Here is a 576,716-nt window from a genome sequence, read left to right as displayed (position 1 = left end):
GGCAGCGCCCCTATAGCCCACGGGGACGCACCTGAAGATTGTAGGATTCTTCCTCGGTCCAGCTGGATGCGGTGATCCGCGGGGGTGCTAGTTGGGCGGCGGTGACATCCGAACCCGCCCGTCCTCCGTGCCGTCTCCGCACCTCCCCCCACCGCCGGGCGGTCCAGTCGCCATCTTGGGGTTGTTGGGGCCAGGAAATAAAGACACTCCCTCACCAATTGTCGGGCTCAGGGGGCACACCAGCCATCCATCTCTGGCCCCCAGTGTGCCTGAAGATCTCCGACACCGATAGCTGCATCCGCCGTGTATCACAGGTTCATGAAGGCGCTTATATTTGCCACCGCAGCGGGCTCCCCACGGAGGCCATTAAAAGAGCAGCCACATCGCTGGCGCTCTTGGCCACGCCCCCTCTGCACCTGATTTTTGAGCTGTGATCACCAATTCTTTTGTTCACTGCTTTGGATATCTGGCCCACATATTTCAGCCCACATGGGCATTGATGTTGGTCCTGTTGGAAGGGACCCCAGAGTTGGCATACGTGTAGTCTTGGTACTTGTCAGGTGCTGATGACTGACATTTATGTAATCCAGTCGCCAGACCACCATGACAGCTGGTAGCAGATTCTCCCATTAATAACCAACTATAATACAATCAACTGCTACTAAAGGCTGCACAACACTTTATCATCGCCACACAGGGAGCACAGGTTGACAAAGACTTTGTGGAAAACATTCTTGGGGCCAAAAGGTCTGACACCCAGGATATTCCGCTCTTGCAGTCTGTACAAAGATGCATCCAGCCATCCCTACTGGCGCCTAGTCTCAAGGGCGGTCTACCCCACAATAGAAAAACTATGCAGACTCGTGCCCACTGACACCCTGTATATTAGGGGTCAGTTTACCACTGATTTGTTAGTGGTCGCCACTACCAGAAAGAGTGCAGGCACTCGCCTGGTGTCGGCAGAGGCCCAGTCAGACAATGAAAGCAATAAATTCTATACTCTTGGGAGAAAGGTTGCTTCCTCAGTGGAATACCAAACCAGAATCACTAACTACTACGCTTGAAGCTAGTTACGGCTGCCACAAATGGGATGACCTGGAAAGCCAAATTGAAACCGTCCCGGAACCCCTGAAAGCTCAATTGTTAAAGACTATTACCCAAAGGCAAGCAGACATCATACTGCATCCTGAAAAATAACCTTGATGCAGCAGATAATGCAGGATGCATCATAGCAGAGGGTACGCTTATCAAGCGCCACGTCTGGCTGAGACAATCTGGGTTTAAGTTAGAAACTCGGGCAGCCCTCCTAAACATGGCGGTGAGCATATTGAATTATTCGGGGGAGGCCGTCGAAGACGCCCTTAAGAGTGCCAAGGAGGAATATGACCCTCAAATCCCTTGGCAAGTTCAACAGGGCTCATCAAACTATAGAAGGTTTTGGGGTCAGGGTGCTCAACGTTCCTCGGGTTATACTCTGGGTGGACACTCCTTATCCTGGAGCCAATCGTAAGTTTAAAGTTCCTTTTCCAATTTTTAAAGAGGAAATAAAAGGGGCAGAACCTCACCTGGGAGAGGCGCCACCCCTCTGAAACACTGAAACACTGCTTCAGGTCTCCTCCCATGCCATTCCAGTCCAGTAGGTGGCTGAATTTCACACTTAACCCACGCATGGGAGGGGATGATGACGGACAAGTGGATGTTGTTCACCGTGGCAGGTGGGTATTGTATAGAGTTGTTACAAAAAACACCCTACTGCAGGAAAATGTCAATAGACGAAAAACATATACTGTTGGAAGAAGTGAAGGACGCCATAGAGATCGTCCCAAGGGTATTTGTTCAATGTATTGCCTTGTGCCAATGCGCCCAGTACTAGGCCTGCGCCCTATGCACAAATATGTCAAACCCTAAAAGTTTTGCATGACCACACTCCAACAGGTAATCCCACTACAAAAACAGGTGTCTACATGGTAATATTGGATATGAAAGATGCACACTTTCCCATTTCAATGCTCCCTGCGCACAGAAAATCTTTGTTTCAAGTTCACTACTACTCCCTTCGGTATTGCCTCAGCACCAAGAATATTCAAAAAGGCACTAGCAGTAGTGGCAGCACACCTGCGCAGAAAGTCCATCCCAGTATACCTTTATCTTATTATATATAGTATATTATGTGGAATCTCCTCAAATTTGCAAACTAAATACTCAAAGGGCATTAGACCTTCTTTTCAATCTGGGCTTCTCAATCAACGAAAAGAAATCTAGCTTAGTCTCCAGCCAAATAAAACAATTTCTAGGGGCTAAGAGAGTATAAAACATGCTGTTTCAAGTACTTCACTAAAATGTCAGCCGCCACTGTACGCAAAGCAATGCGCTTGCTTGGGATGATGGCCTCATATATTCACCTGGTTCAACGTGTGCATCTACGTATGCGCCCAATGCAGGAATGGTTAGCAAAACAAGGTCTTAGGGAAGTGGTCAGTGGGACAATCTAGTGTTTGTTTCGCTAACCGTGGTACATGCTCTTCTCTGGTGGCTCAGAGACTACCTGCTAAGAGGAAAACCCTTCTGCATTCCACCAGCACATCCTAACTACAGACGCCTCACTCGCTGGATGCCCCCCCCCCCCCCTCCTCTCACTTCCTTCACCACACAGCCCACGGCCAGTGGACACATGCTGCTGCCTAAAGACATATCAACTTCCTAGAACTTTTGGCAGTCCTCAAGGGGCTCTTCCGGCCTCGTACAGGTCAAACCGTGAAGGTCCACAGACAGCACCACTGCCATGTTCTACCTAAGGAGGCACACACTCGCAAAGCCTGTCCAAGCTATCCCAAAAAAATATGGAAGTGTGAACTGAAGCGGAACATGTTCCTAACATCTCAACATGTTACAGGGGAACTCGATTCTCTGGCAGACACTCTAAGCGGATACCCTCTACCAGAAGGGGGTCACACCCATTCGACTTGTTCGCCACAAGCCTAAAGGCACAATGCCCAGACTTTGCATCTGGGATTCCCCAATCAAGGTCCAAGGGGAGCACCCTGTGGATGAACTGGTCAGGGAAATGTGCAGTCAAACTGCCACAACCTTTTCATCCAAGCGGATCATCGTGGAGGGGAAAGTCTTTTCAATACTACTCCTCAGTTGGAAGAGCGAGAGGATGGGCTGGCCAAAGAGGACTGCGAAGATTTCCTCATGGTGGACGAGGGAGAGGTGAGAGGTGCAAAGCATGCCCAAGCAGCAACGTCTTTAGCACCAGCTGCTACTTCAGCCACCTCAAAATCACTCTGAGTCTTGACTGACGACACCCTGGTGGGAGGCACATTATCACAGCATCTGCGAGAATGGTGAGGTATTACTTTGGATGCATGTGTACTGGAAAAACAGTATCCCAGGGTTACTGCCTCCCCTTTATACAAAGACCTCAGGATCATTCACCGGGAAACCATTCGCTAAATTTTCCAGATCCATTCCTGTTGCAGATTATTTTGACCCTCCTATAGAAAGGTGCTATAGAAGAACAAGTTACTTACCAACTGGTAATGCTCTTTCGATTAGATGTTCCTCCAATGTATTCCACGTCTTTGACATGTAATGTCCACAGCTGTGTACTTCAGAAATATTTTCGGCTGAGGGCGTCCTGCGTCGATGGTGTTGGGTCGATATCCATCGAAGGCCTCCGTCGAGGGTGACGTCATTGGATGTTATAAATAGGACGCACGGCACCCGTAGCCTCGGTTTATGTTTTTTTTTTCCTCTAACGTGTGACATGCACATATCCAATGCCTGCTTGACTGCACATAGCCTTGCGGAAACTTAAATTGCAATAGAATAGGAAATTCTTCACAGGGGCAGGCTGGGAGGGCGATGTGGAATACATTGGAGGAACATCCAATCGAAAGAACGTTACCAGTTGGTAAGTAACTTGTTCTTCGAATGGATTGTGTCCTCCAACGTATTCCACGTCTTTGACAGACTCCCAATGCGGTACCAGAAAATGGAGAAGGGAAAAGAATTTAGAGTACCCAATCAGATGGCAGAATAAAGAACCGCCTTACCAAAGGCCATATCTTGACCATGGATTGTATCCAGGGAGTAATGTTTAACAAAGGTGTGGATAGAAGCCCCATGCGGCTGCATCACAAATATTCTTTATAGGAACTCCCCGCTGCAGAGCTGTGGAATGAGCTTGCAACCCTTCCAAAGGGTCCTTACCCGCCAAACGGTAACATTCAGTAATGGTGAGGATAATCCACCTGGACAAGGTCTGTTTTGTCACAGCCTGGCTCAATCAGTGACCAGCATACCACACAAAGAGTTGAGCGTCCACTCTGACCCTGGACATCCTAGAAATATAAAAGCTCAGAGCTCTACCTAGGGTGCAACCTATGGAGTCGCTCCTCTTCCTTACCAGGATGAGGAAGAGGATAGAAAGAAGGAAGAACCACTTTCTGGCTCAAATGAAATTCAGACACTACCTTAGGTAGAAAGGAAGGACGTACCCTCAGTACAACCTTGTCCTTGTGTAACACAGTAAAGGGTGGCTTAGATGAAAGTGCCTGCAATTCACTCTGCGAGCAGAAGTAACTGCAAGCAAGAACACAGTTTTGAAGGACAATAATCTAAAGGGACAAGAGTGCAAAGGTTCAAATGGAGCACCCATGAGAAACTTAAAAACCAAGTTCAAATCCCAAACCGGCACCTTGAAAGGGAACAGCGGGAACACATTAGTGAGTCCTTTAATACATTGGGAACTCAAAGGACTCTTAAAGTAAGAACATTCTTCAGACGAGCGCTTGAAGATGGACAGCGTCGCCAGGTAACCCTTAATGGTACCCACTTGACGGCCCCTGTCGGCCAAAGAAAGCAAGAAAGATAGAACCACTGGAATGGAGCACTAAAAAGGATCAGCATTTTGTCCTCTGCACCAGTCGCAAAACTTACGCCAACGGTACAGGGATATTGTTGCCGGCCTCCTGGCCAAAAGCAACACCTCCATCACGTCCCTCAGCTCAGGTCTAACAGGTTGATGTGGAGTTTGGACTCTGAGACAAACGACCGCTGGCGGTCAAGTCTGCGGTATGAGCTCCCCATCCTGTGAGGGAAGTGTCTGTCACTACATTCACCTCTGGCCACGTTTGCCAAAACAGCTCTCCCTTCATCAGGTTCCTGTAACGCTCACCTGATTCCCACGGAGGCGCTGATCCCGGCTGGGCTGCTATCGTTTCTTCAATTGAGAAGCGTAGAGCTCGGACGACTCTCAGGACTGGGCTTCCTCTTATCGAATGTCTGACTTGCAGGGTAAGTTTTCTGCAGGTGGAAGAAAAAGGGTTAATCACCGTTTGATGGGATTCCTTCTCCCACCAATCGCCAGTTTCTCCCACAGCCTAGCTTTCTACTTGTCTCGGCGAGCTCTCACCTTAGGCGTATAAATGCTGAGCTCTCCATCCTGCGTCTGGTGCAGGGGTGCGTGGATTCCAGTTACGTCACTGGATGAGTTCAGTGTTGAGGCTCAAGTCTTTTGCGGCCTTAGTTGTGGCACTGGTGCTGGGATGCCGAAGAGCGATGACGCCGTTACTGCACGAGCGGATGCCTGTAAGTATACTGTAGTCTTTAGGCTTTAAAAGATGGGCACCTCAATAATGTCCCTTTTCCTTTGTTTCAGGCCTCGGGATGCTGTGGGCGTAGTTTTCCGTTGCCGCTGCACGTGCCGATGCACGTTAGTATAATGTTCGTTGGCCGCTTTTAATGGCACCTCTAATAATGTCCTTTTTCTAGTTTTCAGGTGCCGGGATGCTGCGGTTGATGCGGCCACTTAACTGGTAAGTTAAGATGAATGCGACTGCCTTCACCCGAACCCCTTTTTAATTATGTCCTTTGCCTTTCAGGTGCAGAGAAGCTGCCGAAGAGAAGGCCGCGGTTAGCTCCGTTGCAATCACGGATGGATCAGGTAAGCGGGCGCGGCTGCGAGCGAGTTGCACTTTTCTAACCTTATGTTTATTCTTTGCAGGTTTTGCCGGTGACTGGATTCCGGGATCTGGTAAGTATTGTTCTGTGTCTTTCTTCATCCACAGGTTGCTGCGCGGAAGCTGAAGATGACTCTGGACCTGGAATGCAGGAGCCGACTCGGTGAGCGTCCTGCTGCTGCTGCAGAATAACGCGAAGCACGTGTTTTCCATCGGGCGTGGTTTAAATAGCAGAGAAGTGCTTCCAGTGTGTGTGTTCTTCCACCGGTTCCACCCAGGTAAGAAAAGAGTTCCTGAATGGAGGGAATAGTTCCTCCCAGCCCTGATGGCAGGGGACTTCAACCAGACTGGATTGTTCTGGGTAAATATGCAGCATGGTCTGCCTCAGGTAAGTCCACCCAAGCATTATTACACTGTTTATCAATATGAGCCCGGCGCCTATGGCGCCGGGACTGAAACCCTTCATGAGCCTGGCGCCAAAGGCGCCAGGACACGGTCCAAAGGGCCCCTGTAGGGGTCTGCTGGGTCCGGAGTAGTGGAAGACGGGTCTGCTTCTGAGGGCGCTGGGCCAGTCCTGGCCCCTCGGGAGTAGCGCCCATGACAGTTCCCCTCGTTGGCCTACCACAAAAGATCCTGGCAGACCGAGCGTGGAATCTGAACGGGATCCGACGTCTTGCCTGAGAACTGCGACCACTGCACCTTGAGAACCCATTGCAGGGATCTCATACTCAGCCTGGCCTCTGGCACCAGAAACATGCAGGATGCCATGAGGCCGAGCAACCTTAAGAATTCAAAAGCCGGGAGACTCTGGGCATGTTGAAACTTGTCCACCATCTGCACAATGTGATGAGCCCTCACCTTGGAAGGCGAGCACTTCTCCAAGGACGTGCCCAACACAGCCCCGATGTACTGGAGCTGTTGGGAAGGTGTCAGATGTGACTTCTTGAAATTGAGGGAGAAGCCCAGCCTTTGGAGGGAGCGGCAGGTGAGACAGGTGATCCAATGCTTGCTCAGGAGAACGTGCACAGATCAACCAGTCGTCCAAGTAGGGGTAGACGTGAATCCCCCCTCCCCCTCGCCTGAGAGATACTGCCACCACCACCATTAGCTTGGTGAACACCCTCTAGGCGGAGGTCAATCCGAATGGCAGGACCCGAAACTGAAAGTGCGAGTCGCCAGCCACAAACCTCAGGTACATTCTGTGCTTGGGATGAATCGGCACATGAAAGTAAGCATCCTGTAGGATTACGAAAAAGATAATCAGGATGAAAGATCCTACAAGCGATAGTGTGGTTCTGTATATGTATATTTATTTCAAGATGACATAGAACATTATTGGTGATTTGACAATTACTTTACTTTCGATAAGCACGAAAGTTTGAAAAACAAATGAACAAGAGTGATTGTAAATGGTGGGAACACAGGTAAATGTCGACCTCTGAGGTATTGAGGTCAAAACTCCACATGGTAGAATCTGCTGCTGCAATAGCAGTGGGATGCTGTGGACAATCCTTAAGGAGTTGCTGGAGCTCGCAGTGAGCTGAGGACCCCGCGGGCACATAAGCACCGGACGCACTGCGATATGAGACCCACCTTGGCCTTTTCCAGTTTGCGGGACCCTGAGAGACGTCGGCCTTCAGGAAACTTTGGCCCACTCTTAAGTGCATTTTCGCACTAGCAATCCAGTAACTCCTTGATTGTCCACAGCATCCCACTGCTATTGCAGCAGCAGATTCTACAGACACCACCACAATTGGGTCCCTCCTGACGAAGGCCAGCACATAGACAGGCTTCAATCAAGCCCTATTTTGGCCGAAACCCACCTGTGTCGATCACCGTGACACAACTGTACCATTCCCCCCTCTCGTGTATGTTTTGTAAAAACTGTTGTGTACACCTTGTGTGAACTACGCCTGGGACCATTTTTCAGTCTCAGGCGCACATTCCCTTAATAGTAGGTCCTTCCTACCTCATCTGCCTTGGGAGTGTGCCTCCATGTGGAGTTTTGACCTCAATATCTCAGAGGTCGACATTTACCTGTGTTACCACCATTTACAATCACTCTTGTCCGTTTGTTTTTCAAACATTTGTGCTTATCGAAAGAACTGTAAAGTAATTGTCAAATCACCAATAATGTTCTATGTCATCTTGAAATAAATATACATATACAGAACCACACTATCGCTTGTAGGATCTTTCATCCTGATTATCTTTTTCGTAATTATACATGTACCCACCTGGGTAAATCAGGACGCCGCCAGGTGCCCTATTTTTCTACTTGATTTAGCATCCTGTAGGTACAGAGAAACAAACCAATCCTGAAGTTGAAGGGACTGGAGTACTTGAGAAAGAGTGACCCTCTTGAACTTGTCCTTCCTGAGAAGTTTTGTTCAATCCCCCATCTTTTTTGGGATAAAAAAAACAAGGGGAATACCATCCCTTGTTGCTCTCCGGTACAGGTACCATTTCTATAGTGCCTTTCTCTAGCAGGATCAAGATTTTCTGCACAAGGAGCGTATCTGGAAGCTTCAAAGAGAGATTCCCCAGTGGATTGTCGTGAGGCCATCAAAGGGCATGTTCAGAAGGCGGGCTTGCGTATCCCGAGCAAAACCAGACTTCTGCAACCACGCAAATCTGTGTATAATGGTGCTCGCAACCATGGACTGGCTACTGTCAGCCGTGTCCAAACCTGACTGAAGGGATTCACATCCTTGCCATCTTGCATGGGAGCCAGGAACCTATCCCTTTCTTCTCCCTCGGGAATATGCTCAGCGGAATTTAGCGCCATACTCCCCGCAGGAAACACCTTGCATGCCCAACCGTCGGAGCATTTGTCGTCCCTATCAGGAGGGATGGTAGGATATGCCACCTGCCTCAAGGTGGCCATAGCCGCCTGAACCACCAAACTCTCAGGAGTGGGTAAGATGAAAGGTAGCTGGGGTCGCTACCGGAAGGGCGGTATTTTTTAGTTAACGATTTAAGTACCGGAAGAGATTCCGGGGCCTGCCAAGCAACTGCCACCCTTTTCTGCAAGGTCAAATGAAATGGCAACACCGGGTCAGAGGACTGGACCAACCAAGGTATTCAGTTACTCTAGCCATAAGTCTCCTGTATGACGACTCAGTATGAGCCCCAGGTTCAGGCCTGCCAAATTCCACCTCCGGCGAAGTGTCCAGGCATCAAGTGTCATGAAGAGATTGTCTCAAGTCTTCCAAATGGCTATCCCCTGAAAAGACAGGAGCCACATCAGGCTCAACAGGGTCAAGATCTAAATCTGACCACTCCTCCTCCTCATTGATGTCATCCAGAGGGAGGTAAAAGTCCTGTCTCGGAACAGCCAAGGGTCTGGAATCCATAACAGGCCTTACAGACTTGGAAGTAGCCTTCCTTGGAGGATCCACAATAACGGGGATCTCTGATGGTAAATTTCGGCCAAAAGGCGCCGACGGCTTCGGTGTCGACAAGGGCTGATACGAAGGCAAAGCTCCGACGTCTGTATCCGATGCAAACGACGCCGATGGATTTGATGCCAACCTCGAGCTCTTAGCAGGTTTCTGCAGTCTCGCTGGGGACGAGAACTGAGACCTGGAACGTCTCTTGCGACCATCCTGAGCCTTGTCCGAACAGGACCTCGAAGGTTCCCTATGGACCCGAGCCCGAAGACACACGAGCCACGGATCGAGACCGTTCCTTGCCAGCTTCATCAGAAGGCGCGGTCGGAACTGTGCCCTGCAATTGAAAAATCGTCAACATCTCCCTGAAGGCAGCCCATTCCTCCGGAGTCGAGGACTTAGTTGGACAAGCCACCTTCCTCGCGGCTCCGTCCTCCGAGGAGGACAGGGAAGGCAACCAGTGCCAGCGCTTCCTAGAATGCTGAGACGAGGACGACGAATGGTGGGAACCACTCCGGGACCGAGATCCCCGGGACTCCTTCCGACGCGGTGAGTCGTCCCTCGAGTTGTCGGTGGACATACCCCAGGACTTAGATATATTGGGCTTAGAACCCCGACCTACCGGAAGCTTTCCCTTACACTCCCGCAAAGGCCTTAGCAGTTGGCGACTAGCATTTGGAACAGTTGTCAGTGTCGTGACTCTCACCCAAGCACCACAAACAAATGTGATGCGGGTCGGTAATTGACATTTTCGACTTGCAATCCCAGGAAGTCTTGAAGCCAGACCGGAGTCGAAGGGGTTGAAGAAGACATTTTCAAAAGGAATACATGAGTCGTGCCAAGTCTCCGAAGCAAACACGTTTGTGGAAAAAAACGGAACTGAGGCTACGGGCGCTGTGCATTCTATTTGTAACATCCGGTGACATCGCCTTCGATGGAGGCCTTCGAGGGACATCGACCTGACGCCATCGAACGCAGGACGCCCTCTGCCAAAAAAGTTTCTGAGTACACAGCTGTGGACGTTACATGTCAAAGACGTGGAATACGTTGGAGGACACAATCCATTCGAACCAGTACCTATGATGGAGGGGAACAGGGGATGGTATTCTTCCCATTTCCTAATCCCCATCTTGGACTTGAGATACTTAGAACAAGTTCCGCAGGAAGGACAAGCTCAAGATCGTCACACTCTCAGATCCTTCAGGCCCTCCAGCTCCAGGATTGGATGGTTTTGTTGGACTTTAAGGATACTTACTTTTCATGTGCCAATCCATTGCACGCACAGGAAGTACCTGAGGTTTGCCATTGGCGGTTCTCATTATCAATTTCGAGTTTTGCCATTTGGGCTGACCACCGCCTGTGGGTTTTCACCAAGTTAATTGCAGTGGTGGCAGCAAGTCTCAGGCAGGGGGTGGAGGGGGTCATTCACGTCTGCCCCTACCTGGGCGTTTGGCTGATCAGGGCACGGTCACCGAACAGGCCCAAGAACATCTCAGCATCACCTGCCACTTCCTCCACAGACTAGGCTTCTCCCTCAATTACATGAAGTCTCGCATGATAGCATCTCAGAGATTCCAGTTCATTGGAGCAGTCCTGAATGCATCTTTGGGGAAAAGCTTTGCCACCAGAGTTGAGGGGCACAATACATTTTGCAGATGGTCACCAAATTTCACAGTGCCCAACTTCTTCTGGCCTTAGACTTTGAGGTTGCTCTGCCTCATGGCACCCTGCATTTTTCTGGTGCCAGAGAATGAGATCCCTTCAATTGTCTCTCTGAACACAGTGGTCCCAATTCTCAGGCAGAATGTCAGACCTCCTTCAGATTCTAAGCAGTCTCACAGGACCTTCTGTGGTGGTAGGAAGGGAGAACCTTTTTGGCAACCCTGGCCGGAGATAACCGTGACTGATGCCTCACTCACGGGGTGGGGAGCCCACGCCAATGATCTGAATGATCTGATAATCAGCAGACATTGGTCTCCATCGGAGTACAAACTACACATCAATCTTTTAGAGCTGAGGGCAATCAGACTAGCGTTGAAGGCTTTTCTGCTCTCTGTATGGGGAAAGAATGACAACACAGTGGCCGTGTACTACCTCAACAAGAGATAAGGAATAGTGTCACTACCACTGTGCAGAGAAGCAATGCAGCTCTGGTTCTGGGCAATTCAACGAGTCTCCTCTATCGGAAGTTCATCTAGCCAGATAGGAGAACACAGCTGCAGATGCTCTGAGCAGGCAGAGCACAGTTTCTGACGAGTGGGAACTAGCTCAGGAAGGCCTTCAAGAGATCTTCACCATTTGGGGAACCCCTCAAGTGGATCAGTTCACAACCAGAATTGCAAACTGTTTTGTTCCAGGGAATTTCCTTCGAGAGGAGCTCGAGGGGACGTGCTCGTAGTGGACTGGACGTTTTCACTCCTGTATGCGTTTCCTACAGTCCCCGTCATTCCTCACATGATCAGGAGGTTGAGAAAGTTTGGGAAATCCATTATCCTAACTGCCCCGAATTGGGCCAGGAATCCAGGAGGACGCTGTAACCGGAACTTGTGGACATGTTCATCTGCCCTCCAATCCGGCTTCCATAAAGAGGACCTTCTCTCATGAGAGGAGGGTTGGGTTCTCCATCCAGAGGTCGAGATACTCAGCCTTCACGCATGGTTTCTGAGAGGCTGAGGCACAAGGATTGGGACCTCCCAGATGAAGTAATGGAGATTTTGCTTTCAGCCATAAGGCCAGCAACAAAATCCTTATATTGCTGCTGTTGGAACAAGTTCTGCAACTGGTGTACGGAAAAAGATGTGTACCCGTTTCAATGCGATAGACCTACGGTGTTATCTTTTCAACTACGTTTGCCAAATCTGGATCTCCAGATTGGAAGAATCAAGGGTTATCTAGCAGCGCTTTCTATATTCAAGCGCACATCGGAAGAAGCATCCTACTTCAAAATACCCTTAGTAATTCAATTTCTTAAAGGACTTGCAAATGTGTTTCCTCCTACACCATTCCAAATACCAACTTGGGAACTTAACTTGGTTTTAAAGTTTTTGCTGTGCACTCCTTTCTAGCCGCTCCATTCCTGCCCTTTCAGGCTGCTAACTTACAAAACTATTTTGTTAGTAGCGATAACCTCAGGCCACAGGGTGAGTGAGTTGCAGGCATTACCCTGTAAACCTCCGTACCACCTTTTACAAGGATAAGGTTGTCCTTAAGGTCAAACCCTCTTCTTTTTTTTTTAACCTAAGATTGTGTCAGATTACCATTTAGCACAGAAAATTGGGCTTCTCGCCTTCTATCCTCATCCTGGCAAAGATGAGGAAAGATTCCATAGACTCGATCCGCGGAGAGCACCAAGCTTTTATATTTCAAGAATGGCAAAGTTGCAACAGCACGACCAACTTTTCATTGGATATACAGGACACAAACTAGGTCCGTCAGTCACCAAACAGACCCTATCCAGAAGATGGATCATACTGGCTATTTTGGAGTGCTACAGGCTAGCTGGGAAAGACCGCCCAGAAAGTTTAAGGGCTCATTCCACTAGAGGCATGGTAGCTTTCTCTGCCCTTCAGAGGGGAGTTCTGATAAAGAACATCTGCGAGGCAGCTACCTGCTCCACCTTCCACACGTTTAGACACTTCTAGCAATGAAGGAAGATTTGGGAAGGCAGTTGTATGCTCCATTCTGGACAAACAATAATGCTAATTTCTTACTCCCTCCTCCAAAAGAACCTAATACTGCTTTTATCATATGTTGGAGGTCACAATTCCCTTTTGAAGAACAAGTTACTTACCCCCTGGTAACGTTCTTTCGACTGGATGTTCCTCCCTCATATTCCTCATTGCCCTCCCAACCTACCCCACTGTAGAATTTCCGAGCTTTAGACCTTGCACTCTTTAAGGTCTTGTAAAGGCATTTATCAAGGCCGGTAATTCTGCTTATGGGTGGTGAAAAAACAGAACAGAAGCCAACGTGCTCTGCGCATGGTGTATATATACTCGACAGTGATGTCAGCCGAGATGGAAGCCCTCGAGGGACATCAAGTTGACAGTCGCAACGTACAGCACCCTCTGCAGAGAGAACATTTTTTCCAACGCAGCAGAAGCTGGAAACAAAGATCTCATAGATGAGGAATATGCTGAAGTAACATCCAGTGGAATTCTTTTTGCCATCGGTCAGTAACTTAGTAACTTGTTCATCTATTCTCCCTCTACCCCCTAACCCCCACACACACATATTCTGGGTGCCTTTGGGTCTACTACAGAGCAGAACTGCGCCACCTGGTGTTTGAAGAAGAACATTTTCTGAGTTGATTGTTTCAGGGGATCTTTCAGAGGATGAAATCTGACGGAGGAATTAACACAACCACCAGAATTAACATATTAACATTACTGAGGATACATAATGTGTTCCTTCCAGGACAGATGTGGTCATGCTGCTGAGGCGTGAGGGCAACGTTTCCAAGAGGTTAAGTTAATCTGAAACCACTGCAGTTTAGCACTGCCCGTAAACTGGGTAAGACCACACAGCTAAAACCTGAAGGACACATTGGCAAGGCAGTGATATAGCTACTTTGCATGCAGAGTCTAGTCCTAAGTAGGGCTTTAGGCTGCTCTGTACTATTGGTTCTGAGAGTGCTCCATCATACCAGTTTCTACACCTATTGACAAGCTGCTACAGCTAATATATTGTTATAAAATGCATTCAGGGGTAGCTGTGCAGACCCCAGAACATACGTTTCAGAATATTCCAGTTGTCATTGCTGCTGCAGAAGGCAGTGCTTGTGTCCACACATGCCAGACAACTAGAGTAGTTTATTTGTTATTTATTTTATTGGTCATTTGTAAGGCGCTTGTGCATCAAATTGTGTTTCAAAGCACCCACAGGGCAAACGGAAAGGGAACAGCTGTCGTACTAGGTCTTGTAAGTATTTGGATTGTTGGAGAGGGAGAAGGAGAATGAGAAGGAGAAGGAGAGGGAGAGGGAGAGGGAAAGGGAAAGGGAGAGGGGGTGGGAGAGGGAGACAGAGAAGGGGAGATGGAGAAGAGGGGGGAGAGGGGGGAGAAGTGGGGGGGAAAAACCAACCAAGTACGTGCCAGGCAGTAACCATTAGATGGAAGAGGGGTCACCAGCCCATACAATTAGTGCAAGCCTATGAGGCAACACAGGGGGGTGGTGGATGGAATGATTATCATGCTGTCCCTGGCTCTCAGTTATTTAGCACCGTTTTTAGCTGTCCGGACTCCCTACAGAGATGTATGGTCTCTGAAATACAAAACTTCTAATTTTTCTTCCTTAATAGAGTTGGATGTGATGCTTTGTTACCTGCCCTTTGAGATTTTGATTAAGCAGGGTTCTGCAACCTTTGGCTCTCCAGATGTTTTGTACTAGAACACAGATTTGCACTAGCCAGTGGCAAGAGATCATGGTTTGTATTGTTTATTTATAAAGCGCCTATACACACGTAAGTGTTTCAAAGTGCTCAAGGAGGGTGGGAATAAGGAGGTAGGGGGGGCAGTTGCTCAGAGCCCTTGAAATTCTGAGATGATAATAGTCTGCACAGGCAGAGTAAGTGCACAAATTACATTTACAGTTTGTGATACAGCAAATAGACCTTACAGCGATTATGCAGTTTTTCCAGTGCAATTAAGGGGGACTTGTAGTCCAAAACATCTGGAGAGCATCCGTTTACAGACCCCTGCATTAGAGGGAGTGGCCAACGTTTTTTTTTATTTAAAAAAGGTACTTCTGGCTCAAATTAATAAATGATCTTGAATTAGACTTTTTTTGCCTAAATAGCAGGTCACTGGTACCAGTTAAAAGGCATTACACAACATGGATAATGAAAACGGGCAATACAATAAGTGTTCTTTATCTGTAAATTGCATAGTGCAACTGTCTATTCTTGCTGTATGCAAGTTATACTTATACTGACAAGAGTTTGAATAGTTTTAAAAAAAACAAGGGAATGTGTTTTTCCAAAAGTAAACGTGTTGTGCTTCTGACTAAAGAACAAGTATGCAATGCTGTTCTAGAATAATAGGGTGGCCCGTACCATCCTCCCACCACAAAGAGCCTGATTTGGAAAGTTGTTTGGGTCCTGTTGATGGCATGCACTTAACTTGAGCCCAATTCACAAAGAAGGAACAAGTTACTTACCTGTAACTGTTGTTCTCCAGCATGGGGCTGGCATGGATTCACATGCTCATGAATATTCCCCGTAGTCAGGCTGGGAATCCTCGGGAAAAGAAAAAAATCAGTATCAGTTTTGTTTCTGATTCTCTGGGTCAAACTGCCCCCAGCCAATGACTGCCCTCTCCCTAAGCCCCGCAACTGGCAGCCATCCTCAGATTTGGTAGCACATAAAGTGGCAGTATGACCAAGTGAAGAGCCGCAGAGGGGTAGGAGGGAGGGTTTGCATGTGAATCCATGCCAGACCCATGCTGGAGAACAACAGTTACAGGTAAGTAACTTGTTCCTTCTCCAGCATGGGGTCTGGCATGGATTCACATGCTCATGAATATAAGAATACATAGCAGTATACACATGCACAACCACGGGAGGTGGCATAGGCTCAACCTTAAGCATTACATAGACTCCACATTAAGCAACTCTTACTTCCTCACCAGGCTCACCTTCAGGCGAACAGGTTGCGCAGCACTGCCTGGCCGACTCGGGACTCCTCCCTGGAATCCCAGTCGACGCAGTAGAATCTCGTGAAGGTGTGCGTCAACCTCCACGTAGCAGCCCTGCAGATGTCCAGCAGGGGTACGCCAGACAAGAACGCCGTGGTAGCAGCGATCGCTCTGGTCGAATGGGCTCTCGGACGGCCGGGCAACGATCGGTTTGCCAACCGGTGACAGTGCATGATGCAGCCGGAGAGCCATCTGGAAATGGAAGCCTTCGAGAGAGCCTTCCCTTGGTTCACAGGTCCAAAGTTCACAAACAGCTGTGATGTCTTCCGAAAACTCTTCGTTCGGTCCACGTAGAACTTCAGCGCTATAGCTACATCCAGCGAGTGCAAAGTCCTCTCGGCCGGCGACGAAGGCGACGTGAAGAAAACTGGTAGGCTCGTTGAGATGGAAGTCCGACGGCACCTTGGGCATGAGGAGGGGTGCGTCCTCAGCACCACCCTCGTCTTGTGAAAAGTCAAGTATGGAGGCTTGCAGGATAGGGCCTGAATCTCTCCCACGCGTCGTGCGGAGGTGATGGCCACAAGGAACGCTGTCTTCCACGACAGGAACTTCAACGGAGCCGAATGCAAAGGCTCGAATGGCGGGCCCATGAGCCTGGTCAGCACCACGTTGAGCTCCCACGCCGGGAACGATCGGAACAGTCCTTTCATAAACTCCTTCACCAGGCGATGAGACCACAGGGATGACTGTACTGCGGTTCTGGTGTATCGGGAAATCGCTGCCAGATGTACCTTGATGGAAGCATGAGCTAGTCCAGCTTTGGCCAGCGACCGTAACTACGTTAGCACTTGAGGGGCCGTAATCCATAGAGGGTTAATCTGTGCACGGCACCAGACAGAGAGCCTCTTCCACTTGTGTCCGTAGCACTTGAGAGTTGAAGACGCCCTGGCCTTTGCTAGAACCTCTCTGCAGTCCGCCGGGATATTGTACCCTCCAAACTCTAGTGCTGCAGGAGCCAGGCCTGCAAGTTCAGCGACCCCGGGTCATGATGAAGGATGGCGCCTCCTTCTCTGGAGAGAAGATCTGCGTCCGTCGACAGTTTGACTGGTGGGGACGCTGACAAGTCCAGAAGGTCCAGGAACCAGATCTGCCTTGGCCACGCCGGTGCGACTAGGATCATCCTGCACCGGGACCTCTTGAGCTGGTTGACTAGTCACAGTCGCAACAGCAACGGAGGGAACGCATATAGGAACAGGCCGTCCCAGGGGAACGAGAAAGCATCGCCCATGCTCCTCGTCTGGGGAAACCTGCTGGCGAACCTCTGGCACTTGGAGTTCGTCGCCGTCACGAACAGGTCGATCTGGGGTTTGCCCCATCGTTGAAAGAGTCGATCCACTTGATCCTGACGCAGTTCCCACTCGTGGCATGAGCACAGCTCCCTGCTGAGTGAGTCGGCGATTGTGTTGTTTGTCCCTGCCAGATGAAAGGGTACCAGAAACATCCCCTGGGCAACGGCCCAGTTCCACAGATCCTGGGCTTCCTTGGACAAGGCTGGGGATCTTGTTCCTCCCTGCTTCCGGATGTAGAACATCGTGGTGGTGTTGTCGGTGAAGATCCTCACCACCTTGCCCTTGAGGGACGGGAGAAACAACCTGAGGGCCCAGAACACTGCTCGGAGCTCCAGTATGTTGATGTGGAGCGTCCTCTCCTCCGGGAGCCAGATGCCTCTCACGTGAAGATCTCCGGTGTGCACTGCCCACCCCTCCAGGGAGGCATCTGTCGTCACCGTCACCTGGTGTGCTGGGGTCTGAAAGTCTGTGCCCGCCGTGAGATGCGCGCGGGTGCCCCACCACCGAATTGCTTGGCGGAATACCTTGTTGAGCGAGATCTTGTCCTCGAAGCTGCCCGTCGCTTGCATCCAACTGGCATCGAGGAACTCCTGTAGAGGGCGCATACGGAGCCTGCACAGGCGCACCAGGTAGATGCATGAGGACATCATCCCGAGGAGGGACTTGATGGACCTCACCCTGGCCACGTCTGTGGCCAGCAGACAATGCACTTTGCCAAGGATGGCCTTCGTCCTTTCCTCCGACGGCGAGGCCAATCGTGCTACTGTATCGAGCCTGGCTCCCAGAAACAGTGCAACCTGCGACGGTGCAAGGTGGGATTTGGGAAAATTGATGGAGAATCCCAGGTCCGTGAGCAGCCGGACGGTCTTCGCCGTGTGTTCGACGGCGAGTTCCCTTGTTCTTGCTCGGATGAGCCAATCGTCCAGGTAGGGGTAGACGTGGATCCCTTGCAGGCGCAGCTGCACCACCACTGGCGCTAAGCACTTGGTGAATACCCTGGGCGCCGACTTCCATCCGAATAGGAGGGCCTTGAACTGGTAGTGCCGTCCCTGGACCACGAACCTGAGAAACTTCCGGTGTCCTTTTAGTATAGGGATGTGAAAGTATGCAATCTCCAAATCCAACAACGATAAGAAGTCGCCTTCCTCCAGCTGGCCCAGCACGTGCTGGAGGGTGACCATCCGGAACTTCTGTGCCTTGATGTAACTGTTTAGTCAATGCAGGTCCAGGATGGGATGCCATCCTCCTGTCTTCTTTCTGACGAGGAAGTATCTTGAGTATACTCCGGAGCCCCGGAGCCTCTTTGGGAAGAGCTCGATGGCTCCTTTCTTGAGCATCGCCCTTACCTCCAACAGCAGTTGAGGGACGTGGTTTTCCTTTCTGGCCAGGGGAGGAATTCGGGGGCACTTCTTTAGTAATTCCAGAGTGTGCCCGTGGGTCAGGGCATCCAGCACCCACCGGTCAGTGGAGATGTACTCCCACACCCTGACGAACTTCATCAGCCGGCCTCCCACCGGGGTGCTTTGGTGGGGGCCCGACGCAAGGGCCGGTTCAGTCTTGCTTGGAAGCGGCCTTGCTGCCTTGGCCTCCCTGGCGACGACGGCGGTGAGATCCACCTGACTTGCCTGGTCCCCTGTAAGCTTCTTGCAACGGGGAGCGAGCTGCCTGACGGTACGTTGAGGAGCCGCCGCCAAATCCTTTGGAGGCACCTTGCTTGCCTCCGGAGTTCCGAAAGGCCGGCCGCCGTTGCTGCAGAACTCCCAAGGCCTGAGCCGTCTCTGTGTCGGTCTTGATTTTCCAAACAGATTGTTCCCGTCGAAGGGCATGTCCAAAACCTTGGCTTGCACGTCTTCAGCCACCCCCGCCGTCTAAGGCAAACGCCATTGCCCAACTGGCAGAAACCGGTGTCTGCAATGTCCGTGGCTATCGTTATGGCATGCTCTGATGCCACCTTACCTTCCTGTAGGATCGCCAGGGCCTCTGCCCTCTTGTCGTCCGGTAGGAAATCCAACAGGGGGGCGATCTTGTACCACAATTCCCTGTCGTAGCGGGCCACAATCGCTAGGGCTTTGGCCGCCTTAATCATCGTCGCCGACGAGATGACTCGCCGTCCCATGGCGTCCAGTTTCTTTCCCTCGTTGTCCGGTGGGGAAGTTGAAGATGAAGCTGATGCCCCCCCCGCTTTCTTCTTGGCTGCTGCCGAGACGACCAAAACCGGGGTTGGCTGTGCCCTCAGGCACAAGGGGACGGCGTCGGGGACCCGGTACTTCTTCTCGTACCAGTCCATCTTGGCAGGCGTCATGGACGGGTTCTTCAGAAGAGCAAGTCCCTTGTCCCAGATGTCATCTAGCAGCGGCACCACGAGGACCGTCTTCCTCTTATTTCGTCTGGCGGGGAGGCCCGAGGAATCGGCGATGGGAGATCCATCCCGTCGTCACCACCATCGTCACCACCGTCGTCATCCGTCCCTGTCGTGGCTGTATCTGTTCCCGTGTCATCCCCAGGGAGAGGGGACGGGGACAAAGGCTGAGAGGGCCGTGAGGGCTGAAAAGGTGGGGCCAGATGAATCCTCCTACTCTTGTTTGGAGGGCTTCCCGACCGGCCTACCTCCATGCATGCGGTGGGGATAGTGGCAATCTCGTCCTTACCTCCGTGCATAAGGATTGGATTGCCATCAAAATGGCTGCCGAATTGTCCTTCGGCTCAGGCTGCGACAGGCGCGATGGTTCCTCCACTGGAACCTCGTCAGTGCCACCCTCGCTCTTGTCATCCTCCTCGTCGGGATCCTTCCCGTGGGACCTGGCCTTCTCAACGTTCCTGTCGAGGCCCTCCAAGACTTCAACCAGCTCCTCCTCAGAGGCTGTGTCCGTGTACGTAATTGCCACCGGCACCCCCCCTCTTTTTCCACTTGGATCTTCACAGGGGTCTTCTCGATGGGCTGAAAAGAGGATTCCCTCAGTGGTGGCAGGGAAACTCTGGGCCCCCGAGGTCGCCTCCACTGGGGTAGCCTCCACAGGCTGTGCCAGGGCCGTAGCGACTTCCTCGATAGAGGCCTTAGCCGGGTGAATCAAGGCCTTCACCACCTTGTGCGTGCTTGCGGCCTTCACCTTGGGGGGAGGGTCACCCCCTCGGCTGGTTCCTCCGAGATCGACCGGGGCCTCTCCAGAAGCTTAGCCGGGTTCTTGGATTTCCTCTTCCCCGAGCCAGAGCGTTGGCTCGTGGTTGATGGTGCCGGTGAGGATGCGCCCTGCCTGGCAGCCGAGGAGCTCGACCGTTCGGCGCTCCCGGTGCCTGCGGACTCGCAGTGCTTTGCCTTCTGTTGGGCCCCCGTCGCCGGTGCCCCCTCACAGGACTTAGAAGACCGCTCTGACTTCTTCTTCTCACCTGACGGGCTCTTGCCTTCCAGCCAGTTGGCGAGATGGGTCCGACGATCCCTCATAGTCCGGTCCATCATGTTCATGCAAAACGCGCAGTCCTTCTCCATGTGCGTTTTGTCTTCGTGGAGGCAGTAGAGGCATCTAGAATGCTCATCCTCCTTGAACACATTCCGCAAATTGCATCCAGTGCAGTTCCTGAACAGCTTGGAACCAGGTGTCGAGCTTCCCTTCTCCTGGGCCATGTCCGCGAGGTAGGCCTCAGAAACTTCAGGAATCCACCAAGAAGCGTAACTCGACGAAAACCTCACCCTTGAGGGGCGTAGAAAATTCTGAAACGGGTCCCTGTTGATCGGAAGTAGAAACGGTGGAGCTTAAGGCTCGATTTAACTGAAAAATGAGATAAATATCTTTGAAAAAGCATAAAACGCAGTAAAAGCCCGAGAGCTATAGCAGGAGGACTCCCAACACTTGAACGTGCAGTAATAATCTGAAGATGGCTGCCAGGGGCGGGGCTTAGGGAGAGGGCAGTCATTGGTTGGGGGCAGTACGACCCAGAGACCAGTGATTTGTTACTACTAAGAAAAACAGATCAAAAACTAAACTGATACTGATTTTTTTTCTTTACCGAGGATTCCCAGCCTGACGACGGGGAATATTCATGAGCTTGTGAATCCATGCCATACCCCATGCTGGAGAACATCTGCTTTTGTGATGCTGACATTCATGTATGCTTTGCTGTCTCTTTTATGCAATTCCACGAAACAAGGGGAAGAAGGGGGAGTTCTGCACGTTTCCAAGTGCTTTCCCAACGGGATATTCAGGTTGCTTTATTATAGAAAACAATTTGTGTGGTTCCAAAAAACTGGCAGCCCTGTTTGCATTATATTTAGTTGCCCGATTTTGAGAATCACACGTTAATAATAATTGTTTGTACTGTAAACCGCATGCATAGTAGATATGTTTATGGATGATTCAATGCTGCCAGCAGCACACTGGCAGTCATTTTGGTCTGTGGTAATGCCAACCTTGAATTCCTGTACACTCATGTATATTTGTGTTTATTTGAAGAACAGGGATGTCAATTCTGAACAGAAATGACTTACATGAACACATTTACAGAGAGTAGGCATTGCCACGAAGGGTACCTGTACAATAGCAGAAAGGTGAGAACAAGTGGTGAGCCAGGGTATGAGGGTGTAAAAAAAGTGACACATATCAGGAACAAAACAAACAGAAAGGAAAATATAGAAGAACACTGGAGACTTACAAAGGTAATATTAACCTAAGTGGGCAAGTGCTCCAAACTAAGGAGAAGTACTATGTACATGCATCTTTTTTGGTTATGCAGGAGATGCCTGGCTGAGACTTTTATTTCCAATTCAGAACGTCCTACATATTCTTTAAGAGGAAACGTGGCAAAATGATTACTCTTCTGCAAGAGTACAGGAATGTGTAGTGGATAAAGTGCCTTCTCAGCCCTACACTAACTTAATCAGGAGTGATCTCAGTCATAGAGGTGAAACAGACACAGACCGACTGGTAACCTCCTTCATCATTTGTGCTAACCTGGATAGACTATAACCCTTGAGAGAAGCTGGGAGAGATGCAACTTAAACTATAGTATGGTGGTACCAAAATAAACTAATGTCCAACCAAGGTTCTCTAGATATAGTATTTTTAATTAAAACTAACGATGCACACAACTGATTAAAACACTAAGAACCAAGCATGTAAAGGAAATGCAGAATGCAGGTTGTGCGCTAAACGGGTGTTCTGGGTACAGGTATTTATTTGAGCAGCAAATGTCAAAAGTACTTTAAAGTTTCTTGAAAAGGCAAAGTATAGAGCGGCATGAGTCAATAGGGCCCTTTAAGGCAGACCCGGGGTAAAGGACCCCTACAAATACCACATGTTCTTGTCTTTGGCACTCTGTGGCATTGAGCCAGGATTTTTTGTGTTGAACTGAGAGTATGGTGCTTTCAGTGCCGAGCCGGGTCATGTCTAGTATCTGAGGCAACGGATCCCAAAGATCTAGTGCTGTTTGGCAGTGGTGACTACTTGCGGGTTGAAGATGACTGACTGGACGGCCAGTGTTGGAAGGCTCAGAGGCCTTGTGTGCAGGGAAGTGGAAGTTGGCCTTCAGCGGTGAGTGGCCTTGGCTGGTTAACAGTGTTCCAGGTGAATCGTTCTTATTTTGAAGTCCAAAGGTGAATTAACCAAAGGAAAGGTCTTTACATCCCACTCCCACTTTAAAATATTGCAGCGGATTGGTCCACAGCCAGACTTTTAGGGATTAAATTGAGGCTGCTGCACCAAGTGTCCTTTACCATCTAATGGCATACCCAGAATGCTTTGTGTGAAGGTTCAGACATGTGAGGCGGACAACTCTTTGAAGATTTTTCAAAAGGTGCCATTTTATTAACTTAAAAGTTTGGATAAACGCCTCACTATCCCTACCCTGATGAAGGATTTCCCTGCCTAAAATAAACTAAAGGAAACCCTCTAACAAAGGGTTTCTGTCCCTCACACTTGTACATATAACAACTCAACAAGGTAATATATGGCAGTATAAAGAAATCATATAGCACCTATGTTTACAACCTGATAACTGTTTTGCCTTATAATCTGGGTGAATTTCACTTCCCCAGATTAAAGCAGGATTCTATTCAACAGTTCCAAAAGGATAAGACAACCCTGTCTTGTAACGAAGTTCCACTTCATTTATTTTGGTTGCAACCTGATAACAAGTTCCAACTTGAATTTAACCAATAGTTCTAAAATGTTCAACAAGGTTTTCCTATTTCCACTTGTGATAAACAGCTCAAAACAACTTCCTTTCATGGATCAAGAATACTTCCATAGTTCATTAGGATCAACATAAATGTCTTCGTCAGGATCATTCTGTAACAGTTCTCACAAAACACGTTTTAACAACATTAGATGATTGTGCAACAGTTCATACAACACTTGCTTCAGTGATATTAATTTGTCAGGATGATTCTGTAACAGTTCACAAAAACACCTCAGTGCTTCTGCCACTTCTTTAAGACTTCTAACCACACCACAGTACTTCAATGACTTCCACCTGGTCCACTCACCTGCCAGGCCTACCACTATAGGTTCCGGTCCTCTGCCCTCGTGTACTCTCCTGCTAGGACAGAATAAGCTACTAACTACAAGTACTTCTGTGCTGAAGGTTATCTTCCAACAAGTTAGCAATGTCATTTGCTTCATAACATCAAGTTTGAGTATTTCTTCTGGGAAAACAAGAAACCAGTTGGTGCTGTTTGTTACACACCTACGATTGCAGTAAACCATGCAGGTTATGCTCCACTGCTTCTGAATACCATCCATCAGAAGGACAGCCTTCCTTCCACTCTTATTTACCAAATGCTGATAATGGTTCTCGCTCACTCTCACACTTCTTTGGCTTTGGCAATGAGGATTTAAGCCAGTTCCTCTTAGGATCTCCTTTACAGAGGGGCAGTATGCTTTACAAAGACTTGAATTCTTAATGACCCTCTCTTGGCTTTGGCAATGTTGATTCTTTACAACTTGCCTTGGTGTAATTGTCCTTTGGCAGTAGTTGTTTGCATTGGTCTCTTGGGTTATTGCCCTCTCTTGTGGCTGGCCTTTAATCTGACCCACGTAAATACAATCACACCCTTTTGGTCTGACAGTTTAAGTTCTTGTTTTGCCACCTGCTTGTTTGAGTCATCTTGGCTTATAAAAGAACCATTGGCCAGCGGGCAGTTTTGGAGCACTATGGTGTCACAATCTAATAGTGAACTCACCGGGTCGGGTGCGGGCGTCTGTTCGCCTCTCTTCCTCCAGGTCCCCTGCTTCTGATTACTCCTACGTCCCGTCCCCTTTCCTCCATGCTTTTGGGACATTCCGTCCTGTGGGACGGGACCGGAGCACTTTTGTAAAAAAGCATCAAATTGAAAATGTGTCGTCCTCTTTTTAAACGGGGTACCGCACGCAGCCATAACGCTGCTCTCCTTAGCTCTGCCCCGCGCATTGCCCTTAAGTCCTTTTCTCTGCGCGGCCGGGGCTGGAAACCCTAGCATCAATGGGAAGACCTTTTTCTTCCCGTTGTCCCTCTCTCCTGCTCAGGTTCTGCGGTTGCGTAGTCCTTTGTCTATGCCGGATCATTTGGGATTTGCCACTTGTTCCTCTTGCGAATGTTGCCTCGCTAGGGCAGATACCCATTCTCTCTGCTTGGAGTGTCTGGGACCGGATCACCGTTTGGACTTGTGTTTCTTCTGCGACTCCCTTTCGGTCCGGGCACTTCAGCATCGTCTTCAACAGTGGGAGGAGATCTTCCAGAAGGTTCCTCCATCGCATTTTCAACTCTTCATCGACGGAAAGAAGAGGTGCCTGGTAAGTTCCTTACTTTTCAGGGCACCCTGGCCGGGGGACTCCTTCCTGGGGTCCTCCAGGTCTGGGAGGGGCTTCAAAAGCTCTGCTACCAGGGTTTCCCCGAGGTGCCTCGCAGGCCTAATAGGCGTACCAGGGGTTTTCTCCGAGGATTTCCGCGAGGGGCCTGCCTATACCGGATCACGATCCGAGTTTCACCGATCAGGTGCTAATAGCCAGGATAGTCGTGCTGAGGTGTTTGGTACCGGAGTTTGCTCCGAGGTCCTCTTGTCAGGAGCTTCCCACACAGACACTGGGGTGCACCCTGAGGCTTCTGGTGAGGCTTTCTGTACCGAACCACAGTTCGAGGCCCCTCTTGGGGGAGCTATTAAGACCGGACTCTGTTCCGAGGTTCCTCTTAACGAGGCTAGGGTGAGGTCTTGTCTGTGAGGTGGATTCCTCAACTTTCTCGCGCTCACAGAGTCACCGATTCTGTTGAGGGGGCACAGGGAGAGGTCGTCGACCGTAACTCCTCTGTTACCGGCATTGCCGAGGTTCCTCCTTTGGAGGCTAATTCAAAGGACAGGATGTCCAGTAAATAGGCCGCATAGTACTTGTGTCAAGGCTAAAATGTTCACTCAAGTCCCCTGACCAATCTGTGGAGTCAACTGCCTCATCTACACATGACGCAGTTCTCATCAGATGTTCACAAAATGGCGGCCTTCCCGTGTGGTCTACGGTGGTAATTTTTGATTCTTCCCTCACACCCATGCTACCGACGGCGGGTGCTTGGAATCTTCTTTTCGGTGGACAACCTTTTCCACGCAACAGGGGGGCGTGGCTTGGCAGCCATGGAGTAGGCTGCAACTCCAGAAGGCTCTGTGATCCGTCAGATGATCCGAGGAAGCGTATGCTGCCATACTTAAGATTGAAGTCCTAAAATAGCACCAAAAGTGTGTGAAGGTGAGACCAGGAAGTCACCATCAGCAAGTGAATCGTGCCAAGATAAGAAGTGGTAAGACACTTTGTATCTCGGGTCACAAGCCGTGGCAACAACAAGATGGCGGCGACCCGAGACAAAGGGACCCCGGAGGGCGACGAGAGCAGTGAAAGGAGCGAGCTGCTGAAAGGGCGGAGGACAGCCAGCAAGCCGCCGTGTAAATACAACCAGCTGTGGCAGCGTTGGAGTGCGGGCCCCCGAGCGGACGAGGAAAGCGGGGCATGTATTACCAGCAGAACGCGGCTGGTGAGAAAGCCTGAGTGGTATGACTGATCGGGCATACAGATTTGCTGGGGAGCGCACCGAGCAGATGCGGTGTATGCGGAGAGCGGCCCGGCATCGAGGACAGCGGGACCGCCCCCCAGTGACGGCGAGACGGTCTGCCAAACAGAAGCTTCGCGGAGCGCATTGGGCAGGCAGAGTCATCAGTTAAAGTAGCGGTGAGTCCAGAGCCTACGGCTCAATATTAAAAGTGGCGAGGCCCGGGAGGCGCGGACGCACAGCCAGTGGGCATGATATATGACAAACACTAATTGCCAGTACAGGACAATCGTATATTACTGGGGAGCGGGGTCTGGATGCGAGGCCCGAGGAGAGGGTTTGCATAATAAACAATCGATGCGCAGCTGCAGGGGACCTGGCAGGGGGTCTCCAAAGCCTGAGAATGTGCTGGGGGGCTAAGCCAGGTGAGCGCCCCCGGCGCTGGGAACGGCAGTGGTGAAGCACGCATATAGTTAAACGACATTGCCAACAAGCTACAAAGACAGATCTGGATTGATGATACACAGCATAGCACTGAAGGACAAGAGGAGTACATCGGATAACATTCGACTGATTGTCCTGAAAGAAACAAGATACAGGAAGAAGTAAGCGCTGTAGGAGGGGGAGAGTGGTCAGAGACCATGAAATAAAGAAGATGATGAAGTGGGGGAGAGGGCTTAAGCAACTCTGAGAACTATACGGGCCGGATGAGAGGGGAGATACAGGCCTATTACATGCTTGCTACAAGCTGCCCAAAAAAAGACAGGCAGAGCCGAAATGCCATGGTTCACGTAGCACCGCGCTAAGGTACAATAAGCGCTGAAGGGTCCACCTGTCAGTGGTTTGACGCTATACACAAACCCACGAGGAAGCACTGGAATAGAACTGGATCTTTTGCTCCTCCCCCCGGAGGACCATTGGGCACAGGTATCCCCCATAGTGTGCGGAAACACTGGGACAAGGCCCCCCCCCCTGGGTGGAGGCACACACAGCAAGGAAAGGTAATGGAAAGGGATACAAGAACAAAGGAGAGCCACAGACAATAGGCATTGTGAAGAGTCGTAGGGAGGATAAGCTGATGCACAGGCCACGGCGTGGCGTGGGACCCAAGTATAACCGCAGCAAGGAGTAAGCACAGATCAAGATCGAGTGCAAGGACATTGCCTGGGGAAGCGATCAACAGAGGGCGCGGACACTTATAGCAGCTTAAGGGAACCTACGGGAAGTGATACCGGCGGACCACCTGGGAGAGAGAGAGAGAGAGAGCGGGCCCTGAGGTAACACGGGGTGAATAATGTCTTCCAAGGGAGGTAAAACCAAGGGCAAGCAACCCACAATGGACATTTTTGCAAAGGCGCAACAGCCGCCCACAACCCAAGCTCAAGGTGGGGCCCTGGTACCTGCAGACGCGGCTACACCGCGAGAGGACCACCTGATCCTAACGGCTATCACGGAATTGAAAACCTTGTGGGGATTAGCAATGGCAGACCTGAGGACCACACTGGAAACGAAAATAGACTCAGTGGGGATAGAGGTCAATCTGCTGAGACAAGATATGAGAGCACTTGCGGAAAGAACGAGTGGCCTAGAAAGCGCAGTGAAAACCAATACGCATACTAGCACGAGTAATGCTAAAGAAGCCCACATACTGAAACAACAGGTGGCCAACCTGGAGAATCAAATGGAGGAGGCCGAAGGAAGAGCGCAACGCAGTAACATACGCGTGGTCTGCCTGCCGGAGGGGCAAGAAGGCCAAGACCCCACGGACTACGTGGAGAATATAATTATACAAGAAATCGGGGCTAGTAAGCTCTCCCAGGCGTTTGCAATCGAACGTGCGCGCAGGGCCCTGATGAGGAAACCGCATCCTGGAGCCCCCTCCCCCCCGAGCGATCATAGCAAAGATCCTGAACTATAGAGACCGAGAGAAGATCTTGGAAGTCTTCCGGAAAGGAGGGACGATAAACAGGGCGTCTGCAACCATTACAGCATACCCGGACTATACCATGATGGTGCAGAGGCAGCGCTATAGCTATGTCGCGGTCAAGAGGAGACTGCGCACTGCCGGATTTAAATATATGCTTCTGTATCCTGCAAAGCTCAAAGTCATACATAAAGGTAAAGTGCACTTCTTTGGCACTCGGAGGAGGTGGTGGCATGGTTGGATGCACATGGCTGCCCGGAGCGAGATGAAGAACAAGGCCGAGAGGAACACGATAAGTGAATGAAAAGACATGTATGATAAAAGGCGGGGGAGGAGACCAGGGGCAAATAATGTAGAACTAATTGACATAACGGGGCTAGGAATATAGTAACTGGGATTGGTACCACGTGACATTTGAACGCATTGGACTAGAATATAAATTGCAAAAACGCATAGGTAGCGCTTAGTGCGCTTAACCGGATTAACAGAACAGGAGTCATAAAATGGAGTAAGTCCACCCCCGGAAAGTAGAGTAGTAGGATTGCCACTAAGGCGATATCACCCTGCTGAGCCGGGAGTATGGCAATTGCTGGAAAAGGGCTAGATGCAGGGGTGCCTGAGATCCAGGGATGGAGCTGGGCAACAGTTAAATAGGTATAGGAAGGGGTTGGAGGGTAAGTTGGGGCAGGGGAGCAATGGGGGTGGGGGGAGTGCTGGGGAAGTTGAAGTGTTTATAGTTAAGGGGAATTTTTATGGGAGGAGTTTGTGTTGGAGAACGAGCCTGCATGTAAGAGAGGAGGAACCTAGACAAGGACTGGATTGGTGGAGGGAGGAGCAGGAACCTATTGTGTCATGGGAGACCTTAAAGTAGTTACGTGGAATGTGAGGGGGCTCAATAGCTATTTAAAAAGGAATAAGATTATGTTGTATGTGCGTAGCCAGAAAATAGACATAGCCTTGATACAAGAAACATACCTCACGCGAGAAAAGCTGGAGGTGGTCCGGAAGAATTGGAGAGGGACCGTAGTAGGTGCAACGTATTCAGCCTATGCTAGAGGGGTGATTACCTGGGTGGCACCGCATGTCCCCTTTCAGCTATTGCAATCCACAGTTGGGGCAAACGGAAGGATGGTGATAATAAAAGGACTGGTGGAAAACAAAGAAATATGTATTATAAACACATATACCCAGAATCAGGACACAGCGGCATATTTCAGAACCCTATATACCAAACTCGGCAGGATCTTAGGGGAGGCAGTGATCTGAGTAGGGGACTTTAACTGTGTGTTAAACCCAAAACTAGACGGATCAGATAATAAAATAGAGGGACCCAATCCAGCTGCTAGCACACTGAAATCATTGCTAAAGGATTTCGGGTTTGAGGATGTATGGAGGTCGCACCATCCACAAGATAGACAATACTCTCACTACTCAGCCCCCCAGGACCTACACACCAGGCTGGATTATGTGTTCGTCACACAAGACTTAATGACAGAAATAGCGCAGGCAGAATATAAAGCGAGGGTCCTTTCAGACCACTCGCCACTGATACTAGTGTGGCAATACCGCCCCCCGAGAGCGAGGATACCGACATGGCGCCTCAGAGCAGAGGCGCTGAAAGATACTATTTTTAGGGAGGACTTGAGAAAGGAAATAATAAGCTATTTTGAGATCAACACTGGCTGTGTGGAGACAGCGGGCAGGCTCTGGGAAGCCTTTAAAGTGGTAGTAAAGGGGATAGCTATAGCCAAGTCCAAGGGATTACTGTCACGCTCACCTGATTCCCACGGAGGCGCAGGTCTGGCTTCGAGTGCTGATGCTTCTTCAATGGTGAAGCGCAGGACTTTGATGATGGACAGGAAGGGCCCCTCTACTCTGGCTTTTCTGGCTCGCAGGAATATTCCCCTGTGCGTGAAAAGGGAGTATTACCTACTGACGGAATAATGCTGAAGCCTCCCACTCCCTTCCAACCCTCCTCGATACCCTTCCACGATTCCCCGTGAAGTCTCACCTTAGGGTTTGGAAGGACGAGCTCTCCATCCTGCTTCTGATGCAGGGGCGCGTTGAAACCCAGTTACTTCACTGGATTGAGGTTTGATGGGAGTTCAATATAAGCTTGACTATTCAGGTGAGGCGCTGTAAGAGTTCTGTTGCAAGTTCAAAAGTTCAAGCTTAATAATAATGTTCATTGTCTTATTGCAGCAAGCGCTAATGCTTATGTCTTTTTCCCCTTAGGGGCCGGGGTTCCGAATGCCAGAGATATGGCGCCGACCCGAAGTGTAAGTTCTGGATGAGCGTTCAGGTAATGTCTTTGCATTCGCTCATTCAATGTCTTTGTCTTTTTTCCCCATTGGGGCCGGGTTCCGGAATGCCTGGAAGCGGCAGGACCCGAAATGAAATGGGAATGACCCAACAGGTAAGTCTTAGAAGGAAACTGAGCTTTTCCTTTTTCCCTTCCTTCTCTCACCTTGTTTTCTTGTCTTTTCTCTCTAGGCTCTGGGAAGTGGGTGCGGATCCAGATGATCGCTGCTGAAGATGGAGGCGCCCAGGAAAGGTGAGTGAAATGCAGCGCTGAAGCGGTCGAAACAAAATGCTTTTAAAATGATGTCTTCCCTTTCAGGATCGTCGGTGTGATGTCCCTGTGATGCAGCTTTAGCAGGTAAGGTCTTCTTTCTCTCCAATTCCTTCTTATCTCCTTTTGCAGGCGACCCAGGATGCTGACAGGTGTGGCTGAAGACCAGATGCAGGAGCTGACACGGTGAGCGTCCAGCTGCGAGGAGCAGAACAACGCGAAGCGTGAGTTGCTGATCGGGCGTGGTTTAAATAGCTTTGGAAGAAGTTCCAGGCATGTACCCTTCCACCGATCAGGTATGTATCCTTCCCCGACCACACCCAGGCGGAAAGTAGTCCCACAGGTAAAGTAGTTCCATTCAGGCCTCAAGAGGGCCTGGATGTAGCAGCATGGTCTGCATCAGGTAAGTGCACATTAAAACACTTGAACACATGTCTAGCTTTATGAGCCTGGCGCCTAAGGCGCCAGGACAGGGGTCCAACATGAGCCTGGCTCTTAAGGCGCCAGGACTGTGTCCAAAGGGCCCCAGCTTGGGCCCGCTGGCACTTCCCTGGGGGCAATGATGCCTGCCTCTGGGGTTGCTGGGTCGCACCTGGCTCCTTGGAGGTAGGCATCATGACAGTACCCCCCATCAAGGCCCCTCCAAAGGTTGTTCCCTCCGGGGGTTTTGGCTTGTTCGGAAATCTCCGGTGGAACCTTTGTATTAATCGAGGTGCGTGAACATGGTTACTAGGCTCCCACGATCTCTCCTGAGGCCCATATCCCTTCCAGTCAACAAGATAGAAGAGTTTTGACTTTAACACGTTGGAGTCTAAAATGTCGTTAACTTCGAATTCTAATTCCCCTTCAATTTGAACTGGGTCTAGAGGCTTGGACAGTCGGGTCCCTGGTTGTACTGGCTTCAAAAGTGATGCATGAAAAACTGGATGAATATGCATGTTAGACGGTAAATCCAGTTTAAAGGCCATGGGATTGATTATAGCCTTGATGGGATAAAGTCCTATGAATCTGGGATTGAAGGTTTGCAGGCCCTTGAGGGGTAAATGTTTCGTTGCTAGCCATACCCGGTCTCCTACTAGGTAAGGAGGAGTCTTACTTCGGTGCAAATCAGCATTTTCTTTATACTTTTTCTTGGCTTGCTGTAAATGAGTTGCAGCTTCTTTGAAGGCTTGGGTTATTGTGGAATGCAGATGATTTACTGCGGGCATTTCCAGGGTCAGAGGTGGATCTAGGTCAGAGGTCCGAGGATGGTGACCATACAAAGTATAAAAAGGAGTTTGTCCGGTTCCAGAATGCACTGAATTGTTGTATGCATATTCTGCGATCCAAAAGATGTCTTTCCAATTTAACTCGGATTGGTGTAACATGCACCAAAGATATTGCTCGAGAGTCTGATTGGTTCTCTCGGTTTGTCCGTTGGTCTGGGGGTGGTGGCTGGTGGATAACCGCACATCTATTTGTGCTAGTTGACACCATTTCTTCCAAAAATGGGAGATAAATTGACTTCCACGATCCGAGACTAATATGGAAGGAAAATCATGTATGCGAACTATATTCTCCAGAAATTCCTTGGCCAAATTGGAAGCTGAAGGCAAACCTTTTAAAGGGATCAAGTGGGCCATTTTGGAGAATAGATCCACAATTACAAGGATAGTGTTGTAACCAGCAAAAGGAGGCAGGTCAGTTATAAAGTCCATTGACAAGGTGTGCCATGGTGCCGGTGGAATATCCAAGGGTTGAAGTAGGTCGGCTGGCCTTTTCTTTTGACCCTTGTTTTGGGCGCAATTTCTCAAGAACTGCCCTAACATGTTTTCTGTGATTGGATTCTGAAGAAGAGTACACCAGGATGTCGTCAATATAAACAATGACACAGACGTCGATAAGTTCCCGAAAAACATCATTCATAAAGTACTGAAAGGCGGCAGGTGCATTGCACAAACCGAAGGGCATCACCTGATATTCGAAGAGCCCAAATTTGGTGCGGAATGCAGTCTTCCATTCGTCGCCTTCTTTTATACGCACCAGGTGATAAGCTCCTCGGAGATCTAACTTGGTGTACACACAAGCGTCTTTCACCTGGTCGATAAGCTCAGGGATCAAGGGCAGAGGATAACGATTCTTAATCGTTATTTGATTTAGGGCGCGATAGTCTATACATGTTCTAAGGTCGCCCTCTTTTTTCGGCACGAAGAACAGAGCTGAGGAGACAGGAGACTTGGACGGGCGAATAAAACCATTGGCTAGGTACTGATCTAAATACTGACGCAAATGTAGGTTCTCAGGTTCCGTAAGAGCATAAATCCTACTACAAGGTAGTTGAGCATTGGGCACCAGATCGATTTGGCAATCATAAGACCGATGGGGAGGTAACGTGTTAGCCTGTTCTTTCTGAAAAACGTCTTGGAATTCTTGGTATTCTGACGGTAGCTGTACAGGGGTGGAAGTTGCTGAGGCTAGACCCATAACTGGATTTCTTGGGTAACAAGTTGGTTCACAATCAGGAAAACTTATCTTCTTTGCTCGCCAGTCAATTCCGGGATTATGTGTTTCTAACCAAGGAATTCCAAGAATTACTTGAAATTTTGGGGCCTTGATCACATCAAACACGATTGCTTCCCGATGTCCATCCTGACCCACCAGTGTCATTTCAACAGTGGAATGCGTTACAGGCCCTGAGGCTATTTCGGTTCCATCTACTGTAGTAATGAAATCTTGGGTTACTTTCGGGCGGAGAGGGAGCTTAATCCTGGAAGCCAATTCACGGTCTATGTAATTTCCAATAGCTCCACGGTCGATGTAGGCTTTTATAGCATGCAACAGCTGAGGCTGTTTTGGGTCCACAGGCACCATTGGCATGACAAAATGCGAGGTCAAAGAGTTTGTTTTCAAGCTCGGCAAGCGGACCCCTACGCTTGTCGGGCTAGGTCGTTTCCCGAATCAGGTGTCAAAAAATCGTTATCAGTGGCTCCAACCACCTTCTTAGGTGGTTTAACCGGACAATTTCGAAGAAAGTGACCGGTTGTCCCGCAATACAGACAAAGTTGCATTTGCCGCCTTCTCTCTCGTTCCTTCTGCGTTAATGGTCCTTTAACACCGCCGATTTGCATAGGTTCAGATACGTCGGTACTCTTGGAGTTAGCGTGGGTTTTGATCGGTACTCGGGTTTCGTACTTGAACCAATCTGCTTTTCTATTTTGAAGTCTGTGATCAAGTTGAACCACCAAGTCTATGTAGTCTGCGCAGACCTGGGGTGGATCTACTATCTGAGATAGAACATCCTTAAGCTCTCCGCGCAGGCCTCGATGAAACAATGTGATCCTTTTGTTTTCTGGCCATCCAGTTTCCACAACCAGTCTATTAAAGGTGGCAACGTAGGACACGAGATCCTGATTACCTTGTCGTAAGGATAGCACTTCGTTATCAAGGGCCTGTCTTGAGAGTGTCGAGCAAACAATCTTTCCATGCTGGCCTGGAAGCCCTAAAAATCCTGGAGAATTGGATCATCCTGATTTACCAATGGAATAGACCAATCGGCAGCACTGCCACTGAGGTAAGATAGTATAAAGGCTACCTTGGTCTAGTCGTTAGGGAAGGCCCCGGGTCTGCATAGAAAGTGTAAATGACATTGGTTCATAAAGACGGCATATTTCTTGGGATCCCCCGCAAAACGTTCAGGCGGGGCCAAAGGCATGTGTCCAGGTAGATTGATTTCTACCGGGTTATTCAAACCCATTGATGTGGAAGTACCTCCGGAATTAGGTAAAGGAGTGTGCCCTGCCTGGGCCTGCAATAACCTTTTGGCCAGGTCATCAGTTCTTTCCTTGGATAGGATCAGTTCTCTTTTGAGAGCGTTAGTCTCCTGGCGGGCTGAGTGCACTTCTGCCCGTAATTCCCCCAAAAGCTGGGCCAGCTGATCTGTCTCGGAAGTCTCCATAGCGCCCGGGTGGGAGATTGTGGGTAGGCTCCGCGTTCTGTCACGCTCACCTGATTCCCACGGAGGCGCAGGTCTGGCTTCGAGTGCTGATGCTTCTTCAATGGTGAAGCGCAGGACTCTGATGATGGACAGGAAAGGCCCCTCTACTCTGGCTTTTCTGGCTCGCAGGAATATTCCCCTCTGCGTGAAAAGGGAGTATTACCTACTGACGGAATAATGCTCAAGCCTCCCACTCCCTTCTAACCCTCCTCGATACCCTTCCACGATTCCCCGTGAAGTCTCACCTTAGGGTTTGGAAGGATGAGCTCTCCATCCTGCTTCTGATGCAGGGGCGCGTTGAAACCCAGTTACTTCACTGAATTGAGGTTTGATGGGAGTTCAATATAAGCTTGACTATTCAGGTGAGGCGCTGTAAGAGTTCTGTTGCAAGTTCAAAAGTTCAAGCTTAATAATAATGTTCATTGTCTTATTGCAGCAATCGTTAATGCTTATGTCTTTTTCCCCTTAGGGGCCGGGGTTCGGAATGGCGGAGATATGGCGCCGACCCGAAGTGTAAGTTCTGGATGAGCGTTCAGGTAATGTCTTTGCATTCGCTCATTCAATGTCTTTGTCTTTTTTCCCCATTGGGGCCAGGGTCCGGAATGCCTGGAAGCGGCAGGACCCGAAATGAAATGGGAATGACCCAACAGGTAAGTCTTAGAAGGAAACTGAGCTTTTCCTTTTTCCCTTCCTTCTCTCACCTTGTTTTCTTGTCTTTTCTCTCTAGGCTCTGGGAAGTGGGTGCGGATCCGGATGATCGCTGCTGAAGATGGAGGCGCCCAGGAAAGGTGAGTGAAATGCAGCGCTGCAGCGGTCGAAACAAAATGCTTTTAAAATTATGTCTTCCCTTTCAGGATCGTCGGTGTGATGTCCCCGTGATGCAGCTTTAGCAGGTAAGGTCTTCTTTCTCTCCAATTCCTTCTTATCTCCTTTTGCAGGCGACCCAGGATGCTGACAGGCGTGGCTGAAGTCCAGATGCAGGAGCTGACACAGTGAGCGTCCAGCTGCGAGGAGCAGAACAACGCGAAGCGTGAGTTGCTGATCGGGCATAGTTTAAATAGCTTTGGAAGAAGTTCCAGGCATGTACCCTTCCACCGATCAGGTATGTATCCTTCCCCGACCACACCCAGGTGGAAAGTAGTCCCACAGGTAAAGTAGTTCCATTCAGGCCTCAAGAGGGCCTGGATGTAGCAGCATGGTCTGCATCAGGTAAGTGCACATTAAAACACTTGAACACATGTCTAGCTTTATGAGCCTGGCGCCTAAGGCGCCAGGACAGGGGTCCAACATGAGCCTGGTGCCTAAGGCGCCAGGACTGTGTCCAAAGGGCCCCAGCTTGGGCCCGCTGGCACTTCCCTGGGGGGAATGATGCCTGCCTCTGGGGTTGCTGGGTCGCACCTGGCTCCTTGGAGGTAGGCATCATGACAGTACCCCCCCTCAAGGCCCCTCCCAAGGTTGTTCCCTCCGGGGGTTTTGGCTTGTTCGGAAATCTCCGGTGGAACCTTTGTATTAATCGAGGTGCGTGAACATGGTTAATTCGATTGCCCCAGGGTCTGTTAGTCGAGGCGGCACGTCTCCGTCCCCCCTGATCGAGTTTTGGCTGGTGGCAGTGGAAACTACGTTTTATATTCGACCGCGAATATTTTCCTATGGGATTTCCCATTGTTTTAGGCTAACACATTTAAATATTTATTTACGGTAGCCTTAAACATACGGTTTTATATATTTATTTTTATAACTCCGGTTGGGACTTTTTGCCAAAACTTGATTCTAAAATGGCGTTGGTGTTCGCCTCTGTAACTCTGACCCAAAGTGGAGCCCTTTGTTCCACTTTTGGCGGGCTTCTCCACAGAAGCCCTCCAAAGTGGTGCCACTCTGTCTGGGGTACTTAGGAGGGGTGGAGGGGGATTTAGGCACCCTGGACTGAGTTACCTTGGTAACTCAAGTCGCACTCCGTCCTGATTGGCCCAAGTGGTGAGCCGGCCGGCTCACCACTTAGCATGTTTGAGTGACAGCTAGGCTGGGTGAATGGGGGTTTGCTGCATAAAAGCAGGGCTTTGGGGACTGGAACTTCAGAAGTCGCCACAGGACCAAGAATCCGACGAGGGAAGAGCTGAGCCGACCTGCTTCGACGACACCACCCGGTGGAGCCCTGCTGAACCGTCTCACCACTTTTCCCGACGGCCGAGGAGAACTCTTAGCGGAGTGGCTCCTTCCCTTGACTGGTGGGGACAACCAGTTTCGCCTTCTTTTCGCTTCTCGAGGTATCTCGTGGCCGCCTTGCCAGTGCCAAGCACCCCGGCAACCGGAACCCCACCACTTTTACCCCAACCACGAAAGTCGGTACAACCCTTTAACCGGAGGACTCCGCGGCTGGTTTCTTCCCGGGCAGTGCAACGACCCTCTTCTTCTGCTCTTCAGCGAGAACTTCTTCTCCCCTGACCGACGTCGAGCCCGGCTGCCACTGCCTGGAACAACTGCCACCGCTGGAGGATCCTTTCCGCTTAAGGTACCGTGTTCCGCCTGGCTTCCCTTGCTACCGACTGTACGGGGTAGATTTAGCCCCCGGCTTTCGAACCTGGGAGTGCCTGGAGCACCTTGGCTAAACTTTCTAAGCCACACTAAACTCTTTCTAACTCTGTGCAAGACTTTGAATCCCTAATAACAGTGTGATCTTGGGCACATTTTTGCTCCGGCTACTCTAAGAGTGGGCCCTGCCTAGTGACTTTTGCTCACCTGTGACTTTGTGCTTCTTTGAGCCTATTGCAAGTGTTCTGGATCTTAGAGTGGTGTGTTTAACCCATTTCTGTTTCTCTTTACCCCTTTCCCTAACCTACTAGAGTGTCATCTAACGTTAAGCGCTCACCTCTGTTTTAATTATGGGGTATTAACTTAGAGTTGTCTAGATAGGAGTAAGGGTTGAAACTGCTTTCATCATAACTGTGTTTGAAGTGTTTTTTTTTACTATATTTTGCTAGAGTGATTTCCACGTATGTGTATTTAATAAATCAATAACTATATACTTTTGAAACCAAGCTCTGGTCAGTGTTTGCTTGTGCTATTGTGTCCGGGTACATATTGTGTATACTTTGCATACTGCCTAACTCTTCTTGAGGGAAGTCTGACTGCTCAGCCACAGCTACCAGGTAAATCTGGGTGGTACAGACTGCTACCAAGTGGGTTTACTGCTATACCTGTAGTCTTAAATCTTTTGCAGTGTTCCCCAAGGGAACTGCACAGGTTTCTGCCTAACACTGGTGTACAGCGGTGGGATCTGTATTGAGTTTACATTTTATTGTACTTTAGATACCTTAGTGCAACTAACCACAAAGCTTAGCACTATAAAAGTAATCCTCTAACATGTCAGTTATAGAAAGCTATAGTCAAGAGTCCCTTGCAGCCAAAACTGCTGATTGTTTAAGAGTGCTCTGTAAACATAAGGACCTCCTGACTAAGGGCAAGAAAATGGAGCTGATTGAAAGATTGTTAGCTAACCAAAGTCTGGGTGATGGCTCAGAGGCACCTACCACTCCAGCCACTGTAGATGACAGTATTGAAGTTAACATGGAGCAAAATGTTGATGATTCTGAGGAAGAGTCAGAAGAGGAGGGTGAGGCTGTTGTAACTGCCCCCCCTAGGCCTCTGCCTGCTCTACCTGCTGTACCTACTGGACCTTTACCAGGTCCCACATTTAGTCCTCAGTACTATGAACTGGAGAAAATGAAGCTAGAATTGGAGTATAAGAAACTTAATGCTCAAACTGACAAAGAACTAAGGCTAAGGGAAATGGAGCTCAAGTATGACTTAGAAATGAAGAAATTATCTGTTGAGAATGTTTCTCTCTCTGGCTCCTCTAGAAGTTCCAGTCCTAAAAGACCCCGGATGCCTAAAGAATTGATTGGTATGTATGAGCCTAAGTTGGATGTGTTGGATTGGTTGTCTCTGTTTGAATATAATCATGGGCTCCAGAACATCACAGGAAATGACTTACTCACCTGGTTGTTCTCTAGGCTTCCCCCTGTTGCAACTGATGTGGTAATGGAGATGGGGGAGGAGGATAGGAAAGACTATGAATGTGTGAAACTAGCTTTGATAGCTAGGTTTGGGAAGACCCCTTCCCAGTATCTTAAGAGGTTTAGGAGCCTCAAAAAGCATGATGGTACCCCTTGGGCTACCTGGGTGAGTGAATGTTTGAAAAACTTAGAGGGATGGATTAAGGGTTACAAGGTGAACACTTATGAAGGTATGAAGAATTTGTTTATGTTGGAGACTATTTATGATGCCTGCTCTCCTGAGCTCAGACAACACTTGGCTGATTCCAGGGAATTAGATTCCCGGAAGCTAGCTAAGGCTGCTGACTTGTGGGTTGCCAACAGGGCCACACACAAGGATTCTGGGGTAACTCAGAAGAAGGATGGTGAGAAACAGTATAAAAAGGACTCCAAAGAGAATTCTAATACTACAAATTCCGAAGAGGGCCCCAAACAAAACTATAAGGGTAAACCACAAGGGAAACCAAATCAGGCTAGTGTACCTTCTGGTCCCAGACCAGAAGGAGGTCAGAACAAGCCTCCATTCCAGCGAGCCTTTGGCTCATGCTTTGTTTGTAAGGCTACTGACCATGTGAAAGGAGATCCCAAATGTAAGGGTAAACCTTCAGGGGTCCAGCTTGCCTCCTTAGCCTTCGCTCCAGAAGAGGAAGTACATATGGCAAGTGGAAACTTTCTATTACTAGCTGATGAACCCACTGGAGTCTCAGCTAGTGTTTCTTTAGTCTCTCTGGGGTTGTGGGAACAACAGAATTTAGATGTCTATAACTCTATCCCAGATAATACTAAAGAGTATTATAAGGACAGTGTCCAGGTGAATGGTCAGGAGACTCCTGCCATTAGGGACACTGGAGCCAGCATAACTGTGGTGGATGAATCATTTTTCAAGGCAGAGGATGTTGCTAAGGCACCCAAATGCCTCACCAAGTTAGCTGGTGGGCCTGTGCAGATGTGTCCCCAGTTACCAGTTATCATCCAATGTAATGATATGGCTGTAAAAATACCTGTCAGTGTACAATGTGAAGTGCCAGGTAGGGTTCTGTTGGGTAATGACCTCAAAGCTCTTGGAGTTGTATCTCATACCCCCAGACCCCCTAGCAAAAGGTTACAGGAACTCACAAAACCTGCAAGAGAGAAAACCCTGAGAGGGTTATCTCAGGAGATGATGACAGAAATCACTCCTCTCCCACTGGAACAACTTACTGCAGTAACTACCAGATCAGGAGCAAAGGGGCAACCCAAGACTCCTAGGAAAAAGCCAGCAGCAAGCACCCCAGTGCTTCCAACAAGGACTTCCCCTAGGTTGTCCAAAGTTACACCTGTAACTCCACCTCCAGCTGAGGCTGAGAGGGAGGTACAACCCTGTGTGGTTGAGCTAGACTCTGAGGAAGAGCTAGAAGGAGGCCCCGACCTTATTGGAGATTTGGACCCTGAGGACCATCCTGAGCTGCAGTCTTTACTGGCAGAAGGTGGGCCTAGCAGGGCAGCTTTTCGTAAGGGGCAAAGAGAATGTCCAACTCTGGAAGGTCTCCGCCACCAGGCAGCTTCTCAAGCTGATGGGCAAGAGCCTGGGAAGTATAGGTTACACTGGGAAGATGGCCTCTTCTACAGTGAACCCACCGAGTCTGAACCTGGAGACTATAAACGCCTTGTAGTCCCACAAGAGAACAGACAACAGTTCTTACAACTAGCCCATGAGATACCTTTGGCTGGTCACTTGAGTTTCAAGAAGACCAAGGAAAGGCTCTCACTCTACTTTTATTGGCCAAAGATGGGGGCTGAAGTAGATAGATATTGTAAGAGCTGCCATACCTGCCAGACTTCTGGTAAGGTTGGTTCCAAGAATGTGGCACCTTTAGTGCCTCTTCCAGTTGTGGGAGTCCCATTTGAGAGGGTAGGGATTGACATTGTTGGTCCCCTTGATCCCCCAACCTCCTCAGGCAACAGGTTTATCCTTGTTGTAGTAGACCATGCTACTAGGTACCCTGAGGCAATTCCTATGAGGACTGTTACAGCGCCGGCTGTGGCTAAGGCCCTCCTTGGTATTTTTACCAGGGTTGGGTTTCCTAAGGAGGTAATCTCTGACAGGGGGTCAAACTTTATGTCCCACTACATGAAAGCCATGTGGAAAACCTGTGGAGTTACCTACAAGTTCTCAACCGCATACCACCCTCAGACAAACGGGTTGGTTGAAAGGTTTAACAGAACCATGAAGAGCATGATAGGTGCTTTAGAAGAACCCCTTAAGAAGAAGTGGGATCTTCTACTGCCATGCCTTCTCTTTGCTTATAGAGAAGTCCCTCAGGAGGGAGTAGGTTATTCTCCCTTTGAGCTTCTCTATGGCCATCCAGTCAGAGGTCCATTGGCCCTGATTAAGGAGGGATTGGAAGGTGCTCCTCCCCTCAAGCCAGTCAGAGTGACTGACTATGTGATAGGTCTCCGGAGGAGAATGTCACACATGATGGCAGAAGCAAGTGACAACTTGAAAGCTGGTCAAGCCCTGGTCAAACATTGGCACGACCAGAAGGCTAACATGGTCGAGTTTACTCAAGACCAGCTAGTTCTAGTTATGCTCCCAACAAGGCAGAGGGCCTTGCAAGACAAATGGATGGGACCCTTCAAGGTTGTGGGAAAACTTGGAGAGGTCAACTATCTGGTGGATCTGGGCAGACCCAGGGAAGCTCCTAGAGTCTTCCACACCAACCGACTAAAGGCATACATCTCCAGACCTGATGTAGGAGCCTTGCTTCTAGCTTCAGCTGCCGAGGAAGAAGAGAGTGAATCTCTCCCTGATCTCCTCAGAGGTGTGCCTTTAGATGAAAAAGTTGAAGGAGTCAACCTCTCTTCAGACCTGACACCTGAGCAACGAGAGGAGTGCAAATCTATGTTAAATCAGTTTGCCTCCCTGTTCTCACTGTCACCAGGCTTGACCCCTTGGGGCCAGCATGAGATACTCACTGGTGACTGTCTGCCAGTCAAAAGCAGAGGATACAGAATGTCAGAACATATGAGAGCCCACATCAAAGGAGAGGTCAAGAAGATGCTTGATCTCGGGGTAATAGAGCCCTCTACTAGTCCATGGTCTAGCCCAGTTGTGTTAGTACCAAAGGCAGGATCCAAAGACTTGAGATTCTGTGTGGACTATAGAGCTCTAAATGCAGTCACCAAGACTGATGCCCACCCTTTGCCCAGGACAGATGAGTTGGTGGATAAACTTGGTGCAGCCAAGTACCTCAGCACATTTGACCTGACGTCAGGCTATTGGCAAATAGCCCTGACAGACCATGCCAAGGAGAAAACTGCATTTTCAACCCCAGTTGGCTTGTACCAGTTTAAGGTCATGCCTTTTGGACTAAAAAATGCACCTGCCACATTCCAAAGGATGGTGAACCAAGTTCTGGCTGGGATGGAAGATTTCTGCATGGCATACTTGGATGACATTGCAGTCTTCAGCCACTCCTGGGAAGAGCATGTGAACCACCTAGGACATGTGTTGCAGGCTCTGGAACAGGCCCATTTGACAATCAAAGCCAGTAAATGCCAGATTGGTCAAAGTAAAGTGGTCTACCTTGGACATGAGGTAGGAGGTGGAGAAATAAGGCCTTTGCCCAGCAAGATTGAAGCTGTGCAAAATTGGACAACACCAACTACTCAAACCCAAGTGAGATTTTCTAGGCCTCACTGGATATTACAGGAATTTCATTGAGAACTATGGGACCATAGCTTCTCCACTGAATGTAATCTCCTCTCCCAAATTCCCTAAAAAGGTAAAATGGAATGAGGAGTGCAATCAGGCCTTTGAAAAACTGAAGAGAGCTCTTTGCCAAGCTCCAGTATTGAGAGCTCCTGACTACCACCAACCTTTCATTGTACAAACTGATGCTTCCAATGTAGGTATAGGTGCAGTTCTAAGCCAACTGGTTGAGAAGGGTAGGGAGCACCCCATTTGCTTCATCAGTAGGAAACTGAAGGATCCTGAGACAAGGTGGGCAACTATCGAAAGAGAATGCTTTGCTATTGTGTGGGCACTGAAGAAGTTTAGGCCATACTTGTATGGTTCTACTTTTGTTATTCAGACTGACCACCAACCCTTGAGATGGTTAATGCAAATGAAAGGGGAAAATCCAAAACTATTGAGATGGTCAATCTGCCTGCAAGGGTTTGATTTCACCATTGAGCACAGGTCAGGGTGTCACCATCAAAATGCTGATGGACTCTCTAGGATGTATATCATCGACTAGAGGTATGAGGTTCATCCAGGAGTGGATTAAATCCTCCTGTCCCTTAGTCTGGGGGGGGCGAGTGTTAGGGAGAATTCTCTGTTTAGGCTGAATTTCCCTACCTAGTGAGTCCCCCAGCAGCTTTGCTGGATTTCTGGGGTTTCTTTTTTTCTCCTGCCAAGAGTGAGACTCTTTTACCCTCACTCTTGGACATGTTGAAGTGTGTTTTCTTGGTTAAACCTTGTGTTGAATGGGCTATGGGGTCTTTTACTCCATAGGGCCTCATGTATTTTTGTGATGTGGGTTACACAGCACCCTCTGTGCCGTGACCCAGGGGTGTCCTAGGGACTCCCCAACATAGACTCCATACCCTGGGACTGACTACTGTCTCCCAGGGCATGTAAAGTCACCAAAGACTTTGCTAGTCTTGAATCCTGAACAGAACCAGTACAAACCATCATATTGTGGACGTACTGGCTGGGGCAATTCGATTGCCCCAGGGTCTGTTAGTCGAGGGGGCACGTCTCCGTCCCCCCTGATCGAGTTTTGGCTGGTGGCAGTGGAAACTACGTTTTATATTCGACCGCAAATATTTTCCTATGGGATTTCCCATTGTTTTAGGCTAACACATTTAATTATTTATTTACGGTAGCCTTAAACATACCGCCGGTTTTATATATTTATTTTTATAACTCCGGTTGGGACTTTTTGCCAAAACTTGATTCTAAAATGGCATTGGTGTTCGCCTCTGTAACTCTGACCCAAAGTGGAGCCCTTTGTTCCACTTTTGGCGGGCTTCTCCACAGAAGCCCTCCAAAGTGGTGCCACTCTGTCTGGGGTACTTAGGAGGGGTGGAGGGGGATTTAGGCACCCTGGACTGAGTTACCTTGGTAACTCAAGTCGCACTCCGTCCTGATTGGCCCAAGTGGTGAGCCGGCCGGCTCACCACTTAGCATGTTTGAGTGACAGCTAGGCTGGGTGAATGGGGGTTTGCTGCATAAAAGCAGGGCTTTGGGGACTGGAACTTCAGAAGTCGCCACAGGACCAAGAATCCGACGAGGGAAGAGCTGAGCCGACCTGCTTCGACGACACCACCCGGTGGAGCCCTGCTGAACCGTCTCACCACTTTTCCCGACGACCGAGGAGAACTCTTAGCGGAGTGGCTCCTTCCCTTGACTGGTGGGGACAACCAGTTTCGCCTTCTTTTCGCTTCTCGAGGTATCTCGTGGCCGCCTTGCCAGTGCCAAGCACCCCGGCAACCGGAACCCCACCACTTTTACCCCAACCACGAAAGTCGGTACAACCCTTTAACCGGAGGACTCCGCGGCTGGTTTCTTCCCGGGCAGTGCAATGACCCTCTTCTTCTGCTCTTCAGCGAGAACTTCTTCTCCCCTGACCGACTTTGAGCCCGGCTGCCACTGCCTGGAACAACTGCCACCGCTGGAGGATCCTTTCCGCTTAAGGTACCGTGTTCCGCCTGGCTTCCCTTGCTACCGACTGTACGGGGTAGATTTAGCCCCCGGCTTTCGAACCTGGGAGTGCCTGGAGCACCTTGGCTAAACTTTCTAAGCCACACTAAACTCTTTCTAACTCTGTGCAAGACTTTGAATCCCTAATAACAGTGTGATCTTGGGCACATTTTTGCTCCGGCTACTCTAAGAGTGGGCCCTGCCTAGTGACTTTTGCTCACCTGTGACTTTGTGCTTCTTTGAGCCTATTGCAAGTGTTCTGGATCTTAGAGTGGTGTGTTTAACCCATTTCTGTTTCTCTTTACCCCTTTCCCTAACCTACTAGAGTGTCATCTAACGTTAAGCGCTCACCTCTGTTTTAATTATGGGGTATTAACTTAGAGTTGTCTAGATAGGAGTAAGGGTTGAAACTGCTTTCATCATAACTGTGTTTGAAGTGTTTTTTTTACTATATTTTGCTAGAGTGATTTCCACTTATGTGTATTTAATAAATCAATAACTATATACTTTTGAAACCAAGCTCTGGTCAGTGTTTGCTTGTGCTATTGTGTCCGGGTACATATTGTGTATACTTTGCATACTGCCTAACTCTTCTTGAGGGAAGTCTGACTGCTCAGCCACAGCTACCAGGTAAATCTGGGTGGTACAGACTGCTACCAAGTGGGTTTACTGCTATACCTGTAGTCTTAAATCTTTTGCAGTGTTCCCCAAGGGAACTGCACAGGTTTCTGCCTAACAGCTTTGGAAGAAGTTCCAGGCATGTACCCTTCCACCGATCAGGTATGTATCCTTCCCCGACCACACCCAGGTGGAAAGTAGTCCCACAGGTAAAGTAGTTCCATTCAGGCCTCAAGAGGGCCTGGATGTAGCAGCATGGTCTGCATCAGGTAAGTGCACATTAAAACACTTGTACACATGTCTAGCTTTATGAGCCTGGCGCCTAAGGCGCCAGGACAGGGGTCCAACATGAGCCTGGTGCCTAAGGCGCCAGGACTGTGTCCAAAGGGCCCCAGCTTGGGCCCGCTGGCACTTCCCTGGGGGGAATGATGCCTGCCTCTGGGGTTGCTGGGTCGCACCTGGCTCCTTGGAGGTAGGCATCATGACAGTACCCCCCCTCAAGGCCCCTCCCAAGGTTGTTCCCTCCGGGGGTTTTGGCTTGTTCGGAAATCTCCGGTGGAACCTTTGTATTAATCGAGGTGCGTGAACATGGTTACTAGGCTCCCACGATCTCTCCTGAGGTCCATATCCCTTCCAGTCAACAAGATAGAAGAGTTTTGACTTTAACACGTTGGAGTCTAAAATGTCGTTAACTTCGAATTCTAATTCCCCTTCAATTTGAACTGGGTCTAGAGGCTTGGACAGTCGGGTCCCTGGTTGTACTGGCTTCAAAAGTGATGCATGAAAAACTGGATGAATACGCATGTTAGACGGTAAATCCAGTTTAAAGGCCACGGGATTGATTATAGCCTTGATGGGATAAGGTCCTATGAATCTGGGATTGAAGGTTTGCGGGCCCTTGAGGGGTAAATGTTTCGTTGCTAGCCATACCCGGTCTCCTACTTGGTAAGGAGGAGTCTTACTTCGGTGCAAATCAGCATTTTCTTTATACTTTTTCTTGGCTTGCTGTAAATGAGTTGCAGCTTCTTTGAAGGCTTGGGTTATTGTGAAATGCAGATGATTTACTGCGGGCATTTCCAGGGTCAGAGGTGGATCTAGGTCAGAGGTCCGAGGATGGTGACCATACAAAGTATAAAAAGGAGTTTGTCCAGTTCCCCAATGCACTGAATTGTTGCATGCATATTCTGCGATCCAAAGGATGTCTTTCCAATTTAACTCGGATTGGTGTAACATGCACCGAAGATATTGCTCGAGAGTCTGATTGGTTCTCTCGGTTTGTCCGTCGGTCTGGGGGTGGTGGCTGGTGGATAACTGCACATCTATTTGTGCTAGTTGACAACATTTCTTCCAAAAATGGGAGATAAATTGACTTCCACGATCCGAGACTAATATGGAAGGAAAACCATGTATGCGAACTATATTCTCCAGAAATTCCTTGGCCAAGGTGGAAGCTGAAGGCAAACCTTTTAAAGGGATCAAGTGGGCCATTTTGGAGAATAGATCCACAATTACAAGGATAGTGTTGTAACCAGCACAAGGAGGCAGGTCAGTTATAAAGTCCATTGACAAGGTGTGCCATGGTGCCGGTGGAATATCCAAGGGTTGAAGTAACCCGGCTGGCCTTTTCTTTTGACCCTTGTTTTGGGCGCAATTTCTCAAGAACTGCCCTAACATGTTTTCTGTGATTGGATTCTGAAGAAGAGTACACCAGGATGTCGTCAATATAAACAATGACACAGACGTCGATAAGTTCCCGAAGAACATCATTCATAAAGTACTGAAAGGCGGCAGGTGCATTGCACAAACCGAAGGGCATCACCTGATATTCGAAGAGCCCAAATTTGGTGCGAAATGCAGTCTTCCATTCGTCGCCTTCTTTTATACGCACCAGGTGATAAGCTCCTCGGAGATCTAACTTGGTGTACACACAAGTGTCTTTCACCTGGTCGATAAGCTCAGGGATCAAGGGCAGAGGATAACGATTCTTAATCGTTATTTGATTTAGGGCGCGATAGTCTATACATGTTCTAAGGTCGCCCTCTTTTTTCGGCATGAAGAACAGAGCTGAGGAGACAGGAGACTTGGACGGGCGAATAAAACCATTGGCTAGGTACTGATCTAAATACTGACGGAAATGTAGGTTCTCAGGTTCCGTAAGAGCATAAATCCTACTACAAGGTAGTTGAGCATTGGGCACCAGATCGATTTGGCAATCATAAGACCTAGGAGGAGGTAACGTGTTAGCCTGTTCTTTCCTAAAAATCGTCTTGGAATTCTTGGTATTCTGACGGTAGCTGTACAGGGGTGGAAGTTGCTGAGGCTAGACCCATAACTGGATTTCTTGGGTAACAAGTTGGTTCACAATCAGGAAAACGTATCTTCTTTGCTCGCCAGTCAATTCCGGGATTATGTGTTTCTAACCAAGGAATTCCAAGAATTACTTGAAATTGTGGGGCCTTGATCACATCAAACACGATTGCTTCCCGATGTCCATCCTGACCCACCAGTGTCATTTCAACAGTGGAATGCGTTACAGGCCCTGAGGCTATTTCGGTTCCATCTACTGTAGTAATGAAATCTTGGGTTACTTTCGGGCGGAGAGGGAGCTTAATCCTGGAAGCCAATTCACGGTCTATGTAATTTCCAATAGCTCCACGGTCGATGTAGGCTTTTATAGCATGCAACAGCTGAGGCTGTTTTGGGTCCACGGGCACCATTGGCATGACAAAATGCGAGGTCAAAGAGTTTGTTTTCAAGCTCGGCAAGTGGACCCCTACGCTTGTCGGGCTAGGTCGTTTCCCGAATCAGGTGTCAAAAAATCGTTATCAGTGGCTCCAACCACCTTCTTAGGTGGTTTAACCGGACAATTTCGGAGAAAGTGACCGGAAGTCCCGCAATACAGACAAAGTTGCATTTGCCGCCTTCTCTCTCGTTCCTTCTGCGTTAATGGTCCTTTAACACCGCCGATTTGCATCGGTTCGGATACGTCGGTACTCTTGGAGTTAGCGTGGGTTTTGATCGGTACTCGGGTTTCGTACTTGAACCAATCTGCTTTTCTATTTTGAAGTCTGTGATCAAGTTGAACCACCAAGTCTATGTAGTCTGCGCAGACCTGGGGTGGATCTACTATCTGAGCTAGAACATCCTTAAGCTCTCCGCGCAGGCCTCGATGAAACAATGTGATCCTTTTGTTTTCTGGCCATTCAGTTTCCACAACCAGTCTATTAAAAGTGGCAACGTAGGACAGGAGATCCTGATTACCTTGTCGTAAGGATAGCAGTTCGTTATCCTTGAGAGTGTCGAGCAAACAATCTTTCCATGCTGGCCTGGAAGCCCTGAAAATCCTGGAGAATTGGATCATCCTGATTTACCAATGGAATAGACCAATCGGCAGCACTGCCACTGAGGTAAGATAGTATAAAGGCTACCTTGGTCTGGTCGCTAGGGAAGGCCCCGGGTCTGCATAGAAAGTGTAAATGACATTGGTTCATAAAGACAGCATATTTCTTGGGATCCCCCGCAAAACGTTCAGGCGGGGCCAAAGACATGTGTCCAGGTAGATTGATTTCTACCGGGTTATTCAAACCCATTGATGTGGAAGTACCTCCGGAATTAGGTAAAGGAGTGTGCCCTGCCTGGGCCTGCAATAACCTTTTGGCCAGGTCATCAGTTCTTTCCTTGGATAGGATCAGTTCTCTTTTGAGAGCGTTAGTCTCCTGGCGGGCTGAGTGCACTTCTGCCCGTAATTCCCCCAAAAGCTGGGCCAGCTGATCTGTCTCGGAAGTCTCCATAGCGCCCGGGTGGGAGATTGTGGGTAGGCTTCGCGTTCTGTCACGCTCACCTGATTCCCACGGAGGCGCAGGACTGGCTTCGAGTGCTGATGCTTCTTCAATGGTGAAGCGCAGGACTCTGATGATGGACAGGAAGGGCCCCTCTACTCTGGCTTTTCTGGCTCGCAGGAATATTCCCCTGTGCGTGAAAAGGGAGTATTACCTACTGACGGAATAATGCTCAAGCCTCCCACTCCCTTCTAACCCTCCTCGATACCCTTCCACGATTCCCCGTGAAGTCTCATCTTAGGGTTTGGAAGGATGAGCTCTCCATCCTGCTACTGATGCAGGGGCGCGTTGAAACCCAGTTACTTCACTGAATTGAGGTTTGATGGGAGTTCAATATAAGCTTGACTATTCAGGTGAGGCGCTGTAAGAGTTCTGTTGCAAGGTCAAAAGTTCAAGCTTAATAATAATGTTCATTGTCTTATTGCAGCAAGCGCTAATGCTTATGTCTTTTTCCCCTTAGGGGCCGGGGTTCGGAATGCGGGAGATATGGCGCCGACCCGAAGTGTAAGTTCTGGATGAGCGTTCAGGTAATGTCTTTGCATTCGCTCATTCAATGTCTTTGTCTTTTTTCCCCATTGGGGCCAGGGTCCGGAATGCCTGGAAGCGGCAGGACCCGAAATGAAATGGGAATGACCCAACAGGTAAGTCTTAGAAGGAAACTGAGCTTTTCCTTTTTCCCTTCCTTCTCTCACCTTGTTTTCTTGTCTTTTCTCTCTAGGCTCTGGGAAGTGGGTGCAGATCCGGATGATCGCTGCTGAAGATGGAGGCGCCCAGGAAAGGTGAGTGAAATGCAGCGCTGCAGCGGTCGAAACAAAATGCTTTTAAAATGATGTCTTCCCTTTCAGGATCGTCGGTGTGATGTCCCCGTGATGCAGCTTTAGCAGGTAAGGTCTTCTTTCTCTCCAATTCCTTCTTATCTCCTTTTGCAGGCGACCCAGGATGCTGACAGGCGTGGCTGAAGTCCAGATGCAGGAGCTGACACGGTGAGCGTCCAGCTGCGAGGAGCAGAACAACGCGAAGCGTGAGTTGCTGATCGGGCGTGGTTTGGTGAAGTTCCAGGCATGTACCCTTCCACCGATCAGGTATGTATCCTTCCCCGACCACACCCAGGTGGAAAGTAGTCCCACAGGTAAAGTAGTTCCATTCAGGCCTCAAGAGGGCCTGGATGTAGCAGCATGGTCTGCATCAGGTAAGTGCACATTAAAACACTTGAACACATGTCTAGCTTTATGAGCCTGGCGCCTAAGGCGCCAGGACAGGGGTCCAACATGAGCCTGGCGCCTAAGGCGCCAGGACTGTGTCCAAAGGGCCCCAGCTTGGGCCCGCTGGCACTTCCCTGGGGGGAATGATGCCTGCCTCTGGGGTTGCTGGGTCGGACCTGGCTCCTTGGAGGTAGGCATCATGACAATTACAAGGAGGGAGCTTAGTCGAACTACAAGATGCGGAAATGGAGATAGAAATAGCGTTAAGAAGAGGAGGTAATACCAAGGAGGATAGTGAGGTAATACTCAGGCCGCAGCAGAAATGCGTAGGGTACTGGGAGAGATTGTGCAATCTCAACTATAAAAAGTATATAGAGAGGCAGCACGCAGGTGGGGACAAGCCAGGGAGAGCCCCAGTGTGGCTATGTAAAAGCAAGACCCCTAGACTCGCAATTCGAACGGTAGTTTAGGGAGATGGGTGCATAGTAGACACCCAAGAAGGAGTTAATCAGGAGTTCGCAGATTATTACCGCCTCCTGTACGGAGATGTAGAGGAAAATGATAGCAAGGAAATAAGAGAAATGCTGGAGGATATTGGACTGCCAAGGATTAGCGCAGAAGAGCGAGAGGAGCTAGACGCTCCGATCACTCTAGAGGAATTGGAAGCGGTAGTAAGACAGCTACCCACCAGCAAGACCCCGGGGGCTGACGGACTCCCTAGTGAATTTTATAAAATGTACAAAAATAAAGTACTTCCCCCGCTCTTAGAGATGTTAAATGATGCATATGAGGTTGGTAGATTACCGGAGTCCCTAAGAGAGGCGATTATCATACCACTCCCCAAACCCAATAAGCCTGGCCAGGATTGTGGCTCATATAGACCCCTATCAATGTTGAACCAAGACAGTAAAATATTAACAGCGGTCTTGGCAAACAGGGTCACTGATAAATTGATACACCCTGACCAGACCGGTTATGTCCCTAACAGGAACATATCCAACAATCTCAGGCGACTCCATCGAGTCATCGAACACGCAAATGGGGATGCAGGCGAGATGGCAATAGTATCACTGGACGCAACTACGGACTAGGACCGGGGTACCTCAGATGGGCTGAACTATTATATAGCTCATTGTTGGCCAGGGTCAAAACAGGAGCAGTAATATCAGAGAGGTGGCGGCTCAGCAGAGGCACTAGGCAGGGATGCCCGGGTCCCCCATGCTGTATATCCTGGCGCTAGAGCCCCTGGTGATTTACCTGAGACAACAATATGACATAATAGGCATCACCATAAAAGGGGAGCCGCATTTAATCTCTTTATATGCTGACGATATGTTGCTGTATTTATGCTACCCGGAAGAAAACGTCCTGGAAGTGATGGAGAGATTCGCAAAGCTTTCAGGCATAGCTGTGAACCCCCAACAATTCCGTATATTCCCATTGGGCAGATATGTAGGGATCCCATTAGAACAGTTACTGGTTTTGCAGATACCATGGGAGGTCAGCATGTTTGCGATACCTTGGGATAAACATATACCATACGGTAGAAGCAGAGCATCAATACAACACAGAGAAAGCCATCAAGAATATTGAAAATAGTATGAAGTTCTGGGTGAAGCTCCCCTTGGCGATGATGGGAAGAGGGGTAATGCTTAAAATGGTGGTTCTGCCGAGATTGTTACATTATTTTGGAAACATCCCATACCTGATATCCAGGCTGTTCTTTGCCAGGTTAGGCAGCATATGTAGGGAATTCCTCTGGCACGGGATGAGGAACAGAGTGGCCCTTTGGAAAATACAAAACTCACACGAGAAAGTGGGTATAAAACTGCCAAATTATGAAGTTTATTACATAGCAAGTCAATTGCAATATGTGGCTTAATGGCTCTCTGAAGTATCAACCTCAGAATCCAGGCTTTTCTGACAGGATTGTGCCCCATACTTCCTAAAAGAGATGATGTGGTTGCCCAGGTTTGAAATGGAAGGCCGCCCAAAAACGATGATACTCGGGTGGGAGATACGGCGTAGAGCCTGTCAGATGATGCAGAATCCATCCCTGTGTTCCCCACAAGTGCCATTAGTCGCACTGGTGGGAAAAGAAAAGCACCTAAGACTGATGATCAGGAAGCATTGGGAAATAGTGGGAATAGCAACAATGGGCGATGTGTGGCAAGAAGGGAGCATAAGGGACTTTGAGGGGCTGAGGGAGGAAACTGGGTTACGTATGGGACAGTATATCATGTACCATAGGGTAGTGTGGCGAATCAAAGTGAAGTGGTCCGAAGTAGTACTAGAAGATGAACCGGCCACCACCATAGATACTATATATGACATAGCAGAGGGGGGACATGAGATATCCAGAATATATGAGCTGATGATGTCCAAAGTAGGGAAGGAAGTGATAAAACTGAGACAGGATTGGGAAGAGGAAGTAGGTGCCCCAATGAGTGATGGGATGTGGGAACGAGCCCAAGGATACCACAAAAAAGTGTCAAGAAACACAAGACTACAGCAGATACAATTATATATAATTTATAGGGCGTATATGACTCCCCAAAGGATAGCCAAATTTAAAAACATAGGACAACAATCATGCCCCAAATGTGATGAAGAAAACGCTGGAATGGTACACATGCTCTGGTCATGCCCAGTAATAGAGAGATTTTGGGGAGAAATAGCACATATGATGGAAGAAAAACGGATCAAAATAGTGGTGGATACAGCGTGGGCTTGCCTGATAGGAGGGTTTCCTAGACCACGTAAACTCAAGCATGTGAGCAAACTGAAAGACCTGGCGTATGTACTTGCAAAGAGGAGAATTGCTATGGGGTGGAAGGTATGCCATATACCAGGAACAGGTGGAAAGACCTACAGAAATGGGCGGAGGCTGAAACTCCTGTATGGCAGGAAGCAAGCAACGCTGGGGAGAGGAGGAGGCTGATACCTTGATGGCTTGGAAGCAACTAATAGCTGAATTATTTGGGCCCACGCAAGACAGGTCGAGTGACCAGGAACCAGCAGTAACCATTTAAAAGGAATCCATATTACAAGACAACGAAATAGCACATGAAAGGGAGTAGGGTCGGAAGGGTGGGAGGGAATGGGCGAAACAGTGGACGCAAATTAACCGATGTGTATTTGAAAGATTATTACATGCACTGTAAGTTTGGTTTGTGTTGTTTGTTGAAATAAAATCAATAAAAATGGAGAGCATTCACAGGCCTACTCATCGCGGCATGGACCACCATAGCACAGAAGTGGAAGAGCAAGGATACTCCACTGAAATTCACATGGTTGCAAAAAGTTTGGGCCCACATTACAATGGAGAAAATCACCCACAAAATACAAGGTTCCGGAGACAAATTCGGAAAAGAATGGGAAGGGACCCTGCAATACCTCCAGTCAGACTTTATGGAACAGTGGTGTCCCCATAATATTAAAGTCTCAGATATTTTCAATGCCTAATAAAAGCCAGAGACAATTAGAGCTCTCCGACACAGGGGGAGGGAGGGAGGGGGTAGAAGGGTGTGTTAACCAAAGTTTTCAAGTTAATTCTCTGTTGTATTCATGCAAACTAATAAAGATATGTTTTAAAAAAAAAAATTTAATAAAAAAAAAAAACTTTTTCCATGCAACAAGTGTGAATCTATTCCGCCCTTCCTATGACTGCCGTGCTCGTAGCCACTACCACATTCGGTCTTGCTGCCTGGCAGTGTCAGGATCCGAGTTGCCCACGTAGTGTAGTGGACGAATTCTTCCACCTGATGTGCCACTCTGGTGTTACAATCAGACAACCAGAGCAGCTAATCAGAGGAAAGAAGGATACCAGATGAGATCCATGTGTTGCACTAGGAGACTGCTTCCAGAAGATCAGTGTCGTAGAAGCCGATGTCGAGAAGGCAAGACGGGATGCGTAGGACAGAAACACACAGTGAACCTACAAGCGAAGTGCGAGGTTTAATCACAATGTGCATATGCAGGAAAACCACTCTTTTGGAACCCAGAACGTAGTTTGCAATGGTATACAGTTAGACGAGATGCATAAATGATAGTACTAGTCAATACAAATCTAGGCCCCCTCCCCTTATCCAAGGCTAAATCAAATAAACAAGAAAACCCCTTACGGGCTTACCGGAGTAAAGTCCTTGCTGTCTTTGGAAGTTCCAAGTAGGGAGGCAAGGTGGGGCAGGTCCGATCTCCAGAGAAAAAAATAAACACAGCCTAACTCGAATACGAGGACGCCTAGGAACACTGAGGCAGTCTCTAGTCCGTGTACACAAGTCCGTGGTCCAAAATATCCAAAATACTCAGGTATCCAAAGTTCATAAATCCCAAATTCAGCAGATGAAGACACTGTTCAGAAATGGACGAGGTCGAAGAGCAGCACAACAAGAGGGGAAGAAACAAGGCAGTTCCGTTAGCTTTCCATGGTCATAACACAGATGCAGCAGGCGCGTAGCAAGGGGCAATCCAAGGCGAAAATCCAATAAACGGTCCGGGTCAAAGCACAAGAGTTCCAGAAGCAAGGAGGGAAAAACCAGGGCAAGGAAACAAGGAAAAAACACAAGCACTTTCGTAACGCTACTAATACAATCAGAAGCACTGGGCAACAAGTGGGAGGTGCTTAAATACAGGTCATGTGATGACGCTACGTGCTAGTCGATGTTGACGATACCAGGAACACGAAAGGACGGGACGCCAACGTTGCCATGCCAACTTCCAGGCACCTGGCTGCAGCGTTCTTAAAGGCTATACGCTTATGGTCGTGGACCGATCGTACGCGTGGACATGAGTATCCTCCCTCAAAGGAACTCTCACCCGCCGGGCGGACCAAAAACGTGCCCGAAGAACAGGGGCATGGATGTTTTCTGTAGGTTCCCAGGTACGATCTTCCGGCCCGTACTCTTTCCAATCGACCAGATAGAGGCGTCTGCCCCGTCGAACTTTAGTATCCAAGATCGCTGCCACTTCGTATTCATCTGACCCCTGTACCTTGATAGGCAGAGGGCGCGAAGGCAGTCTGGCCGCTGGGTGACATGGTTTTACCAAGGATACATGAAACACCGGGTGTATTTTCCATGTAGCGGGAAGATCCAAACGGATAGCGGTTGGATTGATAACTTGTAAAACCTTGTAGGGGCCCACAAACCGAGGCAGCAGGGTTTTGTGGCCTGGAATACGAAGGTTTTTTGCAGATAACCACACCTTCATGCCCGGAAGTTACTCCGAGGCCGGGGCACGGCGTGCATCAGCATGCTTTTTGGTCCGGAGCTGGGCCTGCAGTATCTGTTTTCTAACCAAGACATGATTGTCTGATAGTTTTCGCAGGCATCCAAAGGCCGCAGGATTGTGTGGAGGCAGATCAGTAATACTAGGCAAGGAGCGAGGATGTTTTCCATAGAGGGCAAAGAAGGTGGACAAGTGTGTCGTGGCATGTAGTGAATTGTTACAGGCGAATTCTGCCATAGGGAGAACAGATAACCACTTATCCTGACGTTGAAAGGTAAGACAACGTAGATACTGTTCCATGGTGGTGTTTAACCGCTCGGTTTGTCCATCAGTCTGGGGATGGTAAGCGCTGGATTATCTGCCATCAATACCCAAGGACATGGTCAAGGCTTTCCAGAAACGGGAGGTGAATTGGGACCCGCGGTCCATGATTATTACCGAAGGCAGACCAAATAATCGAAACACGTTCCTTAAGAACAGTTCGGCCAGTGTTGGAGCGGTTGGCACTCCACGACAGGGTACAAAAAGTGCCATTTTGGAGAAATAGTCGATAATGACCCAGATAGTGTCATACCCCTCGACCAATGGAAGCTCCACAACAAAATCCATAGAAATCATTTTCCAAGGAGTGTCGGGTAAAGACATAGGTTGCAACAAACCCACAGGTTTACCACGTTGATGCTTGCACTGAGCACACACAGCACAGGAGGCTACATAGTTCTTAATGTCCCGAGCCATAGAAGGCCACCAGCACCATCTTCTCAAGAGGTCTACGGTTTTCTGCATTCCCGGATGCGCAGCCAAAGCAGAGTCGTGGCACCATTGCAAGGCTGTATTCCGTGTGTCTGAATCAGGTAGATAGAGCTTTCCCTGTTTGTATGGCAAAGAACAAATGAACTCCAATCCGTGGGCAGAGACTTCTGGAGGACTGGTGGAGACCCATTTCTGGATCGATGCCTTTAGGGAGGGACGTAACGTACACCCGCACACTACTTGATTTGGTAACAACAGCGCACCCTGAAGATTGGATGGTTCGGAATCTCCATGGAGACGAGAGAGGGCATCGGCCTTGGAATTCAAAGATCCTGGACGATAAGTAATGGTAAAATTGAACATGGCAAAGAACTCATGCCATCTAGCATGGTGTGCCGTGGTACATTTCACTGATTGAAGGGCTAAGAGGTTCCTGTGGTCAGTGAACACTTGAACCGGTTCAGGGGTGCCCAGGAGATGATGTCTCCATACCATAAAGGCATCCCTAACGGCCAAAAGTTCCCTCTCAGTGATCGTATAGTTTCTCTCATAGGGTGTGAGTTTTCTGGAATGGTAGGCAACTGGGTGCAAACCGGCGGTCTCCCGGGAATGTTGTGATAAGATTGCTCCTAAGGCAATGTTGGAAGCGTCGGCTTCCACGATGAATGGCAGGGATGGGTTTGGATGCTGGAGCACTGGTGCCGAGGTGAAAGCGGATTTCAAGGTTTCGAAGGCCTGTTGAGCCTCCTGATTCCACTTAAACTCGCGCTTGCTGCTGGTTAGTTCTGTAAGCGGAGACACAATAGCAGAGAACCCATGGACAAAACGCCGATAAAAATTTGCAAACCCTAGAAATGATTGCAGAGATTTTCGTGTGAATCTATTCCGCCCTTCCTATGACTGCCGTGCTCGTAGCCACTACCACATTCGGTCTCGCTGCCTGGCAGTGTCAGGATCCGAGTTCCCCACGTAGTGTAGTGGACGAATTCTTCCACCTGATGTGCCCCTCTAGTGTTGCAATCAGACAACCAGAGCAGCTAATCAGAGGAAAGAAGGATACCAGATGAGATCCATGTGTTGCACTAGGAGACTGCTTCCAGAAGATCAGTGTCGTAGAAGCCGATGTCGAGAAGGCAAGACGGGATGCGTAGGACAGAAACACACAGTGAACCTACAAGCGAAGTGCGAGGTTTAATCACAATGTGCATATGCAGGACAACCACTCTTTTGGAACCCAGAACGTAGTTTGCAATGGTATACAGTTAGACGAGATGCATAAATGATAGTACTAGTCAATACAAATCTAGGCCCCCTCCCCTTATCCAAGGCTAAATCAAATAAACAAGAAAACCCCTTACAGGCTTACCGGAGTAAAGTCCTTGCTGTCTTTGGAAGTTCCAAGTAGGGAGGCAAGGTGGGGCAGGTCCGATCTCCAGAGAAAAAAATAAACACAGCCTAACCCGACGGCACGAGGACGCCTAGGTACACTGAGGCAGTCTCTAGTCCGTGTACACAAGTCCGTGGTCCAAAATATCCAAAATACTCAGGTATTCAAAGTTCATAAATCCCAAATTCAGCAGATGAAGACACTGTTCAGAAATGGACGAGGTCGAAGAGCAGCACAACAAGAGGGGAAGAAACAAGGCAGTTCCGTTAGCTTTCCATGGTCATAACACAGATGCAGCAGGCGCATAGCAAGGGGCAATCCAAGGCGAAAATCCAATAAACGGTCCGGGTCAAAGCACAAGAGTTCCAGAAGCAAGGAGGGAAAAACCAGGGCAAGGAAACAAGGAAAAAACACAAGCACTTTCGTAACGCTACTAATACAATCAGAAGCACTGGGCAACAAGTGGGAGGTGCTTAAATACAGGTCATGTGATGACGCTACATGCTAGTCGACGTTGACGATACCAGGAACAGGAAAGGACGGGACGCCAACGTTGCCATGCCAACTTCCAGGCACCTGGCTGCAGCGTTCTTAAAGGGCTATACGCGTATGGTCGTGGACCGATCGTACGCTTGGACATGACAGGCAGCCTCTTCGACAGTTTCAGACACTTATGCACTCTGACCCCTTAAGTGGTAGCTCTGTCGCCAGAGTTTCTCCTGAGGTGCCCCAAGGGCCTAACGGGTGTACCGGAGATTCCACCAAGGGTTCTGACGGACATACCAATACCGGACATTGCTCTGGGGTTCACTATCACAGTGCTAAAGTTAAGCCCAGTTCAGCTGGGTGCTGGGATACCAGGATTCTCCCTGAGGTCTCCATTTCTGGAGCTTTCCCCTCTCTAACCAGGTTGAAGCCTGAAGTTCCTCTTGTGGAGGCTAAAGTCTGTACCAAGTCCCGCCTCTAGGCCCCTTTTAAGGGAGCTTTACGTACCAAGTTGAAACCTGAGGTTCCTCTTGGGGAGGCTAAAGTCTATATCGACAGATCGGAGAGGCCGTGTCTGAGGGTCTTGTTGGTGAGGTATTGTCCTCAACCGTCCCATGCTCAGGGTCATGGTGGTACCGGTTCTGTTGAGGGAGCAAATAGGGGGGGTCACAGACAACATTTCCTCTGGTATCGGCTTGTCCAAGGTTCCTCTGTTGGAGGCTAATTTTTAAACTGGTTCGAAAATGTCGACTTAACATCCGACACCACCCAGGCTCTGCCGAGGATCCTTCTAAGGCTAAAGTATTAAATAAGTCCCCCTGACTCTCCTGAGGAGGCAACTGCCTGAGCTGCGCATGTGACGCAGTTTTCTCCAGGTGGCCACAAAATGGCAGCCCAACCTGCGTGGCCTACGGTGGTCATTTTGGATACATTTTGGATACCTCCCTTACACCTACGTTTGCAACGTCTGGTGCTGGGAGCATTCCTTTCTGCAATAGTAACCCGTTCCTCCCTTCTTTGACCGGCGTGCATGGGCTCCTCTGCCTCATACCGTCTTACTCCCTCCTGCTTTGCTCCACTGATGTATGTGGACCCGGCCGGTGGTGGACTCTCCTGGCAACCATCCTCCTTGTGTTCGGGGGGTAGGTCCCTTACGAGTGGTTTCTTCCTCTTCGATACCTACGCCCTCGGCTGAGGATACGTTTTTGGGAAGTTTCAGATGTGCATGCATTCTGACCCTATGAGGACGTATTTTAAACGTCTTTCACCCCTGTTCCACCCGGCCCCGGCTGCTCCGATTCGGTTTTTCTTTTAAAACTTGAGACGGTAGGCGTGGAAGACCAGTCTTCTGTTCCCACCTCGTTGGGATGAGCCTTAAGCAGATGAGGATGGCGATGAGCAGCCCCGCTCATTGAGAGCATTTGATGACCAGGAGGGGCTTGTGTAGCTCTGTTACCAGGGATTCCCCTGAGGTGCCTCAAGGGCCTAACAGGCGTACCAGAGTGTTCTCTGAGGGTCCCTCAGAGGACCTGCCAAAACCGGACGTGGCTTTGAAGTTCACCATTTGGGTGCTAAGGTTCAGCTCAGTTCGTCTGTGGCTCTGGATACCGGGGTTCACCCTTAGGTCTCCATTTCTGGAGCTTTCCACACTGATATGGGTCTCCGTTTCTGGTGCTCGTCACACTGAGCCACGGCTTGAGGCCCCTCTTGAGGGAGCTATATGTCCCGGGTTAAAACCCAGGGTTCCTCTAAATACAGTACTGACAGAGTCGAGGGATCCTCTTAGGGTCCTGTTGGTAGGGTATATTTCAACTGTTCCACGCTCGGGGTTGTGGTTGTACCGATTCTGTCGAGGGAGCAAAGAAGGTGATCAGCAACAGGCCTTCCAGTACCGGCTCTGCCGAGGTTCCTCCATTGGGGCTACTTCTGGGTCAGTTCCCAGGATGTCCACTAAACATCCTAGTTCTGCCAGCACCGGCTCGGCCAAGGATCCTTGTTTCAAGGCTAATTGTTTCTTAAGTCTCCTGACTCCCCTGAGGGGACAGTTGCCTCATTCTCTCCTATGACGCAGTTCTCTTCAGGTATTGACTAACGGCGGCCCAACCTCCTTGATCCACGGTAGCCATTTTGGATACCTCTCTTACACCAACTTTCAGGATGACTGGTGCTGGGAGCGTTCCTTTTGAGGCTGAGCAGTTTTATATATTGTGTGGACAACAAAGACCTGTTTGTTGGTCCTGGCGACAGCTTCAGCTAAGGCCCCTTGTACACAGAGGTCAGGGTCCCAGACTCAGTCCTTCTCTGGGATCAGGGAGTTTTCAGGGTCGCTGTGCGTGCTGATTTGAAACTCCTGTTGGTAGCCACGCCTAAAGCGGCAGCGGCAAGATGGTTGGTTTTTCTCTCGGCCATCAGCCTCCTCTACAGGGACAGATCTCCCTGCCGACAAATCACCAAATGATATTTTTTGTCGATCACACTACACTTAGGCGGGGGGGACGAATCTCATTTCATCTGGAGGCATGGCAAACCATCACCCAAGACTGGTGGGGTCTGTCCATCGTTTAGGCGGGTTTTCACTTGCCCTTTCCTCCTACCCCACCCTTCTAACCTCTCTTCTGACAGATCGGATACTCTCCCTCAGAGCAGAGGTACAGAAACTTCTATACCTCAGGGCAGGGGAACCTGTTCCCCTCATGGAGCAAGGGAGGGGCTAATACTGCTGTCCTTTCACAGTGTTCGACCAGGTTGGCCTGCACACTATCTTCGATCTTTCTGAGAGAAATTCAAGTTGATCATGCCCTGCCAAATAAAGTCCTTTCTTCGGAAGGGCGATTGGCTCAGTGTGGTGGTCTTCCAGGACGTGTAAATGACATTCTGACTGGAGCCCGCATATGAAATATCTGCGGTTCTCTGGAGCCCGCATATTAAATATCTGCGGTTCTCTGCGGGAGCAGAACACTTCAGTTTCGGGTACTCCTTTTGGTCTCAGCTCAGCGAGACACATGGGAAACTCCTCTGAGGGGCCCCGCAGCAGTCCCCCAATACTGGATCTTCTTCCAAGGTTCCCCATTTGGGGCTAAGGCTGACCCCAGTTCTGCTGTGGCTTTTGATACCAGGGTTTGCCCTGAGGCTTCTCCATCTGGAGCTAGCTGTACCGAGTGTTGGCTCGAGGCCCCTCTCGAGGTGGCTGTAAGACCAGGGTTAAACCTGAGGTTCTCCTGCTTGGGGCTAAATCGGTCACCAACAGAACCGAGAGTCTCTCATTAAAGGTCCTGGCCTTAAGGTATATCCCTAAGCCTTTCGGCGAGCGCGTGGCTGTGGTGATACCAGTTCTGTTGAGGGGACGAAAGAAGGTGGTCACGTACCACAGACCTTCCAATACTGGCTCTGCCGAGGATCCTCCACTAGAGGCTAATTCTAGGGAAGCACCGGGCATATCGAGTAAACACCCTTGATCTTCCAGTATCGGCTCTGCCAAGGTTCCTTGTTGCAAGGCTAAGATTGCACGAAAGGCCCCTGAATTCCCTGGGGAGACTATTGCTTTACTTGCTCCTGTGATGCAGTTTGCCCCTGGTGTGTGATAATGGCGGGCCATGGTGGCCATTTTGAATACCTCCCTAAGAGCGAGGTTTTACATCAACAAGCAGGGCGTCACGGACTCTTCTCTCCTTGTTGATTTTGTAATACAAATTTGGGCTGGGCCATCCAGTATATGGTTTGGCACACCCCGGGTCACCTCAATGTGACCACAGATTAATTCAGTTGCCAGTCGGCATCGGTTACGAGTGAGATGAACAGCAATATCCTCTCCAACTTTTCCAGCAATGGGTAACGCTAGAGGTGGTCCTCTTTGCAAGTTGTGGGTCAACATGAAAGCTTATGCTTTCCCCTCATTGCCTCCTATCTATTAGTCGCTCTGTAAGCACATTGAACCGTTGCCAAAGCAGCTATGTGGGCTTTCCCACCAGCTTTTGGTAAGCATTAATGCTTAGACATAGGCTCCAGAGCTGATGCTCAATTCGGCCAGGCTGTTCTCAAAACCTTTTTCAGTAAGGAGGTTCCATCCACCCGCATTTCCTGTGAGGAGTGCTTGGTAATCTCCCAAAAGTATGCAGGAAAGGGGACGGGACGGAGGAGTACAGCAAAGTTACTCACCGTAGTGACTCACCGTAGTGACTACCTTACTTCTGCTCCATAGTCCCCTTTCCTCCATATCCCCTCCGGCCGTCCCCTCTAATAAATATCCTCTATTATTGCTTAAATGGTCTCAAACCTGGCGATAGAAAAGGGCTGAAGGGCGATGCGCGGGGTGGAGCTAAGGAGGGTGGGGTTATGGCCGTGTGCGGTACCCCGCAACAAAAGAGAAGGACACATTTTCAATTTGATGCTTTTCTACAAGTGCTCCGGTCCCGTCCCACAGGACAGAATGTCCCAAAAGTATGGAGGAAAGGGGACTCTGGACTAGGTGTAAGTAGTCACTACGGTGAGTAACTTTGTTATTCCTGTGCGGCCACCAACCCTGTCTCTGATTCCTTCGCAAGTCGATAAGGGAGCTCTCATGGCTCTCTGGTGTTCGACTGACAATGGAGAAAGCTTTCAAATTGCGTGCTTTCTGCTCTGCCACCTCTGCAGCTGTGGTCCTCTGTGGGTGTGGGGGGAGCCATCAATCCTAATGCTTCTCGCTGTGCAATCTCTGCAATCAAAGTCTCAGACAGAAAAGATCCTCCCTGGACTGGCCCTCTGGTTGGCACACAATGGTGGTCCCAGCATCTCTTCTTTAACTTCCACTGCCACGTGGAGGTATCACAACTACTCCAACTTCTGCTACTGCTCTTCTCCTCTATGGCCTGCACCTGAGGGGGGCTTTTATGCCTCAGTATCCCTCAGGTGTTGGTCATTACCACTAATATGCTGATACCTGCAGTCTTGTGCCTCTGAAGCCCTCCTCTTCATCCCAGTCCTCAGGGAATTGTGGGACTTGGAATCCACAATGTAGAATCAGTTTTTCTAATTGAAATATCAATGCCAAGTTTATTTCTCTCCTTATTTGTATTCCCTAAAGGAGTATTCTAAGGATTCTGTGAACTATTTGGCTTTACAGAGGAATGAGAGTTTTCAGGGATTAAATAAACAATATTCAAAGACTCCTTTATTATTCCTGTGGGAGTCATAGGAGCTTTCATTTCTAATAATGACAGTGTCTTTAAAAGGAGTTTTCTTACTATCCATATATAACTGGTTATTATGGTTGTCACCCACATTCGGGTAGTTGGCTTGGGGGGAAAAAAGTTCTCTCTCTGACAGGAAGCCATTACATATTCTGATATTAATGAGATGTCCTTCCTTGAGAAAGACCAATACAGCGTCTCGCCCAAAAGAGTCCTACTGGAGCACTTCTCCTCACAGGTGATCCTCCCGGATAATTCCACCCCCAGGATCAGGAAGTGTCTGCCTTTCCATGGCCACACAGGAGAAGACCATAGGCACGGTCTTTGTGATGACTCTGCAGGATTCATCACATTTGTCAGTGGGAAGGGGGGCAGGAAACTTAGGTAACCCTAGCAAAATCCAGGATGGTGGTACCACCCTCTGGATTAAATCTCTCCTTGGCTACTCTAACTCCATGTGTGAGGGCAAATGCTCCTCCTTTGAATAAATTGCAGGGAATTGGTCACTCACTAAGGGTACTAACCACACTTATTATTGTTGTGATTAGTTGATTCTAACACAGGGTCCGATATTGATGGGATCAAATTAGGCAAATTTGTTCATGTATATGTTTTTATTTGTGTATTTGACGTCTTTTTTAACATCTTTTTAAGATGATACTTCAATAAAATGTGATGTTTATCTACAATTGACCCTAATTACCATTTTTGAATTTAATTAACATTATGGTACTACTGTTCTGTACGTGATGTTTTCCCCTCCGGTTAACTATGTAATAGCTGGTTAGCTATTGTGGAAACTGTGTATATGTTATTGTACTCTACTCCAGCCACTTTCTCTGTCTCACTACTTCAAAAAGGGCTCCAGTTATCAGCACCCTGGTGTGAGTGGGCCAGTGTCATGACAGGATTGGTTTTGAAGTACTGATTACCAGGGGACCTCCCAGGACGGTTCCTGTCTTCTGGAGGAATGTGTCTGCCTTCCTTGGGGGATCCAAAGAAGAAGCATCCTGGGCAATGGTCCCTTATGTTTTGGGTACATCCAGACATCCAGGCCAGACCACCAAAGCACAACAGGCCTGCCATGAATGAGTCACTAAAGCTGGGAGAGTCATGGAACTCTTGGGTAGGGACGAGTTAGGACGTCTGGCCTGGCTCCAGGGACCAAATGCGAACTGAGCCAAAAATAGCCAACTGGTGGGAGGAGGGGGGGGAGGCTGTGGAGGGTTCTAGGTCTGGTGCAACTGTGCCAGGTTTGTCTTTAGAACCAGGAAAGGGGATTGTGGCGCTGGGGCAGAGAATGGGAACAGCAGCAAGTTTTTATTTTTACTGGTTGGGGGGGCAGTTCTGGTTTTGTGGGGATGGTACCGGGGTGGGGGGCAGGAAAAAGAGGATTGGTGTCTGGCATCACCAGTATTTTTTGGAATGGCAAGCGGAAGGTTCGCGTAGCATGTGAGATGGTAAGGGGAACGAGTGATATACGGGCACACAGAGGTGGGTGGCAGGCACTTGACTTACCAGTAATGGTGCTGCACCGCAGAACCAGGAAGTGCCCCTGTCCCAGCCAATCACGTGAATGTGGTGGGACAGTAAATCAGATTTCCCAGACAGAAAGTCAGACGGCTGTGCTCCTGTATGTGCTGCCAGGAGTGTTTTTTTTTTTTTGCAAACCGTTTTTGTATTCCACATTACAGGGGCAGCAGGTGGGACTCATGGCCAGTCCCTGGTTTGGCCACGCAGTGCCATGAGTGGAGGGGTAGTCCAGAGCCCCATTTTTGATCCAGGCCTGCTCAAGCCCTGCTCGGCTCCCCCGTCTCTGAAACGCCTCACCAAGTTGGCACTAATATGACATACACGTGCTTGTGGCTTTATAATTGTTTGATCCCAGTAGCCACCATTCACAACCAGACCTGGTTTACCTTTAGAGATTAACATGCCACCAGGCTACTGGGGTACACCGTTAAAAGAATTTGAACCAGAGATGGAGATGATTTAAAAATCCACCTCCACCTGTTGGAACTTTGTGTTCCAGCAGCTGTTTAGGATTACATACCTGGCCTTTAAACCTGACCTGCTGAAACTGCAGTACAGGTGTTGGGGATGTCAGGAGACTGTCACAGCAGAGGAACATGGACACTACGTTTTTAGCATGGAGCATTATCGCTGCGAGTCTGATTAGCAGGGGTTGCTTACAGAGACCGAATTAACCACATCATTTTCTTGCTAAAAATCAAGAGAGCCTCACATACTTGCAGGTTGAATTCCGTCACTCACAGCAGTGTCCTGCTTTTTAATGCTACAATGAAAAAAGTGGCATAAAAGAAGCCGGGTTTTGTTTGGAAGATCACCTGCTTGTTGGAATGATCGCTGATGGCGAACAAAAAAGTGTCAATTTAAACAAATGATTAAATCTATCATTTTACACTCTAGTTAGCGAAATCTCCTATAAAAGCAACAGTGCCAATATGGGTAACGTGTGCTTCGTTTTAATTACAATTAAGGAGCAAAACATTTCCAATGGCTTTGTCGATAGTATGGGAATATCCAATGTTAAGTGTGCTACCATGAAGCCCATCAGCCAGCCATAAGCTGCTGTATGGACCGTCCCGGCTGTTGATGTGCGGGGGCCCATTTCAACATAATGGTTGGGGTGTGGCCCTTTGCTTAAAGCAAAATATCGTCAGAGGCACCTATGGGGTGCATAAAGCGCTGGCTCAAAGGTGCATTGTGCTCTGTGTGGCAAATAAAGGGTGCATTGCCTCCAGCTCAGTGCCATGTAAACATCGCCTATTAAGGAATCGCAGCATGATTTTTTAGTAGGTGCTATTTGCACGACACTGAGCTGGAGGCAAGGTGCCCTTAAACACACTTTCCAAGAACAGCAGGGGGGCTCAGTTCTTTTGTTCTGGTGATACTTGTTCTAGTATCAGCCGAACAACAGAACTGAGCCCCCAAAAAAGTTTATTTGATTTAATTGAATCACAATTTTTACAAACATTATGGGGCCCCCAATGTTCTGCATTTTAAAAAAAAAGTTTCTTTGATTTAATTGAATCACAATTTTTACAAACATTATGGGGATGATTCATGGAATTATTTGCGCCGAAAAACTGAAATGTGTGCGCCATTCTGCCCGCAAATCCCTGTTTAACAAATCCCCGTTTTTCAGCGCAAAAATTCCATGAATCAGCCCCTATGTAAATGTTATTCTACATTTGTGGTGGGCGCACACATATTACACAGGGCGCTGGCAGACCTGGGGCTGGCACTGGGTGCATACATTATAATGGACACAAGGAAATGCAGTGGTGGTTAAAAGCCAGTGATTATCACGAGACTGCCAGCCAGGGGCTGAAACACTAAATGCCCATTGATTATCACTGCAGGCCTTTTAACACTGGTTCCTCCCCATCAGCCCCTTGCTGACAGAGGGGTTTATTGTTTTTCAGTGGTTATTTAGTGTTTCAGCTACTTGCTGGCTCGCCATGAGTGAGAATCGGCGGACATGAACCCCTGGGCGTATTTCTTTCTTTTAAATATACGCTTTGCGGCGCCCACGTTAAAATCTTCATTTGCTGGAGCACTTCAGGCCGCCCGTTCAAGATGATACCTGAAGGGCTGCAGAAAATTAACTTTGTAACACGAGTGATGCAAAGTGCACATTTAAAGCCCCGGAACGAAAATATTGTAGAAGATTATCTTTTGCTGCATTATACAACTAATGCACACGGGGGCAGTTGCTGGGCGGGCCTTGACCCTCGAAGCCCCTTTCAACTGAAAAGGTTCAAAAGCCCTAGCGCCCTCCCTGCCCACGAAAACATGATTTCAGGCTTGTCATGCTCATTACTGAACACGGAGGCTTCGTTCATAGAAATGCTGCACATTCGCCGATGAACAGGAATAGTTAAAAAGTCGGAGTCCCGTGGAAGCCATTTTACATCACTTTGGAAAGCTCCCAGAGTCCAATCCAAATTGCCCTCTCTGTTCACTGGCTGACTGTTCAAAGACTGCGATAAACCCCCTACTCTCGCATCCTTTCGCAATTGTCTAAGAAATGGCCTGCTATTGGCCAGGAAGCAAGACCTTGAATGGCAAGGCAGCTCTGTAGCAGGAAGTCGGGAGAAGGGGCGTGGTTACCATAGGATCGGTCATGCTTCTGGCACGAGACTTTGGTGTGGCTCGAATTCCTTGAGGCTGGGATGATACAGTCATGAACACACGCCTCAAAGTGTATTTTTATAGTGGCGGTGAAGGAGCTGGCATTGGCATTCTGTGTTTTAAGTGGGTTTAATGGCGAATTTCTCTTTTGTTCTCCCAGCCAGGTCTGTAAACATTTATTGGTAAGTACTGCAACCTTGTGGAGGGTCTGTAAACTGCTTAGTACATGTTGAAGCATGAACCACAAGTCTGTGCTTCATTTTATTCCATTAACTTACTTGGATGACTGTACTTCATTGTGTGGACTGCAATCAACTGCAAATCCTGTGAAGTGGCTGATGGTTCAGAGCCATAATACTTTTTAGGGATCTGGCTAATGTGAACTGTTAGGAGTGAACCAGGTATGACTAATAGCAAGAATGAATCAATAACTCACTATGTGCAGGCGCAGGCAATAAAACAGGAGCGGAGGCAATATACGTCTGATAGCTTTCTTTATTTCTCTTGACTGCCGCCCGAGGCGGTAACCCCGCCTCTAGTACCACGTGGGACGCAGCCCACTTTCTACTGTCATAGATAGAGGACTATTCCTCTGAGCAGGTGATGGCAATGGAGGTAGGACATTACATCTTCCCCCTTCTTGAACAACCACTTCGCCTGTGTTTAGTTGGATTCTTCAATCCATCTGAGGGGTCTGCGGATGACTCTCTTGGACGGGCTGCGCACCCTTGGGGCTGGTTTTTCTAGGGTGCTGTCGCTTTCACTGCCACTGTCATCCGCGTCCCTTTCTTCTTCATGATAACTAGAGTCTGTGTCCGAGGAGTCACTTCTCGATATTGGTGATGTGTTGACGGTGGTGTCGGTGTTGAAAGTCTTGAAGAAGGATGAATTTCTGGTGATCGTGCCATTGGGGCTAGCGGCAGTTATCATTGACCCTTGAATGTGGGTCACTCTCATGGGCTCTGGCTTGAAAGCAGGCATGTCCTTCGTGACTTGCTTTTGGCGTACTAGTACTTGGTCGCCGATGCAGATGGTGTTGGGTCGTGCATTTCTTCGGACGTCTGTGTACTTCTTCATCTTATCCTTGTTTTCTTGATCTTTGCTCCTGGCCTTCTTTGTGTGTGAGGACTCGTCCCTCCTTTGCACAAGATGGGGAAGTCGTGTCTTGATGACACGTCCGAACATTAGCATTGATGGACATTCACCAGTTGAGCTGTGCGGTGTGTTCCGATACTCTCGTAGTAAGGTGCAGATGGCTTGCATGAACGATCCATTGGTAATGGAGCAGATTTGTAGGGTGCGTTTAAGGTTTCCCATGAAACGTTCTACCATTCCATTTGCCTGGGGCCACAGTGGTGTGACTTTGTGGTGTTGGAAACCTAGATGTTCTGCGAACATGGCGAAGTCGTGGCTCGTGAAAGGAGGTCCATTGTCCGACTTGACTCTGGAGGGTATGCCGTAGTCAGCAAATGTTTTGTCCAGCGCAGGTATGATGGAGTGTGCACTGGTCGAGTGAACCAGATGTACTTCTGGGAATCGTGACATTTCATCAATGATCACCAGCACGTACTTTCCATTTGCCAGCGGGCCAAACATATCTACAGCTACTTCATCCCACACTTGCAGTGGCATCTCCGAAGTTTTGAGTGGCTCGGGAAACGTGCGCGGTGCCACCGCCTGACATGCTAGGCATTTTCGTAGTAGCTGTTCTACTCGCTCGTCTATGGATGGGAACCATACCTTGGTTCTCAGTTGCCTCTTTGTCGACACCATTCCCCTGTGTCCGGCATGAGCGATGTCTAATACCTGATCTTGCAGGGTTTTGGGGATGACTATTTTGTTTTCCTTTAGTAATAGGCCTTCCGGTGATGTGGATAGCGTGTGACGTATTAGTTTGAATGTGCGGAAGTGTTGTTCCTCTTCCATAGACAAAGACGATGCTCCTTTCGTGTTGACCTGCCACCGGTTTGATTTGAGACAGGTTTGTACCATCTGGAGTAGCTTGTCCTTTTGGGTCTCTTCGAGCAGTTGTGTTGTGGTGATGCATTTAGGCAGCGCACTACTGATCAGGTATCTTAGATATTGATTTGCCTTGTGTGATAGGCGCTCGTCGTGAGCTGGGAGCGGGTGACGTGATAGAAAATCGGCAGGGTTGTTGTCTTTGCCTGGTCGATGTATTATCTTGAATGAATACTCTTGTAGTCTTAGACCCCATCTGGCGATTCGGGGTGGCATTCTCGCGGTCGGCTTCCCATAGATGGTGGTGAGGGCCTGGTGATCTGTAATTATGGTGAATGGTCGTCCATACAGGAATAAGTGATAGTGCTCGCATGCCCACACTACCGCTAAGCTCTCCTTTTCGGGTTGAGAGTATGCGCATTCTGTCTTGGAGAGGCTGCGGCTGGCGTAGGCTACGATTCTTCTTGGTGAGTCAGGGGGTGCACCCCGCCTGGATTGTGCCAGGATTGCTCCTAGTCCAACTGGGCTCGCATCTACCGTGAGTTCTGTGTCGAAATCAGGGTCGTAGTAAGCCATGCAGGAGGCTGTTGCAATTCTCTTCTTGATTTCTTGGAATGCTTCTTCGCAGGTGTTTGACCACTGGAATTCCTGATGTTTCCCGGTTAGGAGTCGGAGAGGCGTGCTTACTGAGGCGAAATCTTGTATGTATCGGGTGCAGTAGCTCGCCATTCCCAGGAAAGAGCGTACTGCTGAGACTGACGTGGGTGTGGGTGTCTCAACAAGGGCTTGCACCTTTTCCGGGTCTGGTTTTAGGCCATCCTTTGAGAAGATGTGTCCAAAGAATTTGAGCGTGGATTTGCTGATTTCACATTTGTCCGGGTTGAGTGTAAGGTGGGCATTTTCCAGTGCCATGCAGACTCTCCTTAGAGTGTCATCATGACTTTCTTGTGTGATGCCGAAGATCAAGATATCATCCGAGTAATTTAGACAGTTGGGAATGTGTTTTATCACTTGATGTATCTAATTTTGAAATATTTCGGCGGCCGACGATACTCCAAAACTGAGTCTTTTGTATCTGAACAGACCTACATGCGTTGAAAAGGTGGTGATATACCTCGAGGTAGGGTGTAGTTCTAGCTGATGGTATCCCTTATTCAGGTCTAATTTAGAGAACACTTTGGATCCATGCAGTAAGTGCATCATATCAGTCATTCTTGGGGCCAGATGTCGTTCTCGCTCTATGGCTACATTGGGGGCCCTCATGTCCACGCAAATGCGGATGCTGTCCTTATTGTCTTTCTTCGGCACGGGTACGATGGGAGATACCCAGGGAGTTGGTCCCGATGCTGGCTCTATGATGTCCTGCTGCAATAATGATTGAATCTTGTCCTCCACTTGTCTTTGTATGTTTAGTGGTATGCCTCTGTAGTGTTGGGCTATCGGGGTTATTTGGGGATTGATATGTAGCTTTACTTGTTTGTCCTTTAATTTGCCTAACCCTTTGAACAAAGAGGGAAACATTTGTTTTATCATGTCTTTGGGGCTGGTAGTGTAAGCCGACATTATCTGATACATGATTTGGATGAGTCCCATTTGAATTGCAGATTTGAAACTCAAGATGCTGCCGCCTGGTACGTCTCCTTTTATGACGTATATTTTGATTTTCTGACTCTTGTCTTTGTACTGACAGTGTGCCGTGACCATTCCTTGGCAATTGAGAGGCGTGTTTGAGCCATAAGAGTATATCAATGTGTCTGATTCCTTTAGTGACTTCTTGTGGTTGAGTCTTGTGTAGGTCTCATCATTTATGACATTAACTGTTGCCCCTGTGTCAATCAGGAATTCTCTGTTTTGTCCGTTTAGTTGTAGTAGCAGCGTGGGACTGTATTCCGTGGCTATGCTGTTTCCAATTGCGTGCATATATCCCCTTTTCCTGTCCCCACTGGATGAGGATGAGTATGAGTCTCGCCTTCTGAGAGGCAAACTTTCTAGGTGTCTGATCTTTTGTCTGGAATGTCTCCTGCTCGCGTATTCTCTTCTTTCCTCCCGCCTTCTCCCCTCCCGTGGCGTGTCACGGGATGAGCTTTGCGATGGGTGTCTGGATCTGGTGCGTGATTGTCTCCTGCGAGATCTCGGGCTTTCTTTAGCTGGAGATCGGTCTGACCTCCTCGTATCCCGGTGCACTTTGGTGGACGGAAAGAAATTTATGTTTCTGCATACGGATTGGAAATGGTTTTCACCTCCGCACTTGTCACAGTTGTGTCCTATGGCAGGACAAGGGCCGACGTGAGGATATTTGAAACCGCACCTATAGCACTTCTTTTGTTCAGTGAGACGTGGTGCTTCTTTGGATGTTCTGATGGGGCATATCGATGCCGTGGAGGCAGACTGGGTGATTTTGATGTTGTCTAGTGATTCAGTCTGCTGCATGAGAGCAGCGTCCGCTCGAGCAAGTTGTAGTATCTCTTCTAATGTCCTGCTCTTTTGCAATAATTTCTTCCTGAATTCTTGAGATGCACAGCCGGCAATGGTTTGAGACTTTATTGCTTCTTCCGTTGAATATCTATCGAAATCACAATATTTCGCTCTTTTTCTAAGACGCATTACAAAACTGTCCAAGTTTTCACTGCTGTCCTGTGTGGAGGTGTGGAAAATATGACGTTCATAGTCGACATTTCGCAGGGGTGCGAAGTAGGCATTCAAAGCATCGATGATACCTTGGAAGGTGTCTGTGGTGGATTCAGGCATTTCGAAAACGATGTCACGTACCACAGGTCCTAGAGAGTGGAGTAGGATACCTCTGAGTCGGCGCTCCTCCCTTACCCCTGACGCATCTATGTAGACGTGCAGTTCTTTGAGCCATCTGGCCCATCTGGGAGCAAGGCTACTTGTGTCTGACATGTCGAAAGGCGGCACAGCCAGTAGTTGTAGCGATTCTGAGCCACAGTCATCTTTGTGAGTGGCTTGACGGGGCGTGGAACTGGAGGAGGGGCTCAGAATATCTCTGTCCGAGTTGTCTTCCGACATGTTTGCTTCTTATCCCTGCGCAGATAACGTCTTGGAGGCTTGCCTTGTAGTTTCCAGCCCTCGCGTGCTATGGGATGATCGCACACGTGGCGAGCCTTTGATGCTGGTGTGTTGCGTAGTAATGAAGAGCGCGATGGAGCTTCGAGCGTGCTGGGCCTGGACGTAGGCCTGGACCTGGACGTAGGCCTGAGACAGAACGGCAGTAAAGCGTGATGCAATTCCGCACGCGTGCAGTGCTTGATAGGACCAGAACGGCATACGCGTGCTCTTTCAGCTGAGTACCACGTGTGATACGCGGCGCGCGTGACACGTGGATCGGCAGCGCCGTGCTGGCAATGAATGGTTCTCTAGAAGTCGGGGCTCTTACTTGACGGCGATGAAGTGCCGCATGCTTTGTGAACGGCTCCGGAGCAGTAGAGTAGGCGACTGAAGTCCCGGAATCTCGAGCTGACGGCTGGCCGGACTTCCATGTGTGCTCCGGTACTGGATTACAGAAACCTCGTCGCCATTGTTAGGAGTGAACCAGGTATGACTAATAGCAAGAATGAATCAATAACTCACTATGTGCAGGCGCAGGCAATAAAACAGGAGCGGAGGCAATATACGTCTGATAGCTTTCTTTATTTCTCTTGACTGCCGCCCAAGGCGGTAACCCCGCCTCTAGTACCACGTGGGACGCAGCCCACTTTCTACTGTCATAGATAGAGGACTATTCCTCTGAGCAGGTGATGGCAATGGAGGTAGGACATTACATGAACTTTGAAGGAATGGCATCGTGCATCCCTTTTAAGCCAAGTGGCAGAGGTGCGCTGTTGAATACTCCATAACAATTAAAAGAAAACAGGTAACTGAAAGTGCTACCCTTCGAGAATGTTACTGGATGTTCTATAGTACACTGCTGCCCGTTTTATTGTCTACTGGGAAGAACGGTCCGGGTTTAGTTAAAAGGTTAAGGGGCAGAGCATGACTGTTGTGTGCATATTGGAAGTAACCTGGCACTGTGTAAGCTTCTAGGGATCTAATTTTCTCTGGCGGCGTAATGTGGAAAGTTCAAAAGCCTTGAGTAAAGTTTTAACACCTACCATTTATGCCACATTTTCTATAATTTGGTGGCGAGGAGGGGCGGAATGCCAAACTTGAGTTTCTGCCATCTCCGTCCTCTCAGACATACAAATGCTCCAGAAATTTGCACCTGCATGGATTTTCATGCCGGTGAAAATGCTGGAGATCCCTATTGAGTCCACCTGCGTTAAGCACCAGCATAACGCATGTGAACCTCCATAGGGATCCATTTTAAACACTACCTGCCATGCTTGCATAGCAGGCAGCATTGACAAGTACAATTAATCCTGCCAAAATGCTTGTATGCAAATGACGCAAATTTGGCGGCAGGCACCTGTGCATGTGACAGGTACCCGCCGCCGAATTTATGGGGAAATCTTAAAATTACCCCAAAGGTGTTTTTGGTACGTTTTTAGGTGTTTGGCATGCAATTCTTTGGGACATGGGCTAGGTGTATGCCAAGCTTTGGACCTTCATGTCTGCCTGCACTGACACCCCACTACGTCCTCTCCTCCCAAACACTGCACCAGGAGATAATGAGGTGTTTCGGGAAGCTATGTGGGCATGTTCCCTCAAGCGCTCAGTGTAAATGGCTTGGATGGATAGCTGCACAGTAGAATACCAGTGGTTCTGGAAGAGAGGTGAAGAGTAATACGTACAGAGATTGTCCGGAGCCCTTTGGTCTGCCCCGATGATTGTCCCCCAAACTGACCAAGTAAAATCGCCCAGTAGGTGGCCAAAATTGGTGGAGGAACACTTGCGACACGCAGGCAGGACTTAATGGAGGATGTGCAGAGTAAGCCTTTATGACTTGCTCTTGTTGATCTCCACGACCAACATGGGTGAATGAGCTTGTTGGTGTGATCATAGCAGCAAACCTGACACCAATGATGTTGCATGGTGAGCAGTGTGGGTACTGAGCCAGCTTTTGTAGACTCCTGTTTTCACAGGTGAGTTGTGTCTTAGGCATGAGTGAAGAAACTTCACACAAGGTGAACTCTTGTGGTGCCTTTAATGAGCACTAAGGCCTGCGTGAGAATCTAAGCTGACCCTGGACAGTGTGTCCTGAAATGGCTATGCATGTTGTCTCTTGTTGATGCTTCATATGGTACGCTTGAGCCATATTGTGTTGTGGGTGGTCTGTTTTTTTATGCTTCAAGTGTGGTGACAGGTATCCATTTAAGCAAGTTGGGGCAGGGAACTAGTGAATGTTGTGTGATGTCTGTTACAATGTTATGTTATGTTATGTTATGTTATTAAATTTCTATAGCGCTACAAGCCCTGAGGCATCCAAGCGCTCCATCACAAGCAGAGAGGTCAGTGAGGACAACCGAAGATGTAGGTTAGATGAAAAGTTCTGTCTTCAAGAGTTTCCGGAAAGCCAGGTGATTGCTCTCTGTACGGAGCCCTAACGGTAGATTATTCCAGGCCTTAGCCATGGGCACCGGGAAAGAACGTCCATTTCCACGCGCTTTCTTAGTCCTTGGCACCTGCAGACTTAGAGTCATTGTAGAGCGCAGATTTCTTGTCGGTTGATATATCATGATTTTGTCCTTCAAATAATTAGGGACTGTTCCATAGATGCATTTATGACCTAACGTCAATAATTTAAAGGAAATCCTGGCTGATACTGGGAGCCAATGTAGCTCCCTTCTCGCGTTAGAGGTGGGTTCATGCCTCTTCATACCGTATATTATACGTACAAAGGCATTTTGGATTTTCTGCAATTGCTGTACGTCTTCTCTACTAGCCCCCCCCAACAGAGCATTACAATAGTCAAGTCGTGGCAAGATAACGGCTCTGACCAGTTTGGCTCGGTTGTTTTCAGAGATAAGAGGGGCAACCTGCCTCAATACTCGTAGATGATATTGGGTATTTTTTACTATAGCATCCACGTGTGCGCCTGCATCCAAGGAAGCCTCCATATAAACACCTAATGTTTTTACCTTGCCAACAACTTCAATAAAGCTATCATCAACCTGAAAGCCAGTGAAAGCCTTAGCTAGTCCCTCTCTCGGTTTATTGGGCCCGTAGATCATTAGTTCCGTCTTTCCTGCATTTAGGCATAGCCAGTTTGTGGTCATCCAGTCTTTTATTACACTGTATAACTTATTTAATTTGAGTTGGTCTGCTTGATGGTCACCTAAAGTTCCATTGACAACTGGAAGTCATCTGCATAGTTGGTGAAAAAATAGCCCAACTTCTCCAGTTCTCTGCATAGAGGGGCAATATAAATGTTAAAGAGCAAGGGCGACAGACAAGCTCCTTGTGGAACGCCACAAAGGATAGTCTCTACTTCCGAGAAGGCCTCGCCCCAATGCACCCTGGAACTTCTACTCTCTAAAAAAGATGACAATGGCAGACTGCAAAGGGTGCAGGGTAAAATAGGATGCAATGTGGCTAGCAGGAAACATACAATACATTGGACCCTGTCTAGGAGCAAACCGTGCAAATGCACAGGGGTGTAGCTAGGTCTGAAAAAGATCCAGGGTTTCTCTATGTCACGACTGTCGGGACTCACGGCTAGCTAGCCTTTTGGTTATAACCCCTGAGTTTCTATCCGGGGCAACACCCAAAAGACCCGAGGCTATAGCCCGCCCACACCCCTAGCAATCCCTTGTGGACTAATATAGGGTCTGTGTCCCCTGTCCCTTACCTGATAGAGAGGGCCCATGACTGGTGTCCGCCGGCCATGGCTGATCTGGCAAACTCTTGCCAACTTTAGCTCCTGCACTTGCTGGCATCACTGTGTTAAACTGCTTGTGGCCCAGTGGACCCTCTTACCAGCACCGGCATGGAAGCAGCATGGTGGGCACTCGTATACTCGACACCCCTGCAATACACTATATTTAAAATGGCTGCCCAAAATAATCCCTTCAATGGAGTCCAATTTAAAAAGATTCTTTGCCACTGGAAGTCTGAATGAATTAAGATTGCCTTAGCGTATGAAATATTCAACTAGACACATCTACCTCAACTTGAATCCAGAAAAGCGTGTACTTATGGAACTCAAATGTAATATCAATGAGATAGAAAAGCTGGAACACATTCTGCTGACGTGTCTGTGGTATGAACAGTCGACAAACAGGCTGCAGGTGAAGCGTTTGTATTTTCAGGCCTGGTGAAACCATCTGACTCAATGATATTTCTCTTAAGAGACTCCTGGAAGTTACTGAGTGTGTGTGCCTGAATTTCTCTGTAGGCCCATCTTGGTAAGACGTTTGCGACTATGACTGATGTTCTGTAAGCCTATGGTGTATGTACTCATTGCCTCAACACCTGAGATTTTATTTTGTTTACATTTTTATCAACCCTTGCTCTTTTTTTCTGTGTTTCTTTTAAATTCTCCATTTCACATGAGGCTTTGCACGCAAAGGCTTTGAACCGACTTGATTCATTGTCACTCTGCATCAAATGCTATAAAGTAACTAGAATCAATGCCTGACCTTGTTAAGCTAGGTCCACATTTTGTCACTCCACTGTGTGCAGAAGCGTCTGTGAGAGCAGGTCTGTGAGCCTGCACAGAAGTGTGTGGGCATACTGTAAACCCTGTATTACAATTGTAGGCTTTGTAAAATTCTGTGACATAGATTCTCCAAACCAGGAAATATACGGACATGTCTTGCTTTAGAAATTCTGCGCTCCCAACACCATAGAATGCCCATGTATAGATTCAGCTGCCCACTTGTGCTTACAAAGTAAGCTTACTATGCTAAAAAGTCAAGAACAGCTGCGAGAGAGTAAGTTGGCGCACTGGCTGGAGTTCAGATTTAGCCCAGGGTCACCTTTGTAAGACTACACTAACTGTAAAATGAATAATGCTCTCCTTGTGAATGAGGAGGGCAGACACAGAGATAATTAGAGGGGCCAGGTGGTTCACATGTTAGATTGTACGACCATGTGGAGTCCGCTGCAGAGGAAATAAAAACCTCTGTCTCTGAGCATTAAACAAAATTCTGCTCTGGTGTTTCATTTTGCCTTAAAGTTATTTTCTGAACACAGGCAGGAATAGAAATAAGTATTTTCCCACAATTGGCACCACCAGATGGGACCGCATTGCAGTTAAGATCCAGCTGGACAAAATGTGTCATGGTCGGAGAACAGACAAAGGTGGAAGTCGGCACGGGGGCCCCCTGCTGTTATCGCGACAAGAGGTTTTCCTTGCAGCCATATTTTCACTCACCAGGTGACCCCTGCGACACGATTGATCCTTGCAACTGAGGATACCTGTTGGTGTGAGGAAAATGGATTTACATTCCTGGTGAAGCACTGGATACTTGCGATAATTAGGTGAGACCGTTCCAGAATTATATTTATTGGTTTGATATTATGAAAATTAAATGTCGTATTTCCTGTGGGAACATATTGGTAATGAACCATAGAGGAATACACTCTGTGTACACAGTTGAAATCATGGGATGGAGGACTCCAATGAGTATGTGGACTGCATTGATTGTGGCCACACTGAAATTAAAGTGGGACATTATCAAAGCAACTTTTGTGATCACAAAAGAAAAGGGGAAACAAAGTAATCGATGAAAGAGATGGGATTAACATGTTGTAAGAGTCAACAGGCATTAGAAAAACATGTGTCTACTCCACTGGAAGGAACATCACGGTGGGAGCTAATGATTAAAAAAGGCTTGGGGATAGTGTTATTTTTGCAAAAATGGCACACTTACACTGCCAAAATCCCTGATTTGCAATTCCAAGTGCATGGCTCTTTTGACCTGTGTAAAATAGGATATTTAAGGGACGTGGAAGCCGCTAAGGTTGACGAAGCCATCCGACCCCTGAATGGGAAGTATATAAGCAATTGGAAGAATTTTCAATACAAAAATCTAGGAGAGAAGAACAGATTAAAAAATATAAACCACAATCTGAGAAAGTGAAAGTGCATGCATATGATCAGAAAGAGATGGAAAATATTGGGATGAGGGAGACCGAGAAGATACAATGAGGATTAAGGGTGTGTATGCAGCCAGGGCTTACCCCTCACCCGAATCAAAAAAGATATTAGAGGATGAGACAGATCCATTGTTAGAATGTTTAATGGTAAAACAGCATTCTCCACCCACCAACCGGGTACTTAGTGGTGAGGTTACCTCCTCGCCACCTTGTGCCCACAGGATTACAGCCCATGACACAGAAACAACAGTGTTACTGTGGATAACAAAATGGGGTACTAGGAGTGGAACAGGCTAAAGTGTATGTGCCCCAGGAACAAGATACACCTGTACTTGCAATAGTACAAAGGCTGGGCCAAGACATGTGTTAGCTGCATGAAAGGTTAAACGTTAAGGAGGAAGTCTATCCCCTGCTACATAATTATGAGGACATAGACCAAGCAGTTAAGGAGTATAAACTTGAGACAAAGTTCTGTCCTGTAATAGTGTCAACATTTGTATTATGGATCATAAATGCCCATCAAAGTATATGGTATATCAAGCATTTCCAATGAGGGAGGTGTCTGGGTTTGATACTGAAAACCCTACTCACCAGGTTCATGTCGCTTGGAGTCGTTTGGAATTACTATTGTTTACCAAAGATTATCGAGATATTAGACAAAATGCAGAACAGTGGTATACCCAGACAGACCGGGTACTAAAACAGATCCACTCACATTGGGAAACATAGATCAGTTGTTTTCATGTATTCTACCAGCAGATATATGGAACCAATGCAGATTGCAAGACAGTTTAGATCCTGTCATAAAGTGGGATGAGCTGACAGAGGCAGCGAATGAAAGGGGGAAGACTGGGGAATTGTCTAAATAAATAATAGTTCTTCCAGCACTGCTAATATGCGAATCTAGCAAGTGGTTCCCTGCAAGCAAATGAATTGGGATAAATTGACTGCTTGCAGACAGGAAGTCAGGAAGGGGAGTTAGTTGAAAAATACTTTGCACGAAAAGAAGAGAGTTTTACCTCGTTTAGTGTAATGGACCTGGCTACGCCAGAGTGACAGAAAGCTTTTTGTTCACATTTTGTAGAGGGATTGTTACCTCACCTAAAATATGTTATACAATATGTTATACAAACGTATGAGTCTACGTGGCGGACTCAAGCTTCTGGCCAGACTGACTATGGCTAGGTATTATGCCAATCACCATGCCAAAGATAAAGGTGAGAGGGAAATGAAAATGAAGGAGTTAAAAACTAGAGCACTAATGCAACAGCATAAGTATTTTCACCCTGGGCAAGGCCAGCAATATTCAGCTAGGAATCATTATGAAGATGACTATAGCACAATATACTACACAGCATTGTGCCAGACCAAGTCCAATATCTGATCCTGTACAGTTCATTATAGGTCCTATATTGTGCATGGCTCAGCTTGTTATCACTAATAAACATGCTTTAAATCTGTTGGGAATGGATTTGCTGAAACATTTGCATGAAACTCATCCTAGTTCCCTTGCCATGGAATGCTGCTCTGAAAGAGAGTATTGTTGTTTTAAGACTCTGATTTATTTAATTCACCTGCTTTTAAGCATGCCTGATTTATGCTGTTTGTGCATAAAAAGTAAGGTTGTGTGTTATCTGTACTAACTCAACAGCAAGGGGGAAAAACAGACCGTGTGCATATTTTTCTTCTATATTGGACCCAGTGGAAAAAACATTTCTGAATTGTTTACGGGGTATAGCGGCTGCAGCCCTTTTGATGAAACAGGCTGATGCCATACTATTAAGACACCAGTTGCATTGTTTGTGCCACATGCAATTGATATTTTATTTGAATGAAATGAAAACAAGCATCTGACAAAGAACCAACGTCATTAGCTCCAAACATTACCATGTAGTGTTGTGATCTCTAAATCCTGCTACCTTGCTACCCCTCCTACAAGATTAAAAGTAATGCTTTTGTTGACCAAATTGCAAAGGCAACCATGCAGTCCCTTGTATTACACATGTATATTACACACATGATGCAGCTAAAGGAAATTATATGTTGATAAATATTCTTGAGATAGATCAAACTATTTAGGATGAGGCCGCTGAGCAAAAGCTTCAGGAATGGAAAGGGACAGAGAAATATGTAGATGGTTATTGGCTAAGAAATGTAAGCTGAGGAAAAAAATGGAAATGACCACATATGTATTTACCTTTCATGTTTTCCTTTGCTCAGGGGCCATCTTATGTAGGTACAGAAGGAATGTGTAGCGTTGCTCACTACAAGTGGGAAGTACCACTAAAACTTAAGATCAGCCATGGTTGCATATTTTAGAACTGTTTAGTATGTGTGTCCTGTAACATTGGTGAAAGTAAGGAAGCCCAATAGAAAAAAGGCATTATTTAGCAACCTGAATTTCTTTTGAAGCATTACAGAGTTTATTAAAGTTGCCTCCCTGTGAAAGAGAACTATGTTAGTAATAGTATGTTAGTGATCGTATGTATGTTTAGCAAATAATCAGAAGCATTTGCCAGGTAGAACAGTACTGCAGTGAGCATTGTTAAAAATACATAGAGGAGTATTTACCCCGATTTGGCCTGTTTTATACTCTATGGAGCAACAGCAATGCATACATTGTTACATGCTGGCATTCAGGTTTTGGATGGTCTCTTTATGTGGTAGTCATGGGCTGCCCAGCTACCAAAACATTTGTTTTATCCACTGTTAATCAACTACTGTAAGAGTTAGTTAAACACCTGTCTATTCCCCGCAAACAGATAGCATTGGAAGGGGCAGGACACAGCATCCAGGCTGGTGAATGGGTATTTGTCAGCATCAGGACTGCTGCCCAGTTGAAAAAGGGGCATAGCAGGCATTGCTCACCAGTCAAACGGCGGCAAAAATATTGTGGCTGCTAGTTTTGGATCCACGCTTTTATGCTTAAAAGCAAGCTTTATCCTTCTTCTACCCATACCATTGCCTGATCTGTCCGGTTCTAAAAAGGTACCCGTTCTGCTGAGACATTGGACATTTGCATCATTACCATTCATCAAAAGACAACTTTGGATCAACGGAATCACAATATCCAGGAAACTGGAAGCGGATCTGCAAATGGAGAACAATTCCTTCCTGTAAGGAACAGCTACTTAATGGGCAAGGCCACCATTAAAGACTATTAGGAGCGAAAAGAGGTGCTCCAAGGAGCAATTTGGCTCCATAAGATCTGTCCGGATGGAACTCTGCTTTGCTGTTTCACTTTGCTTCATAATAAACCATGCCAAAACCAGATGTATGACTATTTCATCCCAGAGAGGATTTGTGCAAAGAAGAAAAATCAACAAAAAAGGCATGGCAAGGGGTTGTGCCTGCAGTACTGGTAAAACTACATGTTTTTAGATTAGGTGAGTAGGTGATTACTGGAATGTTATGTAGCATTATCCTGGTTTAGTATAGTAATTCATGTATCCAATGCCTTCCTGTCACAGATCACAGGCAACGTTAGAATCCACTACACATATTTTATTATGCAAGAGAATGTGGTTAAGGAAATTGCTGGTTATAGGTGTTTGAAGAACTATGTTAAAAAAATTGATTGTAAACATTGTTTTAAAATTGTAGGCTTTGTAAGATTCTGTGACAGATTCTCCAAACCAAGAAAGCTGCAAACATGTCTTGCTTTAGAAATCCTGAGCTTGCAACACCATAGAATGTATTTTTTTTTTTTATTTGTTTATTTATAAATGCGCTGTGAACAAGGCCCATGGGTATAGCAGCGCACGGAACATACAACGAAAAACATAAAAAGTCAGGACCTCTCGGTCAAAAGATCAGGGACCAGTATCGAATTATTCAAACAGAAGAGTTTTTAGACGACACTTGAAAGGCCCCAGGGAGGTACAAGACCTCAGCTCCAGAGGCATGGAATTCAATATTTTGGGAGCAGCGCGAGATTAGCCCTGGGAACAGACAACAAACTGGAGTTATTATACCTCAAAGTTTGAGTTGTCCGTAACCAATTTACTGCTTGGGGGTGATAGCTTGCACTCATACCGAATTAACAAGCATGAGTTCTGTTAGAATTCTTTTGCCCATAGGCAACCAGTGCAATGATTTTCTGGCTGTAGAGACATGATCGGTTTCATGCAAGCGACAGACAATGTGCACTACGTTGTTCTGTACTACTTGAAGACCATTCAAATGGTCCTGTCCGAGTCCCTTTAGGAGACTTGAGCAATAGTCCAGATGTGAGCTGACAATGGCCTGGGCCACAGCGGCACAGCTGCTCTCGCTCAGAAAGCGACTAATTGGGCTAGCAGCCTCAGATAGTATGATCAGCCCGAGGCTAGTAGTACAATGCGCATGCTCAGCTCCAGGTCTAAAATGACTCATTGGGTCTTAACCTTGGACACAGTTCGCTATCTTGAATGACTGAAAAGATGAGTCTAAACTGCGCAATCTTTGTCTTGTGCCTAGAACCATGATTTCAGTATTCAAATTATTCAAAGCCAGCCTATTACAGAGCATCCATTCATGGCTGAAGGACTATACAGAGTTGATGAGTAGGGCATAGGCTGTATGGTTACCCGGGAGGATGAGACACTGGCTGTCATATGCATATTTTGCATATGTTATATCTTCAGCGTCTAGAAAGGAATGCCCATGTATGGATTCAGCTGCCCCCTTGTTCTTACAAAGCAGGCTTAGTATGCTATATAGACAAAGAACCACTGCTAGAGAGTTAATTGACGATCTTGCCGGAGTTCAGATTTAGCCCTGGGTCAAAGACCTTTGTATGACTACACTTACTGTAAAATGTATAAATGCTCTTCTTGTGAATGGGGGAGGGCTGACACAGAGTGATAAAGAGAGTGGCCAGGTAGTTCACATGGTAGATTGTACAGACATGTGGAGTCGCGCTGCAGAGGAAATAAAAACCTGTGTCTCTGAGCATTAAACAAAATTCTGTTCTGGTGTTTCATTTTGCCTTAAAGTTATTTTCTGAACACAGGCGGGAATACAAATCAGTATTTTCCCACAAAACCGTTGTGTGCCTCGCGCACTTCCATAGAGGGAGACAGTCCTATGCAGGCATATCATTTTCATTGTGTACTGGGTACTGTAGTGCTACATTGTGGCTGTACATATATTTCAGATGGGATGTAGCATTAGCCAAACAAAGTCGGGCTTCTCTCAATCTAGTCTGCAGAAAATGACACATTCTAAAATGGCTTCCAGTGACTCCACAGATAATGAGAGAGCTCATTTCTGGGGTAAATTTACATAGTTACATGTATTCTACTATTCTCCAATGTGTCACCAATGACCATAACAGCACACCTATAAGCACACTGAGGTCAGAGACTTTTCCTAAGAAGTAGGCACCAGGGCAAGAAAACAGTCATAAGCTATCCATCATTTGTAACCAGGGGTGGGGGCGGGAGGGGTGCCGGGTCTAGGGACATTGGTTGTTAAGCACTCTGAGAAAAATGGATCCTAAGCATTGACTTAGTTCTGGAGGGGGTGTGTGTGTAGGGGGAGATTGCACAGACAGCAGCATGGGCTTCCAGACGCTGGGTGCAAGCTGATTGGAAAGCACTGCTACCTGAGCTGCAGAGCAGAGCCAGTTCTGTGGGAGGAATGCTCCAGGCTGGTTATAATCGGCATTACAGGAGGTGTCTAGAAGCTCTAGAGAGACCAAGCTATGTAGAAGCTTGTGAACAGGGTAACAGGCTTGGCTGCATATGACTGCTGAGACATCGGAAGGGGTCCCAATCTAGAATCATTGTTATGTACCTCTGGCTGCATATAGAGTGAGGAGATACCAAGGGTGGCTTAAGAGAGGTGGGTGATTCATTGCTGCTTACTGCAATGCAGTTGCTGATTCCTACTCTCTGCCACGTGCCACCAAACAGTCGGAGAATAGGCTGATGTTCACAGCAGCATACAATGACTCTACCTGCTTTAAAATGGGTGTTTCTAGCAGGGCCGGACTGAGACATAAAATTGTCTCGGACACAAATGAAAAAAATGGCCCACAGTTGCAAATGACAATTCATTCCTTTTGTAGCCGACTGCTTACCCAAGGGGGTGCTTTTTAATAAAATGTGATGTAAACTGTTCATTTTAAAGAATATGTATTCAGTAACACTGCTCAAAACTATTTGCCACATGGTGAAGTAACTCGTCAAAATGTGGCACACTTTCACGCAAGAAACTGGCCCATACTAGAATTTAGCTTTTTGGGTTCGGGCATTGCCCTATAGGCCAGTCCAAGCCTGGTTTCTAGACATCTCAGCTGTAACTTCTCATGTATTAGGACTTGAGAATAGTGCAAGGTTGTTTACCTTTTTTATTTTATGAAAAAGGTCAGAAAAATCTTCAGAAACGATACCTTTTTATTAGGTAAACTTCATACTTTTGTCTGGCAGCTTTTAAGACCATACGGGTCTCTTCCTCAAACAGCAACAGCGCAACTGAAACAAAGCCGTTTAGAGTACAAGAGGACACAGTAAAGTAAGAAACCTGTTTGCATTTTATGGTGTGTAAAAGCGGTATGTGAAATTGGTGCCTATCATACTGGGCTAAGTTGGGCAGACAAAGGATGCAACAAGCTTAAGTTGACAGTGGCATTGGGTATTGATGCTGCAGTTTGCTTACGATGGGCTTCACATTTGATGTATTGAACGCAAACCAAAGCTCTTTAGGGAATGATTTAAGGAAATAGCCAAATAATGTACTCAATGTGGATTGCAAAAGGAGGTAATTATCAGACATTAATACTATTACAAAATAGAAATAAAATCAATTGAAGAGCAATTTCAAAAACCAAAGGAAACCTTGATTGAGAAGTAAACAGAAAGCAAATTATTTTGAAAAATTGTACAAAAATCAATGACAACCGCAAGAACCCTGAACCACGGTTTCGTGTTTTAATGTCCTCAGTATATAAGGGATATTGTGGTAAGAAATTAAATGTGTACACTATCCTTCATCCACCAATACATTTCCATACATTCAAAAAAAGGAAAACATTGTAGCCCAATACTTCCAATGAGTTGGCGTTCCAAATAACGAGTATCTGAAAAAATAAATTCAGGCACTCACCCTTTTGGACAGCATAAAACATATTTGCAGGAAATGACTGGCACATATGGTTTCTTTAATCCAGTGGCAGATTGTTTATAATTGGTGATGTGGAGCCACCCATTATGGAGGAGCCACTGGGGACCAAGCCAGCAAAAGCAGGGAGATGTAGGTTCTCTTCACATTAACCAGTTCCCCAGCGTACAAGCCCATTGCACCATGCAAAGTTGTATGAGTTTTGCTTCCTCAGCCTGGCATAGCTCATTGATAGCAGGCTGGGGGAACTGAAGGCCGAAATGTGCATAGAGGCATCCTGCACCTTGCTGCAAATTTCTGGTGCTTCGTGTCTAACTAGAGGGATGTGATGTGATCGTTTTAGGCCCCACACTGCCCCGAGGGCGTTGTTTTGGATCAGCTGTAAAAGTTTTTCAGAGGAGGTTCCTGCAAGGATGGCATTGCAGTAATCTTATTTGCTGCCAGTAATTGCTTTGGCTAGCATGAGGCAGTTGCTGGAGGTAAGGAACTTTCTGGATAAATTAATGAGTTTGGTCGAGTATGCAGCGGACAAGGCTACAGCCTTGACATGTTTGTCCATGTTAAGTTCTGAGTCAAGGTAGACCCCCAGTGTTTGGACATGAAACGATACTAGGATGATGTCGATGAGAAAGGAGGCAAAGGTGGTGTAAGGTGTTTGAGGCGATGCCGAGAGCTGACAATAAGAAGCTCCATCTTGTCGTCATTCAGGCGGAGATGGTGGTTGGCCATCCAGGCCTGAATGATGCTGTAAATATGGTTAATATTAGCAGAGTCAAGTTCCTGGTTACCCGTGAGTTTAAGGAGGACCTTGTATCGTCAGCAAAGTTTGTTTATGGGATGTTAAGGCTCTCCAGGTGATCAAAGAGAGGATTGGTGTACATATTGTACAGTGTGGGTGAGAGGCAGGACCCTAGTGGGACACAGTAGGAGACCCAGAAGAGGTCGGCTGCTTCGGCCCCAGCGAAGACCCTAGAGGTTTGTTCACTCAGGAAGGACTTGATACAGTTGGCCGCTTCGTGGGAGAGGTTGAAGGTAACCGTGAGGTTGTGACACAGGATATTGTGGTCTACGAGATCAAAGGCCGCCGAGAGGTCCATAAGAGGAGGATGGCGAGATACCCGTTGTCACACATGTGATCGAGCTGAATCTTTAGGTCGAGGAGGGCAGATTCTGTGCTATGTCTGGGCCTCAGCCTGGACTGGTGAGTGGCAAGTAGATTGTTGGTTTCTAGATGGGTTTGGAGTTATGTGTAGGTGGTGCGGTCAAGGATTTTCCGGAGCTACGGCACTGTCGTGTTAGGGCGGTAGTTGGTCAGCAGGGTGGGATTGAGAGAGGGTTTTTCCAGGAGCGGTGTGACCCAGGTTTCTTTTATGGAGTTTGGCACTGTGCAGGAGTTGAAGGAGGTGTTGATAAATTTAGCAGTGATAGGAGCAAGGGTGTCTGCACACATCTTGATGAGGTGGGCAGTGAAAATGTCGCCTGTGCAATTGGAGGCATTGGATGGTGGTGAGCGCAACAGTTCGGGAGACGGGGGTGAACTGGAAAGGGGGGTACTGGGTGCGATAGGTATGGGGGACATTAGGTTTGGTGGAGAAAAGCAGACATTTCTTGAGAATAGTTTTGTCTCTGATGTTGTGGGTTTTATTCGCTAGGGTTCATTGTACAAGGGAGCACCAGGCTTTGTCTCTGGGGAAGGTGGTGGTAGGAGGGGTTGGGGCTTCAGTCCCCTTGAGGCTTTTAGAAAGCTCTCTTGTGTTAGAGCTGGCTTCATTGGTTCGGGTGTTGTGGATGATGGCTTCAGTGTTGATAATCACTGTTTTGTAGCAATGTTGCTACAAGCCTCTTTGTTGGAGGGGGTAGGGTTTTTCTCCAGATGTGCTCTTTGGCATGTTTCAATTTGCGGAGGGATGTTAATTCGTCTGTGAACCAGTTATGGCAGTGTTTTTTTTACGCGTTGTCGTTTTGAGGTGGGCATGCATGTCTAGAGCACTGAGGAGTGTGGAGTTGTAGGCCCTGAGAATGCCTTCAGGGTTGATGCTATCGGCCACGATTCAAGGGATTCATTAATTGTTAGACTCCAATAGTTCCTTGGTGAATTTATGGGTGTGTCTTGCAATGATGGGAGCAAGGTCTTCCGTATTTTTTGGTGGAAGTGGGTGTAAGGGACATAGTGAAGAGAATCATGCTGTGATCTATTCAGGGTACCTGGTTACTGGATGAGACTTGAATGTGAGTGTTCAGGACTAGGATCCAGTGAAGGATCCGACCTTTGTTGTGAGTGGGGGTGCAGACCACTATGGTAAAGTTAATCTCGTGGAGAGCTCTGGTGAGGGCAGTAGACTTCTGGTCTGAGGGGTCATTGAACCCTAAGTTGAAGGCACCGAACAGCACACATTTAGTGTTGAGCTTCATGAAGGGAGCAATGAGGAGAGGTAGGTCGGCGTCTGGGGCGCAGAGGTTGTTTGGTTGGCAGTAAAGGAGAAGGATGTTGATGGTGGTTTGTGGGTTAGGCTCAATTTTTGCTAGCAAGAGTTTGAAACCTGGCATGGGAGTGAGGGGGAAGGCTCTGATAGGGAGGGAGGTTTTGGAGATAATAGCAACTCCTGTGCCTTGGCACCCAACTCTGTCAGCTCTGAGGATAGAGTAGCCTGTGGGAAGGGTCTAGCGATAAGGTGCGGCCAGCCGTCTCATGTAGGCAGGTATCTGTGATGGCAAGCATGTCAAGGTCGTTGTCGAGTAAGAGGTTTTGTATGTCAGGTGCATGGGCGCAGATGGAGAGTGTGTTGATGAGCGCACAGGCGAAGTGTTGGGGCCTGGTGGTAGTGGTAGGTTTGGTAGCGGGTGGTTCCGTGGAGGTCTTATCAGGGTGTTTAGCGCGTGGTGGTGGTGGTTTGGGAGCAGTTGTTTGGGAATGGAGGCACTGCAGTCTGGTGGTGCCTGTGCAGGCAAGTGGTTTGGTTTCTGTAGTAGTGAGTTTCAGGGGGTTGGGGAGGCCGGCCAGTCTGGAGAAGAGTCCATGTAGACGTGACATAACTAGGCAGGGGGCCGTGTGCACATAGGGCTGTTCAAATGGTAGGGGAGGCAAGGGTGGTGTGACATGCACAGTATTAGGGGTGTAACATGGCATAATGGAGGGAGGCGGGGAGGCCAGTTTAGTGCTTCTGGCAGGAGCCATGCGGGTAGTAGCTGCTAGGGCGGAGTGTGGTAGGGTGGCAAGGTATGGGGCAGGGCTATTATTGAGCATTTGGGTCCCAGTTTTGGTCTGAGCGTGCCGATTGGGGTTTCTGTGGGAGATGATTGGAGATTAGGTACATTCACCTGGCGTATCTTCTGTGCCAGTATGCCAATCTACCCCAGAAATGTTGAGGGTGGTGGGAGCGGAAAGTTCAGCGGGTAGCTGGGTAGGGTGGTAGGGGAGGCTGCTAAGTGCAGGGGAGGGAAGAGCTTGGAGGGAGGTGGCAGAGGGGTAGTCCTTAGTATAGCAGGCCAGAACAGCATAGGGCAGGGGGCCACAGCTATCGTATTGCAAAGGATGTTGATTTCAGTAGGGTATTTGACATTAGCAGTGTAGAACGGGGCAGCACAAGGCAAGAGGTCTGCAGGCATTACTTTCATCAGCATTAACACAATTGGCATTAGTAGTGCAAAATGGGACAGCATGAGGTAAAAGTTCCACCGACAGCTTGGTGCAGGCATTGCATTCTTCAGGTGTGACAAATTTGACAATAGTGGGTGGCGGATCATGAAGGGACGGATAGGACACTAACAACTTAATGCGAGTGCTGCAGGCCTTACGTGAATAGCAAATATCAGACTCGGTACAGTGTGGTCTGCACCAGGCAGTGGAGGCAGGAGCATGGCAGAATCGATCGTAGGAGGATTGAGCTTTGTGACAGCTGTATAGAGAGCACTATTATGAGGCAATGGGGCCAGTGGCATGTTTTTGCGTGCATCCCGGAGAGTGGGGTTGCATGGAGGGAGAACACTGCAAGTCTGAGACACAATAGGGCATGGATTAGCCATAGTCAAGCATGTAGTGGCGGTGTGTTTGGACGGGACAGAGGCAATTTGAAAAGTCTAAATTACTAAGGATGCGTTGGGCAAGCTAGCTACGTGCTGCTCAGAGTATTTCAGTGACTTTTCACACATTATTTCCGTTAAATGCTTCTACAACCCGGAGGATGGGTGCTGGGCTGCCTGCCGGAGCGCTTCACTTTCAGTGGATCGCAGGAAGGTAACAGGGCATGGGAACACCTGCATGGCATCCCAATGTGGGGACGGTAGGAAGTAGGTTGGTTGTGGCAGGGGGTTGGAGGTGCAGCTGGGTGACCGAGTCGAGTACTCGGTGGCGGTGGTAATGGATGTTGAAGGGGGAAACCGGTGAGTGTTGCACGCCGTAGTCAATCCGGGAGCCAGAAAATGCAAGATCACTGGCGTAGAGGAGGAGCATGCTCTGAGATATCTGCAGCATGGGCAGAGGCCGTAGAGTGCCTGGGGCTTGCAGGAAGACATAACAGAGGTGGCGGGGCAGGCAGCCAGGGGCAGACAGGGGCCTTAGACACAGCCTTTCTACAGGGCCCGGCTTTACCTCCCTGCTCGTTTGAGCCTTTTGATTTGCTACGGCCAGCAACCAATCAGTATACAGGTTGCAGCCATGTGTTTCTTCAATGGTTTCATTCAGGGCAGCCGAGCAAAGAAATGCGGCGCCATTTTAGCAGTGGGATTCGTTCCACTGGTTGTTAATATTGGTGGTGCAGGAGCCTGTGACTGGATGTAGAATGGCACAACATCCTCACACCTGCTCCAGATAGGAGCAACACAGCCTGCTGAAAGCTCCTTCCATGGCAGTTTCTTGGGTTGGAAAGGTATTCTTGCACTGACTACCTGCATTTTCAAAACCTATGCTGTCTCAAAATTGCTGCTCCACCCACATACTGTGAGACTGCCACCAATAATTCTTATGTAACCTCTGTTTGGTCTTTCATGCGGGTACTGGAATTTATACAATTCACATCTCGCTGGGGAAAAGTGTTGTATAACAAGGGGGTACAGTGATAAGATACAATGGTATGGCTACAATTAGGACTATTAAGGATATGAGGATTCAGTGAAGGGATGGGAAGTCAGTTCCTTGCAAAAACACAGAACTATAGAAGCACATGTATGGAAGCCTGTGTCGGAGAGCTTCCATATATGTGCTGCTATCGTTCTGTGTTTTTGCAAGGAACTGATTTTCCTTACTGCACTGTTAAGCCGCTATGTTTGCATCAGTGATTTCCCCCCTTGCCACCTTCTTCTAATAACCAAGTGCTCTTTGTGTACCCTTTCACATAAACTGTTCTGCACCTGAAAGCAGGGCACGGCAGAGGCATGGGCAGTATTTGTCAATGGACAGGGCCCCATGCTTGTGGGGGCCCTCCCAAACACCAGTGGCCATGTTCACACCAGCTGCATGTCCTACGGTTATGTTATTGAAAAGGAAGGGCGTTGGGATGGTGGGTTAGTATGGTTGAGAGGGAAAAGGGCAAGAGAGCTTTAATGTGCTGTTGGTAGATTCAGTTCGGAAAAAACGGTCACTGTGATGATAGGATTTTGGTAGATTGGTGTTTGTGTGATGCTTTGTGGGTGGTTGTTTGAGGGTGATTAATGTGCGTGTTGGGTGTTGTGAATCCGTACCCACAACTCCCATCTTCGTGTGACCATCTGGAGATGAATAACTCTCGCACAGCAGGTCCCACTGGGGGCCTCAGTAATACTTCACTACTTTCACTCTCTTTCATGATAACTGCTTAGTCTACTCAACATTTTCATCTACTTCATTTCTCAATCAATGTGACAGGCAATGTGACCCTCTGTTCCTCCTTCCCACTATAGATTGAGCTGTAAAGTCTTGTCCTTGAAGCTGTGCCCGTCCTCCCCATCCCCACTGCCAATTCTCCTTTACACACATCCACTTCTTTGCTCTCATTAAGACTATTTTTAGGTGCATATGCAAATCAAAATGTTTTCCCCGACAGAACCCCCGGCACCCCCAGGAGCTTCTGTATCTTTCACCGAGCCATTTACGTATGACCCCTCTTTTTTCTGGAGGTGTAGACAATCACTCTTTTCTCGCCTTCTTAATCTGTGAAGACACCAGCTCCCAATCGTTATCCTCTGGCATCAATGGTCACTATACATTTCTATTTGGTGTCACACTCTCCATACACTCAAGCTATATTGATAAATCCACAATTCTCTGTCACATATTTTTGCCTATCAGAATGTCTCTCCTCCAAAATTCTCATGGGGGAAGACCCATCTGCATAGTCAAACCTTTATTAATATTTAATCAGACTCAAGAATAACTCCCCCTTGCTATTTGCATAGAAACCTCAAAAATGGGCTTAACATGAGTATACTCTAATTTACATTGGTTTAACAATGTACAGGCTAGGTAGGACCATAGGTACTATAAATTATCTTTTGAATGATACATGCTGATGAAATTGGACCAGATGGTATTCTGTTAAATAGATACACTGTTGTGTGTGATGAAAGCAGTTCATGTATAGAGGCAGGATGCAGCCTTGCTTAATGATATGCTGATGAGGTGAGTCCCCATTCATTATAATTAGGCAAGGACGCTTGTTTGCAACAATGTTATTGCTACTATACCTAAAATCAATGCAGAGGTGAACCTCTCCACTAGATTGTCACACAGTCACCAATAGACTGGCCCAACTCCCACACCTTCCACTGCCTTAGTCTCTCCTCAAAAGCAGTGATTCTTCTAATCCTTGCTAACCTCTTCCCTCACAACCATTAACACACCCCTTACTTATGGTTCGACAGGAACTCCATTCTCCTCTTATCTTGATCATATGCACAACCTCTTGTAAGCATTACAACTTGGAGAAAACTCCTGGGAACAACCCACACACTTCACCTACTTCACTCCACTTGGACTGACATCTAGAGAACACTCTTGTCATCACTTCGTAACATGCAATCCCACCCTTCTGTAGACATGATATGATAGTTTATTTATATAGTGCCTATACACAATGTGTTTCAAAGCGCTTCAAGGCAAGGAAGGGAACAAGGGAAAATACAACGACATTCTTACAGGCCATGAACAGTAAGGATGTGAAATTAACTATCGTACTCGGCCTGACGACATTTCAGATAGTGCAAGTGCTAAGACGTAGATAAGGAAGGGAGGGGGAGAGTGGAGGGGCGGAGTGGGAAGGAAATGGAAACAGACAGGCGACTACCGTACTAGGCCTGACAACATTTCTGGTAGAGCTGGAGGAAAACAAAAGGTGAGGGAGAGGGGTGCAGAAAGGGAGGGGAGGAACAAAACAAGTGACTATCGTACTAGGCCTGACAACGTTTCAGATAGTGCTGTAGGGAGGGGGGGCAACAGTAAGGGGATAGGGGAGTGACAGACGAGGTTGCTATCATAGTACGTCCAGGGACAATTCTGATAAAGTGCATAGAAGAAAGTAAGGGGAGGAGGAGAGGAGATAGGAAAAGGGAGAAGGGAGGGGAGGAGCGAACAGAGAGTAAGCAGTCAAAAAGAGTGGAGAAGCAAGAGAGGAGAGCGAATACAATTGCAGAAGTCAGTAGTAACACATAATGTTGCAAGCCAGGATACAAGATGAAGATGGAACAGCATGATTCAGGGCCACCATGAGTACAAGATGCAAAGGAAGTTCAGCATGAGAGTTGAGAAAGGGTGACTCACCGTGAATCAATGAAGTCCATAAAAGTAAAATCCAGCATTGGCCTCAAGACGGTGATGGTGAAACCAGAATGTATCAGGACAGACTCCTGTGTGCAGGAAAGGGGGGGGTGCACAAGGGAACAACACGGGGGGACCAGAGAGGGGGGGGGGGATGGCCTGTTGGGACAGAGGGTGTAAACACATGTTGGTGCATGCTTACCTGCTGTCTTAGCAGGGGGTCGGTCCCTGGATCCTCCCGGTCCGAACAGGTCCAAACAGCAATATCCCTTTTCTTTGACTGCCCTTCACTTTGGACGTCCGGGCGAGAGACGCCCTTCATCTAAGAGTTAAGAGCAGGAAGGAAGAGGCAGGGCTAAGAAGGTGGGCGGGGCTTAGGCCAGGTGACCTAGATCCACTTACACCTGCTCCCCAGCTGCAAAGGAAAAGAGGCTGGAGGGAAAAGAGCGGCAAGCAGGAAGGCACCAGGTGGCGGGGCTTAGGCCAGGCGGGGCTTACATCAATAAGCACGTGGCTCTTTCATGTCTCGGCATAATACGAATGTGTTCATATTGTGCAATTAGCATAAAGAGTCAAGACCGAATCTTCTCTTTCGTATTTGTATTTATTTTATTTGTATAGCGCACCAGGCCCAGGGGCAACCGGGCGCATCACTTAGTTACAACATAAGAAAAACACGAACCATAATTACAAAGTTTACAAGTATAATACAGAATTTATAGGTATAGGTAGCAATGAGAGGACAAGCAGATTATATATACATGTACAAATTAAGCAGAGAACCCAGAGCTAAATGTCAAGGGCGGCCAGCCAGGTTTTCGTAAGGTGTTTGAATCTCTGGAATGAGGGTTTTGCTCGAAGCTCATTAGGAAGCGTGTTCCAGAGTTTAGCTGTCAAGATAGGGAAGCTAATTCCACCTGATCTTTGGAGATTGAAACGTGGAACCTCAAGGCAGTTTAAATGAGCCATTCTGCGGGGTCTAATGGAGTTGTGGAGGGAAAATCGGTTGGCCAGGTAGCAGGGAGCTTGGTTATGAAGGCATTTGTGGGTAAGAGCCAGGGTTTTCAGGGAGATACGGTGTGGGACTGAGAGCCAGCGAATATTGCGTCTGGTGTCGGATATGTGTTGGCGCCTGGGAATGTTGAGGGCAGCTCTAATCGCATTGTTTTGGACAATTTGTAACTTGTTTAGGTTGCAGCAATTGGTGCCTAGGTACAGTGCATTGCAGTAATCAATCTTGGATAATACAAGAGTTTTAGCCAGGGTGACACAATTGGTTGCGGAAAGAAAATGGCGACAGGCTGTAATCAGCTTGCAGGTATATGCCGCTGCGGAAGAGACTGAGTTAGTTTGTCTGGTCAGGGATAGAGTCGAGTCAATGTAGATACCTAGGGTTTTTGTGTCCTTGGCGGTTGGGATAATATTCCCATCGATGATGAAGGACTTGAACGCAGGGTCGAGTTTGGTACGTTTTTGTGGCGAACCAAGAATAAGGAGCTCAGTCTTTTCATCATTAAGACAGAATCCGTGTTGAGCCATCCACGCCTGGATGACCTGGTAGATGACATTGATAGCGAGGGAGTCAGCCGTGTAGTCGCCTGAGATAGGGATTAGTATCTGGGTGTCGTCAGCGTAGTTGGTGTAAGTGACACCCAGATAGTCCAAGATATCGAAGAGGGGTTTGGTGAACTCGTTATACAACGTGGGTGAAACACAAGATCCTTGTGGCACGCCACAGGAAACAGGTGCAGATGGGATTGCTACTAGTGGAGAGAACACGTGCATAGATTTATTGTCTAAAAAGGAGCTAATCCAGGTTGTAGCTTTATCAGAGAAGTGTGGAGCTGATTTAAGGTGGTGGCAGAGGATTTCATGATTGACGAGATCAAAGGCCGCCGAGAGGTCCAAGAGGAGTAAGCGAGCAAGTTTGCCTTTGTCTTTAAGATCTTCAATCTGTGTTTTTAAATCTATGAGGGCGGTTTCAGTGCCATGACGAGGCCGGAACCCAGATTGCCTAAGTCCCAAGAGTTTGTTAGATTCAAGGTAATCTTGAATTTGTAGATATGCTGCACGGTCAAGGATTTTTAGTAAAAATGGTCCGTGGTGATTGGCCTGTAGTTTGTGGGTATACTAGCGTCCAGGGTAGGTTTTTTCAATAGGGGGATGACCCACGCGTCCTTTAGATTGTCAGGTACGATCCCAGAGCTAAAGGAAGAGTCGATGAGCGTAGTAATGAATGGCGCTAGGTCATGAGCTGCTTCCTTGATTATAGGTGCCGGGCAGAGGTCGCCTTGGCAATTGGTCGGTTTAAGGCTGGTGATGATCTTTTCCACTTCGGAAATGGAGAGTGGAGAGAAGCTAAAACGAGTCAGAGAGTCTGGGATGGGGTGGTTTAGGGTGGGGACAGGGTTGGGTTGTGGGTTGAATAGTAGGCTTGATTGTTTGTTATTGATTTTAATTTGGAGGGTGGCAATCTTGCCGAGGAGAGCCTCTTGGATTTTGGTACACCAAGTGCTATCTTTGATGCAAGTGTCTGGTGCAGTGACAGGGGTTTCAGGTTCTTTTAGGATTCTAATCAATTCTTTGGTGTTGGATTTGACTTGTTCGATACGTTTATTGTAAGTGTCTTTTTTAGCCTTTCCTCTTCACACCCAGGATTTCAGAGGATTAACATGTGGAATCTTTACTTCCAAAGTCCTACTTCACCAAGCATAAAGACCCTTCCACTTACATGTGTAGCATACCACCTCGGGGAGGAAGGATAGTTCAAGGGCAACTTGTTTGTCTTGGAAGCAAAACAAGGCAGCGCAATACAGGTTTGAATCCCTATGCTGCACTGAGAAACCACTTGTTGGTATTAAGCACGTTATAAAAGAACAATTATAATTATAATAGCATTCCCTCCAGTTGGCTAAATTAGGATAAAAAACTGATTTCTTATATCCAGTACTTTGGAGTTTTTCACAAACATAGTCGCTGTAGTCTCGACAAGCATGTCTACAACCAGCTTGTCACCTGTACCCACCCTCGAGTCTGATTCCTTCACACAAGAAAGGGTGTTTTCCATCCTTTTTGAAATCGCAATGACCTACTCAAGGGTAGGATCTCCCTTCCACTGCAAATCCTCCATAATATTGTTGCTGAAACATTCAAGCATAAATAGGTCACAGTGCAGTATTTGTATCTTCAAAATTGCACACCAGGGCTGAATGTCTTAAAGTGGTAATAAAATCCTCATTAGTCTCTCACCCTCTTACTTCTCACCTCAAAGTAATATCTCACAGTAACAACAACTATTTGTATTTGTAATCGGGGCTCTAGATCAGACTTCAATTGGGAATAGGTCACTGCATGTTTTTTTGTAGTTGAGGGTAAAATGATGTTTTAGGGAGAGTGAAAAAGAGATTCTTATTCTCAATGTGCTTTTAGCTGAGGAAAAATAAATGTTGATTCTAAAATATATCTATTGTTATCCCTACTTGCGTGTTTGGAATTTAAAGAACAAATCCAGCTGGGAGGCCATGGGCAGCTATAAATAGGGTATGCACCCTGAGGATTACAAGCAGTTTACAAGGCGACAGAGTGGCTTGAGTGGGTAGGTGGAATAAGGGAGAAGTACGGTGGAGTTGAGTGACTGGTGAGATTTTCTTTGAAGAGTCGGTTCTTCCTGAAGTGCAGGATGGAGGGGGGCAGTCCTATCTGCATTGGTAACTTGCAGGAACAGGAATCAAGCAGCTAGCAATCAATAATTTTAAGGATGCATTTTCCCCTCAACATCCGACTTTAGATCATGCAGTCCTATTTTTAGAGCTCCTTCCTGTGGCACTACCCTTTTGGTATGCCTGATTTGAGCACATCCATGGGCCTGTGTGCATGCAAGGAGAGTCCACCCCCTATTTGTTTATTGTTTCCCATTTTTCATTCGGGGTATTTTTACTCCATCTTTATTACTCAGAGTATTTGCCTGTTTTTAGGAAGTAAAGTCGGTGACATGCAATTTAGTAAGGGACCGGCACCGTACATTCCGGGCCACCACATTACGAGGTCTGCAGCGGGTCCCGCTGAGGATGTCTGGTAAAACCAGGCGTCCTTAGCGGGACCCGCTAGCAGACCAGGATGCTAACAACGGGCCCGTCAATAACGGGCCCGTTGTTGGCATCCTCCCCATTCCTATTGAGCCCTTTGTGGGCTCAAATGGGAATGGGGATGTACCAGGTCCGGGTCCCGAGAATGGGAATTACCGGGCCCACCAAATTCAGCATGGCCAGGTAATTCCCTGTTTCTGGAACCCAGACCCGGTACCCGGTATGGGGATAGTCATGCCACTAAAAGCGTTGTGGCTACCTCCATACTCGTAATGAGGCCCATTCCCTCCAATCTCACCAGCTCTAATTGGGTAAACTCAAGAAAACCCTTTATCCCTCGTGTCCTAAACAAGAGCCGATTTCCCTTCTAGAAAATTGTTTGTGCCATCATGTGCCATTAAATTGTTAAGGAAACCTGCCTTCCTCTGTTCCCATCTAATTTTAGCTAAACTGGAAGTTGACCGGTCCCAAAACTGACCTAGTACATTTTGCATCATTATGACAACCTCCGGATGATGTTGCGAGGAAACTTTGGCGACAACACCCTTACCTCACACATATGCTCCTATCATGCAAAAGAAATTAACACATACAATTCTTGCACAAATCTATAATGAGGCACCTGCTATGGCTCCGGAGCACAGCTGCCTCTGACCCCTAATGAGGTACCTGAACACAGTCTTCTCTTTATAACTGGCACCCAATTTGAACACCTTGCAACTGGTGTAGGCAAAAACTAATGCTGAAGGTGTGAAAAGGGGTGGAGGACATGCGTGGATTGATACATATAGTCAAGTGTATTAGCCAGGTCTCCAATCTCTCCACACTTATGATATGCAGGCATTGATGGCCCACATCAGGGTCAGCATTACCATTGACTTGTTGATGCTGCTATTCAGATTAATTATTTTAGGTAATGACAGGGTACCTGTAAAAGTAACTTTTTTCATGACATTTATTTCTGTAGTGATGCATATGCATACCACCCCACCAACAATAACCACCACAATGACTTCCAACACTTCACTCGCTATTACAGGCACAAACACACTCCAATGATCAACAAACTCTTTCACCCCTAAAGCATAATGCAACTCCACCCTATGATGAATCGAAGGAATGTGTCCCTTCTCCCCCAGGGGGAGACCACCCTACCCCTGTCAAGGCTAGGCAGGCGAGTCTGCTACGCAATACCCTCTCTAGGTGTAGAGGCAAGTGGTACCTCACCGGGAGAGACTCCCCCTTAGGGGACAAGGACCCTGTTCACATGAGGAAATCCCTAACCCTGTACACATGATGGCTTACATGGGATGCTCTCAAATATCTGAAACCGTTTTACAACAAAACTGGGACAAAGAAACTCTACAGAGATGCCTTCATGTTATTGTAAAGGAATATGTCCCTTTAAATAAAGTTAACCAATCTACTGAGACGAGTATGTTGATTAACGTAGCTGCGAAAGCACAGAGAGAGAGAAGAAGGAGAGAGGAACAGAGACGTCAGCCCGGGGAGTTACCGAGCCGCACAACACCTGCAGGAAGCAGGGCTCAGAGAGTCTGTGTGTTTCAAACCTGCTCAAGTGCAGTGAACAGAAAGCTGGAGCAATGGCGTAGCCGCAGCCTGAGAAACCAGACAGGCAACGGCCCAGGAATAAGTGGTGGTGAGATCACTGTCAAGGAATCACGGTGGATCGCTGGTACGATGAAGTTCACCGATAGCATAGCGTATGTGAAGCCTCAGGAGACCTGTTATCCTAACAGAGTACCGGGGAGCAGGTGACCACGGAAGAAAGCTGATGCGAGTGAAGGAAAGGCACCGGCAACCAAAGCTAAGTTAGAAGGCTTCTGAGGAACTCGACTCCGGAACACATACTCCATCGGAGAAGAAGGTAATGGGGAGTATTGGAGTCGCTGGTGGCCTCGAGAGGGGAATCATTATCTTGCGCAGCCAACTTGTCCCAGTACTAATCTTGAAAAGAAGTTAATCCTAAAACAAAGTGAGGTAAAGTCTGACAACACGAATAACAAGCTATGGGGAACCTGTACAAAGGATGAGAAAGTCCAGTGATCACAATTCCCTGGGAGACTGGAAAGAGTTTAAATTAAATATAAAGTCTGCTAACAGGAACGAGCAAACCATTGAAAAGCTAAACAATGCAAAACAATAACACCTGGGAAAAGGGCATGAACAGTACAAGAGATATAAGGTCGGATAGACCTAAATATTCTAAGAGGGGTCGAAACCCAAACGAGGTTAATTGGTGCAAGAAAACCATAAGCGAACATTTTAAAGAAGGAAGGATATTCACAAGCTCCAGTGAAGAATTACAGAGACTAGTCAAAGAAGTAAGGCAAGCCACACTTTTTAGTGCCAATGGCAAGTGGAGAAATGTCTCAAATGTAAAAGAGCCACATTTCATTAAAGGTGCTACTCTAGGTCCATTAACATTTTCTTAAATCTAATTCTGTTTATCAAATCAAGATCTACTGGTTATGTTCCAAGTTAAAAAGTTAAAAGAAAGTCCACAGAGGAACACAACCTGAAAGCCAAAACAAACTATAACATACCTGTGAAAACAACATTTAATGAAACAGTTATCTGGATACACATGGATCATTAGTTCATCTGTGAACCTGCTGTAAAACCATTGTGCACATAGAAGGGCATGGCAAAACAAATACACAAAGAAATAAGCCAGTACAATCTTTGCTTACCAAAACTAATAAAATACACAAAGTTGCTCTAAAACAAATGCCAAATATTAATTAACTAATTCACTCTATTCTGGTGGAGACTGTTGAATCTTGTTCCACTTGTAGAAAATCATGATCACACCCGCATTCTAGAGGATGTCTTAAATTCAGAAGTCGTTCTTCTAAGAAACCCCATCTCCCCAAAAAATATATTTAACACATAGGGTCTCTTTACAAGTTCAGTAGTGCAGTAAAAAAAGTGGCAGTAGATTCATCACCCCCACTTTTGTTTGCTAATGAGGTTACTGCCACTTTTACTGCTCTGCTGAATTCTAAGTTTGGCCTTGAAGGGGAGGATTAACCTCCAGCAAATCCTCCACTTTATTGAAAAAAATCAGCTGATTTACTGCGGAGGAATTGCCAGTCGTAGAAAATCCCCATGGAATCTGACAGACTCAAAAATGGGAAGGTGCCACCTCTCGTTATCAAGTCCTAAATCCAAGGGACCAAGAGACAGTAACTGTAAGGAATTTTCTCAGTAATTTGGAGTGTCACAGACAAACATGTAATGATAGATATATTGAAATTTAGATTTTAAAAATGTATGTGCATAAAAGACAAAACCGTTGTGTCATACAAAAAGGGCTTATACTAAGAAACCTATTGCCAAACCCTACAACTAATACAAAAAAGGAGTGGATAGTGGGATAGTTGTTAAGAAAAGAAAGAAGTGTTCACAAATAATATGTCAGGATGCAGTAGCTTGGGTCTCCCACTCCCACGTTTAAGCATAGGGTAAAGACGGATCCCAGAGCACAGTACAGTCTCGAGCTTCCCCAGCACAAGACGACAGTTCCACTTGCAGCTTCCAGGACCGTCGATGGCCATGGCTCGTTTCTCTTGAAAGTCTCTTGCCTTTGAGGGCCTGATGTATTCAAGTAACAAAACAAAAGTTCCTTTAACAAAATGAAAGTTTGTTTCTTGATTTCACGTAGGAAGAGAATTCTTTACCCATGGGTCCCCCTCTTCCGGGCACTAACCCCCTCTTAACTTTCAGCCTCCCTCCACCAGGTTCACTATTGCTTTTCTTTTTTTTTTTTTTCCTTTTATTTTTATTGGGTTATGTTGCAACCCTTTAAAAAAAGAACAAACACAAGCCAAGCCTTAACATTCATCTCGAATCAGTGCCAACCCTCATCTAACCATCTATTTCCCATAACATGGACTCGGGTATAGATCTCAGAACGACCCCACGATCGAATCCACCGAGACATCGTGTAGATGATCTTTTATAATACGAAGAAAGAGACCAGTGTATATAGCATCGCTCTGTTTGATCCATCAAACAGGGCTCTCCACCAATCATCTCGGGTGAGGAACTGAAAGTTCATTGTTATTGGACTAAAGATATTAACTCTTTTAGACTAAAACACAGGGCACATTAGGATTAGATGTTTCAGAGTTTCTTTGGAGGAAGCGCAGAAACGACAGGTAAGGTCCAAGTCCGGGGATTGTGACCAGTAGCAGAGGCGTTCTTTAGTTGTCATAACATTCAGTCTAAAGTGGAGATAAAAGGCCCGAGCCCACTGGTCCGGAAAACGAGCCAAATACAGAGGTACACATCCATATGCCCTTGCCTCGGCCGGCGCTTCGAGCATGGACCTCGATTTGGCTCGTTTATCACAGGTCTGAATCCAGTCATTTCTCCAGATCTTTAGTTTTGCCGCATCTGGATTTAAAAGCAGCAATTGCATCGTGGTATCGTACGTGTTAAGCACATCATGGCATAGCTTGTTCCATTGGAATACAATTGTAGGGGCCTTGGCAGACTGTAAGTTGTGTAGAATATCCATCTGGGGCAATGTGCTCTTCATATTTAATTTCCTGAAAATGCTTAGAAGGTTCCAAGCAACTCTCGCTTGCATAGATATGTATCCAAGTTCATATCTAATGCACACTGTGGCGGTGCCTTTGGGAAGATGGAGAACCCTAGACCAAAAGATGTTTTCTAAGGAATTCCACACATCAAACCCACACCCAAAGGCATTTTCGCCAGCGTATATCAGAGACGGTACCACTTTCTGCTGGAAGAAAGTTAACGTTGGTCTTAAACTAAATTTTCCAAACTTTTTGTTGATTAAGACTGCTTGGCATGCCAATTGACAGCATTTTCTCTTGGCTGAATCAACCCAGGGTGCATCATTTATGCTAGCACTTAGCTGCATACCTAGGTATCTGGTGTTAAGCACACGCCCAATGGGTTCTTTGTTCACATACCATTTAAATTTCTGCCGAATCATGTTAGATCCTTGGAGTCTTTCAAGGACCATAACTTCGCATTTCCCTCTGTTGATAACCAGCCCGTTCTCTGTTAGATATTTTTCCACGGCATTCAGTTTCCGCTGTAGACCTATAGGAGTTGGGTCTATAAGAATAATGTCATCTGCATAGACTAAATAGTCCACCTGGGAGCCATGGAGTTTTGGCGGGAATGTGCGGAGACCACAGAATGCATTCTTGATGTCGGATATGAACAAGTTAAATAGGATTGCCGCAAGCGGGCATCCTTGCTTGACACCTCGAAAGGTGTCAATTGGTGAAGAAAGGTTGCCCTTTTGATCTAGTCGAACTTTGATGGTCGTGTCCGTGTGGAGTTCATAAATAGCGGCTAACAGACTTGCGGGGCAATTCCATTTGATCAGTTTAGACCAAAGCAGTTCTCTGTTAATGGTGTCAAATGCCTGGGACAGGTCCACGAGGGCGAGATAAATCTTGGAATTAGATCGTAAGGCTTCCATTTTCAATAGGTTTAGTATTAAGAGGTTGATACCACAGCCCAAACCTTTGACGAACCCAGTTTGTCTAGGGTCCATCTGGTTGCAATTTGTTGACCATTCTGTCAGTTTTTGTTGAAGGAGAGTAGCATAGACTTTGCCCAATACATCAAGTAGAGCAATTGGTCTATAATTCTTTGGATTGTGGCGGTCTCCTTTTTTGAAAATGGGTATAATCACTGCCGATTTCCAGGACATGGGAGTCTTACAGTTATTGACAATCCTTTTAAACAACAGCTCGCAGAAGGTGGTCCATATTTCAGGTTGGAGCTTGAGCGTAAAGTTCGTTAGGCCATCAGGGCCAGGGGCTCTTGAGTTGTGCAAGTTCTTTATGACTCTCAGTATATCCTCATGGTCGCAAACCAAGTCCCAATGTGACAGTGCAGGTGGCCTCCAAGCAACAACCTCATTATTATTGCAGTACAGGTTTGCGTAGAAGGACACCCACTCGGCCTCAGAGACCAAGTTAGCCTGGAGAGCATGTTGAGGAGCAAGATTGTCATTTATCAGTCTCCAATATTCAGCGGCATTTGAGCTCTTCATTTTTGATAACATTAGCTCTGCATCATTCTGCAACATGATACCTTTGTGGGACTTAAGCCAGTTCTTATAGCGTTGTTTACATTTTTTGACAATTCCGTTGGCAGCGCTGGGTGTTTGTTTGCGGGCCGATCTTATCTGCCAGCGTAAGAGGCGTTTCCGGTTTTGCACCTCAAGATCAAATTTGTGCTTCAATGAAAACAGGCTGTTGCCCATGTGGGTCCTGTTTTCACGGTATTGAGTTAAGAGATAATCATATTCCATGAAATCAGAGGTCTGGAAGCCCCTCAGGATGTTGCTTGTCTCATTACAATCTAGATTTAAGCGAATCCTACCAGTTCCTGTTCTGATAGGAAAGGCCCAAAGATCTCGAGGATTTTCAACTGTTTCCATAAATGTCAAGACCACCATGTCATGGTCACTGTGCTGCATTGTTTGGACAGACAGACTAGTCGTTCTCATATGGATCCTACTGGATACAAAGATGTAGTCCAGGGTTGAGTTGAGATCGCCTCGACGCCAAGTAGGAGCAGCTGGAATATCACCCAACGTTTGACCATTCAGCATCATCAGGTCACGTGTCTTCATTTCCAGACACCATTGGGTTACCGGAAAAAATTCTAAGTTATTTGCAGTCTTCTTGTAACCTGCTTCATTCGAATGATCAAAGCAGTCAATATTAAGGTCTCCACAGACTATCAACTCATATGGGGGGCCAGCTTCCATATACTCGTCCAAGGACTTCGTAACTTCATCTATGAAGTTTATGGTTCCACTCACTGCATGATTCCAGTAAAGATTAAAAATACAGATGTTGGTTGTGGTTCCAGAGGGGGTACTTCTCACCCCGACCGTAGTCACCTGTATATATGGAGAGATGTTAATTGAATTCAGAATCCGAAGACCTGAGTTGATCCTGGCAGCTACAAGGAGACCTGCCATCGGTCTCCCCTAGTCTGTTTGAGCGTCGGTTTATGGGCAATTTCAAATCCCTCCAAAATGGGTTTTTCACAGAGCCATGTCTCCTGTAGGCAGATAATATCCAAGTCATCGGCCCAGGTGGTGTTGAACAGGTGACTGAAGCCTCTTGTGTTCCAGGAGCCCAAGGTGAGGGTTTTTTTGTTGTTATGGTTCTTGGGGGCCTGGCGTTAACAAGACATGGTATTGTTTAGGGTTTCAGCAACCCAGGCCCAGTCATTCCCTTGCGTCATAGATGATATGTCAGACACTGGCCGATCTTCAGTTCAGTGTGTTTGGCTGACTCCTTGGATTGTAATCTTGATGTTGTTTTGGCTAGGTAACTCATTCGTAGGCTTCCAAGGCTTCTGTACCGGGGAGACGGGTCTTGAATGGAAAGCCGCAGTAACCCGCTCACTTGAGCACGTTTGAGGAATTTTGTCATCTCTACCAGCTTCCGTCTGGATCGCGGCTTCATTCAAGGTCTCTATTGAGGCCCTTGTTGAAGCTAGTGAGATATCAAACCCTAGCGACATTAACACTGGTCCGGCTTGGAGCAAAGTGTCAGCTATGATTTTTGACTGAACATGTAAAATGACTGCATCATTTTTAGTTTCCTCGAGGAATTCTACAATTTTTAGGTCACTTGATTCAATTGCCCGAAGGCTTGGGATCTGGTGACATAGCCACAAAACATTGTGGCGATTCAGTATCAAATCATCATCCGAATCAATCCGTTCTAAGAGTACCTGATGGTAAGAAGACTCACTCTTCCAGTGTTTACTCTTAGGATGTTCGTTTGTTATGTGCTTTTTCAATGTGGGATTTCCTTGCGACACTCCCAAGTCCTTAGAATACAGTGGTTTAGTCTGAGTTAGGTCCTGTAATTTAGAACCTGAAGGATCAGTCTTAAAGGCTTTCGGTAGTTGCCGATTAGTACAGGGGATTAAAGAAGCTTGAGTTTCTGGATCTTTCGTTTTAGAAGGGCCCTTATTAAACTGGCTGTAGATCTTACGGCGTTTCTCCTCGAGCGTCATGAAGGATTTAGAACAAAAGTTCATATTATCTATGGAAGTGATGATTGGCCCAGTTGCTTCACATAAAGATATGATTCTAGAAGTTTTCCGGGCCGGCACTTTTGACGGAGAAGAATTACTGTCAGCCAAATTTAATCCAGTGTCGGGCCGGTTAATTATTGGAGGGCAGACTACATTCGAGAGAACAGCGATGTTATCACTCTGCCTGGATACGTCCAGGGGGGTAACTGACAACAAATTGTGCTCCGCAGTCCCATCCACTATGTCGGCTACTTCGTCGTCATGTACCGACATGTTTAACAGCTCCTCCGATATGCTACATAAATCAATTATAGGCTCAGTGGACGAGTCTAACTCAGTGGCAGTAGCATTTGGCTGAGGTGCACACACATCTTTTTTCTCTTTTGAAGTTGTTTTGTTGACAGTTACATTCAGAGTTTTTAAATTACGCAAGAATTTCCTAGAATCATTACCTCGGTTCTTTTTTTTCATTGGCATGTTTTTTGATTTTTTGTATTCGTTGCCTCTATGATTTCCGGTTTTCAGACCAGTGAAGGGCCCTCTTATAGGGTGTTTAAATATGTCGAAGACTTCAACAGCAGCATCATTTCCAGATTTTAGTGTATCGACCGGCACCTCTTTAACAGAAACAGGGCCAAGATTTAGGTTTGAAGAGGCAGCCACTTGAGTATCATGGAGAGCCAAATTCTCTGCATCTTGAGTTTCCAGGCAGATAGCCTGAAAGTTGGTCAGCACAAGTGTAGTCAGATCAGTGGCGGCAGAGGCAGGCTCGACCATTTGCGGGCCTGTAGCACATGGATTGAGTATCAACATGGATTGTTCCTGACCATCTTCTGGTGTCACCTTTTCAGTACAAGCTACCTTGTCTGCACTTCTCCTGCACTCAAGAGCAGTGGCTTCTGCAATCTGAGCGCACGTGGCTGTTGGTATCCGAGGAGGTGAACATGCTACATGGTTATTTGGTGTTCGAGAGGTCTGTGCATTTCTGTCTTCCGGAGCCTCAATGTAGCCAGGATTGTCGGCTTTTTGTTGAAAGGGATGTAATGCCTGTTTAGCCACTTCAGCCAGTAATTTTCTGTCTAAGAGTGCATTTTTGTTGCTGTCTATTAGAGCAACAAGTGCCATTTCCACCTGTTTGTTGGTATGTAAGGATGTATTCATTAGAGTCATTTGAGAGTTCTCCAGTTTAGCAATCTTCGCATTTAAACCACTAATTGAAGCTGTTAAATCTTTCATGGTGTCATTTATGTGTTCATACATTTTTAAAAAAGGAGCCAAAGCAATTGCTTTTCCTTCATAAATCTCGATGTCTTTTTAAACAGTTCCAATGGACATCCCTCGGCCGGGTTCACATTTGTCAACGCACTGTTTCTTGGGACTTTAGACTTGCCTCCTTCTCGTCACCATCCCTCTTCCAAATTCACTCTTTCCAACTTCACATTCACATTTACTTCCAATGTTTACAGGACTCACTTCCCTTGCTTTCTCGTGTGGCGGGATTTACTTTCCTTGCTTTCTTTATAGTTCTTAGGACCAAAGCTTTTGACTATACAGGGATTTTGCTTGACCTCCTGTATGACCACTTTCACCTATCTTTGAGGCTCTACTACAGCCTTCTGGTATCTGCAGTTTCACTCAGATAGGGATCGACCAGAGGTTCTCAGAGCAGCAACCACGTGGTGCCGGACCCCTTCTGCAGCTGGTCTTCCCTTTACAATTTTATAGTTCTTTGAACTTCTCTCACTTTGCGACTTTCATTCACCACAGCCCGGTTCTTATCCACTCTCCACTCGACTCACTGGCTGTGATGAACCGCTTGGCTTTTCTCTTTACTGGAGTCAAGGCCAGAACCACGGAAGCAGGAGTCTCTCTCGCTCTGGCTTATCAGCGTCAATACGCTCTGTGTACCATTGACATCTGCAGCAGCACACTTGGGCTATTGTCCTCGGTCTTACGATTCCTTCTGCGGAAGGTTCGCAGGGTTTTATTGAAAAGGGAAAGGTTGTGTCTCTCCTCGTCACCCTCTTGATATTCGCGGTCTTTCTCCTCCTCACCCTCTCGATATTCGCTGTTTTTCTCTTCCTCACCCTCTCGATATTCGCTGTTTTTCTCCTCCTCTTGAACTGCCGGGTATGGATAGCTGTCCCTGTGGGGAAGGGAAAGGGCTGTCAGGTGTATGTGATTCTCATCAATTGCCTGATTTTGCCTGACCGTTGTATTGGAACATGTCGTGCAACCGCCTCTGAATGTAGTCCGTTGATGCTAAAGTGTTCGTGTTGGAAAAGGGGGTGGTGGGCAGTATTTTCGAATGTCCTACGTGGTAGGATGCGGAAGAGGTATTGAAGGAAGTGGGATACCGCGTCTCACCTGTCTGTGTCCCCCTCCCAGAGGACCCCCATCCACGTGATTCTCCCTCACTGGTCCACCCCCAGGAACTGGATCCAATAGAGATAGCCGTGTCCTGGACACATGGATGCCAGATCCCCTGGGGACTAGCTAGAGAGACAACTTCAGGTTTATCACAGCAGGCACCCAATATGCCTACAATGTCCATTGAAACATAATATGACCCGGAATCAATGATGTAACTATTATTCCTGCTATCTAAACAACTCTCTCTATGCAAATGGAAACAGTGACAAAATAACACTGTACCCAGTGAACACTATTCTCATGTCCAGAATCCACTTTTAATTTCTCTACAGTTTCAAACACATTCCAAAGCCCATTTACCAAATAACAAATAAGCATATTACTTTAAAGTAAGAAGTTGTAACACACACAAAAGCAGCATATCAACTCTGTGCTGTTTACTGCCCAAGCCAAATGACCCACCCAAAACACACTTGCAACTACAGATTATTAACATAAACCCGTATAGTTCGCATTACAATACTTTCACCTTTGCTTACCTATGCTTCCAGAATGGTCCACCAACTCGACCAACCTTATACCTAACATTATCAAAAATTCACCAGTTATGGTTTTGAAAGCAACTGTAAATGGCGACCACCATTTGAAAGCAACTATAACACTGCCACCATTGTGCACTGCTCATTATGCAAATCCAAATGAAATGCAAAAACCCTCCATTCCCATATGACAAGGAGCCGTGGAAAAAACACTGATACCCCAAACTGGTTAGGCTCATTTTAAAATTTGATTTTCAAGACCCGATTTTCCATTTTAATCACCAGAATAAGACACTTCATGAGCAGTAGATGGTAGTGGCGATTTATGTTTGGTAAATAACTATAACTGATACATTTCTGAGATTTCCAAGTCCGCTGGTTCAGTAAGTAAGAGTGGCTGTCTAGGCAGACTTTTAAGAAGAGCAATTCTGTGCCAGAGAGGTGAGCTAGTGTGAAACCATGGCGTGCAGATAGGCTCCTGTGACTAGCAAAAAGCCCTACTAACATAAGGAGGTGTGGTAGCTCATGGGAGTGTTGGAGTCCCATGGTTACAGCAGAATTCTCTGCGAGGAAGGTGGGGGGGGCGGCGGCAGTGGTATACCTTACCACAGAGTCAATACAAAGAAAGAATTCAAAATGGCAATACGCCATTTCACGACTTCCTGCAGATGATCACTTGCCTTTGGATAAGTGTCATAGCTTCATCATAACTGTGAAATCACACATGAAAGAGAAATCAACGTATACTAAAGAGTGCGAGTTTCTTAAGGAGTGTAGCAGACCCCCAAAAAGATTTTTCCCCAAAACTCTTAGTAACAGGTGACAGTCAGACAATGGTAGAAGGGGCAGAGCTTTGCCTGGGAAGTGCTGATAATTACGCCTAACATTTGCTGCAATCTTGAACCTGACGGGTGGAGATACCCTCATAATAACTGCTGGAATCTTTAAACTGAGAGGTGATGAAACATTAAGAATACTTAACTTTGTGACTCTCAAAATAAGGTCATAAGGAAAAGAGATATATGGAAACTAAAAAGAAAACAACCTTGTTACAAAATGTGACAGACTGAGAAAGGCGAACTGCTATAAGGTCAGATCCGGTCTTCAGCCAGCGGTAAAGCTCCCAAGTTACAAAAAAGTAATCATTGCAATATTGCCAAGAAAGAGTGAAAACCCACGGACCCTGTGTTGGTAACTCTATAATAAGGAAACAATAAGCCTGATGGTGATTCAATTAGAGTTTCTGACACTCTGCCGCATGAGGTTTTAATTTAGAGGAAACCCTGATATACCTTATCAGGAGAATGTTAAGTCTTTCATTGCAAGCCAATAGAATTTGTTCAGGAAACAAGAGTGCTACTGTGGTTCCATAAATTGTACCACCATGCCATCACACCTGAGGCATATGGTTTCTGCAGTGCATAGAACTATACAATTGTAGCTATGTGGGAAATGTTGATACAGGCTAATTTACAGATTGCTCTACCCTCAGGATGCTTTGGTTGACTGGCTCCTAAATTGTCATTGGTTATGAAACATTTCTTGGATGTAGGATTGTAGAGATATTTATTGGGACTACAGAAAAATGTGGTAGTAGTCATTTTTAGTGTTAACCAACAACCGTACCTTGTGAGGCAAGGAGATGGAGCACCACAGCTTAGATGTGAATTAACTTTGTACCACCATTTCAAAGAACAGAAGTGTCTGGAATAGGCGGATCACGAAACTACAATATTTGAAACTACAGGTGAGAAGGCTACATCCAGGATGGAAAGAGGAATGCCTAATGTTCCCATCTGATTGACCCAATAGGAACCCCAGTAACAAAAGTTGTCATTTACAGATTTTGTGACGGAAAAGCCAAATGATCCTTTGTCTAGATAACGTTTCATCACGTTACCAAAATTGAAAAATGCGTGACACATAAATGGGGAATTCACTGGAAGACAGGAACTCCTGAGTTGACCGTAATCCAAAAGAATAGACAACTCAGTCAGATTCCAAATATTGTTTTACCAACTATTTCAGAAGGCCATAATGGACATGGGCCATTCTTATTTGACAGCAGCACATGTAGGATTGGCCAAAACAAATATTTTGTTGACCCGGAATATATAGCAAGAAAGTAATAATGCCAGACATGAAAACATTGTTACAAGCATTACCGCTATTAGCGGTCTCCATTAAGAGAATCAGAAAGTGCACTGCGGGTCCATGCAAGAGTGGATTGATTTATATTTTAGTAATGTTAGATTATGTCACAAGAAAACCCAAATGTTCCCTCTCAGAAGCTACACTATCTAAAACATAATAAAAGTACTGTGTGAGGCGCCGGAGAAAGGAGATGGACACAAGGTTGGTGGTTGCACAATTACCTTTATTTAAACAATAAAAGGGGTTGGAAAAATGACTCACTAGCCCTATCTCTATAAGGGGTTTTAGTGCCTCAATGAAACTAACTAATGGGACAGTCGTCGTCCGAATGTTCAAAACTAATATGCACCGTCCTGTGTGAAAACCTATTCTGGCCCTCACGCTGTTCTTCAAAATCTACCACGGGAAATAATATGTCCTTGTCCGCTTTCCTGCAGCCTTCCTCCAATTGTCTTACATAGGATTCCATTGCATGTGTACGCACACCTCTCCAACTATTGTTTGCCTATTTATTGGCCTATGATTCTTTTTGAGGAAGTGGTTTTCTTCCCCTTACCAGGGTGCAGGAGTGCCGGGGGGACAATCCTCGTCCCCTGGTCTTTCCTCCTCTTAACGTTAGTAGCTTTCAACTACTTTTTTATTTTCCAAGGGGACAATTCCCTTCCTTAGACCCTCCTTTCTTTACGGGGGTTTGTGGTTCTCTCCTTCTCTTTCCCCTTTTTTGCCCGTTGGTATCTCATGTTTATTCATTTAGGGTCTAAGCCCATTTAGGCCATTCACTGGGACGAGGAAGAGTAGGGGTTACCCATATCCTTGGTATATGTCTGCCAAAGACTGTATACCTGTGCCAGTATAGCAATACAATCTTGGTTCACTAACCAGCCCAACAAGTCTTGTTCTTCAGTTGGCCTGCTAAGTACTGCAGAACCATAAAGGTCTGTTTACTTAAGTGTCTCCTGTATTTCTTCAGTACAGAATGAACTTTTGAGTAGCTTTAATTTTACCAAGCATGTACACTTTGTTAACCTACAACTACATGTATGTTTCTTCTCTTATATTTAGCTGATTTGGAAATATTTCCTAATGTCAAATACCACCTCGCCTCTGTTCCCCTGCCAATACCTTTCCTCAGTCACACAGGACTTCTCGCAGTGTTCTTTCTTTATTCTCTGCCACAGGCACCAGTTGGAGAAGTTTCCTTCCTTTGTCCTGCCATCCTCAGTCTGTGATGCTTTCGCAGACCAGGACTCAATTACCCAACACAGGCTCTCTAGCCCCAGGTGTCCTGCCTCGCTCCTGGGCTGACCCGATTTCCCTGGATGGTGCTGAATACATCTCCCGCTCGGGCAGCTGTTTGTCAATCCTCCGATATACTGCTTCTGGGGCTGCTTATGTAGGTTGTTCACACTGTGGCACTGCCCAGAGAAGCAGTTGATGTCCCGGCTCTTACTGCGTTCTCCATGAGCCCCACTGGTTCTTTCCTTCTTTACGGGTATATTACTCGCAGAGAGTGAAAGACTTGTTCCCGCTCGAACCTCTCTCCTTAAGTGGGCGCACTGGAGCATGCTTTCATTCTCCAGCCCACTGCCTCTCTCGTTTCGACTCCGTCTGCTGCACACTTCGCTTGCACAGTTACTGTCAGTCTTGCAATCACAGTTACCATCTCCACAACCACAACCGTTCCTCCTACCACTACTTTGACTTCTCTCTTTCTCTCCTGTGTAGTCCCTCTTCTCTTTTATCGCCAACATTATTCCTTGACATAGAAACAGGACTGAGGTCCTGTTTTGGATGGTTGTTTCTTCTTTTCGCCACACAGGATTTCATCGTCCCAGTATTTCTAATGGTTTTCGTCGCGCAGAAATACATGTATCCATCGGGAATCTCTGAGATAGATTCTGATCTTCTATTGGGAATTTTAGCAACCCTCCTGGAGTTGGAACAGAAGGGGCATTTTTATAGTAGTTAATAGGATCAAGACCCTCTGATTCATCACATAATATTGACACTCTCCCATCTATAATTGGCGAATGGCTCTCTCTGGGTGGAATTGTTGATATTTCTCCCCAGGACCAAACGCACACGTCTTGCTCCTAATTGTCTGTTGCCAAGTTATCGAATGGGGTATAGGTGGTTTGTAACGGGTTAAGGTCTTGAAAGATTTTATTAAAGTTTGGGAAGTTTGTCATAACTGCTGTATTGATTCTTTCCTCGTGGTTGCAGATCTTAATCACCACAGGAACTGAGGGATACACTTCTTGGTCTCCATGGACACAGGTAATTTGGTCGGGATTGGTCCCCAGTAATTTGTCCCGATAAATAAAGTCAGGCCTTACCGCTGCCTGTCTGCTGCCAGAATCCACCCTGGTAATCACCAGTACTCGGTTTACTGTGGCATTTTCATGGGTATTTACTGCCACAGCTACGGATAATCAATTGGTGAGGTTTTCTATTTTGTCCGCTTCTTGTTCCTGTAGACCCTCCCAGGGACTTCCTGACATCCAGCCTGTTTCCATCGGCTCTTCCTTCTGGTTTTTCAGACAATGTCGGGCCTGGTGTCCCTTTTCGCCATAGGCAAGCATAGGACCAGATGTGGTCTTTGTTCTTCTGGTTTCGGCACTCCCAGGATTTTAGGGGGAAAAAAGTCTCCTTTCCTCTCCTTCCTTGGGTCTAGGCTGAAAGGTTCTAGGTGTTAATTCCAGTGGGATTTGTCACAGTCCAGGTTTTACTTCTTTGGCTGGGATGGGGCAAAAACTAGGCCTTAGTTTCTGTCTAACTTCCTCTGGTTAATGTAAGGCTCTTAGTTGTTTATTCACGTCGGCAAAGCTTTGGGTGGTTTCGATGGCGATGGTCAATGTTGGTTTTATCAGCTGGAGTACTGCTTTCTGCAAAAAGGGTGGAAGACTATTCACAAATTGTTCTAAAGCTAGGACTTTGAGGATTTTGTTGCGGGTTTCCTTCCCCAATCACATTGCCAATGCATTCTGTACCCATGCTCCTAACTCTACTGGAGTTTCTCCCATACTGAGCTTCCGATCTCAGAACTTATTTCAGTAAAGATTTTCTGTCTGACCAACCCTCTGCCATAAGCCTTCCTTGATTGCCACAAAGGTAGTGGTTCCCAGGGGATTTAAGCTTTAATACAGCGTTTAAAATTCTCCTCTCAGAAGCAGAACCAAATAGCAGGTCTTAATTTCCTCATTCCATCGGAACTGCTGGGCTAAGCGTTCGAAATTTAAGAAAAATATCCCCAAGTCCCTCCCTTTGTGGTAGGGTTGTAAAATTCCATGGGGTAGGACAGGGTGTTGGTGGCCACCCAATTCCAACCCCCCCCTGGAATCTCTGATTGGCATGTAGTTGATGGTTAACCAGGTGCTGGATTAAAGCCTCCAAAGTGGCCATGTTCTCGGACTTAGCTTCTTCGACGATCCGCCTAAGTTCTGGGGCAAATGAAAATATTTCTTCTTCAAACCTCCTAGTAAGTTCGTCGAACTCGAGGCGTCCCTCCAAGAGGTTTTCCGAGATATATCCTTCAATGGGTAGGAGTTCTGAAGTTACCCTCTCGAGTTTCTTTCCAGGTCTTCGTAGACTAGGCTTGATCCCTAATAGCCCAATTGGTGGTGGGTCTTCATGTAGCCTAATACCCAGCTTAAGTTTTCTATGAGACCTATTGCATAGTCCAAGAGTCTGGCGTTGTCGGCTATGGGTCGTTCTTTAAAGGGAAGTCTCTGTTGAGAGGCGGGAACTTCGTTTCTTAGTAATACCAAATGTTTAAGGATAAGTAATGACTTCCTGAGAGAGACCTCTATCTGAAATTCTGGTCCATCTAACTGTTTAATAGTCAAGAGCATAGATGAGTTGTGGTTGGAGGTATACCGGGAGAGTCAACGATCTCCTGGTTTCTATTAGCCAGGCCCCATCCCACCCCTGACACCATATGTGAGGCGCTGGAGTAAGGAGACGGACACTAGGCTGGTGGTTGCACAATTATTTATTTTTATTTATTTAGATTTGTAAAGCGCACTAACAGCCCAAGGGCATCGAGGCGCTGTTGCATGAAATCGTTTTAGTTGCAATAGGTTACTTTTGCTCATGGTTACAGTGAGCGTGCCCACTGACAAGGTAGTTACATTCCAGCTACTTTGATACAATCAACACATTACGTTCTTTTGATACAGGTTACTTTGGCCAAGGCTACATTGAACTTGTCATTCACAGTAAAGGGTGCATATAACTAAGGTAGTGGTGCCTAAGGCTATTTAGATGAACAGCCTGGTTTTCAGTGCTTTCCTGAAGGCTAAACGTCATTCTATACTTCTCAAGTGGGGTACCTTTATTTAAACAATAAAAGAGGTGGGAAAAATGCCTCACTAGCCCTTCCTCTATGAGAGGTTTCCATGCCTCAACAAAACTAATGGGACAATCGTTGTCAGAATGTTCAAAACTAATATGCACTGTCCTGTGTCAAAACCTATTTTGTCCCTCACGCTGTTCTTCAAAATCTACCACAGTAGAAATAATGTGTCCTTTGCTGCTTTCCTGTAGCCTTCCTTCACTTGTGTAGATAAGATTCCAATGTATGCGTACAGCACTCCAATTACTGTTTGCCTATTTATTGGCCTATGATTATGTTAGAGCATGTGATAGTTTTCTCCTTATGAGGGTGCAGGACTACCAGGGAGGGACAATCCTCGTTCCCCCGGTCTTTCCTCTTCTTAACGTTAATAGTTTACAACTACTGTTTTATTTGCCAAGGGGACAATCCCCTTCCTTGTGCTTTGCTTTTTTTTTTACAGGATTTGTGGTTTTTCCCCCTCTCCTTTTTGCCAGTTGTTACCTCAAGTTTATTAATTTAGGGTCTCATCCCATTTAGGCCATTTATTGGGACAAGTAGGAGATACCCACATCCTTAGTATCGTTCTGCCAAGGACTGTATACCTGTGCCAGTATAGCAATACACTCTTGGTTCACTAACCAGTCCAACAATGGTTGTCCTACTAGCCTGCTAAGTACTGCAGAACTACCAAAGTCTGTTTATTTAAGTGTCCCCTGTATTTCTTCAGTACAGTATGAACTTTTGAGTAGCTTTCATTTTAACAAGCATGTACACTTTCTGTTAACTTGCACCTGCTTGCATGTTTCTTCTCTTATATTTATCTGGTTTGGTAATATTTCCTAATGTCATATCCCACCTCGCTTCTGTCCCTCCCCCATACCAATACTTTTCCTCAGTCTCATAGCTGTAGAGGTTTCCTTCCGTTGAACTCCCGTCCCCTGTCTGTGATGCTTTCACAGACCGGGACTCAATTAGCCGGCACAGGCTCTTTAGCACCAGGTTTCCTGCCTCGCTTCTCAGCTGACCCGAGTTCCCTTCATGGTTCCGAATAAGTCTCCCGCTCGGGCAGCGGTTTGTCAATCATCCGCTATGCCGCTTCTGTGGCTGCTTATGTATGTCGTTCACGCTGTGGCACTGCCCAGAGAAGCGGTTGATCTCTGGGCTCTTCCTCCGATCTGTATGAGCCCCGCTGGTTCTTTCCTGCTTTAAGAGTATGTTACTTGCAGAGAGCGAAACACTTATCTTTCCCTTCCGAGCCTCCCTCATTATGTGGGCACCCTGGAGTGCGCTTTCATTCTCCAGCCAACTGCTTCTCTCATTCTGCCTCCGTCTGCTGCACACTTCATTTGCACGGTTACTGTCCGCTTTGCTATCACAGTTACCGTCTCCACAACCACGACCACCGCTTCTCCTTCCACAACCGTTCCACCTACCGTACTTTCAACTTCTCTCTCTCCCGGGTAGTCCCTCTTCTCTTTTATCGCCAATATTATTCCTCGACCTAGAAAGAGGACTAAAGTCCTGTTTTGGATGGTGGTTTCTTCTTTCCACAACACAGGGCTTCATCATCCCAGTATTTCTAATGAGTTTCATCCCACAGAAATACATGTATCCATAAGGAATCTCTGAGATGGATTCGATCTTTTATTTGGGAATTTTTAGGATACTTCTTGGAGTTGGAACAGGAAGGATAGTTTTAAAGTAGTTAATGGGATCAAACCCTCCGACTCATCACAACTGATACCTTGCTTTACTCAGGTAAGCTTCCCAAAAGAAGGGTTTATGATCAGGGATCCTCATTCATGCCAAGGTTCATAGAAGATTTAAAAGATATGATATAATATTTTATTTATATCGTGCTCGTACACAAGTGTTTCAGAGCGCAAAAAGATACAGATCAACACGTCTAGACTTCCATCATTCATGCGCAGATGGATAGACCTTTGAAAAGATGTAATACGACCCTGAAGAGACTCCTGAAAAAAGTTTTGCTGGAAGGACAGGGATTTGTTGTTACCTCAGGTGATTTTTGCAGTGAGACACCCCATGGGAATTTAGCAGGTTCACCCCTTTGAAACTGGTCTATGGTTGCTATCCTTGAGTTCTGTTGGACAAATCGAGGTAGGAATTTGAACAATAGGCACCAAGTCAGAATGTTGCACATTTTTTTTAAACCTTACAGGGCAGAATGAGAACAGACTGACAAAACAGAGTCTCACTAAATCACAAGACAGACTTAAGCGTTGGTATGATTAAAACGGTCACCATGCACATACTCAATGCCGGAGATATACAGTTTTGGTGTTGATGCCTAATCATTATAACAAGTGTTTAGCCCAATGGAATCGCCCATACATCATTGTTGAAGTAGTAGAAGACCTGAATTGAGTCAGTCAGTTACTGTCAGGTTGGATCCCGTGGGCTCCCGTATCAACAGGCAAGAGACAGAATCCGACGTTAAGCCAGCGTTCACGTACCTTAAGGCATCCAGCATTATGAACACCTCGAATTAGCCTCCATTCCCGTCCTTCTCAGCTTCCTATGTCACGTGGGTGTAGGTTGCCGTGGTGACTGTGGCGTCCACTACACACCCACTACAGAGCGTTACGCTGGGGAGGGCAGAGGTGAGCGATTTCATGGCAACCCTATATAACACTTACGGTTCGCCGTGGACGCTGCTTCTGATTTTGTATAAATCACAGCTTTGTTCTTGTTGCACTCTTAGTTTTGTCCTGTACCCTTTTCCTACCTTGTTCCTGAACCTTATAGCCCTTGATATAACTGAAATTGGCACGCTACTCAACTTCTCTCCTGCCTGCTGATTGAAACGATGAAACCTGCTTGCACGTTAACAAATCCGGCACGTTTCTGGACTACCCTTCTGCTTACTGTTTTCAACCTGATCTCTGCCAGCACAACAATGAACCCGGATCGCCATCTGACCTCTACTATTCAGTGAGCCCCTTGGCCTGCTTCATGCCACAGAACACTTAATTTCGGAACTATCCTCTGCACTGGCAGCAACGCATCGGATTGTTTTCTGGCACTCAAATTCCTACACCACGTATACAAACAGCCCGGATCTGTTTGTCAATAATTCCCAAGATTGAGCATGGAAACCCAGTGCTGCACCAGTGTATTCCCGAACCAGTGCACAGACTTGAGACTTCCACCACTGGCGCTTAGGCCATTAGGCGTTCTCATTCCGTCGGGGTAAGAACTGGGACTAGAGACTTGCTGACTACCGTACAGGCGTCCGCGTGTCGTCGTGTTCAGGTATAGGACCTGGAATACACTGGGTGCCCAATTGGTTTCTACGCATTCCTCTTGCCCGTCTTGTAAGTCCCTCTTCTTTTGTTCTTACTGTTTCCTGAGTCTTGATCTTGCTCTCTAGTCTTATTGCTCATGTCTTGTTTCTTAGAACCTACTCCTGAACCTCCTTAACCAGCAGGATTTAGATAAAGGCCCCAGCCCAGAGAGAAAGGAATCAAGATCCCACTGGTTAGTTTACCTATTAGTGTTTCTGATTTATTGTGCCTTGGGAATTATTCTTGAAGTAAACCTGCCTTTCTCTCCCTTACAGTGCCTGGCAGTTCGTGTGGGGTTTCCATCTTTTGACCAATTAACTCCTCTGCATTTAGTTTATTGTGTTCAGATGGGTACATTGGGTAGAAAGAACTTGATGGCTACACTTTGGGTTCAACTACCACAGATTCTGACAGGTACACATTCGTACATTGAATAAGGAAGTATACCAAAACATAAACTGTGCTAAATACAATACAGTAGAATATCCTAACGAATAGCTGTTTGACCTATAGAGAGAAAATAACAATCCCATACTACAGGACTTGACCATGCGAGAACAAAAGGTGCAAAGAGCTTTCTTGGGTGAATTATATACATTTGTGACCTGGATGAGCAAAAAACCTGTATCATTGTACACACTGTAACAAAACCCTGCTGGCTACACTACCAGTTGTTATCCTTTGTATACCTTGCTCGGCACTTTCCACACCTCCCCTCACCCTTGCAATTTCCCCTTCCCTCTCCCCAGTACTTGCACGTTCTCAATGCTACTGGACTTAGTAAGATCGTCGTTTTGTTCCCCCTTGTTCCCCTCCCTTGTAACGTCGCGCTCTGAAACACGTGTGTATGAGCGCGATACAGATAAAATATCAGTATCAAAAATAGTAAGACAAAGCCTCTGCCGGATTCCTGAAGTTAGAAGGCAAGTTGTAAACAAGAAAGTAGTGATTGGGTTGTTAATGAGAGTCACTGAGAAGCCATACTGTGTGTGGTGGTCACCATAGTTGTAGTCTCTAAACTAGGAGGCTTTGTATTGACATTGAATAGATGACTTCGTATCCCCCTTTACTTCTCCTACATTGACTTCACCAGACATTTACTTTGCCATACATTTACTTCTTCATGCTTTTACTTTGTCTGCATCTTCACATTGTCAAGGTGGCAATGGATGTGGTAAAGGTTCACTATAAGGTTAGTAATCAGAGTTGGGGGCGGGAGGTGTAGGGTATAAAATATGGTTTGAAAAAGAATGGGGAACCAGGGTATTTCCCTGTAATTTTGAAGTGAATGCTAAGAGAAATAAAGGTGCGGATAAGTATAATTGACAAAATGCATGTAAGGCGAAATGAATGCAGACGAAATAAAGACATCCGATGAATGAAATTTTGGAATTCGATGCATATCCAATGCGTTTCATGGATTAACCTATTGAGAAGATGGGACCATCTAAGTTCATTTCCACCCTTGATCATACTAAGGGAACTTGCATGATTGGCTTTAAATGTGATAACTAAGAGAGCATTTACAACTTCTCTGGGTCTTTCCCAATTTGGAGTATTGACTTGCGGGATGCACAGAGCACCAGGTACATTTCAGAAGGCTTATGGGTACACTCTTACAGGCCCATAGAGAATATGTCAGAGCCTATCTGGTCACTAGCGTCTTCCAAAGCCCTTAATCAGATCACCAATATGTGAACACTAAGGAGTAGTTTGTATACTACTGAAAGAAACTGAACTCACTGCCAAAACAAATATGGTCTGATAAGATTATCTGTGCAATACCTGGAGTTACATACAGTGGTTGAAGTGGGCAGAAGCGGTTGGAAGCGGTGCTCCTCTACCTTTTTTGTTTTTGTTTTACTATTCCTATACTTTTATTTTAAAACGAAACTATTCCGGAATGGTTTCATTTTTAAATAAAAATGTAGGAAGAAGTGGAAACTTGCGCTTCAGTGCACTGCACTGAACATTCCCTTAAATAGCAGGTGTGTTTGTTTGGGGGTTTGAATTGTGCATTGGAGGGGCTGTGGCGATGGGGTGTGTGGGGATCGGTGGCAGGGAACATGGTTCCACTACTTCTTTTCATACACTTCAAACACTGGTCACATGCATGTAACAGAATCTTACACCCCAACACATCCAAAGTACAAGCAGAATAAAATGTTCTGCATGATTACTTACAGGGTTTTGGGGCTTTCGCTATAGAAAGTACAGAATGCAAGAGTGAACTCCTAGCAAGCACAGGCGAAAGCTGTCAGAAGCCGAGTAAGATCAACGTGAGGCTGATACTAGAAAATAAAATATAGTTGAACAGTGGTTTATTATGGCTAGGTACATGGTTGGGCCAAAATCAATGAAAATGTAAAGTAAAAAAAATAGCAGTATGGTTCCTCCATGTTTATGATAAATAAAGTCTTTCATGTTGGAAGTCTCAATCTGGGTTCCTACCTGGGGTACAGTCACAGTCCTTCACAGCCCTTACAGTTTTATATGCATCACACACATATTTCTTGTCTACTGAGTTCACAGTCTTTGTCCATCTGCTTCTCATCCTCAGTTCTGCAAGTCCCCTCTTCTGGGGACTCCTGCTCTACAGACACCTGCACATTAGGCTAGAACACAGGTGGAAGCTGAGGCATGGTTTTGGTGAGTGGAACCCCAAAACTTCCACCTTGATGCAGGCAATTGGGAAGACCCAAGAAGCCTTGTGGTTATTCTCTCACCACTTTCCTGTTTCAGGTTCCTGGCAGTCTTCACCAAACTCCAAATCTCAGGCCACAAAGCTCATTATTAGGGGGCTCTTCTATCCACTCCCCTTCCTCCAGTGTCCTCTATGCGACATCATCAATGGACCACCGTGCTAACTTACCTCCACACATCAGGTTCTCCTGCTCCTGAAGTCTCTCCACCTCTCCTCCACAGGTTATGTAATCCTCAACACTGCCTTTCTTACTCTAATATCTTCTCTACCCCCATCCTGACATCTCTTTCCAACCTCTGTCTATTGCTCTCCAGCCTCCTGGTAGACCAATTGTGGCTGGGACCAATAGTATCTTTCAGCCATTAGCAATTTATTTAGACACTGCCCTTCAACCACTTATGCAGAAAACACCAACGTACCTAAAAGACACGTCACATTTCCTGCAGACTATCAGAGCATTGAATATTGATTTTTCTGACCCTTTGGTTTTCTCTATGGACGTCAGTAGCTTATACACGTCTATTCCACACGACGAAGGGATAGCAGCTCTAGAATGGTTTCTTTAAAGAAACAATAACATCCAGATCCAGAAGACCTTTGCGATTGAACTCATTAACCTTATCCTATATAACAACTACTTTAGTTTTAATTACCAATATTACTTGCAAATCTCAGGAACCTCGATGGGTTCAGCTGTGGCCCCCTCTTATGCAAACATTTTCATGTTCTATTTGGAAAATACTCACGTATTGGATCATCCACATTGGGAAAACTACATACACTGCTGGTTAAGATACATCGATGATATCTTTGGCATATGGAACAGCTCAGAACAAGAACTAACTGAATTTTGGCAATACATCAATCAATGCAACCCACGCATCAAATTCACTATAGAAATTGGCAAACCCCAGGTCAACTTTCTGGATGACACAGTTGAATGGAAAAACACAGAACTGATAACATCAATATTCTGAAAACCAACAGATGTCAACAACTCGTTACACTTCAACAGCTTTCATCCAAGGCACCTAAAGGAGAATCTTCCGTACAGCCAGTTTTTACGGGCAAAACGAATTACCTCTAGCGCTGAAAAACTCCAGACTGAGATTAAAATACAAGGAAAGAGGATTCCCAGAAGAAGTGGTAACCAAAGCTATTATAAGGACAGAAGCCAATCCCTGTGAAACCCTATTGGCCAAACAGACAGCACAAACTAAGTACAACCTCGTCTATACATTAAGATACTCAGGACAAAGCTTCCAAATAAAGAAGATTATCAACAAAAACTGGGACCTTATCAAATCAGACCCCAACTTAAATCGCCTATTTCCATCTCCCCCAATGCTGGCTTACAAGAGAGGGAGAAACTTTCGGGATACTCTTATCAAAGCCGAAAAACCTAAAGAATACACTCAAAGGACACTTACGAAACAAAAAATGGGACCTTCCCATGTCTAAATTGTTAGCATTGCTCTAACATCATTAAAGGTGACAATATCAGACATCCAAATAATGGGAAAAAGATCCCTCTGAAATGTTATGCTACCTGTGAATTGAAAAATGTGATCAACAACATCAGATGCCCGTGTGGTAAATACTAAGTAGGCAAGACTAGCAGACGTGCCAAGGAACGGTGGACCAAACACAAGTCACAAATTAGAACAAAAATCTCAAATCACCTGTGTTCCGCCATTTCAGGGACAATAACCATAATATCTCGCAGATGCAGTTTGCTATACTGGAGGTGATACATCCTCTTTCCAGGGGTGGAAACTTACCTAAATTACTCGCTCAAAGAGAGCTTTTCTGGATCCATAGACTTGATGCCATGTCTCCACTTGGCCTCAACGAAGACTACTACTTGGGACCCTTTATTTAAGACATACTACACCCATTGATGAGACACATCACTGTCGTAGAGAAGCTTGTTACTATCCACCCTAAAAATTGGCTAAAGCTATACCACTAGCCACTAGATCATGAAATTTAGGATGGACAGTTCCAACTCTTTACCGAATATGGGCCTTGGACCCTGTAACAGTCAATTATCGAATGCACTCTTTATGTTTTAAACAATGGAAGTATGGCTAACCATTGTTTAGGAAATTCTTGGTACTTACCTTTTGTTGACACAATGTACTTTGCCATGAAAGTCAATTTGTTACATGACATCCTCACAAGAATGCAAACCCTGTACGTGGGCAGGGTTAGAATATTTATCATGTAGCACTTTTTAATAACTCAACCACTTGTTGTGTGGTAGGCCTGGTTAAGAATGATGTTATTTGCACCCATATCAGCATGTCACGATGTACTTAGCCATGAAAGTCAATTTGTTACATGACATCCACACAAGAATGTGAACCCCATGTGAGGGCAGTGTCTGAATATTTATCATATAGCACCTTCAAGAAACTTGACTACTCCTTGTTAAGAAAGATAAGACTTATACCCATATCAGCATGTTAGGATATTACTAGGTCCATCTTAAATTGAGCTATTTGCTTAAAATGATGCCTCTTGGACCCAGATCAGCATGATGCCACATGTATCTGTTGGGACACGAACCTGGTCCATCTTAATTGAGTGACTTACCCAAAATGATTACATTTGCACCCAAATCAGCAAAAAGCCATAGGTACTTGTCACACTATAATGGATTGACCCATTCAAACTGCATTATAACAATTAAACATCTTCTTCACCAGCTCGATGCTATGAGTTATACGCCGTACCAAGTCTCTGACTTACAAGTCTTGGAACATGCATTCTCGCCTTCTAATGGGCATTTATTTACTTTTAGTTAATTCAATCCTCAGGGGTCCGTGCATACCGCTTGATCACATTTTATTTCCTGTCTATTTCACTATCCGGCAGTAGCTCTTTTGTGACTTCCTTGACCTTAGCCCCTTTATTGGGATGTACACTCCCGACATATCGCATCCTTTTACTCTTTCATTTACCCGGCCGTATGTCCACAGGAGAATAATAGCTCCTCACTGTGAAGTCCGTTGCCGCCTGTGATGCGGGCGGCAGCGGGAAGGCGAAGCGGGCCCCTGGCTGAGGCCTGCTCGGGCACGCGGCATGCAGGGCTCGGCGCTACAAAGACTACGAGACCACTCGTTGTGCTGCATAAACCCGCCAGTTCCGGTAATTCCTTTATTGCTCCTCCTCCTTCCGTGTCACATGACCTTCCACGTCAGGGCACGTGACACCACATTCCTCCCCAACTTGGAGGCAATTTCACAGATATCACCAGAAAACATATTAACTTGGACTACCGTCTCTCTGCATCAGTCCTTGACGGTATACTCCGTCCACGACATATCCCTGGAGGTGAGATGACGGCTTGGGCTTCTCTCTCAGGCTGTAGCGGGTGTTCCTTTCCCTGAGCGGGTCTTCTATGGTGGTCTCTGCTCCAGTCTTCACCTCTTGCGGGTGCGGCCTGTCCGCTTCTTCCGGCGCATTTTCGCTACTCGGTGGTGTGCGTCTTTGGGGCGTGCAGGTCGTCTCTTCTCTCGGAGATGATGGGTGTTCTTCCCACATTTCCGGGGGTACCTTCCTGAAGTGGGACACGTTTCTGGTCACGGTCTCCCCTCCTCGGGTGGCAGTGACCATGCTATGGTTGGCGGTCTTAACTGTCCATGGGCGAACTTCAAAATTGAGGGACATCTTCTTCGGCGGTGCCCGGTTCCCGACGAGGACCGTGTCCCCTGGGTTTAGTTCTCTATGGCACGCTCGTCTGGCCATGCTTTCTTGCTCGTTGTGCCTCCTCCGCCTTGCGTCCATTCCTGGGATGTCCGGCCCTGGTGCTATCCAGTGGGGGTGTAAGGGGAGTTCCGCCTGTATCGGTACTCCGAACATGAGGGCTGCTGGGCTGATCCCGGTTGCTGAGTGTGGGGTTTGCCGGTGTGTTCTCAGAAACCGATACACTGTCTTCAGCCAGGGGTGCCCTTGCTCCTTGGCGATTCTGATGATTTTGTTTAGAGACCCCATGAAACGTTCCGCGTCACCATTTGCTTGAGGCCATCTCGGGGTAATACGCTGATGTTTGACGTTCACTTCTTTGAAGAATTCACGTAGCTCCTGACTGGTGAATGATGGTCCGTTGTCACTTTTCACTTTCCTCGGGATGCCATGCGTGGCAAACATCTTCTCCAGCGTGAGGATGGTGGTTTCGGCGTTGGTGGATGCCACATGCTCTACTTCGGGGTATCTACTAAATTCGTCAATCACTACGAGCAGGTACCCTTCGCCGGCAATGGTGCAGTGGTCCATGCTGACTGCGTCCCACCGTTTGCAGCTTCGTGGGACACTGCTGATTGGCTCTGGGTTCTCCGGCCTCCTGGACGCTTGGCAAGCTGCACAGGACTCTACAAGCTCCGTTATTCTTTGGTGCATGTTCGGCATCCACATTCGGGACTTGAGGTACGCCGTAGACTTGACAATCCTTTGATGTCCACTGTGGGCTAATTTGAGCGCCCTTTCTTCGAGGGATTCAGGCAGTATGATTCGGTGGCCTTTTAGAAGTACCCCTTCCGGTGCTATCGAGAGTTCATGCCTGATCCCAAACAGGGCTCTGAGTTTGGCTTGAGCTGACACTGTACGGTGGGTCATTGACATGAGATAGTTTTTCCAGCTTCCCGATTGAATGGCGGAGGCCGTGTATTGCAGGATGGTGTCCTCTTTTGTCTCTTGCACTACTTCCTGCAGTGTCAGGGCTTGCGGCCGGGCACAGGCCACCACATCACAGACATGCTCATCCGTTTCTCTCGCGTGGTGTTGTTCGCTGTCTGTAGCGGGTCGCGGATGGCGGGACAGGTAGTCTGCCGGGTTGTCCGATCCTGGCCGATATTCCACCTCAATGTTTTACGGCTGCAGCTGCAGCATCCACTTCTCTATGCGGGCAGGAGGGTGAGGGGCGGAACCCCGGAATATCGGGATCATGGGTTTATGGTCGGAGAAAACTTTTGCCTGCTTTCCCAACAGGTATACCTTGAAGTGGCGGCACCCCCACAGGATGGCCAGGGCTTCCTTTTCTATGTGGGCCTAGTTCTGTTCGGGTTTCGTGAGAGCTCTGCTGGCAAACGCGATGGGGAACACTCTGCCTTCACTGTCGGTTTGGGACAGCACTGCTCCTAGGCCCACTGGGCTGGCATCGACGAGGAGTTCAGTCTGCCGCTCTACGTTGAAGAATGCCATGGTGGTGGAGGCGGACAGGGTGTCTTTGATCTGTTGGAACGCCTGCTGGTGTACCTCAGGCCACTCACACTTTTGGTCTTGCTTAGTTAGCTCCCTAACTGGGCTCGCAATGCTGGCGAGATCGGGGATGAAGCGTGCACAGTAGGTTGCCATCCCCATGAAGCTTCTCACTTCCGAGGCAGACTGGGGTGGCTTAAAGTCCTTTATGTCATGTACTTTAGATGGGTCTGGGGATACTCCTGCTGCACTGAATATGTAGCCGAAGAAGCATAGTTCGTCTTTGCTGAACTCGCACTTTTCCGCATTGAGTGTCAAACCCGCCTCTTCAAGCCTCTTTAAGACTGATGCTAGACGTCAGTGGTGTTCGTCTTTGTCTGAGGCGTACACAAGGATATCATCACTGATGTTGGTGGTACCTGCTAGCCCTGTGATGACTTTGCGGATCTCGTGCTGGAAGACTTCCGCGGCGGACGATATCCAAAAATTAAGTCGCTTATACCTCATTAGGCCGAGATGGGACGAAAACGTGGTGATGTATCTTGATTCTTTGGATAGTCTTAGCTGGTGATATCCAGAACGGAGGTCGAGTTTGCTGAATACCTTCGCTCCCGTGAGATCTACGATGAGCTCGTCGATGGTGGGAGTTACATGGCGTTCTCGGCCGATGGCTACGTTGGGAAGCCTCATGTCAATGCATATCCTTACTGCATTAGGCTGTTTCGGTTTTTGGGCTACCACCATCGGCGAGACCCACGGGGTCGGGCCTGATGTTCTCTCTATGATCCCCGCCTCTTCGAGCTTGGATAGTTCTTTTTCCACTGCCCCTCTCAGGTGAAATGGGATCCGTCTGTGTCGTACTGCCTTGGGTTCAACGGTAGGGTCTATGTGGAGTTTGATGGTTCTCCCTTTTAGGCACCCAATGCCCTGAAACAGCTTCTTGTGTCGTCCTAGGAGGTTGTGGAGTTCGTCGTGTTGAACGCTGAATGCGAAGTGTATCAGCTTCAGTTTCTCGGCCGTTCTGCAGCTTAATAAAGTCTCGCAGCCGGCATCTACGACGTAGATCCGTGCACGGCAATTGGTGTTGTTGTGGGCAAAGTCTGACTTGAATGACCCGCGCACTGGGAGGGGTTTCTTGGACCCATAGGCATACAGCCTGACTTTCCTCTTGTGGAGTTCTGGTTTTGGGTGAAGTCTGATGAATGCCGTCACTGGCATGACGTTTACTGTTGCGCCAGTGTCAATTACTACTTTGAGCGGGTCTCCGTTGGAGAGGACTGTGCACGATGGTCTCTTCTTCTGGCGTGATCGGCGTGATTTAACTGTTGATATTAGGTGTACTGGGTGCACTTGTCTTTTCCCTTTTTTCTTCCTCCCTTTGTCTCGCCTTTCGGGGGATGAGCTGCTGTCGCTGTCGTCGCTGTCACTCGTGTTTGGGGACCTTTGGGACTCATCGACTGCTCTAGCTTTACCTTTCCACGCTTGTTGGCGGGAAGATTCTCTGGGCGCAAACTTTCTCCGTTATTCTTGTGCTGGGCGCGGGCCGTAGTCTTTGTCATTCCTGTTCGGCGGATTCAGGCAGACGGCTGCATAGTGGTTAAGGCGATTGCATTTTCTGCATGTGGATCCCCATGCGGGGCAGGTTTCGCCTTTATGCCATGGGCCTCCGCACCACTTGCAGGCTTGGTCTCGTCCTTGTGATGGGTGAGGCCTCTGGTTCTGTTTTGGACGAGTGCTTTGTTGCTTGGGGATGGCCGTCTTCTGCGGGTCCGGGGCTGTCTAGCGGCAATCTCTGGATGGCTGCTTCCATTACCGCCACTTGGTCCTCTGTCTGTTCGCGGAGACGCGCCGTCTCGAGAATGCGGGACAACCGCATGTTCTTCTCTGATAGGATTGCCCTTCTTAGCTTTTCAGAGGAAATCCCATTGATGATCTGGAGGCGAATGGCGAATTCCTCGTCCGGGAATTCACAGCCCACGGCCATTTCGTGAAGGCGAGCGTGAAATTTGTCCACCGTCTCTTTCTCATGTTGTCTCGCCATACAGAAATGGAACCGCTCATAGTCTGGGTTGAGATCGGGTTTGAACATGTTGGTGAGCGCGGCCCTCGCTGCTGCGTAGTTGATATCCTTCCCACGGTTTGGCGAGGCGTTGAACAGGCGCAGGGCCGCTGACCCCACGTTGAGTAGGAGGAAGGTGCGCATCTTTTTGGGTACGGTAATGTCTCTGGCCTCAAGATGCATCTCAAATTGCTGCAGCCATATCTCCCACCTGATGGCAGCCCCGCTGGTGAAGGGGTCGAATGGAGGCATGAATGTCGTCAGCGCAGGGTCGCTGCGCTCATCGGTGATGCTCCTCCTTGATGATGAGTTGGTGCCAATTCTTGCAGGGCTAGTGCTTGGGCTCGACATGCTGTGCCACCGAGTGTCTTTGGAGGCTGAGCGTCACTGGTGAGCTTATTGTTGCCGCTGGGGCACTGTTACGGGATGGCACGTGACCCCACGTGGAGCGCTGCAGTGCGGAGCGGGCCGCGTATGATACGCGCGGGCCGCATATGATTATATGGTCTGTGGTTCTCCTGGGGCGCGGGTGCAGCAGGTTGTGCCTTTTTTTTTTTTCTCTTCACCAGCGCGTAACGAGCGCTGCTCCGTGCGCGGCCGGTGGGGACTGAAAGTATGTCTTGGTTTGGATCGTGGGCAGAGCCGGCGTCGGTGCTTACCGGTGTCCGCGACGTTGCGCGGGTCCGTGGATGCGGCGGCTCCCTCCGATGCCGGGAGGTGCACAATCCACTAACCGCCTCGTCGCCAGTGTGAAGTCCGTTGCCGCCTGTGATGCGGGCGGCAGCGGGAAGGCGAAGCGGGCCCCTGGCTGAGGCCTGCTCGGGCGCGCGGCATGCAGGGCGCGGCGCTGCAAAGACTACGCGACCACTCGTTGTGCTGCATAAACCCGGACTGGCGTGAACCCGCCAGTTCCGGTGATTCCTTTATTGCTCCTCCTCCTTCCGTGTCACGTGACCTTCCACGTCAGGGCACGTGACACCACACTCACCAGTGTCATTTCCCTGTCTACGGGGGTTCATTACATCAATCTTCTTTTAGATCAAAGCGAAACTGCAAACTGTTGTTTACATGTGACGTCGCTCGCTTGCAAGCGTAGTGAGGTCACTATGTAAACACTTCCCGACTCGCTTCCTTATTTTCATCGTTTTTAAGTAGATGCTCCACAGTTAGAGCTATAGACAGACAAATGCGTTTCCTTTGTCTGCTAATCGTTTTTAGTAATGCATTTAAAGTATTATCCGTTGTTAGATACGGACCCTTTTCCACACGCCATGCCACATGCACTCAGAGCGCACTGACGTCACCAGCTATGACCATATTTATACGGATGCGACGCTGCAGATGGAGTCAGACATCCTCCAGGGGATCCTGTTTCCATCCTGCAGCGCCGCTCTGTTAAGGTAAGAACTCTGCACTCATAGATGCATTATTGCCCATTCTTCTTTACAGTACTAAGACACTCGGCTGTGAGATGTCTTTTTTTACTTTCGTTCCTTAAGTCTACCCCTCTCTCTATTCAGATTGTGCCCCGGAATTAACCATCTTCTGCTTACCCGCTACCACTAGCAGAGGCTCATTGTTAAAGAATTCCTTGACATAACTGTAAGTTATGGGCTTTCCTCACTTTTTCAACTAATCACTTCAGTCTTGTTTTTACTGATGGGTACCTCCTCGCACACAGGGACCTGGTTGCACTATAGAAGGCTCTACCTGCTGCATGAACGTAATCCTCCACCCGGAGATATTTAAAGCAGTCTGAATACAGATGTACCACGAAAAAGACACAAGGTTTCTTTACCAGTGAACGCTAACTGTTCTCTACAACCTTGTTACCCATTAGGCTCCCCCACTTGACTCTTGAGCTATTATTAGCACTTGTGTGGTACTCCTGTCCCCTCTACCACTTTCAGTGGTTAGACACAATATACTGGAACAACGTCCTTATATGGTTTTGAACATTTCTGTTGGCTTGAAACAAATCGATTATTTGCATGATGTCTCTTTAATTTATGTATTTATTATGCAAAAAATGTAGGTTTTGAATGTTGTTAAAAAATGTTTGGGGAATTGATAAGATGGAATTTATTATTGTTTTTGATTAATCCTTTTCTAGAAATTGAATTGCCCCTGATGAAGTGTGATACACTCGAAACGCGTTGGGCCCCCTTCGACTACATCATCATGAATAAAATGAAGATGGCTATAGTGACCTAAACTGTCTGAAAGCTAATTTTTCCTTAACTGTTTCTCGTCTAAATTGTTCTCTCTCCAAGATATGTGATATAACTCCTTACCTAACGTGTACTTAAATGATGAATTGTTGGTCTGGTATTCCAGACATACGATAGTGTGCAGGGGACGTGAGTTCCCAAATTGGGAACTTGTTTGTCTTCTCCTGGTAGTTCCTGCCAACTTTCTCTCTGACACCAACCGCACCTCCCATCTCTCCTTGCACTTAGGTCTCCCCCTTTCTCTCTCCCCAACCTCCTCCTACCTTCTCTCTTTCATCTCCTGGCACTTCACACCTTCTTTCTCTGTCTTCGTCTCCTGCCCCCTCCTGCTCTATTTCCACTGTCCCTCTAACTCCAACCTCCTCTTTCTGCCACCATTCCAATGTCTTGCTTTGCCACCAACTGCCTCTGCCACTCAAATTTTGACTCCTTACACTCCCAGCCCTACACCAAATAGTCAGTGTTTATCTGGCCTGCCAACCATGTGAGTGGCTGCACGTATGTACGATAATGAAACTCTGGGGCAAGGTGATTTGAGGGTTCACTTCACCTATGTTTACTCTGGGTACAACACTTCACTCAGTGGACCAAGATCTCTTCAAGTTCTTCCACCAGCGTGAATTCCCAACCTGTAACCATGTTGCAGCCGTGCAAACCCTGCTCATGCTGGACCACTCTACTGAACCCTGCACTCAGAGATTTTGTAGGACTCATGGCTACTTTCATGGGGCTGAGCTGCCTCAGTAGGGAGCGTGTTCCTAGGCCAACATAAGGGTACTCGTCTTTCTCAATGTCAGGGGGACTTTTAAAAGGGCCAAGCCCAGACGGGCATCTCACGTGGCAGTCCCCTACCCATGTCCTGAGAAAAAAAGTGTGGTCCAGGGGAACCCTTGTATGCTGCCATTCCCAGGCAAAGGCAAGCAACGTTTCTCACACTACTTGGTCAGAGAACATAGCTCCCCATTCGTGGCTGCAACAAACCACAGTCATTAAATTAGTAAACATTTTGAATGTACAGTTGTACACAAATTTTCTGAACATCATCATAATCTCAGTCAAATTAGGTTCTATGTATTTGACCTCCCTGCCCTCCGAAGAGGCAGCTTTGAATAGAAATGACTGGAGAGGGGAGCTTTTTGGGCAGTTTCCTCTTGATGGAAGCTAGGTGTGGTGCAAATGAAACATTGAATTTGGGTTGTTTTCATTTAACAATGTATTGCAACGTCATTGAGTATACAAAGGTATTCTCATGACGTGGTCTTAAAGGAAAGGTAAGTGCAATACTAAATGGGATGTAGAGCTATATAATTAGAGGTTGGGATAGCCAAGACACGTGTGTGATAGTGCGTGCCCTGATAGGACCTTGGGATTTAGATAATGGATTTGCCCCTATTTGTGCCCCCGTTCTTCTATTGTTTTGTTTTGGAAGTCATTACGGCAGTTTTTGAGTTAGCTTTACCCCCTCTGCATTATTTTTATGGGGTCAACACACTGGATTAAGCCGCCGGCATGCCATTGGTTGGCGGTCCGAGGTCAGACATGCAAGTGAGGGGCAGCATCCTGCAGGGGCGACGTGGGACTCATCGCCGACACCAAGTTCCCAGAAGTTGCCTCCTGTCCAGGTACTTCACGGCCGCAGGGGACACAGCGAAAAGTATGTGAGTTACGGCCCATGGGTAAACTGAACTTTCACAGTGTGTACCTGGGTGATCATGGCAAGGAAGCTTGTGTCGGCGAAATCAGCTGCAATGTTTGCAATTCTGTCACAGCAAGCAGACGTTTTGCCAAAGGTGGAGGCTACATGTGTTTGACTTGCCTGGAGTAGTTCAGAGAAATTCAGCTGTGTGCCGGAGCTGTAGAAGTTGTTTGACAAGACTAAGCTTATGTGTAGAGAAAGAGTGAAGTTTAGGTTTGGACTGTAGTAGGTGTTGTCTGGAGACCCGTCTCGTTGTTGTACTGCCTTTTGTTTGTGGTCTCCTTTAATGTTGGGTGTTAGCATTCCCTGAGGTGTAGGGTAAGGTTTGGTGTTATGTTTTGAGGCCTGTTATCACTGCCATTTGTTTTGTGTATGCTTGGTATGGCTGTGTTAGTTTATTGTTGTGGCTTCACGTACTGGCATTATGGACATCCTGGGCCTTGGGCTTCCCATCTTAACTTGGACATGAGGGTGGGGACGGTGCGTTTGTTACTGTTTTCGGGTTTTCAGGTCTGGGTGGATTATAGGTGGACTCGTGGGTGCAGGGTGGTTATGTATGTTTTTGGTGGTTATGTATGTTCCCACACTTTTATACTCACAATTTTAGGACCTGGGTTTTGGTCTTGTGGGTGCTGGGTTTCCATGGGCACTATTGGTGACTTGTAGTGTTCAGTTTTGGATAAAATGTTTTTGCGCGTTTTATTTGTCAGGAACTTTGAGGAAAAGGGAGATGTTTTTGTAGGGTGTTCTTTTGGCGTTGGTATGTCCCCTTTGTCTTCATCTCTTGGGGTGCGGTGAGGCGTTTTGGTTCTCGGGGTGGTCCATTTGAGGCTGATCGAGTGAATGCCATTTTGGAGTTGGTGCTGCGAGGCATTGCAGTTTACACTGCAGGGTGATGTGCAGCATGTGTGCAGATTATAGCATTTCACAACCTCTCCAAGGAATCCAACACGCCCAGTGAAGAAAACCTGGAGCCCTCAGCCACAACCAAAAACCCCAAACACAGCTAGGTACCTGCCTCAACAGGACAGACAAACCAACTGTCCCTGACCAACCACAACCAAAGCAACAACGAAAACAACCAACTACCAATCAACCAACCAACCAACACACACACACACCGCAGCAACAGCCACCAAGCCCACCGAACTGACGAAAGGGCCCAGAAAACAATGACCATCACACAAAACTGACCGGCTGGCCGGCCACCACCAAAAACTCCTCACACGCCAGGCTGCCATCCTAGGTCTGCCACACACAGCCGCCAACTGCTCTCCACTGAGCAAAACCACCCAACACTCTGAAGCTACATAAAGAACCAAACTCCTTATACCCCAGGCTGCCATCCTGGGGTCCTAGGTCTGCCACACCCAGGTACAAACCATATAAACGCTCATCCATGATCAAACAACACGACAAACCCCAACCTGCCAGACAAATACACCAAAACAAAACCGCCTTAGCACCCAAACTACACAAGGAACGTTCCTGAACCAAGACTGGTGACACACACTTCTCCACAGGGAACAAAAATGGCCAAACAACACCTGAGAACAGGCGCTTTGACACCAACTGCACAACAATACACCTCCAGAATGAAATCCATCCACTAAATAAGCCAACAAACTGTGCCCCAGACAAACAAAACACAATGCCTAGATACACAACCCACTGTTGATGACCTCACCTGCAGAATAAGGCAACCAACCCCACAAAACAGAATAGACAACGCCCAGGCAGTAAAACAGCACCAAAACAAGACTGTTCCAGAATACTCCCATTGATCAGACAACCCCAGCTGACAAGGGTCCTTACTCGCAAAGCAGCATCAAAACACACACACAACCCCACCAAGCTAAATGGACACATACACCCCAACACACCTTGCTGCACAACACCACAAACACCCTGGAGCACCTTGCTGCACAACACCACACTGCAGAATTATACTGTATTGCCAACTGCATAAACGCCACAGTGCAGAATGAGGAGCTGTTGTATTCTGCTTGTCTAGGTTTGTCTCAAGAGTCAGTCTAATGTTTGGTGCTAGTGTTGTTGCATTGTGGAGCGTTAGCTGGGATGTGTTCCATATGATGGCAGTTGGATCTGAGCTGGCTGAGTGCTGGATGTCCAGTGGTGTCTTTGAAGTACTACACCCAATTGTACTGGGCAATATAGCACAATGAACTAATCTATTTGTCTAACATCTTACCTAGGAGCTGGAGGAAAAACGTACACTGTTCCTAGTGTTGTGTCCCTCCCCCTCTACTGGGGAGGCGATTGCATACGGTCTGGATATTAAGATTGTTATTTTGCTATTTGGAAAGGACAAGTGTGACCTTAAATGCAACCACATGTTAGTGGCCTTTTGAGGAGGTTGTAGGGGTTTAAACCCAGCAGTCTCATCTCTCAGCAGATGGGTTTGAGCTTTCCTCATCATAGTTTATGAGATTGTGAGGGTGCAGACTCAGTGGTGTTGCCAGGAATCAAATTTAGGAGGGGCACAGAGGGGACACAGACAAAAGTAGGGGGGCCACAGACAAAAGTAGGGGGTGCCTATAAAAGGGCAATGTGTGACATCAGAAGCACTTCCAAGAAGAATACAAACCCACGACTACATACTCAACCCAAGAAGATGGAGTAATGAGGCTCAAACCTCGGTATCCAAAAATCACCGCTGATGGATAAAAATCTATCAGCAAGAAGAAGAACAAGCAAAAATCAGAAGCACTCCTGCAGAGAATCTTTTGTGCACACCAACTACCACACCCCACTGCACCTCCCCTCCCATCGGAATGTAGGCACTAAACCATTAAGTCACTAATGACCCATCATTAGCAGTTCTGTGTGCTAGATTCTGATTGGAGGGGCTGCTCTTGGCTGCAGGGGGAACTTAACAGTTTCCCCTTAACAGCTTGTTGTGCGGCAGCATTGATTGTGGCCCTGTGTGTGCTGTGCGGGCATGACACAGCACTCTAGACAGAACACAGAAAGTAGCCAGGCTGAGTTGGGGGGATTAAAGGGGGGGCCAGGGCACCCCCCTCTCCCCAGTGACTCCCCCTAGCGACGCGACTGGGTGCAGTTGCCCCAGATGATTAAAGGGAGGTCGACCAGCGTAATGTCATCTTCTGCCAAAGCTATGGGTGTTCTCCTGGCATACATATTACAGGGTTACCACCTGGGCTTCTAGCATTTTTATTTCTCACTACCAAGTATCAATACATTCTGCTTCAAAGTCAGATATTGAAAGTACAGTGCAGCGGTACGGGTAGTGCCACTTGAGTTGGAATCAAGCTAGGAAATAAAGCACAGAGTTGTTGCATTTATTTAGTGTGGTGGTTAGGTTCTGATGCGATACACATTTACAACATACTTGCCAACCCTACTGATTTAGGCAGTAGGCTACTGCTCTTTAAGCAGTCCTACCACCTACAGATTTGGGAGACAAATCCTACAGCTTTTTACAAGGGCAGGTAATTTATGTGACCCTAAGGCAGGCTGCTTGAGAACGGCCCAGGACAAAGCATGCAACACATGAGTTAGTCTGTCTGTGCGGTGGGTGGGTAAGTGATTACTTTAAGTGATGGGCTCAGACCAATCCAGTGACCTGACAGCTACATGACTCTGCCCTGCACTCTGGCCTGGACAGGCCTTAGGTGAAGCACCAGTGAAGGCAAGTGGCACAGCATACCACCATCACACAGCATCTGCCTATCAGACTGAGGAGGGTATCAGTCTCCATGTTGTTCAGTTATTCATCTTGCACTGCAGGAATACATATGTACTGCCCATGCTGCTGCTACAGAACAGTGGCAAATGTTGCCTAACAGCTCTGTGTGATTACCTTCCGTGAAGTTAGGTTAATGAATTCGGTGTTAACTTACCATTACATTTGAAAATCATTCCATGTTGTGCTGTTTGATGGGTTGTGTATTTTAGAATGCTCCAGTGGTGCCAACGATGTATGTTTTGTATTTTCCTGTGATGCAATTGTTATGCAAAGTATTATTTTTGAAACATGAAAAATCCTACATCTTTTTGGTCACAGAATGTTGGCAAGTATGCTACAACACACCTTAAAATTGGTATCTACGACTTAAAAATATGCTTCTTTGAATTAAAAGTTTTTTAAAATAGTATTGCACGTGTTTATTCTAAAAATCATATTTAAAAAAAGAGAACAAAACGAATCGCAGAGACTGATACTAGACCCAGGTTCAGATTTAACAAAATTTCCAGATACTATTTTTTATCACCGAGTTATGAACATATCAGCACAGGTGCTGGGTTGCATCATAAACGGGGCTCTTGTTAAAGGGGAGAGGAAAAATCACCCAGAAAATAAGCTCCCTCCAGCTAGTCAGATCTACCCACCAACACAAAGGATGCGTTGCTTTAAAAATGTTTGTGTGTGTAGCATTTATGTGCTATTTAATTCGTTTACAAAGTAGCAAAAATTAGCTTGAGCAGAGCGACATTCCACTGTGTTTAGAACCATGGCTGCCCCAGGGGAAAAAAACAGAGGTGACTACGTAGGAGGAATGTTCTTGCTAACTGAGATTCGGCTACACTCAGAGAGAGCTCTTCCAACTCGGCCTTTTTTTTAGCAGCTGAAACAATCCCGGCTGCAATAGCTCCGCGGCGCAAGTGTGGCGAGAAGGGGGAGGGGCACAATAGGCTGGAAGGCAAAGCATGACATACACACACACACACACAGGAGGAGCGGAGGAAGTGGGGAAATGCCAGTGTTGGAACGGGCGGGCGAGGGGCGGGGACATTTGGGAGGTGGTAACTTCCTGTGTGTGGAAAGGAGGGAATCCAGATGAAACAAAGGGCCGCCCGCTAGTTCCGGATACTCCATTTCAATAGTCTGAGCTTTTTTGTGGTTATTTGTATTTTGTATTTCATTGGATTTGTATAGCAAAATGTCAAAGCGCTGATACGACGTCGCTCGAAGGCTGCCCATAGCTGCTTCAAAACGCTGTCAAGGAACATAATAGTCAAAAGAAGTAGCGTTGGAAATTTGGAAAGCTTTTGTGTCATCGTCATCGCAGGAAATGGGTCTGGAAGACGACGGAGGCGCAGGGCTCTGGCAAAACATGCCTTGCCACCCTATCCCCATACCAGGGGCTTGCCCACGACACATACAACCGTGCTTCAATGAGCAAAAGACTAGCACTGCCGAGTCTTCTGAAAGCGGTCTGCATGATGAAGAGCAGGTAGCTTGTGGTATGAAAACATGACTTCAGAACAGGATACTCCCAGCGAGACTGTCACGAAGCTGAGTTATCATATACACAAACAACCTGCGCTTCACAACCCACATTCGTTTTAACAGACAATTTCATTAGGCTCGGCATAGGCAACTGAATACAGAAACAGCCAAAGCCTTACATATTTTCCATAGCTGGCCAGACTGGTATATATGTCCTGCAATGTAAAGAATGTTTGTTTCTTATGGTGAGTTGTGTGACCAATTAAAACTGCAGAGCCAAAATTCCATTATTCGCTCAAAAGGATTTCTTACTGAATCACAATAAAACATGTTTGAAATGTAAATTTCTCGACATACTTGTGTTCCCACAATGCTCTTTGCTTTTATGCAAATTGCCAGGATTGGGTTCTATGAAGAGATACTGTATTGTGTGACCTTGCCTGGGACCACACCCTTCGCCCCGCCACCTTTGCCCACGCTCCTCCTTCCCCCAGCCTTACCTGTCCAAAGATGAGAGGGTTCCACCAGTAAATTTTTCCCATTTCCAGCACTGGTCATCACTACCTACAACCTAGACATAAATGCTTTTTTGCGGTGGGAGGAAAGGAAAACACAACAATGTGCAAGGTGTGGAAACCTCGAAGTGTTTGCTGTGGTAACATGGTCGCGCATTGTCAGCGTGGACCTTGAGCAGGCCTGCACAAATGCACCATATCACATTGTGGCGCAAGAAAATGTAACCACATTTCTTTTTTTTTTTTTTACTTTATTGAATTAGTTGAATTTAATCAACCTTACAATAATAAGTTTATATATAAAAAGACAAAGAATACATTCATTCTAAAAACTTTAATAGCATAACAATCAATCACACTTTTTAAACAATTTCTAAAAGGAAAAAGGAAATTGAATTGAATAAGTAGCTACATATTTTCAGTTAATTAATTACGCAACTATACATACATATACACATTCACATTTCATTTCACAATATGTATTCCCAATTCATAACTTGTTGATAATAATGATTTCCTTTGATTTTCTTCACACGCATTTACAGACAGTAATACACGGTTGGCAATAATTGGCCCTCCACTCAATATTTGCCCCTCTTGTGAGTAATACTATTATCAGGTTCTGGTGTTAAGTTCAGACTCATTAGGACATTTATCGTAGCATACTGTATCATTGGCTTGTGACAGCTGAGAATAATTGTCCAACATGTTTTTTCACTAAGGTTTGAAAAAAGTTGACAATGTTTGCCAGAGTGTGTCTGTCTCTGAGAAATCAGGCTGGGGCACTGGGTTATGAGATGTTGCAAGGTCTCAGAAACATCTTTTAAAGTACAAAACCGGCAGACATTGTCATCTACAGACATTAGATGTCGTTTCGTTAAGACCTCCCGGGTCATCCATAGATTAAAACGTAAACGCATGATTGCGTGCCTATACATTGGAGCCGGAGATCTTAATAGATAAGGGGGCAGAATTTTTAGTTTTTTAGGTGGAAATCGGTCATAATCACCTCCCTTATACTGTAAACATCTGTCAAGCGTGGTGATCCAATCCGCCTGGTACAACTTCATTTTGGCTTTTAATGGATAGATAACTAAGAGTTCAAGTGTGATATCAGCCTGACACAAGATCCAATTGACTTTCCTCAACAAAGACATAATAAATCTGTCTTTGGTTGATAACATAGAAATGGTAAAAGATTGTAGTGTAGATTCTGGTGAGGTTGAGATGAAGCATTTCCTAAGAAGCGCTCAAAGTATCCAGTTGTAAGTGGCTTGAAGAGAGACTAGGCCCAGCTCATACCTAATCCATGCAATTGGTACACAACCTGGTAAATTCAAAATTCTTTTCCGGAATTTGGCTTCCCATTTGTCAAATTCGAAATCTTTAGTACTAGGTAGGGTTTCTAGACCATATAATAGGACTGGAATTGTCTTCTGAGTCCAATAGATCCAAGCAGGCTTGACAGAGAGCTTCCCAAATTTTGCCATGATTAATTTGGCTTGAGCTATTGCCATGTCCAGTTTTCTCTTAACCCACTCCAGCTGTGTATTAACATTACTAGTGCCCTCGAAGCACATACCCAAGTATGTATATTATGGGACTATTGTTAATGCCAATTGATCAATTGTCCATGTAAAATGTCACATCAATAAAAGGCACAGAATCTTGGTATACTTGCCAGAGAGCCTGGTTCAGATCCACAACAATAGTGTTAAGTCTGATTAGCAGTGGAACTGCTCTAGCTAGTGTAGGGGTTTGCGTGATCCTGAACTTTGAAGTGATCTAGTCACGCCTGACACGGTCAGGGGGTGTCCCATCATGCCAGGGTGTTTTAACTGTTACTACAGGCCCTGATTCTCAGGTAGGACATAGCTAGGATGACTAGATTTTCAAAATAAAAAATGGGACAGCCACAAACATAAAAGAAGAACTACCAAGGCAGACTCTCCAACCACCTCCCTCCCCTGTGCTTACAAATTGTTTTCAGGACTGAACTACTATCCTGCATATAAACTGCGGTTTTGATTTTTAATGTAAGCATGTCGTTAATCAAGGGGCTTTTGCTCTGATTAATATTGCAAGCTTTCCTATGTATTCAGTTCCGTAACCAGTCTTTGTGGCACAATCAGGTAATGTGTGGTGGGTACCTGAAAGGTTGGAGGTTGAAGCCCACCCAGGCATTTCAGAGGGACACAACGTAAAATTTTTAAGGATTCTGATGTTTGCTTTGTTTATAATTTTTGTCCACTTTCAATATTCAATCATTTCGTGTTGGAACTGTTGGTGGTCACCATCCCTTTCCCAGAACTGGAACAGAGTTTTCAAAATAAAAATTCCATTGGGACAGAAGGCCTAATTCCGGGTCTCTCCCGGCAAAACTGGGATGTCCGGTCACCCTAGACATAACACAAGGGTGGCTGCCTTCTGCAACAAGGAGAACACAGTAAAGAGGCTAATTCAAAAATCAACCTCCGTGTTTTTGAATTTATGATAACATGGAGGGACAAAGCCCTGCTCAGGCTGCCGCTGACCTTTGCAAATGAAGAGCTACTATAAGAAGTAAGTGGGCAGAGATTCTTTATTCATCATCCACAGACAGCACACCCCATAATCTAACTGCCTCCCTGAACCTACTGTGTTGAATCCTGTAGAGTCCTCACCAAACCCCTGACTAAAGTCTCCTCCCATGTGGTCAGGGGAAAGCCGACGCTACCCGATCCTAAACCTGGATGTGGTATTGGGGGAAGAATCACATGGGAGGAGACGGCTACCAGGGAAGGTGGTGACTATACTAGGGACGCTGTATTCCTCTTCTTCTGGGGAGGAAGATGAAATCATTCCCAGATATTTAATGGCATGCTATCAATGTACCAATCCCTCTAATGTCAATGTTCAAAGAACCTGTTGTAAAAAGTCAGATAAACAGAACAGATTTGGTGCATCAAAGACTCAGGAATTAGAGACAAAAGCTTTGAATTGTCATAATTTTATTTTAATGAGAAATCCTCATTCTAATGTGGAATTACAAACTCCTACCACCACCTCCCCTTACTCTAATAACTCTCAGTTCATAGAACAATCTGACTTAATTGAAAATAATATTTAACAACTTAATGTTACACATTCTTCTATGGACTTTAGTTCCAATAATACTAAACATACTGGGTTGAAGAAGAGGAGCTCAAAGGCAACGAGGACTCATAACTGAATTTTCAAAGGTGCAGTCTAGCTGTTACCAATTATAACTCCTAAGTCGGATATTTAAAAGCCAGGTTGAAGCCCAGCTGTGGAATGAAGGAGAGGAAGAGAATGAAGCTGAAACAGAGGAAGAAGCAGTTAATGGCTGCGCCAGAGGCATAGCTGAGAAAACTATAATCATCTGAGGTGCAGGAGCAGCCACAGAGAGAAGCCCCCCAGTCAACTCGAAGGGTGAAAACCAGAAGAACTGCAGAGTACTGCAGAAGAAGAAGGCGTACTAAGAAGAAGCCCAGCTGAGAAAGAGACAGGCTTCCAGAACAGCTTGTGGCAGACCGGTGAAGTCGCAGAAGATCAACAGAGCTGTCATTGCTCCTGGAGACTGCGCGCAAGTTGCCCGAGCCTCATGAAGGTGGGCTAGAAAGCAAACTGAATGCAGAAGCACCGCTGCAAAGCCCCACAGCCAGAGGGAGCCTCTACAGAGAACCGGTGAGTTGGCAGAGAGTGAATGCTGATCGCTGGGTGCTCCGAACGTGAAAGCTATCACAAAACATTAATTTTGAATACTGAACAATTGACAAAGCAAAGCAGAACTTATTTAATTAATTAATACCAAATAGTTAAAGAAAACAAAGCTAACTGGTAAAGTACGAGGTTCCCTCATAAAGGATTACAAGAGGGTAGAGTTTATAATCAGTACTAACCACAGCCAAGAGGCTGTCAAAAGACTTTGTGAGAATTACCAGCGGGGAAAGCCTGTTACCAATACGACTCACAGCTAAGCGGCTACAGGCAAACCAGATCAAGACCCAGCCAAGAGCTTGTGATAAACCCTTTATAAAGCAAGTAAAGCATAAATCCCCTTTTGAGAGATATACTTTTGGGAAAACATATACCTCACCTTCCCAACAGCCAAGTGACTGTGAATCCAGAATAAGGCAACAAGGGCACAACTCTTCCTTTTGGGGATTTCAATTGGAGGAAACTTGCAGCCTAAACTGCTTTCAGTCAGAAGGCTGTCTATAAGTCATTAAGAGACCCTTTGAGAATACTTCATGCATATTTCGTTCTCACTTTAGGGAAAACTGGAACACACAACCTGGCATGCGAATACATCAGGAAAGGCTTTATAGTGGTTAGTCATGGCAGGTGAGTGGACCAGGAAAGAAGATGATGGTTTGATATCTTTGTGGTAGAAAGACATGTGGAGAGAACTTTTGTTTAATGAAGAGAATTCATATACTTTATCATTTGTTTGATAAGTAGTAGTATCACTGAGTCAAGTTGCATTTTGCTATCCTGACAAAAGTGTTTATTTCAAGAAGTAGCATTGAGAAAGATTGACGTGTTATCTCGACAAGAAGTAGTTCCTTTAAAGCAAGTGGTATATGATAACAGAACAATTGCATTTGGTTTTGAAACCTGTGTTTTGGGGAGAAAGTCAATCATCCTTGCAAGAGAGATATTGTGGAAGACATTGATTGGTTTTGGATTGTCAACCAACTGTGGTGCAAAGGACATTTGTTGTTTCTCCCATAAAGACACTGTGACTGAAAAAGACATTTCTATTATCTTGAACAGAACTTTGTTGGAACAGAGCTGTTATTTGAGTATCACTGAATTGTTCCTGGGGAAGGGAATACAACCATGGTCGAAAGGAGTGCTTACACAAACCTTTTGAGTTTGAATTACAAAACAGTTTTTGTTGAACTGAACTTCAGCCATATATTCCTTGTGTAATTGTATTGTGTGTATTAGTGTGAGGGCCAGAGATATTTTGGACACTACATCATTTTTCTTTAGTTTGCTAGGCAGAGACGTCTCTATTAGGTTAGGGAAAGTTAGGTGTTTAACAAACCTCATTTTTACTTTGAAAAAATTGCAAACTTTGAGAAAACTTTATTTGTGTTTCCATCTTGCATTTCTGACCCCTGATCTCGACAGCTGTCAACATTCCATCCTCAATATTCTTACCCCAACGTTCTAGTGGCCTGGCCATGACCCACAAATGGCCCACTCTCTGCATTTTGTTTTTTTGTCACAAGCCAAAAGGTCCTTTGAAGCCTGGCTAGCAGAGCATATAAAGACACACAAGGTTAAATGGACCCATATCCTGGTCACATCCCGCATGACTAGTGACTAGCTGATTTCATCCTTTCTGATCCCAGGAACACGTGGGCATTTGCCTGCATGGTGATTGGCGCTACAAGGAGGCTGCATGATCTCTGATTCCCAATTTGTTTCATACTGCTTAAAGAGCTTTACTGGATTGGGCCTTAAAACCCATTTATCAGTGCACACCTTTGGGGTGTTTACTACTGTGAGAGTGCAGTATCCATTATTTTCACTATTGTGCGTTGAACAGTTTTATGACGTAACTGAAGGCCCACATGAAGGATTGCGCTTTCGAGAACTATTCCACTGAAGAAGCACTTAAGTGCTTACCGCTAACATGCATCAGACTTTATGGATAAGGCAAAGGCGAGGCCGACGCATTCCAACCAGAAAACGCTATGTAGACTACAGTGAAAGTACATCATCCAAAGTAATGAAAAAAGAGAGCGCTAGAGATGCCAGGACACATACCCTCATGAAGATGAATGGTATGAGTAACCTGATGGTATTCTCCCACCCACACCCTGGGGATCTTCTGTTCAGGTGGCCAGGGAAAGGCCATCCCTTTTGGATCCTGACCCTGGGGGTGGACAAGCAAGGGAGGATCACCTGAGTGGAGGGTCCCTGGGGATTGGGAGGAGAATGCATAGGGCGAGACATGGTATTTTCCCAATCCTAAAAACACCTTACCCTGGTTCAGCCTTTGTGGGGTGTTTATGCTCTCATCTCATTTCCCCTTACCCATTTCCAAGAAACACTGAGACGAGGAGGAGGCCACTGGTATCAATGAGGATTACCTATTGGAATAACATGGGGAAAGTAAAAGAAACCGACTTTAGAGACAACCACTCTCCCAATAATAGAGTTAGGCTGAGTCCGGCATGGGTAGGTAACCATTCACACCTGACTCCATTTGACTGTGTGTTCAGCTATAAAAGCTGTGGTTTGGATTGAGCGAGCTGGGGATGCAGTACGTTCCAGGGAAGCCCAGAAGCAGGAGCTGCAGGCAGAAGGAAGACAGCGCACGTAGACGCAGACCCGGTGTGTGTGGGCTGCAATGTGGCAAGGGAGCAGTGCTTCCAGGAAGCCAGAGAATCGCTGCCACCATTCCGCAGAGGAGGACCAGCAAAGTGTTTGTTCCCTTGGGGCCAGTGCAGACCCCAATGGTGCCTGAGGGGCAGGTGGTGAGACCCTAACCTCTGTCCCGCATTGCCTGAAGGAGCCGCCTCTCTACGCGACGCTGCTTAGTGAGTTTCATGAAAGAATGTAAGAGAAACCCTGGGAGCGTGCATTATGATGAGAGCCGGGCGGGAGAAAGGGAAGAACAAGAAAGTGGCATAGAATCGGAAAGAAAGAAAAGTGTGAAAGTTAAAAGTGAAAAGAGATCAAGGAGACAGAAATCAAGAGAAAAGCAGTGAGAAAAGCAGATCGGGCAAAAGGCAAATAAAAGCCAGATTAAAACAGAAGATGAGAGAAAGTGGAAAAGAAACACTCAATGGCCCGTAAGAAGAGGGGGGCATGTGAAAGGTAAAGAAGAGTGCCTGGGGCACGTAAAGGGAGGTGCAAATGTGCATGGAACCAAAATAGGGCGCAAGGGTGCACAGAAAGGACAGCAAAATAGTAAAGAAGGTGCAAGGGTGCACAGAAGGAAAATCAGATCAGCAAAGTACAAGGGGCACTTTAAAGAGGTTGCAAGTGTGCATGTAAAGGAAAACAGAAGAAAGCAAAAAGAAATAAAGAGACACGTGAGAGCAAAGAGAGGGGCAAGAGGGTCAGAGTGGTCGCGCCTAGGAAAAGAAAAAAAAGTCTGGCATTTTCGAAAGCGTCTGATTCTACCTTTAGGAAATCAAAGTACATCCCAATAAAGAACTGAGTTTTGTGTTTCAAAGTTGAAAGAGCCTGAGCTTGGGGAAAGGAACCCTAAGAGGCTTAACCAAGTCAGAGAGTTGTTAATTTTTTATTTATTTACATTTATAAAGCGCACAAGTTAAGTTTTGTTGAGCTTGTAAAGAGGATTGAAGGTGGGGAATGGAACCCCGGAAAGCTTGCTAAAGGGAATATGTTGTTATTTTGTAATCGTGTTTTGAAACTGGGTGAAGCTGAAGCTTGGTGAAGGGAACCCCAAGGAACTTAGAGATATTTGAAGGTAGTTGCAATAACTACAAGGGACCTGTGGAGAAGGTCTTATGAATAGCTCTGTGGAGTGAACTTAATTGTGTGACATTGACCCAACAACATCTGGTGAAATTCTACCTGAAACCAATCCTAGCTTCCGGTTTTGTTGAACACATTTTTTTATTTTTGAAAATACTTCCTATCGCATTTTTGTATAAATTGAAAGCAAGCATTGGTTTAGACATAAGACAGACTTTTATTTTGGCATTCTAGACAGTGACAACCATTAGAAACATCAGTTGAGGGAATTACCCCTTTAGCTTTAGGGCCAGTCAGGCATTACCCCAACCCAGGAACCTTGGTAAATAAAGGTTTTCAAAGAAACCCATTTGAGTCTGTGTCTCTCTTGATACCATGCCTGTCCCACAATGGCCAGCATAAGATCAGACTTTCCGCACAAGTGGGCATGAGAATCATTTCCAGGCAGTGTGCAACTCTGGGAAGGGTTATAAGCATTTCACTCCAACTCAAGACAAGCATCAAGTAAAGGAGATATACACCCGAACCCCCAGAAAGAAAGAAAGCGACAGAATCAGATATTCCGACATCTGGATGCCACAAATGGCAGGAACAGTAGATCAGCATCCCACATCCCTAAATGTCTCACATGTCTTTGTTCCTCATAAGCTAGAAGGTGCAAGCAATTCTTCAGACCTCTCTCCAGCACTCAGGGTACAGGTAAATGGACACAATGGGCCTCATTACGACCCAGGCGGTAAGTTACCGCCTGGGCCGTGACTTTACCACCATGGCATAAACTATGTTTACGCCATGGTGGTAGGCGGACTTACCGCCCCATTCCAACCTTGGCGGGGCGGTAAATCCCCATTTTCCCATTTTCCCTTCCCCATTCCCATTTTGCCCCATAGGGCATAATGGGAGTGGAGAAGGCGTTAATTACGCCACCGTAAATTACGGTGGCGTAATTAACTCCATGGTCCCTTAGCGCCATGGATTTTAACACCTGCTAAAAGCAGGTGTTAAGTCCGCCATGGCGCTAAGGGACCTCGTACTCAGGCGGTAAGGGTCGGCGCTGTTTACGCCGCCGTAAAACCCTTACCGCCTGAGTTGTAATGAGGCCCAATGTCACATTCATAATCAACACAGGCGACAGTAGATTTGATGACGGAGGGGGAACACCAGGACATGCCTGAACCCACTTCAGGTAAAATGGCAAACAGCTCATTGTTCTATGTACATGAGTCAGATAAACCACTGCTCTATGAAGGATCATCACTGAAGCACTATGCAGATGTCCCCTGAGTTCCACATCATCTGTGCATATGGGACTCATTTGTGTACTTTACCAATCATTGGTATTGTCACACCCTGCTGGTTGCAATGTACAATCATTATTTCTGTCACTATTTCAGGACCTGGGAAAGCTAAAGAACAGACAAATCTCTCTCCACATTGACGAATAGCCACACTAATGGCTAAGCATGAATGGGAAGTGCCCTTTAACAAACCGAAACATGTGGGGTGATAAATCATGGCACTTCGTGACTAAGATATCATAGAACCGGTCATAGACCCCACTGAGTGGCTGTCCCACATAGTAGCAGTCCCAAAGAAACACCCACAGGCGAGGAGTGAAAGGCATGTCATTTCAAACACATTTAATGTTACACTCACATCTACTCTCACATTTCAGGTTGAAGTTTTTTTCATACTTTTCTAAACCCACCATAACAAAGTTGGTGTTTGCTACAAACATTAATGATAGGATTCACCAACATAAAGGAGCTGTCAAATTCACTAAGCTGGACTTCAGTGAAGGGTACCATCAACTAGAAACTGAAGAAGCTTCCAGACACATAACTACTTTTTCCGCTCGCAAGGGTCTATTCCGCTACAAGAGACTTAGGGTCCCATTCCAAGTTTGGCAGTAACCCGCCGGTGATACCTGTGGGTTGCTGCCAAACTCGTAACACTGTTCTGCCGCCTGATATCCCGGTGCAACGGGGACATTACAAGTCCCGGCGGCCCAGGAAGTCAGGCGGCGGAATGTGTAATTCACCATTCAGGTATGGGGACACAGAAGCATCGCACTGTTGCTAATGGTGCCGGTGCTTCTGTGACGACCATGCCTGCAGAGGCCGATGCACCCGGCAGGTCAGAACTGCCCCATATGGCATACTTGTAGTCTAGTGGTCGGGAAAGGGTGCCGGTACACTGCTACCAGCACCCTTATTTCCGGACTGCTAGGCTTGGAATGAGGCCCTTAGTTTTGCACTGTACTCCGTTACAGTGATCTTTCAGGAAGAAATCGGGATGGTAATAGATACTGTACTGCCTGAACTATAGTGATGACACACTGGTTTTTGCCTCATCTCAAGTAAGAATAATGAAAGTATGCACTGCTTTGGAAGGAGTGCCCCTTGCCCCCAATATAGAGGAATGACAATTCAATAAGCCTTTATTTAAAGTTTATGGTCACGTGTCTGACAAAGGCATGCAACCAGATCCTGGTAAAGCGGCAGCTTTGATGAAGACAACTCCTTCAGATACTCTTTCCTTCCTCAAGGCTTTCCTGGAAATGGACATCTACCGTGCAAGGTACGTCCCTGACTTTTCTCCAACCAGTGCTCCGCTTTGATCCTTTACGAGGCAGGCAAAAGCAAGCATTTGTGTGGACAGGTGGCTGCCAACATACCCTGGATGGCGTAAAAGCATGCGTTGCCCATGAAGAACATACATGTAGAAGAATATTTTATTTATTTCATTTTCTTTTCACTGAGCTGTCGTTCTTTGCTTTTCATCATTCCTTCACTTTGTGTTTCTTCTGGCTCGGTTATTAATCATAACCTTTACTTTCTAGCGTGGACATTATAAATGTAGATGCATTCACACATGAGAGCACATGTGAGGGTGTCGGTACAGCTTATGAGCCCTCAGGTAAAAGAGCGGATAGTATGTTAATGAATAGATCGACACGGTATGCTGTATGGTTGGCACTAATATTGCTGACATTGCTTTGTGATGCCCAGGCGCTATGAAGCACCACCTGGCCTGGACACTTGGACACAGAGCTATTATGGATTTGAATCTGCATCTGGAAAGTTACTGCCACGTGAGGAAGGAGGCAGATAAGCCCAGAGGGCGTGACATTTCTAGTCAGGTAATCCGCACATTAGGAGCATCTGCGTCGACGACGGACTAGGATATCGAGGAGGGAAGAAATGAGTGATACTGTGTTTGAAACGTGGAGCAAGGCCCCTTCCCAGGGATACTCAAGGCCATTCTTCATGCGTCTTATCTTAGGATTCAGTTTCCTTCTCATCATCAGGAGGATGTGACGGGTGGGAGCATTCTTCTGCCAGAAGGTTAGCAGAGAACTGCATTTCGTTTTGTCTTTCCTATTGGGTTGCAGTGCAATAAACAGTATCTGTCCTTTGCTACCCTTCACATTATATTATGTATGATGTGTGTCTATGAAATAAGCCATATTTCGATGCATTTCTACATACAGAACATATAGTAGATGTCAGTCCTTGTGGCCTGGGTGCAATCTTGGATCCATATGAAACAGTGCATGACTCACCCAGGTGGGTCATATCACGTGCTAGTGACAGCCTTACGGAAACACAAATGACAGTCTGGGAGAGAAAGCCTTGCTGAAGTTAGGGCCTCTGAACGTTGCAATCTATTCTTTTATGGGAAAGAGTTCAATGCGGTGCTGGACCAGCTGGCTGTGGGGACGACATGTGTCAGTTCTTAAGTGAAAATGCCACCCCTAATTGAGAGATGGATTTACGCGTCCATGAGTATACATTTAAGATTGTCCACAAGTCGGGAAATGGGCACGATTTGGTGGACTAGTTCTCACAGCAGCCATTACCACAGCTGGCATCCACTGCAGAGGATTATATAAATCATGCAATTAATCATGCAAGGCCTGCTCAGGTGAATAGGATGTCACCCTCAAGGCTGTAACAGGAATGGTGCTGACAGGAATAAGGAGACATATAGATAGTATCATGAAAAATATAAGAAGTGAATGAACATGTGCTGAGAGCTTATCAACACATACTTCTCGAGGTATCCAGTGGCACACAACAGTCACAGCACAAAACCATTCATGAGGCAATAGGTGTGGTTCCCCACGCTTGATGTATCGGTGGAGGAGAAACTGATCCTGTGTCATATATGTCTGGTGACAAGTAGAAGTCATGTGGTTGAACAACTACAAACGTGAGACTTTCAGTGCAATGAAGAGAAAGAAGTTGCCGTTGAGATCTTCGGATCCCTAACGGGTCCAAATTACCATCAGCAGTTGACAAATATTCAAGGTATCCAGTGCTGCAGCTGTTCCTTCTATCCTGCAGCCGCGCCGCAGTGGCCCCGGTTGGACAAGGCCTTCTCTGTTTATGGAACCCTATCAGTTGTCATTTCAGACAACTGCCCTCCGTTCAGTGGGTCCGAATTTCAGTAATTTGATGATCACATGGGGTTCCACCACAGAAGGATTACACCTTTGTCCCCCCCAAGCACATATCAGAACGTATTATAAATACCATAAAAACGCCATACAAGTGACAAAGGGCACAGAACAGCCAGTAGAATACGTGCTTTTAGGTTAGACCACTCTACTCAACTACAAGCAGGTGTCCTGCAGTACTGTTATTTGGTTGCAAACAATGGACCCGTCTTCCACACATGACATTAGAACGTCGTGCACATAAGCCTGAGATCCAACAAGAAGATGCACACAGGTAGCAGATAAAGAGATACGCGGCGGATCAGAAGACACAGGAAAATTAATGATGGATAATGTATTGCTGGTGAGAGAACAGCCCTCCAGCCAAAAGGACACTCCATTTAATCCAAGTGTGTTCAAGGTCAAACATGCAAAGGTGAGTATGGCTGGTGCGTGTAGGCCTGGAAAAGTCATAATAAGGAACCCATCGGATTTCGTTTTACCCAGACTTCTGGATGTCACTGACAAATCAGGCAAAAGTTCACAAGTGGATGAAATGTAAGACGTCAGTGAGCAGGGCCTTGTCCAGGTGAGAATGACATTGAAAGGCCTGGTTCCTGCCCTGTGGGGGAGCTTAGAATAACGGACTGGATAGCTGATCAGCTGTCCATGCTTCCTGATAGAAATCAAGGATTAGAATGTAGGTCACATGTTAAGTAAAGGGGCGATGTCGTGCCACGACTTCCTGAAGCCAAGGCGCAAAGGTGTTGCAGAGTCAGGAAGTGAGGACACATGGCGGCACAAGGTTGGGGAAAGGCTACAAGCCCAACAGTGTTACAGAGCATAAGGATGATAGAATGACATTCACGCATCCACATTTATGTTTTTGACTCCATAATAGGATGGTGAGTGCAGGATTACAGAGCTGGCAGAGAGGCGAGGCAATAGGTTTCTGGTGTGCTGTCACGGTAATATGCACTCTAGGCACCCATTATGTCTAGGAAGACCAGATGCACCATTTTATAAATGGCTGGCAGGGAAAAAGGAGGGTTCGGGAGAGGGAGATGGGAAATATATGCACAGAGGGGACTCTCCTCATTGATGGCAGAATGGCAGTAGGAGGGTGAGGGAAGCCCATAGCACTTAATGGACTCTAAAAGTGTTGACCATGTGACATTCAGTCATCCAATCACCCTAGCAATGGCTCAATGCGTGTGTGAGTGTGTGTAAATCAGGAAATGGCCTGAGCATCTCAGATGTTCTCCTGCTGCCTCATACCTTATTCACAAAAGCCTAAAACTAGAGTAAATGTGAAGCTGCCTCGAGTCTCTCTAGGGCGCCCATGTTCAAATATTTGTGTCATTTTTACATGAGCATCTCATACGTGCTCCAGCTTTGCTCCAGTTTTAGGCTTAATAAATACGGTATTGTTCAAAATGCCATCTGGGAGGGTGAAATACCCTGAGCTTTTTTGATATTTAGCAATGAAATAATGCAGGCAATTATCACCATGAAGGTGAACTCTGTTACTCAAACTCACCATACGTGCTCAATGCCAAAAACAATAGTGTACCCATCTGACCCTCTTAGACACAGTCTCCTGACAATAACCAACAACTGCCTTGCAGTGGCAACATGGCATGCCAAATGGCACATGTCTATTCCTGAATCCAGTCCTGCCAGAGCCCAAATTTCCAGCAGGTGTGGGGAGGGTTGCCTTTGGAGTCACATGCACCCCTTTCCCAAAGTCATAACTGTATGTTCTGGGGTCCTAGTAACAAGTTCATATTTAAATATAAGCAATGTCTGGTTTGGCATGGTGGATTCTGAGATTGCACAGTTATACAGCCACAAGCATTTGATGTGATGTAAGTTGTTGGCATGAAGGCAGTGACCCTTGTATGATAGATATCAACGTAACAGAAAATCAGCAAGGTTACGTTTGAGAAAGTGATAAGGGAATTATTATTACTGTGACCTTGCAGGAAAATGGACAGCATCCCTTTCGAACCCCAGCAGACCCAACTAACTCGTTCTGCCCTCCAGTTTGGCTTCCCTTGTACCTTCCAAGATGCTCCACTCTGTAACTCCAAAGTCCTTCCCGGCACATTGTTCCTGCCTCCCCTGACCAAAGAACAACCTTCTATTCTCACAAGAGTCAGTCATTTATCTTTTTACACTTCAGACGTCACGTCACAAAGGACTTCCAGTCCAGCTTGGCAGAGACGCCAACTTCCACTCCGTCTTCCTCAGGCAAGGCGTGCAGGTCTCCCGCCCATGAAGAGTTTCCTGTTCAAATCGTATCTTAGCCGGCTAGAACCAGCATATCCAAAACATGGCGGCCAAACGACCTACACCTACCAGGACCCCCAGGTGTCACAGAAATGCTAGGTTCAGCATCTCTCATGGCGCATGCTCAGCTCATAGTCACTCACAAGTATTGCCGTATGCCAGTAGCCCATGGGGAAACTGATACCTCCCATTGAGTTCATCTGCCCTCCCTGCACTCTTTGAGGTGGCTATGGTAATGGGTTTGTCTTGAAAAGAAGACAACGCAGTGCAACACAGGTTCGAAACCCGATCCGGCGCTTAGAAACCACTCGCTGGTATTAGCGCGTTATAAATGAACAATCAAATAAATACAAACACATCTCATTAAAACCTAGAGAAGAGGGTGTCGAGGTTGACACAGGAGTGGGTGTATATTTAATTGTCGAGGCTAATTTTCACTCCGGCACTATCTAGGTGTTGCCAGGGAGACTTCCCTTCTGATGCTCCTAGGGTTGGGTGGGATCTCCTCTCCAGAGCACAAAGTCTCCTGGAGGAGGGGGCTGGATGAGAACTGGGCTTCAGAAGAAGCCTGCCAGGATACAATGGGTAGTCCTCACAAGGGTGCTGATTACTGGCGACTGTGAGAAACCTGACAGTATTCTCCCACCCACTCTCTCAGGATCTTCCATTCAGGTGGCCAGGGAAGGGCCATCGTTTTTGGATCCCAACCCTGGGGGTGGACAAGCGAGGGAGGATCACCTGAGTGGAGAGTCACTGGGGATTGAGAGGAGGATACCCGAGGGCGAGACATGGTATTCCCCCAGGCCTGAAAGCACCTTAACCTTCTCTCCCTCAGCTTTTGTGGGGTGTTTACAATCTCACCTCATCTCCCCTCCACATTGCCAACAAATACTGAGATGAGGAGGAAGCAACTACGATCAGTAAAGATTCCCCATAGGAATAACATGGAGAAGTGAACCCTAAGGAACTTAAAGACACTGAAGGCATTAAGAATAACTACTAGGGGCCTGTGGAGGAGGTCTTACGAACAACCCTGTTGACTGAACTAATTTGTGCGACACTGACCAAGCAGCACCTGGTACGAAGACCACCTGAAACCAAGGTTGGTTTCCATTTTTTAATGAACCACTATTTCTTTGTTTTAAAAAGACTTCCTGTCACATTTTTGTACAGAGTGAGGGCAAGCATAGGTTTAGACACAGACAGACTTTAATTTTGGAGGACTGTTAGACAACAACGGCCATTAGAAACATCAGTTAAGGGAACTACCCCATAGAGTTAGGGCCAGTCAGGCATTAGACCAACCCAGGAACGTTAGTAAATAAAGGGTTTCAAACAAACCCTTTTGAGACTGTGGGCCTCATTACGACCTGGGCGGTAAGGCAATACCGGTACCGGTAAGGGCACTGGTGCCGGTAATCCCTTACCGCCCTATGCAGCCAGTGCAGCCAGTTGCCCAGCCAGGACCTCCCATCATGGCCCAAGCGCGAGCCCATGCAGCCCTGCAGCCCATCCCAGAATTCGATGCGTAGGGCCCGCCTTCCAGCATGGGGCCTAGGTGGAGGAGGTGGGTCGGTCGTCTCGACATGTACTTCCGGGCCGCCCAGGTGACGGATGACGACAGCAGGGTGGCCACAATGCTGTACTCCGCTGGGCTGTCGGTCCAGGAAATTTTCGAGTCGCTTCCTGCGGGGGATGGCAGCTATGACGCAGCCAAGGCGGCACACTTCCTGCCCCTCGCCAACGTGGACTATGAGAGGTTTGTCATGCTCTTGGCCAAGCAAAAGGACGATGAAACATTGGACTTTTTTTATGGACGCCTGCGTCGCCTCTCCCAGGGCTGTGCGTGGGGAGACGTGGCGGACATGATTCGCACGATGCTAATTAAGGCGTGCTCCTCAGGCAAACTCAGGAGGCAGGTCCTGAGAGAGCCGGGTATCACTCTGCCCCGCATACTGGAACTGGGCCGATGCCATGAGGTGGCAGAAGCTCGAGCAACTAAGATGTAGGCGGGATCCCGCTCAGTAAAGTCTGAGGAGGTGTGTGCCCTGTGGCGTGGTGGAAGAGGAGTGAGAAGACCTGGGGTGGGACCCCGGGACAGAGCAGGGAGAGCGGGGGAATCGTGCCAGAAGTGCGGATACGACCTCCCTCACCCGACAGAGTGTCCGGCAGCTGGAAATACATGTGGTAGGTGTGGCCTGCCTGACCATTTATCGAGGGTATGCAGGGCTGCCCTGCCCGTGTTGGTACCGAGAGGACAGGCTCGAGTTTGGGTCCCGCGCCAGAACTGCCCACCGAATGTGGCCCAGGTGGACCAGGGCGGGGAGGATGCCCAGGAGGAGGAGGCAGAGGAGGATGAAGAGAACATTTTCTTTGTCTCCAGTGTGGAGGTCCTAAAAGGAAAGAACAGAAGGCAACCGAGGTGTGTGGTTGAGATCAATCATTCGCCTGTCCCGGTGCTGGTGGACACGGGAGCCTCGGTCAATGTGATGGCCAGGGGGCATTATGATACCCTTGATTCCCCCCAAAGCTGCTCACACCGAGGGCCCGCATATTTGCGTTTGGAGGACTGGAACTGATACCACTGGACGGTGCCTTCGTAGCGAAGGTGGAGCATGAGGGCTCGCAGATCAAAGCCCGGTTCTACATGACGCCCGTTAGCAACAACACTCTGCTAAGCTGTGCGGCTGCGGAGGCCCTCGGAAATCGTCAGCTTCGCGTACTCGGTGTATCTCGAAGACATCAATGACTTACTCAATAAATATTCCGCCCTCTTCAAGGGCATTGGAATGATGACTGGTGACCCGGTGCGGTTGCACATCGACGAGTCTGTGCAGCCCATTGCCCTGAAACACCGGAGGGTACCGTTCCATCTCAGGGAGCAGGTGGATAAGGAGCTGGACAACCTGGTGAATTTGGACATTATTGAAAAGGTGGAGGGCCCCACTCCTTGGGTATCCCCGATTGTTGTGGCTAGGAAGCCCAAGCAACCTGACTCTGTCCGCATTTGTGTAGATATGAGGCTCCCTAACAAGGCCATTAAGAGGGAGCGGCATCTCACCCCTACCATCGGTGACATTATTGCGGAAGTGCAGGGGGCTCGGTTCTTCTCCAAATTAGATCTCCGAGCGGGATATCACCAGGTCGTTCTCCATCCGGAGTCTCGGTATATCACCACCTTCACCACTCACCGGGGGCTCTACCGATACAAGAGACTCAGCTTCGGAGTATCATCGGCGGCGGAGGTCTTTCAGAATATTATTCGAGGTGCCCTCGCAGATTTGGAGGGCATCTTAAACATCAGCGATGATATTCTGGTGTTCGCAAAGACCGAGGTGGACCATCTGAGAAAGCTGGGGAAGACTTTTGAAAGACTGCAATCGCTAGGTCTCACCCTTCACAGGGACAAGTGTGAGTTCCTGTGCCCTTCCATCGAATTCTTCGGATTTGTCTTTAAAGAAGGGGGTGTGTCACCAGACCCGAGGAAGGTCCAGGACATTAAGAAGGCGCAGCCTCCAGAGTCGGCGTCAGACATTAGGAGTTTCCTTAGCATGGTGACATACTGTGGGCGCTTCATCCAGAACCTTGCCTCGAGATCAGAACCGCTCAGGGCCCTGACTAAAAAAGAGTCAGCCTGGCACTGGGGCCCGCTTGAGCAAGCGGCCTTTGAAGACATCAAAAGCGCCCTGACAGCGGAGGACACCATGGCGTTTTTCGATCCGGCGGTAACATCGGAAATCGTTGTGGACGCCAGTCCATTTGGTCTAGGGGCCGTCTTAACTCAGGTGGACCGGGACGGGAGCATCCGGCCAGTGGCCTACGCCAGCAAAGCGCTCTCCGAAACTGAACAAAGATACTCGCAGATCGAGCGTGAGGCTCTGACGGTCCTCTGGGGCTGCAGACACTTTCGCCTCTACGTCTTGGGGTGTCCAGTGTGACGGACCGCAAGCCCCTGCTGCCCATTCTGGCAGGGTCATCCTCCAAGCAAAAACAAAGGGGTGATGGCTGGAAGGTTTAGACTGAATCTTAACCACTGGCATTGCTCGGGGCAACCCTCCAGACCATCGTTCTTCGCTTGCCATGCCATTACAGAAGGGGAAAGACCATATGCAAATCAGGCATGGCCCACCCCAAAAGTGGCAGTCCAGCCTGAACTGCTAGGTCACATCCCTTCTGCACGAGACCACAAGCATCCCCAAACATGCTTTGCCCTTGTTGGGGCTCATCAGTGAGGAGTAGCCTGGGTCTGTAGGCCCAGCAGCCACGGGACCCACGTCTGGGCATACCCGTCCCACTCGGGGTGACAAAGCAAAAACAAAGGAGTGATGGCTGGAAGGTTTAGACTGAATCTTAACCACTGGCATTGCTCGGGGCAACCCTCCAGACCATCGTTCTTCGCCTGCCAAGCCATTACAGAAGGGGAAAGACCATATGCAAATCAGGCATGGCCCACCCCAAAAGTGGCAGTCCAGCCCAAACTGCTAGGTCACATCCCTTCTGCACGAGACCACAAGCATCCCCAACCATGTTTCGCCCTTGTTGGGGCTCATCAGTGAGGAGTAGCTTGGGTCTCTAGGCCCAGCAGGCACGGGACCCACCTCTGGGCATACCCGTCCCACTCGGGGTGACAAAGCAAAAACAAAGGGGTGATGGCTGGAAGGTTTAGACTGAATCTTAATCACTGGCATTGCTCGGGGCAACCCTCCAGACCATCGTTCTTCGCCTGCCAAGCCATTACAGAAGGGGAAAGACCATATGCAAATCAGGCATGGCCCACCCCAAAAGTGGCAGTCCAGCCCGAACTGCTAGGTCACATCCCTTCTGCACGAGACCACAAGCATCCCCAAACATGTCGCCCTTGTTGGGGCTCATCAGTGAGGAGTAGCTTGGGTCTCTAGGCCCAGCAGGCACGGGACCCACGTCTGGGCATACCCGTCCCACTCGGGGTGACAAAGCAAAAACAAAGGGGTGATGGCTGGAAGGTTTAGACTGAATCTTAACCACTGGCATTGCTCGGGGCAACCCTCCAGACCATCGTTCTTCGCCTGCCAAGCCATTACAGAAGGGGAAAGACCATATGCAAATCAGGCATGGCCCACCCCAAAAGTGGCAGTCCAGCCCGAACTGCTAGGTCACATCCCTTCTGCACGAGACCACAAGCATCCCCAAACATGTTTCGCCTTTGTTGGGGCTCATCAGTGAGGAGTAGCTTGGGTCTCTAGGCCCAGCAGGCACGGGACCCACGTCTGGGCATACCCGTCCCACTCGGGGTGACAAAGCAAAAACAAAGGGGTGATGGCTGGAAGGTTTAGACTGAATCTTAACCACTGGCATTGCTCGGGGCAACCCTCCAGACCATCGTTCTCCGCCTGCCAAGCCATTACAGAAGGGGAAAGACCATATGCAAATCAGGCATGGCCCACCCCAAAAGTGGCAGTCCAGCCCGAACTGCTAGGTCACATCCCTTCTGCACGAGACCACAAGCATCCCCAAACATGTTTCGCCCTTGTTGGGGCTCATCCTCCAAGCCACCGGCTAGAATCGAGAGGTGGATGCTCCCCCTTCTCGAATACGGAGTGACACTGGTGTACCGGCCAGGGGCCAACAACGCAGCGGATTATCTCTCACGACATCCGGGGGTGCGCGGGGGAGAGGAGTACGACACCTGCGAGGAGGAAGCCGACGATCACGTCCGGATGGTGGTGGAGGCAGCCACGCCTAACGCAATGCCTCTCTCAGAGCTGGAAGCGGCAGCTGCCGAGGATGAGTGTTTCAAGATCCTCTAGCACTCCATGCAGCACAGCTCCTGGAAGTCTGTCCTAGAATCCTGGCGGGGCGGACCCAGGAGGCCAAGACAGCACTCGAGCAGCTGTGGAAGGTTAAGGAGGAACTCTCGTTCTCGGCGTCTGGCCTGCTGCTGCGAGGCGACCGGATTGTGGCCCCCCAGGCAAAGGTGCAAGACGTGATCGCTCTGGCTCACCATGGGCATCAGGGCGCCGCCAAGACTAAGGCCAGGCTGCTTCTGAAAGTCTGGTTTCCTGAACTAGAGTGTAAGTTCGATGACTTTGTGGCGGCCTGCATATGGTGGCAGGTGACGTCTCCTTTACAGCGAGAGCCAGCAATTGAAGCAATGTCCCGGGGCACGCGGCTGTGGGAGGTCGTCCATGTGGACGTCCGGTCGACCTCTGTGGGCACCCACTTTCTGGCAATCGTGGATGAATATGCCCGATATCCGGAGGTGGAGTTTGTCGAGTCGGTGGCCTTTGAGCATGTGGTCGTGGCTGTGGAGAAGGTGTTCGCAGCTCATGGGTTTCCCCACACCTTGTGCTCGGACAATGGATCGCCGTTCCAAAGTGAGCGTTTTGCGGAACTCATGGAGAGCTGCGGGGTACAGCACCGGAAGGTATCCCTGTTGTTGCCCAGGGCAAACAGAGATGCTGAGAGACTGATGCGGACGCTCAACAAGACTTTCAGGATTGCCCAGGGACAAGGACAGTCACTACAGCGAGCCCTGTATCAGTTTCTTAGGGTGTACCGCAACACCCCCCATGCATCCACGGGGGTCGCTCCAGCAGAGGCCCTGTTCAGGCGGTGCCCCCGGGGACTACTACCCGAGGTCGGAGAGAAGGAACCGGAGTGATTGACAATCAACAGGTCGAGGCAGACCGGCGGGTGAGGACTGAGCAGGAAAACCTGCGAAGAGTGCTCTGCCCCCAGCGGCTGGAACCGGGTGACGAAGTCCTCGACACCCCCACGGAAAGCTGTCGCTCCCCTATGAGCCGGAGCCGTTGGATGTGGTGGCCGTAAAGGGATCCATGGTAACGGCATCCGACGGAAGGTCTGCTGTCACCCGGAATGTCAGCTTCTTCAAAAAACTGGGTGACTCAAGAACTGAACCGCTGCTGGAACCAGACGTGGGGGAGATACCAGAGGACGGAGGAGGTCTCTCCGGCACCCCTGCATCCCCTGTCAGGGAGACGCCTGCTGAAAGACTTCACGTGCCGGAGGTGAGCGGGAGGTGAGCCCAGAGGGCTGGGCGAGGGAAACCCGCTTACCTCAGCGATTATATTTTGGGACTGTTGGTTAACCAACCTGAGTAAGAGGTTCCGGGTGGTTGACAATAAAGGGGTTTTGGGCAAGTTGTGTTATTGAGTGAAGCAGTTTGTGTTTGTGTGGATTATAGTGTGTTTAACATAGTTCTGTGTTCTCCCGGAAAAAGGAGGATTGTGGCGCTGCCCCGTGATGTGATGTTGCACGCCGCCGCGTGCTGTATAAATAAACGGGGCGTTCCCGGCCGCGACAGAGCGACCGGGAAGCCTGAACCGGCAAGATGTGTGTGTGTGTCTGTCGAGTGCGGGGGCTTACAGGACCGCATGGGGGCACCGACCGACCCCCAACAGGTCTCATGAAGTTGAGTGTTGTTCACAAACAGGCATTGAAAAGAAAGGGGTCTTCAAACAGACTTATTCAGTATATTGAAAACGAGGGGCCAACTGGTTAAGCAACTCAAAAGTCCCAAACCACTCACAGTCTCTTTAGTCTTTGGTTACTAATAGGCTGCGTGTGTCCTTGGTCCCTATACCTTCTTGTTCACAGGCTAGCATCACTGGGCCTTTCTCCAGGATTGGGACGACACTTGGAGTCTGAGCGGTTCCTGCCTTCACTCAGACGCTTCTGGGTTCTTCTTTGTGTCCCTGCAGGGCCAGCCGGCATGGTCGGACTGGGACAAGAAATAGGTCCGAACACCCCTCGCCTCACGACCTTTGACCTCTGATGACATCACTGTAATTGATGTCATTTGACCCCACCACAAAGTGAGATCCCGGGAAGCGATGAAACACGACCTTTCACCCCTTGACAAAACAGGAAGTGGCATCAAATAGCATTGTTCCTAAGTACACCAGGAAAATATGGTTATGATTTCACTAATGTGATATACATTTCATACAAGAATGGATCACCATATGTATCATTAATATCTGGAATTTTATTGTAATTCTACTAAAATGTGTCTATACGCAGAGGGAATTATGACTTTCTAACTTTTTGAATACTGTATCAAATCTTTAATTCTGCACTCATTTTTAATGGTTTGTTTAATGCTTCCTACTTTAGAATAGGGATTCTGGGGTTGTAATGTATCTCTAATGAAATTCTACTTGTAATGTATGTTCTTATGCTCTTTTAATATTGATGTTTTGTTTTTTCTTATTCAATGCCTTTGTATAGGTTTCTTTTGTAAACCATATACAATAAAATAAAAAAAATAAAAAATATCTGTGTGTATAGATCCATATTGTCAAATTACTGTCAATGCAAGCAGACTTCCATGGTCAAATGATAATATGTTATTGTGTAACACTTACGCTTAAGCTCTTTTTTATAGAACAAATATGCATACAATATCACCCAGCCTGTGTTGGTACTCATTTATCGACCTAAGAAGGATTGATTGATTGATATTTTATTTCTATCGCGCTCATACACAAGTGTTTCAGAGCACGACAAGGCAAGGGAAAGGGAACAGGGGAGAACAAAAAAACAATCTTACTAGGCCCAGTGACATTGAGAACTTGCAACTGCAGGGTAGAGGGAGAAGGGGGAAAAGTGCATGGAAGGGGGAACAAAAGGAGAGTGTAGAGCGAAAAGGAAAAAACAAAAATAATAATAAAATAATAAATAAAAAGGCAACGAACAATCGGAGTGCAGCCAGCAAGTGGCAAGTGCTGGGTTTATGGCAGCAGGCCATGTAGGTCTGAAAGTGCAGGAAGAAAAGGGGAGGGCTGTATGGGTACAGATACAGACCCCAGTGCAGGGGGTGGCCCAGAGGCAGTGCGTGAGGGTGGCAAAATGAGCAGGTACCTGGGCCCAGAGGACAGAGGGTGGCCAGGTGCATGGTGCTGAGGGAGAGTAGAATCAACAGGGGAGAGGGGAGGAGAAGGCATAAGCAAAGAGGAAGGTTTTGAGGTGCTTCCGGAAACGGAGGTGGTTCTCCTCAAGTTGTAGAGTGGCAGGGAGGCTGTTCCAGAGGGAGGCCCCAGCCGAAGACAGAGATCTACCCCCAGCTCGTTTCTTTGAGAAACGACTGACCCTGAGGAGTTAGAGGTAGAGGAGCGGAGTGCTCGAGATGTGAGGTATTTGCGGAGGGATAGCTGAAGGTATGTTAGATCCAGGCCCCATAAAGCCTTGTGGACAATGCAGAGGGTTTTGAATTTAATCCTTGCATCCACTGGGAGCCAATGGAGAGATTTCAGAGCTGGAGAGATACAATCCCAGGGCTTGAGGCCAAGGACAAGTCTTGCAGTCCTGTTCTGGATAAGTTGTAAAGGGTGGAGAGTAGAGGCAGGTAGATTAAGGAAGAGGCTGTTGGAATAGTTCAACTCAGAGAGAATCAGAGCTTGGGAGACAGTGAGCTTCTGGGGGAATGAGAGGAAAGGAAGAATACCTCTGAGGAGGTGCAGTAGGAGGTTTGACTTTTTTGATAAATCAGCGATGTGGGCGGAGAAGGAGAGTGTGGAATCAAAGGTGACACCAAGGTTCTTGGCCTCGCAGGTGGGGATAGGAGAAGGGCCAAGGGAGGCCGGCCAGAGAGTGAGGGGAAAGGAAGGTGATGGTGTGCCAATGAGGAGGATCTCTGTCTTGCTGGTATTAAGACCAAGATCTTTGGCGGCACACCAGTCTTGGATGGCAGTTAGGCAATCAGTGATGAGAGAGGTGTAGGAGGTGGCCGAGGGCAGCCTGAAATGAGTTGAGTGTCGTCTGTGTAGCATTGGAAGTTTGAGCAGAAAATGCTGAGATGGCCTAGCTGGGATTCGAACCTGCAGATCACACACACATCGCAGCAGCGAGTGCTCAACCCACTGAGCTATCATATGGGCTATTGTAAAATGAGTAATTATTCTGTAGTGGATACCATTAAACTGGTAAGTGAGATTTAAGACCAGACCAGTTAAGTTCATCTGCACGTCTGGGGCAAAGTTGGCCGCATGTCAAGCCTGCATGCATCTACTTTCAGGCTTCAGAGGTTGGCAAAATAGGGAAAGCAGCGCACTCACAGGACATCCCATACTCTGAGCACTCGTTACCTCATACATGTAAACAAACATCCTGAACAGCATGCCAGGGAGATGGGAAAGATAGACACATTACAACAAAGCATTCATTGTGGCACAATGAAGTCAATGGCCACTTGATGTGCTATGGTCAAATATTTCTACACTGTACAGAATCTTTTAGGCACAAGGATTTGGTCAAGTGACTGAGGACACCGAGACGGAATGTCTTGTGATGATCGTAACAGAGACAACGGCAGAAAAAAAAAACATGCTATTACTGCAACTTGCAAAAGGAAAAATACATACTCTGAAATGGATGCTTATTCTCCTCTAAAATTGGTCGTTTATCACTAATATCACTAATACATATTTATCACTAATACAACAGCACAGCAACTCCAGGCACCATGCCCCGTGGAGTGGCGGCACAGTGAAAGCCGCCGGCGGCTCGGCCCCTCAACCTTGCATGCTGCAGCAGCATGTGAATGATGCATGCATCATAATTTGTGATGCACACATCATGCATGCAAATAAATCATCAAAGCAAGGTAACATTTGTTACCTTGCTTTGATGAATTATGCCGTTGCATGTGTTATTTTTTTTTTTTCAAAAAGAAAATGTTATTTTTTCAACATTTTTTTTCGAACATTTTTATTTTTGTCCAAACCGGCCCAGGCGTGGTCAGAAACCAGCCCCCACTCCCTAGGGCCGAGAGGCAGAGGGGCCAATCTGACCCTGTGCCAGTGTGGAAACAGTTCCGCATAGTTCTTGGACTGAGTAGTCCACCTTGTTACACCACCGCTCTCCTTGGTCTCCTTTGCTTAGTGTTCTCTTCCCCTGCATGGCTTGGCTCCCCACTCTCTCCGTGCCTCCTGGTTACACCCACTGGCCTTATCCTTCCGACAGAGGATAGCCCTGTTCTCAGCAGCTTCCACGTCTTAGTTGATTCGAACTTCCCGGGTTTCACACTCTAGCCATAGTGCTTCTTCCCTATTTATGTTAGCTTTCTGTGTCCTCCCCAGCGAAGCATGGAAGTTCCTTTTCCCTTCCTGCTGAGCATTCTCTCTTGTTCTTGTGTTCTTCATTGTACCCGTTTGGTTGGCTTCCAACCATTGAGCGATCAGCATTATTTGCTCACCTCTCTTCTTCTTCTCAGTATTTTCATCAAATATTTCTTCAAGTTGATGTGTGGTCTACTGTTACAATAACAAACAGTGGCTTGTTCTAATCGATTTCTCTGAATCTTGTATGGTACTGATGGCCACAAGGAAGAGACTCAGGGAGTTCATCCATGGAACAGGAGTCCTTGTCCCCAAAAGGGGAGTCTCTCCCTGTGAGGTTCCGGATACCACCACCCCAAAGGGGAATGTTGCGTTGTGGGCTCACCTCCCTAGCCTGAAAAGGAAAAGCTCCCCTGTGGGGAGAAGTGACGAAAAGCCAGCGATTCATCACAGCCATCTTCAGGTGTTCCACTAGTCATCATTCTAGGGCACTGACCACCTTCTTGTCTAAGGGTCCTGGTACTGCTGTTTACCAGCCTGCATTCTCTGTCCTCCTTGATGCCTCCAAACGTGATCGTTCCTATGGGACTCTGCTTTTAGACCAAATTCTATTTTCTACGTCCTCTTTCCCTCCTCCTGCACCTCCTAGATGTCTTGGCAATTGCCCATTCTCCCCTCCTTCTCTATAGTGAGCTCCTTTGTCACTCAGGGTTCAACACATCTTTTCCCCTAAAACGTGGAGTTCTAGTTTAATCTCCTCTCAAATCTTTTGAACTCTTTGTCTCTTGTCTCACTTCTTCCTCCTCTTTATTGATGCTCCATCTCTCCTTGTTATAAACTCTGACACGCCTCTTACTACCACCATCTCTTCCTTCGCTCCTTTGATGTTGCTTCAATCTTCCTGTCCAGCTCAACCGCCTCCTCCTTTAACTCTTTGATGTTCCTCCAATCTTGTTCACCAGCTTTCTCTATCACCTTCTCCTACAACCACTCTCTCCACTCCCAAGTCCACCTCACTCCTCCTCCACCTCTCTACTCTCTTCAATCCCCTTCTTCTCCATCAAATAAGCTATGCTCTCCAACTGTCCCTTAACTCCCTAGTAATCTGTCTCTAAACTCCCAGACCATGACATTTCAGAACATTGTTTACACCTGTGTATATTCTCTGCCTGGCACCCGGGAGTGACATGCACCTGTGAGTATTGTGTTTTTATATGTACAGGATTGGTCATGTTCAAATCAAGTGAATTGAATGGAGACATGCGTCTTTCCCTCATCTCAGGGACCGAGGCTACATGGAGCCAGTCTGCCATTTAGGATCCTGCCTGAGTCTTGTCAATGTGGGGAGACTCAGGAGCTCTGCACCATGTTCTAGAAGCTGGTCTTGCTACAACTGTTGCTCTCTTGTGTAGATGATGCTGGGACTCAATTCTGGTAAACTGCACAGATATGTTACTCAATGTATGTCCCCCTGTTTCCACGACGCAGGGTGTTACATCTGGGTCATTGGTCAAAGGGCCCAACCTTATTAGTTTGTCCATGTGGCAATCCCTTACCTCCTGCATGTGGTGTGTTCAATGGGGTCAGGGGATCCTATTGTAGAGGAGGTCCCAAGCACGACCCGCACTCCAACCGTCCATTTTGATGTACCAGGAACATTCACGCCGAAATATGGGACGTATGATGAGCAAATAAACCAGTAGAGAGCTGCAGTGAGGCTCTGTCCAGTACCTATCAAAAGAACAGCATCTGTTGAACTACCAACACCCAAGAAAACCTGGACAGTAAGGTACCCATTGAGTAAGCCATATCGACAAATGAAACAAAATGAAGAGTGTCAGAGCACAGTCCCTGAAGAAGCTAAAAAGATAGTGAAGGAAGACGAATGGTGACCTCACAAGAACCCGGACTGACTCACACATAGAAGATATGATGACCTGCGAATGATGAAAAGAGATGAAACACCATGGATAAGGGACATCATAGACCTAAAAGTGAAATAACGATGTCAAAATGTCTGAATCTCATGCCATGAGCACGATGAAGATATTCAGTTAGTTTACACGTGTACATATGCATGGAACCGCAAGAAGCAAAGAATCGTGAGGCTTGCTTATGCTTAATAGTAAGATAGATTGTGGCAAGCGCCACCCATACATATCTACCTCAAAAGGAGCACGTTATATAAGTATACTTCCACTATGCACAGGAACAGAATCAACCAAAGGTTACTAAAGGTCTCAGGAGAAGAGCCCCGCAGCAAGTAAATCGAAAACTAAAGACAGAAAGAGACTCGGACTCATGCAAATCGTGCCAAGAAACCAAGGTCGTATCGGCTGAAATGGACCAACAGTGGATACAATTAATGAAGAGAAGAACAGAGTATCCTGTTCAGGAAGGTCAAGATAAGCCACAGAAGGCAGATGGCTGGCAAAATTAAATCAAATACACAAATTACATGAAGAATAAGACGATTTCACAGTGTCTGAATCATGTGACCAGCCAAGCGAGAAGGGATGAAACTTTCATCCCTTATCTGATGAAACAGATATCTGTGCATGGCGTGGCCTTGTGCCATGCACAGATATCTGAACTTATCCAGACATAGATACAGTCTTGAGGCCAACCAGAAAGAATTAAGTGACACATGACCACTGAGGTGATGATTGATTGTAGCAATAATTGAAGGAAGGCTGGGGGTGCAGATGAGCTCCCTGCACCTGTCCGGCTATTGTGCATGGTGCTACGCTAGTGGAAAAGTATGAGTATGGTTGTTGCCAACCCAATCATAGTAGGCCAAGTAATCTAAGGTCCTATAGTTAGTAGAACCAATGAGACATCGTGCTTTTAGTGACGTCTACATTAGCCATTTTGAAGGTAGGGCTTAGATGCCCCACCTGACAGTGTTTGTCCAATCCTCTCACTCCGTTACCATATACAGATATAGTACCTCTAGTAAAGTTACCTTCCTAGAACCAGTAGAATTGCATGCAACATTTTAAGCATTATATGTCAGTGATGACGAGTTTTTAGTATAAATTATGAGTTTTTTATGAAGTTCGTTGGAGTTGTTGAAGCGAGAAGGAAGATCGAGCGATTGCTGATATTCATGAACTCCCTTTTTTTGTACTTGTCATTAGACGGACTCCCTTTGCCAAACCATTGAGTTGTCATCATTGATTTGATGCTAGAGTATTAATATGCATCCCCATCCATCTCACGGTGCTGCTACTCATCTTTAAGTGCTATTGGGCAACCTCCAGCTTTATGGGCCAGTTGGGGTCCTAGTGCACACTTGGTAGCAGGGAGAGGATGGTTTATTGATTATCGATTAGATAAAACACCCATTGACTGTTGACATAAAGTAACTTTAAATCCTCGCCATTATCACAAGTCCTTTGCCATCTGGCTAAGAAGACCGAGAAGCTCCCCGTAGAAAGTGGCTAGACTAAATTGTAAAACCTGCAGGTTGAGGTCTGAAGGAACTTGTGTTTTCACCCACAAACCCCTTCCCACTTCTACGAGCATCCGGTCGAGCGAAAAGCAGGAGAGGCAGTGACAAAGGCGGTGATCCCGAGGATCCAGAGAGGAAACCATGCGAACGGTGAGTGAAAAAGACTAAACACTTTGGCAAAAAAGTTGCATGCCTTAGAACAAGTAAGGGAAGGTAACAGAGGGAGGCGGGAAAAAAAATAAAGTCAGAGATTGAGTAGAATGTATATATATATACATATATATAAGGGGAAGGAAACAGTGACTTGAGGGTGACCAAGCAATAGATAAAGGTACTGGGAGGATACCCAAGCAATAGAGAGAGGATACCAGGAGGATACCTGAGCAGAGAGAGGATACGCCCAAATACCTACGCTTTAATATAGCGGTTAGAAGAAGCATGCATTCAAAGTCCTGAAAAAATAGGGCGCAGTAGAAAACCAGAATCAATGAAAGAAGTGATCTGAAAGGGATGGGCTTACATTCCATGTCGGAATAATAATAGGGGCAGGAGATTTGTGTAGCCGGCCGGAGTCTGTCTAGTCTGTCTTGTGTTTTTTTTCTTTTCTCTGACGTCATAGAACACAAATTTATTTGGGAGGAATTAGCACGAAAATTACGCGATTGTATAATATGAATTGATGGTTGTTGTTTGAAAAAGAAAAATATTTTTTGTGAAAAAATGGGATTGGAGCTCGCTCATATTGGTGGGATTGGTTAAGAAGCGTAAAAGCAAAACAAAGTGTTATACAAAGAGAAGGTAAATAGATTTAAGCATGGAAGATGTTACACCATTAATACACTTGTGCAAGCAGTTGCCAAAACATGCACCTAAGCTGAAAAAGTTCAGTGCATAATGGGTTAAAGGAATCACCCACAAAATGTTCATGCCATGGCCTCAGGGAGGATGGCTATCTAAAACGGTTCTGCAACACATGACGACATATTTGCACGCCACGTACACTGGCAACAAGTTAGACAAATGCCTAGCAAGTTTAGAACTTTGGAAGATGTACCAAGAGGATAAGGAGGAGGAGCCACCTTTAGATTGGATACTTAATGTATGCACAGAGGGGGTCAGACGCCTTCTGCACCACCCGCCCCGTCTGAAACAAAAATCGAAGCCAGTAAAGACGAAGGATTATACCCGTTGAGGGAACTGAAAGCAGCCACGAGATATAGCAACCCGGGATATGAGTCAGCTACGCAAAGTAGTGACAAAAACCCAGACAAAGATAGAGATAGAGATATCACCTCCAAAGTCCCGAGGGAAAAGGAGAGGTGCGAGAAAGAGAAAGACCAGGCACAAGCAAGTACATCTCTAAATACCGAGAGAGAGGGCAAGAGATGGAAAGGAGATGAGGATAGAACTGATGAGCGAATGGATGGGAGGTCAGATTCTATTGAAACTCGATGGTAAAGGCATTGAGGAAGTGAGACAAAAGGGAGAGCCAGACGATTTACACAGAAAAGAGAAGGAAAAGGAAAAAGGATAGAGAGATGAAAGGATCAGGAAAAAAGATAGCCAGAGACGAGAGCAGTTGTATCGTGAGGAGCAAGAAAGGAAACACGATCATAAGCAGAGAACAGCTAACGATCAGAGCAGGCAGGAACAACAGAGACTACAAGAAGAACAAAAGATAAGGGAGAAGAGAATAAAAAGACGATGGGAAGAGGAAATGCAAAGAGCAAATGAACATAGAGATGCAAAGAAATGGGAAGAAGATAGGAAGCGAGGAAGCACAGAGAATTCGATGACGACAAAGAACGTAAGCAAAGACAGAGAGCACACGATCTTGAATATCTGGAGAGAGAGGTTAAAAAATCTGATCCAGTAGTAGATTGGGAAGACATAGAAGAATTATTTCCTGAGTATGATTCAGTACCAGGCACGTCTAGGGCAAATATCGGTGATGACTTCGACACCAGAAGCATCGGAGAAACGATCGATAGAATATATGATGAAATGGGGCTAGAACAGGTACCCCAAGGGAGTGGAGAGGACGAGAGGCTTGAAAGCACTCAGCTATACGTCTCATGACCACTGTGAGGGGGCACAAGTTGTGCCACAAGCAGGCTCCCACCAGAACCCTGAGGGCATTAAAACCACTGCAAAAGGGCTCCTGGAGCCAATCCTGGCGCCTTTGGCAACATGCTCATATGTAGGAAGGAAGGGCTGTTCACACTAGGTCCCATTTATGTACATGGGCCTTTAAATCCAACATGGAAGCACCCACACAGTCTAGTGCTAAGAACTAAGCCATGCAGTCTAGTGTTTTGGGTGTGGCAGGCCTGGAACTACTTTCCCTGGTACTACTTTACCTGGGCTGTATAAACCACACCCAGACTGCAGAACACACTTTGTGTTATTCTGCAACCTTCATCGCGCCTTCATCCACTCGCAGCACCACAGCGGTCTGTGAGGAAAAGAAGAAGAAAACACAGGTTAGCTTACCTAGAAAACGTGCCTCTCCATCCGGCACGCCAGCATCAAGACCTTCGCACCTGAAAAGAAGGAGATAAAGACATTATCGAATTCCCACCATAAACAGAACAAAGACTTACAATTGAGAAACCTACCTGCCTACCACCAGATTTGGGGTTAATAGTCGCAAAACACCGTACTGATGAACTAAGCAAACAGCTACTACAAACACAGGCGGGGCAGGCTCCATTGCCTGGATTCGTCCCATCCGTCGCTACACCATCATCCGTCAATCCAGTACAGATAATGTTGCCGGGAGCAGGTCCCCTGGCACCACCAGAACGGTTTAATGGAGACCCCAGAAGGTACGCAACATTCATGAACCAGTGCCGCCTCCATTTTCTTTGTAGGCCTGGGGCTTTCCCAAAGGACCAGGCGAGGGTGGCCTTTGTGTTATCATATTTGAGTAGAAGTGCCGCGGACTGGTCGGTACCTTTAGAGAGCCGGCATGACCCATTACTGCAGAACATCAGGGGTTTCAACAGGAGATGGAAAAGTTATTTGCTCGACACTTGCATGGACAAGCTCTTGATAACGAACTCCTGTCCCTCCGCCAAGGGAATCAAGATTTGCTGACTTATATTGCCACCTTTAATAGACTGGTTGTAGAAGCGGGGTGGCCAGAAGATTAAAAAGACCCACGTTGTTTCATCGGGGCCTACGAGGAGACCTGAAGGATGTCCTTGCTCAAGTGGTAGATCCACCTAAAGACTGTGCAGAGTTTATCAACCTGGTAGTTCAGTTGGACCACAGATTACAGGATCGAAGAACAGACCGAAGTAGACTCGATAATCGTGCCATGTACGTACATTCAAAAGATAATGTTCAACGTCCATCAGAAAATACCACAGAACCCATGCAGATTGGAGGAGTACGACCCCCTTTAACCAAGGGTGAAGGAGACAAGAGGAGACAACTACAATTATGCCTATACTTTTCGGTGGTGCAGATTTCGGTATACTGCGGTAAATCGGGTCACTACCTCAAAGAATGCACAGTGAAACCTCCAAGGAAGGTGGTAGGCGCTAAAGAGAAAGAAGATGATGGAAAGGAATCAGAAAACTACCAGGCCCGGCAAGCGTAGAGGTCCGCTTGTCGAGCAAGAACAATGCGTCACAGACCTCACATTTCGCCCTACCAGTAACCTTGATCAATCACCATCGACCGTCACAGATGCATGCCATAGAGGCATATATGGACAGCGGAGCAGTTGGTAATTAAATAGATCGAGATCTGGCAACAGAAATGGGACTTCCCTTATGCACAAAACCAACAACTGAGAATTTAACTACTGTTGACGGTACAGAAATTGCTTCAGGACCAGTAACCCAATGCACAACAGAATTAACCCTTCTGTGTCAGGATGGACACCAAGAAGCAATCACGTTTGACCTCATCAAAGCTCCTTGGTTCCGGTTGATCTTAGGGATGCCATAGTTAGTAACTCACAATCCCCACATAGGCTGGCGTGCAAAGAGATTGACCCTTTCCAACGAATGCGCCCACGCTTGCTACCCGAAATCTGCACCACAGCCAAACCTGAAATCTGTTCAAGGAATAGCATCAGGGATCGGGGAACCAATGGACACCTTACCAAAAGAATTTCAGGATAATCAAGATGTTTTTCAGAAGGAACAGGCTAACACATTACCGCCACATAGGCCCTATGACTGTCAGATCGACCTGATACCTGGCGCACAGGTTCCTTGTGGTCGAATTTATGCACTCACGGAAACCGAAAATCTCCACTTAAAGTCCTATCTGGATCAATACCTGGCTAATGGGTTTATCCGCCCGTCAAAGTCACCGGCAGCCTATCCCTTATTCTCCGTACCCAAGAAGGAAGGAGATTTGAGGACTTGCATCGATTACCGCGCACTTAATCAAATCACAGTAAAAAACTGCTACCCTTTGCCCCTTATCCCGTAACTGTTGGACCAAGTCAAGGATGCCTGAATCTACACCAAACTAGACCTCAGAGGAGCATACCACCTTGTACGTGTTAAGAAAGGGGATGAATGGAAAACCATGTTTCGCAGCAAGTATGGCCTGTACGAATATCAGGTAATGCCTTTCGGGCTGTGCAACACTCCCACAGCGTTCCAATACCTTCTGAATGATGTATTACAGGAATTAATCAATGTCTGTGCCCTAGTCTATATTGACAACATCCTGGTGTATTCCCCCTCTGAAAGAGATCATGTGGAACATGTTCGCTCAGTCCTTGCAAAACTTCTCCAGCACAAACTGTACACTAAACTCGAGAAATGCTCCTTCCATGTCACCGAAGTTGAGTTCCTCGGATTTGTTCTCTCGCCAAAGGGAGTCAAGATGGATTTACACAAAGTACATGTCATCCTTAATTGGCCGTCACCTTCTTCATTTAAAGGAACCCAAAGCATGCTCAGCTTTGCAAATTTTTATAACCGTTTTATTCCAGATTTCTCACGGATAGTCCACCCAATCACATTGTTACTGAGAAAAAGCAAAAAAAAATTCCAATGGACTGAAGAGGCGGAACAGGCCTTTCAAGAACTCAAGAAAAGATTCACCTCTGCGCCAATTTTACAACATCCTCACCCTGATCTCCCCTATGTAGTGGAAACTGATGCTTCCAGTGTAGTTATGGGAGCAGTTCTCTCTCAAAGAGACCCAGAGACAGGCCAATTACACCCCGGTGCCTTTTGGTCACGTTCACGTAAATTCTCACTACCAGAACTTAACTATGCAATTACAGACAAAGAATTGTTGGCAATAAAATCAGCCTTCAAAGCCTGGCGGCAGTATCTATTAGGTACCAGACATGCCATCACAGTAATCACATTAATCACAGATCACCGAAACCTTTAATACCTAAAGTCAGCAAAAGCCCAATCGTCACAACAGTTGCGGTGGGCTCTATTCTTCGCAGACTATGATTACGTAATAACATACCGACCGGGAGTTCGGAATGGGAAGGCCGATGCCTTGTCTCGTATGGGGGTTGAAGAGAAAACAAACAGCACCATGGACCCTGTTGCTATCATCCCAAGTGATAAACTACCGGGACAAAGGCTGCTTCCTGACTGAGCCTGATGTCCTTTCTTGGCTGGCTGAGGTTGAAGCAGGAGCTCCCTCTCCCCCGAGCTGCTGGAGCAGCCCCATGCAGCCACAAGCACTGCCTGGTCTAAGGTAAGCCTGGAGGCTACACCTTTTGCTATTAGGCATTGCCCCAACAGCATCTTCCAAATCGTATTTTTTATTTCTTAATTAAGGCACTGTCCAAGCGTTGCCTTTAGAATCCGTTCTAGCCCTTCTGTGATGCCTGGAAATGAAAACGAAGTCTACTTCACCTAAATCTGAATCTGCAAAAACACAAGGTTTTTGCTACTCACAGATGGCCGCCGCTGCTTATTCCGATTGAATTTTACATTGCTGCAAAGGCCAGAAGCCTGCCTTGCCATGTGATTGGCTGCCCGCATCCCCTTAGCCTGACGGGGAGCACCTACAACTAGACTGGTGTCCAATATGCTTGCCTGCCTAACCTGTTATGCTGCCACTTTATGCACATCAACCCTCTTCATACATGCTTAAGAACGCCATTGCCTATTCCTGTTCGTTTATTCCCGCTTGTATAACCTGACCCATAGCAGCATGCACTGTGGCATATATATGATATGAGTGATTGCCGCCCCATGTTTGCCTATTGTCTGCCACCCCGCAAAGTTCCCTTAGGATTCGCTAGCCCACCTGTTGTGAGATGACCAGCGCATGTACTGCCTGTTCTTTACGCATCAATTGATTACGTTACATGACTGTAGCTACATGTACTAGATGCGGCCCATTCTATGCATTTTAGCCTATTGCTCCTATCTTGATTTTAGATGTTGTCCATTTTACTACAGACTATTGCTTTATCTTGTTTCGATGCTGCCCATTGCATTTTAGCCAATTGCTCTTATTTACTCTAGGTGCTGCCCCCGTGCATTCATAGTCAACTCCTCCCATTTTGAATCTAGGTTACGTTCCATTACATCTTTGCCAAATGTATTAATCTGTGCACTATGGTGTGGTCCCACTGCTGCTCTAGTTCAAATGAACTGCTGTGTTTCTAGCCGTTAGCCACTGCATTCTAGCCTAAGTGCACCACCTCAAACCTAGGTATTGCCCACTATTTTCTGACAAATGCATCATTCTGAACCTAGCTGCTGCCCCCTTTGCAGTTTAGTCAAAGGTACTAACCTGTAATTAGGTTCTGCCCTATAGATCTGCCCGATTCCTTGGTCTTTCAGTCACTTACTAGCCCTAGCTAACTTGTTCTTTAGGCCTGACAGGGTCATGCGTGTTGTGTTCCAATTGATCTGCACACTACAGGCACCTCACACCTCCACTATGTATTGGTGCTTAACACCTCTCCTTCAACTACTGTACATTTACACCAGACGATGGACATCCAAGGCTGAGGACTCTTGATATCCTTGCCCCTGTCATGAGAATCCGCCTGAAGCCCAAAGCCAAATGTAACTCCTGGTATGATTCGGATCTCGTCACCCTAAAACGCAAGTGCAGGGTGGCAGAGAGGAAATGACGTGCTTCATGTTCATCCTCTGACAAACTGGCCTGCCGCCTGCTCCAAAGGCAATACCGGCTCTCCGTTCTCACCAAGAAGAGAGCCCTTATCCAAGCCCGCATCTCTGCGGCATCTAACAATTCGGCTGAACTCTTTAAAATCTGCAAGGAGTTAGCCAATCCTGCTGCAGTCTCTACCTCTCCTGTCCCCTCCCAGACCCTCTGCACGGCACTGGCCTCTCACTTCATCTCTAAAACTCACGACATCCTGTCCTTACTCTCCTCCTATCACCTCCCTCCCTCTTTTCCCTGCTCGTCCTTTGGCCCTTCTGCAGCCACCCCCCTCCCTCTGTCTCCGCCTTTCCCATTTTCTCCGCTGACGAGGTTTCCAGACAAGTCCGATCTATGAAAGTCTCGTCAAAACAGGTTCACCCCTGTTCCTCCTTAACTATCAAGGACCACATTGACTCCCTGGCTCCTGCCCTGGCTGACTTCTGCAACCACTCCTTCACCTCTGGAGTCTTCCCATCCCCCCTTAAGCACTCCCTTGTGCACCATCTTCTTAAGAAACCCTCTTCCAACCCCTCCTGCCCGGCTAACTATCGCCCAATCTCCATCACTCCCTTCCTGGGCAAGCTCCTGGAGAAACTGGCCATCTCCCAGCTTAATCTCCATGTTGAATCTGGTGGTAGTCTTCATGACCATCAGTCTGGCATCAGAGCTGACAGAAGCACGGAAACTGCTCTCCTGAACATCCATGAGGACCTGCTCTAGAACCTTGACTCCAACATTCCGTGTGTTCTCATTTTGCTTGATCTCTCTTCTTCCTTTGATACTGTCAACCATGCCATCCTGCTCAACCGTCTCCGTGATAACCTGGGTATCACTGGTCAGGCTCTGGCGTGGCTGACCTCTTTCCTCTCCAATCGACCCTCCCAGGTCCAACTGGGCTCCTTCCTCTCTGACATCTTTTTCTCTACCTGTGGTGTCCCCCAGGGATCTAACCTCTCTCCCTGGCTGTTCAACCAGTATCTGGCACTCCTTGCCCACCGCATCGCCGCTCTTGTCATGATCTCTGCTTCCAAAAGGTCAGGGTTTTCCCAACTCCCTTGGAAGCAGATCCATAACCCAGGTTCTGAGTGCCAACCAGTCCCAATTGGGACCTTTTGGACCCAGTCCTGGCGCCAGTGGCACCAGGCTCATAAATATGCCCAGTCCCAGCGCTGGAAGCGCCGGGCTCATAATGCTTGGGTGGACTTACCTGCAGCAGACCATGCTGCTTACTTGCCTGCCAGTTGAGCCTCTGATCCTCTTCTGTTTGGAACTACTTTTCCTGTTGGGTGGGGCAGGAGCCACTCCCTAGATTCAGAACACTGGAACTCTTCTGGAAAGCAGGAACTCTTTTCTTACCTAGGCGTGGCTGTGGAAGGAGACACCTAAGCACTACAGGAGGCTATTTAAACCACACCCGATGGATGAATCTTGCTTTGCGTTATTCTGCATCCTCTGCAGCAGAACGCTCATCGTGTCTTCTGCATCTGATCCTGGGCCTAAGGAAAAAGGCTTACCATCCTGAATCCAGTCTTCAGCAACACCTATAAAGACAAGAAAGAACAGGTTAGCATTACGGTCTTCAGTGACAGCTCTTCACTTACCTGGTCCATCGGCTGTCACCAACGCCTCGCGCTGCATTCCGGCATCTGAAAGACAAAAGCTTACCAACTCTTCGCACGCTCCGGAGGCCTTCGGCGCTGCATCCCGCATCTGAAAGACAAAACAAGGTGCGTTTAAAGACATTGGGGAACTTTAATACTCACGTGCCATTACTCCTTTCCACATCTAACCCAGTGGGTATTCCGGCACCCTGCAGCCGCTCCGAACTTGTACCTGCAAAATAAAAAGACAGTTAGCGCGCATCGTGAAGCAGGCAACAAGCGCTTACTTACGTGCTTCCAGGCGCTTCTATTCATCACACGGGCTCCATCTTCAACTCACTTCAGCCCGTCATCCGCCATCGCCGGAACCCTGCAAAACAAGAAACATCATTACTAAAGACTTTAAAGACATTAGAATTACTCGAAACTTACCGTTTGTTCAGTAAACGACGGACAGCAGTCCTCTGAAGTCAAGAGGCCTGCTCCCCTTATCCAGTGAAGTAACTGGTTACAGCACCCTGCCCCGAGGCAGATGGAGAGCACGGCGTTCACTTACCTAAGGTGAGAGCGTTAACCTTTGGGGTTCTACAGGAGAAGAGAAAGGGAAGAAGAGAGAGACATTCAATAACCCAGTTCCTTAATCCCATATTTTCTATCTGCAGACATCTTACCCTTCCAGTCAGACATACAGTGCACAGAGGTCCAGCCCAAAGAGCCAGCCGTGTGTTACACATCACCTTTGAAGATACGGTATACGCCCAGTCAAGACCGGCGCCTCTACGGGAATCAGGTGAGCGTTACAGAACGCAAAGCCTACCACAAAACCCCCGTCCAGGCGCTATGGAAACCTCGGATATCGACCAGCTAGCCCAGTTACTTGGGGAACTAAGGGCAGAAGTGCATGCAGCCCGTCAGGAAACGAACGCTCTACGAAGGGAACTGATTATTTCCAAGGAGCGAACAGATGATCTCGCTAGACAATTGCTACAGTCACAAGCCGGACAGACCCCGTTACCCGCATCTGGGGGAAATCTTCCTTCTACATCCTCTATGAATCCAGTGCAGATCAACCTACCTGGGAATGTACCTCTGGCTCCGCCCGAACGATTTTCTGGTGACCCAAAGAGGTTTGCAGTATTTATCAATCAGTGCCGGTTGCATTTCTTATGCCGGCCAGCAGCCTTTCCAACTGATCAAGCTAAAGTAGCTTTCGTGCTTTCGTACCTTAGTGGCAATGCGGCAGACTGGTCGATCCCTCTAGTAAATCAAGATGATCCGGTCCTCCATGATTTTCAAGCTTTTCAGCTCAGTATGGAAAAACTGTTCGCAAGACATTCACAGGGGCAGGCCTTGGACAATGAGCTTCTTTCGTTGCGACAAGGTAATCAAGACCTTTTGGCTTATATTGCGTCTTTCAACAGACTGATAGTGGAAACTCAATGGCCTGAGGACAAAAGGATTACGCTGTTTTATAGAGGTCTACGTGGAGAGCTCAAAGATGTGTTAGCCCAAGTAGTGAATCCCCCACAAGATTGTTCGGACTATATAGACTTAGTCGTTCAAATAGATCACAGACTGCAGAACAGGAAGACCGATCGTTCCAAGTTTGATGCTCGAGTATTTTCCAAACCGCCAACTCCTTCCAAAGGAGTAGACTCCGGGGAACCCATGCAAATAGGGGGTCTGAAAGGTCCTCTAACACAAAAGGAGCGGGAAAGGAGAAAACAGTTGCAATTATGCCTCTATTGCGGAAACTCAGGGCACTTTCTTCGAGACTGTCCGGTGAAACCTGCCAAGAAGGCAGTAGGAGCTGCAGTTACCAAAGTTACAAACTCTGAGCAGGGAAACGACCTCGCCCGACAAGAATAGAGGTCCTCTTGCCGAGCGTGAAAACCAGTTCCGTGACCTCGCATTTCGTGATACCTATGGTCCTCATTAGCCCTGATAATCCGGATCGATTACATGCAATTGAAGCTTACGTCGACAGCGGTGCCATCGGCAATTATGTGGATCATGAAATGGTTTTGAGGATGAATCTAACTCTTTGTCCCAAGGCTGTAAAGGACGTCATTACTACGGTGGATGGTACGGAGATAGCCTCCGGGCCAGTAACGCATACCACTCAAGAGGTGACACTAGTAAGTCAAGATGGACACCATGAGAAGATCGTGTTCGATGTGATCAAGGCCCCTCAGTTTCAGATTATTCTAGGAATACCTTGGTTAGAGAAACACAATCCTCTGATCGATTGGCGAGCAAGAACGGTCCAGTTTCCAGAATGTGTCTCTACTTGTCACCCTCCACCTGGTGTTGCACTGGCAGCAATTTCTTCAGAGACTCCCCAGTTACCTCCCGAATACCTAGAATACCAAGATGTTTTCCGGAAGGATCAGGCTAACTCTCTACCTCCTCATAGGTCTTATGACTGCCAGATAGACCTGATACCTGGATCTACTCCTCCTTGTAGTAGAATTTATGCCCTCACCGAGCCTGAGAACCTTCACCTTCGACAATACCTGGATCAATACCTGGCAAATGGGTTTATTCGTCCTTCCAAGTCCCCTGCTTCTTCAGCTTTGTTCTTCGTTCCAAAAAAGGAAGGAGACCTTAGAACTTGTATAGATTATCGCTCCCTGAACCAGATCACCGTTAAGAATAGATATCCGTTACCTTTGATCCCTGAACTCCTGGACCAAGTCAGAAAAGCATGCATATATACAAAGCTGGATCTTAGAGGAGCTTACCACTTGGTACGAGTAAAAGAGGGTGATGAATGGAAGACGGCCTTCCGCACCAAGTATGGGCTATTTGAATATCAGGTCATGCCCTTCGGACTTTGCAATGCCCCGGCCGCCTTTCAATATTTTATGAACGATGTCCTCAGAGAGCTCATAGATGTGTGTGTTGTTGTTTACATTGACGACATCCTCGTTTATTCTTCATCGGAATCTGAACATCGGAAACACGTGAAAATGGTCCTTGAAAGATTGCGTCAACACAAACTTTTCGCTAAGTTGGAAAAATGTGTTTTCAACATGACTGAAGTTGAATTCTTGGGATTCATATTATCACCTGGCGGAGTGCGTATGGATTCAAAGAAGGTCGATGCAGTTCTCAAATGGCCATCACCATCCTCCGTAAAAGGGGTGCAAAGCATGTTAGGCTTCGCTAACTTTTACCGCAGGTTTATCCCCGAATTCTCTCGAATAGTCCAGCCCATCACTGCCTTGTTAAAGAAAAACAAATGTTTTGAATGGTCTACCGAGGCGGAACAAGCTTTCCAGGATTTGAAGACTAAATTTATCTCTGCACCAATCTTAAAACACCCTCGCCCCGAACTCCCCTACATCGTGGAAACTGATGCTTCAAGCCTTGCCATGGGGGCAGTTCTATCACAAAAGGACCCGGTAACCAATCAGTTGCATCGCGTGGCATTTTGGTCCCGCAAATTCTCGCCTCCTGAAATCAATTACACGATTACTGACAAGGAACTGCTGGCTATCAAGTCTGCCTTTAAGGCTTGGCGGCATTATCTGCTGGGGGCCCGACACACCGTTACTGTGATTACGGATCACCGAAACCTGCAATATTTGAAAACCGCAAAAGCCCAATCCTCTAGACAACTCCGTTGGGCATTATTCTTTGCCGAGTTTGACTTCATAATTACCTATCGACCTGGTACAAAGAACGGTAAAGCTGATGCCCTTTCTCGGATGGGAGTGGAAGAACACTTGATCAACCCTAAACCTGTACCAATCATTCCCGAACAAAGAATTCTGGGTGTAATCGCCACAGAATCCATAGAGGAAGTTAAGGATAAAGCCAGGCAACTTGTAACTCCAGCAGACATACAGAATTGGCATCTGCAGGGAAAGGACTTTGCAGTAAAGGACAACTTATTGTATTTCCAAGAACGATTATACCTACCCAGCACAGATTTACAGAAAAAAGTAATCTCTTGTTATCACGATTATTTAATGGAAGGACATCCCGGTATGGCCAAGACCTCAGAAAAGATCAAGCGCTACTTCTGGTGGCCGTCTTGGAAAAAAGATATCAGAGACTTTATAATGTCCTGTAGTATATGCACCCAAAACAAGAGTCAAAAGGAAAGACCAGCAGGCCTCTTACGCCCTATTGACATCCCACCTCGCCCTTGGCATACGCTTTCTATGGACTTCATCACCGATCTACCTCCATCCTCCGGATACAATACGATTCTAGTAATCGTGGACTTATTCTCCAAGATGGCGCATTTCATTCCGCTCAAAGGCTTGCCAACAGCAGCAACTCTGGCCCGAGAATTTCTCGAAAACATCGTCCGACTGCACGGTTTTCCTTCGGTTCTAATTTCGGATCGAGGTAGTCAATTTATTTCTCATTTTTGGCGAAGTTGCTGTCGGTCGGCTCAAATTGATGTGAGACTATCGACCAGTCACCACCCTCAGACCGACGGACAAACCGAGAGGACCAATCAAACTCTGGAACAGTATTTACGCTGCATGCTGCAACAAACTGAAAAAACTTGGAAAGACATCCTTTGAATAGCCGAATATGCCTACAATAACTCTGTCCATTCGGGAACTGGGAAAACCCCGTTTTTTCTTTTGTACGGCAGTCACCCTCGAACCTCAGAGTTGGATCCCCTCCAAGATCTTGAAACACCAGCAGTAGACTACCTGCATTCTACAATCACCCAAGCCTTTAAGGAAGCTGTTTCTCACCTTCAAAGGGCTAAAGAACAATACAAGAAAGGAGCAGATCAACATCGGAAGGAAGCCCCTCAATATCAAGTAGGGGATCAAGTCTGGTTATCCACCAAATATCTACCTCTAAAAGGGCCACGCACATTCAACCCAAGATACCTTGGTCCCTATTCCATCACTACCATAGTAAACCCAGTAGCGGTCAAGTTGGACGTGCCCCCGCACATGAAGATACATCCGGTCTTCCACGTCTCTCTATTAAAACCCGTGCAACCTCAAACCCGATTAACTAAATCTCCAAAACCTATCCTAGTTGATGGAGAACTCGAGTTTGAAGTCAAAAGCATTCTGGACTCCAAGATCTCCAAATCTAAACTATTTTACCTAATTGACTGGAAAGGCTACGGCCCCCAAGAGAGATCCTGGGAACCTGCTGAATATGTCCACGCTCCTCGCCTAATCAAAAGATTTCACCGAACATTTCCTGACAAGCCAAACCCCCCGGAGAAGCCCGGTTTGGGAGGGGCCTTGAGGGGGGGTACTGTCATGATCTCTGCTTCCAAAAGGTCAGGGTTTTCCCAACTCCCTTGGAAGCAGATCCATAACCCAGGTTCCGAGTGCCAACCAGTCCCAATTGGGACCTTTTGGACCCAGTCCTGGCGCCAGTGGCACCAGGCTCATAAATATGCCCAGTCCCAGCGCTGGAAGCGCCGGGCTCATAATGCTTGGGTGGACTTACCTGCAGCAGACCATGCTGCTTACTTGCCTGCCAGTTGAGCCTCTGATCCTCTTCTGTTTGGAACTACTTTTCCTGTTGGGTGGGGCAGGAGCCACTCCCTAGATTCAGAACACTGGAACTCTTCTGGAAAGCAGGAACTCTTTTCTTACCTAGGCGTGGCTGTGGAAGGAGAGACCTAAGCACTACAGGAGGCTATTTAAACCACACCCGATGGATGAATCTTGCTTTGCGTTATTCTGCATCCTCTGCAGCAGAACGCTCATCGTGTCTTCTGCATCTGATCCTGGGCCTAAGGAAAAAGGCTTACCATCCTGAATCCAGTCTTCAGCAACACCTATAAAGACAAGAAAGAACAGGTTAGGATTACGGTCTTCAGTGACAGCTCTTCACTTACCTGGTCCATCGGCTGTCACCAACGCCTCGCGCTGCATTCCGGCATCTGAAAGACAAAAGCTTACCAACTCTTCGCACGCTCCGGAGGCCTTCGGCGCTGCATCCCGCATCTGAAAGACAAAACAAGGTGCGTTTAAAGACATTGGGGAACTTTAATACTCACGTGCCATTACTCCTTTCCACATCTAACCCAGTGGGTATTCCGGCACCCTGCAGCCGCTCCGAACTTGTACCTGCAAAATAAAAAGACAGTTAGAGCGCATCGTGAAGCAGGCAACAAGCGCTTACTTACGTGCTTCCAGGCGCTTCTATTCATCACACGGGCTCCATCTTCAACTCACTTCAGCCCGTCATCCGCCATCGCCGGAACCCTGCAAAACAAGAAACATCATTACTAAAGACTTTAAAGACATTAGAATTACTCGAAACTTACCGTTTGTGCAGTAAACGACGGACAGCAGTCCTCTGAAGTCAAGAGGCCTGCTCCCCTTATCCAGTGAAGAAACTGGTTACAGCACCCTGCCCCGAGGCAGATGGAGAGCACGGCGTTCACTTACCTAAGGTGAGAGCGTTAACCTTTGGGGTTCTACAGGAGAAGAGAAAGGGAAGAAGAGAGAGACATTCAATAACCCAGTTCCTTAATCCCATATTTTCTATCTGCAGACATCTTACCCTTCCAGTCAGACATACAGTGTACAGAGGTCCAGCCCAAAGAGCCAGCCGTGTGTTACACATCACCTTTGTAGATACGGTATACGCCCAGTCAAGACCGGCGCCTCTACGGGAATCAGGTGAGCGTTACAGCTCTCTGCCCCAACCTTCAGTGCTATGCAAATGATACCCAGCTCATTTTCAGGCTACCCTCGGCCTCCTCCCCTCCTTCCCTCATCTCTGACTGTCTGTCTGCTATGCAGGAATGGTGTGCCGCCAATGACCTCTGCCTTAATGCCAGTAAGACTGAGATTCTACTCATCGGCACACCCACTCCCTCCTTCCCTGCAACTCTCTGGCCGGCCTCTCTTGGCCCTCTTCCTGCTCCTACCTGCAAGGCAAAAAACCTTGGGGTCATCTTCGACTCCACACTTACCTTCTCTCCTCACATATCTGACGTCTCTAAGAAGTCACACTACCAGCTGCACCTCCTCAGAAGGTATTCTTCCTTTCCTCTCCTTCCCCCAGAAGCTCAATGTCTCCTGAGCCCTGGTTCTCTCGAAGCTGGACTACTGTAACAGCCTCTATCTAAATCTGCCTGCCTCTACTCTCCGCTCTCTGCAACTTATCCAGAACAGGACTGCGAGACTTGTCCTTGGCCTCAAGCCCAGGGACCGTATCTCTCCAGGACTGAAATCTCTACACTGGCTGCCAGTGGCTGCGAGCATTAAGTTCAAAACCCTCTGCATTGTCCACAAGGCCTTCTGGGGCCTGGGGCCTAAATACCTGCAACTCTCTCTTCCTAAATATCTTCCTTCTTGAGCTCTTCGCTCATCCGTCTCCAACTCCCTCAGGGTCATCCGCTTCTCCAAGCAACGAGTTGGGGGTAGATCTCTCTCCTCGGCAGGGGCCTCCCTCTGGAACAGCCTTCCTGCCTCCCTGGAACTTGAGGAGAACCATCTCCGGTTCCGGAAGCACCTCAAAACCTTCCTCTTTGCTTCTGCTTTCTCTCCCCCTGTCCCCTGCTAAATTCTTGACTGAAACTGCACTGAATCTGCAATTGGGCCACTCTCACTGATCTCGGTCCTTGGCCCAGCCACTCTCCACTTGCACTGCCTCCCTGGCAAACCCTGCACTGCGGGACTGTCTCTGTATCCCTACAGCCCCCCTTCCCAGCACTTGTCTGCACTTACCTTGCACTTGCCACCAGCGGCCCTATTATTTATTTGTTACTTTACCTCCCTGTACTGCACTTTCCCCCCTCCCTTTCCCCTTGCACTTTTCCCTTCCCTCCACCCATGCACTTGCGCGATCTGAATGACACTTGGCCTAGTAGGATCGTTGTCTGTCTTCCCTTTGTTCCCCCCTCCCTGCCTTGTCGCGCCTTGAAACACTTGTGTATAGGCGCGTTACAAATGCCAAATCATATCATATCATATCATACCTACATACTGACCAAAACACGTCTACCCTCACACCCGAGACAGCAAACACCTACACCTCGTGGATTAATACTATGGTCTGTGCTAACCCTTATCTGGATGATCCAGAACTCTGCATATGCAACTTCGCTACCAAACCAACACCCAATCAACCCTTTTCTATTACTAATAGAAACCTTAGACTAAACTCTAGAGCCAATCCATTAAAACAGTGCTCATACTCAAGGTTCGACAATAGCTCACCTGCACGTTGTGACAATATCACAAGTAACATTGTTCAAACCACACCACGCTCCTACCACCTGAGCATCACACTCAGAAACTCTAGACTAGGAGCTCGACTGTCGACCAAAACTCTTCAACCTTACCTCTACAAGAGAAATAAACACTTGTGTCGGTATAACAACCTAGCCTATCCGGCCAATGAATCAGACATTAATCTTGCCCCTATCATTCTGCATGACCCACCCCGACCACATCAGAAAACCCCTGCAAAAGACACTTTCATCAAAGCAGCCTTGGTGAATGCTATGTCCCTCCCATCCCACGCACTGGACATTGCTGACTTCATAACTACTGAAAATCTCGATCTCCTTGCGGTCACGGAAACTTGGCTAAATGCAGCTTCCGGCCCTTCACTAATGCTGTCATTAGATGAGATAGAAATACTAACCAGGTGAAGGGAGGCGGCCTCACCTTCATCTTCAAAAACACCATCGACATTAGAGTCATTCAGGACCTACAAATCCCATCTGCTGAATCCTTGTCCATTAAACTACCATTGTCACCCAAACACAGAAACAGTGCACCTCATCTACCCACCACCAGGACCCATTTCGACATTCACTGAGGACATTGTATCCCTTATATCTACTAATACCAAACCTAACTCATAATGTATCCTTCTTGGAGATTTTAATCTTGGTCTTAATGACCCCGTGAATACCAACGCTCTTGATCTAGCCAACACGCCATTTGACCTTGGTCACGTCCACATCATTCATGAACCTACTTACACCAAAGGAAGAACATTGGACTGGCTCACCAACCTTAATTGCACTATTGATCTTCTATCTAACGAACCATGGATTTGGTCGGATCACCATAAAATAACCTTCTCTATCAAAGCCACCACACATTGTCCTACACCTATCATTGCTCCAGCCACCTACACCAGGAACAAGAAAGATATTACGCCAGATAAACTCCTCCCTTTATTACTTCCCCTTCTCAACAACATCGCCACCTCTGACCCTACAGTCCTAGTGGACACTTACAATCAGGCAATACTTAAAGCTCTGATTACCATCGGCCCGTTAAAATTGCAGAAACCTAAACCACAATGACATGTGAATTCGTGGTTCACGCTGCATCTAAGAGAATTGCGTAAAATTAAGAGAACTGCAGAAGTACACTGGAAAAAGGGCCCCACAGTAACTAATAAGAATGAGCTAACCTTAGTATCTTCTATCTTCTAACTACAAAGAGGCCATTATACTTGCTAAAAAAAGATTGTTACAACAAAAGGATCATACAAGCAGAATCTAACACAAAATAACTTTTTAAGATCCTAAAAGAACTGGAATCTCCTATCGCCCCTGTTGACAAATGTATCACAGATGCACTATGGTGTTCTAACATTCAGAAGCCGCTATTAGATAAAATAGCTCTGTTACAATTTAAAATTAACGTGAAAAAATGCTCGCTACTTTCTGACCCTTAATACAAACAACACCCTAACAAGACCCTAACAAGACCTCTGCCTCTGAGCATACCTGTAAATCATTTAGTTTCTCACCCCTGTCAACTTGGGAAGTGGGAAATATCATTAGGAAACTCAAACCATCGAATTGCCAAGGTGATACTTGCCCTGCTCCGACCATCAAAGCAGCAGCACATGACCTTGCACCATTTATTACTAGCCTTATCAATGACTCCTTCAAAACTGGAGTTGTGCCTGGCAACTTAAAAGACGCATGGGTCATTCCGCTAATTAAAAAACCGACTCTTGACCCAACCAACCCGTATAATTATAGACCTATAACAACAGTACCCTTTCTTCTAAAAATATTGGATAGAGCAGCCTACCTGCAAATACAGGCGTACTTAGAATCTAACAATCTACTGGGACTAAGGCAATCTGGATTCCGACCAAGACATGGCACAGAAACCGCCTTGATAGATCTCACCACTCAAATTCAAGTACTAAAAGACAATGGTAAACTAGCACTCCTCTTACTGCTCGATCTGTCAGCAGCTTTTGATTTGGTCAACCACCAAACACTATGCCACCATCTTAAATCTGCAGCACATTTCTCCGACTCAGCCACCTCTTGGATTAGCTCTTTCTTGGCGAATAGAACCATGAGGGTCTTCTCTCCCACTGCCTCTGCTGAACCTTCCCCGGTACCTTGTGGGGTTCTGCAATGTTCTTGTGTGTCCCCCACTCTCTATAATGTCTTCACGAAGCCCCTATTCGACATCCTTGACCATCTGGCTGTCACGTATACTAACTATGTGGACGACACCCAGATACTCATTCCTATCTCTGGAGACTACGCAATTGACAGCAAAACCCTTAACAAAATATACTCAGTGATACAAGCATGGATGGCACAGCATGGTCTTTGTCTTAAGGATGAAAAAAACTGAGCTGCTTATCCTTGGTACACACGCTAAATTAAAAAGACTAAACACTGCCTTCAAATAATTTACTATAGATGGCAACTCCATTACCATCTCTAACAACACTAAAACTCTTGGCATCTACTTCGATGCCACCTTATCCTTCTCCAAACAAACTAATGCGGTAGCAACATCATCCGCATATACTTGCAAACTTATCACCGCCTGCAGGCCGTTCATCTCCACACCTAACTGCATCACACTTGCTAGAACTCCAGTCCTATCCAAGATCGATTATTGTAACGCCCTCTATCTAGGTACTAGCCACAAAAACATCAACAAGTTACAAGTAATTCAGAATAATGCCATCAGGGCTGCCCTTAATATACCCAAGAAGTCGCATATCTCTGAGAATAGATGTAACTTGCGCTGGCTCCCTGTAGAGCATAGAAAATCTCTCAAAACTCTTGCCCTAACACACAAAGCTAGGGCTAACCTCGCTCCAGTCTACCTTACTAACCAACTGACCTCCCATACGTCCTCAAGACTACGCAGAGTGGCTCAAGCAAACACAATGTCCATACCAAGATGCAAACTCCATAGCTCGGGGGGTTCTAGCTTCCCTGTACGGGCATCAAAGAACACACTCCCTGATGCCCTCAGATCTGAACCTTCCTTCCACTTATTCAAGCGCAACACTAAGCGCTGGCTTCAGGATTTGGATACAATGACAGTTTAACTTCCTTGATCCTAGATCTGTCTTCTGCCCTACTGTTATTACTGTAAACACCCTACTTTATTATTTAACTGTATCCTCTTCTATGATCCTTATGTAACTGTATTACTTATGTATCTGCAACAAGTATGTAGCATCTTTATCTAAAGTATGTAACTGTAACGTTCTGCAACCTGTACTGAAAATGATGCACCCATATGCCTATTGGCCTGGCTGCGCTTTATAAATAAACAAAATACAAAATACAAATACCACATTGACTCTGAGTGAACTTCAAGATAAGATTCAAACCTTAATGAACCCCGAGATCTTTCAGAAATGGAATTCCCAAAATGAACATCACACGGATCTGGATGGATTACCCTTCTTCAGAGAACAACTACATCTACCAAGTAAAGATCTGCAAGAATTGGTCATGTCTGGTTATCCCGATTCCCTGATCGAAGGCCATCCCGGAATTGATAAGACTCTAGCCAAGGTTAAACTGAATTATTGGTGGCCAACCTGCCGTAAGGACATTGCTCGATTCGTTCTATCCTGTGGGATGTGTGCACAGAATAAATCACAAAAATAGAAACCAGCTGGCCTCCTACAACCACTGGATATTCCACCGGCTCCCTGACATACTCTTTCTCTGGATTTTATTACAGACTTACCTCCCTGTCAAGGTTTTAATACCATTCTGGTGGTTGTAGAGCTGTTCTCTAAAATGGCACATTTCATTCAATTCAAAGGATTTCCTAACGGTACCGGTCTGGAAAAAGCATTTCTTGAACAGATTATACAACTGCAAGGTTTCCCCTCAGTCCTAATCTCAGATCATGGAAGCCAATTGTATCCAACTTCTGGAGGAAATGTTGTACCAAGGCACAAATCGATGTTTGATTTTCCACTAGCCATCACCCCTAAACGTATGGACAAACAGAAAGAACAAACCAGACATTAGAACAGTATCTACGTTGCATGCTGCATCAAGTGAAAGAGAATTGGAAAGACTTGTTATGGATAGAGGAATACGCATACAATAACTCCATACACACCAGCACGGGACAAAGCCCATTCTACACAATACACGGAAGACATCCACGTACCTTTGAACTAGACTCCCCACGACCTTGGAAATGCCAGCGGTAAAGACTCTACACAAAAGCATAACCCAAGCCTTCACAAGGGAAAATGAACATTTACTGCAAGCCAAAGACAGACAAAACAAATTCTCGGACTGGCATCGAAAGAAAGCTCCCGATTACAAAGTTGGAGATGAAGTTTGGTTGGCATCAAAACATGTGCCCATAAAAGGTACCCGGACCTTTCCTCCAAGATATCTAGGACCCTATACCATCGAATCAGTGATAAATCTGGTGGCCGTCAAGTTAGCCTTACCACTAAGCATGCAAATTCATCCGGTGTTCCATTTGTCACTTGTAAAACCTGTACAACCAGGAACCCGAGTCTTAACACCACCAAAACCTGTGCTAGTTGATGGTGAGCCTGAATTTGAAGTTAAAAATATCCTGGATTCGAAACGTACCAGATCTAAGCTATACTATTTAGTGGACTGGAAAGGGTACAGACCTCAAGACAGTACTTGGGAACCAAGTGAACATATTCACGCACCACGTCTGATTAAGAGGTTTCACCTGGATAACCCCACCAAACCCGGACCGGACAGGAAGGATACCATGAGAGGGGCCTTAGGGGGGAGTGCTGTCATGACCACTGTGATGGGGCACAAGTTGTGCCACAAGCAGGCTCCCACCGGAACCCTGAGGGCCTTAAAACTACTGCAAATGACTCCTGGAGCCAGTCCTGGCGCCTTTGGCTCATATGTAGGAAGTAAGGGCAGTTCACATTTGGTCCCATTTATGTACATTCCAACATGGAAGCACCCACATAGTCTAGTTCTAAGAACCGAGCCATGCAGTCTAGTGTTTTGGGTGTGGCAGGGCTGGAACTACTTTCCCTGGGACTACTTTACCTGGGCTATATAAACCACACCCTGGCTGCAAAACACGCCTCGTGTTATTCTGCAACCCGCAGCGTGATGCTCACCTTGTCCAGCTCCTGGTCTTCAGCATCTTCCTGTAAACCTGCAAGAACAAGATTAATCTGTGTTACCTGAGAAAACACCATCCAGCACTCAGCATCTCAACTGGGCTGCAATCTGTGGAAACCGAGAGAAGAAGAAACATCACTCACCTGTGAGTACTAGCTTAAGGACTTCCAGCGAACCGCTACCATAGCTGCTGTTCGAACATTGCGACCTGCAATAACGAGAAAGGGAAAAACAATATTAGAACACACACTTCCAAAACATCGAATTCCATCAGTCTTACCTGAATTCCATTGCGCTATGCCACGCTTCCATCTGGAGCACCACAGCAACATCTGCAAAGGAAAAGAGACATATTTAGGTTTGCTTTCAATATTAAACAACCGCACAGCGCTGCACTTACCTTAACAGATTCCAGAGGCCTGTTTTTCATCGCGCTTTCATCCACTCGCAGCACCACAGCGGCCTGTGAGGAAAAGAAGAAGAAAACACAGGTTAGCTTTAAGAGACAATAAAGGCGCTGCGCTTCGCGCTTTCTCTTATCTAGAAAACGTGCCTCTCCATCCAGCACGCCAGCATCAAGACCTTCGCACCTGAAAAGAAGGAGATAAAGACATTATTGAAGTCCCACCATAAACAGAACAAAGACTTACAATTAAGAAACCTATCTGCCTACCAGCAGATTCGGGGCACAGCAGACCAGGGCCCAAGGAAGGCGTACTGCACCAGTGAAGCAACTTGGGCAGTTCGCCAACAAACGTCAAGCGCCCCTGCACAAGAAACGCAGGACGGATAGCTCACCCTACAAATAACTAAGGTGAGTAAAGAACCCAGTGGGAAGGAAATCAGTCAGAGGGAGGTGGGAGATTCTCCCATTAGAGACAGTCATCACAAATCCTCCCTTCTGTAATTGCAGATTAATTATTCAGCACTGGGCAACTACGCATCCAGGGTTCCAGATCTCAGAGCTTTCCAGACACCCCCGGGGATACCAGGTGAGCGTAACAGTATGATACTAAGGACTCCTCTCGAAGTAGCAGAAACAGAAAGCTGTCCCTGATGCCAAACAGGAACGAGGAGGATGAGAGAAGTTGCACGAGTTGGGCACAGACAATATCAGATGCAGAAAGAGAGGAATATGAGGAAAAGGAAGAAGAGAGAAGACACGAAAAATGCTTCTCTGGAGGAAAGGGGATAAGATGGTCAGATTCTAACGAGTCTGCACCTAAGGCATCGGAGTCAGCCACACAGTAAGACCGACACGAAGGAGTATCTTACGGTCAGAGGGGGGTGTCTCCATCACCATATGTGAGCCGACTAAGGACATTGCCAGGTAGACGGCGATGCAGGACTATCACCTCTGCAGTGGATAGAAGAATAATGAGAGAGGAAAAGGAGTGCCATGTATTACAATTCCCGTTGCTAGAAAAAGGAGGAACAAGGCCACAGTATATTCCATGGCCACACATGGATCAAGAAAATATGAAAAATAAGCTTCCAATGTTAACATAGGGAGCGGAAAATGGATACATGAGCTGGAAAAAATGACAGGAGGGAACACGTTGGTTATTGGGGATGTTAAGGGGCTTTTAATCGGCATACTTGGTGATCGAGCTGACGATATGTGGACACATGCAGGTTTACCCTGGCGTGACTATAGTTAACACTGCACACGATGGAGCTCCATTTAACAATTGCACAGCCGCGGTATGGAAAGCATTTTGATTGCTCTACCCGGATACATCTGACATGGGAGCTATAATGACATGAAAAATGAAGGAGTCAGAGGATCCTTTCCTTTACATTCAGAATTTCCAGGATGCATGGGTGCTTGAAACTCGTGAATCTTGGGGGAAATCTATACCCGTGTTTTACCATATCTTATGCCAAGGACTGCCAGATCAGGTGCAGAAGCAACTCAAGAAATTGGTAGGAATCAAGGCCAAATAGTGGTGTGAAATACAGTTGACCATAGCTCACTATTGCAGATTGCTGCAAGAGAAGAATCGCAAAAAAGAGGCTGCACAAAAAGCTGAAGGGGCAAAATTAGTGCAGAAAAAAATTGTCAAAATATGCCATTGAAGGGGCAATGATAACTAGCACAGACTGATCGAACATACAGCAGGTCAATAATCAGCAGCAGGCTAATCACGGCAGTAACGGATTCTACCCAAGGGGGAGAAGCTTTTGAGGACAAGGATGGCAAAGTAATCATGGAGGTTTCCAAGGTAATCAGGGAGGTTTTCAAGACATGCAAAATTGCAATCAGGATATGTCCAATGGGCAAATAATCAGACCACCACCAATATGGTGGAAGTGTGGGATGACAGGGCATCTAGAACGCACATGAAAAAGTCAAGACATGATGCAAAACGACCAAGGAACAAGAGAAGGTATGGTGAATCCATCTGTGTTTTTACCGCAGGGTGGACATGGAGTTGCACAGAATCACACGGTGCAGCAGCAGGCGCCGGGAGCACAACACAGCTTGCAACCTCAGAATATGACACATTTTCCACAAGGACAGTCTCAACAGTCGTCTATGCAACTGTCACAGACAACAAGTGCAGGACAGGTACTGAATTCTGGGATGAGAAATAACACTGGTGATGGAGGAAGTCCATTCACTCAGCATGGGACAAAGTTATATATGGATTAGGACAGCTCACTGGGAAACCTGATGTGTTCTATCCTATCAGTGACACCTAACCCTCACGAGGAACCAAGGGTAGATGTCATTATAGGGGATAAAGAATATGTCTTCTTAGTTCACACAGGTGCAACACGCTCGTGTATACGTGAAAGCAAGTTTTCCTTGTCCGGCGATGCCATAAATACTCAGGGCTTCACAGGTGCAACAAGTCGTGTTCCTTTTACAAATGAACTTCCAGTCTCTATAGGAGAAAGTGACATGAATATGCTGCTGCTATATTTGAGGCAAACCCCAGTAAATATATCGGGACGAGACCTAATGATGAAGCTAAACATGACAATCTCGTTCACAGAGAAGGGCATAGTATGTTCGACTCCAGGAATGCATTATTTGAGCGTATGCGAAATGATTAGAGCATACGCGGGACAAACAGCTATGAAGGCTGTCCCACTGGAACCGGAAATATTAATGTATGGAGTGTGTGTGTTAATGGCAGGGCTACCAGGTCTTGCAGACAAAACCATGAGAATCCCCAATGAGTCAAGGCCAAGAATACCTATGCACGAGGAAAAAGGACAAGTATATCCTTTGGCAATACACACAGCCATAGTGCGAGGAAAGATGGCTGGCTTTGATCGATGGTTGTGATAATGAAGGCAGATAATGGTGCACAGTAGTCGCCATTGAGGAAGGATACGGATTGATTGACGTCACTAATGACGATCTGTTTGACAAACAAACAGATGTTTAGGAAACAACAGTTGAGGTAAATCTAATTTTTTGGGTGAGAATGATCAAAAGAGAGGTGCCCCAGAGAATGATGATGGCACAAAACCGTTCTGAATATTTTGATGACGACATGGCCCAGGTGCCTGTCTCAGTGTGGACCACAGGCCCCTATGATATAGGCTTACTGAAAGAGAAGTGAGGATTAAATTGAAACCAGGAGCAATTTTGCCAAAGGCACAACAATATCGCGTGTCTAGGGAAGCAGATGAAGGGATTTTCAAGACAATTTCTGCTATGATAGAACAGGGCATCTTAGTGACATCAGAGTCGTCATGCAATACCATGGTTTATCCAATTAAAAAATCAAAGGGAGGGTCATGGAGACTAATTCAAGATCTACGCCCGATAAATGATATTGTAGAGGCCAAGTTCCTGTCATGGCCATAGCCCCAGCCCCTGGTACTCAGGGCCGCATCACAGTGACCCCGCATGGCCTCTAGGGCCCAATCATGCCCCCCAAGACTCTCCTGGAGTCAGTCCTGGCGCTCTGACGCCAGGCTCATAAGGCAGAAGAAAGAGCTGGAGCTCCCAATGGGAATGGGACAACATGGCTGCCCCCACATGGTTCAGTTCAGAACTGAACCATGCGGTCTAGCATCCAGGGTGTGGTCAGGCCTGAAGGCACCTGGGATACCTGGGCAGTATTTAAGCCACGGCCAAGATGCAGCACACGCTTCGCGTTGCTCTGCACTCGCAGCGTGACGTTCACCGCGATCTGTACTTGGCATACCTGGCCTGCACCTGCAAGGAAGAGAAGAAGAACACCATATCCATCCTTACCTGCTTGTCAATCCAGCTCCTGTCATCCGCTCCAGTGTCACCTCGGAAGCTTGTCCACGTTTGAAAGCAGCAACCTGGAGGAGGAAAAAAGAAAGACAATATTAGTAAGCGTCCACATCCTTCATTCAAGCATCATTCGGAAGCACGCTTACCTGAGCGAATCTCGCTGCCGAGTTATTCCGCGCCAGCCTTCATCAACCTGCAAGAGAAAGGCAAGGCGGGTGGCTCTCATACTTATTCAACGGTGGTCTGGACAACATCCACTCTTTGCTCAGCATCCATCTGGCCGCTCACCATCCAGAACACCTTGGCGGTCTGCAAGAGAAGAATAAACAGGTTAACAAAGCAACAAAAGCGCACATAGCGCTGCGCTCAGCGCATTCACTCACCATCTCCAGCACTGCACTACCAACCGGGCCGACGTCTTCATCATCCTTTCTGCACCTAAGAGAGAAGGAGGACATTAACCAGGGCAATTACTTTTTCGGACAATAATTAAGAATTATAGACTTACTTACCTGAGAAACTGAGTCGAGGCAGGTCTGGACTCTCGGGCCGAGCCAGTGAAGCAACTTGGCAGCGAAGCACCCCATTCACGACGCACCCCTGCAGAGAATTGCAGGACGGAGAGTGTATTTTACCGAAATCCAAGGTGAGGAAAACTCTAAGGGGGTCGTTGGGGTTCACAAGGGAGGTGGGCCCAAAGAGACAGAGATTGTGGGCTAAACCAGAACTCCTGTATTCCAGACTAGATCCTCGGCAGAACGAGAACACGGGGGAGATGAGTCCAGGCGGGAGCGATCCAACCAAGTCAGGAGGCGTCCCTGTGGATACCAGGTGAGCGTTACAGAATGCGAAGCCTCACAACTATAAACCACCCGGGCGCCCAGCATGGAAACCTCAGAAACTGACCAGTTAGCTCAGGTGCTGGGGCAGTTACGAGCTGAGGTACATTCAGCCAGACAGGAAACCAACACTTTGTGGAGAGAACTAAAAGTGGCCAAAGAACGTACAGATGACCTAAGTAGACAACTCCTTCAATCACAGGCCGGACAAGCCCCGTTGCCTGGGACCATCCCACCGATGCCAACCCCATCGAGTAACCCAGTGCAGATCACCCTTCCTGCAGCAGTTCCTTTAGCTCCACCGGAGCGTTTCTCGGGGGACCCTAGGAAGTACGCAACCTTTATGAATCAGTGTTGCCTCCATTTTCTTTGCAGACCTGAGGCATTCCTTAATGACCAGTCGCGAGTGGCCTTTGTATTGTCTTATCTGAGTGGTAGCACTGCAGATTGATCCGTACCTTTTATTAGCCGGGATGACCCATTGCTACGTGATTTTGGGGCCTTTCAGCAGGTGTTGGAAAAGCTCTTTGCCCGTTGTTCTCATGGACAAGCTTTAGACAATGAACTCTTGTCCCTCCGTCAAGGAAATCAAGACCTATTGACATACATAGTGACCTTCAACAGGCTCGTGGTCGAAGCAGAGTGGCCGGTGGACAATAGTACCACCTTATTCCACCGGGGCTTAAGAGGGGATCTAAAAGATGTACTTGCCCAAGTTGTAGATCCACCCAAGGACTGTGCCGAGTTTATTAACCTGGTGGTTCAACTCGACCATAGGTTACAAGATCGAAGAACGGATCGAAGTAGACCAGACGCACGTCCCATGTTTGTGCGCTCCAAGGACCATGTTCCATGGAACCAATGCAACTAGGAGACCAAAGCAGAAAGGGACAAGAGGAGAGAACAGCAGTTGTGCTTATACTTCGCAAAGGCGGGTCACTTCCTCAAGGAGTGTCCGGTAAAGCCATCAAGAAGGACCGTAGGAGCTACAGATAAGGAGAAATCAAGTGAGGAGTCAGAAAACTACTAAGCCCGGCAAATGTAGGGGTCCATTTGTTGAGCGAAGAAACCCAACTACAGACCTCCCATTTTGCGTTACCTGTGATCCTAATCAGCCACCAACAGCCGTCAAGGATGCATTCGGTGGATGCGTATATCGACAGCGCAGCCTTGGGGAATTACATGGACCATGATCTTGCAGCAAAGATGGGGCTACCTCTCTGCCCTAAGTCCACCACTGAGACTGTAACCACCATAGACGGCACAGAAATTGCCTCTGGCCCTGTGTCTGAAGGTACCACTGTTCTAACCCTCTTATGCCAGGACAGCCATCGGGAATCAATCGCTTTTGATCTTATCAAGGCACCTCAGTTCCAGAGGGAGCTAGAGACCCGAACAAGATGGCCGCTCCCATGTGAGCTCCCGCACGGCCCTACAAAATCCTGATCAATCCTGACTCTTCCGGTGGTGTACTGCCCCATAACAGCAGCAGACATTGCCACAAAAGCACTGGGTAACAATACACCAGATAATAGGCAACTACAGGTGCTCTGCACAACCGAAAGAACAGCAGCAAGCTTCCGAGCGAAGAAGAGCTAAGGCGGCCCTAGTCAGTCCCTGGAGGTTCGGGTGCAATCCGACACCGCCGTCACCTGCTGCGGGAGCCGACTCTGGAGAGCGCGGCCCGGCCGCGAGCAGAACACAGGCACCAGCCCAGTCTCGCGGGCCCAAACCCCTGAAGCCCCGCTACAAACTGAGGCTCGCGGAGGGGGCCAAGGCGGGCGGGACGACTCGACTGCGCGGTGCAGCACTGCCCGGGGAGGCCCCCCCAGTGGTGTGGAGGCCGTCTGAACGCGGCACCCGGGCCGGGTCTCCCCACGGCCGAACACAGCTGGCCCAACTGCGCTCCAACCCCGTAGCAGCTCCCAGCGGCCGCAGGCACACGGCCTCGCTCGGCCCGAGGAAGAGAGGGCAGTGGGCCCGCTGCACCCACGCCCCGCGCCGCTCCAGAAGCGCAGGGCCAACTGGCAGCTGAGGCCCCAACCAAGCGGAAAGGAGGAGGGAGAAGTTCCTGCGCCACAGTGGGAGAAGAGCAGAAGATCCAAGTACGGTGCCTGCGGCGAGGTGGGGGGCGAGCCAAGCACACTGGAGGCACAGACTTTCATGGTCCAGGTGCAGGATCCTCTGGGCACCCAAGCTGAGGGGCTGGACCCGCCCTGGTAATCCTGCCCTATACTGACCTCCACATCGCCGCAAGGGGTATTGTCTTCACTGCAAAGGGGTCTCGGCGGGCAGAACTTGCGCACACCACTGCTGGCCCAGCTTCTTTAAGTCGTCTCGATGCTCCCCTGCGACTGTCAACTAGCAACAAGCTAAAACAGAATAACTGATCCCACGCAATTTCGAGCCACACTGGTAATTAAATGAGCTGACACCACCCCAGCCCGTCAGGCACTTGTTGGGATATTTGCTTAGAACCACGAGACGCGTGCCAGGCAACTTAGCAATTCTGAAAACTCCCCAGCAGCGCACACCTGCCCACCAAGCAGCATGGTCACCTAGAACCAGCACCTTGCACCAATATCATATCCCACCAGCTAGACCGATCAGCAGAACAACGCCCACATTGCGCGCACAAGGTCGCGATGGGGAAATCCGACAAGTCACAATGCAAATTGAACTTTGAAGCTGGCACCTCGGCCAAAACACTTAGACATAGCAGTGAACCAGAATCCCCATCACAGGTGCCCGGTCAAGAAGAGTGCGAGCCCCATGCGCTTGATATCAGAGCACTGCTCCTAGAACTGAAAACTGGAATCAGCAACCTAGATAGCAAATTAGACGACCTCTCGTCCAAAGTGGATCAGGCACAACATAGGCTTGACAACCACAGCGAGCACCTGGATGAGGGAGAGTAACATATATCCAATCTCGACGACGGAATGACGTCCCTGACCACCAGAGTGTCGACTCTCGAGGCCCAGATGAAAACTGCCAACGCACGGAACGAAGACCTCGAAGGGCGCTCTAGGAGGAACAACATCAGGATAGTTGGGGTGACGGAGAAACAACTTCAAGTCAAAATGGAGGACCATGTGGAGGAGATGTGCAGGTCCCTCTTCAGTCCAGAGGTGCTTTTGCATTTGTTCATCGTGAAAAGGGCTCACAGAATACCGGCATCGAACCCCATCGTCGGAGCACCTCCTAGACCAATAATTGCAAAACTACTTAACTATAAGGACAGAGACGCGATCCTCTGAATGGCCAAAGAGAAAGGCGAGCTACAGCACGACGGCGATACAGTTCACTTCTATCCCGACTTCTCACTGGCCGTCCAGGCCCAAAGAATGTCCTTCACCAACATCAAACAAAGACTCTGATCCAACCAAATCCCATACTCAATGTTGTTTCCTGCTCGCCTAAGAGTACAACAACAGGGAAGGGCCCAGTTTTTCCAGAGCCCTGAAGAAGCAAACTCATACCTAGATCAAGCTGGTTGTGGCCCACCAGAGAATAACCAACCACGTGCGCCGAGAAAACGGGCCCAGCGAAACCCACCATAGGCAATAACAGGCAACAGAACACAGCATTGAGTGAAAGAGTACTCCACCGGAACACAACATAAGAGTTTGTATACCCCACGGCCATGCGACTTGGGAGGATCCAAGCGCCCCTAGCACAGCAATTTCTAAGTTTACTAGTTTCAAATTACAAGGACGGGACATAACAACGAGCGAGTTGGGGGTTGCTCGTGAGAAATGGGAGGGGGATTCACACCAGTTGGGGGTTAACATGTTTCACTGAGTTCGAGGCTACCCACATGCACCGCTCACGAGGAGACCACGCTTCAACCTGCACCCACTCGCCACCACATGCCGCCTCCACCTTTCAACAGCAAATCACCAAAAACAGCTGGCACAGAGAATCCAAAAGACAGCACCTTCACCGTAGCCACGTGGAATATTAAAGGGGAAAATCAGCCAGCCAAAGTGAGAAAAATGACTCAATACCTACACCGACACAAGATCGACGCAGCTCTTATTCAAGAAACCCACCTAAGTCCGACAACCGAACGCCCTTGGGCCAAAGACTGGGGCTGCCACTGCTACTTCCCATCATTCTCGTCGTACGCCAGAGGAGTGGCTATCCTCATCAACAAAACAATACATTTCAGACTAATCTCAGAAAAAAAGACATAGAGGGCAGATCGCTCCTGACACGTGGAACGATTGATGGAGAAGACATCACCCTGGTAAACTCATACGGGCCAAACACCGACAGCCCCAACAACTTTGAATGGGTAATGACACAACTAAACTCAGCAGGGCAATCCACGATTATGTGGGGCGTAGACCTCAACACAACACTCAATCCTTCCAAAAACAAGTCGCATAAATCGACAGCGGCCCCATCCAAGGCAAGCATGCTAATCAAGGTAATCTGCAGCGCCTATGACCTCGTCGATATCTGGAGATACAAACACCCAGACACCAGAGACTTCACCTTCCACTCCTGGGTGCATAATACTAGCTCAAGAATAGACTATCTCCTAGTGTCCACATACAGCCGCCTGCAATGGGGAGAGTGCCACATTCAATCACGAGCACTGTCGGATCACTCCATGGTGTCTCTAGAATTTATTACCACACAAGCAATCAAAACTACTCCACATTGGCGATTCAAACCTAGAGCGTTACAGGACGCCGGTTTCGCAGACGAACTTCGATGAGAAATTGAATCCTTCCTAGACATCAATCAAGGGTCAGTATCCTCGGCCGGGACTCTGTGGGAGTCCATGAAGTGCTTCACCAGGGGAGTCTGCATGGCAAAAGAATAAGGAATCCTAAAACTAATACGAGGAGAACTGAACACTAGCGAAATCCTACTCAAAGGTCTCGAGAGCTCTCTCCTAGCGGGCAACAACCCGCAGGTCCTCGCGGAGATCAAGAAAGAACTAGAGACCTTCAGAAACGTAGCTGAAAGGGAAGTGAAATTCCTGGACCGACACCGCAAAATCCGCCAATACGGCGAAGGGCAACAACCCGGAGCTCTACTGGCGAGACTTTTAGCAGCTGTCAGAAAACCCACATCAATTGAATCAGTGACAGACCACTCCGGTAACACTGTCCATTCCGCAATCGAAATTGTCAAAACATTTCGCAATTTTTATCAAGACCTGTATGATTCAAGCTACTCCGTAAGCCCGGCCGAGCTGGCGCAATACCTAAATATGGTGGAACTCTACTGAGTCAACTCGGAGCCCAGGGAACTATTGAACGCTCCTATCACCATCGACGAGATCCTCGAGGCCATTAAAGCGCTACCCCTCATGAAAGCACCCGGGCCGGATGGTTTGTCCAGCGAATTCCATAAATTCTATGCAGACCTCCTCGCCCCGCTACTCCTACAGGTGTATGACAAAGCCCTGACCAGCGACCAACTGCTGTCAACACTATATATGGCTAACATTATACTCCTGCATAAACCCGGCAAAGACCCAACCCAATGCAGTTCATACAGACCTATATCATTAATAAATCTTGACAATAAAATCTATGCAAAAATCCTAACGAAGAGGCTACTGCCCCTCATGCCCGCCATGTTACTGGCCGATCAACCAGGCTTTATTCCTGGAAGGAACACCTCATATGGGATAAGAAGAATGTTCGGAGCAATAGAAGACCTCGACCCAGAGAGCCAAGCGGTTGCGATATTACTAGACGCCGAAAAGGCATTCGACTCGGTCGAATGGCCCTTCCTCTTCACGGTTCTGGAGAGGATGGGACTGGGCAAACGCTTCATATGCCTGATCTCACTACTCTATAAAAAACCAACATCTAACATCATACTGGGTGGTCTACGTTCAGGTGATATTCACCTAAAAAGATGGACCAGACAAGGCTGCTCACTCTCTGCACTGTTATTCGCTCTTGTATTGGAACCTTTGGCATCCGACCTGCGCTTGCATCACCTCCACAGAGGCCTCTCATTCGGCCCCCACAAGATGATCATCTCCTTGTACGTAGATGAGGTGGCCCTGTTTCTCCGGAACGCTGACGAGAACATGAACCCTGTGATGAGGGCAGTAATCCAATTCGGACGCTTCTCAGGATTAAGAATTTATAATACCAAATCAGTCATTTTCCCACTCACCGCCGCTACCGCTGAATCCACAGATGACTTTGGTTTCCAATGGCAACACTGAAGCGTGAGATACCTTGGCATCTATTTGTCTAGCCTGAAAGAAGACATCATACGCAACAACTACGAGCCATCATTGGTCTCCATTCAATCCAGGATCGACAGGTGGAGGTCGCTGCCGCTGACCCTCTGGGGCAGAGTATGACTGGTAAAAATGATAATTTTGCCAAAACTACTGTACCTATTTGCAAATATCCCTTTGCTGCTCCCCAGAGGCTCCTCCAACGCATTAAAAGTATGGTCCTCAACCTCATCTGGGCTGGTAAAATAGCGAGAGTTGCATATATCACACTAATTCTTCCAACGCGGCAGGGAAGTCTGGCCCTCCTAGACCTGGAACACTACTATTGGGCAGCCCAAGCTCAATTCCTGAGCCATTGGTACGCAACGCAGTTTATAAGGCCCCATGTCCAAATAGAAAGGGCGCTCGCGACCCCACACCTCCTTCGTGCCATAATTTTCAGCCAATTTTCAGCCAACCAACAATCAATGAACCCCGTCGCTACCACATACTCAATTTGGCGAAAGATAGCCAAGAAAAATGACGTCATATCCAGATTCTCCCCGCTTCTCCCAATCAAACACATTCCGGGAATCCCCGTCACCTCTGAAAAAGTATTCCTGCTATGGTCAGCAAAACTTCAGTTAAATTCCATGCATGATCTCTTCCCTGAGGGAACCTTCCTGACCTTGCAACAAGCACGAGAAAGAGGGAGCAACAACGCCCTTGATACCTTTATCTATTTAAGACTATGACACTCGCTATAGGCGGCAATTCCGACCTTCCCGCAACAACCACCCGACTGGCCGCTGCTACACAACACAATTCAAGCCCAGGGAAAAAGGCACCTGGTGACGAATATCTACAAAGCCCTCCGAACAGAAAACGCCTTGCTCGAAAGCAAAAAAAAGACGGGAAAAAGCACTGGATACCAGAATCCCAGACAAAGAATGGGCCTACGTACTCAATTTCACGCAAAAGGTCGCGATAAACCTGAGATTTAAGCTGATTCACTTCAACTTCCTCCACCAGACATACCATGCACCCAAGCAACTCCATGCCCAAAGAGAAACAACATCAGCAGAGTGTCACAGATGCGGAGCGTCAGAAGCAGACTTTCTTCACCTGGCATGGTCCTGTCCTCCTGTGGCCACCTTCTGGAACGCAATCTTTGAAAATCTTTGAAAAAACATCAGCAATAATAGGAATAGACCTCGACATCGACCTGAAGATGGCAATGCTAGGTCTGACCCAATCTCTGCCAAACGCTGTCAGGAAATTAACAGACTTATTGCTTATCCTAGCATGAAGGAGAGTCGCATACACCTGGGGCAGAGGTCCGCCATCAAGCTCTCAACTCTGGCTTAAGGACATCACATACTGCCAGGACGTAGAGACAGACTTCATTAAGACTCTACCACTCCACTCACGCCCCCCAGACATCTGGGGACCATACATTGCATTCCTGCTGTCAACGACAGACGCCCTGGACTCGCAATCACCATCTCCATCACAGAGTCCTCTTGTCAGCGCGCCACATAACGCTACAGCCCCCGAGGCGGTGCCACGCAGATAACTGTTTTGGTTTAAAGACAATGCTGTTCCAACCGGCAGGGGGGGTGGGGGAGGGAGCGGGTCTCCAGTTATGGTCAGCGCATGGCCTCACTGTATGTTATGTTGAAATGCCAATAAAGAACGTTTAAAAAAAAGGCACCTCAGTTCCGATTGATCCTTGGGATGCCGTGGCTGGTCGCACACAATCCATGAATCGACTGGCATACTCGAGAACTGTTTTTTTCCCAAGATTGAACACGCACTTGCTATTACAAGGAGAAGAAGACAACGAATACAGGCTTGCCTGTTCAGGAAGGGACTGCAAGTTCCTTAGGTGTGGTTGGTATCTTGCCAAGCCAATATCAGGACTTTTAAGATGTATTTCAAAAGGACCAAGCTAATACCTTGCCACCCCACAGACCCTATGATTGCCAGATCGACCTGGTACCTGGTGCACAAATCCCTTGTAGTCGAATCTACGCGCTTACCGAACCAGAGAACTAACATTTGAAGTCATACTTGGAACAGTATCTGGCCAACGGTTTCATCCGCCCCTCAAAGTCACGTGCAGCGTCTCCCTTATTCTTCGTGCCGAAGAAGGAAGGAGATTTGAGGACTTGCATCGACTATCGCGCGCTGAAGCAAGTCACCATTAAGAATCATTACCCCTTGCCCCTGATCCCGGAATTGTTAGACCAAGTCAAAGATGCCCAAATCTACACAAAATTGGACCTTAGAGGGGCCTACCATCTTGTTTGCATTAAAAAGGGGGAGGAATGGAAAACAGCGTTTTGTACCAAATACGGCTTATATGAATACGAGGTGATGCCGTTTGGCCTTTGCAACGCCCCTGCCGCATTTCATTATTTTATGAATGATGTCTTGAGAGAACTGATCGACATCTGTGCCCTAGTCTGTATAGACGACATACTAGTATATTCCGCCTCAAAACAGGATCATCTCACGCATGTGCATTCCGTCCTTACCAAGTTTCGCCGACATCATCTTTATACCAAACTCGAAAAATGCTTGTTTCACGTTACTGAGGTACAGTTCCTGGGGTTTATCCTCACTCCAAAGAGAATCCGAATGGATGTGCACAAGGTCAACGCCATTCTAAATTGGCCAGCCCCATGTTCATTCAAAAGGGTCCAGAGCATGTTGGGCTTTGCAAACTTTTACCGCTGATTCATCCCGGGATTCTCTCAAATAGTACATCCAATCACGTAGTTACTAAAGAAGTACAACAAGAAATTCCAGTGGACAAAGGAGGCTGAAAAGGCCTTTCGGGAACTCAAGGTGAGATTCACTTCCACCCCAATCTTACGACACCCTCGTCCAGATCTTCCGTATGTGGTAGAAATGGATGCCTCCAGTATGGCTATGGGTGCTGTTCTATCACAAAGGGAACCGCATACTGGCCAGTTACATCCAGTAGCCTTCTGGTCGCGTAAGCTATCACCGCCTGAGCTCAATTATGCGATCACAGATAAGGAGCTTCTGGCCATCAAATCAGCATTCAAGGCCTGGCAACATTATCTGCTAGGGGCCAGGCACACTATCACCGTGATAACCGACCATCGAAATCTGCAATACTTGAAGAGTGTGAATGCTCAATCCTCTCGGCAACTACGCTGGCGCCTTTATTTTGTGGAGTATGACTACGTAATCACGTTCCGACCTGTAGTTAAAAATGGCAAAGCTGATGCTCTCTCACTCATGGGCACAGATGAACTGGTGTACACAAACCCTGATCCAGTGGCCATCATCCCGAGCGACAAACTCCTAGGCATTACAACCGCCATGACTCAAGACGAATTGCTGCAGGGTATCCGACAGGTAATGATGCCTAAATTATTACGAGAGTGGATTTCGCGAGGAGAGCACTATACAATTAAGGACCAACTACCACCTCCTCTCCCTCTCTCATCTCTGACTGCCTAACTGCCATTCAAGATTGGTGTGCCGCCAATGATCTTTGTCTGAATGCCAGCAAGACTGAGATCCTCCTCATCTGCACACCATCTCCATCCTTTTCCCTTACTCTCTGGCCGGCCTCACTTGGCCCTCCTCCCACCCCTACCTGCTAGGCTAATAACCTCGGGGTCATCTTTGATTCCACACTTTCCTTCTCCGCCCATATCTCTGAGGTCTCTAAAAAGTCAAACTTCCTACTGCACCTCCTCAGAGGTACTCTGCCTTTGCTCTCCTTCCCTCAGAAGCTCACTGTCTCCCAAGCTCTGGTTCTGTCTAAGTTGGACTACTGTAACAGCCTCTTTCTAAATGTACCTGCCTCTACTCTCCGACCTCTGCAACTTATCCAGAACAGGACTGCGAGACTTGTCCTTGGCCTCAAGCCCTGGGATCGTATCTCTCCAGCTCTGAAAGCTCTGCATTGGCTCCCAGTGGCTGCAAGGATTACATTCAAAACCCTCTGCATTCTCCACAAGGCTTTCTGGGGCCTGGGTCCAAAATACCTTCAGCTATCCCTCCGCAAATACCTCCCCTCTCGAGCTCTTCGCTCCTCTACCTCTAACTCCTTCCGGGTCAATCGTTTTTCAAAGTAACGAGCTGGGGGTAGATCTCTATCTTCGGCTGGGGCCTCCCTCTGGAACAGCCTCCCTGCCACTCTAAAACTTGAGGAGAACCATCTCCGGTTCTGGAAGCACCTCAAGACCTTCCTCTTGGCTTCTGCCTTCGCTCCCCCTCTCCCCTGCTGATCTGCTCTCTCTTGGCACTGTACACCTGGCCACCCTCTGTCCCCTGGGCCCAGGTACCTGCTCACCCTGCCACCCTCCTGTACTGCCTCCTGGCCACCCCTTGCACTGGGGACTGTATCTGTACCCATACAGCCCCCTCCCCCATGTTCTCCTTTGTCTGCACCTATCAGACTTACTCAGTCTGCTGACTTAAACACAGCACTTGCCACTTGCTTGGCTGCACTACCACTGTTGATTGCCTCCATTTTCTTTTTATTTTATATTTATTATTTATCTGCTCTCCACTGCTCTGCACTTTCCACTCTCCCCCTTCCATGCACTTTTCCCCCTTTTCCCTTTCCCATGCACTTGCGCGTTCTCAATGTCACTGGGCCTAGTAAGATCGTTTTTGTTATTCTCCCATGTTCCCCTCCCTTGTCTAGTCGCACTCTGAAACACCTGTGTACGAGCGCGATACAAATAAAATATCATATCATATCACAGCAGCACAGGACAGACTCTATTTTATATTGTATATGGCAAACATCCACGCACGTCCGAACTGGACATTCCTACGACTCTGGAAATGCCGACCATCAAAACCCTACACGCCACCATTTCTCAGGCCTTCACAAAAGCCATGGAGCACTTGCGTCAAGCCAAGGTTCGCCAAAAGAAATACGCAGATCTGCATTGTGAAAAAGCCCCAAACTACCAAATAGGAGACAGAGTGTGGCTAGCATCCAAGCATGTACCTCTAAAAGGGACCCGGACATTCCGCCCACAATACCTAGGACCTTTTTCCATAGAATCCATCATAAACCCGGCTGCAGTTAAACTGACCCTGCCGACCAACATGCATATCCACCCTGTGTTCCATGTGTCCCTCTTGAAACCAATTCAGCCTGAAAACCGGGTAACCACACCATCCAATCCTGTAATCGTCCATGGAGAACCGGAATTCGAGGTCAAGGACATCTTAGACTAAAAGTACGTCAGAGCAAGGCTATACTACCTAGTAGACTGGAAGGGATATGGCCCACAGGACAGAACATGGGAACCTAGCAATTATATCTATGCTCCACGTTTAATACGACGTTTCCATCGTGAGTACCCCACCAAGCCAGGACTAGACAGAAGAACCACCTTGAGAGGGGCCTTGGGGGGTGGGGTGCTGTCATGGTCATATCCCCAGGCCCTTGTACTCGGGCCTCTATGCCGCATCACAGTGTCACTGCGTGGCCTCTAGGGCCCAATCATGCCCCCTAAGAGTCCCCTGGAGTCAGTCCTGGCGCCTCTGGCGTCAGGCTCATAAGGCAGAAGAAGGAGCTGGAGCCCCCAATGGGAATGGGACAACATGGCTTCCCCCACAGAATCTAGGCCTGAAGGCACCTGGGATACCTGGGCACTATTTAAGCCACGCCCAAGCTGCAGCACACGCTTCGCGTTGCTCTGCACTCACAGCGTGACGTTCACTGCGATCTGTCCTTGGCATTCCTGGCCTGCACCTGCAAGGAAGAGAAGAAGAACACCATTATCCATCCTTGCCGCCTTGTCAATCCAGCTCCTGTCATCTGCTCCAGTGTCACCTCGGAAGCTCATCCACGTTTGAAAGCAGCAACCTGGAGGAGGAAAAAAGAAAGACAATATTAGTAAGCGTTCACATCCTTCTTTCAGGCATCATTCGGAAGCACGCTTACCTGAGCGAATCTCGCTGCCGAGTTATTCCGCGCTGGCCTTCATCAACCTGTAAGAGAAAGGCAAGGCGGGTGGCTCTCATACTTACTCGACGGGGATCCGGACAACATCCACTCTTCGCTCAGCATCCATCTGGCCGCTCACCATCCAGAACACCTCGGCGGACTGCAAGAGAAGAATAAACAGGTTAACAAAGCAACAAAAGCGCACATAGCGCAGCGCTCCGCGCATTCACTCACCATCTCGAGCACCGCCCTGCCATCCAGCTCGACGTCTTCATCATCCTTTCTGCACCTAAGAGAGAAGGAGGACATTAACGAGGGCAAATCCTTTTACTGACAATAATTAAGACTAATACTTACTTACCTGAGAAACTGAGTCGCAGCGGGGCGGGCCGCGCCAGTGAAGCAACTTGGCAGCGAAGCGCCCCATTCACAACGCACCCCTGCACAGAATTGCAGGACGGACAGTGTATCTTACCGAAATCCAAGATGAGGAAAACTCTAAAGGGGTCGTTGGGGTTCACAAGAGAGGTGGGCCCAAATAGACAGAGATTGTGGGCTAAAGGTGTCCAGTCATAATATTGAATACAAAATTTCGAATGTCAAAAAAGTTGAATCAAAAATGTCGAAAAAAAAAATGTAGAATTATTTTTTTTTCGATATTTTTTTTTGGCTGTAGTTCATATAACAAAAATAGGTAAAAAAAAAAAGGGGGGGGGTCAGGGTGGAAACCCCCCCCATTTGGAAAAAAAACGTCATAAAAAATAAATTCGACATTATTTTTTTCGACATTTTCTTTTTGACTTTCGAAATTTTTGATTTCGAAATTATGCCTATAAACCTGGGCTAAACCAGAACTCCTGTATTCCAGACTAGAGTCCAGGTTGGGAGCTGTCCAACCAAGTCGGGAGGCGTCCCTGTGGATACCAGGTGAGTGTTACAGTTCCCTCTAGTGCCTAACACGTCCACAATCCTATGTAATATACTCGTTGAGGCAAAATATTTCACGGTGATTGACTTGAAAAATGCATTTTTCTCAATCCCATTGCACAAAGACTCACAAGATTTGACGTCATTTACATTCAGACAATTTCGTCTGAAAAGCACGAGGTTACCCCATGGGTACTGTGAGTCTCCTTCGATTTTCAACAGAATCCTGCAGATAGACTTAAGCACTGTGCATTAGAGAGTATTGTCTTGCAATATGCGGATGACATCTTAATTTGCAGCACGACAGAGGAGAGGTGCAGACACGATTCTGTTCAGCTATTTACTATATTGGCTGAGAAAGGATATAAAGTTGACAAAGAGAAATTAGAATATTGTCAGCAAGAAGTGCTATACATAGGCCAGCTGATCTCGCATGAGGGGAAAAGAGTTACCCCTGAAAGGGCTGAAGCCATATTGAACACAGCCAAGCCACACACGATAAAACAGATGCAGAGTTTTCTAGGTCTTTGCAATTATGTCAGGGCATGGGTTTTTGACTACAGCTCATACACCAAGTCCTTGTTACAGGCCCTAAAGAAGGCACAAGTGACGAAAGGAAGAATTGAATGGTCTGAGACCATGAAAGAAGGGTTTATTGAACTCAAAAGAGCCATTTGCACTGTACCAGTTTTAGGGATTTCCAATTGTGCAGAGGAATTCTACCTTTTTTCACACACGAATGGCAGTGTAATGACGTCAGTACTCACATCATCGAGAACCATGTCGGGGTACAAGCCCCTGCGTACTACAGTGGGAATTTGGACCCATTGATCAGAGCTCACTTCCCTTGCAAACAAAGTTTAGCTGCCGCTGCGTTCGCCATAGAGAAGGCTACAACCATTGTAATGGGATGCTCAATGACATTGTACATCGAACACACATTATTTGTCATTCTAGAGAGAGCTCCTGCTTATGATGTGATCATATCTAATCCATTGATTAAGATAATTCGATGTAAGATAGTGAACCCAGCTATGTTTATAGCAGAGCCAGTCACTGACGGAGAGCCAATCCATGATTACGCAAATTATGAAGAATTCCATGATGAGATTCCCAGAGTGAAATAAAATGCATTGGCAGAAGGGGAAATTGTCTTTGTTGACGGTTCCTCGTGAATCGATCAAAATGATGGGCAAAGGTACACAGGCACTGCTGTGGTGAAGCACACAGCAAATGGGGAATTTTGAGTACTCATTAGTGCACGATTACCATCTCATTATTCAGTGCAAGCTGCAGAATTATTGGCGTTGATACTCGCAATTGAGAATCACGTGGACCAGGAAGTGACAGTGTACAGTAACTCTGCCTATGTAACGTCGACAGTGCACGCAGGCCTAACACGCTGGAAAAGGAGGGCCTACCTCTGAGCGGACAGCACGCCAGTGCAGCACGCAGCCTTATTGGATAGGCTCATTAAGGCACTACAGCTCCCAGTGGGCATAGCAGTCGTGAAATGCACCGCCCACACGAAGGGGACAGATTTGATCTCCCGAGGAAATCAAGCAGCAGACACGGAAGCAAAGCGTATGGCGACCAAGGGCGAAACCATAATGAATGTGGAAATAACTGATGTACATGAAAAAATTACTGTTGCGCGAAGTGAACCTGAGGGTTATAGTAACATGGGGCAAACCCAGTTAATGGAACTCCAAGGGGAAGCGCCACAGGAGGAAAAGAACCACTGGAAGCGGCGAGGATGTTCTTTAAACCCCTCCGAAAGCTTGTGGCGACAAGACAGCACTGGTAAACCACTGATGCCCTTAACCCTGTTAAAATTAGCATTGGAACAATTGCATTATCCAGCACACATGTCAAAAGAGAATCTAGCAGCAACGATCGCTGAAGACTGGTTTATACCGAATTTAGCAGAACACGTTGCATTTTTGTTTGGTGAACTGTATAACCTGCCAACAGTTCACAGCTGGGCATACACCAAGAGTAATTAGAGGCGTCATCCCAAGGCCCAATGGACCTTTTCAGCACTTGCATGTCGATTATGTCGATATGATTCAAGTATGTAACGGGTACAGGTATCTAATTGTTGTGGTGTGTCCATTCTCTAGATGGATAGAAGCAGGTCAGTGTACACACCCAGACTCTACCTGTGCGGCCACATTTCTGGTGAGAGAGGTATTTCCCAGGTGGGGAGTATGTGAGGTCATGAGGTCAGATAATGGTCCTCACTTTGTTAATGCAGTATTTGAGCAGATCAGCTTGCTGCTTGGTATAAAACACAAGTTCTCATCGGCGTATCATCTGCAAGGTCATGGGATATGTGAGAAGCTCAACGGCTTGTTAAAGGAAAGGATAGTCAAGTTGAAGCTTACTCTAAAGAAAGGATAGCTGCACTGCCTTCCACTGGCTCTGTACACACTCAGAAACCAGCCTGGTTCTGACCATCATCTTACGCCGCACGAAATAGCAACAGACAGAAGGATGTACACTCTATTGACACCATCCGAGATAGAGGTAGATGTGATGCTCAGCCAACAGGGGAAATTTTAGGATCAGAAATGCAAAAGTACTTGAATTCCATGACATCTTGTCTTACTGTAATTTCAGGACAGCTGCAGCGACGACAAAAAGGGTGCAGGGCAGCACAGACCACAGCAGGAGATACTACAGCAAACCCAATTCAGAGTTTATGTGTACCACCAATCTTCCCTGGAGACACAGTCCCGGTGAAAAATCCCATGAGAAAGAAATGGGATGAGCCTAGGTTCAACTGACCCTTCACAGTGGAAGATATCACTCCCTTGGCAGTCAAGCAACAAGGAAGAAGAGCTTGGATCTTTCTGGGTGGCATCAAACCATACATCGGAGAAGGCCGCCTACCCCAACGTGTAGAGACTACAGACGACGAGGAAGAACCGCAGCACGTGCAGACAAGATCCATGACGAGGAAGAAGGACGCCTGACCAGCAAAGCAAAGGCAAAGCACTTTTGTGCAAGGTTGTGGCTTTACATTTGAACATTTCCTCTATGCAAAAAAGGGAATAAGGACATTAAAAATGGACCCTCTGTGTATCCTAGTTGCAGGGTGAAGAAGAGAATGGCATGCATAAGACACAACCCAGGTTATTAGCTTTGAACTTTGGACTAAGGCACACTGAAGCCTTGATAAGAAAAGGATATGGCAAATTTTGATCGAGGACACACAAATTGGAAGAAAATACAGTATCCAGACTCGTTCTATACAGGAGCATTGTTTGGACTCACTTATGGTGTCCCACAGCAATGACATCACTAAAGATTTCTAAATTACCTTGACTTAGTCTTGAGATCGTACCCGTCACTAGTGGGAAGGCTCACTAGCATCACTGAATTTCTTCAAGACCCTGAAAACGAAAAGACAATAAGGACGCTGCTCACTGTGATCGCCGAGCAGTTCCTTCTGCTTCCGGAATACAGAGAAGAAAAAATAAATGTCCCAAGCAGAAGAAGAAGCGAATAGGCTTGTCAGCGTGCTATTCTTTCGTTTAATTGAAGACTGCCCAGATCTTGTCGGGTGACACACTGACGTCTTGACATGTCTTTGAGATCCAGCAAACACAGAACATTTGTTTGTAATCCTGAACAGAATCATAATTCAGGTTGCTCTTCACACTCATCGAGATCACAGAAGCTGCTCACAGTAAGTGCCGAACAGTTCCTTTCACAGCAAGGGCAAGACAAATGTCCCTGTCACCAGAAGATAGCAGATTGGCGAGCATTGTCTTCTTTCGTCTAATTGAGGATTTTCCAGAACTTTTGGGCAGGCCCGCCGGTGTTGACATCCTCACTTTCATCAGAGACCCAGCTAATTCTACACAGATGTGCATTCTCCTGCATGATGCAAGTTGAACTTTCTAATCATCATCATCAGAATTTCCGGAGGAGACTGTAAGACATTCTGCCGAGGGACAGATCGAGAAAGTGTTGCCAGAGACTTCACTCTTGTTTATACTGTCAAGGACACGACATGTCTTCTGGAGTGGTGAAACAGATAAGAGGAATAGATTGGGAACTTGTGTATTTTGAACATGTACAGTAAAAAAGGACTTGCTGAACTTATTGTCTTAATTGACATTTTTCGTATATAGAAAAGAGAACTTTATCCAGAGACAATAGACAATCCATTGTCCAGACAAAGGAGGAACATTGTTCCAGTACCTGCAACCGACAAGCAGAGACAGCAGAATCCAGAGATATTGTTGCATACAATTTATTAGACGTTAGTCTTCTTTCCTTAGATGATACAGATGGGAAATCAAAACAGCATATCATCATCCCTCAGGAGGAGAGACACTCTTATTGTTCCAGATCTAAGTGCTGCCGATTAACCTATAGAGGCATAATGTATATATGAATTGTATTCATCGTTGTTTTATTGTCACTGACGATTCGAACTGCATTTTTCATAGGTCCACAAAGTGTTTCGATTCCAGTGCACCCATCTAATGATGTATGCATGATACCCACAAAAGCACCCAGACCCTTTATAGTGATTCCAGTTCCTAGAAGGTCTGACAAAGGAGTGAAGGAACTTGAAATGGATGTGATTAGCAATGACACACATGCAGTGACAAGCAAGTTGAAAAGCCGGAGACAGGGTCGGCAGAGTAAGAATGAAAAAAGGTTACTGACAACTACACGCATGCAAACGATGAGTACACATACACCAGGTCTAGTGTCAATAACTGCAGAACCACAATCCAAAGAATGGGAGAAGGTTGGAGAACCAACGATGAGAAGCTCTACTACAAGTGAAGTGAAAAGACAAATGGAAAAAGCTGAACTCTTAAAGAAACAAAAGGAGTTGGAGAAGAAACCAACAGAGACAGCATTGATAAGCACCCCTGACCCAGCACTGAGAGAGGCAAGTGCAAGCCCAGCAGAAAAGTCACGTGCACAGATGATAGCAGAATCATTATGCCCATTCATAGCCAGACCTAGGAAAAGACAAGAGGACAAGGAAGAAATTGCCAGACTGTCTTCGACCCAATTGATGCAGATGAAGAGACCTGAACCATGGATTGAGATACCTGAGAATCCTACAGCAAGAAGAAGCCATACGGATGTGTTCAAGGATGTGGTTATAGCAAACTACATGAAAACCTTGAGAATCAAAAGAAGCATACAAGAAGATGATAATGAACTAAATGACTACCTGGACAGCACAGCACACTTGGGAAAATAACATCTGGTATCAACATATGAAAGAAGTTGGAAGACGAAATTCAGAGGAGGAATGGTTTGTCTGTGCACTCCTACCTTACAGCATGGGGAAATCAAAGACCTTGGTAGCTGTTGAAATAGATGTGCAGACGGCACACTGTCTATCACACGTAGCAATGTGCAAGACCAGAGGCCAGTTGATGGGAAGTGATGCCTCACTGAAATGCGCAACTGAAGCAACTGATCGAAATGAAGACGATTATGTCCAGGACATTGTTACGCTCACCTGGTTCCCGCGGGGGCGTTGAACGGGACTGAACAGCAGTGGTCTCCACCAGAGTGACTCGTAGGGTGGAGATGGCTGACTGGACTGGCCCTCCTAGTTTTGTTTGCTTGACCCGTAAAAGTAGTTTCCTGAAAACAATAGAAGGGAGTTAGCCATCCGTGGATTGCGAGGATACCTGCACCCAATTTGTTCCCAATGAACACCTCCGATATTCCCTTTATGTCCTCACCTTAGTGCTTGAAATGATGAGCTCTCCATCCTGCGCTGATTTCAGGGGCACGTAGAATGCCAGTTAGTCCACTGGATCAAAGGAATAGGGTGAGTTCCAGACGAAATAGGGCTCTGCAGAATGTGGCGTGGAGCTGTAATTATATAGTCTTTAGAGTTCCAATGTCTGCTATTCCCTCATTTCCCTTTTCCTTTATTTATCTTGCAGCTTGGTCCAAAAGGAATTCTCCTGATTGGCAGCAGGTCACGCTAAGGTAAGAGTGCATTACCCAGCACTGTCCGGTAGAAAACATTGATGCTAAATGTCTCTAACCAAGTGCTTTTGTTCTTTTACAGGTGTGGCGTAAGAAGATGCTGGATGCCGAAGAATTATACCTCGGGCGGCAAATCAAGTAAGTGCCTGGCGGTAACCAAGATTGTCTATGTTTGCTCTCGGCTCACCTTGTTTTTTCTTGTCTTCCTCTAGGTGCCGAGAATGCAGCTACGAAGAGATGTAAGCTGTGCCGGATTGTGTAGATGCTGTGAAGACTGGTAAGTATGGCGCGGCGCAGCTGCTAGCAGTGCGACGCGTTTATTTTTTCAAAGTCTTTTTCCTTGTGCAGGGATGCAGTGGATTCAGGAGCCGATGAAGATTAGAAGGTAGGTTCTTGCTCTAACCTTTTCTTCTTCTTCCCTTCTTCCCAGGATGTGGTCCGGATTCGGAGCGGGCGTGGCAGGTAACAGGATGCTGGCTGTAGGCACGGTGAGCATTACGCTGCTGAGGGCCGAATAATGCAAAGCGTGTTCTGCTCTTCGGGCGTGGTTTAAATAGCTTTCAAAGTAGTCCCAGGTAAATAGTTCCAAGCACCACACCCAAGTAAAAAAATAGTCCCTGAAGAAAAGTAGTCCTTCCCTGGCCTCACAAAGGCCAATGCTTGAGTTCCTTGCGGCATGGTCTGCATGAGGTAAGTTTGACTGTATGAGCCTGGTGCCTACGGCGCCAGGACTGATCCCATATATGAGCCTGGCGCCTACGGCGCCATGACTGAATCCATAGAGCCCCTAACTGGGGCTTTGTGGGTTCCAATAAGGGGCTGGATGTCTGCCCTCTGGACTGATGGGCTTGATCCAGAAGTCCGGGGGTAGGCATCATGACAGACATAAAGATAAGGAACAATGGAAAAACAAAGCACATTGTGATCAGATATGAGAAACCTGGAGTTAAAGGAGCAGAGATCAGAAGAGAGGCAAATCAAAAACTAAACGTCCAAGGAAAACTCCAGAGGAAGCTCGGAAGTGGAAGAACAGAGGCCAAATGCAAATTTGGGAACAGTGCGTTCACCAGACGGATGGGAGAAAGGAGTGGTGATCTGCAGAGCATGGATGGTCATCGGTCACTACGAGCCCACCATTAACATACTGCGAAATGGATGCAAGCCATTATGGCCAAAACCTGCTAAACTACTGACATGGGTCGAGGACAGGGGAGGACCCTTGCAGAAAATGCCATTGGAAGGCCCAAAATTCTGCTTCAGGAATAATGGCACAAGGAAAATGGGGAAGAATCAAAACTGTGGAGTTTTTGACATTCCAGGAATGGTACATGGTACTGCAGTGATCATGGATCATTATTGGGCATGTGGATCCAAAGCATATATCAGGCTGCCGAGAAACTGGGGAGGTATATGCACAATAGTGAATGTCCATGTTCCAGCATTGGTGATTCCAAAAAGTGATCTGAATATTGACAGCTTCCTGAAAGCAGATGCTCACCTGAGGAAGAGGAGATCTTGGAACTGATGAATCGAATGAAGAGAGAGAATTAAATTTCAGCTAAATCAGAAGAAGCTTTTCATGCAGTCCCGTATGAACAAAGGCTGTTCAGCCTAACCTCATCAGTGTTCACGACAATTTTTATGCCACAAGTTGAAGTTGGAGCAAATACTAAATGGTTGCAGATAATCAGATGGGAGTTACTGCAAACCATCAACATGACCATAAAAGGATTCAATGCAATCAAAGATGAGCTAAGGGCAATCCGACTAATGACCTTTCAGAATAGATATGTCCTTGACATGATCACAGCTATGGATGGAGGTGTTTGGAGAATCATGTTGCACATTTATACCATCTCACGACGAAGAAAATGGAACATTGACAGAGGCCATAGGTATGCTGACGAAGTTACAGAATCAAATGATTGATGAAACTGACGAAGTGGACAATGACAGTTGGTTTGGATCACTATTGTCATGGATTCCACAATGGATGGCAGATGCATTCAAATTCCTAGGAGCCCTGCTAGTGATGATATTGCTCGGATTCTGTGTTATCAAGATGATAATCTCTCAGTGCCCGAAAACTGCGAAAAAGGCCATAGGGATGAAGATCATGATTGATGTCGAACCAGGATGAAAACCCAAGGACCTGACTGATGAAGAAATAAGAGACTTTGTGAAAACCAGCATTTATGCACCAGAAGGAACAAAGGTTCGATATTCCAGGAAACATAGAAATTATGTGGGCAAATGGATCTATTGTAGTCCGAGTGGACAATGTCAACTAATGACTTGGAACAATGATGAGCATGTGAGAACAGCAGGAAACTTGAAGTGAGTAATAAAGATATGGACCCCAAAGATGTATTTCTTCAAACCTCTATGTGTGGATCCAGAGGAGGAAGTAAAAGTGGATCCAGAGGATGAAGTAAAGGTGGATACAAAGGAAGAAGTGAAAGTGGTCGATGAATCGCCCAGAGGGGGGAGTGTAGAGGAGGTCCCAAGCACGAACCACACTCCAACTGTCAGTTTTGAAGTACCAGGAACATTCACGCCGAAATATGTGATGTATGATGAGCAAATAAACCAGCAGAGAGCCGCAGTGGGGCTCTGTCCAGTACCTATCAAAAGAACAGCACCTGTTGAAGTACCGACACCTAAGAAAACCTGGACAGTAAGGTACCCATTGAGGAAGCCATATCGACAAATGAAACAAAATGAAGAGTGTCAGAGCACAGTCCCAGAAGAAGCTAAAAAGCTACTGAAGGAAGACGAATGGTGAAATCACAAGAACCCGGACTGACTCACACATAGAAGATATGACGACCTGCGAATGATGAAAAGAGATGAAACACCATGGATAAGGGATATCATGAACCTAAAAGTGAAATAACGATGTCAAAATGTCTGAATCTTATGCCATGAGCACGATGAAGATATTCAGTTAGTTTACACATGTACATATGCATGTAACCGCAATATGGAAAGAATCACGAGGCTTGCTTATGCTTAGTAGTAAGATAGATTGCGGCAAGCACCACCTATACATATCTACCTCAAAAGGAGCACTTTATATAAGTATACTTCCACTATGCACAAGAGCCGAATCAACCAAAGGTTACTAAAGGTCTCAGGAGAAGAGCCCCGCAGCAAGCAAATTGAAAACCAAAGACAGAAAGACACTCAGACTCATGCAAATCGTGCCAGAATCCAATATCGTGTCGGCTGAAATGGACCAACAGTGGATACAATTAATGAAGAGAAGAAAAGAGTATCCTTTTCAGAAAAGTCAATATAAGCCACAGAAGGCAGATGGCTGGCAAGATTAAATCAAATACACAAATTACATCAAGAATAAGACGATTTCACAGTGTCTGAATCACATGACCAGCCAAGCGAGAAGGGATGAAACTTTCACACCTACGCGTGGCCTTGTGCCATGCACAGATATCTGAACTTTTCCAGACAGAGATGCAGTCTTGAGGCCAACCACAAAGAAATAATTGACACATGACCACTGAGGTGATGATTGATTGTAGCAATAATTGGAGGAAGGCTGGGGGTGCAGACAAGCTCCCTGCACCTGGCCGGCTATTCTGCAGGCTGCTACGCTAGTGGAAAAGTATGAGTGGGGTTGTTGCCAACCCAATCATAGTAGACCAAGTAATCTAGGGTCCAATAGTTAGTAGAACCAATGAGACCTTGTACTTTTAGTGACGTCTACAGTAGTCATTTTGAAGGTAGTGCTTAGATGCCCCACCTGACAGTGTTTGTCCAATCCTCTCACTCCGTTCCCATATACAGATATAGTACCTATATTAAAGTTACCTTCCTAGAACCAGTAGAATTGCATGCAACATTTTAAGCGTTAAACGTCAGTGATGACAAGTTTTTAGCATAAATGATCTGTTTTTTTATGCAGTTCGTTGGAGTTGTTGAAGCGAGAAGGAAGATCGAGCAATTGCTGATATTCATGAACTACCCTTTTTGTACTTTCATTAAACAGACTCGCTTTTCCAAACCATTGAGTTGTTATTATGGATTTGATGCTAGAGTATTAATCTGCATCCCCATCCATCTCACGGGTGATGCTACTCATCTTAAAGTGCTATTGGGCAACCCCCAGTTTTATGGTCCGGTTGGGGTCCTAGTGCATGCTATCCTTACCAGGCCCGGGTCAAGCATCACATGGCTGGTAGCGGCACCAGGCTGCCCCATCATGCACCTTAATGAATGTAATCTGTTGGTGTTGTATGCAGTATTGCTTCCCCTTGATAAATTGCAGGATCTGGTCAAGGATTTCATACAATGCAGTCAAGGGGGTAACAATAGGGCCATTGGTGAGGCCTGGGGTGGTTTGTTTCTCCTGCCCTAATGTGTGTCTGAGTGCAGGGCATGATGTACCTTCTTGGTGGGAGTGGCAGGAGGTAGCAAGCATGTAGGCTGGGTGTGCAGTATACGGCTGTGGCATAGAATTTCACTGCATGCTTCAATCTTCGCCATAATCTTGCTTTGTGGGGTTCGGGTTTATGGTAAATGTACAAAGAGAAAAGGCACAAAAAGTGGTAACTACATTTGAGTGCAGGGGATTAGTGCAGGTCGTCGATGTGGGGTTGCTTCCTAGGCATTTAATGGTTTTGGGGATCCAAGAAGCGCTTTTGTTTTTTTTTTTAAAGAGGAACAAAGTAATGGACATAATATTGTCACAATGCACAGCAATTCATTAAGGTTGGCTGCATCAATTTGTTTAAAATAGTTGCCAGTGGGAGGTTAAAGGCCCTTTCATTGAACAAATAAGAGTTCGGAAAAGTGTATTAGGACTGCAATCTCTCCCTGGTCATGGTGTGGCTGACCCCTTGCCTTTCATCAGCTGCGGATCCGTATATTCCTACCTCTGTTTTCTCCCCTAGAGCAGGAACTAGCGTGGTTTTGTACATTTGTTAGTACGATTTCATTAGGGTGATGGTAGGAGTGAGCAGGAACATAATGTGTGGATACTGCTTCAAGGCAGATATTATGTTATTTAGTGTTTAGGACCCCCATATAGGATTTATTTCAAATTGCACTTGTTTCACAATTAAAGGTTTGAGGGTGCATAACTTGTTTTCATCTGCATTGTTTGGAGGGCATGTTTTAATTTATCTGAACTAAAGGTAGCTAGTTGGAATATTTTCACAGCCGGAAAAATGGTCTGACAGATGATATGAGGCCAGGGAAAGTCACCAATGTTGAGGGTATGTAACAGGAAATCTGAGTGGGCCTTGCACTTGGAGATATGGGCATGCTATAATCATATTGTTTTGACAAACTGCTCAATAACATCCAACTTGGTTACACAAGGAGCCGAGAGTGGTCAGTCATAATTGCAATGAAGATGATAAGAAACTCTCATCCTACTTTCAGCCTTGGCATCTCTCCTCCTTACCAATGGCAGCTGCTTTAAGAAACCTAGCAAAGGTCTGCTCCCGTTTTCTTTTTTTTAAAGGGTGATGATGCATTGGCATTGCATGTGGGCCCCTTTGTCAGGCCCATTGTGATTGTGCTCCCTGATGTGTTTTGACCCCTGGCTGTCTCGCAATTATCAGTACCTTTTGTTTTCACTGAGATGTTACTAGTGGGGTTACCTGATGTTTTTCCCCACCGATTGTTCCCCCACGTGTGAATCTGCTCCTTTTGATTTACCAGCATGATCACTATGGTATGTGACCTCAGTATGATTGTGTTCCTTGTGCATTACCTGTATGTTTTGCCTCATTGATTTAACCCCCTGGGTTGTGCGCCATATGCAATTTTAATGCTAAGTGTTTTGCAATGATCTTGCTACTAGGTATGTCTCTTGGCTCTGCCCACTGAACTCTGTAGCACTGTCTGGGTACTTTTTTCTGCCTATTACACCCTACTATATTTGTGATCCCTAGCACAATCGTGCCTTCGGGTTGTGTACCCTGGGGATCCCGCCATTAAATTGTTCCTCTCTGTACTTTTGTCTGAGGCATTTCTGAGTCTAAGGCACGAGAGAGTTTGTTTCTGTACTGGGCCACACCATATCAGTTATGCCTCCTTACATTGTGAAGCACAGGCCAGAAAGTCCCACGACCTCATTCATTATATTCACAAATACGATATATTGCCATGCATTCAGGACACACTGAGGGACAGAATCCTACCCTTTTGTTGCTCCGCTTTACTTAATGTTTCCTTTCACATTCTCCTTTTTCATAGTATATCCTTTACTCTGCTGCTCTTAGCAGCCAGGCTGGGCAGCCTCAATTAAAATTGCCTCCATGAAAAACCTCCTACCTTGTACAGATCCCTCTCCCTCAACTCCCTCTTCCCAACACCCACCCCGGGCAGAGTCATTATTACATATTTCCAATGTACACATAGGCAACAAGTAATTTTGCCTACATAATATTCAATATCCTTAAATTATGTGGGCACCATTGTTGTACAAAGTCACCATTCAAATAGTCCAAAATCACTGCCCACTCTTGCTGTCATTTTTACTGTTCACTCTGAAGGTCATATGTCATACACTCCATGGCGTCAAGCACCCACAGTTTGACTAACCATTCTCTTATCCCTGGTGGTCTTTCTGCTACCAAGCATTTGCAATAACCAACCATGCTGCTATCATCATTAACATAAAAGCTTTGTTTGGGGTCCTACTGGGTAAACAAATCTCTGGGTCAAATAAGCCACACATCCATTCCGTAGGTGTTAATGTCCTTTTTATGGGAAACCAATGTTTCTATTTGAATCGTGACCTCTTCCCAGAATTTCCTCAAGGTTGGGCATACCCACCATATATGCCTCCAGTCCCCTGTCATACTGCATCCTCTCCAACATTTTTCTGTGATCGTTAGGAACATTTTATGCAATCTTTCAGGGGTATAATGCCACTGGTACATAATCCTATACCACGCTTCCCTTATCTGGATTGACCGTGTCAATTTGGGGATGCTTGCCCATAAATGCTCCCAATGTGTTCTCCGGAGATTCATCCCCAAAGTCTTTTCCCACTTATGCATATATCCCTGAACCTGTCGCCTCTCCTCTTCCATCAATATCGAGTACATCTTAGACTCCATTTGCCTATTGCCTGTGTGTGTGGTATTGAATTTTTCAAACAAGGGGAACTCTCTCCCCGCTGCTGCTCTCCCCCAGACCCAGCTATCCAGTGTCTCAATAGATAGTACTCCAACCTATATTTCTCCGAGAGACCAACATACTGTTTAAATTCCTTAAGCATATAAATATCTCCTCCCTCTATCATATCCCTTATCTTTGTACACCCTACTTTCCAATATTGTTTAAATGCCCCTGTATCGTTCCTGGATGAAATTGTGGGTTTCCGAATAGCAGAGTAAACTTGGATGGGCGTGTGGACAGACTTCCCTTATATATTAACCAATGCAAGTATCTGACTGGCCTGGATGTTTAAAGGCCTGTCTTGCCCATATAACCATAGTACCCATTCCAAGGGACACCCTACCACCGCCCTATCCACCTTTACCCTGGGTTTCTTGTCATCACCCGTAAACTATTCCCAGAGTATATGTAACTGTGTAGCCTCATAATATTTTACACAATTTGGAAGTCCCACTCCCCCACCCTCTCTAGGTGACATTAATGTTCGTAGTGCAACTCTCAGAGTTTTGTTCCGCCAGAGGAATTCTGTAACCTCTTTATTCAATGCCTTGAAATAAGATTCTGGAATCTTAATTGGAAGAGCCTGGAATTTAAAGAGTAGTCTAGGTAGAGTCACCATCTTAAAAGTAACTGCTCTTCCCAACCATGAGATTTGTAATGAAGTTCATTTCCCCAAATCTTCTTTTACCTTTTGTAATAGTTGTGGGTAATTATTATTAAACCGCTGTGAAACCGTCTTTGTTATGTTGACCCCCAAATATTTAATATAGCTATCTGCCATTATAAACAGAGAATAGGAGGATAATACCTCCCTCTGCTGTGCAGACAATCCCAATTTCAGAAGTTTTGATTTCCCCATGTTAACCTTAAAACTTGCCACCTGCTCAATATCGGCCAGTTCACCCAACAGTGCTGCTATTGATTGTTCAGGATGTATCAGTTTCGGCAACATGTCGTCTGCAAAGGGAATACCCTGTATTGTTTCCCTCAATCTGATTCTATGCAAGAACGGTTCCAGATATATTGCATATAGAAATGGTGATAGAGGGCACCCCTGTTGTGTTCCCTGACCAATTTCAATACTGCGAGAAATGTGTTTATTAACTGCCAACTGTATCTTAGGGGCCTGATAATTTGCCTTCACCATGTGTATAAACTTGGTCCCCATTTTCATCTGTTCCATCGCAGAGAATTGAAAAGGACATTCCACCCGATCAAACGCCTTTTCGCCGTCTAGCGACACTAGGACTGCAGGGATCTGTTTAACATTAACATTAACGTTTTCAGTGAGGTGTGTCACCCTCCAAATGTTATCTGAGGTCAGTACCTTAGCTAAAAAAAGCCTGATTGATCATTATGTATCAATTTCGGGAGAAGCATCGCTAATCTCGCTGACAGAATGCTTGTGAATAACTTAGCATCAATGTTCATTAGGGCGATGGGTCGATATGATACACATTTTATCGGGTCTTTCCATGGTTTTTCAAACACCACCACCTTTGCCTCTAACATAGTTGGTGTCACAGCCCCCTTAGCCACTATCCTATTGAACAATTCCCCTAACTTTGGGGCCAACTGCCTAATTTATTTCTTATAGAAAGCAGCCGGGAACCCATCTGGTCCCAGTGCTTTATTTATAGACAGCGCTCTTATTGCTGCTACAAGTTCCTCCTCCCTGATGTCCCTATCTAAGTCATCCGTTCCTCCTGCGTCATTTTTGGTAACTTTAAATCCCTAATATAACATTGTATCTCCCGACCATCTGGATGGCTTGACGCATATAGTGATTCGTAGAATTGGGCAAGGTTCTCCGTTATTGCCTCCGTTCCGGTTATTATCAACCCATCTGGCTGCGACAAACTTTGTATCAACTTAGCTGCCCCTAATCCTTTCAATTGTCAGGCCAAAAGTTTATCCACTTTATTAGCTCGAATATAGTATCTTTGTTTAGTTATCAACAAGGATCTCTCCGCTCTTCTAGTCCATAGCGTATTCAGCTGAATATATAATTCCTTCAGTTTATTAGATAGAGCTCTCATTCCATGATCTGCTATAGCCAACTGAGTATCTCTCACTTGAGCCTCAAGGTGCCCTTCTATCTTTGCCCTCTGTTTCTCCCGCTGAGCCCGAAGTGCAATAAGTTCTCCCTGCATTACTGCCTTAAAGGCTTCCCAGGTCCCTTCAGGCGAGACTGATTGATTACTATTTGTGGAGAAATACTCTTCTATTTTACCTATTATCTCCTCTACTACCATATCTGCATCGTGCAGCAATTCGCCGGGGAACGTCCATGCCCACAATCCCATGCGCTGCCCCATATCTCTGATCTGAACAATCAAGGAGGCATAATCCTATAATGATATAGATCCCACTTCTATTTCCTTAATTTCCCCCATTAAATTGGCTGTTGCCCACACATAGTCAATTCTGGACAGGGATTGATATATATGTGAAAAACATGTGTATCCCTTTTCATCACCTCTCTTCATTCGCCAGACATCCCGCAATGTTATATTTTCAAAACTATTCTTTAGCGCCCGTGTGGGTAAGACTGTTGTTCATTTTCCCCCTCCTCCATGCCTATCTATTTAGGGATCCCATGCCAAATTAAAATCACCCATAAGTATTATTCCGCCTCTAGCAGAGTCCTCCAGTTTACTTACAACCTCCCGCAGGATCCCACCTGCCCTGTATTTGGTACATACACCGTTGCTATGGTGATTAGTTTATATTCCAGTTGCATCAGTAGAAAAAGATATCTACCCTCTGTGTCTGCCTTTTACCGCACCACAAAGCCTTTAATGTATCCCTAAATCCCATCATGACCCCTCCAAAGTCTTCCCCACTGCATTGGATTGATAGATACGAGAAAATGAACGCAGTCTCCAAGCCAATTTATCTACCTTCATAATGTGTGTTTCTTGTAACATGATCACATCCACTTTTTCTTTTTTTAATTATAGCTTTCACATTCTTCCACTTCACGGGGGAGTTTAATCCCCTAACATTGTATTATAAGACCCTGAATGCAAAAAATACAGAGATTATCCACTATCTCGATGAAAACATTCCCCCTTAGTAATAGTTGCGTTTTCCACCTTTCCTCTACCCCCCCAGACCCTCTCATCCCCATCCCATCGCCCCCATCCCAGGACCAGGCCTACGATACTATGATACACTTGGGAGACATCTCCCAAGCTAAGGCCCGGTAAATTGCCTGAAGTCACGCCCACCAGGAAGTATCCTACCACCTCGCCTAGATTCCAAGACATACTCCACCAGCTCTCCGCCCCTGACCTTCCTTAATACTAACCCCAATTGTTTAACCACCTCGCCTACTGTTTTCATGACAAACTTCTCTTTCAGGAGGTTCCTTCTCCAACCCCCTCTGCTCCTCTGTCTTGCCCTCTCCAAAATGGACCTTTCAAGTTAACCTCTCGACCACCTCTCTTCCTGATACTACAGACCAGTCCCATTGTCATGTCCCTCATTGTGAGGGGGGCCTCGATCGTCTCTCTCCATGCCCCTCTTCTTCCTCCATATTCAGGAAAGCCAGTCCTTCCACACATGATGTTATCCAATGCTGTACCCCTTCCATTGTAAAGAGCAGGCCAAATGGGAACGTCCATTTATACATAATCTGCTTAGTAATTAAAGCTTGTGTCACTTGGCCCATATCCCTTCGCTCTTGAAGTGTCACCAACACCAAATCTTGATATAGTTGAATTTGCATCCTGTTCACAGTGATATTCCCTTCTGATCTTGCTGCCTGTAAAATATTCTCTTTTAAACCATTTGAGGTTACTTCAACCAAGAGGTCGCTAGGTCTAGTGCCAGGTTCTCTTCTCCTTGGGCCTAACCTATGAACACGATCAAACCCAATGTCTTCTGGATGTATTTCCGTCAACAAATTTCCAAAGCATTGTTGAACAGTAGTTTTCAAGCCTGTGTCTAAGATCGACTCACCTTTAATTCGGATATTAGACCTCCTTGAACGGTTCTCCAAATCCTGCACTTCCAGTTCTAAATTATGCAAAACTCTCGCCAGCTGTTCTAGGAGTTGATTGTTCTGACATACCTCATTCGCTATCTCTGAAAGACCTTGCTCCGTGACATCCACTCTTCCCCCCAGCTCTTTTATTTCCTCTTTAACTTCCATCAAAGAGGTTCTCAAGTCCTCTCGTAATGAGGTGAACTGTTGCTGAAAATTGGTTGTGATTCTTCCTTCCATTTCCCTTAGGCATTCGTGAAGGTCTTCTTTGCTGAACGCCATTTCTTCAATTTCTGGAATATCCTTATTCCCTTCCACAAAGTCACTCTGTTCATTTTTATTTCCCATTGTAGACTCACCACTTTGCTTCCAGCAACGCTCGAGCAGCCCTTCGTGTACAACTTAGGGCCCGCCTTCTAGCCTGGGTTCCCTTATCTTTAGGTTTTGGCATTGGTGTTCAATAGCCACACTCTCTTGTTTTTTTTTAAATCAGTCACTACAGATCTCGTAGGGGAGAATTGCGTTAACCCAGATGACCAGCACAGCAAAGTGATAAGAAAAAGAGTATAAGCGCAGTGGCTAAACGTGCCACCTTTCCAGCATCTGCTCCTCCCGGTCTTCACTGTGCTCTGCACGGGTGGATCGCGAGTGGGGGGAAAGGTATGAATATTAGTGGATTATTTTGCAGAAAGTTTCCCCCCTCCTACCTATAGCATGGTACTTCGCTCAGGAAATCACTTTCCAATATAATTGTCCAGTGTGGCAATATGGGGATCGCTCAGCACTTTCTTGTTCCATGCACGTAGATGCTACCGGTGAACACAGCGCAGGTCTTTTAGACCGCAGCAGAGCTTGGAACGTTATTTCAAGCCTGTTCAAGTGTCTACCTGCACATTACACCATCAGGTCAATCCAGGGGGTGCCAGGGCTTCCTGCCTCTAACTCGAGGCCAAAAACGAAAAGTAAAGAGTTCCGATCCGACAGAGGAAGGGATGGGCGTGGCACAGATTGTGTTTCAAAGTCAATTTTCCTCGCAAACGTCCCACAGAACGTCTCGAGGGGCTGTTCTCCTTCCCAATGTTGTCGCTTGACTCTAATGCAAATTTCTGGTGGTTTTATACCTATAATGCGGTTTTCACATTTCTAAGCTTCCGATGGGGCTCAGAGCTCCAATTAACGTGCCTTCACTGCTTGGCGGCCATCTTGGAATCCTTTTTTCAAAATTCTGTTGGTTATTCTGACCCTGCATCCACTTTAGCTCTCACTTTTCATTTCCTCCACAGACAATTGTCTAGATACCCCTAACATAGTGTGTGAGCAATATGAGGAGTCATCGGAGGCTCTACCCATACTGGAGCGCATGTGTCCCATTTCAAGAGGGCTGAAGCGTATATGCCTTGGCAATGGCACTACTTCGTGCTCAGAAACATATTGAGGAATGATGTGGGACGGCAATGCGTCTCAATGCTCCACGCGCTTTGATCGTACGCTTCTCTCTGTGCTCTCCTGCTGTCTTCTGTGGTATGCAGCCCACTCCTGCATCCTTACAGTATTTCTGCTCCTGTTGTTGTTTCTCCTCTCCTGGGTCTTCCTGATCATCTCCTGGATTCCCTCCTCTTTGGATTGCTCAACATCAAGATCCCAGAGCTACTTATCAGTTTTTGGAGGTTTTTCCTGGCTTGACTTTTTCCTCCAATTCTTCTTGCAGATACTTGCAGTTGCCTTTTTTGGGTAATCTTTTCATACTAGCAGGATGGCTACTTGGAAGGACAGTCCTTACCTCTCTATCACAACATGCTGATGACCAGACACAGTAAGGTCTGTTACTGATACGTGGGCACAATAAACCCATACACATACAAATCTAGAACACCGCAACCTCCTATTAATCAGGAGCCATTACCCTGATCCATATTTGTTCTGCTCTGCCCGGGTGGCCTTATCTGCAACCAGCGTTATAGCGATTCTGATTATCCCACATTTCCGTGTTTATCACTATTTAGAAACATGCGTTGTTTGTGCTTCCAAAATGGCCACCAGTTTCACCTCATTGCCTAATGCAACCTATTAATCTAGCCCTTTGACCGGATTGGCCAGCAGACTACCATTAAGCCAATTGGGAGGACAGGCAGATGTAAGCCAGCCCCCACCGAAGGCACTCACCAGGCTCCTGTCCCGAGCCTGTAGGAGCTGGGAGGCCCTGAGGAACACTCAGATTCATTCCACATACCCCTTGCACCGTCCCTGCACCTGCTTCACTCACAACTTGCTGAACCTCGCTGACTCCTTCCTTCAGGATTGTAAAGCATCTACGTGTGCGGTAAAACCGTGTACATTTGCGTTGAAAAAACTTTGTTTTGGACTCTAAATAGCAACTTTACTGCCTACGGTTACGCTCGGCACCTGACCTTACACTCACCGCTGGGCCTTGCCTATTGACCTACTGCTCGCTGCGTTATTCTATTTGCACTGCGAAGATTAAAACACAAAGGCCTAAAGGCCTCTATTCACCTGCATTTACAATTTTGTTTTGCACTTTGCAGTGCAAATGACAAAACATATACAGAATGGTCCTGTTTGCACGCAAATGAGTAGATTCTGAGTCAAACTATCCTTTAGTGACAAAACATTGGGCCTCATTCTGAGCTCAGCAGTTTTCCTGTGGAATTATAGCCGAACTCGATTACTGTTACCGCCCCATGCCTAGCGGATTTACCTCCAGAATCAGTGGTAATGTGGTGGCGTTAATCCCTTTTTTTGTACTCATATAGCAGCGACTGTGCGCTGTAATTCCTCCTGCGGTGAGTTAGTTGATTTTTGGTGTACAATTGGAGGATCTGCCACCAGCAGCTTGCTGGAGGCTAATCCCCCACCTCAAGGTCAAACTCGGAATTTGGCGGTAGTTCATTCTGTAAGTGCCAAAATATGGTGGAAACTGAATTGGCGATATTATTTTTATGTAGGGACTACCAGACTTAGAATGACCCCCAAATGTCTGTGAGATACTATTAGAAAGATTTATAAGCGGGTATCTGGATAGCAACATGAATATTTTATAAAATATGATGTCACATTTTGCATTGTGATTTTATGAATTAAATAATTTTAAATTAATATCACCTGAGCTGACATTAATAGCAAGATAAACCCATTGATTCCAACAGGGGTGCTACATTTTCTGATAACAATTGGAGGCTCAGAGTCCTATTAAATTCAAGTCCATAGAAAACATCTGACGAATGGTATAATTAAACCCATTTATTATTAAAATGCTCCCACCTAAATGTACTCATGTAAATAGCACCTGCTCTGAGCAGGTGGCAACAAAGTGGAGAGGCACATAATAGTCCCACATCAATGAAGCATGCCGCAACTGCCCTTGTAACAGGCCACACATGGACCTTACAACCAGTTAGGAGGCGGGGACAACATATTTATTTATTTATTTTATTGAGCCTTTGTAAGGCACTTATACACCAAGAAATTGTGTTTCAAAGCGCCCACATGGCTAAGGGAAGGGGACAAGGGAGTAGCAAGACAATGCAGTATGATAGTAGTAATGAGCAAAATACAAAAAAACGGTTCTACTAGGCCTTGTGAACATTCAGAGCGTGCAAATGCAGAGATAGAGAAGGGTCAGGGGAATGGGGGTAAGTGCTAGAGGCTCCAGAGAGGGGGAAGTGTCAGAGAACCAGTTGCAATGGCTTAGTGCCGGGCAGTGACCACTTGGAGGAAGAGGGGTCACCAGCCAATATAATGCGTGCAGGCCTGTGAGACATCACAGGCCAGTGGTGCCGAAAGGCAATTGAAGGGGGAGGGGCAGATGCTGTGTACTGTGGGTGATTGGACAGAAGGCCAGGACCCAGAGGGACACATATGGGACCAGGCCACCAAACACAGCAATTGTGGGGTTTAGCACATGATGGAGAGAGGGAAGGAGGAAGAGAAGAGGCAAGTCTTGAGGTGCTTGCGGAACTGGAGGATATCTGGCTCAAGAAAGAGAGAAAAGGGGAGGCTGTTCCAGAGGTGGGAGCCAGCCGAGGAAAGAAAAAGGCCACCCGCTCTCTGCTTAGGGAAGTGCTTGACAAGCAGAGAGTTTGATGTGAAAAGAACTATTGACACCATAAGCACACCCTATGTAAAAATAAATGAAGTGTGATTGCAATGTACCGAAAACTAATTGTATCTGGAGATGTGTTTTGAGGTGCAGAGGAGAAGGATGCAACCTTGACACCTAGGTTGCGTGATATATAGGAAGAACAAAGAAGTTCCCTAGTCAGGAACTTACGTCCCCTGCACACTATCTTTTGTCTGGAAAACCAGACCAAACATTAGAGATATTCAAACATAAGGTTCAATCAAATTAAATATATCAAGTGATAGAATAATCTTGAAAGAAAAATTTCTCAGACAGAAAATTTTAGGTCACAAGAAACCATCTTCTTTTTATACATGATGTCGAAGTCAGGAGAGGCCCAACGCGTTTCGAGTGCTTCACACTCTTCATCAGGGGCAATAAGTGATTACTAAAGAGAAATTATAATTTGAGGTTATGTTAGTAATTTAACATAATAATTGTAAACAATTCTGACAATACATTTGTACCATATAACTGCCTTAACATCATCATGGTATTTCTAATTTATCATTATTCGTTTATCATAACCATTTAGATTTTCAAGTGATGGAAAATTTCAATACTGGTTTCAAGAAGGCAAATCCAACTGATGTTTTGACTTATAATTCGCAAACAATAGATGCATAGATATTCCTGACTGTTGTGGAAAAAATTGCCTAACTTCAAGTGGTCATAAGGGCCAGCTAGTTACGCTGAAAAAGATTTTTTTTTAAAAAAGCTTCTAACCTTGTGTTTTTCAAACTCCACAGGGTAGATATAGAGATGGAAAAGTCCTCAGGGTGAGGATTTTCAAGTTTTAGTCCGATATGTGCATCCAGGGGCTGACTGGGCTGCTGCTTCCCGGTTCTATCTGTTAGGTAAGGCCACAGAGAAAATTGGGACTGGGTTAATAATAGGAGTGTAAAAAACTCCATGGGGATAACTATTCCTAAGTATATTGAAAGGACTTACATGGAAGTCAGAGCGTCTACTTCCTGTTTGCAAGCAACGGGTAACACCGGAAGGTAAGGCTCTCAGGTCTCCGTGGGTGTCATCCGGGTCTAAAAATAATAATAATGATGTGGGTTTTAATTAGGCTATTATGGACATCTTAGAGATGGGGTCCATCAGGGAGAGGTTCAATCGAATAGTATGGGTTTAGTTCTTACCTTGAGGATGTGGCACACGAACATGGAGTCACGATCCACCGGGATAGCGAGCCTCCATGTTGTTAGTGCTTGCGTTATTTATGTCAAGTGGATGCATGACGTCATCCTCTGCATGCGCGCGGGCCATGACGTCATTACGCTCATGCGTGTGTGTCGTAGAGCCTCAGCTCACTCGAATGTACAAAATGGTTTAATTGCCAAGAATGCATGTGGAAGCATTCACTAATAAAGGATGTGAAAGAACACCCCTTAGGCATCCTGAAATAGATGGATCTGTTAAACTGTATATGGACAAACCGATTGTTTACCTCGTGACGTCATCACGTGGGCAACGTGGATGACGTCAGATGTAAACAAACGACATCCAAGTGTTGAAGCGGTCTTCTTCTTTTAGTCAAGTAAGAGAGGGGGGATGCAACAACAACCTTCCGCTCTTTACTGATTTATGAGAGATGGAGATGGTAGGAATTTGTGAGTGGCAATTGAGGTACAAAGTTAATAACGACTGATCTACACTGGAAGAGCTTAAAACGTGCATTTTATGTACCAGTATGCTAACTGTGTGATTTTCAAGGGATTACGGAGGTAATGAGTGACTAATCTCACATGCCCATCTGGAAGCGCCCCCGGGCAGCGTGGATGACGTCGGATATAGGCAAGAGACATCCATGTGTTAAAACAGGCTTATTCTGTTGCTCAAGGATGAGAGGGGGAACGCAACCACGCCCAACTACTCTCTTGACTGGTTTATGAGAGATGTGAGTAACAGGAATTTTTTGGTGGCAATTAATGTGCAAAGATAATAAAAACTCAGGTGCACTGAAAAAACTCCAAATGTACATTTATCATTAGGATGTAAAAGAGATTTTTTACGGATTACGGAGGCAATGTGTGACCAATCTCGCATGTCCTTCTCGGTGTACTCAAGGGCCCTAAATGGACCCCTAGTGCAATTTCTACATGTAATCAACTCAGACTTTATATCCTCCATTATGCGAACATGTTCATAAGAAAATTTAGGAGTCATATTACAAAATAAGAGTCCACTGCCCTGCATAGGGTTCACATTCTGAATCATATTCATTTAAGGGTGAAAACTCAATTTCCGCCAACAATATTTGAGAAAACGATAATACATAGCTGGCAGCAAGCATTGAATGAATAATCCAACTGCTGGTAACCCGTTTACCTGTCCTGTGATACAGGTTCACATTCTTGTCAATAGCTATGTATACTCAGAATAGTGTTCAAAGGATTACAAAAAAAATTAAAAAAAATATTTGAATCATATTCTGAATCATATTCATTTAAGGGTGAAAACTCAATTTCCGCCAACAATATTTGAAAAAACGATAATACATAGCTGGCAGCAAGCATTGAATGAATGATCCAACTGCTGGTAACCCGTTTACCTGTCCTGTGATATAGGTTCACATTCTTGTCAATAGCTATGTATACTCAGAATAGTGTTCAAAGGATTAAAACATTTTCAAAAAAATATTTGTGGATTTGTGGTGTCAAATGAATGGAACTAGGTAGTAATCTTCATGGAGCCCTAGTGGGGACATGGCATTGAGCTTGTGTATCCAGAAGAGCTCTCTCTGAGATAGTAATTTTGGTAGATCTCCTCCTCTTGATGGGGGGTGTATGACTTCCAAGATAGCAAATCTGATCTGCGAGATATTGTGATTATTGTCTCTGAAGTGTCGGACTACCTGTGATTTCAAATTTTTAGTCCTGATTTGGGATTTGTGCTCTGTCCATCTTTCTTTCGCACGTCGGCTGGTCTTTCCCACATAATATTTCCCGCAAGGGCATCTTATCGTGTAAATTACATTTTTGGATTCGCACGTCGCGTAGTTTCTTAGTGGAATCTTTTTCCCATTGTTGGGATGCCTAATGTGGTCCCCTTTTATAATGTTATAACGGTGCTGCCAGTTTAAACAGGGGAAGGTCCCTTGTTTTTGTCTTGTGAGAAGTCTTTGGGTTGATTTTTTCAGTTTCTCTGTTTTGATCAAGGTATCACGTACATTTATGCCTCTCTTGTAAGCCAACATTGGTGGTGCTGGAAAAAGTCGATTCAAATTAGGGTCTGATTTTATCAAGTCCCAGTTTTTATTAATGATTTTCTTGATTTGAAAGCTTTTTCCTGAATATTTCAATGTGTAAATGAGGTTGGATTTTTCTGGGGCCTGTTGTTTGGTAAGTAATGTCTCTCGTGAGTTGGCCTCGGTCCTCTGAATTGCTTGAGTCACTATCTCATCTGGGAAGCCTCGGTCTTGGAATCTCGCTCTCATCGTTTCAAATTCAGTTTGAAGTCTTTCTCTGTTTGAAGTAATGCGTTTGACTCGTAGGAGTTGACTGTATGGGAGATTCTCTTTCAAATGTTTTGGGTGGAAGCTATTATAATGCAGAGAGTTATTGACGTCAGTGGGTTTTCTGAAGATAGATGTGATTAACTCCAAATCCTTCCTTTCAACTGTCACATCTAAGAAATTAACTTGTGGTTTACCGATTTCAATGGTGAACTTAATCCTTGGATTGCAAAGATTAGCATATTGCCAAAATTCCATCAGTTCCTATTCTGAACCATTCCAGATTCCAAAAATGTCGTCTATGAATCTTAGCCAACAATGTATGTTCTTTTTCCATTGAGGATGTTCCAGAACGTGTGTTTTTTCAAAATGGAACATAAAAATGTTTGCGTATGATGGAGCCACGGCTGAGCCCATGGATGTCCCTGAGACTTGCATGTAATATTGCTCGTTAAACCTGAAGTAGTTGTTGTAAAGAATTAGGTTTATTAATTCAATCGCAAAAGTTTTGTGGATGGAAATTTCATCGTTATTTAGAAGGAACCACTCCAACGTTGAAATTCCCTCATCATGAGGGATGGAAGTATATAAACTGCTAACATCCATCGTAAACAGCAACGGTTTGGGGACATTTATGTCCAATGATCTGATTGTCTGTAAAAAATGCATTGTATCTTTTAAATACGTGGGGATCTTCTGTACTAGAGGCTGAAGTGCAGTGTCCAGATATACCGCCAGTGGTTGGAAAATGCTGTTAGTGCCTGCCACAATAGGTCTAAGTGGTGGGTCTCTGGCATTTTTGTGGATTTTTGGTAATCCATGAAAGACTGGAATTATGGGGTTCTTATTGATCAGATAGTCTTCAGTTTTGTCTGACATCCAGTCATTAGTGCTTGCTTTTTCCACCACTTGTAAAATGAGTGATCTGATATCATTTGTGGGGTCATTGTCCAAAGGGAGATAAGTATCTCTGTTGTTGAGAAGTTTTAAACAGTCTGTATTATATTGGCTAGTGTCCATTATAACCAGGGCTCCCCCTTTGTCCGCCTGTTTGATCGTCAGAGAATTATCCTCTGCCAATTCTTTGATTATTTTAAGTTGGTGTCTGCGGATATTCTGTGCCCTTGGTGCTTCATATTTAATTTTCTTAAGATCTTCGTTGTTTTTGTCTTTAAAAGATTCACCAGGGGGTTGTTAATCTGCGGATGAAAAGTACTCTTATTTTTCATTTCTAGGTATTTGTGGTCTTTAGGTGTTGAGGTTTGTCCGAGATTGTCAAAGAAAATCTTCAGAGAGTTGGAGCCTGAGGGTCAGAGGGATATGGAAGGAGTGTATTTGGTGAAAGCAAGTTGCAGATATCGTGTCCCCCTGACCCAGACAGCCTTATGGAGTGGCACGCCTTTTGCTTGCCAGGAGGCAAATACATTCAATCCTAGTAGCTGCTGCCCTGCAGCATGAGCAGCAGCCCTCTGGTGGTATCCCATCTGTCTGCCATGCAGCCTCCCAAGCAGGTATCCTGTCAGCCTATTCAGCAACCCCCACAGCAGCAGCATAATTCCAGGAGGAAAGGAGGAGAGTGTAATGGCTAGCAAGCTATGGTCGTACTGCCCCCTACTGTCCCACCTGCACCACGCAGAACTGCCACTTAACTTGTAAACTATAATCTCCCTCATTGCAAATATAGAGGAGGACCTAAAACCCAACAGGTACAGCGTAACACCTCTCTTCCCCATTGAAGGTTTTCACTATACAACACTTCTGTGCCACCTTCCGGCATACTGTGGCCCTGGTACATGACATTACCCAGCCCAGCCTTTTCTCCATCTAGTAGCACACCAAAGTCCTTTTCCATCCGGCCCGATTCCCCATAGTGATGGCTGCTCTGCCTTGCACACTCATGGCCCTTGTTCCACCAAAGGCACCAAAGGACCTCACTCAAGGGGCCTCTCTGGGCCGAGGAGGGCCTTGAGGGACTCTGATTCCCTTCCAAAACTATGATCCCAACCCCCTGACATTTTACTGCACTGCTTCCTATTCCACTGGATCCTAGTCTATCCACCATGCCTGCAGACATGAAAGTGAGTTTGGCTGATCATTATTTTTATTTACTTTTATTTATTCAATTAACGTGCCTAATACAATACCTGAGTTTTGGTTTGCAAGCGCGGATCCAGGATTCAAATCTCTGTTGCTCTGCGTGGTCTTGCTTCCAAGACCAGCGCATTGCCCCTGTGCTATCCTCCGTTCACTAGGATCTCCAAAACAAACACTCCTGGGGCATCTACAGTGCCTTTCACCTCTTTCATTCCCGCCTCAACTAAATTCATTTCTCTCACTGCAGTTGCAACTCCCATTTGTGTCTAGCATTAGATCCTTGCATTGTTTTGCTGCCTCCATTTTAAAATCGAATTTAGCTGTGTTTAACGTTAGACCTGTGCACCATCTGCTTGCATTGTTTGCTGCCTCCATTTTAAAATCAAATTTAGCTGTGTTTAACGTTAGATCGGTGCACCATCTGCTTGCATTGTTTTGCTGTCTCCTTTTTAAAATCGAATTTAGCTGTGTTTAGCGTTAGATCTGTGCACCATCTGATTGCATTGTTTTGCTGCCTCCATTTAAATTCGAATTTAGCTGTGTTTAGCATTAGATCTGTGCACCATCTGCTTGCATTGTTTTGCTGCCTCCATTTTAAAATCGATTTCAGGTGTGTTTGATTCATACATTTCTGTACCACTTATCTGATAAAATTCCATTCATTCTGGTTTGCACTGATTCATTTCTGATTTCATCTTCTAGCCTCCTGGTGAGTTTAGCTAGAACTGTGCTGTGCAACCACTCCTCTTTTATTCGTTTTTTAAACCTCTGGCGACCTATGACTCTCTCCATTCATCTTATATTATCTAACTGCTTCACTATCACCTAACCCCTCTCACTCAAAGTCTGGTAGTAAAAAGCACAAAAAACACATCTTCAGTGCAAACCATGGATTTCCCATTGCAGACACCTATGTCAGCGCTTCCTGTTGAGAGGTTTTCTTTGAAATCCTCTTCTCTGTCCCCTTTCCAGATCTATGGACCCCCCCATCTCATCTCTACTCTCTCTCTCTCTCTCCTTCCACATGCTCTTCCATTAACGGTGGCACCAAGTGGGAAGTCCTCTTGGCCGTTTTCTCATTCTCACGTTGCTTTGTTAATGTCTATCACACTGGCACCATCCTGGTTCAGGTTCCACAACCCAATCTCCTTCTCTTTGACTTAAACCTTCCTTCCCTCATTAACTTCATTCCTCCTCCTGCATCTCCCCTGTTTACTGTCTCTCTCCCTCCTCTGACTGGTGTACCACACCCCTGTACACTACCCCAGAAAACCTTCAAAGGCACAGACCTCCTCCACCTAGTAACTCTTAATGCCCGCTCTGCCACGGAACACTCAACTGACATCGGTCTACTTCTTGAAGACATTGACCTGGACATTCTCACTCTTACCGAGACTTGGTTCAATGCCAGCTCAGTCACTGCTTTTGACTCCATCCTCCCTGACGGCTTCAAGATCATCTCCAAGCCTCAAACTCACCGCACTGGCGAGTGGGGTTGCCTTAATCTTCCCTGAGTGGGTTCTTGCTTCCATCTTACCTACCCAGTCCTATTCATCCTTTGAAAGCCTGGTTTGCAAGTTGGTCATATCTCCCAACTCCACCCTGACCATTGCTACTATTTACCGGCCTTCAGGTGCCACCAAACTGTTCTTCTCTGAATGGGCTGACTTCTGCTCTTCCTTACTTTCATCCAGCTTTAACCTCCTCCTCCTGGGTGACTTCAACATTCAACTGGACTCCCCTGGCTCTGCAGCCATTCTTTTCACTGACCTCTGCACCTCGCTTTCCCTCTCCATTCTCCCTTCTGGACCAACCCACTCAGCTGGACATACTCTGGATGCCTTCATACACTCTGACCTCTCTCTCCCCTCCCCACTAGTCACCCATCTCTCCTGGACAGACCATTCTCTCCTCTCCACCCACAGGGGTAACTTTGGCCCCCTGAATGCCCGCTAACTTCCCACCAACCTTGTTCACTAACATCCGCTGGATGGAATGAGTGACTGCGGCTGCCTTCGCCTTGTTAAGGATTCCAATCGGGTGTCACACACTGGACCAGGACAGTTGGTCTTAGCCACGGATGTGGTGCTCAATAGGAATGCTTTTTCTTTCATTTCAACAAATTCAAATTGAGCCGGTTACCGACCTGTCTCACACCCCCTTTTACAAATACCCCGTGTCACAATGGACCGTAAACCAGGGCGGCTGGTGAAAATACAATATTTATTTATTTTTAAAGTTCACAAAAATCACACAAATTTTAATATTCGGCAGCAATCACCAAGGGGGTGATAATGACAATGGAACTTAAAGCAATGTGCTTGGTTAACCTTGTAGTAAAACATATCCAAAGCACCAATGAATAGGAGCACTTTTTGAATTAGGATAGATAGCACCCAGGTTAAGGTTTCCCCATGCAATGTTCACTCAACCCACAAATAATTGAATTCTGAGTGGATAGAATGAATCAGCAGGTAGTCAGCGATAAGAGGCAGCAAACAGAATCAAAATTCAGATTTTAAACCCCTTGAAAAGGCCTAAAATGACACTTGGATTTTTTAAATAATTAATTATATGGGTGCTGAAATAATGATATGCATATGTTTTATCACAGTATTAGGGATGTTATATTACTATCAACCATCAAGCAAAGTATCACAAAAGCATACAGTTCACAAAACAGATTGAAATTGAAAACCCAGTGCAGCCGGATTCACACATGGAAAAGTTACATTTACACCTTTTTTGCTTTAAATATTAAAAACGTTTTTTTACAAAAGAATTGATGAAAAACCCTGAATTGGAATGCGTTTATTTGGCAGAGGAATAGATGTATAGCTCAGTGATAATGTAGAAGTGAAAGGAGGGGTATGGCTGGTGAATTAAGAGCGATTTGGAAGGTAGAATAAGGTTCATTTTTAGGAAATTAAAGAAGTTAAAAATGAGAAAATCGGTTTTGAAAGAAAGGAACATTTTACTTAGACTAAATTATTTAGACTATATTGTTAAAGAGGGACACAGTAAGATCCAAGGTTGATTTGCCACGTCAACCTTGTCACTCCAGGGTACAACTTTATGTGGAAATAAGTTTGATTACTCATAATATGACTAAAGAGTTATTCAAAACAATTTATGAAAGAATTGTGCTAACACTAGAAAACAAGAACAGGGTCCACAGAGAGTTAGAACAGTCTATACAAGTTATCAAGGTTATGGATAGGGTTGCTTAGGGAGTGGAACAAAGACAAAAGTCAAGATGGGGTAGACTATGTGTCATGGGATGTGGGATACTCTCAGTCCACTTTTGAATCTGGGATTTTAGACAGTCAACCGATTCTGGTCCCAAAGGATTTGGGTCACCGGATAGCGGACTCTCCTGCAAAAGACAGCTGGGCAAAGGTCTGGTCCCTGGATAATCAGGAAAGCTGGATGGCAGGGTTGCAGCGGGCATGCATTAAGTGGGCAAGAAGCTGGCCTGGTTTCAGGATGCTTCGCAAAAGAATACCACAGCTTCTGCCTTTGGGTATTGGAGTTTTAGGGGGGTTTCAGGATTGAGGCCCTGCTGGGATGGTCAGCAATGCTTTGCCCTTGCAGTGGGATCTGGAATCAGCTAATCTTTGGCTTTGCGATGGGATCTGGAGTCTGGCAAGATGAAGGTAGAAGATCAGGAGCGCAGGAACAGGAAATTCAGGAAAGAGTCTGTCCTAGAGTTCTGTCACCTACCCTTTATATAGAACATGGTGACATCACAGAATTATTGATGGGCAGAACTGAGCTAGGCCTACCTCCAAGACTCAGATAGGTCAGCTTAAATTAATCGCCTCCTCGTGGAGGCGTCTCAGTTTATGAGGTTGCATTTTATGAGGTGAAAAGCCTTCCCACAGTTAATTTTGCCACAATCCAGTTTTGACATAAATGGCACATTTTTACAGTTATGGCATCTTAACACATCACATTGGCAGATTACTATTTTATGTAGAACAAGTTAGTCCAACTCTACAGTTTGTAAGACCTTGTTTCGTCCTTCTACCAGTTTTTCGCACTTTTTAGTGAGAAATATACTACTTAAAATCCTATAACTTTACATATGGGTATAGATTATTATCAGGCATATCAGTATTACATTTTTCAGTGGCATCCTGTACACTTTCCTCAGAATATCCACTTATTTGCCATTTCTGTTCCCAACATGGCAGTGAAGTCTACGACGTTTTAAATTAAAGCCCATAAAATTACATTTAAACCGTTAACTTTTTACATTTTTGCAGAGTCCTATTGTAAAGATAAAAGTCTTACAAGTTTTATTAATAACATAGGGCCTCATTACGACCCAGGCGGTAAGTTACCGCCTGGGCCGTGACTTTACCACCATGGCGTAAACTACGTTTACGCCATGGTGGTTGGCGGACTTACCGCCCCATTCCGACCTTGGCGGTAAATCCCCAATCCCCATTTACCCTTCCCCATTCCCATTTTTTCCCTATAGGGCATAATGGGAGTGGGGAAGGCGTTAATTACGCCGCCGTAAATTACGGTGGCGTAATTAACTCCATGGTCCCTTAGCGCCATGGATTTTAACACCTGCTAAAAGCAGGTGTTAAGTCCGCCATGGCGCTAAGGGACCTCGTACTCAGGCGGTAAGGGTCGGCGCTGTTTACGCCGCCGTAAAACCCTTACCGCCTGAGTCGTAATGAGGCCCATAGTCTTTGGAAGCTAATGTTCAGTATTCTTAACCATATATGGGCATAGCTTCGTAGGCTGCTCTTGAGTTGGCTATGAAAATCCCAGCAGAAATCGCTGAGAGGTGTGATTTCCTTTTTCACATCTTTGTGTCCCAGATTTCCATTGTAAGAAGCCTCAGCCCAGACTCAAGTCTGCCAAGGTAGCATTTAGCACTTATGTGTCCGACAATCTACTGTGAGGGGCCTTCTGTTGCTAGCATCCCCCAAGCAGAAACCTGTTTTGGTGGTTTTACCCCATGTAGCCACTGCCTTATAATTCCTTATTTTATTTATTTTTGTCCTGAATCAGAAGAAAGCCTGCTGAATAAAAACTCCCATATATATATATATTTCACAGCACAATCCCCTTTCACATTGCTGGGCAAGGATAATTTTTCAACATTTGTACTTTCAAAACTGGCATTTTCTTCCTTGGTTTGCAAAAGCCCATTTTGACACATGTGGCGAAAGCCGTCATTTTCCTTTCAAATTCGTTTTTTCCATTTGACTTCCCAATATTGTTTTGCAGCCATAGTTAGTTTCTTGTAGGCAGCAATTTGTTTGAACACAGATGCACTGAAATTGACATAGGCCCAGAGGGCTGGAGTTTCTTTGAATTATTGATCTTTGACACTTTGTAACTCAAAAAGTAAAGCGCACGGCTGAAATGAAGTGTCTTTTATTTTCCCAGGTTTGGTTTGACAGAGCCTGTCAGTCAGTGGTCATGGTATCTTCTGCGGAGGCACAATGGGGTATGGATGGGCATGGGAAAGCTTTATTAATAACAGTAGTTTGATGAAAAACAGAGGAAAATAGCGTCAGAGCAGCATCATTTTTAAATGTAAATATTTCCCTTTTTCAATGGGAACTTTTTGTTTTTGCAAGCAGCAGAGCAGCGCTGCTTTGATTCGCTTCTTTTGGGTGCACCCCAGAACACCCTGGCACCTGTCTCTGTGTGCTCCCTGTTCCAACTCGCCCATTTTGTGTTTGGCAAGAGGGTGCAGGCATCCTTTTATTGCTGCAAGGCACAGTATTGATGCAATGGTGCCACAAGGAGCCGCCACAGCTATTTTGCTGTTCACTGCAGAAGCGCAGCATGGTTATGGAGAAGAATTCTGTTGAGTGGGTCAATGTAGCCCACAAATCCCCCCCTTTCCCGCCTTTTCTGAGACTTTGTAGAGGGAAAGAAGGACAATGTGAGGTTCATTGGTAGGGCAAAACAGGGTTCATCAGGTAGGGCAAAATGGGTTCATCAGGTAGGACTCCTTCTTTCATCAGGTAGCGGTACGCCACGGTCCTTTCGCTGTCTCTCGTTGGAGCGTGGCACAACACCCACAGCTTTCCCTGAGGTCTTCCTTTATGGTGTTGAGCGACACACCCATATTTTCATCGATTTCTCTTTTCCAAGTGCCCGGGGAGGTGCTCCGTGTTCTTTGAAGGGCGCAACCAGTATGAATCTATAAGATAAAGAACCGGTTACTACATTTTCCCACTGAATGTCCTCCGGGAAGAGTGACCACAGTGGGACACACATACATTGCAATAATGACAATATTCAGATAACAAGACAAAGGGCCTCATTATGACCCAGGCGTTAACCATGGCGCTATTAGCGCCATGGTTGACGCCGGTACCTTACCGATTCCGCCATGGTGAATGGTGGAATTACCGCCCCATTCCAAGGTTGGCGGGTAGTAATTCCCCATTCACCATTGGCCCTTCCCCATTCCCATTTTTGCTCAATGGGAATGGGCTCAATGGAAATGGGGAAGGCGGTAATTATGGTACCGCAAATTACCTCCAAGGTCCCTTTGTGGGTCCCGTCCTTAACGGCTGGTAAAACCAGCCGTTAAGGGAGAACCCACAAAGGGACCTCGGAATTGGGCAGTAAGGGATTACCGGCACCAGTGCCCTTACCGGTACCGGTAATCCCTTACCGCCCAGGTCGTAATGAGGCCCAAATGCTCACTCACAAGACACAGATAACTATGGATTTTGGTACGAATTTTGGGGGAATCCCTTTCATCCTGACAATGAAGAAATAATACTCCCTGTTAAATAATTATACCTATAAATCTATCTGTTCCCTTCTGGTTCTTCTTTTTTTTCTTATTCTCATGCTTCAGATGTCTCCTCTATTTGATTTTCTCTTGGCTCCTCAACAAGCTGCAAAGTGTGCCTATGGTGACAAACTTTTAACTGATTAATATGGACCCATTTCGCTTCTGTCAGTTCTTCTTTGGGGATGCAGATTCTGTAGGCGACAGGTGAAGTTTTATCTACAATTTCAAAAGGATCCTGCCAGCTTGGTAAAAATGTACGCTCTTTAGTCTGGTTCCTTTGGAAATTGTACATGTAGACCCTACTTGGTATTCCTTTTTAGTTGTTTTTAAATCATATTGAGCCTTCATACCCTCTGCAGATTTTTCCAGATTCCGCTGAGGATACGCAAAAGCATGTTAAAGGTGTTTTCTTAGATTTTTAACATAACCATGAGTTGTGGAGGCGTTTATCAGTGTCTGTTCTTGTGTTCTATAGAGCAAATGCTGAGGTAGCACCATCCTTTGTCGAGTCATCAGCTCAAATTGAGACATCTTGGTCGCAGAAGAAGGTGTAGATCTGATGGCCATCAGGACAAGCGGTAATCGGATGTCCCAACTTGGCCCAGAATCTGCTACAAACTTTTTTAGAATGCTCACAATGGTTTTATTGTGCCTCTCAATAACTCTCAACTCCCTCACTAGAGGACCGGTGGTATGCAATGTGGAGTTTCCTTTTTACTCCAAGTATCTCCCACATCTTTGTCATCACTTCGCTGGAGAAGTGACTACTTCGGTCTGACTCAATCCTTTGAAGATGTGGTTGATCACCAGGGCAGCTACTGTTTCTGCCTTGCGATTTGGGGGCAGGAGACATTCCACCCATTTGGTAAACAAGCATGTTACTGTTAACATGTACTTGTTTCCCCTAGAGGATCGAATCACGGGCCCGATGAAATCTACTTTTAAATCTGACCAAAGCAGTGTCATCCCCCTCTTCTGGAGGGGAGCTCGGTGTGTGAGTGAGTGATTTCCCTATATGCTATATACAAGTGGAAGCTGTGCTCACTTTATTGCAAATGTCTAATGAGCAAAACAGCAACAGGTCTCTTGAATATCATATCTAACTACTTTTAGATCCATTTCCCAGAATCTGGCACTCAAAAGCGGTAACAATTCTGGACACAGCACTAACTGATACAGCATTGTTAATCGAGAATCCAAACAGAGCAAAAACTAAAATATGGGAAATGGATTGGGTTAAAACTAGAAGTGCATGCTTGCAATACCAAAACTTAGCTGAAAATCCATTGAGTTAAAATGTTATAATGAGGTTGCAAGCTATTTGGTGAAATATCCGAATTCCCAACATCGAGATGACTTCATGCGGTTCGGACTAAATCTATGGCTAACCAGAGAAGTGTTGTACAAACGTAACATTCTTGACATTGTAAATGTGAAATGCCGGTTTTGTAATCAAAAGATGGAAACCTTGAAACACTTGTGCATAGAATGTAACAAACTAGTGGCACATAGATCCCTTCACTATGAACACCTATTTGAAGATCATTGTGGTATGACAACTGAACAACTATGCGATCTGTTGTTTCACACACAAGGAAATCAGTGAGATATGCCATACTAAACTTCTTATATCATCTGGAGTTAAAGGATGGGAAAAAAGAGGCATGAAGTGCTAATGAGATTTTGACATCAATAGAGCTTTTAGATCTGCACTGCGAATGCTTTAAATAGGCATGATCTTATTTCTTTAGTAACTGGCGACAGAACAAATGCACCTCTTCTATTGTAATCCTCATCTGTGTTGACATTTTTTATTATTTATGTATTATGTAATATGATATATATTGTATGTTTTAATTGTGAATTGTAATGATTAATGGAATGTAAATTGTATTTTCTTTCATATAAAAGTTGAAAGGTCTTGATTTATCGTGACCAAATCAACTAATTAAAAAATAAAATATGTTGTGATTTACATTGCACACCACTGCCATTTTCATGGTCTCCAGGTGCTCTGGCGGATCCGAAAAAGAAGGGGGTTGGAAGGGGTTAGTTAGTGGGATTGAGAGGGAAAAGCGCAAGAGATCTTTGTTGTACTGTTGGTAGCTTCAGTTCAAAAAAAATTGTCACTGTGTACTACTTTGTTTTAGTTGGTCGACGTTATGTGGTGTTTTGATGAATGACTGTATATGGGTGGTTTGTGTGCGATTGGTTTTGTGTCCTGTTGGGTGCTGCGGAGTGTCTGTAGAATGTTTGTAGTTTGCAATTTTCCTGCGGCAGAGGTATGTGTATGGTTTGTTCAGTGTTTGAGGGTGAGTAGGCAAAATATTAGAGACTTTTTAGGAGTATTCGTGGGCAGTCGTCTGAGTCCTTTTTGTACGTTAGGTTGATCTGTCGAGTTAATATTATTCTATGGTGATTTGTAGTAGGATGCTTTATTTCATCGGTTGGCCCCATTTCAGGCAATCAGGTTTTAGTTGTTTTCGGTGTTTCTATTGTGTTGTGTTGGTGGTTTTCCTTCGATGATGTTTCCTATTTAGCTTGGTAAGCTAAAGAGCCATGTTTTTAACAATTTTCGGAACTTTAGATAATCTTCTATTGTTTGTATTTCCTTTGGAAGCGTGTTCCAAAGTCTTGCCGATATGCAGGAGAATGCTGATTCCCCCGAATTAATGTTTTGCACATTGTTTGTGTTTGAGGAGAATGTCATTGCTGGACCTTAATGTTCATTTTGGTTTGTAGATGGAGATTTTCACTGTATGAACACTGCTCCTTGGCTCTGTGTGTGTTATGCAGAGTGTTTTGAAGAAAATATGTTTTTTGACTGGTAGCCAATATAGAGTTTTCAGCGCTGGTGTGATGCATTCTCTCTTAGTGAGTCTGAGGAGTAGTCTTGCTTCTGCCTTCTGTATTTGTTGTCATTTTTTCATAAGGTATTGTGGCAATCCGAGATATATGCTGCTGGCGTAGTCTATTCTTGACATGGCGAGAGAGAGATGACGGCGAGTGTTCTCTGTGGGAAGGTGAAGAGGGGGAGTATCCTCTTGATTGTGTGTAGGTGTAAAAAGCATTTCTTTACTACTCTGTTGACTTGCGGTTCGAGTGTTAGTTCATTATCCATTAATATTCTGAGATTGTTGACCACTTTGCATGGCTCTGGTGGATTTCCAATTGGTTAGGCCATGGAATGTGGTGATGGTTCGACGGGTCATTGAGCGCGATCATGATTTCTATTTTGTCCGGGTTGAGTTTAAGGCTGTCGGTGCTCCTTTCAATGGTTTATTTCTGTGAGGCAGTTGGTAAAGTTTGGTTTTTGTTCTTCCCTATAGGTGGTTTTGTAGATGATTTGTATGACGTCTGCATAGTTGTAGCAGATGAGGCTGTGTCTTTTGATGAGTTTAATCAGTGGTGTCATGTTGATGTTGAAAAGTAGTGATGAGAGTGATGAGCCTTGTGGGACTTCACATGTTGTTTTGCGGGGTGTTGACTTTAATGGTGTTATCCAAGTCGTTTCCGTTCTTTATTTCGTAGAGGAATTTAGCCAGAGTAGTGCTCTGTTGCTGATTCCTATATCTTCGAGTCTTTTGATGATGCAGGTATGGGTACAAAAATCACTGTTTGCTGCTTTAAACGATTTAATTACTTTCCCACTGGTTGTTAGTTGTGTTGTGGGTCTTTATAGACCCTTTACTTTTTTCTTAATACTTTAATAAAATAGGCACTATTCAGAGATGGACCAAAGCATTAGCTTTGAAGCCCTACAGATTTCTTTGTCAGATGTTGCAGAGTGAAATGATTAGTTAAAGAAAGACACGTTATAGATCATTTTAGAAACGAGGGAAAAAAAGGAACATTTTAAACTTCATTGGCTAAGGAACAATTCGTGGAATGTGGGTTTGGTGTTGTTGTCTTATATAAAAGACTATAATCATCCTGGAATAAGGGAACATATAACAATTTGGAAATACTACACATATGGAGAGTTGCAGTTCACAAAAAAAGAAAAAAACATATCCTTTTCACATGTAACCGTTGAGCTGGGTCCATGTAGTCTTTAGGTGGGCCCAGCTAGATTCCTTAAATTATTGCTGTTCTTTTAAATGGTGTATTGAAATGAGAGGTTTGAAAACATGGGAAACAGAGTCAATATTGCATTTTCCTCTCATTGAGTGTAACAATATGCTGTGCAGCTTCTGCCTCTATATAGTGCCAGTATATTGTAGAAATTTCAATTCAACTGCTATGGTTTCCTGGCTGGTATACAATGTGACACTACACAACATGCTCTCAGAGTGTAACTGGTGCAGCCTCCAATGTTACATCACTATGCCATAAGCTTCCCAATGTTTTCCTGGCTTGCATACAGTGCGACAAATGCAAAATAGGTTACCCATTTTTTAACAGCAGAGTTCCCGCTGTTATGTCAGCGTGTCTAATGCTCAGTAATGGTTGCCACCCATTTGGGCTTAGATGCCAGGATTTCAGCTGCCCATGTCCTATGCTCCTCACACTTTAGGGGTCCTGAACAGTAGTGTTTGACAGCTTTTGGTGAGAAATGGTACTGGACGGGCGCCTTCTGACTTTGTCGATGTGATCGCATTGCTGGCCCTGGGCTCAAAGTGGGCAACAGTGTGTCATAAAACCAATATCTGTGTTCAGACTGCTGTATTTTTGGTTAAGCATCTTCAGGTGCTTGAGCTCCCATGTCCTTTTGTGTGTGGCATTTGAGATGCCACCTTTTACAACCACTTACCTGTAAACGTGTATATTTCTTGATGCTTTACTTTACACTGAAGAGTACAAACTATGTGGACAATTCTTTGTGTGTTTGTTGGTTGATGAACTGTAATTTATGATGACCCCCATCCCCTCTTAAGAGTGAAGCCTCGATGCTCTGTCACGTTACCATTGTGAGAGTCCAGAGAAAGCTGTTGGAAACCCCTGGCTTATACTACGATTGGGTCTTTTTGAGCCGTCATAGAGGATCCTTGGAAAATCTCTGTAACACACAACCCGCTTCCTTCCTTGCCTGAGCACACAAACAGTGATTTACGAAGGAGGAAATGTTGTAAATCACCCCCAGGGATTACACACGTTCCTTGCATGAAGCAGTCCACCCACACAATACCCATTATACCTGCCTCTACAACATGCAGACATGCACTCACACTCTCTGGACATGCCACATAAGCTTATCACTCCTCATCACCGGGACAGATGTAATGCTTCTAGGTGCTTTGCTCTCCGTTCATTTGTATTCATCTCCATTTCATCCCATTCATGACCCTACATACTACATATACCAGGATGCAACAGGAGGATATGTTGGGGACTAGGATTGGGTTGTGGTGTCCCCATTGACCTGAAGTCATCTTTTGAGCATGTGTTTATGGAACGCTGCACGACTTGTCTCCCAATATGTGTTTGGTGACAGGAGGAAAATGGTGTACAGGTGTTGGAAGTGCTGACATGAAAGTTTAAAGTATTGGCACATCTGTTGGCAGGCAGAGCTTTTGGTATTAATGGTGGTGCGCACTCACACACATGCATTGGTATTTGTATTGTATGCACTTTGGGGGCTCACCTTCTGCTTGCATCTTAATTCCTCCACCTCCCTTTAAGCACAACAGGTCGATCAGCATCCCTTTGACATGGTGCGGGTGCCTGCCCGATGATTTTGGGGTGATGGAGGTAAACGGCTCGATCAGGGAGAAGGCCGCAGGTGGTTCTAGACACAGCAGCGGGGGTCTGGGTGGCCAGAGTTCTTGGGCTGGCCACAGAAGTGGGAGGAAGGCATTATGGAGAAAGTAGGTGAGGTTCTTAGCAGCAGATGCCAGTTGGTGGAGCCAGGAATTGGTGTGGGGAGTGGCATGCCACAGCAGTCACAGTTTGGCGGGAGTGGGAGAAATCGTGAGGCGTTTGGAAAAGAGGATGTGTGTGACAGGGTATGACAAAGTTAAAAACATTCATTTGACACAAAATGTGCACTAAACAGAGTGATGTCCTCCTAGGAAACTTTATTGGCTCCAAGGTGCCCTTAGGGCCTCTATCAGTGTCAGGGCCCCTTGCGTAGATCTTGCCGAGTGCTTACTCCATGTTGTGCTGTGTGGGAATTATGCCCATGCTCCACATGTCGGAAACTTAAATGTGCATACCCTGTCCTGTGGCTAGACCTTGTAGGGGTTGCTTACAACGAGGTCTTTACACATGGACTATTCAACCCGTGAGAAAAGAGCGTGTTGTAGGAAGATGGTGCAGGATTGGGTGCTGAAGCAGGCCCTGCCCCTAAGCTGTCGCAGACCTGCTCTTGCTCCTGGAGTATCCCTCACATTCACATTGACCACCATTGTTTATATCCATGCATACAAATAGAGAGTAAGAATAATCACACTGGTCTTGTCATTTCAGACCCTCTGCTCCTGTGTCTGCCCCAGTGTTGGTTCAGAAGTATTAGATAGGAATGTGTTCCTAGCTACTCCAGTGAGAGGCAAACAGCCTTCCTGTGCTGCCTAGTTCTGCTTTGCCCAAACACCACTGCAATGCCAGTGGACACGCAAGGTCGAAGAGGAGGGGCTTGCACACATCTGAATGTGACAACCCTGCCTTTTGTGAGTACAGGGCCGTTAACTGCACTCTGGGTGCAGTACGAGTGATATCAAGGGACAACACAATATGCACACCCACCGTGATTGAAGTTAGTTTATGTGGATTGGAAATGGTGTGAATGAAGACAATAAAATGACTGCACACATAGTTTGCCATTAAGCAGCTGATGACGAAGCAGCACCATGCCCAATTAGCCTAACTCCCGCTGTGCATGGAGGCAAGATCCTTCCATGTGACCCGTGCCAAACTATGTGTGCCCAGAACATTGAAAATGAGCCCCACATTTTGCAAACTCTGGGGAAATCCCTAGAGTTCCATAATTTGCCAAGAGCCTGTTAAAACAGAAGACCTCAAACCCCACCTTAACAAGATGGTGGGGCACAGCAATTCAAAAGTAGAGAGCTGGACATGCACATTTGAAAACATATTTATCAACAAACGTTTCTAGTTTAGATTTTTATTGTCCTGTACAGTGTATTCGTCAATCCTCAATTGGGGAGAAAAACATGTTAGATTTCAAAATAATTAAAAGGATCACGTCATCTACATTAGTGAACTTGTTTGCGAAATTATTGTCCTGACTTTTAATTTAAGAAAAATAATAGTTTCTGCTTTGGTTTCCTCAAAATCTAATAACACATTTCTTTAATATTGTTAAAGCTGAGGCACGATGACATCTCTGTTGCTTACATGGCAGACACATTGCAACTTACAATAACCATTTTCATGGCTTCATCCAAACTCATGGTATTATTTGGTGCGAAAATCAGTTTTAAAATCATGGCTGGAATTGACTCAAACGGATACTAATTTACATTGATTTCGAGCTTTCCAGAAGGAAGAGCTTATGTGTGGTACGTGGGCGCCATTTCCCCTCATCATTGGAAGAGGCTGTACGAATTTTCTTGTCTCTCCGACCCAATACATGTGTAGGGGGCCCAATTTTGCACTGAGTTTGGCTCCAATAAAAGTTAAGGGGAAGTGCTCAGGGTAAGAAACTCCCTCATGCTTACAGCCTCGCCTCACAATGTTGCATTGTCTGATAAGGAATAATAGTCCTCCGAAGCAGTTGTGGAGATAAGGGGCGACTTCCGCCCTTGGATTCCTCCTCCTTTATTTGTGCACCTTCCGCCGCCACCTTCTGGGCTGGAGCTGCCCTTACTCGTCCGAGAAAGAAAAAAAAACCTGCACAGCGGTGCGCTGACAGTCACAAAAAAGATTGCCACAGGAGGGAGCTACTGAGCAACACAGAATCCCCCTCTACCCCCACGGTTCAGCACATTCCATGGATTCCTCCTTTTGCTTCCTGTGTAAGATTGTAAGTTCTGCTGACCTTTGTCCCTGTCTGACTGGAGGGAATTGCTGCCTAAATTAGCATATCATGCGTGTGAAGGTAAGTTTAAAGTATTTGTATGCGTGCTTGTTTCAAATGTTGTGCAAAGGGTGCCTGTTTGTAAGAGTTTCAGTGTGTGTGTGTGGGTGTATCATGTATGCATGTTTCTGCGAGTGCGTGTATAATTGTGACTGACTGGGTATGTGTGGAAGTGCGATAGGTGTAATGTGTTTTGTTTGGTGTTGAAGGGGAGCTGCACCAGCGTCAACAAAGTGGAATACAGTGACAATGCTGGCATATATTGGTGACGCAGCATTACACGATTTGCAGTGGCAATGCCAGCAAATGTTGTGGTACAGCATTTTGAAAGTAATGTACAGTTGCAATGCTGGCTTCTGTTATGGATATATGCATCATGAGACTGTTATAAGATGCTCCTGTGCACTGTTGGTGACCTGCTATCTACTGGAAATGTTTGTGTGTTACCCTAGAGAAACAATCTTACTTTGTAGGTCTTTTAACTCCCAAACCCCTGCTGTAAAATGCATCATATGATATGATAGGTTATTTATAATACTCTTAATACCCAGAGGGTTTTAAGCGCAGACCCGGGGATCGAACCTATGTTGCTCTGTGTCCTCCCGAGACATTTCACCATTTAAAAAAATGTGTCTATGGGTGTAGACCCATCCCACAAACTCTTACTACATTATTTTGGGCTCCCTCATTACGTACGGTTGCTCCCACTAATTTGGGGAGATATGGATGCCCCTCCACTGAAAATCTTTGCCAACTGCACCAGGCCATGACACATTTAAAAATGCTGGTGGCCCTTCAAGAGCTGCCAGTCCCCTGCACCAAGCATGGCACCCACCACTTCTGGGCGGTCATGGCTGGCAACCTGTCATGACTGCCAAGCAAAGAGAGCTGGCAGTACCCTATACAACATCAGGGCAGGAGGGGCTAAGTGGAAGGCGGTGCTGGAGGATCAGTTTTTCCACCTCGCCCGCTTCCCCCGGACATTACGAGGAGGCATGAACTAGATGGGCTGACATCAATCCGTTTTGTGGGGCTCCTCTTGTTTGGTGGGCATGACTCCTGAGTTGCTGTTCTCACCACAGACTTAAAGAACTCTCTTTACTAACTCAGGCAATGAGACAGCATATACTGTGGAGGTTGAGTCAAAGATGCGGAGGGGTTATTTTCATCCTTGGTGTTCCCCTTTAGTATATGGGGATTCAGAAGGGGTTGTATAACTTTCCCTTCTGTGCAAAACATTGATGAGGGTAAACCTGTAAACACCCTTCTCTTTTTTCATTATTCAAGAACTACGGGACAAGTCCCTACACTCCTCTAATTTCTAATTTCTGCCTAATCCCCAATGTAGATTGTTATGAATGGTATATAAAGTGCTCCTTCCACTTCTTTCTATGGGGAGGGTCCATGATATTGGCCATCTTGTCTTTGAAAAAACTAAAGAGAAAATAATCTACCATCAGATAAAGGTATTGAAGACAGGTGGGCCTATGAAAGGGAACAAAGTCCTGTCAACAACGCTGGAGAGTGAGGGCTCAATGAATTAGGTCCTACCTGTTTTCATCATTAGAGAATAATAGATGGGCTAATGAAGCTGTCACCCTAACCCTTCTGACCCCAGTACCACACTGGATATGCAGACAAATTAAACTCTACATTGTTAAGAAATTGTGAACAAGCAGTTCAAAGGTAGGGTCCATGAACTATGTCAACTACTGCACTTTAGTTGGGATCCTTAGAGTACTCTAGCACGGTGGTAACTGTGGCTTCTGACTGAGATACAGCGTTCTCCTTGTCCTCTCTACTTCAAAGAACAAGGCAAGAGTGGGCAACACATTACTTATGGTTCTGAATGTCTATTTTGGAGACATAGAACCTAAAGAAGTGAAGATGGTGGCAGTCTTTGTAATGAGTTATTTATAACGCACTTAATACCAACAGGTTTCTAAGCGCAGACCCGGGGATCGAACCTGTGTTACTTCACGGCGTCTTGCTTCCAAGACGAGTGCGTTGCCCCTGAGCTATCCTCCCAAGTCTTCTCCTTGCCTACGGCTCATAAAACATAGTTGTATTCTTGAGTCATCCTACAGCAGCTATCTTTAAGCTTTCAGATCGGGTCGGCAGTGATATACCAGGTTATCAGTAATTGAGGGCCAGACCAGGCCGATCCAACATTTCTGAAATTAGGTTTTTGATTGTGACTCCTCGTTTGTTCCTACTTCAGATTGAAATGCACGCACATATTCATTTCTAGCTGGCTGTTTTACTGGATAAGATGCAACTAATGCCAACAATTCTTCAATTGAAGACCTTTATGCCAGGCCCTTTTGTTGTGGAAGAGAATGACGATACAGCAGCAGAGCCCAACAAAGACACAGGGTGGGTCAGCCTAACACTGGGCTGCGATATCTGGATCCTATACCTGCTCTGTTCTCTGTCCTCAAGAGAGGCAGTGATGACTGAAGAGTCGGCAAAGCAGTGATATTTCCATCAAGAGTTATGGGGGAAATGAATCCTGCCGAAAATGGCTACACTTTTTTGAACTCTCATCATCCAGGACATCATCTTGGGGAGTAGTTCAAGGAAATCCCTCTACTTCCTCAGGTTAACCCAAACCAGTGCTTTACTTTGATCTGTACGGCTCAGTGACAATGCCCGTCAGGTCACACAGGTTACAAGCGGTTTTCGCTTTGACCACTTTCAGGTTCACCGAGATTGACAAAATGTATAAGCCTTGGAATGCTGAGCAAGCATTCTCATTGGACACTCATTGGCTGTAAGAACCGGTACAGCTGGCAGATTGATTTTAATGCTAAATTCGGATACCATCAGCGTGGAGAGTACCTGCCGCCAATTCCCTGTGACCACTCAGGTGGAGTTTTGTACTGATAACTTTTATGTGCACCACATATTTTGAAGATCAACACGGATTTATAACATTTTACAAACCTTGCCCTCAGGCTGTACCAGGAGTGTTGGTTCTGTATACCTCGTTACATGCCCTCGATGTGGGTGGTCCTTTAACTCGGCTTCCAGGGCTCATGGCTCCTGGTACGGCCCTCGAGCTAGGCCTATAGAGCTTAAATGTAACCTTTGAAATGCTTAGAGATCAACTGCACAATTTGCAGGATATAAGAACTGGTATAGCCTGCAGATTGTTTTGAATGCAACATTCCAAGGCTTCCATCAGTGCAGAGAGTATTCACAGCCAATTCCCTGCGACTTCCGAGGCAGATTATTGTTCTGACAACTTCTATATAAATTTATACACACATTCCATTTCTTTTAAAGAGCATTGCGGATTATAAAAGCTTTATAGGTCTCGCCCTAAGGCCATATGAAGAGTTATGGACCTGCATACCTCGTTAAATGCCATCCCTGTGCTCAGTCTTTAACTTGGTATCAAGGCCCATAACGCCCAGTGCCACCTCGGGCTAGGTCTATAAAGCTTAAACAGACCACTCTGGGCTTTGGTCAATGTAAATTTAAAAGCACGAGTGCACGTTTTTAGAATGGTAGACAGTGCTAAGTAATTCTCGTTCAGGTGCTTGTAAGAATGTGTGGGTGTGAATGTCGCTATCATTAAGGCGCAGCATTGATTGCATTGAAAACTCAATACATCTCCCACGTGTAATTACTCTAGCACATTGCTTGCCAGAGTGCATGAACCCTAATCCAGAGGGATACAAAGTAACCCCATTTCTGTTTCAAGTGGCTCGGGAGGATAGCTCAGGGGCAACGTGCTCACCAGGGAAGCAAGACGAAACCTAGCACCACAGATTCGATCCCTGGGTCTGCGCTTAGAAACCTCTGTGTATTAAGCGCGTTATAAATAACCTATCCAATCAAGTTAAGGCTTGGCTTCTTGCTGAGACTGAGAAGAGGATCTAGAAGTCATAATTTGCACAATGTGTTTTAGTGACATAGACACCAAGCCAACAAGCCCTGGACTGATGCCAATGAGAGTTAGGCAGAGAACCAGGCTAATGAGCAAGCTGCTCTTTGCTAACTTTGATTGCCATGACGAGGTTCAGATTTCAAACAATAGCAGTTGGATGACGCATTCTCTGCACAGTTGTAGCAGTCACCTCTGGAGCCCCTGTAGTTTTAGCTATCCCCTAACTTTGCACATGGTATGCCCAGGTTTGTGGGGTGATGGATCCTCGCACGACCCGCAATGCATTTTGCAGGAGACTCCCTCCATTATCCTGTGTTACGGCACAGACTCTGATGTTTGCCTAACTACACACCCTTTCAGATCCAAGATGGCTGCCGTGGTGGCTAAGCCCGGAAGAGGGATACGTGCAGATGATGCTGCTCGCCGCAACGCAAGCGCCCGCAGCACTTCCAGCAAGCAGGGGAAGACTACGATATCCGCCAGTCTCCAAGTACCTGCCACCACGACGCTTGTTGCCGCTGAGCACATCAGTAAGTCACTGCAGTTTCGGCCACTGCCAGCCAAGTTTAACAGATCTTGGGCATATAAGAACTCACTATACGGATGCCAGATGCTGAGGCAGGCCTGCCTCCTGTCGTTTCCTTGGAATATTTTTCCAGGCTCTCCACTAACCCCTTCATTTTGGGAAGTGGCTCCAACCTTAACAAAACTACCATTGTGACAATTCAAGTCTTTACCATTCCAGCCCCTGCGATGCCATAATTCAGCTTGCAACTGTTTTTGTAACAAAAAAACCTGGCGCCAAAAAAAAGGTCCTAAGAAAAAGGTTTACTTGTGTGTTAGGCTGTGTGGATAGGGCTGCGCCGTTAACCACACAGTGTACCCCTCCCCTCCTTGACACTGCTCCATACCCAGCTTCAACTGCCAGTAAATGGGACTGGGTGGCATTATATTGCTCAGTACACTGCCCTCTGGGAATCTTATTTCTCGGTATAAAAAAGTTTTTGTCTTCTGAATAACCACTATTCTCAAGAGTTATAATTTATTTTTTTAGAAAATATACTTTCTGCGAAAAAAGTAACTGTTTTGTTATTACCAAAAGAGACTAAATCGCTATGGTTTTTTTCTCGCCTTCCTTTTAAACTAACAAACTGCGATTAAAGTCATAGGCCATCTTGAGCTTCTTCTTGCCGCTGGACTGCATCCACTGCTGGAGGAAACTCTGCAGGTGGTGGGAGGGGCTGAAGCCGTTCACCGGGACCGAGGCGTCTGTAACCTGGAGACAGAGAAGGGCACTGGGTTAGCCTGGATTGCCTTTATATTTATTTGTTTGTTTATTTATTTATGTGTTTATTTGTAAAGCGCACCTAACCCAAGGGTATGGGCGCATTCGTTACAGATTGCGGTATTGTTCCAGTGGGTTCACTGTAGCAGTGAATACTGTATGAGAGGGGCATTTGATATTTCCGGTACAATTCGTGACATTACGGGTACATTTCAGGTCAGTACAGCCACAGTTGTAAGCAGGGAACAAAGATACATTACTGCTCGCGTGCAAAGATATATATGGGATGTTAATCAATGAGTGTACTGTACCCATCACCGCCGGAGTGTAAGGCGCCTGACCATAGGTCTAGAAAGTTAGGGCCAAATGATGTGCCACCGAAATCCTTGGTGGGGAATCGGCAGAGTCTGTTGCCGTCCTCTCCCCTGCCCCCCACAATATACGGGCACGTTATTAATGAGAAGGTATCCGTTTTTCGTGTGTGCACATTCACAATTAGCTGTGGCCTTTTAGTGAAAAGACATTCGAATGAATATATTCTATGAACGTATTGTAGGAAATGTACATGCACACACGTATGCGCAAAGAGCAGTAGTTGATGGCAAGACAAACGTGCAGCACACACACACACAGGAACCAGCAAAAGCATTGTTTAGTTTACAGACATTCTTTATCGCCAAGTGTGCCGTGAAATACCAGGTCAATCAGCAAAGTATTTTGCCCACACTTAGTGCTTTAAGTGGGGCTAGGGTTTGAGGGTGGGCGCTAACAAAGGGCCATTGCCCAAGTTCATGTGAGTGGGTAGCAGGTGACAAGCAGGAGAGGTGGGCCCATTGATGCGCCCCCTCCTTTTGTTTCTTGATCACAGGCTCTGACCCAGACAGGCAGGCGCAGGTGCCTGCGGAGATCGGAGCCAAGAAACAAAAGGAGAGGGTGCACCAAAAAAGAGAGGGCACACCCAAAACATTGATGGTCATGTGCCCTGCCTCTTGGGTGCGTCCTATCCTTTTGTTTCTTTGTAAGAGGCGATCACCCCCTTAGACAGCCCTTTAACTCAACAGAGCCCCATGGTTAAACGGCTGCATATGAGGTCGTCGCCTCGCCTGAATTTGCAATCAGAAGCTCAGACCCGCAGGCAGCCCTTTAATGATGTAGCTCTGTTGCGCTAAAGGGCTGCCTGAAGGGGTTGCCGCCTATAGGGCTAGTTGGGGGAGCCTGGCCACTTTCTGAAGACTCCCAGGGCTCCACTCCAGCTAGTACTGGTCCCAAAGGCAGATCTAAACCTCAAAACAGCTACCTTCATTAGGAGGTAGATTGCATGATTACTACAGTTAAAGTCAGTGTTGGGAATTATTGCTGTAGCGTGAGTTATGGTTTGATGAGTGACTGTTTGCACCTTAACGTCAGTATTAAACGTTGTGATGAAGCCCCGTGCCAGATTATTGGATTTATAGTGGGGTCACCAAGGGGGGCAGTACAACCCTAAGCTAGAAGATGATCGGCCTGGGGACGGGATAGGGACACTCCCCTGGTCATCCCCACTTTAACACCCTCAATAGGGCAGGGGACAACCTTAGGAACAGTAATAATGATCCTGCCCTCCTTTGCAAAACACAAAGGCCAACAACCCACCCTCTTCCAGCTGTCCTGCGGCCCTAGTACCACGCGCCTCATTCCTTTCCCGCAGCACAACCATAGCGACACTGCCCCTTTAGGAATTTGGGACTCTGTAAGGTCCCAGCAAAAAATAAAATACAAGTGGTGTGAAATGACTGCCCTGCACCATAGCGCACACAAACATCAGGAGCCCTTTGTGAACATTGGCCCGTATGCGCTTGTGGGCTCACAGAGACGTCAGATCATAGAAATCCTTCACAAGGCCCATGAAGTAAGTTCACATAGGATCGCAGACTGCCCAGACGCTGCCACCAGCTGTTGCTCCATGAGCAACCATCAGTGAAGCAGGAAAGCTTAAACAACTTACCCTGTATTTACAAACACTGTCAAGTATTGGCCTTATTGTACCAGCATGCCAAGGCCACGATGCCTCCGGGCTGCTGTGCGCTTTATAAATACTATATAATAAATAAAGCCTCCCACGACTCTGGGCAGTCCCTGGCAATGACACATATGAAACCCCAAACTGCAATAGGGGCATTTAAAGGCTCGGACCGCCTCTCTAATCAATTAGTGATCTTAGGTGAACATAGAGCATCAGCCAATCCAAGTCCCTCACCAATTTGCCACCACCCTCAGAGTGGGCCCAGCCGTGCGGGAGGGTCAACAAGGCTATACAAGCCCAGACTCTCGGACAGTGTTTGTGTAATTGGAGAAGGAGCTACTAATGAGTATTTGGAGTGGAGGCAGACACAGGTATGGAGAGGAGAAAGAGACATTTGGAGAGTAGGTTGGGTTGGGACAAAGGAGAAGTTGGGAAATGAGGTTTAAGGTTAGAGGGGAGAAGGTAGTGGAAGACTGAATCGAGAAGGAGGGTTGTCACCTTCAGAAGGAGGTGGGAGAAGAAACTATGCAGGTGGTTGCAGAAGTAGAAGGTAAAGATGAGGTGGTGGAGGAAGAAATTAAGGAGTAGGTTGTCAATGGAAAAAGAAGGATTTTTTTTTAGGAGATGTGAGGTTGGGCAACAACAAGAAGAGGTGAGGGAAGGAATTGAGAAGGTTGATGCACATCAGGAGGAGGAGGCAGAGGAAAATAACGAGGGGCTTAGCAGACATCAGGCAGAGGTGGGAGGCAAAGTACAAGGAGGTTGATCAACATCAGGAAATGGTGGTGAAGGAAAGCAAGGAGGAGGTTGATGAACGACAGAGGGAGGTGTAGAAGGAAGTAAGGCAGAGATGATAAAGACAAGCAAGGAGGAGGTGCTACATCAAGAGAAGGATAAAGAAGATAGGAAGAAAATTGGTGGCGACCAGGGGAACAACAGAAAGAGCAAAGTGGGGGTAAGACACTGCTCTGAAAGGGTTGGTCCCAGAGTGCAAGGAGGTATGCGAGCATGGTGCACCATTGATGAGGGCCACCACCAGATTGAATAGACACCCTGCAGTGGACATTCTCAAATTCTGCGAAATCTGGGAATATTTCTGGGGTCCTTAGGAAAGAAAAGTCTAGGCCAGGCCCTTCAGCTCTACCTAAAACTCTGGCAGAAGCTCATCCTGATGGTTGGAGTTTGAAAGAAAACCCCCCTCTCCTATGAGAATATTCGAGCACTGGACACTAAACTATGAATTGAAACCAGAGGCGTGGAGATAGAGAGAAAAGGTAGCAGGAAATCTGTAAGCCCACAACTAAGAGAGACGAAAAGGGTGTGGAAAACCCCTTAAACCTGAGCATATCAGAAGGAGGAAATGGGTGCAGGAAACTCTTACGCATGAGATTAGCAGACAGACGAAAAGGGGATCGGAGGCCCTTAAGCAGGAAAGACTGTGCAAAAGGCAAGCGGTCAGGAAATGATTAAACTCGAGACTATGGAGAGTGACTGGGGAAGCTGCAACCTTGACATTTGAGAGAGGAAACTTGAAAATGAGTGCAGGAAAACCCAAAAATCTGACTTAAGTTGGCCAAGAGATCCCAGTAACTATACTAGACCAAAGGACCCCTCACCCCTTTCACCCAAAGTCAGGGACACTTGAGGCAGTTTTGGGCCCAAAGTCCTAAGTTGATTATCCCTCCAGTTTTGGCTGCTTTTGCCATCTTGTGTCAGATCCCTTAATAAAGAGTTTTAGCTCTCAGAGATCTAGTCCTTTTCTTCTTCCAGATCCTGGTCACCCAAATGAAAATATATATCTAAGTAGAGGTCCATCGACCCTGGGAGAGGAACCCGAATATATAGTCAGAAGATGCAGGCTGAGGGTATATTGTCTTCTTGACGCTTGAGGGATCCACAGCATCTACTATCGGCCTCATTACAGGCGAAGCAGCAACAGCAATACCGGCAGGATTAGGCAAATCATTCCGGTTTTGCCTTATGTGCCATATGATGGGAGGTAATTCCAACTGCCAGCAGAATTCCAAGGACCCTCTTACATTATATGTCCAACGTTTACTTCCACCTCTGGGGTGGTGGTGAAAAATGCAGAAAGTCCCCTGAAGTTGTCCCCTGATGTTTTAGACTCACAAAAGAGGGTGAACAAGTGGCCATTTCTGATGCCCACTTCCCACCCCCTTGATAATGTAATGCACACACGTGTCAAAAAGTACCCTTGTCCCCGTTATAATTTTCTTTTTTACCGTGGCGGCAGCAATTTTTTTGCGCAATCACTTTCCATCCACAAGATGAGGACGGACATTGTAAAAATATTTTTTCATGACGTATGCGATTCGCAGAACTACTAAATCAACACATGTTACCAGCATAAAGGTGGTATTGCTGTAATCTTGCTGGGCACCACAGATAACCAACGTCCGTAATCATGGCAGAAAATCCACCAGGGCTGCATGTATATTAAAAGTATCATCAATATTTCATAAATGGAACCCCTTTGTTATTAGTCCAGAATATCATTTTGTGTTCGAGATGTTTTGTATGTAAGAAACATTTGAGTAGTAAAATAAACTGAAATATAGCTCACTAAAACAGCAGTTGCTTTAATGTTACCAAGTACCAAGTACTAATAGTTTGGTGCAGTGGCTCAAACACGTCCATGCTAGGAACACTTGCTCAAAGTGTGTCCTTTGCAATGTATTGCCTTTCCTAGGATACGCAGGCCACACATCACACATGCACCAGCAAAGACGAGGTGGCCTGCACCGAAGGTGCTGTGTGGGCATCTGTGCCGAGCAGGTGGTGACGCTGGCTATGAGGGAAGAGGAAGAGCCATCTTCTCCATGAAGCCATGTGAATGAAACGAGTGATGAAAGGGTGTCTAACTGCACCCATCAGAAAGCCCACTTGAAAGTGAAGCAAATCTCTGCATTAGAAGATCTAGTAGTAGTAGAGTTCTTTGTATTTGTATTTTGTATTTGTATTTTGTTTATTTGTATAGCGCACTAGGCCCGAGGGCAACCGGGCGCATTTTCGGTTACTGGCAGGTTACATACATACACAGTATTTAACTTAAAAATATACAAGATGTACAGGTTACAGACCAAATATTACCATGAAAGTATACATAATGTACAAGAAGCACAGAGTGGGGAGTAAAGGATGCACAGTCTGAGCAAAATATAGGGCAGGATATTATGCCGGAGCGGCCTGGAATGCTGAGATATAAGTTCCAGTCAGGGTTAGGACAAGTCCAGGGTGGTTCTTTAGAAGAACCCGCAGAACTTGGGCAAGCCGGATTAAGAAGCTGAGGATCTGGCGTGTAGAAAAGACGCCATGCGGAGAAGAGGCGAGAACAGAAGAAGGAACAGGAGACAGAAAATCAGATAGAGTCTGAAGAAGAAAGTTTTCTACAAAGCAACGAGTAGAACTGAAACCTGCTGCATTCTGTGTTCCAGCCCTTCTGGCAGTGATGACCCAGAAGGAAATAGGAGCAATCTCAATGTTTTGCAGAATAAGGGAACAAGATCAAGACGCCATCTTGAGTTGGGTAGTTAAAGCTCCAGGCCACAACACCATAGCATTGACAGACTCTTTGGTCCATGTAAATTGCCATCACATGCTGACACCGCCAAAGAAAGTCCCCGTCAGCACTTTTCCTGAACTGCTGTCACACCTGAGTATCCCAACTGTGGGCCTTCACGCTCAGTGCTCACGATGCCATATTGACCAAGGTAGGCAGTGGCTCTGATTGTGGCGATCCATGACAGCAACTGGCAAGAAAGCAGAATAAGTGGTGTGAAGTGCTGGTGGAATAAGCAGCCTATGCATATTACAGCAGAAAAAACCCTGCTGCAACCGAGTAGAGGACAGTAGATGTGGTCTGTTTTGCTGACACGTTGCATCAAACTATATTGGTCTGTTAAAAGAAGGCAGTGTTCTTGTATACCTCTGGGCCACCCTTGCACTTGGGTCTGTATCTGCAACCCTACAGCCCCTTTCTGCACTTATTTGACACCCGTTGTCTGTGCCTTATTCTTGTACTTGCCACCTGCTGGCCGCACTACCTGTTGTTGTTTTGATCAGTTGCTCAGCACTTTCTACTCCTCCCTTTCCCCTTCCACTTCCCCCATCCCTCTCTCCTGCACTTGCGCATTCTCGATGTCACTGGGCCTAGTAAGATCGTTGTTTTGTCCTCGTTTGTACCCTTCCCTTGCCTCGTCGCGCCCTGAAACACTTGTGTATGGGCGTGATATAAATAAAATATCATATCATATTGATGATATCTAAACCTGCCAGAAGATACACACTGTTGGAAATAGAGTACAGTGCTTAGCTACCTATACATTTATTTCAAACATGAGAGAAAGAGCTAACAGCAGACGGTGGTATCCTCAATGTCGGAGACGGCGGCAACCCTCTGTAGCTGTGCGGATTGATGTTTGGTTAGGTCCGCTCCTCTAGCATCTCAGCGTTGTACGCGCGGGTGGGCCGCAGGCTCCAGCAGAATCCGCCGTAGTGTGCCACGGCGCTCCACGATGTTTTCAGCCGGCTGCCGGGGGGTTACCAACTGCCCTACAACCTCTTGGTGGTGCTCCCATGCTGAGGTAAAGGCACTTGACCACAAAGAGATTTTGTTACCTCTATCCGGCTGGAATGCAGGGAACGCAGTGAATACTGCAAACGCAGTAGAGCAGCCCTGTGCTACCGGTAAGCCTGGTCCTAACCAGGGCTGATCTCGGAATCTTCTGTGAAAGCTCCTGCTTTGGCGGATGCAACTAACTACCCTGTGTATAGTGCCCACTGTTCTGCGTTGTCATACGAGGCGTGGCTTGTTGCTATGACTTCGAATGAGAAGCGTGAGGGGAGTGGGGTATCCGACCCACTATCTGGGAACGGGATTACTACGGGCATGCATGAATGCATAAGAGGAACTGGTGTTATAGGCTCAGGGGATTCAGCTCCCATATCAGCTGGGTCTGGTCAACTTGATCAATGGCCACTTCTCATGGCTAGTATTGCCAAAGAGCTTCTATGTGTTTATCCCTTTGATCTTGGTGTTTTGGTGGACTCACTGAATGATTGGGTGATTGACCTACATCAATCGGAGGTGACATTGGTCGCTCAGACAGACGTGCCTCTTAGCCCAGTTACTTTGTAACAGCCCCCAAAAATGGACCACGCTTGCCAAGTCAACTTGCAGAGGGTTACATTAGATTATGCTACACAGACTGACTTCCCCAGCGAGGGCCCCTTAGTGGCTAAGGGCCCAATAACATCCACTAACGAGAAAGTAAAGTCCCGTGATGCTGACGTCATAGAACCAATAAGGAAAAATCTCCACAGGTACCCGTACCTGGCCAGCAAGTAGCTAAACAACAAGTAGTGGGGACTGTTAAGACCAAGAAGGTACCCTGGCGGAGTCTTCACTTAAAAAAAATCACAAATGTCTAAAATAAAGGATTTGAGCACTCATGACTTCATCATGGATAAAAGGAACTTTGTTATTTCTAATATCCCCAAGTCTGAAGGAAAAGAATCCAAACAAGCCTTAGGCAATAAAGTTCTTGCCTGGCTATGACACAGAACAGGACCGGGTGTAGTCAGGATGACTGATTTGGTGATTCTTCGTAGATTAGACCTTAGTGACTGGTGCACGCTACCAAATAGTGACTGTGTCTTAATTGGCTGTGGGGTTAGTAACCTTCCTGCTTTCCTAAAACGCTGTAAATACTTTCCAAGAGGAGCCTCGAATTGCAATCTGATACTGTAAGGAGTTTTTATATATGATGCCTTTCTTTCCTCTTTTCCCTTTAAATATGTCATTTGCTTTTGTTGTTAGTTCTCTGCTATGCGTTTGTGGATATATCCTGTTGTGGGTAATTTACCCATTTTATGATTTTCTCCATGCCAATTAATGTCATATTTTATGTTCAATGTTGTTTGTACTGTATGCGCCCTCACGCCTACGGGTTTATTGGTTTGCGCGGTATAAATGCAATACAGTTTTTAAAAAAGTAAATGGTAAGCCATGTGTGCTTGGAGACTGTGAATATGGATTTATATATATATTTAGAGGCTATGTATGGAGACTGATTCACAGCAAAGAAGTGGAAGGCCATATTATTCACCCACTTTTTTGGGCCAGGGAATGTCCAAGCAGTTTGCTTTAGGGTTACTGTGGGGATGGAATGTAGCACCGGGCCTCTTATGCTGCTGGACGGTTACAATACACAATACAGGTAGTGATCAGCTGATGATGCGTGGACATAGCATAGGGTTGAAGGAATAGTGACGGATCAGTAGAAATTCCACTTTGAAACTAGCAGCCGTTTAACAATCTTGCGGATAAGTTAGCATTTGCAACGGGTGATGTCATGTGTCCTACGCCAATCAAAGGAAGTCACAGGCATTAGCAGGAAAACGAGGCAGAGGAGTACAGAACAGAACAGTAAAGACTGTTTCAGGTGTGGGAGCTAATTATTGTACAATTCTGACTCGTTGGGAAGCAAACACTTTCCTTATTGATCCGGGTAGAGGTGTTCGGAGGGGGTTACATTAGTCTCATCGCCGCAATTAGCCACCTATCCAAAGGCATTGTAGAGGAAAGATATCATTATTTGCAACATGGGAAAGTATAATCCTTACACCACCGAGACATATTGCACAGACTAGGAGTAGTAAATTACCTGGGGCGGCCCACAATCAGTAAAGAGGTAATCAGTGTAAACCAAGACCCTTGGACCAAATCCTCTTGAGTGGAAGCTTCATAGATAAAGCCACACCATCAACATAATCAGGTCATAAATACATAAGAGGGCGAGGAAAGGGTCCCTATGTGCATTTTCCCGTGGGGGTGGGGGCAGGGGACACCTAAACTAGCAAAATAGTTCCAGGAGGAGCACACGCAGCAGGGCCAGGAACACACAACACATCTACTTATTAACCTCTCCAAATGCATCTTCACAGAGATTGAGACTAGAGCTCTCCAAAGAGGACTTTCTTTTGACCCTACAAAATCACATGATACATTTTTACTACTACTCTACTATCTCAACAAGCATTCATATTGCTATTCATAATTTTCTGGCAGCAATATAATTGAAAGAGAATTATGCCTCTCTATTGGGATTTGAATAACAGGAACTTTCAAACTCTCAATGATTTCATCTGTAATGTTTGGTAAAAGTTATTTTCGGGATGGTCCTTGTGTTTTAAAAATCTGTGTAATTTATGCAAAATGAATATATGATACACTTTTGACTGAGCAATCAAGAGACTCTCTTTATGGAATTCTGCTTGAGTGGAAACTATGAGTCATGATTATGTTTAATTACTAAATAGATGGTATTTAAATTGTCACACTTTTCTTTTGTATTTGGCTAAGATTCACACAATTTGATCGCTTCCTTATTTTTATCTTTCCCAAGATTTTATGATTGTCTTGATTTATCTTCTAACCTTTTTATTCCATTTGTATTGTTATATCTGATGTTTATAATGTACTAAATATGTAAATGAATTTTCGTTAAATATTGAAAAAGTTGATTTATTTAGCTATTTTCAATAAAGAAAAAAAAAATACATGATACATTCCAAATACGGATCGAGCTATTCCACTTCATATAAAGGTCAGACTTAAACAATTCTTTGGAGACTCTTACACCCATGTCCCATGGGATACAACTGGCCTCATTGCCCTTCAACTTTCTGCCTGACTCCTTACTCAAACAGACCAGAGTCAATAACTTTTAAAAAAGTAATTATGAAAGATTTAGCAGCAAAGGAGAATATCAATCATAGAGTAGTTCATAACACTCCCCAACAAAGAGCTACCAACAATTAGGAGCCTCGAAAATGACCAAGTCCTTAGAGACCTTTCACAAAAAATAATAGAAACCCCTGAACTCACTTTGGGAGTTGATGTGTCATTGGGGCCACCTGTGACACATGGTGTCATTGTGGGATCCATCAAGCCCTGCAACAGAGACTGCCCATAGAAGCAGCGGCGTAGACAGGCTAGGGCCTGAGCGGGTCAGGCCCACCCACAATTTGTAAATGCCCACTTAGCAGCGATGTGTGGGCATTTACAGATGTTAATGTCACTACGGTGGGCCCAGCTTCATTAGTTTCAGTCCCCATGTGTTAGGCAATCCTGGCTACGCCTCTGCATAGAAGAAGGAACATAGACTAAAGATCAGAGAAGAACTTAGACTCTTGGGTGTTTGCAAGCTCTGAGCCACTAGACTGGGCATTTTGGGAAATTGGAGTAGAATTAGGTTTCCTCGGCGTGGATCCGCTGTCAGAAGAATCAGAGGACTCCAGGTGTCAGCAGCTGAAGATACCAATTAAAAACGAATCAGTTTTCCTGAGGAATTGAACATACTGGCAGCATTACCCCAGAAAAGCTTGCAAAGCATATTTGTGAGGCATAAGTGGGAACCAGCCAGTGGAAGCAAGCTCGAGGTAGCAGAATATTAGGTCACCCAAGAAGACTGGCGTTCCAGCAGTGGAGAAAGCTTGCAAAACTGGACAAGGAGAAAGAGGAAGCAGACCCTATCCTCTCCAAGGAAGAGTCCGGTCCCAGGACAGCAGAAATAGCCCCAATACCCATGCTAAGTGCCTTGGTAGAAAGACAACAGGCCATAAAATGCCAGCATCAGGAGACCCCTTACTGATGAACTGGGAGTTATTATGGAACAAAGAGAACAAACAAGCGTGCCACCTACCATCTTACAATAATTGGGCACCAAAGATGACCCTTCCGCCTCCTTTGTGAATTTTGAAAGAGTTGTGGAAACTGCAGGTTGGCATAGAGATTGCTGAGCCAGGTACATTGCCCCATTGCTCATGGGGAAACACAACAAGCATTTCAACCCCTCAACCTAGATGGAAGAACACCATATGAACAATGGAAACTAGGCCTACTCGGACAGCTGTGTGAAGACTGGGAACACTAACACGTATGGCTGAGACATCTGTGCCTGAGAGAGGGCGAAACACCATGCCAGATTGTGAGGAATTGTGCTTTCACCGGTATGGCTCACCTGTCTCTTCTTATGAGAGGGCTTGCTGTGGTCTTTATCCTTGTGACACTTCTGCTTAGCGCAGGTCTTAAGGAGAAATGGGTGAGCCTCCCCAGACTCCACCCTGCCTGTTAGCAAAATGCTCAGGTTAAGTAACCTGGGAGGATTGCCAAAAGATGCAGGAAAGACCTTACAATGAAGGAAAAAACCTGTGTGCTGGTAGCCAGAACAAGGATCCTGGTTTAAGCAGTAGCCGAAGAGTAGAACAACAGTAGCAACAATTCCAGGAAGTGAGGAATGAGGAACCAATAGGACAGGAAGGCAGGCGGAGGAAAAAAGCCGGTGCTGAGATGAAGGAAGAAACGGAGGAAGGTAACTAACAAGATACTAAGCACTGAGCTGGACATGGAAGGACCAGCACTGAGACACAGAAAGCCTCAGTCTGCTTCTGCATTAGTAATCGCGGGCTTCCGGGCTGGCAAGAGGCCTAGGAACTAGACTGCACCTTCCGCTTCATCCGAATTTCCAAGAAGACCATAATGACCATGGTCGGTAAGGCATGACAGCATGCCCCCTCCGAAAACCCTGCCCACCAGGTTTACCCAGATGCAGATGATGGAAACAGCAAAGAAGGACAACGCATGAATATAAGCAGCAGGTTCACATGATTGTTTACTGGGTGGAAAACCCTTCCATTCCACGAGGTGCTGCCATCACCCTCTTCAGTATCTTGAGTCATATAGTCTGGCTACTTCGTACTCCACTTGCTGGTTGCGAGTGACTACTGGAGGAGCAATAGGTGCTTTCCTGGATGAAGATCGATATGGTTTCAGCAAGGAAGGATGGAACATTGGATGATGCATCTCCAGGTAGCAGGTAAGCATAGACGAAAGGCAACAGGGCTGATGACCTTGTTCACTGAAAAGGGTCCATAGAAGGAAGGAGATGGTTTGCTAGGACGTAGATGCATAGGTAGGTACTTGAAAGATAACCAAACCAGATCCCCCACAGCATAAGTGGGAGATTCTCGGCACCTGCGATCTGCATATTTCTTGATGGTTTCTCTGGCCTTGATCAGATGTTCCTTCACTTGTTTGTGGACAGAAGTAAAATCAGAAATCCACACGCCAAGGATAGGTACCATGGAGATACCAATAGGGCCAGAAGGAAAAACTGTGGGATGAAAGCCGTAAGTGCAGTAAAAAGAACTGGTATTCAGGGAGGAATGATTAGAATTGTTGTAGGCAAACTCTGCCACTGGAATAAGAGCAACCCAGCCATAATGTACCTGTGAGGAGAAACATAGAAGGAACTGCTCATTGGTTTGGTTGACCCTTTCAGTAATCCCATTACTTTGTGGGTGGTAGCCCAATGATAAGGCTCTTTTGACTCCAAGTAGACGGCACAGTTAGGACTAAAACCAAGAAGTGAACTGACTACCCCTATCAGAGATGAAAACGGATGCAAACGTGTAGTCAAAATACTTCCGTAAGAACAATGTTAGCCATTACTGTGGTAGAAGGTAATTTAGCAAATGGAGTAAAATGAGCCCTACGGCAATAAGTGTCTATGGTGACCATGGTGGTGGCACAGCCCCTTGAAGGTGGAAGGTCCATAATGAAATCTGTAGCTATGACATGCCAGGGTTGGAAGGTAGCTCCGGTTGGTACAAAAAGCCAGACGGTTTGTGGGTGTCATGTTTGTTCTGAGCACATATCACACATGACCGGACGTGTGTCTTTACTGATTGTGTCATCTTTGGCCACCAGAGTTGCCTTTGAAGAGTCTGTAAGGTGACTTTCTCTCCTCGATGTCCTGCAGTTAAGGAATTGTTGTATAAACAAAGGGTGGCCTCTCTGATAGGGATGGTGGGCAGAAATAAGCAGCTCCACTTCATTAGAAACCTGTCCTTCTTATTAAACCCCCAATGATTAAGACAAGGGTAATTCTGCCACTCATCGCTGGCACCGTGTCCTGGCGAACATAATCCAAGAACTCGTTGACATGACAAAGAAATACAGTCTCTGGAAACATCCTGGAAAATTCACTGGGTGGATCTGTTAATAAATCAGGATGTCTAGAAAGGGCGTCTGTGATGACGTTTTTTGCCCTGGTATGTGAGACACCTGAAATTGAAACTGGGCAAATAAATATTCCCAACAGGCCTGTCTGCTTTTTCGGCATTCCATGGATCAGAGAACCTAGAGATTTCGATGATAATTTTTGATTTGTACCGGTGAGTAGCGCCCAATAAAAGATATCGCCAGTCAAGTAAGGCTTGTCTTATAGCCAATAGTACATTTTCCAGGACAGAGTAATGCTTTTCCCATTCCATTAAGGTCCATGACAGATATGCCACTGGGTGTTCCTCTGCATCATCTTGCAGTTGCTTAAGTACTGCTCTGATTGCTGCATCGGAGGCACCGGTTTCAACCAAGAAGGGCTTGGAGGTATCTGGCTTGCGGAGAATGGGACCTTCTGTGAACTGTTTCTTTAACCAGGAAAAGGCAGATTCCTGTTCCTGGGACCAGACGAAGGGTATACCTTTTTCCAAGAGATGAACGATAGGCTGCACTATAGCTGGAAAATTGGGAATTAATTTCCAATAAAAATGTGCAAGTCCCAGAAAGGACTGAATCTGTTTAATTGTTGTTGGTTGAGGCCAAGAGGCTACAGCCGAGACCTTGCACGGGTCCATGGAAATGCCACACTGACTCAAAATGAATCCCAGATATTGGATGGAAGTCAAATGGGATTGACATTTCTCTGTTTAGCTAAGAGTTGGCTCTCTTGAAGATGGGATGGAACTCTTTGTCTTGATCTTCTGCGGGATCACGTGAATAGTTAAGTATATCGTCCAAGTAAATGATGACAAATTGGAAGAGCATATCTAAAAGGTGCGGTCCATGAAACGCTGGAAAACAGTCAGCGCATTGTACAAACCGAATGGCATTACTAGATATTAATAATGCTCAAAGGGCGTCCTAAATGCTGTCTTCCATTTGTCTCCTGCTCTAATCCAGATGAGGTGATAGGCCCCTCATAGATCTAGTTTGGAAAAGGAAAGGAAGGAAAAACCTGCATGTTGGTAGCCAGAATGAGGATCCTGGTATCAGCAGTAACCAAAGAGTAGAACAACAGTAGCAACAATTCCAGGAAGCAAGGAATCAGGAAGGGAAGGCAGATGGAGGAAAAAGGCAGGAACTGAGATGAAGGAAGAAACAAAACGGAGGAAGGTAACTATAAGATACCAAGGGCTGAGCTTGACATCGAAGAACCAGCGTTGAATCGCAGAAAGCCTCGGTCTGCGTCTGCATTAGTAATCACAGGCTTCTAGGCTAGCAAGTGAGGCCTGAGAACTAGACCGCACCATCTGCTTCACATAAGGAAAGCAGAGTGCCATATTGAAAGTAGAAATGGCACCGCGACCCAAGATCAGAGCTTCCAAGAAGACCATAATGACCATGGTCGGTAAGGCATGACACAGATATCTTATCGAGTAAGAGAAATGTTAAGTAAATGGTTGGCTAACATAACTATTGAAGAGTTAAAGGAAATGCTGACACTAGAGCAATCTATAGACTCGGTGCCCGCTTATCTACAGAAAGTTACTTGGCAACTGCACAAACCAACCCTTGAGGAGGCAATCAAAACCACCAATGCATACCAAAGAGCCATGTGGTCTAGGGAAGCTATCAGGGGAAATCCAATGAGACAAAACCAAGGACACCAGGAAGAGAAGAAATTCCCACAGTCAGGAGGCCAGACTAACCCAACCAATGTGTCTAAAATAAGAAGCTCTACTCCAATGGACTAGCATATGTCCAGACCTACCCCTCTTCTACACGTATTGAAGTGCTATGCTTGCAGGAAGCCTGGACACCTATCTCGATTTCCTCCCAGAAGAAGTGGGTACAGATTTTCTGTTATTCAATCAAAGTCTCCAGGAGTGGAAGAGTGTGACAAGGTCTTGTCAAGAGAGGATGGGGACCCCTCTCAGCCTGGGGTGAGAGGTCTACCAAGGTGGAAGTCACAGTCATTCCTACTCCATAGGGGGAAGGTGGTAGTTGTGAGGGCCCCAGTTCCTGGCCCCTCCCTAGGTGCCTGCATGTGTTTGAGCAGTACCACTGTGGATAACCCCTTACCTATTCAACAAAATGCTGGCCAGTTTCTTTCTTTTCATTGCAAACAACAACCTACAGCAAAGGACTGTGTGGTCCACCCACAACATAACAGTCCCCCAAAGCCTCCACCAAGCAACTTCAGTTCAGAAACCTCTTCAACCAGCGTGAAGAGAGAGAGAGAGTCACTAAGCGGAGCAGCTGAGAGCCTATGCGGTCACAAGGAATGCTGCACACGCCCAGCTGTCACCAGCGCACGCAATGATCCCGCAACTGTGGCAGAGCTCCCAACATGGACTATTACAAACGTGCTGTGGACTGGCTTCCTGATAAATAAATCAAAGACCTTCCAATATTTACTGTGGACTTAGCTGCAGAGCAGCTCCCTGACAGAAACAGGAACACTTTTCAATGTGAGCAGCTACTATCCTGCCACGGCAGACCTGCGTGAGATAAAGGGCGAGATTGGCCAGGAGATGAAGACCAATGGGAGAAGGAGGTGGGGGATAAGATGGGCGAGAGAAAACAGAAAGAAAACGTTTATTTGGGTGAGATCAGAGGAGGAGGAGGCTGTAGACCAAGAGACCACAAGGAGGAAGGATGGCAGATTGGAGCGTACAGGCAATGTGTAGAGAATTGGTTGCTGAGAGCTAGTGGTATTGTGTAGTGGGTGCAAGTGTAAGGTGGGTGGGTGAGAGTTTTAGAGAAAAGACTAAAGGGTGAGTGGAAGGTGACAGAGTGCAAGGAGGGCGAAATGAATAAAAACCCTTGAACTGACTTTGGGAATTGGTGTGTCATTCAGGCCATATGTGACAACTGTTAATGGATTACTTTAGCACAGAATTAGGATAGCAGGATAAGCATACAACAGAAAATGTGCACATAGATTTCAGAGGAGTGTGTGTAAGCATTGCATGAAGAGGCATGAACAGAACATTTGCATGGGATACATATTACAAGTTATATATATATATTTATATTTCTGAGTCTTGTGGATCTGCTTAGATCACATGCTATGCATAGGCCGACATCTAGTGGCAGTCGTGAAGTATTACATGATTTGTTTTCGAAACTTGAAAAGGGATGTTGACTGGGCGTGTTAGTAAAACTATCCCTAGTGTGACGTCTACTGTACCCATGGTCCTTCACACGTCGAGCTCCCTCAGATTGTTTTTTTCCACCGTCGTGGTCGGTCACTAGTTACAGAATTCCTTTCTGGCTAACGCCTTTGATTAGACAAGTTTAATTTTAGACTTTCTTTCTATCCTTCCTATAACTGCCCATTGCCCTCTGCATTACTATCTGCTTTGCTGGCTTTCGACGGATGGCAACATTGTCAACAACATTCAACTGCCTTGACGAAAGAAGATTGTGGCCTACACAGACCTCACTGGGACTCGGCCCTTCATAGTAGGGAGAGTGGGGGTAGGCCATATACTTTCTATCCTTAAGAGAATGCCTCTTTTGACCCCTTACCTTCCTTTTGTCGCCACGCTGCCATTTCTATTAGCAATGGAAAATACTCCTTTTAAATTTTGGAAGGACACACACAGGGTGTGCAAGCACTGTCTGCCAAGGTAAACCACTGAGAGAAAAGCTGCAAGTCCCGCAAACTTTTCCGCCCAAAAACACTAAAGGACTGCATACCCAAATGTTGGGCTGCACACGCCATGCAGACTGAGGCCTCCATAGATGTGGCGGAGCAATCCAGCGAGAGAAGCATCAAAGTCCTTAGTGACGTTGAGGGGGACCGGGGTTCGATGGAACCCCACATGCGGGCCCCCGGCTCCAAGAAGAAGGCCAGCGGCCCTGCGACAGAGACACCAACCGGTGGCTCAGGCAAGCACACTTCCCGCCACACAAAGCACATACCCCACAGCCGGCTGTCGACCACTTCGTCGACCATCGAAAGCCACGCAGTGTCAAAGGAGAGGTCCTCCAAGGTGACCCTGTCCTCTGGGCCATCACGCTTGAGTTCGCCACACGATAGTCCTCTGAAACAGGCACAGAAAGCCTCTTCAGACACTGTGCCTAAAAAAGCCCTTCTTTCACACGTGAAAAGGCACTTCGGTGTCCCCTCAATAAAAATGAGAGAATTTATCAAGAAACATGTCCGTGACACCCTCTTAAAGGCGAAGACGTCGAAAACAGCTAAATCTCTGATGCCTTTAACGTCGAAGCAGACCTCTACCTCTCAAGATAGTGGCCTTTCTACCCCTGTAGAAACCCTTTCAGGGTTCATGCACCACAAAGTACAAACTCCCTTACATAACACACCTGCCCCATCAGTACTTCCCAAATCAACTGAGTGGAGCCTAGGGTGCTTTGATCACATTATGAGGCGAATGTCCAGCTTTGAAGACGTCATGGACAGGCACCCTGAAGAACTTAAAAATCTCCAAGTACCATCAGCTAAAAGGCCACGTCTGGACGTTTCACAGCCCAGCACTTCCACCCAAACCAAGGTCATCTCTAGGTACCACAATGCCTCTCAAGACCTCTACTTTATAGACCCCTCAGGATCTCAAAACCCTGGATACGACGGGAGATCAAGGAGACCATGATGACCAATATTATGATGATGACGACGATGACATCTACGTCATCCAGTCACCAGACCATCAAGACCAGCCAGTGGCTGACTCACCAGTCGACAACCAACTTCAATATAATGAGCTCCTCCTCAAGGCTGCTCAACATTTTAAAATAGACACCCAGCAGGTCCAAGTTGACAAGGACTTCGTAGAAGACATTCTGTGTGACAAGAAGTCTGCCACTCAATTTATCCCCCTTTTGCAATCCATCCAGAGGTGTATCCAGCCTTCTCTCCTCACACCTAACCTTACAAGGGCGGTAAACCCTTGTATTGAAAAATTATTCAGACCAGCACCTATAGACCCCTTGTACATCAGGGGTCAGCTTAAACTGGATTCCTTAGTTGTTACCACTACAAGGAAACGGGCAGGCATCATACAGACCCCACCAGATAAAGAGAGTAAAAAGATGTACACCTTTGGCACGAAGGTGGCTTCCTCGGCTGCCTACCAAACTAGAATAGCCAACAATACCACCCTCCTGACTAGCTATGGTTGCCATAAGTGGGATGAGCTAGAACAACAGATCGAAGCAGACCCAGAACCCCTGAAGTCTCAATGTCTAAAAATAGTGTCTGAGAGCAAGCAAGTATCCAATTGCATCTTGAAGAAAAACCTAGATTCCGCAGACAAACGCAGGCCACGTTGCTCAACATGCCCATGGAGTCTAACGCCCTGTTCGGCAAGGCACTAGAAGATGCCCTGAAAAGTACCAATGAAGAATATGACACGCTCAAATCTCTTGGTCAACTTACCAACAAGCCATTTGGCCAAAGGGGGTCTTCCAACAAAAGAAGGCTTCATGGGCAGGGGTCCTCAATGCTGGTTACAGCCAGGGAAACTGATCATCATCCTGGCGCAACTCACAGGGACAGAGGGCAGAGGTAGAGCCTCCTCAGCCAGAGGCTCCACCCCACCCAAACAATGACTCCCCGCTCAAGGTCCCCTCCCATGCCACTGCAGTAGGAGGTTGCATCTCACAATTCACCCACGCATCGGATCCTGTCAGACACGTGGGTGTTGTCCACTGTGGCGGGCGGATATTGTATAGAACTTCTACAGAAGCCACCCAACCTCCTGCCTAAGCACAATTAGTACCCCGGCGAGAGAGAATCAGAATGCAACAAGCATTCTGATTGGCTCTCGCCAGGTCCCTACCTGGCCGGGAATCCCTCCGTCGGGATTCCACGGCCTTTGCCCCCGGCGGGGGGCGTGGCAGCCCCTCAGCCAATGAGGAGGCTCGAAGCGGGGCCATCCCCGCTCCGAGCCTCCCCACGGCTGAGAGGCTGCCTTCGCCCCCCGCCGGGGACTCGGGTAAGTCTTTTTTTAAATTTTTTTTATTTTTCCCTCCCCTCCATCCCACCCGCCCCCCCCAACTTACCTTCTTGATCCTGTGACCCCGGGGGACGAGGAAAGCCTCCATCCGTGTGGAGATTCAGAGCGGGGCCATCCCACGTCCCCCGCTGGGGATGCAGGTACTTTTTTTTTTTTCTCCCCCCCGTCCCATTCCCGCCCTCCCAACCCCACTTACCTTTTTTTTTCATCCTTTTTCGGGAGCGGACGCGCTGGGAACACTTGTCCGCCATGGAAAGGGAAAACGGACTCTGGTGGCCATTTTCTTGGTCGTTATTTTTTCTGTCCCAAAACGCTGCAGCGTTGAAACGCCGCAGCGTTTCGGGACAGAAAAACATTGCTTTTAGTACCCCGGTCACGCAAATTTTGCGGGCTGGGAAACTAATAGCAATAGAACCCTCGCGGCGGGGGCATTACCGACTCTGGTAATGCACCGGGGCCCATAGGTAAGGACCCCGCCGCTCGGGTTCTATTGCTTAAGAAGATGACACCGGAAGAGAGGTGCATATTACTGGAGGAAGTGAAAGCCCTGCTGGAGAAAGACGCCACAGAGGGTGTCCTAGCAAACCAGGTAAACAAGGGTATTTATTCAACATACTTCCTTGTGCTAAAGAAAGACCTAACTATTCACCCAGTGCTAGACCTGCGCCCAACGAACACATATGTCAAGCCTCAAAGATTTCACATGACAATGCTTCAGGAGGTAATTCCCCTCTCAAAACAGAGGGCTTACATGGCAACATTGAACATGAAAGATGCATACTTTCATATTTCAATGTTCCCAGCGCACAGAAAGTATAAGTGCTTCCAAATATCAGGAGAATACTACAAGTTCAAGGTGCTCCTTTCGACATAGCATCAGCCCCAAGGGTATTAAGCAAAGTACTAGCAGTGGTAGTGGCGCATCTATGCAGACAGTCAATACTAGTGTACCCTTATTTGGACGACTGGCTAATAACCAGGGAGTCACCTCAAATTTGCAAATACAACACCCAAAGACCAATCAACCTTCTGTTCCAATTGGGATTATCCATCAACGAGAAAAAAATCAAGTCTTAAACCCAGTCAAACAAAACAATTTCTGGGATAAATCATAAAGACAAGGGAGTGGTTTGTCTTCCCCTCAAATGACAGAGTTCAAAACATACTGTCGCAAAATACCTCCTTACCTAGCCAGTCGACAGAAAACTGTACGCAAGGCAATGCGTCTGCTTGGAATGATGGCATCATGCATTTATCTGGTCCCACGCGCACGGCTGCGCATGTGCCCAATGCAGTAGTGGTTAGCAAAACAATGGTCTCAGGCAAGCGGTCATTGTGACGATCTAGTGGTTGTTTTGCTAACCTTAGTAGAAGGCTCTCCGCTGGTGGTGAAGTGACAACCTGCTAAAAGGAAAACCCTTTTGCAATCCACCAATTCAAGCAATACTATCTACAGACGTCTCAATCTCTAGATGGGGAGCACATTACCTTCACCACACAGCTCACCGCTTATGGACTCAAAACAGATGGAAGTGGGCACTCAAGCGGAACATGTTCCTAGTCTCTCAACACGTTCCAAGGCAATTCAGAGTGCTCTAGCAGACTCTCTAAGCAGAAACCCTCTGGCACAGGAACACGAGTGGCAAATCAACAAAGATATTCTAAAACGAAATCTTTTCCTAATGGGATTATCCTCCCTTAGATTTGTTCGCCACGGGCCAAAACATGTCCAGACTTCGCGTGCAGGTTTCCCCAACCAGGATCCAAGTGGGACGACCTGTGGATGAATTGGTCAGGGAAACTTGCTTACGCTTTTCCACCGACACCACTCCTGAGCAGGATGTGTACAAAATGCACCAGGAGCAAGTCACTCTAATCCTGATAGCGCCAATCTGCGCAAGACAATCTAGGTTTCCACATCCGCGCAAACTGGTGATGTGCAATCCAATGAAGCTTCCGTGCATCTCAAACATGCTGTCCCAACACGAGGGGACACCACTCCATCCACATCCTCAGTCTTTGAACTTGGCAGCCTGGCTCCTGAAGTCATTGAGTTTGGTAACTTAAATCTTCCTCAAAGGTGTATGGACATTCAAAAGTAGGCGCAAAAACCTAACACTAGACACTATTACTTCAACAAGTGGAAAAGGTTTGTGGTATGGTGCAGATCAGTCCTAAATACAATTGAATGTTCACCATCCAACATTTGACACTAGATACTTTATCTACTAGACTCTGGCCTAGTTTTTAACTCCAGAAAGTGCCTGTTATCAAAGTTTTCATGGGGGGGAGTAAAGAGATTAGTATGATTATATATATATATATATATATATATATATATATATATATATATATATATATATATAAAACAGGGCCTGCAGTAGCGGCCCTGTAGTTATGGTTAAGTTGCTCAACCCATAAGTAGAGCACTTTCATGGCGGATTATAAATTGCCCCTCCCCGGATGAATCCATATATATATATATATATATATAGATATATATATATATATCTATATATATATATATATATATATGCACAAAAGAAGAGGAAAGCAAACCGCACTCCATGCGAGTGAAAAAGTGTCCACGTGCTCCGAGCCAACAAAAAAAACTTGAGCAACGAATGTTAACGAGTTTATTTTAAATTGATTTTAATTTAAAAAAACGCGGTAACAAAACAACAGAGGCAGGACACCATCGGGCAAATCCTGTTTATATATATATATATTACACGGTTCACAGTAGCGGCCGTGTAGATATGGTTAAGTTTCTCAACCCATAGGAAGACCACGTTTTGGGCGGCTTATAACTTCGCTCTCCCTTGACGAATCCTCACCAAACTTTGCAAAAAAAAAGTATATGGCCCACTCTGAATTTTTCTGGCAAGTTTGGTGAGGTTTCGTCAAGGGGGGGGGGCAAAGTTATACAGGGGTTATAGGGGGTCCCACATTTTTTTTCTCCATAGACTGAATGGAAAATATGTTGCTCACGCCTACAGCTCAAACCGCTGGATGGATTTTCATCAAATTTGCACCCGAAAGGGTGCTTTTGTTAATTTTGTGAAAATCCGTCCAGTACTTTTTAAAAAAACAGGCAAAAAGTAGGTCCCAAAAAATGAGTGATATCTGGGATCGGTCCGCGGACCCATTTCCCTGTTCGGTCCGCGGACAGGCATCTGATTGGCTTAGAGGGTGACGTAATGTCTGCGGACATCGAACACGTCCACTGATTGGATGGTGAAAAGCGTGAGGTGCGTCATATTTTTGGAAACTCCCGCCATGTTGGATTTGTGGACTTTGGCCGATGTCCGCGGATGTCGCGTTACAAACATATAAAAAAAACACAACATTACACTTGTCAAAATTATCATACAATCTCTGGGGAGGTGAGGGATCATGTGGATGGGATGGGATATGGCCATAAGAAGCAAAAAACAGGTGGTTTTCACCGTAAAACGCTGCTAACGGTCCAGATGTTTTCGAACGGTCCTGTGACTTTTGGGGACACTTCAGATGTTCGGGAGCAGTTCTTGGATGGCTTATAACTTTGGCACCACTCAAAACTGCATGAAATTTAGAAATCTATTCTAGAACTGGTACCGAAAGGCTTTGCAAAGTTTGGTTGGATTCTGTAAAGTGGGGGCGAAATTAGAGGGGGGTCCCAAAATAATGTAAAGGCTTATAAATGTGGTGCCATTTGGCGAATCTGCACAAAGGTTTGCAAAACGATTTAATATCTAGATTTACATGTTCTTGCAAAGTGTGGTGGGATTCTTTCAAGAGGGGGCAAAATTAGAGGGGGGTCCCAAAATATTGTAAAGGCTTATAAATGTGGTGCCATTTGACAAATCTGTACAAAGGTTTGCAGAATGATTTTAAATCGAGATATAAATGTTTTTTTTTAAATTTGGTGGGATTTTCTCAACAGGGGGCTAAATTAGGGGTCTCAACATTTTTAGATGGCTTGTAACTTTCTATTTTTTCAAACAATTTTTTTAATTCCAACACTATCACCATACAGTTTAGCGAAAAATATGCATTCCATCTTCCCATATAGATACATGTTGTTTATTCCTCCCCTCCCTCACCCACTCCCCGTCACAAGCCTACCTCTCACTTCAGCCTACTTCCACCCCTTCCAGTGGAAGAGCTATCTTCCTTTGGTCTACCCTGATCAGACCGAGACAGTGTCGCAACCAGGTGTCTCCAGGCTGTTAATGTATCCGCTTCTTCCTCCACCCCTCTATGTATAGCCTTGTGCCATGCCACTGCCTCAGCGTTCACCCATTTCTGAAGATCATGCCACCAGGCTTCCGCCCTCGGCTTCTGCTTGCTTTCCAGCTTATTGCTATCCTGCGTTTGGCAAGCATGTACACTAGATCCTTGAGTTTACACACAAGTTAGAGTTTACGCGGCCTAGGGAACTCCCCTAACATGCAGGCCCACAGGGAATCTACGTCCAGAATTATCTCTTTTTGTGCCAAGAAGTGAGCCACCTCCCTCCAGAATCCCCTTATTTCAGGGCATGCCCAGAACATATGTACCATTCCTGCATCCACTTTCCCACATTTAGGGCATGCCTGTGCACCAGCATTTTTTAACTTGGCTATCTTCCTGGGGGTCATGTATTCTCTATGGGTGACATACAATTGAATCTGCTGCAACCTTACATTCCTAGATACCTTTTTATGGTAACCCTGTGCCCTAGTCCACAGCCCGTCATCCATTGATCCCCCCCTTCCTCACAATCCTGTCTTGCCTGGGTCACCTCCTTCCCAACCTTAGACATTAGCAGCTCATATATCCGTTAGACTTCATGGCCCCCTTCGGCCATGTCGTAGAAGGTTTCTATGGCAGCGCCCGGTTGCCGGGTCAACTCTACCTCAGGCCACCTACTTTTTTATCATTTTTACCATCCTAGCATATGTAATGTATTGTCCACGGTGTAAGCCTGTGTCTCCCACTAGAGTATCAAACGCTATCGCCTTCCCGTCTTGCCACACATCTCCCAAAGTTGCTACTCCTAACGGTTCCCACTGCTTTCTGATTGTCCCCCTCATTTGCCCCTCCATCCTGTCCAGTGCCACCAGCGGTATCTGCGGGGAACACAGCAGCGGGTTTTCCATTACCTGGCAGGCTCTCTGCCATATTTCCACTCCTAGATCTAGCAGTCTTGACCCCCCTTCCCGTTGCTGTTTAGTCAACCATAGCCACTCGTTCAAAAAGTAAGGGGCACCCTTGGCTCCAAGCAGTTTGGACTCCGGTGCTGGGTCTTCCGCTAACCACTGCACCACGTATTGGAGGTGGCTGGCTAGGTTTATTTATTTATTTATTATTATTTTATTCTTTATTTATTATTGAATATAGCTGAATTTATATCAACTTTTTCAATTTTTTTACATAGAAAAAGAAATTCATAAACATAATCTATAACAATGAAAAAATACATCTAATTTGCAATAGAAAATATCAGCCAGTTAAATGCTTGAATTGAGAGAAAAAAAAATGGTAAAATATTAATGAAATATGTCATGATGTAATAAAATATCTACAGACAGATTCATCATTGTAAAACAGATAGTGAAGCACCAAATTCATTCCATGTTCAAAGCCTTTAAAAAATTAACAGTGGCAATTCTTATGCTCATACATTCGGTTGCAGCCAAAGCGGCCCATCTATTACTTGGGTCAATTTGTGCAAAATACGCAAAATGATTCACAAAATGAACACTTCTCGTGCTCATAAGGGCCGGGCAGTCCAATATTATATGTTGCAGAGTTTCAACAATAGCGACATTTTTACAAAATCTGCACCAATTGAGATCTGGAGAAATTTGCTTCCTTCTTGTTTTAACCTGGCGAGTGGGCCAGATGTTGAGTCGCAATCGTAAGGTAGCAGATCTAATAGCAGCAGATGCAGCCAAACATAAATAGGATGCAGTTTCTCTGTATTGTTTAGGGCCAAATATTGCGGAATCAAAGTCTTTGTAAGTTAAACATTGGGTTCTAGTGTCAATCCAGTCCATCATATACACTTTCTTCTTTGCTTGTTCCGGATGGAACACGAGAAGATCAAGTGGTATATCAGCGTTCACCATGATCTTCAAAATATTTGTGGATCAGTTTTTAGGAAAAAAGTCTGATGATTTAAGTAGATAACTGGAAATAGAGGATAGTGTAGAGTTGTCACATGTGGATAGCAAGCATTTACGAAATAAGGCACATAGTCGCCAATTGTGAAGGGCCATTAAGGATATTAAGCCTAGTTCATAGCGCAGCAACGCACCAGGGACACATTGAGGTAAATGAAAAATTGCTCTCCAGAACTTGGCTTCTAATAAATTTAGAAAACCTTTAGGAATGATTTGCGTTTCAAGACCATAAAGAATGGTTGCTACAACGTTCTGGTTCCAGTAAGTAATGGCAGCCTTTATCGAAAACTTACCATATTTTGAAACAATTAAGCGTGTTTGACAGATTGCCATAGTTAACTTCTGTTTGACTTTGTTCAGGTGCGACTCTAGTGCGGGACAGCCATCAAAAATAAGGCCCAAATAAACATAATTGGGAACTATCTTTATGGGGATGCCCTCAATTTGCCAATTTAACAAATGCTTATGTAAACCTTTAGGAACAAACGTGACAATCTGTGTTTTACCAGTGTTTACTATCAGTTCATTTTCTTTAAAGTAATGGCAAAGAGCTGAGAGAAGGTTACGTAAGCCACTAGGTGTTTTTGATACTAAGACAATATTGTCAGCATACCACAAGGCACAAATTTTCACACCATTTAATTTGGGTGCATCAGTTGTGATTTTATCGAAGATCCAGCGCACATCATTAATGAAGAAATTAAACAAGGCTGACGCTAGAATGCACCCCTGTTTTAACCCTCTAGATGTGCAAATTGGAGAAGATAAGAAGCCCTCAGCGTTTAGTTTTATGTAGACCTTAGTTTTTGAATGGAGAGCGTAAATGATTTCAACTAGAGTGGAGGGACATCCCGCCCTGATTAGTTTATCTATGAGTTTAGGTCTTGAAACCCAATCAAAGGCGGAATGAAGATCCACAAATGCAAAATATCTAGGTTGTCTCTTATTCTGTGCTTGTTGTCTTATGGCGTTTAAGGTAATTAAATTGACACTAGTGTCCAAGCCAGCCACAAAACCTGTTTGGGCTGGATCTCGTTGACTAGCCAATATTGACCAGTCATTAAAGTCTCTGAGCACCAATCTAGAGAATAATTTTCCTGGAGCATCCAGTATTGCTATTGGACGATAACTCTTAGCATTCATACGATCACCTTTTTTATAAACCAGAATAATCACAGATGAACGCCATGACTCAGGAATGGTTTTAGTTTGCAAAATATAGTGAAAAGCATTATACAAGATTAACGCCCATTCTTTTATATGCTGTTTGAACATCCAATTCGTGAGCCCGTCGAGGCCTGCCGCTCTTGACGAGGATGATGACTTAATGAAGTTCTGAATGATATGTTGTGTACAACGCAAGCTCCAACATTTCACAGAGCTGCTGTTGTAGTTATAACAACTCATTTTAGAATCATCATACAGTGAAGTAAAATGAGTGACCCACACAGATTCAGATACTCCATTGAGTTGCAAATGGACTTGGGGAGCAGTATTGCATTTGTTCAGTAGTTCCCACACTATTGCAGAGTTTTTATTATAACAGGCTGCAAGAAAATTTTCACCATCTATTTGATACAATGCAGCTTTTCTGGACCGGATCCAGCGGCTGTATTTAGCTTTAGCAATATTGACGGCTTTGATCTGGGCATTCATGGGTAATTTTCGAAGATTTCTAATTTCTTTTCTGTAAGCTTTTTTTCTCTCACAGAGAGCTAAATCAAACCCATGAACATGTCTCTTAGATGGATTTTTAGGAACAGAAAATACATTTGCAAAGGTGTTCAAAACATCTATATAAGAGTCGGCTTTGAGTAGCTTTTGATTGATCAAAATGGCATCGTTCAGTGCTAAAAGTTTATCAGTTGACCATTTAAAGCGATTTCTGGCATTATTGATTAATAAGGTCTGTTTGTACCAACGGGCAGGTTTAAGGTAATTTTCAATTCGGACCGACCAAAATAATGCTAGGAGATGGTGATCACTAGCTGTCTGTTTTACAACAACAAACTTGTTAGTATTCATAAAGATACTATTGGACATAAAGATATAATCAATAGTCGATTTAGAAATGCCTCTCTCCCAGGTATTCATGGGAGGTATGTTGCCTATGATCGCACCGTTTGCCATTTTGAGATCAAGATCTTCCATGAAGGACAACCACCTCGATCCCTCACGATTCTTAGAGCTTGTACTAGACTCAAAGCAAGACAAATTCAAATCACCCATTACTAAAATTCCAGCAATATTGCCCTGAGCAGAGATAAGTTTAAATAGGGTCGAGAGAGCCATATAAAAGCTATCGTCGATGATGCCCAGCGGATTACGATAGAGGTTAATGGGAGTGTACATTTGCAAATTAAATGAAATCTTTACCAGTTGCATGAATTTGTTTGGGGCCTGCCAGGGGAAGATTTTGAAACCCTTGCTTGCTTTTACAGCAACTATCAGACCAGCAGTAGGTCTCCCTATATCACCTTGTTCTGCTGGGAGTAGAATAAGTTCATGGTCATCCCATATAGGAGGGTTATGAGCCACGTTTCTTGTAAGGCTACTATATCATATGTATTCAATTGCGTGTTTAAAGTCCATTGCAAGTGAGATGAACCACGCGTGTTCCAACTAGCGAGGGAAATTTCAGTTGAGTTGGTGCATGTTAAGACGGATTTCTGAACTCTGTCCTGGTGGCGCAGAAGTTCAGAAGGCCAACCTAATTACTTGGAACAGGGTAACCTCTGGACGAGCCAGACCAATCAAGGTAGCGATCGCGGCGGTCAAGACTAGGTCTCAAGAGGGGTGAGGGTGACTGAAAGCCCGCAATGAGCACACAAAGCAAGATCACTTACAAACTACTCCAAACAGTTGTTATATTAAAAATATATACACATTTATTTCATGGCCTTTAAAACAATGACCGTAGCGAGAAAATCACAATATGACGATAGTAAACCAACACATACCATATCAACACAATATATATACAAATACAACAAGTCTCAAGCGTTATATGCACGAAATGTGTAGTCCACCTAAAAGGGAGGGAAAACAGGCAGTGCGCAATAATGCTTAGACCCAGTTCGCCTTCAGAGGCACCTAACTAGATGGAAGTCCGAGCCCTGCGAAGAGTGGAGCCTTGTGCTCAAAAGTACCTGCACGCGCTGGTGCCAACGGGCAAAAGGAGAAGCTCTTCGAGGGAAATCAGGCAGTTCAGTTTAGTGCACAAAAGAAGAAGTACAAGTTCCATGACTCAAGCGCAGCCTCCACAGTGGGCAGAAGCAGAGCGCGAGTACGGAAAAGGGTGCTGTTTGACACAGCGGGGAAAAGCAATGGGCTCCTGCAGGAGGGCGACCAGATCCTAGCTATGCTACTCACCGGTCCCCGATGCAAGCAGACCCAGGCTTCTCCGCGTCAGTTTCAGCAGCTGGCAGGTTCAGAAGAGCAGGGAATGCCTCGTCGTCGTGTTGAGTAAAAAGACGTCCCAATCGAAGAAACCCGCACAGTTTGTTACCACAGCAGGGCAACGGAGCGGCCGTGTGTATCTGAGCCAAATGTACACTACTCACTTCAGACCTGGGAATGCCAAGTGTACGAAGCGTGTGAGAGTGACAAGGACTCGAAATACTACACAACCTGGCGGCGGTTACAGAGCAAGAGTCCCGTGTAAGCTGGTCAGTCAGCTGGATGGCCCAGAGACGCTTCCGAAGGCTTACTGGCAGGAGATGGTGAAGATGCCGAGAATAGCTGTTCCCGCTATTCCAAGGGTCGAAGTACCAGTACAGGCCTTCTGGTTCGATCAAAGGTGAAAAGGGTTTCACAAGGCGACAGCAGTGCAGAGGAGAAGTCCTTCAGCGGGTCACCAGCGATTCCTCGGTCCAGCCTCTTGGTTGCAGGATACTTGGCTCCTGTATTCCTTCGTTCGTGAGAACTCAGGAGATCGACATGGTAGTGGTGTTTCCAGCCCCCTCTTATCCACGGTTCCCTTCGCGCCAAAACGGAGGGGACCCAATGGGAGATCCGCTCATCAACACTCACACCATTCGTGGACCAATCACGGACCACGGTGGTCCCAGGCATTCACACCACCCTAGACTCTCTGGCACCCAGGATGTGTATTGGGACCAGACATCCCAGCCCACATCCTGGAGGCACACACAAGACATGTAGAAGCCCGCGAAAGCATCCGTGTTTCGCGGGAAAGTACATGCCCAAATAAGGAAGGCCCCGGGTCGGCTCGACCTGGGGAAGGTGAAGGGAGCAAGACGGTCAGCGGACAGGACAAAGGAGCCTCATGGTCTGGCCATTTTGGGAGCCAGGCCACCATTTTGGGTTAAGGGCGAGAAACGCGCTTAGAACGCCAAAAGGAGCTCAAAACACAAGAAACGATCGCTGCCACCATTCCCGTCCCTGAATCACTTGCACTGATCAGATACAATCCTAAACGAGTATCTAGGGCCTGTAGAAGGCTAGAGACCTAAGAGAGCTGTAACTTAGCTTACAGTGCCCTCTTGTGTCATGTTGCACGAAAGCCGCAACATGATAAAAGAAACTACGGGAAACAGCGTTCCCCGGTCCTGACTGTCTTAAGGGCATGTCAGTTTCCCCGTAAGAAAGGAGCGAAAGCCCAGAGGAGTGCGGCAGAAGGCTGCACTTCTCTGGCAAAGTCAAGAACAAGGTGAAAAACAACAGCAAAAAGTTTAGGGGTTGCCACATGGAAGGAAAATTACCTACAATTACGAAATCTTTCCTAACAGTGCATATTCGTGGTTATGAGTGAGAATTAGTGGAAAACAAAGAATCAGGAAATGATTCTTGAGTGCAGAAGTTGCAAGAGCACAAGGGTTCAGAGGCCGTGCCTGCAGTGGATTCATTGAAATCAACCTTCTTAATTTGCTGGCGTGCCGGATCTTGTGCTAATAGAAAGCCAAGATTGAATAAATCCATTCTGGCATTCCATAAGGTATTGCGTACAATTCCAGACTTTATCCATAGCCTAACAATGGAGAGGTTCTGATCACATAGAAACTCAATTTGATCTAAATCAGTAGAGGAAATGGCATCCAGTCCTTCTATGTCCCCAAAAATGTTAAGAACACTAGCACGGCATAAATCATATTTTGGGAATGGCCCATCTCGACACTTCAGAATCAGACTATGTAACAAATTACATTTTTTTGATAGTGCAATGCTGGCATCATTAGTGCGAGGTTTAGTGCCACCATTGCGAGACTCTGAGGTCTTCCTGCTGTTTTGTTTAGGAGGAGCTTGATTGCGATGGACATTAGGTGGTTTGGTACAGGTGTCTATTTGGGTTTTTGGGAGTAAAATTTCATTTCCAGTGATATGTTGAATGTTAAGTGTTTGGGAAGGTTGAGTACTAACATTTACAGCTTCGGGCAAAACCTCAGAGATTCTGTTGAATAGGTAAGTGTCAACTGCTGCTTTAAGTGAGCTTAATCGGTCATTATCCCCTGTTGTAGAGATGGTAGATGAGGGTATCTTACCAGCGCTAGAAGAGATTACGTCACAGTGTGCGGTCAGTGTTTGTGCAACCATAGAAGGTTGCCTAATTTGCACATTGTCAGGTTTAGCTGTTAGCAAGTGTACCAGCTCATTCAAGGGGTCATAGTTAGATGAAGTGTTAGACACCGTCTTGGGGACAATTTGGACTGGAGGAGAATCGCACGGCAATACTAGGTTTGCTGACATACCGGCCGTATCATTGTTTGTAGTTTCATTGCATATGTGTATTGGAGCCGCAGGGGAGTTGTCAGAAGTGTTTGTAGCACCCACTGGGGGACTCAATTGATGTTGTTTTTTTTATGGCACCCGAGGGTTTATGTCTTTGTGTGGCCTTGGATGACACATTTTGTATTTTGCCAGTGCTTGCAAATGTGCGACCAGTTTTTTGTGAATTTTGTTTTGAGCAAGCAGGCAAATTGGGGTTGGCCACTAATTGAACAGCAGTTCTCACCGGGGCGTCAACACTGATCCAAGACTCATTGTGTTTTGAGATCAAGGCATCTTCTACACATTCAATCAGCCGAATGATCTTGGAAAAAGCTGGTAACACTGGATAGGTGGATGGGGAAACTTTATATAGTGCTTCTAAATTTGAGAGACGTTGTGTGATGGTAGCTCCAGATTGTTCATGAGAGCTTTGAAGGGAAGACCAATAAGATTCAAGGGTGGTTATTCTTTGCTCCAAATTTCCTAAAGAGAGGCTTTTAGCGTTTTTAGGCAGTTTGTCTCTCATCGAATTGCTTATAAGGTCTAATTGTGTGGATTGACTGACTATTTTCTGATCTAGAGTTTCAAAAAGCTTGAATAGACTAGAAATAGTAGTATTAATAGCTCCCAGGGTAATTTCTAATAAGGCAGGGTTAGCTGGGGATGTGAAAGCTTGTTTTTTCTTATCAATGATAGGACAGCGACGAGGAGTCTGTTGAATAAAGGACACCTCGTCCTCCTGTCTTGTTGAGTCCATAGAGCATGGTTGTTCATAGTCAGTCAGAATTGAGACTCTTGAACTTTCTAGGTCCCTACACTCCGCAGGAATGAGACGGGGAGATGGTGAGGGCTTGTATAAGCTAACTTGACCCACGTCTTCAATAAGCACTGAGGCCACCGAGGTGTTCATGACAGACTTATCACGAACTAACTTACTGTTGTCTAGTAGTAACTCTTCACTATCATGAGTGGATTCTTCTAAAACTGTAGCAAATATTTGAAAAGGTTTAGTAATTTTGTTGGGAGAGTGAGGTACAGTTAGTAGAGTTTGATCTGAGATGGTAATACTCAAAGGAGGAATAATAAGGCATTTGTTAGTGGTAGGGAGTTTTGATGGACTCAAAACACTTTGAGGAGCCTTGGGTGAGGACAAATCAGTTGTTATGTTCCCCGAAGATGCAAAATCGATCGGATCAACTGTCGCACTACCACGTGGAGTTTTCTCGTAAAATTTGCGAATATCATGTTGAATGGGGGTTCTAATAGGAGGTGTCAAAATTATATTTTTCTTGGAAGTACGCGTACGACTTTTAGGCTTGTTCTGCAGTTTAGATATATTCAAATTCACAGGAGTTTGTGGGAGGCACTCGTGATCCGATAGGTTTTGCGTTGAGCATGGAGGAATACTCATAGGATCTCTAGTGATCTCCGATGGCATACCTGTTTTCAAGGAGAACATAAGTGGTTTACAGACAATTACTACGAGTAAGTGGAGTTTTCTGCTTTGTGTGTACAACAAAGACAATCAATTATTTGAGAGGACAGAATAAGAGGAGTGAGTTCAAGCAAGTGAAACCTTAATGCATGATGGCTGACTAGGTGATGGCAGCGTAAGTAAACAGTACCTCTAGCTGCTATGTGTCACGTGATAGGTCACGTGATTAGCGCAGGCCCCGCCTCCTCAGTACACTGTGCGAGTGCCTGCACCTGCAAGAGCCCCGTCTCAGCTCGCAGTGCAGGTCTGTTGGAATGATAAAAAACGAACGTTCTGCAAGGTAAAAGCAGCTTTCTGTTCCACACAATACACGCCGCTCGGGCGGATGGCAGTGCCTTTTCTAGCTGGTATGTGTCACGTGATAGGTCACGTGATTAGCGCAGGCCCCGCCTCCTCAGTACACTGTGCGAGTGCCTGCACCTGCAAGAGCCCCGTCTCAGCTCGCAATGCAGGTCTGTTGGAATGATAAAAATTGAACGTTCAGCAAGGTAAAAGCAGCTTTCTGTTCCACACAATACACGCCGCTTGGGCGGATGGCAGTGCCTTTTCTAGCTGGTATGTGTCACGTGATAGGTCACGTGATTAGCGCAGGCCCCGCCTCCTCAGTACACTGTGCGAGTGCCTGCACCTGCAAGAGCCCCGTCTCAGCTCGCAGTGCAGGTCTGTTGGAATGATAAAAAACGAACGTTCAGCAAGGTAAAAGCAGCTTTCTGTTCCACACAATACACGCCGCTCGGGCGGATGACAGTGCCTTTTCTAGCTGGTATGTGTCACGTGATAGGTCACGTGATTAGCGCAGGCCCCGCCTCCTCAGTACACTGTGCGAGTGCCTGCACCTGCAAGAGCCTTGTCTCAGCTCGCAGTGCAGGTCTGTCGGAATGATAAAAAACGAACATTCAGCAAGGTAAAAGCAAGGTAAAAGCAGCTTTCTGTTCCACACAATACACTTGCTTCCAAATTGGGCAACCTAATTCCCCCTTGCTCATACGGGTTCTGCAGCTTCAACAACGCTATTCTTTTCCTGGAGTTATGCCGCATGAACCCCCTACATATACTCTGTACTTCGGCGAAGAATCATTTGGGTATCATGTGCGGGATGTTCGCAAAATTGTGTAATAGTCTGGGCAATACCACCATCTTTAACAGTGCCACTCTCCCCATCATAGTCAAAGGTAATTCGGCCCAGAATGCCATGCTGCTTTCTATTCTAGACACTGCCGGTGTTCTGTTTGTGTTCCGTTTTGATCTTGTGTTATATATCTATTCCCAGGTATCTGAACGTCTCAGTTTCCCACCCTATCTGCAATACCGACAAATTATGCCGTGGCACTCCTACATATCTGCCTAGGGGAAAAATGCTTGATTTTTTGGGGTTAACTGTTATCCCGGACAGCATCGCATATCGTTCCATGACCTCCAAAATATACTGTAAATTCTCCTCGGGGTACCTCAGGTAAAACAGCATATCATCCGCATACATTAATATCAGATGTTGCCCTCCTCTGGTGCTGATCCCAACTTCCCCATATTGCTGCCTCAAATACGGTGCCAAGGGTTCCAGTGCCAGAATGAAGAGCATCAGAGACCACGGGCATCCCTGTCTTGTGCTTCTGCTTAGTTGCCACTGCTCTGATATCGCCGCTCCCGTTCTAACTCGGGCTAATGGTTTGTTGAATATCAATTGCACCCATTTCAGATACATCGTGCCAACCCCGTATTCCTTTAGGACCGCCAGTAGCCAGGGCCACTTGACCGAATCAAAGGCCTTCACCGCATCTAATGAGATTATTGCTATCTCCTGGGAGCTCCCTTCTGTCTTGTCTATGACGTGATAGAGCCTTCTAAGGTTGTCTGATATACTCCTTCGCGGGACATACCCCATTTGATCAGGATGTATGAGTTTGCTTATGACTGTCCTCAACCTTTTCGCCATCACCGCAGTGAGTATTTTGCTGTCCTGGTTGAGTATCGATAGCGGTCTATAGGACCCACAATCCATGTCCGGCTTGTTGGGTTTTAGTAGCGGGATGATGATAGCTTCCAGAAGAGATTCTGGCAATATTCCTGTCGAACGCCTCACTAAACATAGCCAGCATTGGGGGGAGTAATTCCGTTTTGTATGCCTTGTAGAACTCACTCAGGAGTCCATCTGTTTGTGGGGCCTTGCTTGTAGCTAGCGTCTTAACCACCTGTTCTAGCTCTTCTAACGTCAAGGGGGCTTCTAAGTTGTCTCTGTCTGCCGTATCCAGTTAGTGTAGAGTGATCTGTGTTAATGCTTCTAGCATGTCTAATTCCCCCACCCCCGTGATGTCTGCGTGCAGCTTCCCATAGTATTAAAAAAAACATTTGTTCACCCTTTCCTGAGTGTCTCGTATACGGCCATCTGCCCCTGCCATTGACCTGATCGTTTGCTTAGGGGTCTCACTTTTATATAGCCATGCCAGTAATCTGCCCGGCTTATCCCCCTCTGCATGCTGTCTCTCCACATATTTCCTGGTTACATAACCTCTCCCAGTGGTCCCTACACTCCCACTGTAGTTGGCGTATGGCCGTGCCCTCCCGCATTTTCGTTTCTAACTCCCTTTCTGCATTTGGCAATTCCCGTGTTATGCCACCTTGCAATCCTTTCGATTTTGAAATAGCCGATCCCTTTGCCACCACCTTGAAAGTCTCCCACAATGTCCCGGCTGATTCCACACTACCACTATTGCGTTGAATGACTCTCCTTTATCTTTCCTGAGGTCTTCTCTGAACACTGTATCCTTCATAGCCTCAGCCCTAAGTCTCCATGTCGGGACCTTTGCCCTAGGAGGCAAAAACTGCCATGTTACTATTAGCGGAGCGTGGTCGAGAGGACTATAGCCTTGTATTCCGTATGCATCACCCCCCCATTAGCTCTGATCCGATAAATACATAATCCAATCTAGTTTACAAATTCTGTGGGGGGGAGTAATGCGAATACCCCCTCTCCTGCCGGTGGTGCATTCTCCACACATCTGCCAACCCAAAATCCTGTAGCAGGTTGCCCAGAGCCTTCGCTGCTGGGGCGGGGCTCTCAACCTTACCATCTGACCCATCTGACCTATCTAGCTTCGGGTCCAAGATGCAGTTAAAGTCCCCTCCCCAAATAACTGTCCCATCCATATACGGACCAATCTTGGCATATAGGTTCCTGAAATAAGCAGTGGTATCTTGATTCGGGACATAAGTGTTAATAATGTTAACTTCTTTACTTTCCACCATCCCTCTCACTAGCACCATCCGCCTGTCTTTATCTATGGTAGACTGTAATAGCTTAAATGGGATGTGTGGTGCAATATTTATCTTTTGTCTCCTCAGGTACATCATAACCTTATTCCGTTTAATGTAATTGTTAAGGTCCCTCACGTTCCAGGTCGCTATCCTCAGGCCTCCCATTTTATCTGTTACCTACCCCCCTTCTTCCACCCGTACTTAGGGTACTTAGTACAATAATGGCTTAAACCTGTTTGTGTCTGAGTCTCAAAGTCATTGATACTTAGCTAATCTTTACACTACCCAAACCCATTAGTCCCAAGGCACGTCTGAAATAATGCTATTTCACTTATCCTTCCGTTCCTTGTCTGGTCTTCTGCGTCATCCGGGTAGTTCATCCTGTCCATCCACTCCACCGCATCCTCTGGTGCCTCGAAATAAATTGGCTTGTCTTTGTGCAGGACTATCAATTTCACTGGATATAGCAGTCTATACTTCAAACCTGATTCTCGCAACCTTCTCTTAACCGCCACAAAACTCAGGCGTTGCTTCTGTACCAGGAAAGTATAATACGGATATGCTGTAATAGACGCCGCCGCCCTGCTAATCGTTCCTCCTTTGCGGAAATGCTCCAGAAAATTTCTCTCTGTCCTTAACATTTTTGGCAATGATCGGCCTGGGCGGAGCACCTGGCAGCGGTTTCCTGGACAGGGCCATGTGCGCTCTTTCTACAGTGAACCCCAGGGTGAGCACTCCACTATCTATTTCCTGCAGTAGCATGTTTTCAAAGTAGTTCGTCGGGTCCGAGCTTTCCTCTCCTTCAGGGAGCCAGACTATACGTATGTTATTTCTATGTGCTCTTCCTTCCGCCTCTTCGGCTCTGCTTTCCAGGTTACTCACTCGATGCTGCAACGTGTAGATCACTTTCGCGCTCGCCGTGCAGGACTCTGTGTGGGCCTTCACCTCTTTCTTCTGTCCTCCTTTGCGTTCAGCTACAGTTCTACATCTTGCCTTAGGAGGTTGACATCTACACTCACGGCATCGATCTTGAATTCCAGGGACGTTGTAATCTCCACCACAGCTGCGTCAAGTTTGGACTATCAGGTTGACATCAGATCGGCAATGGGCTCTAGTATTTGCTGGTCCCCCTGTGATGGGCTTGCTTTCCCTGGCGTGCTCAGTTCTGCTGCTTTTGCTACATCCTCGGAGTGGCTTGGTTTGGTAAAGATGTCCAATGAAGATTGTTTCGCCTTTGATTTAACCTGTTTTGACGCCATCACTCCTCCACTGATTGTTCTGCCGTTGTTGGCTGCACGGCTGTTCAGGTTACCAGGTGCTTCTGTGGGTCTCTTACTTTGTCGACCGCCGTGGTTTGCTCTCACAACCTATAAGCTATTTCAACTGTTCTTGGTACCTTGTCGTGTGTGTGGCCTGATTTTACAGTGGGAACCTGCTTCACTGCCCCATACAGGTTGTCTCCTTATCAGCGTGTCACCGGACATAGAGTATCACTGTCACTGCTTGTGTTACACTTCATATGGCAGAGCAGCATGAGGTTTCTTGCATGTCCTTAGCAGCTGCGTTCAACAAGGCGGTATCTGACCAAGCGCAATAGGAGTGTTATAGCGCCTCACTGCCCTTCCAGTCACTGCGTGCGCCTCCTGAGCACTACAGTGGTGTACCTGGGCAATTGCGTGCCCTGTGATCTGTTCCGCAGTGTGGCTGAAGGGTGTACTGTCCTACTATAGCACAGCCCCGTACTTCCTTTAGCTATCTGGGGCTTATAGCCGTTCTGGCCGATGGTGTGTAACTCTGCACCTCCTCATCCAGTGCGCTGGGTCGTTTCCATCCCACACGTGGTATGTTCCTGCATTACTGTAGCCATTAAGGCGCTTCTCCTCCCAGCAGGGGCGGCATACAGTGTGGGCTCCCCCTGTAAGCTGCTGTGGGTTTGTTTATGCCCCTAGTGCAACTCCACTGCTCGTGTTCTTTGGGCGTCCGCTTCCCTTCCTCTGCTGGCGTATGCGTGTTCTAGACCCTGCTCTTCGTTCGTCTCCGGCACCTTTACCCTTATGCGTCCGTCTCTCAGTACAGCAGTTGGTCCTTGGTGCTACAATATCGCACTTATTGTATCCGCCGTGATCTATTCCTGGGTTTGCTGCGGTCCCACGATCCATCGTGCTTCACGGCTGCTCTGAAGAACCGTAATACCATATACTTCTCCGGTGCTAGGTTGGCTGCGGACCCGACAGGCGTGTGACTGTGCCTTCGGATCTCGCGTCCCCCTTTTTCTCATTTTTTTCCTGCACTATTAACGAGCCACCAGTCCTCCACAGTGACCGTTGTGCATGTATGCTAATCTTCCGGTCTAGGGCTACAAAGTTGCCTGATCTTGTCTATGCACTTCTTCCAATACTGCGTAGATCCCCAGCCGTGCCAGTCAGCACTTCCAGCCCCTTTTCTAATTTCTTGGTGCAGCGTAGGGGATACCCTGCTCTGCAGGTTCACATCCAAGCTTTCTCAACGTATTGTGTCCGCTATCAGTCCGTCCTCGATCCGCTGGCATCCCAACGGCTCATCGTCTTGTTACGTTCCTTTGTTCCTGCCGTCTCATCATCTCGCCATTTTGTATCCACAGGCTGTGAAACTTCACCGACCTTGAGCACCAAGCTCTGAAACCAAGACGTCCTGCAGGCCAAAAACATACTCCAGTCACGCTCTGCTTTTTCATGCATATGCACACATATTTTCCACTATGACAGCCACATGTGGGTGCACTTTCAGCACGGATCAGTGAAGGATCGGCTGGAGCTCCTCCGGGAACACGTCCGCTTAAATGGGCTTGTAGCCACGCCCCTGCCATGGCTTATAACTTTGTTGCCATTTGACGAATGTGAACAAAAGTTTTCAGAAAGATTATAGACCCAACCTTGAATGTTTGTGTAAAGTCTGAATGGACATGGGCGGATTTCAAACAAACTCATGTAAGGAGCATTGGCAAGGACCTGAAACATGGTTTTGCAAACGTGCCTGTGTTATTATTTTTTGACAAGTGTCATACTGTAGGTACAAAAAAATAATGATATGCCTTTGGTAACTGAGGTATAGCCTGTAGCCATGAGCAGTGGCCAGATTGTCTGGTTCATGGTATAAGGTCATGACCTGGACAATCTGCCTACTGGCCTTGACCGCAACGGAGGAAAAATGGTGTTTAAAGGGATAGTCCAGTAAAAAAATGTATTTAAAAAATAGATAGGCAACATTAAAAAAAAATACTAGCACTTTTTTTTTAAACTTCCTATGTAAAATGTTGAGCTATTCAAGCTCAAAATTCGCAAAAGCAAGCACATGGGCGCATCCATTTTGTGAAATGGATGCCCGCCTGTGCTGGCTTTTGGTTTTGCGGCACTAAGGAAGGAAAAGCCAGCCAGCTGTAGTAAACAAAAGCTACCGCTGGGTGGCTTTTCCTTCATTGGTGCTGTACGTGGAGGACGGGGACCTTAGAAATAAAACCACAGCTTTAAAAACGTTGTATTTGAAGCGACCGCAAACATAAATACAACGTTGTGTTTGAAAACACTGCGGTTTTTCTTTCCAAGTTTCTCAGGCTCCTCCGGCTCGGAGGAGCCTGAGAAACCCGGAAAGAAAAACAGCAGCATTTTCAAACACAACCGCGTTGTGTTTCTGCCTGCTGTGGCTATCACTTTGGGTCTCTGGTGCTCCCCCGCGGTGGTGGCGCGAGTTATGGTTGCTTAGTTTACCATAACTGGAGAAGTTCTGAGGTTTTTTTTCCGGATTTACCTGTCACCATAACGTCTCTGTCACAATGTTTTTCCATTGAATTTCATAGGTTTTTATCAGTGCAACTTAACCATAACCTCCCCTTAACTACGTTTTTTCATTTAATATATATATATATTTATATTTGGAATAATCTATTATGCTACACACAAACAATAAGCTCCTGGTGGCAATACTGCAATCACTATAAGCCAACAGAATGACGGCTAGCAAAGCTAGGATTGAAGTGCTTGCAACACTGCAAAGCAGACTGCGTCCTGAATCGAGATCAAGATGCCCTTTAAAGTATGGTACCCTTTTCCTTGGCAGACGCCTTGCCCTGGTACTGCACTGGACTGGGGAGCAAAGGTGATACTGGCCTGCAAATACTTTTGTGTTAGGCAGATTCACTTTGGGAATAATACTATCAGCAGAAAGCAGTGTTATTCCTGACTTTTCTGTCCCAGTTATAAACGCAAGTCCGAAACCCTTTCAGTTCTATGAGGAGAATAGCTCATAAGTGAAGAGTCTGCTTCAGACATGGGGCCAGCCTGCAGTTTGCAAGTTCAAATCCCGGCAGTGCTTACTCAGCATTCCCCTTCCGACGCCGATACATTGAATATCGTTAAACTGAGTAGCAATACTAGGCAGGGGCAATGCTAAGTCTGGAAAAGATCAGGGGCTAAGCTAATGTCGGTACTGGCGGGGCTCGGGGCTAGGTGGCATTTTGGTTGTAGCCCTTGAGTTTCTATCTGGGGCTACAACCAAAAGACCCGGGGCTATAGTCCCCCCAGGCTCCCCTAGCAACGCCTCGGATACTAGCTATGTGTTAGTGGATGGAAACGAGAGGAATCCTATATATGAAGTGCTATGAAAAACAGTGATATTATTATGCGTAATCTCATTTCCTTCTGTTTGCTTTAATGTTAGCATGTGCCTTAGATACCAACCTGTCAGTTAGCATGCATCTTTATCTGTGCGGCAGAAATTACACAGTGCTGTTAAATATGTTAGGCACCTTGCCTCCACACACAACCGGTGACAAGTTGAAGTCTCCAATCAACTCACAGTTATACCCACTTCATCACATGATCTTCCTGAGTTATAAACCAGGTGCCAACCCCTTTCCTTTTAATCTATGAGGAATATTTCCTGCACGGCTTACCTTGGTTAGCTTTAACTCTCGATCATATCCAGAGCTAGAGACCAATAGCTTGCGGCCTTCCATTTTCTTTGCAATGATTGGCGAGTCCACCAGTGGTTTAGGTCTGGTTGGAATTTTCTGTCAACAAAAGTAAAGTCAGACATGAGTACAACACGTAGGGATATTCCTCTTACATCTGCTCATCACTCCTGAGGCCCAGACACAGTCACACCAACGTCAGCTCTCACCTGACTCCAAATCTGAATGGCTTTTTACTCTTGTTTAAAATCGATATCATTTGAAGGTGATCAAGAAGTACCCAGTGTGATGAAGTAGCCTGCCTTATTTTGGGGACATCTAGTGGGATGACCAACGGAGCATGGTGCTCTGAGCTAGTGGATGATAAGTCATGGAGTCGTATGGGGGGATCCCTTGGTTACCCCCATATAGTCCCCACTATATGACCAACATGCTACTGGCCCCTTCAGAGATGTACATTTGCCTACGAATGGTTAAATAGTCCCCAATGCAATCTGCCGGAAAACAACCACCACAGGCCGATATACAGTTTTCGTTCCAGTATATTTGCAGCAGACAGTGGCCCCTGAAAACTCCCTGCGCATGCAGAGGCGGCTCCGTTCCTGGGGTGAACAGTCGCTTGTAAGCACAGAAACATGCACTCCCATTCCAAGATGGCAGATGCAGTGTTTAAAGCTGTGTTCCAACTCTAACACAACTGATCTGAGGGCTATGATTAAGGAGAGCCAATCCAAATCGTGCACAATCAGACTGCACAGCTCTAGACCCTCAATCGAAGCCCAACCCAGGTTATTTAGAGTCTGGCCCAGTAAGGAGAAGTATGTACATTAAATAGGCAATTCAGCAGAGAAGGGTGAGAAGGAAGTCGAAGAGGAAGGTGTGGAGGAGGCCGGAAATAAGAGGCGGAAAGGAAACATCAGGAGGTGGCAGAAGGAGAAGATGGGGGGGGTGGGGGAATAAGCAGGTGAACATGAGGAGGTGGCAAGAGGTGGCAGGAAGTGAACATCACGCAGTGGTCTGAGGAAGATATCCAGAGGTGGAAGGAAAAAGACAGCAGGAGGAGGCTAAGAAGCCGAAGAAATCCAACACTTGTGAGCTACTATAAAATTACTAGAGAAGGAACGAGAGGGCAAACATCACCCCCAGGGCAGGGACTAGAGTTTGAGAGCCCATTTAGAAGAGGTTGAGCCCACAGTGGGAGGAGGAACAAGCATGTGCCATGATGTCGAGGAGAGCCACGACCAGAATAGGAGTAGAAAAGAGCTATGATGGATAGAGATCAGACCCTTACGGCAGGGCGGTGATAAGTGAATGTAGGAATTCAGTGTTGCAGAAGAGGCTGCTTGTTGCATAGACAGAGATCGAGAGCATGTGAGAACATTACCCCAAGCTAATTTACGATGGCAGTGCAGCTTGAAATGCAGATTGGACCGGGAAGGATCAGTGGTGCTCTCTGCCGCAAACTGAGTTTGACTGTGTTTTATTAAAGTGTGGGGTACAAGTGGTTGTGGTAGCCCGCCAGATGCTAGTGTAGAAGGCTCACTGGTGGATAAGCATGTTCTCTGTGCCCACTTCTGTCAATGAACTTGCCGAGCCCAGTGATGGCTGGGGATCAGGCTCAGGGATCCTCACAGTAGGAATAATATACTCTCCACGATGACAACTCTCTTTTATAAGGCCCTCGAAAGTTCCTCTGTGGAAACTGGGGTCTGCAAACACAGATGGATCTGTCTACCAAAAAAACAGACGCTCCACCTGCTTTCATGGTTAGTGGCAGAGACTCAGCAGCATCTATGGAATTTACAGGGGGAATCGGAGAAGAGATATTCTGGGTGCCTTTTGAGAAGAAGAACCAGAGAGACCACACCAGGGAGAAACCCAGAATTATTGGGAATTGAAGGAAACCGTTGAACTAATGCAACTGTTCACATTTTTCTTGGTTTGAGTTTTGCCCAAAGAGGAGTTATTTGTCTTTAATAAAAACAACTGTGTTCTCAAGTTTGTGTTAAGACTCTTTGTGGACCTCACGCGGCTAAATGACACTTGATAGAGCTCTTTGCCAGCGTTGACCTGTCTAGCTTTGCATTGGTGCAAGCCGACGACAAGCGGCCGCAAGAGTGGCAGATGCTGCACTATATGAGGTCTCTTTGCATTCTGCATAACCGAGTGTGTGGGCTCTATTCAGTGCCGGCCCAGTTACAGTGGAGTCTAAGCTGATTGGCATGGGCAGATACCCATGGTAAAGTAGGGCATTTCCACTCTGCCATGCCAACCCCTCCCTTCCTGCACTGGTCATGAAGCCTGACTCTGCACTAGGGATCGCTGCCCCTGACTTTTCAGGGGGGCCCTAGAAGCCCTCATTGGCATTGGTGCTGTCATGGTCCACTGCTATGGCACGGTGAGCTGGCCCCTAGGCAGCACATCAGTATTTGCCGCTAAATAGCAATTCGATACTCCCTGTCATTTTGGGCAAATCAAAAACTGACAGAAGTTCAAGAAAAATCTACTGGTGTTGCTATAAACACTGGTTCTAGATGATTTGGCCGAGATTACTGTCTCCAAGTAGATTTCATTGCATTTTTTATTTAATGGGTGATTTTGCTGCAAATACATGCAGGGGCCTCCTGCAGACCTCATTTACCCCCTACACGCAATATTAACCTAAACCCACCCACCACATATATTTGGCGCAAAATCAGGTAACAAAAACTCATTTAAATCTACTTCGAACAAATATACTGTGGCAAAATCTACCATTCCCATAAACAATATTAACAAACATAAACACTATACAAATGTAGCAATGCAATGAGTGCTTCACTAACTCCATACCCTCTCCCAACCCCGCAATAATATTATGGTGCACAATCGAGGTAAATGGAAGGAAAGTGCATTCTGCGCCAATATTTCACACATGTATTTTCATATCCCTCATCAAAACTTTGGCTTTCTGAGCAGGTATGCTGTGCAGCACAATATGCAGGCTACTAACTTATTATATTTATAAAATGCTTAATACTCAGAGGTTTTTAAGCGCGGACCTGGGGATCAAATCTGTGTTGCTCGGTGTCGTCTTGCTTCCAAGACGAGCACATTGCCCCTGAGCTATCCTCCCGAGACCAGACCAGACCAGACCGAGGAGAAGTCTTGGTCTCACTAAAGGCTTTTTTGGCCTTTTCCTCTCAATCACAATGTCCTCCCCCTTAGTTAGGGCTTTAAGTGCGGTAAGAAATCGAGCGGGGTGATCTCATTGGGGGCGTGGCTTGCGGAATGGGCATGGCCTAAAACAGTACACAAACCATAGTAAGGTACGCAAACAAATATATAAATGCATGCAGGCATTTATATATTTGTATGCGTACCGGTGATATGGTTTGTGTACTATGCAAAATGATCTGTGTGGGTGAGTGGGCACTGCTAATTTGCAAAAGGTATTTGAACAAATGTCTGTTTTGCTGTTTTGTTATTTATGTGGGGTGCAGCCCACTGTGAAGTACCACCGTGCAGGGTACTTATAAGTAAATGCGAAAAAAGAGACCAAGGCGTGTGAGCCTTCGTTGTGGGCCGCACACCCTAATGCCCAGAAAGGGTTAATCTATTCCAAAAACAAATATGCATATATATCTCTTTCTTGTTTACAATTCTTTAGTGGATTAAAGTTGAAGAAAAAATATCAAATTCATTTGTGGCAAATAATCAGTTTTTAATCCAATGAAAAGTACCAAAACATGGTACACATGTCATAGCGAAGGGCAATGAATAGGCCTATGCATTTCGGACCATCTGTCCTTCATCTGGGCCTCATGCCCATGCTTTTCACCAAAGATTCCTTGTGGTGTACACCACTGGTGGAAATGGAAAAAATGTGGTGGGGGATCCCACAACACAGAGGTGGGGGGGAGGAGTTTGGTGATGGGCTGTGCCCGAGGGAGCGTGGTCTAGAGGGGGGCAGGGCTCGTAGTGGACATCCAGCAATGCTGGAATACTTAAAAAAATTAAATAAATAAACACCCGCGAGGGCAGCATTGCCTTTTACCACGGCTTTGGCACTGGTGTGTAATGCACAATGCTCGCTTTTGGCACTGGTGTGTAATGCACAATGGTCGCTACATGTACAATCAGTTGTGCATGTAGCGAGTATTGTGCATTACTCACCAGTGCCAAAGGCGTGGTAAAAGGCAATGCTGCCGTCCAGGGCCGCCGGCCTCAGCAGCAGCAGCGCCCTGGCCGTATAGGAGCCTCACACAGGGGGTAATTAATAGAATTCGGCGCACAAGTGGCGCACGCGGATGGCGCACAGTGTGCGCATGCGGCAGTCTGCGCCAGCCACGTGCGCCAAAACCCATTTCAGTGCACAGCGTATTCATGGATTTCAACATCCAGAACCAGCCGTGGCGCAGAGTGGCGCTGCGACCCTGCAGCAGCGCCAGTTACGCCCCCAACCCCGCCCTGTGCACTATGAACAGCGCACAAATCCCATACATGGCGCACAGGTAAGTGGACCAGGATACAGCCCCGCCAACCACGAAAACGTGTGTAAAACTCCCAGCGCACCCCTCAGAATACACGTACACCTCTCGCGCTAGCGAATTCGTGTGTAAAACTCCCCGCGCACCCCTCCGAATACAAGTATCTCTCTCGCGCTAGCGAATTCGCGTGTAAAACTCCCCGCGCACCCCAGGAATACACGTGCCCCACTCGCGCTAACAAATTCGCGTGTAAAACTCCCTGCGCACCCCCAGAATACATGTACCCCTCTCGCGCTAGCGAATTCGCGTGTAAAACTCCATCCTGTGGTGTGGGCAGCCTGTAGGCCATGCACTGGGGTGATGGGCTGCCTGTGGGGAATGTTGAGGGTGGATGGGCTCATGTGTGTATTTCGAGGGTTGCGTGGGGATTTTTACACTTGATTTCGCTGTCCCAGCGAGGGTACGTGTATTCTGAGGGGTGCGCAGGGAGTTTTACATGCGAATTTGCTAGCGCAAGAGGGGTACGTGTATTCCTGGGGTGCATGGGGAGTTTTACACGCAAATTTGCTAGTGCGAGAGGGGTACATGTATTCTTGGGGTGCGTGGGGAGTTTTACACGCGAATTCGCTAGCGCGATAGGGGTACGTGTATTCTGAGGGGTGCGTGGGGAGTTTTACACGTGAATTCGCTGGCGCGAGAGGGGTGCGTGTATTCTGAGGGGTGCGCGGGAGTACCACACGCAAATTGGCAGTGTGGGTCCTCCCAGGTGTGCCCTCTCCCCCCTCCCCAGGCCCTGCAGGCAGCCCACACCACAGGGGACTACCCTGCACCCATGCCCATGCCCTGCAGGCAGCCCATACACCCTGGCCATGCCCCGCATCCAGCACACATGGCACCATGCACTAGTGAGCCCCGACTCATGTCCCCCTGCACCCCCACATCCCCAGCATTGACGGGCACCAGCCAGCATGCCCCGACTCATGTCCCCCCCAACATGTCATCACGATCCACAATCATGGGCCTTATGGCCACCCAAATCACACCCCACGGCACCCCTGTCCAAACACCCAACCAAGTATTCCATCCACCCCACATAGAAATGCCAATTACATGATACAACCCAAATGGCAAGTATGCACATCAACATATGTCCATCACACACACACAATGGGTGCAAGTGAATGAGAAAACCCACATCGTGACATGCATGAAACCAATGACAGAAAACCATGCATTGAAGTAAGAAAAAAAAATGTATTGAACACAAAAGCAAGGGAATTAAATGAAATCACACAACAATGGAAATAATAAAGAAAAAGCAGCATGTCCAAAAAAAAAAAAAAAGATCATGAAAGCAGAATCCAAATAAATCCAAATGAAAATGGGTCCAAAGTGTCCATCCAGCAAACCAAATCCAAACAAAAAAAATAAGAATAATCCATTGCTCCATGGTGAACCAAAAAATGATGAGGAATGCAGCCTTCAACTATATACAAAGATGAAATCCAGGGTACATAAGCCCAACTATAGAAAGGAAACCTACAAAAAACCCTATCTAATAAAGAACTATCTACAAAAAAGGTGGGGCATAGTCTAAGCGCCCCAAATGAAAGAAAACCATAAATGAACCTAACACTAACTAACTATATACAATGGTGGTGGGCAAGTCCTACGGCTCACTAGTTGATTTCCTGGGCCAGGGCATCATCAAACTCTTGTTCAACGTCCTGGAGGCGGGCCTGTTCCCTGACCCCGAGGTCTCCCAGGGATAATGCCATGTCCACCTCCAACCCCTTGCGAATTCCCTCGAGGCACTCAGCCCGCCTCAGCGCCCTGACCATTGTGAGCCGTGCCTCCTCCGCCCGCTGCCGCTTCGCATCTATCCGCTGGCCCAACCGCTGCCACACGGAAGACACACCCATTCCAGGATCCTTCTGCCCTCTGGCCGATGCCTGCCCCTCTGATGTTGATGGCCCCGAGCCATGATGCCTCCCACGTTGAGCCTGCTGCTGCCTCCGACACAACTGCCTCTGCCAGCACAACGGCATCCAGGCTGATGGAATCCACCGGTGCCGTCGTGCACATGCCCTGCCCGATGATGCCGGCACATCCTCCATCTGCTGGGGTCCAGTTGCTGGGGTGCCCACCCCTGCTGGACCTCCGACTCCCGACTGTGGCAGGGATGGGATCTCCACCGAGCTGGCTGCGTTGGTCGGGGCAGGTCCACAGGGGGCCCTGGTGGCATCTGGGCCGGAAGACGGCATGGAGAACGACTGGCGCATAGTCTCCACAGAGGAGGAGAGGGCCGCCAGAGTGCCCAACACATGTACGAAACCCCCGACTAAGGCCCCTCCCAACTGTGCCACGTTGGCATGCAGCTCTTCGTGATGTCATGCGTGCTCCAGGAAGCAGGCACGTCATCACGAATTGCACGCGTGCGCAATGCGACACCAATCAGGACGGTCTCCATAGGGTCACGGGTCCCCTCGTACGCAGGTAGAGGAGTGTCAGATGATGTGGACCTCCCCCATACCTGCGGACGGGCCTGGGATGGGGCATCCCTGCTGGTGCATGGTGGTGCAGCCACAGTGTCAGGGACAGTGACATGCACAGGCCCCCCCACGGAAATCTGTGCTGCCTCCTGCCCCTGGACTGCACCACTTGCACCAGTGGTACCACCCTCACCAGGCCCCATGTGCGGCTCAGTAGCGGCCTCCTCCTCCTCTGTGCAAACCACCAACCTGGATGGCTCCACACCGTCTTCCACCGCTGCAAGCCCCTGTGGGGGCTCACCCACCCCTTCCGCTGCAGCCATAGTGGCAGATGCGGCACCAGTCCCCTCGCTCCCAGATGATGGTAATTCCTGGGAGGGTGACTGGGCCTTGCGTCGCTGGCCGGTGGAGGGATCCCCGCCGCTTTGCTCCACAGCGCCGTCTCCGCCCTCTTCTTCACTTGGCCCTGTGTAGAGGGAGACATAGAACACAAGCATCAGGCTACTGGACAATAGTCCCCTAGACAGGAAGCAATAGCGCATGGGTGGCACTGTCAAACGTCACTTCCATCATTGACCTCCACAACACATGGGTCAGTGCAGGCAACACACATGCAGAAACAGGAACGGCGCATGCAAAGAACATTTGCATACATGTCCAAGGAACTATTGAAACAGACGGTGGTGGTTTGAAACTCACATGCATCATGGCTCATACTGATCACATTCACACACATCGCCGTAGTTTCATTCATCTGGCCTCGTACACCCCAGACACAGTGGAGACAAGGATGACTAGGCTGCATCAGTAAATCAGAACGTTGTCACGGACATGTGTCATGCATCCATGGCGTTTGCAAGTCACACACACGCTATTCAGACACATAGACATGTACACCATAGATGTCCTTGACAGCAGCACCCATCTCTCACACCCCATCCATGTCCAACAACCGAGACAGGCATGCATTCATGTGTGCATTCCGCATGTTACCCTGCATGTTGCATTGTAACAAATGCACCATCCATGTGTTTCACGCATGACTGGTCTTACATGCAGCACCATGATGTCCCTGCACACACACACACATCCATACATGGCCAATGTCACACATGCAGGCAAGTAGCTGACTACCAGCACACTGCAACATGCCCTGTTTCACAGAGCAATGCATGGCCACTTACCGCTCACCTCCAGACAGGCCTGCATCCTGAGGATCTGGTGGTGAAGCACTGGGTGAATGCGCTTCAGGACCCTCATCTGCTGGTTGGTAAGCTAGCCCCGCCGCCCCACTGCATCCTCTGCCTCTAAGAGGCGCCGGACCTTCTTGAGGGTCCTGGACTTGTAGTCCTGCCAGCGCTTCTGGACGTGTTTCATGTCGTGGGGTGCCACCCCCTCCGTGTTGATGGCACCCACTATGTCCGTCCAGATCCTCCTCCATCCTTCCTTGTCGGCACGTGATGGTGTGTAGAGGGCATCATACTGCCCCAAGCCTTGCTCCACCAGGATGCCAACTTCTTCGGAAGTGAAGCTGGCAGCCCTCTGCCTCTCTGGCTGGGGGTTGCCACTGGTGCCGGAAGGTGTTGTGTCGGACATGGAAACCCCCGAGGCAGGTGTGGGTGGGCAACTGGTTCCTGGGGCTGGGCTGTGGAGTGATGGAACACCAGTCGGGAGTCTTCTGTTCCAGCAGGGGTGGTCACTACAACTGGACCCCTGCAGATGGCAGATGTGCAGGCACCAAATGGCAGGGCACTGTGGCAGCAGGCAGGCAGGCAGCAGCAGATGGCTCGTGGGAGGCTGCTCAGGGGTCTGGGGGGCAGGGAAATGGCCTTCTGGGCAGGAGCGTGGTCTTCCATGTGTTGTCGCATGGCCAGCTTGATACGGAGTGATTTGGCACTTGAAAAAACAGCATGTCAGCGTGTAATTCGAGGAAAGGCCCTTAGCGCGTCTGTGACGTGACACGCTCGGGCGTTCCCCTGGCATGGGTTGAAAATCCCACGTGGGTTTCCATCGCTATGTACGTGCTTTTCGTGGGAAGCGGTGCGTGTGTTTTCCAGGCGTTGGGGTTCACATGCGATGACTTCACAGCGCGTGGGTGTTGGCTACACGTTCTTCTTCTACACGCAAGGCAGACGGTGAGTCGCACACGCTATTTTTTCCCACTGCGGGTGTCCATGTTTGTCACGTACCCTTTTTTTTACGGCTATACTAGCCTGCGTGTTGATCGTGTACGTATTTTTTGTGTTCCTGGCTGCCACAGGGCACTGCGTGTGTTTTTTTATACGCACGTGGACAACAGGGGTCGCTTATCTCTTTTTCTTCCTTTTCTGGGATGCATGTGCGTTGCGTGACACGTCATTTCTCCTAGGGGGCCACAGAATGGGACATTCATCGTAGCTGTATATACGTGTTTTTTCTTTGCGCACACTTTTGTAATGTGCAGGGACCCTACCGCCTGCCTGCGTGTGGCGGACGTGTTTAGGCCTGTGCATGTCTTTGGCCGTGCGCAGGTTTCCCCTATTCGATTCCATGAATACGTGTGGTTCGCGTGCGTGTGGGCGTTCCGTGTGCTTCACAGCAGTACATCCCCAGTTACGCCCTTATTTTCACGCGTTGTTCCCCATTCCGTGCGTTACGCCCGGTGTTCCGCCCCCTTTTTGGTGTGTGCGCTAGCGGTGTGTGCTTTCGCTGTGCGCATTGCGCACAGCTTTCTGGATGACGTATGCGCCCGTGTGCGCCACGCACGTATTTGGCGCACTTCCCGGGGGAAACACGTGCAGCGCCTTCCATGAATCGCATACGTGCGTGTGCTTTTTCACGCTTGCGCCAGCTTGCGCCAAGATTTTCGGCGCACATTGGTTCCATGAATCGGCCCCACAGTCTTTATGTAGAGCAGTCTTCTATGCGCATTAACACGCCATGCGGGCATGTTTTAATTAATATTTTTACCAGCCAGAGCCAGCTAATTGACTGGGTTCAAATCCCAGCTTCACAGCATATTAATAAATCTTGTGACATTGGGCACAACGTTTTCTTTTGCTGCGCCCCATCTGCCAAAATGCGGAGTCGGTAGAAGCGACTCAGTGTAGGCTTTGCAAACAAAGCAGTCATAGTGGAAATGCGAACCAATGGAATGCACATCACACACTTTTTAACTTCTTATAATGCAGCCTTCCACTACGCACCCGAGAATCAAAGATGTCCACACATATGCACATTATGGCAGATCTTTCACTGTTTCAGTTCAAACCCGCCCAGGATCCCATTGAGTGTGCGTAGGGGGGGGGGGCTCATGTGAGGCGGGTGCATTTAATAAGAAAAGGGCGCCTGCCGCGCCTTCTCCCAGCTTGGCGGAACCTTTGAAAGACTCCCCAGTGCTGCCTGGCAGGGGGCTAATGGCGCCCTGAGGGGGCTTGGCGCCACGGTCGCCTGGCCTGCCCTAAGGCCGGCCCTGCTGCCGTCGCGTGCGCTTTTCTTTCGTTTTTTTGAATAAAAAAAAATCTATTCTATCGCGGTTCATGGTCTTGGGCGGCTGACTCTGGCCGGATCCCAAGATCCGGCTCCATATCTGGTGCCGGATCTCAGATCTGCCGAGAGCCGGCCCAATGACCAGCACTGGTTTACACAACCATCAGTAAATATAATCAACATATTTGAAAGCCATCATAACACAGATCATGTCGTCATTCAATTCACCAACATACAGTTAGTGTTCTACAGGTGCAGAAATAAATTGACAGGGCGCCCACAATGTGGAACAGAACACAAATCAATACAGTAAATCAAGTTCATCTCAACTGTCAGACATCATATATTTCGTAATAAAATCACCTTGGTCATGTGTGTTGTTACTTTCTGACTTAGTGACACCAAATTGTGTAAAATCAACAGTGCGCGATTGATATCCAGTAAAAATTATCACAATGTGCGTTTCCCGACTCCCTGTTTGTCATAGTAGTGTTGTTTAGCATATTCGAATTAAGCAGCGTATTAGTATACATCCGTGCACTTAGTGAGGTACGTGTATAGTTATTGCTCTTATTGGTAAACTATAGTGATTGCGAATTTAGTTGTCTAAACCACATGTTGTCTCAATACCTCAAAGGCACTGGACCTGTAGCGCGCTGTGCACTCTGTATTTCATGTGTTGCCGCTGTGTGCAGTTTGATCTATAAGCTAACGTCAATATTTTAAAACAAATGTCTGTAAAGGGGCAGATAATCTAATAAGATGCTCGATATAACTCATCTTCTTACCGTGACAAAGCGTTCCACTCCGCGTAATGCACGACAGTGACATCAGTGAAAGTACGAGCTGGCGTGCCCGTTCCTAAAAATGCAACCCGTTGCCATGGAAATCGCAACAACGGAAAGCCTGACACGATGGCCGTCACGCTGTGACAGTGGCGGCTGTTGGGGGTTTGTCCTGACCCCCAGCGATACCCGTAAGCCCCCCAGCGTGTACAGACCACACTCACACATCTGTGCTGCTCGGGCTTCCTGGTCGCACTCCCGCGACCGGGAACGCCCCTTTTATTTATACTGCACGCAGCGGCATTCAACATCACGCTGCCGCGTGCGCGTCCCTTCAAGGGGCAGCGCCACAGTGGCCATCTTGTGATGGAATAGCGCAGTTCAATTACAATACTTGATGTTCTCACTACCTATGCCAGTGTTGTTATTGTGTTAAATAGTAATCACATAGTAATTAATTAAGCTCATATTATTACGTGATGTCTATATTTCTAATTACATGTGTATCTGAATGTGCCAGACATGTGGCCTTATGTTGTGCTTTATAACCTGTGTCACTGTCAAGAAGCTATATCTCTGTGTGTATTTCACAGTGCAGTTCGTTTAATCACTAGTGCATCTCCTCACTTGCGCCCACAAATGTTTAGAGAAATCTGGCCCGTTTTCTTCAAATCTATCCAGGCGCTGGCTCCCCACTACCCATCAGACTGCATCTCACTCTGTTCTTTTTCGCAGGCTCTTTTTATTAAGCTATGCTATCTGACTCCACCATCCCTGCGCCTATTTGTAGTTGCATGTACCTCATTTGTAGAACGCTGTGTTTACCATTACTAGCATCATGGCGCTGACAGGAAACTGAGTAAGACCAAATTGGACATAAGAAGAAAAAGAAACTCATTGGTTGGAAGGCAGAACCCAAGCATATAAGATTAACAAAAGGAACTGCAAAGGTCAGTGTTCTAAGAATGATCACGTTTTTCAGGCTTGCACCAAACATGCACGGCTCCAAGACGAGACAAACGAAAAGAAGGAACAACAACGTTTGCAGATTAAGGGCCTGATTCATGGAAAAGTGCGTATTGATCCTGCAAAGGCTGCATGCCGAGGACGACACTGCGTGAGCCTGCACGCAGAATAAAAATTGAGTGCCCCATGTATTCATGGAATTTTCTGCGCAAAGTAACCGTATATGCAAGTCACAGCCGGAACGTCCCCGACATGCCCCCACGCAAAGCAAAAACAGCCAGAACAGCTACCTTTGCGTGCTCCCTGAGTGCGGATACAAGCACCCTTCAAACAGTGCGTGGGGTCCCCCGCAAGCGGGCCTGCATCTCGGGGACCCTGCTCGGGGTCCCCCGTAACTGTTACCGGCACCCCGACAACATGCGCACAATTTATCGTAACTCAGGTAAAACTCGAAAACATCTGCGTGCAAACCCCTGTAAACCATGCCTGCACCACACTACACTATGAACTCGCACCCCTATGTTAGTTTGGAACCTGGCTGTGTACACGCATCCCTTAATCTGACACCTGATCTTACCTCTGTGTGGTGATTCCCATGCGCATGTGTCTGTGCGTCTGCCTTTGGGTGGTGGATCAGATGAGGGCTTTACGTGGCCATTTCCCTGTCGAGAGGTTGCACGGTTGGATCCATGAATACATATCGTTCCTTGCAATAGTGGGTGTGTGATGGACTGCCTGCGGGTCATCCTTCGTAACACCCACATTTTCCCTTGTTCTTCCACATTTTACACATTCCGCCCGTGTAAAGACGCTGGAGGGGGGTGTCTGTACTTCCGCTCTCCAAATGGAAGAGGAGAGGCACAGAGGACCCCAGCCAAGATTCTCTATTATTGGTAGGTGGTCGAGCAATCAAGGCCTAGCTTCTCAGGAGTTGATGCAGGCTGGTTCTTAAGTACAGTGTAGTCCCCAAGCACCCACAAAGGAATGTCCGCACACTGTATCGGTTAAAAAACAGTCTTTATATAATATTAATATTCAAAGGTATATACAATGTCACGATAACGCACTGTGTGCTCGAAAAATCAACAATGGTAAATATATACAGTTCTAAAGTGGTACCACAACGATTATTAGATCTCATTAAAGTGCAACTATACTGTCAAAATGTCACACAGATCAATAAACAGGAAACCAGCAGTAGAGAGAGGAAAGCAAGATGGTTGAACAATTGGCAGAATACTGTTCCCGCTACCTAGACACAGTTCTGTGTGGAGATCCCCCCACCTGGGCAACCTGTAAAGCAAAGATGTATCACAAGCCCAGTCCATATATTGTTCACACTAGACTTCCCAATAGTTCTGCAACCCCAAAGTACCTGGCGTTGTAACGTTCCTCGTCGGGAAATCGATGTCCCTTCTTGAGTGCCCTCCCTTTAAGGCAGGAGTCACGGGTCGTCGAATGTCTGACGGAGAACAGGTTGAGCTACGACGGTGAAGTGGCCGCATCGTTCCTAGCAGTGCTCGTTGACGGGGAAGCATAAACGTCCTGCAAGGAAGAGGCGTGCGGGGCACCTCGGTGTCGATAGTTCTGGACCGCAAAGAGTTTGAAGAACTGTGGCTCAGCAAGGGCGTCAAGTCGTCAGCGTCTCTGTGGTCTTTGGGTGGCGGGAAAGCCACCGGCGGATGCTCCTCGGCACGTCGACGGTCAGGCCTTCTCCAGCAGGATTCGAAAGTTCTTAGGCAAATGGGAGCACAGCGGCTCCAGTCGGCGACGGCGTTCGTCGACAGTGGCGGACAACAGTCCGGGTGCTTCTCTTTGTGATTCTGCGGCGGTCCCCGTCTCGGGTCGGCAGCCTGTCGAAGGTCTGTCTACCAGGGTGCTTTGGCAAAGATCAGCTGGTGCACAATGGTCCCTCGTAGCTCGGGAAGGGGGCGCCTTACCAGGTCCTCTCTGGGTCAGTCCTTGGAGACAGAGCAGCTTTCAGATTGTGAAGGAGAGCAAGAGCAATTCTTCTCGTCCCGCAGGGCTTCAAGGTCAAGCGTTAGTTTCACTCCAGTTACTCTTCGTAGTTTGGACTTCAGCTCTGAACACTTCTGAACACGATTCCTAGCAGTGAGAGGTCCCCAGTTATACTGTTGATCTCCCATTCATTCCGCTGGGTCACACTCAAGCATCCAATCACTACGAAGGGCATTCATGCAGGCAGGCAACCAATCAGGTGCATAGTGCATTCAGCCCATTCACTTCTCTCCAGACACTCACAACAAGTTATGTGTATTGGGACAAGTACCCAGCCATTCAACACTCCACACTGCATTCATACCGGTTTCGGGTAGGGCTGTCTCAGTCATTGGGCCTCATTACGACCCAGGCGGTAAGTTACCGCCTTGGTCGTACCCTTACCACCATGGTGTAAACTATGTTTACACCATGGTGGATGGCGGATTTACCGCCCCATTCCAAGGTGAGTGGGGCGGTAAATCCCCATTTCCCATTTTACCCTTCCCCATTCCCATTTTTGCCCCATAGGGCATAATGGGAGTGGGGAAGGCGCTAATTACGCCACCGTAAATTACGGTGGCGTAATTAGCACCATGGCCCCTTAGCGCCATGGATTTTATCGCCTGCAAAAAGCAGGCGTTAAAATCACTATGGCGCTAAGGGACCTTGTAATCAGGCGTTAAGGGTCGGCGCCGTTTACGGCGCCGTTAACCCCTTAACGCCTGACTCGTAATGAGGCCCATTGTGTCAAACACCAGATACTAGACACCCACAACACAGAATGCGGATTCGTCACACACTCCATTCACCCAGGTCCCACCCACAGGCGTACCCACAACATACGGTCGTTGGGAAGGCTCCAGCCAGTCTGGTCAGCACTTCCCCACCCTACCATATATGGAACTTCCACCCAACAGCCAGTCAGGGGGAAGGGACAGAGTCAGGGCTTCCCGGGACTTCGGGAAGATCAAGGTAACAGGTGATGGAAGGCAAGAGGCCCTGGGGCCCATTTTGTCTCCATCAGGAATCTGCCAATTCCAATGACAGGGCCTGGGCATCCCAAAATGGAGGACGTGCAGGACACCAGTCATTTCAGCACAGAGCTGCCACCAGCCCGTACCCTGCTCTGTGGGTCACACACAGGTGCCCAAAAACATACACTAGGGGCACAGGGTTGCACCCCTACCCATTGGTGCCATAAGGGTATCCCATAGGTCTGTTCACCAAAACCAAAGGAGTGAGCTGCACCGCCAGGTGTCCCACATGAACTCCTCCGTGGAAAACAAGACAGAACACACGATAAGAAGCAGTAAAGGACAAGGATACGGAGGCTCTGTCCCTCCGATGCATTTCCAGCATCACAGTCGCCCCCCCCAAGACTGAGGTTAGGGTGCCTAATCTCCCACGAGATAGACACCCTCATCCAGACGGTCAAAATACCTTCTGGAAAGGCCATCTGCATTATCGTGACTCTTCCCTGGTCTGTGCTCTATGGTGAAGGCCAGCCCTTGCAGGCTAATGGATCACCTGAGCAGTTTCGGGTTTTCCCCCTTCATCTGCATAAGCCACTTCAAGGGCTTATGATCGGTTTGGACCTTGAAGGTAGACCCGGTAAGGTAGGGTCTAAAACGCCTAAGGCTCCAAACTATACTAAAACATTCCTTTTCAACAGTAGCCCACCTAAGTTCCCTACCCTTAAGTTGTCTACTGATGAATATGATCGGATGTTCTCTTCCTTTGTCATCTAACTGGGACAAGACAGCTCCACTTCCGGTGTCGCAGGCGTCAGATTGAACGATAAAGGGCTTGCTGTAATTGGGCACACACAACACAGGTGCCCTACACAGACTTCCTTTCAAGCCATCACAGGCCCTCTGACAGTCTTCAGTCCAATTAACCTTCCTAGGTTGTTTGGGCGAAGTCAGATCTGTCAGGGGTGCAGCTATGGTTCCATAGTCTGCCATGAAATTGCGATAGTACCCAGTGAGGCCCAAAAAGGCTCTCACTTGGGTTTGAGTAGTGGGAGTCTCCCAGTCCTGTACATCCTGTACCTTACTGGGGAGAGGTTGGATTTGACCCCCTCCTACCTCATGACCAAGATACGTGACTTTCCCCTGAGCTATCTGGCACTTGGTGGCCTTGATAGTGAGGTTAGCCCTTTTCAAGGCCTGCAACACTTTATCCAGATGCGTCAAATGCTCTTCCCAGGCGGAACTATAGACGGCAATGTCTTCTAAGTAAGCCACACAAAAGGCTTCCAGCCCACTGAATGCATGATTGACCAATCTCTGGAAAGTGGCAGGGGCATAACCCTAAACTGAGAACACCATCTTTTCCTTGGCATGGTCCGTTAGAGCTATTTGCCAATAGCCTGAGGTAAGGTCAACGGTGCTCACAAATTTGGCAGCACCTATGGTGTCCACGAGCTCATCAGCCCGGGGCAATGGGTGCGCGTCAGTTTTGGTGACAGCATTGACTCCTTGGTAGTACACACAGAACCTCCAATCCTTGGTACCTGCCTGGGAACTTGCCTTGGGGACAAGGACCATGGGACTGGACTAGGGACTGGTTGAGGGCTCAATAACACCCAGATCCAACATCTTGGCAACCTCAGCCTGGATGTGGTTCTTAACTGTATCTGACATACGGTAGCACCTGCTTTTGACAGGCACACTGTCACCAGTGTCAATTTTGTGCCTACACCACAGTGTAAGGCCTGGTGTCAGTGAGAACAGAGAGGCATACTGCCGGAGCAAAGCCCTGCAGGCCTTCTGCTGCTCTGTCGTCAGATCGGGAGAGAGATGCACTCCCTCCACTGAGCCATTCTGAGGGTTGCTATGCAGCAAATCAGGAAGGCGCTCACTCTCATCCTCTTCTTGCTCTGAAGCTAGCAAGAGACATGAGACTTCTGCACGCCTGTGGAAAGGCTTGAGCCTGTTAACATGGAATACCTGAGGGGCTACCCCAGGGGCTCCCATGTCAACCAGATAATTGACCTCGCCCATCTTGGAGATTATCCTGAAGGGTCCAGTCCACTTATCTGCCAAAGCCCGAGGCTTGGTAGGCTCCATCACGAGGACCTCCTGTCCCGGAGTTCTATCCACTTGCGATGCTTTAAGGTCATGCCAGTACTTATTCAATTCCTGGCTGGCCTTGAGATTTGCTGTTGCCTGACCCATCATCTGTGTCATCCTCCGTCTGAGGCCTAACACATAGACCCCCACTTGCTTGGCGGGACCTGGAGGGGTGGCCTCCAAACCTTCTCTGATTAAGGCAAGGGGCCCCCTCACGGGATGTCCAAAGAGTAACTCAAAGGGGCTGAAACCAACACCCTCTTGAGGTACCTCTCTGTAAGTAAACAGCAGGCATGGCAGGAGGAGATCCCATTTCCTCCTTAGGGGCTCTTCCAAAGCGCCTAGCATGCCTTTGAGAGTTTTATTAAATCTCTCAACCAGACCATTGGTCTGGGGATGGTAAGAGGTGGAGAATTTATAGGTTACCCTGCACACTTTCCACATGGTTTTCATGTAACTCGACATGAAGTTGGATCCTCTTTCAGAGACATCCTCCTTAGGGAATCCAACACGGGTGAAAATACCCAGGAGAGCCCTGGCAACCACCTTGGCAGTAATAGTTCGAAGGGGTATAGCCTCAGGGTACCTGATGGCATGATCGACCAAGACCAGGATGAACCGATGTCCACCTGATGTGGGAGGGTCAAGAGGACTGACAATGTCGATGCCCACTCTCTCAAACGGTGTGCCAACCACTGGCAATGGCTGCGGTGGCGCAGTGACACTGCCTCCAGTCTTGCCAGACAACTGACAAGTTGGGCACGTCTTGCAGTGGGACTCCACTTTCACTCCCATCCGGGGCCAGTAGAAATGGGCAGAGAGCCTCTGTTTAGTCTTCTTGGTGCCAAGATGACCAGCCAAGGGCACCCCATGCGCCAACTGCAGCAGGAAGGGCCTGTAAACCTGGGGTACCACCAACCTCTTGAGGGCACCAGGTTCAGGCTTAGTGGGCTCACTAACAAGGAGCTCACCCTCCCAATAAATCCGGAATGTCCTAGGCACTTCTCCTTGTGCCTGGGACAGGGCCTGTTTCCTCAGACCCTCGAGAGAGTGGCACTCTTTCTGTCCCTTACAGAAGTCTGCCCGGGAGGGTCCCCCTTCAGCTAACACGCATTGAAGATCGGGATGATCCTCCGGGTCGAGAGCCTCTCCCACAGGAAAGTCTTCTGGCTCTTCTCCCACAGGAGTTGAGACAGGATTCACCACTGGACCCAGCCCGCCCGGAGCATGGATCCCAATGGGTGCTGTTGGAACTGCAGGAAGAGCAGGGGCTCCCTCCACAGAGGTGGCCTTCTCACTCTTCAGTTTCCTTCGCGCCTTGGGTTTCCCCATCGGCAAGGGTGCCGGGCTTGCAGCCGGGTGACCGCCACAGCAGCCATGGGTAGACCATCCGTGATCATCCCCAACATGACCACATCGTTTCCCAACAAAATGTTCGCAGGCACATTGTCCTGAACCAGGACCGGAAGCTTTGTTGTCTTGTCTCCAATCGTAATGTTGACTAAGGCTACAGGCTATAATTTGGGAGGCCCACCAGCTAACCTGGTGGTTCTCAGAGGAGCACCTACATAGTCCTCTGGCTTGAGCAGGGTCCTGTTCACCACTGTCATGCTTGCCCCATGTCTCTCAAACCAGTAGAAGGCTGGCCATTCAAGAGGACACTTCTCAAAAACCTACGAGTGTTCTGTGGGATAGTCGCCAGTACTTCTGCGTACTAGTCCCAGGTCCCAAGGGACAGTTAGGAAATCTCTACGGGAGCACCGAAGGTGATCCCAGTAGAGGAGGGGAGGACAGTGGCCTCCACCTCAGGTAAGGAGTAGGGATAGGTCAGGCTGACAGCCTGGACTCCAAGGGCCTTACCCTTACACTTGGGGTCACCCCTTCGGTGATCCAGAGCCCCACAATCCCAACATGTGCCAGGAGTGCGGGGTACAGTACTGGAACCACTGGGACCCTGCTTTGCAGCAGGCGGACCACTACTCTTACTCCCACCCACAACAGACTTATCCCCACTAGGTTTTTGGGTCATTGAGAGGAAGGTTTTGGTTTACCCGACTGTGACTGCTTTTAGGACTCCTCAGCTTTCTGAGAGGCCCCCTTTTCTTTGTCCTTGTCCTTCCCACTGGAGTCCTTAGGGGACACCCGGTGGGAGACCTACTTGTCAGCCAACCTAGCCAACTTAAAGGGGTCCAAAATGTTCTGGTCAGCAACATACTGACGCAGCTCTGGTGCACAGGCTTCTGAAAAATGCTCAAAAAACAAGACGAGGGGCAATTCAACAAATGTTTTCACTTTGTAACGATCAATCCACCCCATTATGTTCATGTGCGCAACACTCACCCAGTCAATCCAAGACACATTCTCTTGTTTCTTAAAATCCCTGAACCGTTTAAGGTATTGGGTACGTGTCTTGCCAAACTTGGCAATTAAAGCAGACTTCATGCACTCATACTGACCACTTTCTTCCACACTCAGAATACAGTCATATCCAGTTTGAGGCACTCTGCTTAACAAACACTTAGCCAAATCTCTCTTATCAACATTGTGAATTGCACAAGCCATTTCAAACGCTTCAATCCATTGAAGGATATCAGAAACCTCTGCCTACACACCAACCAAATCTTTCATAAACTTGGTTTCTGGGGTCCTGACACTCTCAACTGGTTTAGCTGAAGTCTCCACTCGAGCTTTCTCTAACTGGATTCGCTGACATTCAGTGTCCTTGTCTTTGAGTTCAAGATCACTATTTTTGAGTTCAAGATCTCGCTTCTTGATCTACACTTGTTGTGCCAACTTCTCTTTCTTAAACTCAGCATCTATTTCCAACTTGCGATATTAAAAGGCCAATTTATAACTCAAGCTCTAAGGAACTACTGGGGTTTGGAACAGAGGCAGCAGGAATGGTGCCATTCCCAGAATCAGATATGGCGACAACCGTCGGGGTAGAGTCCTCATTGGTTGCATCCCCCCTTCAAGAGCTTCACAATCAGTCTGGTAGTCAACCAGGGCAGCTATCAGCTCAGCCCTAGACTTATCCACAAAGTCTAACTCCCTGGCTTCACAAGCACTCTGGAGAGTCTCTATGCTCATCAGAGTCAATTTACCATTCGCAATAGATTCCATTGCTTGTAATGCAGTTATCTTGTACACAACTAAACCTTAATTTAACCAAGTGCAGATATCCTTCGTAAGTGGTATGGTTATACACTGATTCTTAAATCCATAAGCATCCCACCGCTGCCACCAATGTAAAGACGCCAGAGGGCGAAAAATTGCTGCGTAGTCCATTCCATGAATCGACAAATGGGATTTTGCACACAGCTTGGCACGCAAATTCCCCATTTACTGCGCAAATAATTCTGTGAATCGGCCCATCAGAGTGCAGCCGCTGGGAAGGTTGAACAGCCTGAAGTTTGAATGCGAGAAATACTGGATGCTGGGGATGAATGGTCTTGAAGACGAGACACATGGTTTTGAATTGTGTTTGATTATCAACCAGAAACCAATGACGCTTGCGAGTGGCGCAGAAGACGTGATTAGATAAGGCATGTGATTTCGGTAAGCCCTTATTATAGTCAAATCTACTAAAGATTGTAACTGTACTTGAAAAAGAAAAAGTGAAGAATTTTGCATAAGGTGCCGAGTTGAAAAAAATGCAATTGGAGCACTTCATTGGTACTTGTGGAAAGTGTCAATGAGGTATCCCTTTTTACACATAGGTTTTAAATATTGGGACTGGAGTTGAACATGTACCCAGGCAGACGGGGCAGAAGATTAGTGATCCGAGAATGGGTTAAGAGATTGGGTTAAGAGAACTGGCCAGAAACTCTGTTTTGGATCAAGTTGGCTTGAGCCAATTAATACACATCCATGCATCGATGGCAGAAAGACAAGCTTTGAAATATGTTGAAATAGTAGATTGATCTCTGTTTTGGTGTAACAATATTTGCTTGTCACTGACATATAAAAATACTGCATGCCAAAGGATGCCATGAATTGCATGAGAGGGGGCACACTGAAGTTCTAAAGGAGCAGAGATAGACCGGACCCCTTCAGGACCTAAAATAGGAGTGGTGAGCAGTCAGAGGAGAAGGGGGAATAGATTAACTGATTGTAAACTGTATGCTAGGAATTGTTTTACCACTCCAAAGGTTGACTGGTTATCCTCAATTGAGAGATGGGATACCAGCAGATGATGGTTCATTGTATTCAAAGCAGCGGATAGGTCTAGAGGTTTCTAGGCCCCTACACCGCCATCAACTGCTTGGCTAAGATCGTTGAGGGCACGGAAAAAATGCAAGTATGTACCTAGATGAATACCTGCTTGGCTGCTATGGAGAAGACTACTGCTATCAGATCCAGGACTTTGAAAGGGTAAGGAAGTTGGGAAATAGGATCAAAATGACTTAGCTCCGTAGTATTCAACAATGGTGTATTAACAGCGGAACCAGAATGTTCTTCTTTAGCTCAGATGGAGCGCTCCCAGATTCTACAGATGCATTCACTGAAGAGTGAAGTCAAAAGCAATGAAGTTAAGCATTCGTTTAAAAAATGTAGGAGGACAGCCTGTGAGATGGGAACCAGTTTGTATTTCCTTATGATTGCTTTCAATCCTTCTCATTACTGGTTCCTCATCACTGGAATTTTCAGGCCTGTGAATAAAGCTATCGATTCCACTGAGCTAGCTATTCAAGGCCAGGTTGTAGATTCACCTGCCAGCATGGAAATGGGCAGTTGTAAACCCCACTGAACCACCAGCCCCCTAACAACCTTGTCTGTCTTACCGAGATATGATTCAATGGTACACATGCAAAGTGCCTTCACGCAAATTACTGTCTCACTGTATAAATGTGTATCCTATTGTTAGGAATGATTTCCCTACATTTATGGACCCCCAAACATTTTGCTTTTGTTTGGCTCACCTAACTTGACTTTTTGCATTGGAGCACAGACTTCAGATGCACTCCTCTGGGCTTTTGCTAGTTTGTTATGGGGAAACTGACACATCCTTCAGGTTGTCAGTACTGGGAAACTATGTTTCCCTTAGTCTTTGACTATGTTGTCATTTCTTGGTAACTTTTTATCTATGTGCCAAGTACCTTACAGTACCGCGCATAGGGGTCCTTTTATTTTATGGCCCTAGCCACCCTCTAAGGATTTTTTGGTGATTGTACAAGTGTGCCTAGGATGAACTGGTGGCAGCAGTTTACTTTTAAAGTATTTTGACTTCTTTTAATTGAACCAAAACATGTTTACCGTGTTTGGCTCAAGACTGTGGCCAGTGCCGAAAATGGCCGTGCCACAAAGTCTTTGGTTCTGTCCTTTGGCCATTTTGTCCCTTTGCCTTCCCCCAGGCTGAGAGACCCGGGTAGTCCTTATTTGGGCATGCAGCCTCCCACAAAAAAACACATCTTTCGTAGGCTCCTGCATGTCACGTGTGCTAGTGCTCAGGAAGAGGGTTGGGACTGTCTGGTCCCAATCCATGCTACTGGTGCCATTATGTCTGCTATGCCTGAATATCTGGAACCACCGTGGGCAACGAATGACCACGCCTGGCGTGAATGGAAGAGAGCAGATCTTCCATTGGCTATCCCAGATTTGAGCATGAAACAAATCTTGGATAAGAGAAGGGGCTCTGCATCCATTCCAGGTCGTTCAACTGAAGTTCACGCCGAACTACAAAAGGAGCCAAGTATCCTGAAATGAAAGAGCAGACGTGTGGAGCTGCTAGAGATGTGCTGGAAGGTTTGGCACCCTGACCCCACTGTTGTCCTGTCAGAGCCCTGTTCTTGTATCGATCAAAGAAGGCCTGCAAGGGCGCTTTGACCCTTTGGAGTAGTGAGATCGACTACTCTCAGCACCCCCTGCTTACCTTTGAAAAGAGCCCCTTTGTAAGTGTTCCTGGGCCATCCAGCAAACTGACCAGCTCGAACCCGGGGTACCGTCTATTTGCGGCGCCACACCGAGTTGACACTCAAGACTTTGGGAATCGCTAACTTGTGGTTCTGAACCCTCTCCCGCCAAAACTCGTTGTCCTAGCTCCTCTAGGTCGCTATTTATGAGGGTGTGCCACGCTGCGAGCGTTTGCGGTCCCTGCGTTGCCCTGCTGTGATGACAGTCATTGTAGAAGCCTTTCATACCTGCACCCTTGTGCCCGTAGATGTGCTGCACTGGAACTGTCTTCCTTTCTTCTTAGAGAACTGAGAAAAGGCTACTGTCCCACAACAGACGATCGTCCTGTGCCGCAGCTGCTGAGAGCCGGAGTGATGTGTAACTGCAGGGGTTAAACCTACAAGCGACCTGGACTAGACTGGCAAAGTTTGGCTCAGACTGTGCTGAGGATCGGTGAGTACTTGCATCACTTACCGGTGGCCCCCTGGCAGAGCCATTTGTGTTTACGCACGAGAACTCCTGAAAAGATACTCACCTTAGCTGGGCTAGCCTGTGCTCCCTAGCTATTCCCGAAAGTCTAAAATGTGACTCTACCTGCCAGGGTAGACCCTCCTCAAATAAAAGGGCATTTTCTTCATCGCCTCAAGCCCCTCCCTGAACTGCTACAGCTCCCTGAAGAGGACCCGCTTTCGTTCTCACGCACGACCGCACACTAACGCACTGCTGTACCTTTGAGCACAAGGCTCCCCACTTTGTAGGGCTGGACTGCAAAAGTTATGGATCGACTCTGAAAAACTGCCTAATGTGATTTTTGTGTTAACTTACCTCTTCTGTTACAGGTAGTGGTTGTGTTTTCCGCATTATCTGCATTAGGCTAAATGCATTTGTATATACGATAAATGTGTGGTAACTGTTTATTATTACTGTGGTTTATTCGTGTTTAGTTATAACGCCTATAATAAATGTATTTTTGATGTATAACTGTCTAAGAGTAATGTGTGGAGTTTTACTGTGTGTGCTCATTGTGCTCTTCCAATCACTCTCACCCCTCCTGAGACCTAGTCTTGACCGCCTGCCAAGCTACTGTAGATTGGTATGGTTTGTCCAGAAGGTTCCTATGTTCCACTAAACTAGGGTGGCCTCCTAAACATCTACCCACCACGTCAGAGTTTAGAAATCCATTTTAACACCTATTTATGTATGTTCCCTTGCAACCAAATTTCTTCGTTATATGTGCTTAATCTATGCATACCCTCTTCATCACCTGACTCCCTCCTCTTAAAATCACTGATTCCTGTGTAAAGGGAAACTGATAAGGAACTGCCTCTGATATCTCTAATGTTGACGTATCTATGGCACATCTGGTAGAAGGTCTGTCCATCTACCAAATAAATACAAATACCATAAAGCTTCCATGCACTGCTCGCTTGCGCCTTGCCCTGTTACATCCACAGACCCTGCTCCCCTGGAAGAAGACAACAGGAGCCAATGGGCTTTCTCCACCAGATTGAATCCCAGACTCCTTTCCATCTTTCAGAAACGGGACCACCTGTTGCCTGAACTGTTCAGTCATTTAGTGCCTGTACCTGCAGCATGCCTCAGGGTTATGCTGTCCTAAAACTTAAAGTACGGCACCATCTGTGGTTTTGTGGCATGTTCTTTTGAGCACAACTATCGAGAAAAACTGCTGTCTTTGTAATATTGTCTCCTAATCGCAGCTTTCCAGCTTCGACTTCAGGCAAAGAGCATTTACAGTACTGAAGTTTATTTGGTAGTTTGAGAAAGTAGTAGTGGCTCTTCCACTTAAAGAGAGAGGTTGGCCTTTTGTTTGTTTTTTACGAAAACAAACCTTAAACCCCAATAGGGTTGTCTACCACAACTTCCTCTTTATTGCATGAAGTTCTTCAAGTGATAACTTGATATCGAATTTGACCACACACATAGGTGGTTTGCCTATGTGCATCATGAGAAGTGTTCTTTTCAGACATATCAGCCAAGGGGAGGTGGGACTTTTCTGAATCCTATGCCAAGACCAGAGGTGAGCATTATGCTTCAACTTCTTTAATCAACTCTTCAGCAGTTTTAACACTTATACAGAAAACAAACAAACATTTCCGTTTTCTTTTTCTTTCTGAACCCTACATGTCCCTTTCTTCTTATATATTCCATTAGTCCATCACACTTCCTGCCTGTAGCCCTCTTAGCTACTTCCTGTCTCTGGCTCCACCTCTTCTTTAGATGGTGTTCAGTCAGATGTGCTTTTTCTTACTGTAGAGCATCTATTTCGTGATATTTAATTATATTTAATTGTGTTGAGCATATTGCTTTAATGTTATCATGAATGTGCCTCATAACGCGCTCGCAAAACACTGCAAGCATTTAATTAGGTCCGGTGGTGTCAACGGCCATTATTCAAAGACTTGCTTTTTTCGTGTGGGCGCGTGTAGCAAACCTGCTTATTGCAGGCTTTCGCAAACGAAAATTGCCCAGCTCAGATCACGCTGAGTGAGTCCCGTACTCTACTTTCAGCATGACCAGGCCCTCGCGCGGTTGCGCAGGCAGGGCAGAGGACTGGGTCCCCCTCCCTCAGAGGGGAGGAGTGAAACTATGACGTGGCTGAAACAAAAAGGAAATCCCGGGCAACGTGCAGCAGAGACGGAGCAGTCTCGTAACGCTGCTGCGCTGCAACCCGTGGAGGCTCAGTGAAGCTTTCACTTATACCAGCAAATCCAGGAAAGATAAGGAGAAGGGCCAACAAGCCGATTAGGAATAATTATATCAGCAGCCCCAGGAGCACATGATCAGCACACATGCGCATGCTGAAAGGTTGATTTGTTCAACAATTACACCGTTGAACGTTGCCCAGTAGAGGATTGTGAGGAGTTTCAGAAGAGCTCCTGCACCAGACATCCCAGCAAGGAGATAATATATGGAGGCATTAAAAAAAAGATACAAAAAGAAATAAGAAAGAAATTCCATTTATAACCATAAAACATTACCAATAGTAACAGCTGGAAGGTGTGGGTGCAAGCCACTGACACAACCCTAATTGAGCCCAGCGGATGTGCGTTGCAGCCTGCCATAGTTCTGGCACTGGCACTCAGCACCAAAAGATAGACCTCCAGCCACCAAAATGTCTGAATATGAGTGGAGCGAAGAGGAGCACACAGAGAGCGACCTAGTGCTCAGTTTCAAGCAGATTCTTGTGGACTCATTAGTAGAAGCATTGGCAGAAGGAGTCATGCTGATACAGGAAAGACTGGCCACCCTAGAGTCTTACTAGGACAGAAGAATAAAAGCACCCAGGGACTGAAAGAAAGCACGTCTGCGAATGCTACCACCACAAAGGTGAGCCTTCAGGGGAGTAATATGACCCGGAAGAGGAAATACTGTTCATCTCCCCTGATTCCATGTTATGGGGTAGAGCAACAGAACCCAGAGGCAGCTGGTGGCTTTGATAAACTAAAAGAAGCCTTCCTCCAAAGGGCAGCAGTGCCAAGCCTCCTGACCCCCACCCCAGGGGAAGACAATATGGGAAATACAGATGAGGACGGTAAGCGTGAATCAGCCTCTGTGGGAGGCAAGAGAGCCAGGAAAGAGAAACACCTGGAACCCGTGGATTAACACATGTCAGACTCAGATGCCATCCGGAATCCTAGGTCCTCAGACTGGCAGCCCTCATCAAGAGTAGCCAAGTATATGGTACAAAGGATCAGGAAAGCCTTGGATAAAGAGACCAGAGCATGTATAAGAGCGGAGTGCCCGCGTCCAGACCTGGCAGGGAAAGTAGCCGAAGCACTTGAGCTAGATCCCAAAATGATGACATTTGTTACAAAAACCTTGAAGGATCTCGGGAAGGGTATGAACACGTCTTGGAGAAGCTGCCAAGAGAAATTGCTAGATTTCACATGACCCGTGGCAAAAATAATGGATCTAGAAGAGCGAGCAAGAGACACTGGCAAGGAAGTGCAAGTGGAAACTCTGGCCAGTTGCGCCCAGAGGGCAGTATGCCTACTTGTCAACGGCAACTGCGCCATCTCCTCTGAGAGATGAAGGAGCGTACTCCTAAAAATTGATTGGAAACTGAGTGACCTCGCCACCTACGAGGCAGGCGAGCAGCACAGGGCATTTGGAAAAGAGTTGGGGAGATTTGTGGGCACATAAACCGCCCTGGAGAAGGTGTAAGCGTCCACAAAGAAAATCTTCCCATGCAAAGTTTCCGCCGTGACCGGCCTTTATCAGGTCGATCGGCTGGTCGCTTCTTGTCCTCCTGTAGGCCCCAAGGTGGCAGAGCTCTACTGGGAGTCGATGCAGCAAGACTCCTTCTTCCACTCTAGAGGAAGGAACACAAGAGGTTGTAGAGGAGCAGTAAAAGCACAAGGAGCGGTCTCGGGTAAGGGAAACCCACTTTACATACCCCTTGTGGGAGGGAGGACATTGCAATTCTGGCAAAGCTGGCAAACGCTATTTAGCGGTGCCTGGGTGTTGCAGACGATTCAAGGGTTCCATCTGGAGTTCGTACAGACCCCTCTCCAGGTGGCTCAGCCGAAGCCCATTATCATGGTGCAAGCGGAAGCAGAGCTCCTTCACAACGAGCTCGCTCAGCTCAAACGGAAGGTCGCGATACAGCCTTGAAGAGCACAAGGCCCCAGATTCATCAGCAATATGTTCCTAGAGCACAGGAAGGAGAAAGTGCGGCCAGTGATAAACCTGAAGGAGCTCAATGGCTGGGTGATCTACAGGCACTTCAAGATGGAAGCCATTCAGCAGGTTCCACCAGATTACCAATCCTGCACTCTGATAGCCATCTGAGGCGGTAGGGTAACTCCGATTTAAAGGGGAACTTTACCCTTGTTCTAAACTGTAAATATATTCAAATTCAGTCCTGTTACCTAGAATCATCTTTCCAGGCACTATTATCCTACATTTCCTAGTAATTCTCTGCCTCCCAACGTACCTTTGGGTGTTTTCAAGACATTAGCAGAGGCATTATCACGTATAATGTTAAACTTACAAGTGCTTGTAGTAGTAGGTGTTATAAACATCTGATTTGATGCATTTAACAACTCATTTGTTCATGACAAAATGTAACTGCACTTGATCTGTACACTTTGCTTTTGAAAGCAACCCATGTCCCTGGCCAGTGGCTCAACCAGATTTTTACTCTGCCCCTGAATATGTAAATCACGCAATCTATACCTTTGTGCTTGTTGGATCATTTTATTACAGAGAGGATGACCCTGAAAGCCATTAGGTTTGTTATATAAAAAGCTGGATAGACTCTGACCAAATTACCCCTGCAGACAATACATTAATACAATTCAAACATGTTCACGAAAACGGGTTATCTAAAGAATTGAGTAAATGTAGACTGCTTCATAGGCACCAGGAAAAAATATGTTGCCATTATCTGGGCTTGGTTATCCAGGTGGAAGTTGGCATTATCAGTAAACCATGTCTCAGTGTTACTCAGTATTATTTTCTATGTTCGGGTTGTAATGTTAGCAGAATTTTTGTTAGCAGGTCTGGCATTTATAAATCCTTTTTTCTTTGAAGGACAGGATGGATTGTTTTTCTTGACCTTTGGTTTAGGTTAGGTTTAGACGAAAATGCTGTGTCAAGGCCTTTTGCAAGTCTGCATTTGTGTATACAAGTTAATTTGGTGTTCTAGCTTCCAATGTGTTAAGTGGTAGGAGATTCTGGTGTGGTTGGTACCTTTTGTGGTTTGGGGGCTGGGAGGAACTTGTGCTCTACGATACCGCTATTTCTAGGGAGGTGCTTTTGAGAGTGGTGTGGGACATGTCAGTGTGGTTGCTAAGAAGTAATTGTGATTCAGAGCCAACCCCAATAGGTGTGGATAATGATGATTAGTATTAGACAAGAGTGTAAATCTACAAATGTTTGCATTGGTCAACAGTCTGTTTTTAATTGGTGGCTGTGCCACGATTTTGGTCAGGTACATCATGAGCCAGAGAACAAATCCTTAAACGAATAGAAATATATCGGATACAAAAAATAGACAGCCTTTAACCGAGAGGCATGTCCTTCTATCGGCTATGTGGACAGAGTCCCTACCTTGATGTTGGTGAGTGTGGTGTAATGGGGAAGATGACTGTACTCCACCCCTGTTTTTGTTCATGAAACATAAGAAGGACTGTAGAGGGGATTGAACATGCTCTGGGTATTCCTGTTTACCACCACCAGGTAGCTTGCCACACAGCTGGTGGGCATCGCTAGTCCCCAAAGCCCATCATATACCAAAAGGAGGTGACTTCCAGGTGGCATACTATATACCCCATTCATTCTTTATGTGGAACATTCTAATGTTTGAAAAATGTCATAGTGATCATATAATTTAATACATTGAGGACTCTTGTGGGTTCCTAAAGATTGTTAAAATCACAAAACAAGGTAGTACCCAAATGAAAAAACAAAAAGGCAACATTAGGACCAGAAAAGAAAATTACCTTTAGTGAGACATTTCCATTAATCGTAACACCCAAGGAGGAGACAGAGAAAGAATCTTTAAGGAGAAAATATAGGATCTATAAAATGAGAAGACTTCAAGTGAAAAGATTGATCGATTGATATGAAATACGTTGCTTTCTTTCACAGAAATATCCTGGAAGATATAATAAAATGTCCATTATGATGAGCACAAAATACAGGGAACATTTACTTTGTAGGAACTATGGGTATTTAGTGTCTGTGGAAAAAGACTTACATATTTTGTGGGCTCACCAATGATGTTTGGGTGAGATTACATTTGGGTTTGATATAAACTATTTTGAACATTACTTATGAATAGGATCATTTGTAGGAAGTAAAGCACTGTTTTTCTCTCTCTCTAGAGTGTACGCATGCCATGAAAAAGAGCACTGTCCAAAACCACGATAAAGAAAATCCTACTATATATACATCTTGAGGAATCATTGAAAATCGAAGGGGCAATCTATATATATATATAAAACGCTTAGGTATATTTCCATACTCAGCTGATGCAATTTATCAGTGTTAGGCTGCCCTATGCTGTCCAAATGGCAAAGTGCACCCACTTCAACAACAGCTATCATTTCAACATACGGATGCAATTTATCAGTGTTAGGTTGCCCTCTGCCGTCCAAATGGCAAAGTGCACCCACCTCAATAACAACTACCATTTCAACAAACAGAATGAACAGGGTTCTATGCGGTCACCTTCACCTTCCACTATCGCAAACATTCGGAAGTTACTTCGTTCCACCCCACTTCTCTTCACACAGGGCATGGCAGGTCCAGTGTCAATGAACAGTTAATTACCGGCTAAACATTTCAGTCTCTAAAGAACAAAATGCTGTAGGATGAATGCTTCCTCACAAGCTAAAACTGAATGTAGGTGCTGTGATTATGTTACTATGCAATCCTATGCCATCACGGGGACTCTGCAATGGGACATGGTTGACAATTACGCATCTACAAAGACACATCATAGAGGCACATGTGATTGATGGTATTTTGATACTGTTATTATACCACACATACTTCTCATTCCATCTGAGGTGTTTAGCAATTTCAATGACCATTAATAAGTCACATGGACCTACGCCCCCTTCCTGGAAGTGAACAGTGGAAATTTTGATATTTAAGACAGGGGATAGAAGTGACCCTATGAATGATTGACCAATATTGAGCTTTAAAATATGCTAGAACAGCAAATTTTACGCCAGGAAAAGCTAGTATATGAAAATGTACTTAAATATGAAGAACTATTTATTTCCTCAAGAGCCGTAAACAAAGCGTATCAAAGCCCCTGTGCATTAAGTACTTTATCAACCCCATTCTCCAGGCACTGAATATGTTTTTTTAAAAAGTCAGTTATTTATTTAGACCACACACTTATTATAGTGTGGTTGTTAACAGTTATTTAGATACGTTCAAGGGGCCACTAAAAATATTGCCAATGAAGGTCTAGCAGACTCTACCTCAAGATTCCGTTGTAGGCATCACTAGGCCATTTGCCGTTATACTCTCCAACCATGTTCAAAAAACATCTGAACCATTTTCCACCCAGGAGGTAATGCTGTAAAGGCCCTTAGCCAATCAAATGGCTCGGACAATGGGTTTTACCTCATGTTATGGGCACACTGTCTGAGCCCTCTGAGCTGCACTTTCTGGAACCGCTCTATCTCTGTCTGCCCCCCAGAAAATCCATAGGGCTCTTGCTTGTACCATTTCCCTACATCCCATCCCTTGGTTGACCCATACTTACTTCTGACTCACTTGCCTCCTTCCAATGTTCATCCCCTGGACACTTTTCCCCACAAGTCTTCACTGGTTGTTTTGCAGATGGACACCATGGACATGGAGACGGGATTAAAGTAGATCCTGTCTCGATTTCCTCAGTTCCATCTTTTTCCACTTTATTCTTACTTGAGAAGCAGGTGTTAAGTGATTTGTGAGCTTAAAACATAAGGGTATTAACAACTGTGACAACAGGCCAGGGTGCTAACACCTAAAACACCATCAGAGGCTGGGTTTGACAGTCATTAAAACCCTTGCTTCACTCAGGCCTTTAACTTGGTCTCTGGGCCATTACTGCTTTGGAAAGTCTGCTGATGCAGTGGTATTGCTTAAGCATACCATTATATCTATGAACGAGTACAGAACTTTGGGCACTGTATATTTGAATTTGTATGTAGTTTGTACTCCAGGTAAAACAAAACAATGCCCTAAGAGCAGCCTTGAACATAAAAAAAGTGCAACTCTCGTCTGCCAGACGGAATGCCCATTGGCTGCCGGTTTGCGATTGCATTTTGTTCAAAGCTCTCTCACTAACGCATAAATGTCTGGCTAATACCGCCCCCTTATATCCATCGAGAAAATTCACCAAATCCCAATCTAAAAGACCCACCTGGGCTGCCCACTCACTCTCCTCTCCGTCCCCAGATTCAAGCAAAAAAAAAAAAGGCAGGGAGCCGCAGCTTCCCAGTGGTGGCAGCAAAACACTGGAACGCACTCTTGCTATCACTAAGATCCGAGTCATCCCTCTAGTACATCTGCAAAAGCCTCAAAACATGGGTGTTCACACAAGATCCTTAAATCCCTGGATGCTGCCATGCTCTACTATGCATGCTAATCCTCCACGTATGTAAGTGATAGTACCATCTGGGCCATGCTTTACTGTAACCAGCAAACAGACACATGTGTAAATAACCAGACCATCTTCTTTGTTATCATGTATTTAATGTAACCAGCGCCCAGATGCCCTTGGGACCGCGCGCTCTACAGATGCCAAATAAATAAATGTTAGTATTACCCTAGCACCTCCCAATATTAGTGCATGACTGAGCTTTCCTGTGCCCAAGACGGGCTAAGGTGCAGAAGCAGAAACAGTATTATTATTATTATTATTATGGCTCATGGATTGGAGTGAAACCTTTCACCAATTTACAAAATACATTTTATACTAATACAACCACAATCAGAACATCAGTAAGTTCAAATTAAGCATATTAAAAAAGGGTTACAACCGTTGCACAGGGTCGTCTCTACTCAAAAGTTTTATAAAAAATCAAGTGACATAACCACATACAATATTTTTCAAAAATCTCACAACTGCATTTGTTGTTTTTGTAATTTGTGCAGGAATTGTACTGATTCAATAAAACACCCAAGCAATTAGCTCTCATCTCCACTAATTTCGGACCGGGCGCCAATTACTATATGTTGAAGAGTTTCCAGCTGCATCGGGTAAGCACAATATCTACAGTCGCATATGTTTTATCTAACTCGGACCGAGCACCAAGCACTTCCCAGAAAAAGCATCCTCATGAGCACTGCCACCATGGAAGTCATTTCTCCAAAATCCCCAGCGCCGTTTGGAAAGGAGAAACTTACCCGACTTCTCCCATGCACCACCAGATTGCATTTATACTCAAATGTAGAGCAAAAATAAGGTGATACCCACCCCCACCCAAACCTGCTAATGCACAAGTGGCATAATAGTACAACAGTTCAGAGAGTGAGGAAGTGGAACAGCATCTGACAACAGCAAAGATTACTGGACACCCAACTGTATAGTCAGTGCAAGTAAGATACAATAGCAAACGCTGTAAAAGGAACTCTGTGTACTTATCAAGTATTGGGAATGTGCTTTGTAACAATGCTTCCAGAGCTATTGGCTCCAACAATTGGAAAAACCGACAGAGCAAACGCTTCAGCTGCAATAAAATATCAGACTACCTCTATCACTCCAGCGGTTCTGCAGTCCTACACAACAAAGCCCTAATGACTGTGGATATGTTTACAAAAATGTAGTCTATCAAAAATATACTCATTTAAAGTTAGTACTCTGGGTGGGCGCACTAACAGGTGTTAACTGCCTGTAACCCAGGTTACCCGAGACACAGCATACTGGACCAGGCATATAAGGGCCCAGGGACATCTAGGAAGCACCTTCGCCAACATGAGGGTTAAAGAAACGTATTGGTGGTCTCAGATGGATCATGACAATGGATGTATCGTTCAAAACTACCATTAATGCCCCAACAGTGACGAAAGGCTACTAACCGGACAAGCTGCCTTCCAATATGTGGAATCACTATCAGTGCCCTAGGAAAAGATTGGCCTCACTTCACTGGCCCATTTGACAACATGGAGGAGAGCTACTGCTTTGGATTAGTCTTCGTCGACTACTTCTCCAAGTGGATTGAACTCAGGTGTATATCCATCACTACATCCACAGCAATCATCATCCTCACAGACTTTTTCCAAAGGGAAGGTATACAGAAACAGATGGTGATCGACCATCCAGTCAGTTTCCTCTTAGATGGAGGAATACTTAGCCTCCTGTGGCACATCTCAGTGTAATGCAGTTTTGTACCACACCAAGGCCAATGGCCAATTCGAAACGACCAACAGGTTCATAAAACACAGCCTACATCTTGCCAAAGCATCCCACAAAAACCCACATGAAACAGCCATGGAAGCTGTGGCAGCTAATCGACTGGCGCCTATCTATGTTACTGGAATTGTCGCATCTCAGCAGATTTGGGGAAAAAGGGCATACTCCACGTTGATTCCACCATGGCTACCAGACATCAGAGAATACAAATCTATATCAGTTGAAGACATTTTGTTGAGGGTGAATAGCAAAAAATGGGCCAGGAACCTTCATTATGAAGAAAAGAAATTGGTAAGGAGCCCAGGCTACAAAGTAGAGGACTGGACCAAAGTCAAGGGAGATCAATAGACACTATGCACCCTATCTACATATGCCCCCAACCCATAGAGGGTGATAGGTGTAGGAATCATCCATATAGAGACAATTTAGGCCTTGTTACAAGCCTGGCAGTCCAGAAATAAGGATGCCGATAGCAGCGAAGCGGCAACCTTTCCGGACCACCAGTCTACCAGTATGCCTACAAGGACTGTTGCTCCCGGCAGGTCTGACCTGCCGGGGACACCGGCCTGAGCAGGAATGGTTTTCACAGAAGCAATTTAGCAACGGTGCCGGTGCTTGTTTGTCCCCATTCCTGTGGAGTACTATGGGACTCCACAGGAATGGGGACTTACACTTTCTGCCGCCTGACATCTCGGGCAGCCGCGATTTGTAATGTCCCGGTGGCACCACGATGTCAGGCGGCGGAACGGTGTCATGAGTTTGGCGGCCCAAGGAGTGATTGTGGAAGCAACAAGCAAGTTCCCCTCCAAACTGTCCAACACCCAGGATGGCAGCTCAAAGAGGAGCAGGCGCTTTAACTAAGATGCAGAAGAGCTACTCAGGACTAATCCACAATGTTGAATCCTGGAAAAATCATGGATTATAGACAACAGGAGGACAGGTCTGTGGTTCAGCTTGACAGTGAAAGGGAGAACCATGAATCATCCACTGGCTGAGCTTCTTTCCGGGGCTATAACCAGCCCTCCCCTAGAGATACCTCTGCTAAGGGTGAGGGGTGGCCAGGACAGCATACACACACACTTTGGGTGCACAAAAGATATTAGAAGTGTAGGGGGCGTGGCTAGGCAGCCATGGAATAGGCTGTGATCTCTGTGAGCTCAGTGATCCGGCGATCTAATCCGACGAAGAAACACATATTTTTTCATCAATTGCAACTTCAAAACATATGAGAAGGTGTGGGAAGACACTGAGCAGAAGGTGTGCAGGCTGACTGCACGTTCAGAGCTGTAAAATAGATGAAGCGATAAATTGTATCCCCGAGCCAGCCGCGAGAGGAACGTTAAAATGGCACCGGCCGAGAACAAAGGGATCCCGAGGGGTGCAACCCTGTAATGGAGTGGCTGTCTACGGCAGATAGCCACAGTTGCGGATTAAAGAGCAAGAGACAGAATAAACAGCTGCACGTTCGGGCAGCTGTGGGGAACGAGAGGCCTTTGCAGACACAGCTGAATGCTTTGATTCACTGCGAAGGCGCACTGCGCGTTTCTGGCTGCTGGAATCCCCTGGTGGGGTAAGAAGTGCCCCCAAAGACCGGATACAGTCATGCCCGTTGGCGTGGAATATACAGGAGTGAAGGAAGAAAATTGTGGGGGCTTCGTGCGGCGCTGGAAGGAAGAATAATTGTCGGGCCCTGCAGTACGAAGAGCTGCTGCAGTGGTGAATATCCATTGTGACCCGCGGAGCAGGTCGGAAGCGCTCGGGGCGGGCGTCGCTCGCTGCGAACACCGTGTCATCTGGCTCTGCAGAGCCGACTTGAACACGGAGGGGCTGCCGCTGCATGAAAGGACTAGAAATCAACCCGCGAGCGTTTATATACATACGAGCGGGTCGGAGGAAACACAGTGCGTGTAATATGGGACTGAGATCATGGACAGTCCGAAACGAAAAGAGTGGAACAATTACAGGAAACCACTTAGTAAGCTGGAAATGACCTGCAAAGTAAAGTGCTATTGGGCCCCTTGAGAATGCACGGTGGGGCTACAGAAGTTGATCCAATAGCCACTGAGTGAGCGTGAGTAATATAACTTTTTAAAAAGTGCACCCAACTCTGCTTACATTGCATGTGCCCAGGCAGTCCAATTACAAAAGCAGGTGACAGTGGAAATACGTGCCAACAAAATTGTATGTGGAAAATAAACGTGGGAGGATACAATCCACCTGAAATGCAACCTCACGCGCCATAGCACAAGCAAGTTGCAGAGATAGCAACCCCAACGACTGAAGGACCTGGGAGTCCCACAACAACACTGCATAGTCAGAACCAGACACACAAGTAGTGTAGCGCAATGTCAGTGAAAGGGCTGAGAGCTAAGACCAAACAACCTACAATGGAGGTCTTTGCAAAAGCGCAGAGGACCCCTACAACAGCGGCACAAAGCATAGTCGCGACTCCCGCAGCAGAAGCCCCAGAAGGAGATAAGCACCAGATCCTGGCGGCCATAACGGAATTAAGCACCAAATGGGGCGCAGCAATGGCGGACCTGCAGACAGCCTTAGAGAACAAAATTGATGTGGTGGGAACTGAACTTACCCTGCTACGACAAGACGTTAGGGCGGTGGCAGAGAGAACAAGTGGTCTAGAAAGCGCAGTGAAGATCAATACAGATGTCAGCGCGAATAACGCAAAAGAGGTCCACGTGCTAAAACAGCAGGTTGTCAATCTCGAGAATCGGGTGGAAGAAGCGGAAGGAAGGGCGAGAAGAAATAACATACGGGTGGTCGGCCTGCGGGAGGGGGAGGAAGGCCAAGACACACAAACTATGTGGAGAACATGATCCTCCAGGAGATAGGAGCAGATAAGCTCTCACAGGGGTTCACGGTGGAGCGTGCGCATCGTGCCCTGATGAAGAAACCACGACCTGGGGCCCCGCCGAGACCGAGAATTGCGAGGATCTTGAATTATGAAGACAGAGAAAAGATACTGGAATATTTTCGTAAGGGCGGAACAATAGAGAGAGCATCCACCAACATCACGGCATACCCGGATTACACGATACTGGTGCAGAGGCAGAGGTATAGTTACGTGGCCGTCAAAAGGAGGCTGCGTACGGCTGGCATCAAGTATATGCTTCTATACCCTGCGAAACTGAAGGTGCTGCATAAGAGCAGAGCGCTTTTCTTTGACACTCCAGAGGAGGTGGTGTCATGGCTGGACTTGCAGGGTTGCCCGGAAAAAGAGGCGGACCGAGATCGTCAGGAGCATGTGTCATGGACATTGAGGGGGTAAGTGGGAGGGGGGCACTGTCATGTGGGGAAAAAGTGAGACCGGATGGACATGGTGTAGCCTTCGGGCCTTGTGCCCCGGATGGACTGGAATATAGTGGATAAAATGCGTGTAGGAGCTGCATAGCACTAACATGAAGCGTAATAAAATGGGAAATAGGAGCAAAGGGACGGAAGCAACCCACCCCTGAGAACTAGGAGTTGAGTAGTCACTAGGGCGACTTCACCCTACTGAGCCCTGAGCATAGGCTTGAGCTGGACAGCGCTAGATGTGGGGGTGCCTGAGATCCAGGGATGGAGCTGGGCAACAGTTGGGGAGAGTGTTGTTGGGGAAGGGCTGGCAAGGGGCGAGAGGGAGGGGGGAGGGTTTGGTATATATAAAGTTGAGGGGAGTTTAAGTTTGAACATGAGCCTATATATAAAAGTTGGATGGTTGAATCTGTATTGCGCGGGCGGCAGAGATCTGTTGGAGGTAAGGAAGAGGGACTGTAATGAGCCATGGGGGATCTTAAAATAATCACGTGGAATGTCAGGGGACTTAACAGTTATTTGAAAAGGAATAAGGTCATGTTGTATCTGCGAAGGCAAAAGATAGATATTGCACTACTGCAGGAGACGCATCTGACACGGGAAAAGATGGAGTTGGTTGTAAAGAAATGGAAAGGGGTGGTGGTGGGCTCGACATACTCTGTGTATGCTAGAGGAGAATTTATCTGGGTGGCGCTGCACGTCCCGTTTCAACTATTACAGGAAGTGGCGGAGACGGATGGGAGGATGGTCATATTGAGGGGGTTGGTGGGGAATATGGAGATAAGCATTGTAAATACATATGCCCCCAATCAGAACACGGCAGCATATTTTAGGACTCTGTGCACCAACCTTAGTATGTGTGTGGGTAGTGCAGTGATGGGGAGGGGGTTTTAATTGTGTACTGAACCCCAAGGTAGATAGATCAGATGACAAGATTTATAGACCTGCCCCAGCGGCTAAAGCATTGCAGACACTGCTAGACGACTTTTGTCTGGCGGATGTGTGGAGAACGAAATACCCCCAAGAAAGGCAATACTCACACTACTCCGCCCCGCAGCTGCTACATACAAGGCTGGACTATGTCTTTGCCACATCGGATGTGATAACAGAGATTACTCAGGTAGAATATAAGGCAAGGGTCCTCTCGGATCACTCGCCACTGGTTCTCGAGTGGCAATACTGCCCCCCGAGAGCACGGATTCCGACATGGCAAGGACCCAGTTTGTAGAGAGGACATAAGGGAGGAGATTACTAACTACTTTGAGGAGAATACGGGTAGCGTTGACTCGGCAAGTACATTATGGGAAGCCTTCAAGGTAGTGATGCGAGGGGTTGCCATAGCAAAATCAAAAGGCCTGCAGGGTGGGGTTCTGGCTGACCAACAAAGAACAGAAAGGGAACTAGAAAGAGCATTAAAGGGTGGAAGCGAAGACATGGAGCTGGTACTTAAGCTGCAGCAGAAATGTGCGGAACACTGGGAAAGGCTCTGCAACCTCAACTACAAAAAGTATATAGAGAGACAACATGCGGGAGGGGATAAAACAGGACGGCTCTTAGCATGGCTATACAAGAGCGAAACTCCCAGACCCACGATCAGAACGATAATGAGAGAAGATGGTAGCGTAACGGACACCCAAGAAGGAGTTAATAAGGAGTTTGCGGATTATTATAAGGTGCTATATGGGGATGAGGAGGGAAGCAGCCATGAGGAAGTGACGGAAACACTAAAAGACATAGGACTGCCTATGATAAATGGGGAGGAAAGAGAGGAGCTAGATGCACCAATCACTCTGGAGGAGTTAGAAGAAGTGGTGAGGCAGCTGCCTACCAGTAATACCCCTGGGGCGGATGGGTTCCCGAGTGAATTCTATAAAGTATATAGAGAGGAAGTGCTCCCCCCAATGTTAGAAATGCTTAATGAAGCGTTTGAGGTGGGACGGTTGCCGGAATCACTCAGAGAGGCGATCATAATACCGCTTCCCAAACCTAACAAACCTGGGCACAGCTGTGGCTCTTATAGACTTTTGTCGATGTTGAACCAAGACAGCAAGATATTGACGGCTGTCCTGGCAAACAGATTGCAAAGAGTAATTAGCTGTCATACCGCCGAGTTCCTGGCGTCTATGGAGCCGCTGGCGACGCGGAACCTAGCTTCGTTCGCTTCGGCCACGCCCCCTATTTCCTGGTTCCCTTTTGCTGATTCCGATTGGCTAGACGCTCCGCGGCCCGGTGTTTTAACCGGCCACTTCCGGGTCACGGACGCGTTGCATCGCTTCCGGTTTCGTCCGTAGGCTGAGTTGCTTGCTACCTGTGGCTTTCGTGCTGCTCTCTCGCTTGCTGCTGGTCGGGTCCTCGTACCCTGTCTGAACCTTTCTGTTATTCTTTCCGCTGTACCTGTCTGCCTTTCCCTTTCTCTTTTGGTTCGCAGTATTCTCCCTTGCCTTCCTTCCATCTTGCTTCCCCTCCCACCTTCCCATCTTCACTTACCGCTTTTTTCCTTTTCCGGTCTGTTACTCTCCCCGCTCTTCCTTCGCCTACCTTCAGTATTGCTTCGGTGACCTCCCGTGTACCAGACTCCGGCCTGTTCCCCTGGACTGCCTTTGCTTGCTGCATTAGTACTTCCTCACTTAGCCTGTGTACCAGTTCCTCGGACCTCTTAATGGACTGCCTGTGTTTCTGAGTCTTCACTCCACGTGTTGTCTCCAGCCACTGCTACCAGATCTTACCTTATAAGTACTCCTGGTTCCACGTCTACAAGACACCCAACGATACTACAGGGGTTTTTTGTGCCTAAGGCTTTTTCCCCTCTTGGTCGATCCAGGGGGTGGGCCCCCTGTTCTCCCTTCTTGGGGAGCACGGTGGCTTCCTTCCGGGGTCGTCCCTATCTTCATAAAAAAAAGGTGTCTACGCGAAGAAAAGAAAAGAAGGGTTCTTGGAAGGAAGAAGAAGGTGAGGAGTCGGGGGAGGGGGAGATTTCAGAAGCTACACTTTCGGACGAAGATATCACCGATCCCGGTGACAGTTTGCAACGCCAAAAAGAGATGGCCACCCCACAGCAGGTACAAGAACTCGTAGCCGCTGTACAAAGTCTAAGTCTAGAGATGCAGAACCTTAAGACTGCTAACGCCACCCTTCAACAACGTATGACGGACAGAGAAAGACCTTTAGCCGATTTACCTCCACTTCCCCTAGTATCAGGGAAGTTTGATGGATCCCCAAAGAAGGTTAAAGAATTTCTGGACGCATGCAATCTTCATTTTACCTTTCGCCCTCAGACCTTCGCCTCAGATCACGCCAAGGTGGGGTTTATGATCACCCACATGATCGGAAATGCCCTGGCTTGGGCTACCCCTCTAGTAAACCAGTCAGACCCGGTTTTACAGGACTACGATGCCTTTAAGGCCCTGATTCAACAAACCTTTTTGCGAACAGAGAGTACATACTTGGCCTCGGAGGACCTCCTTGACATCCGTCAAGGGAATTCTGATTTACTGACCTACATCACCACTTTCAAACAGGTGGCTGCAGAGGCAGGTTGGCAGGAACAGGCTCAGTATGCCATATTTCGGCGAGGTTTAAGGGAGGAATTGAAGGACGAACTTGCCCGAATAGAAAGACCGGTGTCTTTCGCCGAACTTCTGACAGCTACCCTCCGAATTGACTTCAGGATGACGGAAAGACGTCAAGAAAAGAGGAAGAACAGGCTAAGCGTACCCCCTCCCATGGAGACTCCTTCACCAGCGTCTATACCCTTCCAACGAACAACTAAAGAAGAACCCATGCAGATTGGAACCACCAGAGCCCCACTGACACCGGAAGAAAGGAAACGGCGCAGGGAGGGTTCCTTGTGCATGTACTGTGGATCTTCATTACATTTATTAAGAGATTGTCCGGAAGTACCACCCAGAAGATCGGGAAACGCTCGCCCTCGGTAAGCATTGGGACGCATTACCGAGGGGCTGCTTTTAGTCCCTACGCACCACTTTCTGTATCCTCTACAGAAACATCTGAGGACTCCCGGTTGATGGTGCTCACAGTTTCTCTCAGAGTAGGCCCCAAAGAAGTAACCGCTTTAGCACTACTCGACTGTGGAGCAGCAGGAAACTTCATGGATACCCATTGGGCAGAACGACATGGAGTCAAGAGGATAGCCAAAAACGAAGATCAAAAGGTGGAAGGAGTTGATGGCGAACCTTTGAGCTCGGGTTTGATCACTCATACCACTAAAGCACTTACTTTATCCATCCAACAACACACCGAAAGTATCACATTCGATATTATCAGAGCTGCTCACTTCCCTCTTATCCTGGGTATCTGTTGGTTACGCAGACACAACCCCTGTATAGACTGGTCTAGAAACCTACTTAGCTTTCAGTCCTCACTATGCAAATCGGAATGTTTGCCAGAACCAAGATTCGAGACCGTCAAGACCACTAATAGCTGCGAAGTCAAAACGGTGCACTGTCTTCCCCACTACCTGAAGGAGTTCAATGAAGTGGCAACTGAAAAGATACCCGTAGAGCTCCCTCCTCACCGGCCTGAAGACTGTTGCATCGATCTCACCCCAGGTGCATTGGTACCCTTCGGTAGGATGTTTCCACTATCATTAGAAGAAAAACAATACCTCCGAAAGTACCTGGACAGCAACATGGAGAACGGGCTAATTAGGCCTTCCAAGTCCCCTGCAGGGGCATCACTGTTCTTCATCTCAAAAAAAGATTCTAAGGAGTTGAGGCCGTGTATAGACTATCGCGGCCTAAACAAGGTTACCATAAAGGACCGGTATCCTATGCCATTGATAACCGATATCCTACAAGCTGTACAGGGTGCTACCATCTTTACCAAACTCGACCTGAGGAATGCGTATCACTTACTCCGGGTGCAGAAAGGAGATGAATGGAAGACAGCATTCCGGACTCCTTTCGGACTTTTCGAATACCAGGTAATGCCGTTCGGATTGGTAAATGCCCCGTCGGTATTCCAACGATTTATGGACAGACTATTCTCAGATCTCCTGTGCCAAACCACATTGGTTTATTTAGATGACATACTGATATACTCTCGTACACCTGAAGACCATGTGGAACATGTTAGGGAAGTATTCAGAAGACTACAGAGAAACCAGTTGTCGGTTAAACTCACCAAATGTGTGTTTTCAGCCTCCTCCATTCCTTATTTAGGATACATTCTGTCAGACCACGGAATCTCCATGGATCCAAATAAGGTATCTTCCATCCTTGAATGGCCCTCACCCACCTCAGTCAAAGAGATACAAAAATTCCTGGGGTTAGCAAACTTCTACCGGAGATTCATCCCAAATTTCTCTCAAAAGATATTACCCATCACCTCGCTCTTAAAGAAAAATGCAACTCCATTTAAATGGACAACGGAGGCAGAAGACAGCTTTGGTACTCTTAAAGAAGCCTTCTGTTCAGCACCCATTTTACAACAACCAAACCAACATCTACCCTTCATTCTAGAGACGGACGCTTCTTCAGCCGCAATAGGGGCTGTGCTTCTTCAAGAAATCCAGGGTACAGAACATCCGGTGGCTTATTTCTCGAAGACCCTAAACTCCAGCCAAAGGAACTACTCGGTTATTGAGCGAGAACTTCTAGCCATGAAAGCGGCCTGTGTAGAATGGCGTCATCTACTTCAAGGAGGAAGGTTCCCGTTCACCATAAGGACTGATCATAAGAACTTACAGGTTCTCAAACAGTTCGAGTGTTACAATACTCGACAGGCCCGATGGGCTCACTTCTTCGCCCAATTCGAATTCAGCATAACTTACATCCCGGGAAAAAATAATGTTGTAGCCGACTCTCTTTCCCGCCGGTGTGATTACGTGTCAGAGTCAGAGACGAATCTTGAACGGATGTTTCCCCGGACAGGACTATCGGAATAATTTCTAAATTCCTTCAACAGGTACAGGAGGATTCTGGAGGTCGTTTTGAAATTGAAAAACACTCTAAAGATCTGGCCTATGAAATCAGGAACGGTCTTTACCTAGTAGGAGGAAAACTTTATCTACCCACTCCGGCTTTTCGTAAAACCGCACTTGTCTGGTGTCATGACTCTAAACTAGGAGGACACAGGGGTGTGGCTGGTACTCATGACTATCTTCAAAGACATTTCTATTGGCCTACAATGAGAAAAGATGTAGAGCAGTACGTTCAGTCATGCATCATCTGTCTGAGGAGTAAATCATCCCGAAAAAGACCAATTGGTCTACTGGAACCTAATGCTGTACCCAAGGGTCCCTGGAGCACAATTTCAACTGATTTCATAGTGGATTTACCTCCGTCTGAAGGATGCACCTGTGTCATGGTAGTAGTGGATTCATTTACCAAATTGGCTCACTTCTCCCCATTACCTGGCGTCCCTACGGCAGCCAAGATGGCGGAAGTGTTTCTCCAAGACATATTCCGGTTACACGGTCTACCTAACAAGATTATTTCAGACCGGGGTAGTCAGTACACCTCCCAGTTCTGGAAGGCCCTGTGTAGCAGACTAGGTATTGAAAGAGCTCTCACCTCTGGATTCCATCCGCAATCCAATGGGCAAACTGAACGCTTGAACGGAACCCTGGAGCAGTACTTAAGATGCTTTATCAACAACCAACAAGACAACTGGTGCACACTACTCCCTCTAGCTGAATTCTCTTATAATAACTCCACACATGCAGCTCTGGGGTTCAGCCCTTTTTTTGGTACTTATGGTTTTCACCCTCGCTCCATTCTTCCTGTCTCGGGCCTTTCTACTAACGTACCTTCAGTAGATTCTTCACTCTCCCTCCTTAGAGAGACACACAAGAAGGTAGAAGAAGGCCTTAAGTCAGCCCAAGCCCGATATTGCATTCAAGCCAATAAACATCGTAGACCTGTACCAGGATGGGATGTGGGTACCCAAGTTATGCTCTCCACTAGATATTTACCTCGTTGGGTACATCCCTCCAAGTTATCTCCAAAATATCTAGGGCCATATGAGATCATACAGAAAATCAATCCTGTGGCTTTTCGCCTAAGACTACCCAATAACCTAAAAAGGGTACACCCTGTTTTCCATGCTTCCCAACTTAAGTCATTTCATGCTGATACATGGGCACGACAGGTTAGACAGACTCCTATTCCCCAGGGTTCCACTCGAGCTGAATATGAGGTCGCCCAACTCTGTGACTCCAGGTATCATAAGGGCAGGCTGGAATATTTGGTTAAGTGGAAGGGCTACCCTTCTTCGGAAAACTCTTGGGAACCCATCACACACATTAATGCTCCTGTCCTACTTCGCAAATACCACTTTTTCCATCCAGGGAAACCCGGAGGAGGAGCGTATAGGAGGGGGCATACTGTCATACCGCCGAGTTCCTGGCGTCTATGGAGCCGCTGGCGACGCGGAACCTAGCTTCGTTCGCTTCGGCCACGCCCCCTATTTCCTGGTTCCCTTTTGCTGATTCCGATTGGCTAGACGCTCCGCGGCCCGGTGTTTTAACCGGCCACTTCCGGGTCACGGACGCGTTGCATCGCTTCCGGTTTCGTCCGTAGGCTGAGTTGCTTGCTACCTGTGGCTTTCGTGCTGCTCTCTCGCTTGCTGCTGGTCGGGTCCTCGTACCCTGTCTGAACCTTTCTGTTATTCTTTCCGCTGTACCTGTCTGCCTTTCCCTTTCTCTTTTGGTTCGCAGTATTCTCCCTTGCCTTCCTTCCATCTTGCTTCCCCTCCCACCTTCCCATCTTCACTTACCGCTTTTTTCCTTTTCCGGTCTGTTACTCTCCCCGCTCTTCCTTCGCCTACCTTCAGTATTGCTTCGGTGACCTCCCGTGTACCAGACTCCGGCCTGTTCCCCTGGACTGCCTTTGCTTGCTGCATTAGTACTTCCTCACTTAGCCTGTGTACCAGTTCCTCGGACCTCTTAATGGACTGCCTGTGTTTCTGAGTCTTCACTCCACGTGTTGTCTCCAGCCACTGCTACCAGATCTTACCTTATAAGTACTCCTGGTTCCACGTCTACAAGACACCCAACGATACTACAGGGGTTTTTTGTGCCTAAGGCTTTTTCCCCTCTTGGTCGATCCAGGGGGTGGGCCCCCTGTTCTCCCTTCTTGGGGAGCACGGTGGCTTCCTTCCGGGGTCGTCCCTATCTTCATAAAAAAAAGGTGTCTACGCGAAGAAAAGAAAAGAAGGGTTCTTGGAAGGAAGAAGAAGGTGAGGAGTCGGGGGAGGGGGAGATTTCAGAAGCTACACTTTCGGACGAAGATATCACCGATCCCGGTGACATTAGCAAATTAATACACCCCGACCAGACAGGCTATATCCCGAATAGGAATATAACTCATAATCACAGGCGACTCCAACGGGTTGTCGAATGGGGTAGTAAGACTGAAGGCGAAATGGCGATTGTGTCCCTAGATGTGGTAAAAGCTTTTGACTCGGTCAAGTGGCCATGGCTGCTGGCGGCCCTGGAGGGGTACGGTATGGGGCCCGGTTACATGAGGTGGGCGAAGATGCTATATAGTGAGCCGCTGGCCAGAGTAAGAACGGGATCAGTGATACCCGAGAGATGGCAACTTAGTAGAGGCACCAAGCAGGTGTGCCCTTGGTCCTCAATGCTTTATATATTAGCCCTGGAGTCCCTAGCAATATACCTCAGACAACTATATGATACGATAGGTATTGAGGTGGGGGGGAACGACACCTGATCTCCTTATATGCAGATGATCTGTTGCTATACTTGAGATATCCAGAAGAAAATCTCCAGTACATCCTGGAGGTGATGGAGAGGTATGCAGGGCTGTCGGGGATAGCAGTGAATCCTCAAAATCTAGTATGTTCCCATTGGGCAGCTATAGGGGAACCCCTGTGACCCTGTGAGACGGTTACTGGTGTTACAAATACCATGGGCGGTTAGTTCTTTCCAGTACCTTGGGATAGACGTGTACCACATGGTAGAAGAGGAACATAGGCACAACACTGAGGTAGCAATTGTGAAAATTGAGAAGTGTATGCAATTCTGGGTGAAGTTGCCCCTAGCAATGATGGGACGAGGTGCAATGCTGAATATGGAGGTCCTACCTAGGCTCCTGCATTATTTTAGTAATATTCCATACATGATACCCAAGAGGTTCTTTGCTAAACTGAACAGTATGTGTAGGGATTTCCTGTGGCATGGTACCCGGAACAGAGTGGCGCTATGGAAGCTGCAGAACTTTTATGAAAAAGGGGGAATAAAACTGCCTAATTTTGAGGTTTATTATGTGGCCAGCCAGCTGCAATATGTGGCTAAATGGCTCTCAGATGAAGCGACTCCTGAATTTAGGTTGTTTGGACATGATTGCGCCCCATTTCACTTAAGAGAGATGATCTGGCTGCCCAAGTCAGAAATGAGAGAGCGCCCTAGGATGATGATGCTTGGGTGGAAGATATGGCGTCGGACATGCCGGATGATGGAGAACCCATTCCCATGCTCCCCGCAGGTACCCCTGGTCGCATTGGCAGGGGAAGATATGCAGCTGAGGGCGATAATCAGGACCCACTGGGAATCAGTGGGGCTGGTAACGTTAGGGGACATCTGGCAAGAGGGGACTATTTTGGATTTTGAAGTGCTTGGGGAGGAAACGGGATTGCATACGGGCCAGTATATCACATATCACAGAACGGTGCAGAGAATTCGGAAACCATGGCCTGAAACAGCATTGGAAGAAGAACCAGATGCTATCATAGAGGCAATATATGATATATCGGAAAGGTGGCATGAGATTTCTAGACTATATGAGATGGTGATGTTGAAGGTCGGGAAGAATTTGACACAATTGAGACTAGATTGGGAAGCGGAAGTAGGAGCCCCGATAGAGGATGGGATGTGGGAACGGGCCCTGGGGTACCAAAAGAAGGTGTCAAGGAATGCGAGACTAAAACAAATACAATTATATATAACGCACAGAGCATACATGACACCTATGAGGATATCCAGGTTTGACGATGCTGAACGACAAGCATGTCCCAAATGTGACGAGGAAAAGGCTGACATGACACACATGTTTTGGTCATGCCCAGTAATTGAGCGTTTCTGGGGTGAAGTGGCACAGAAACTAGCGGAAAAGGGGGTAACGATCATCATAGATACAGCCTGGACCTGCTTGCTGGGAGGGTTCCCGAGATCGCCGAAACTTAAGCATGTTGGTAAACTGAAAGATTTAGCAAACGTGCTTCCAAACTAAGGATTGCCATGGGATGGAAGACGTGTCACAGGCCACGGGTGGAGGTGTGGTGGAAAGAGTTGCAGAAATGGGCAGAGGCAGAAACGATGGTATGGCAACAGGCAAGTAATGCAGGGGGGAGGAGGAGGCAGGAACCCTGATGGCATGGAAATCATTAATAGCGGAATTGTTTGGAGCGACACAAGATCTGACAGAATCTATAGGAAGCGAGACCCCGCCACGTGCGGGAGATACAGAGTGTAAGGAATAAACAGGCTCATAAAGGGGCGTTGGATGGGGGGGCAGTGACCAAGATTGAGTATTGAACAATTGAACTGTTGTAAAATGCACTGCGTGTTTGGTTGTATTGTTGTTTGGTTTGAATAAAATTAATAAAAATCTTTAAAAAAAAAAAAAGGTATTAGAAGTGTAGGGCCGAGAGCAGGAGACTATGAGCAGCCACGATTCCTGCTTGATGATTTTAACAGCAGCTTTACAATGCAGGTGAAGCATGTCTGCGGAGCACAGAGGTCTGTGAGCAGAAAGAGGCCAGTGCAGCAGAATCAAAAGCAAACATGCAAAGGAACAGAGAAGGACAGCGGCAGGCAATCAAGGCTGATGTTAGGTGCAGGGACGGCATCAGAGTCTTTCAACTTTTTAAAATGAAAGGGGGCTTGAGCCTCAGGGTGCCCCCCGGCAAATGCACCCATAGTGCCAGTCAGCAGTCTAATAACATAGCAATATTTTCCTTGGTATATTACTTACCTTCTGGGGCTTACAATGTGCGCTTTGCAGCACTCGTTTGCTGGATCCCGTCCGGCTGTCACTTCCATTGGGGAAAACAGAAGTGTTATCACCTCATTGTCTTTCAACACTGGTTTCTCCCCATCAGACACTTGCTTACAGAGAAGGATTCATAGTTATTCAGTGGCATTCATTGTGTCGGCTCGTGGCTGGATTGCCATCTCGTGATAGTTAGCGGCTATTAACCATATCTTTATCTCCATTATAATGTATGCCGCCCATGGGTGCCTCCGACTGCTTTCTGCTCTAAGCAAGGGTGGGCTCAACCATCATGTTGCAATGGACCCCCACACATCTTCAGGATGGTCTGGTTAGGTGTGTGCACACCAACAGCTACACACGAATTACAATTAACCAACAGGGGACAGTTCCCACATCCCACATTCCAATGAAGCTGAGTGGTGGAAACAGGGCGTGTAAAGGTAACAGAAGTAAAAGCATATCTAAAATGTTAATAAACAAAGTTAAGTTGCCAACGAAACTGGTTTTATCACAAATTACTTTTAACAAACATTGAGGGAGCCAATTGGTTCAGATTAATTAAAGCCAATTTCATACTTTATATTTCAAACTACATCCTCATGTGGCCAGGGGCTTGTAGTCACAGAAACAAAAAACATCTCAGATACCCATTTTGATGATTCGATTATGATGCTTTTCCGTACCGACAATACACACTGATAGTCATTAAGGAAAGGTAAGTCATGCTAGGGAACAAGGAAATATAAGAATGTGAAAACATTGGTAATGGAAGAAAGGTTGGTGGGTGTGAAAAAAAATAAAACAAATCTAAAAACGATTTTGAATTTTGCTCAATTTCAGAGAGTTTGTGAACAGAGGTGAGAAAAACAAACATACACCCATGGACAGCTACTTTCCTCATATAACAGGGTCAGCTCTATTTGATACTGCCAATATATGCCCACGTGAATCAGTGAATCGCCATAGGCTCCGTTGCAGCTACCACCGATTTAAGCCAGGTACAGCTCAGATGTCAGATGTAGCCTCACATTCAAATACTCCCACCAGATCCCAGAATGCAAAAAACTGCTTCCCTTTAAAGTTCCTTCTCCTAGTCTACAAAGCTATCAATGGTGCTACTCCCCAGAACCTGTCTGACTTTATCTCTGTCTACTCACCATCTGGTTCCCTCTGCTCCTCCTCGGCACACAACCTCACTCCCCCATGCTCACCTCGCTTATGCTCTTTCTCCATACTTGCCCTATTCCACTGGAACACGCTGCCCATCATCACAATCAAAGCCAGCCAGACTGTGGATCGCTTCAAAGCTCAGCGTAGAATTCACTTACTTGCCAAAGAGGGAGCTACAACTGCCCTCTCTCCAATCCTCCCCATCTGCATCCACCACTCCCCTGAGACCACGTAATCTTGCAATATTGCTTACCCCTCTTTAGAATAAGCACTTGCCCCTCCACCCCCCTCTTAGGTTAATGTTACCTTTGTAAGTCACCTGTTACATTTATATTTAGTTTGTTTTATTTTGTCCCTGTTCTGTATCTGCTTTGCTCACTCTCTCATCTTTGCGCTATTGTATGGGCACCCTTTGAGAAAATTCCTCCACCATCTGTAAATGTGTTATTGTAAGCCATGTATGTTTGAAATTGACATCCCTGTTCCTTAAACAAATACAAATCTGCACCACGGCCAGACAGGACTACATTTCCCAGAATACACACAACCTCAGTATGAATGACCCACAGAAATACATGTCTTTTAATCCAATTTACCTAATCCAGTGCTGAGGCCCCAGAGGGCCACTTGTCCCGAAATGTACCTTTAGTACAGCTTTCGACACAAGACTGCATATCCCAGAAGGCACTGTGCCTTACTCAGTACAGAAGACCCCGGAGGGCTACATTCCACAGAATACTGACTGCCTCACTAAAGCCAGAAATCAAAAACGAATGGCATTTACCAAACTGTATGTTGCCTTACTCAGTGCCAAGCCCTAAACGGACAACTTCCCCAAGACCCCATTCAATCTCATCCACAAGTGGCTGCATATTAACTTAAAAAACACCCATACTTAGCCCCTAATGCACGAACATCAGAGGGGTGATCTGTGCAGAATACCAACCAGCCCCACAGTCCTCTCAACCTTGTCCTTAAACCTCCACTCCCACTTCAGAATCTATTGATTGAGGCATGTAGGGTGACGTGTGGGGGCAGCATAGGGTAGGGCTGAGAGGACTCTAGTCCCGGGTGCATTCACTTCTTTGAGGAAGGAGATACTCTGTCACACCAATAAAACACAGAACTACTTCCTGACCATCTCACATGTAACTATGTAAACTCTGTACCCATAACTGTGCATTTGAACTGTATTCACTGCACCTATACACACTGTATTCTAACATGCAACTATGTACATTGTATTTTAACATGCCCTCTGATCATTGTATTCCTGTAACCTGGTACATCTTCATATGCTAGGGGCAGTCATGTATGCTGGGGTAGACCTTTTCAATGATACGTATGGCCACCATATGCCAAAGCACAGCTCATATGCCAGCTACAGCCTTGCATTCTAGGTACTGCGTCACACGATAAAACAAATGCTCTGTTACAGGTCTGTCTGGGACTCGGAAATATGACACGGCCATAGATTTATTTTCAAACATGTATCTAGGGAAACAATTAAAAAACAGGGCAACTTAAAATAGAAAGAGAATCTTCCCAAAACTGAAATGTCAGGATGGATTTCTCCTTGGTCTTAAATGGAATTTTCCATCTCTGGGAGGCCCCCATCATAATATCCTATCTGATAGACTGTCGGCCTTCCCCATTCTTAAATGTCCTACCCCGTCCATACAGTTCAAAAAGTGGTTCTGCCCCTCCACGCCCCTTTCAGAGTCCCCTGAGCATTACAGGCTGTTGGGCACCTCAAACCTTTCTTCAGTTGATGGACTAGTTCCAGGCTTTCAGGGGTCCCATACCCCAAGACTAACTAGAGTATAGTCTTGCCAGCAGGGAGGTCACTGGGAGTAGTCATCAGGGAGAGCTGTGCAGGCATTGTTTTAGGGATGTCTTTGGATTCGGATGTATTTCTCTTGTTTCACAGCTCTACCTCCTGATATCACCCTTTTCTCCTCTCCAGATGTTAGCACCGCCTCCTTCTCTTCTCTAGATATTACCCCTTTTCCTCTCTGGATATAGCCACCTCCCCCTATATCTGTTGACATTAAGAGGTTGTTATTTAAATAAGAAGATTTGCCCTTCTTTTTGTCTTTTTTCTCCAATGTAGAATCCTTGCTTGCTGTGTCGGTTGTTGTGAATTGTTGTGTTTGTTGCAACCATAAGCCTCCGAGTTATATGGAGCGCATAATAACTAACTAACTAACTACCTAACATTCCCGCCTCCTCTTTCACTCCAGCAGTTACCCAATGCGTCCTTTCTATCACCTTCACATCCTGGCTTCTCTAAATCATAATTTCTGCTAGTTGTTACCTTCACCTTATCCTTCACTCTTTTAGCTTGTATCCCATTTTCCTTCTCTCGGCTACTGTCAGCTAGCCAAACTCCTCTGTCTCCACAGACTCTGGTTTCGCCATTTTCTCAAATCTCCAACCACCTGGAGCCTCCTGCAACCCACACTGATTGGCTGAGGCCTCCTCCCCGTGGTTAGGGCTTTTGGTGAAGGTCTGTACCTGTATCATGAGGGCAGGGAGAGTGTTACTGCTCCTTTGTGTCCCTGTCCCTTTATTTTGCCTTTCCACTATCTTATATCCCTCTTGCCCCTTCCAGCCACCCTATAATCTCCAGGACTCCTGTTTCCGTAGGTTATGATTTGTACAGTGTACATTGGTAAGTGTATACAATCTCCTGACTGTAGCCCAATAGATTGATCACCTTTGGGCCCAACATCCTCTGCTCGCGAAGCGCCGGAACAGGAGTCACCCACGTGCCAGTCCCGAAAAACTAGTCAGGGAAATTCATCAGAGCTCCTTCACTTAGTACAGAAGTTTGCAGTTCTACATTTGCCACATTGCACTCTGGCTTACTCTGTACGGTGGCTTCAATAGGATATATCTAAAAAATCTCATTCAGCACATGTCTCTACGAGAATCCAAATTACACAGTGTACTCTGCCTACCCAAGTGAAAAATATGAACAGTGAACATGTGTCTATGCAGGCACTTTACCATAGTAATGCTGCATACACAGGACAACATGTCCAAAACATATGCCTCATGCATCACAGGTGCACCAACAGTGCCACATGTCTCAGAATTCATTTTGCATCACTTAATGTTACAGGCCTATTCAAGAATACCTCACAATACTGTAAAGTCGATTGCTTTTAGGTTCTCACCAAACTTCATAACATTCAAGGCTAGCAGCCATGAGGAGTCCAAGGTAGAACCAAAATGGAAATGGCAGCATTTTAAAGCCTATAAGATTTAGAAGCAACCTTGGTAGGAAGGCATGGCAAGTATAATGCAGGCCATATATAAACTGAAGAAGGACTTGTTTGCCCAGTTATGTTAAAGGTAATACAGCAACCCAACTGCATGCAACAATTGCAACAAAATGCAATACTAATGATGCACAGTGAGGGTCTTTGAAAGCTGCAATGCAATGGAGAATAAGCAGCCCTGGAAAATAAAGCACATCAAGTCCTTCAATGCTAAATCTGGATTCCGGGCATCCGGAGGCACGTAAACTGCTCTCCTGAATACATGTGAAAACATGCTTGCAAATGTTGACTCTAACTCTCCTGCTGTTCTCATTCTCCTCGATCTCTCCTCTGCCTTTGACACAGTCAACCATTCTATTCCCATAAAACGACTCCACGATACCCTCAGCATCACGGATCTGGCACTGGATTGGCTGGCCTCTTTCCACGCTAACCGCCCTTAGCAGCTGCAACTGGGCCCTTTCTCCTCCTCCACCACCTCACTCTTTACCTGTGGCGTCCCCCAGGGCTCTATCCTATTGCTGTGGCTCTTCAATTTATCTATCTCGCCCCTCTTGTTCATCTGATCTCCTCCTTCTCTCCTCATTTCCAAGCTGATGACACACAGATTTCCTTCAAAATTCCTTCTACCACCTCCTCCACCTCCTCCATCTCCTCTCTCATCTGACCGCCATCCAGGCATGGTGTGCGGCTAATGATCTCTGTTTTACTGCCAGTAAAACGGATATCCTTCTCAGTGGGAAACCTGTGCCTTGTTTCCCTCCTACCCTCTGGCTGCCCTCCATGGGCCCTCTACCCTCACCATACTGTGAGGCCAGAAACCTTGGGGTCATCTTCGACTCTGCTCTCTACTTCACCCCTCACATCTTGGAACTTGCCAAGAAGGCCCACTTCCAGCTTCACCTCCCTTTCCTCACCTTTCCCAAGGAACTCAATGTCTCCAGAGCTCTGGTCCTCTCTAGGCTGGACTACTTCAACAGCGTCTTCCTCAATCTCCTCCTTTCCTCCCTACGCCCCCTTCAGCTAATCCAGAATAGGACTGCAAGACTTATCCTTGGCTTTAAGCCCAGGGACCGTATCTCTCCAGCCCCAAAATCTCTCCACTGGCTGCTGGGGATCAAATAAGACCATATACATCATCCACAAGGCTTTCTGGGGCCTGGGACCGTGCTAGCTCCAACTTTCCCTCCCTAAATACTTCCCTGCTAGAGCCCTCAGCTCCTCTAACTCCAACTCTCTGTTAGTCAAACGCTTTTCCAAGCAGAGTGCGAGGCAGGTTTCTCTTCTCGGCTGTGTGCTCTCTTTGGAACAGCCTCCCTGCCCCTCTCAGACTTGAGCCGGACCTACTTAAGTTCCAGAAACGTCTCAGAACTCTGCTTTCATCCACCTCTTACCCTTCCCTACTAATCACCCCACTACCTCTGAGATTGGCGGCCTGGTCCTTCATGAATCTCACAGGATACCAGGCCCTTTATCCAGTCGACACCAGTACCCTCCCCCCTTAGCATTGCCCTTGCGGGCCCGCTGCCTGGCGGCGGTGCATCCTACCCATGAGATTCCTCCGCCCTAGCACTTAACCAGTGGCTTCCTCCCTTGGCTCAGCTTGGCACTTCCCTCCCGGGCTCCCACCAGCACTTGCCCTTACCCTACTCCCTTCCCCACCCCCTCCCTTCCCTATCTCCAGCACTTCTCTTCACTGCACTTGCCCATCCGAATGTCACATGGCCTAGTAGGACCACAATTGTATATTTACTTTTTTACACTGTTATTTACTCCCCTGTTCCATCCCCACTTTGTCTTGTGGCACCTCGAAAAACACCATTCTGTTGTATAGGCGCCTATCAAAAGTCCAATAAATAAATAAATAAATACAAAATAAATAAATAAATAAATACAAATAATGGTTTAAGCAGTTTCCATTGCTTATCTTGCATGACCCTTTACACTAACATAAACCAATTGAAATAGCTACATCAGAACAAAAGCACGCTGTTATGTCCTTGCTCTGACGTGGTTCCAGGTAGGAGGAGGCAGGACAAAAGCAAGGAGGATCCCTAAAGGGAGAGGCACTTGTGCTAGGGAAACAAAATGGGATCTGTTTCGAGTTCGAAAATAAAGGAGGTTTCTTCACTCAATGGTTCTCGTGTGCCAATTGGGGACGCCACCACCTGCTGAATGAAGACCACAAAACACACCTGAAGAAACAATAGGACAGAAAACCAGTGCTACCTGGTTCCCACAGTGGGAACCACACCAGGTCAATCAAGAGATCCTGGGAACAAGCAGGGTGCAGAAGAGATAAACACCAGAATATGGGACCTACAAATCAGTGCAAGGCTATGTTCCTGGCGATGAGCCGTACTGTGGTCTATGCCTCTCACGCTCCTGATTCCAGGGCTGGTGCGCAGTCTGTGCTGCAGATAGACCACCATCCCTACCTCATTGGAGCAGCAGTGAGTTCCCCTTTCACTGCTTGTGCCCTGTTCCAAGTTCAGAAACTGCACGCCCAACATTGTGCGCCTCCTTTATGGAGGCTTCTTTACATGCACACTACATTTCTAGTGCATGGGTCCTCACTCCTAATGGCGTATCCCTCCTGGTCCACTACTGCTACGGAGTGGTGGTTCCTTCACATGTGGTCTATATTCTTATTACAGCATGGAGGATTTTTTCCCACGGCCCTCATTGACCTCCTTCTTGCCTACACCATCTGCACCATAAATGAGGATGAGGCAGCGCCTGCTCTTGGTGAGTCCCTGCTTCTACGTACGCACAAGGTCTCCTTTTTGTGCGAATACTCCCCATTTGATCCTGGCCCTCAGACAGATAGGAGACTCTGCTAGACTGAGTAGGTTGAAGACTTTGAGGATTTTATTAAGGCCATGGATGCAGTGATGCGTCAGTTATGGCTGACATTTTCACCACCTTGGTCACAGAGAAGTAAGATCCTTCAAACTTAAAAAAAAATTGCCTGACCCTGACAAACAACACTCATTGCTGCACTGAACAATTAGTTCCTAACCCAACAGACACTATGAACACTATGCATTAATCCAATGCAACTAAATGGTCCATGAGACGATTGACAGACTTGTGTTGAGACTGCAGAAGAAAGTAGCCAAATGCCAAGCTCATACCTTCTAGGATGAGGTGGCCATCCTCTTAGGCATCAGAGAAGGATGCATGTCGTCACCTTTCTGCAAACACCTCTTAAATAAACCCTAGGGGAAATAATTGACCTTGCTCGAATATATGATTGGGTTGACTCCCAAGCTGTTAGAAATGCGACTCCAGGAGCCCCCGTTACCATGTCTCTGTATCTAGGGTACTATACGGGCGCCTACCTGAGTCCCTGGAGATTTAGCTTCCCCATGATGGTGCTCAGAAGACAGTTTCCTTCCATGCGGTCCACATCAGACGGAAACGTCACAGAGCTTCAAGATGTTAGAGTGTCCTTTCCTCTAATGCAATACGCTTTCTGGAGATTCCCACAACCACTACGGGAATTTAAATACCTGGTGTACATTTGTCTAGCGTTCTTGTAAACCACTTCCTCGTGTGATTGAACCCTGTTCGCTCAAGACTTCTACTTTCTAGGTATTTAATTTTTCAGGTTTTCACGTACCTGCATGATTGCTTCCTCCAATTCACTTCCCAGACCTTCCAGTGGATTCATGCTGAGCCAGGAGCAGTTAGAGCACTAGCAAGACCTTGCCCTTTGCTTTATGTCTGTATGGTCTGTTCATAGATGCAAATAATTCAACCTTTCAATTCCCTATTACCTGTCTCCCTCTCTAGCTCCTGCTTCCCTGCAATTGTTCTAGAGGGTGTGTGTTGAGTAGCACTCCTGCCCAGGGAGATCTACTTAGCCATGTTGTCTTACCACCCTGTTGGGTCTATCTTCACGGGTTGGAGGGTGCAGCAGTCAGTGGTTCCTGAGAGAGTTCTATTCTGTCTATTAAGCCAGCCTGACACAAGCAGTCACAATCAAAGCACCCAATAAACATTACCATGTTGAGGCACTTGCGTCCAACTCCTGCACTTTCTGAAAGCACGAAAAACCACCACCCCGGAGACCAGATGACATACCACCGCGCCAAGTGCGGTTTCAACTTTCCTCACAAGGGCCCATGGCCGGCTGTGGGTCAAAGATGCAGCAAATGTGGGCGTCCAAACCATTTTCAGATGGTGTGCAGGAAGGGCAAACCATTCCCACCTGAATGTTCCACGTACACTAAACAGCCAAAACAAACTATGCAAAACATGATCATCAATAAGCCTCACACAAAGAGGATGACTATCCTTCACCAAGCAGCATGGTGGAAAAATATGTGCACCTCATGACAGCCTTCATCACCACTGAGTCCTCTTTAGAGTAACACTCTGTTTCTGCAACCTACACACACCATTCATCATCAACACAGGGGCTATGGTGAACATCCTGAGTGCACAGCTTTGCAACATCTGTGAAGCTCTAGGAATACAGCCCTCCACTGCCTGCCTCCACCAATGGAGAGCTTCACGTCCACTACCATGCACAAGCCACTTCTCCCACATCCTTCGCCACCACAATATTATCATGCTTTCCATCATGCCCCACCTAAGGAGTTCTGCGGCGGCCTGCTGCCTCCTCGGTTTCCAGACTCTGCTGAGATTAGGCCTCATTGAAATAAAATGCCACCCGACCAGCAAGGCGCAGTCTTGACCCTGCAAGGGCCAACCTAATTGGCATCCATTAACTCCCTCTGCCAAAAAATGCCCACACCTCTTTGAAGGTCTCAGAAAATTAAACATCCCATGGGGGTTGGATTCCATCTACAACAGAAGGTGTCAGAGGACATTGACTGGCTTCTCCTAGCAGACATCATTGAAGAAGCGACTGGACCCATGCCCTAGTTTTCCCAAGTAGTAGTCATCCCAAAAGAAAGTGATTGCATGAGACTATGTATCGACATGCAGATCAATGATACCACCATCGAAAAGGGAAAGTCACCTCAACAAGGCTGTCAAATTCATAAATTTCTACCTTAACCAATACTACCACCAACTAGAAATGCAAATAGGTTCATGCCCTATAACAACTTTCTCAACGCACAGTATCCTGTTTCGCTATATCCTCAGCCTCAGATGTTTTCCAGGAGGCCATAAAACACTGACTACTCCTTTGCAAACATGGATGATTTAACTACAGCAAAGACATCTTTGTTTTTGAATACATGCATCAGGAACATGACTGTGAGCTTACTGACGTCTGCCATGCCCTCCACCACGCCTCACTACTGAGAAAAGCAAAGTTAACAAAATCCATTTAAAGTTCTATGGCCACATATTTTCAGAGAGAGGAATGGTTCTAAATCCTGCAAAAGTGAGCACTATCCAACAAATTCCACCCCCATGACATATCACTGATACTCAATCCTTCTTGGCTATAGTAAGATACTGAACCCTCTACATCCAAATTTAGGTCCCAACCACTGAACCACTGTGCCTCTCCTTGAAACACAATGCCCCCTTCCAATGGACTCCCAATGCAAAATTGCATTAGACACTATCAAAAATCACTAGCCAGTGCCCAACAAATTGCATATTTTGACCCTGCATGGCACACAGAAGTAAGAGTGGATGCTAGCCACAACCGCAAAACAGTTGTTGCCAACGTCAGCAGTTCACTATCCAACATGGAAATGGCATACTCTCAACCAGAAGAGGAAAGCGTAACAGCAGTTTCAGCATGCAAGCATTTCCACCACTTTCTCATAGGGAAGATGTTACACTGGTGACTGACCACCAAGCTCTATTGTCCATGTTCCAAAACCCCAGAACTAAAATGCCCCCCACACTGAAATGTGGGGAATGAAATTCCAAGAATATGACTATGAAATAATTCACAGACCTAAGAAAGTCACGCCACCCACTCCTGCAATGCACCAACAACATCATCTAAGAGGATGGATATCCTAACTATACGACAGCCAATGCCCTATCTCCGACCCTTCCAGAAGAAGTAATAATAACAATCTCTCAAAATGACCCCACAATCCAAATGGCCAAAGGGCTCACAAAGGTAAACAAATGGAAGAACGTTACAACGCAACCCCCACATCAATCAACAATAGATATTAGAGATCTGCAAAGACTTGCGGCCATAAATATGGAATTGCCCATCATCAGCAACTCACTGCTGCTCAGAGGAACAACACTCATCCCCAATAGCCTTAGAAGATTAATCGTTGACATTGCTCATGAAGACCATCGAGGAATTGTCAATATGAAGTGAAACCTTTGCTACAAAGTATGGCTCCCCCACATGGATGAAGCTGGAGAGGAAACAATAAGACATTGCAGAACAAAATGCAAGACAAGGCACTCTGTTGCCCCTACAAGTAACAGACCTCTGTGAAAACAGATGGCACACTGTTTCCGTTGCCTTCTATGGTTTGACACAAAATGAATGGTAAGCTATTCTAGATTCCCCATCACACAAATAATCCCCTCCAAGAACTTCAATACAGTGGCCCAAATCATCAATGAAGTATTCAGCAAATGGGACTGCCCAGCAGTTGTAAAATCTGAATACGGGCAACCATTCAATGTCCATGACTTCAGGAGACTAGCATCACACCTGGGGTTCAATTCACGGGAAGATCACACCCCCAAGCTCACAGGCTAATGGGATAGTGGAGCAATTTATGGCCACCATAAAGAGGAAAGTACAGAAAGCTGCAATAGAGAACACATCCCTCCAACAGGCCCCATGAAAGGTGTTGCAGCAATACCGAACAACACCACATGAAACCACAGGTATGACCCCAGCTGATTTGATAATGACACGACCAATGGTGACATGCCTTCCAAGATGCCCCATTCCAAAAAACACAAAACATGTAGAAATAAGGGACAAAGACTCTAAAGTGAAACTCACGGCCAAAATAACATTCGATAGAAGGAGGAAAGCACAAGAACCAGAACTCGAGATAGGTGAAGAAGTCATCGGCCAGCAGTGCCAAACAAAGAAAATAGATTCCAGAAATGCATCAGACGTGTGCCCATTCTGGCGAACAGGTGGTGAACAAACACATAAAAAGGAAGGATGCTTGAAGGAATGATCCAATGGGGAAGCACTGGACGACAGCAGTGCATAATGCTCATAAGGATCCACTCTGACAGGAAACGAAGAGAGAAACCAGGAAGGATACCAAGGAGCCAAACCAAAGAGGACAATCAGATGACCACACAGGCTTGTGGAACAAATGTAGTTGTGTTAGGATAATCAGGGTGCAAGGGAGGATGTAATACCCTCGGATGGAGCAAGGCCATGTATATCCGAATAGGACAAATGCAAGGTAGGAGACCGGAAGGGAGAGGAACTAGTTTCAGGTAAACAAAAGGGGGTGGTCACACAGTTGCAACCTGCTGTGTATAAGAACATTTAAGAAGGTTCCTTCACCAGGTGGAGTCAGTGTTCTCATTAGGGACACCACTATCTGCTGGACAAAGCTCACAATGCACACCCGAGGAAACAACAGACACAAAAAAACAGTGTTACCTCCAAGGCCACCCTGGGAACCACAGCAGATTAACCAAGAGATCCTGGCAACAAGCAGGGAGCAGTAGAGATGAACAACAGCTGATGGAGACTACAAATCAGTGCAAGACTAGGTTCTACAGTAAACTATTTCAAGAGGAAGCACTGCAGGGTGCGAATGATGGAATACAAGAATATCTAGGAATTGACCAATGGCAGTGCTCCAGGAGCAAATAAATAATACTTCAACGGGTGCTGCCAATCAGGACAGGCACAAACATGCAAAGCCGCTATGGTACAGACAACAGGCACACATAACCAGCAGTTGTCTCCTATTGTGGCCGGAAACAGGATTGATTGATTGATTTATTTATTTATTTATAGAGCGCCTTACGCCAAGGTGCTGTACAATGGAACAACAAACTACAGAGTAACAACAACAAATAACATTGGGAGCAGAAAATTACATCTTAAATCATTCAACAAAACAGTGCAAAGAGCAATTAACTGAGAGGGGGGATGTGGAGTGGGAATAAGAGTGGTGAGGGGGGCAGGAGAAGGATTGGACGAGTGTAAATGGAAGTGAGAGAGAGTGTAATAGGAGAGGGGAGAGAGGAATTAGATGAGGGAAAAGGGGGGGGAAGTAGAGAGGGCAGGGGGGCTTTCAAGGTGGAGAATGGAGGAGGAGGGATTTAAGGGAAGTGCGAAATTAGGTGAGGGTCGTAGAAGAGCGGATTGAGAGGGGGAGTGAGCTCCAGTGCAGAGGAGCAAGGAGTTGGAAGGAGCGGAACCGGGAGAAAGCACAGGGGGAAGGAGGTACAGTGAGAAGGAAATGGTCAGCGGAACGAAGGGAGTGAGAGGGGGAGTAAAAGGAGAGAAGGGAGGAGAGATAAGGAGGAGCAAGACCATGGAGGGATTTGAAAACAAGGCAGAGGAAGCAGAATTTTAGCTGGAAGTGGAAAGGTAGCCAGCGAAGGTGAGAGAGCGAGGAGGAGATGGAGTCACGGGAGGTAAGGAGACAAAGGGTACGAACGGCAGAGTATGGATTTAAGAGGGGCAAGCTGAGATGCGGGAAGTCTGAAGATTAGAGAGGGGCAGTAGAAGAGGCAGGAAGAGATGAGAGAGGAAATTAGGAGTTTGGTGGCGTGGAATGTGAGGGAGGGGTGGATTTTGCGAATATTGTAGAGGTGGTATCGGCAGGTGTGGGAGGCGAGTGAAATGTGTTGTGAGAAGGTGAGAGAGGAGTCAAATAGAATGCCTAGATTACGAGCATTGGTTGAAGATAGGGAGATTGGAGGGAGGAAAGTGGATGAAAGGGGGAGGAGAGAGAGGGGGAAGAGTATTAGAGGGGATGAAAATGACTTCAATTTTATCGGTGTTAAGAGAGAGAAAGCGGGAGGACATCCAGTTCTTGATGGCTGTGAGACAAGAGGAGAGTTTAAGGTGGAGGTCAGGTGTGAAGGAGGAGAAAGAGAGAAAGAGTTGAGTATCATCCGCATAGAAATGGTGGGAGATGCCAAAGGAGGAGATAACAGGGGCAATGAGGGAGGTGTAAAGAGAGAAGAGGAAAGGATCAAGTACAGAGCCTTGAGGAACACCGTAAATAAGAGGGAAGGAAGGAGAGGTCTGGCCTCCCCAAGAAACAGCAAAAGAACGGGAGGAAAGGCAAGAAGATAGCCATTTTAGAAAAGGGCCTTTGAACCCGAAGGAGGAGAGAGTGTGGAGCAGGAGTGAGTGATCGACAGTGTCAAAAGCTGCAGAGAGATCAAGGAGAATAAGGATAGAGGATTGCTTGGCATGCCGAGCAGAGAGGAGCGAGTTGAGAATAGAGGTGAGAGCAGTTTCAGTGGAATGTTTGGGACGGAAGCCAGATTGGAAGGGAGGAAAGAGAGAGGAAGTAGAGACAAAGGAAGAGAGTTGAGAGTAGGCAAGGCGCTCAAGGAGTTTAGAAAGAAAAGGCAGAAGAGAGATAGGTCTGTAGTTAGCAGTGAGAAGTGGATCAGCAGAGGGTTTCTTTAGAATAGGAATTATCGTTGCATGTTTGAAAGCAGAGGGAAAGGTAGATGAGGAGAGGCAGGAGTTGAAGAAAGTGGTAAGGTAAGGGATAAGAAGAGGGTAGATCTTGGGGATGAGAACGGAGGGGAGAGGGTCAGAGGGGGCAGACGTGGGGTGGGCTTTGGATAGAAGGGAGGAGACATCAGAAGGGGAAACAGATGAGAAGACAGACATAATGGAAGAGGAGGGAGAGGGGGGAGGAGGAGAGAGGGAGTCAGAGAGGGAGTTAATTTTTTGGCAGAATGTGATGATTTTGTAGGAAAAGAAGTTGGCAAAGTCAGAGGGAGAAAGTGTGGAATTGGATGAGGGATCAGGAGTAGGAGGAGGGAGAAGGCGGGAAAGAGTTTGAAAAATCCGACGAGGATGAGAGGCTTGAGACTCGAGAAGGTTACAGTAGTAGGAGGACTTGGCCGTTGCAAGACAAGAGTTGTAAAGTGCTTGGTAAGAGAAGTAAGAAGTTTGATTAGAAAGCGAGGGAGTTTTGAGCCAGAGTCTCTCTAATCGCCTGCGAAGGCGCCGCATAGAGCGGAGATGGGAGGTAAGCCAGGGTTGAGAAGGTTTCCGAGTAGGGCGAAAGAGAGAAAGGGGGTAAAGTTGATCAAGGGCAGTGGAGATAGAAGATGAAAGGGAAGAGAGAGCATCGTCAGCAGAAAGTAATGCAAAGTCTTGATGAGATGGAAGAGAAGAAGAGCAAGTGTCGGAAGAGGGTAGCGTCAAAGTCACGCAGGTCACGACGTGAGTAGATTGGAGGGGAGGGATTAGTATTAGTGGAGGGTGAGAGAGAAGAAAGGGAGAATGAGAGTAAGGCATGGTCTGAGAGATAAACAGGAAGAGATGAGACAGGGGAGGAGGGATAGGAAGAGTTGAAGATGAGGTCAAGAGTTGAACCAGAGGAGTGAGTAGGGGTGAAGGAAGGGGGGAGAGGAGGTAGGAATCAAGGATGGAGAGGAGGGGAGAATATTGGGGGGGAGAAGGAAGACGGATATTAAAGTTGCCAAGTACAATTAGAGGAGAGGGGGGGAGAAATAAGTAAGAGGAGGTGATCCAGGTCTTCAAAGAAGGAAGAGAGAGGGCCATGGGACCGATAGATGACCAGGAAGGAAATAGGGTGTGGAGAGGAGAAGGTCTTGTAGAGGAATTCAAAGGTAGGGAAAGAGGGGAGAGTTGGTGATGAAGAGGAGGAGATGTATTTGGGGTGGTACAGGAAACCAACGCCTCCACCACTGCCAGATGTGCGGGGGGTATGGATGAAAGAGGAAGAAGAGGTTGTTAAGGAAGCGGGGACAGAGGTGTTATGAGGGGGAATCCAGGTTTCAGTTAGGCAGAGGAAATGGAGGTTAAGGCGAAAGAATAGATCAAGGGTAGCAGCGGTTTTGTTACGGATGGATCTGGCGTTCCAGAGAGCAGTGTTCATGAGGGCAGAGTGGCTGGCAGTAGGGGGGGGGGAATGAAGGTTAAGGCGGTGAGAGAAGGAAGGAGGGTGGCTGGGGGGGGTGGGGGAGAGCATAGTGAAGAGGACTAGGCATAAGGAGGAAAGAGGAGAGTAGAAGGGAGAGGACGAGGTGGAAGGGTGGGGAGGGGGGGGAGAGTAAGGTGGAAGGGAGATATGGAGGATCGCATTACAAGGACTTAGAGAAGGACAGGTAGAGAGGAGCAGTAATTGTAGGAATTTGGAATGTAGGGGGTAGAAACCAGTGTGATAGATATATAAAGGGGGAAGCAGTGGGCAATGTGGAATTAAGTGTGAGGAGAGATGGCAGGTAGAAACAATAGGGTAAGAGGGAGCAGGCACTCGGAATTCAAGTTGGAGGAGTCCAGGTGAGGATGGCGTCGAAGGTGGACTCGAGTCAGTGGTGAGAGAAAGCCGGAAGGAACCAAGAGAGTCAGAGGGTGCATGTTCTCGAGACTGCGGATGGAGGAGTCCAGGTGCTTGAGGCAGGAAAACGAGGTGGCAATTTTGGATTGTTGCAAGGTGGTCACGGGTCCAATGCTGAGGGATGACCGGCAGGAACCAATAGGGTCAGAGGGAGTAGGCACTCGAGGTAGTAGTTGGAGGAGATCTAGTGCCTGAGGCAAGAAGTGAGTAGCAGTGTTGGGCTGCTGCACCTGGGTTTGAGCAATCGGGCTCAGGTTGGCCGGACTGCTGTAGATGGTACCAATTTTGGACTGTTACAAGGGGGTCACGGGTCCATTGCAGAGAGTTAGCCGGCAGGAGCCAATAGAGTCGGGGGTGAGTAGGTACTCAAAGTGATGGGTGGGGGAGACCAGGTGCCTGAGACAAGAAAGTGAGTAGCAGTTTTGGGCTGCTGCACATGGGCGTGAGCAAACGGGCACAGGTTGGCCGGGCCGCTGTAGGTGGTACCAGGGTAGAATGGAGAAAGCTACCACAACGCAGGGGCTGTAAGTTCACTCGTTGACAAGGTGGCCTGAGGAGGAAGGAAAAGCAATGGAGAAGCAGCGTACAGGTCACAGCCAGTGCCGGGTGAACCGAGGACAGTGGAAGCAGAGCTGGAGAATGGGGCAGGCTGGATCCAATCTTGCGTGAGGAGGAGTGGGGGGGGCGGGGAAGATAAAGATGGTGGGACTCTGGTCACTGTGATCCCACAAGGACTCAGAGAACCAGAGGAGCGGTGGAATGATCGGGTGCAGGTATGGAGGAACATGGAGCCAACTCGTCCCTGTCGGGACACAGGATGTGGAAACTAAATGGAGGCTCAGAAGGCTGCAGTAGTGGATTAAAGATGTTGACACTTAAAGCTTTGGCAGACACAACAAGAAACCAAAAGCCCCAGTCTGGGGGGAGCACAAAGGGAACAGAGCCCGCACTGAAGAAGGAGGAAGTCAGACTCGCTCTAGGATGGAGGGGGGGGCAGGGCAACATCAAGATGGCGGCACCTCAGACCACGGCTAGCCAGCCGGAGCTCAGGGAGCCGAAGGAGAAGCGGAGTGCCATGGAGCTGCTGAGGGGACACACAGAGCCACCCCGATTTTCGCCCGGGTATAGGAAGGACAAGAGGCAAGTAGAGGACTCAGGAGGTCCTGAAGCTGGTTCCAGGTGTGGCTGCAGGCTCAGCAGGACTCCACGTAGTGGAGAAGGGGGCCGTTCAGGAGGCAGGGTGCCTCAGAGCTGCGGAGGGGACTCCCAGTGCCGCCCCGTCTCGGCCCGGACACGGGAGGTGGAGGTCCCAGGGGGTCCCGATTCCGGATCCAGGCACGGTCGCAGGCTCACCAGGACTGGCGTGGAGAAGGAGGGGGCCGACAAGGAAGCGGAGCACCTCAGAGCTGCAGATGGGACACTCAAGGCCGCCCCGTCTCCGCCCGGACACAGGGAGGGCGAGAGACAAATGGAGTCTCCGGGAGGGCCGGAGGCTGGGTCCACGAACGGCCGCAGGCACACCAGGACCCCGTGGAGTGAAGGGGAGGGCCGGTGGGTGAGTGGAGTGCGCCGGAATCCAATGAGCCACCCGATAGTGTCACCTCCAGGGAACGGGATCTTCCATAACACGTATGGCATGTCTTGTGCAAACACCCACGCAAGACTGAATGTTCCAGAATTCTCTCTGGCTCACCCAGTAAAGAGGCCTGCACAATGCACCATATACCTCATAATACAATCTGCGTCCCTCATGGATGACTCCATAGGTCTACGTGTAAGGGAATGCACTCTGCCTCACTCAGAAGAAAGTCCCTATGGGACTACATGCCCTACTAATCCCAGTCCAGATGCCCCAACAGATCAGCATTTTACAGAACACACTCTGCCTCCCCAAAACAGTACATTTGAGAAATCCCTTTAAGACTTCATGACCCAGGTCCCACAAGGCCTCAATCAGGACAGAAATCCCAAGGAACTCAATTTGTTTCCCAGAATGCATTTTGTTTCACTCAGTATACATTCCCAATAAAGAACAACATGCCTCAAAAGGCACATTTCGCAAATACATGGCACATAACATGATTTGAATCACTGAGTATACAGCCCACCCAGAATGGAGGGAACATTCGGGAGAGATGCCGCTCCTAGGGTATATGTCACAAAATTCCTGAGTATCTTTCACAATGCACATGGTTCAGAGGGGAGAACGTGATATTTATTGATTTAGTGTGTCATAGTTTGTAAACAAACATTTCACACAGCAGTTTTTAAACATAGTTATCCTTAACAATGCAATAGGTTAAACATTTAAGACCATTTAAAAAAAAGATATAGCAGCAATATACAGAGAAGATTTCGTAAACCATTTAAAATCTGTTGCCAAAACAGGCTAAGGATAATATATCATTGTTATACACAAATGTTCCAAAAATTTGAATACAAGGAACAGATAGTAACTGACAGTCAATAAACAAATGTTTTAGAGTTTCAAATGCAGTGTAACAGTTTATTGAGAGGCCACCCTCAACACAGGCGAGTTCCTTCCTTCCCCTAGCTAAGTGTCACACAATAAATGGTTAATGTCAGTTATTTTATTCAGCCCTATTTCAGCCTCATATCATGCCCCATGGATCCCTCCCTCTGCAAGAATTAAACTAATCAATAAACAAAAACAATTAAATATGCGCAATTTTGATTTTCCTGCGTGCGTAAATGGCTAGCAGTTTTGTGTACAGATTTGGAAATTTGCATATTGCAATTATGATTTCACCCACACGTTTTCCTTAAAATAAACACAGGGGCCCTCATTACGACCCTGGCGGAAATCAACCGACCGGACCGCCATAGCGTAAATAGCGTTTCCGCCATTGCACGATGGAGCAAAGTGCGGCTCATTCCGACCCATCGGGCACGAGCACCACGCCATGGCGGAAGTGCAAAGTCCGCGATGGCGGAAATGACCCCAAAACGGCCCACACCGCCGCCGTACGGCGCCCTAGGTGCAATACCGCCACCCATCTCAGCGGACACCGCAGTGAGCGCCAACCGGAAAGTACGGTGACCGTAAATATACGGAAACGGAAGTAAAAGCATGGTCCCGGAACGGGAAACATCACGCCGTACACCTATAAAACCACAAATTCCACACAACCATTAAAAATACTACCCTGAGACACATCCCAACCCGTCATCCACCCTAGTGAAACCAAGAAAAATGGGAAAAGTAGCGAAGAAAGCGTGCGACCGCAAGCGGCAGGTCCACTTCTCCCGTGAGGAACTCACCGTGCTCACAGAGACCCTCCAGGAGAATGCTGCCGCCGTCTTCTCCACGCAAATGACCAGGACGGCACTTGCGAACAAGAAGGCCATATGGGCCCTGGTGGCACAGCGGGTAAGTGCGGTGGGGGCCGCACCCCGCAACCCACAGCAATGCAGAAAGCGATGGGACGACCTGCGGATACGCGTCCGTAGCATACTTTCTGCCAACCGCAACATTGCCACAGCCACCGGGGGAGGATCGGAATCATCCATCAAGTTGACCCCCTGGGGTCAATCTGTGCCTCCACCATTGGAATGGAGAGCATAGAGGGAGTCGGAGGGATGGAGAAAGGAGTGCAGACATCCGAAGAATCAGGTAGGTGTCCCAAATAAAACAATGCCAAAACCACAATGTCCAATCATGTGAAGTACCACGTGCCCACATAGTGCAACAGTAACACATGTCCAGGAGAACGTCCACATACATAGGCCTGATAGCACACTTTAAAACTCACATCAAATACATAAATAATTAAAAATCCTAAAAACACCCTCTACACGTGCAGCAGGCACACCCTAACTGCAGGCTGCCAAACAACTGCACCCTCACTCCACACACAAATGAAACCACCTCCAAGGCCCCGACCCAAATCACCCTCAGGTACCACCCCAATGCATGTGATACATTGCAATTCCAATTCCCACAGACCCATTAATAACGCTCGCCCTCCTTTACTCCACCACAGGGTCCGATCCAAACGACGAGCTCCAGGACACCCCTACCAGCACACCTGCAAAGAGGGCCAAGACCAACGGCCAAAGACCCTCCACCTCAGCTGCACGCATCAAGACACGGAAGCAGCACAAATCAAGTGGCAGCACAGAGGAGGGAACTCCAACAGGCACCCCAGCAGCCAGCATGCCCACAACACCACCACCACAGGTCCCCCCAATGGATGCCACAGTAGGCACTGCTTCTGGTGGCAGCAGCACCATAGGTGACACTGCATTAATGGCAGCATGCTCCGACACAGAAAACGGGGATGTCGAAGTCAGATCCATCCATGACCTGTCCCAATCCCCCTGTCTGTTCCATCCCGTACACCATGAGGATACCACGCAGGGGCACCCACAAGACGACGACTGGCCATCCCCCACAAGCCCTGTGGCAAGGCAACATGAGGTGATCAGCCACTCTGTGACACCACCGCAAATGGCCATGGCCCAGCAGAGGCAACAGTCCCTCGACCAGTTAATCGTGCAACAGCAGCAACTGGCCACGCTCCTCAAGGACCATGCCGATGAATGTGGGGGCACTAAGGCAGACATAGAAACATCAACTGAGACACTTAGGGCAGAAATGGAGAGAAGTACAGAGACACTAAGGGCACAAATGGAGAGTAGCACCGAGAGCCTGAGAGTACAAATGGAGAGAAGCACCGAGAGCCTGAGGGGGGAACTGCATGCGACGTCCAAAGACGTATGTGCCGAACTTGCCGCAGTGCGCCGTGTGCTCACTGAGCTCTCACAAACCCTTAGGGACATGCATGGACGTGAGCAGGCAGAGACATCATCCGTTGCAAGTTCCGTCCAGGGTAGCCCCCAACGTAGATCTGGGAGGAACCTGCGCTCCACAGGCAGGGGTGCCCCTGATACCCGCAGAGGGGGCTTGCAATAGCGACTGCCCACTGACAATGAGCATCTTTGGACACTGGTGTTCGGGGGGGAGGTAGGAGGGTGGAGGGGGTGTGTTGGGCTCACTTGGGTGGCGGGTCGATAGGGTGTTTAACATGATATCACATATGCCATAAACAATGCACGATCATCCAATGAGATGTGTGGACATTGATCTTTGTGTACGAGGCCATTATAGGCGTACAGTCCATATTGTGCATGTTCCAGACACACACAGTGCCACGAGTCCCGTGTCCATGTATCAGCCACCAGGCGTGAGTGCTAGAAGCATGCATCTATGAGATGCTGACGAATGTCACGGCCCTCCTGTGCCTCGCAGACTCCTTGAGGTGCTGCCACATCCCCACCCTCATCATGACCATCTTCAGGTGCTTGCAGTTCTGCGTCAGGGGGCATGGGCACATTTCTACGTACGCACATGTTGTGTAGCATGACACATGCCATCACCATCTTTGCAACCTTCACATGGCGGTACAGGAGTGCCCCGCCAGACCTGCTGAGGCAGCGGAAACGAGTCTTCAGTAGGCCGAATGCCTGTTCTATGACTACACGGGTACGTGAGTGGGCATGGTTGTAGTCCTCCTCATGCTGGTCCCGTGGGTTCCGGACTGGTGTGAGGAGCCATCTCTTCAGTGGATACCCGGCATCACCTGTATGTGGACAATAAACAAATTATGTGGAATGCCATTGCTACGTACGCACCCCCCCCCTTCCTGCCAGGTCATTGCCGCATCACATACCCCACATCATCATGCATGAAATGAGACTCACCGAGTAGCCAGGATCTGTTCCCTGCGTGTCGCTCCATGTAGCGTGGTATTGTAGAGTTCCTCAAGACCATAGAATCATGGGTTGATCCAGGGAATCGGGCACAACAATGTGTAATGATCCTGTTGGAGTCACACACCATTTGTACATTCAGAGAATGAAATTGTTTTCGGTTGCGGTACTGGGCCTCCATGGCATGTGGGACGACCAATTCCACATGGGTGCAGTCGATGGCACCAATGCAACCCGGTATGCCGGCAAGTGCATGGAATCCCACTTTTGTGTTGGTAATTTCCTGCTCCGAGCGTGGTAGAGAGATGTAGTCGTCTGCGTGCTGCAGGAGGGCATCGAGCACTTGCAATAGTGTCCGTGAGAACAGTGGCTGTGATATGCCATGCAACTGTCCGACTGTGTGCTGGTAGGTGCCTGTGGCCAGGAAGTGGAGTACAGACACCACCTTCAGTAGGGGTGGGATGGCGGTTGGGCTATCTATCATGCTGACAAGGTCAGCCTGTGTCATGTCCACAATGGCGGTTATGGTGTCCCGGTCCAAACGGTAGAGGGTGTGGATCTGCTCATCAGTGAGGTTGAACGGATGTGCTCGGAGGCGTGGGATTGCGGGCTGCCTGCGTGGTGGTAGTGGCTGTGCTGGTGGCCCTTGCTGGCCCTGCCTTGCCCTCCTCCTCCTCCTGCGTCTCCTCCGTGCGGCCGGTTGTAGTTGGTGTTCGTCTTCTTCTTGAAGTTGTAGTACTTGCAGTGCTATCAGGTCCCCCAGGGCCAACATAGCTAGTCCTGCCGGTAGCATTTCGGAGTGGGTGTGGTTGTGGGAGGAGACTGGGTGTGCAATTTATGTGTTTTCAGGCTGTATGGCCTCCACCTGTGGTGATTCATTCCACCTGTGCAAGCTGCTCTCCCCTTTGGGCGAGCACGTCCCGCACACAACGCTGCAATTCGACGAATGGCATCTTGCTATTACAATCATGTATTTGTACCCGATGGCAGTGTAACATTGGTTGATATGTTCATTCGGCTATGGTCCCATTGTTTCACATACTATCTTTGCAGTCGCGAACAGACTTGTGAAGGGTCAGTGGAACGTAGTACTCGAGTAACGGTGGACCCTCATGCAACACTGTACCGAGGTTCACCGACGGGCGGGGCGTCCCATTTGTGAGTGAAGGCAGTTGCCATTTTCACACACAGCCGCACTAGATGGATTAATTTGTGATTTCAAGCGGCCACAGATGCCTTTTCGACGTGATGTTGCAAATGAGGAATTCGAAGGGCAGCGCTTTCGGTTTTCAGCTAGCGGCGAGGAGATGCCCACAGGTCTGACTGCAAATATAACGTTCTATTGTTCAATGTCCTTGGGACAGGGGCCATGGCGAGGATGCAATGATTGATATGAATAGTTTGGGATGCGCAATAGCGAAGTGGGCGATGAGGCCGGACGTTCCCAAATACATGTTACTTCACAACACTGGAATTACGGGCTGGGGCACAGTGGATTTTGCAGGCTGCATAACGCACAGACTCAATGGAAATTTCACATGTTATGTGAGTATGGAAACAGGCGTTTTCATTACGGGATGAGGGAATGATGTATGGATGCATGGACAGATGATTTGATACAGAGTTTTCCATGTACAGGGCTTCTTGGAATCTATCCGCCTCCCCTGCGCTATGTGATGCAGGGCTGCCATAGTGGGACCATCGTCTATCTGGCCTTGTTGAGCCCTCCCTGTCTCGACGCGCCTTCAGACACTTGTGTCTATGCACGTTACCAATCCCATCTGATGGATTCTGTTTTAACAGACGCATGCACAGGTACACTCGTTTGTGATGGTGTTTTCACCTCGATATAGATAGTTATGATTCACAAGTGGTTTTTGGGTGGTGATGATCCTTTGGAGTGGGCTAGCATGCATATGGCTGTGGATTTGGTGTGATCATTGAAGTGAGTAGTTCAAATGTAGTTCTGATGGCCATACTATTCTTTTTCATTTCATTTGGTTGACAGGTATCTCCTCCCCTTTTGCCACTGCCATCTGTATGCCACTCCTGCAGATGGATTTTACTCCCGACACCTGCTGCTTCGTGTTAATCAGTGGAGCAGCATTACGATCTTATGGGACGATCGCCAATGGGCCACATGCCCTTACGCAGTACTAGTGGCTAGGAGCAACATTTCGGCCTTTCAGCTGGACTAGTGCCTCCCTATTGGGACGGCCCTGCGGTTCTAGGCGCTTCCATGTTGCCTTTTCGTACGAGAATGTAGCCCCTGTGTACCATGAAGGAACAGGGCGTCACACAAGAAGTAGCTGGTCATTTATTGCGGATGCAGCCCACAATGGTGAAATGTGTTTTGGAGTTCATGGCCTAATGGCTGTATGGGCTTGGTGAATTTGTTGTGCATTAAATTTCTATTCTGATATGAACCGTGTAGCGTTCTTCTTTGCAAGTGATGTGGCATATTCCTATTTGGGGAGCGATGTATTGTGAGGAGATCTGCATTGGGTTCCAGCTTCGGAGTATAGTTGCGTGGTACTGTGCTGGGCGCGTTTGCCTACGAAGCCCAGTGAGGTCAGGGATAAGGGCTGCCAATATGTCTGTTTTGATGATGTCATGCTCAGGGGCGGGGGATTAGCTTTTGTGTAACAGATGCCGGTCAGCCAGTTGGATTGGTGGAATGATGTGATTATCGGAATATTGCTGGTCACAGGTGCCTGTGTTTGCGTGCGTTTCTTGGTGGGAGACTGAGGTCATGTCCATTTGTATGGCTTCTGTATTCGTGCCATCTGTGCCCTGCAGCTCCCATTGGCCCCTCTTGAGATTCATTTGTTCGTTGGCAGGCATGGATGACTAGTACATTTCACTGGTTGCATTGTGTGACTTCATTGCACCTACGGGGAGTTGTACAATGTGGCCAGGGAGCAGTGTACAGGCACTCAGTAGGGCCGTTTACGGTTGGTTCGCGATGCCGTACTTCTCACCATGGCGGAATGGTACTTTCCGCCGTGCTTGATGGCGTTAGGTGCATGTCCGCTAGGGTCAGAATTCGCGTACCGTTGCGCCATGGTGGTAATTACGGTTTGGCATGGCGCGCGCGCGCGTACTTGGTGCAGTTAGCGTTCACTACGGTGTCGCTAATGGCATCGTACTTTGCAGTGACGGGTCATGATCGCACCGAGCGCTATTCGATGGCGGTATTGCATTTCCGCCATCGTTTTTCGATTTTCGCCAGGGTCGTAATGAGGCCCAGGGTGATTTAGCAATGGGTTTTCAGACCTCCCCCCGACTTTGGTCTGTGTTGGAAAGTCTGATAGAAAAAATGGGATCATTGAAGAATATTGGATTTCAGATCCCCCCTCCACTTAAAGGCCTGAGTTGGGGAAGCTGGATAGCAAACATTGAGATGATTTGAGAATTTAGGATTTCTGGCCACACTCCACTTAAAGGCCTGTGTTGAGGAAGCCAGACCCATAGGATTACCCAATTACAGTCTATAGTTTTCAGCGCACACTGGGAATGAGCTTTGTTTATTTCGAATTTTAACAAAAATCACCCCGTGGTATTTTGCCAAGGGGTATTTAAGGATCTACACAGTTTTCCCCCCATCCGCTATAAAGGGAAAGGATTTAAGGCCAGCATATCCCTCCCCCTTTTGTGTTGTAAATGGTTCAATTCTACTTACATAGAAAACCTCTGTTTGAAGTTCAGCAAAGCCTCTGGAAGGAAAGGGCAGGGGTCTGGTTACTGCACTCTCAATGATGTTCCAAAGCTCTTCACCATAGAGTCCAGTCAGCTTTTTTAGGCCTCCCTAGCAACAGACAGCTCCAACCAGAGAAATCTCCTATGGTGATTTGTTGCGGCTGTCAGATGGTAAGTTTCAACAGCTCACTCTGATGGTAATTTTAGCAGCTCATTTCCCCCTCTCTCATAGTGCATTCACATTATATAGCAGTGATGACACCATCAGGTTTACAGTCTTGGGGAGTACCCTGCAGGAGTTCTCGCAAATAGGATTGGACAGTGACCCTTATCTCTCCTCCCAAATCCAGCCTCTCTCTAAAAATTGGTTTAAGAGTCTGGAGCAGACATATGGCAGCTTCCATTTGCAATCCCTACTTGTTCTCATGTCAAAGTTTTGGCACAAACTAGTTATGTGTCAAAAACTTTGTGATTTACTAGTAACTGCCATAATATATACATATTTTCAGATTCAGCTAATCATGGGGAATTAAATAAAATAAGGTGACAGCCAGGTCCAAACCATTTGCACAGCCGTTTGGCAATTTTCCATCTTTTTTGCAAAAAGCATGACCGTTCGGAACATGCAATTTATTATCCATATTCCTAATTTTACCCTTTGCCCGTTCTGGCCACAACAGTTCCTTGAGTAGCAGATGGACACATTTTATATCATCAAAATCGCCTGGGAATTACCTAAAAAATGACACATCTATCAAGAAAGTATGACTTTTGGTTGTTGAGAAAAGTCCTAAATTATAATAGTCATTTTAAATTAATATTAAATATTTATGTTGGGCAAAAGGGATCTCTGCTTCCTCCACACCATTTATCACTTTGTTGTTTGAAATTGGTTATTTGCAGATCGTAAATACCTGAGATGCACCGGCTAGATCCATTTGCTCTGCACATAACTGCCTTCAGAGACAGCAAGTCTGGGGAACACTTTATTTATTTGTATTTATTTTTGGATTTGTAAAGCACCTGGCAGCCCGGAGGCATCGCGGCGCTTGGTTCTCAACACTTTTCAGACAAGCCACATTTAATTGCATTTGTAAACAGCTGGGGTGCAAACCAGGCTTTCAGGAAGGGAAGCCTTTGTGAAGTTAGCCCAGAGGCACACCATTTGTCCTTGGCTGACATGAACCCACATATTGCATTTTCTAACATCAGCCGTGTTTCCTTGACACAGAGTGTGTTTTCAGGGTGCACTTTGCTTTTACGTGGAAACTACAGGGCTGTTTCTTTCAGTCATCAATAAAATACACTTTTAATTGTCTGCTTTCGTTTTTCTGGTGAAAAGTGTGTCTGAATTGTCACAGTGCACCACCTTTTGATGTTTGGCAGTTTCAGTTAAAATGCTGCATTATTTTCTCAGCCAGTAATGTGAGGTGCCTTTCCAATATGCACTTGGATTACATTTTTATTTTAGCTTTCTCTGGATTTCCTTTGCAGAAAGACACCCTTGCAAATCCGTTTTGGTGTCAGTGTTTAAAAATTCTGTTTTGTATGTGAAAGGGACCTTTGAATTTCTTCTGCCTTTGTGAATTACAAATGCTGCTTTTCTTTTGGTAATGGCAGGTAGGCCTTTTTCACATGGTGCTTCAGTTCTGTTAGTTTGGGGCCTTTGAGTATACCCCACATGCCCCTCCCCCTCTGTTCTTCCAGGATTCTTTGGTGTGGAAGAGCAGGGCAGAGTGGGGTTTCATCCAACGTCCCCTTTTCCTATTCTTATATTTTTGTTTTCGTTGGAGCTCATCCAGCTCAGTTTCCTTCGTTAGGGAGTGGGCACTCTAGTCTCCCCCTCTGTTTCTGGGTTGGGGGGGTGTAGCACAGCACCCCCTTTCTACCTTCATTAGGGAGGGGGCACTCCAGCCTCCGCTTTCATCTTTGGATTGGGGGAGTAGCATGGCACCCCTTTATTCTTTCCTTCTGGGGTCCCTAAGGTGCTCTCCGGACTCCCCTCTTGCCTCCTGGCTGGAAGTTAAGAACATATTTACATAGAGATAGATATCGATTTTAAGACTTCCATTCGAAAGAGGATAACATTACATAAAACTAGTCATAATGTTTGAGAACCTCACTCCAACATGTTTTATTTTTACATTTATAAAGAATATTAATAAAAATACTCACATGTTATAATTCTCCATCCGAGGTTTTCACTCCTCAGATGGTTCCTCTGCTCTAATTTCACTTGGCTCCTCAGTCAATCATAAAGTGTATCTGGAATGACAGCTTTTCCAATGATTGATATGGACCCATTTTTCTTCTGTCTGTTCTCTTTTTGGGATGCGGATCTTGTAAGCAACAGGTGATATTTTATCTACAATTTCAAAGGCACCACGCCAAGATGGAAGACATTTTCGCTCCTTGGCCTGATTCCTTTGAAAATTGTACAGGTGAAACTTTGTCCCCTTCTTCATACTCTTTCTTGGTGGTCTTTACATCATAATAGGTCTTCATTCCTTCACCCGAGTCTTCTAAATTGCGCTGAGCATAAGCAAAAACATGTGGGAGGTGCTTCCTTAAATTTTCAGTGTACTCATGAGTAGTGGACGCATTTAACAGTGTCCGCTCCTGATTCTGTAGAGCAAATGCTGAGGTAACACCATTTTTCCTCTGGTCCATCAGGACAAGTGGTAATCGGATGTCCCAAACTTTTTTAAGATACTCACAATTGTTGAGACCAGGCTGTAGGCAATGTGAAGTTTTCTTTTTACCCCTAGAATCTCCCACATCTTTGCCATCACCTCACTGATAAAATGGCTTCCTTGGTCCGACTCAATCCTTTGCGGGAGGCAGAAACGAGAGAAGGTGTGCTTGATCATTAGTGCACCAGCTGTCTCCGCCTTACATTTCAGGGAATGGCAGCTTGAGGGCTGAGCTCCTGGGGCCTGTACTTATCTCTCTATTTTTTTTATATGGCTGAGAAAACACCAGAGAAACTACAGCCTTCCAAGAGGCAGAAGGGGGAAGGTGACAAAGTGGATGGTGAGAGCAGAGAAGACAAAGTTTTGGGCATGCTGACCATAATGACTGCTGACATTGCTGAAATCAAAGCCAAGCTATTTGCTTCAGAAGAGAGATATGGTGAACTAACTTCCAAGGTTAGCTCTGTAGAGACTCATTTAACTGTGATGGATGAGGATTCAAGAAAGACGGCTGAAAAGATAAGAGAGTTACAAATGCTAACAGAAAAACTGAATTTGAAATCTTCTGAGCAAGAAAATTTCTCACGTAGAAATAATGTGCGCATAGCAGGATTTCCAGAAAAAATTGAACAAGGGTGCCCGGCAGAGGTTTTGGAAAATGCTGTGTTCAAGACGCTTAAATTGGATCCAAAAACCCACTGGAAATTGAGAGGGCCCACAGGTCCTTGGGACCCAAACCCACCATTGGACAGACACCAAGACACTTTATTGTAAAAATTTTGAGATTTCCAGTGCGAGAGTTAATTTTGAGAAGAGCTCGTGAGTTGAAGGATTTAAACTGGGGAGGTAACAAAATTATGATCTTTGGAGACCTTAGTAAGGATGTTGTGGAGAAAAGGAGAGCATTTAATGTAGCCAAGGATAAAGCTAAAAGTAAGCATCTGAAATACTATATGATGTATCCAGCAGTGTTGAGAGAGGTTTTAAATGGACAAACTCATTCTTTCACTGACTTTCGTAGTGCAGAAGCTTTTCTCACTGATCTGGAAGTTGAACCCATGGAGGACTCAAGCACACAGAGGAATGGATTGCATGGAAAAAAGAAAAGATGAGACCTTTGGAGTGTGGTTGCTACTATTGACATTTGTTTTGTTTATTTGCTTATTAACTATATTTCATATTTCATAGTTTTCGTTTGCTTTTATTAAGCCTTTGTCAAATACCGTTGAAACTTGTTTTTGTTTGGATTCATTACTCGATGCACGCGACTTTTCAACTGAAATGTTGAAGGAAAGGACCTAATCAGCGTGATACAACGTGTTGTACGTGATGTACGTGATGAGGAAGGTGTAGAGACTTGCCGTGATTTAACGTGTTGTTCTTCCTACGCTCGATGACTATGGCATGGCATGAGCGCAGCAACTGGGATATGGTTCTTGGCTGGAGTGGACTGCACCGCTCTATATTCATGCTCCCTGTCTCATTCCTCACTGCCGATGCGTCTTCCTCTGGATTTGGTGACAATGAGGTGAGGAGTGGATGTGGGGCCCATGTGGCGCACTTGTATTAAGACTGCTCCGGTCAATTGTGCCGACTATGTTTGTGGACGTACGCCCTTACCCAACATCCTGTGGTACTAAGGTATGGTCATTACATGCAAACCAACATAATTCTAAAACGAGTGTCCAGTGCGGCGCCCCATTACTGGTACTCGGATTGTTTAATTCCTTGTTGCATGCGCCTCGTCAGCTGGAACTGCAGTAGACTTTCCTTGGAGCTGAACACATACCGCGGAGCGCTCAGCACAGGTCGATACAATGGACCATGGCCGTGTGATTGCATCCCTCCTCGCTTTTGATACCTAAGTCACTTCTACTATCGCTGTACAATGTTAAAAAAGAGGAATGGATTCTGCAACTGCTCCTTCATGCATGCTGTGCCACTACTGCCAATTACATGCCTGCTTGGTTGCTCCTCCGCTTCACCTGTGTATTTTATTTATTTATTTTTGCCGTAATTGGGCCTTATTTGATCAGTGGCTTGAATCTGTGCTCTTCTTTGGTGCACAGATGCTGACTCTTTGGTGCGGTGACGGCGTTGGGTGGATCGATGTATTGGCCATACTTCCAGGCATTATACCTGGTGCATTATGGTTGCTTGGGGGTGTAACCGGCCTCTATGCCACATAGCCTGCTAGTTCTACAGTTATTGGACGTTACCAATGGACATGGAATTGAGCTATAGTGACTACATACTGCAGTGACTTTCGAATGAACTTGCACTCCATATTGACTTTAACATATTTAATGCCAAGCTGTACATGCAATTTGAAGTTGATGCTTTTGAAATTGAGGTGGTCTATAGTACTGGGTGCCTCGCAACCAGTGCTTTTCTTACATATATGTTGTACACTAACATGTTGCGAGGGTAATGGTTGTGCTACTTATTGATGGGTCTCAACTGATGCGACTTATTTCTATGGTACAATATATATATATGCACTGATCTGTCTGACGGTCGGACAATGTATGAATGGGGGTGTAGGTTTGAGTGGGAGGTTACTATTTTAAGATGGGGGATCCAACCCAGGCGAAAGGGGGTGGTGAAGATTCATTGATACAATTTTGGGCTGTGGGCTCTAGATGTATGTCAGGTGGTTGATGCGTCTTGGTGGTTCTGTGTGCAAGTACTTGATATGTTTGGGTGCTTTCTATTTAGTTGTTGCGTGGGCACAATCTGTTGTCTCAAGTAAGAATCTGGCTATGGGCTTCTGTGATTGGGATCGATGTGAGGGATGTTTAAGAGTTTTGGATTTGGATTGAATTGTTTTGGCATATACTTGAGAATATACATTTGTTATGTTGTTAGCTTAGACATTATCTAACTTAGTGTGGAGGGGAAATTAATTTACTTACTCTAGTAAAGAGTAATACTATTATTTTGACCTTTTGATGCTGCATATTGAACGTAATACTTGTGCCTCTATGTGGATGCACTATATTAGGTGGGTGTTGAGGGATTGCTTGGAGGGCTTGTTGTGTTAGTCAGAATAGAGGTTTTGTTTGAAGAGAAGGGATTTAGTAATGATGCTGATTTTGCGGGCTGGGATCCTGGAGGAGATGGGTTGGAATGCGCTATATGCGGAAGGGATGTGCACTCATGTGAAGTCTGGAGGTTGCATCCAGATACTAAAGTGGTTTTGTTCTTCGATGGTTTGTGTTTATGTGTTTGTTTTGTTTTGTCGTTGTGGTTTGTTTGTTGTTGGGGATCCTCAATTGAGTGTCATGGTGGATTGGGTTGTTGGGTTCTTAGGTATATTTATCATTATTGGGTTCAGTGCTGTCTTGTTCAATCTATGGCGGAGCACTATGCAATGCTGTTTTGGATTGTTTATTCTTTTGAGTAGGTTATTATAGGGAGATGGGTACACTGTCAGCGTTGACTTGCAATGTTAAGGGTTTGAATTGCCCACGTAAAACGTAGGAAAGTTATGGCGAGACTGTGGAGAGCAAGAGCGGATGTTGTGTTCTTGCAGGAGACACATCTGGTGGATGAGGATAAACATCTTTTACTTAATTCAAGATTTCGTAGACAGTTTTCTAATTGTTATTTGTCTAAATCGAGAGGGGTCAGCATCCTATTTAGGAAAGGTTTGCAATTCAGTGTTGATAAAGTGGTGATGGATGGAGAGGGTCGGATGATTTTTGTCGATATCCAATGTTGTGGTAAGAAACTCACGTTGGGGTGTATATATGGACCGTGTTCACCGAGCAAGTGTTTCTTTGAGGACATTTCACGTTTACTCGGTGAAATGCATGGAGAAACGATTATTTTATGGGGAGACTTTAATTGCGTTCGAGATTATAAAATTGACCGGACTAGTCAATGTAGGTACACTAATTTCGGTATTTGTAAGGAGTTTGATTTCTTTTTGCAGAGGTTCGATTTAGTGGATATCTGGAGGGAAGCTCCTCCTTCTTTGAGGGAATATGCATTTTATTCTCCAGTGCACAATACGTTTTCTAGGATAGATTATATTTTGGTGTCTGATACATTGTTGGATAAAATTATTGCTGTGAATATTAGGGAAAGGGAGATCTCGGACCATGCTCTTATGTACTTGCAGGTGATTATGGATCGAGAGGTTCCCACATTTATTAGGTGGCATCTTAAAGTAGGGGTTTTGGATGATAGGGAGGTTTGTGAAAGCATCCAGACGTTAATGGAGAGGTATTTTGAAGAGAATGAAGGGTCGACAGACTTCCGGGTTGTGTGGGATGGTTTTAGGGCTGTATTAAGAGGGGAATTTATAAGTAAAACTGCACACTTGAAAAATAAACATTTGAGTGAATTGAAGTGTATGGAAGATAGGCTGTCGGATTTGCAACAAGTGTATGCGCAGTCAGGTATGTTCTGAATAAAATGGAGATATTACAAGCTCGGAAGTTATTGGCTAGTAGAATTGCCCTATTGACTGAGATGGGTATTTTTTATACAAAGCAGAAATTTTGGGAATGTGGGGATGAGAGTGGGAGACTGCTTGCTAGTAAGTTGAAGGGTATAACGGAGAAACCATTTGTTCAAAGTCTTGTTAATGAGCATGGCGATGTGGTGGTGAAGAATGTCGATATTTGTAAGTGTTTTAAGAGATTTTATGAGAAATTGTATTCAGAGGATGTGTTCCCGTCTCAGGTGGAATTGGAGGATTTCTTTATGACTTTGGATCTTCCTAAGTTAACGTTGGAGGAAAACAGGGAGTTAGAAATGGATATTGAGGTGGATGAGATTTTTCGGGCTATTGAGCAACTAGGAGTAGGTAAATCTCCGGGAATGGATGGTATTCCTGTGGAGTTTTACAGGAAATTTGGAATTTATTTGGCTCCTACTTTATGTCGGTTGTTTAATATGTTTATACATGAAGGTGATCTATGTCAGTCGATGTGTCAGGCAATGATTACCTTGATACCGAAAGAGGGGAAGGATCTAAAAAATAGTAGCATTTATCGACCCATTTCATTACTGAATGTGGATGTGAAGTTATTTGCTAAGGTTATGGCTAAAAGGTTGGAAAGCTGTATAGGGAAATTGATTCATACATCCCAAGTGGGTTTTTTTGCGGAACAGATTTGGGTATGATAATATTAGAACTTTCTTTGATTGATATAATGAGTTTAAGACAGAAGGATCTGACGGACAAGGCATTGATTTTTATGGATGTGGAGAAGGCGTTTGATAGAGTGAGTTGGAAGTTTTTGCAGTTTACATTGAGGCGGATGGGATTGGGGAGTGGATTTCTAGGGATAATCAGTTTTCTTCAGCGTGGTGCCAAGGCAAGGATCTGGGTGAACAGTGTTTTGTCTGAGGCTTTTGGGTTGACTAGAGGGACAAGGCAAGGGTGCCCGTTGTCACCCTACTTGTTCAATCTTGCTTTGGAGCCATTTTTGGCATATATACGTGGGGAACGAGGTATTAGGGGCCTAAAATTTGGTCATATGGAAGTTTAAAGTCCTTTCGTATGCAGATGACATGGTGGTGGTTCTTACAAATCCTGAACGGGGTGGTGTAATTCTGAAAAGTATCTTTGATAGGGTGGGTAAATTGTCTGGACATAAAATTAATTGGGACAAAACTGAGGTGTTTCCAATTGCTAGAACTTGTGTGCGTGATTATTTTCTGGATTGGCGTTGTAAATGGACTACATCTCATGTGAGGTATGTAGGTGTTTACCTGACTAAGGATGTCAAAAAAATGGTGCAATTCAATGTAGAAAAATTTGTGGCTACCTTGAATAAGGATATTAGAAAGTGGGAACGATTACCGATGGGGATTTGGGCTAAGGTGAACGCTATTAAGATGACTCTTTTACCAAAGGTACTTTATGTTGTGCAATCTTTGCCTTTGAAATTTTCTAAAAAGATGCTGGCTAGTATTGATCAGGTTTTTCAAAACTTTCTGTGGGGGGGGGGGGGGTAAGAAAAAGCCTAAGATTCCAAAGTATATTTTGATGCGTAGTACTAAATGCAGAGGTTTTGGATACCCAGATTTGGAACGTTACTATAAAGGGTTTATTTTAAAAAAGGCAGCATACTATTTTTCGATGGGGGTTGATCAGAGCCCTTTTGGGTGCTAATTGAAAGATGTAAATTGAATGGTTTTCCATTACATGCTGTTGCCTCAATGGGACAACTGCCTGGGAGGGGTAGTAGACTACCGGCTATTACTGTGACTAAAGAAGTTTTGGTGTGGTGGTTGAGTATTTTTCAAGGGAACTTGTACATGCACTATGGAGCCTCTATTTGGCTTAATCCGAGCTTGCAAATCGCCAGTAAGCCCTTATGTTGGAGAAGTTGGGTCTCGAAAGGGATTTTATGTGTCAGGGATGTGGTGCGTGATGGCTGTATATTGTCATTCGAAGAGTTGCAGAGGACGTTTTGTTTGGCAGGGAGGGAACTGAGTAGGTTTATGAAGTTGAAAGCACTATTGGGTGTGAGATTGGCAATGTTGACAGGTCCATTGGAAGAGGTATCAGCGGGTGGTCAAATTCTTATGTCATCGCCACGGATGGTATGCACTTATACTAGTTTGATGCCGGTATGTTCTAAGGATGTTGATGCTGGAAGAAAAGCATTGGAGTGGTGGAAACAGGAGTTGGGTTGTGATATTACGGAAAAGGAGTGGGAATCTATGTGGGGTGTAGGGTTTAGAAGTAAGTTGGATCTCAGGTTGAGATTGATTCATTTGAACGTGTTGGGGCATCTGTATTGGACTAGAGGCGATCTTGTCTATATGTTTTCCCAGGATGCCTATGCAGGTGTTGCTTTTATCGGCTAAGGGACGTTGTGCGGTTGCTCGTCGATATGGACAATGGGTTCATAAAGCACTTTTGGTTGCGGTGAAACAAGTACTGATGGTGTGGAAGACGAGGAAGAAGCCTAGAGTAGAGAATTGGATTAATGGATTAATGATTTGTTAGTATTATCAAACTTTGAACGGGTGATGTTTGTGAGGCAAGGAAAGGAAGATAAGTATCAAGCTCTTTGGAAGCCGTTTACGGATTTATATGGTGATTGTGTATCTGAGGATTAGTTGCTCCTATTGGATCTGACTGCCTGATAATGTATATGTACATTACTTGAGGATTCCCCCAGTCTTGTTTTTGTTCTGGTCCGTGTAGTCTGTGAGATGTCTTTATGTTTTTGTATTGTTCTGTGTTGTCATTTTCAATATGTAAGGTCGTGATTAGATGTTTTGTTTTGAGAAAGGTTGGAAATTTGTTTTGATTTGTCTGAGATGTTTCAATATTTCTACATACTTCGGATTGCTTTTATTTCCTTACCTATGTAATGCTGAGTGTTATGTTTTATACACTGTTGAACTTTTGGTGATGTATATTTTACCTATTTGAAAACCTTGAAAACAATTTAAAAAAATAAAACAATTCAGGGCTTTAAGACATTTAACCCACTTTGTGAACAAGCATGTCACAGCCAACATGTACTTGATCCTCTAGAGGAGTGAATCACTGTCCCGATGAAATTTACTTGCAAATCTGACCAAGGCAGTGTCATTCCCCTTTTTTGTAGGAGAGCTCTGTGTGTGAGTGAAATGGGTTGAAATTGAGCACACAAAAGACACCGCTTTAGGTAAGTGTCAAGGTCCTGGCCCATGCGTGGCCAGTAGGCAACCTCCAGCAAGATTTATAATGTCGTGTGAAACCCCCTATGACCGGCGTGGTACAACATCAGGCTTCGGAATGAGGTAGGTGCCACCCACTGGTCACATCCAGATAAGGCTCTCCTTACCAACAAACTGTTTTGGATCCAGAACATCTTGGAAAACATCATCAAAACCCAGAGATCCTCTTTACCTGTATCATCCGACTCTGTTAGAGGAAAGCTCATGGGGCCTTCAATGTGTCAATAAAATTTCCCAACGATCTGTCCTCTTTCTGTGCAGTGATCCAATCTGCATCTGGGGTATCTTTCCTCCACTGGGCAGACGAGAGTTCGATGTTAACACGAATTTGTGACCTGGTGACAGCAGCCATTTGGATTTCCCCCAGCGGGGATTCAGTTTCTATGAAATCCCCCTGCAGCGCTCTGGTTTTAGCCAGCTAGTCAGCCAGGTCATTCCCAGTCTTATCTGACCCCTCTATTTTGGAATAACCTCTCATTTTCTTCCAATAGACAGTCATCTCATTAGAGGTCACCAGATCATCAATTGACTGGATCGGTTTGGCATGCTTTAGGGGTCTATTGTTGGCACAAAGCATGCCTGGATTCTTCCAGTTAATCAGGTTCTCCACAAACCTATTCCTGACATAATCAGAGTCAGTGATTTTGACCAGTTCATTGAGTTGGTGGTACACTGTAGAGAGGATTACTTGATGAACGGCCATCAACTCTGCAATCTGACTACTTCTGGGTCCTATTTTGTAACCAGCAGAGGGATCCGGGATATCATTCACCCAGGCATTCTCAATGCCAGCCACCAGTTATTTCCCCTGGTGTTATCAACATGGTAGAAGCACCCAATCTGATAAACTGTGGGTATTGCTTGACATGTGTCTTCTTCATAGACCTTGTGTGGGGAAGTTAAGTGCCCCTCCATGTTGTCGTTGGTTATTAGACTGTCGTCCTTGAGACAGTTTTCTTGAACACAATCATGCAATTCCACCAACCCTTGCGCTAGGGGACTCTTCTTGTTTTGGCAATATCTGACCTCCACAGGAAAGCCTTGCATGGGCAGAATCCAGAAAGTAATTCTGGAATTACTAACGTTCCCCACCCGAATTCTGTCACTTTGTAAATATTGCAAGGGTTGGTGAGGGGTCTCAACAATGATGTGCTCCCCTGGGATAAACGAGTGGTAATTCTTTAACACCCATACCGTTGCCAGGAGTGCTTTCTCGCAGTCATTGAATTTTTCCTCTACAAAAGAAAAAGACTTTCTCGCATACGAGATGACTTTGTTGACCTTGTCATGCTTTTGATACAACACTGCTGTTAGGCAATTATCTGAGAACCCTGTCTTTAAGAAGAACTCCTTGTTCTTTATGGGATAAGACAAACAAGGAGCCTGGGAACGGCTTCCTTTCCGTTGTTTAACTGCCTCTGCTTCTTCCGGAACCCACTCGCACTTGACTCCGGCCTTTATTGTATGGACCAAGATTTGAGTGACCTCTGTGTAGTCTTCAATGAACTTACGACTATAATTAGTGAGTCCAAGAAGGCTTCTTAATTCTCACAGAGTAGTAAGGTCCTTTAATTTCAGTAAAGCTTCCACCTTCCTCGCCTGGTAATTAAGACCCTCAGGAGTGTTCTCGTGCCCTAAGAAGTTCACTCGGGTCTTACACCACTGTGCCTTCTGAAAGGACAGTTTCACTCTGGCTTTCTGCAACTGGTACAGAACATAGCAGATTCCTGCTATATGTTCCTCGACAGTTCAGCTCTTTGGCAGAACATCATCTACATAGGCCAGGTTTCCCCTTTTGCCCAATTTGGGTATGGCCTTATGTAGGAAGATTTTGAACTCAATGCTAGAGTTTATGTATCCAAAGGGGGTACGGGTCCACGTGTACTGCTGCCCACCCGAAGGTAAACGCACGCTTGTACTGGTCTTCCCTAATCATGGATACTGTCCAGTAACCATTGGTCAGGTCAATGGCGGTGTACACCTTTAACCCTTGGATCTGGGCCAGCCCTTGATTGATATAGGGAAGGGAACATCTTGACATGCGGACCCATTTGTTCAACTCCCTCAGGTGTGCACATAGTCTACATTGGCCATTTGGTTTGAGTATCCCCCGTACTGGGTTGTTGAAGGTACTGTGGATCAGACAAACTATTTAATGGAATTCTAAGTTCTTAATAATGTCTGTGAGTGACTCCAAGGACGCGAGAGGTAAGCAGCATTGTTTCACAAATACTGGAGCCATCTTTGGGTCTGTGGATATGGTGGTTGAATGAATGGATGTGCGTTCACAGTCGTATGAGTCCACTGAAAAGATATCTTGGAATTCCAGGAAGACTAGTTTCTGATTTTGTATTTGCTCCTCATTCTCACTGGCATCCGCAAGATTGATCCTTTCCTCGACCATCTGCTTGAAACCTATAAAGACCTTGGGCTTGACAATTTCAACAGTATCCTCCAGTTGGGTGGAGAGATCTCTTTTGATGGTGTTGACCTGGACAGTAGGTTCCAGGGATTCAAGGTAGTGTTCCTTGACTCTGAACCCTAGCTCCTCCCTCCTAATGTCATAGGTCACCTCTTCCACCCTGCAGGGGCAGGATGAGTAGACCATCCATAAAATTCCCCCCATGCCTAGTAAAAATATTTTTGGGAGGAATACCATCGATGATGTCGAAACTATTGTTTGGGATTGGTCCCATGATTTTATTATCTAAATCAATAGAATAATGTTGGGCATCAACCGCCATTCCAATAAAGGTATCTGAGCCCAAAGTGATGATTCAAGGGTCAGTGTTATCCACCAATATTTGAATGGTGTTGTGTTCTAAGTCTAGTAGAGGTGTTGGATTTAAATACAAACCGTGTTACTCGATATGGGAATTTAAATGTATATAGGCGTCCCGATGTTTGAGGTTCTGTCCTCGCTTAATTTTGAGGGGAACCGTGAATTGTCGCACCTATCCTGGGATGGTAACCTCTTATCACACTTTACCTTATGGGCAACGTGTTCCCCTTGGAAGCAAGACAACACGGAGCAACACAGGTTCGAGCCCCGGTCCGCGCTTAGAAACCTCCGGGTATTACACTCGTTATAAATAACCAATCATGACTTCAACTGCATAAGGCAGCAACTGAGGAGACCGGAATACCGGAATGCTTTTTCTTTGTTATCAAAACCCATGGGGTTACCCACCCCCCAGTCAGGACCAGGCTTTATTATTAATTAGGTCCAAATTAATTGTGAATCAGTTGAGAATATCACTTCCCAGATAAAAGGCAGAAGAGACATTTCTCATGACCCAACAATTATGCTTTATACTTTTGTTGTCAATGGAAATGTTTAGCATACACCTGCTAGGCAGGAGATATTTGGAATTCAGGGTTTCCACATCTACTTCACATTTGTTAATTAATTTAAATGTGCGAATGGTCTGGTCTTTTGGGAGTTTCCTCAATAATTATTTGGTGATGAAGCTCCTTCCATTATTCAGGCATACTCTAGCGAGCACCGGCTCCTCCCCCTCATTTAACTGAATGGGGAAAAACAGCTGTTCGCCCTTTTTCTGAATGTCTGTCAAACTTTGAGCAGATTCTTCCTTGTCAGGTTTCACGGGACTCAAGGTTTCTTTGGATTTTGGACTGGTGTAAGGGACACCCTTTCAGTGTGGATTGCCAATTAAAACTGGGAGGAAGGTTGATTTTCAAGAATGGAGAAGGGTTCCCATCACCAGTTTGTTCTCCTACAGAAATGACAGTGATGTCTGGGACTTGGTTATTCTTGAAATGGAATTTCGGCTTTCTCTGAAAGTTGATCAATTAAAGGACACGTAACATTCCTGCTTACATTGGCACTCATTTTTAATGTTATAGGCTGATTAGTTTGGGTCCAGAGGATCTTGTTCACACAGTCAATCAGAGGTGATAACCTCCCCAGGATATCGTACCCCAGTAAACAAGGTGTGCCCTCTGCAGTCACGACTATCACCGGATGTTTTACTCTTTGCCGTACAATTTTTATTTCTAGATCCGAAGTCCCTTCGATGGAAATATCATTCCTGTCGAAATTTTGGAGTTGTCCTGGAAGTGGTGTGAGGGCAATTTGGTGCCCTCCCCTGTCCTGAGTGTAATTGGTCAAAGGCCTTTTTGGACAGGAGGGTGGCTTGGGATCAAGTGTCCACCAGGGCTGATAATTCACACTGACCCTGCACTCTGACCGGTGCATAGATTCAGCCTTCTTTCTCCTCCAGGGTTCAAAGAAATTGTGAATTATTTGGCAACCCAGTGGTCATTCTTTTATTATTTAACTCTGACACTGTGTGATCTTGGGTGATTTTCTGTGTCGGAGATCGGGAATCTGTGAAGAAAAAGAAAATTTTGCAACTAACAATGGGCAGATTTGGCCAATTCCCTTTCTCCCCCGATTTTTTGCTGTCCCTCTTTACCTGGAGGTAGTTCTCAGAACCTGTTTGTGGAAAGGACACCCCCTCAGTTTCAATTCTGTCTGGCTTGTTTTTTTGGGGTTGAAGAGTTTCTTGATCTGGGTCGGTTTCCATACTTTCCCAGTCCCACTCCGGGACCCATTATCTTTGGGAGGGATCCCCCTATTTTTAAAAGAGACAGTCTGCTTACATGAGTCGTCCAGGAAGTGTTCTCTTTCAAAGGGGATGAACTTGATCTCCTCCACAAAGTGGGTTTTTCTCTGGCCTTTCCCACTTACCCTTTGCTCTTTCGGTTCTAACTTTCTTTAGAGGTTGAAGAGACACTTTCAGGCTGACAGGTGTTCAGGGTTTCTGTTTGGGTGAGAAGGAAGCTACCACTAGGGCTTGGCATCTCTCCTCCACCCGGGCCCCTTCCACAGGAACCTGTGGTTTGTTGGACATTTCCTCCTGTCATTTCCACACTGGGGCATCAGACCTGGGTTTTGGGGAATGCTGGGAAGTAGGGTTAGGTGGAAGGTTGGACTGAGCCCTCAGCATGTGCCCCAGATCATCGGTTAGTTGCTGGAGCTGTCGCTCCAGCTGCAACACCTTTTCTGGGTTGTAGGGAGGTCTCGAGTAGTACCTCTGTTGCTCCCAAAAAGGGCAACTGCCCCTTCTCCTGGAGTAGCTAGGGTACTGGAAATTTCCCCCATTATTTTGCACCCTGAATCTCCCTTCTCCCTGGTTCGGGGATCTATTGGCCTGGAACTGGGAAGAGAGAGGAGGATTATTTTTGAAGTTCTATTTCGGGGGATATCTGGGGAAAAAATTCAGATTGGGAGGTGGAGTGATACTTCTCTTCTGTGAGAGGTTTGGAGGGCAGTTTCCTGGGGCAGTTCTTACCAGATTGGTCCACACTTGGGCTGGGGGAGTGCATACATACCCCATAATTGGTTTAATATCCTTGTATCTAGAGCTAACATAGGTGGCAGGTTCTGAGGGATCATTGTTCTGGACCCCATTCGATTGGGCCGGGTCTGAGGGTCCCTTCTGCCTTCCATTTTGCTTGTTGGCAGGAGGGTTACTTTTAGGCCCACCATCTCGAGATCCAATGGAGGGGTTGTTTTACTTCTGCCACCTTTGCAGCAGCAGCGGTGTTACATGTTTTTTTTTCTTTACTCCCAGTAGGCTTCTGGACCTCATAGATCCTGGAAGCCTGTCCAGTCACCCCAATACAGGCTCCTGTTCTTGTGAAGGTCAGGCACTACCTGAGTCATGATATATTTGTGGAGCACGTGCAAATATGTATGAACCTCCTACTATTTGTGTTCACCCGCCATGAAGTCTGAGCAATTGCCTGCTTCAACTCCTACACACACTCCATAGGCGCCTGATCCTCCCCACATTGAAAATTACATGCAGCCTTACAAGCCTTCTGTGGGTTTCTGTTTGAGGAGAAATGTTTTAAAATGGCCGCTTTATAGGTGCACTATTTATAATGATTCTGGTCATCCAGTCCTGCAAAGAAACTGGAGTACTCAGGTGAGAATGTCCATTTAGCAAATGCTATACAATTCACATCCTTTCTGATCTGGAATGAGGCCATCATCTGCTCATAAAGTTCCAGGTGCTCCCATACTGAATACTTGCCATTCTTGTGGCATGGGGTCAGGAAGTTCTTTATGTCCTTGATTTGTCTTATTGGGTCTTTCACAAAATCCTTGCTCTGTTTCCCTGTCTTTTTCCTCTTCTGCAGCGGAGTCCATTCACCTTCTGACTCAGAACTGCTACTTTCCATAGGACTCCATGGGAATGGGGAAGTGGAAACACCGGCACCAGGCTGTCGGTGTTTCCATGTCTGCTTGCAAGCGGGTGGTGTTAAACCCGCCAGGTCAGACCTGGCGGGAGTGACACCTCCCACCTGCAGGACTCTTAATCAGCCGGTCCGGAAACAATGGTGGTGGCGGATTTACCACCAGCGTTATTTCCGGACCGGCTGACTCGTAATGAGGCCCAAAGTCTCTCATTTGTTTGGAACCTCTTTGGTAGGTTGAAGGTTACATTTAATTATTAAAATACTGTTTCTAAAAACCTGAGATGGATGTTTAAATAAGTAAAGTGAAATCACATTAAGATGTTTAATTCCCAAAACAAAATTGTTAAAAAGATATTTCATTATTACTGCTCTATTCACAATCCAGTCTGCTTCAAAAACGTTCTTTTTAGTTATGCCTGCAAGGAGACTTAACTCCTCCTCCCAAGAATGAATAGCTAATAACAAAGTATCATAGTTCGTTGTTGCCCAGCTCTTCCTGGAGATTAACAAATAAAGTATCTGTAGCAGGAGAAAGAACCCTTTCATATAACTGAAGTAACCTCCAGTCAATATGTGCCTGGAGTGCAATCAGACCCAATTCATGATGGATTGCTGCTACAGGTACAGCTTCCAATTTACACCACGCCAGAGTGTGGTCCATCACCTCGGCCCCTTATAGCTATCTTGCCCATTAAGTGACTAAGCCCACTCACACAGAGTCCCTCCCATTAGTTGGACAGGGAAGGGGAATTAGGGATCATGGTGGTTTCCTCTTACACGCAAAGCCTACTATACAGACTCCTTCATGGATGAAGCTCACTGAAGCACCATTGTGCTCTCCACTGGAATCCCTTCAATACCCCTTCATGCTACTGGGGCCCTTTCTGATGTGTCTTTTCACTTTTGGCTCATACGTGGTTTGAGGTCAAAATGTTAGAATGCATAGAGATGTGGGTTGTAATGGCAGGAATAGAATGTGTTATTTCATGTAATAGACGTGTAAACTACACTCATTATGCTCAGCTTTAGCTCATGGGGTGCTTTAGAACCACCATTCGTTTTTGCTGATCGGTGGCTTTTACTACCATCAGTGTTGGCTCATATGTGGCTTCACAGATTTGCCTCCAAGGGGGTGCTTTAGACTGGCCACTGGTTTTGGCATACAGGTTGTGGGTTTGCATCACAGTTATCTTTGGCAACTGCATTAGCTTTGGCTTACAGCCCAGCTACTAGTTTTTGCTTTTGTCGCCGCCATCATTTTTGGATCAGATGTGGTGCTTCAGCGGTACCACTGGTTTTGGCTCCTCGGTGGCACTTTAAAGCCACAAATACGAACCGAAAGATATTCTTATATGGATGTGGTTTGCAGTGGGCAGTGCATACTGAACGCCACTGAACCTAGGGAGAAACCTGGGTCTTCAGGGGTCGGGGACACTGCAATCCTCTCTCATGGTGTCGCTGGCTGCCTCCCGGGATCTCTTCCGGGATCTCGGATGAGGGATGCTCTACTGCAACAGCTTAGATTGACACTGCGCAGATAAAAAAGCTGTGCTTAAAAGCTAATACCTGGAAGTACACATGTTGTGCAATGTGTGAAATGCCAACATCAGAAGGTGGATGGAATGCGTGTTAGGACAAATGAAAGTCACAATTTAACGTTGTGAAATGAACACATAATTGCCTGCATAATCAGTGCTTCTTTATGCACAGGACATCTAAAGGATGAATTGTTGTTAGCAATTGAATAGTGAAAATAAAAAACGATAACCCACATATTGGGACTTGAAGGCACATACTAATAATGTGAAAATAAAACTACAAGTCCTAGCATGCAAAATGTTGTTGGCTGTAAACAGTACTTGATAAAGGTGCCCCTAATGATAATGGTCTTGTTGGCAAATAAGGTACATTCACACGTAGAAAACCCCCTGGACTTTAGAGGGAAACTAAAAATGTTACTTTTGCAGCGGGGAAGCAAGTGGGTATGACTGAGGTCGTTAAGCTGAGCTATGGAAAACTTGTGTACTCCTTCTCTTATACAGAACAGAGCAGGTGCTGTTGCGGCTCTTGTTGCTCACAAATAAAACAGTTCCAACATATATATATACTTTAAATGGCCCTTTGGGGCAAGAAATAAACCACATGTCAATAATGGCCGTCTCAACTGTCAGCAGGCGACAAACTCACATGGGTTGTCCAACTCTGGGCCACGAGGGCTGGAATCCTGATGGGTTTTCAGGATATCCATCGATATTCATGAGGGCAAATGTGCATACATTTAGAATCATTGTATGCAAATTGATCTCATGAATATTAATGAGGGGTATCCTGAAAACCCGGCATGGATCTTATTGGAGTTGTTCATGCAGTCTTGTTTCTTTCTTTGCATTCTGATACTTGTCGTTTTGACTTTCCTGTTCCAAATGGAGGACTAGGAGTGCCAGAAAGTCAATGGGCTACCCCCTTGCCGCATTCCGGGTCCGTGTTCCCGGAATAGGGACTTACCGGGTCATTCCGACCTTGGAGGACCCGGTAAGTCCCCATTCTGGGAACCATTCCCCATTCCCATTTGAGGACCCATAGGGCTCAATGGGAATGGGGATGGAGCTAATAACGGGCCCGATATTAGCTCTGAAGTCCCTTAACGGGTCCCTTCCATAACGCCTGGTAAAACCAGGCATTGAGGAAGGGACCCGCTAAGGGACCTCGGAATAGGGTGGTAAGGGATTACCGGCACAAGTGCCCTTACCGGTGCCGGTAATCCCTTACCGCCTACCGCGTAATGAGGCCCAATGATAAAACATGAATGGATGAGTTCCTGAGTGACAGCTGACACTGGTCTCCTTGCAGGGTCTGGGCACAGATGGCAGGATTTGCTACTCACCGTCCTGGTTGGGTCTATGTGGAGGGAGGCCAGGCAAGCCTTCTGAGAATGGGACCCGGACCATTTTATCCTTAGATCGAAAGCATGTTTCCGGTCTATCAAGGATTCGAAAAGATGCGCAGCTTGCCTAGATTGCAATAAATAAAAAAATAACAAAAAAACACACATTAATGGAAAGACATCGTTCTTACAGAAATAGCTTACTTCATTGCACTCAGCGGTCCTGGCTCACATACAAAATCAGAGCACACTCGCAGACCTCCACAATCGGGCAGTGTCATGATTGACACACACGCACTATTTACTGCCCTACTTTCTCCACTGACCTGGACTACGGGCCCAAAGGGTGTTCAACCCACAGCGCATTGAGGCCATACCAATGGTGAAAGGCGCTATGCAAATGCCCAATAACATTACACCATCAGCTAGTACAGATGTGTAATCCAACAGCACTTTGCTTCGAAGGACTTTACTTATAATGGGAACATTGAAAGTACAAGTCCCAGAATGCAAAGCACTGTTGGCCAGTGGATGGCAGGGTCTCTGGGCGCACAGGGCTGTACATTGAAACCAGTCAATACCGTTTCACTACTTTGTAGGCTGGGGTGGGGTGCATCCTTATCTGAAAGGAGTACTGGGAAACTGGAGGAGTAGCGGCTGCCCCCCCAGCAGGGTCGGACTGAGGCCTAAAATTGTCTTGGGCACCAATGAAAAAGTGGCCCACAGTTGAAAATGGCAATTCATTATTTTTTTGACAGCCTGTTTGAGTAGTACCCAAGCGGGTGTTTTTTGGATAAAATTGTGCATTTTAAAGAATATTCATTCAGTCACAGTGTTCAAAACTACTAGCTGCATATTGAAGTAACTTATCAAACATTGGCCAAAGAACGGGCCCACTTTGACCCTAAACACTGTCCCACACTAGCATTTTGCGTTTTTGGTTCGGGCATTGCCCTATTTCCATATAAACCAGTCCGAGCCTGCCCCCCAACTTTGCCACTGATGTTAACTAAAAAGCCAGGATTGGTGGAAGGGGCTTGCCATTAACCCCATAGACCAAATGCCTATTTGGTCTCCTGCAACTAAGCCTCCAGTGTGGTCTCCTGCTGATTTAGGGTGACTTCATTTTCTCATGGGGATTGGAGAGCATATGCTACCCTATGATGGTGCTTTATTGATGGGATGCAAGGTACACATTGTGACCCCGGTAGTGCAGCGCGTTCATCCAACACCTATCTGAACCAGATGCCAACATCTTCATGGATCCGTGACATCTGGCAGCATGGGACAACTTACCGCATTTTACCAAAGTGTTTTTTTGGGGAAAACCCCTTACACTTCCCACCTCCATAAACCCTATTATAATGACCCAAGTCCCATTACCCCCAGAAAACCTACCACCGTAAGATGTTCTACTGAACCAGTATTGTCTGTTAGCTGCGGCTAGATGGGAGAAGCCATCTGAACACCCCATGTTTACAGTATTGGAACGGGGACTGGAGAGGCCGGACTTTAAGTGGGCCGGGGCCTAGCCTGGCAGCAACCAGAAATGATATGATATGATATGATATGGTATTTGTAACGCGCCTATACACAAGTGTTTCAAGGCGCGACGAGGCAGGGAGGGAGGGAAACAAGGGGAAGACAGACAAACGATCCTACTAGGCTAGGTGTCATTCAGATCGCGCAAGTGCGGAGGTAAGGGGAAAGGAGGAAGTGCAGGGGGAGGAGGTGGGGGGGAAAGTGCAGTACAAGGTAAGTAGCGTAAAAAATAATAAATAATAAATAGTAAATAAAAAGGGCCAGCTGGTGGCAAGTGCGAGGTAAGTGCAGAGCAAGTGCTGGGAAGGGGGCTGTAGGGATACAGTGACAGTCCCACAGTGCAGGGGGAGCCAGGGAGGCAGTGCAAGTGGAGAGTGGCTGGGCCCTGGACCGAGGTTGCTGAGAGTGGCCCAGATGCAGGCTTAGTGCTGAATTCAGTGGGGAGTTAAGCAGGTTTAGCAGGGGAGAGGGAGAGAGAAGGCAGAAGCGAAGAGGAAGGTTTTGAGGTGCTTCCGGAACCGGAGATGGTTCTCCTCAAGTTTCAGGGAGGCAGGAAGGCTGTTCCAGAGGGAGGCCCCTGCTGCGAAGAGAGATCTACCCCCAGCTCGTTGCTTCGAGAAGCGGCTGACCATGAGGGAGTTGGAGACGGATGAGCGAAGGGCTCGTGAAGGAAGATATTTAGGAAGAGAGAGTTGAAGGTATTTAGGTCCCAGGCCCCAGAAGGCCTTGTGGACAATGCAGAGGGTTTTGAACTTAATCCTCGCAGCCACTGGGAGCCAGTGAAGAGATTTCAGTCCTGGAGAGATACGGTCCCTGGGCTTGAGGCCAAGGACAAGTCTCGCAGTTCTGTTCTGGATAAGTTGCAGAGGGCGGAGAGTGGAGGCAGGCAGATTAAGATAGAGGCTGTTACAGTAGTCCAGCCTTGAGAGAACCAGGGCTCGGGAGACAGTGAGCTTCTGGGGGAAGGAGAGGAAGGGAAGAATACCTCTGAGGAGGTGCAGCTGGTAGTGTGACTTCTTAGAGACGTCAGATATATGAGGAGAGAAGGAGAGTGTGGAGTCGAAGATGACCCCGAGGTTTTTAGCCTTGCAGGTAGGGGCAGGAAGGGGGCCAAGGGAGGCCGGCCAGAGAGCTGCAGGGAAGGAGGGAGTGGGTGTGCCGATGAGTAGAATCTCAGTCTTACTGGCGTTGAGGCAGAGGTCATTGGCGGCACACCATTCCTGGATAGCAGACAGACAGTCGGAGATGAGGGAAGGAGAGGAGGAGGCCGAGGGTAGCCTGAAAATGAGCTGGGTATCGTCTGCATAGCACTGGAAGTAGGGGCAGAGAGCGGCGATGCGGTGGGCAAGGAGTGCCAGATACTGGTTGAAAAGCCAGGGAGAGAGGTTGGAACCCTGGGGGACACCACAGGTGGAGAAAAAGATGTCAGAGAGGAAGGAGCCCATTTGGACCTGGGAGGGTCGACCGGAAAGGAAAGAAGTCAGCCATGCCAGAGCCTGACCAGTGATACCCAGGTTATCACGGAGACAGTTGAGCAGGATGGCATGGTTGACAGTGTCAAAGGCAGAGGAGAGATCGAGCAGAATGAGAACACAGGGAGTGTTGGAATCGAGGTTCAGGAGCAGGTCCTCACGGATGTTCAGGAGAGCAGTTTCCGTGCTTCTGGCCGCTCTGAAGCCGGATTGATGGTCATGAAGATTACCAACAGATTCAGCATGGAGGTTAAGCTGGGAGATGGCCAGTTTCTCCAGGAGCTTACCCAAGAAGGGAGTAATGGAGATTGGGCGATAATTGGCCGGGCAGGAGGGGTCGGAAGAGGGTTTCTTGAGGAGGGGGTGCACAAGGGAGTGCTTGAGGGGGGATGGGAAGACTCCAGAGGCGAATGAGTGGTTGCAAAAGTCAGCCAGGGCAGGAGCCAGGGAGTCGATGTGGTACTTGATGGTTTTGGAGGAACAGGGGTGAACCTGTTTAGACGAGGCTTTCATAGATCGGACTTGTCTGGAAACCTCATCAGCAGAAAAAGGTGGAAAAGCAGAGAAGGAGGGCGGAGGGGCGGCTGCAAGAGAGCAAGAGGAAGAGCCGGGAAGAGAGGGAGGGGGCAGAGAGGAGGAGAGCGAGGACAGGATGTCCTGAGTTTTTGAGATGAAGTGCGAGGCCAGTGCAGTGCAGAGGGCCTGGGAGGGGACAGGAGAGGTAGAGACTGCAGCAGGGTTGGCCAGCTCCTTGCAGATTTTAAAGAGTTTGGCCGAGTTGTTAGATGCCTCAGAGATGCGGGCTTGGATAAGGGCTCTCTTCTTGGTGAGAACGGAGAGCCGGTATTGCCTTTGGAGCAGGCGACAGGCCAGTTTGTCAGAGGATGAACATGAAACACGCCATTTCCTCTCAGCCACCCTGCACTTGCGTTTTAGGGTGACGAGATCCGAGTCATACCAGGAGTTACATTTGGCTTTGGGCTTCAGGCGGATTCTCATGACGGGGGCAAGGATATCGAGAGTATCAGATATAGAGGAATAGAGCATGGAGAGGGCTGTGTCAGGGTGGGAGTCAGCCGAGGGGGGAGGAGGGGGCGAGAAGGTAGCAGCGAAAGCCTCAACTGACACGCGCTTCATGGGTCGGATGATCGAGAAGGTGGGTGGCAGTGAAGAGGGTGGCTTTGCCTGTGGGGTAGGGAGGGAGAGGTGGGAGGATAGGAGAAAGTGATCGCTCCAGGAGAGAGGAGTGGAGAGAGGGAGGGAGAGGGGAAGGTCAGAAGAGATCAGAGCATCAAGAGTGTGCCCTGCAGAGTGAGTAGGCCCGGGCTTTGCTGGTTCTCCCGACTGTCCCCTATTGAAGGGGTCAAGGGGCAGGCTTAGGCGCCAGCAGCAATTGCTCTGCCGTCCAGCACTCGGGGGTGCTTCAGGCAGGCGCCCGTCCTGCTGTTGCATGGCTGCTTGGACACACACACTCTCGTTTGTATTTTTATGTCCTGCTCGCAAGTTACATTTAGGACACAAAAACGCTAACAGGAGTGGGTGCCACAGCAGTCCTCCAGCAGCAAGGCTGGCGTGAGCCTCAAAGACCCCTTGAGTGCTGAGCGGGAAAGCAGTTGCTGTCGGCACCCAACACCTGTAACCCCATTGAGTCATCAACGCTGCTGCGGACTTGTAAATACAAAGGAGGATGGATCAGCTATTCACAGCCAGTGCTCCTGATGGCGCCCGGGGTGTGCCCTTTGTGTTTCGAGGGCAAAGGAAGTCAGCTTGCTGTCAGCAAAGCATTTAAAACAGGCGATCAGTTCTTGATGCCTGCAGACACAGCATTCAATGGTAGTTTGAAAAGGAGAGGTGCAGGCTGAGTGCTCTGTGACATTAGAAATAAGCGACCCAATGCATGTTCTTAAACTGAGAGTCTATGTTTACTCTAAGTGGGGCAAAAGGTACAATTACACCTTTCATGTTTGTATTTCGAATTATATATTGTCAGTTGGTTAGGGCCTGATTCATGGAATTATCTGCACTGAAAATAGGGTACTTGTGCGCGCAACTGCGTGCAAATCCACCTTCGTTGATTCATGGAATCGAATGCGCTGTAGTTTTCCTGGACTTGTGTGGAGTTTGTGCTGGGTCGGCATGTCTGTGCTAGACGTTGAGGGCCTTTCACAAGACTCCAAGCAGAGAGTGGGTGTGGCTTGCGAGGACTGGGAAGGGGGCAGAACATCAAAAATGGGGCCGAACTTGCGAAAAAGTGGGTGTTCGAGGGACGGCCTGCAGGCAGTCCCTTGAACGGTATGAGACATATTCATGGATTCGATCCCACAACGTCTCCGCTGGGAAATGGCCACGCAATTCCTTCATACAATCCGCCACCCGAAGGCAGGTGTAAGTACACTTGCGCGTTGGATTTGTAGCGCGCAGGTGGGGTTGCATGTCGGATTTTGGGGTGCGTGTACTCAATTGGGGTCCTGATGTACCTTAGGTGTGCGCGTAAGCAGTCTTGCAGGGGGCAGGAACGTTTTACGGGGGTTTGCACGCAGATTTCCTGTATTTTTGCAGAGTTACAATTTTTTTAGATGCATGTTGTCGGGGTGGCAGATACAGTTACAGGGGACCCCGCGGAGGGTCCCAGATTCAAAAGGCTTGCTTACATAGGACTCCACGCACTGTTTCAAGGGTGCGTGTATTCGCGCCCAGGGGAGTGCACAAAGGTAGCTGTTTGGGCTGTTGATGCTTTGTGCGAAGGAATGTCAGGGGCATTGCGGTCACGACTTGAGAATATGTGAGCTCTAAATTCAATGAATACGCGGGGCGTGCATTTTTCTTTCAGCACCTAAGCTCGCGCAGTGTCATTCTCGGTGTGTGGCCCTGATTTCTGCGCACATTTCCATGAATCAGATCCTTCACGTGATGTGGGCTTTTGTTTGGGACAAGCGGTGCTAGCCAAAGCCACCTACTGCTCTTTTTAAGCCATTCCCCCTTTAGGCCACACACACCTGCTACAGCCCCCGATCAATTTCGCACCACGTAAAGTATTGGGGAGAGGTGATTAAAGTCACAAGCTTATTTGGGGGAATTTGGTATTGATGTTTAAAGTGGCCTCCAGCCTTATCCAGTCCGGGTTGCTGTAGGCATCCTAGTCTGCCCTTCTGGTGCCACTTGGCTCCTCACCACCTGTGCTGTTGCCCCCTGTGCATGTGGACAGATGTACAGCATTCCAGGGCTCACCTCTGAAATAGCTTCCCTTCCTTCTTTACGGAGTGTAGTAAAGGAAGGTCCATGACTCAGGTGAGTAGAAGCGGGTTCCTTTATTAAAATCTTGGGCACATAGATTACACATAAAGGGGAAGGAGAAGACCCACCAGTCCCCACCACCTGTAACTGTAACTCCTGGAACGTCTTGGCAGGAAGCTTCCAATGCATGCATTCCAAAACACACTCTGACATCACAGCTACAGGCTAACACACACACACAGGGACGGGAAGGGCTACAAGACACTAGACACTTTTAATTGAAAACCATGATTTCCAGAGTCGAAAATAATTAACCCATGAATCTATGTCAGTAAAAGGTGGTGAAGGATTTTCTTGGACGGGTTCTTGGACACTGAAAATATTTTCTATTTTTCTGTCCAGGCTACAGTACCATACACGCACCATTTCTTGGAAGGGTTTTAAAGAATTTGGGAAAATCATGTGCTGCCTTGGATCAAGCAGGATTTAAAAACACTTTGCTGAACAAGGCCTCCAAGGTAGCCAGGGTTACCAGGTAACCAAGAGTGATTCTTAATAGCTGGCAAAGAAGATTAGATAGTTGAGCACTGTGCGCAGCCCCCAGGACACAGGGTTGGATCCCCGCCGGGCGACTCATCCTTTCGAGGCTGATATATTAAGCACCCTGTAATGTTGGCGGGTTAAACGCCCTACTTTTGTTTACAGCACCTAGAAGTGCAGAAACCTGTCTTGAAACGCTGTATAAAAACATGGTATTACTATTGGTGTCTTTGCCAGGAGACAAGGTCCCGAGGCCCTCTATACTCATGAGCTTTAGTTGAAAAACAACCACAAGGTTAATGTCAAGCTATTCTCAAGTACTAGGAAAACTGCTTAGCAGAGGACTTGTCATCTCATAAAACATGAAACGCTTCCACGTTCTCGTGGAAACCACTGATGGCAGAGGGCCCCCACTCCAGACTGCCCAGGAGCCTCGATGGGCAACTGATTTATGTGCAGCCATCATTTGCACTTCAGATATGATATGATATTTTATTTATATCGCGCTCATATGTATATCGCACTTTTATTTATATCAGAGCGCGACCAAGCAAAAGGAGGGGAACAAGGGAGAACAAAAACAACGATCATACTAGGCCCATTGACATCAAGTACGTGCAAGTGCAGGAAAAAGGGGGAAGTGCAAAGAAGGGGGAGAAGTGGAAAGTGCGGAACAGAGGAGAGAACAGAAAAACTAATAAGTGAAATTAATAAATAAATACAAGCAATGAAAATTGGTAGTGCAGCCAGCAAGTGGCAAGTGCATGATTAGTCAGATAGGGTATATCTGATAAGTGCAGAAGAAAAGTGGGGGACTGTATGGGTACAGATACAGTTCCCAGTGCAAGGGGTGGCCTGGAGGCAGTGCAGGAGAGAGGCAGGGTGAGCAGGTACCTGGGCCTGAAAGGACAGAGCGTGGCCAGGTGCACAGTCAAGAGAGACAACAGATCAGCAGGGAAGAAGAGGGGCGAAGACAGAGCGAAGAGGAAGGTCTTGAGGTGCTTCCGGAACCAGAAATTATTCTCAGGTTTCAAGGTGGTCGGGAGGCTGTTCTAAAGGGAGGCCCCAGCCGAAGACAAAGATCTGCCCCAGCCCGTTTCTTTGAGAAACGACTGACCCTAAGGGAGTTAGAAGTAGAGGAGAAAAGGGACCGAGAGGGGAGGTATTTACAGAGGGATAGTTGAAGGTATTTTGGACCCGGGCCCCAGAAAGCCTTGTGGACAATGCAGAGGGTTTTTAATTTAATTCTTGGATCCACTCAGAGCCAATGAAGGGATTTCAGAACTGGCGAGATACGATCCTAGGGCTTGAGGCCAAGGACAAGTCTTGCAGTCCGGTTCTGGATTAGTTGTAAAGGGCAAAGAGTGGAGGCAGGTATATTAAGAAAGAGAGTGTTACAGTAGTCCAACCTAGAGAGAACCAGAGCGTGGGAGACAGGGAGCTTTTGAGGGAAGGAGAGGAAAGGAAGAGTACATCTAAGGAGGTGCAGTAAGAAGTTTGACTTTTTAGAGACGTCAGAGATGTGTGCGGAGAAGGATAGCGTGGAGTCAAAGATGACCCTGAGATTCTTTGCCTCGCAGGTAGCGGTGGGGGGGGGGGGGCAAGGGAGGCCGGCCAGAGAGTGAGAGGAAAGGATGGTGAAGGTGTACCAATGAGGAGGATCTCAGTTTTGTTGGTATTTAGACAAAGATCGTTGGCAGCACACCAATTTTGAATAGCGATTAGGCATTCAGAGATGAGGGAAGGAGAGGAGGTGAACGAGGGAAGCCTGAAAATGAGTTGGGTGTCATCAGCATAGCACTGGAAGTTTGAGCAGCAAATGGAAATGCAGTAGGTGAGAATTGCCAGGTATTGGTTGAAAAGCCAGGGCGAGAGGTTAGACCCCAGGGGAACACCACAGGTAGAAAGAGAGATAGAGGATAGAAAGGACCCAAGTTGTACCTGGGAGGGTCGATCAGAAAGGAAAGAGATCAGCCAGGCCAGAGCCTGATCGGTGATACCCAGGTTGTCACTGAGATGATTGCGCAGGATGGTATTGTTGACCGTGCCAAAAGCAGAGGAGAGATCAAGTAGGTTGAGGACAGAGGAAATGTTAGAGTCAAGGTTGGAGAGAAGGTCTTCACGGATGTTTAGGAGAGCAGTTTCCGTGCTTCTGGAGGCTCTGAAACCAGATTGGTGGTCATGGAGAGATGATCTCAACACCTCTGGCCAATCGTTTCTAGACTCAGTGTGTCCTCCTTTGCAAGACATGGGCTTCCCGGTCCCTCCTTCTAAGACATTACTTCTATCCTTACAAAGGCACAATAAATAAATAAATATCTCAAATGACTCCCTTGTCAGGAAATGTCCTCTCCCTCCATTCCCCAGCTTGAGATCCTACAGGGGGAAAGGTTACTTTTATCCTGCAGGATGCGTTCTGAAGCTTCCATTTTACATTCCTTCTGTGCCATTTTGTGGGATTACGGTGCAGAACCCCTTCCTCTCCAGACATTGTAACTGTATCGATGGACAGTCTTAATTCCAGACATCAGCAAAGACGCTACTTTCTGGGCTGAAGTCACTTCTATGCTCCAGTCCATCATCTTCCACCAGGGCACGTATAGCCTTTTGTGGTGCCCCAGTCTGAGTCTCGATTCATACCCACTATGGGCAAGTTCTGTGTGCTTATACAGCAGGAATTCCACCATGGTCATTTTGACCACATATATTTTCCGATAGCTTTTGCTGCAAAATGCTGAGGGGGTCCCTTGCCCCCATGCTCGCCCCATGCCATATTGCCTCAGCCAAACACCTCAGCTGCTTTTTGTGACAACAAATAGGTAACAAAATAGTTGTACAAGAATCTGTGAAATCTCTCCGGTAAAAAGGAGTTTCCAGTAACAACGGTCATTCCAATGACAACTGGACTATATACAGGGCAACTGGTCCCAGTTTGGAGCAAAACTTGCCAGAGCAGCGCCTTGACGCGTAGGCATCAGCCCCTCGTGGCACTCTGCGCAGCACCTTGACGCGTAGGCACTCGCGTCATATTAGAATTACTAAATGAGTGTTTGTCTGCGGGGTCACTGTTATCCAGTCCTGGCTTTTTAGGCAAAAGTGTGTAACATGCCAGGAGCTGTATTCCCATATTTCTATTGGAAAAAGAGAAGCTACAAACCCCAGCAGGCCACACCCTGTAGTTCAAAAATCCAGGACTGCTTAAAGTTGGTTCCCATGACAAAGGGACAGAAGCTTAACATTGTGAATAATCCCATTTGGGTTAAGATGTTTTGCTGGTTTAACTATTAGTTTTGGGCTTGAGTGTTGCAGGTTCAGGTTTATGTCAGTGGGTTTCAGTTTAGGGGTTAGGCGGGTGTTAAAACGTACAATGATGGTGTTATTTGTTTGTATGTATATTTCTTTAGGCTCCAGCAGAAAAGATGTGGAGCCTTGTTTTATGATGCACACTCTTTTGTTGCATACATGGGGGAACCCGCCCAGCCACTGGATTCAATGGGAACATCGCAGCTCCCATTAAATCCTTTGGGCGGAGGGATCCCATTGGTGAAGAGGCCCTGGGCATGAATGTATATGTAGGTAAGGGCTAGTAACAGCCGAAAAGCTATTTGTTTTTCTGCTCGCGTGTTGCATGTTTATTCCTGCACGGTGTTCTAATTTGCTCTCGTTGTTTCATGCGGACATTCCTTCTGATGCCCTTCCAATGGCCAGTAATACAGCTTTATGGACCGAGGGAGGTGTTAATGACCCGCTACCGAGTTATGGCCTGAGGCGAAACCGAGGGCCATATGTTGGGGAAGGGGCATTATCCCACACAATAATGACCCCGTATGAGGTCAATAAGGCTATTAGCACACAGTGGTAGTAACAATACATGTTTTGGAGGTTTGATGGTGAAGTAAAAAAAAGTTACTTTAATACTGGGTAAATATGTACTGAGTTAGTAAATGAAATGTGGTTATAGTGTGTAGCATTGAAATAACATGGTTGTAATTAAATATTTTGACTGCAAACTTGGTTGAACTGAAACATTTAAACATGAGCATGCATTTTATTTCATGTAAAAGTAAATGGTTTCTCTATAACAAAGTGAAAAAACATGTTCCCTTGTTTTAGCTTTCTCTTTAGTGTGCTAACTTGGATGTTGCAACACAAATATTCCTCTCAGAGGGGAAGTGTCTTGTTGAAAAAATTCCTGGCTGAACATTGCATTGTTTACCTGTCTGCATTTGAAGACTGAATGTTCGGAGCGCAGTCCATTGTACATGTTGCACCAATACCTCCCGATTACACCTTCCTATTAAGTGTGATCTGTACAGGTTTGAAACACTGATTCCCCCCCCCACCTCTTCTTAGTGCAATAATGTGCCGATTCTTGTGATAACGTGTTGTTTACATATTGCCATGCTAGTGGGAAAACGCTTGAAAATTAAAAAGTTTTTCCCGTCCTCTCTGGCGCCCACTGTGTACCCCCTCTTCTTTACTTGGTCCCCCCAACATGTGTTTTCCCTCCCTGGCCATGTCTCATACGAACCCCTTTCAATCTTGGGTTCCTATGACTTTTTTTTAACCCCAAAGTGTGTCTTGCAAGGTTACTGTGGGAACCTCGTGAGATTCCCCCGGGGATTCCCTCAATAAAATGAAAATGTTCTACTCCAAACAGACTCCCCAGCCCATCCCAAACTCCCCCACTGCACATGGTGTCCTTTTTTCCTTCTACCCTATCCTTGGGAGGATAGCTCAGGGGCAACGTGCTCGCCTTGGAAGCAAGACGACATGGAGCAACACAGATTCGACTCTCGGGTCCACGCTTACAAACCTCTGGGTATTAAGCGCGTTATAAATAACCTATCATATCATATCCCCACCTCTAGCCTGGTGTCAATACATGCCATTTTCTCCACCAAATAGCATTTTGAGCACAATATGCCAGTTTTTCATTCCTGAAAAGCCTCTCAGCCTCTCTGCTGCAAAGCTCTAGAGGAGATATAAAAAAAATTCCGGTGCAGGGGCACCCCGTCCTACATTGAATATTTTACAAACTACTTGACAGATTCACACCAAACCAGCAAAAGAAATATCTGTAAAGCTTTGCCCCCCCCAGCAGTTTCTGCGCTACAGATTTGACTTATTTATTTATTGTTCACTTGTTAGGCACTTATACAGGAAGCAAACACTGATTCAAAGTGCCCATAGAGAAAAAGTGCATCTGTTTCAGATGTTCAATCAATGTACTTTTTCTCTATGGGAGAATAAATGGCATTTGGCAGAAAACAGCATTTTTTTTGTTTTCTTAATAACTTTTTGATCTTTTCAGAAATGTTTCCCAAAATTTAGAGTTTGGGGGAGGAGGACAGGGACACATTTTTATTTTTAAAATATCATCCAACTCCGTCCAGAGAAAAATGTTCTTGCCTTAACATTATATTATCTCATGAAGAAAAGTGCAGTTTACTTTACTTATTTTGTCTTGGGAGGATAGCTCAGGGGCAACGCGCTCGTCTTGGAAGCAAGATGACGCAAAGCAACACAGGTTCGATCCTGGGTCTGCGGTTCCTCTGGGTATTAAGTGCATTATAAATAACCAATTATACTACACTATACTTCTTTGTTTAGAAACGAGCAGTATGCGATTTTTAAAGATTGATTATACATACTCCTTTTTGGCGCTAATGATTATTTTGTTCTGCAAATTTGTGGCATTAAATGCGTACCTTCTCAAAGCAGATGAACGAGTTTTAGGTAAGATCACTAATATGTCACAAATACATGTGTTTAACAAAGTAATGCATCAGGACTGGAAAAGTGTCACTTCGACATGGAGGCATCTGATTAGCCTTATTCTAAGGGGTGCTTAAACACAATGCATTAAAATCCTTAAAAATGGAATACACACTTTAGTTTGTGTGCATTACAGCTTTGTATTTACACTGAATATATAGTGTTTTGCCTGGTCTGCAACCTTGCATGCAGAAGACAAGTAGGCTTAGTCCACTAGAGGTCGCCCTATCCCTCCTCATAGGGAACCGTACCAGAATGCCCGTGGGAACGGATATGTCAGCAAAATCCGGTATAGAAATGCATAGATCTCAAGTAACCTTTATTTGACCCTCATTTTAGTTAGACAATTACCCTGCAAAGTATCTACCCAGGGCCATTGATTTCAAAGCAAAGTTCAATTTGAATCAGCAGTTCAAGGTTATGTTGGAGCAGTGCATTCCAGTTGACTTGTGGCGCGCCACATCCCACAGCAGCATCTCCAGTGCAAGAGCACTCTAATTACTGCATTGACCAGCAGCAGGCCATGGCATTCCCGGAATACAGGCGAGTACCCAGAGTGGCAGGAGTGGAAGTTGGGGGGGGGGGGGTGGCGGGAAGAGGACTATGGAAAAGGTCCTAGTCAAAAAAGGGAGAAGGCCCTACCCAGTCATCATGGGCTTCCACGCCCCACTTCGACCAAACCAATACATTCTAGAGCAGCTCCAACTGGTACATTTGTAAAGAATGTTTATTTATCTGTATTTACATACAGGGAAGAACAATGCTTTTTGGTCACAAAAGAACGTACAATAGATAAGAGATCAGAGTTGACAGGAAGCAGTGAGCTTATGACAATGGGGTGAGTTTGAGGGACATTCTGACCAGGTTGTGGAGGGGAGCAAATGGAACAGTCACCGGGTACAATACATGGGTGGACTTCCATAGATTAAGGACAATGACCGTTTGACATTTTTAAGTGCAGGTTGACGGATGAAGTGCTAGAGTGAAAGTGAGGGACAAAGGCAGGTTACTAGTGAGGGAAACATGTTAGCTTGAAGGCAGAGGAGAGGTAGTTTAAGGGGGTAACTGGGAGGCGAGAATGTAGGATTTCAGTTAGGTTTTGAGCAAATCAGTGTGGACTGTTTCTCAGATGTCTGGGGTATTAGAATTCCATGCAAGTGGAGCAAGAAGAGGGAAAGAGCGGAAGCACAGGGAGGTGGTGGCCGGTGCCACAAGGGAGTCGGGAAGGCAGAGCGGATATTACCAGAAGGTTTGTAGAGTTGGATAGAGGAGGATAGATAAGGTGGTGCCTTACTGTGGATAGATTTGTGAACCAGGAGCCAAAATGTAAATCGAGTCCCGTTTTGCATCGTCAGCCATCCAGCCTGGTGACGGTACTAGGAAGTAGGCGTGAAGTGAGGGAGTTCAAAGAGATCCCTGGTAGCGAACTTAATGATCTTGTCGAGAGGACAGAAAGCATAATTGGGGAGACCAAAGAGGATACACGCAAAGTAGTACAGTTTAGAGTGGTTAAGAGATGCTTGGCAGTGTTGAAGGGAAGGAGGAGCCTGATTTTTCTAATATTTAAGAAGTTGAGGCGAGCCACCACTGCAGTTTTAGAGATTAAAGTAGAGAAGGTCATAGCTGATGCTGAGGTTTCTAGCTGAATAGGAGTATGGGAGAGTGTCAGATGGGAATTGGACAGGTAGGGGAAGAGATGAGAGAGAGTATTTGTCAGGGAAGAAGTGCACCTTTATTTTGTTAGCATTTAACATCAGAGAGCGCAAAGCCAGTAACAATTAATGGCAGAGAGACAGTTGGACATTTTGATAGATAGATCAGAGGAGAGTTCAGGAAAAGAGAAGATGTGGATGTCGCCCGCAAAGAGTTGGTACGACTGATGCGGCGAGGATGTATTTTTATGTCCATTCCTCTAGAGCAAGGTTGTCCAACCTACGGCCCGCGGGCCACAATGCGGCCCTCCGAGCCATTTCATGTGGCGCGAGGCTGAACAAACAAACAAAGGAAATACAAACAAACAAGCCGGCATGGGTTGTGATTTCCATTGGCTGAGAAACAGCCAATGGAAATACTGTTGCCATGCAAGGTACGTCATATTAAAAAAAAACGAAAACCTTGCATGGTCACAGTATTTCCATTGGCTGTTTCTCAGCCAATGGAAATCACATACGTCATGTTTATGGGCGGAGTGAAGGTAAGGTATACCGTGCCGGCACCACCTTCACACTTCTTTTCCAAGCCAGCCCAGCCCAGCATCACGCCGGTGACCAAGCGAGGCCTGGTAAGTTTTCTTTCTGTGTTTTCTTTTTTTTTTTTTTTTTGGGTACGCCACGGCCCAGTTTATTTATTTATTTGTTAAACATTTGTCGGGTCCGTGGACCCGATTAATTTATTTATTTCCGCAATGTTGGTTGGGCCCAACATTGCGGAAATAAATTAATTAATCGGGTCCATGAACCCGACAAACATTGAATAAATTAATAAATAATGTGGGCCGTGGCAGCGGAGCACTGTGACTGCCTCTGGTGCCCCCTTACAGGGGGCAACAGAGGCAGTTACAGGCCCAGTGCATTTTAGGCAGCACAATGTTTGTCGGGTCCTTGGACCCGAATTATGTGCCGTGGTGGGGGACTGTTACTGCCTCTGGTGCCCCCTGTAAGGGGGCACCAGAGGCAGTAACAGGCCACGGGCCAGTTTATTTATTAATTTATTCAATGTTTGTCGGGTCCACGGACCCGACAAACATTGAATACATTAATAAATAATGCGGGCCGTGGCAGCGGAGCACTGTGACTGCCTCTGGTGCCCCCTTACAGGGGGCACCAGAGGCAGTAACAGTCCTCCACCACGGCACATAATTCGGGGCACCAGAGGCAGTTACAGGCCCAGTGCATTTTAGGCAGCACAATGTTTGTCGGGTCCTTGGACCCGAATTATGTGCCTTGGTGGGGGACTGTTACTGCCTCTGGTGCCCCCTGTAAGGGGGCACCAGAGGCAGTAACAGGCCACGGGCCGTTTATTTATTAATTCATTCAATGTTTGTCAGGTCCGTGGACCCGATTAATTTATTTATTTCCGCAATGTTGGTTGGGCCCAACATTGCGGAAATAAATTAATTAATCGGGTCCACGGACCCGACAAACATTGACTAAATTAATAAATAATGCGGGCCGTGGCAGCGGAGCACTGTCACTGCCTCTGGTGCCCCCTTATAGGGGGCACCAGAAGCAGTTACAGGCCCAGTGCATTTTAGGCAGCACAATGTTTGTCGGGTCCTTGGACCCAAATTATGTGCCGTGGTGGGGGACTGTTACTGCCTCTGGTGCCCCCTGTAAGGGGGCACCAGAGGCAGTAACAGGCCACGGGCCAGTTTATTTATTAATTTATTCAATGTTTGTCGGGTCCGTGGACCCGATTAATTTATTTATTTCCGCAATGTTGGTTGGGCCATGTCCTTGTCTGGACTAGCCATGGTACCTTAGGGTGAAGCCTTAAGTCCCCAAACATATATGAATATTCACTCTTGTAGTTGCAGTGTTCCACTTAGTGTCAATAATGTTTTGTTAGTTGGGACAATCTTGAGCCAACATGTCCAGTTCAACCTGACATATTTCCATATGGTAGCATTTTATTTATTTAATTGTTTTTTTATAAGCTAAATGTAATACCTGAGATCGGTTTCTAAGTGCGGATCTGGGATTTAAACCTCTGTTGCTCTGCGTGGCCTTACTTCCAAGACCAGCAGGTTGCCCCTGTGCTATCCGCCGTTTTCCATTGCTCCGTTATCGTGATGTGGGACACCTTGATGGAACATGCATTATGGCACCATCATGCACCTTCTGGGTATCATCAAGGATAGTGATCAAATCATGCAATGTTCACATACCGAATCAGTGGGTGTAGTTGGTAATTTCCATAATATGGTAGTCTTGAGTAATTGGTTCATGGACTGCACAAAGGTGGACCTTGTACCACCCAGTGCCAGAGAGCAGGCCCTCAGAAACAGACACATGCAGCGCCTCAGGGAGATGACAGGTGTACAGAAGCCTACTAGCAGCCTGTGTTGGCCTGGGTATCTTCTGGAACTTGTTTTTGTTTAATTTCGCTGTGCAGTGTTTCCCTTTTGATTAAATGCATTATTAATGGAATGGGAGACTGCTGGAAGGGGGTACAAGAGGCAGTTACAGGCCCGATGCATTTTTTTAGGAGAATGTAGGTCGATAAATCAGTACCAACACAGGTTGGGTGATATTGTATGCATATTTGTTCTATAAAAAAGAGTTTTATTGTAAGTGCTATACAATAACATATTATCATTTGCCCTTGGACGTCTGCTTCCACTCATAGTAATTTGACAATATGGATCTATACACAAAGATATTAATGATACATATGGTGATCCATTCTTGTAGGAAATGTGTTCAATGTTTGTGGGGTACGTGGACCCGAGTTATTTTATTTCTGGGCCGTGGCGGTGGACTGTTACTGCCTATGGTGCCCCCTGGACCAGTCACCTATGGTAGCAGACATATAGGCTGAAATGGATCTAGTTGCAGCTCACTAATTGTGCCCCCTGCTCCTCATGAGCCGCCATAGTTGGTCAATCTAGTGGTGTCATCAGGAATCAAATTTAGGAGGGGCAAAGAGGGGGCCAAAGGCAAAAGTAGGGGACATGGGCTTTGGTCATGGTCATATATACTTTGGGAAAGAAGCATTGTGAAAGAAATTGCGCCTCCCCACTTATACAATGACATTATGTGTACTGGTTAATAGCCTTGCCTTTAATTTGCAGTACTACAAAGCTGGAAGACTCTGGCAACTAGCACGCCGTAACAAATAAAACATGTTGTTCTCCTCAACAGGCATAACTTGTTGGCCACCTCCAACTCTATCAGCTCGCTGCAGCAACGACTTTTCCGGTTTACCTGATACTATCGCTGACCTCCCTCTCTGTCCTCCACCAGGTAAGAGCACTATCCTCTGAGTTTATCTGCGTTAGAACAAAGCTGACAGAGCAATTACTAATTTTTCAGTGGCATTTTAGTGTTTTATCTCCCTCTGGCTGCCTGCCACGTGAGAATAAGAGCATTCCTTTGCATTAATTCATATTTAAGTAGCATCATAAGGGTGCCACAGCCTGTGTCCGCACCCACCCCCACTGACTTGTATATCACATGCCAAACACTGCTTCTCTACAGGCATTGTTATAGATTGAGGCTTTTTCAATCATGCCATACAGTGTGGCCCAATGTTCTGCCTATATTAAAACCACAACATTATTACTTAGTAATACAAGTAAGTTTGAATTGATTTTATTGTAATGGGCCTGTGACAACGTAGCTTTCATATGACTAAAACCTACCCAACTCTCAATAGATGGCGAATCAGAAGAAAAGAAAGATTGATGCTGAATGTCGTGTTTTCAAGGATAGTTGGGCCAAGGATTTCTTTGTGTGTGAACAAAAGGGGAACATCTTGTGTCTGATTTGCCAGGAAAAAGTAGCTGTCTACAAGGAATACAATGTCAAGCGGCATTATACTACAAAACATGCCACTGAATTTGACAACCTGATTGGCCAGATTAGGATTGATCGGGCGAACTCGCTGAAGCAGGCCCTGATCGGGCAACAGTCGTTCTTCAAAACTGGCAGACAGAACTCTGAGGCAGCAACCAAGATAAGTTACTTGATATCCGAGGCCATAGCGAGGAGAGGGAAACCATTGTCCGATGGAGAATTTGTCAAAGATTGCTTGGGAATATTGACATCTGTGGCATTCCCTGACTAACAAGCAATGGTGGAGAAAATCAGTCTCTCACATCAGACAATTGCTAGACGAGTAGATGACCTATCATCAGGAGATGACGCATGTGATGGAAAAGGTTGTTTCTACGGTGAATTTCATAAGGGCAAAAGGGCTTAACCATAGACAGTTCCAAGCATTTCTTGCGGAGATGGGAGCAGACCATGATGATGTGATCTACTTTTGCCAAGTTCGCTGGCTTAGCAGGGCAGCCACACTATCCAGATTCTGGTCACTGCTTAATGAAATTAAAACATTCATGACGAACAAAGGGAAAGATGTCACCTTCTTGGATGATGCGAGCTGGTTGAATGACTTGGCATTCCTTGTTGACATAACAAAATATCTTTCGGACCTGAATATAAAACTGCAAGGGAAGGAACAGTTTGTGAACAAGCTGTATGAGCACATCCAATCCTTTGTTCATAAGCTGGAATTGTTTCAGAAACAGCTGAATGAAAAAAATGCTACTCATTTCACAGTACTGATGACTAGATCTGCTCACAGCATCAACCATGACAAGTATTCGGCACTGGTTGGGAATCTTTTGAATGAATTTAAAAACCGATTTTCAGATTTCAGGGAGCACAGTGATGAGCTGAAGATTTTTGCAGATCCGTTTGGTACTAATGTCACCAATGCTCCTGACATGTTTCAAATGGAATTAATTGACATGCAAAGTAATGGCGACCTGAAGAGAGCCTTTTCTGAACATACCCTACATACATTTTATAGTAAATACATTACATGGGACTCTTTCCCAAATCTGTCTAATCATGCACTTCGGTTCATTGCACTTTTTGGCAGCACGTATTGCTGTGAACAGCTTTTCTCAAGATTGAAGAGCATAAAAACAAATTCAAGATCACTTTTGACAGATGGACACCTATCTGGAATACTCTGCATTGCCACATTAAGTGTGCCAGCGGATATTGAGCATTTGTGCAAGCAAAAACAATCCCAAGTGTCACACTGAAAATATGTGCAGAGTTAGAATTATTTTAACTGTGCTGAATGCTTTACAAGTTGCAACTTTACAAGTGACTAATCATGCAATAAAAAAGTCCTTCATACTTTTAGATTAGGCTCGCATCGCGTTTCTTCAATTGGGTTCACCTTTGGGTGATCAATTTTCAACAGTTTATCTTTTGAATGGGATTATGCTTCTTTCATTAGCACAGAAGTAATGAATGTCTATTACAGAGATAAGCTGCCATATGTATTGGGCACACTACACATGCTCAGGCAGCATCAATCATGCTTTGTACAGGACAATGCTGTCCTAAATTGGGAACAACTAGCATAGACATGTTGCTACAGAGGCATATTGTGGCCACAACCAGCATGCCAATGTGTTACATCAGTGACAGTGCTGTCTTACACTGAGGACACATTGATCATTCAAATGTGGTGTTCTACAATGTTCTTGTCTGCTGTTGGTGACATGGAATTTACATGTTCGACTTTAGAACTGATTGTAAACTTAAGGCTTTTTGGCCACTTTTCCTGCTGTAAAATGCACCATTTCATCCCCATATTTGGAAAAAAATCTTGGGGGGGGAACCCCCCCAAACCCTCCCTAGATCGTTATATCTCCCTCGCTACGCTCAGTCGCTCCCACCGTTTCAGTAAAATATCACACACTGGTGGAAGAAATCACAACAAACTAACCTTTGATCACTGTCCCTGACACACTTTGGGACTGCATGGCTATCACTGCCTGTGATGCAATTGTGTCAAAGGTCACACACCATCGATTTTGAATATACTGCTTTGGGTGAGGGTGTTGACTTTTGGCTCGCCGGCCCTCCGGCCCTCCGGGTGACAAAAAGTTCATGCTTCGGCCCCACATTCAAAAAGGTTGGACAAGCCTGCTCTAGAGGAAGTCGACATGTCGATATGGACCGGTGGAGCTTGCTACTATATGTATTATACGTATGGAGGCCTCCGGGGGAGCGTTTGGAAGAGCGGAGGCTGCATAAAGCCGATGAGGATGTCTTTCCATGAAACTTTTGGAAAACATATAGTTCTGCTGATATTAATGACTTGCTGCAGATTTATAATGGTTGTGTTCTGCGAGGCACAATAATACGTGCAGGGGGAACAGGGGGAACTGCATGTGTTGATGCTGTGTGTGTCTCAGTGCTCTACCTAATTCTGGGCTCTCAGCCTAAATCAATTGGTGACTCATGATAGTTTATAATGGATACGTGGCTCTGTTAATTCCATTTGGGGTGGTTTCACCTTTTGGGAGTCATTATGATAAGCGCAGATAGGACATGGAGGTCTTTATTGACTGCCGTTGAGCCAGCAAGAAGGTTCAGAATGATGCTGTAATTACTATTATCGACTGCTCTCCGAGGTAACCAGCAGAAACAGTGCTCTGCATCCAAGAAGGAAACATGCAGTTCTCTGGTTTGAACGCAGGAAGTGGAACATTAGCTGGACATAGCACGTGTAGTACTTGTATGCTTGCAAATGCTGTATCCTGATGTATAGCAGATAACCGGAGTAGGAGCCAGTCCAATAGTATGCCTTTCTTATTAACTTAATTACACTGTCAAATATAATGAGTTAGAATTGATGAGTACGACAGCAGGAAGGAAGTAATATGAATGAACATATATATCCATGTGCCAATCATTTCCTTGTTGGTTTGACATCTTGGAGGTCTGCTCATGAATAAGGAGGGTACTATAGAGACATGCCTGTATGATAATGCGAGATACCTTTATTACATATTTGCATTAACTTGGTAGGAGGGGTTCCTCTTGGAGACTATAGTGCATGTATTTGTAGTGACTGATATTCTGGACTCTGCAAAGTAGGCTGGTTCGTGGTTCGCTGGCTTGGCCTATGGCAGGTGGTGTTGATAATTTTGGATAGTTGCACTATGTTGTTGATGTTGATATTTGGGGTATTTTAGGATATAGCTTGATGGAGAGGGAGTGGGGCTTGGAGAATTCAGTGGTTGGCATTATTGTGGGGAGGTGCTTCCTGGTCAGGTGTGGCAATGCCAAGACGTTTGTGTTCGTGTTTCTCCATGTGGTTGTGTGTTTGTTTGTATTTTTCTCTTTAACCTTTGTGTATTCTGTGCAAGGTTGGGGTTCATAATGTATTAATATGCCAGACTGTGCCAAACAGAGCTTGAAGGTGATCTCTTGGAATGTAAAGGAGATTATCAGTCCAAACAAAAGGAACAGAATTGTAGACTATCTTGATGAACTGAAATCTGACGTGGCTCTCCTACAAGAAACTCATTTACTGGAAGATGATGCTGGGAAATGAAGGAAAGGATGGGTGGCTAAGGTTTTTGTTTGCCCGTCCTATTCTACCAACTCCCGATGTGCGTGTACATTCATAAGGAACAATCTACCATTTACTGTACTCTCTTCAGACAAGGACAAGGAGGGGAGAGTAGGGTAGTCTCCGTGAAGGTGAACGTGCAAGACTCTGAAACTGAGATATGTAATGTTTATTGTCCAAATGGGGGTGATGGTTTCTTTTTTAGGCCATTAGCCCAATTCGTGCAGAGGTCTGGTCAGACCATTATGGTTATGGGTAGGGATTTTAAATAAACGATAGGCGCACAAACCATGGGTAGCGGGAACCATAGGTCACTGATTTGCCTTCTGGATGAGTTCAAGTTGGCGGATGTATGGAGGCTACCTCACCCACTCTATAGGAGCTACACCTTTCACTCTGGCTGCCATTGTGTGTACTCTCGCATTGATCTACTTTTGACTGTGGGTCAGTGCACTCATGACTTCCTCTCCAGGTACATTGGGTCCATTCTTATTTCTGATCATGCACCCATTTCACTTGACATTTCTTTATCATTCCCGATTCCTAAATCCAACTTTTGGGACATGAATATTACATTATTGAATGATGTGGGAACGGTAGATAACATAGTGAAGGAGGCTGAATTGTTTATTAAAACAAACTGGACTGCACTGGGGAAGCGAATGTTCAATCCACTTGAGAGGCGATCAAATGTTGCATGTATGCTTCTCCAGTAAAAATGTAAATGAAAGGATGAGTAGGTGAAAATGTTGGGGAGAGAGGTCCAAAGGTTGAAAAGAGATTACATGCCCGTTTTATTGGAAGAAAAATGACCTGGCAAGAAAGAAGTATTTACTTAACAAATTGCTCTCTGAGAAGGCAGAAAAGCTCCTCTTCTGGACTAGATGTAATTATTATGATGCGGGGGGGTTCAGGGGGATGTGATTGGCTGTTGGCGCATTCTTTTCAGATTCAAGAAAGTGAAAGGTCCTTAAGTGCCATCACGACTGTTTCTGGCGATATTACATATGAACCGAAGATGATCAATAGGGAAATTCAAGAATACTTTACCAAACTTTACTCTTCGGAATGTAAGCCCAGAGACCATGTTTTGGCTTCCAGGCGAGCTTTGCATCCCTTTGAGGCCCGTCTGCTCTTTCGCCGCTTAGTTGTCACCTTTAAATGCAGACAGGGCTTAATGCCCCACTTTTTGCAGGATCTCATCTCTGAAAAAGTACATAGGAGATAACTTAGATCTAATAACCAGGAACAGTTGACGATTCCCAGATGCAGGACGGTGAAGGTTGAAAAAGGAGTTTTCTTTTTATTGCAGCTCCTAGAGCTTGGAACAACCTGCCCCTGGATCTGAGATGTCAGAGCGCCTTAGATCCATTCAAGAAGAAGCTGAAAACACTACTGTTTGCCTGACTGTGTGCCTGGGCTCGCCTGCTTGAGTAATACTGTTTGGTGCAGGATTCCATCTTGTTTTTTTATGTTTTGTCCGCGCCCTAATGCCTACGGGTCCATGGATTACGCATTACAAATGCATTAAAAGTAATTCCGCTCTGGAATGTAACGTACATGGTTGCAATCTACCGAGTATTTCTGAAACAACGGGAAGCACGTTGGATTTAGAACTTACTGTCGAAGAACTGAAAAGAACGGCCTACCACTTCAATGGGAGAAATGCCCCAGCCCTGATTACTGACTCAATGTTTCATAATAATGCCAGACATTGTATTTGAACTAATGTTTGAGATACTCAGTTCATCCAGAAAGAGAGGGTTGTTGCCACCTACCACCAGACACGCATCCATTTCTCTTTTTACTGAAGAAAGACAGACCCCCATCTTCCATTGACAACTACAGGCCGATTAGCCTGATGAATACAGACAGTCAGATATACGCAAAGGATTTGACCCCGCACCTGGAAAGCATCCTGTCTCAACTTGTAGACTTGAATCTAGGTGGCTTTGTTAAGGGGAGGCATGCCTCAGTCAATGTTGATCCTGAAACAGTTTGAGATCTGGAGGCTTTCCACTAAAGTGGCAGTTCTTTCGTTGGATTCGGAGAAGGCCTTCAACCACATTGAATGGGCATTGGATTCGGAGAAGGCCTTCAACCACATTGAATGGGCATTCCTCTTTGAGGTGTTGAAGAGATTCGGATTTGGGGAAACGTTGATAGAGTGGATATCGTTGCTTTACTCCAAACCATCCGCTAAATTTGCTACCAATGCCCTTTCTTCTGTTAGCTTTGAGTTGCAGAGGGACACAAGACAAAGTTATCCCCTCTCGCCATTGCTGTTCATGCTCGCAATGACACCATTGGCCGATTCTATAAGGAACGATGTGGCGATACAAGGGGTACAATATGGAGATGTCATGAAAAAGTTGTGGTCTACGCTGACATTTTGTTGCTGGTAATATGAGATGTGGAATCCTCACCGCCAGCGTTAATGAGACAAATTGAAACTTTTAAATCCCTTTTGGGTTTCAAAATAAACCCGCTAAAGTCAAAGGTTATGCCTGCCTCGAGCTCATGCAGCACATAGCAACTCTGTAGAATAGGCTTTCAATGGTATCCAGAGAAGATGAACTACTTGGGAATTTGGCTAGCCAAGGAAGTGGGCCACATAATGAAAGAGAACATAAGGTGTTTGACATCATGCTTAAAGATGGATCTGGAAAGGTGGTCGGAGCTGAAGTTATCTCTGTGGGGGAGTGTATGTGCAATTAAAATGACACTGACCCCTCGTACCAGTAATATTTTCAGTATGGTCCCGCTTCCTCCAAGTAAAGAGAGCTTATATGAAATAGATAGATTGATACAAGAATTCCTATCGGATCACAAACAACCATGTTCGAAATTGTGGAAATTGCAATTGCCGTTTGATGAAGGAGGCCTGGGAGTTCTGGATTATCATCTGTCTTTCTCTACTAGACATTTATTCCAATCTTGGAGGAGCCACCAGATGCCTGGTTGCATGCATAATTGTGCATGAATACGCCTCTATCACCTGGCGCTCTTCAGTTGACGGAGAATACCAAAGGCAGTACTCCTTTACCTTCAACTGAGTTCTTGAGAAAAAGCTGTTGCATACTTAAGGAAATGACTGATGAGGATCCTTTTTTTCAACAAAGTCACCCATTTGGCAGAGCTCTGAGGTACGCACTGATGGAGATTTGCTTTTTTGGCCAAATTGGTTCTTGAGTGGGGTCCGATGGCTAGGAGATTTGTTCGAGAACAATAGTTGGATTCCTTTCAGTATATTTTCTACAATGAAATGCCTACAGGAATGCTCCTTCAGAGAATATCGTAAATTGAAGACGGCATTTGGTGAGGTACCATAAGAGAACAAAGATCTCTCGGGACAGCTGTTGAATTTCAATCGTGAAGGTCATCTTGCTTCCAAAGTTTAGAAACTTCTGCTTATTCACAGGAAGAAAAATGAAGATCTCCTCAAGTCCTGGTCGGATTCTTCGGGGTCTGAGATGATGGAAATTAGATGCCACAATCAGTGTATGAATGCATCTTTAACTTCCTTGAACTTTGGAGAAAGAGTGAGACAAATTAAAATCCTTAATCAGGCCTATTCGACTACTACCACGTTGTTTATGAGGGGCATTAGTGCCTCTGAAGCCTGTTGGGGATGTGGTCATCGGGTGGGATCCTTTGACCATAAAATGTGAGAGTGTAGTAAAGTGAGAACATTTTGGATTGAAGTGACTGAGATGTTGAACAAAGTTCTGTTACTGGATATTGAATTTAATTTTGCCATTGTTATTTAGGGGGACGACTAGCTACTGGATGATTTGTAATACCCCCAGAAATGCAGTTTTTTCAGAGCTTCCTTGTCTGCCAAGACGATAATACTGCGAGAATGGAAGAATGAAGAGTAAAACATTTCCTTCAAGTTCTGTATGGATTGAGACCACCGTAAAATGTCATTGTTCGAAGGAGTCAATTTGTTGCAAACTACAGAAAATTGATCTTCATGAAGACATCTGTGGGAGGTTTCTGGATTTGGTGTAGCTGGCCTTTTGATGATTGACTACTGGCAAATTCTGCATTACTTTGTAATGTGTTTGGGGGGTTGGAGGCCATTTGAAACTGTTAATTGTTGTGTTGATTTCTATTTAATAAAAACATGAATATAAAAAAAAAGAGTTGGTACGAGAACCCAAAGGAGGAGATAAGTGCCCCAAGAGGAGAGATGTAGAGTTTAAAGAGAAGTGAGTTGGGAGGTGTTCCAGGAGACAGAGAATTGGCGAGGTGCCAGGTAGGATTCAATTTAGGAAAGGGCTTGATTGCGAAAACCAATAAGAGAGAGAGTATTAAGGTGATCGGAGTGATCAACAGTGCCAAAGGCAGTGGAGAGGTCAAGGAGAATTAGGATAGAGGCTAGATTGTAGTTTTTAGCAAAGGTAATGCAGTTGGAGACATTCATGGGAGCAGTTTCTGATAGAGTGACACAAGCAGAAACCTGCTTGTAGGGGGTCTCAAAGGTTATGGATGTTTAATAAATGTGTAAGATGGTTAAACACAACCCTTTCGAGCACTTTAGAGTAGTACAGGAGGATAAACAGTTAGCTGGTAGGTTTGGGACAGCCCATCCCTTTTTTAGGAGAGGGATGACCGTGGCCGTTTTGAAAATAGAGGGAAAGAAAGTGGAGTCGAAGGACAGGTTGAAGAGTTCAGCGAGGTGAGAGGCCACTAGCTGAGGAGCAAGAGGGTCTGATCGGGCACAAGATGAGTTAGCCTTCATCAGTAGAGACAGGACTTCTTCACTATTAGCGTGAATGTTTCAAGACAATATTCGCGCTTGGTGCAAATGTTATTCTCATATAAATAATAGTCTATTTAAGTCAGAGGTAGTTGAACAAAATTTAGTTGAAATAACTCAGCAGAGTCTTGATATGAGCAAAATCTTGAATTGCACAAAGTATTGTATTTAATTTCTTATTGTTCAGCAGAAAAGCCGACATGTGTTTCGACCCACTCTCACTATATGAGAATACCATTTGCACCAAGTGCGAATATTGTCTCGAAACATTCATGCCAATATATTCAACTATTTTGAACCATTGTGGGTGGTTCCAAGTTATCGAGATTTTCACTGCTGGTCCTTTGCTAACATAGTTTGGAGAATAGTGCACAGTCATTGGTATCTAACCCACTGTCACGTGTACCTTTCCTTCTTCGCTATTGGTGTGGCTAAAGTGGGAGGTAGAGGCTGGAGATGATGGTACAGTAGGTGGAGTGTAGAATGTAGGAGGAGGGAGTGTGAGGAAGGGAAGGAGAGAGTCCCTGATTTTGGACATTTTTGCGGCAAAGTATTCAGCTAAGTTATTAGCTGTGAGAGTGGAGTTGATAGTCATAGCTTTAGGAGGAGTGAGGAGTAGGTTTAGGGTGCTCTGTAGATTGCAAGGCTAGTTGGAGTGAGAGTCAATGATAGTGAGGTAGAATTCCCTTTTTGCTTGATCAAGAGAGGACTTGAGGGAGTTCAGGGCAGAGAGGTAGAGTAACAGGTCCTCATTTGAGTGGGTAAACCTCCATTTGCACAGCAGCCGACACATGTCTGTGCAGAGAGAGCATATGAATGTGGTGACCCATAGTTGAGGGTGCTGGGACTTAGGGTTGAAAGTGGGAAGTGAGAGGAGAAGGAGTCATTTAGTAGGGATTGAAAGCTGGAGAATGCAGTGTTAGTTTGGAAGAGGCATCAGGTGTGAAGGAGAGTTAGAATTGTAGGACAGAGAAAAGGGGGGAATGGCAGAAGGTTTACATTTCCTTTTGTTAATAGGTGAGCAAGTGGCGAACAAAGGTTGGTGGATGGAAAAGAGATGAGTTGGAAACAATGGAGTGATCGTATAGGGATGATGTGACAGTAGTATTAGTGGCTGGGAGAGGCGGAGATGAATACGAGATCGGAAGAGTCACCCTCTGTGCAGTTTGGTAAGTTATGGATAGAGTGGAGAGTGTGGTCACTAAGAAAAGACTGAAGTTCAGATGTCTGAGAAGTAGTTGGAGGGGGAAGGTTAAAGTCACTTAAGAGAATGAGGTGGACAGAGAATCAAGGAGTTGGCCAAGTTAATCAAAGAATACTCCAGTGGGGCCAGAGGTGCGATAGATGGAGATGATGTGAACCGAGTGAGGCAGAGCAATAGTAGAGATGGTGAATTCAAAAGAGGTAGGAGAGGACCGGGCATTGGTGACTTGTGAGGGATTGAGGAAGGAAGAGAGTAAGTGTCCGACGCCTCCACCTCTGCCAGTCAGATGAGGAGAGTGAATGATGTTTGGAGTTGTGTTGGGCCACCAGGGTGGCAGTGTCAGTTGGAGTAATCCAGCAAGGAAATCGAGGGGAGGAGAGCTGGTGTGCAAGTAGTCAGTGACAAAGGACATTTTGTTGCATACAGACTGAGCATTCCAAAGTGTACTGTTCAGTTGATGTGGTAAGGTAGACAAGTTGAATCTCGGAGGAAGAAAGGTAAGGTGGATAAGTGTTGGGAGAGGTATGGTAATCTCGTCGGCTATGTTTGTTGGAAGTAGGTGAAAATGAATTTGAGTAGTGGAAGTTTTTAGACATGATTTTTATGATGGGGCTAGGAAAGGTGGAAGTTGTAGCATAATTTGAGAAAGTGTAGGGAGAGGTGAGTAAGAGGAGCAGCAGGAGTGAATGCATTATAGTTGAGTACTGCAGTGTGGAGAGAGAGGACAGGCATTTTCAAGCTAGGGGTACTCACAGGTGTAGCAGGCAGGGAAGAAAAAACAAAGGCTCATAGGCGAACAGGCAAAGAGGCTGGTCAACGGCTGGTCTTGGCCATTTACCTTTACACCCTTAACTTGGATGCCCCTAGAGAGTTCAGATGTTACGTCACATGCGTTCATCACCTGATCACAATCAGTGGTTGGTCTCTCTGATTTTGTGTCTGGTGTTGCTGGAATGAGGCAATGTATTCCTGATTGGTGTTCCCAGAGGAGTCTCTTGTGGCTTTTAGCTGGAGATTGGGCCGGATCAATATGGCCACTGGAAGTGATGTCACCGAACCAAGATGGCTGCAGGAAGTGATGTCACCGAACCAAGATGGCTGCAGGAAGTGATGTCTCTGAACCAAGATTGCCGCAGGAAGTGATGCCAATAAAAAAAGATGGCCACAGGAAGTGATGTCCCTAAACAAAGATGGCCACAAGAAGCAATTAATTTCACTGAACCAAGAGGCCACAGGAAGGGATGTCACTGAACCAAGATGGCCGCACAAAGCGATGCCACTGAATTAAGATGGCCGCAGGAAGAGATGGTTACTGGAAAGGAACTGAAGCCACAAACTGGAAGTGCCGTCACACGCTTTCATCACCTGATCGCCAAGTCAGTCAGTGGTTGGTGTCTCTCATTTTGTCCCTTGGGTTACGGGGATAAGGTGACTTCTTCCTGATTGGTGTTCCCAGGAGTCTTTCGTGGCATTTAGCTGGAGATTGGGCCGGCTCAAGGTGGTACAGGGTTCTACACATTTTTTCCAAATTGGCCTGAGTGAGTGCACCTGAACTGATCAAGTAAGGTGCTTCTCCTAAGAAGTTACTTCAAATAATCAATTAATGTAGTGTGGTAATAATGTCGAATTTTCATTTGGTTCTGCAGGGCAACAAATTAAACCACTCAATAGAAGCCAAGTCACCAACAGTACTCAGGAGCATTTGCTACATGAGTTAATACTTGTTGTTCCCAAAGAAAAGCCATGGGGACACTTCTGAGCTTTGCCTCTCTTTTAAGCATATTCTGCCCATGTTCATGATTTGGGCACCTCCATATGAGCCTTTGTGATGTGCTCATCTGCGTGTCTTGTTTGACAAAGCTATGCATCTTCTTGTTATGCATAATGTACGCAACATTTGCCCATCCAACAATCAGCAGGGCTAGGATATTTTAGAGGAAGGGCTACCATTCCATTGTTTGCCATGTATACTGTCCTGCAAGAAACTGTGTGCCATGGATTTGACTATGGCATAGTATCCCTTAACTTAGCATCACTTAGCATAACATCACATACTATGGCCCAACAAGGAATACAAATTGGAGAAAGAGTGTTTTGCATGGATATAAACAAATAAATGCAACCAGCTATGATGTTTCCAGGGCCAAAAAGGTTATCCCCAGTTATTGGAGTGGTGTGTTGGGCAAGGTATGGGAACAACCACATGAACATATTTCTACCTCCCACCCTAAATGACACAGCTCAACACACAACATCAGCACTGAAACAACACAGGTTACATAAGAGAACATACACCCAAAGACACAGATCTAAACACAATTTCCCTCCACTCCACACTAACCCTCCACAGCTACCCCAACACACTCCTTAAACACCACCCTTACAGACAGCACAGACAATCACACAAACAATTTACATTAGCAACCCAAAATGTACATTAAGCACTACACCAGACAAAAAAGCAATATTTTCCCACAAGGCCAACTCCTACAATACTAGGATTGCTAATGCTAGCTCTGACTTAAAATAACTGATCTCCATGCCACGAGAACTATAGAACCCTGCCAGCCCCAACACAAATGCTCAGATTGACAAAGATTGGTGTACTACCATTCAGGACGCCATCGCCAACTACATCAACCTACTTCATAACCAAATGAATGCCAATAAATCCAACTTAAGATCGCCTGTACCTGCCACCACGCCCCCTCCAACCCCTTTCTCCCACTGATATCACACCCTTCTCCTTCTCACAAGTCTCGGAAGAGCACATACTGAAGTCTATTTTATCCCTTAAGACCTCTAACTCCAAGGGTCCCTCTTATCCACCCCACATTGTAAAACTGTGTGCACCTACGATATCTCCAATCATTACCTTCAGTTGATCCCTCCAGAACCATTTACTACCGCCCCATCAACACAGTACCCTTCCTGCTCAGAATTCTCGACTGCATAGCTTAACCCAAGTCCAACGATTCCTAGAAGCCAATCATCTACTTGGCTCAAGACAACTTGGTTTCCGACCAAATCACAGCACTAAAACTACCCTGCTGGACCTTAAAATGGAGTTAGACGGCATCCGAGATGCAGGGAATGTGGCCATACTCCACCTCCATGACCTTCCTGGTGCTTTTGACTTGGTTGACCTCCATATGCTCTGCCAACACCTGGATTCTCACTTCCTTTTTTCCACAGACGCCATTACCTTGGGGAAATCCTTCATTGGAGATTGCACTTCAAGAATTTGCAATGGAAACTCAGCAGCAGACCCCATCCCAGCACCTTTAAGTACCCCCCGAAGGCTCTTGTCTGTCCCCTACCCTCTATAATACCTTTACCAAGCCACTCTTTGACATCCTGGACTCTCTCGACATCACGTACACTAACATTTCCGATGATACTCAAATGCTTATCCGCATCACTGGCAACGACTTTGAGGACACCATCATCATCAATAAGATCTACGCCACCATCCAAAACTGGATGGCCACCCGCAATCTTTGTCTTAATGACGATAAGACTGAATTTCTCATTGTGGCCTCCCCTTTCCTCCTCAGCAGACTCTCCTCTTCCTTCTTTACCATTTTCCTTCTATGGCACCTCCATTCCTGTCCTCAAACAAGTTAAAACATTTGGGGTCTAACTGGATGCTGAACTCAACATGTTTAAACACATCAATGTCTTCACCTCATCCACTGTGTACACTGCTAAACCCATCTCCCTGAGCAGACAATTCCTATCCCCACCCAACTGTGTCTCCCTCGCTAGAGTTCTTATCATCAGCAAACTTGACTATTGCAATGTCCTCCTTATGGACACTTCTTCAACAAATCTATCTAAGCTGCAACTCCTCCAGAACAAAGCCCTTTGTGCAGCCTTGGGCCTGCGCTGTTCCGATCACATCACAACCTCGAGATGGAAAGCCCAATGGCTAGCCCAATTGGCACGTCGCTGCACAATGTGGCCCCCCATTTATTTGAACACGAGCCTCTTACTGAAACACCATGCATGTGCTCTCCGCTTCTCTCATAGTACATTGCTTGCTACTCCAAGATTCAAAATTAGCAGAGCTGGAGGCGTTAGCTTTGCTGTCACTGCCCCCATGCTCTGGAACGCTCTTCCACCTCGTATCACAGATGAAACCTCCTACTCCATCTTCAAGAAACTAGTCAAACCCTGGCTCTTGAACAAATATGAATAATGTCTTATCACCTGTTGCACCTACCCCTCTGATTGGAAAATGTCTTTTATTCTGCTGTATACAACCCCTATCTTTTCAAATCTGCATATATCTACATTGCAACAAAGCAAACTTGCACAGCCCCCACCTCCTCCTAAGTTTATCCACTATCCCACCTCTCCCACATCATGAAGGAAACTGTGAAAATGACAGAAGATGTGCTATGGAAGATTCAATAACATAACTCATTCGCCTGTGGTCAGTGCTCTGGATGACCCAAGAAACTGCAGTGATTGGCAGCAACCGGAGAGGAAATCAATCTTGGGTCTGCTGTAGTCAGACCATTATATTAGACTCACTGGTGCACTGACTAGCTGGGGAGACACTATAACTTCCTACCAAATCAAGAGATATGGGATTGAGGATATGGGATTACATTTAACAGTAATGCAATTCTAGGTTATGACTTCAAGGGCACAAACAGGGGAGTACTAGAGGGAACCATGTTGTCCCTAAAACCATTACATGTCCTCCTTGAAGGGCGGCTCATTCAAATTTAGTGAACTTACCCATTCGTAAGGGCTTCTGTGTTTACAGATAAATCACAGTGAAATTATATTTCAACCAACTCTGCAATTTAGGAACTTGACCACATATTTTCCATGCTTAATAGATGTCCTTTCAAGGACTGCAATAATACTGGCCTACAATGTTTACTGGCAAAATAGACAAATCACATAGCAAAGTAATCTGACAACATGTAAATCATGATATAAAAATCTTAAGCCAAAGGAATATCATTGTAGCTTTTTTTTCCTGTATTGAAAACTACACATGACAGAAGGCAAAATAATACAAGTCTAAAATTGTCCTGTTTTACACCCAGTACGTTCAGCACTGTAAGACACACACTAAATTAAATTGTGCAATAAATTACCTTGGTTAAAGGGATTGTTAATAACAAACCTCCAGCTTGCTGTTATGCATAATGTTACGAACATTTGACAATTCACATAACTTGCATGTCAAACTAGTAGTTATCGTGGATAAAAATTAAAAGGGAGATTTTCTATGCTACCTACTATAATTGTTTTGGAAGCAGATGCAGATTTGGTTAAATCCATCGAGCTGTGTGGGGTCCGTTGGAAATGTCCCATCACAGTGTCCATTGTCTAATAAGAAAGGCACAGATAATAACAAAATAAATGTTATCAAAAGTATCTGCAAGGCCGATGTTAAGGTGCTGGGACACTGGTTATCTTGCAAGGCCGATGTTAAGGTGCTGGGACACTGGTTATCTTGCAAGGCCGATGTTAAGGTGCTGGGACACTGGTTATCTTGCAAGGCCGATGTTAAGGTGCTGGGACACTGGTTATCTTGCAAGGCCGATGTTAAGGTGCTGGGACACTGGTTATCTTGCAAGGCCGATGTTAAGGTGCTGGGACACTGGTTATCACCTGCATTTTGTTTTGCTCATGACAGTTCTGAAAGTGAGAGGGGGGCTTTCAGTCAGCAACAGCCCAGAATTTCAGTGGGAGGTGGCTGGGGGGGGGCGGCAGTTGGGGGCTGTGGTTGCAGCTATTAATTAAACTGCAGCCATTAGCAGGGCACTCTGGAACTAAGCCGAGTGAGCGTCTGGGACACTTTCTAACAGCAGCGAGGCCCTCCTGACGTCGCTTGCAGAGGCAGCAGCTGCGAAAACCGTCTGAGACTGCTGCAGAGTGCCCTGAATCTCTCTAGTGCGGAGATTCTGCAGCGGCAAGAAGCCCCATATTCTAGGGTGACCAGAGGTCCTTATTTTGCTGGGACAGTCCCGAATTGGGTGCTCTGTCCCCCTTTCTTAAAATTACTGTTCCATTGGAAAATTTAGTGGTCCCGGTTTTTGGTACTAGGTCTTCATATATGGCACTATCAAGTTGGGTACTTACCTTATTTTTGTTTTCGGGGATCGGCTTTCAATTGGGAAGAGTCTCAGATTCAAAATCATAGAATGAAAGCTGATTACCCCTCTCTTTGCCCGAATATCATATATGGCAGCCAGGAATGCACAAGCTCACAGAGAAGGAATGCTGCATTTTGCCCGAATATCATATATGGCAGCCAGGAATGCACAAGCTCACAGAGAAGGAATGCTGAATTTTACGAATTAAGACAGTGGTAGTTTGTGATAAATTAATGATAATATGTGTTTATTCCACCAGTCACACTTAAACTTCCTTCTCCTCCCATTGCTACTGAAGTGTAGTGCCTTGACAGCTACTTTTAAGAGTTAGGCCTTGCAGTATTTACCCAAGAAGGCTGAAGGTATGAACAGCTTCAAGTTTAATTTACATGTATAAACGACCCGGCGCCCTGCAATGCAGCTCTCTGCTCATCCGCCCGTCTCTGCACACCAACTCCTAACGATCCGAATCCCACACACGCTTCTAAGATAAACATTCTGCTTCACGCTCACGCAGGCAGAGCACCTCATTACATGAAAAGAAAAGAGCATATTAAAATACAACAGTCCTACTTTTATGCTACTTGCCCTGTTCCTTTTTTTTACTTTTTAAATCTGGTCACCCAACCCTATCCCTCCACCGCTTGGGGCAGTGTTCCAGGGAGAGAGTCAAGTTATGCTGTACAAACATGCTATATTTGCCCCCTTCGACACCCATGCCTCCCACGAATGTACCTCACAATCACCAGTCTAGGGAATAAGGCAGGCAGGGCCGTCAGAACAGTGGTTTTTAAGCTGTGAGTCTGTCCCCCCTTAGAGGATGTTCTGGGTGGAAAAAGGCCTGTATAAAAGGGAGGAGGGTGACTACGTTTAACTCCAAAAAAGTAAGTAGCTCTAGCATTTGGTGGGGGTCCTGCTAACATTGCTTTTACTCAAGGGGGGAATAGAAGTAGAACAGTTTAGAAACCACTGCTCTAGACTCTAGAGCAGTCTTCAAACTGTGGGGCTGGCCCTGCTAGAAGGCCTGAACGATGTCTAGGGGGTGCCCGAGGCTTTTCAAAAAGGGGGTACAGTGACTGTTTTCATAGAAAATATAAGCAAATATGGCATCACAAGGGGGTCAGCAACAATATTTTTCACTCAAGGGGCGCTCAGCGATAAAATGTTTGAACACCACTGCTCTAGAGTGACAGCCTGGAGCAGAGCTGTGTGCTTGCTCATTTTGTCCTTCACCTTCCTACACCAGCCCTCCGAGACTATGCTCGTCGGTTGCACAGCACTGCTGGAGCCATCACTTCCCAGCATCTGGAATGCACCATCCAGAGACCAGTGCCTTTGACACTTCTTTCAAAAGGTTGACAATGTTTCAAGATTACAGAGTGTTGCATGCATCTGCATCTGCAAACCCTGTGCAGCTTCAGTTATCTAACTCATTTGTGAATTTTGCATGACAGCGATAACCATGAAATACACATACACTTGTTTGCCTTAAATGTCTGACATAAAATATGGTTTACTTTTTTTGTATAACTTCAAATGCTTATCAAATCATGAAGAACATGCTGCATGCATGTGTCAAACAAGCATGAGCAGGGGAACTTAGCACACCATTTCTGTTGTTGTGTGTCTCTTAGTAGTAAAGGGTGGGATAGTAAATAATTGAGGAGATTTGGATAGGCTTACATAACATAGCTTTCTGGTACTTTTAGGGGTCAATTTCTAATGTGGTTTACACAGCAACAATCATACTTTGTTGGCTTATGTTTGTATGAGGCAAGTTCATGTTGCCTATTTCCAGTGCTGGACATCACAGACCTCATGTGTGGGACGCCCGCACAGGTGTTTGCTTGGGAACATAGGAGCCCTTCCAGGGGTTGCACTTCTTCTTGTGAAGCCGTCAACGACTGCGGCGGAAAGCAACTTTCAAAGATTCTGCTCAGGGGGATCTGCAAGACCTAAAAATCAAATGAACAAAGGGCGCAATTAAGACCTTTTCATGGCGCAATTTAGAACTTTTCAATCATGAAAGTCAGCGTGTGCCCCCGCTCTACGCCCCACACATCACGTCCCCTCACCGTTGAACATGGTGGATTCTCTGGCAGCTGGCTTGAGCATCTTCAATAAACAACACACACTACACCAAGGGCGCAAGATATGCGGGTGCTCTGGTTCCCGGTCCCCCTCCAAAAAATGAGTTTGGGGCCAGAATAGATAATAACACCAGCAGCAGCTGTGTAGTGTACAATATATTCTTGTAACATGACTATAGAAGGTAGATCTGTACTGTTGGACTGAGCACATGGGCCTAGGAGAGTATGCAGTGATAAAATCGTGGCATAAATGTCGCCTATACAAAATATCGCGGCAAAAATGCTGTGGTTTGACCCGGTAAAGGTGAACCCTGTTATGCCATTTAAGGGGAGCAGGGGCTTCGGGGGTGTTCCCCACTCCCCTTAAATGGTATAATGGGCTCGGGGGTTATGGGGGTGTCCCCCGCATCCTTTACATGGATTGCGGCGGCAAAACCACTGCATTTTTGCCGCAATATTTTGTAACCACAGCAATTTATGCTGCGATTTTAACAAATGGAACCCCTAGGAGACACTGAGCTAATAGAAGGATACTGTGACCTCCCCCAGGCATTTTGAAAGGCATATGTATCAACGCGTATACTTCTGATTCCTTAGCAAGCGGCCCAATGTAGCCAGAGAGCCTAACAGACAAAGGCTGTTCGTGGGGAGGCAGGAAGGGAGATTTAAAATGCAGCAATTCACATCACACCTTTCGTTACAAATTGGATGAAAACCCATGCCTTTAATAATTGGTTCTGTGGGGTAGCACATGAAAAAATGATATAGGTGCCAGGTCAGCAACAGTACACAAGTACATTTCAATTACCCCACCAGTGCAGGAATGAAAGAATCAGAAGCCAGGTCTTCTCTGCCAGCGCCCCAAGACTCTGGAACCTCCTACCCATCAACATCAGACTCGCCCCCTCGCTTCTACAGTTCAGGAAGGAGTTCAAGACCCTCCTCTTCCAGGAATGGCTCCTCTCTAACACCTAGGTCCACACACCCTCCACTCTCGGCACTACATGAGACTGGGTGATCTGATGCCCACTGCTTCCTCCCCTGGCTGTAGATGCATTGCTGACAAATTGCCCACCCATGCCCCTCCCCTGTTGTTAGCTCCTCACTCTGTTGTGAAACTAGGTCTGCGCTCAATAAATACCCGAATAACAATAATAATAATAAAGGCAATAATTAGTAGTGGCTGCTTAGGTGAATAAGAATAAAGGGTGCACTTACATAGCATCAATAACTGGGGCTTGAATCCTCAGCAGTGATTTCTTGAAGCTACATGAAGCATTTGATGGACCCCGTCCAACGCACATTTTTGGCCGTCTTGCGGGCCAAGTGCAACGAAACTCACACCTTGACTTTTACGTGAAAACGCCTCTCCACCCATGTCGCGACATGGTCAGCTAATGGTACCATCTAAAGTCCAGGCATCCATCCAGATGTCAAAGTGGGGAGGAACAAAAGGTTTATTCACTTTTATGTCACTCGGCACTGTCTCAGGGCTGCAGGGAAGGGCACACCTTCCATTTGTTTACTTTTGTGTTTTGGGGCCTGGAGCTAATGTAGGGCCCAACCTAATGGGAGCCCACAGAGGGAAGACAGCTTCTTCTGCCCCTGACCGAATGTGCAGTAGTGCCGCGCACAGCGAGGGAGCGCAAACCAATCACATGGGGTTTCTGGGTTGGGCCACCCAAAGAATGTTTTTTTTAATTATGGGTTAAAATGGCGCATTTTAAAGAACCCTGTGTGTGATACATTAGGTAAAAAGCCACACAGTTTCCAATCACTTTTGTTGGGTAATACATGGAAAAAAGACATGGAAAAAAAGAGAATTTTCCAGTGCATTTACCCACTATATTTTGCAATACCTTTACATACTATATACCAGTACTCTGCAGGTGTAAGCACATTTTCATACTGATTGTGCCCACACATGTCCATTCTGGTTCACCTATATATGCCAGTTTTACCACATAAGAAAATATGCATGTTTGCTTTGCCCGTAATGCCAGTAATGATACTATAACAAAACATGTTTATGCTGGCTCTGCCAATATATGCCAGTTTCCCCATGGAAGACCATACACCTACCTACTGACTTTGCCTTAAAAATGTCAACAATCTTTTTCCAAAGCAACGAAAAATGGTAATTACAGCTTTAACGATTCCCATCCATAAAAATGTTCCACCCCCCAGCAGACCAAAGTGAGGATGGCAGGCCTGCCCCTATCATTGCAGTTAACCGTAGTGAGACAGGAGCCTCTCAGTCCATTAGCAAGTGCTTGCTGGATTCAATACAGCCTCCTCCACATAATCAGCAAGACCGTTCACAGCGAGGAATTTTAGACCATCCCCCAGTGATTTCAAGGGATTTCACACTATTACATTTAATCTTAATGTACTCCCAAATCACATGATTTCCCACGTAGCAGTGGATGTAGCCAGGCACAATACTGCGTGAGTTGTAATATTCAAGAAACGACAGGGAACAGATGCAGTATGCTCAAAGGGTGGGAACTAGGCTGCAAAAAGAAGCTGTACGAAATACAAGCTGACGAGGAAGAGCTGATTCAGAACCCTGTAAGGATAAAAAGGAAAACGGAAGAACTGGACTGGATCAATACCATGGACTCGGCTACACATTTCAAATCGACAGCTCATCTTCCATCGCAGTCTAGGAAACTAAACTGTGTCCAGAGTTACCTAAACAAGTTCCCTAATAAATCATTAAGGAATACTTTTCTGAGAGCCTGTCTCAACCTCTTGGAGTCCAACGAGATACTTGCAGTCAGAGGTTTGGCAAACAAACAAATTCTGCTTTTGTGAAAGGGCTGACCAGATCGAAATACTAAGGCATCTGCTTCTGACCTGCCCCGGAACCAAAACTATAAGAGCAAAGTATTTGAAGCCACTTCTGGCCTCTGCTTACATCTGAGAAGAATCCCTGTGGTGGGAAAGACTTATCGGAGGGGAGAAAACCGCATGAGTAATACCAACTGTGCAGATTTTGAGACAAATCCTAAACGGAAGTAACTCATAGGCACAAATTGGTCATTTGTTTTTACTCGAGAAATTGTTTTACTTGCAACATTTACATTTACATTTAGGTCTGCTTCTTTTCATGTAAAAATCGCTTATCCGATTAAATCAAGTAAATAAAAAATTAAAAAATTCAAGAAAACCACCTGCCCGAGATACTTTATTTTACTGTTCGACCCCTGCTCCCACCAGGACATTTTAAAGTTGGCCCCCCTGCAGTGCCCCATCTCTACCGCACCCATTCACACCGCACCCATTCACATCCAAATATATATCAGCTCAATTTTGCCATTTTAGCAGTCATTACGTTTTACTACAGCAGGCCTACCTATGCACACCTATTACATTTTAAACAAATCGTTGACGTGCTATTTCTCAACGGAAAGCAAGTTCTTACCGATCGAGCTGAGTCATAAACAAAGATGAGGCGCGTCTTCGGGGACCCAGGCAGTGTCCATGGTGAACAGATGCCTAACGTTGCCATGTGTTAGTCCTTCAATATAATTAAGGCCAGTGTCAGCTCGGTAAAGTACTGAACTTGTTCACATATGTGTGTGTGATCTGTGGATTTTTGCGATTGAAGTGTTTTTGGTGTCAGAGATCAGAACAACGATAAAGTGCTCACCTGAAACAGCTAGACCCAAATAGTAATCTTCTTGCTTGCCGACTTTTAGTTTTCTCTACTGGGGCCATTTTTTTATTGTGCACTTACTGAATCCTTAACACTAATGTGGTGAAATGATCACTCTATGCAACAAAAAGTTGTAAATATGTCAACACAGTTAGTTAAAGCATGTGATTATTTTATAAATTGCATAGGGGCGCACACACAATTACATTGCTTTGTAGCACAGGTGTGGCTCTCACAAAAGCAGCAGAGACAGCCCTGCTAGAATTCAAACATATACATACAGGTTGCACAGGCTCCCTGGGGATCTACATACATGTGTACCAGGCCCCATTGGATGAACCCGCTTGTTTCGGAGAGGTACGTGTGTTCACATACGCTGCTGCAGTGGTGGCTGATGGTTATTTTATTTGGAGAGGCATACCGGTTTCCCATGAACAAGCATGTGCCACCAAGAGGAACAAGGGAGCCCGCACCAATCAAGTGCCGGTGGGCCTCCCTCCGAGAACATTGTTTTAAAAACATTGGGTTAATGTGGTGTATATTACAGTGTACTTTCTTTGAAAATTGGGTAAAACCCACGCAGTTTGCAATTGGTTTTATAGCGTAACACGTGACCAAATCGAATAGATTCCAAGTCACCAACATTGCACTGGAGCATTTTCCTATGCAGTTCCATGATGCCCGTATAAAAAACATGTTCATCATGTTGGCTGTGCCCATAGTACATGGCCATTCTGGATGCACCAACATAAGTTAGAATCACCACATAACAACATACTCCTGTTGGCTTTGGCATTACGAATGAATGCCACACCACGAATAGAAAGCATGCCCAGACTGGATGAACCAATCTATAAGAGTGTGGCCACGTAAGACACTCCACATGTTGGCTTTACTATTAATGGTAGTAGAAAACACTGCTGCACCAATGTAGGCCACCCCCATATCAGAGGCCTGCTCCCTGCCCAACACATACACAAGCACACACATTCTTACAGCAATGATACACTCCTCCTCAGAGTTAGCTCCTGATTACTGGCCAATGCTGCATACCAAGGAAGTGCTTTTAGCTCCTGCTCATCAAATCCCTATCGCGTCCCTGAAAAGCGCACCCAGATAGCATACACTCTATCTCATTCTCCTGCACACTTACAGACACAAATCCTTGCATGCACTCGTACCCATACATACGTCGGGGTGCAAAACTTGCACTCGCCACTGCCCATTGGATAGGATAAATGGCTTGTGGCGAGTAAGATTTTGTATGCTATGTATGTGTTAAGTTGAGGTGGTGAGTGACTTGTCATGGATGGCTAGAAGCTTATAAATAGATATTATTACCTCTGAATGCATGAACACTTATGGGCCCCGGTCCGAACTTAAGACATCTCTGCATCACACTGTCTACCATGATGGCCGCCCGGCTCCCGTACAGCACACAAATTGGACCCAGGAAGCAGTGAGAGCTTCCTGGTTTCTGTACATGCTTGATGGAGCCGGAGCACCACCATCTCGTAGTCATAGTCCCTCCAAATGTTCTGGGAGGTGCAGAAGTATCTCCTAGCAGATTTGGGCATGGAATACCCCAACCTGCATCTCCAATGGGCCATGCAAGGCTAGAGAAGCAAAACACTCTTGGCCTTGCATGGCCTATATAGCATGTGCATTGGGGTACTGAACTTTCAGAGGGAAACTGCATTTCCCAGTACAGATAAAGCCAGCCAGAAGCGCTCCCTAAGCTACTTGCTGCAGGCGAGGGAGAGCGCTTAGTGTTTTCTCTGTGCTGGCTTGGCCCCTCCATAAATGGGTGCTGGGTAGGTGCCCCGTCACCCTTTATGGACAACCCCTACTGTCTACATGGAAAGTATCTGTTCAGTATGGGAATTCTAAAGCCCACCAAAGCAAATAATGCCAGCAAACCACTGCCCATATTCCTCACCTAAAAGCACTACTTCATTAACACTATTGTTTATTAAACACTAGCAAAATGTACCTGTTCTCTGAACGGGTTCTGTGGACAGAATGATAACACTCTCATCAATAGTTGAAAAACAATGATCCTGTAGGTCGCTGTTCTGAATCGCGTATCGCTTGATGCACTTTGCACACTGAAGTAAACTGCACTGCGAGTGGCCGTGTGTGGCTGGCTGACATACCCCACAGCAGACTATGGGGGAGGCGAGAGTTGGTGTGCTGCTCCATAATGGGACCTACTGTGCTGTCCCCCCACCTGTTGCCTCACCCTGGTGTGTTGCAGTTCCTTGCAGTGCATTGCGGTGCAAATGTCCCAGAAACCGTGCATTCTAGGGTTGAGGACCGGTCCTTCTACGACCACATTGTTTTGCCGATTTCAGGCAACCGTCTCATGTGTAAAGGTGCTGAAATTGGGGGGGAAAGGATGGCGTGTCCAAATGGTAGGTAGCCATTAATGTCTCGAGTGTCCTAACAAGTAACTATGCACAATTTGGTGCAGATTGGTGAAACAGTGTGGAATTGAATAAGGAACAATGCTTCGCCAAGACACGAACAAAAGTAGAGTTTTGCTGGAATCTGGGGTGAAGGGGTGGGGTGTCCAAATGTCATGTAGCCAGTAATGTCCGAGGGTCCTAACCGGTAACTATGCAAAATGTAGTGCAGATTGGTGAAACGGTGTGGAATTGAATAAGAAACAATGCTTCACCAAACCATAAACCCACAAATTTAGAGTTTTGCCGAAATTCGGGGAAAGGAGAGAGGTGTCCAAATGTCATGTAGCCAGTAACGTCCGGAGGGTCCTAACCGGTAACTATGCAAAATGTGGTGCAGATTGCTCAAACAGTGTGGAATTGTATAAGGAACAATGCTTCGCCCAGCCACAAACCCACACATTTTCACTTTTATAAATATAGATAGATATGCAGAAAAATAGCTCTAGAGACGTTTCCTGTTAATCCTGTCATTTTGCATTCCTGTACAAATTATACATTTCTCACCAGTCGCAGAATGCAACATTACAGCCTAAAAGCTGGGGAGTGTATTTCACACCTGACATTGGCCAACTGTTTGACAGAAATGGGCATGTTGTCATGTAAAATGTGCACATTTGCACATTAAACAATCCACCTTAATATTTCAGCAGACCTGAGATTTGTATAGGAAATGGCCACTCTGACGCTGTTCAACGTTTTTCTGCAGTCAATAATTAAACTTCTGCCCACCAGCAGTGCATTTGTGAACAACAAAAGGAAAATCAGCCCACAGCGCCTGGGCATGAGGGACTGGGACACTTTCTAACACTTGCAGGGTCTTCCTGATGGGTTTCGCAGAAGCAGCAGATAGGTAGAAATGTTGCACGCACATCTGCAAAAGGACTGTTTTCAGCGTGGAGCCTGTGCAGGATTCCTTATGCAAACTCTCAGGATCTCTTTGCGGGAAATGTGATGTTTTTGCCCCAGGGGGCTCAATAACATTGGAGGCAGTTCACCTCCTTGCCCCCCATGTAGCCGGGACCCGTGCAAATATTGGCACCTGGCCTTGGCTGGGCAGATTAGGTTCCTCAGAGCACTGTCATTATCTAGCGGCACATGCCCACCAGTCTGCCCGGAAAGCGTCCTCGTCCGCCATGGCAAACAATGTGCTCAGCTGCCATTTCCATGGTGCCCATCTTTTTTGTAGTCTTTGTAGTTTTTGTTGTGAGAAAATACAGGATATGTGCTTGCACCAGCCAGTATTTTCTGCACACAAAATAGCAACCGTTAGCATCCCAAGGGCAGGCGAGATGATAATAGGCATAATGGCATGCTAGGCAGGCTGTGCCGGGTGGTAATGGGACGCCAGCCTCATTCAAACTACTTGCAGAGCTTCGGCCTCTTAGGTGTGGTAGCAGACAATTACCACCCAGAACCGTATACCAAACCCCCCATTATGGCTTATTTATATTATTGAGAGTTATTGCTTAGAACATCTGTGCTTCTTCAGGTGAATAGGTGGTTGCAAACTTTGAAAGCTGGACACCTGGTTCTAATCACAGCTTTGGCACTTGAGAAAACAATCACTAGCAAAGCCAACAATTTTGGCTTTTGTGTAGGCATGTGATAAACAATTTCCAAGCACTGCCATATTGGTATTACCTGGTCATAAGAGGGCAACATGTGGCAAATGGTGTTAGCAAGTGAGCATAGTATGACGGTGCCTTGCACATTTCTATGTAATGCCTATATAAGAGTAAACATTTTTGACTTTATCAATCCCTGTCTTTAACATGAATTCAGTGCAAGTAACAGATGCAAGGACACACATGTTCCTTATAACTAAAGTGGTGGAAGGCAAACTTGGTCAAGGCATTTGAATTACACGAGAAGCTGGATTACATCTTCAATTAAACCATTGCCTTTTAGAAGACTGCTCAGGAATAACGTTGGTTGGGAAGGGGCCACAGGGCTTGGCAAAAAGCTAAACGACACTCGCAACCTGAGTTTTCCTCCTCACTTTCCATCCAGAGGTGGGTGGTGTGTTTGGGCTTAACATCGTCCCACCCCTTTATTTAGGTGAAACATGTAAGTTTAGATTGAATTTTAAATGTACATGTCTCACCTGGCCTGGTGTTGCTTAGAAACTCACTTCTCCTGTTTGCTTAATAAGGGTGCATCACACATTATGGATACTTGTTTGGTTTTTAATACAGAGCCCAATAGCTCAATGCAAATGCTGAAAACCTAAATATTAGGAGCAGGAGGGGCTTATAAAGTTTAACCCTGCCAGTCCCTCATCTGTGTCCAAATAGCATCTAAGTCATTCACGCTGGCTCGAGGAAATGAGGGGCAGGCTACCTAGGTCACCATGCAGAGCACATTTTGAAAAATTTTGTACGTGGGAATTTCTGCATATTTGTGTGTTTATGTATGCATGTTTGTGCATGTGTATGCATGCAGGTGAGGGGTTGTCTGTGAGTGTGCATGTGTGACTTTGTCATCTTATGTGTAAACAACAAAAGTGTGTATGCATGTGATGTCTCTGTGGATGGGTTAGGGGAATGAGGGCCCCAGGGGGTAGGTTGGGAAACGGGGGGAAGACGTGCCACCACAAGCAATGAAACATGGCAGCCAACATGTGAGTGTGGGTGGGTTGGAGGGCAGGATGAGATAAGGGCAGTTACTGCTGCAGGGTGTATAGTGGGTTTTACATTGGTGCAGACAGTATGGACGCATTTTATTACAATGGCATGGCATTTATAAAGGCCATTACGTGCAAGGCAAACATGATGAGTGGTCTTTAGTGCTATACTGGCCTATATTGGTCCAGCCAGTTCGGACGTGTATTTTGACAGTGTGCTGACATTTTCTACTTGCATTATGGGCAAAACCAACATGATGCATGTTCTTACCTGGCCAAACTGGCCTACTTTGGTGCAGCCAGTATGTACATGTGTGCTTAAAATCTCTTAATGAGGGGTTGTAGTACCAGGCATGGGCTTGGGAGGGCTGAAGCCCTTCCACTTTGAGGCAATAGGCATCACTGTGAAGTGCTGTCCAGCCCCAGGCTTGCTGGCAATAGCACATTTCTCATCTCAGTGTACGCAAACCATTATTAATGTGACGGCACGGCAGCAGCATACACAGTGGCAGAGGACAAAGACCCGCTGAGGCACTATCAGTATACCCACTGACCCACTGACCTTCAAACTTCGGCACTCGGCCCTCTGTGGAGGGGCGCTAATCCCACAGTGTGAAGCACCATCAACACATTTTAGCCTTATCTGCATTTGAACTGAGACTGAAGCTCCGTGCAGTGAATGGGCACATTCATGGAAATAATGCAGCCTGAAAGAAAGTTTCAGGCTGTGTTTATTTCTCGGACCCTGAAGTTAGCAGCAGAGTCCCCTGAAAGGGGGCGCACGGTGACACATGCAGCTGTTACACAGAGGAAATCAAACACAGGAGAGAAAACCAACTGGAAAGGGGCTTGGAGGAGGTGAAAGAGCAGAGCAGGATAAAAACAAAGGGACAAAGGCATTGCATATGAATCAGTAGCCTATGAAGAGGTGAAGGAAGAAACAACACTGAACGGGCGAACCGTGACAGCCACAGACATGAAAGGGGGGCAGGGGAGAGAGAGGGGAGCAAGAGCGAGAGACAGGATGAGAGAAAGAGGGAGAGACAAGAGAGAGGGGAACGAGAGGGGAACAGATGAAACTGAACAGGTGGGAAATTAAGAGTGATGGAGGCGATATAAGTAGGAGCAAGCACGGGCAAGAGAATGTGAGAGAAGCAAAGGACTGAATGAGTGGAGGGGGAGATAAAGGGGGAGGGAAGGAGAAAGGAAGAGGTATGTAGAAAGTGGGGTAGATAGGGAGGAAGCGAGAGACCAGCACACCAGAGAGACTCAGAGCTATAGAGTTTGAACATGTGGTATGTAGCAGGGCATCCAGTCCAGGCATTGTTCTTTGTGTACTGGGACCATTAATCTTGCTGGGAAGGAAACACCAGGAGTGAATGACCTACTCGTCGATGGCATGTGGCAACGTTAGTGGTCTGGAAAAGGGGAGTAAGACAGAGAAAATACAAAACATGTAGCAAACCAAAAGGAGAAGAAAGGAGAGACAGAATGGGTGGGAGAGAAGAGAGAGAACAAAACAGAGTGAAAGAGAAAGAACATGACAGATGGTAAGAAATAATGTGAGGGAGGATGATCCAAACGACTGAAAGAGTGAGTGAAGAGACAGAATGGAAGTCAGGGAGAACCAAGAGACTGCATGAGATGGACAGCAGAGAGAATTGTGATAACGGAAGAACCTAAATAAAATGTCAAGTCAAGGTGGGAGGAAAGGAGTGATAGAAGAGGAACAGGAAGGAGCGTCAAAGAGAGAGATCACTAAATAGTAAAGGAATAAAGGTGAAAAATGACCAAGAATGCAAGAGGGGTGACGGGCGCCGCCCCATCTCCATCATTTATAATCTCTTACTAGATAAAGTGGCGAAGCCTGAGCTCAAAATAAAAAGTGGACTGGGAGCGGGATATAGGGATGCCCCCCGAGGACAAAAAATGGGAGGCAATATGCTCCTACAATGAGGCAGTGTCTTGCAATGCGCGACTAAACCTAGTGCAATATAACATATTACAGAGGACATACCTGACCCCAATAAGGCTTTATAAAATAAACCCCAACAGGCCAACAGAATGCCTGAGGAGCGGGGAAGTGGACACCTGGGTTTTCTTCATATAGGATAGGAATGCACACGCTTGAAACAGTTTTGGGAGGCAGTGTTGGAAGGGATACGCCTTATGGGGGCCACGTGGATCGACCTGACACTGCTGATCTGCTTACTGGGACAATTTCCATGGAGTAAGTCCAAACAACAGCTGAATAGAATGGTAGACTTAGCAATACGCCTCTTTGCCAAGATCAAGGCTATCCTATGGTTTAGTCCACTGGGAGCCAAGGTCGCTGACTGGAAGGGAGACTTACTGAATGGGCTGGAGCAGAGTCGTCTGTGTTGATATGACTAGAATTGACATAGGCCAATGTAAACATGTCCAATAGAACGGAATTGGCAATACTGCTGGATGGCTTGCTGTACCCTTCCGATGACAGGCCCCCTTGAATTCACAACCGGTTGGCTACTCACCTTGGTTGATAGGGGCAACTTCGATGGATAACCTGAATGACTTGAAAGTAGGTTGTGTAGACCTGACAGGGGTTGTTGGCATACATGCATAAGAAGTGTAACTGGGCAGAGTGGGAGTGCAGGGAGCTGGGCAAGTTATTGCTCTGATATGCCTGTACGTTGGCACTTCCTGTGGCAAGCCATGAATACATGTCTTGAGATTGTATGGAACTTATGCATACTCTTGATAAATGCCATCAAAATAAATGTTTAAAAAAAGAATTCAAGAGGGAATATGAGAACACAAAAGGGAGTATGAAAGAGAACAGGCCAGACATCCTAAGGAGAGAGAGACATATGGGTGACAGGCGAGGGGCAGATAGAACAGAGGCGGGAGTGTGAAGAATTTAGAGATAGTGGAGAGTGTGAGCAGGGTAAGGAAAGTGATGAGGGGTAATAGAAGGCATTGTAAATGTGTAATCCATAAAAGAAATACATATGTTCTGAGCGACCCTGTCCCATGCTGTGTACATTCCATCCTCATTGATGTGGGCTTGGATCTTTTATATTGGAAACATATGCTCCCTCCCATCCACCTGCAATGAAACAATCTGAGACAATTGGTTTGATGAGCTGGCTCCACCCCTCTTCAATCCTGCCGCAGAAGCATACTATTACATTCTTGTGGTGTCCTCATTGGAGTGCATTTCCACCCTCCAAGAAAATCCAAAGCCGGCGGCACTAGCTTTCCAACCTTTGCTGCTAAGCAGTGGAACTCGCTCCCCCCAGCTTGAAGAGCTGAAAGTTCTTACTGGGCTTTTCAGAGAGCACTGAAAACGTGGCTATTCGCATAACTGCACACTGAAGTATTTTTATCTATGTTTGTGTAACAGGTTTGTAACAGTATTGTTATCCATGTATGTGTAACGGGTTTGTAACAGCGCCTTAATGCCCTTGGGCTAAGTGCGCTTCATAAATGAAATAAATAAATAAACCAAATGTCATTTGGACCTCAACAGGATACCTCTCTAAAACATGCAAGCTTGTCCTCCCCTTCTAGGCTAGACAGATTTTCTATATTTTCTGGTCTACATTAGAGTGGGTGAAGGTGGCATCTTGGCAGGCCGCCACCCACAGCCAACCCCTTAGTAAGGTGCCTGCAACCCCATGACCAGGGATGAGTGAGGGAGACCCACCTGTAAAAATGTTTCTTCAAGGGAGGGTTGGCACAAAAAAGTGTGAAGACCATTGCCCTATGATGAAGCTAAAGGCTTAACTGTTGGGCTCAACATTTAGATGGCCCACACATCCCATGATTCTATGGTAAGACTGGAGGTGAGCATTATGCTTCAACTTCCTTTATTACCACTCTTCAGCACTTTCAACAACTATAACAAATCACAACTTTTGAAATGATCAAAGTGACTTTTATTTTCCAAAAATGACAACTCCCATACTCTCTGTAGTTCTCTCCTCTCCAGCTCAGCTATGACCACATCCTGTCCCTGAGCTCCTCCTCTTCTTTTACTGCTCTTCAAGCAGATAAGTCACGTTTTATTTACCACTCTGTATACTTGAAGTAGAGTAGTTATGACATGTTTTAAACAATGTTTATAGAAGGCTAAGTAGTACATGATATATAGCCAACGCGCTATAGGAAGAGTTTTAGCGAAAAGACATTGGGCCTCATTACGAGGTTGGAGGCAGCCATGGTGCTGTTAGCATCATGGCTGCCTCCAAACCGGGCTCCATTACCGGGTTCCTGCAATGGGAACTTACCGAGTCATTCCGACATAGGAGGACCCGGTAATTCCTCCTTGCAGGAACCATTCCCCATTCCCATTTGAGTCCCCATATGGCTCAATGGGAATGGGGAGGGAGGTAACAACGGGCACATTACAAGTGTCCCGTTGTTAACTCCCTCTTCCCCTCGCAGGACCTGGAAAAGACATCTGGTTTTACCAGACGTCTGATCCGGGTCCTGCAAAGGGAAACTAGTAATAAGTGCTCCCGTAATGAAGGGGGCCGGTCCCGTACCGGCTCCCTTCATTATGGGAGCGCCTGGGTCGTAATGAGGCCCATAGTATATTTCATACAGCAGCGTAGTGCGTCAGACAGACGCTAGCCTAGTAATATAATATTTATATATTAATAGAACCGAACATTGCGAGCGCAGTATTTACTTTTCAATGTAACTCGTCGCGACATTCACCGAGGTAAGTAACCATCTCAGCCCGCGGGGCATCCGACCCTGTGCCGCATGACCGGCACCTCAGGGGTCCCCGTGCCGAAGTGGAGCTGCCGGAGCTCTCCTGAGAGAGCGAGGAAATGTTGCCGCGCTCCGGCCCCCACCTTCGGGGAGGCATGGCCGGAGCAGGCTGTAGAGGCAGAGAACGCTGCAGCGCCCTGGCCTCCTCCTTTGGAGAGGTGTGGCCGGAGCGCGCAGCTCATCCTCAGCGTCACATTGAGCTGCATCACGGAAGGACAAGGAAGCCGGGCCCGGGGGTGATCCACTCCCTCGCTAGTTATAATAGCGGCGACACAGGAGTTTTTTACTGTTTACTATTCGCATCGAACGGTGACTACAGAGGCCAGGAAATTCGGCCTCAAACAAGATTTTAAGCCTCAGAACACCACAAGGCTCACTAAGAGTGTCTCCAAGGCACGTAGCACGAGCCTCATTAAAAGGGGCAGATTTGAAGCACAAGACACCACAGGCAAGATTACAACACAAGTCCGGTGCAGCCACAAAAAGAAATAAAAAAAAAAACATGAATAGAAAGATATTATAGATTGGACTGTTAGACAGTAGCATTAGGATCATCTGCTTAGCGAAGTGGGTGTGCAAAGACACCTGATTCAGGTATACAGGCACACTCCAAATAATGTCAGAATTCGAATGGAGCGAAAAGGAGCAGCCATTAGACCTAGCTGCCAGCTTCAAGGAAGTGCTGGGGAATTCGCTAATAGATGCAGTGGCTGAAGGGGTACGCCCCCTGCAAGAAAGGCTGGAGACACTGGAAGCTATCCTGAACCAGCCCAAAAGTCAGCACTGCAAGGACTGGGCCCATGCCCACCGGACCCTCTGGATCAGGGTCTAAGGGGAGTATTCAGGCTCGAAAGAGGAAAGCCTCTGACGACCCCCAGGGACCTTCGGATGGGGCAAAACAAAAGGCCATTGAGGATGCTGACGCTTTCACAAAGCTTAAAGAAGCCTATTTGCAGCACCTAGCAGTGCCAGACCTCACAACCCCCACTCCCGGGGAAGACAATGAGGGAGAAGAATACCAAAGCTCGGAAGAAAAGCCAACAGAGGGAGACCTATCCCCACATGAGACAGACGAGCCAGTCAACGAAGAATGGGCTAAGCCCAGCGGGAGTAAGAGAGCCCGCATGGAGAAACACCTCGAAGAGGAACAGGAGGACATGTTCGATCCGGATAGTATCCGTAACCCAAGGTCCTCAGACTGGCAGCCATCACCCAGAGTAGCACAATACATGATGGTGAGACTGAGAAAAGCAGAATGCCCATGGCCGGATCTCCCAGGAAAAGTGGTGGAGACGCCCGAATTGGACCCTAAAATGCTGACCTTCGTATCCAAAACCAGCAAGGACCCACGCAAGGGTATCGACAGATCCTGGAAGAGTTGCCAGGAGAAATTGCTGGATTTAGCTGGCCCTCTCGCAAACATCATGGACCTTGCAGAGAGAGAGCGAGAGATACAGGAGAGGAAGTAGATCCAGAAGCCTTAGCAGGATGGGCGCAAAGGGCAGTCTGCATTCTGGGGAACGCCAACTGCGCGATCGCCTCAGAGAGAAGGGGACTCTTACTCAAGATCGACCCAAAGCTCAGCGATCTAGCATCCTATGAAGCCGGAGAAGCGGCTCAGGGCTTACTGTTCGGAGAAACTTTCGGGAAGGAGATGGGCCAGTTTGTTGGCACCTACACATCCTTGGAGAAAGCTCAGGCCTCCATCAGGAAAATATTCCCGAATAGAGTTTTTGCCGGGACCGGTCGTTTCAGGGGTCGTACGACCAGTCGGCATCAAGGAGGGAGAAGACCCCCCAATCACAGAGCACAATACTGGGAGAACAGACAGCAAGACGCGTTCTTTCCAGCAAGAGGACGTACCCCAGGGGATGCAGAGGGAGAGGCTTCGGCCGAGGACAAGGATTTACACCAGGTAAGAGCAATGGCTTATCCTCCAGTTGGGGGAAGGACCAGTATGTTCTGGGAAAACTGGCGCATGCTTTCCAGCGATGCCTGGATCTTGCAGACCGTAATAGGGCTGCAGATAGAATTTATACATCCGCCAGTTCAAGAGCGCGCTCCCCACCAGCAGCGCCTAGCAGCCGCAGAGCAGGAATGCCTAGACTACGAGCTATCTCAACTAGCGCAGAAAAGAGCCATAGAGAGATGTGCAGGGACACCCAGATTTATAAGCAACATATTTCTCGTTCGCAGAAAGAGGAAGGGCCGACCTGTGATACATTTTAAAGAATTGAACGGGTGGATTGTGTACCACCACTTCAAGATGGAGGGAATCCATCAACTAAGAGATTGCCTGAGAGAGGGAGACTGGCTGACGAGATTGGATCTGAAAGATGCTTATCTGATGATTCCAGTGCAGAAGCAATACAGAACATTCCTAGCTTTTCGCTGGAACAAACAGCTCTGGCAATTCAGGACGATGCCCTTCGGTCTTGCATCAGCAACCATGGCTTTCACCAAGCTGATGAAACCAGTACCGGCAGCGATACGAGACAAGGGGATCAGGCTGATTATATATTTGGATGACCTACTGCTCCTAGCAGTGGACCGAGTAGCGCTCGAATATCAGACCAAATGGGTTCAAGCCCTGCTACAGTCATTAGGATTCCTAGTGAATGCAGAGAAGTCAGATACCAAGCCAGCACAGAGTCTAGACTTTCTGGGGTTCATATTGGACACAAGGAAGGCTATTTTAGAACTGCCGGCAAGGAAGATACGAGATATCAGGAAAGAGATCAAGGCATGCTTAAAGCAGCAAGTAGTCTCACTGAGAGTGCTCGCAAGGATTGTTGGGCTGCTCGCAGCTTCCATTCAAGCCATATTTCCAAGCCCCTTGCACTATCAAGCATTACAAAGATTGAAAGTAAGACACACAGCAACAGGGTTTGAAGTATCATCAACAGATACCGCTAGATCCAGAGTCCATCACAGAGCTAGAATGGTGGTTGCAGAATATGGACGCCTGGAATGGACGTGCCATTTTCGGAAACCGACCAGATTTGATCATAGAATCGGATGCCAGCGTCTTTGCTGGGGAGCAAGATGCAGAGAGTTACAGACAGGGGCAAGTGGAGCGAGGAAGAGCTTTGCCTGCACATAAACTGACTCGAGCTGCTAGCAGGCTCCTTCGCAATCAAGGCGTTCACGAAGGACAAGGTGAAGTCATGCGTCCTGTTGAAGATGGACAACATCTTAGCAGTTTGTTACAAAAATCACGTAGGAGGAACAAGATCCAGGTTGCTGGCTGAATTGTCGAAGGACTTTTGGCATTTTTGCCTGCAAACAGGAACATCAGTGACAGCAGAGTATCTTCCCGGATCACTGAACGTGATAGCTGACTGGAACTCTCGTTACCTCACGGACTCCAGTGACTGGAAACTAGATCCGACGGTATTTCGTATGCTAGTTCGGAGATGGGATCCGGTAGCACAGATCTGTTTGCATCGCGCATCAATGCGCAAACAGCAATTACTGCAGCTAGAGATTAGACCCAGGGGCTCTGGGCACGGACGCTTTTCTACAAGATTGGTTGGGCGGTCCGCATCACGCGTTCCCCCCTTCACGATGTTGAGCAGAGTACTAGCGAAATGTCGGAGGGAGAAGGCAGAGCTGATTTTAGTAGCACCACTGTGGAAGTCACAAGTGTGGTTCCCAGCCCTGATGGAGCTGACAATAGACCTGCTGAGAGTCTTGCCCGAAGGGGAAGGACTACTCACGGACCCAGCTGGGTTGTGGCATCCTCTGAGAGTGAGGGGGACACTCCCGCTCATCGCTTGTAGGATATCAGGAGACGCTGGGAACTACCGGGCATTTCGATGTGAGCTGCAGAACTCATCGCTCAGTCCTGGGCTCCATCCCCTAGGAGGAGCTACGACGCGGCTTGGGCCAAGTGGACCAATTGGTGCAAAGGGAGAAGTCTTCCTCCCATTTCAGCGCCTATAGTAGCGATACTGAACTTTCTGGCACAGCTCCTGCAAGACGGAAAAGCTTTCCGCACCATAGTACAGATCAGCGATCTCAGCAGGACACTTGCCGGTTGAAGGAGCCCCTGCAGGGGAACAACTGGCGGTAGTCAGGCTTATTAGAGGAGCCAGATTTACAGTACTGTCAGAGCCTAAGTACAATACCCTATGGGACGTTACCACAGTTCTGCAGTTAGTGGAGAGCTGGCCATCAGACCGATACTTATCCCTTAAGCAGCTGTCAGGTAAGCTAGCGATGCTGCTTTGTCTTATAGCCTGTAAAAGAGTATCAGATATCAGAGCATTGGAGATTAATAGGAGGACCTTTGGGCCTGACGTAGTAACTTTCTCCACAGTAAGGAGGACTAAAACAGGAACCTCTTCAGTTCACTACCAGTACTTTCCGAATAATATCAAGTGCTGCATAGCAAGCTGCATCAAGGAGTATGAGGCTAGGACAGCAGAGTTCAGAGCAGCGAATACCACCCAATTGCTGATATCGCTTAGGAAACCATTTCACGCAGTAAAAACAGCGACCATTGCCAGATGGGTCAGAGAAATAATGCAAGCAGCGGGGATTGACTTGAAGAAGTATGGAGCTCACTCCGTAAGAGGAGCTATGGCCTCCAAAGCGTTTATGGCAGGCGCATCATTACAAGAGATTATGTTAGCGGCAGATTGGGCAAATGATCGCACCTTTAAGGAATTCTACTTTAAGCCATGTGAGAATGTAGCGGCTACAGTATTGGGAAAGCTTTGAACAAGTATAATGCTCGCCTCCAGTCTTGCCATAGAATAAAGATTACCCCTGCTATCTGCGCAGGAAGTATTAATTCTATTAAAGACTAGGAGGAGAGCATTAATTTCCCGTCCAAGCATGTATTGTTGATCTTATGTACTGTAGAGTGTAATGCATAATGATATAACGATGCATGGACGCCACCCTTATGTTCTGGTTTGGATTCTTCATAGGAGAAGAGCAGAAGAATAGCTGAGTGAGATGACCAGTCGCCAGGATGCGAACAGGCAGCCAGTGAAGTTTCGGCAGACAGTTGGAGTGGATCAAGATTTCACAATTTTGGCAAGTAAAAGTTATGGATTATAAGTTGACAGTCAGAGCACGTAAAAGAGAGGAGGAGCTCAGGGACAGGATGTGGTCATAGCTGAGCTGGAGAGGAGAGAGCTACAGAGACTATGGGAGTTGTAGTTTTTGGAAAAGAAAAGTCACTTTGATCATTTCAAAAGTTGTGATTTGTTATAGTTGTTGAAACTGCTGAAGAGTGGTAATAAAGGAAGTAGAAGCATAATGCTCGCCTCCTAGTCTTTAATAGAATTAATACTCCCTGCACAGATATCAAGGATAATCTTTATTAGCATCTTCCTCAAACTAAATAACCTTAGAACTGGGGTGAAAGATGCATCTAATTAGCTAAAGGAAGTTGAAATAGTTATTCACCCTCCGGGGCTCAATGGAAGGGAAGGGAGTCAAAAGTGCAATGGTTTTAATGGCCCGCATTCACTACCAGCTTTCAAAACTGCCGCCCAAACCCGCCAACATTTTGAAGCTGGCTCTGGCCATGGTTGCAGGACAGTGGCAGATGGGAAATTAAAATACATTTTCTCAAAATAAACTAAACAGTAATCTCGCTAGCCGACAATCACTGCACGCACGCAAAGCAGCAAATGCGTGACTACAGAGGATGCTGGGTGCGAATCTAAAAGTGCGACTAGCCTCCGGGGCTGAGGAGCAGGCCTCAGGACAGACACAAGGAACTGAAAACCAAGAGCTTCAGTGGTCGAAGTAGGCGGGAGCGGTGCTCCTCTACTTCTTTTAATTAAGTTTTACCGTTCCTATACTTCTATTTTAAAAAGAAACCGTTCCGGAATGGTTTCATTTTAAAATAAAAGTGTAGGAATAAGTTGAAGCATGCACTTTCAGTGCAATGCACTAGACGTTCCCTTAAACCACAGGCACATGTGTTTAGGGGTTTGTATTGTGCGTGTGAGGGGGCGTGGTAATGGTGTTTGTGGGGAGCAGGGCAGGCCAGTAGGGAACATAGTTCCACTACTTCTTTTCGTACACTTCGACCACTGAAGAGCTTACTTCGTGAGAGAAAATGCAGAAGAGTACACATCGAAACCACTGAAAGCTTTTAAACTGTTACAAAACAACTCTGCCCTGTCAGAAAAGCAAAAATGAAAGTGGTAGCGTCCTGACAAAAGAAAAGCAACTTGATGCAAAAGCATTTCTCGTGCACATACGTATGGTATCCGTCCCCGTGGCAGATTTCCAGTTATGGAAACCGAGCTGCGCAAGTGCAGGAACCTCCGACGTCTGTGTAGATCCTGCCCTCGCGTGATTTTGGTGTTCGCGCCTTCCTGCTTGCGTTATTTGCATACTGTGCCAAGCTACATACGTGTATACATACCGGATATCGAAAGAGTGCCTCAGCGGAATATTATGGGACGGTGCTCTAGAGTCTTAGTTGTTTTGGGGGTTGGGAGTGGGGTGGTGTGCTGGGTGCTCACAAGGATGGGAGCAGCAAATTTGACATCACTATGATGCCTTTGCTGATTGGCTGTATAATTATTCCCTCAACTTGCCCAGGCTTTTATGTGTGGATGAGGCTTCTGCTTAACTGCTTGTGACAGGGTCGGAGTCTTGACCCCGTTTGGGGTGAATGGTGAACGGGCGAAGGAGAACCCCTCGCACTCGCAACCGGGCCCTAAAACGTGTCTGTTACGTAATAAGAATCTCAAGTAAATCTGGGACCTTTAAAAGACATGTGTGGCTCATGTGACCAGCAGAATGGCCCAACAAGACACGCTCAAGTTTTGCAACCTGGCATGAACGGAAGCAAAGTCTGTTTTTAAAGTAGGTTTAAATATAATTAAATAATTCAGCAGCTTAAATAAATCGACAAAATATTCAAATATAAAAATCAAATCAAAATAGGTCAGTGTACCCTCCAACCCACCAGTTCCTTTGAAGGTAATCAATTTTGTGTTTAGTACTATTCAATCTTCGTAATGCCAAGACTTTTTACAATAATCCGTGACAAAAATGAAACAATGCATTCTTTATTATATTTTCCATGCAAAGGATTACAGAATAAATAATGTAACTCGAAATAATAATGTAGCAACCTTGTGATGTGATTCTTAACAAAAGGTGACCGGGACATCTACTGGGAAAGACCAGCATTGCCTCATCTTTTAATTGACATGTAGAACAAGGGCAAATCAGGTTGGAGAGCCCCAATAGGACCCCAGCTCGAGCGCAATTTTCAGACACTGCCAGGACTAAACACTGACTAGTCCTGGCCAACTTAAAGCCCTGCTAGGGACCTAGGTACTAGGCGAAATGGCAACTGGGAGTGGCTCACAGAGTCTAAACCACGGGGCCTAATAAACCCACCTCTGCTGTTTCAGTAGGTAGGTGAACGTCTTCCGGTTCTATCTCCAAAACAACAGCACATTTCAGTCCATCTCTCAGTTGTGTGTCAAAGCATTCTGGTGGCCCCCCTCCTCAGCCCCCGAATTGAGCTTATAGACTCTGACCGCCGAGAATGCAGTCGCAACGGGAAAGGGTTGGACTGGGACAAGAAATAGGCCCGGACACCCAAAAAAAGTAGCCCACCCCTCGCCTCACAACCCTTGACCTCTGATGACATCAGCAGAAGTGATCTCATTTGACCCCACAACCTTTGACCCCTTGACAAAACAGGTGGCATCAAATAGCATTGTTCCCAAGTACACTACAAAAAATATGGTTATGATTTCACTAATGTGATATACATTTCATACAAGAATGGATCACCATATGTATCATTAATATCTGTGTGTAATATCTGTGTGTATAGATCCATATTGTCAAATTACTGTTAATGCAAGCAGACGTCCAAGGCCAAATAAGATGTTATTGTATAGCACTTACGCTTAAGCCCTTTTTTATAGAACAAATATGCATAAAATATCACCCAACCTGTGTTGGTACTCATTTATCGACCTCAGAAGGATGAAAGGCTGAGATGGCGTTGCTGGGATTCAAACCTGCAGATCACACACATCGCAGCAGCGAGCACTCAATCCACTGAGCTATCATATCGGCTATAGTAAAATGAGCAATTATTCTGTAACGGATACCATTAAACTGGTAATTGAGATTTAACAGCAGACCAGTTAAGTTCATCTGCAGGTCTGGTTTAAAGTTGGCCGCATATCAAGCCTGCGTGCATATACTTTTAGGCTTCAGAGGTTGGCAAAATAGGGAAAGCAGCGCACTCACAGGACATCCCATACTCTGGGCACTCGTTACTTCATACATGCAAACAAACATTCTGAACAGCATGCCAGGGAGATGGGAAAGATAGACGCATTACAACAAAGCATTCATTGTGGTAGAATGAAGTCAATGGTCACTTGATGTGCTATGGTCAAATATTTCTACATTGTACAGAAGCTTTTAGGCACAAGGATTTTGTCAAGTGACCGAGGACACCGAGATGGAATGTCTTGTGATGATCGTAACAGAGACGACAGAAAAAAAACATGCTATTACTGCAACTTGCGAAAAGCAAAATACATAGGCCCTCATTAGGACCCTGGCGTTAAGGGGTTAACGGCGCCGTAAAAGGTGTCGGCGCCGTTAAACCCTTAACGCCTTACTACGAGGACCCTTTGCGGGACCCGACCTTAACGGCTGGTCTAGACCAGCCATTAAAGTAGGGGCCCGAAAAGAGTCTCTCGAGGAAAGTACGGTACCGCAATTTGTGGTACCGTACTTACCGCCTTCCCCATTCCCATCATGCCCTATGGGGCAAAAATGGGAATGGGGAAGGGCCATGGTGGCATGGGGAATTACCGCCCCGCCAAACTTGGAATGGGGTGGTAATTCCCCATTCCGCCATGGCGGACTCCGGCATCGACCATGGTGCTAATAGCACCATGGTTTTCCGCCGGAGTCCTAATGAGGGCCATAGTCTGAAACGGATGCTTATTCTACTCTAAAATTGGTAGTTTATCACTAATACAACAGCACAGCTGGGGTGGATGGACAATACGTACCTAAAGTCTTCTTACCTCAGCTCTCAGGGTCAGGCTCCTAGAATCTCTTCGTCTCCACTGCCATGCTTTGGCGCCTGTGGGTGGCTGCGGGGGGCCGGGCCGGCCGGCTGCTGGGCTGGCTGCTTGTGTGTCCTGAACCCTAGGCTGGCCTCAGCCTGGCTGCTGCTGCACTGCTGGCTGGCTGCTGCTGTGGTCTTCCTGTGCGGCCTGCTCTGACTTGTGGTCCTCCCTCCTCGTGTCTGTGTGCTGGCCGCGGCTCTCTCTCTGTGCAGCCCGTGGCCATAATCATGCCCCAGCAGCAGGGTCAAAGGCCCAAATATCCTCAGTCAGTCACGTGGTGGGATAAGGAGGTACACTTCGTACTTGCCCCACAATAATTCACTGTTTGGAATGGTCTCTTTAAGTGTGTAGTTTCGCAAAAAATAGCATGTCATTTAGAAAAATACATTAATTTTGAAAATGATTATAAATACTATTGTTTTAAAAGTCGCCCAGGTAAACTATTGGGACAAAAAGGGCAGCAATAACTATTGAAGTGGTGTTCCTGGGCCGGTTGAAGAAATTAAGTTGGAGAAACCACTGTCGCTGATATGTGGCCAAAAGAACTTTTGTAAAACACAGGACAACTTAACGACAGTGATACATGAGGCGGCAGGGAAGGACGTGAACCGATAGAAAGTTGAGAAAGGAGGAGCGTGCAGAGAAAATGTTTCGCAATGTTACACAGACACCATATCTCCATGCACCTGAAAACACCCATATCTGACATTCCCAAAGGTGATGCCACCCCCTGGAGTGATGAACAAGCCTTGGTGTTTAAAGTGCAAAGAAGACTTTAGCGATGCATGGCATTGGGGAGGGAATACAGACAGGACGATTGAGATTTGATGGGCTGTGTTTGTGAAACGGCAGCATGATTGTGTACAGGATGACACATAAATAAAGCTGGCAGTACATGTTTGTTCTCGAGGAGAGAAGGGTTTCAAGAAGTGGGGGGGGAAACGTACAGCGGAGGATGTATTTTAGTATGTACATTTGGGTTAAGACATCGTGTGCATTGTAGTATCATTATGCTGTAGAGGCGTAGTATGCAGTAGAAGGGTGCTAGGCAGGGGAGGGCTGGAAAGATGCTGTTCAAAAGAGCGGTAGCTCCCTGATTAATGGTGGTGTGATGCTGAGATTGTATGTGGCAAGGGGATGGCACGCAATGCTTTGCTGTTGTTACATATGTTGTGGCGGCACATAGTCTGTGTCAGCGGCTGCTAGAGCTGCAGCTGCATTTTCCTTGGCCCAATGGCCTGCCTGTTGTTCCGGCGGCCCCCAGGCACAACAACAAGTTGCTTTCAACTTTGCGAAGTGCACAGCCCTGCAGGCAGCCTTCCAAATCAAATCCAAATCAATCATCAAAGCAAGTTAACATGTGTTACCTTGCTTTGATGTATTATGGCGTTGCAGGTGCTTTTTTGTTCTCTTCAAACCGGACCAGGTGTGGGCAGAAACCGGCCCCCAGGGACATACACATGATTTCGGCCCAGCCACGGGCCAAGTGGCCGATGGGCAATCCGACCCTGACACAGGCTGATGGCTGAGGTGTATGCTGTTATAGCCCGAGTTAATTCAATGCCCGCCCTCGCAATGGAGTGGGAAGCAAACTTTGACTCAGATCTCCTGTGTCTCTTGTAATTGGCTCTCCACAGTGTAAGAGCGGCTCACGCTTTGTGGTGTAGGACCCTCACCAGTGTGTTGCCCCTTTAAGGGAACCCTCCCCTGTGTATTGCCCTTTTAACATGGGCCATGACTGTGTTATAGCCCAAGCAAATAAAAGGAGCCTCTGCAGACACGCCCACCAGAATGGCTGCAGACTCCCAAAGAGGAACGACTGAGTCCGTGTCTCACTTATGTAGGCCCGCAGGCCTACACGTGGAGGCACAGGCCAGCATTCCCTGATGCCGTGGGTCTGCATGGTCATAGGCATGGCTGGCTGTGCGCCCACCCCCATTGGTGCTGGAGTCCTATAGCACCATGATGCCTGCCGGATGTCTAGGGCAGGCCCCCACAGGCACTGGGCCTGTCCAGTGCTGGTGTCAGTAGCACTGCGGGGGCCCGCTCTTTGTCCATAGCGGGCCCCCTGTAACATGCTCTAGTGTTTAGAAAGCGGGGTGCCGCTATGTGAGCAGGCACTGTACGCTTACAGCCACGCACACAGCCATGGTGGTGACGTGAGACAGCTTCACTGTGCCATGTAAATATGCTGGTCCCCGCACACATGCAGGGTGTCACCAGCTGAGACGAATGGAGTCACGCAAGGGGATGTTCCTCTACAGACCTGGGCCGGGCCAGGGAAGCAACACCACTATAGTGCAGCACCTAGTGGAGCACTGGAAAGTGCCACCACCGACAGGACACAACTGGCGATGAGTTGGCTCGGTCAGATGAGGAAATGGCCCCACTGATAGTGCCCCCAACACCTCGCGCAGCAAGTAAATCAGAATCCACATCAATCCCCACAGAAGAACTTGATGTCCAAGGGGCCCCATCTGCTTTAGTCCAAAATGGGCCATGTGGACAGAAAGGACTGTCTTTGATACCACACAGGATTACGAGGCAGATAGGAGAAATAAATCTGCACTTCTTTTTTATGCAGGCCCAGGAGTGCATTAAATATTTAAAACACTAAACCCCATTGACGCATCATACAGGGAAACCAAGAGGGTGCTTACTGACATTTGCGTCCCCAAGCCAATGTGGATTGTGAGAGTTTTCAACTGAGGCAAGCCAGACAGGTGCCTCTGGAACCTATTGATGCTTTCCACACCCGTCTCTGACAGCTAGCCATGACGTGTGCGCTACTAGTTGAGACTGACGAAGTGAGGGCCCAGGAGATACAAGAGTGCCTCCCCAACAAACTGCATTGTCAAATACTAACTGAACCAGGAATCCTGATACAATGCATTTTGGAACTAGGTAGATCCCATGGGCTAACAGAAGTAAGGGCTGCATTACAGATGATCAACTTTCAAGATGTGCAAGCAATCGACAAGAGAAGGACCGAGGCGATCAAGCGAACGCAATCCGATCACCAATCAAAGACTAAGGGAAAGAACACAAACACCCTCGACCAGCAAATCCTGAGATTACTGCGGCAGATTTCTTCCAGACATTCTGCCATGAGTGGTGAGCAAAATTCGGCAAGTGTGGTAGAATAAGGCACTTTGCAAAAGTATGTAAGTCAAGCCATCATGGCAGCCAAGACCAGAGCAGGCCAATGCGCACCACATGGAAACAGCGAGAGATGAGAACCCTGATGACTCTGATGATCATCGTGATGTTATTTTGATCTCAGCCATAGGAAAGAAGTTGAGCAAAAGAAAACAGCCCTGATGTTGGATCATCATATGGGGCAATCCCATGCCAGTCAGTATTGATGCCAAGAGCCTCCGTCAATGTGATGAGCACAACACAATGCATGTGCATGAAGTCCCATCCAATTATACCCCCAATGACAGTATGCTTTTTTGTATATGTAGTGACACTAACTTTCTGTTACAAGGAGTGACTCAAGTGATCTTCCAGCAAAATGATACATCCGCAGATGGGACTGACACAGACACAGCCATGCTGTCTAGTTATAATACAGCTCAAGAGCTAGATCAGGTGAAGTATTCTTTTGGAGTTCATGCAGAAGTTGTTGAAGACTTGCTGGAGGAATTTAGAGACATTTTCATGGGAACAGATCGTGCGCACACACAAAGTTAAACTTCACATTGTCATTTCAACCTGTTGCGCTCAAACACCAACACATCCTATTCCCCCTACGTCCCAAGCTCGAAGAGGTACTCAAGCTGGAGAAAGCAGGGATTAGTGAAAAAGTGTGTGGCCCCACCCCATGAGTACCGGCCATTGTTGTTGCCAGAAAGACCATAATCCCACAGGAAGTGAGGATCTATGTAGATACGCAACCCCAAAAGGAGCCATTAAGCATGACAGGCATCCAACACAGACCATTGATGACCTCTTGCCAGACATTCAGAGTGGTCACAATATTTCTCAAAACTAGACTTAAGGGCTGGCTTACCACCACATTCCACTCCACGAAGACTCACATTACATTACCACCTTCTCTTCACATGTCAGACTCCATCGATATCGACGCCGAAGTGTTCCAGAGCACCATCAGAGGCGTGATTGCAGGTATTCCCAGAGTATTAAATGTCAGCGATGACATTCTTATCTTTGACTCATCATATGTGGAACATATGTCCTGATTGAGAGAGGATCTAAGCAGAATCAGGGAGCATGGCCTCCCACTAAACTGTAATAACCGTGAGTCCCTAAAAGATTGCCTCAAATTCTTCTGATTCATCTTCTACAATTCAGGCGTCTCGGCAGACCCGAAATTAAGTCAGCTAATACACCAAGCAATCAATCCGAAATGCAGAGCTTCCTCTTCATGGTGAACTATTGTGGAAGGTTTATCGCTCACCTGGCATCAATATCTGAACTGTTGCAATGACTGATGAGTATGTCAGAACTCTGGGAGTGGGGCTCTATGCAATAGGGCGCATTTGAAGCTGCTAAAAATGTACCGGCAGATGACGCAACCATGTCATAATTTCACCCCTGGGAGCCGACTGAACTGATTGTTGATGCCAGCCCTCATGGTCTGAGTACTGTGTTAATGGAGAGGACGGCACATGATGAGTTTCTGCCCATTGCTTTTGCGAGCCGTGACCTGACAGCCCCGGAATCCAGGTACTCAAAATGAGAAGGAGGCGATTGCGGTCCTACGGGGCTGCTGTCATTTTCATCCCTACCTGTACGGTAGGAGATTCAAGGTGCTGATGGACCACAAACCGTTAATTCCGATATTTAATTGATCATCTCTGCGCCCGTCTCCACGCATTGAAAAGTGGACTCTCCAATTACAAGAATTTGACTTCTACATTGAATACCTACCTGGGGTCAGCAATCTTGCCAACCTCCTGTCCCATTGCATGAGAGCAGCGACAGCCAGTGAGTCAAGGGCCCAGTGAGACTGAAAGCTCACGTCAATTTGGTCACGGTAGCCCCCCATCTGAAAGTGCTGACTGTTTGATATTAGAGAAGCTTCTATTAATGACAAATGTTTCATAGCTATCAAAGGTGACATTGTTGTCGGGGCAGTGGAAAAACCTTTGCATGAACACCACCACAGGATAGAAGCTGCTCAATGAAGCCTCACTAGTCTGTTCAGAAGGAGAGATGAACTGTCTGTCTCGTCTGATGGGGTGCTGTTGCGAGGATCTAGTATCATCCTTCCTGCTTTGCTCACAAACAGGGTGGTACTCTTGGTGCACACAGGGCAACACAGTGTCTGTAAGACCAAATCTTGATTGAGAGAAAAAGTCTGGTTCCCAGTGGTGGAGCAGGCTGTTGAGTCAATCAATTCAAGATGCATGCTATGTCAGTCAACAGGGCTTGCTAGCCCCCTACCCTGATACAGTCAATGCCCCGAGGGGGGCAACTTTGGGAGAAAGTGAGTGCAGTCTTCGGGTTGTTATACAATCAAAAATACACCCTGATTGTGGGTGATGAGTTATCCCACCACCCGGAAGTAGAGGACGTTGACTCCACATCTGCTTCGACTGTGATCATGAAATTTGAAAAGATATTTGTGATGCATGGTCTGCTGGAGGTGTTCAAGACAGAAAAGAAAAGCACAAGAAAGGCAATTACCCAGTTTCTTGATTTTGTAATTCAAAGGTGGGTGTAACTTCACAAATCAATGTCCTAACATCAGGAAAGGGTTGAACAGTACCCTATACTTGAAAGAAAAAGTTCCTCATGCCCACAGGAAAAACAGAAAATGTTAAACAAGACACCCTGAACTAAAAATTATCACAACTACAAAAAATCGATCTTTTTCAATCTTTAATGAACCACATGGTTTTATTAAAAAAAAAACTCTAAAAACAATCGGACACAATTCTGACAAAAAATATAATCTTAAAACATTTCTCACATTTTTATGAAAAGTTGGGTTAGTACATGCATATATGTATTTTGCATGATAGAGTTCTTTTCATTTAGAAAAGCAGAGCAATATTGTTCTGGAGACAACACTGGGTCAAGGAAAAGCTGTTTGGAAAACTCAAGCTGTAGTGATGGTCGATATATGTTTCGGCTATAGGCAAAATGAGAGATCAGGCAAAATCAACAATTGTCTGTCTTTGCTAGTGTAGCCATCTTCAGGACAGGGAAAACAGTATGGATGTAATATACTTGTAACAACGCCTTTTAGGATGTTCATAATTACTTCACTTTTCAGCCCACTAAGGAAAGGACATATAAAACAGAACATATATCAGTGGAAAATTCATGGGTGGGGTTTGACAATTTAAAAGAGATTATCTAATGACATCACCTTGTATTGGACATCAACCTCAATACTTGTAGAAAGATGAACCAGAGAAAAGAGCATTAGAAATAAATCGCCCTTTCACAGTACAACTACTCTGTACAAAACTTCCCAATTTTTTCAAGAGTTCGATTTTGAGAGGTAAATTCTCCTGTAACAGAATTGGAAAAAACAAATATCCTCATTACTTGTCAATTTTGTGTTATTATTGTTTCATCTCTGAAACTTTTCATCAAAAATTTGGCTCACCTCTCCATAAGTTTATATCAGTTTTGGGAGGGATGCTCAAGTACTGGGTTTCATTGCTTTGGACCCATTGCTAAACATTCACGAATTCAAAATATCTCTTACTAAAATTGAGAGGAACGAGACATAGACCTTCTTAGTACAGTTGCTGAGCAACCAAATGTTCTAATCTTATCCACTTTATATATATTTCAAATATCATTGAAATCCATCAACAATACATCAAATAATTAATGAAAAACTAGACTAAGGGCCTCATCACGACTTTGGCGGTAACTCTTAAATCCGGCGGTAGCGCTATTACCGCCGGATTTAAGGGTCTGCCAAATCAGGACTTCGGCGGATTTTTCCCCAGCTGGGGGGAAATCCGCTGAAAATTTGCGCTCATACCGCCGGCGGGAAATCCGGCGGCGGTATTAGCATGAAATTTCCCCATTGAGGCCAATGGGGAATGGGCATTCCCGAATGGGCTCAATGGGGAATGGGGATTAACATTACCGCCAAACTCGTGATCTGGCGCTATTAGTGCTGGGGAGTTCGGCGGTAGGGCTAATACTGTCGGCGGTAATACCGCCAGCATTACCGCCCAACTCGTGATGAGGCCATACCTTATAATTATAATCATCCTGATTAGTAGCTCTGGCAATGATCATATATCCTTAATGATTATTGTTTGGAGAGACAAGCCATGCATAAAAGGCTTCTTCAATGTAGTTCTTGCTTGCCTAATCCATGTAACCACGAGATGAAAAAGACGGAAGGCATAAAAAAGACAGAGAGAAAAGGGGTTACCTCCTGTCTTACTCATATTTATATTAATTAGATCAAAGTTATCATGCTATATACTCGTTTACCTTTTAAATCTGTTTTATGCAAACGAGAGAAAGGGGCCGTCACTGGAGATTCTGAGCCCTCATGATGTCGTCATTTTCATTTTACAAGGAAGAATACAGCAGGGATTGGGCCTTAAGGGACGATTACCACCTTCAGGCAGAGACCAAAAGATATCAGTACCTGAAAAAAAAAACCAAGGAGGCAAATAACATTCACGCCTTCCATTCCCACTGCTATTCGCAAGTTTACATTTAAAAATTGGCACAACGTGCATTCTCTATCAAACTTCCTTTCATGGTGGCTCGCATGGCCTTACCTATTTGTTTTCTTATAAACTAAGTGGAATCCGCTAGAATTTCTGCGTCTGTTGCTCTGCGACGCGTGTATGTTTATTTGTCTTTTCCATTCAAACCAGAAGTGGCTAGCACGTATTGCGTCGCGTTCTCAACTAGACCGCCTGGTTGTCTCTTTGGAAAGGAACCGGCTGTGCAACTCCAACTCCCATTTTAGTGGGAATAAGATCGCCCATCCATGTTAGCTCAGATTAAACAAAACCCGCAAATGCAACTTTTAATGAAACAGTGCAGTTTGGTGCTGCGAGTTGTACATTTTTCATCATGTTGTGAAACTTGTTTAAAGAAAACAGCAATTCTAAAGGGACCGGCCATGTCAAAAGAATATATCAAAGAAATATATCTATATATATATAATACAGTGTCCTAGTTGGTACTAGTCTGAATGCAAGTGGTATTAATGTTGTCTACCTGGCTCTCATCATAGCTCAGTGCAAGGTATGGACTAACAGGGGAAATTTATCTACACAATAGGTCATCATCCACAACCTGATGATCTTCTTTTCAGGCTTTTGAGCTGTCTGCTGGTCGTTACTCTCAATTGCTGATATTCTAGATATCTAAACCTGGTCATAAAAATAATGACCATTCAACTGCCGAGTTTAAGCCTTGTTTCATTGTTTTCAAGTTGTGAATCCATTTACGTTCGCTCTTTGTAAGAGATACATCTCTATTTCCTCCATGTTATGGTTGGGGAACAGTTTGAATAATAAACCAAATTAAATCAATGTGAGAATGTTGTTTTTGTATGTAGTGAGCCACCATTTGGTTTGTTGTCTAGTTTGTTGCAAATTCCCTGTTTTACAAGTTGTGGGTGATGATCTATTTTGTAGATAGATTTCCCTTGTTAGTCTATACCTTGCACTGAGCTATGATGAGAGCCAGGTAGACAATGTATTATATATTTTGTTCTGCATTCTTGTTATGCCGATGTATTGGCATATATACATATAGATGTATTTCTTTGATATATTCTTTTGACTATATTCCCTTTAGAACTGCCGTTTTTTGTAAACAAGTTTCACAACATGATGAAAAACGTATAACACGCACCACCAAACTGCACTGTTTTGTTAATAGTTGCACTTGCAGGTTTTGTTTAATCTAAGCTAACATGGATGGGCGATATTAGTCCCACTAAAATGGGAGTTGGAGTTACACAGCCGGTTCCTTTCCAAAGAGACAACCAGGCGGTCTAGTTGAGAACGCGACGCAATACGTGCTAGCCACATCTGGTTTGAATGGAAAAGACAAATAAACATACACGCGTCGCAGAGCAACAGACGCAGAAATTCTAGCGGATTCCACTTAGTTTATAAGAAAACAAATAGGTAAGGCCATGCGAGCCACCATGAAAGGAAGTTTGATAGAGAATGCATGTTGTGCCAATTTTTAAATGTAAACTTGCGAATAGCAGTGGGAATGGAAGGCGTGAATGTTATTTGCCTCCTTGTTTTTTTTTTTTCAGGTACTGATATCTTTTGGTCTCTGTGCCTGAAGGTGGTAATCGTCCCTTAAGGCCCAAGCCCTGCTGTATTCTTCCATGTAAAACGAAAATGACGACATCATGAGGGCTCAGAATCTCCAGTGACGGCCCCTTTCTCTCGTTTGCATAAAACAGATTTAAAAGGTAAACGAGTATATAGCATGATAACTTTGATCTAATTAATATAAATATGAGTAAGACAGGAGGTAACCCCTTTTCTCTCTGTCTTTTATATGCCTTCCGTCTTTTTCATCTCGTGGTTTCCATGGATTAGGCAAGCAAGAACTACATTGAAGGAGCCTTTTATGCATGGCTTGTCTCTCCAAAACAATAATCATTAAGGATATATGATCATTGCCAGAGCTACTAATCAGGATGATTATAATTATAAGGTATTTAGTCTAGTTTTTCATTCATTATTGGATGTATTGTTGGCGGATTTCAATGCTATTTGAAATATATATAAAGTGGATAAGATTAGAACATTTGGTTGCTCAGCAACTGTACTAAGAAGGTCTATGTCTCATTCCTCTCAATTTTAGGAAGAGATATTTTGAATTTGCGAATGTTTAGCAATGGGTCCAAAGCAATGAAGACCAGTACTTGAGCATCCCTCCCAAAACTGATATAAACTTATGGAGAGATGAGCCAAATTTTTGATGAAAAGTTTCAGAGATGAAACAACAATAATACAAAATTGACAAGTAATGAGGATATTAGTTTTTTCCAATTCTGTTACAGGAGAACTTACCTCTCAAAAACGAACTCTTGAAAAAATTGGGAAGTTTTGTACAGAGTAGTTGTACTGTGAAAGGGCGATTTATTTCTAATGCTCTTCTTTTCTCTGGTTTGTCTTTCTACAAGTATTGAGGTTGGTGTCCAATACAAGTCGATTTCATTAGAAGAAGGGATCTAAGAGCGCATCAAGCTCTAGTGTTTATAGAATTCAGTGCCTCTATGTGAGCTGGGACCATGTTCTTACAGCCACACACACAGCCATACACATGATTCAAGACCACATCACCACTCCCAATAAATATGCCAGGCCCCGCGCATGTGCAGCGAATCATCGGCTGAGACGAACAGAATGTTGAGAGGCAGATGAATACGTCATCTGTAGCTTCTGCCCCTCCCCCGGCCAATACCGCACTGGTGAGAAACGTTATTCGCTGAGGCAGCCATACCGCCCTTATCCCAGACAAGAACAGCAGAACATAGAGACAATTTAGGCTGAAGATGACAAAGGCAGTCAAACTACTGTTGTAACGCGGGTTGTGAATGGTAATGATATTCTGACGACTTACTGTTTTTCCCTGTCTCCCTCTAAAACTGGCGTCTCTGAAAGGTCCATGCATCCTAGGCTTTGATCCTACGTTGCATCTGATCTTCAGCCAACTGCTCCTCCGGTGTCCTTGCCTTTGTCCGTCATCTGTTTGTCTGATTAGCATCCATCCATGTGTTCACTTCCTCTAGGGTATCGAAGAAGAGTGTCTTTCCTTTGTATAGCACTTTCAGGTCCTCAGGGTACAGGAGCATGTATTTTATGACCTGTTCTCGCAATCTCTCTTTCGTGGGGACGAATAGACCCCTCCTTCTTTGGACGTGTATGGTGTAGTCTGGGAAGATAGCTAGGGAGGCTGAACCCCGGAGGATTACCCCACCTGTTCTGGAGATAGATAGGATTTTTTCTTTGTCTCGGTAGTTCAGAATTTAACAATGGCAGATTGTGGCAAGGCTCCAGGGAGGGTTCCCTCGCCAGTGCTCTATGGACCCTCTCCACAGTAAACCCCTGCAACAGCGCGCCTTGGGCCAATCTCCTGAAGGAGCATATTTTCCACATATGTGGTGGGGTATCTACCTTCCTCCCCTTCCGGTAGCCCCAGGATTTGGATATTACTCCTTCTCGCCCTTCCTTCCGCATCTTCTGCGTGACCTTGTAGCAGCTGCACCTTCACTTCTAGCACCCGAAGTGTCTCCTGTAGTGCTTTTGAGGTTACCAACACCTCTTCCACTTTTTTTCACTTTCACTCACTCTATCCTTCAGGTTTCGTAAACCTTTTCGCAGGAGCCTCACATAGTTGTTAACCTCACCAATACGGGTATCCATAGTTGTTCTCAAAGCTGTTATTGCCTCCAATAGTTTGTCATTGGAGCATTCAGAGGGAGGCTCCTGGGTGTCGCGGGTGCTCTCTGTTAGCTGTGCACTGATATCAATGGGCGGTTGCTTGGGCTACCCTTTCTTGGTAAACACCTCCATCTTGGTTTGTCTGGAGTGTACCGAGCCCTTCTTCCGTCCCCCGTCTCACATCAGTATACTTGTCACTCCTCAAACTGCTTCCTGTACTAAATAGTTTTGTTCATTCGGCACTCTGTCTGTTTTAGTTCTTCCACCAAAGGCAGTATTGATACTGTTCCTATCGCCACTGCGCGTCTTCAGATGTCACCCCTGGCACCCAGTGATGGGCTCTGTGAAGTTTGGCCCCTCGCCCTCTCAGGTTGTCGCCAAGGGTGTGCAGAGGGCGTGAAAGTCATACTTGATGTTGCCACGGGTGGTAGAGAGTACTATGAGGAACTCATGGTATCAAAAGTATGAACACAACACAAACAGCAAGTTCAAGGGTGTTTATTGAACAGTTTAAGGGGTTTGGAAAAACACCTAACTTGCCCTAATGCTAAAATGGGAGTAATCTCGACCATTGAAATAAGGAAAGAAAAAGTCCTAGTCAGTCTATGTCAAATCAAGATGCCCTATACTCAAAGAAAATGAATGCCTGCCCTATCTCGTATACAAAAAGTGTGTAAAGGGGAACATGTATCCAAAGGAAAGTCAGTGTTATAGCATAAAGGATCAAGATGGCTGAGTCAGCTCTCTTCCCCACGTTGGACAGCGAGGAGTAAGGCGGCCTCTGTAGACAGGATGACACACTCTGGCTCAGGTTATTAAAAAGAAAAGACAATTCAAAACGTGGGTCTATGTCACTAGGCCTGCCACATTAAAGTCACTTAAGTTCACCAAAAAGCTATTTCACGGTTCAACACAATTCACATAGGTCTCCTCTGTTGGGCTCAGACCTCTAAAGGCATTAATAGTTCACGTAGATCTCATTCTGTCATGCTCGGACCTCTCAAGAAAAGTACTTGATTCAACGTGAATCTCCCTCAGTCGGGCTCTGACCTCGCATTCACAGCACTTGCAGGAGCTTCCTTCCCCAAGCCTTATTCACATTTATTAGGGGGTTCCCTTGCCCTAACTTATTTCATGTTCTAGGTATCCCTCAGTCGGACTCAGACCTTTTACTGATGTTGAAGACTTTTGAATGTGCAAGGCTTTTCCACAAACCTCTGCAGGACCACTTCGACTTTCACTTCAGCTCTCGCTTATGGTATTTCCCCCAGTGTCTCTTGGTCTTGGTAGTTCCACAACACAATCAGAAAAGTTCACGGTAGGCTCCCGTTACCCGGTCTCAAGCCTGCTTTATAGTTCACATCAAACAAATCAAAGTTCCCTGTGGGCTCCCCTCAGTCGGGCTCAAGCCTTCTTCCTTGCTTTGGTTCCCTGTGGAAGACCTTCGAATGTGCTAGGATTAGACATGTACCTCAACATGACCACTTCGACCTATTCAGTTCACAGATACTTTCAAAACGGCACTCGCAATTCAGCCGGACCACTCTGCTACTCAATTTCAGGGTTCTAATCTTTTGCTGAAAAACTACCAGTCCCATAATGCATTTGGACTCATTTCATTACTTTCCGTTATGCTTCAGCCACACACATGTCCCTGGGTTCCTCTCTCTCTTAGACTCAGCCAGGTGACACAGCGCTGACAGCCAGGGTCTGGTGCTGTCTTGGGCTGAGGTCAGGGTCTCACCACCTGCCCCCCCCCCATTCCTCTCCAACTCCTTCATTTCCCAGAATGCACTTCTTTCTCTGTTTTTCATTGCACCAGAGGAAGGGGCACTGGCCTGGAAATATCCTGCTCTGGCTTCCAGGTACTGTCCAGCATCGCCAGCTCGCTATCTGAGTGCTTGGTACATGCATGCCAACATTCTGTGACACTAATCTGTAGGAAGCTTAACGTTTCAAAAATAGTAATTAGCATAATGATGAGATCACAGGACATTATGTCACAAGAACCTTGACCTTATGATATCACAGGAAATGATCACTTGGCATATGGACTTGAAGGGATTGCAGGAAAGGACTGCCTGTCCTCTGACCCCCCATGAGAAAGAAATGTACCAAATGTGTGACCTGCAAGCACTATGACCAGCTTTATCCTCATTAACACATATTTAACTCTTCAAACATACAATGAGGTGATGACAATTCTGTATAGCCCAAGTTAAGTGACGGCCACACGGGCAAATGCAGCTTGTAAAGCGAGCGCTGCAAAGCGCACATTTAAAGCCCCAGAACAAAAGTAATATAGAGAGAAATATATTTTTGTGTTATAAGACTGCTGACTTTTAACATGAGGCAGTTGCTGAGGGCCTCCCTGAGGCTCATGGCCCCTTTCAACTGAAAAGGTGGAAAGGCCATGATGCCGTCCCTGCCTTTGATACATCAATTGCCAAATATTCTTTTAAAGTACGGCGGTGTGAAAAGTCAATGAGGTGATAACACTTCTGGATACCCGCAGGGAAGTGACAGTCACAAGGGCTCTCGCAAATGCAGCTTGTAAAACGAGCGCTGCAAAGCGCACATTTAAAGCCCCAGAACGAAAGTAATATAGAGAGAACAATATTGCTGTGTTATCAGACTGCTGGCTGGCAACATGGGACAGTTGCTGACTCCCTGCCCCCACCCTCGGGCTTAGGGCTCCTTTCAACTGAAAGAGTGGACAGGCACTGATGCTGTTCCTGCCCTCCTTGACACATCAATTGTCAAATGTTTAAAAAAGTAACCTGCCTCAGAGATTGGAGACATTTGCAGCTGTGTGAATACAGCACAGTGACAGACACAGGAAAGTTCAGAAGAATTTCTGCAGTGAGACAAAGCACTGGCTTGGAGCTCTGAACAAACAGTATGCATGAAAGAGCTCAGACAGGCAGCTCTGAGATGCACAGGATGTTTGTGGCTGGACTTGCTACAGGAGTCTGCAACTTCTGGATCTCCAGATGTTTTGGACTACAAATCCCAATATCCCTCTGCATTGACAGTGATACCTAGGGCATATGGGAGCTATAGTCCAAAACATCTGGAGCGCAAAAGGTTGCAGACTTCTACGCTACTGTATTCTATATGAAACAATTTTAAGAAATTGGTTTAAAAGATAGAATCATTGTTACTGTGCCCTGGAGCTGGGAGCCATTGGGGGTCATTACGAGGTTGGAGGTAATGGAAAAACGATACCGGTAAGGGATTACCGGCACTGCATACTGCTCCGGGCTATTCCGACTCAACAAGCCGGTATTAGTTCCACGGTTGATAGCGTGCTCCCCCGTACCGGCATGCACGCGGGCACGCGGCCCTTGGGCCCGGCAATAGCGGGATGGCGCTAACAGGAGGACATCACAAGTCAGGCGGACATGCAAATACCGGCATCATGAAGGCGGTAATGAGGCGTACCGGGATGCCGGCAATACTGGCATCGCACACCACCCGCAAACAGCAATGTGCAGCAATGTGCAGTGTTCCCAACTGCCACAGGTGCACAAAATCAGCACAGGTGGTGGCAGTGAATTTAAACACAAAGTTGTGTTACTGTTTAATGTGATGATAACATTTACACCTTTATCTTTTTGAAGCAAAATATTTGTGCTTAAGCGTTTGATTGTATATTCATGAAAAAATGTGTGTATGATGTTGAAAAATACATTCATATGATTTGTAAAGAAATGTATTTCTCTATTTTTTGAAACATTGAAATTACATCTATGGCCTAAGAAATAAGTGCAATTTATTTGCAGTTTACTGTGCCCCGGTTTAGTCACTATGACAGTGCGGTGAATCTCCCCAGATTCTTTAGTTTATGCAGTAAAGGTAGCACTTTACCAACTGGGCGCACTTTAAGTGATATTTAAGTTGTGTTTCTACTCTTAGAAAAATTCCTAGAAAGATATTGGGTGAACTAATTTAACATAAGTGGTGTGCATCTTTACCCACAATTTGCCTTGGCAATGGAGTCTCGCCCAGCACATAAGGAGCACACCCACACACCACACCCCTCACCACACCAAAATGATTCCACTTGTAGTAGCAATACTGGGGCTGCAGGACATGTGTGCATTGCTACACCAGCAACAACAACAGGCACCACAGAGGAGACGCAGAAGGAGGAGGAGGGTGAGACAGGCCCAGCAAGCCCCACCAGTGCAACCAGTGGTACCACGCAGGCAGCCCCCAATCCCTCGCATCAGAGCCAGTCCATTAAACCTAACCCCTGAGTAGATCCACACCCTGTACCGTCTGGACCGGGACACCATCACCACCATTGTGGACATGATAGACAACGACATTGTCAGCCTGATTGAAATACGCACCACCATCCCACCTCTACTGAAGGTAGTGTCTGTGCTCCACTTCCTGGCCACAGGCACCTAGCAGCACACAGTGGGGCACATGCATGGCATATCACAACCCTTATTTTCTCGCATGCTGAATCAAGTGCTGGATGCCCTCCTGAAGCACACAAGGGACTACATATCCCTACCAAGGACTGCCCAGGAGATCTTTGATACTAAAGTTGGCTTCCATGCACTGGCATGTTTCTCTGAAAGACACAGGGAACCCCAAACTCTGGATTAGGGTTTTAAAGTAACAATTGATTGCGGAAAAGAACATCCAAAGGATACAATTTAAAAGTGGGTATCAAGGGGATTTATTAAACCTGATACATCTTTAATATGACTTAAATCATGATTTAATCAGCACTTACTGTGAAAAATTACATAGCAGGAAAAGAACTTTTAAGAACACATCTATCAAATACAATTCATTTTATTCAAACGTGCAGACATTCATCCACATACATCCATCACTCATCAATTCACTCATTCAAAACAACAATGAATAGAAAATCATGACATATAATTCATCAGATAAATTTATAGAAAGAATGTGAAATCAATATCGCCACACTGAATAATAAAAGTGGCCGACAAAATGAGATGGGTCCAAAGAATCTTCAACCACGACCTCATCCCAAATTCCTCTCTACCGCTTTCGACGTTTGTACTTTATTATAGTGAGGTCTTCTTCAGGAGATACAAATACATTCTAGAAGAAGGAAACAAACTTATGAATCCCTAATCTATAGATGAAAACATGGTATAGTAAAAACCAAATTGTATTGGTGCACTTGACTGCACCCATTTGGAATTCGTGGTCCCGCATTCAACAGAGGTGGTGTACCGCAATCGTAAGCTATTTCACTCAATCAATGTACAGATGGTATGTGACTCCAGCAAGATCATCACACATTGTTGTGCCCAATTTCCCGGATCAACTCATAACTCAATGGTCCTGCGAAACTCCACGCTACCACGCAACATGGAGCGACATGCAGGACGACGTGCATGGCTGCTTGGTAAGTTGAATGACAGGCACATGGCAGTGAAATGGGGGAGAGATGCACACACCACCATGGTGTCATTGTTGTGGTGACAGCACGATGTCCACATCCTAAAACACTGTGCCCCAAAGCATCCCAAGCTGAACATGAACACCAATTCCCATAGCAATGAAGTAAGCTGCACACCTATCACAACATGGCAAACTTCAAACCACCCCACATCCCACAACACGTGCAACACCCATCATCGGACCTCACCCTCTGTAACACAATCCAGCAACATGCTGTGAGTATTCACAATGTAAATGTCTGCAGCAAATCACAACACAGGACAAGCATCCATGAGAGTGCACAAAACAAAACCACCAAGGGAATCCACTGATTGTCACAGGGCCACCACCACAGTAGTGCAGCATGTCACCATGGGAATAATCAGCGCTGAATGCCAAATAATGCAGAGACTGCTGCCAACGCTGCCAGTAAGAAAATCATACAGAACACTACACATCACATATATATCACAAACACAGCGGTATGCGTCCACAATGCATGAGCAACGTCAAGGCAGTGTACACCGTGTATCATCTTGAAGATGCAATCCACACCATAAAACCATGGGACAACACACATTGAGGCAAGGAAAAATGTGTGCATACAACCAGGGACATGTGCATGTGACCAACAAATATCTGCAGGCATGTGTGATAAGTACAGCTGTCCATCATAAATTGACTAACACATACCTTATTTTGCTCCCATGCAGGTGATAGTGGCTATCCCTTGAGGCCGTGGCTCCTCACCCCTGTCCGAAACCCGCAGAACAGGCACGAGGAGGACTACAATCGTTCCCATACCCGTACCCGTGTGGTCAGCGAGCAGACCTTTGGCCTGTTGAAGGCACGTTTTCGCTGCCTTAGCCTGTCGGGTGGGGCACTCCTCTACAGGCATGAGAAGGTGGCCAGGATCATCATGGCATGTGTCATGCTGCATAACATGTGTATCCAACGGAACGTGCCCCTGCCCCATGAGATTGAACTGCAACCACCAGGTGATGAAGAAGGGGATGAAGAAGATGTGGGTGCACATTCTCGCTGTGACGATGCACAGGAGGAACGTGCTGTGCGCCACTCTGTGATTGGACAATATTTCTAATACACATGGGTGCAGAGGCTGTCATGAAAGTGGGATAGAGGGCACTGGGTGTGGGAGTACATGTACACTATGCACTATAGACTAGTAAATGACACATATGCAATGAGGAATGTCCACTCCACTATTTTTTCTTTATTAAACCGTTAAATAGTACAAAGTGCTCATATCCTCCACCTCAAACACACCCTCTACCCCCACAACTCCCCCACACTCCCTCTCCCCCACAACTCCCTCACACGCCCTCTCCCTTGTCCCCCTCGCCCCACAACTCCCCCACACTCCCTCTTCCTCTCCCCCCACAACTACTCTACACATGGTGTCCAAGCAAATGCTGCAGGTTACTGCATCACTTGCCTTCATCAGGCTTCCCCATCTACTTCTGTCCACCTCCCGCATCCGGTGGCGGCATGTCCGATCGCCGCAAGGTGCGCGCAGACCTGCAAAGGGGGCTGGTCTGAGTGGAGCTAGATGATGATACTGTGCCCGCTTGCTCCAGTCTCGGGGCAGCACGCTCTGCCTCCATGGTATCCGATATGCGGCAAAGGACCTGCCTCAGAGCAGACACCTCCTCGCAGATACGCGTGGTACTGGCCTCAATTGCCTGTCTTAGGGACGCAGTGTCCCACCCCTCCTGCCTTGCCTGGGCACCGTCGGAAACAAACTGCCTGACTAGGGCTGTCAGCTCCTCCTGGCGCTGCACCGTATGTTCCATTTGCTGCACCCCATCCCGGACAGCAGTGGAGGTGGATGCTGCATGTGTCAAATTTTCAAATTCATGTGGTACCTCTGTGGGGCTCATGCTCCCTTGACCTGGCTCCCCTCCAGACTGCTCCTTTGTGCTGTCATTGGTGGAGTACAATGGTGTGACCTGGGGTGATGGTGGGGGACTGGGTGTGGCAGGTATGTCTGATGAGTCATCCTCCACAGGGACACACACCTGGCCTTGACTCTGCACATCCTCGTCTGTCTGGGGTGCCGTGGCTGCCGCCTCCCCAACAGAGCTGTTCGCAGCTGAAAGGGTCCCATCGGCCACTGTCTCCTGTGCAGGCGACACAGATGTTGTGGGGACTTTAGCTGCAGTAGTGGCCCTTACCCGCACCAGTGACATGGCATCCTCTGGTGCCTTCCCCTTCTGTGCCAGTCGTGGCTTGCCTTGCCCTTTTGATGTTGAAGGCCTGTTGCCTTCCGCCCTGCCCCTGGCCCTCTTCCAGGGAGTTGTTGCCTGTGCCACTGAGTCCCGGGCCTCGCTGTCAGGATCAGAGCCTGTGGGGGACCGAGAGAGGGACGGCATCAGTGATGGTTCTACAAGCATCATGCATACATTGGTATTATTGCTGTTCTACACATTAGAGAGGAACAGGTATTGGAGTTTTCATAATCAGGTTGCTTGCTATATGGGTGAAGCATGCAGGCATCCGTCAGTGTCACACATGTTTGAGGTGGTGTATGCTGTGTGACATGCATTTCTATTGTGGACTGCGTGCTGTGTGACTAATGCCATGTACATGTTTGTGGGGTGTGTGTGTCAGGTATAGCATTGGCATGCTGCATGCATGTAGATGTGTCAGTGTTGAGGACGGCATCTAGGCAGGGATGTGTCCATGTGTCTGTAACGGGCCATGCATTGCCTCATGGCACGGTCACATTGGTGGACTATCATCATACTTTGCATTACAGTGTATTCTTAGGGTACTCACCTCCATCTGCCGATGAAGTCGCGCCACGTTCCATCTCCCCACACCTTCAATTGCCCCAATGCCAATGGTGCTGGCGCAGATTTCCTCCCACCAGCTTAGTTTGATAGGGGAGCTAGGGCCACCACCATCAGCCAGTCCCTGGCTCTGGTTGGCCGACATTATGTTTCGGACTCTGAGGCGCAGGTCGTCCCATCTCTTGCGCACGTCCTTCACTATGCGGGGAGTGTTCCCGACTGCACTCACATTTTGGGCAGCAAATTGCCAGATCTCTTTTTTTTGGATCTGAGCTTCTCTCTTGAGGTTGTTGGCAAAGACAACCTCAGCATTATCTGCCAGTGTCTCTGCGAGTATTGTGAGCTTGTCCTCTGTGAAGCGCTCTTTACGCTACCGGGCTGCGCCTTTTTTGATTTCCTTTGGCATGATGCTGGTGGTGATGATGTATTTCTGCTGTTGCAATGAGGCTCCAGGTCCTGTGTAGTGAGGATGGCAATGGATTGTGTTTTTCAAGATGGCCGCCATGCCCTTTCCCGTTCCGGCGTGATGATGCTACTTCCGGTTCCGCTTATTAGCGGCCACCGCTAATAGCGGTGCCCGCTAATGCCGTATACATTGATGCCGGCCACATTATTTGGCGGTAGTGCTGTCTGCGCTTTCCATGATGCCGCTAAGGGGTTATTTATTACGTCAAACTCGTAATAGCTCACTGTTAGCGGCCTCTTTCCTACACAGACACGGTATTTGCTCCATGCCGATAAAAACTGTTTTTTACCTTCAACCTCGTAATGACCCCCATTGTATTTTAAAAACAAATCGTAAAGCGTGCTTTTCAGGACTGACGCTGTCATTTTACTTTTCTAGTCTATGCCTTTCTTAAAGGGAAAAAACATGTGCACTGTCATGTCCACCTCATGTACAAACCCTTACTCCCTGAACTACTTAAAAGGAGAGAACATGGGAAAAGTGTCAGAGAAAGCTTCACAATAGTCAGAGTCACACTGAACAAACACCACAACACATCAAGGGCCTGATTCATGGAATATCTGCACGGTTCAAAGAGACTTTGCACTGCTGAAAAGTGACTTTGCATTGCCGACACAAACCCTGATACATGGAACTGTGCAAAGGGTATTTTTGCAGTGCAAAGTCAGTGCAAGTGGCTATTTTTGCACTACTAACTGACTTTGCACTTTACTTTGCACTGCAAAAATACACTTTGCACAGTTCCATGAATCAGGGTTTGTGTCGGCAGTGCAACGTCCCTTTGAAGCAGTGCAAAGTCACTTTGAACTGTGCAAAATGTCCATGAATCGGGTCCCAAGTTCTGAATAAAAAATAACAGGAGTTGAAAGAAAAAAACTGTCTGACATTACATAACTAGGTATCTGGATTATGTTTAGACTTATTGTTAAAAACATTAGGTTATGTGATAGTATTGTTCTATCGCTTTCCCCGTCTCAAACCAAATCTACGTTTCAAATGCACTTTAGACCGCTCTGTCATGTAAAAGAATCTGTCCCAAAACATAAGCATTGCCACTTCACTTTTCCATTTTTGATTTTTGGGAAGGGGGGGGGGCTGGAAAATTCGACCGTGAATGTAAACTTTGTCAAAAATCCAACATTATAGCAGTGTATATAGTCTTGCTAGCAGGTAATTACAATAGCTTTTACAGCTGGGAGGGATTGGGACCTGCATTGGGAATGATAGCCCATGAGCTATTAGCTCCATGGCTGCCTCCAAAACCCTACCGACTCCGCCCTGGTGAATGGAGCAATTACCGGTCCATTCCAAAGTTGGCAGGACCGGTAATTCCCCATTCACCAGGGCCCTTCCCCATTCCCATTGAAGCCCCCATAGGGCTCAATGGGCATGGGGAAGGCGCTAATAACGGTACCGCAAATTGCGGTACCGTTATTAGCTCCAGAGTCCCTTTGCGGGTCCCGTCCTTAATGCCTGGAAAAAACAGGCGTTAAGGGAGGACCCGCAAAGGGAACTCGTAGTAGGGCGGTAAGGGATTACGGCACCAATGCCCTTACCGGTGCCGGTAATCCCTTACCTCCCGCCTCGTAATGAGGCCCAAAGACTCTTAAACTGTGCCCACAGAAAGCACAAACACTCCAAAATACCTATCCCTAGGATTATTCAGTCTGTAATGGCGAATATGCGTGTTATGACCAGCCCATGTGGCAGCCCTACATATCTTCTGAAGAGCAAAGCCCTGAGTGTCTGCCACAAAGCTGCCATCCCTCTAGTATAATGGCCTTGTACATGTTCTAGAATGGGTAATCCTGCTGCCACATAAGCCATTTGTTTTATTTATTAATTGGGTAGTTACAATGCACCTATACAGAAAATGGTGTTTCAAGGCGCAACAAGACAAAAGAGGGGGAACAGGGATGAAGAAAAACAAAAACGGTCTTACTAGGCCTTGTGCCATTTGCATCGTGCAAGTGCAGTACCAAGACATGCAGGGGAGAGGGGAGGGCAGACGTGCCGGTCAGAGCGGAATGCGCTAATGCTAAGGAGGGAAAGTAAGTGCAGGTCAGAGTGGCGAGTGCGCAATTGCTGGGGGAGGAAGAAAGGGGGGAAAAGTGCCCATGGGTTAGGCAAGTGCTAAGGGGAGGCCAGGTGGACAAGTATCAAGGGAATGCATAGAGTGTTGCGGAAAGAAGGTACATTTGCTAAGTGCGAGGAACAGTCCTGGATGGGCTCAAAAGGGGTGCAGCCACAACCAGGCTAGTGCCGGGCGATGGAGCCCAGCAGGGCAAACGCAGGTCGATGAGAGGGTCAGGGGAGACAAAGTACAGGGGTAGACTGGTCGGGGCAGAGCCTGGTGCCTTGTATGAATCAGAAGGAACCAGGCAGCCAGTCAAAATGAGGCAGAGGGAGACATTAGCAGGGGAGAGGGAAAGGGAAGGAGGAGCAGAAAAGGAGGCCCTTGGGAAGCTTCCGGAACATAAGGAGATGCAGATCAAGTCTGAGAGGGGCACAGAGGCCATTCCAGAGGCATGCACTTACGGAAGGGAGAGATCTACCCGCCACTGTCTGCTTGGAAAAGCGTCTGATCTGGAGAGAGTTGGAGCTAGAAGACTGAAGCGCTCTAGCAGGGAGGTATTTAGGGAGAGAGAGTGTTTGAGTGTCGCAGAGTCCCAGGCCCCAGAAAGCCTTGTGGATGATGCAGTGGGTCTTGAACCTGATCCATGTGGCAACCAGGAGCCAGTGGAGAGAATTTTGGGTTGGAGAGATGCAGTCCCAGGGTTTGAGGCCAAGGATAAGTCTTGCAGTCCTATTCTGGATTAGTTGAAGGGGGCGAAGGGAGGATTTAGGCAGATTGAGGAAGAGGCTGTTACAGTAGTCCATCCAACAGAGGACCAGAGCTCTGAAGACACTGAGTTTCTGAGGGAAGAAGAGGAAAGGGAGAATGCCTCTGAGGAGGTGCAGCTGAAAGTGGGCCTTCTTGGCAGGGCCCGTGATGTGAGGAGAGAAGGAGAGAGAGGAGTCGAAGATGACACCAAGGTGTTTTGCCTCACAAGAGGGGGAGGGGGAAAGGGCCCATGGAGGACTGCCAGAGAGTAGGAGGGAAGGAGGGAGTTGGGGTCCCAATTAGAAGGATCTCAGTCTTACTGGCATTAAGGCAGAGATCGCTTACAGCACACCATGCCTGACTAGCAGTCAAACAGTCAGGGATAAGAGAGGAAGGAGAGGATGCAGTGGAGGGAAGCTTGAAGGAGAGCTGCGTGTCATCCGCATAACACTGGAAGTGAGGAGAGAAGGTACAGATCAAATGTGCTGTGTCATAGCCCAAGCAAATAAAAGGAGCCTCTGCAGACACGCCCACCAGAATGGCTGCAGACTCCCAAAGAGGAACGACTGAGACCGTGTCTCACTTATGTAGGCCCGCAGGCCTACACGTGGAGGCACAGGCCAGCATTCCCTGATGCCGTGGGAGCATCATGTCAGGATGGTGGCAGAAGTCTGCATGGTCAGGGGCATGGCTGGCTGTGCGCCCACCCCCATTGGTGCTGGAGTCCTATATCACCATGATGCCTGCCGGATGTCTAGGGCAGGCCCCCACAGGCACTGGGCCTGTCCAGTGCTGGTGTCAGTAGCACTGCGGGGGCCCGCTGGATGTCCATAGCGGGCCCCCTGTAACATGCTCTAGTGTTTAGAAAGCGGGGTGCCGCTATGTGAGCAGGCACTGCACGCTTACAGCCACGCACACAGCCATGGTGGTGACGTGAGACCGCTTCACTGTGCCATGTAAATATGCTGGTCCCCGCACACATGCAGGGTGTCACCAGCTGAGACGAATGGAGTCACGCAAGGGGATGTTCCTCTACAGACCTGGGCCGGGCCAGGGAAGCAACACCACTATAGTGCAGCACCTAGTGGAGCACTGGAAAGTGCCACCACCGACAGGACACAACTGGCGATGAGTTGGCTCGGTCAGATGAGGAAATGGCCCCACTGATAGTGCCCCCAACACCTCGCGCAGCAAGTAAATCAGAATCCACATCAATCCCCACAGAAGAACTTGATGTGCAAGGGGCCCCATCTGCTTTAGCCCAAAATGGGCCATGTGGACAGAAAGGACTGTCTTTGATACCACACAGGATTACGAGGCAGATAGGAGAAATAAATCTGCACTTCTTTTTTATGCAGGCCCAGGAGTGCATTAAATATTTAAAACACTAAACCCCATTGACGCATCATACAGGGAAACCAAGAGGGTGCTTACTGACATTTGAGTCCCCAAGCCAATGTGGATTGCGAGAGTTTTCAACTGAGGCAAGCCAGACAGGTGCCTCTGGAACCTATTGATGCTTTCCACACCCGTCTCTGACAGCTAGCCATGACGTGTGCGCTTCTAGTTGAGACTGACGAAGTGAGGGCCCAGGAGATACAAGAGTGCCTCCCCAACAAACTGCATTGTCAAATACTAACGGAACCAGGAATCCTGATACACTGCATTTTGGAACTAGGTAGATCCCATGGGCTCACAGAAGTAAGGGCTGTATTACAGATGATCAACTTTCAAGATGTGCAAGCAATCGACAAGAGAAGGACCGAGGCGATCAAGCGAACGCAATCCGATCACCAATCAAAGACTAATGAAAGAACACAAACACCCTCGACCAGCAAATCCTGAGATTACTGCGGCAGATTTCTTCCAGACATTCTGCCATGAGTGGTGAGCAGAATTCAGCAAGTGTGGTAGAATAAGGCACTTTGCAAAAGTATGTAAGTCAAGCAATCATGGCAGCCAAGACCAGAGCAGGCCAATGCGCACCACATGGAAACAGCGAGAGATGAGAACCCTGATGACTCTGATGATCATCGTGATGTTATTTTGATCTCAGCCATAGGAAAGAAGTTGAGCAAAAGAAAACAGCCCTGATGTTGGATCATCATATGGGGCAATCCCATGCCAGTCAGTATTGATGCCAAGAGCCTCCGTCAATGTGATGAGCACAACACAATGCATGTGCATGAAGTCCCATCCAATTATACCCCCAATGACAGTATGCTTTTTTGTATATGTAGTGACACTAACTTTCTGTTACAAGGAGTGACTCAAGTGATCTTCCAGCACAATGATACATCCGCAGATGGGACTGACACAGACACAGCCACGCTGTCTAGTTATGATACAGCTCAAGAGCTAGATCAGGTGAAGTATTCTTTTGGAGTTCATGCAGAAGTTGTTGAAGGCTTGCTGGAGGAATTTAGAGACATTTTCAAGGGAATAGGGCGTGCGCACACACAAAGTTAAACTTCACATTGTCATTTCAACCTGTTGACCTCAAACACCAACACATCCTATTCCCCCTACGTCCCAAGCTCGAAGAGGTACTCAAGCTGGAGAAAGCAGGGATTAGTGAAAAAGTGTGTGGCCCCACCCCATGAGTACCGGCCATTGTTGTTGCCAGAAAGACCATAATCCCACAGGAAGTGAGGATCTATGTAGATACGCAACTCCCAAAAGGAGCCATTAAGCATGACAGGCATCCAACACAGACCATTGATGACCTCTTGCCAGACATTCAGAGTGGTCACAATATTTCTCAAAACTAGACTTAAGGGCTGGCTTACCACCACATTCCACTCCACGAAGACTCACATTACATTACCACCTTCTCTTCACATGTCAGACTCCATCGATATCGACGCCGAGGTGTTCCAGAGCACCATCAAAGGAGTGATTGCAGGTATTCCCAGAGTATTAAATGTCAGCGATGACATTCTTATCTTTGACTCATCATATGTGGAACATATGTCCCGATTGAGAGAGGATCTAAGCAGAATCAGGGAGCATGACCTCCCACTAAACTATAATAACCGTGAGTCCCTAAAAGATTGCCTCAAATTCTTCAGATTCATCTTCTACAATTCAGGCGTCTCGGCAGACCCGAAATTAAGTCAGCTAATACACCAAGCAGTCAATCCGAAATGCAGAGCTTCCTCTTCATGGTAAACTATTGTGGAAGGTTTATCGCTCACCTGGCATCAATATCTGAACTGTTGCAATGACTGATGAGTATGTCAGAACTCTGGGAGTGGGGCTCGATGCAATAGGGCGCATTTGAAGCTGCTAAAAATGCACCGGCAGATGATGCAACCATGTCATAATTTCACCCCTGGGAGCCGACTGAACTGATTGTTGATGCCAGCCCTCATGGTCTGAGTACTGTGTTAATGGAGAGGACGGCACATGATGAGTTTCTTCCCATTGCTTTTGCGAGCCGTGCCCTGACAGCCCCGGAATCCAGGTACTCAAAATGAGAAGGAGGCGATTGCGGTCCTATGGGGCTGCTGTCATTTTCATCCCTACCTGTACGGTAGGAGATTCAAGGTGCTGATGGACCACAAACCGTTAATTCCGATACTTAATTGATCATCTCTGCGCCCGTCTCCACGCATTGAAAAGTGGACTCTCCAATTACAAGAATTTGACTTCTACATTGAATACCTACCTGGGGTCAGCAATCTTGCCAACCTCCTGTCCCATTGCATGAGAGCAGCGACAGCCAGTGAGTCAAGGGCCCAGTGAGACTGAAAGCTCACGTTAATTTGGTCACGGTAGCCCCCCATCTGAAAGTGCTGACTGTTTGATATTAGAGTAGCTTCTATTAATGACAAATGTTTCATAGCTATCAAAGGTGACATTGTTGTCGGGGCAGTGGAAAAACCTTTGCATGAACACCACCACAGGAAAGAAGCTGCTCAATGAAGCCTCACTAGTCTGTTCAGAAGGAGAGATGAACTGTCTGTCTCGTCTGATGGGGTGCTGTTGCGAGGATCTAGTATCATCCTTCCTGCTTTTGCTCAAAAACAGGGTGGTACTCTTGGCGCACACAGGGCAACACAGTGTCTGTAAGACCAAATCTTGATTGAGAAAAAAAGTCTGGTTCCCAGTGGTGGAGCAGACTGTTGAGTCAATCAATTCAAGATGGATGCTATGTCAGTCAACAGGGCTTGCTAGCCCCCTACCCTGATACAGTCAATGCCCCGAGGGGGGCAACTTTGGGAGAAAGTGAGTGCAGTCTTCGGGTTGTTATATAATCAAAAATACACCCTGATTGTGGGTGATGAGTTATCCCACCACCCGGAAGTAGAGGACGTTGACTCCACATCTGCTTCGACTGTGATCATGAAATTTGAAAAGATATTTGTGATGCATGGTCTGCTGGAGGTGTTCAAGACAGAAAAGAAAAGCACAAGAAAGGCAATTACCCAATTTCTTGATTTCGTAATTCAAAGGTGGGTGTAACTTCACAAATCAATGTCCTAACATCAGGAAAGGGTTCACCAGTACCCTATACTTAAAAGAAAAAGTTCCTCATGCCCACAGGAAAAACAGAAAATGTTAAACAAGACACCCTGAACTAACAATTATCACAACTACAAAAAATCGATCTTTTTCAATCTTTAATGAACCACATGGTTTTATTAAAAAAAAAACTCTAAAAACAATCGGACACAATTCTGACAAAAAATATAATCTTAAAACATTTCTCACTTTTTTATGAAAAGTTGGGTTAGTACATGCATATATGTATTTTGCATGATAGAGTTCTTTTCATTTAGAAAAGCAGAGCAATATTGTTCTGGAGACAACACTGGGTCAAGGAAAAGCTGTTTGGAAAACTCAAGCTGTAGTGATGGTCGATATATGTTTCGGCTATAGGCAAAATGAGAGATCAGGCAAAATCAACAATTGTCTGTCTTTGCTAGTGTAGCCATCTTCAGGACAGGGAAAACAGTATGGATGTAATATACTTGTAACAACTCCTTTTAGGATGTTCATAATTACTTCACTTTTCAGCCCACTAACGAAAGGACATATAAAACAGAACATATATCAGTGGAAAATTCATGGGTGGGGTTTGACAATTTAAAAGAGATTATCTAATGACATCGACTTGTATTGGACATCAACCTCAATACTTGTAGAAAGATGAACCAGAGAAAAGAGCATTAGAAATAAATCGCCCTTTCACAGTACAACTACTCTGTACAAAACTTCCCAATTTTTTCAAGAGTTCGATTTTGAGAGGTAAATTCTCCTGTAACAGAATTGGAAAAAACAAATATCCTCATTACTTGTCAATTTTGTGTTATTATTGTTTCATCTCTGAAACTTTTCATCAAAAATTTGGCTCACCTCTCCATAAGTTTATATCAGTTTTGGGAGGGATGCTCAAGTACTGGGTTTCATTGCTTTGGACCCATTGCTAAACATTCACGAATTCAAAATATCTCTTACTAAAATTGAGAGGAACGAGACATAGACCTTCTTAGTACAGTTGCTGAGCAACCAAATGTTCTAATCTTATCCACTTTATATATATTTCAAATATCATTGAAATCCATCAACAATACATCAAATAATTAATGAAAAACTAGACTAAGGGCCTCATCACGACTTTGGCGGTAACCCTTAAATCCGGCGGTAGCGCTATTACCGCCAGATTTAAGGGTCTGCCAAATCAGGACTTCAGGACAAATCAGGACTTCGGCGGATTTTGCCCCAGCTGGCGGATTCCACTTAGTTTAAAATAAAACAAATAGGTAAGCCCCCACGAGCCACCGCGAAAGGAAGTTTGATAGAGAATGCACGTTGTGCCAATTTTTAAATGTAAACTTGCGAATAGCTGTGGGAATGGAAGGCGTGAACGTTGTTTGCCTCCTTGTTTTTTCTTTTTCAGATACTGATACCTTTTGGTCTCCGTCCCTGAAGGTGGTAATCGTCCCTTAAGGCCCAAGCCCTGCTGTATTCTTCCATGTAAAACGAAAATGACGAAATCATGAGGGCTCAGAATCTACAGTGACGGCCCATTTCTCTCGTCTGCATAGAACAGATTTAAAAGGTAAACGAGTATATAGCATGATAACTTTGATCTAATTAATATAAATATGAGTAAGAAAAGACAGGAGGTAACCCCTTTTCTCTCTGTCTTTTTTTGCCCTCTGTCTTTTTCATCTCGTGGTTACATGGATTAGGCAAGCAAGAACTACATTGAAGAAGCCTTTTATGCATGGCTTGTCTCTCCAAAACAATAATCATTAAGGATATATGATCATTGCCAGAGCTACTAATCAGGATGATTATAATTATAAGGTATTTAGTCTAGTTTTTCATTCATTATTGGATGTATTGTTGGCGGATTTCAATGCTATTTGAAATATATATAAAGTGGATAAGATTATAACATTTGGTTGCTCAGCAACTGTACTAAGAAGGTCTAAGTCTCATTCCTCTCAATTTTAGGAAGAGATATTTTGAATTTGTGAATGTTTAGCAATGGGTCCAAAGCAATGAAGACCAGTACTTGAGCATCCCTCCCAAAACTGATATAAACTTATGGAGAGGTGAGCCAAATTTTTGATGAAAAGTTTCAGAGATGAAACAACAATAATACAAAATTGACAAGTAATGAGGATATTAGTTTTTTCCAATTCTGTTACAGGAGAACTTACCTCTCAAAAACGAACTCTTGAAAAAATTGGGAAGTTTTGTACAGAGTAGTTGTACTGTGAAAGGGCGATTTATTTCTAATGCTCTTCTTTTCTCTGGTTTGTCTTTCTACAAGTATTGAGGTTGGTGTCCAATACAAGTCGATTTCATTAGAAGAAGGGATCTAAGAGCGCATCGAGCTCTAGTGTTTAGAGAATTCAGTGCCTCTATGTGAGCAGGTACCATGTTCTTACAGCCACACACACAGCCATACACATGATTCAAGACCACATCACCACTCCCAATAAATATGCCAGGCCCCACGCATGTGCAGCGAATCATCGGCTGAGACGAACAGAATGTTGAGAGGCAGATGAATACGTCATCTGTAGCTTCTGCCCCTCCCCCGGCCAATACCGCACTGGTGAGAAACGTTATTCGCTGAGGCAGCCATACCGCCCTTATCCCAGACAAGAACAGCAGAACATAGAGACAATTTAGGCTGAAGATAACAAAGGCAGTCAAACTACTGTTGTAACGCGGGTTGTGAATGGTAATGATATTCTGACCACTTACTGTTTTTCCCCGCCTGCCTCTAAAATTGGCGTCTCTGAAAGGTCCATGCATCCTAGGCTTTGATCCTACGTTGCGTCCGATCTTCAGCCAACTGTTCCTCCGGTGTCCTTGCCTTTGTCCGTCATCTGTTTGTCTGATTAGCATCCATCCATGTGTTCACTTCCTCTAGGGTATCGAAGAAGAGTGTCTTTCCTTTGTATAGCACTTTCAGGTTCGCAGGGTACAGGAGCATGTATTTTATGACCTGTTCTTGCAATCTCTCTTTCGTGGGGATGAATAGACCCCTCCTTCTTTGGACGTGTATGGTGTAGTCTGGGAAGATAGCTAGGGAGGCTGAACCCCGGAGGATTACCCCGCCTGTTCTGGAGATAGATAGGATTTTTTCTTTGTCCCGGTAGTTCAGAATTTAACAATGGCAGGTTGTGGCAAGGCTCCAGGGAGGGTTCCCTCGTCAGTGCCCTATGGGCCCTCTCCACAGTAAACCCCTGCAACAGCGCGCCTGGGCCAATCTCCTGAAGGAGCATATTTTCCACATATGTGGTGGGGTATCTACCTTCCTCCCCTTCCGGTAGCCCCAGGATTCGGATATTACTCCTTCTCGCCCTTCCTTCCGCATCTTCTGCGTGACCTTGTAGCAGCTGCACCTTCACTTCTAGCACCCGAACCGTCTCCTGCAGTGCTTTTGAGGTTACCAACACCTCTTCCACTTTTTTTCACTTTCACTCACTCTATCCGTCAGGTTTCGTAAACCTTGTTGCAGGAGCCTCACATAGTTGTTAACCTCACCAATACGGGTACCCATAGTTGTTCTCAAAGCTGTTATTGCCTCCAATAGTTTGTCATTGGAGCATTCAGAGGGAGGCTCCTGGGTGTCGCGGGTGCTCTCTGTTAGCTGTGCACTGATATCAATGGGCGGTTCCTTGGGCTACCCTTTCTTGGTAAACACCTCCATCTTGGTTTGTCTGGAGTGTATGTACTGAGCCCTTCTTCCGTCCCCCATCTCACATCAGTGTACTTGTCACTCCTCAAACTGCTTCCTGTACTAAATAGTTTTGTTCCTTCGGCACTCTGTCTGTTTTAGTTCTTCCACCAAAGGCAGTATTGATACTGTTCCTATCGCCACTGCGCGTCTTCAGATGTCACCCCTGGCACCCAGTGATGGGCTCTGTGAAGTTTGGCCCCTCGCCCTCTCAGGTTGTCGCCAAGGGTGTGCAGAGGGCGTGAAAGTCATACTTGATGTTGCCACGGGTGGTAGAGAGTACTATGAGGAACTCATGGTATCAAAAGTATGAACACAACACAAACAGCAAGTTCAAGGGTGTTTATTGAACAGTTTTCAAGGGGTTTGGAAAAACACCTAACTTGCCCTAATGCTAAAATGGGAGTAATCTCGACCATTGAAATAAGGAAAGAAAAAGTCCTAGTCAGTCTATGTCAAATCAAGATTCCCTATACTCAAAGAAAATGAATGCCTGCCCTATCTCGTATACAAAAAGTGTGTAAAGGGGAACATGTATCCAAAGGAAAGTCAGTGTTATAGCATAAAGGATCAAGATGGCTGAGTCAGCTCTCTTCCCCACGTTGGACAGCGAGGAGTAAGGCGGCCTCTGTAGACAGGATGACACACTCTGGCTAAGGTTATTAACAAGAAAAGGCAATTCAAAACGTGGGTCTATGTCACTAGGCCTGCCACATTAAAGTCACTTAAATTCACCAAAAAGCTATTTCACGGTTCAACACAATTCACATAGGTCTCCTCTGTTGGGCTCAGACCTCTCAAGGCATTAATAGTTCACGTACATCTCATTCTGTCATGCTCGGACCTCTCAAGAAAAGTACTTGATTCAACGTGAATCTCCCTCAGTCAGGCTCTGACCTCGCATTCACAGCACTTGCAGGAGCTTCCTTCCCCAAGCCTTATTCACATTTATTAGGGGGTTCCCTTGCCCTAACTTATTTCATGTTCTAGGTATCCCTCAGTCGGACTCAGACCTTTTACTGATGTTGAAGACTTTCGAATGTGCAAGGCTTTTCCACAAACCTCTGCAGGACCACTTCGACTTTCACTTCAGCTCTCGCTTATGGTATTTCCCCCAGTGTCTCTTGGTCTTGGTAGTTCCACAACACAATCAGAAAAGTTCACGGTAGGCTCCCGTTACCCGGTCTCAAGCCTGCTTTATAGTTCACATCAAACAAATCAAAGTTCACTGTGGGCTCCCCTCAGTCGGGCTCAAGCCTTCTTCCTTGCTTTGGTTCCCTGTGGAAGACCTTCGAATGTGCTAGGATTAGACATGTACCTCAACATGACCACTTCGACCTATTCAGTTCACAGATACTTTCAAAACGGCACTCGCAATTCAGCCGGACCACTCTGCTACTCATTTTCAGGGTTCTAATCTTTTGCTGAAAAAACTACCAGTCCCATAATGCATTTGGACTCATTTCATTACTTTCCGTTATGCTTCAGCCACACACATGTCCCTGGGTTCCTCTCTCTCTTAGACTCAGCCAGGTGACACAGCGCTGACAGCCAGGGTCTGGTGCTGTCTTGGGCTGAGGTCAGGGTCTCGCCACCTGCCCCCTCCCACCCCCATTCCTCTCCAACTCCTTCATTTCCCAGAATGCACTTCTTTCTCTGTTTTTCATTGCACCAGAGGAAGGGGCACTGGCCTGGAAATATCCTGCTCTGGCTTCCAGGTACTGTCCAGCATCGCCAGCTCGCTATCTGAGTGCTTGGTACATGCATGCCAACATTCTGTGACACTAATCTGTAGGAAGTTAACGTTTCAAAAATAGTAATTAGCATAATGATGAGATCACAGGACATTATGTCACAAGAACCTTGACCTTATGATATCACAGGAAATGACTTCACTTGGCATATGGACTTGAAGGGATTGCAGGAAAGGACTCCTGTCCTCTGACCCCCCATGAGAAAGAAATGTACCAAATGTGTGACCTGCAAGCACTATGACCAGCTTTATCCTCATTAACACATATTTAACTCTTCAAACATACAATGAGGTGATGACAATTCTGTATAGCCCAAGTTAAGTGACGGCCACACGGGCAAATGCAGCTTGTAAAGCGAGCGCTGCAAAGCGCACATTTAAAGCCCCAGAACAAAAGTAATATAGAGAGAAATATATTGTTGTGTTATAAGACTGCTGACTTACAACATGAGGCAGTTGCTGAGGGCCTCCCTGAGGCTCATGGCCCCTTTCAACTGAAAAGGTGGAAAGGCCATGATGCCGTCCCTGCCTTTGATACATCAATTGCCAAATATTCTTTTAAAGTACGGCGGTGTGAAAAGTCAATGAGGTGATAACACTTCTGGATACCCGCAGGGAAGTGACAGCCACAAGGGCTCTCGCAAATGCAGCTTGTAAGACGAGCACTGCAAAGCGCACATTTAAAGCCCCAGAACGAAAGTAATATAGAGAGAACAATATTGCTGTGTTATCAGACTGCTGGCTGGCAACATGGGACAGTTGCTGACTCCCTGCCCCCACCCTCGGGCTTAGGGCTCCTTTCAACTGAAAGAGTGGACAGGCCCTGATGCTGTTCCTGCCCTCCTTGACACATCAATTGTCAAATGTTTAAAAAAGTAACCTGTCTCAGAGATTGGAGACATTTGCAGCTGTGTGAATACAGCACAGTGACAGACACAGGGAAGTTCAGAAGAATTTCTGCAGTGAGACAAAGCACTGGCTTGGAGCTCTGAACAAACAGTATGCATGAAAGAGCTCAGACAGGCAGCTCTGAGATGCACAGGATGTTTGTGGCTGGACTTGCTACAGGAGTCTGCAACTTCTGGATCTCCAGATGTTTTGGACTACAAATTCCAATATCCCTCTGCATTGACAGTGATACCTAGGGCATATGCGAGCTATAGTCCAAAACATCTGGAGCGCAAAAGGTTGCAGACTTCTACGCTACTGTATTCTATATGAAACAATTTTAAGAAATTGGTTTAAAAGATAGAATCATTGTTACTGTGCCCTGGAGCTGGGAGCCATTGGGGGTCATTACGAGGTTGGAGGTAATGGAAAAACGATGCCGGTAAGGGATTACCGGCACAGCATACTGCTCCGGGCTATTCCGACTCAACAAGCCAGTATTAGTGCCACCGCTGATAGCGTGCTCCCCCGTACCGGCATGCGCGCGGGCACGCGGCCCTTGGGCCCGGCAATAGCGGGATGGCGCTAACAGGAGGACATCACAAGTCAGGCGGACATGCAAATACCGGCATCATGAAGGCGGTAATGAGGCGTACCGGGATGCCGGCAATACTGGCATAGCACACCACCCGCAAACAGCAATGTGCAGCAATGTGCAGCAATGTGCAGTGTTCCCAACTGCCACAGGTGCACACAATCAGCACAGGTGGTGGCAGTGAATTTAAACACAAAGTTGTGTTACTGTTTAATGTGATGATAACATTTACACCTTTATCTTTCTGAAGCAAAATATTTGTGTCTAAGCATTTGATTGTATATTCATGAAAAAATGTGTGTATGACGTTGAAAAATATATTCATATGATTTGTAAAGAAATGTATTTCTCTATTTTTTGAAACATTGAAATTGCGTCTATGGCCTAAGAAATAAGTGCAATTTATTTGCAGTTTGCTGTGCCCCGGTTTATTCACTATGACAGTGCGGTGAATCTCCCCAGATTCTTTAGTTTATGCAGTAAAGGTAGCACTTTACCAACTGGGCGCACTTTAAGTGATATTTAAGTTGTGTTTCTACTCTTAGAAAAATTCCTAGAAAGATATTGGGTGAACTAATTTAACATAAGTGGTGTGCATCTTTACCCACAATTTGCCTTGGCAATGGAGTCTGGCCCAGCACAAAAGGAGCACACCCACACACCACACCCCTCACCACACCAAAATGATTCCACTTGTAGTAGCAATACTGGGGCTGCAGGACATGTGTACATTGCTACACCAGCAACAACAACAGGCACCACAGAGGAGACGCAGGAGGAGGAGGAGGGTGAGACAGGCCCAGCAAGCCCCACCAGTGCAACCAGTGGTACCACGCAGGCAGCCCCAATCCCTCGCATCAGAGCCAGTCGATTAAACCTAACCCCTGAGTAGATCCACACCCTGTACCGTCTGGACCGGGACACCATCACCACCATTGTGGACATGATAGACAACGACATTGTCAGCCTGATTGAAATACGCACCACCATCCCACCTCTACTGAAGGTAGTGTCTGTGCTCCACTTCCTGGCCACAGGCACCTACCAGCACTCAGTGGGGCACATGCATGGCATATCACAACCCTTATTTTCTCGCATGCTGAACCAAGTGCTGGATGCCCTCCTGAAGCACACAAGGAACTACATATCCCTACCAAGGACTGCCCAGGAGATCTTTGACACTAAAGTTGGCTTCCATGCACTGGCATGTTTCTCTGAAAGACACACGGAACCCCACACTCTGGATTAGGGTTTTAAAGTAACAATTGATTGAGGAAAAGAACATCCAAAGGATACAATTTAAAAGTGGGTATCAAGGGGATTTATTAAACCTGATACTTCTTTAATATGACTTGAATCATGATTTAATCAGCACTTACTGCGAAAAATTACATAGCAGGAAAAGAACTTTTAAGAACACATCTATCAAATACAATTCATTTTATTCAAACGTGCAGACATTCATCCACATACATCCATCACTCATCAATTCACTCATTCAAAACAACAATGAATAGAAAATCTAAGATCTATAAAAATCATGACATATAATTCATCAGATAAATTTATAGAAAGAATGTGAAATCAATATCGCTACACTGAATAATAAAAGTGGCCGACAAAATGAGATGGGTCCAAAGAATCTTCAACCACGACCTCATCCCAAATTCCTCTCTACCGGTTTAAACGTTTGTACTTTATTATAGTGAGGTCTTCTTCAGGAGATACAAATACATTCTAGAAGAAGGAAACAAACTTATGAATCCCTAATCTATAGATGAAAACATGGTATAGTAAAAACCAAATTGTATTGGTGCACTTGACTGCACCCATGTGGAATTGGTGGTCCCGCATGCAACAGAGGTGGTGTACCGCAATCGTAAGCTATATCACTCAATCAATGTACAGATGGTATGTGACTCCAGCAAGATCATCACACATTGTTGTGCCCAATTTCCCGGATCAACTCATAACTCAATGGTCCTGCGGAACTCCACGCTGCCACGCAACATGGAGCGACATGCAGGACGACGTGCATGGCTGCTTGGTAAATTGCATGACAGGCACATGGCAGTGAAATGGGAGAGAGATGCACGCACCACCATGGTGTCATTGTTGTCTTGACAGCACGATGTCCACATCCTAAAATACTGTGCCCCAAAGCATCCCAAGCTGAACATGAACACCCATTCCCATAACAATGAAGTAAGCTGCACACCTATCGCAACATGGCAAACTTCAAACCACCCCACATCCCACAACACGTGCAACACCCATCATCGGACCTCACCCTCTGTAACACAATCCAGCAAAATGCTGTGAGTATTCACAATGTAAATGTCTGCAGCAAATCACCACACAGGACAAGCATCCATGGGAGTGCACAAAACAAAACCACCAAGGGAATCCACTGCTTGTCACAGGGCCACCACCACAGTAGTGCAGCATGTCACCATGGGAATAATCAGTGCTGAATGCCAAATAATGCAGAGACTGCTGCCAACGCTGCCAGTAAGAAAATCATACAGAACACTACACATCACATATATATCACAAACACAGCGGTATGCGTCCACAATGCATGAGCAACGTCAAGGCAGTGTACACCGTGTATCATCTTGAAGATGCAATCCACACCATAAAACCATGGGACAACACACATTGAGGCAAGGAAAAATGTGTGCATACAACCAGGGACATGTGCATGTGACCAACTAATATCTGCAGGCATGTGTGATAAGTACAGCTGTCCATCATAAATTGACTAACACATACCTTATTTTGCTCCCATGCAGGTGATAGTGGCTATCCCTTGAAGCCGTGGCTCCTCACCCCTGTCCGAAACCCGCAGAACAGGCACGAGGAGGACTACAATCGTTCCCATACCCGTACCCGTGTGGTCATCGAGCAGACCTTTGGCCTGTTGAAGGCACGTTTTCGCTGCCTTAGCCGGTCGGGTGGGGCACTCCTCTACAGGCATGAGAAGGTGGCCAGGATCATCATGGCATGTGTCATGCTGCACAACATGTGTATCCAACGGAACGTGCCCCTGTCCCCTGAGATTGAACTGCAACCACCAGGTGATGAAGAAGGAGATGAAGAAGATGTGGGCGCACATCCTCGCTGTGACGATGCACATGAAGAACGTGCTGTGCGCCACTCTGTGATTGGACAATATTTCTAATACACATGGGTGCAGAGGCTGTCATGAAAGTGGGACAGAGGGCACTGGGTGTGGGAGTACATGTACACTATGCACTGTAGACTAGTAAATGACACATATGCAATGAGGAATGTCCACTCCACTATTTTTCTTTATTAAACTGTTAAATAGTACAAAGTGCTCATATCCTCCACCTCAAACACACCCTTTACCCCCACAACTCCCCCACACTCCCTCTCCCCCACAACTCCCTCACACGCCCTCTCCCTCGTCCCCCTCTCCCCATAACTCCCCCACACTCCCTCTTCCTCTCCCCCCACAACTACTCCACACATGGTGTCCAAGCAAATGCTGCAGGTTACTGCATCACTTGCCTTCATCAGGCTGCCCCATCTACTTCTGTCCACCTCCCGCATCCGGTGGCGGCATGTCCAATCGCCGCAAGGTGCGCGCAGACCTGCAAAGGGGGCTGGTCTGAGTGGAGCTAGATGATGATACCGTGCCTGCTTGCTCCAGTCTCGGGGCAGCACGCTCTGCCTCCATGGTATACGATATGCGGCAAAGGACCTGCCTCAGAGCAGACACCTCCTCGCAGATACCCGTGGTACTGGCCTCAATTGCCTGTCTTAGGGACGCAGTGTCCCACCCCTCCTGCCTTGCCTGGGCACCGTCGTAAACAAACTGCCTGACTAGGGCTGTCAGCTCCTCCTGGCGCTGCACCGTATGTTCCATTTGCTGCACCCCATCCCGGACAGCAGTGGAGGTGGATGCTGCATGTGTCAAATTTTCAAATTCATGTGGTACCTCTGTGGGGCTCATGCTCCCTTTACCTGGCTCCCCTCCAGACTGCTCCTTTGTGCTGTCATTGGTGGAGTACAATGGTGTGACCTGGGGTGATGGTGGGGGACTGGGTGTGGCAGGTATGTCTGATGAGTCATCCTCCACAGGGACACACACCTGGCCTTGACTCTGCACATCCTCGTCTGTCTGGGGTGCCGTGGCTGCCGCCTCCCCAACAGAGCTGTTCGCAGCTGAAAGGGCCCCATCGGCCACTGTCTCCTGTGGAGGCGACACAGATGCTGTGGGGACTTTAGCTGTAGTAGTGGCCCTTACCCGCACCAGTGACATGGCATCCTCTGTGCCTTCCCCTTCTGTGCCAGTCGTGGCTTGCCTGGCCCTTTTGATGTTGAAGGCATGTTGCCTTCCTCCCTGCCCCTGGCCCTCTTCCTGGGAGTTGTTGCCTGTGCCGCTGAGTCCCGGGCCTCGCTGTCAGGATCAGAGCCTGTGGGGGACCGAGAGAGGGACGGCATCAGTGATGGTTCTTCAAGCATCATGCATACATTGGTATTATTGCTGTTCTACACATTAGAGAGGAATTGGTATTGTGAGTTTTCATAATCAGGTTGCTTGCTATATGGGTGAAGCATGCAGGCATCCGTCAGTGTCACACATGTTTGAGGTGGTGTATGCTGTGTGACATGCATTTCTGTTGTGGACTGCGTGCAGTGTGACTAATGCCATGTACATGTTTGTGGGGTGTGTGTGTCAGGTATAACATTGGCATGCTGCACGCATGTAGATGTGTCAGTGTTGAGGACGGCATCTAGGCAGGGATGTGTCCATGTGTCTGTAACGGGCCATGCATTGCCTCATGGCACGGTCAAATTGGTGGGCTATCATCATACTTTGCATTACAGTGTTTTCTTAGGGCACTCACCTCCATCTGCCTATGAGGTCGCGCCACGTTCCATCTCCCCACACCTTCAATTGCCTCAATGCCAATGGTGCTGGCGCAGATTTCCTCCCACCAGCTTAGTTTGATAGGGGAGCTAGGGCCACCACCATCAGCCAGTCCCTGGCTCCGGTGGGCCGACATTATGTTTCGGACTCTGAGGTGCAGGTCGTCCCATCTATTGCGCACGTCCTTCACTATGCGGGGGGTGTTCTCGACTGCACTCACTTTTTAGGCAGCAAATTGCCAGATCTCTTTTTTTGGGATCTGAGCTTCTCTCTTGAGGTTGTTGGCAAAGACAACCTCAGCATTATCTGCCAGTGTCTCTGCGAGTATTGTGAGCTTATCCTCTGTGAAGCGCTCTTTACGCTGCCGGGCTGCGCCTTTTTTGACTTCCTTTGGCATGATGCTGGTGGTGATGATGTATTTCTGCTGTTGCAATGAGGCTCCAGGTCCTGTGTAGTGAGGATGGCAATGGATTGTGTTTTTCAAGATGGCCGCCGTGCCCTTTCCCGTTCCGGCGTGATGATGCTACTTCCAGTTCCGCTTATTAGCGGCCACCGCTAATAGCGGTGCCCGCTAATGCCGTATACATTGATGCCGGCCACGTTATTTGGCGGTAGTGCTGTCTGCGCTTTCCATGATGCCGCTAAGGGGTTATTTATTATGTAAAACTCGTAATAGTACACTGTTAGCGGCCTCTTTCCTACACAGACACGGTATTTGCTCCATGCCGGTAAAAACTGTTTTTTACCTTCAACCTCGTAATGACCCCCATTGTATTTTAAAAACAAATCGTAAAGCGTGCTTTTCAGGACTGACGCTGTCATTTTACTTTTCTAGTCTATGGCTTTCTTAAAGGGAAAAAACACGTGCACTGTCATGTCCACCTCATGTACAAACCCTTACTCCCTGAACTACTTAAAAGGGGAGAACATGGGAAAAGTGTCAGAGAAAGCTTCACAATAGTCAGAGTCACACTGAACAAACACCACAACACATCAAGGGCCTGATTCATGGAATATCTGCACGGTTCAAAGAGACTTTGCCCTGCTGAAAAGTGACTTTGCATTGCCGACACAAACCCTGATACATGGAACTGTGCAAAGGGTATTTTTGCAGTGCAAAGTCAGTGCAAGTGGCTATTTTTGCACTACTAACTGACTGCACTTTTTGCACTGCAAAAATACCCTTTGCACAGTTCCATGAATCAGGGTTTGTGTCGGCAGTGCAAAGTCCCTTTGAAGCAGTGCAAAGTCACTTTGAACTGTGCAAAATGTCCATAAATTGGGTCCCAAGTTCTGAATAAAAAATAACAGGAGTTGAAAGAAACAAGCTGTCTGACATTACATAACTAGGTATCTGGATTATTTTTAGACTTATTGTTAAAAACATTACGTTATGTGATAGTATTGTTCTATCGCTTTCCCCGTCTCAAACCAAATCTACGTTTCAAATGCATTTTAGACCGCTCTGTCATGTAAAAGAATCTGTTCCAAAACATAAGCATTGCCACTTCACTTTTCCATTTTCGATTTTTTTGGGGGGGGGCCTGGGAAATTCGACCGTGAATGTAAACTTTGTCAAAAATCCAACATTATAGCAGTGTATATAGTCTTGCTAGCAGGTAATTACAATAGCTTTTACAAAGCGTGGGGAGGGATTGGCACCTGCATTGGGAATGATAGCTCATGAGCTATTAGCTCCATGGCTGCCTCCAAAACCCTACCGACTCCGCCCTGGTGAATGGAGCAATTACCGGTCCATTCCAAGGTTGGCAAGACCGGTAATTCCCCATTCACCAGGGCCCTTCCCCATTCCCATTGGAGCCCCTATAGGGCTCAATGGGAATGGGGAAGGCGCTAATAACGGTACCGCAAATTGCGGTACCGTTATTAGCTCCAGAGTCCCTTTGCGGGTCCCGTCCTTAATGCCTGGAAAAAACAGGCTTTAAAGGAGGACCCGCAAAGGGAACTCGTAGTAGGGCGGTAAGGGATTATGGCACCGGTGCCCTTACCGGTAATCCCTTACCTCCCGCCTCGTAATGAGGCCCAAAGACTCTTAAACTGTGCCCACAGAAAGCACAAACACTCCAAAATACCTATCCCTAGGATTATTCAGCCTGTAATGGAGAATATGCGTGTTATGACCAGCCCATGTGGCAGCCCTACATATCTTCTGAAGAGCAAAGCCCTGAGTGTCTGCCACAAAGCTGCCATCCCTCTAGTATAATGGCCTTGTACATGTTCTAGAATGGGTAATCCTGCTGCCACATAAGCCATTTATTTTATTTATTAATTGGGTAGTTACAATGCACCGATACAGAAAATGGTGTTTCAAGGCGCAACAAGACAAAAGAGGGGGAACAGGGATGAAGAAAAACAAAAACGGTCTTACTAGGCCTTGTGCCATTTGCATCGTGCAAGTGCAGTACCAAGACATGCAGGGGAGAGGGGAGGGCAGACGTGTCGGTCAGAGCGGAATGCGCTAATGCTAAGGAGGGAAAGTAAGTGCAGGTCAGAGTGGCGAGTGCGCAATTGCTGGGGGAGGGAGAAAGGGGGGAAAAGTGCCCATGGGTTAGGCAAGTGCTAAGGGGAGGCCAGGTGGACAAGTGCCAAGGGAATGCATAGAGTGTTGCGGAAAGAAGGTACATTTGCTAAGTGCGAGGAACAGTCCTAGATGGGCTCAAAAGGGGTGCAGCCACAACCAAGCTAGTGCCGGGGGATGGAGCCCAGCAGGGCAAGTGCAGGTTGGTGAGGGGGTCAGGGGAGACAAAGTACAGGGGTAGACTGGTCGGGGCAGAGCCTGGTGCCTTGTATGAATCAGAAGGAACCAGGCAGCCAGTCAAAATGAGGCAGAGGGGGACATTAGCAGGGGAGAGGGAAAGGGAAGGAGGAGCAGAAAAGGAGGCCCTTGGGAAGCTTCCGGAACATAAGGAGATGCAGATCAAGTCTGAGAGGGGCACAGAGGCCATTCCAGAGGCAGGCACTTACGGAAGGGAGAGATCTACCCGCCACTGTCGGCTTGGAAAAGCGTCTGATCTGGAGAGAGTTGGAGCTAGAAGACTGAAGCGCTCTAGAAGGGAGGTATTTAGGGAGAGAGAGTGTTAGAGTGTCACAGAGTCCCAGGCCCCAGAAAGCCTTGTGGATGATGCAGTGGGTCTTGAACTTGATCCTTGTGGCAACCAGGAGCCAGTGGAGAGAATTATGGGTTGGAGAGATGCAGTCCCAGGGTTTGAGGCCAAGGATAAGTCTTGCAGTCCTATTCTGGATTAGTTGAAGGGGGCGAAGGGAGGATTTAGGCAGATTGAGGAAGAGGCTGTTGCAGTAGTCCAGCCAACAGAGGACCAGAGCTCTGAAGACACTGAGTTTCTGAGGGAAGAAGAGGAAAGGGAGAATGCCTCTGAGAAGGTGCAGCTGAAAGTGGGCCTTCTTGGCAGGGCCCGTGATGTGAGGAGAGAAGGAGAGAGAGGAGTCAAAGATGACACCAAGGTGTTTTGCCTCACAAGAGGGGGAGGCGGAAAGGGCCCATGGAGGACGGCCAGAGAGTAGGAGGGAAGGAGGGAGTTGGGGTCCCAATTAGAAGGATCTCAGTCTTACTGGCATTAAGGCAGAGATCGCTTACAGCACACCATGCCTGAATAGCAGTCAAACAGTCAGGGATAAGAGAGGAAGGAGAGGATGCAGTGGAGGGAAGCTTGAAGGAGAGCTGCGTGTCATCCGCATAACACTGGAAGTGAGGAGAGAAGGTACAGATCAAATGTGCTTGAGGGGCAAGATAGATGTCGAAGAGCCACGTTGAGACGATTGAGCCCTGAGGGATGCCGCAGGTGGAGAGTGTGATGGAGGAGAGAAAAGGGCCCAGTTGAACCTGGGATTTTCGGTCAGAGAGGAAAGAGGTAAACCAGTCCAGTGCCAGGTCCAAGGGTATCATGGAGCCGGTTTGATTTGAGAGCACGTCTTCACAGGTGTTCAGGTGTGCTGTTTCTGTGCCTCTGGCTGCTCTGAAGCCAGAATGGTGGTCGTGGAGACAACCAACAGATTCAGTGTGGTGGATCAGCTGGGAGATGACTAGCTTCCCCAAGAATTTGCAAAGATAGAGGCTGATGGAGATAAGGTAGTAGCTAGCAGGGCAGGGGGTCAGCAAAAGGCTTTTTGAGGAGAGGGTGCACAAGGGAGTGCTTTAGAAGTGCCGGGAAGGAGCCACAGGAGTGATTGCAGTAATCAGCCAAGTCTGGAGCAAGGGAGGCAATGTTGTCCTTGATAGATCTGGAGGAGCAGGGGACAACCTGTTTGGAAGAGACTTTCATAGAGAGGACTTGTCTAGAGACCTCATCCAGTGATATGGGTGAGAAAGAGGAGAGTAGGAGGGAAGGGGGGCCAAGGGAGGCCGGAGAGTGGATAAGGGAGAAGGGGGGGGGGGGTATAGAGGAGAGGGAGGGCATGATGTCTTGAGTTTTGGTTATGAAGTGAGAGGCCAGTGCAGTTCAGGGGGTCGGGGATGGCAGAGAAGTGGAGACTGCATTAGAATTGGCAAGTTCCTTGCATTTTTTGAACAGTTCAGTCATGTTGTTAGTGGCCCCAGAGATGCAGTCTTGGATATAGGCCTTCTTCTTCGAGATGATGGAGTGTCTGTATTTCCCTTGGAGCAGGCAGTAGGCCAGTTTGTCAGAGGATGTGCTCGAAGCCTGCCACTTCCGCCCAGCAGCTCTGCACTTGTGTATCAGAGAGACTAGGTTGGAATCATACCAGGTGTTGCGCTTGGAGGCAGGCTTTATGTGGATCCTCATGACAGGGGCAAGGATGTCTAGAGAGTTGGAGATGGAGAGGTGAAGGTTAGCAAGGGCTGTGTCAGTGTGAGAGTCAGTGGCCAGAGTGGGAGGGGGAATGAAAGTGGCGCAAAAGCAGCAGCTGACACTCGCTTCATCGGTTGAATGATGCAGAAAGAGACTGGCAGAGCGGGCAGAGGCTTAGCCAGGGGACATAAAAGATCCAGGTGAGAAGACAGGAGAGCATGATCACACCAGGAGAGAGGGGTGGTGAGAGGGTTGGAGATGGGGATGTCTGCTGAGATGCAAGCATCCAAGGTGTGTTCGGCTGAGTGCGTTGGACCGGAGGAAAGAATGGTGAGGGAAAGAGAGTCACAGTGGCTGCGGACATGTCCAGCAGCCGCAGCAGAGGAGTCAAGGTGAATATTAAAGTCTCTGAGGAAGAGAAGCTTGGAGGAGTAGGCCAAGAGAGAAGAGGTGAGGTCAGACCACTCCGAGAGGAAGAGAAAGACTGGATCAGGGGTCCTGTAGATGGTGGCAAGAGTCAGCGAGAGGATTGGAAAGACACCAAACCTGCAGATGAGGCATTCGAAAGGAAGAGTAGGACTGAGTGGGAAATAGTAGCAGGGCCCCATTCAAGGAATATAACGGCCACTCTGCCCCCAGACCGGTTAGGCCTGGGATTAGAGAGGATCTTGTAGCCTTCCAGGATAAGCGTGTCAAATGTAGTGACAGAGCTGGCCGTGAACCACATCTTGGTTAGAGCGAGGTGTTTAACGGCAGAGCGAGAGTTGAGGATAGCTAAGAGGAGTGGCTGCCACCTTTGAAGGTCTTCTGAGGAGGGGTGCAGGGATGTGGTCACCCGTCTGTCGGTGGTAGCAAAGGGGTCAGAGGGGTGGCAGAAGGAGGAGTTGCAGGAGAAGGGAGGACGTTGATAAGAGATGGAAGACGCCTATCAAGATGGAGGAGGTTGGGCTGGCAGCCCTGGACCATGGCAGTGCCATTTTGGTAGACATTTATGATGCCTCTAGAGGATGGGAAATATGCCAAGAGAACATCCCATCGGGTTACACCTTTAATGGGGAGAGCACTGAGACCATATGGGGAATCCAAAGGTCCGGAGAGGGAACAACAAAGATGATGTCAGTGACAACAAAGATGATGTCAGTGACAGTGTGCCTGGAAGAAGCATTGACATACGTGTCAGCGATGGGCAGGCCTGGATCGGAGACCAGGAGATCTTTCTTGAACTTTTTCCTTCCAGACTGAGAGCTAGGATAGGTGATAGGGTAGCAGTTAGAGAAGATAGGGGAGATGGAAAGCACCAAGGAGGGAGAGAGCAGAGAGATGGAAGGGGCAGAAAGAGAGGGAGGGAGAAACTGCACAATGCACAACGAACACACCAGGCAGCCTAGCGGCAAGCTAGAGAAAAGGAGCCTAAACTTCAAACACAACAGCAAATGCAAAAACACCCAGATTTGAGTTTCCTAGATAAGAGGGGACAGAAGCCTAAATCTCAAAACACAACAGCAAATGCAAAAACAACTGCCTAATTCACAGAAGTGTTTTATATTGGCGCAATCCCACAGGAATGCTCTGTGAATTAGGCCTTAAATCTCAAAACACAACAGCAAATGCAAAAAAACACCTACATTCAAATTTCCTAAATAGAAGGAAAAAAGCAAAAATTTCAAAACACAACAGCAAATGCTAAAACACCCAGACTTGGGATTCCTTGATGGAGGCCTAACTGCCAGAAATGGCTAACTAAGATAAAGGGCCTCATCACGAGTTTGGCGGTAACCCTTAAATGCGGCGGTAATACTTTTACCGCCGCATTTAAGCGTCTGCCAAATCACAGCCAAATCACAGCTTTGGCTGAATTCCCCCCAGCTCTGAGCTGCTAATACCGCAGACGGGAAATCTGCCGGCGGTAATAGCGCAAAAATTCCCCTTTGGGCCCAATGGGGAATGGGAAATTCCCGAATGGGCCCAATGGGGAATGGGCACTAACCGTTCCGCCAAACCCGTGAGCCGGCGCTAATTCCAAACAGGGGTGTTACTAGCTCTGGAAAAGACCCGGGGCTCCACTAATGTCAGAATTGTCAGGACTGGGGGATAGCTAACCTTTTGGTTGTAGTTCCTGAGATTCTATTCGGGGCTACAACCAAAAGACCAGGGGCTATAGCCCCCTTAGCCGCCCCCAAGCAAAGCCTCTGGTTCCAAAGCATATACTTATTCAGGTACGTTTATATAGAAATAGCTGTGCCAGTGATTATTATTTTAGAGTCTCAAAGTTAGATAAAGTACCATGTAAATTTCAGATTAGAACTCAATTCAATCTACACACTAGGGTAGTCATAGGGAGGGATCCTTAACCCAGGATCCACCACCAAAGTTCAGGTAGGAGTGAGTTGGGCCAAGACTTTAAGCCAATGTAACCCTATGAGAGACGAGGGGGGATAGAAACAGGTATGTTAACTTTCACCCCTCCCTCTGATTATTCCAGAGACCACTGCGGGTATTCTGGAATCAGTTGTGGACAAAATCTTCTGTGCTTGGTCCAGTCGGGAAGGCCCAGGGGTTGCAGACGTCATTATTGAGATTTAGTTTTGGTCGGTCACGGTGCACAGGAATTGGTTCCAGACAGCTTCAAGTAGAAAATCCAAACTAGGAAAGATGAAGACTTATGGGGGGCATACCACCTCAGTACACCTCACGGGATTGAAGAAGGAGTGTTGCAACAGGAGTCACCATGGTCAAGCGGCGAAAGGCGATCTTCAAGCGGCGGACACAGGAGCAGGTGCAGCACAGCTTTCCTTGTTATGAGAAGGCTAAAAATTCAGAAGAAAGGGATTTATGGCACAAGAGGCACAAGATGAAGATCTGCAAAGTTCCATGGATCTGCTTGGAATGGCGACAGCTGCAGCGAGTTAGCCCAAGAGGGAGATGGACAGTCCAGGGACCCTTTCAAAGGCTCAGAAGGCACAGATCATTGAGCAGGGGTCGAGATTGGTTGTTCCCACCGGTCTAATGGTGGAAGCAACAACAATGGCCTTCTTGAGATCAGGACAGAGGAGCAAGGGTTCACTGGGACAACAATGGAGTCAATGCTAGTCAGCTTCAGGGGTTGTATTTGGGTCGTCAGCGGGCTGCTCTTTGTCGTAGAAGTCTTGTCTCCAACAGTGATCTTCCAAACAGTTGCAAAAGCCCTCCTTTTAGCCACAATTTCGACTGGGAGCAAGCCCACCAGTTCCCGCAGTGACCTAATAGTGCTCAGACGAGTGGTGGAGGAGGAGCAGTGCATTACTTGCATTACGTACAGACATGCTGGGAAGAAATACAAGGTCTTCCCAAGCGTCAGCATAGTGGCATTGGAATCAGCAGTTCCCGCGGTTCCCCATGGGGACCGTGGTGACTACGGGGGAGTGCTGTCCTTGCCTTTTGACATCTTGTCATTTGGGTGATCAAAGCCCAGCTGTTGGTCCTCATCGGCACATGTAGGCGGGATGGTCAGAAGCGGTTGACATAGTCACTGCAGCTTGACTCTTCCTGGGCACCTGGGCTAACACTCTGACCAGCACCTGCTGTATTAGCAGTCAAGTCTTGAGCCGTGGAGTTCTGGGCAGGTCGGTGTGAACGCTTCTCCATGTCTCTCTACGTATTGTTCATCAACTTATTTGGCTGCTGCAGTGCCTGTTAATTGGTTTGAGGACGTGTATGTTGACTTGAAGTTTCACTTGGAAGTTGGAAGCAGTGCCTTAAGGATTACGAGGAGGGGCAAAGGGGCAGAGGTGAGAGGTGAGAGAATGAGTCCACCTATGCTTTAAGAAGCAAACTGCAACTATGTCAGCAGGAGAAGCACCTACGATTGGATCTACAATCGGACCAGCGGGTGAGTGAGGTGTGTCTGGGCCACAGGGATGGTGTGGAGGTCTATCAGGGTGTGTTCCATTGTTGAGACCTGATCTAAGGTCTGCTATAAGACTAAGGAACAATGTGAGATATCGCAAGACCCTCCCAGTCTACCACAAGGTCCCCTGTACCCTATTCAGTTCGCTCTGGCCTTGGTGTTTGAATTGAATCCTGATGCACATGATCTAGTCTCTAATGAAATAGCAAACATTCCGAGAGAGAACACAGTCAAGGTAGTAAGAGCAGAGAGCTCTAAAATCACTGTTTCTCAAAGAAACATGTGAACTGGGCTAACCGACCCAGCCCTTTTAAGATGAGATAGCAATACTTTGAGATGGATGGGGATGCAGAAGATACTCAAACATCAATAATAAAACTAACTCGGGAAGTTGGCAAATCACATCTGTTTTATTGACAATAGTCTAAAACAGGGTTTTACAACGAACATCGACGATTCTCTCGATCTTCTCACTCGGCAAGTTTCATAAAAAAGCAAGTTATATAGTAAAAACTCGTCATCATTGATGTCATCCTACGTGGCAAACTTCAAAAACCTATTTGGAAAAGTGATAGGCTTAAAGGGAACATCTTGGTATACATTCCATAGTTGTTGGGAAGGTGATTGGGTCTCTAACAGCAGGTGGAGCAACTAAGCCCTCCTCTCATACAGGTCACTATGAACGTCATCAAATACACAACGTCCTGGTTACACAAACTATAGGGCTCTCTATTACGTGACCCTCTACAATTGGTTGGCACCCTCATACCCCACTGTACTTTTCCACATAGGCCAGCAGCATGCAGGCTGGCATCCAGGTGCTGGTGGGCTGGTCTTGACCATAGCTTCCTACCAATTAGCCCTGGAATCCATCATCACACTTGCAGTCTACCCATCAATTAAGGCTTTGAACCTGGCCTTGGAAATGTTTCTTGCTCTGGAGAATACGAGGGAGCATAGCATACTCTGTCTCCTGGATACCATGTTTTAGAGTTCTGCTACATTTAAAATACTCTTATTCAATGAACCTCTGATATCTTCATTGTTCTTATGCCGGTCTTCTGAACAGGAGTTTGTTCTTTTCACACATTTGTGACTACTGTATGATCCTTCAGGCCCAGAGCGGCCTTGACTTCTTGGTGTTGGTCCATCTTTGCCTTTCTTTGATTTACCTCTGTAATTCAATTGCTTTTCAGCTGTGACACACTGGAAAAGCCTTTCCTTTTCTGGGTCCAGCTGTGCTAAAGTGCGTTTGTGGAACTGTCCATAGTTCATTCGCTCCTATATATATATATATATATTTCTGAGGCTTGTGGAATCTGCTTAGATCACATGCTGTGCATAGGCCGACATCTAGTGGAAGCTGCGGAGTATTACAGTTTGTTTTTCGAAACTCGAAAATGGGCGTCGACACAGGCGTGCCAGTAATACTATCCCTAGTGTGACGTCCACTGTACCCAAGATCCCTCACGCGTCTAGGATCCTCAGATTGTTTTTTTCCGCCATACTGGTCGGAAGCATCTTGCGGAGTCCCCTGGCCTTAGCCATACTTTTGCTAATTATTGAAGTTTAAAATTATTTATTGACATCCTTCCCCATCCCAACGTCGACCCTCGACACTCGACGACGGCTGGAGAAGACCGACCGTCGGCTGCTGCACGACGGATCTGGGCCTCGGAAGGCCGCTGGCCTCGGCCCGGGCCTAGTAGGCCGCTGGCCTCGGCCCTGCAAGTAGGGAGAGTAGGGGGTGGTACATACTCTTCACTCTTGGTATATAGGTACACCTTATATATTTCCTACACTTACCAGCCCGCTGCCTCAAGGTGCGTATGGAGGGTACCCCTTTCCAATTCTGCCCCAAGTGCAACCGCAAATACCCTTGGGTCGACAGGCACGCCACGTGCAATCTCTGCTTGCCGAGGGACCACCCCAAAGCGAACTGCAGAGCGTGTAGTAGGTTTAAGCCTAAGACACTTAAGGACCGTTCGACAAAGCGTTGGGCCCACCACGCCAGGCAGGCGGCCATGGCAGCGGAGGGCGCCTTCAGCGATGGCAGCGACGCCGTACTTTCGGACGGTGAGGGCATTACGGCGTCGAAAGACTGCCGAGCGCAGGTCCCCGACCTCGGAAGGTTGTCCGGCAGGGCGGCTATGGGGAAGAACCCCGGCGACGCAAGCGCTACACACCCTACACACACTAAGCACACTAAGTCCAACCGAACCTCGACGACGTCGACTTCTCGGAAAGAGGCACAGATAGAACGGTCCGACTCGGTGTCCTCTGGGCGCTCTCGATCGAGATCGCCTCATGACGCAAGGCAATCATCCACTCTTGCCAAGAGTGCCTCGCTCCCTAGATTAACGGAAGTTCGATCGTCGGAAGACGAAGACGACTTCCACCCCCAGGCCGCGCTCCAGGAGACCGAGGCCGCAGTTAACACCAGCGAGGCCCCACGCTCGAAACACACAGATACCTCTCCCGACCCTCGACGCCAGCCGTCGAAAGTCTCTGGGGCCTCCAAGGGGCAGGGAAAACATTTTTCCACGCACGGGGAGGGGGGGAAACAGCGGAAACCACAGCCTTCCACTCCTGTAAGACCATCCTTCCACCCTAAGCAGACAGACAAACACAAATCTACTGGGACATCAACATCCAGCAAGGGTACCCTTGATAAGTCCTCTATGTTGCCTACTAAAGTCATACCCTGTTCCAAAGAATGGTCCAGTGAAGACATAGACAGGGTCATGTCAAGGATGTCTTCCTTAGCTGATTTTTATGACAAAAACCCAGAACATTTCCTTTCGTATGACCCTCAAGGGGCCACACCCTCAGGCTCCTCTGATCCTATCCCCCTAAGTAAAAAGGCCCGGTTCGAAAGACCTGAACCCTTCGAGGTGCAGCCTTACTCTACTCCATACTCTACTCCACACCCTAGACACCAAGGACAGCCTTTCCCTGAAGGGGACCAGGAGTTTAAAATTATGGAGGAACAAACCGGGACTGAATACTATGCGGATTATGAGGACCTGGAGGAGGTAGAAGATGAGCAGGAAATTTACAGAGTAGATTCCCCGGTAGAGACCGAAGCCCCAGTTACCGACTCGCCAGTTGATAACCAGCCCCTCCTTAATGAAGTTCTCGCTAGCGCAGCAGAACATTTTCACATCGACACCCACGGTGTACAGGAGGAAAGGGACTTCGCAGAAGAGTTGGTGGGAGAGAGGAGGCCGGTCGCTCAGACCATCCCTATCCTTAAATCCATCCAACGTAGAATAGATCCATCCCTGGTGAATCCTAACCTCACCAGAGCCGTCAACCCCAGAGTCGAAAAACTTTTTCGGGCAGCCCAGTCTGACCCTCTTTATATAAGAGGACATCTTAAACCAGACTCCCTAGTGGTTACCAACACTCGGAAGAGGGCTGGGACACCCTTATCGTCATCAGAAGCTCCTCCCGACAAGGAGAGCAAAAGACTGTACGGGTTTGGCAGGAAGGTAGCCTCAACGTCCGCCTACCAAGCAAGGATTGCAAACTCCACCACCCTGTTGGCAAGTTACAACTGCCATCAATGGGAAGAGGTCGCGGCGCTCATAGCCTCTGCTCCTGAACCGTTAAAGGGCCAGTTGGCTCGGATCTCGGCAGAAGGGAGAGCCGTGTCTGGTTGCATATTAAAAGCAACTTTCGACGCCGCTGACAACGCAGGAAGATTGATAGCAGAAGGTACTGTTATCAAGAGACATGCGTGGTTACGGCAGTCGGGGTTCAAAACAGAAACCCAGGCTTCATTAATAGACAAGCCGGTGGAACCCGATCTATTGTTTGGGAAAGCGGTCGAAGACGCACTTAAGAATGCCAAGGACGAATACGAGACTCTCAAATCCCTTGGCCAGCTTACCAACAAACCCCCTAACCAGAGGGGAAACAGTAATTTTCGTCGCCCACGCGGCCAAAATTCACAAAGAGGCAACTATGCCCAAGGACAGGGTACACAATGGAACAACAACCAGCAGTCTACCCAAAGTTACGGCAGGGGTAACAAGAGAGGTCGTGGAAGAGGCAGAGGCAGCCCCAACAAGGGAGGTGGCACACCTCCACCAAAGCAGTGACGCTCAGTTCAGGGTCCCTTCTCACGCAACCCCAGTAGGGGGACGCATTTCCAACTTCACCCAGGCTTGGGAAGGGATCACCTCAGACAGATGGGTGCTGTCAACAGTGTCCACAGGATATTGTATAGAATTACTGCAGCGTCCCCGGAACCACCCTCCACGACAAAGAATACACTCCTTAGAACATCAGAAGATGCTTCTCGAGGAGATCGCCATTCTGCTAGAAAAGGACGCGATAGAACTCGTCCCAGGACACCAGGTAAACAAGGGTATCTATTCAACTTACTTCCTTGTGCCAAAGAAAGATTTGACAATGCGCCCAGTATTGGATTTACGGCCTGCCAACAAGTATGTCAAGCCCCAAAAATTCCGTATGACCACGCTACAAGAGGTAATCCCCCTACTAAAAAAGGGGGATTACATGGCAACCTTGGATATGAAAGATGCTTATTTTCATATTTCCATGCTCCCAGCGCACAGAAAATACTTGCGCTTCAAGGTGGACAGTCGCCACTACCAATTCAAGGTACTGCCCTTCGGGATAGCTTCAGCACCAAGGGTATTCACCAAGGTACTGGCGGTGGCAGCTGCACACCTACGCAGGGAGGCAATCCCAGTGTACCCTTATCTGGACGACTGGCTCATAAAGGGGGAAACCCCAGGAATTTGCAGGTCAAACATTCAGAGGACTATCAACCTCCTCCACGAATTAGGCTTCTCTATCAACGAGAAGAAGTCAAGTCTGGTGCCAAGCACCTCAAAACAGTTCCTAGGAGCAATCCTAGATACTCAGAAAGGGTTGACCTTCCCTTCGGAAGAGAGAATTCGGAATATACTACTGCAAATTCCACATTATCAATCAGGTCAACAAATAACGGTACGCAAAGCAATGCGGTTACTGGGCATGATGGCGTCATGCATTTACCTGGTCCCCCACGCGCGTCTGCGCATGCGTCCCATGCAGGAATGGTTGGCGAAACAGTGGTCTCAGGCAAGTGGTCAGTGGGACGATCTAGTGGTCGTTTCGCCAACACTCGTACAGAGCTTACACTGGTGGACAAGAGAGAATCTCGCAAGGGGAAAACCCTTTTACGATCCCAAAGTACAGGCAGTGGTGACTACAGATGCATGCCTGACTGGGTGGGGAGCTCACCATCTCCACCACACAGCTCAGGGTCTCTGGTCTCACTCAGTAGCCAAGAACCACATCAACCTGCTAGAGCTTCTGGCAGTATTCCGAGTGCTTCGAGCGTTCGAGCCCCATCTGCTAAACTTGTCGGTGCAAATCCGGACGGACAGCACGACAGCCATGTTCTATCTGAACAAACAAGGAGGGACTCGCTCGCCAAATCTGTCCAAGCTTGCCCAGAAAATCTGGATATGGGCACTCAGACGGAACATCTTCCTGTCATCACAACATGTTCCAGGGGAGCTCAATTCCCTAGCGGATGCCCTAAGCAGAGACTCCCTCCCAGAAGAACACGAATGGGTCCTTCACAGAGATATCGTAGAAGATCTCTTCTCTCAGTGGGGTTTCCCCACTATAGACCTATTCGCCACAAGCGAAAACAAACAATGCCCAGGATTTGCATCCAGGTTCCCCCAGCCAGACTCCCAAGGGAACGCCCTGTGGATGAACTGGTCAGGGATGTTTGCGTACGCTTTTCCACCAACTCCTCTCATCAGGAAGGTGGTGTACAAGATGAACAAGGAATCGATGACGCTCATCCTAGTTGCTCCCATGTGGGCGAGACAACCATGGTTTCCACACCTACGCAGGATGGCGGTGTGCGAGCCCATCAAACTCCCAGCCTGGTACAACCTACTGTCCCAGCAACAAGGTCAAACAGTGCACCAGGAACCCAACTCAATGAACCTGGCAGCTTGGCTCCTGAGGTCATAGAGTTTGGGCATCTCAATTTACCACAAAGGTGTATGGACATCCTAAAAGAATCCAGGAAACCAAACACAAGGCACTGTTACTTTGACAAGTGGAAGAGATTCGTTATTTGGTGCCAGAATAAACAAATCAACCCAGTTGATTGCACTCCTTCCAACGTTGTAACATACATGCTCCACCTGCTGGGCGCAGGTTTGGTTTTTAACTCTCTGAAGGTACACCTGGCAGCCCTCTCGGCTTACACCACATCCCATAACAAAGTATCGTGGTGGAAAGTACCAGTAGTTAAAGCCTTCATGGAAGGAGTAAAGAGACTTCACCCTCCTATTTCGAACCCACCGCCAGGATGGGACCTCAATGTGGTGCTAGCTAAGCTCATGGGCCCCCCTTTCGAACCCATGCATAAAAGTAGTCTCAAACACCTGACTTATAAAACGGCCTTCTTAGTAGCCATTACCTCTATAAGAAGGGTCAGTGAAATTCAGGCTCTGTCAGTGCAGGATCCTTTCTTTACTATCCACAAAGACAAACTGGTTTTACGCACACACCCTAGGTTCTCACCTAAATTTATATCTAAGTTCCATGTAAACCAGTCCATCGAGCTTCCGGCTTTCTTCCAGAACCCGCAAAGCTCGGCTGAGGTGAAACTACACACCCTTGATGTGCGTAGGGCGGTCCTCTACTATGTAAATAAAACCAGACCGCTAAGGAAAACAGATCAACTGTTTGTCTCCGTAGCTACAGGCAGAGAGGGGGATCGCGTCTCTAAAGGCGCGATCTCGAAGTGGATTATCAACTGTATACAGCTGTGTTACTCTCTTTCTGAAAAAACTCTGCCTTTTACGCCAAGGGCCCATTCTACTAGAGGCATTGGGGCCACTCTGGCTTTCATTGCAAATGTTCCCCTCGACACCATTTGCAAAGCAGCTACTTGGAGCTCTATTCACACTTTTACTCAGCATTACTGCATTGACACTCATTCCAAGACAGATACACAAGTGGGACAAGCGGTTCTAAGACACCTGTTTGCTCATGACCCTTCTCACATCCCACCTCCTTCTTCTGGTACTGCTCGCTAATCTATGCACAGCATGTGATCTAAGCAGATTCCACAAGCCTCAGAAGGGATACATTACTCACCGTAATCGTATTTCTGATGCTTGTATCTGCTTAGATTCACATGCGACCCACCCTTCCTCCCCTCCGAGAGAAGGCGCATGATTGCTTGTAGTCTTACCTTTTCTGTCTATCTGCTTGGATTATCTGTACTCACGCTACTCCTCATGCTTCCTCATGTCAGGAAAAAAAAAATACAATCTGAGGATCCTAGACGCGTGATGGATCTTGGGTACAGTGGACATCACACTAGGGATAGTATTACTGGCACGCCTGTGTCGACGCCCATTTTCGAGTTTCGAAAAACAAACTGTAATACTTCGCAGCTTCCACTAGATGTCGGCCTATGCACAGCATGTGAATCTAAGCAGATACAAGCATCAGAAATACGATTACGGTGAGTAATGTATCCCATATATATATATCAGGTCGTTGAATTTTTCCAAACATTCCGAAATGATCTTGGCCATGATATATCTGTGCTTGACGAACAATGTTTTCTTATTTAACCAAAAGTACTATAGACAGAAGCAAGGTACCGCGATGGGAACGACTTTTGCCCCGTCATACGCAAATCTCACAATGGGGTATTGGGAGAAATATGAGGCATGGAAGGAAAGTAACGAAAAGTTCACGAATAAGGTGATCATGTGGCAACGCTACATTGATGACTTATTCATCATATGGAAGGGCTCTCCAAAGGACTGGATGGACTTTGTGGAACATCTAAATAAAAATGAGTACAATCTAAAGTTCACCGAAACTCACAGTCCCAAGGAAGTTGTGTTTCTGGATGTCACGGTCCAAATTGATGAGGGGAAAATAAAAACGAAAATGTTCCGCAAGCCAACAGGAACAAATGCCCCATTACACGCGAACAGTGCCCACTGCAAAAATTTAATCTGGAGTATTCCGTACGGCGAGTTTATCCGTCTCTGAAGAAATTGCTCGGAACTCAGCACTTATGACGATGAGAGTAAAATCACAGCCTGGGGTTTTAAAAATCAGTGTTATCCCAAACGAATCATCGAGAGAGCTTATTTAAAAGCACGTCAATGCGAGAGGTCCATATTGCTACTAGATCGTAGCAGTAAGACACCTAGTACGGATCAAGAAATTACAACTCGTCTGATTTTGACGTATGGACAATCTGCAAAATATATCAAAAGCATCATACGCAAACACTGGAATACATTGATAGTGGACCCGGACTTGAGACATTCATTGGGAGAATATCCCAATTTTGCCTTCCGAAAATGTCAATCTATTAAAGACAAACTAGTAAGTAGTTTTATGCCACCTGACACCATACCCCAGCAGCCAACTTGGCTAAGCAGTAGGAAGGATGGCTTCTACAAATGTAGAAAGTGTAAGATTTGTGAATATGCGGAGGAGTGCAGAACATTTCTACACCCCATACTCAAGAGAACTATCTCCATTGTGGACAGAATAACCTGTGACTCAGAGTACATAGTGTATGCACTCAAATGCACTTGTAATAAGTGGTACATAGGCAGTACCAAGTGCAAACTTAAGATTCGCATACAGCAACATATAAGAGCCATCAAAAATCAAGACTATTCATACCCTATTGCCAAACATTTCTGGGAGAAACATGAAGGAAAATTAAGTGACTTTTCGTTTATGGGGTTACAACAAGTGAAGATTGGACCAAGGGGAGGAGATAGAGAGAAACTGCTCAGACAACGAGAAACGAGAGTCATCATTGATTTTGAGAGCAAGTTCCCATTGGGACATAATATCGATGAGGAACTTTATACTTTCTTGGGCGAATAAATCACTGGGATGTTATATTATCCCCCTCCTGGAAAATCAGTAAAATGACTATGCACTGAAGATTGTTAAGCCTTCCCTTAGAATTCCCCCTATGAAAGAGGGTTTTTTCCGCCAGATGGGTTCCACTGGCGTCATTGTTTTTAATTATGTTTAGACTCAGGTTATCCTACCCCCTTATAGAGCCATATTAAATTAGCATGCCTGCCTGCCTTAGATGAGGGAGATGTTCATGATTGGGTGTTTTCATTATTTTCTTGTTAGCACCAGTCACTCTAACAAAAGGTGTATATAACAATCTGTGGCAGATAATAGTAATGGTATGCCGCGGTAAAAATGAGATTGTATGCATTATGCATCGTATTACAGTTCTGCGGTAACCGTACCCGTTGAAGGGATGAATTATGTACCATAAGTCATAGATCCGAAGGGATACGGCATTGGTTCCACACCCCATTAATGGAAGATATTCACAAACCACTGTTTGGGCTGGAGAATTAGATGTATTCTAAGAAACCTTCAGATGCAATCAAATTCATAAATATACGAATTTAGATTCGAATTGCCATTTGTTGAAACTGGGTTTTTTTTATAAAAAAAACATGTACACATATAATAATGATGCGATATTGATTGATTTTAACACCCAGTCTCCATGTTATATTGAGTAACTGAACCTATTTAAAAATGGCGGACAGCTTGAATAGGCAGAGGGCACTTAATTAATTTTAGTCCTACCTTTATTTTGAAGGTCAAACTGTAGGGGGAGGGTTCAAATACGTGTCTTGGAAAACTGAATTCATGTGAACAAGCTACAAGCCGTAGCGAAACGCGTCATCTCTGAGGTTTTCCTTTGTGTTGCTGGGCTGGAGGTTTCCACATGGAACTTTTAAATTTTGTATGGAAATAAAGAAGATTTTTTAAACTGAGCGACGGTGCAGCTGGCTTTTGTTACGAACGTTTTGATTTACTCTGCAATTACTCACAGCATCCCGGGAGTGCGGCTCGAGTTTGCGCCAATGTTTGGTGCAAGAAAAATTATGATATATATATATATATATATATATATATATATATATATATATATATATGTTTGGCGCATGCCGCAATCTATTCCCTACATATCTAGCCTTAAGAATACTTTGTCTGCTTGCGTTTCTTGCATCTGTACATGTGTAAAAGGACTTAATATCTTCATTGTTTCTGTAGCATAAACATCTTCATCTCAAACTCGAAATGTTGCTCATCTTCGACACTATCTTAACACCTATAGAATGTCTATGTTCTCTTGCCTCTGTATCTCTTCTGGGTGCGTCAGCCCTGCTTTGTGTGACGTCACCAATCTTCCCATTTTGCTCATTTTTCCCACTAACTCTAGGATTTCATTCAGATGACCATCATACTGTCGTGTATGCAGGTATGGTTTTCTCAATGGGAACCTTGCTTCCAGGATTCTCCTTGCTATTGGTATTTTCACTGGCACTGCATGTGTCTCACACTCTGGTTCCCAGCATATAGGCAACATGAAAGAGGTGCTTCAGGTGGGGGTACTTGGCTCCTTCTCTACACATGTGCTGCCAGAGGGGACATAGGCAGGTTAAGGTGAAGACAAAAAGCTTACAGATTTGGAGATGTTAGAAGGAGCATTGGTGAACATCCAACAGGCATGGGAGAATGATGTGGCAGGGCATTTGTCGCCTTTAGCTGAACTGCAAGCTAGCACCGCCTGGGCTGAACACAGAGAAGACTCTAACTAAACTAATAACATAGGCTTTTGCACAAATCACGCATATGATTGAAGTGGCGAATGCTTCGTGGATGTCGGTGGATAGATGTGATCTTTACCAGGCTCAAAAAGCGAGATATAACCAGCTAGAAAATGAAATCTAAATTAGATGGCATTAAAGGAGCCATGTGCTAGGTTAGTTTTTGAGGAGGTACTAAATAATGTGGGAGGGATGTAATGGCTGACTCTTCGGAATCAACTACCTCACCTAAAGGTAATTTTGCAAGCCCTGGTTCTGCAATAAGACCAAGGAGGTATTTAGGAAATTGGCAGAATCATCTGAAGGAATACAATTTTAATATGTCAGCTCTCACAATATCACTTGCACCGTTTCTTAAACTATATGACGCAATCAATGACAATCTGAAGAATCACACGACATTGCTAGCAATGCTCCACTCTAAAATGAGATTTGTGGAAGGTTTTATAACAACTAAAAACAAAGAGAGCTTTTCGAACCAAAATCCCCATAGTTGGGCGCGTGAAGGAGACCATTAACTAGGGCATTGGACGAGGGAATTAATAGCCTAAGGGAAGCAATAGTGGAGGTCTTGGCCCCGAAAGCCCTAAATCCTGGTATGAGGAGGGTGGGTGCAAAGAATGGGGAGTTGGGAGGTAGGTGGACGCTATTTCCACCGAGCGGATATAGCGTTACCGCTAGGATCCGTGGCGCAAATAGCGCTGCATCACAAGTATGCATGCACACGCACACGGCTCTGGCGTTAAGGCCAATTTTCGGTCAGCGGAAACAAACTGGCCAAAATCCCAGCGCTATCCGTGCTACCGATGCCGGCGATATCAGCGCAGGTGAAATTAGCACGCACTATAAGCGCTGGTGGTAAATGCATCACTGATGGAACGGGAAGCACTGTGGTGGCCATTTTGAAAATCACAATCCATTAAAAATCAGAGCCCCTGGCAGCCACCCACACTTCCTGAGTAGCAAAAAATATCACAGGAGAGGGTTAGGGGCAAGGCAGCCCATGATCGCCTGCAAAAGCCCATATTTACAGAGTGTGAGCTGGTAGTGCTGGTGGATGAGATTGTGGTCCACCATGAGGAACTCTATGGTGCAAGACAGCGCAAAACCTCCTCCCAGCGGCGCACCCAAATCTGGCATGTGGTGAGCTGGAAGGTTTCTGCAGTCGGCCGCGTCCCCCGGGACGGGGAAGACTGCAGGAAACAGTGGAATGACCTGCGGGTCTGGGGAATGCTGGCCCGGCCCAGACAAGACACCATGCCCACAGGGGAGGCCCATCACCCGAACTTGACCTCACGCTGCAGGAAGAAAAGTGCAGCTCGGTGCTCGACATAGAGGCTATCGAATGTGTCGGAGGAGCCGATGCGAGTGCTGGCAGCCAGGAGGCAGGTGAGTCTACCCCCCCAAATTTGCATGCAACCACAACAGCCTAGCACAGCATCCCCCAGTGGAATGACACATGAGCCGGGCACTGCGACTGGGGGCAGCGTGTTGGAGCCACTACAGGCACCTACCGCAGCACCCATGTGCCAGCCCACCAAGGCCATGCCTGTGGGTCAGAGCAGTGTCAGGGGCAGCCAAGGGACACAATCAAGTGCCATGCACCAGACAGCCATGGAGGGGGCACAGCAGCGCCCCATCGGGACGTGACGTTGACAAGTACAAGCCCCACTACCCCCAATTACCACGTTTGTCTTCAAATTTGGGGCATGGGGAACAGATGCATGCAAGTCAATCAACAGCTATGCCAGCAGTGTACACCTGCCAAGCCTCCCCAGCCAAATTCAATCCCCCAGTGTGCCCCCCCTTCCAGCACGTGTGCCCCCCCTTCCAGCACGTGTCCCCATCATTGCAAATCCACTGCCAAATGCAACCAGACCAAGCCCGTTCATTAGTTCTACAGCCCGGTGCCACACCCATCACCATGTAGTTTCCCTTGTGTATGCCAAAACACGTGGAAGAATGTGTCCTATGTCCCATACAGGCACACAAGAGTCTCCAGAGGCGTTAGAGGATGAGGATGCAGTGGGGCCATCTGCATGTGTGCCCTCCCGCGCCACTGCCACAAACACCACCCTGCAAAGGGGACGACATGCAACCCCTAGGCGCAAGACACATCCCACCACACCTTGCCGCAGCAGGGGCACACCTAGACCCCCAGCCCAGCCCGCCAGGAGCACACCAGTTGTCACTGATGACACCACTGTGGCAGTCCACATCGCCAGAGAGGATAAACCAGCGCAACCATGTCTCTGGAGGTACAAGGGGAGAGCAGCAGCAATGACAGCTGCCATGGCCGCAGTCTGTGGCGTCAACCACCCACCACACCCGAGAGCCCAGCTTGTGTGAGAGAGCGCAGCCAGAGCCCAAAGAGCCCACCCCGCCGCTGGTGCACACACGCACACACACACAAACTTAAATCCATCCAACGTAGAATAGATCCATCCCTGGTGAATCCTAACCTCACCAGAGCCGTCAACCCCAGAGTCGAAAAACTTTTTCGGGCAGCCCAGTCTGACCCTCTTTATATAAGAGGACATCTTAAACCAGACTCCCTAGTGGTTACCAACACTCGGAAGAGGGCTGGGACACCCTTATCGTCATCAGAAGCTCCTCCCGACAAGGAGAGCAAAAGACTGTACGGGTTTGGCAGGAAGGTAGCCTCAACGTCCGCCTACCAAGCAAGGATTGCAAACTCCACCACCCTGTTGGCAAGTTACAACTGCCATCAATGGGAAGAGGTCGCGGCGCTCATAGCCTCTGCTCCTGAACCGTTAAAGGGCCAGTTGGCTCGGATCTCGGCAGAAGGGAGAGCCGTGTCTGGTTGCATATTAAAAGCAACTTTCGACGCCGCTGACAACGCAGGAAGATTGATAGCAGAAGGTACTGTTATCAAGAGACATGCGTGGTTACGGCAGTCGGGGTTCAAAACAGAAACCCAGGCTTCATTAATAGACAAGCCGGTGGAACCCGATCTATTGTTTGGGAAAGCGGTCGAAGACGCACTTAAGAATGCCAAGGACGAATACGAGACTCTCAAATCCCTTGGCCAGCTTACCAACAAACCCCCTAACCAGAGGGGAAACAGTAATTTTCGTCGCCCACGCGGCCAAAATTCACAAAGAGGCAACTATGCCCAAGGACAGGGTACACAATGGAACAACAACCAGCAGTCTACCCAAAGTTACGGCAGGGGTAACAAGAGAGGTCGTGGAAGAGGCAGAGGCAGCCCCAACAAGGGAGGTGGCACACCTCCACCAAAGCAGTGACGCTCAGTTCAGGGTCCCTTCTCACGCAACCCCAGTAGGGGGACGCATTTCCAACTTCACCCAGGCTTGGGAAGGGATCACCTCAGACAGATGGGTGCTGTCAACAGTGTCCACAGGATATTGTATAGAATTACTGCAGCGTCCCCGGAACCACCCTCCACGACAAAGAATACACTCCTTAGAACATCAGAAGATGCTTCTCGAGGAGATCGCCATTCTGCTAGAAAAGGACGCGATAGAACTCGTCCCAGGACACCAGGTAAACAAGGGTATCTATTCAACTTACTTCCTTGTGCCAAAGAAAGATTTGACAATGCGCCCAGTATTGGATTTACGGCCTGCCAACAAGTATGTCAAGCCCCAAAAATTCCGTATGACCACGCTACAAGAGGTAATCCCCCTACTAAAAAAGGGGGATTACATGGCAACCTTGGATATGAAAGATGCTTATTTTCATATTTCCATGCTCCCAGCGCACAGAAAATACTTGCGCTTCAAGGTGGACAGTCGCCACTACCAATTCAAGGTACTGCCCTTCGGGATAGCTTCAGCACCAAGGGTATTCACCAAGGTACTGGCGGTGGCAGCTGCACACCTACGCAGGGAGGCAATCCCAGTGTACCCTTATCTGGACGACTGGCTCATAAAGGGGGAAACCCCAGGAATTTGCAGGTCAAACATTCAGAGGACTATCAACCTCCTCCACGAATTAGGCTTCTCTATCAACGAGAAGAAGTCAAGTCTGGTGCCAAGCACCTCAAAACAGTTCCTAGGAGCAATCCTAGATACTCAGAAAGGGTTGACCTTCCCTTCGGAAGAGAGAATTCGGAATATACTACTGCAAATTCCACATTATCAGTCAGGTCAACAAATAACGGTACGCAAAGCAATGCGGTTACTGGGCATGATGGCGTCATGCATTTACCTGGTCCCCCACGCGCGTCTGCGCATGCGTCCCATGCAGGAATGGTTGGCGAAACAGTGGTCTCAGGCAAGTGGTCAGTGGGACGATCTAGTGGTCGTTTCGCCAACACTCGTACAGAGCTTACACTGGTGGACAAGAGAGAATCTCGCAAGGGGAAAACCCTTTTACGATCCCAAAGTACAGGCAGTGGTGACTACAGATGCATGCCTGACTGGGTGGGGAGCTCACCATCTCCACCACACAGCTCAGGGTCTCTGGTCTCACTCAGTAGCCAAGAACCACATCAACCTGCTAGAGCTTCTGGCAGTATTCCGAGTGCTTCGAGCGTTCGAGCCCCATCTGCTAAACTTGTCGGTGCAAATCCGGACGGACAGCACGACAGCCATGTTCTATCTGAACAAACAAGGAGGGACTCGCTCGCCAAATCTGTCCAAGCTTGCCCAGAAAATCTGGATATGGGCACTCAGACGGAACATCTTCCTGTCATCACAACATGTTCCAGGGGAGCTCAATTCCCTAGCGGATGCCCTAAGCAGAGACTCCCTCCCAGAAGAACACGAATGGGTCCTTCACAGAGATATCGTAGAAGATCTCTTCTCTCAGTGGGGTTTCCCCACTATAGACCTATTCGCCACAAGCGAAAACAAACAATGCCCAGGATTTGCATCCAGGTTCCCCCAGCCAGACTCCCAAGGGAACGCCCTGTGGATGAACTGGTCAGGGATGTTTGCGTACGCTTTTCCACCAACTCCTCTCATCAGGAAGGTGGTGTACAAGATGAACAAGGAATCGATGACGCTCATCCTAGTTGCTCCCATGTGGGCGAGACAACCATGGTTTCCACACCTACGCAGGATGGCGGTGTGCGAGCCCATCAAACTCCCAGCCTGGTACAACCTACTGTCCCAGCAACAAGGTCAAACAGTGCACCAGGAACCCAACTCAATGAACCTGGCAGCTTGGCTCCTGAGGTCATAGAGTTTGGGCATCTCAATTTACCACAAAGGTGTATGGACATCCTAAAAGAATCCAGGAAACCAAACACAAGGCACTGTTACTTTGACAAGTGGAAGAGATTCGTTATTTGGTGCCAGAATAAACAAATCAACCCAGTTGATTGCACTCCTTCCAACGTTGTAACATACATGCTCCACCTGCTGGGCGCAGGTTTGGTTTTTAACTCTCTGAAGGTACACCTGGCAGCCCTCTCGGCTTACACCACATCCCATAACAAAGTATCGTGGTGGAAAGTACCAGTAGTTAAAGCCTTCATGGAAGGAGTAAAGAGACTTCACCCTCCTATTTCGAACCCACCGCCAGGATGGGACCTCAATGTGGTGCTAGCTAAGCTCATGGGCCCCCCTTTCGAACCCATGCATAAAAGTAGTCTCAAACACCTGACTTATAAAACGGCCTTCTTAGTAGCCATTACCTCTATAAGAAGGGTCAGTGAAATTCAGGCTCTGTCAGTGCAGGATCCTTTCTTTACTATCCACAAAGACAAACTGGTTTTACGCACACACCCTAGGTTCTCACCTAAATTTATATCTAAGTTCCATGTAAACCAGTCCATCGAGCTTCCGGCTTTCTTCCAGAACCCGCAAAGCTCGGCTGAGGTGAAACTACACACCCTTGATGTGCGTAGGGCGGTCCTCTACTATGTAAATAAAACCAGACCGCTAAGGAAAACAGATCAACTGTTTGTCTCCGTAGCTACAGGCAGAGAGGGGGATCGCGTCTCTAAAGGCGCGATCTCGAAGTGGATTATCAACTGTATACAGCTGTGTTACTCTCTTTCTGAAAAAACTCTGCCTTTTACGCCAAGGGCCCATTCTACTAGAGGCATTGGGGCCACTCTGGCTTTCATTGCAAATGTTCCCCTCGACACCATTTGCAAAGCAGCTACTTGGAGCTCTATTCACACTTTTACTCAGCATTACTGCATTGACACTCATTCCAAGACAGATACACAAGTGGGACAAGCGGTTCTAAGACACCTGTTTGCTCATGACCCTTCTCACATCCCACCTCCTTCTTCTGGTACTGCTCGCTAATCTATGCACAGCATGTGATCTAAGCAGATTCCACAAGCCTCAGAAGGGATACATTACTCACCGTAATCGTATTTCTGATGCTTGTATCTGCTTAGATTCACATGCGACCCACCCTTCCTCCCCTCCGAGAGAAGGCGCATGATTGCTTGTAGTCTTACCTTTTCTGTCTATCTGCTTGGATTATCTGTACTCACGCTACTCCTCATGCTTCCTCATGTCAGGAAAAAAAAAATACAATCTGAGGATCCTAGACGCGTGATGGATCTTGGGTACAGTGGACATCACACTAGGGATAGTATTACTGGCACGCCTGTGTCGACGCCCATTTTCGAGTTTCGAAAAACAAACTGTAATACTTCGCAGCTTCCACTAGATGTCGGCCTATGCACAGCATGTGAATCTAAGCAGATACAAGCATCAGAAATACGATTACGGTGAGTAATGTATCCCATATATATATATCAGGTCGTTGAATTTTTCCAAACATTCCGAAATGATCTTGGCCATGATATATCTGTGCTTGACGAACAATGTTTTCTTATTTAACCAAAAGTACTATAGACAGAAGCAAGGTACCGCGATGGGAACGACTTTTGCCCCGTCATACGCAAATCTCACAATGGGGTATTGGGAGAAATATGAGGCATGGAAGGAAAGTAACGAAAAGTTCACGAATAAGGTGATCATGTGGCAACGCTACATTGATGACTTATTCATCATATGGAAGGGCTCTCCAAAGGACTGGATGGACTTTGTGGAACATCTAAATAAAAATGAGTACAATCTAAAGTTCACCGAAACTCACAGTCCCAAGGAAGTTGTGTTTCTGGATGTCACGGTCCAAATTGATGAGGGGAAAATAAAAACGAAAATGTTCCGCAAGCCAACAGGAACAAATGCCCCATTACACGCGAACAGTGCCCACTGCAAAAATTTAATCTGGAGTATTCCGTACGGCGAGTTTATCCGTCTCTGAAGAAATTGCTCGGAACTCAGCACTTATGACGATGAGAGTAAAATCACAGCCTGGGGTTTTAAAAATCAGTGTTATCCCAAACGAATCATCGAGAGAGCTTATTTAAAAGCACGTCAATGCGAGAGGTCCATATTGCTACTAGATCGTAGCAGTAAGACACCTAGTACGGATCAAGAAATTACAACTCGTCTGATTTTGACGTATGGACAATCTGCAAAATATATCAAAAGCATCATACGCAAACACTGGAATACATTGATAGTGGACCCGGACTTGAGACATTCATTGGGAGAATATCCCAATTTTGCCTTCCGAAAATGTCAATCTATTAAAGACAAACTAGTAAGTAGTTTTATGCCACCTGACACCATACCCCAGCAGCCAACTTGGCTAAGCAGTAGGAAGGATGGCTTCTACAAATGTAGAAAGTGTAAGATTTGTGAATATGCGGAGGAGTGCAGAACATTTCTACACCCCATACTCAAGAGAACTATCTCCATTGTGGACAGAATAACCTGTGACTCAGAGTACATAGTGTATGCACTCAAATGCACTTGTAATAAGTGGTACATAGGCAGTACCAAGTGCAAACTTAAGATTCGCATACAGCAACATATAAGAGCCATCAAAAATCAAGACTATTCATACCCTATTGCCAAACATTTCTGGGAGAAACATGAAGGAAAATTAAGTGACTTTTCGTTTATGGGGTTACAACAAGTGAAGATTGGACCAAGGGGAGGAGATAGAGAGAAACTGCTCAGACAACGAGAAACGAGAGTCATCATTGATTTTGAGAGCAAGTTCCCATTGGGACATAATATCGATGAGGAACTTTATACTTTCTTGGGCGAATAAATCACTGGGATGTTATATTATCCCCCTCCTGGAAAATCAGTAAAATGACTATGCACTGAAGATTGTTAAGCCTTCCCTTAGAATTCCCCCTATGAAAGAGGGTTTTTTCCGCCAGATGGGTTCCACTGGCGTCATTGTTTTTAATTATGTTTAGACTCAGGTTATCCTACCCCCTTATAGAGCCATATTAAATTAGCATGCCTGCCTGCCTTAGATGAGGGAGATGTTCATGATTGGGTGTTTTCATTATTTTCTTGTTAGCACCAGTCACTCTAACAAAAGGTGTATATAACAATCTGTGGCAGATAATAGTAATGGTATGCCGCGGTAAAAATGAGATTGTATGCATTATGCATCGTATTACAGTTCTGCGGTAACCGTACCCGTTGAAGGGATGAATTATGTACCATAAGTCATAGATCCGAAGGGATACGGCATTGGTTCCACACCCCATTAATGGAAGATATTCACAAACCACTGTTTGGGCTGGAGAATTAGATGTATTCTAAGAAACCTTCAGATGCAATCAAATTCATAAATATACGAATTTAGATTCGAATTGCCATTTGTTGAAACTGGGTTTTTTTTATAAAAAAAACATGTACACATATAATAATGATGCGATATTGATTGATTTTAACACCCAGTCTCCATGTTATATTGAGTAACTGAACCTATTTAAAAATGGCGGACAGCTTGAATAGGCAGAGGGCACTTAATTAATTTTAGTCCTACCTTTATTTTGAAGGTCAAACTGTAGGGGGAGGGTTCAAATACGTGTCTTGGAAAACTGAATTCATGTGAACAAGCTACAAGCCGTAGCGAAACGCGTCATCTCTGAGGTTTTCCTTTGTGTTGCTGGGCTGGAGGTTTCCACATGGAACTTTTAAATTTTGTATGGAAATAAAGAAGATTTTTTAAACTGAGCGACGGTGCAGCTGGCTTTTGTTACGAACGTTTTGATTTACTCTGCAATTACTCACAGCATCCCGGGAGTGCGGCTCGAGTTTGCGCCAATGTTTGGTGCAAGAAAAATTATGATATATATATATATATATATATATATATATATATATATATATATATGTTTGGCGCATGCCGCAATCTATTCCCTACATATCTAGCCTTAAGAATACTTTGTCTGCTTGCGTTTCTTGCATCTGTACATGTGTAAAAGGACTTAATATCTTCATTGTTTCTGTAGCATAAACATCTTCATCTCAAACTCGAAATGTTGCTCATCTTCGACACTATCTTAACACCTATAGAATGTCTATGTTCTCTTGCCTCTGTATCTCTTCTGGGTGCGTCAGCCCTGCTTTGTGTGACGTCACCAATCTTCCCATTTTGCTCATTTTTCCCACTAACTCTAGGATTTCATTCAGATGACCATCATACTGTCGTGTATGCAGGTATGGTTTTCTCAATGGGAACCTTGCTTCCAGGATTCTCCTTGCTATTGGTATTTTCACTGGCACTGCATGTGTCTCACACTCTGGTTCCCAGCATATAGGCAACATGAAAGAGGTGCTTCAGGTGGGGGTACTTGGCTCCTTCTCTACACATGTGCTGCCAGAGGGGACATAGGCAGGTTAAGGTGAAGACAAAAAGCTTACAGATTTGGAGATGTTAGAAGGAGCATTGGTGAACATCCAACAGGCATGGGAGAATGATGTGGCAGGGCATTTGTCGCCTTTAGCTGAACTGCAAGCTAGCACCGCCTGGGCTGAACACAGAGAAGACTCTAACTAAACTAATAACATAGGCTTTTGCACAAATCACGCATATGATTGAAGTGGCGAATGCTTCGTGGATGTCGGTGGATAGATGTGATCTTTACCAGGCTCAAAAAGCGAGATATAACCAGCTAGAAAATGAAATCTAAATTAGATGGCATTAAAGGAGCCATGTGCTAGGTTAGTTTTTGAGGAGGTACTAAATAATGTGGGAGGGATGTAATGGCTGACTCTTCGGAATCAACTACCTCACCTAAAGGTAATTTTGCAAGCCCTGGTTCTGCAATAAGACCAAGGAGGTATTTAGGAAATTGGCAGAATCATCTGAAGGAATACAATTTTAATATGTCAGCTCTCACAATATCACTTGCACCGTTTCTTAAACTATATGACGCAATCAATGACAATCTGAAGAATCACACGACATTGCTAGCAATGCTCCACTCTAAAATGAGATTTGTGGAAGGTTTTATAACAACTAAAAACAAAGAGAGCTTTTCGAACCAAAATCCCCATAGTTGGGCGCGTGAAGGAGACCATTAACTAGGGCATTGGACGAGGGAATTAATAGCCTAAGGGAAGCAATAGTGGAGGTCTTGGCCCCGAAAGCCCTAAATCCTGGTATGAGGAGGGTGGGTGCAAAGAATGGGGAGTTGGGAGGTAGGTGGACGCTATTTCCACCGAGCGGATATAGCGTTACCGCTAGGATCCGTGGCGCAAATAGCGCTGCATCACAAGTATGCATGCACACGCACACGGCTCTGGCGTTAAGGCCAATTTTCGGTCAGCGGAAACAAACTGGCCAAAATCCCAGCGCTATCCGTGCTACCGATGCCGGCGATATCAGCGCAGGTGAAATTAGCACGCACTATAAGCGCTGGTGGTAAATGCATCACTGATGGAACGGGAAGCACTGTGGTGGCCATTTTGAAAATCACAATCCATTAAAAATCAGAGCCCCTGGCAGCCACCCACACTTCCTGAGTAGCAAAAAATATCACAGGAGAGGGTTAGGGGCAAGGCAGCCCATGATCGCCTGCAAAAGCCCATATTTACAGAGTGTGAGCTGGTAGTGCTGGTGGATGAGATTGTGGTCCACCATGAGGAACTCTATGGTGCAAGACAGCGCAAAACCTCCTCCCAGCGGCGCACCCAAATCTGGCATGTGGTGAGCTGGAAGGTTTCTGCAGTCGGCCGCGTCCCCCGGGACGGGGAAGACTGCAGGAAACAGTGGAATGACCTGCGGGTCTGGGGAATGCTGGCCCGGCCCAGACAAGACACCATGCCCACAGGGGAGGCCCATCACCCGAACTTGACCTCACGCTGCAGGAAGAAAAGTGCAGCTCGGTGCTCGACATAGAGGCTATCGAATGTGTCGGAGGAGCCGATGCGAGTGCTGGCAGCCAGGAGGCAGGTGAGTCTACCCCCCCAAATTTGCATGCAACCACAACAGCCTAGCACAGCATCCCCCAGTGGAATGACACATGAGCCGGGCACTGCGACTGGGGGCAGCGTGTTGGAGCCACTACAGGCACCTACCGCAGCACCCATGTGCCAGCCCACCAAGGCCATGCCTGTGGGTCAGAGCAGTGTCAGGGGCAGCCAAGGGACACAATCAAGTGCCATGCACCAGACAGCCATGGAGGGGGCACAGCAGCGCCCCATCGGGACGTGACGTTGACAAGTACAAGCCCCACTACCCCCAATTACCACGTTTGTCTTCAAATTTGGGGCATGGGGAACAGATGCATGCAAGTCAATCAACAGCTATGCCAGCAGTGTACACCTGCCAAGCCTCCCCAGCCAAATTCAATCCCCCAGTGTGCCCCCCCTTCCAGCACGTGTGCCCCCCCTTCCAGCACGTGTCCCCATCATTGCAAATCCACTGCCAAATGCAACCAGACCAAGCCCGTTCATTAGTTCTACAGCCCGGTGCCACACCCATCACCATGTAGTTTCCCTTGTGTATGCCAAAACACGTGGAAGAATGTGTCCTATGTCCCATACAGGCACACAAGAGTCTCCAGAGGCGTTAGAGGATGAGGATGCAGTGGGGCCATCTGCATGTGTGCCCTCCCGCGCCACTGCCACAAACACCACCCTGCAAAGGGGACGACATGCAACCCCTAGGCGCAAGACACATCCCACCACACCTTGCCGCAGCAGGGGCACACTTAGACCCCCAGCCCAGCCCGCCAGGAGCACACCAGTTGTCACTGATGACACCACTGTGGCAGTCCACATCGCCAGAGAGGATAAACCAGCGCAACCATGTCTCTGGAGGTACAAGGGGAGAGCAGCAGCAATGACAGCTGCCATGGCCGCAGTCTGTGGCGTCAACCACCCACCACACCCGAGAGCCCAGCTTGTGTGAGAGAGCGCAGCCAGAGCCCAAAGAGCCCACCCCGCCGCTGGTGCACACACGCACACACTCACAAACCTGACATGGACACCCACTCCTATGGCTCCCCTGTTTGCAGCCCATCCCGGCAACGCATCCCCTCTCCATCCCAGCCTACAGCCGCTTTGGGCATGGTCATACAGAGACTCAATGACATGGAAGCATGGGAGAGGCAGATGGAGGCCATTGCCAATGCACACAGTGAACAAATGCAGGCCATCCGTGATGCCATTGATGGGACCACAAGGAGGATGGCACGCGACAATGCGCGGACAAGGAGAGTTGTCACAGCATGCACCGCTTCACTGACTGGGTTCGGGAAAAGGGTCAGTGAGTTGTGTGAGGATGTGTCAGCCCTTGCAGAACAAATCCGGGAGAGCAATGCCCTACAACAGCAGCAGCTGCAGGGGGCAGCATCAGTACCATCTACATCAACCACGCCAACAGAGGAGTCATGCCAGAGCACCCCTAGGCGACGGTTCCTGCACCATCCGCGCACACAGTCACCGGATGAAGATGGCAAGGCCATCGTAGATGGCATGACTAATGTTTGCCTGAATGGCCCTGCAATGGACACGATGGAGGGTGGGGGGCAGGAGGATTGTGTTCTGGGGTGTTGGTGGAGGGCAGTGGGAGGGGGGATTGTGTGCGCGGGTGTTGGGGGGTGGGGAAGGTTGTTGATCAAACAAGTTACATAAAAATCTGTTGAACTTCAATTATGCAAGTACATTCATGTTTGTGTTCTTGTGCACTTTATTCACAGTGTGATGGTTGTGGACTGAGTCAGGTCATCATACTAGAAGTAATTGTCTATGAGTGCCTGACAGGCCTGTCTCCCTTACCTAACGTCATCCCTGTGAGTGTCTGCTCTGGCTCCTGCCACATGCTCATCATCTGCATCTTCCTCTGGGTGTGGCCTGTCTGCGTTGGGGGGTAGTGGCACATTCCTGCCCAGGCAAATGTTGTGTAGCATTGCACACACCAATATTATTTTCTCAGCTTTGTCAAGGGCATACATCAGGGCTCCACACGTGTGATCTAGGCACCGGAATCGTGCCTTAACGAGTCCAAAGGTGTGCTTGATGCATATGAGGGTATGGCTGTGGGCATGGTTGTAGGCGGTCTTGTGCGGTGTACGTGGGTCACGCACATGGGTCATCAGCCATGCCAGCTGGGGATATCCAGAGTCATGCATGGTGTGGAATACAGACATCAGTCAATTGTCTCATGCATGGGTCTGCTGTCTCAATGTATGTGGGCATTGTTCGCTGTGAGCATTCATGTGTGCATCCCGCCCATGCAATGTGTATGTGTATGTGTGATGGGTGTGCAGCCTTCATTAATGATGCCATGCATTCCTTGTCCTGTACATGCACCCTGTGTCATTGTGGTGGGTGTTCTGCACATGGGCAGATGGTTGTGGCATGGGTGGGCATGCTGTGTGGTGCTGTGTGGATCTGCGCTGTGCCACATTCAAGATGCATTGTGGTCTGATGTGTTATTGTGATGGCAGCAGTTTGTGTCCGTCAGCATGTGTGTATCCAGGTGTGTTCAATGTGTGCATGCTCCCTTGGATGCCCCTACCCCTTGTTGGTTCAGGTGCTGACGGTGCATTCTCTTGACATGCAATGCTTTCTTTCTATCTCCCACCCCTTTTTTTCATCTTGTGCTGCCCCGTGCATATGTGGCATGGTTTGAACTCACCCACTATCCAGCTCCGTTGTCCTCTGTGCCTCTCCATGTATCCTGGCAGTGTGCTGTTGCATAGGACCATGGAGTGGTGGGTGGAACCTGGGTTATGGGCGCTGCAGTGGGTAATGATGAGGTCAGGGCCACAAGTCACCTGCACGTTGAGGGAGTGGTAGTGCTTTCGGTTCCTGTATACGGCCTCATGGGACTGGGGCACCACCAATGCAACATGGGCACAGTCGATGGCTGCTATCACATTGGGCAGTTGTGCGGTGGCATAAAACTGTGCCTTCATGTCGTTGACCTGGGCCTGGGTGGTGGGCAGTGCAATGTGTTGGTTGACATGGCGCAGGAGGGCATCCAGCACCTGGCCCACGACTGTGCTGAATGTTGACTGAGCCATGCCGTTCATCATGGCCACCGAGTGCTGGAAGGTGCCGGTACCTAGCAACTGCAGGACTACCACCAGCTTCAGCAGTGGGGGCACAGCCGTGCAGATACTGATCCTGCACCCGTTGTCATCTTGGATTGTGGCCAGCAGTTCGGTGGTCTGCCTGTTCTGGCGGTACTCAGTAACCAACTGGGTGTTGCTGAGGGCCCAGGGTCAGGGCCTGGCGCTGGGAATGGGAGCTCGCCTTGCTGGTGTCCTTCTCCTCTTCCTCCTCCTCCTCCTCCTCCTCCTCATCCTCACCCCCCCCCCCACTACCCTGTACTCCCTGTGGCCTGGCCTGGTTGGCCTGCATCTTAAGCTCCAGGTGCAGCATGAGCAGCTGCCTGTTCCAGCCTACAGCATTGAATGGCAGCATGGCGTTGGAATCACTGTTTGGGGCATAGGTGTGTCTTATATAGTCCTCTGGTGAGCATTGTGTACACCTATGGCTTGATTCCTGGCTCCTGGGTTTATTTACCTCCAGCTGGAGGTAATTCTCAGCAGTATTAGTGCCTGATTTCGGCATTAATACCGCCGTACATGTACTTGGGATATGGCTGTAATAGCGCTGTGTGTTCTGGGTGCTATTAGCACCGGCTGTATTTGCGCAGTATGTAATAGCGCCAGCTGTAATAGCACCGGTCCCTTTTGGCTCCGGTGGCATTTGCGCCGACTGTAATTTGGTGGAGTGGTATTGGCAACGCTAATATTGCTACTGCCCAACTTGTGATGAGGCCCTCAGTCTTTATAGAGGCGGTTATGAAGCTGATGAATATTATGCAGGAAATGTTTTTGGGAATTTAAACATCATGTGCCTACATAGAAAGAGGGAGGTCCTGACAGAACTTCCAATTTGCCCTAGAGTGGTGGAAAAATGTGGGCTGTTATGGTTAAAAGAGATAGAGCTAAGAGATCGCCACATAGTCAATGGTCAGGTACAGGGGATATCCCTGCAGGAACAACATGGTCATAGGGATCCCAGCGGGCATTATTAGAAGATGTTTTTATAGACAGGAAAGGTTTCCAAGAGATAAGGAAATTCCAGATTATAAATACCACAGACAGGTACCATTCGATCTTAGTATTGAAGTGGGCTCATTTTAATAAGGTTAATAATGGGATATATGGTCACACAGTGGAAGTTACAGGTGGGAGGAAACGATTGTTTTTTTGTCCGGAGCAGGTAGGGCAGTTTGTAGATTGGTATAAGTGCCATGCTGTTAGCATTGAAGAGACCCATTACCCAAGAGTAATGGAATATGCTTGGTTTTTAGTGCAATTTATTAAAATAAAACCAAATAAGGGCAAGCCCCATTATCGACATCGACATGTATTGGATAGAGAAGTTGCTCAAAAGAAAAAAGACCTGAGGGCCAATATTAGGCTATTGCTGTCCCAATCTAAAGGGAAAATAACTGAGACAAAAAGAGAAGACAGCGGTATAAGAATTGGTTGCGATCACACAAGATCATAATGATACAGGCGGATGCAGAGAATGTGCTAAGAGGGGGAACCAAAAGGCATACAGGAAGATTTAGCAATTGCTGAGGAGATTGGGCATGCCTCAATTAGCTGTAAAGATTAATTCAGTATCAGAAGAGGACGGTGGTAGAACATTTTGAGGGAGTATTTGCCAGACAAGGCCCTGTGTTGGAATTGCCAGATTGTGAATCAGAAATAGACTGGGCAATCCCCCCTGATGAAGAGTAATGTATTGATCTGATTAAAAAATCTAGTAACTCTAGAGCACCCAGCCCTGATGGGCTGTCAAATGTAATTTTAAAGGAGCATCCAGAGAAGTGGGTGGATTTCCTATGGTTGCTGTTTGAACTGGTTGAGAAATATCGTGCTGTCGCGGTTTCTTGGAAACCGGGTATTATAATCCCAATTTTTATAAGGGGTGATAGAGCGAACCCTAAAAACCATTGCCCAATCACCCTTTTAGATGTGCCTGGCAAGATTTCTGCCACCCTATTCTTGGATTGCTTGATGAAATGGATAGAAAGGGTAAATCAGAAAGATATTTTTCAAACAGGATTTTTCAAAGGGAGAGGCACTGGTTTAAACATTTTTATGCTGGATATTTTTAAATCAAGAATGTTAATGCAGCATAGAAAAATAAATCTTGCTTTTATTTATTTTAAGATATAATTTGACAATGAATGTAAAGAAAGAAATTGAAGGTTTTAGTCCTACAGCCAGCCCGACAAAAATACAACAGTTTTTATACGTGGCATCTAGGACAAGAAACTCTACAAAGAGTGGATGATTTTGTTCATTTGGGAGTATGCATTAGAGCTGGTCTGGTGGATAACCCCAGAGCTATTGGTCTAAAGGCAAAACCAGAGATTTGGCGTCACATGGGCACGCCGTTTTGGGGCGGTACAGGCGATTCTCGATCCTGCCAGTAATACATTTTTATAAGTAAAAGGTTGTTGCAATTTTAACCTACGCGGAGGAGAGCTCATTTAGTTTTTCCTATAAGATCTGGCCTTACCTGGAAGGAATTTTTGGGAAGAGAGTTTTATCACTCCCGAAGGGAGTGCCTATCCAGGTTATTAGGCATGAACTGGGACTTGCTTCATTGTATAGAATGGTGTGTTGGAAAATCCTGTCTTTCTTTCGCAAATGTTTGCTGGAGAGAACATCGTCAATGTTTCAAATTCTAACAGTCTATGTACAGAATTACAAAGAAAAATATCAGTAGAATGGAAGCAGGCATGTATGAGTATTTTGGAGAATTTGGACTTGACTGCGTTGATCCTAATGAATAATCCAGGGGCTGTTAAATTTAAACTATGGAGGAGGGACTACTGGATTCGGACACAGGAGGAAGCAAAGGCATATAAGTTATATTATCACTGTAAGACTGATTTAAGAGAGTTTAATGCTTCCTCCCTATCTAATGATGTTTCCGAGTCCCTTTTATAGGACCCAATTCCTAAGGCTGTGCCTGAATCTATTATTTACAAAGGAAGTGATGATGGCTGGCAGAATGAAGGGACTCAAGGATGTTTTATGTAGGTTCTGTGACCATGCCCTCCTTACTAAAGGCTTTTACGCCACTATACAAAATGAGCACCCATGTCTTTTAAAGTAATCTCCACGTGATCTTGTGCCAAAGAGTGCAACTATTTCTTTGAACATTGTTTGCACTGCTGCTAACTTTCTGTATCTGTTCTGGCACCAATGGACTGCATCCCTTTACGGTTTTACAGTGGCACTTCTGTGTCCCCTGCAGTAACTATTCTGCAGGTGAAGGAAGCTTCCAATGATGCCTGTGCTGTAGCCATCAATCTAGATACCCACCCACACAACATCCACCAGATGCATACATCTGCATAGCGTTCACAACCCACTGCGCTCTCTTATCAGACACCCTACCCTATCTGTTTCCCACCGCCTCCTGCAGAGCTCCTCATCCCAGTGCCCCAAAGGCTGCACTGGCAGTCTTTGACCCTGAGTATCCATATCCAGGGGCAATCATATTGTGGGGGCAATCATATTGTCCTTATCCTCTCAAGGAAAGAGACAACTGACTCAGTGTCACCCACATTTTTCCCAAATGCACCAGAAAACCATTACCATTTTGCTTTGAGTTTATGTTAAATGTTAAATGTTAAAGATATTTATATCGCACACCATCACCAACGGATTTGGTCCCCAGGCGCTCTGGCGGATCTGTAAAGCAAGAAGTGGGCGGTGTTGGTTTAGTCGCGAGAAGAGGGAGTAGGAGAGTGAGAGAGGTGGTGTGCTGTTGGCGGCTTCAGTTTGGTATACACCGTGCGCTGAGCTTTGGTGTAAGTATTGGACCAGGGCAAGACCTTGTGTGCTGTTGGTTCTTTGTAAGTGGGTTGTAAACCTTCTACTGAACGTTTCCCGAGAACTACATATAGGACCATGTCGCATGCAAGAAAACGTTGAGGTGTGGTTGCCATTTTGACACCCTTCCTCCATTTTTCCACAATGCCCTTAATTATTTCTGTGAAAGTTATAAACCATTGGCATAAACAGGGATGCGGCACATAAGCACCAGGCCTGCCACTTAAGCCATGACGCATGTGCACCAGCCCTAGCATTAGAAAGCACCACCACTGGCACATGTTCATGGCCCGAGGCTGAAGACAATCTCTCCTGTAGAAAATTAGTTAAGGTTACATGACACCGTACATAGGAACATGTGAAAACATTTTCCTCTGTAACGTTTGACCTCATCCATGAAAGCTCAGTACATTTAGCAAAGAATTGAGATGGACACACTTAAACACTCCGGTCAAATTTAGCAATGCTTCACGGTCGTTTTCATCTAGAAAAAGAATTTGAAAAAATAGGTGTTAGTTGCATTGAGCTTTTTATCGACCCACACAACACACCATGTTCAGGATACATATCTTGAAAGTGTCTGCTTTCATGTTCTAGATTTCCTAGACTCTATCTGGAAATGATATCAAATGAGTCAAATTAGAGAGATTTTAAATGAAATAAATGCACCGAGATTCCAGACCTGCACAGTAGGTCTGGAGCAGGCAGGGCATGCAACCATTGGCTCTCCAGAGGTTTCAGACAACAATTCCCATGATATCTGCTGGTTAGGAATGATGGGAGTTGTAGTCACAAACATCTGGAGAGCCAAAGGTTGCAGACCCCTTGTCTGCAGTAACAACCAATGTGCGGATTTGCAGAAAACGCTGACACATACAAACACACACAATCACCAACAACATGCGCGGAATGAACATAACATAAAGCCACAATCTGCGTGGAATAGGACAACCCACAAAAATGAAGTCAGAATGCCTGCAGAATATAATGGAGCACAATCGGCCAACAAGAACAAATGCAGAATTAAAATATGCACCCGCAATCCACACGAAATATGACGGGAGCATAATAGGACAACAGCATGGGCAAAATATATGCATTAAACCACAATCCCCGTCTGAACCCGCAATCCGCACGGAATATGGCAGAGAACAAAAGGCCAGGAATATCATGTGTGCAATAAAGGCGTGAACCCAGCATGCACGGAAAATATGATGTAGCACAACTTGCCAGCAAAAAATCATGTCAGTAAAACATATGAAGCCACAGTCCCCGTGCAGTATGGCCCAGCACAATGGGCAAAAACAGCACTTACTGAAAAACCATATGTACCCACAATCCACACTATCACTCACGATAGGCCCAGACAACATGCATTAACAATGTGCGCAGACAACATGGATGACCAATGTGCACGGAATGTGCAAAACAAGTTAGCACAATAGGCACAGACAACACAGAGGGCCAATAAACACATACAACACGCACAGGCGATATGCCTGGAATCGGTTTTAGGTCAATACATCTTTTTTTTTTAAACGACTTAAAAAAAGATTGATTTAGAAAGACTGCTCCGTGACCGCACAAAGTGGCCTTTCTAAAGCGAATTGTCATGCCCGTGCCACACACGAGGGGCGCAGGGGCTGACAGGCACGCCACGACCCGGAAGCACCGTCTGGGGAGAGCGGGTAAGTGTTTGTGCGCGTGTGTGTATGTGTGTGTTTATGTTGGTGGAGTCTTGGGTGTTGAGGGGGGCTGAGAGATGGGGTTTGGGGGTTGAAACCCCCGATTTCGGACGAATACCGCCAGAGAGGATGGGGGAGGGGTGTGGATGGGGGAGGAAGCAATGTTGCATTTCGCTTTTTTGTAGGCCCCCTAAAATCGGTCTTTTTGAAAGGCGACCATGGAATCACTATGCCAACACAACAGAACATACAATTGAGCACAATAGGTGATGAACATACAAGTAACAATATGCACAAGCAACACGCATGGACCATGGGAACAGAATGTGTATGCACGGAAATGTTGCATACAAGTGAGCAAAGTAGGCAGAGGCAACATGCACAGACTTTTGTTTGCCGACGTCATCTTTTTATAGGTCGTTGTTTGTATTGCTTTGCGTGTTAGGGTGTGTGTGTTTGTGTGTGTACTGTAGTGGCAAATTCCCTCTTATTTGCAGAGGACACCCACATTCCTAGTTAAGCAGGACTTGGTCCTCAACGATTGGAGGATTCTTTAGTGACCAACAATGGGGAGAGGGCTGTTGTATACAGTGTAGACTGGTTGTGGACATGCACGTGCAGGATAATTCACATGTCTTCCTGCAGATGCTTTATACGGCCAGACTATCAGGGACCCTTCCTTTATCACAGGCTTCGTAAAAAGTTAAAAGTGGACTGCTCTCTGCCCTTAATGTATTTATTAATAAACTGGGAGGATCTTCGGTCCAAATACTAATGAATGCTTTGAACAAGAAATTGTGCGCTGCAGTGTTGTGTGGGTTAGAAATGTGAGGTACGGGTGACTTGACTGTGGAGGGGCAGTATATGGAGACGATTCCTGTGCCTTCCTCGGGGAATTCTCTGTAAGCTATTCAATTAGAAATTGGCCTATTTGCCTTGGGACACAAAATCAGGCTGGCTGGCGGCTGGTTTGGAGCCATGTTAAATAAGAATTGCCAACGGCAACAGTTTTGGCTTTTGTGTAAGCATGGGATAGGCATTTTCCAGGCACCTATGTAATGATGCTAACTGGCCATTAATGGTAGCATCTGCACAATCAAGCTAGCACCTCTGCATATAATAGCAGTACCTGGCAAATGTTTGTTTGTTTGTTTTATTCATTTATAATGCGCACCAGACCCGAGGGTAAGAGGACGCAGCAGTAAAGGGTAAGCGAGGGATAGGTTACATAGTTACGTAGTTACACATACAATTAGAGATATATACAAGCTGTATCAGTAATACAGTGAGTTATTTACAAGATATTATACAATTTACAGGTAGCATGTCAACATAGTGGAGATGAGAGAGGTAGTGCTGGCTAGATGATCAATTGTTTCAGATAGTTGATGTAATTAGATCTGAATTTAGGGTAGGATTTCTCCTCACGTAAGGTGTGGGGCAATGAGTTCCATAATTGGGCTGCCCGCACGGGGAGGCTAGTGCCTCCAGCCATGGTCAGTTTAAATCTAGGAATGATCAGTGTGTTGGCATTGGAAATTCTTGATGGTCTGGAGGATCTTCTTTCTACAAATCTGTCCGTTAGATAGGGAGGAGCCACATAGTTCAGGGCTTTGTGTGTGAGAGAGGCCACTTTCAGAAAGATTTTGTCTTGAGTTGACAGCCAGCTGTAGTTTTGCATAGTCTTAGAAATGTGTGCTCGTCTAGGGATACCTAAAGCTGCTCTGAGGGCGTTATTTTGTAGGATTTGAATTCTGTGTAGTATGTGTTTTTTAGCTCCGATATATAGAGCGTTGCAGTAATCGAGTCTAGATAATACGAGAGCTCTAGCTAGAATCATGCAGTTGTTGTCAGAGATCAAGTGTTTACCTGCTCTGATGAGCTTACATGTGTAAGCTGTAGCCGAAGCCAATGAGTTCACGTGTTTTTTGAAGGAGAAAGTGGCATCTAGATGGAAGCCTAACGTCTTCACTTCTAAGGATAACTTGATGGTGTTCCGGTCGATCTCAAAGGCAGAGTAGTTCTGGCCTCGTTTTTTGAGATTGGAGTGGGTGCCCAAGATGATAAGCTCTGTTTTGTCATCATTCAAATGCCTCTCAAATACCTATGCTCAAGTCAAAACTGTTGGCTTTGCCAGTGCTTGTTTTTAACAGGGCTTGCATACTGTTTAGAAATCAAGTGGCGGATGGCACAATTGGTAAAGACATGTTTATTGCACATGATGCAGATTTAGAATGTGAATTAAGGCATTAGGCTCAGAAGCTGTCTGTGAAATAACACTGGGAGGCACTTGGAGCACAACGTTTGACCTTCGTGATTGGTAAAGTTAGCTCAAAGAGATCCCAGGAAGATGTGTTTTGGCAGGATGGGCAGTAGGTCAGTGGGAATGGCACTAGGGACTAGCAGGGCTGTGGCAGTCAATGGGCAGGTAAATAACCAAACAGCAGCTACATGCTTTGTGTCCCTCCTCACATCCCATCACCCCCCCCTATCAGTACCCAAATGCAACATCTTTGGCTTAGAGGTGGCGCTGTTGGATGGGCCATAACTATGTAAGGATACATGCAACCAAAACTGAGGGATTGATGATCAATGGCACACGGAACACCCAGAACGATCTAATAATGTCAGTGCATGCCTTCCCCAACACAACCCTCCACTAGGGGTGAGAACCCTGGCAATCTTGTTAGTCTCAGAACTAAACATACAGTCACAGGTTTTGTCACTGGTAAAGAATTGCTTCCTTCAAATAAATCAATTAAAATCTGTATTTACATTCCTCACCTTTTTGCTTCGAGTTACAGGCGTAAATGCATTTGTATCTGACAAGCATCTATCTTGGCCACCCGGACTAACTAATGTGCCTGGTGCTGAGAATACAGAATGCAGCAGCTTCTGTGCAGGAAAGAGCTGTATTCAAAGCTATGTGTTTTAGTCACAAGGCAATACATGACACTACATCTCCATTGCTTGCAACTCGTCTTAAAATATATATACCTAAAAGATCACGAGTGGTTGCTCCTTGGATTTTTCCAAATTAAAAAAATCAAGACTAGGTGGGAAATCCTTGGGAATACTGCAGCAAAATATTGGAGCAGGCCACTCTACAAAGGGAGACCAATAATCTAAAATTCTGAAAGCAATTAAAGACTGTGCTCTTCCAGGGGTCTGTAACCGAGATTCGTCGTTAACCTGAAGTATCCTCATATGTGTCAGCACCAAGATGGCCGCCGAGTGAATGTCGCACTCTTTACCACTTTCTACCATTAATTACCCTTACCATGGAAAACAAGATCATATAGCCATGTATGCCAGAGAGGGTCCCTTTGGGATTAGGGGGCATCGGTAGTTGTGGAAAGAATTCACCAGTGAGAAAGAAGCCGCTGCAGATTGCACACAAGGGGACCTGCTCGCGAGCTGAGATTCTCACACGCACATACCATGAGATTTGATGTCCGGGAAGAGTGGAGGGGACCATAAATGATGGCCTGTGAAAGCAGATAGGACTCAGGAAGGCACGTCAGAAGCTTTGATCATCTTAGAGAGCCAGGAACCCACAGCTGGAGGGTGGGGATCCTCCCTATATCACCCCCATGTCCATCATCCAATAGAACGGGGAGGCACCCGCCGCCCTTGATCCCCAGATTAGATGTCCCCAGATTAAGTTTGGGGACTTTATCCTAGTGTTTATTCCGACCCAGATCTCTCAGGCTGTGTTGAGTAGAACACCCGTAGAGAAGACCAGTACCCCAAAGAGAAGGGGATCCCTTACACCTTAATGTTTGACCCTACCTAACTCTATTGATTTAGACCTTTCCCAAGAAGAGAATCCCTGTTCTGTTGCAGATCAACCAATAGGTGCTTATCCTAAAATCATCCTATTTGTAAATAAACAATGTTTGAATCTTTACTTGTTGTCACATGTTTCCAATCCTCCACATGCATAACCTCTTAGTGAGGCCAAATGTAGGTCCTCATTAAGCCCACGGGCTAACTGGCCTGAAGGTCTGACTACTCGAGGTAGTGAAAAGATGGGGGTGCTGTCCAGGAAAACCAGGATTAAAGAGTCTATAGAGACAGCTACCTCGTGGTGGAAGAGGGTAAAAGGAGAACACAGCAGACTACTATTAGAACCTAAAGGTACTGTGACTCAGATCGCCAGTGTTTAGGTAGAGGAGTTTGGCAGATCATTGCAGAATTGCTGTTGCAATCGGCACTGAGCACTGAGGTTTCCAGCATATGTGCCTTGTGTGAATCAGAGGCTCACAGTATGATTTGCTGCAAACATCTAACAATAAGCGAATGAGGTACATCTAGTACAGACCAAGGCATGTCTTTACACAGCGGACAACTTTCAACTCTTTTTGTTCAAGTTTAACACATTTATTTATGCTTATTAAAAAGAACAACATTATAATACACTCCTAACCACATCTAAGACTACAGAAATCTTCATACTGCTTCGGTATCCATAATAGAGGAAAGAGTGATAGTAGGGGGTGGGACAGATAAAAAGGGAAGACATGATGGCAGGAAGATGGGCAAGGGGCTGGTGGGGTGGATAGTGTAAGAACGTTTTGTTGGTAAGAACAGTCAGTAATATGCTTTTTTCAGCTCTACTACGTAAAACAGTATGTAAACAGGTCCATAAACCTTGACCAGATGGGGTTGTGGTTTTCCTGGGTCTCAATTATCTGACCTCTTCTCCAAAGCTAGCAAGCCCATTGAGACCTGTAGCCGAATGACCCTCACCTTCCATACCCCAAGGATGACCCTTTTTGCATACATGCTTGTGCACAAAATCTACACTAACTTGTCCTTTTCCTTTTCCAGACTGTGAACTGTACTCATTGAGCCTAAAATCAACAGCACCGGGTTAAGAGGCAAATGAACTCATATTACCAATGCAATCTACAACATTATCCCAAACGTCTGATACTTTTCTACAGGACTAACATGTGTGCTTCAAGCCCTTCCCCTGGGCAGCACAGAATCAGCCCCGATCATTCTCTTTAAATCCCATTTTGAACATTTAAGCCGGTGCTTAGTAGCCCCTAAAGATTGTTTTCTACTGCATCATCTGAATTTCCAGATCCATAAAGCACTGCTGGCAACTCATTATGTAACACTTAATTAAATCCCCTGTTATAAAGACAATCCTATAGGAGTACTGCAAGAAAACCCAAGTTATAAGATCTGAGGACACTGGTTGGCTGCTAGCTTAGCTCTTTGGTGATGTAGGATGGGCAGTGTGCTAGACACCATGATGCACCAAGCATAGGGGTTTCAAGGTAATTCTGTGTTCTACCGGCAACTAACAGAGACTCTTAATCCCAGATAGGTATCTGTCTCCTTTTTTTAACACCAAGGATCATTCATGCTGCTCTTTTTGGATTAGTTGTAAGTGATTTGGCGTACATTTTGAGGTTCCCACAAGGATGTTGGAATAGTCCCGTTTTGAAATGATACATTCTTGCATGGGCTCCACTGTATGTAGGAAATCTAGAAAAGTGAATATTCTTCAAAGTCTGAATATTTGATAATGTGCATCTTTCACAATTGAGTTGACCTGCCATTTAGAAGACAGCTCATGGCAAACATAACCCTGGGTTTCATATTGACGACGAGTCAGATGAGACACCATTGGAAAGGGAGGCTCAAAGCCTTGCCCTGGTGACAGGGCAGCATTTCAGTTTTGCTCCCATAAAGGAGCAGAAAGCTGTTAGCCATCCAACCCTGAATGTGAAGAAGATACTCTGCGAAGTCAGGTATGTTGCCATGTGGTTAACAAGTTGGATGAGCATTTTTGGGTCAGTAGAGTACAACCGAAATGGGCATTAGAAAGATTCCCAGGAGGGCAGCCAGGGATCTCGTGTAAACATTGGGCAGCCAAGGGGACATGGCTGATCCTTGGGCAACACCTAAATGTAGATTATGAGTTTCCGACTTGTGACTTCCAATTGACACATAGAATTATTGATCTTTGAGGAATGAGTCGATCCAGGCCGGGCTGTTCCTATGATCCCCATATACCTGGTGTAGGAGAATCCCAGGTCGACTGTGTCGGTCAATGCTGATAGATCCAGGAGGGTCAGTGCTGCTGGCCAGTTAGCAACCAGGGATTTTAGAATGTGTTTGTGAATGTTGATCAACATGGTTTCTGTGAATTTTGCAGCTGATAATTAACCCTTCTTTCCAGGATTTTAGCCCCGAAGAGGGGGTTGGGTATGGGGCACAAATCGGCAAGGACCTTTGTGTCCACATTTGGTTTGTTTAGTAGAGTGGTTACCATAACCTTGTTGGGTGCTTTTTCCAGAGATAATTTACAGGAAATGGTGATGGCAGACATCAAGGTCATTACATGGTTTTTCAGAAAGGACGGTGGATATGGGTATTTATTTATTTTATTTTATTTTATTTATTGCATTTGGTTACACGCCCAAACCCTTAGGTATCACGGCGTAGGTTACATACATCTTGGGGAGCTTGTACGGTTACATAAATCTTGGGTATCTTGGGCAAAAAGCATTCATCTTAGGTATCTTGGTTGGTTACATTTTAGGCATATACATACATCTTATGCAAATACATGCGTTTTTGGCATTATGTACCGTTACATAGATTGAGAAAGGAGAGGTGTGTTCACACAAAGATGCGAGGTAAAGAGCAGGTTGGGGGTCATATTGGGTTGGCCTTGGGCTGTTAGTATTTGTTAAACAGCCAGGTTTTTAATAATTTCTTGAACTTAGGGAAGGAAGTTTCATTGCTAAGGTGGGCAGGAAGTGAGTTCCAGATATCCAGATACGGGGAGCTGCTATGGGGAAGCTGGTGTTACCTGCTCTGGAGGTTGTGAAACATGGGAAGTGGAGGTGTGTGTTAGCGCTGGATCTGTGTGTTCTGGCCGTGGATTTACGAGACATGCTTTGGCTGAGATAGATGGGGGCTTCGTCTGTGATGCATTTATGGGTGAGGGTAAGAGTTTTGTGGAGAATTCTGGCTTGCACTGGAAGCCAGTGGGCATCTCTTCTGTGCTGGGTTATATGTTCTCTTCTGTTAAAGCCTCGAGCTGCTCTGAGAGCTTTGTTTTAAAGGAGTTGCAGTTTGTTTAGATTCGTTTTAGAGGTGCCTAATAGTAGTACGTTGCAGTAGTCTATTTCCATTAGGATGAGGGCTCTGGCAAGTGTGAGGCAGTTTTCGGTGGAGAGGAAAGGCCTGCTTAGTGTAATGAGTTTGGCAGTATATGACGTGGAGGAGGCGAGTGTGCTAATGTGATTATTCAAGGCGAGACTGGAATCAATGTGAACGCCTAGGGTTTTGACTTTACGGGAGATAGGGATAAGGGTGCCATCTATCATTATGGATGAATAGTCAGGATGGAGTTTGCTGAGTCTGGCTGGGGAGCCGACTATGAGCATCTCTGTTTTCTCTCCATTGAGACTATTGTTGGCCATCCAATTTTGGATGAGAGAATACTTTTTGTTAATGGAAGCTGTGTCCTGTTCGAGGTTGCCTCTGATGGGTATGAGTATTTGTGTATCGTCTGCAAAGTTTGTATAAATGACTCCCATGGCGTCTAGTGCCGCGAAGAGTAATTTTGTGTAGGCATTGTAAAGGGTGGGCGAGAGGGAGGATCCTTGTGGTACTCCTGAAAGTATTGGGATAGGGTCAGCTGCTTCATCGCCTAGGGTGACTCTTGAGGTGCGGTCGGAGAGGAAGGATTTTATCCATGTAGTGGCTTTCATGGAGAATGGAAAATTGGTGGTTAGGGTTTGGCATAGCTTGTCATGGTCGACTAAATCGAAGGCCGCAGAGAGGTCTAGTAGCAGAAGGATGCACAGTTTGCCTGAGTCTCTGATGGAATCCATCTGTTTTTTTAGGTCTAGCAGGGCGGTCTCCGTACTGTGTCTAGGACGGAAGCCTGATTGTCTATCCCCTAACAGATGGTTTTGTTCTAGATGGGTTTGTACTTGGGTGTATGCTATTTTGTCAATTATTTTAAGGAGAAAGGGCATCATCGTTATGGGCCTGTAGTTCGTTGGGATTTCCGGGTCTAAAGTTGGTTTTTTGAGTAAGGGTGTGACCCAGGCTACTTTGATGGAAGCTGGTATTTCACTAGAGTTGAAAGACATGTTCACGAATTTGGTAATGATGGGTGCTAGTGTGGGGGCGCAGTCTTTGACTATTTTAGCAAGGAAACCGCTGCCTTTGCAGTTTGATGGCTTGAGAGATGCTATTGTTTTAAGGACCTGGTCGTTAGTGTTTTGGGTGAAGTGGAATTCGGGCACATCAGGTCTTGTAGTTGTAACTGAGGGGTGAGGTGGATTGGCTGTGAGCTCTAAGAGCTTTTTTTGTGAGGCTATTTTGCTTTGGAGTGTATTTACTTTAGCGGACAGTGAATCCTGAATGGTAGTGCACCAGGCTTTGCTAGTTTGATAGGGCAGGAGGGTAGCATGGGGGATTCTAGTTCTCTGATAATCGTGAACGGTTATTTTGTATTAGAGGCTGCGTTGGAGATGCGTTTGTTAAAGGATTCAGCTATGTGGAAGAGTACACTACTTTTATAGTTTTTGGTTAGTTGTTGGAGCTTTGTTTGTATTTCGGGTGAGTGGTTTTTCTGTATAGATGTTCTAGGGCTCTTTTGTTGCTCCTGAGTTCATCGTTGAACCAGGGGGAACCGCGTTTGGGCTTGGGTTGCTTGGTTTTAAGTGGGGCTACTTCTTCTATAGCGGTTTTCAAACATTGATGGTAATGATGTGAGATGCTAGCTGTGTTTATTCTTTGTAGTGGTTTGACATTTATCAGGTCATGTAGTAAAGGGTTGATATTCTTCAGGGTTGAGTTTGCGTGAGTTCTTGACCTGTATAGATTCTGGGTTGCATGTTTTGGCTATTGGGTCAGAGTCCATATTAAGGATGTCTACTATGGTTACTGCAGTATTTAGCGTGATTATCCAATCGAGGATTCTGCCTTTGGTGTTGGTGGGGGCATTCACAATTTGAGTGAATTGCATCTCTTGGAAAGCATAGTGGCAGTCTGTTGCTTTGCTGTCTGTGGGGTCGTTGTAGCCTAGGTTAAGGTCTCCTAGAAGGATGTACTTGGTTTTGGGTTTGAGGAATGGTGTAATTAAGAGGGGTAGGTCTATATCTGGATTACTCGAGGCGTTCGGCGCTCTGTAAGTTATTAAGAGGTTTATAGTAGTTTTGGGGTTGATGGCTAGCTTGAGAGAAAGGAGTTTGTAGCCTGTAAGCGATTCCATTTTACATTCCCTGAATTGTAGAGAGGTTTTGCGGATGATTGCCACTCCACCACCTATGCCTTCTAGGCAATCTGCTCTTAGGAGGGTATACTCAGGGGGGATGGCTAGAGTGATTTGAAGACCTGATGTGTAGCCATGTTTCGGTGAGTACTAAGAAGTCGAGTTTGAATTCTAGTATGCTATCGTGTATATCAATGGCATGGACCCCAAGGGACCTGACGTTGAGTAGGGCTCCCAGTAGTGGTTGTCTGGTTGCGGGGGGCTCAGAGTGTGGGGTCAGCTTAATCTTGGCGGGGGTCGCTGTGGTGGATGGTGAATTTTGATGGGTCTCACTTGTGGTGGTGGTCCACTGAGGTTTGATGATGGGGTTCTCCTGTGTCCAGTGAAGTTTGGGCATAATGGTAACGTTGGGACAAGGAGAAGCATGCAGGTTTTTGATATGCGGATGTTGGTGGTGTGTGTGTGCTGAGAGTCTATCATTTCTCTTGGGTGCAGTGATGGGTCTAGTTTGGGCGATATTGTGGGCAGTTCTGGTGAAGCGTGTGCGGCATGGTCTGCCTAGAAGTGGCAGGGTTTGCGTGTAGGGGTGTAATGGGGTTGAGAAGGCTGGGGTGCTGGGAAGGAATGGTGTGGGGCAGGGCAGAGTGTGGTGTCTTGGGCAGTGTATCCAGGCCAGGCATGTAAGGTGGAAGATAAACACTCCTTTGGAACAAGCTGTGTTGTCGATGAGCATGATTGTAGAGTGATCAGGAGTAATATTGCGAGTTTGGTGAGGTGGGGCACAAATTGGTAGGAGGAGGTGTCTGATGATGGTGAAGGTTAAGTAGCTTATCGTGAAGGCTCTTGGGTGTGGGTGCTTAGGCCTGTAGATAGGTGGTTCTATGGACTCAGAGGGGCGTACACCAACGCGGGATGAGGCGTGTGTTTGCATTACGGTGGGTGCTCTAGTGAGGTGCATGGGGTGCTGCAGGATACAACTTGAACACAAGGGAGCGTAAGCATGCAATGTAGGTATGGTTAGGGGTACACTTAGCAGTTAGGCAGTTAGGTAACAGTTGATTGAGCAATGACTGCGTATATATGCGGCAATGCAGGGAATAATCCACTTCACAATTGGGCATTAAGGTAGCAATCACATGGGCACAAATGAGATTACATGTGGTAATGCTGGCAGTAAACTACTTCACAGTTTGGTATTAAGGTAGCAATCAATGGGCACAACTGAGGATGCATGCGGCAATGCTGGCAGTAAACTACTTCACAGTTTGGCATTTAAGGTAGCAGTCAATGGGCACAAATGAAATTACATGCGGTAATGCTGGCAGTAAGCTACTTTATAGTTTGATATTAAGGTAACAATCAGACGGGCACAAAGGAGGATACTTGCGGCAGTGGGTCACTTAGCAAGGAGTTGCTATAGTCAATTTAGAAGTGAAGGGCCGGTATTGTATAGGCTCCTGTGATAACAGTGTTTGGGCTCAGTCAGTGGTGTAAATGGGTACAAGTGAGGAGTAGCGGGTAGGAATATGCCGCGCAAATGCTAAGAGCAAGAACAGAGCGGGTATGACAGAGCAAGAGTAAGATATATATGGCAGATGAGCAATGTTATATTTGGATATGTGGAATATTCGTCGGCGCTGGTATGCTGCAGACCGTGCCTGAGTTGCAGCTGGTATTATCGTGCGGAGCCGGGCAGCACAGAGAGGTGGATGAAAAAGGTGGGGCTGTGGGGTGTACTGGTATTAGGCATACAGCTTACTTGGTGGTCATATAAAGCAAGAGGGTGATTGTCACGGTGTTCCTATTACCCCGTGAAAGACAGAGAAAGATATTGGCAGCACCCGCGCAACAGTGCGCAAACAGGCGCAAAACAGGGCCTTCACCGGAAGGGCTTGAGCCGTCGATCAGATGATTTCAAATATGCAAGCATTGCTAGGCAACGTGGTGGGCCTCGTTCTGGTGCCGTACAGCCATTTCGGATCGGGCTGCAATTTCAAATTTAAATACGACGAGCTTCGTAAGGATTCTTGTGAATTATCCAATTAATGGAGATGTGGGTTGATATCAGCATCGGAGAACTGCAGGCATCAAAGTGCTCACCTTGTAAGGGTCTGGCCTGAGTAGAGAATATCTCTGTGGGTCGGTCAATGCAGCAGTCAGGTGCTGCTGCAGAAATTCGGCGTCAGTGATGCTGGAGGGAGAAGGGCTCCTGCCCTTCTGTTATCAGGCAGCAATAGTGTGATCCGGCGCAAAACAGGGCCTTTACCCTTAGGGCCTTCACCGGAAGGGCTTGAGCCGGCTTCCGCCTGCCAGCGTCGGTCGAGGAAGGGCTGGAGCTGGCTTCCGGCTGCCGGGGTCGAATAGATGATTTCAAATATGCAAGCATTGCTAGGCAACGTGGTCGGCCTCGTTCTGGTGCCGTACAGCCATTTCGGATCGGGCTGCAATTTCAAATTTAAATACAACGAGCTTCGTAAGGATTCTTGTGAATTATCCAATGAATGGAGATGTGGGTTTAGCATCGGAGAACTGCAGGCATCAAAGTGCTCACCTCGTAAAGAGCAGGCCTGCGTAGAGAATATCTCTGTGGGTCGCTTGATGCAGCAGTCAGCTGCTGCTGCATAGATTTGGCGTCAGTGATGCAGGAGGGAGAAGGGCTCCTGCCCTCTCCGTTATCAGGCAGCAATAGTGTGATCTGGCGCAAAACAGGGCCTTTAACTTAAGGGCCTTCACTGGAAGGGCTTGAGCCGGTTTCCACCTGCCGGCGTCTATCAGGTGATTTCAAATATGTGAGTGTTGCTAGGCAATGTGGTGGGCCTCGTTCTGGTGCCATACACCTGTTGTATAAATGTCTATCTATTTCATGCCTTGCTTAACCATGCTTATTCTAGAATGGCCATGCGAGGGAATGTTCTATTGGAATGTGGAATGTTTTAGCAGTGTTGTTGTTTCTTAAGTAATTTCAGTTAAGGCTGATATCCTGAATGTGTTGGGGGTCTTTATATGCTGTGCTTAACATTACACATTAAAAGCACTGAAAAGACACTACTGGCGTGTTGGCTTTCATAAGAATGGCCACGAGGATGGGATGTGTGCTCCTGTGAAACCTGCCCCGCTTCTCCAACAATCATCGATCCCCATTGAGACCCCCAACACCAGCTGGCCGGAAGTGGCAACGCTCGCCGCGTGTCATGCAGTGAAGAGGAACTGGCGCCCAGAGTGTGGTAGCGTTGGTTTGCCAGCTGCGCGCTCGTCTGTGCAGAGGAGCGGATTTGTGCCGACCCAGGCAGCTGTGCCGATCCGAGTAGTGGAGGGAGCAGTGAGACGCCGGGTGCGGAATCTCATCGGGACCTGGAGGCGGGGCACGTCCTTTCGAAGCCCAATGCACTGAAGGAGCTCGCTTTTGATCACGGCGCAGAGATCGCTCTACATTTTGAGTGAGGCGGTGGCACAGAGCGCGTCCAAGGATATTGGGCAGTCATCGCGGAAGGAACCGCGCGTTTGTATTTCCTCGGATCGCAGCTCTGAGTAAGTGAGCCACGGGTGCAGATGTCGGGTGGACACCGCAATAGGAGCTCTGCGTTTGAATTAGCGGTCTCGCATTCCGGCGTGGAGCCAGTGATGTATTGAACCCGCCCAGGGCCCTCTGGGGAAGGTGGTCTGGGAGTGCTGTTGTATACGGAGATGCCCAGGTGAGATCGCACAGGGGAGGTGTGTTCGTAAGGGAGGAAAATATTTTCCCAGTGGCCAAGAGTATTGACTTGCTTGTGTAATTCCCATAATCCCTTTGACAAGGGGGAACTCTTTGAGGAGGACTACCTCCAGTTTTGTGACACCAATTATACCGGAAGGGGAGGGGCCAACTGTGTTGGTGCTCTGGTGCTGGACAAGGGATCCCAGATGCTCATTGAATATCCAGTGTTGTGGAGTGAAGATATAACATGGCATTTTCTGGGGTTCCTGGTCCCCAAGTGTTTATGCCCACTCCGGGCCCTCCCAAGATCAAGTGGGCACCCTGGAAAAAGGGGTTTTTACATTATGGTAAAGCTACCTGTGGAAATGGAATGTCGGTGGAGCGGAAGGTGGCAATGCTGATGCACTTTTTTGGATATGAGGGTCAGAGAATATATGACACTATCCCAGACATTCCTGAGCTGGACTTGGAAGGGGGATCTAACGAGTTTGATGAGGCTTTGTCTAAGTTGGACAAACATTTTGAGGCTAAGATGAGTACTGTCTTGGAAAGATACCATTTTGGCATGAGATTCCAGAATGATGGAGAATCTGTCGAAGACTATATCACGGCTCTGAGACATTTGTCTCTTAATTGTAAATTTGGTGATAGTCTAGATGAACATATAAGGGACCAGTTTATGTTACATTGTGTGAATGAGAAAATTTGTGATGAAATTTGGTTGAAAGACGACCCCAATCTAGAGGAGGTTATAGGCATTGCAAAAAGGATTGAGCACACCTTGCAGTGTGTAGCAAAATTGGTGGTTAAAGAAAATAAGTCAGTGCCAAATGTTGAGGTTTTGAGGGTTGGTGAAAAGAAGGGAGCCTATCCGAAAGAAAAGAAGAAGCAGAAGTTCAAACCTAATAGGCGTCATGAGGCTACTCAAAGCAAAGGTGGGGGTAGTGAACAAGGAAATAGAGGTATTCGGAAAGATAGCGCCCAGGGTAACATAAAAAGGGATGATAGATTGTGTTTTCGATGTGGCAGCCCTCGACATTTGTCCACGTCTCCTATATGTCCTGGAAGGCGTGTCAATTGCAGTATTTGTAAGAAATGGGGTCATTTTGAGAATTGTTGCAAAAATTATCAGGTTGGTAGTGGAAAAGGAACGCTTCTTATTGAAGAGTAAGGGTGCATCTTCTGAGGAAGGTGACATGTCTGAGAATGAAATTGTTACTGTTCACATAGTAAAGTGCACCGGGTCTGATGAATGTGAACACCCCTCTGCCTGGATAGAAGTGAATAGACGCTTTGTTAAAATGTTAGCAGACTCATGTTCAAAGATCACGTTGATGTCCAGAGTGGTTTTTGAAAATGTGGTTGGTAGTTCTATAGAACATCTGTTTCCCTCCGATAAAATGCCTGGTGGGTACAATGGAGACAAGATAGAAATTTTGGGAGGTTGTAATGCTGAGTTCAAGTTTAAGGGCAGAGTGACTTATGGAAAAATGTATGTCACAAAAAGGGGTGAAACGTTGCTGGGCTGGAAGGAACAGAGAGGATTATGTATTAAGTTAGATCCCAATAGTGAGGAGCAAGTACTTAATGTGGCCAATATACATGGATCGAATAGAAATAATACCAGAAGCCATGAGATGTTACTTAAGTACCCAGAAGTATTTGGCAGTAATGTAGGGTGCCTAAAAGGAATGGTCCACAAGATTGTTGTAAAAGAGGGAAGCAAACCAGTTGCATCTAAACTTAGGCCTTTACCTTTGTCAATGCGGAAAGCTGTGCGTGAGGAGCTCATGAAATTAGAAAAAGAAGGTATTATTGAGCCCGCCAAGGCAGTGGAGTGGATTTCTCCTGTGGTAGTAGTGAAGAAAAGTAATGGGGATTTGAGAGTATGTGTTGACCTAAGAGAACTCAATCGGTGTGCTGTGGCTGACCGTCACCCTCTCGCTAACATGGGTGAGTTGCTGAGTAGGATTGGAAGCGCAAAATTCTTTGCAAAACTTGATATGGCAAGTGCTTACCATCAGATTAGTTTAGATGCTGAATCACGCAAATTGACTGTGTTCATTACCTATGAGGGAATATATCAATTTCGGCACATGCCTTTTGGATTAATATCGCCATCTTCAGTATTCCAAAAAGTTATGGACAAGTTGTTAAGGAATGTTAGTGGAGTGTGGTGCTTTCAGGACAATGTTCTCATATGTGGAAAAGATGAGGAAGAATTGAAGGGAAGACTTGATGAGGTCCTGACCATTTTTAAGGCGAGGGGTATAACGTTGCGGGGTGATAAATTTGTTTTTATGACTCGGGTTGTTGAATATTTAGGTCATGAGATATCAGAGCAAGGGCTCAGACCAAAAAGGAATTTGGTAGATTCCATTCTTAAAGCACAAGTGCCAAAGAATAAAGCAGAATTGCGGTCATTTTTTGGTACCATTGAATTTTATCATCGGTTTGTTGTAAATTATGCTGACTGTATAACCAGTTTAAGGGCACTATTAAAAAAGGTGTTGAATTTATTTGGAGCAAGGATTGTGAGAGAGAATTTGAAGAGATGAAAAGAAAGATTGATATGGCCAAACCTTTATCGATGTTTGACCCAAGGAAGAGGACTATCTTGTCGGTTGATGGCAGCGATACTGGTATAGGTGTGGTAATGTTGCAGCCAGATGTTGATGGCACAGAGATGGTTGTCATGCATGCATCCCGCATGTTAAGAGGTGCAGAACTCAATTATTCTGTTTTGGAAAAGGAAGCTTTGGCGTGCCATTGGGGCATAGAGAAGATGAAGAATTTCGTGTGGGGACAGACTTTTACTTTAAGAACAGACCATAAGCCTCTTAAGTCGATTTTTGAATGTAAAGGCCTTGACAAAATATCGAGGAGAGTTGCGGGTTGGGTGACAAGGCTACAATGCCACAAATTCACAATAGAGGTGGTTGCAGGCAAAAAGAATGTACAAGCAGATCATGCCTCAAGGGTGAAAGTGGAGAATGGTGCCAGTGAGGGAGGCAGCAATGTATGTGGTGAAAATGAAATGGTTTTTGTAACAGTGGAAGGTATTATACAGAGGCAAGAATGGATTTGTGTTTTAGAATCAGATGAAATGTGGAAACGTGTAATGACCTTTGTAGAAGAAGGATGGCCTGAGAAAAGATTACTTTCTGGAGAGGAAAGGTCACTATGGGAAGTAAGAATTGAATTGTCGGTGAAAGGGGGTTTGCTATTTCGGTGGGACAAACTGGTGGTTCCTGGAAGTTTGAGGGAAAAGTTGATAAGATCTGCCCATCAAGGACATATAGGCGTGTGTAAAACGAAAGAAGTGATAAAAGCAGATTATTGGTGGCCAGGGATTGACCGTGAAATTGAGAGGTTAGTTGGTGCATGCACTGATTGTGTCAAATCCGGGAAAAATTTGTTAGCAGTGTCCCAGCCAATGGGGAAGACAAGCACTCCTGAGGGAGTGTGGCAGGATACGTTGACATGTGACTTCTCTCACAATCTTGAATTCAGTCCATCTTGAGAAGGTGTCAACTAGGGCAAGGATGAACCTTCCTCTACCCATCCCCATTTCAACCGGACCCAAAACATCCATCGCTAAATCCTGCCACACTCCCTCAGGAGTGCTTGTCTTCCCCATTGGCTGGGACACTGCTAATGGGACATGCGAGGGAATGTTCTATTAGAATGTGGAATGTTTTAGCAGTGTTGTTGTTTCTTAAGTAATTTCAGTTAAGGCTGATATCCTGAATGTGTTGGGGGTCCTTATATGCTGTGCTTAACATTACACAATAAAAGCACTGAAAAGACACTACTGGCGTGTTGGCTTTCATAAGAACACCCATTTCGGATCGAGCTGCAATTTCAAATTTAAATACAACGAGCTTCGTAAGGATTCTTGTGAATTATCCAGTTAATGGAGATGTGGGTTGATATTAGCATCAGAGAACTGCTGGCATCAAAGTGCTCACCTCGTAATCTAGGCTTTGATTTTCAGGTCACCTTTAGCAGCCCTTCAGCAGATATTGCAGAGAACAAGGACAGGTTAGGACATGGTTTTGGTGCAGACCAATATTTGGGGCATCAACTGTGTTTGGATACTGCAGATCTTATTCCTAATTTCGACCCTTTTTTCACTATGAAAAAATGTGCTATGTCGTCTGCAATTGAGGTGCGGGGGTGTTTTAACATGGTTGGACTCTGGGCCACTGCTCTGTTTCTTTCGGAGTTTGCACATTTCTTGAACATTTCAGACGTAATATTATCAACTTCAGACATCCTTATGCGAAAATGGTTCTTTTTCTTTTGCCAAATAATTTTTGGAAATATCTGGCATGGACTTTTCAGTCATTTTTATCCTTAAGATCATTTGTTTGCTGCCAGCGTTTTTTGAGTGCTCATCTGTCTCGCTCTAGGTCGGTCATTTGTTGCAGGCTTCTCTGTTTGGTTCAATCTTTTTCTTTTTTCGTTGATACCAGAATGTCTAGTGTAGTCTCAATTTCTTGATGGAAATCATATTGATATTTACAGTGTGAATAATCTGCTTGCAGCAACTTTCCAGTTATTGGCACCAGAAACTGTTAATTAACTGTTTGAAATGGTCACTTGGAAAGTAGAAAAGGTTTGTTTAAAGCTGATGCAAATAAGGGACAAGCAAGCAGAAACATCAGGTTTTTCAGAGTATGGTGCAACCAAAATTCTCTCACTTTTAAACAATCCTGCAAACCTGCTTCAGGACCAACCAAATAGTAGCTCAATTGAAAACAGACAAATCTAACCCTCTATGCCCACAAATTGACAAGTATATGGAGATGAATATGTATTTTGCTATAACGTACATTATGCAGTAACAATAAAATAAGTCATCATTAAGAGTTGGATGATTTTGAATATGTGATCCTTAGGTTTACTGTTATAGAAAATTCAGCAACATTTAGACAACAAAGAGAAACCAAACGATCCAAGGACTCAAATTAATGGTCATAGAAACAAAACTAAGAACACATGAAAGTGAAACTCTTTATGTACCCTTAATTATCAATGTAACCAGGATTGGGCGTTGCTGGTGGGAACATTTGAAAATAGGCAACTGGGATTCATGAAAAGGCAGCTCAGATGATCAGAAAGGAAAGCTGGGTCACCTTCAGCTGTATCAACTACGTCATTGGGAGCAGAAGCTGGAGGGGGATAGTAATAGAGAAGCTGTCGATGTCAGAGGAGGGAACTGGATAACAACTGGATTATTTTGAGCACAACCATCCACAAAATTGGGAGGTGGAAGAAGAAAACAAGATGAAGAAAGAAGGCTGACCCTGTCCCTACCCAAACAAGCGCAGTGATGAGCATTTCTGGGCATGTGACCCATTGTTTGAGTCTAAAGTATTCAATAAATGTTCATCCTTTATACCCATAGGCAGAATTAAAGAGTTTGGTCAAATGAGTGGTTCTTCAGAAAATAATTCTGCAATATTATTTTTCCAATGAAGTGCTTTCTACACAGGAAGCACTGAGGCCTCCCTTACCCTTTTAAGTTCCTAGAGTGGGCATCACTCACAACACAACTGGACCTAAACAACCTACTTCTGAACTGCCAATCTCTGCTTTATATCAAATGAGAGTTACTAAAAGCACAAAAGGAAACATCAGGAAGGACCCCCTTGCCACCCTGGATAAGGATTGCTAGTCAGCTCTGACCCTATGCTGCCTATGATACTGCAGACCGTGGTATTCTACTAAAACATGTACCTATTTGATGGAAATCTTAGGTGAGGCCTTGGATTCCATCCAATCACACCCCCTCAATATCCGTCAGAAATCCAGAATTGGACATGCAGATCCCTCCAAGTCAAGGGTTCAAAGCGGCATACCCATTGTGGGTCATCAGAGTTGGTCTGGCCTGTTATTCAACATATACATGCACACACTGGCTGGTAAATGGGCCAAGCCAATACAACAAATTACCCGGTCCATGCTTACCAGTAGTCCAGGGAACCATGCTTCTGCTTTAGTGGCAAAGGAACAAAGAATCCGGGGCTGCGTGGAATAGATGTAAGATGACTCGATTTAAGTTTTTCCTATCACTGGAATCAACCGCAACGTAAGAGGTTAGGTACATAGGAGTCATCTTTGATTGACCCCCAACCTTCTGTGTTGAAATAAATGATTAAATGAAAATGCACAAATTTCGATGATCGATGCTCCACTGCTGGATCTTTCCATTCCCGAAACGAATCCCTGAGTAGAGATGACAGTACTGTAATCTACAAAGACCCTCTCAAAAAGCTTGCAAATGCAAAAAGCAACAAATGAAACACCAGCTATGATGCAACATGGCTCCAGGATACCCACAGACACTGCCTTGCTCTACTCCCAAATCCCTTCTCCTTTACTCCACCAGAAAAGAATCAGGGACCTTCATTCCCTTCAACCCGCAGATCATCTACCAGATCAAATAGAAATGCTATAACCAGGAGATCACTGCCTAGAGTTTCAAGGGCCTAGTTTGCGGACCTCCCCCTTGCTCTCAAATGACCTCTCTTCAAAAAACTCCTGAAAAATAAACCAGCCAAGCAAGCCTTCATCTGAGATCTGGACTTGCGAGACGCAGTGACTGAATTTAGCCGGCGAGGGCTCCGATCTCTCAGCCTATCCGAACCCTAACTGCCTGAGACCCAGAGTGTACAGTTTTCCCTGCCCTATATTAGTTAGGTGCCCCTGAACGCCTCACTGCCAGCTGACTCCATTAGAGGAGGACAACGGATGAACCCTCCCCTTTGATATAGCAAAGTTTGGATAATACTTGTGTAAATCCTACACAGGGTACTGTACCCAGGGGTGGACTGGAAACCAAAAGAGACCCTGGAAATAATTTTCAAAGTGGCCTCATATAACACATTTTCTGCAAGACCAAACCCTTTTCCTATGAGAAAATGTGGAAATACCACACAAAAGAGGCCCAGAGTGCTGAGAGGCCCACCGGAAATCTCCAGAGTTCCATATAGGCCACTCCACCCCGGACTGTACTGCTCACCCAGGAATACCCACTAGCACACTCCACTCGTTTTGTATAACCGGTGCTTTGAAGTGGCCAAAGTACGGCATGTTGGTGCTATATAAAGCACTGAAATAAAGCAATTTCTGCACACATTTGATTTTCTGTGCTTGGAATCAGGCGAAGGATCCAGGAAGAGACATGTTATCAAGGATATGATATGGCATGTATAACCCGCCTATCCACAGGTGTTTCGAGGCGCGAATGATTCCCCGACTGTGCTGCACTCTCTCTAGAAAAATAGAAATAAGTGAAAGCCTTCTCGCCTGACAGCCCAGATGGGAGGGAAGTGAGTTTTACTTTTTAACTAATGCAGTACGCTGAAGCCCAACCATGAGTGTCTCAAATTTACAAATGCACCGTGAAAACCGGCGCCTAATCACGCTGCCAGCGATGGCGCACTCCTCGAAATAAAATAATCTACGGATTTCTCAATCAACACTCACAGTTTATTTGAGGTGATGGCGTGCCTTTGCTGCCCCAGGTAGTGCACGTTTCAGAAGACTGGGAACTTGTGAGAAATTAAGTCCCATTCGCCCTTGTGCAGTGATCAGCAACTTTAACCCTTTACTCACAGGGCAAATTGAAGAGCCACATTTCTAATACCTGTTTCGCAAAGTGTGAAGATGCAGAAAAGTTGCATTTTGGAAAATATAAATCATGTATTCAGTTATTCTGCTGAAGGGCGGAGTTGCCATTGGAAATCGCTCAGCCCTCTTGATTTATGTATTCAATTTACATGGTACACACGAAAGATAATGTGCAGCACACGCACACCTTTCACTCACCCAAGGCCGTGATTGTGAAAGTGCCAAGCTAAAGTCAATGCCGAGGGGTCCCCTCGTTTCAGAGCCCAACAGGCAGGTGCCTGATCAGCAAGCTTGTTGATATTTTGTTCCCTCTTAAATGCCAGCCAAATAATGTCTCCAAACCAACCTGGCCTCCATAGTCCTTAGCTGGCTACTATGAGAAGCAGTCTAAGGCGATTGGCATCAAAGGGGAGCAGGCAATACCTGGATGGTACAGACCCACTCTAATGCAACGACTGGCTATGACTATGGTAGCAGGTGCATAAGGTAGCCTGGCGGGAGAAGGGACATGTGCCTCTCTTCCTGCTCTGTCTGAGCAACCCTACGGTAGTAGGGTGCCTCTAGATGCCTCGACTCTGCCTCTTCATTACCCTGTGCTACCAGGAGTCCAGGAAGAGAAGACAGGAACACACACTGCACAGTGCTTAGTTTGCAGGTGGATTGACAAAGTGTATGGATATGGTCAAATGGCCCCTCCCCCACAATCGCGTGTGGCCTTGACAAGGCAGAAATTGCACTGATGGACCTGGGATAGCTTCAGGTAAGAGAGGGACATATCATGTGGCACGCTGACCTTGAGGGCATGCGTATGTCATATTAACTGCATTAGCATACTGGGCCTCATTACGAGTTTGGAGATAGCCATGCCGTTTTTAGCGGCATGGCTACCCCCAAACTGGGTACCGGGTTCGGGTCGCACAAAAGGGGACTTACCGGGCCATTCCGACCTTGGAGGGCACAGTAATTCCCTTTCGTGGGACCCGGACCTGGTACGTCCCCATTCCCATTTGATCCCCCATAGGGCTCAATGGGAATGGGGAGGATGCTAACAACGGGCCCGTTAATGATGGGCCCGTTGTTAGCATCCTGGACTAATAGCGGGTCCCGCTCAGCACGTCTGTTCTGGCCAGGCGTCCGGAGCGGGACCCGCTGCAGACCTCGTAATGTGGCAGACCGTTCATTCCGCTGCCGCCTACTTTGTAATGAGGCCCACTGTCTCTTGGGATTTTGGCTGAAGGCCATATTCAGTGACACACTAACTTTGAAGATGTATTTTGTTGCATGCTGATTCTGTGTCCAAATCTGTGGCACACTAACCATAAATGGCAGAAGAGTAAAAAAACGGTAATGGTCACGGCAAACAATAAAGAGATAAGGCCTAATGACCCTCAACCTACGTAATTGAAATGTTTTCCAGATTAATTAGCTACAGTTCTCACAAAGCTATAACTATGTCAATCCACTGAAAGGGAAGAAATTCCCTGATCGCTGATGTCATCAATGTTGTTATTCTTAGCAGTGCACAGTGGTGGCGTGAGTTATGGTCGCTTAGCTTACCATAACTGGCAAATTTCTGGGATTTTTTGATTTTACTTGTAACCATAATGTCCCTCTAACAAAGTTCTTTCACTGAATTTCATAGGTTTATACCAGTACACTTTAAAGAACTTCTATATTATGTTAAAAATCATATTATTAGTAATGTTGCTTATCACTGTTCCACTTGTACCTGCCCACCTTCCCGCAACAATCACCCCAATCAAATTCATAAAACATTCTCTCCCTCCCCCAATGATGACTTTATAGAAATTCCAAATCCTCCCATTTATGTTTCGCATTCTGATACCCCATCCCTTTCAGGATTGTTCGGAGTCCGGTCTCGCCATTTTCGGATGTGTCCGGTGATGTGTGACGCACTTTAATAAATCAGTGGACAACGCCCCCGATTGCAGACACCTCTGCACATGTGCCCTGCGTCTCCCGCCGCTGAGGTCCACAGACGTCATTACGCCATTGCGGACATCCTCATGTGACCCGTGCCCGTCCGGCATGATGACAAGCCCTCGGACGGGTCCTGTGCTTTACAAACATTTTTAAACTGCATTTTCGCCCGATCTAGGAAGTTTCACATGAAAACTGTCAAATTCCCCGCCTCCTACCAACATTCTTAACCCTCCAATCAACTTTCTGCAACTTTTTATGCTGTTTTGCTCACAGACGTTCGTGAACGTCTAATGATATCATTGACTTTCCCTTACAGCATCATGTGACCGTGCATGTGTGGCGTGATGAGGTGTCCAGGAACAGGTCCCTGCTTCACGGACATTTTGCAACTGCGGTCAGTTTCAAGTTGAAAGTTTACAGCTTGGAAGAGTATTGGCACACCTACTATCTAACTTCAAAAATTGCATCAGTCATGGCCATCCCTCCTCCCCAGGAGCCACCACCACCAACCCCACCATGTGCCAGAGGGCCTGGACAGGGGAACAGGCTCAATGATGCAGAGGAGAATAAACAGGACCAGGAAGATGAGCTATAGAAAATGCCTACCTCCAGCACTCAAAAAGAATCATGGGTGTGGCAGTTCTAAAAAAATGTACAAAGGGTACCAAAGGCTCAGGCTGCCCATGTTGAATGCATTGAGTGTGGAATCATACTCAGCCACGGACAACACAGGCAGTACTCTTTTGGTACCACCTGCATGTGCCACCACATCCGCTCAAACCACCCGGGTGCTCTGAGAAAGTCTGTTCCTTTCTCAGGGAGTAGTAGGCTGTCTTCCTCTACCACATCTTCCTCAAACGCGTCTGTCACCACACAGGCTACTCCTGTGGGACAGAGGATCCGACCAGCTGCCCCACAGGCCATAAAAGAGGCTGTTGATCCATATCTTTCCAGGACAGCAGTACTCTGTATATACCGCAACACACCACTCTGCAGGGAGGAGCAGTTTCGAAGTGCTTTGAGCTGTTATCAAGGAGCATGAGAAACACTGCCCCCTACCTTAGATTTAAGGCACACCCAACATCTTCCCCTGTCCACCTGCACCTCTGTATCTGTGGTTGGTGCCCCTTTTCTCACTTCTCTACCCCTTCATTGCCTCTCCTGGAAAAATGAAAAAAATCCAAAAATACCAAATAACAAAAACACCCAAGAAATTGTTTCTTTCGGAGCCACCTTTCACAGTAAACAAATATAACTAAAACAAATAATCCTATAGACTCCATCTGCTTTACATTTTTCAGTAAAGTAGTTAGACTCAGTAAGATTCTCCAACATTTCTATTAGCATTTTGTACTGTGCTAACGGAACTAATGGATAATTGTATACTAGAGAAAAAGAAAAAAGGACAGAAACAATTTTCTGGCACAAATACTTTTCTCTAGCATACAATAAGGACTGTAATCCGCAGCCCTTTGCGACTGTCTGCAGTCTCCGCAGTCCCCTTTCCATGCCAGACATCTTTAAAAGACCTGGATGGCACATTGACACCATCGCACAGGGCAGCCATTCTACCCTTTTTACTTTTATGTTTGTAACACTCCCTCATTCGCTCCTTTCGAACAGTCACACATCCATCCACCAATCACATCCAAAAACTACATGTAACACTGTTATGTCAGTTCAATTCTTCACATGTACTCTTTAACTCTCAGACTTCATGTCTCCTGTTAATCACAGCCACCTGCATCAAAAACTACTGTGAAACTCAAAAAGATGCCTATTTGCAGATTCAACAATATCTACATTTAACAAAACACAGTACAGGTATGCATATATTTGTTTAAAGTAATATTTTGAAACACCTCTATAAATATAGCAGTCATATGGGCAGTCATATTACATGCAATACTGAGTTTGTGGTCTACGCTCTCCTATGCTCCTGCAATCGTTGGTATATTGGCTGCACCATCGGCAAATTAAAACTCCGAATTTTACAGCATATGAGAGCGATAAAAAACTGTGACCCTTCTTATCCAATGGCAGTCCACTTTAAAGACATACACGAGAGCAAGTTGGACTGCCTAAGATTCTTTGGATTGTATCATGTTCAAGCCAACCCTCGTGGGGGCAAAAGAGAACTAGCACTACGCCAAATGGAGACCCGATTTATTTTAGATCTTGAATCGAAAAAACCCAAAGGCCATAATCTTGACAAAGAATTATATACATATTTAGGAACCTGAGAAGTTGGTCTATCAAGAACTAATGATTGGTTTTAACTGTTCTTATTGTCTTGTGGAAATAATTTGGGTTATTAGTGTACACTAATTTCAGTTTATTTCTTAAGTGATAGCTTGTATATCTATAAGAACTTCAGAAAGCTAAGGCTTGGTGGTATGATGCTTTTTATTATATCTTACTCAAGATTTTTAACATTTTGTGAGTAGTGTCTGGATGTGGTTATATGAAAGTTCAATTAATGGTGTTTACATGTGTTTTTATTCATTTTAAATTTCTACTCCGTGGTGGTTCCCGTACAAAGATAATGAGAATGGTCTCTAGGAATAGTTAATTCTGCTACCTATATCTAAATATAGAAGGCCTAGTTTTGATTCATGTTTACATAGATGCTAATTTTACTCATAGATTATATTTGCACTATGCACTTTATTATTCTATCCTCAGTTAAATTACATTTGCACTAAGCACCTTATGAATCCATGCTAAATGAGAACTTCATGCAAATTTGCATTTTAAATGGTTACGCAAAGCTAAGCACTATGCACTTTATTGATTAGCATTCGATATATATTGATTCATGCACTTTTTGACCTGTTTACAATCTATTAGCACTATGCACTTTATTGTAAAGGTTCAGATTTTCTTTTTGGTCCATTAAGGTTGACATACCATTTGCCTTTAAAAACCTCTGCAATTGAAGTGGTTGCATTGTTTATTTACGTTATTTTCGCCTTAGGCAACGCTTTAATAGGAGCGAAATAATCTGGCAAGGTTGCCATAATTAACAATGCACTACTGAACGCATATAAGAATGTGTCAAAAAGGCTGGGAATTACAATTACATTCCCACGGTTATGTCTGTCCTGATAAAGGCGTGTTAGCAATTTTGTGTATATGAAAGCTGTCATCATAGCCATTACAAAATGCCAACCATGCTTATTAGCTAAAATAGGCTGAGTTTTGGTAGCAATGAAAACTAAAAAGGGACCACCACAGGCTGTAGAACCATAGAGTTGGGAAATGGTGGGTATATCTACACAATGTCACTGAGCACTCACTTGTACGTGATCAAGCAGCGAGGAAGCTGTGAAACGCGTTGTACCGTGTGATTTTCTACTTTGGCTGATGCCGCAATAAAACTGGATATTTTTAAAGGAAAACCCTTTGCTTTTTGTGTTCAATAACGGATGAAGCTTTACTCTGGCGAGTATTTCATTGTTTAGAGTGCCATCCTCTTTGGAAAGAAGAAGAAATCATTTTTTCCCTTTCTTTGGAATATATATATATATATATATATATTGGGTTACTGCCACTTACCCTGTAATAAGCTTCTCAATAAGCATATTCGTGTACTGCAACATATTAAACTTCCACACCCTAACTGACACTTAACAATGTTCTACAAATCTTTTGCATCTGCATTTCTTTTACTTATACAAAAGCATTACACAGTGCTGCTGTAAATGCACATATGCATTTTTTTTGTTTCAACAAAATGCTCTAAAAAAGACATGTTTAAATGCACAGAATTTTGCATTTCTCCTTCCATATTCATGTCATACTTTCCAACCTTTCTCATTACATCCCTTATATTGCCAACATTCTCCACCTGTATACTGCCAAATTATCTATATACAACACTTCTCCTATCACACTTACACAATATATCCACAATATATCCACACTACCACACACATGTATTCTATAACATGTATATTCTTTAAAACTATGCAAATGCCAAAAACTACATATAAATGCAGTAGGGTTTTTGTAATCCACTGTGGATTTTTCTTCCCAGTGACCGAATGATTATTTCATGTTAATACAAAAACAGTATGCCACACACTAATGTTGTACCAAACATAGTACATGTAATGCACTATTTATGAGGGTCAAAAAAGTAAATCTATATTTACAATCGTATGTAATTCAAGGTTTTAAACTATCTTCTTTAACGCCATATTACCAAAACGATATACTCTCTCTATAGTACCTATAATTACTATACACATTACTATAGCACAACCACAATAAAATTAAACCATACAACAAGTATGTACAATACACCTTCAAATAACAAGACTCACCCATAACACACCCCCAATCCCAATGACGTCCGCAGGGTGCAAAATTGACTGCGGACTTGGCGGCACCTGCAAAGCTTTTTTTGCACCTATAGAGCTCCAAATCACTTTTTCCACTCCCTTACCATTTCCAGGCCCTCCTTTGGCCACAAAATTACACCAAATGTATTTCCAACACCCTTTTCTCACTGCCCTGTCCGCGGACAAAGGCAGTGGTCCACAGATCCAATATGATAACGTTTCAAAAATTATGACGGACATCACATTTTTGAACATCCAGTCACCATGCCCATTTGATGCCCGTGAACACGACGCAGTCCCCTGATTGGTCCAGAGGTGTCCGCGGACTCCGAATCAGGAAATAGGTCTGCGAACTGGACGCAGATATCACTAATTTTGTTTGACCTACCTTTTGTCCATTTAAAAAAAAATACTAGACGGATTAACATGCGCAAGTTTGGTGAAAATCCGTACAGCGGTTTGGGGCTATAGACGCGATCACATTTATTTTTCCATTATGTCTACGAGGATTTCAAAAGTTTTGGTCCCATCTTATAACTTTGCCCCCCCTGAACAAAACAGCACCAAACTTCGCAAAATCATTCTGTGGTGGCCATATACGATTTTTGCAAGTTTGTTTAGGATTCCTCGAACAGCACCAAAGTTATAAGCCAACCAAAATGTGCTTGTTCTAAAAGTTGAGCAACTTAACCATAACTACACAGTGTTAAGAAGGATTTCTGAACTTTGTCCAGGAGGGGCAGAGGTTCAGAAGGCCAACCTAGTTTCCTGGAACAGGGTAACCTCTGGACAAGCCAGACCAATCAGGGTAGCTATGGCAGGCGGTCAAGACTAAGTCTCAGGAGGGGTGAGGGTGACTGAAGGACCTCAATCAGCACACAGAGCAAGGACACTTACAAATTACTCCAGACAGGTGTTATATTAAAAATATAGACACATTTATCACAAGGCTTTGTAACATAGACCATAGCAAAGAATCACAGTAACACTAAGTAAACCAATACATAAATTCAATACAATATATATACACAAGACCAGGGGGGTCTAAAGGGATGACTGCACGAAATATGTTAACAACCTAGAGGGGAAGGAAACAGGCAGTGCAATTAATCTTTAGGCCCAATTCAACATCAGTTATTCACCTAACTAAGAGGTAGTCCAAGCCCTCAGAAGAGGGGAGCCTTGTGCTCAATAGTACATGTATGCCAATGCATGCAGTTGTTCCAATGGGCAAAACAGGGTCTCTTCAGGGGTCTCTAGCAGCTCGGGAAGGTGGATAAGGCGATGAAGAATAAGTTCCCACTATTCAAGAAGGACATCCACTTGAAGGCAGAGGCAGTTCGAGAGTTCGGGATGGAGTCGCTATTTTGCAATAGCAGTGGACAGGAGAGGGGCCCCCAGGGGCCACTTGTGTGGAAAGTTCGGCTCTGGCGCTAGGGGCCACCGGTTGGGGTAAAGATTACTCACCGGTCCCTGATGCAAGGAGACCCAAACTTCTGCAGGTTAGTCCAATTCGGTTGCAGGTTCGATGGCAGCAAAAAGGACGTCTCGGCACCTTTTAGTTCCTGAGTTCCAGCGAGGATTCCCTAACAAGACAGTGGCGATTTCTCCGCTCCGGGTGGATGAATCGCCACAGTTTCACTGCAGCAGGCTTCACGGGTAAGAGGGTCACAAATGCAGCGGACTTGCAAAGGACGTTGCCACAGCAGGGCAACACAGTAACCGCGTTCACTCCGGTCCGGGAGCACTTGTCTCACTTCAGACCTGGGAATGCCAAGTGTACGGAATTCGGTGTGAGGGTGATATGGACACAGAGCTAGCAGTATACCAAGATTTGAGGGCCTCCTCGAAACGACGGCAGAGACAGAGCAAAGGTCCTGCGTAAGATGGTCAGCCCACTGGTTGGCCCAGGGACACTTCCGAGAAAGCTTACTTGCAGGCTTTGGTGAAGGTGCCGAGAATAGTTGGTCCCACTATTCCAATGGGTCGAAGCGTCTTCGCAGACCTTCTAGGATGACCAGATGCAGAGGGGTCCCACGGGACGACAGCGGGCTCAGGGTGCCAAACCTTCCTGCGGGTCACCAGCGGTTCCTCGACTCAGCTTTGTAGTTGCAGGATACTTGGATCCTATCCCTTGTTCAGTGAGAACTCAGGAGATCGACCTGGTATCGGTGTTTCCAGCCTCCTCTTATCCAAAGTTCCCTTTGTGCCAAAACGGTGAGGACCCAATGGGAGATCTGCTCACAAACACACACTCCATACGTGGACCAATCACAGACCACGGTGGTCTCGGGCATTCAGGACACTCCAGACTCTCTGGCACCCAGGATGTGTATTGGGACCAGACATCCCAGCCCACATCCTGGAGGCACACACACAAGGCATGCAGAAGCCAGCGAAAGAATTGGGATTTGTGGGAAAATGCATGACCAAATAAGGACTGGCCTGGGTCGACTCGACCTGGGGAAGGGGCAAGATGGCCAAATGGCAGGACAAAGAACTTCGTGGCATGGCCATTTTGGAGCCAGGCCACCTATTTGTGCCAAACGCGGTTAACGCGGTTAACATGGCAGGAAAGGGTTAAAAATAATGCGAAACAATAGCTGCCACCAGTCCTGTCCATGCCTTTGGAAATTACTATAGACCCAAGTGTGCTGTATGGTAAGATAGATTGCACACTTGTTACATGTTGCACAAAAGTTGCAACATGAGAAAAGGACTACGGGAAACAAAGTCTCCAGTACTGACTGTCTTAAGGGCATGTCAGTTTCCCCATAAAAAGTGAGTGAAAGCCCAGAGGAGTGCAGCTGAAGGCTGTGCTTCTCTGGCAAAGTCATTCAATGGTGTCTTAACAGCAGCAAAACGTTTGGGGGTTGACACATAGAGGGAGAATTGCATACAACTATTAAATCTTTCCTAACACACGGCTGCTACTGCAGGCCGTGTTTTATATATATATATATACGTATATATATATATATATATATATATATTCTAAAATACTGAAAGAGAAATACTATATCCAGAAAAAGGAACCAGGATATCTCTGGACAGCCCTATGCAGTGAGAGATGTCGCAGACATTATCCTCACATCCAAACAATGAAACTCACAGAATGAGTATATATGGTTCATAGTTCCAAGCACTTTAATGTTAGGATGAGTGTTGTGAAAAATAAAATGAGCACTAAGTACAGAGTGCATTATATACTTAGGGATTCAAGATTAAATCCCCTTAATTACAGACATATCTGCCAAATATAAAGAAGTGTGATTATTCTAATGTTACCAAAATGCCCTTTGATTTTATTCAATTAAACCCTCATTGGTGCGATTGGCCCCTGTGCCCTTTCTCATGGGCTTGTTTTGAAAGCGTACAAAAGGAGTGTACCAAACTATCCATCATGGAATTATAAAATACTGTTTCAAAATAATGTATGGTTATAATTGGTTTGTATAGTGTGCCTTGCTCATTTAGACACATGTAATGTTTTAATTATGAAAACAATATATACTGCAAGTGATCAACAGAAATGAACATTGCACCATTTTGAAAAGATCGAGTCTGCAATGTTAAATTGCCTTCAATGGTATTCCTTTATCAGCTTTAGTGCCAAGAATATGCAACATTTTGTCTCTCAAGGTGTCCTTTTTGGAAAGGTTTGTGTGTGCTCAGATTAAAACAAAGGCTATGTTTCTTCTGTGTGCACCAAGGCAATTCTTCAAATAAGACATGCAAGTGTAGACTCTGCAGCCTGGTCTGCTAGTCCCTTCCAGGACTGTCAGAACCCCAGCACTCACTGCTGCGCCTATCCACACCCCTCTCACCTCCCGCCATACATACAATGTGCTCTTATGCCCTTAGTATGATAGCGTCATTCCTGCGGAACACACACGAGGACAATATATGTGTGCAGATACCAGGCAGGTCTCCATATCAGGTGATGCCTATGTCACTGCGGCTCTCACTCTACTTTTAACCATAAAAACACAGCACCACTCCACCCCCTTTAACTATATCTATGTTCCGATCCAGGTTGCCTTTCTGTTATCAATGGCTGGATTGGCTCTAGCAAACGCGTACCTGCAAACGCGACACTTGCCCACAGAGAGACAGAAACAGAGAGACAGAGACATGAAGTTAGAAAGAGAGAGAGATTTCATAGAGAGAGAGAGAGAGCGAGAGAGAAAGCACTGGCCCAGTGTGTGATATGCCAGGTACAGCATGTTCATTAAAATTTGGAGATATTTAATGATAGTAGATGGCATTTAGAGATAGCCCTGGGGTTTGGCAAAGTGCTTAAGAAAACCACACCTGGTCTGAAACACAACACCTGCTCGTGACAGTCAGCAAAACGACCATAGGCCTAACAACCCTCGAGAAAACATGTCATACATTGTGTTATAAGAAAATCTACAAAAACTGTATACAATTACACCAGGTTGTACCAAAACCACCAACATTTCCACAATAACCACACAATATCTATAACATTATGAGATCAAGAAGGCCATTATTGGCCAATCTTAGCCTTCCTGAAATCACCCCTGAAACGTCTGATCTAGCATCGATAATGGTTTTATAGCTCTTTACAAGATCCAAAGTATAAATTATGCACGTTGATTCCACAAGTTTTTTTTTCTAAACTGGATAATGAAACTATGAATGCCTTAGAAAGTATGAAATAACCTTATGCTGTGTTGATTTGCTTTGTTCGGTGAAAGATGCCTTTGGTCGCTGTTGTCCTGTGTGGTCTCCAAACCACCACTGGCCTTTGTCAGGAGACCTTGAATGAGCTTTGGCACATGCGTTTGTTGGAGTAGGACCTCGGCTCGTATCCTCTTCATCGGCGAAAGCTCTCCAGCCATCTACTGAAATAACAAACCGATTGTTTCTAGATGCAGTATCTGAAATCTTTATAACTTTTACAAGCAGTTAGACTTGAACCAGGAATGTGTGATTTTTGGTTTTCTTTTTATTATTCTTGTAACCAAGGTACCTCTAATTCTAATACATACTAATATATCCACTGTGTGTCAAGTTTGGGAAATGACACAAAAGTTACACGCTATATCTCCTCCCACACCTCATGCCTGCCCAGTTCTCTCGTCATTGCATCTGTACTACAATGGCAATGGGATCATAGATCGAATTTTCATGTATGTTACATGACAGGGAGAGACCATTTTCTGAATTTGAACTCCTAGAAATAGGGCTTTAAATGGTTTGGGACATATGCCCTGGTAACAGAATCTTTGCACCGATGTAACAGCAATTTTGCACAGCGTTTGCAAGTTTCTGTAACGTGAGCCCCCAAAACTCGCTTGGCGTGCACACTTGGATTGTACTAAGAGGAACCGTAGTGTTTTCCCAAAGTAAGGCAGACTCATAAACAATTGTCCAAAGTGGGACAGTAAGTAGTAAAAACATATACCAAAGGAAATCCCTGTATTGAAAAAAAAAACATGTGGATAGTGTCAAGATCAAAAAATAATTTAATCAGAGGTAATACGTGCAAATATATAATCAAAATGAGTAAGATATTGTACAGCTTATCATACTGCATTAGATATATAAATATATGTAACATAACTTTCATACCATTAACTCACTATACAAAAATCACATAACAAAACATGTACCAAGAACAATACAATTGAGTTTGAAAAGGACAAAGATCCTAAATTCAAGTCTGTGTACATCTTAGATGTACATTTCATGCAATGATTTGCAGAAATAACTCTAAAAGCATTAGAGAAAAAAAGTCAACTTCTGGCCTCATAGTCAAATATTCGTCGACTCAAGAACTTGAGTTTTGGCTGAAGGACTTTTCTAGCTGGGAGAGCCCAGCCTTGATCAGGACTTAAACAATATTTGTTTCTTGGCATTCTAGGAAACTCCTAAATCGATACATAGAAGGCAAGAGAGCCATGCTTTGCTATGAATGCTACCTTCTGGATAAATGCTACCGTCTGGAAATGTGCATGATAAATTACCTATATGTTAGGATGTCAAGCATGAACGGCCACAGTGTTGGTGAATGAAATAATCAAATTTTACCTGTAGACTAAAGTTCTCCTCATACTAACATGATTGTCATGTCCTTGAGTGCAAATACTTGTGTGAAGTCGCAGGGATTAGGGACATTCTCACATCACCTTGCTCAAGCGGTATAGAGTTCTCAAAGTCTTCTGGGCCATAGATATGCTATGAGGCCTGACCTACCTTTGTACAATACTTACTTTTTTTGGGAGGACTGCAAAGCCAAGGCACAGATATCCTGTTATGGAATGGTGAGATGGAAATTGCAAACCCTAGACCCTGTAAAGGGCCACAGAGACACAGGGCGAGTGGCTGACCACAAGATTTTAGAAAGAGAGATGCAAACCTGAGGAAGGGCATGAATTCCTGGAAAGCATGACCAACAGGTACGCTGACCAGACCATGCAAAGGGGGCCTAGCGTAGAAAGTGCTGGTGGGAGATGAGAACACAAGGTAAAGTTGAATTGTGAATGAGAGTCATATCCTAGTGACTCACGGAAACTGTAAGAAAGCAAACTTTAGGATACTGTACTCTAACAGAAAGAACGCATGCAATGAAAGACAGACAAAAAGAGCAAGACTAAGATACTTTATTCTGAGAGACTGATTTTAGTCCCTAAGTGTCGAGAAATAAGAGAGAGAACTTTGAGATGTTCTACCCATTTGAGGGAAGCGGAGCGAGAAAGAAATATATATTAGGACACTGCGTCCTGGGAGATGGAGGCAAATCCCTAAGTGTCAAGAAACTCATAAAGGTAACTTTGAGACACAATATTCTGATGGTGTGGAAGAGTGGTAGAACAAACCCATAAACAAACATATATGAGAAGTGTACCAAAGAGGAGAACTACAGTTAATAATGTGAACCTGGTCCAGACAAGTGTAGCTTTCCTTAATCAATATGTCTACTTGACTTTGGTTGGTACATTCTTTAGGACACCCCATCACAGATCCCAGGATGGTATTTAGGGGCTTCAGGTCAACACACTATCTAAGTTAGCCAGGCACAGACTGGATACGAATTCAGCTGCTGCCAGCCTCTGGCATACTGAAGTGTTCTTATGAGACTGCCCTCAAAGTATGATCTGGGGGGTTTATAAAGTGTCAGTGTAGACGAAATCTCAGCCTCACCAATCAGCAGCAACATCAGATGTGGAGACGGTCAGCTGAGAGACAAAGCAGGGCAATTCAGAGGCAGCAGGGGAACACCACACCACAGTGCGACAGAGAGCGATGAACAAAGAAGTCTGCTGGCTACCCAAACCATAAAGTATTCAGAGGCATTGGGAAGTGCTGCCTATAGGTCACGGGAGGCTGAACGCTCGCGGTAGACGATGTAAAGGCTCTACAGAGCGGATTGTAAGCTGGAGGAACGGAAGTGCGGCGAAGTCTGAGAAACAGTATGAAGAGCAAGGCCGAGGAAGAGTGATATGACCCGAACATTGACGGAGCCATTGACAGGGCTTGGGGAAGGATGCACGAGATTCATTGCTTAAGCCTTGCCCGACCGCTGTGAGAGTTCAGCCCAGAGCACATATATGAAATCAGAGATGGGAGCAGCAAGGCCATCATACATGGCATCATGGATTACATCTATGGGGCGGTGGACTCTGAGTTAAGGTTGTTGTCACTTCCAACACCTGCCTAATTTCATGGCTTTTGTTGTGAGAAAGGTTTTCACCTTAACTGTGTCCTAACTAATGATTTCAGATGTGTATATATATGTATGATTGATATCAAATGTGACTGATTGAATATCAAAAGCATTTAGAGGAGTGGGCCGTTGATTGCACAAGACATTTAACAAAGCATTAGTTATTCTAAATAGTTCATGGGACTGATGAGAAGGGCATCTTTGAGGAGTTGGTTTACAAATGTCTAAATTATGTTAATCTCTAGTGGAATCCCATGGCGTAGGGACTGCATGGTACGAGCCGATTAGTGAGCAGCGAGCATGCACTTGCAACTTGCAAGCAGAGACCACAGCAGCCAGTCTCTGCATTATCTTGTGCAGGGGCTCGTGGTGCTCCTGCAAAGCCAGCCAGTCGACCCAGGCCGCACCAGGCAGTCACGATTATTTTCATAATGTGCAGTGTATTGCTAAGCAGTCTCAGCTAAATAGCAACATTTGTTGCTTTGACAGCCAGACAGGCACCAGGACTGGGTGCACGTGACAGAGGGGGTTGATTAATTGGGCAGCCTGTGATTGACCCTGTGTCAGTTGGCGCGCACGTAATTATTAGGAATCGAATTCCAGCCAGGACATAGGCAGGTCCACAGAGCCCGAGCCCAGTAGTCTGACCCTTGTGTTCCATGACTCTGGCTGTTGGGGGGCGGGAAGCGGGCTGAGGTTGGGAGCGGACCGGGACTGCACAGCTTGTTTCGGCTATGTTTGCTGACGGTGACCAGTTATGAGATGAAAATTCCAGCTTTCATGCGAGGGATAGCTGTATGTATCTATTTATATTTGATTTATGTAAGTCATTCCGTCATCTGCTGTTTGACTAGCCAGGTTTGATAGAGAGGTTTGCAAATAGCAACCTCTGTGGGCCCTTTCGGATACTTCCTGCAAAGAGTTTCAGGAGCATGCGCAATAGTAGCACTGCAAACCCCAAGAAAATACAACGGAAATATATTCAAGGAATGCGTGACTCCATCTTAACAGGGCAGCCATTTCTTTAAATAAATAGTTGCCATCAGATGCTTGGATTAGGGCATTAGAGGGGCAATAGGCCCATGGCCGAGCCCAAAAACGCAAAATGCTTGAGTTGGGTGGGCCAGTTTTTGGGTCAAAATGGGCACTTTTTTGGCCAATGTGGGCCAGTTTGATGAGTTACTTCACTATGCGGCTAATAGTTTTGACCAGTGTTGCTGAATAAATATTCTTTAAAATGTACAATTTGCATCACATTTGATCAAAAACCTCCCCCTTGTGTGCTATTCAAACACCGTCACAAAAGAAATAAATTCCCATTTGCAACAGTGGGCCACTTTTTTGTTGATGCCCGAAACAATTTTATGCCAAGTCCGACCGATCTCTCTACAAAATAAATGAAATGGTAGTGCTCGAGTCCGCAGAGAGTTTGATGGGCATGGTGGTCGTGCTTCACTACTAGTATGAAGTTATGGAGGGCAGTGCAAGTGGGGCTGGATTCGGTTTGGGACTGCACAGTATCAGTCCTTAAAAGGCGTGGTGAGAGCACTTCATTCATTCAGCAAAACACAAAAGTGGGATGATGTTAAATTAATGTACGGGAGTAGAAAAGAAGTACTAACTTTACCAACAAGCCAGCGGCGCTTGTTTGACTGACTGTCTGTTCACAGCTCTTGCACTAAACAAGACAGAATTGGCCGGGGAGGCCGAAGCACTGGCTGGGTTGAAAAATTCAAGTTTGCACCGGCATAGACAGCAGGCCTATCCCTCATCCGCGCCCCTATAATATCTGGGTTTTGTTCTGATCTTCTATGCATGCGGTGATGCAGGCATTTGGGCGTGACACCTGGTGATGCATGGGGAGGTAGGGCTTTGATCAGATGGGTGAGACAGCGTCACCTCGAGTGGTGCGCAGCCAACAGCAGGTCGTGTCACAAGACAAGGCAAGCCCTCCTCCCCGGCCCGACACGGGGATGGGCTCTCAGGAGTTCCAGGGATATGGTAGGGATCCACTGACCAATCCGCGCTTGTTCAAGCATCCTGGAGCCTGTGGGAAATAATCACATACAGTATTCAAAACACCCACCCCATGCCATGCCATTGCCCTGTTACCCTGCTAACGATGTACTTACAAAGTGATTGCTGACAGAGTAACATTTGTACAACAAGATTTACAACATTTGTAACATGCCATTTTTTTGGTTGTCATTTTTCGTGGTTGGTGGGGGGCCAACGATGCTTCCCGCCTGGGGTGCAATCTGGTGTAAGACCGGCCCTGTTTTGGGTTCTGGCCACCAGAGCCTGAATCATATACATCAAGAAACTGGATGACCCAGCACATGGTAACATTGACAGCAATGCTGCGAGTCGCATGACAGCTGGGCGAGTTCCCTCTCGCAGTAGCCCAATATCCTCCTCAGGTGCTGCATTAAAGCTCAAAGGCTCTCTCCCCTGTTCCATCAGCAAGCAAGCAGGCAGGGGCTTTTAGTTTGTCTTTTAAAGCTTAGGGCAGTGGAGCGGGAACATTTGACAGAATGTGGAGCTGTTTTATTAGTGTTTCAGCCAGGGCTAATTAGACTTAAACGCATAAGTCTGAGCAAGTGGGTACCAGGGTTTTCAATGAATCTCTAATACAAGAAAGATGTTATTGAGGAGCTGAAGGTGGGCGTTACCTGCTAAAGCGTTGGCACCATGTCACAGATGATGTGAACATGTCTTGCTTTGTTCCACAGCTTTGAAGGGCTCCACATGTCTTAAGGCAATTGTACACTCAAGTTGTGGAGATGGTTGTACCGTAGAGCAATACGTCAGTGTTTGACGCATGGTGTGCTGTCCAGGATCCATTCTTGGGTGTTAGGCATGTTGACACAGGATGTTATCTTGGTGGGTAGTACTGCTCCATGGCTTGATCATGATTTGCAAAGGCATGCAGTATTCAAGGGGGAGCTTGGTCCACCTACTGCCCATATTACATGCTTCCAGATTGTTACATCTCATGAGGCCACTCCTTTCCTACTCCCTTCCCACTCCATTTCCAGTTAAGCTCTCCAAAGCCAATACTGAATATCTGTGTGACAAATTCCCCAAAAATCATCAAATACAAAATTATTCATGGATTATTGGAAGAGAACTGTACTTGCTATTTGCACTAACACATCCAGTGAGAGGCCGTTCAGCATGGCACCTGCCCCACCACGCGCAACCTTTTCCCCGTTGCCCACATTCCTCTCTTGGGTGGCATTACAATGCCAATAACACTGCCCTCTTTGGAACTTATTATTATTCAAAGACTCCACACTGAGCAGTCCTGCTAGACAGACTGGTATAGGTTCTGCTGTAAAGAAGGGCTCAACACAGCAATTCCCAGGCTTTTGCACTAGGATGTCGGAGGCCTCCCCCAGCCCTCCCCTGTTTTTGGTCTGCCCGTGGTGCCACACTAGACAACTTTGAAGATTCGGTAACAAAACTGCAGGGGGTCTCTAAACAAACCAGTCCATTGGAGGTGGGTTTGGGGTGCTATTTCCTGACTGAACAACGTGAACATCAATTGTTTTTCTCATTTAAAAATAGGACATTTGTCATTTTGAATACACAATTTCAACAGTACAATACAATAAGTTGAAACGTTGCCCCTATTCCTTGTGCACGGCTATGCGTTAATCTGAATTTTAAAGCCCCCGTGCTGCCCCAGTTAGCTAACCCACCTACCATGGCAACAATCTGAATGCCAATATCAACTCCCATTTTGAAGCTATCTAGTGTACTTCCATTGTGTCTGCTTAGCTTCTTTTTATATATACATTAAATACTTCACATTTTCGATATATCATGCACAACAAGCTGCAAGCCCTTGCCAAACAATGGGCCTTGTTGTAAATCGGCCGGGTCCGGTATTAACATAAACCGACACTTTACCGAACTGGCTGCCTAAAGGTTTGCCAGTGGGGCACTTGTGTTACCTTCAGTTAAAAGCTAAAAGCTGGAGGTAAGGCAGGTGCCTTACCGGCAAAAATGCCGTCATTACCGACACCGGTGTTGCTGGTGCCGCTAATGATGGCAAATCCCCCCAAGGAGTCCTATCGGACTCCATGAATAGGGATTTTACACCGTCACTCCGGCACTCGTAATCTGGCGGCTATACTGCCAGAATGAGTGTCAAAAATGGTAATAGCATTTGCAGGTGCCCTGGCGAATTTACCTCCAGGATACCGGCAGGGTCGTAATGAGGCACAATGAGTTTGAGCAAGTTACTTAATCACGCAGTTTCTTTCGTTGAATGTCTTGAAAGTACAGTGGTATACTGGTAAAACACAGAAGCATTTTTGTTAGGCTGACAACACTTTGCATTCTGGAGCTACTAAACTTGCATTTATAGTGGGGGAAATGCTAAAAATATTCGACAGTAATTTAGATGAACTGATTGAAATTGCACGCATTGCAGGAGATCAGGCAAATACTCTGCATATTTCTGAGAAACATGAGTGTAATATAATACTGTGCAGGGGATTTGAGATTCAGATGACCCCATAGTAGTGCACAAGGAATAGGGGCAATGTTTCAACTTATTGTATTGTATTGTTGAAATGGTGTATTATATGTATATAAATAACAAATAATTATCAATAAGGGAGCCAATGATGCAAGCTGAGAAGAATGGGCACTAGCCCTTTGAATCTCACAATGCTCTTACTATACTTTTATTTTGAATGCAGATTACTATTTTTTGACACAAGAAAAACATGTGCTATTGATGGTGAGGTGGGGTTCACCCATGTACCCAGGTACGCATTCTAAAGATTTCTGAAATCTGTGTAAAAAATGCATGCGGATGTGCAAAAGCAGCATACGCTAGACCACCCACTTCCCCCGAAAGGTCTCATTTATCCTCTGCGGAGAGGTGAAGCACAAGGAGAAAGGCAGTAAAAGCAAAAGGACACCTGCATCTACATATGGAAAACGCTGTCTACGCCCCAGCCAAAATGTACCCTGCACCATTGACCTTCAACTAACCAATATACTCATTTGCACCCCTCATGGACAGTGCAAGGGCACCAAGGCAAGAGTGTCACCAACTAAGGGAACAAAATGGAAAATGGCGCTGGTGAAGTCTCCTAAAGATCACAGTAGGCCCCATGTACATAGGCTGTCCCAAGTCTCCGGCCTCTTGGATTTGTTTTCACAGTCAAATAAAAGGGATACCCTACAGCTAATGAATTTGCCTTTCCTCTCTGTTCAGCTTGCTAAGTAAAGGGCTCATGGGCCAGTGGCCTTCAGGGCAGCCAGGGTTCGGCAGCCGAGCTGAGAAAAGCAGCGGCTGGACGCTCCATGCTGCTCAACGACTTGCGTGTAATGATGACGTTGCAGGATGTCAGTTGCAGAGCCAACCCTAGCATCAGCCCCTGATGGAACCTGGAACACTTTGCTACAAATAGGCTTCTTTCCTTCATCAGGGAAACAAACAGCAGAACTTGTGGGCATGTAAAACCGTACTGCTCGGTTTGTGTCCCATCATGCGCTACCCCAGGGCATCTCTCCGTCCAGTTCACACATTACGAACAAACTAGTGCTTCGACTATGGCAGCTCAGATAGACTTGAAACGGGTCACCATGCCTCAAGGTACCGTGTCTAGCAGGGGCACGCATGGCACCCAATTGCCTCGGAACGTTGTTTTGCACCTCAGTGAGTGAGAACATTGTAGGCCAATCGAGATCACACAGCCTGGTATACCAGCACCAATGTTGGTTACCGTTAGGGAGCAAATCCACCCTCAATTCATGACCGTGCAGTGTGCCACCAGCCTAGGCCTAACCTGTGCAGACATCAAACAGCCAATTTTGCCTTGCAAATTTTTGGTTAATGGATTTCTAGTGTACTCTCTCCAGGACCCTCATGCTAGGTTAAGTCACCAGGTTAGCATTTTAGGGTACTTCCGTCATAAGTAGTGCGATATTGCAGCGTTATGTCTACCCCTCTAGTATTAAGTCTATGTTGCTGCAACTCATTCAGTAACTGTAACCTTAGGTCATTTACGGGCTCCTCCGCAGGTCTGGGCCTTATGTATAGGTCTCAATGTCACCCAGACATAGGCCTAGGAGTTAGGACTCAAGGAAATGTGTGACTGGTATATGCTGTTGATGTGGTACTTGGGGTATTCATATACAGTTGCACAGTTTATGCTGGTTAGCCCGGACTTTAAGTACAGCTGTTAGTTTGGTCTTCACAAAATCCTTGCTTCTTCAAAGTTATATGTTTGAACATTTAGTTCAAGTAGCGCTACAGGAGATAGCACATGCCCGATGGCATCTCACTGTTCATACGAGTGTCTGGTGAACGGGTGCATGCTACGTATGTGCATGCAGGGCATATGCGCAGTTGGTGTCATGCGTTGGTGTGCATGATTGCGCGAGTGTCTATGTGATAGCGTTTATATGGAGACACGAGTATGTGTATGGTGGTGGCATGGAGTTTTGTCTGGCGGTTGGGTTTGTGTGACTTCTATTAGGGTGCGGTGGTCCAGGGTGTTATGCTGTAATGTGTTGTTTGGAATGTGAATTCTGCTGGATGCATCTATTGGTGGGGTGGTGGCACTGCTACTTCTTCCTCAGTGGATAGTGGAAGGCTGTCCAATGCCAACATGCTCGGCTTCCCAGTGGAGGCTGTGCGACACCACTCTGTTTTTTTGTGTAGTGTGGATGTGGGCCATCTACCCGGCATGCCCAGGCTCTGCAACTCCCTGGTAGGGGCAAGCTACTCCAGATGTTTGGCAACCTATGGTACCCTGTTTGCCGTAACCCCACGGCGTGGAGTCTTTTTCTGCATAGCTTGATTCCTTGTGGCTGGATCTGTGTTCACCTGCCTGCTGGTGTGCGTGTTGCTTTAGCACTAAGTTGGGTGCTTGTGTGTTTGTGATGCTGATATGATTGCGTGATTATTGTAAGGGAGATGCAGTGTCTTAATGAATATGGCCTGCCCTGCCACCCACTTCTGAATGCTTTTAGAATGTGGATGCAAGTGTGTGAGTGACAGCTCAGGGGAATGTTCATGAATGCTTGAGTGTGAGTGCCCTAACTGTGTCAGCTGGGGGCTGAAGCGTGCACGCGGAGGGCTGGTGGGTGATCTCTCCTGTATCAAGCATAAGAGTACAAAACTCATAATGTACTGTATATATGTACAATAAAGCTTACCTAGACTGCCTAACCCAGAGGCTCACACGTGGTCTGTGTCTGGAGTCCCACCTCTCCACCCTTTGGTTACAGCAGATCATGGCTTCTAGCGTGAACTGAATATTGCTTTTGGCAGATATGTGATGACGCTGAGGCATGAGAGTCCAACATAGCCAGTGACGGGGTCGTGGAGACTAGCCATGAGTGAGATAGTGTGTAAGGTGTGAAACTCACACTCGGAAAGACATATAGCCTGGGGAGACGGCCTTGGGGAACAGCTCACTCTCTTTCATTCTCACAGGTGTTCAGAAGGCTGCTCATTCGAATATAAGGTTGTTGTTTCACAGGGGGCGGTTTATGGTGCCCATTTTCTGCCAGCAGGGTCCAATTAGCCCCTCAGCCTCTCGGCTGTGGCCGGGACAAAATAGTCGCTGGGGAGTCGGGGCGGTTTCTGCCCACGCCCGGGCCAGTTTAAAAAATGTTGTTTTTTTTAAAAAATGCAACATTTGAAAACAAATATTACATTTTTTAAAGAAAAAAAAACTGCAACGGCATAATTCATCAAACCAAGGTAAGACATTACCTTACCTTGCTTTGATGATTGGTTTGCATGCATGATATGTGCATCATAAATTATGATGCATGCATCATTCACATGCTGCTGTAGCATGCAAAGTTGAGGGGCCGGGGCCGCCATCTGTCACTGTGCCGCCACTCCAGGGGGCATGGTGCCCCCTGGAGTGGCTGTGCTGTTGTATTAGTGATAAATATGTATTAGTGATATTAGTGATAAACAACCAATTTTAGAGTAGAATAAGCATCCATTTCGGACTATGTATTTTTTTTTTCGCAAGTTGCAGTAATAGCATGTTTTTTTCTGCCGCTGTCTCTGTTACGATCATGACAAGACATTCCATCTTGGTGTCCGCGGTCACTTGACAAAATCCTTGTGCCTAAAAGCTTCTGTACAGCAGAGCCGGCCTTAGGGGGTGCGAGTCGGGCAACCGCCCGGGGCGCCACTCCCCCCAGGGCGCCTTTTGCCCCTGCCACGCCAGCTCGGGGGAGTCTTTCAAGAGCTCCCCCGAGTTGGCGTTGTGGGACAAGGCGCAGCAGGCAGCCTTTTACTGTAAAAGGTGCCCACGGCGGTGGGTGCATTTAAATGCGCCCCTCTGCCGTGGACACTTTTCACAAGAAAATGCGCCACTAGCCCCCCACCACGCCAGCTCCGGGGAGTCTTTCAAGCGCTCCCTCAAGCTGGCGTGGTGGCAGAAGGTGTGACAGGCACCACATTGTCATTGAATAAACCCGCGATGGCAGGCTCATTCAAGGACAATGGGGTGCAAACGGCACCTATTTAACCTCCTCGCTGGATCGAGGAGGTTAAAAAAAAAAAGTTGCCCATCCTGGCCCTGCCCCCTTCCGCCCCGCCCCCTGTTAGGCAGGGGGGCGCGGTGGGCGAAGGCAGGGGAGGCGCCAGTTCGCCCAGAGCGCTGTTGGCCTTAAGGCCAGCCCTGCTGTACAGTGTAGAAATATTTGACCATAGCACATCGGTGTAACTAATAGTACACACAGATATATTGGTGTAACTAATAGTACTTGACAGATATTACCTGGATAGAAACATCAGAACATTTGGTGGAGGACTTTTCACAGTGTAAAAAGGATATTTTGTTGACCAATTGGTCAAAGAGATAGGTGTTATATGTTTGTTTTAGAAAGTAACAGTGAATGAATGGTAGGAGTGAATCAGTGTGAGTTGAGTATGTAAGGATATATTTTTGCCTAAACGTTTTAAGAATTTACATTTTATATTTGATATGAAAATAAAAGAATTTGAATTCAATGATTGGCATTTATTGATATATTTAAAAAGATAAATGTGTTCAATTGTGCTATTCCCTATACTGGTGGTCCAATTTTGTTTATTCCTAGTGTATTTAGCCTGGAGGACCAGGGATTGAGACCAGACACCTCTTTGTTTAGTAGCTTGTTGAAATGTGTCCATCTTTCCCATCTCCCGGGCATGATGTTCAGGATGTTTGTTTGCATGTATGAGGTAACGAGTGCTCAGACTATGGGATGTCCTGTGAGTGCGCTGCTTTCCCTATTTTGCCAACCTCTGAAGCCTGAAAGTAGATACATGCAGGCTTCAAATGAGGACAACTTTGCACCAGACCCACAAATGAACTTAACTGGTCTGCTGTTAAATCTCAGTTACCAGTTTAATGGCATTCACGTCAGAATAATTGCTCATTTTACTATAGCCGATATGATAGCTCAGTCCATTGAGCGCTCGCTGCTGCGATGTGTGTGTGATCTGCATGTTCGAATCCCAGCAAGGCCATCTCAGCCTTTCATCCTTCTTAGGTCGATAAATGAGTACCAACACATTGGGTGATATTGTATGCATATTTGTTCTATAAAAAAAAGCTTAAGCGTAAGTGCTATACAATAACATTATAATTTGGCCTTGGACGTCTGCTTGCATTCACAGTAATTTGACAATATGGATCCATACACACAGATATTAATGCCACATATGGGGATCCATTCTTGTATGAAATGTATATCACATTAGTGAAATCATAACCATATTTTTCATAGTGTACTTAGGAACAATGCTATTTTATGCCACTTCCTGTTTTGAGGGGTGAAAGGTTGTGTTTCATCGCTTCCCGGGATGTCCCTTTGGGGTGGGGTCAAATGACATCACTTCTGGTGATGTCATCAGAGGTCAAGGTTCGTGAGGCGAGGGGTGGGACACTTTTTTGAGGCGAGGGGCGGGCCACTTTTTTTTGGGTATCCGGTCCTATTTCGTGTTCCAGTCCGACCAGCCCAGTCCTGCCAGCCATGATACACTAGAGCGCAAAACACTACACACCCCAGGCGTGCACACTCTTAAGCGTGCCGCTCAACAAAATGCGAACATCCCCTGTAATAGCATATTTCCTTCGAAAAACTGAGCGATTGGAACCTGCATCGACCGGTTTTGATGTCGTTGTTATATTTGAATGTTTGTATTTTGGTTGATGTTTTACTGCTGATTAATAACATGTGTTATGTTCCGCCCTGCGTCCCGCTACGCGGTGACGCAGGGCGTCTCTAATAAAAGCCCCGCCCCCGCGTTTGGGAGGCAGTTCCGGGGCAGACCAGCAACGCGTGTGGGTGTCTGTCCCTGCAGCTCGCGCTGGCGCTGCGCCACAGGCCGTGCGGCCTAGCCCGGACCTTCCAGCCCCCGCGTGCGCCCACCGCGGGCTGGAATACAACAATGGCGACGAGGCGGAACGAAGTTCAACACGCGCTCGGCGTGTAAAGCATACCGATGGCCCACAGCCATCGCGGTGAAATTTTTGGACACTCGGTGGGGGGTGGATCACTCGCGTGACCCCCCCCACCCCAAAAAAAAAAAAAAAAAAAAAAATGTTTTGTTTTTTTCTCTGCATTTCTCCTTCGCTCTACGATCTCCTGCTGGGCATGGTGGAGCCATTTCAACATCTGGCACCCCCCCATTTGAGTGCAGCGACACGGATTACCAACCAGGACAACGTGGAGACACCAGGTCCTGCGCTTCATCACTCAGTGGCTGGGGACCGCAGCATGTCCAGAGAAGGCCCATTTCCACGGCACTGGCGGTGATCTAAGCGAATCACGACAACACCGACAAGGTACACGTCGACATGGCGGCCGGCACATCAACCCCTGGGCCCACCACGCCATCCAGAATTGCGGCAAACCTGTCGCTGTCATCTCCCCAGCCGCGCACGCAAGGAGGGTCGTCAACTCTAATCCAGCCGTTTGACCCCTTCACGGACCCATCGTCAAGCGGACCCAGATGGCAGCTGTGGATCCAGAAGTTTGAAATGGCGATGGAGTGCAAGGAGATTACGGCGGCCAGGAAGATGAAAGCACACTTACTGCTCAGTGTGGGTGACGAGGTATTGCGCATTTTCAACTCCCTCAATGTTGATGATGGCCAAGATGCATACCAAAGCGCGAAAGATGCCCTCACGGCTCACTTTCTCCCTCAACTAAACCTGGACTACGAGACTTTTATTTTCTGCACCACCATACAGGCAGCGGACGAAACCTTAGACGCGTATCACACCAGATTGAGAAAATTGGCTATGTCCTGCGAGTTCACAAATGTGGAGAGGGAAATCAGGAGGCAAGTTATCAACGGCATACACTCAGAAAAACTAAGACGCCTGGTCCTCAGCGAAAGAGGTATTCCCTTACAACGCATCCTTGAACTCGGACGCCAAAGGGAACTGGCTCACACCAGAGCGGCCAACATGGAGGCCACGCTACACAGATTGCAACCTACCCTCAACACAGCCGTGGTGGCCCAGATTGCCAACAAACCATCCTCGAGGGATGATCACAGTAGGGGTTATGGCCAGAACAGGTGGCAACCGCGCATTCCTGGGCCCACAGAGTGCGGCTGGTGTGGTGGCCCACGACATGGCCGTCGCAACTGCCCCGCTCAAGGAAACACGTGTGGAGCATGCGGCAGGAAGGATCATTATGCGAATGTATGCAGATCAGCGGGCAGCTCCATCCAGCCTCTACAAAATCTTCCTGAGAAGAATGCGACCAAGAAAAAGAAGCAAGCCAATGCAAGGCGGGTCGCAGTGGCCAACTCCTCCACGGAGGAAGAAGGGGATGACGTCTCGACGATGCAGCAGAATCCCAGTAAAGACAACGACAGGAAAGGAAGGAAGGTATATCTGGTGCATGCATTGAGCCAAGGTCAAGGACCGCAAAGAAAATCTGCCCGAAGGCGCAAATGCATGGTCACCGTCCAAAACCAGAGCATCCTTATGACCATTGATACAGGCGCCTCAGTGAATGTGATGCCCACAAGCACATTCCAGACTCTAAACCCTCCACCAGAGCTGAAAAGCACAGACACGCTGCTATACGCATACGGCAGCCGGAAGCCCCTACCAGTGATTGGCAGATTCCGCACCATGCTGGAACACGGTGAAAATAGACTATGGTCGAAAGTCTATGTCGTGAGGGCAGGAATTGAAAGCCTCCTGAGTGGGGACGCAGCAGAAGATCTGGGAGTGGTTAAATTCGTCTGCCACGTCGATGCGGGCGAGGAGGTGGAGAACATACTGAGGCAATACCCCCAGCTGCAAGAGGGAATAGGCTGTCTGAAGGGCAAAACCATCAAACTACACATTGATGAAACAGTACAGCCCAAGGCTGTAAGACATCGGAGAACCCCATTCCACATGAGAGAGCAAGTGGAGCAGGAACTCAAGGCTTTGGAAGAAGCCGGCATCATAGAAGAGGTCACAGGACCCACACCATGGGTCTCGCCAATGGTGGTAACGCGGAAACCCAAACAGCCTGGAAAAGTGCGGATCTGTATAGACATGCGCCTCCCGAACACTGCCATTAAAAGAGAGCGCCACATCACACCAACAATCGATGAAATCGTGGCTGACCTCACGGGTTCCTGTGTATTCTCGAAGGTTGACCTGAAGGCGGGGTATCACCAACTCAAGCTCCACAGGGACTCTCGCTATATCACGACATTCTCGACGCATTTGGGGCTGCGGAGATACAAACGCCTGAGCTTCGGGATATCGTCGGCAGCTGAGGTATTCCAGCAGACCATTCAAGAGGTCATCAGGGGCATCCCTGGTGTCCTCAATGTGAGTGATGACATTTTGATTCACGCCCCCGACACGGAAGAGCACATCAAGAGGCTTCGAACCCTACTGGACAGACTACAAGAGGCTGGGCTCACCATACACCGGGAGAAGTGTGAGTTCCTCAGATCAGAGATCACCTTCTTTGGCTACAAGTTTGGCAGCACGGGCATCTCCCCTGACCCCCAGAAGGTCGCAGACATTCAGGCCGCAAGCCCACCGATGAACCCCACGGAAGTACGCAGTTTCCTAGGCATGGCCACCTACTGCGGGAGGTTTATCCGAGACCTGGCCACCCTATCTGAGCCATTACGGGAACTGACGAAGGCCAACACCAAGTGGGACTGGGGGCAGAAATGCCAGGACTCGTTCGAAAGCATCAAAGACTCCCTGTCTGTCGACACCAAAATGGCATATTACAACACCGAGCTGCCCACTGAACTGTTCGTGGATGCAAGCCCGGTTGGGCTCGGTGCCATCCTGATGCAGGTAACAAAGGAAGGGGAGAAAAGGCCGATAGCGTACGCATCGAGAGCCCTCACGGAGACCGAACAGAGGTACTCTCACATCGAAAAGGAGGCCATCGCCGTGTTGTGGGGGTGCCGGCATTTTCACCTCTACTTATATGGGCGTCGGTTCACGACAATCACGGACCACAAACCCCTGCTGCCCATCTTCATGGGGACATCGTCGCACCCTCCGGCACGAATCACCAAATGGCTCCTACACCTTCAGCAATACGACTTTGATCTCATCTACCAGCCAGGCAGTGGAAACCCCGCGGATTTTCTCTCGAGACATCCGCGAGCGGCGACCCACCAAGAGATCCAAGTGGCCGAAGAGACTGAGGAACACATATGCCAAGTGGTACGCGCAATGAGGCCTAAGGCGGTGAGCATCGAGGAAATTGAGTCGGAAACCCACAAGGACCCTTGTTGCGACTTGGTGAAAGATGCCATCATCTCGAGTGATTGGAAGACTTTCATGAGACACACCCACAACAGGACAGAGGAAGCGAAAGGGTTTCTGTCCCGCATGTTCACCGTCAGGCAAGATCTGTCGATCACTGAAGGGGGGGTGATACTCCGAGGAAACCGCATCGTAATTCCTCTCAAACTACAAGCCAGGGTTGTGGCCCTAGCACATGAAGGACACCAAGGACTGGCTAGAACAAAGGCCCGCATAAGGCACAGGGTATGGTTTCCCCAGATCGAGGAACGTGTAGAGGCCCTAATCAGCACGTGCCTATCCTGTCAGATAACGGGAGCCCCGCCAGAACCGGAACCAATTCTATCGGCTGAACGCGGCCGCTCTCGGTGGGAGGCAATCAGCATTGACTTCTGTAAGCTACGAGAAGGCCTCTACCTACTGGTGGCCATTGACGATCACTCGCGCTATCCTGAAGTGGAAATAGTCGAATCCACCGCGGCGGAAGTAGTCATTCCGGCCATCGAGAAGATGTTCGCAACTCACGGATTACCCACCTCCATCAAAAGCGACAACGGGCCGCCGTTCACAGGGGAGGAATTCAAGAACTATTTGCAAGAACTCAATATACAGTATCACCACATCATGCCGGGATGGCCCCAGGCAAACGGGGATGTGGAACGGTTCATGAGAACAATTAACAAAGTGCTAAGGGTATCCAAGGCGAATGCCAGCCCATGGAAAGTTGATCTGTACCGTTTCCTCAGAAACTATCGGGTCACCCCCCACAGCACAACCGGTATACCACCGGCGGACCTTATGTTCGGCACCGTTATCAGATCCTCGATTCCGCACCATCCGAGCAGGACCCCGGACGGGGTCAACGAAGAACGCACAGAAATGAGGAGAAGGAGTGCTAATGCCCACATGAGCGGCAAGAGGAGAGCCAGGCCGTCCAACCATCAAGTAGGGGATCAAGTCATCATGCTACGCAACCCCACCAAGGCAAAACTCGACACCAGATACGATGAACTGCCATGGACCGTCAGTGATCGGCGCGGAACCATGGTGACAGTGACACGAGGACGCCGTCAAGTGACGAGGAATTCGTCGTGGTTCAAGGCGGTGCCCCACACCATGTGGACAGACAAAGAGGACCACCGGGAGGATGAGGATGCTCGGTCCAGCGAAGAGGAGCCCGGATCCATCCCGGACGAGACAGGAGCGGGGGACAGGACTTGGGAACCGCCGGATGCCCCTAGCCTCGAGGATGCCACCAATGAAGGTGAGCCAGATCAGGGGCCAAGGGGGGGTAGTCCCCGAGAAGGGCGATACGGCCTGAGAACTGCCACGAGGCCGCCAGCCAAGCTAAGTGACTATGTGTGGTAGCCAACACACCCCGTAGACTACCGGTGAACGTCCAGTTGATTGCAGTTGTATTGTGTTTGTTTGTTTTATAATAAAGGAGGAATGTTATGTTCCGCCCTGCGTCCCGCTACGCGGTGACGCAGGGCGTCTCTAATAAAAGCCCCGCCCCCGCGTTTGGGAGGCAGTTCCGGGGCAGACCAGCAACGCGTGTGGGTGTCTGTCCCTGCAGCTCGCGCTGGCGCTGCGCCACAGGCCGTGCGGCCTAGCCCGGACCTTCCAGCCCCCGCGTGCGCCCACCGCGGGCTGGAATACAACAACATGTAGCACTCCCTTTTGTGTCGGGTACAAAAACTCGGTCGCTTATTACATGATTGCTTTAGTTACCAGGCGCCTGTTCTAAAGGTCGCACGGTTATTTGCGTTGTTGAAGCTGCCCAAGGCCCACGCCGACCCAACTATTCTTTTGCCACTCGCTAAGGTGCCCCCCCCCCTCAATGTCCCACCCCACTTAAAGCCCTGCATTGTACTTACTTGCACGGGGCATGGCCGCATGACGCAAGTTTGAATTCCAGCATTGTCAACTTAGCCCTTCAACCTTTTGAGATGGATATATTGACTACCATGGAAGTGGGAAATCATAATCCTTAGCTTAGAGTTTGGAAGTGGGGGGAATACCGCATTACGTGGCAATTAAAATCGGATATTATAATATTAGATGAACTCGCACTTCTCCCCGCAGGTTTGGCCCGCCATTTTGGTAGGCACGTCTCAAAAGATTTTTGGCGGGGCTGTATTGAGATTGACACCTGGTCGTCGTCACAGCTGGAAGAGCGAACCCAGGGCCTACTCAGCGTCCACAGGGCCGCAGGCGGGCAGAGTAAACGGTGCCTTCCTAGCCTAGCCTCAGCAGCGTGTGTGCGACATTGCTTGCACCAAGTCGCGAAAGGATGATGCCCAAGAGGCCACAGACTCTCAGTTAAAGGTAGTGTTGCGTGAATGTTACGTGCATGTTTAGCCTTTTCACTGCAGCGCCAGGAAACCACAGAAGTGCTTAAAGCACTACCTAAAAGTAGATACGATAGAACTATCCCCCACATCCTCCATAAACAAAGGTATGGTGCTGACGGCTTACATTGCGCGCCCAGCCTAGCTGCGAGGACATGTTACTTTCCCTCCCTAGTATGGCGAGTTTACATTTGGCAATGCTTTCAACGCATTCCGGAAAGGTAAGGCGTCCGTTGGCGCTGATAATGGAATGGCTAGCAGCACACTAATCATTCGAGGCGCTGTAAATTACCAGTGCTGGCATTATACCTATTTCAGTTCGGCTTCAGGAGTAATCAATGGCAACTGAGGGTTTCAATTAAGTCCTAAGCATCATGGAAGTCCTATAGATGAAGGAAGTGAGCAGGCTGGATGCCCTGAAGTAACAGACGTGGATGTGTATAACTAATAACTACGCCAAAGGGGGTGCTGAGCCCACTGCGCGCTGCATAAATCGCCTCACAGTCTCAATCAACGGCCTGTAAAATGAGAGTCGGGACAATAACACGCCATACTGTACCGCCCTGGATGCCTTGTATGCGGTTAAAAGAAAATGCACGCATACAATGGATTGGAAAAAACGCACAGGGCCTGCTTTACATAGCGTTTTTCAATGGGAACATATTCCTATTGAATAACGCTTTGGAAATGAAGTCCATGGTACTGTAGTTCAGTGCCATGGGTCATTTGCTGTGGTGGACTGTGGACACCGGGCTGCTTGGAAATTCAGCACACGCAGCGACGCTCAGGATGCATTGCAGACCTTCGCCCCGGGTCCCTATTGTGTGTGTGCGTTCTGCGTGTGCCAGGATAAAAGGCGCAGAAGGGCTGCGTGGTGGGTATGCCGTCGCGTGGAATGCATATTCTCCAGGGTCCCTACACATAGTGGCACTCACCTCCGGGGTTTACGCTGTCCGCCCTCCTCTCCGGCAGCAGGCTGTCGCTCTCGCCGTCCAGGCAACCCTCCCCGGCCGAGATACCGAATTCATCCCACTCCACCCGGTTGCCCGCCGCCACGAAGGTACCGAATTCGTCGTCTTGTGGCTCTTGGTCGTCCTCGCTGCCGCCGCAGCCCTCCACCGCCCCGCTCCTCATGCTGCCGGACTCTGCTGCATCGCGCCCGCCATGTAAACACGCCTGTCCTACATGCTCGCTGCGAGGCCGGGCTGCAGCCATGACAGTTGCCATGGTTACTGGGCTTTGCGGATCCAGCGCCGGGGACTGGGTCGGGCAGGCACGGGGCAGATCATCCCCCGATCCATCGGGACGGCGAGCCCTTTGGGTCACAGGCCCGTTCTGCCACGGCACATTGCTTTTGCGGGGCTGCCCAGTATCTTGCTTGGGAGCCTCGGTGGATGGGCTCCAGTAATCCCCGAGCCCGCTGCCTCCCTCCTCTTTCGCTCCCTCCTCATGCGTGTGCGCTGTCATTCCGTCACTGTAATTCTGCGCGGCTGCTAAAGGACACGCAGAGGCGCCGAGAACAGGGGCGTGGGGGGCAACATGAACAGCTGCCCCCTCAGTTCTTTATCAACGAGGACAGGCACCTCACTATGATCCCTTAGACATGGTTTCTGGCCGTGCATCCTAAATTATCCGTGCACGGTGTCGCTGCTGCTGGAGATTGGCTTTTAAGTCACGTGTTTGAACTGCATTGTTGGTTATTTAGAGTAGTGGCAGGCAGGGATACACAGCCCACATTGAATTCTTTGACCCTTGAGTGACAAGTGAAAACCGGAAAGCTTTCAAGGTAGCCCAGTCGGTTGAGTGACTGTTTCTGACATACTTGTTCAGTGCTGCCTGTAGCTTCTATTGCTTTTCCCCAATTTATTCTGAAAAATGTGCTGCAAAAGCCCACCTGGACT

At 46.7% G+C, this 576,716-nt stretch overlaps 1 protein-coding gene across 2 annotated transcripts; it reads right to left on the bottom strand.

Annotated features, from left to right (window-relative positions):
* Nucleotides 1–247,259: 247,259 nt before the first annotated feature.
* Nucleotides 247,260–576,469, bottom strand: LOC138566815 (aftiphilin-like). Of its 2 annotated transcripts, none has more exons than XM_069644488.1 (6): nucleotides 575,751–576,469; nucleotides 555,683–555,861; nucleotides 422,762–422,901; nucleotides 387,182–387,308; nucleotides 293,999–294,115; nucleotides 247,260–253,361 (listed from the first exon to the last, which is right to left on the bottom strand). In XM_069644488.1, exons 1-6 carry the CDS (start codon nucleotides 576,280–576,282, stop codon nucleotides 253,224–253,226), a joined length of 1,233 nt encoding a protein of 410 aa, XP_069500589.1. In that variant the 5' UTR covers nucleotides 576,283–576,469; the 3' UTR covers nucleotides 247,260–253,223. The 2 variants fall into 2 exon arrangements, with proteins under 2 accessions (XP_069500589.1, XP_069500588.1); XM_069644487.1 differs by having other exon boundaries at nucleotides 555,683–555,864; nucleotides 575,751–576,466.
* Nucleotides 576,470–576,716: the final 247 nt, after the last annotated feature.

This window comes from Ambystoma mexicanum, chromosome 2p (assembly GCF_040938575.1).
Source record: "Ambystoma mexicanum isolate Mex_15411 chromosome 2p, UKY_AmexF1_1, whole genome shotgun sequence".
NCBI classification, from domain to species: domain Eukaryota; kingdom Metazoa; phylum Chordata; class Amphibia; order Caudata; family Ambystomatidae; genus Ambystoma; species Ambystoma mexicanum.
Note: the sequence above shows the minus strand (reverse complement) of the source record. Positions and strands in the feature narration are given on the sequence as shown.

Excerpts from the sequence above, each read along its gene's own strand:
- LOC138566815 (XM_069644487.1), bottom strand. The coding sequence starts at position 576,282 with ATGACAGCGCACACGCATGAGGAGGGAGCGAAAGAGGAGGGAGGCAGC. Across the intron at positions 555,865-575,750 it reads GGACAGCGTAAACCCCGGAG|TAGATGGCTGGAGAGCTTTC; the intron begins GTGAGTGCCACT and ends TTGTTATTTCAG. Across the intron at positions 387,309-422,761 it reads GCGGGCGTCCCACACATGAG|GCAAGCTGCGCATCTTTTCG; the intron begins GTCTGTGATGTC and ends ATTGCAATCTAG.